At 38.2% G+C, this 576,716-nt stretch overlaps 2 protein-coding genes, 1 non-coding gene and 2 pseudogenes across 4 annotated transcripts; 2 read left to right on the top strand and 3 right to left on the bottom strand.

Moving 5' to 3' along the window:
* The first annotated feature begins 193,711 nt into the window (after window positions 1–193,711).
* Window positions 193,712–507,255, top strand: NKAIN3 (sodium/potassium transporting ATPase interacting 3). The gene is made up of 7 exons (XM_069465618.1): window positions 193,712–193,780; window positions 193,834–193,971; window positions 205,991–206,071; window positions 349,811–350,008; window positions 468,100–468,160; window positions 497,461–497,531; window positions 507,202–507,255. Exons 1-7 carry the CDS (start codon window positions 193,712–193,714, stop codon window positions 507,253–507,255), a joined length of 672 nt encoding a protein of 223 aa, XP_069321719.1.
* On the bottom strand, window positions 477,476–480,354 carry LOC138381888 (large ribosomal subunit protein eL8 pseudogene; annotated as a pseudogene).
* LOC138382103 (small nucleolar RNA SNORD36) lies at window positions 477,984–478,056 on the bottom strand. The gene has a single exon (XR_011233266.1). It is a non-coding gene; the product is annotated as a small nucleolar RNA SNORD36 (small nucleolar RNA).
* Window positions 507,256–534,492: 27,237 nt separating the features above from the next.
* Window positions 534,493–534,956, top strand: LOC138381859 (large ribosomal subunit protein uL23 pseudogene; annotated as a pseudogene).
* A 10,742-nt stretch (window positions 534,957–545,698) lies between these two features.
* GGH (gamma-glutamyl hydrolase) lies at window positions 545,699–574,556 on the bottom strand. 2 transcript variants are annotated; one of them, XM_069466457.1, is made up of 9 exons: window positions 573,990–574,555; window positions 568,456–568,570; window positions 562,922–562,972; window positions 559,499–559,583; window positions 558,473–558,611; window positions 556,487–556,593; window positions 556,313–556,403; window positions 548,269–548,406; window positions 545,699–546,329 (listed from the first exon to the last, which is right to left on the bottom strand). In XM_069466457.1, the coding sequence occupies exons 1-9, from the start codon at window positions 574,096–574,098 to the stop codon at window positions 546,208–546,210; spliced, it is 957 nt and encodes a 318-aa protein (XP_069322558.1). In that variant the 5' UTR covers window positions 574,099–574,555; the 3' UTR covers window positions 545,699–546,207. The 2 variants fall into 2 exon arrangements, with proteins under 2 accessions (XP_069322558.1, XP_069322559.1); XM_069466458.1 differs by lacking the exons at window positions 545,699–546,329; window positions 548,269–548,406 and adding an exon at window positions 556,114–556,133 and having other exon boundaries at window positions 573,990–574,556.
* Window positions 574,557–576,716: the final 2,160 nt, after the last annotated feature.

Below are 576,716 nucleotides of genomic sequence, written 5' to 3'. Positions count from 1 at the left end.
GATTTTTTTTCCTGTGAGGCACAAATGGGGACTTTATAATTTACTTCTTATGGGGCCAATTGAAAAAACCCATTGTGATCTACTTTTGAGTACCCCTGCTTTAAAAAATATCAATTACTTGGTTTTGCAATTAAAAACATAAATTAACTATGCTTTATTTTATATTACATTTTCTAGACTCATAAAGGTGAATAAAGTACTATTTCCTTACTTTCCAAGACCTTTTATCATTTCTCAATGTGTGAAACTTTAATTAAGTTTGCTTTTTCTTCCCCTTGGCATTGACAATTTTTTCTGTAGTTAAAATTTCTACCTATTTTTTTTCTCTGTATGAGGACCTTTTGAAATACTGAGAATCAGTTTTGTTCACCATTCACCAAGACATTTTTATCCTTCCAATCAAATTCAGGGTAAAATTTTCCTCTTAGCCTAAAGCTTCAAGTATGCATGAACCATCTTTGTCCAAAGATGTCTTCTCCTATTTCCTTCTCTACACCCAAGAGTCAAGTATATAATCCTTTGGGTTTAGGAAGCACTGTTTGACTAGATGTTGCATTAAAAAAGCTATAAATTAAATAGAACAAGGAAAGAAAGTGGTGTTTGGCAACATAAAGGTACATCTTTTCCTGAAGCCTGCCCCACAGTAGGTGAAATGGCCAGTTATTCAAATAGTTGGATTGAATGGACTCACCCCAGTCTAGGACTCTGATAGATGGAGTGGAGAGGCTGATCTGCAGCCAAGACCAGAGCCCAGTTCCTTTGACTGCTAACTTAATGTTCTTTTCAAAACAAGATAGTGGGCTAAGATCAGTGACTGTTTATACATTCATGAGTTTTCCCCCAGGCATGAATATCTTCTTAAAATTTTTACCGATCTGTAAGTTGCTTTTATCGTCTTCTAACTTCTGGTTAAACGCCGTCAATTCTAAGTTAAGAAGTTCCTTGGTTAAGGAGGGTAAGAAAGCTGGAAGTTCCGCCTGGCTCTTTCCAGGAAAGTATGTCCTCCATCTTTAGGAAATGTACCACGTTCAGGTGTCAGTTAGGACCTTGCTTTAGTACAGCTGACCCTGGAACAGGGCAGGGGTTGGGGCACTGACCCTCTGTGCAGTTGAAAATTTGCATGTAACTTTTGACTCCCCCAGAACTTAATTACTAATAGCCTACTATTGACTGGAAGGCTTACTGATAACATAAACAATTGATTAATATACATTTTGTATATTATATGTATTATATACTGTGTTTTTATAATAAAATAAGATAGAGGAAAAATTATTAAGGAAGAGAAAACGTATGTACTATTCATTAAGTGGAAGTAGATCATCATAAACATCTTCATCCTCATCTTCACATGGAGTAGGCTAAGGAGGAGGAGGAGGAAGAGGAAGGTTTGGTTTTACTGTATCAGGGGTGGCAGAGGCAGAAGAGGTGGAGGAAGTGGAAGGGGGGGCAGGAGAGGCAGGCACATGTGATGCAACTTTATCAAAATACATAGCAATTTGTATGATTTTTTTGCTTTTTGTTTCCTTAAAAATGTTTCTATATGGTAGTTTCAGTGCCCATATTATAGAAGGGCCTAAGTTGTTAAAGAAGTCAAAACCAGTCTTGAAAAGTCGGAACCCTTCTGCCAGTTTGGCTAATCTCACTTTGTTTTCTGGCACTGGTTCTTCTACGTCATCTTCCTCCTCGTCTGGCACTGGGTGAGAGCACTCGTGTCCATCATGTTAACTTTTTCTGTTAACTCCTCAAGTGCATTTTCTATGAGCTCTTGAATTTCTCCAGAGTCATATCTTAAAACCCTTCACTCCCTACATTTTTGCCTTACCCGCAATCTCATTCATGATTTCCTTGATGGCTCTGTTGTAAGTCCTCTGAAGTCATGCACAACATCTGGACAGTTTTCTCTCGTAGGAATCTATTGTTTAGGTCTTGATGGCTTTCATAGATTTTTCTATAGAAACGATGGCATCTTCAATGGTGCAATCCTTCTAGACTTTCATGATGTTCTATCAGGGTTCTCTTCCATGGCATTGACAACCCTTTCCATAGAGTAGCATGTGTAACAAAGCTTAAACATCCTTATGAGCCCCTGACCTAGAGACTGAATTAGAGACATTGTGTTTAGGGTCAAGTAGACCACTTCAGTGTCTTCGGTGTTGAACTCATGGGGTTCTGGGTGGTCAGGGGCATTATCCAATATCAAAGGAACTTTCAAAGGCAGTCACTTACTATTAAGGAATTTCCTGGCTTCAGGGACAAAGCATCCGTGGACCCAATCTAGAAACAGTGTTCTTATCGTCCAGGCCTTCTTGTGGTGTAATCAAAAGATTGTCAATTGGTATTTCCTTTGCTTCAAGGCTTGGGGTTAGCAGTTTTGTAGATAAAGGCAGTCCTCATCATAAACCCAAATGCATTTGCACAAAACAGTGGAGTTAGCCTATCTCGTCCTGCCTTAAATCCTGGTGCTTGCTTCCCTTCCTTACTAGTAAATGTCCTTTGTGGCATTTTTTTTTTCCAGAATAGTGCACTTTTGTCTGCATTAAAGACCTGTTCAGGCAGATATTCTTTCTCATTAATGATTTTTTTTAACGGCAGACTCATCTGCTGCCTCTTGGTTGGCAGAAGCTGCTTCTCCTGTTATCTTGACATTTCTTAACCAAACCTCTTTCTAAAATTATCAGACTATCCATTGCTAGCATTAAACTCTATAGCTTTAGATCCTTAACTTTCCTTTTGCTTTAAGTTGTCATATAATGACTTCACTTTTTCTTGAATTATATTAGAGTCTATAAGGATGGCTGTCTTATTGCAATCCTGTGCCTACATAAAAGATGGATTTTCAATATGAGACAAAAAGGTATTTTGCAAAAAGTGCAACATTTTTGCTCCTGCTCTTGTAGCTTCACCGAATGCTTCATGAATTGCCTTTTCTTTCTTGTTAATGTTCCTAACACTGGATTCATTTATCTTGAAATGGCGGCCAACTGAAGCTGCAGACCTCAATCTATGGTACATATCAAGCAATTCAACTTTTCTTTGTAATGTCATGACTTTTGCATGCTTCTTGGGAGCACTTCCAGCATCACCAGTGGCACTTCATATGGGTCCTATGGTGTTATTCAGGGTTTACAGTATTGCACTGAGCACTACGAAAAATATGCAAGAACCGCAAAAGAGCAGGTTTTACTGTGATATGCAATTTACTGTATATTGCAGATATGATTACTATCATATTACCTTTTAAGTGGATACTTGCAACACTTGAGCTTACCCTAATAGCAACAGGGGTGGCTATGAAATTATTATAGTAGCACAGTACGTACTCCACTTAATTTTATGCAGTTATGATATAATACTGCACCTTTATGTTTGGTCACATTTTTCTTGACTGCGAATGGCACTATATAAGGTCACTAAGTTTTAAATTTTTAAGGAAAATTTATGTATATTTTCTAGTAGTTAATGATAAAATAAACTAGTATCTACATATATTATTCATTCATAATATAATTATCTTTTTCTTAATTCTTTCGATATGTCTAGTCTATATGGATCATCAGTGAGTTTTTTCAAATTGTCACAAATCTCCAAAAAATTTTCTAATATATTTATTCAAAAAATTCTATGTATAAATGTACATAGGCAGATCAAATCTGTGTTGTTCAAGGGGAAACTGCATTTTTAACATGATCCAAAGATTGTATCTTCAGATGATTTTCTTAATTCCAAGAATTTGATGTAGACAAGGAAAACAACAAAACATAAATAGCTTTCACTAAAAAGTCATTATGACATATGCCCCCAGCCCAGAATTCCACAAAGCTTTATGGTTCAGAGACAGCAGATCCCAAAGTATGGCAGCAGAGCTAACAAGTAGGATTACAGTGGGACCTCCTAAATAAAGGATAAATCAAAGTTCTATCAGATATGATCGTAGTTTGTTGTAAAAGTCCTATTAGAAATTATAATTGCAATTCCTACATATAACTGTTTGATAGTATTTTGTATGTAGTAGGTGACTTGTAGATTTCTGCTGAATTCATTCATCCTGGAAGCCTCCATTTATTGAAAGTCCCATTACCCACAGGACAGGAGAATCTTTTAAGAAAATATATGACATAATGTAAATTTATAATCTAAAGTGCAAGAGTCCTATCAGTTTCCCTGAGGCTTAAATTCTCCCAAAGAGTGCCTCCCCAATGGATATCATCATTGTCATCATAATTACCTACACTACCATCGTTTCTCTTTATTGAGTACTTACTTATGCCGGGCCCTCTGTAGACATTCTCTCATTTGACTCTCAATCATAACTCAGGAGAGTACTGCTACTCACCTCAATTCACGAATGAAGACGTGAAAGCCTAATGCAGGTATCGTTATCTCCATTTCACATAATATATACCAAGACTTAGGAAATTATGGTATTTACTTAAATCATGCAGAGAGTAAAGTGCAGATCCAGAATCCAAATAATCTAGGTCCTTCTAATTTCAACACCACCAATTGCACACAATTTCACAGTAACCATGGGGGAAAGAGGAAGTAGTTTTTAAATTTTGTTTTGATTTACATACAATAAAATTCACTCTTTTTGGTTATAGTTCCGTGAATTTTGGCAAATGTGTTAATGTTGTATAGCCATAACCACATTCAATATATAGAATAGCTCCATTCCTGCCCGCAAAATTCCCACAAAATTCCCCCAAAAAATTTGCTCATATTGGCCCTCTGTAGTCAAATCCTCCTGCACCCCTAACCCCTGGGAACTACTGGTGTGTTCTTTGTTCCTGCAGTTTTGACTTTTCCAGAGTGGTGTATAAATGGCATCTGTAGAGTGCAGACTTTTTGGTCTGGCTTCTTTTACTTAGCATAATGCATTTGAGAGTCACACAGGTTGCCATGTGCATCAATGTGAATAAAATGAGTCTGTACATGTACCATAGTTTGTTCATCCATTCAGCACTCTAGGCTGCCCTTGCTCGTAGAACTACTGGTCAGCAGGCTGTCAGCCAGTGAGCCTCAGTTTTCCTCCACGTGGTCTCTCCACCAGTAGCTTGGGCTCATTCACAGGGTGGTCTCGGTGTTCCCAATGCAGTGGATGGAAAAGTGCTTGTGTACTGGGCCCTCTCCTCTCTTGGTTGCATGAGCATTTCCCCATCCATTGCTTACATCTACTTTGCTGCTATGCTGTGGGCCAAAGAGAGTCACTTGGCCAAGCTCCAGAATTACGACTCTACTTTTTGAAAGCACATGTGACAAGGCCAGATTGCAAATTGTGTAAAATCAGCTAAATTGCTCTCTCCAAATCTCAGTTGATTCCTCTGTGAAGAAGTTATAATAATACACACCTCTTAGGATTGTTTAGAAAATTAAAAATTTTTTAAAATGAAAAGCTCCTAATAGAGCAGTCTCTTGAAAAATAGTAACTATGATTATCCCTAGAGTATCTGGAATGGACACCATTCATGAGGCAAGAAACACTAGACTATAAAGAATATGAATGCTAGTTTATGATTGTTCTACCAACTCAATGTGGTTTTTTAAGTTAATTGATTTATGTCTAATTTTCAAAATAAACTATAAATATGAGCAATAATAATAATGAATACATGAATGAATTTGTAATATGATAACTATTGCTTTCTGACCTTATATGGTTATTGGGGAAAAGTTGAATGCATTACTAAAATATATGTCATTATTAGAATGGCTGACATTGTAAGGCAGCAGGATAGAGTTGAACACCTGTTGGCCTTAGAAGACCAGACTTTCAGAACTAACTTTGACATTTACTGCATGGTCATGAGCAAGTTACTTAATTTCTAAGTCTCAGTTCTCTCATCTGTAAAATGTGAGTTATCCATTCGTGACCCCCAGGTTACTGTGAAGACCAAGTGAAATAGTTTACATGGAGTTTCCAAACTGATACATGAGAAAGAGAGAGAGTCAATAAATCATGGGTCCCATGTGCTCATAGATTATGCTTCTCAAAGAGTTGGGATGTGCATGAAAGGTCATACTGACTATAGTAACGTGTTCTATTAATTTATATAATCATCTTCACAGATGGTCACAAGTCCCCGGGACAAGCAGGTGACATGATTGAATTGAGTGTAATGCAACAGGAAATGGTAGATTCTGTAGTACATGGGAGCATTCTTGACCCATTAAAAGCAGGAAATTATCAACCACTACTTAGTTTAACAAGATGAATATTGCCACATGGTACCATGGGGCACATGAGAGAAGGGTCCGTGTGAGTTTGTAAGAAAGCTGTAATATTAGATTTATTTTTTGGTGGAGTTTATGCCCCAAACATGGAGCTGATCGAATAAAAATATGTGTGTGGTAGATTGGGCATGCAGGCAGCCCCATGTTTGACTTCTGATTGAAAAGTCACTGTCACCTTCTTTCTGCACCTTCATTAAACACCCCCTCTGCATGGAACTGTCCCGTGAGGTACATTCAGTGGCTCATCTTACCTTTGATGTCAGTGCTTACATTAAGGAAAGAACCATTATTTTATGAAGGACACGTGAATGGATGTGTTTCATCATCACCTTTGTTCCTCTTAAGTAGGATACTACTTCTAATCGGGAGGAGAAAAATGCTGTAGCCTTTCCATTATAATAATACTCTCCCGGGTTGGCACACATTTTGGTGATGCTCTGGTGCTTTGAGAAAGTCACTTAACCACTTTCCTCATCTATAAAATGAAGGTATCGGATTAGATTAAATCTATAGTGATTTCCACCTCTGATATTCCATGATTCTGTAGGTGAGATTGGTAGTAATTATAATTTGAAACGTGTTCTTCAAAGTGCTTTTCTGTTTTATGTTGAGAAAGGAAAAGCAAATAACTCTGCTATGGCTTCTTGTTGTATCTTGCAACAAAGAGATTTCCCATTTATACAAATTAAAAAAAATTGTTTTCAAAAACCTTCCCAGAGGCCAAGGTATTTTTAGCCATGGATAAATTTAACTCATATGCATTATTATTTAATGACATTGTGGGGTACCATAGTAAATTATTACCTGTTACTATAGAACACTGACTTTTAACTTAGTTCAATAATTTTCTGAAATATTCGGTTCTAAACAGTTATAGACCTTTACTAACTAATTTGGCACTAAAAAAATGTAATATCTGCTTCTGTGAATTAATATTTTCATTCCAAATGTTATTGTGAAGGTTCTACATGTTAGGTAAAATGCCTTGGTCTTTATAAAAGTATTTTGGGACTCTGAAAGTGTTTTTCTTTTTCAAATTAATAATTTATACTTGATTATTCCTAACATGTAACACCTATGAGATTGCCTTGTGTTTGTTCATTTGAAATTTAGCCACAATTTAATAGCTGAAAATTATACTTGGGGCATGGATTTATTTCATGACTTTTGAAAAATCCAATAAAAAATTTGTTTGAAGAATTTGGTCATTACCTATTCAATCCATAACAAAGGTAATATGAGGTAACAAATTGGGGGGTAGAGGGACTAACTGCAGTTGACACCTGATTAGCCACTTTATCCACCCCTCTCCATGATATTGCACACCAAGTGCTACTTTAAGCACTTTATATGATATAAATTAACCTGACCAGAAGGCCATCCACAGGAAAAAAAAAAGCTACAGTGTCATAACATGCACTTTTGTTTGTTTTACTTTATTTTTTTTTTCAGCTTATTATGGGGGTACAAAAGTTCAGGTTACATACATTGCCCATGTACTTTATTTTTAATCAACTAATAATAATTGTATATAAGCGTGGGTGTGGAATGATCACATCATCCATCACCTGAAGTATTTATCATTTCTTTGTGGTGAGATCATATGAAATCCTCTCTTGGCTGTTTTGAAATGGTAGAGTAGGTGGACATGGAAAGGAGTGATGCTGGACCACGTGTGTTTTAGTCCCTTACTACCACTCAACAGAGAGACATGACCCATGGAATGCCAGGTTCTCACCTGACATTTGATTCCTTTTCCCTTGGAGGAAATGAACAGGGAGAAAGAAATAAATAAAGTGCCTTTTTCAGCACTTCACTGAGGAAAAGAGGTGATAGCAGATGTGACTTCCATATTAAGGCCAAGGTGGTAAATGAGAGATAAAAGTGTCCCTATCTGGCCATCCCAGGACAGCCTCTGCCATGCCAGTCTGAGGGAATTCTCTCTGGGCTGACCTCTTTTTGGGGTACAGAAAAGGTTTCATATCACTGAGCAATTATCACATTCCTCATCCTGAGATTTTATATTAATAATAAACATTTTCAGAAAAGGGAAACTGAGTAGGTTTGTGGCTCTGTGTTGCAAATCTGGGTATGGGAGTACAGACAGGTGGGTATGAAAGAAAAATGTTTCAAGGTCTCTGCTCTCCACAAAAAGCAGAGTAACTGTTTATTATGTAGCTTCTTGATACAGTTTAGTAGTTGAGGGGGGTGCAGTTAAGTTTCCTGGCCTCTGGAGTATCATTTAGTATGCAGTAGCAGTAATGCCTTATTAGTTTTATTTTATCTAGTCTTTGTTGTCGTCGTTGTTGTTGTTTGTCCTGAGAGGAGTGGACAATCAGTTCAGTCTGGGGAGAGCCTGCTTTGCCTTTGTATCTTCTCCAGAGACAGTTCTGAGAACAACAGTCACCTGTACAGACACATGTACCTTTTTCTTTTGGCATCCTGGGAACTTTCCTAGACTGCTTCCGGCAGGCCGGGTCTCTCCTTTAGCCTTAGGGGTCAAAGGGCTGCCTTTATTTAAAACAGTTAGAAGGGACGTCAGTGAAATGGCACTAATTTGGTTGATGAAAATAAAGATCCAATTTAGGATGTGAAATAAGGCCAAAGCCATGAGACAACATTAAATAAAAAGACTGAGCATTTAAGATTATATTGGGAATTAGAAAATAGATGAAGGGCAAGAACCGAAGAAAAGCAAAGGCAGCATTTAAATGAAGACACGTAATGTGCATACAATGAAGAAAGAAGAGAAAAGATATACAGAAATGGAAAAAATTAGGAAAGTTATGAAATCCTATGGATAAAAAGTGAAATGCATATAGAATATGATTTTAAAATAGATTTTAGTGAAAATAAGGCAATGATAAAAGTAAGAGCAAGTGAAAATTTTTGGAATATAATTTGCAGATTACAGTGGAGGGTGTGAAATGTTAAGTAAGTTTTTAGAACCTCCCATTGTTTAATGCAGGATGATGAGTGTGTGTGTGTGTGTGTGTGTGTGTGAGAAAAATAATGGATTTATTTAGGAAATACATGTAGTGTCAAAAATGCCACAAACATTTTCTCGTGCTTCATCAAGTTATATCGGTGCCTGGCTCATTCTCTACCAACTGCAATTGTGTTTCTTTGACACATTGATCTCTGACTCTCTCTTAGTGACAGCAACGACTACAATGAAAACACATTCACTAGACAACTTAAAAAAGTTATAATTAAAGCCCTAAAAAAAGTATTGGTAGAAAAATTAAGAGTGATAAAATGTGAGAGCTGCCAAATATTTCAACATTGTAATAGAGTAAGTCTATGAGAAAAATTTGTAAGTGAACTCTGTACTCTTGAAAATTGTTATTACTGATCATTCTACTCTGAGCAGTAGTTAAATTTATTAGCAATTACTTGACTTTGTAATAATTCAAAATTAAATAAACATATAATGAAGAGATATTTATTATATCATCAAAAAGAGCATTTTCCTACTTTCAAAAGTGTGTTTAGGCCCAGTTTGCAAGTTTAAAAATAGCATTTAGATAAGTTTTATTAGTAGTAATAATGGGAAGTTGAAATATTGAATTATTTTGGGAACCTATGTGTTGGCTATATTAACTTCAAAAAGTCATCTTGCTTATTTGGACACTTCATTACACAAAGAAATGCATAAATGTATTATATTCATTGAACCATTAAATGGGAGTCCAGTAAGCCATTAAAATTAATAGATCATCCAGGAAAAGGATAGATATAGCAGGAAAAAAAATAAAACCTGCCTTGATTAGCTGTCAAAGTATTGCATCTGTTTGTCAAGATGAACAAATTTTGTTAACTGTCTTTCCATTTTATCATCATAATTAACGTGTGTTGTCATCTTTAAAAACTGCAGGTTAGATTTAAATAAAAATATTCTAACTATTGTCTTAAAAATACTAAAAATAAAATATATGACTTAGAGTTAAGGAAAATTGATTTTATATTCAGCACTCTCAGTGGCCTGAACTACAACAACAGCACAAATCTTCATGTGGACAATGTGCAGAAGTGTTGGTTTGCTGGCATGAAAGGTTAAGTGAAAAGTTAAGAAAGATTATCACAGTACGGGACCCTATAATGTTGCAGTAGAACCTCTGTTCACAGTTCATGGAAAATGTAAATTAAATATCATTAGCTACAAAGAGACATCTAGGTAATGCATACCTACTATTTTCTTAAAGGACTGAAGTGTCTTCATTTGTAATATAATGTAATATTCCATGGTTGGTGTTGAGGCAGTTTATAAAAATTTTCTCGTAAGTGTAATTCTAAAAGTTTTATAGTTTTAACTCTTATACTTAGCTTGATGAGCAATTTTGTATTATGCTTTTGGTGTATGCTATGAGGAAAATGTCAAAGTTCTTTTTTTCCATGTAGATACCCAAATATATTCATTCCATTTATTAAAAAGACTATTTTTACCCCATTGAATTTCCTTGACATCTTTGTTGAAAACCAGTTTACAATATAATAAATGTTGGTATATTTCTGGGCTAAAAATTCTTTGCCATTGATCTATATACCTATCGTCATCCTATTTTCATACACTTAAATTAGTGAGCTTTTATTGTAAATCTTAAATATCAGCTAATTTGATTTGTCCGATTTTGTTTTTCATTTAAAAAATCATTTGGACTATTCTAGGTCTTTGCCTTTCTATGCAAATATTAACATTAGCTTGTCAAATTCTTCTCTAAAGACTACTAGGATTTTGATTCTGACTGCATTGAATTTATAGTCAATTTTGGAAGAATTGACTTCTTAACAATGGTGAATTTTCAAACCAATAAAGATAGTATATATCTCCATTTAGATAGGTCTTCTTTAATTTTTTTTCAGCAATATTTTGTAGTTTTCGGTTCAGAGGATTTGCACATCTTTTGTTAAATTAATTCTTAAGTATTTTACTTTTTATGGTATTTGGTGATGGTAAACAAATTTTTGTTTCATTTTTAGATTATTCATTTCTAGTGTATAAAACAAGATTCTTTTTGCATATCAATCTTAAATCCTGTGACTTTGTTAAACTCATTAGTTTTAGGGGCTTCTAAATAGATTCCTTAGATTTTCTACCCACATACTATGTCATATGCAGATAAACACACTATTATTACTTCCATCTTAACCTGTATGTCTTTCTTTAATTTCTTTTTTGCCTTGTTATTAATACTGGCTAGCACTCATTAGAGTTGGCATTCTTGTGTTTTCCTCAGTTTCGGGGGAAAGCATTTCTGGTTTTTACCATTAAGTATAAAGATGGCTTTATGTTTTTCATAGACACTTTTCTTTATTGGGTTTAAGAAATTTTTTATTCTCTCATTTGCTAAGAATTTTTTTTTGTCATGAATGGTATTGAGTGTTGTGAAATGTCTTTTCTTCTTCTACTAAGGTAATCCTATATTAATAGTTTTTTCTTTATTACATTTAGATAATGTATTATGTCAATGTTTGCCTATTAAACCAAATTTCTATACAAGAGAAAAATGCCACTTGTTCTTGGTAAGTTATTATATCTTTCTTAATGGGATTTTCTAATATTTGTAAAGATTTATGCAAATATGCCTATGAAACAAATTGAAATTAATCTCTGTAGATATTTAAATTTCTTTTTAAGAGACCCAACATTTTAAGTTCAGTGTCAAAGGATTGCTATTTTCTAGATGTTTATGTGAATTCTAGAACATTGTTTTAAATTGTAATAAAGATATTTACCCAAAGTTCTACACACACAGGCACATATAAATATATGTGTACATATAATTAGAGGTATATATATTTTTAATTTTTTTATTTCAGCATATTATGGGAGTACAAATGTTCAGGGTACATATATTGCATTTGCCCCACCCAGGTCAGGCTTCAAGCGTGTCCATCACCCAGTGTGCACCACACCCATTAGGTGTGAATATCCCCATTCCCTCCTCCGCCCTCCCATCTGCCCAACACCCTATAAATGTTACTACTATATGTGCACATAAGTGTTGATCAGTTAATACCAATTTGATGGTGAGTGCATGTGGTGCTTGTTTTTCCATTCTTGGGATACTTCACTTAGTAGAATGGGCTCCAGCTCTATCCAGGATAATACAAGAGGTGCTAGATCACCATTGTTTTCTGTGGCTGAGTAGAACTCCATGATGTACATATACCACGTTTTATTAATCCACTTATGTATTGATGGGCACTTGGGTTGTTTCACCATCTTTACAATTGTGAGTTTTGCTGCAATAAACATTCTGGTACAGATGTCTTTTTTATAGAATGTCTTTTGTTCTTTTGGGGAGATGCCCAGTAATGGGATTGCTGGATCAAATGGTAGTTCTACTTCTATCTCTTTGAGGTAACTCCATATTACCTTCCATAGAGATTATACTAATTTGCAGTCCCACCAGTGGTGAGGAGTGTTCCTATCTCTCTGCATCCATGCCAACATTTATTATTTGGGGAATTTTTGAAAAAGGTCATTTTCACTGGAAATAAGTGATATTCTTTGTGGTTTTGATTTGCATTTCCCTGATGATTAGAGATGTTGAACATTTTTTCATGTGTCTGTTGGCCATTAGTCTGCCTTCTTTTGAAAAGTTTCTGTTCATGTCTTTTGCCCAATTTTTGAGAGAGTTGTTTGATTTTTTTCTTGCTGATTTTTCTGAGTTCAATATAGATTCTAGTTATTAGCACTTTGTCAGATGTGTAGCATGTGAATATTTTCTCCCACTCTGTAGGTTGTCTGTTTGCTCTCATGATAGTTTCCTTGGCTGTGCAGAAGCTTTTTAATTTGATTAGGTCCCATTAATTCATTTTTATTGTTACTGTGATTGTGTTTGTGATCTTCTTCATAAATTCTTTCCATATGCCAATTTCTATAAGAGTTTTTTTTAATATTTTCATCTAGAATTCTTATAATTTCATGCCTTAGGTTAAAGTCTGTTATCTACCATGAGTTGATTTTTTCTGAGAGGTGAAAGGTGTGGATCCTGTTTCAGTCTTCTTCATGTGGCTATCCAATTTTCACAGAACCATTTCTTGAATAAGGATTCTTTTCCCCAGTGTATGTTTTTGTCTCCTTTGTCAAAGATGAGATGGCTATATGAGGATGGTTTTATATCTCAGTTCTCTGTTCTGTTCCATTGGTCTATGTCTCTGTTCTTGTGTCTGTACCATGCTGTTTCAGTTACTATAGCCTTGTAGTATAGCTTTAAGTCTAGTAAATTGATGCCTCTCAATTTGTTTTTTTTGCATAAGATTGTTTTTGCTATATGGGGTCTTCTCTGGTTCCATATAATGTGTAGAATTATTTTTTCTAGATCTTAAAAAAAATGATATTGGTATTTTAATATGGATTGCATTGAATCTGTAGATCACTTTGAATAGTATAGACATTTTAACAATGTTGATTCTGCCGACCCATGAGCATGGCATGGTTTTCCAATTGTTTACATTCTATGCTATTTCCTTCCTCAGTGTTTTGTATTTTTCCCCATAGAGGTCTTTCACCTCATTAAACATATGCATAGGTATTTTATTTTCTTTGTTGCTATCCTGAAGGATATTGAGTCTTTGATTTGGTTCTCAGTTTGACTGTTTTTGGCATATAGGAATGATACATAGATTGGTGTACATTTATTTTGTACCTTAGACTTTGGTGAATTTGTTTACCAGTTGCAGTAGTCTCATGGCTGAACCTTTGGGATTTTTTAGATATGAGATCATATTGTTGGCAAAGAGTGATGATTTGACCTCTTCTGCCCCCATTCGGATCCCCTTGATTTCCTCTTCATGTCTGATTACTCTGGCTAGGACTTCCAGCACTATATTGAGTAGCAGTGGGGACAGTGGGCAACCTTGTCTAGTTCCAGTTTTAAATGAGAATACTTTCAATTTTTCCCCATTCAGTATGATGTTGGCTGTGGGTTTGTCATATATGGCTTGTATCATTTTTAGGTAGGCCCCGTCTCTGCCTATTTTGTTAAGCATTCTTATCATAAAAGAGTATTGAATTTTGTCAAATGCTTTTCCTGTGTCTATTGAGAGGATCATATGGTTTTTGTTTTTGCTTCTATTTATGTGGTGTATTACATTCATAGAATTGTATATGTTGAACGATCCTTGAATCTCTGGGATGAAGCCCACTTGGTCATGATGGATTATTTTTTTGATAAGCACCTGAATTCGGTTTGCAAGGATTTTTTTGAGGATTTTCACGTCTATATTGATAATAGATATTGATCTGTAGTTTTCTTTTTTTGTTGAGTCTTTTCCTGGTTTTGGTATCAGGGTGATTTTGGCTTCATAAAATGTGTTGGGGATAATTCCTTCCTTCTCGATGTTGTGAATTAATTTCTGCAGAATAGGCACCAGTTCTTCTTTGTAGGTCTGGTAAAATCTGGGTTTGAAACCATCTGGTCTGGGACTTTTCTTTTTAGGAAGGTTTTTTTATCGCTCCTTCAATTTCAGTACTTGATATTGGTCTAGTCAGAAATTCTATTTCTTCCTGATTGAGTCTAGGGAGGCTGTGTGTTTCTAAGAATTTGTCCATTTCTTCCATGTTTTCTAGTTTATGTACATATAGGTGTTTATAGTATTCATCGATGATATTTTGTATTTCCTGGGCATCAGTTGTAATTTCTCCTTTTTCATTCCTGATGGAGCTTATTAGAGTCCTTTCTTTTCTGCTTCTCATGAATCTGGCAAGAGGTGTGTCAATTTTGTTTATTTTTTCAAAGAACCAACTTTTTGTTTTATTAATCTTCCATATAGTTTTTTGTTATCAATTTCATTTAGTTCTGTTCTGATCTGTGTTATTTCTTTTCTTCTGCTGGGTTTGGGATTCATTTCCTCATCCTTTTCCAGTTCTTTGAGATGATTGATTAGATTGTTGATTTGTGATCTTTCTGTCTTTTTGATGTAGGCATTTATGGTTATAAATTTTCCTCTCAGGATTGCTTTAGCTATGTCTCACAGGTTTTAATAACTTGTATCTCCTTTATCATTTAGTTCAAAGAATCTTTGATTTCCATATTAATTTTCACCAATGCAATAATCATTTAGCAGAAATTTAGCAGCAGAAGTTTAGTTTCCATAACTTTGTGTAGAGATGAGAGTTTCTGTTGGAGATGATTTCTAATTTTATTCTACTGTGGCTGAGAAGATGCATGGTACAATTTCAATTTTTTAAAAATTTATCAAGACATGGTTTGTGGCCTAGGATATGGTCAATCTCAAAGAATGTCCCATGAGCTGATGAGAAAAATGTATATTCAGTGGTTTTTGGGTAGAATGTTCTGTAAATGTCAGTCAGGACCATTTGTTTTAGAGTTCTGTTTAAGTCCGTGGTTTCTTTGTTCATTTTCTGTTTCGAGGATCTCTCCTGTTCTGTCAGAGGGATTTTGAGGTCCTGGACTATTACAGTGTTGCTTTTTATCATTTTGTTTAGATCAAGTAGGATTTGCTTTATGAATCTGGGTGCACTTGAGTTACGTGCATAAATAGTTAGAATTGTTATGCCTTTTTGTTGAATTGTACCCTTCACCATTATTAGTGACTATCTTTGTCTTTCATTACTTTTGTTGATTTGAAGACTAAGCTATCTGAAATCAGAACTGCCATGCCAGCTTTCTTTTGGCTTCTGTTTGCTCGAAATATTGTTTTCCATTCCTTCACCTTGAGTCCTTGTGTGTTAGATGTGTTTCCTGAAGACAGCAGATACTTTGCTTGTGTAAATCTATCCATTTGGCCAGGCCATGCCTCTTTAGTGGGCAGTTCAAGCCATTCGCATTTATTGAAAGGATTGATAAGTGGGGGAGATTTCTGTTCATCCTATTTATTTATACTTTTTTGCTTTGTTTTATCTCTTGAGCCATTGTGGTATCTGGCCTTTGACCTTTAGCTTTTGGATGATTTTACAATGGTGAGTGTTTACTGAGCTGATCTATGTGTAACACTGTTTTGAGGTCCTCCTGGAGTGCAGGTCTTGTCTTGATGAATTCCCTCAGTCTTTCCTTGTCTGAGAAGGTCTTTATTTCACCTTTGTATAAGAAACTTAGTTTTGCAGGGTAGACAATTCTAGGCTGGGCATTATTCTGTTTCGGAAGAGAATGGGGCCCCAGTCTTTTCTGGCTTGTAAGGTCTCACTTGAGAAATCTGCATTTATTCTGGTGGGTTTTTCTTTATAGGTTACCTGGCTCTTTTACTTCACAGCTTGTAGGAGGGCCTCTTCTGTGTTTATTTTGGCCAGTCTGATGACTGCGTGTCATGGTATTTCCTGTTTGCAATGAATCTCCCAGGAGTTCTTTGAGCTTCTTGTACCTGGATATCTAGATTTTTAGCAAGTCCTGTGAAATTTTCCTCTATTATATCCTCAAATAACATATCCAACCGTTGTGTATTTTCTTCTTCACCTTCAGGGATGCCTATAATTCTCATGTTTGACCTTTTCACATAATCCCACATTTCTTGTATGCTTTGTTCTTTTTTCTTATTTCTCTGCTCTGTCTCTGCAACTGACTTATTTAATTAAAAGGTGTTATCTTCAATCTCTGAGATTCTTTCTTCTGTTTGATCTACACTATTCTTGCGGCTTTCCACTGTGTTATGTAATTCCTTGAATACATTCTTCATTTCCAGTTGTTCTATTTGATTTTTCTTTAATATTTTAATTTCTTTAGTGAATTTTTCTTCCAAGTCCTTGATTTTTTTTTTTTGTGTGTGTGTATGTGTGGTTTCTTTGTGTTGGGTATTCATTTTCTCTTGCATACCATTGAGTTTTCTTACAATCCATGTTCACAATTCTTCTTTTGCCATTTTAGTGTTCTGAATTTTGTTGATGTCCATTGCTAGAGAGCTGGTGTTCCCCTTTTGGGGTGTGCTTTCTGTTTGATTCTTCATACTTTCAGATTTTTTTCACTGATTCTTTCCCATCTGGATCAGCTATTGCTTCTTACTTTTAGATTTTCATTTAGATAGTTACACTCCCAGTTTAGTCTCTGAGCCTGTAGGTGATGTTGTTGGTGAGATTTGACCACACCCTGTATGATGAGTCAGTAGATGCAATAAAATGGTGTGTAAATTGACCTCCCTGTCAGTAGGTGTCACTTGCTGGGTGGAGCAAGGTGCAGTGTTGTTTTTGGGTCCTGTAACCAACTCTGGTTCCTCTGGGCTGGGTTGGGTGAGCCTGCCCTCAAGCTCCACAAATGCTGTTAGCAGGGGTCAAAGTTCTGTTCTCTGCTTCTGTGCAAAGCTGCCAGGGAGGGGCTGAAATGGCCCCACTCAGCTGAAAAGTCTGCATTTGGAAGTGGGACTGAGATCTGCAGTCTCGAGCAGGCCTTGCTCCTTTCCAACCTCCCCTATACCATGGTGTCTCCCGGGGCCTCTGCTAGCAGGCAGGACCTCAAGTTAGTGGATCTCCCCTGACTGTTATGTGAGCTAGGAGGTTCCTTGCTCAGGATCGCTACCTTAGCTTTGAGTGCAGCCCTCCCATGGGAGGAGGTTTGCTCCTCAAGTATGCTGCAGCCAGGCCCCACTCCTGTCTGGCCGTGAAGGCACACACACCTCAGTAGACTCATTCAGAAACATCCCTTCTGTGCCCCCGGACAGTGCAATAAACAATGCAATGGAGACCCAGTTGTATGGGATCTGGCCTGAAGGCATGTCCCCGGGGCCCTGAATATCAATCCTTGACCCTGCCAGGGAGAAGATTGGTGGTCTCAAGTCACCCTCAAGGTGCCCAAGCTGGATCAATGTCTCTCCACTTTGGGACCTGCCCCTCTCTGCTGGAGTCACCAGGCAAGCAGCACCTGGGAGGGCTGGAGAGTAGGGAGCTCACAGACCAGGTACCCCTCAGTCTAAAAGTAAGAGTCTCATCCCCTGTGGATGCCTCTGGGTGGTGGCTAAATTCTCTCTCTCTCTCTCTCTCTCAGCAGCTGAGCATAGGGAAGGGGAAGGGGATAATGAAGCAATATGGCTCCTGCCCATTGGCTGGGGTCTGTGGGCCAGAGGTGTCCCATGGGAGCTGAGAGCCTGGTGCCCTGTCTACAACAGGCTCACCACTCACTGGTGGCAGCCATCTCTGGGCTGGTGTTAGCAGGTCTCTCCAGCAGGTCAGGAGCCCACCAGCAGTCCAAGATACAAAGGAGGGGAAATTTAACCACTCAACCTACCCTTGTTGCTGGTCTCCACGCCTCTCGGGGTTTAGACCCTAAGGATGCCTTTTTCCTTCCAGTTCTGCTCCACAGGGTCTTCCCGTGGAGTCTCCTGTAGTTTCAGGCACCCTTTCTTCTGACCCTCATCCAATCTATGTTTGTCTGCCTGTTTATTTTTTTCACTTTCATCTAAAATCTATCCTTCTTGCAGAGATACTCTGGCTGGCAGTTTTTCTTGTCCGCCATCTTGCCCCTCCTCCCTGCCTTTCCTAGATATATATTTTATAAGATAGAAATACTTGAGCAATTGATCAGTAGATGTCATACCTATCAAAATAAAAAAATAGTTATATACATATTTCTATATACATATTTTTGAATGTTAATTATCCTTTCAAAGAAGGCAATGAATTTTCATTTTAGAAAATTCTAAAATGCATATTAAAATCACTCATATAATGAATCTTTAGTTTCTAGATTTATTACTTTATGAGATACTAGAATTATATAAATGTGCCAATTTATTTTGAAGAAAAAGGAGAATATTTTAAATGTATTATCATGTCATTTTAATAGCACACTATGCAGAAATTAGGGCTTACAGGAAAACCCTTAACCATTCAGTGTAATGGTTAATATTAATCATAAAAAAATCACATACTCTCAGAGTTGTTTTATTTTCATCCTTACAATACCCTTATGATTATTGCCATTTTAGAAGCTTCTTTTGTATGATTATTTCTCTTTTAAAGGCTGAGGAAACTGAGCTTAGAGAAGTGATTTCAAAAGCCCCATCCTCACATGGCTAAGCCACAATCTGGTGCCCCAGCCTGTTCTCTCCTTAGTGCATTGTTGTGCTTCAAGGCAATTATTCAATGAGAAGTTCAGGTTTTTCTTATGAAGGCAATTTACACTGGAATATAAATGAATTTAAAAGAATTAATTTTCAGACATCCCCTGTATTTAAAGGGTGAGAGTTTTCCTGAACACTCTTTAGTATAAGGTACTAATGTTATTTATCACAATATTTTCATGTCATTCATTTGCTTAAACAAAGGTGGCCTGTAATTTATAGAAGAATAAATTTGATGTGTCAAATTTCTACTAGCTAATTAATCACTTACCATTTTAGCCCTACTTACCCTGTCTATTCTGCAGGAAACTAAGGAAAATTACCTTAGTAGTTTACACTTTACTCCCAGAACACTTCCTCTATTTATTTTGCCCTTGTAACTTTCCTTGTGTTGATCACCACTAGAAAAATGTCCCCCACCTACCACTTCAGAGAAACTTCTTCATGTGGCTTTGTTTTCCGGATACCTGATTATAATGACTTACTTTGGCATGTGCTATGCCTAAACTGCCTTAACCTAAGTTTATCATTCAGAGAGAGAAAGGACTGGAGCCCTTGACAAGACAGTGAGATATATACAGTTTTTAGCAATTTCATGGCTCAACAGATGTAAACTAAATGTTATTTTTAGTATTGGGATATTTGAGGTGTTCTTTGGGGTGTTCTGGAGGAATCATCTTAAAACTCCTAGCACAGAAGGGGCATGTCTGTTATCAGGGCATCCTTCAACGATATTTAAGGTTTTAGAGTTTATTAGGAATGCTATTTGCCTCAATGCTCTAAAGATGCTGATCCTTGCTACCATCCTGATATTTAATTAGAGTAGAAAATAAACTTTATGGTCCCATTGGTGCCTTTTATTACCTATTTCCTTAAAAAAAAAAAAAAAGCCCTAAGCTTCTAAAATTCACTTTGTTGTTTTGCAGAGTAAAGATATAATAGTATTAGAGTTGTTTATTTTGTTTAAATTAAAGAATTTCTACCTCAAAGAATGTACTTCTTTTTCTCAGGAGCACAAGCCACTCTACAGACAATAATTCATTTAGATCTTTCAAATTCTGCAGAGAGTTGTAGGTGATAAGTAGTGTATATGATTTACAGGGAGAACAATGGAAATAGAGCAATGCCTAGCATTGCTTCATGTCACAGAGCTCCACTATAACAGAACTCAGACAGGAATCTGGGTCTCTTGACTCCCAATTAGTTCTTTGTCCACTAGATCACACTCCCTGCTCCTCAGTCCTTGGAGACTAGATGACAAATTTTATACAAAGCTAAGTCTGAATTACCTACAGTTTTTAATGAGCACCTACAGATCCTGGTTCACATTCATATCGTAGCTCTCCAGCTGGTGATGGGGTGTCTGTCTGCCAGAATCCTTTGGGTCAGCTGTCCTGCTGCTGCAGCAATGACAGGAAGAAAGGCACACAGGAAGACAGTGCTGCAAGCAAAAGGACCTTGGACGTAGGAAACATATAACTTAGAAAATTTGAGGGAACAATAATAGTTGCGGAGCTGGGTGGTCAAGACTATGCTCCCTCTGTGTGGATGGATACAAACTGAGATGGAATTCCATGATTATATATCATTTTCTGCATACAAACATGGAAATTAAACATGAGGGCAAATCTGATGGGGGAGGGGTGGCAGGCACCATGTCTGGCCATGAGAGCAGCATTAAGCCCCAAAACAGCCCAGAAGCAGGCTAAGGAGGCCGACGAGGAAGATAAGGTTTTTCAAGCACAAACAAAAACAGGAGCAGAAGAAATTTGAGGAGCTAAAAGTGAGGATAGCAGGAAATGGCCTCCTGGCCACAGGTAGAATTAAGAAACCTGGTAAAAAGTAAGCTATTCCTTCTGCCTGAGGTGATGATTTCCTTCCTATTTAATCATCTGGATTCCTTGCCATAGTCTTTTGCCACCTATAGCTAAAATGAAGTACTGTCTTGGAGCCTGTTGTGCATTTAAGAATAAACTTTTGTGAAAAAAACAAACAAACAAACAAAAAAAAACATAAAAATAAGGGCAAATCTAAACCACACAATAGGCAACCAACATTTGGAGCTAGAGCTTTCACCATTCTGCAAGGACATCCAATGCACAGGCAGATTTCATGTGAGCTGTTTCTAATATCAAGGCTATGACCTAACTGAAAGGATATAATAGTAATGTAAAGATTTCCAGGTGGGAATGGTGACAAATATATCACAAGGCTCAATGGGGAGATTATGTCAAATTTTTTAAATTTCACATAAGTAGTAATTTGGTCACTGTGCCTTGGAGAAATAATCTGAAACATGTTTGCTGTTAGCAGAGTGAACTCATAATATGCTGTTTTATTTATTATTGTCTTTATTTTGATTTCTCAGTGATTTCTAACATATCTTCTTGAAGATCAAAGTTGGTTGTGCTATTTAATAAAAGAAATTATACTCACAATTTATGTGAGCTAAATATAACTCTTCAACTTTATTTTTTGTTTCTCTTGCCTGGAAATATTCAAATTATTTTTTTCAGAAGAGAAACTTGAAATATATATTCATTTCTGAGATTTATTTAGACAAGTGACCATTTTATAAAAGAAGGAAAATGGAAAGTATGGTCAGTCTTGAAAATATAAATGACTTATGTGATCTCTCATAGGGGCTTCTGGTATAATTCTTGATGACTGGAATGTGTGAGTCTCATTAATTGCACCTAGCTTAGTGCCTGCTGCATAGTCAGCACTCGGTGGGTGTCTCTCTGAGTGAAAGCCATAGAAAGCCAGTTATCTGAGTTCGAGAATGCAAGAGAGGTGAAGAAATTGAGAGAGTAATTATAGAAACATTAGCTAATGCTTGGACTAAGCAAGAAATACAAATTGTTTCATAGATGTACAAGCTTTTTAATGTAATTAAAAGCTGAGAGAAAGAGGCTAATAAGGGGGGAGGTAGCCAATGCCACAGGAGAGAGGGATGATAGAGAAGACAGGGTTCCTGAACATAAGTGGAGATAGAACTCCAAGTAGAAGTAGAGGGTTTGGGTCATATGACAGGAGGAACACTTTCTCTTTTTTCAGCAGTGAAGCGAAAAGAAAAGATCACAATGAAGGCTGGTCAGCTGAGAAAGTTCCTGTGTGGTGGATGCTATATTTTCTACAAATTTGATCTTCTGTGGAGTTTGAATGGAAGTATTAACATTGGGATGTGGAACAAGCATGGACAAGGGGAGTATCATAGAAATGCCAGAAAATATTTGAGCTCACTTGAAGCTGTGGAGGCTAAGTCCACAGCGGTACAATCAGCAGAGCTTCAGTGGAAGAGGTCAGGTGTGGAGAAGGAGATCAAGGTGTTGGCTGAGAGATAGTCAATGATTGACAGCAGCAGGCGGATCTCTCCACAACCACCAAAATCCCCTGGATGATGGCAGGAGTTGGGTGGAGAGGAAGTCTAGTAAAGCCTACAGTAAATGAGGGAAATGGCAGGAGGGCAGACAGCAAAGATAAGGAGAATCAGCATCCACATGACAAAAATTGCAGGCAGACTCAAAAAGCTTAATGAAATATTCAAATAATGAAATATCATAAACCACCAAAAACAACCACCAAACTACAACTGTAACAAACCTGGTTTTATGTTTTATTGATTATAAACACTTGCCTTTTTAATCTACTTCTCCTTGTATAAATGTAGGTGTATGAAAATAAAATACCACAGAAATATATCTAAGGATGAAATAGTTTGCTGCCAAATTAGAAGGAGAATCTAAACTGTAGTTATTCGCACAAATACAAAAACAAATATTTTTACAAGCATAGATTACTAAATGTAATCACCAATGACATTCCTATTTATGTGTCATTTATGGTAAATAAATCATTGTGTGTATGTACCCTGAGTGTTGCACCAAAATTCATATTTCATTATTTATCTAAAGTCCTTTGAGAAATGCAATAGCAAATCTTAATATTAAAAGTTAGTCTGAAGGGAAGGGCTGGAGGTAGGTGGGTGAGAGCTCATGACTGTGGGCCAGATCTCAAGCCTACCTCACTTATTCTGCATGCCATGCTTCTTGGCCAGGGCCAGTTCCCTCTGGATTAAATTCTGCCATTGCACCTGGACCTAGTTGGAGAGAATGCCTGGAGCCTTGACACCCATGACCACTGCCTAGGTAGCCTTGCTGAGTTGCTGCTGTCACTGCCACAGGGAGACCCAAGCAGAGCAATCTTCCACAATGTCCAGACTCCCAACTGAGCCAACTGAGCTTTCAACAGTGGCCTGGGGAAAAACTTACCACTCTGCATGAAGATTATCTAGCACTGGCTTGGACTATGACAATCACAGGTAAACAGGACAACACATAACAGCTGCATTACAGGCAGTCAGTATATCCGCCCCTCTTCTGCCCAGTCTTCTCAGGTAGGTCACAAATGTACCATCTAGGGACCTTTCCTTCTTCTCACTAAGTAGAACAGTTCCCATCCAAGGAGAACAGGTGTACTGCAATCCTATCTGCCAAGAGCTGAGAAAAGAGGGTTCAGATGAGAAGAAAATAGCAAAATAACTCTGACAACTTGAAAAACAAGCTAATTCAACACCCTCAAGGGATCACAATGAATCTATAGCAATGGACCCCAACCAAAAGAAAATTGTCAAAATGTCAGAAATGGAATTCAGAATATGGATGGGAAATAAGAAAATTGGGATTAAAGAGAAAGTTAAAAACCAACACGAAGGGCCAGGCACGGTGGCTTACACCTGTAATCCTAGCACTCTGGGAGGCCCAAGGTGGGCGGATCGTTTGAGCTCAGGAGTTCGAGACCAGCCCGAGCAAGAGCAAGACCCAGCCTCTACTAAAAAAATAGAAATAAATTAGCTGGACAACTAAAAATATATAGAAAAAGTTAGCCTAAAGATATAGTGGCACATGCCTCTAGTCCCAGCTACTCAGGAGGCTGAGGCAGAAGGATTGCTTGAGCCCAGGAGTTTGTGGTTGCTGTGAGCTAGGCTGTTGCCACAGCACTCTAGCCTGGGCAACAGAGTGAAACTCTGTCTCAAGAAAAAAAAAATATCAACACAAAGAAGCCAAAAAAATATTTAAAGACATCAATGAAAAAAAAAAAATGAAAAAGTCACTAAATAGCTAGACAACATGAAATGGGATATAACATAACTTAAAGACATGAAAATATTATTTCAGGAATTTCAAAATAAATTGAAAGAAAGTTTCAACAACCGGCTAGACCAAACAGAAGAAAGAATCTCAGAGCTTGAAGACAAAGCTCTCAAATCAACTGTATCAAAGATGCACAAAAAAGAATAAAGAAGAATGAACAATCACTGAGAGAAATATGGGACTATGTGAACCAAACCAATATATGAACTATAGGTATCCCTGATGGAAAACAAGAAAAAGCAAAGAGCCTGGACAACCTGTTCAAGGGAATTATTGAGGAAAATTGCCCTGATATCTGCAAATTTTCATATATCCAGATACAAGATGGCCATCCATCACTGGGAAGATCTATAGCAAATAGGACATCTCCAAGACACATAGTCATCAACTTGGTCAATGTCAAAATGAAGGAGAAAATTCTACAAGCTGCAAGATGAAAGTAACAACTGACCTACAAAGGAGAGCCCATCAGGCTAAAAGCAGACTTCTCAACAGAGACCGTACAAGCCAGAGAAGATCGTGGCCCCACGTTTAGTCTTCTTAAACAGAAGAACTGCCAGTCAAGAATTTTGTATCCTGCAAACTGAGTTTCATAAATGATGGAGAAATAAGAACTTTTCCAGACAAGCAAATACTAAAGAAATGTCACTACTAGGCCTGCTCTACAGGAAATACTCAAAACTTCATTATACATGAAACAGCAAAACAAAGCCACCAATGTAAAAACACCTGAAAGTTAAAGCACACAAATCTAATAAACAACAGCATAAGAGGGAAAACCAAACAAAAGCATATCATTTAACATGATTAAGAGAAGAGTATCCCACATAACAATACTAACATTGAACATGAACAGTCTTAATGCCCCAGTTAAAAGATAGACAAGCTGAATGGATAAAAAAAAAACACATACTGAGTATATGCTGTCTTCAAGAAATGCATCTAAATCACAAGGACTAGCACATACTTAAGGAAAAGGGATGGAAAAAAATATTCCACACAAATGGAAACCAAAAGTGAGCAGATATAGCCATTCTCATATCAGATAAAATAGACTTTAAATCAACAATGGTAAAAAAGACAAAGATGGTCATTATATAATGGTAAAAGGATCAAGTCAACAAGAAGACATAACAATTCTAAATATATATGCACTTAACACAGGAGCTTCCAGATGCATAAAACAAATTCTACTAAATCTAAACAAGAAAATAAACAGTAACATCATGATTGCTAGTGACTTCCCACCCCATTAACAGAACTGGACATATCATTGAAGTAGAAAATCAATAAAGAAACATTGGATTTCAAGGGGACTTTAGAACAAATGCATCTAATAGACATATACAGAAGGAAGTACCCCCAAAATACTGAACATACATTCTTCTCATCAGCACATGGGACACTTTTCAAGATTGATCATGTCTTAGGCCACAAAACAAGTCTCAGCAAATTCAAAAAAATTGAAATCATATTATGTATCATTTCAGACCACAGCAGAATAATACTAGAAATCTATTCTAAGAGAAACACTCAAATTTACACAAAGTCATGCAAATTAAACAACCTGCTGCTGAACAATGCTTGGGTCAATGATGAAATTAAGATGGAAATCAAGATTTTTCCAACTGAATGACAAAGGGGACACAAGCTTTCAAAATCTATAGGATACAGAAAAAGCAGTCTTAAGGGAAAAGTCCGTAGACTTAAATGCCTACATCAAAGAGACAGAAAGATTACAAATTAACAACTAATGTCACATCTGAAGGAACTAGAAAAACAAGAGAAATCAAGCTCAAAGCCAGCAGAAGAAAAGAAATAACAAGGCTCAGAGCAGAACTAAATGAAATGGAAACCGATACAAAGGTATAGTGACACAGAAAGTTGATTCTTTGAGAAGATAAACAAAATCAATAGACCACTAGCCAGATTAAAGAGAAATAGAAGAGAAAGGATTCAAATAAGCTCAATCAGAAAAGAAAAAGTAGACATTACAAGCAATACCACAGAAATATAAAATAACATCTGTGAATACTATGAAAACCTCTATTCACACAATCTAAAATATGTAGAAGAAATGGATAAATTACTGGAAATGCACAACCTCCTAAGCCTGAGTCAGGAGGAAATAAAAATCATGAACAGAACAGTAATGAGTAGCGAGATTGAAACAGCAATAAAAAATCTTCCAAACAACAATAAAAGCCCCAGACCAGATGGATTCACAACCAAATTCTACCAGACTACAAAGAAGAAATGATACCTATGCAACAAAATTTATTCCGTAACATTGAGGAGGAGAGAATCCCCCCTAACTCATCTATGAAGCCAATATCACCTTGATTCCAAAGCCAGGAAATGACACAACTAAGAAAGAAAATTATAGACCAATATGTCTTATGAACACATATGCAAAAATCCTCGACAAAACACTAGCAAATCAAATTCAACAGCACATCAAAAAGATAATTCACTATGATTAAGTGGGTTCATCCCAGGTATGCAAGGATAGGTCAACATAGGCAAATCAATAAACGTGATTCACCAAATAAACAGAAGCAAAAACAAAGACCACATAATCATCTCAATAGATGCAGAAAAAACATTTGACAAAATTCAGCCCCTCTTTATGATAAAAACCCTCAACAAACTAGTCATAGAAGCAACATACCTCAAAATTATAAAAGCCATATATGACAAACCCACATTCAACATCATGCTGAATGGCGAAAAGTTGAAAGTGTTCCACCTAAGAACTGGAAGAAGAAAAGGGTGCCATTGTCACAACTTCCATTCAACATAATACTGGAAGTCCTAGCCAGAACTATCAGGCAAGAGAAAGAAATAAAGGATATCCAAATCAGGAAAGAGGAGGTCAAACAATCCGTGTTCACTGATGATATGATCTTCTATCTAGAAAACCATAAAGACTCCACAAAAGACTCCTAGAATTTATAAATAAATTTAGTAAAGTCTTGGGTTACAAAATCAATGTATACAAATCAGTAGCATTTCTATATACTGATAACAGTGAATCTGAGAGTCAAATCAATAACTGAATACCATTTACAATAGCTACAAAGAAAATAAAATACCTAGGAATATACTTAACCAAAGAGGTGAAAGTTCTCTACAAGGAGAACTACAAGACACTGATAAAGGAAATCATAGATGACACAAACAAATGGAAAAACATCTCATGATCGTGGATTGGTAGCAATGGCATCATTAAAATGTCTATACTTCCCAAAGTGATTTCTAGATTCAACCCAATCCCCATTGAAATACCGATGTCATATTTCACAGATGTAGAAAAAATAATTGTATGCTACATTTGGAACCAAAAAAGAGCCCAGATAGCCAAAGCAATCTTAAGCAAAAAGAACAAATGTGGAGGCATCACATTAACTGACTTCAAATTATACTACAAGGCTTTAGTTACCAATACAGTATGGTACTTGTATAAAAGTAAAGGCATAGACCAATGGAACATAATAGAGAACCCAGAAATAAAACCACTTACTGATAACCAAGTGATCTTTGACAATGCAGACAACAACATACACTAGGGAAAGGAAGCCCTATTTAATAAATGGTGCCTAGAAAACTGGATCAACCTAAGTGCCCATCAATTTATGAGTAGATTAATAAAATGTGGTATATATATATATATACACATACACACACACCATGATGTGTGTATGTGTGTGTGTGTATCCCATATGTACATGTATATGTATATCCCATATATACATATACACACACACACATACACCATGGAGTACTACTCAGCCATAAGTGAAGTATCTCTGGAATGGAAAAAGAAACATCACATGTATTCTTTAATAACTGGGAGCTAAACAATGGGCACACATGGCCACAAAGAGATATCGAGGACATCGGAAACCAAGAAGGGAGGAGAGTGGGAGGGAGTGAGGGGTAAAAACTTACGTATCAGGTACAATGAACACCATTGTTTGATGGGGACACTAAAAGCCCCAACTTAAGCACTATACAAAGTATCCATGTGACAAAAATATTTGTACTCCCTTAGGATTTTGGAAGAAAAAAAGAAGAAAAAAGTTAGTTTGGTAACACTCTTCTTAATAACCTTATTATATCACCCTTGTAAATATAGCTTCAATTTTGTTATTTTTTTCAATTATTTAAGGAAGTGAATGAAGAAAAATGTTATAAACTTTTTTGTACTTTCAAGTAAGTTAATTAATTTTCATATCTGCTAAACCAGAAATAAAATGATTACTTCAAAGTTTACAAATCTGCTAGATCAGTATATTCAACAAAAGTTTTACAGGAATCCCAGGAATACCTACATTCCAGTGAAGCCAAGTTCTTGACTCCTTGGAGAACCATATTTGCATTTCTGCATAGCTAATTTTGATAATGTGAAAATATTTTGCATTGATGAGTACTTTTATTAATGCAAAACAGACTTCTGCCCCAGTTTTACATGGCTTTAATATTAATAACAATATGCCTGAGATTATGCTACATTTTAATGCCCACGAAATTGGTGGGTGGAACAAAATGTGAATAAATTATTTACATACAAACAATATTCTTGTTTTTCAAAAGTAGTTCATTGGGGAATAACAGACATAGGTGAGATAGAAACAAGCTAAATATATAGTTGCAAAAGAAAAAGAAAACAAAAGTTGTTCTAACTTTTTAAAATCTCATCAAATATATAAAAACTACTTTGTGGTTTTTTTTCATGCTAAACTTGTGAGTAAAACTGCTTTGTCTCTCTCAGTAACTATTATGTCTCTGGTTGCTAGAACATAGTAATTAATCAATACATAAGTTGAATTAAAATAAATTTCACATGATATAATTTTTTACAAAAAAAAAAAGTTGGTTTTGCAAGTATTGGATATTGCTAACTTGTATGGGGTATCATTAATGTAGAACCAGTTTGTAATGGAAAATTTTGTGGACATTTAAATAAATTGCAAATAGTAAAATCTAACAGCTGAATGTCAATCATATCCTGCTCTTCTCTAGGCAGTAACTATTTAGTGAGTGCCTACTATGTTCCAGGCACTGTGCAAAATCTGATGATCCAAAGAGTGTCAGACTGAGCTTCTGGTTTCATGGACATGAGGTCATGAGTGAGTCTCTACCTCCTAACATTTACATACCTATTATTTCAGTAAACTTGGTTTACAAAACTGAATATGAAGAAAACAATCAAATAATTTGATTAATATACTTGTAAATATGGGCAAAATTATTATAAACACTTTTGGGAGGAAAAGTGAATTATCTGGATTAATTGTTTACAGATTCTGAAATCTAGTTTTTATTTTACTTTGAAATAATCATGATCTCCCTGCTTGATATGCCTCTGACCACAGCATTTCCTATAAAATAGGACTTCCATGAATATTTTTAAAAGAATCAGGAAACAAAATGAAGAATTATGTTAAAAATTTATATTTTAAAATGTTTATTTCAGAGAAAAATATGTCTGATAACTAAACTGAGTAAACATATCCAAAAATAAAACCTAACTCCTGAAAACCCTGCTAGATAGAATCAATAGTCTGACAGAATCACATCAATGTAATATTTTGCAATACAATTTAGCATGTCCAAATTATACTGTCCCTGAATAAAAAGGGAAAAATAATACTGACTCCTTCCTGTAGTGGCAAAATATAAAAATTAGAACTAATTTGTAAGTGAAGTACTCTTACTAGCCCCCCAAAAATGCTTCTGAGCTTTGTGAGAAGAAGTTAAATGCACACTTACATACATACACATACATATATGTATATAAAGAAAGATTGCTACTTGAGCCTCCACTTACCTCTCTGACCAGTGTTGAGTCATTATATAATTTATCCTGGGGAGTTATATACTTGAGCAAACAATTGTGCACACTTCTAGGAACGCACCCCTTACCACAAATTCTCCTTACCCTTAACCCATAGGACACATTTTTGCTTTTTATTAAAATGTAGCTTAGTTACAGCTGGCTGAATTTGGTTTCCAAACCTTGGTCACTGTTCAACATGATAGTGTCATTTCTCTATTTAAAACCCTTGTAGAGCTCTTCATTTTCCTCATCCTAATGTGTCCATAGTCTTAACAAGAGTTATATACACGGCCCTAGATGATCTGGGGTTTTTTTTTACCCTCCAGCCTCAACTCTGGTCCCTCCATACCTGTCACACTGCTCCTCCCAGTAACAAGCTCAGCTCCCTCTTAACTCTGGGCCTTGGTGTTTCTAAGTCTATCTTCATGGAAACCTTTTTCCCACACTCTCCATTTGGCTAACTCCTTCCTGTTCTTCATGTTCCAGTTTACTTTCTACTTCCTTGGGGAGAAAATAAGTAGGTCCTGAGAGTTGAGGGCAGGCATTGTGCCTTTCTTATTTACTTCTGAATCTCCAACGTTCACCACAGTTACTGACCTGTAGCATTCATTCATTGACTCACTCATTCAACGAAAATGTAATGCACATCTCCTAAAAGCCAGGCATTGCTCTAGGCGTGGGGAATAGAGTGGCAAATTAGATAAAACCTCTTCCTAATGAATCTGCTAAGGAAGGTAGACAGTCAAGACTTGAGATGATTTCAGAAAGTTATAAAAGTTGTAAAGAAAATAAATCATGGAGAAGGTAAGATACAGGATGTAATCTGAGCTGAGACTCAAAACATGTAAAGGAGATAGCTGTGTGATTCTCTGAAGATAGAGCATTCCAGTAAGAGAGAATAGCACATAGAAAGGCTCTGAGAGCAAATGAGCTATGCATAGTCAAAGGACAAAAGCAAGGCTACTGTGGCTGGCGCAGAGACACCAAAGTGTGGAGTGACTAGTGACAGGGGCTGAGAGGGGGCAGGAGACAGTCATGTAGGAAGTTGGAGTTCATGGTGCAGTTTTTCAATTTCATGTGAATTGCTTTTGGAAACCCTTGGAGAATTTTGAGCATGATCTGATTTATGCTTTAATAAAATCATTCTTTTTATTACTTAGAGAATGAAAAATAGAGAGGCAAAGTGGAAGTAGAGGATCTGGAAAGAAGGATGTTGCAACAATTATAAGGTCGATGTTAATACAGTATTTGAAACTTCCAAGCACACATCATGTAAGTTTCTCCTGAACTTACCAGTGTGCGGCTCTGCCTGTGGGAATCACTCCAAAGTTCTCATCAGCCAATCGATATTTATTACTGTCTATTAAGAACAAAGACTCTGAAATTAAACTGCCCAGGTTTGTAACCTGGCTCTGCCCCTTAAGTAACTTTGTAAACTTTGGCAAGTTACTTAACATCTCTTTGCCTCTTTCCTCATCTATAAAATGGAGATAATACTACTTGTGTTTATAAATTTTTGTGGGAGTCAAATGAGTTAACACATACAGAGCACTTCGAAAACTAGCGTATAACACCACTAAAAAAACATTAGTTATTTTATTATCTACTTTGGGTAGAACTTTGTGATAAGCGCATGAAAAAGATATATCTTATACCACTTGAAGATCAGTATTTGTATTTATATTAATAAAATACTGGCAACCTAAGAGCAATAAGTACATTGCCACTACCTTATTTATATCAGGGTCCCAGACTGGTGCATCCGAGTCACAGGTAAGAGGTCTTTTCTCAGAGGTTGCTCTAGTTCTGTCTCCTAATTCATCAGGAACTTTCTTCCTTATCCTCACGCCCCTTCTCCCTTCAACGCAGAGACATACCCACAAATTGGAAAGCAACTTCAGAGTGCCTCCAGGTGCCTGCCTTTGGACATACAGAAGCTCTGCGAAACTCTTCGAAGATTAGGGTTATCAAGAAGCAGAATGTTGACATTCATTAGCCTTAACCTGGCCTGCAGCTAATAGCGCAGCGAAAACTAGATGGTGTATTCTTTTGCGCTATTGATAGGATAAGCCAAGTGTCCAGTGTCAGAGATGTGCCCACTGCAACAATTACACAGGCCAATCACCAAAAGAGAATGGAAAAATAGCTCAAGTATGTTTATATTTTTCATTTCCTTGCTCATGCAAATGCCTCTCACCGCACATTTTACATCTCTCCTCAAATCAATTCTCCGGTCCAGTTCTGCGTGTTTCTTGCTTGTTACCCCTTCATTCTCTCTTCTTGATTCTGAACACAAATTTCAAAAGCATAACTCCAGTAATGGTTGAACTTTGATCAGAAGTTGAGGAAAGAGAAGAAACTAAAGCCATGCTTCTCTGTAGTGGACAAGAAGAGAGAAAAGCAAGGAAAAATATAAATTTATTAGTTATTTATTGATACCATAACATATATTACTCCATACTTAGTGGATTAAAACAACACTTATTTTTTATCTCAGAGTTTGGCTCAGGACTTTGTCTCACTGTTTTGCACAAGGCTGCAATCAAGATGTCACCCAGTGCTAAGGTCTCATCCAAAGCCTTGACAAAGGAAAGATCTTCTTCAAAACTCACACAGTGTTGGCAGAGTTTCTGTTCCTCGACAGCTGTTGGACTGAGGGGCTCAGTTCCTTGCTGACTCTTGGCTGGAGGCTGCACATGGGCCTTCCCAGCCTGGCAACCTGCTTTATCAAAGCTAGCCAGGGAGACAGTCCACTAATCAGGCAGATATCACAATCATGTATTCTATTACTTTCGCCATGTTCTGTTGGTTAGAAGCAACTCTTGGCTGGCCTACAGCCAAGAAGAGGGGATCCCACGAAGTTGTGAATGCCAGGAGGCAGGGATCATTAGGGGACATCTTAAAAATCTGACTGTCACAATTCATAATTTTTGTTTGGTCAAAGAAGATAAATAACAATTTCTCCCCTCTTTTTTTCTTTCCTAAAGCTGCTCTTAAACCTTAGATTTGGCTTTCTTTGTTTTTTTGCCTATATATGGTATATTTGTTTGCTATGATCCCAGTTATTTTTCTCAGTCATGTTTCATTTCTCTGGTCAGAGTATCTACTGATTTTCCCAACCAAATATTAATTAACACATAGCCAGTGGTTCCAGGCCAAACTTCTGTGTTCCCCGAAGCCTCTAAAGCAACAATACGGATCAAATTGCTAGTATAGATTTCGCAAGAGCAAGCTAATAAAATAATATATTTGACTTATGACAATAAACTCTTTGTTCTGTTTTTCTACATTATGAAGCACCTGACTTTGTTGCCTTCCACATATCCTGGCCACCACCATCGTCTATGCCATTTCTCTTGTGCTCCTCTCCAGCTGTGACCTCCACCCTCTCTCCCTACTTTATTTTGCCCTGTTTTAAGTGTACATTCAAATATTCTTGAGCCTTTCTCCCTTTATAAGCTCACCTATTTCCCCTTCCTCTTAACTAACAAACTATTAATAATTTACACCATACAAGTTATCACTTGGCTGCAAATTATTTTGAACCAGTATTCAATGGTTTGACATTTATGAGTCTCCTTTCTCCAATAAGACTGTAAGTTCTTCGATCAATATGGCTCACTACATTGAAACTGAGAATAATTCATCTTGGTCACCACAATGTTTAATGAAATATTGTTCCAAAGTCTTTCTTAGGGAAGTCATGCCTTATACTTAGTTTTTATCCTGGGTGCCTAACACTTGGCTACTTACATACAAGGCATTCAGTAAATGCTTGTTGATCTGATAGGGGCAACTATTAAATATTTAAGTTGTATGTATAATTTCATTGCATATATTAATACTTTCAACATCGTGAAATAGAGAAGGCTGAACCTCACTAGGATTTGTGTCTGCTGTAATATATAAACTAGGTATGTGGGCTCTTAAAAAGAGAAAACTTACATAAATTTGAGAAATACATGAAATTTATATGATGCCCAAGATTTGTTTTCCAAGCATAAGAAAATAAAATAAGTGGCTCAAGGTATAACTCTAAAGTTTCTTTCCCATGAAAAGAAAATTAGGATAGTTTAGTCACTCTTATTTTAAAATAATATATATTTATATTCTAAAGCTGTTGCTTTCTGGGCTGTGAAATTTGCTCTAACATTGGCCCTGGGAAAGACCTGTTATTATAATGTTAAAACATTATATTACAAAATATCATATTTACATACTTTGAGATACTATTTATGCCATTTTTATTTAGATTTAAATTATTTTAAATTAATTTCTGCAGATTTAGATGATGATCTTTAAGCACAATAAATACTTAAGACGTTTCCTCTTCCTACTAGATATCATTGTCTCTAATTCCACATCTGAAAAGGGGAATTGTATTTTTCTCTATTTTTTTGTGATCATAGCAAATAAATTAAAATAGCAAACATTATTGTTCCATGTAATTTTCTGGGAAAAGTTTAATGAACAATATTCATTTAGAATAAGTTTCAAGTGATGTTTCAATTTTTCAAAAATTTTAAATTTTTTTTTTTTTTTAATTTCAGAGTATTACGGAGGTACTAACTCTTTGGTAACATGAATTGCCTTTACACCACTTGAGTCAGAGCTACAAGCACCCATCCCCCATATAGCTCCCACTGCATCCGTTAGGTGTGAATTTACCGATCCCCTCATTCCCCCTCCCACCTGCCCACACCCGATGTATATTACGTACATATGTGCACATTAGTGTTGATCAATTAGTAACAATTTAACGGTGAGTGCATGTGGTATTTGTTTTCCACTCTTGTGGTACTTCACTTAGAAGAATGGGCTCCCGCTCCATCCAGGATAATACAACAGGTAGTTCATCATTTTTTCTTATGGCTGAGTAGTATTCCATGGTATACATATACCACATTTTATTAATCCACTAATGTATTGATGGCCACTTGGGTTGTTTCCACATCTTTGCAATTATGAATTGTGCTGCTATAAACATTCTAGTGCAGATTTCTTTTTATAGAATGTCTTTTTTTTCTTTGGGTAGATACTCAGTAGTGGGATTGCTGGATCAAATAGTAATTCTATTTTTAGTTCTTTGAGATATCTCCATACTACTTTCCATAGAGGTTGTACTAGTTTGCAGTCCCACCAGCAGTGTAGGAGTTTCCTATCTCTCCACATGCATGCCAACATTTGTTGTTCTAGGACTTTTTGATAAAAGCCATTCTCACTGGAGTTAAGTGATATCTCATTGTGGTTTTGATTTACATTTCCCTGATGATTAGAGATGTTGAGCATTTTTTCATATGTTTGTTGGCCATTAGTCTATCTTCTTTTGAAAAGTGTCTGTTCATGTCCTTTGCCCACTTTTTAATGGGGTTATTTGACTTTTTTTTTCTTGCTGATTTTCCTGAGTTCTATGTAGATGCTTGTAATCAGCCCTTTATTGTATGTGTTCACAATTAAAACACGTTACTGTATATATTGACAATTAAAACAAATAGACATATATCAATAGTTTGTTTTAATTGTGAATAAGATATAGTTTCCTTTATCATGGTCTAGTTTGCCACATTGCTGATACTATAATTATTGACCAAACTAGAATGTTTATAATTCCTGGATGTTTGAATATGAAAAATTTGCAACAATTTCTCTATTCAGTATTCAATTGGGCTTTTAAGTATTTATTTTAATTGATTTTCACACTAGTGCATACTTATTGTAGGAAAAAAGGAAAAATTCAGAGGCATTAACAGAGAAGAAATGAAAAACAGTCATAGATCCACCACTCAGGGATAAAAATACATTCCTCCAGTCTTTTTTATATGTGTATATACTTGCATGCTTTTTTCTATCTCAAAAATTCTTGGGATCATGGTATATATAGAGTTTTTAAAAATTAATTTAATATTGTATTAGAATTATTATCTGACAATACTAGATGGTTTTCAAAAATATAACATTTAGTGACTAGATTATAGTCTATTATATATATGTGCTATCTATTTTATCATCTATTCTAGATATTATTGTTTCCTATTTTTTCTTTTATATAATGAAATTTTGAACACAAGATTTTGAATATATCTCTACTTATTCATCATATTACTCATCACAGGAGATTTCTAGTGGAATCGTAATCCTCTAAGACTCTTGATCAATACTTTCAAAATGTATTTTTAAAGGCTATACAAATTTATACACCCATCTTGGGCCAGTACCTGTATTTGTGTGTATATGTAAATAGCAGTGCACAACTCACACAATTTAATCGGTGACTCCCCTCTCATCTGCAGAGTTTAAGTGTACCTGTCTCAGTGTCGCTAATATTAAATATAATCTTATTTAAAAATCACTAATATTATGAAAGTTTTACAAAAAGGTCATTAGTTAGTTAAGGTTCAATTGCAACTTAGCAGGGATATTCTAAAAACTGTGGTGTAAACAAGATAGAAGTTTATTTTTCTTTCCCATGACAGCATTTTGCTCTCATTTACTCTCATCGTCATGTCCAAGGTCGCACATCACTACCAACACCATGTTCCAAACAGCATCCAGGAGGAAAGTAAAAAAGGGAAGGGAAGGTGGAATTTTCCTTCTCTTTAAAAGAAAAATACAGAATTTTGTTTGTGAAACTTCACAAATTTGCTCACAAAACTCAGATCATATCTCATTAGTCAGAACTTAAACATCTAGCCAAAGTTCATTGTTAGTGAAATTAGGAATAGTAGTGTTTAATGGGAGTTTCTCTAGTCCCAGCTAAAAACCAGGAACTAATTATTGGGCAAAAATAGAAATGGTTTTGAAGGATTATTACTCTCTACCATTCAGAGAATATTAAATTTACAATGTATTTGATTACTGGTGAGGTTGACATTTTTTCCTACACTTACATAATTTTCTTCTATATATTAAACATTAGTGTCCCATGCTATTTTTTTCCACTGGGATTAGTTTTTTTCTTTTTTTTTTTTTTTCAATAAGGGCTTTTAGGTAAAGGCTATATTAACTGTTATCTATCATATTCATTTTGTAGCCAAAGAAATGGCTTGAAAAAATGGCAAAAATGTTTTATGTCTAAGACAACCCCCACTCCTTTTGGACAACTAAGACCTGTATCCCTGTCTCAGGCCAGTGGTTGGGAGGAGGAGGGGAGTGTCCTTTGTTCTTTGTGCCATAGAAGATGGGATTAATCTGGATGGAGATTATGAGATTGTCTTAGCCAAAGATGGGATTAAGCAGAGGTCATGAGATTGTCTTAGCTGAAAATGGGGTGAATCAGAACCTTTAAAAGCTCTGTACCTCTGCTTGGATGTTGGTACTTTGCGACAGGAGTCTGCCAACCTCCTCATTTGCCAGGGTATCTATAAACTACTCTTTCCTTCTCAAAACACTTGTCCTTGTTCTTCTGATTTGGTCTTGGGAACAACTACCTAACTGTTGGTAACAATTTCAAGTATTTTATTTATACTGTTTTTGGTTTATTGGAATTTATGTCTAGATAACACTGCTATTAGAAAGTTTTTCCATTTCCCCAAATCAGTTAATATTCACCAATATTTCATTCTAGAATTTTTTTAATTTTAGCTTTTATTTAAAATTATATTTTATCTTTAGGGGTTTTTGTTTGTTTTTGTTGCTTGCTAAAGCTAAAAAGAAAAATATCTATATTCAGATTTGTTTGTTTTTTAAATAGTTACTTTACTAGTTTGTTAAACAATTTTGAAACTTAGAGAACTTTACATTGTGTTCTTATACAGTCTAGCATCTCTGTAAGGATTATCAGTCTTTTTGTTGCCCTCGCCAGGGCTGGCGTTATATAAGAACACAGGGCTGGCTTATGGAGTATTCTACCATCTATTCTGAATGTTTGAGGCAACTGCTAGACCACTTATTAAATATCTTGACTGTCACCCTTGGGTCTGTTCACTGGCTTTTGCCTGAGCCTTACATTATGTAGTTATCCTACCATATTAGTAATTATTGAACAAATAAGTGGTTTTCATATGTAGAGAGTGTTCACAGATCAATAAATTCCAAGGCATCATTTATAACTTTGTTTTCCTTGATGCATTTTAATCAAGAGCTAAATAAATTGAGGCTAATGTCAAAATCTGATTATTTGAATCCCTAAACTTACTGAAGGAGAAAACTAAAGTATAAAGTTTAAATCAGGAAGTTTTGACTAAGTTTATTTTCTTAGTGAAATAAATTGTGCTGTTATGACAGAATAGATAGATGTACATTTTATTAAATAAAAATATGCCATAGTATAGGAATGTCTATTATTTTAGTATATTTCCTTTAAACAAACATGAAAATAGGAAATGATAGAATAATTTATGAATCATTAATGAATTATACTTCTTATTTTGATACACTTCAAAATCATTAGTTTTGTTTCCATAAGTTTATACAGAAAGCACCATGTGGTTTTATTCTTTATTATTCATTTTCTCATTAATATTAGACATATCAGAACTTATTTATGTCTTGTAATATAAATAATAAAATATTGAAGTCAGTGAACAAATCAGCAATGACAAAAATCTGAAATAAATATTGATAAAGTTTAGGAATATCTTTTGTACATTAATTTGCATATAAATATCTCTGATTTAGGACTTTATATAAAATCAAGCCACCTGAATACTATTCAAGATGAATAAATACACTCTGCATTTTTCCCCATTCCCCAATTTCTGACTTCAGTGTAGATCATATTTAGAATAGATTGCTTTAAACTATATAACAAGATTTTCTTTTTAAATATATCTGCTTCAATGGGATTTTCTGTGTACTGCGTAAATAGAAGGAGTTGCATTATCAATGAAACAAATATAGTATGTGATTGTCAAGACACTTGAAGATTTGATTTGATTTCGTTTTCAGATAATTTGCCATTTAAATGGAGGAGCAGGGAGGGTGGAAAATTATTCGGTGAAATTGTTGGTATGATGCTTTGTTTCAGGGTATAATCACTTCTGAACAAAATGTGTGGTATGACTGTTAGCAACAGCCCTGCTGCTCATGGCAGGAACACTGAAGATCTGATAAGAGCAGCCGAAGGCAGGTGGGCAACGATTCAACTCTCCTAGCTATTTTCAGCAAACTGGATTCAATTAAGCACAATAAATACTTCTTCAACTTGTCTTATAAAGCCTTCACAGGATCGACATGGGTAAAAAGAACTCCATTTCATGAAATCTCCGTTTTTTTTCCTTTGGCTGTGGATCTGAGTCAGCAGTCAGTATTTATGTTATACAAAATGTTATCAGCTTTCAGTTAGAGGTATCAATAATATGAAAAATCAGGAAATGTCAGGAAACATGTCATAGGCAAATATAATACTATTCTATCATTAATAATTTGTAAATATTATCAGAGTGGAAATTTGGAGACTGACAAGGGCGTTTACCCAGAACACTTTTCAAGTCAACCATTCAGTGTGTAGTGTTTATATGTAGTGTAGTTGGTAGGACCATGTGTTTTGAATCTCACAGATTTTGCGTAGAAGATCAGGCAACTATCTGACTTCTCTAGATGCCATCTTACCCATATGTTTCTTGGGAATTAATTAGAAATACTATGTACTATACTTCTGAGAGATAAATAGATGGATAGATCAGAAAAATCGAGACCATAACAAGTACCAATAATAATAATTCTTCATCATTATAAACATCATCATCATCAACATCATCATCATCAATTGTCTACAGAGTCACGAAGGAGCTAAACATCTTAGCTTGCATGTTCTTAATTTGTAAAATAACAAAATGATTAATGATACATAACAAACTAATACAATATTTTAAAATTAACTGCATATAGGGTCCACTTTTGAAACACCTTTCATTTTTTATTATAGGTATGTATTACAGATGATTTAAGGTTCAATTTTTCAGTAAGGCATTTATTGATGTTTACACATATTCCACAAGGACATTTTTATTATAATCTATATTTATAAGCTATGGAATCTCTCTTCTTCCTTTTGCATGTACAGATGGCTCATTATGATAATTTTATTAATAATTGTTCTTTTTCACATTTCTCTGGAGATGAGTCCCCTTTCCTCTGTCCCTTTGGTGCCGCAATCTCAGACCTTGATCTCAGGATATATTTTTACCCTCTCTGGGAGCATTTTGGAGCTCATGAAGACATCTGCCCCACTCCTTACCTTCCAGAAATCTATAATTTATGCCCATCAAGGATTCAATAGCTGTGTTTAACCAGTGTCTTCCTTCCTCTCAAAAAAAATATATCACATTTTAATTCCCTCTGGTTTTGCGAGCATTCCCTTAGATGCTTTCTCTTGCATCATTATTGTCTTCCCATGCCTTGACTTTTCTCCTCCAAAGGTATTTTTTGTAGATGGTCCTCCAGCATGTCTCCCTTTGGACATATAGCCTTTATTAGAGTTGTCTTAGCCTTTTCTTGCCAGAAAGCAGAGCTTGGCAAAAAAGACTAGTGGCTGATATTTGATTAAGGAATATGATTAAGAAAGAAAGGATGAATAACAACATAGTGAAGGAGAGAAGAGGGAGAGCCAATGTGAGATCTAGTCCTATCTTTAGATAAAATTCTTACATTTCTTCATCATGGATTTTTAAATTAATTTTTATTTTTTTTAAAAAAATATTGTTTTACCCAGGCACGATAACGCACACCTATAGTCCCAACTACTTACGAGGCTGAGGCTGACAGATCTTTGTCTTTAACATATATATATATATATATATATATATACACACACACACACACACACACACACACACTCTTAAGTACTGAGATTTTGATGTCCCCTTAAATTGTCATCCAAAGTAAGTGCCTCATTCACCTTGCCCAGTTATCGATGCATTATCAGTTCAGCTACCAACAAGTGCAACTGACTGATACAGGAACTATGTTCCCCAAGATGGATAGACTGAGTCTTGGGATCCCCCATCAGTGGGTAATAAGGGGGCCCATCTGGTTATGCCCATGGGAAGATGGCCAGAGATCACATAAGTTAGAATAAGAGACAAGTGAGTCTAAGAAGATGTGAAATGGTGACTAAGGGGTATGCAATCTACCCCTTTCACTATTCAGCTACTTGGGTATCCATTATTATATCTGGCTCTCATAATAAAATGATAAAAAATAAATTTTTCTTCTTCTCTGAGAGAAACAGAATAAATCAATCATGTCAGAGAAATTCCTTTAAGGCAGTAGCCGGCTGCATCCTCTGAAAAGCTTAATGCAAGTGAGCTCATGGAATCAGCCATGGGCGCCATTGCTGCAGCCGGTCCTGGGCCCCTGTGATTGAGGTCTCCACCACTCAGCTAGATTTCCTTCACCCTTAGTCAACACTTCGGCTGGTCTGAGTGACTTGCCTAGTGGAGTGATCTAAATCTCCATTTCAGAGTTGTCTAAATCCCTAGTTTCCTTGGTGCTTGGGGGTCATGGTTACTGCAATCTATAATTTACTCTCATAACTGGACGTGGAAGCACCAAGTATGTCCTATTAAATCCCTTGACTGTTACTCCTCTCTTTCCCATTGTTTACCAGCAACCCTGACTCTATGGTAATCATGAACTTTTACCTCCACTAGTATTGCAACTGCTTTATTTGCCTGTCGATCCACTGGCATGAGGTGCACTGTGTGAACCATGGGAGGTTGCAGCTTCTAGTTTAATGGTATCCTCAATATGTTCCCTCCCAGGATATAGGACCTCTGCCCTTGCATAGCCTAAAGTTGCAGAGATGGAAGCATGAATTCTACAGGAAGGTCACTGGGAGTGATGGTGAAACTTCTATCTTTTGATTTCAAGACCCAAGGAGTCTAGCCAATGGGGACATAGGACTATATACTGACCATTGATTCATTGCATGTACTGCATCCCTGGAGGTCAGCACCTTGACCCCACAAAGTGTTGGTTTTAAGCTTGTATATTAACTGAGACTGTGGTGGGCCATTTTATCAATCTCAAGCTGACTGCTTCTGGGTAACTGAATACATGAATTCCACGTACATGTCATGATTGATATACTTCCTTTGCCTTAAAGTATGTCCCTTCAAGTGAGGCAGTGCTATGTGCAATACCATAGGATAGTTCAGGTACATCTTTGGGAACTCATGTTGCCTGCACTCTCCAGCCCAGGAAACAAATCTGGAAGAGGTGTTCCTCTTGGTAAGGACGAATCATGGTTCTCTAGGGTGTAACGGTTCTGATGTAACTTACCTGCCATTAAATGATCAGATGGTATTCTCAAGTAATAGTGTCATAGAGAGAGCTGAGTATAAGTTTTTGCTGTCAATGGGTTGGACATTCAGCAGTGACAAAATAGATAAATCTTCTAGAGAGGAAATCTGTGCTATTAAGTGTACTTGTGAGCTCCATCTATGCTACCATGGCCACTGTATTCATGGTTTCATTATAGCAGCCCTGAGATAATCAAGAAGAAATTCTGGCTGATATTCAAAGGATGAGTCTTCCTCTCACCTGGTTGTTTAGAGCTCCCACTTTGGTAGACATTCTCCAGTGGACATTAATATGTGACACAGATATTGAAATGCTTTGTACCCACTCCCATAGATCCAACCACAGAGTGCATACTGAGATGTCCATTCCTGTTTTTCTAATCTTTTCTTGGAGGCACACATTCAACCAGACAAGCCATTCACCACCATCCAAGAGTACTTGTATATCTATAATTCAGGGCACTTTCAGTTACATATGAAGTAGATGACCGAGTTTACAACCCACAACCATATCACTTGAAAGCATTTCCCTTTCCTACTATATTTTAGGGCAACACTTAGGTGGAGCTTTCACAGATCAGCAGTCAACTTTTAGCTAGCACCAACATAGCATAAATTGGCCAGGCCAGAGTTCTTTCTTCTTCATCATTTGGTTGTAGAAAATCTCTTATGAGTCACAGGCATGAATAGAGGGAGAGATCTGGGTAAATGAAGTAGGTATCATGGAGTTTGGTTTACCTGTTCATGTAATTCACTCATACTTTTTGGACTTGCTTAGGCCTAGTCCCAGATGTGTGACTTCCAGAGAGCAGTGTACTATAGCTCTGCCCATCTAAAATCATGGCTCAGCAGATTTGATTTTATCCAACTTAACAGGGTGGTTCTAATTACATAGTCAATTTGTTTTCCATAGCCAAGCACTCATTTTAAAAATGTAATTGGTATTTCCGTGTTACACATTTTAATGTTCAAGTATCAGAATAATGAGGCCTAGGCTTCACCAAAATTATATTTGGTTAAAATTTTGTATGTCTTTCTGAAGGCCATTGGCCTTAAGCATATCAGTAATGCAGAAGATACAGAAGTGACATAAAATATGGAGCTTATTTAGCCTTTTTAAAATAAGTGTGTCAAGTTTTACAAGTTTAGGCTTCATGAAACTACCCAAATAGCCATCCTAAGAAGTGTCTTTTGGAATAAGTTTGAAGATTTACATTAATGAAGATTAACCAAATGTTTATATAAGCAGTACACCAAATTTCAAAGAAGATGATCCACTCATGATGTTTAAGCGTCTAACCCACCACACAGCACTGGCTAAGAAACACACCACACAAAGTTGGGGATTATAATCCAGAGCATCCAGGTGTCCAGAAGGTCATTTCTTACCATGGGATGCATTATGCTTCTGTCCTTCTTAGTTCCAGCCCTCCCAGCTACCAAGCCCTAAACTGACAGCATCAATGCTCCTGTGTCTGTTGGTACTAACCTCTGGCTTCAGCCCAGCCAGGCAGTGTTGCAGGTAGGAGAATGGTGCACTATTGCTGCACAATCAATTTCCCCTAGCATCCTTGTTTCCACTTCAGTTGGGGCGTTAGTGACCTAAATGTCTTTCAGGAAGTTTGCACCAACTTTTACTGCTATCAACAGTTCTTGAGAATACCTATTTCCCTGACATGGTGTTCCTTAATTCAAGTCTAACTAAGTATGTGTGTGCTTTGGCAGTGCAGGAGGAGAATCTAATCCCCATGGCTTTGCTCTGTGGGGAAGTAGCCTATTTTGAGAACACCACACACCATCTGCCTAGGGTGGAGCTCATTTTTCTTTATCAGCTGAAAAGGCTGCAGGAGGATTTGACAGTCAGTGGGAGTCCCCCGCCCTCCCACCGCCACATGTGCCTGTTGTTGCGAATCTACTCTCCACACAAAACCAGGCTGTAGCTCCTCACTATTTAGAAGTGAATGTGTATTAAATGCTTTATATTTATACAGCACAATCTTTATAAAACCCTATGATATAGGTATTATTGTCCCATTTTTATATATTGGGGAAAACTGAGACACAAGTTAATTAAATAATTGTAGCTATGAAGTCCTACAGGTAGTATGTAGCTGGGATTCAAACTGTAGCCTTTTTTTTTTTTTAAATTATTTTTAATTATTTGTATACATAATAGTTGTATATATTTACGGGGTACATGTGATGTTTTGATACAGGCATGCAATATATAACAACCTCAAGTATTCATCATTTCTTTTCTTTTTCTTTTTTTTTTGGAGACAGAGTCTTGCTTTGCTGCCCAGGCTAGAGTACAGTGGCATCATCATAGCTCACGGCAACCTCAAACTCTGAGGCTCAAGTGATCCTCCTGCCTCAGCCTCCTTAGTAGCTAGAACTACATATTTGCGCCACCACGCCTGGCTAATTTTTCTATTTTTTGTAGAGATGGGGTCTTGCTCTTGCTCAGGCTGATCTTGGACTCTTGAGCTCAAGCAATCCTGCCTCAGCCTCCCAGAGTGCTAGGATCACAGGTGTGAGCCACCATGTCCAGCCTATTTTTAGTTTTTTGAGGAACCTCCATACTCCACATAGTGACTGTACTAATTCACATTCCCACCAACAGGATATGAGGGTTCGCCTTTCTCCACATCTTCTCCAGCATTCGTTATTGCCTGTCTTTTGGATAAAAATCATTTTAACTGGGGTGAGATGATATTTCATTGTAGTTTTGATTTGCATTTCTCTGATGACTAATGATGTTGAGCAATTTTTCATATACCTTTTGGCCATTTGTATGTCTTGTTTTGAGAAATGTCTCCAAGACATTAGTCTAGGCAATGATTTCTTTCTTTCTTTTTTTTTTTCATATATATATATATATGTATATTTTTTTTAGTTACCCAGCTAATTTATTTATTTATTTATTTATTTATTTTTTTTTTAGTAGAGACGGGGGTCTCGCTCTTGCTGAGGCTCGTCTTGAGCTCCTAACCTCAAACTGTAGCCTTTAGAGAGCCGACACCTCACCACTATGGAGTGCCACAGAGAAGGGCCATGGTGCACAGGAATCTGCATTACTATCTGTTATCACAGCATGTTTTAAGAGACATTGCTATTTGGCTAGTCAAAAAATATGATAATCTTCTCATTCAGAAATCAGCAAATAGAGAAAACTAAAATATGTCAAGTTATTTTTTTTGGAAATAAAATGTAACAGAGCAAAGTTATGTGTTCTGTTTACCTTGAATATTGAATGAAATACATTATTAAATATTTAAAGAAATAACAAGATTTTAAAAATCTTCTATTATGATAAGAATTCTTTTATTAGTCTGTGCTATCATTCCTAGCAAAACAATGTGGTTGGAATGAACAATATTTTAATTGATTTTTAAGATTATGACTCTTTCCCTTGTTATGGCCATAAAACACCATAACAAAATTGGAATGTGTAAACTATTTTGAATTCAAGGCAACACAAATGAAGTCTCTAGTAACTTTGAGAAGAGTTTAAAAATGAAATATCTGCTCTCTAGTTTTGATTGACATATTGGTGAAGTCTTATCTTTTTAAGTTGGTTTTGAGTATCTTACTCTGGTGACCTAGAAAATCACAAATGGCAGATACTCAGCACATGTCCATCATCTCTATCTTGCACTCATATGTGTCATTACTAACTAACCACACACTCTTTTCCATTGAAACTAGATGTTATCTCAGAAATTTTTCAAGATAATTCTTTTGGCAGCACTCTCAGTTGACTGGAGTTGGTACAGGTGTTTAAACTTATTTTCTATCAGTGACTTAGACAATCCACTATTATCTCTACCACAGCTATATAGATAGTAAAAAGGAAATATTTATTGATTACTTACTATATTTTATATTCTGTGCTAATCAATAGGAATAGAATAATTTTTAAAAATTAAGATAGTTTTTTATTCATGGTAGGCTATTGTAAGAATCAATTCTTCAATCTCAATGACTTCACCAAATAAGTTTGTCACTTGTGTAAAGTCCATTGCAGATATCACTGGTTTGATGGCCCCATGGGGCAGCCATGCTCCAAGGAGTGATTCTAGAATCCTTCCAGTGATAGCTCTGCCATCTTCAAGGTTGCCGAGAAAACATATAGGATATTTAACCAGATCAGCCTGGAAGTCACACAAATCACTTTTACTTACATCCATCAGTCAGAAAAAGTCACACCATCCCAACTAAATGCAGACTAGAAAATGTAGTCACTGACTAGACTTCTTCCTAAATGAAACCGTGGAAGGAAAGATAGCTTGAATGTTTTAGTGGTCAGCTAGTCAACTCATAGAAATAGGAAGAGTCCTCTCAAGTTCTTCATCTCCAGCAGCATATGTCCTTTAAAGAAATCTGTGGTCATGTATGTATTTCTATAACATAACATTCATATGTATAGCCTTTATACATATATGCATCTATACACACATTTGTGTGTATATATATGTATGTGTGTGTGTATGTATATAGACATAGCACTTAAATTTGAAGCTATCCATCTTTTTCAAATTAACATGAATGTTTGTGCTTCTCTTTTCTATCATTGGTATTGTTATTTCTCATAGCTTTACTATCATAGAGCTATAGTAACTCTCTTTTAATTAACCAGGAATATCCAATCTAGAAGTAAAAGTTAAGATTAATTTTAGTGATGATGTTTTTTTAATGCTTTCTCCCAATTCCCCTGATTCTACTTCAATTTGAAATTATCATGGTCTCTTCTTCTCTCAAGTGCTTTTCTCACTTCCAGCAATTCATATCTTTTTTACTAATGGCAAATTTATCTCCCCATACTGTTTCTAACATATTTTATACTAAATTTCTTTTTTCAAATATTCAGTAAATATTGACATCTTCTCATCTAGTGAAGACACGAGGCAGCATGATGCATTCCATATAATTGTACCTAGCTGAACGCTGGCTTTGTGGGAGTATTTTTCTAGCTATTTGTGGCCTTCATTTGCATGTAAACCTCACCTTTCATTTCCTATATGTGAATTTTGAGGACTTTACCTAAAACTTCCATTCTTTATCTCCCAGGCTCTTCACAAATTTTGCTGGAAAAACTGGATATTCATATGCAAAAGAATTAAATTAAACTTTTGTCTTACACCATGCATAAAAATCAACTCAAAATGAGTTAAAAACAAAAATGTAAGACCTGAAACTATAAAACTACTAGAAGAAAACCTAGGGGAAAACTCCATGCCATTAGGCTGGGCAAAGGTTTCTTGGATAAGACACCAAAAGCACAGACAACAAAAGCAAAAATAGACAAGTAGGACTACATCAAACTAAAAAGGAAACACTTAACAGAATAAAAATGCAAGCTACAGAATGAAGGAAAATATTTGTAACTCATACATCCTATACTGAGTTAATGGCTAAACTATACAAAAAACTCACACAACTCAATAACAGAAAAACAAATAATCCTGTTAAAAATGGGCAAAATATTTAAATAGACAATTTTCCAAAGAGACTTACAAATGGCTAGCAGGTCTATGAAAAGATGCCCAACATCACTAGTCAGCAGGGACATGCAAATCAAAACCAAAATGAAGTTGGGCACGGTAGCACATGCCGGTAGTCCCAGCTAATTCAGAGGCTAAAGCAGGACAAATGCTTGAGCCCAAGAGTTCCAGGCCAGCCTGGGCAACATAGTCAGACCCTGTCTCTAAAAACAGCAACAACAAAAACAATGAGATGTTATCTCACACCTGTTAAGATGGCTATTACAAAAAAATATTTAACAAAGAGAATTTGGAATACTTGTACATTATGGAAATGTAAAATGATGCAGCCACTATGTTAAACAGTATGACAGGTCTTCAAAAAATTGAAAATAGAAATACTATATGATGCAGCAATCACACTTCTAGATATTTATCCAAAAGAATTGATATTGGTATCTCTAAGAGATATTTACACTTTCTTGTTCACTGCTTTCACAATAGACATGATGTGGAAACTACCTAAATTTCCTTTGACAAATATGATATAGACATAAAAAGAAATATTATTCAATCTTATAACAGGAGAAAATCCTACTATATCACAACATTGGATGAACCTTGAGGACATTATGTTAAGGGAAATAAGCCAGACACAGAAGGGCAAATACTGCATGATTCTACTTCTATGAAGTACCTAAAATAGACTCATAAAAACAGAGTAGAAGCGTATTTTCCAGGGCCTGAAGGGAGAGCAAATAGAGATTTGATATTCAACAGGTATAAAGTTTCAGTTTTACTTTGTTTGAATCCAGTGGTAAGGGGAAAAAAGTAAAGAAATAAGAAAAAAAAGTTTTGGTTCTACAGGAATGATTAAGTTTCAGGGATCTACTGTACAACATTGTACCTATACCAATATGCACTATACACTTAAAAACATGTTAAGAGTGTATACCTTGTGTTATATGCTCTTATCACAATTTTAAAACAAAGAAAAACTTCCCAGGAAGGGAGGAATTACTCTAGCCCTGCACTGTCTAATATGATAAATGTGGACTATAAGCATTGGATTAAACAAAATATATTATGAAAATTAATTTTGTTTCTTCCGTTTATTTTTATTTTTTTAATTTGTCTACTACAAACTTGAAATTATACATTAAACTCACATAATACATTGGATAACACTGCTCTAGAGGATATTTTTTGAAAGTATGAATAAATGCACTTAATTTTATGGACTTTGGGTTAAATATGGGTCATATTTAATTGTCTGCTGTTATTTGGTTTGGAATCAGTTAAAGGGATACATTCTATTTTCTCTATTTTTTTTTGTTATTCTTGATGAGTTTAATAACGAAAACAAACCTGTAAATATGCTTAGAATATAGGTGATTTGATTAGAAAACTTATTTTTAAAAGCATGATAAATTAACGCACTAGGTGTCTTAGGACAAATGCTGGCTTTTTTCAAAATAAAAGTCTTAACATCCAATGTGGCCTTTAATGCCTTGAACGATGCTTCATTGAATAGCTTGCTTTGCTTCTAGCATTCTCTGCCTCAATGTCCCAAATCTATGTTGCCTCTCCGATATTATCTAAAAATATACTGTTATACTCTATCATTACATAAATTTTAGGGATAAATTTTGGTGACACACAGTGACTTAATTACCTCAGCTTCCAGTTTCACCAAGATCAAAGGAATGCATGGAAAATTTGTTAATAGGCATCTTTTCAGAAATCTTTGTTTACTTCCTAAAGTGAGTCTTACCAAAAAAGTACTCCACTAATCATGGAGATGAGGTGTAATTTTTTAAAAGCTACTTATTTCAGAATATGAGTATAGAGTGAGAATTTTCTTCTTCAGTGGTCAAACAACATAATCTTAAACTAATGAGGTATTTATGAAGAATCAGTAGTGGTCAGTAACCATTTCCATGGTGATGGACACATTTAACTTTACCATGGCCCTTTGCAAATAGGAATATTACCCCTTAAAAACACACTTTCCATGCAACACAGCACTTCTGACTAGCTATTTAATCTTAAAGACTTTCTGTGTCTGCAGTACTTTCCCAAACTTGCCCCATTTTCCACTTGATTCCTTGTGTATGGTTAGGTGGAATACATTTCATTAACAGCTTCAGTAAAAGACACTGAAGTGACTATTTCATGGAGAATTCATTTGTAGTTGGATTATTTGTCTCTTTGCTATTGAGTTGTTTGAGTTCCTTATATATTCTGATTATTAATATCTTGTCGATGAATAGTTTACAAATGTTTTCTCCTGTTCTGTAGGTTGTTTCTTGGTTTTGTTGATTGTTTCCTTTGCTATACAGAAGCTATTTAGCTTGATGTAATCCCATTTGTTCATTTTTGCTTTGGATGCCTGTGCTTTTGAGATCTTACTCAAGAAATCTTTGCCCAAACCAATATTATAAAATTTCCCTAGTGTTTTCTTTTAGTAGTCCCATAGTTCTAAGTCTTATTTTTAAGTCTTTAATCCATCTTGATTTGATTTTTGTATATGGTGAGAGATAGAGATCTAGTTTCATTCTTCTGCATATGGATATCCAGTTTTCCCAGCCACATTTATTGAACAGACTGCCCTTTCCTGAATGCATATTCTTGGCACCATTGTCAAAAATGAGTTGGCTGTAAATGTATGGATTTATATCTGGGTTCTCTATTCTGTTCCATTGGTCTATGAGTTTGGAACTATTTCCTCCTCTATTTTTTGGAATAATTTGAGTTGAATTGGTATTAGTTAAGGATGCACCTTTCACAACTTTTGTCTATTAATACACCACTGTGGAGCTAAAAGCATCAATATTGCATGTCAGTACTTTTATTAAATTCAGTAGACACCATTGTCTATGTGTTGCAGCTGCACTGGTAACTACATCCAATCTTTTACATTTTTTTATTGTGATAAAATATACATACCATAGAACTTACCATCTTCACCACTTTTAAGTGTGCTGCACAGTTGTCCTAAATTCATTCATGATGCTCTGCAACCATCATCACCACCATCCATCTCCATAAGTCTTTTTATGTTGTAAAACTGAAACTGTATACTTACTGAACAATAACTCCTCATTATGCTACTCCCTAGCTCCTGAAAACCATCATTTTATGCTATCTCTATGATTTTCACTACTCTAAGTACCTCATATTAATGGATCATACAGTATTTATGACTGGCTTATTTCTCTTAGCATGATGTCCTCAAGGTTCATGCATCCTGTAGCATTTTTCAGAATTTCTTCCCTTTTTAAGGCTGAATATACCTATTGTATGGATATATCACATTTTGTTTATGCATTCATTCATTCATGAACACTTGGGTTGCTTTCCCATTGTAGCTATCATGAATAATGCTGCTGTGATATTATTTGTAGCAGTATTTTTTACATATACTCTCTATGAGAGCACATATACATACACATAAATATATTATCTTTGAGATACTTATATATCTCAAATATAAACAAATATATTTAGAGATCCTGCTTTCATTTTTTTTGGATGTATATATACCAAGAAGTGGATTTGCTGGCTCATATGGTAATTCTGTTTTAAATATTCTTGATGAACTACAATACTATTTTCTACAGTGCTATTCCATTTTCTATTCCCAGCAACAGTGCATAAGGGTTCCAATTTCTCCTCATCATAATGTAGCCATTCTTAACACATCATTAAAGGAATTTGAAATACAAACTTTGCATGGGAGACTAGATATTTTTCTGAAGAAGGAGGTAGACTTTAAAAATGTCTTAAATTGGGAATAAGGTTATAAATGGGTTATGAAAATCAACCCAGATAACTAAAGTACAATGCAACAGATTTGTGAGTAAGTTCCATCCTTTGTGGCATAAGCAGGAAGTATGTATGAAGATGGTGGCCTCAGAATAGGGGAAGCTCTTTTTCAAACGAGGCAGCCAGGAAAACATGGTGGAGAGCAAGGAAATCCATACGGATGTTGAATCATTGGTACAGTTCTTGTAGACCATGAAAAAGCAGGCAAGCACCATAAACAAAGGGTGCAAAATGAGTATAGATGGGATAACCTGGTTTACTGAGAAGTGAAACAGCAATTGGCCTTAAAGAAAGTTTGTCAGAAAAAGAGGGAGATAGAGCCCTTACAGAATTTTACAAACATGTTTAAAATTGTATATTTTTATATTAATATTACTTAAAAACTTTTTTTCCCTTTTATTAGGTGAGTTTTCTTATGACGCATCCAAAGGCAATCTGAGTTGTCTTTGAATGTGACATGAGATTGGTTCCTTGTTGGGTTTCTTTAATCTTAGCCATTAATCAGGGTATATTCTTTGAAAGCAGGTGTTCTGAAAACACAAAAACTAAATTCTCTAAATGTACTTAACAAGGGGCATTCATTTAACAAAGAACCAAGGCTTAACTGATGGCTCTTTTGCTTATATCTCTATTTTTTTGGTTACATATAGCTTGTAATAAAAATAAACATATTAATAGCAATTTTTTTTCCTGTTAACCATATTCTTTTATTTACCCAGAGTTCTGGCAAACTGATTTAGGCTAAATTGACTAAGGTGTATGACTGACAGTAAACAAATATTGTATTTGAAATTATTAATACAGAAATGTAAATGGTGGAGAAACAATCATAATGTTAGGTGAAAGTTCTTTTTGAACAATAGAATTAAAATATCACAAAACGAAACAAATAGCATCTTCATGTTTGTTCTTAAGCAAGGCTTATATCTGAAAGCATTTTTGCTATAGCAGTTGATTTCCTTGTATTCTAAAATAGCACAGGATTTTTTAAAATGTTTTATGTAACCCCCCAGAAAAGAAGGTGATTTATTTTCTGCTAAGTCTTGTTACCAATCGATAGTAACAAGAACTGTAAAAATACCTTAGAGAATGCTTAATTATCTTTTGAGATGCTCTGAGAACAACTGAAGAGAGGCTTATAAAAAGGAAAAAAAATCAACTACTTCTAAGAACTACATTCACCCAATTAAACTATAACTGATTTGTGGTTATCCCATGGCATAATCCTTTACGTTTATATAAGAGAGAATCATTTTTAGCAAAAGAAAAAAATAAATAATATGAAAATAATGAAAAACCAAACGGTTGACTACTTGGATTTATCTTCTAATTTGATCATTCCTCTTTATAATCTCAATTTGCTTCTTTTTAAAAGACAGACAAATCACTCAAAATAATCCATAAAAATGCACAAAAACAAGTCTCAGATGTTGTAAAAATACTAAGGGAAAATAGAATCATTACGATAGTTCTTCACAAGTGTGAAATCATCAGAGACTAAAGACTCTCTGCAGAAGTGGTTTTATCTAATTTTCCAACTAAGTACTGCCTTTTCAGTGGAGGAAAAACTTAGCCTAAGAGCACTTTTATCACTTGGAGAAACTTTATGAAATGGGGAAGCATCTCTTCCAGATAAAATAATTTCTTTACAAATAGAGAATCATTTTAATGAACTACTGTGTTAGCAGAGAGGACTGTAAAATGGTTTAGATTTGTGACATAGAAAACCCTTTGTGATACTTATGTGACTTAAAGGTTTATGCATCAAATTAATCTATAACAGAAACTGTACCTTAGCATGATATTTGATGTCTGTCATAATATCACATATTATCTTTTTTCATGCTCTCTTTGATCTTTCCTGAGGCTGTGTCAAGGGAAATAGCTACCTACAGTGTAATGCATTATTGCAGAGAGGATGCATTCTAGCATCCCTTAGCCTATACTATGTAAATTAAATTTTAACATGAACTTCATATTTGCTCCATACATTTGCTTATCTCTTAACCTGAGTGTGCCATAGTGAGTCTAAGAACATAAGATTGTTTTGTCCCTTGGTATTGGATGTGTCATTGAAAAGACAGCCATTCATTTCATGCTACCTCAGTCCCATTGACCCCCAAAAGAGCCCAGCAATATCCACTGCACCTGAATCCCTATTTCTCTACCAGCCACTTTGTACATTCTGAAGCAGGGAAGAGAGTCTGTCTCATTCAAAAGCACGTGAGGGCCACACTTAGAGTAGTTTGTTGCTATCTCAATCCCATAAGAGATAATCCTCAATTAATTACTTTGGCAAAGCATTTTATGCTTGTGAATGTTTAATGAATGTCATGGCCCTTTTAAAAGCAATTTGCCGATTTTGAGCACTTTTTGATTCAAATAAAATTTTAATGATTTCAGTTCAATACAATTGAAAATGTGGTGTCAGTAAAGGATGTTTGCTGCTAAACTTCAAATCACAGATTTGTGAGCCATCTCTGAGCAGGAGCATCAATTCATACTAAATATTCAGTTTATTAGCCCAAGGTATTGACAGTCTTGTTATAGCAGGTGCAGAACAAGAATGATCAGCTCATAGAATTTGATTAAGAAAGAGAAAAGCAAAAATAATGAAAATGACAATTAAAGTAGTTACAGATATTAGTAAAGTAAAAATACAATCCCAGGTATCTATCCTTTAAATTACTAGAAAAAAATACAAGCAATTATGGCAATTACAGTCATCACAGATTTGGGTAAGTTTATTTGCATTTTATATTGATTTCATAAACCCCATGTCCAATGAAACAATTTTAAAAAGCTCTATCAGAAATGGAAATTCAGATGTCTATTATACTTCATCAGATGAGGAGGATTTTTCTCTAAGCAGATTCCAAATTTCTGGGTGATTACTTTAAATTTTATTTGTTTGAAATTAAATTAATTACATAAATTGGATTAAGAGGGGTTAAAAACTTCCTTGCCATAAATATCTATAGCTTCTCCTTTCTGTGGTTTCCGAAACTAAGTTTTAACTAAGGAATCTGAAAGTCAGGCAAGGGCATATAATCAATCTCTTAACATCTTGTCAACCTTTCACATCTTTGATTTTCAACCTTCAATCCATTCATCCATCTGGCTTATCTTTATTGAGCATTCACTAAGAGTGGAGGTCTGTGCTGAGTCCTGGAGGTACGGATACAAGCCGGGCAGAAACACCATCTGTCCTCACGGAGCTTGTAGTCTGTGAAAGCTTGGTGCTGAGCATGCCGAGGCAAACAGGACAAGATCCAGTGAAGGAATGCACGTAAAACAGTGACATCCTGGGATAAGCACTATGGTGGATAATTGTACTGACATTATCAGGAAGATCAGAGAAGGCGTCCTTCAGGAGGTAGCATTTGAGCTGATTCACAGAGTTGAGCAGAGTTTTGACCCTATTGCTGTCATTGAGTCATGAAAGTTTCAACCTTGTTCCTTCTCATTTTTCCTTCATTCACCAATTTTTTTCCTTCATTGACCATATTTGTAAGGAGCCCCAGGTGTGACAGACATGTTGCAGGATGCTGTAAGTGCTACCAAGATGAGTGTGTCAAGGACCCTGCGCTCCAATTTCACAAGGTGTGAGAGAGAACACGAAATAAGGGGAAAAGCCATGGGCAAAAATCTGGAGTAAGAATGCAAAAGATGGGGACTTTCCTCCTATTTGGAGCAATCAGAGAAAATTCCTGGGTGCTACGGCATTGCAGGTGGCAGAAATATGACAGCAATGCTTTTCAGCCCTGAGTAGATCCTGCTCAGTGGGAGGATGACTTTCCTTGAACTCAGGAGGACTGAATTCCAGACTTTATCAGATCAGAGTTTATCTTAAGATAAACCAGGGTGCAAGGGACCCAATAATGTATGATTTGAGGAAAACTTTAGGAAAGGACCACTTCTTCTCTGCCAAGTCTCTGCCCTTATACCTGACACAGATAATGAAACAAATTACAGCATGATCAAGACATTCCTTCCCATAAAGGCCTCAAACTTTACCTAAAAGGAAATACCATCGGATTTAGGTTAGGATTTTCCAAAATGTCTTTTGAAAAGTACAAGTCCTGGATATGTTTGTGATGTACAGAGTTTCATAATAATTAAATCTGGGAAACACTGCAATCTAAAGAGCTCTCTGGAAAATTGACTATGCACTTGTGTATCAAAGAGTTTAGAAATTCTGTGGTTAAAAAATGTATTAGCTGATGTACGTTATTCAGGTGACAGATGCCCTAAATGCCCTGACTTCACTACTTCATCATCTATGCATGTAACAAAATTTCACTTGTCCCTCATAAATTTATACAAATAAAAACATGAAAAAAATTAACTGACCTTTAAACACCTCATCCTCCGCTAGTTTTTCACAGAACATTTATTAACACTGAAGGAGCTTTGAGATACATCAATCACTCTGTATGGCAAATGAGCTCCCTTTCTCCATAGCAGACGTGAGCCAGGAGGGTGCTGGAGGGCACTCGGCTCTGATCAGTGCGTGGGCAGATGGAGGATGTGGACAGGGAGGAAGAGGAGAGGAGTGGTGAAGGGCCTGGAAATGAGGAGGAGATTTGGATAAGTGGACAATTTCCAGGTCATCCCTGACACCGCCAGCTGACTGTGGAGAGACAGCTCATATACTGAAATGCTGCCCTAGGGTTCACTGTCTTTTGTGGCCACATTCAGCTACTGAGATGTGAAGACTTAGAAGATCTACGGGTTAGACTTTCTGATGGTTCAAGATGCTTGTTCCTGGGGGTCTAATAACCAGTTTCTGATTCACAGAAACACCAGATTATGACATCTGAAAGTTAAAAATGCAAGAAAATCTCTCCAACACTAGCTTCCTTGTGCCCCTACCAAAAACTACACATGGACAGAATTATGATGTGGGGACAGGAGGATTGGATTGCTGGGCAATGGGTCATATAAAAAATAAAAAGATTTAGTCACCTTAAGTAGACATCGTGTGAAGCCAAAAAATAATTTCAATCCTTTACAAACTCCATGAAAGGGCATTGTTGCTAAAAAAATCACAATAATAATTTTAGTCATATTTAAGTATGTAAGCACATACAAGTGGTCCAAGGATATATTTCACCTTCTTTAGCCCCCTTAAAATGCTTAGAAATTAATATTATTATCAAAGATTAGAAAGTAATAAATGTTCATTGGAAATATATAAAATCACTTCTATGGTGACAAATAATAATTTTTTAATTTTTTTATTTCATCATATTATGGGGGTACAAATGTTTAGGCTGCATAGATTGCCTTTGCCCCACCCAAGTCAGAGCTTCAAGTGTGTCCATCCCCCAAACGATGCACACCATACGCATAAGGTGTGTATGTACCCATCCCCTTCTCCCCCCTCCCATCTGCTCGACACCGGATAAATGTTATCACTATATGTGCACTTAAGTGTTGATCAGTTAATACCAATTTGATGGTGAGTACATGTGGTTTTTCTATTTTTGTGATACTTCACTTAGTAGAATGGGCTCCAGCTTCATCCAGGATAATACAAGAGGTGCTATATCACCTTTTATTTTGGTGGCTGAGTAGAACTCCATACATATATCACATTTTATTAATCCACTCATGTATTGATGGACACTTGGTTGTTTCCATATCTTTACAATTGTGAATTAACCTCTGTGGAAAGTAATATGGAGATACCTCAAAGAGCTGCAAGTAGAACCACCATTTGATCCAGCTATCCCATTACTGGGCATTTACCCAAAAAAACAAAAGACATTCTGTAAAAAAGATATCTGCACTAGAATGTTTATAGCAGCACAATAATAATGTTTTGATATATGTCATTTCAGGAATTTTTTCCAGCATATACGTATATCTTAGCAATCAAAAATTTTTCAAAGTTCATATCACACTGTAAAATCTATTTTTTAGATTTTCTTCATTCAAAAGTATAATGACAACACTTTCTAGTCATTAAATATTCTATAAAATATGCCTTTATATGAGTATACTATAATTCTTTAACACATATAATTGTCCTCTATTTTATTCTCAGTGTTTTAACATCGTAAAGAAACCCTGAAATGAATACTCTTACATGTAAATCTTTTTGATTGCCTTTGATTTTTTTTTTCTTTAAGACTCACTTCTAAAGGCAAATTGCTGGGTCACAATATATGAACATTTTTAAACTGTAATGTAACAAGTTGTAAAATTGCCTTTGAGGTATTATATGTCTTGCAAGTCCCCCAGGGGCTGTGTGGAAGAGCCAGTATCTCCCCATTCTCACTAATAAATGAAGATTTTATTATTTTTTATTTGTGTACATTTATGGAGCACAAGTGTAATTTTGTTACATGGATATATTGCGTAGTGGTGAAGTCAGGGCTTTAAGTGTATCCATCACCCAAGTAAGGTACATTGAACCCATTAAAAAATAATGGGAATTTTAAAATGCCAAAAAGAGTTCTTTAAAAGTCTTCTTTCACTCATATTTTATCCTAAATGTTACTGGCTGTATTCTAATTAAGGTAACCAGATGAAGTCTTTGTTGCTCCTGAGTGAGGTTGAATTCAGGGCTGAGAATTTTACGTAGAGCTAATTTTTTAGAAAAGTCTAAACTATTCAGACATCTTTTATTTATCTAATAGTGTTTAATATGGGGACTTTAAATGAAACAGAGTAAACCATCACATTTTTCTTGTCAGATTAAGCAGTTATAAAACAGCTGTGATCCCAGCTTAGTGAAAGTAGAAATTTTATGTCACTATGGATAGATTCCAGCCTTCTTTTTATTAGTTAAGTACACAACAAAGTAATTATATAAACACATAGAAATTGGAGAGCATCTTTTTTTTTAAGAAATCTTAGTTATGGTCACTTAATTAGGAGTTCTCACATGTTGAAAAACTTTTTAAAATAATAATGCTATAAATGTCAAATAGCTTTTCATGCAAATGGTAAAGAATTAGAAATTCACCTTGTGGAATAAATGTGATGTTACAAGCTGCAGAGAAGATGCCCTTTGACTTGGCAATTAGCATTTTTCATGTTTCTCAAAAGTATCAGACTTTGTATAAACAGAAGTAAGGAATTAAGATTCTTACAGAGTGGGAAAAAAAATCTTAACTTTGCGACATACCAGAAGAAGGGCTGCATATCAAAATGAATTAATAACAATTTGTATTTAAGTCAAAAGAAACTATGCCAAAGTAAATAAAAGATTGTTTCAGATTATTCAACATATTGTTTTCTTAATCACATTGTTTCATTTCCTAAGGTTAAAATACAGGCAAGTGTATTAGAGAGGAGAGATGCATTGATTACAGATTGTTATTATTAGTTGTGAGATTTTCAAGAGTATCAGAACGGATAAAAGCAGAATAGCTTTCTTGGACATGTGGAGGCTAAAAGCATGAAACCATTAATGACTTATACCCCACAGGATAGCCACTGAAACAGGAAAATAGGTACAACTAGCTTATCTGAATGTACCTTAAGGAATCATAAAATTTCTCCTGAATGGAAATATAAAGCTTTAATAGAAATAGTCAAAGGAAAATTAAATTTGCTTTCCAAATAAATTCCCCAGGTTTATGGATACACGTGAAAGCACAGCATTTAGATGTTTTATTTGAGCTGTGGATGTGGATGTCCTCAAAGGTTGACTACTGAGTGGCCGGTGCTGCTCTGTCATTTCTAGCAATGACTTATGAGTGCTGCAGGCATAAGTCCTCCTGTCTTACTGTGCAAGGCAGGGTCTATGAAATTTTAAGTTATGGGTGTTACTGAGAGCAATAAAGACAACATTTTGAAATTCCTCCAGTAATGCTTAGAGCCTGCGAACTTAGAAATGTATGATGACAAAAATAATTGCCACAGCAAGCATTTATATGTGAGGGGGAAAAAAAAGAAAATGACTTTAATATCCAAATAGGGAAATTGGGTTAATATACGGTGGTCCATCTTCCGAATGGAATCAGCAAAGTTATTTAAATTGAAATTCAGGAAGAATTTGTGATAGCTTGGGAAACTGCTATAAAAGGAGTAAGTAGTTAACTATGTAAAAACCTAAAAATAATTCTAAGCACTATTTATGTTAACAGAAGCTGGAAGAAAACACAGCAGAGGTTTAACGCTACTTGGTTTGCTCTGCATGTAACTCTCCTTTCCTACATTTCTGATTTAGCAAGTTTTCCCTAATAAACCTAGATTAATTTTTTCCATAATACGAACTCCCCTTATTTTAAACTCTGCTGTGGATCCCACGATCAGGTGCCTGGGGGGTAATTCAGTGCACCTCCCAGGAGAAGGGGCTGCACCTGGCTGTGTCCTCCTCGGGTGGGCTTCTCTGCCATCCTGGGCGCCCGCCCCTCCCTTCCTTTCAGCCCCCTTGTCTATGCTGCTTTCTCCAAGTTTCACGTTTTTCTTTGTAAATCTTTGCACAGACAATGGTCCTATCCTTATTTGTGGAAAGAATAAAGTCAACTTTTGTTTTCTCTTCCTTTAAGGGTACTTTGTATGGGGAATCATTGTGCTAAAATCTAATGCCACCTGTATTCACAAATAGGGTGACATTTGCATTGTGTCTGAATACAATGCAGTGAGCCCACACTTCACCCTCTCTGGCTCATGGGTGCACCTGTGAGTCCATCTGTCACCTGAAGCCATCTCAGGTCACCTACCATGTAGGCTCTCTCCTGCTCTCGCTCCCACTTGTGATAAATGATTCTGAGGCCGGTGTCAAGAAACAGCCACCATGAAAACACCACTATCGTGTTCAAGAGTTCTGATATCCCGAAAGGGGCGGATGCTCGGGTACAGGAGCAGTGCTGGCACTGGGGGAGTGAAGAGGCCAGTGTGGCTAGACCGTGGAGAGCATGCAGTGTGTGACATAACTTTAGACCATAGAGGTAGGTAGGGTGAATTATGCAAAACCTTCTAGGCCAAGTTAATTAAGGATGTTAGGCTTTATCCAAGAGTCACTAGATAGCTCTTGAAAGATTTTAAGCAGGAAAGAGTTCTGTGACCTGATGTGTGAAGTCAGTGGTTATTCTGGACAGGGTCCACATTGGCACAGCTGCTGGGTCACACGCCAGGGTGAAGCCAGATGCTCTGGATTATGAAACGAGGACCCTTTCCACAACTACGGGGAAGACTCTGTTAAGTGCATCTTACGGTTTACAAATTGTAAGGGAGATGCCACATTTGAAGAGACTGTTAGGACAATTACCATGCAGCTCCAGTTTCTCTGTTAGTGTAGCTTTGATCCCAGCCAACCCACGTTTTTCAGTCTTAAAAAGATCAAACTTAGCAGGTGGTTGAGCCTGGAAGCAAGAAAGCAAATTAAAAATACCAGCATCATTTTGGCTAACGGATAGATTTCCTTCAAGTGTCTCTGCACTCCAGCATTCATCCTGAGGGGGAAAAAAAAAAATGTATCCAGCACACAGATTGTTCCCCCTCGTGTTACTTTCTATGTCAGACTTGGCAGTCTCGACACTCCATCCAGTCTAATTCAGAATCATTAACATTTGTACTTAGCCACATGGATTCAAATGCGGAGTGTTCTGAACATTTGCAGGCAGATGTTATCAAAGATGTTCTCTTTTCACAATTTCCTCAGTTAATTTGCATAGAACAACCATTGCCACTGAACATGAGGTGCAGTCAACAGAGAAGCAATTTTTGTTTGTTTGCTGTTAAGTTCTGAGCATGTGCTTGTATTGAGGAAGCATTTGACTTTACTGCATTGAAATATTTAATAACTATTGTTTTACTTATGGTTTGTTGTTGCTTTTTTATTGTTTTATTTAATCAGTTGGGAAGCAGGTATTGCTATGAGGCGAGTGCTTTTTCTGCTTGCATTTGGATGTTGATTTTAATGGAAAGACATTCAGGAACCATTTTTTCATTGAATTCTCCCTTCCTATTTTTAACCAAGATTGGATCGTCTGCCTTTACTAAGTATAGACATTTTATTTACTCCTTTATGTAGTTCCAAGGTAAGGGCAGTTCTTGAATTAGGAAAACATCATTATCGCTAATATTGATTTGTCAGTCTTCTTATTTACCTTCCACACTGAACGCTAAAAGGACCCAGAAGATAAATATCAAAGTTCAACCCAAACTAAAGGTGTCCTTCATGTGTGAGTTTTACGACTTCTTTGCTCTTGTTCAGAAATTACTATCAATCACAGGATCCTTGTCTGACCTTCACCGGGGATGAAAAGGTGCTCAAGATTCAGACAAAATTTGCAGCTGAGAAGGCAGCATTTTTGTCTGTAGCTATGGAAAGAATCAGTTTAGCCAACATATTGACAAGCCTGTCCCTTTCCCTCAGTCTTAGAAAATAAAGTTCGTTCCTCTTGTCATAGGTTGTCCTCTCCAGCTCTTTTCCATTTCCCATGTGGTTATTAGACCTCCTTCATCTTGACACTCTTGCTACTGGCTGGTGTCCCTGCAACCGGCTTACGTGATCATGCTCAAGTTTTTGTTATAAGAAAACCAACCCTTCAATAAGTCACAAATGGCCATTCTCTCTCTCCTAACTTCCTTTTTCTCTCTTTTCATCAAAAGAGAGTTAAAAACTGTGAAAGATGTCAATGAAAGATCCTTACCCTCAAACACTTTTATTCTCTTAACAGTCAGTGTTCCAGAAAGATTAATGCGGCCATGGGTTGCCAGAGGCAAGCAGATCAGTTTTGTGGCTATTGCAAGAGTGTATTAAGTACGAGGTGATGAATGTTTGCACAAAAGCACTGTTTCAAATACCCTGACTTGTTTCAGCTCCCAAGACTTTTTCAAATTTTACCCTCAAAATCACCCTCAACGCTGAGCCTGTCTCACGCTGCCATGTCCCTTTCTCCATTTTGAAGGCTTTGTCTGGTGGTCATGAGTCAACACTCACCTTGGTTTGTTGTTTTGTTTGTTTCCTATCCTGTTTCTATTTTGTTTTACCTCTTGCTTGTTATTACATGTACAGTTTTGAGTAGAAATCTTCTCTAGGAACTGTAAGTCTCATTGGTTCAAGCAGACGGCTAAGCTTCTTGTTATTTTTTAAGAAATAGCACATTTTATACTGATTTTAGGAGATTATTCATCTCCATACTAGTTTTACTACTATGGTTGTGGTATTTTGTTTTGTTTTTTCAGTATGTCTTCATATCGAATTAGTTAAGTCACTTCTCCCAAGTCTTCATTACAAATGTGTTTGAAAAGGATTAGCATCAGCACAATGTTAAGCTATCAACAGAGTATAACTCTTCATTTCTTCAAATATTTTATATCTGTAGGTAGAATGAATAAAATTTGAAACTCTAAAATTTTCTCTCTAATGTCATGCGTTCTTACAAAACTAACGTAATAATTCCTAAATATTTTGTTACCTTTTTTCCAATTTGAGTAATATACTATTTTCAATTTTATTTTTTATCTGGTTATGCCTGGTATAGGTGAATTTTTGAAAGCTAATTTCATATTAGACAACTTTTTAGAACTACTTTATTATTTTTAAGATTTTGCCTGTTAACTCTATTAGAATTTCCTTATACATGAATGAACATATATTGGTAAATAATGATTGTCTTTTCTATTTCAATCCTTATACCTCTTTTTCTTTTCTTTTTCTATTGCATTTTCCAGGATCATCATTGTTGTATCAAAAAAATTAAATCAAATCAAAAAAATTGATAAGGAACATTTTTGTCTCATTTCCTCTTTTAAAAACTGTGCACCAAAGTTACCCACTTATGTTTGTGTGAGATTTTGATACATTGCCTTTACCAAGTTGTGAGAGTTTCTTTTCCTTTTAGTTTCCTTAGAATTTTTATTATGAGGATGAATTTTATCACTATTTTTTTTGCACCTGAGAAAATCCTAATTTTTATTTCACTAATTTTAAATTGATGAATTATATTGATAGATGTTTTGATATTAAATCAGTATTGTATTCCCTCATTGAACATAATGTAATTTTTTTGTTACATTGTTAACTTACATGAGCTAATTTAATTAATCTGAATTTTTTACACCTATGAAATGCCTTTTCAATTTTCCTTTTTTCATTACCCAATTTTGATTATATGTCCCTTGAAAATTTAATAGAATTTTTGTAAAACTGTCTGAGCCTTTAGGAATTTTTTTGTGAATTATATTTAATTCATATTTCAGTTTTTAATAGTAATGTCTATTCATTCGATCAATATTGCCAGTTTTGGCACTTTATATTTTTCTTGAAATGTATCCTTTTTTAGATTTCCAAATTTATTGGCATGTGGTCACACAAAATACTATTATTATTTTAGCTCTCATATCTGGAAATATTTCTCTTTTATATTCTATAATTTGTTTATTTAGATCTTTTCACTTCCTATTTATACTTTTTTTTTAAATTTTTAACAGAGGTTTGTCTTTAGTATTTTCAAATAATCAATTTTGGTTTGTTCATCTTTTTGATTTGTTAGTGTTTCTTTATTATTTCATTGATTGCTGCCTTTAATTTTATTATTTTCTTTTCTTGGATTCATTATAGTTTTATTGTTTCTTATCTAATTTGTTTTTAATTTCTCTTTTGTTCTGATAAATCTATTTAAAGCTGTAATATGTTTTTTATGTCTCTTGTTACCTGTGCCACACAATTGTTGATATGTAGGTTTTTTATCACCAGTTAACTCTAAATTATTCCTAACTCACAGTAGCATTACCATTTTAACCTAATTTTATTTAGTCATAAATGTTTTAGTATACAGACCTATGCAATTTTTTAGCTATTTTTAATTGATATAAACAAATGGCATACGTGAACATAATATGTATTACATTGATTATTTGAAGTTTATTGAGGTTTCTTTTGAGAATTAATTCATCATTTACTTTTGTGTATGTTCCACGTATACTTAAAATATCTATTCTGTTTGTTTGATGTAAAATTATGTATATTTTTATTATTTTAAATTTATGTGTCATCATATTCAAAAGTTTTGGAACTTTTTTTATTCTTTTACTTTAATCAGTTTCTGAAAGAGTTTTCTAAAATCTATTACAATTATTCATTAATCTTTTCTTTTCCTATAGCTGTAATGATTGATGTTTTTTGTAACTAAGTATAGATATATGCATACCTGTTTATGATTACTGTGAATATGTGAAAATATTATCTTGCTTAATATTATATATTATTATTCATCGTGGCTTTTGATTTACTTTTTGTCTGAAGTTGTATTTTGTCTGGTATTTTGCCACCACACTTGCCAATTAGTTTATATTATTTTCTTAATTTAGAATACTCCTTCTCTCCTCTTTATTTTTAGTTGTTTTTCTTTATATTTTCATCACTACTGTGTATCTCTCATAGGTAATACAACATTGTTAGATCAGTATTTTTTAAAATCCATTCTGAGAATCATTGACTATTAGTTTTATTCACTCATATTTATTTTAATTAGAGTCATAATGTGTTTCTGCCATCTTATATTACATTTTCTATTTACATGTAAATTGTTTTTTTCTAACTTTGTAAAAATAATGTTTTTGATAGTAGCAATTATATATTTGATTTTTGTCTTTCTGTTAATTAGTTCTAATATATTTATAGTTCTTTTTTTCATATCAATGACTTGAGTGTATCAATGTCTCCATCTCCCCACTGAATATGATATGTACCTAACATATGCTCACTTTCCTCTGCTCACCCTCCTTTCCCAACCCCCACCCTTTGTCATCATGGTACTTATATCTACAATGTCTTTTTTGATGAAAAGATAATGATTGTGCACTATGTCCTAAACTCTATTTTAAGTACTTTACATGTATCATCTTGCTTATATAAAGCTGGAACTGGCATTGCTATTATATTTATATAAAAAAGTTGAGCTAATAGAATGTTAAATATTAATACCTTTCCCAAAACCACATAGTTAATTCTTCTAGTACTTGAATCTGAGCCTATGTTCTTTACCACTGTGATATGCTGCTTCCTAAGACATCCATAGTAATAAAAAATATAATTTTTATATTTGCAGAATAGATATACATATTTTGTGTGTACATGTGATAATGTGATACATTTATATAATGTATAAGATCAATCAGGGTAATGGGGATATCTATCACCTTAAATATTTATCTTCTCTTTATATTGGGAACAAATTATTTTCTTCTAGCTATTTTGAAATGTATAGTAGACTAAGGTTAACTATAGCCGTTATACTGACCAATTCAACACTTAGTTTTATCTCTTCTAACTGTATATTTGCACCCATTAAACAACATCTCATCACTACCTTCCTCCTTACCCTTCCAGGTGTATGATAACCATAAATCTACTATCACCACGAGATCCACTATTTTAGCTCCCACATTTGAGTGAGAACATGTGATATTTATCTTTCTGTGCTTGGCTTATTTCACTTAACATATTGACCTCAACTTCCATCCATGTTGTTCTAAGTTACAGAATTTAATTCTTTCTTATGGTTGAATAATATGCCATCGTGTAAGTGTACCACATTTTCTTTATCCATTCATCTACTGGTGAGTACTTAGGTTGATTCCATGTTTTTGCTATTGTGAATAATGCTGTAAGAAACATGGGGGTGTAGATATCTCATCAATATATTGATTTCCTTTCTTTCAGAAATATTCCAAGTATTGGAATTGCTGGATCATATAGTAGTTCTATTTTTAGGTTTTTGATTAACTGATATACTTTTTCCCACAGTGGCTGTACTAATTTACATTCCCACTATGAATGTATGAGGGATCTGTTTCTATCCTTGCCAGCATCTGTTATTCTTTGTCTTTTTGATAAAAGCCATTTTAACTGGGGTGAGACGATATCTCATTGTGGTTTTGATTTGCTTTTCTCAGATGATTTGTGACGTTGAACATTTTTTCATACACCTGTTGGCCATTTGTATGTCTTCTTTAGAGAAATGTCTATTCAGTCATATTTTTTGCTGTTGAGTTGTTTAAACTCCTTATATATTCCGGTTACTAATGCCTTGTCAGATGGATAGTTTGTAAATATTTTCTCCCATTCTCTCGGTTGTCTCTTATTGTGTTGATTGTTTCCTTTGCTGTGAAGAAGGTTTTTAGCTTGATGTAATTTCATTTGTCTATTTTTGCTTTGTTCCCTGTGCTTTTGAGGTCTTACACAAAAATATTTGCTCATACAAATGTTCCAGAGCACTTTTCCAACGTTTTCTTTTAGTAGTCTCACAGTTTCATGTCTAAAGTTTAAGTCTTTAAACCATTTTTATTTGTGTATGGTGACAGACAGGAATTGTTTCATTCCTCTGCATGTGGTTGTCTGGTTTTCTAGCACAATTTATTGACGAGACTGTCCTTTCCTAATTGTATGTTATTGGCACCTTTGTCAAAAATGAGTTGGCTATAAATGTGTGAATTTATATCTGTGGTCTCTATTCTGTTCCACTGATCTGTGCATGTGTTTTTATGTCAATACCATTTTGATTTGGTTACTATATATAGCTTTGTATTAATAGTATATTTTGAAGTCAAGTAGTATAATGCCCCCAGCTTCGCTCATTTTGCTCAAGATTGCTTGACTATTTGGGGTCTTTAATGTTTCCATATAAATTTTAAGACTGTTTTTTCTATTTCTGGGAAGAATGTCATTGGTATTTTGGTAGGGATTTTCTTGAATCTGTAGATTGCTTTGGGGAATATTATCATTTTAACAGTATTTATTCTTCCAATTCATGAGGGTAGAATATCCTTCTACTATTTTTGTATTCTTATCAACTATTTTCATCAGTGTTTTATAGTTTTCCTTATATAGATCTTTCACTTCTTTGATTAAATTGCTTGCTAGGTATTTTAGAATCTTGTAGCAGCTATTGTGCATGGGATTGATTTCTTTTTCAGCTTATTCACTGTTGGTGTATATAAATGCTACTGATTTTTGTATGTTTATGTTGTATCCTGCAACTATACTCAATTTGTTTATCAGTTCTAACAATTTTTGTGGAGTCTTTAGATTTTTCTAAATGTAATATTATGTCATCTGTGAACAAGGCTAATTTGAGTTTTTCCTTCCCAATATGGATGATCTTTATTTTTTTCTCTTGCCTAATTGCTTTGGCCAGGATTTCCAGTATTATGTTGAGTAAAAGTGATGAAAGTGGGTATACTGGTCTAGATCTTAGAGGAAAGTTATCAATTTTTTTTTCCATTTAGTGTGATGCTAGCTGTGGGTATCTCATATACAACCTTTACTATTTGAGCTTTGTTCTTTTTATGCCCAGTTTATTGAGAGTTTTTATAATAAATGGGTGTTGAATAACATTGAATGCTTTCTCAGCATCTATTGAAATGACCATATGGTTTGCGTCTATTAATGTGATAGATCATGTTTACTGATTTGTGTATGTTGACCTATCCTTCCTTGCATTCCTGGGATAAATCCCAATCAATCATGAGAAATAATATTTTTAATGTGTTGTTGAATTCGGTTTGCTACTATTTTGTTGAGGATATATTTGTCTATGTTCATCAGTGATATTGGCCTGTAGTTTTCTTTTTTTTGTTGTGTCCTTGTCTGGTTTTGGTATCTGAGTAAATCTGGACTCATAGAATGTGTTTTGAAGAATTTCCTCCTGTTCAATTTTTTTGAAGAATTTGAGTAGAATTGATATTAGTTCTTCTTTAAATGTTTGGTAAAATTCATTAGTAAATCAATCAGATCCTGGGCTTTTCTTTGATGAGAGACTTTTTTTTTTTTTTTTATTTATTTCATCTTGTTATGGGGGATACAGAATTGCACGTTACATACGTTGCTCCTGTATCGCCTTTCCCCCCAAGTCAGAGCTCCAGGCGTGTCTGTTCCCCAGGTCGTGTGCATTGCACCCATCATGTAGGGATGAGAGACTTTTTATTATGGCTTCTATCTTATTACTAAATATTGTTTTCTTTAGGTCTTCTATTTCATCATGGGTCAATCTTGATAGGTTTTGTGTATCCAGGAATTTATCCACTTCTTCTATGTTTTCCAGTTACTCGTTATACAGTGCTTCATAGTAATCTCTAGCACTTCTTTGTATTTATTTGGTCTCACTTATGTCTGCTTTTTCTTTTCTGATTTTTTTATTTGGGTCTTCTTTCTTCCTTTTTAGTTAGTATAACTAAAGCTTGTCAACTTTATTTATCATATCAAAAAGTCAACTTTTTGTTTCATGGATCTTTTGTATTTTTTTCTCATTTCCTTTATTTATATTCTGATCTTTACTATTTCTTTCCTTTTACTAATTTTGGATTTAGTTTTTCCTTGCTTTTCTAGTTCCTGAGGTTCATCATTAGATTTTTTATTTGAGTCTTTCTACTTTTTTGATGTAGGCATTTATTGCTGTAAACTTCCCTCTTAATATTGTGTTTTCTATATCCCATAGATTTTGGTATGTTGTATTTCCATTTTCATTAGTTTCAAGAATATAAAAAATTTCTCTCTTAATTTCTTCATTGATTCATTGGTTTTTTTAGGAACATGTTGTTCAATTTCAATGTGTTTGTGTAGTTTGAATTTTCCTTTTGATATTCATTTCTAGTTTTATTACCTTGTGATCGTAAGAGATACTTGATCTGATTTCTACTTTTTTGAATTTGCTAAGATTTATTTTGTGGCCTAATATATGTTCTATTATGGGAAATCTTTCATGTGCTGATGAAAAGAATGGGTAATCTGCAGCAGTTGGGCGAAATGTTCTGAATGGAGGAGGTCTCTTAGGTCCATTTGGTCACTGTGTAGTTTAATGTTTCTTTGTTGATTTTCTGTCTGGATGATCTGTCTATTACTGATAGTGGGATGTTGAAGTCCCTAACTATTACTGTATTATAGTCTATTTCTCTCATTAGGTCTATTACTCTTTGCTGTATATACTTGGGTTCTCTCATGTTGGGTGCATAAATGTTTATAATTGTTATATCCTCTTACTGAATTGACTCCTTTAACATTATATAGTGACCTTCTTTTTCTCTTTTTACAGACTTTGAATTATAGCCTATTTTATCTGATCTAAGTATAACTACTCGTTTTGTTTCAGTTTCCACTTGCATAGAATATCTTTTTCCATCCCTTCACTTTCAGTCTATGTATGTTTTTATAGATGAGGTGGATTTCTTGCAGGAAGCATATAGTTAGGTCTAATTTCTTTATCCAGTTAGCCACTCATTGGCTTTTAATTAGAACATTGAGTCCACTTACATTCAGTGTTACTATTTTAAGTAAGGACTTACTACTGACATTCAATTGCTTGTTTTCTGGTTGTTTTGAGACTCCTCTCTTCCTTTCTTCCTTTTTTACTGTCTTCCTTTGTGGTTAATTGATTTTCTTTAGTAGTATGTTCTAATTTATTGCTGTTTATTTTTACTGTATTTATTATAGATTTTTGCATTGTGGTTACCATGAGGCTTACAAAAAACATCTTATACACAGAATAAGTTATAACAACTTATTTTAGATCAAAAAATAGAAAAAAAAATCAATTCAGAAATTTATCAAAGAGATTTAATTAAGGGATTTAAATAATAAACTCAAGCAGAAATTTTGGAACCATGAAATATGTTTGTTGAGTCTCCTTAAAACTGCTATTTTGAATTTGTGGTCAGAAAATTCATATATCACTGTCTCATTAGAATCAGTCACTGGGTCTTTTCTTTTTCCATTTGGGAAGCTTATTGCTCCCTGTTTGCTGTTTTTGCTTGTGGATATACATATATGTCTTTGCATTGAAAGATTAGTTATTTATTCCAGTCTTCTCTGTCTGTCTTGTTTTGGGTTTTTTTGCATATGTTTGCCTAGAGAGTCTTTGTAATTTACCTTTTGAATTTCTCCCCCCCCCCTTTACTTTGCTACCTCCTTTTTGGCTCTAGATTGTGCCTTAAACCTAGGTTTGCCTCAGCTCTAGTAAATGGTAGGAGTGCTGGTGGTCCTGAATGGAGGAGGTCACAAAAGGGAATATCCTGGCAGTGTGGAAGACTAGCTAGGCAGGGGTTTGTGCCCAGGAGACCAGTGGAACATGCCTTGTACAGCATGGTGCTGCTCAACAGCAACCATGATTTGGCTTCTCATTTTGCCAAGTTACAGAGTAGAGTTTCCAGGGATGGAGATGGTAGTCCCACCTCCCTCCCTACCCCCACCTTTTTTTCTGGCTGTCCTCAGGGATATTTTTCCTTTCAGACACTCCTAATGCTTCTTGTGGGTTAAGGCAGGGACAGGTTTTCTGCCAAGGAACCCAAGATGGTGGGGAACCTGATGGTTCACCTTAATTCTCATTTTTTCCAGTGTAGGAGCGAAGAGTAGGGAGAGGTTTTGAATGTGCTAGATGCAGGGCAGATTGGGAGAGGAGGATCATGAATAAGAATGTCAGATTTTCTTAATGTCTGCTCAAAATTTTTTACTTCTCTTAGCCCTGATTTTCATACCCTCATATATGAAGGTATATAAGTTGTGGGATATTGTTGGTGATAATTTCAGTGCTATATATTTGTTTTTGGTGTTCTCTACAGATGGAGTGAAGGCAGCCTTCTGCTATGCCACCATTGGGGAACTGGAAGCCCAAATTAGGTCTTTGTTTCAATGATTATATTTTCACACTTGGCATCTCCAGTTGGTTCTTCTTTTAAATTGTTTGTTTCTGACCCATGTGTTTATCATCCTCCCTTACATCAGTGAGGATATTTATTATGCTTATTAAAAATTATTTCCTTGGCCTCTATCATTTATGCTGCCTTCAATAAAGATTGTTTTGTATTTACTTGTGCTTGCTATTCATAGAGATATATTTTTCATTGGGCACTATTTGACAGACATTGGACTAATTGCTTGAATACACCAAAAAACCCTATAAAAAAGCATTAAATATATTTTAATCTTACCCATTAGGAAATTCTGCACCAAGAGATTAAGTAAATTCAGTCAGTTTATCAAGTATTGGAGCTAGGATTAGAACCCAAGCATTCTGATTCCACCAATTCTCTTAAATACTATCCTATTATTTATTAAATCTAGAAAGATAAAATGGGTGCATTCCTTTCAATGGTCATGCACAAGCAAATTTAATAACAATGGTGATATGAAAAAGTTATTAAGTAGGGCTTATACCCAATGATTGAATTATTTGGGAAAGTTTCTTAGAGAACCTGGAGCTTGAGTTGTTACTTCTCATGAAGACTAGGTATGGGATGACCAAAAGGTAGAAGGATATATGCTCACAAATTTAGTTAGTTAATAATACTTGATTTCTTCCAACATGCCAGGCATTTCCTTAAGCAATTTATGTGTATAGTCTGAAGTGGGTGCTATTATTATGCTCAATTTTTATAAGGAAATTGAGCCCCAGAGAGGTTAAATAAGTTACCCAGGCTCACATAAAATGCTAGGGATGGGATTTGAAACTAATCAGACTGGCTCCTGAGTGTACACTCCTAAATATTAATATTTTTGCTTTACCCCTTGTATTATACAGTATACAGAGGGGAGAAGATGAAATATAAGTTGGGGAGGCATAACAAAATCAAAGGAATGAAACAAAAGAGGCAGGTTAGGAAAGCATTGGTCAGTGATAGTGATAGTCTCATTTTATGTCATTCATCCCTGTCTTTGCCCCTTGGTCTCCTCTCTTCCTGCACTCTGGTCTTCTATATAAGTAGTGTCTTACCCCATTAAATAGGAGCTGAAAAATCCATTCATACTGAAGTGTGAGACCTAGGAGTTAGTTATTTCTTCTGGGTCTGATTGTAAGAGACCAAATTGGAGGAAAATTATATGCCCTAGAATATTTCAGGCATATAAACATTGTGTTTAATAAGGAAGAACCTGAAAATCATTAACTACCAAATGGTATATTTAAAGAAATTAGTAAAGGAAATGTTGTGGTAGCAATTCAGAGTGACAAGAAGTGACAGCAATGTGTTACAAAGTCATAGCAATTGCTAACTTACCATAGACACTAACAACTAAATATCCTAAAAATATTTTCCGTTCTGGCCTGAGTGAAAATATCCATCTATTCACTTCAATTGACAATTTTATGAGTCAACCTGAAGCCAAATAAGTTTAAGTGAAATTAAGAAAATCCTTTTGATAGTTAACAAGTCAGCTGATTGAAGTTTATATGAAGTGGCTGTAGAGTCTCCCTCAATAGTAGCGCAAAGAAGAGATCTTAACATATGATCTTAGACATGATTATGACACTGGAAACAGAGGTAGTGCTTTTAAAATTCCATGTGTGGCATTAAGATCTTATACCTGGCTGGCTTTTCCAATGAGAACAGCTATAATAAATGATTAAAATATGTGTCAAAATTAATTATAAGCCTTATTTTGTGAGTACTATTTTAACACACACTTCTTTTTTTCCATTTTGGCAAAATATACATAAAATAAAATTAACCATTTTAACCATTTTCAAGTGTACACTTTACTGGCGCTAAATACATTCACATTATTGTTTAACCATTGCCTCTATCCATCTCTAGAACTTTTCCTCATTCCAGACCAAAACCAAATACCATTAAACAATGACTCCCTATTCCTTTCTCCCCGAACCTCTGGTAACCACCATTCTACTTTCTGTCTCTATGAGTCTGACTACTCTGGGTATCTCCTGTAAGTGGAATATGAGGTGCCTAGAGTATTTGTCCTTTTGAGTTTGGCATATCTTATTTAACATAATATCTTAAAGGTTCATCCATGTTGTAGCATGTGTCCAAATTTTCTTCTTTGTAGGGATAAATAATATTCCATTGTATGTATACACTACTTTTGTGTATCCATTCATCTGTTGATGGGCATTTGAATTATTTCTACCTTTTGGCTATTGTTAATATGCTGCTATGAACATTGATATGTGAATATTTCTTTCATATATGATTTGGATTTTGAAAACAAAATCTTTTAGACAAGACAAACTGACAAGACATTAGAAATCTAATACTTGATATGACTGGGATGCTAGTCCTGGTGAAAGTTTGAGACATTTTGTGAATATAAGTTATAGTTAGAGTAACTGCATAATTTATCATCCAAACCAGCATCCCTTTAACAATAAAAGTCACATGACTAATATTTACCTGGAGAAAATAAGCATAAAACAGGATTGTCCCACGCAAACCAGCCATATGGCCCTCTTATTCTTTGAAACGTGTTGAGTAAATAGAATCTTCTGTTTACAGGTACTACAATCTGTGAAATGAAAATATTTTATTTAATTTCCTTGGAAAATAGAGTCTATTTTTTCAATTTAGGCGGTATATTAGTAATTTTAGACCACTTAGATTCTATTTAGTGAAATGAAATCAAATCCATCTATTTCCCCTGAGCTAACCACTTAACACAGTCCTTTGATATTATGTGAGAAAATGGGAATTATTAATAGAGTTAGCACCAAGCAGATATGTCTAGGTGAGTCAATTGTTTTCCATTGCTAGCACTGTTGTCAGTAATCAACTCAAATACTCCACCAGAAGAGAAAATGGAACACACACAAAACAAGAAATTTTGTAATTTGGGTTCTTTTTATTCTCTGACATGGGTTTATCCAACCAATACTTAATAATCACTTCTAAAGTGAATGAATTATGTGTAGCTCACATGACTTTTCATTCAGCAGAAGTAGAATTTCAGACACATTCTGGGGCCTTACTGATCCTGGTAGCTAATTTGTTCCCCACCACAGATATTGAAAATGTAGGGAGGCAATGATTATTTCTATGTGATGAGTCTCCCAAAGTCAAATGGATAAGAAAGAATCAAACCCAGCCATTTTTAATTATTTGGTAAATGATGAAGATAGATATGAAACGTTTTAGATAAGTGGAATAATTTTTGAAATGTAAATCCTTTAACTGAGTCTCTGGATTAAGACTTTGTATGCTGGGGGATGGGGAGCTTTAGGTGTTACTGTTCCAAAGGAAAGGAAATTATCTTGATAAGTGAACATCGGGGAGAAAACTAGCCCGGCTTTAATTAGCCATCCAGCTAATAATTGGGTATAATTTGTAATTAACAAATTGGTTATTATATGTAATAGTTTATAAATTATATATATAATAGTTTATCTTTGCTCTGAGTTATGCCACATCCATGTCTAAGGTGAGGTTTTTAAAACAACAGATCCCTTAGAAAGGCAAGGATACTGTAGGCCCTGCTAGGTTTCTCATATTACAAGATGATCTCTAAATAATATTAGTTTTCAATAAACTAGTTTAAGTAACTTTTGTAGTGTGAACCAAATGTATATTTGTGTATTATGGTCACTTTACAGTGTGACATACACAGTATTATTAACTTTCTTAGAAAACTTTATTTTGTAGATACTTCAGGCTACTGTTTGACCTGCTCCCCAAATTTTCCCTTTGTAAATAAATTGTCCTGTGAATTTATGAAACTTTTTTGATACAGGAAAAAATGCCTATATCAAAATTATTTCCTCATTTTTCTATACAATCAAAACATTATTTTAGAAAATTATTTGGAATCTGTCACTCTGTCTCTCTGTCTATATACCTACATGTATATATGTTACGTATGTTATCCTAACATATGCATATATGATAGTCATATATATATTATATATGTAAACATACACATATATATCCATTTCTCAATTTATAAATCATATTTTAAGGGTAAAAGATCTCCAATATTTGTATACCACAGATAAGATGACAATTTGACTATTGCAAAAGACGGGTTAAGAAAATAGAACAGGATTTTAAATTCAACTTGTAAATAAATTATTAACTTAAAATACATTCACTTAAAATGAGATTACTTTTCCAAATATGGTGATGGTCTCTTAAGTTCAATTTAATAAATATAAAAATATCAAAGACTAACCAGCCCTAAAAGTATGATGCATAAAATGAAACAAACTGTCATCTAAAAATAAAATTACATTAAACTTACTTTCCCTCAGTTACCAGACAATATTTTGAAAAACCAAAGCTAAAGAGAACAAATATTCTCTTCCTACGTTCTGGAACTTTCTGAAGTTCCATATAATTACCTCTATTTGGGAGAGGGACAACTGGCTCAGAGAGGTTAGGTAACTTACTCAAGGTCAGGATTTAATAAGTGGAGGAGGCAGAAATTGATCATTGTTAGTTTGACCTCAGAACCTGTAGAGTTTTCTCTCTATTCATTGCTTATGTGGAGAGATGGAGAAGTTTCAAAAATAAAACTTTTTTTAAAGTTTTGTCCAGTGTCTTGTGACAGGAAGGTATACTAGAAAAACAAAAACCAAACCAAGTGAACAAAAAAACCTACATGATTATAGGAACCAGAAGAGCTTGTTCTAATTTCAATTTTGCCAGTAATTACCAGGAAATATCACTTTCTCTCTATGAACGTTACCATTTAGCAATGGTAGTGCTTTTCCATCCTCCCAAGGTTCATCTCATATAAGTAAGCATCAAATAAGATACTGTTTAATTATGGCATTTTCAAAATTATAAAAACCTTCAAAGGTAAAAAGCGGATCTTATTGCCAATAGAATTTGTTGCAGCACTAACTAACAAATGGTTATTGGTATCCTCTTTGCTATGACCTGTTTCAATGACAGCATAAAATGTCTATTAGGTCATATTTAAACTCTCAATGGTACTAGATCATGATCATCTCATATGTAGTATGTAAGCCTTGTGGAAGATAATTATTAATTTTTTTATTTTATTAGAGATCCACAATCCCTCATCTAAAATGCTAAAGGTAAGATGTATTTCCATAATCAGAGTTTATCACATTTTAGAAAGGTAATCGAAACTGTCACAAGAGCAAACATACTACAGAATGGGAGAAAGTATCCTCATGTTACACATCCAATAAAAGGCTGATAACTAGAATCTATATAGAACTCAGGTAAGTCAGCAAGAAAAAATCAAATAACCCTGTCAAAAAGTGGACAAAGAACATGAACAGAAACTTTTCAAAAGAAGATACACTAATGGCCAACAAACATATGAAAAAATGCTCAACATCTCTAATCATCAGGGAAATGCAAATCAAAACTACAATGAGATATCATTTATCTCCAGTGAGAATGGCCTTTATCAAAAAGTCCCATAACAATAAATGTTGGCGTGTATGTGGAGAGATAGGAAACTCCTACACTGCTGGTGGGACTGCAAATTAGTAAAACCTTTGTGGAAAGTAATATGGAGATACCTCAAAGAGCTACAAATAGAACTACCATTTGATCCAGCAATCCCATTACTGGGCATCTACTCAAAAGAACAAAAGACATTCTATAAAAAAGACATCTGCACTAGAATATTTATATAACAGCACAATTCACAATTGCAAAGATGTGGAAACAATCCAAGTGCCCATCAATACATGAGTGGATTAACAAAATGTGGTGTATGTATACCATGGAGTTCTACTCAGCTACAGAAAACAATAGTGATCTAGCACTTCTTATGTTATCCTGGATAGAGCTAGAACCCATTCTACTAAGTGAAGTATCCCAAGAATGGAAAAACAAGCACCAGCATGTACTCACCATCAAATTGATTTTAACTGATCAGCACTTAAGTGCACATATAGTAATCACATTCATCGGGTGTCTGGCAGATGGGAGGGGCAAGGAGGGGGTAGGTATGTTCACACCTAATGGGAGTGGTGTGCACCATCTGGGGGATGGACATGCTTGAAGCTCTTACTCAGGTGGGGCAAAGACAATATACATAACCTAAACATTTGTACCCCCATAATATGCTGAAATAAAAAATATTTAAAAAATGATGCATTCACCATAAATTCTGTAACAACTCCAGTGGGGTCCAGTATAAAACCCCATTCTGCAGGGGAACATACCAGAATTCTCACAAGGAGAAAAAAGGTCATAAATAGTTTTTTGTCAGGTTAGGTCAGATTGGGCTGCCATATGAAGGAGTACCATAATTATCAAAAACTTTTAGTTTTCAGAAATTTTACATTTCAGATATTTAGATAATGGATTAAAGACCTATAATAGTGTTTATTTTCTAGAATTATAAAACTAATACCAATAATACTAATACATTTTAGAAGTTTTAGAATATACAGAAACATATAAAGAAGAAAAGAAAAACCACCCACCTTTGAGAGTGCCTTCTAGCTGTTTGTGTCTCTCTTTTTAACATAACTGAGATCATACAAACATATATTCTCATAGTTTGCCTTATTCAACTAATATCATGTATATTCTCAAGGGTGTTATTGAAATAAACTAATTAGAATAACTAAAGGAAAAAGACAGCAGACCTGGAAGAGACAGCTGTGCGAGTCAACGATGGAAGACATGGAAGGCCATTGTTACAAGAATCTCAGAGCTTTCTGTAAAGTCATTGAACTTAAGCCTAGATCGAGTTTTAAGGTTATAAGGATATGAAGTAATATGGATTCTTAAAATGCAAAAAATTCTCCAGCTCCATTTTAATCAGTCTTCTCAGCTCTCTTTCATCTTTGGTGGTGCTGCTAATGAGAACACAGCTCCTAGTTTGAGCTTATATTGTCTTATGCAATATCTGTTGAAGGAACAGATGCTGTTTTAGGATTCTAAACCTATTTTGTTTGCTTTTCTTCTTTTATAGCATTTACACTTGCTAACTCAAAGGTTTACTATGTGAAAAAGTTTGTAATGTGATCTTTAACAGAAACTCTAAATGTTTAAAGTGCACCAGCAATCTCAAAATGCTTTTTTTTTTTCTTAATGTAGGGTTAGACAGCTTCCTTGAAGTGAAAACCGATTGACCTTTAGAAGTAGTGCTTTAAAAATTACGGGATCCATAATTTGCCACAATTGCACATTGTTGTGTTTACAGATACTTTCTGAGATTCTAAGCAAATGAAAACAAACCAAAGTTTAGCAGCTAAGCTTACTCTATGTATATATAGTCTATTAAATCTGTGTCTGACATCCTGGATTGTCCATTGCTGAATTCCATTCTATATCTATGTTTGACTGGAAGCATTAACAAATGGGGAAGTCATAAAAGATTTAAAGCCCCTGAAGCACTCAGTACTGTCAAAATAATCTGTTTCATATACATGGCCTTGTGCTGGGCCCTTTAGGACAGATTTGTCCATCATGTTAAAATAGCTAGAATTGCTTCTTTCTCATATTTCGTTGAGTTCTACCATAAAACTAACAATAAACTTTGAAATGTACTTCAAGTTATGTTTCTTTTTTCTTTTTTTTTCTAGCATTTGAGTCATGTATACCTGATTAAGAGAGGTAGAATTCTTCAGAATGAGTGAATTTTAAGTATTGAAATACTAAAAGGTATTTTTATGTTTAGAGAGAGAACAATCTCCAAGCGTCTGACACTTTGCCTCTTTAGTTTTTGGTGAGTTTGTGTTTTATTGAGTTGTCAGAAAAATTTGTCTGTATTAGAATTTAATAAACCACATTAAACACAGTGCACTTTGGCATGGGCCACAAGGAAAGCTACCCCATGTGGCCTTTCCTTACTGGGATTTCTATCTGTCAATAGTGGTTATAAATGGTATTGGGTGAAGTAATCTTAGCAAGAAGATAAACGTGGATTCATAGTATCTAAGACTAGAACCTCAGGAGAAAGCAAAATAATATATTTTTATTTCAATATTATTTATATTTAGGGTACTAGTGAATTTCTATGTTTATTTAGTGTTCCCTGTAGTTTTGATGGGGGGTAGGAGGATTATATTGTGCTTTTGATGACTGTTTGTTTATAGCCTTTTCCCCCATTTTTTCCCTTTTTTTCTGCTACCTGTGCAATTTCAGAAATAAGTCTTTAGTTCAGTCATTTCTTGCCCTCCATTTTTGTCATTCTTGGGTAAATCATAAAGCATTTCATGGACTTACAAATCAAAAACTTTAAAAAGTCAACTAAATCTGCAGTCACTGTCTTCATAAATCAGATGGCCAAGGCATATTGCTTTTATCAATAGCATTGGAACCTTTAGTTTGAACAAAAATTTTTTGCTGCTATTATGATTGAATAAGCTAAAAAAGTTCCAGCTTACCTTTACCATTTGCTAGCAACATATAAAAATTAGTAAGAGCACAAGAAAAAAGAAAATCATCTAGATTTATTAAAATCATTTAAGAGTGATATTTGATGAGAAAGATGTCTGAATTAGCCTGAATCCTAAACTCTGACATTCAAATCAGGGTGGCTACTCATGTTTATTTGGTCTTAACGTCTACATTGTTGCAAAAATATTCATTAATGTGGAATGAGGACAAGATTTGGTGTTAAGGCAGAAAAGTAGAAAAGGGGGAAAAGGTATGGGTTTCCCAAACCCAGAAGAATTAGGGAAACAAGTGCTGGAATTCTGCCTCCAATTACATTTTAAACCTGCTTAAAATTTTACAACAGGTTAATATAATAATTGCCTCAGGCCTGCTTCCCTAGAGCAAATGCCACTTAATCCAACATGATGATAATAATAATTAAATAATTGCTATGTGCCAGGCACTGCTTTAAGTACTTTAGGTAATGACTCATTTTATCTTTACGACCACCCAATGATGGAATGCTATTATTACATTCACTCTGCATATGAAGAACAGAGACTCAGAAAGCTTCAGTAGCCTGTACAAGTCACACAGCAGGTGAACTGCAGAATCAACAGATGAAACACAAGCAGTGTGGCTCCTAATCTCTAACATCTTGTCTCCTCATGTAATCTACAGCATGGCTCAGGATCAGAAAGTAGCAACTTGGATCCCTGCAGAAGAAATATTGATCTACTTCATAAATAATTAAAGCATCTTGTAAGAATATCTTATGTTATTATGATGTGATATATTTTGAAAACACACCTCACTACAAGCTTGTGAAAGAGGAAGACAAACATGGTTAATCCACTTTCTGGGTGAGGAATAGATACAGTAAACAGTGAGAGGCACAGTGATCTTTCGCACAAGGTCATACAGATGATATTTATGCATGAAAGGTAGATTAATTATGTTTTGACATCAATTTTGAAAATATTGACTAGAACTATGATTATCTTTTTCTTTATATTAGTTTGGATCACATTCCTTGGGAGAATAGACAGCTGTCACTCATGACTATGTTCATGGTAATTTAAAAGTAGCATATACTTATAAAATATAATTAACTAAAAATCAAGTGTTCATCATTGTGTCACCTTCTCTTTTCCTTTGAAAACAGCTTTAACTGCTGCTGCAAAGTCTGTTGATTCAGACACCTTTTCTTCAAACATAATTCTCAGATGATTTTAATAATCTAATGAGTTTCTCATAATCATTGGCACCATCCCCATAAAGTATGGAAATCAAGAAAACTTACAAGCACCCTGTGAGCAATCTGTTTTCAGACGCATGCTATTTGTTAGGCCTTTGATACGATATATGCTAAAATCTACCATAAAAACATTTTGTAGAATCCTAAGAACTGAATGTTTCTAACAGTTGGAAGAGATGACTTAAAATAATTCACAGGCAAGTACTCTTGAGGCTTTTATGGTTTTTGGTTAGTCTCCTAATTACCAAAGAGTTTTCTTGATTTACATACCTTATGGAGATGGTAATAAGAAACTAAATGTAATTTAAAGTGTTCAGACTTACAGAATATTAAAGCTGGAAGAAACCTAGAAAGCTTCAAAAATAACCTTTCATTTAGTAGGCCATAAAAATCTGAGGCCAGAAAAGATCAAGAGATCGTGCCAAAGACTACACAGCTGCTTAGCAGAACATTACCTTTATATGTGAGACTTTGTGATTATTTATTCATTTTCCAGGATACCTCAATAAATAATTATGAATGTTTAAACATCAGAACTTGTTGAATGCAGTGGAATAATGTCATCCATTTAAAAATGGAATTTATCTTTGTTTTATGGTAGCTTGAGCAAAGCAGTTATTTCTAATGTAAGATTTAGATACTGAAGGTGTTCTTTAGCACACAGTGATTGTGAGAAAGAGTTCAGAAAGGGAACTTGTAAAAGGGTCTACTGAGGGAAAAGAAGCTAAAAGAGTGTTAATTACCAATCATTTGGGAATTTACACCTTATCATTATTCTTGATTTTGTAATATTCTTAATTCCTTATTAAAAGTAGTATGTGGCATATTGTTAAAGCATTCAAATTTATTTTTTTTAATTAGATCACTAATCTTCTCTGTATCTTTCCAATTTTAGTATATGTGCTGCCGAAGAGAGGACTCAATTTGATTTTAAAACACATGTGTTTTGAAAAATTACTAAAATATTCTAGCATATTTCTTATGCTATTTTGGGTACTCCAAAACTAAGGATCAGAATTTCTGAAAATTGTGAGCTTCTATTTTTATTTGACTTAGTCTAAGAGCACAGCTTTTATAAGTATATATCACTTGTCATAACAGATTCATGACAAGGCACACCCAAATTAAGTTTGGGCAAATCAGAAACAAAAGTTTTCTCAACAATAGCCACACCAAATCATATATGATGAAGTATTTACAAACTGAGCAAAAATCACTTATGTCTTTGTTTTACTTGTATGTCTTATCGAATATTTCAAAGTTTCTTTAAAAGAAACTGTATGGAAAAGATGTGTGCAAACTTTTAGTTCCACTTGCCTATTATGACTAAGAAAAAATTGAAAATCATAAGATTTTTATTTTTTAAAATATCATAAACTAAAATGCAAGCTGAATGTTAAATTTTCTAAAGAAATAATTCGTTCTCTAACACTTGATTGGAAACACTTAGAAATTAAGACTTCATAGAGATTCTCATCTACACTTTTGTAGATGAGGAATCTGAAGCTCAGAGATGGTGTGACTCTCTCAAACTCACTTAGCCAATAGGCACCAAACTGCACTTCAATCCAGAATTGTGTGCTCCACTCCATAAAAACACAGGGCTACAATTTACATGTTAAACTGCCCTAGGGTATTCACAAAGATTCAGAAAAATTCACAACTCCTGCCCTATTCTTTTTTATTATCAACTATACAGAGAGGCAAAAACTATAAATTGAACTGGCATTCATGCCCACATGAATTAGTGAAGACTTTCTGCAGCTTAATTAGAACACTCTCCCTTCCTCAGCATATTTAACTCTGGAATCGTGAGCATAGCAAAGCAGCATTTCTGACATTGAATATTAACTGTAATGATTAAAGAGAACAAACTATGAGCCTTCTCATGTATGTGTTGGAATTTTACTTTTCAGATGATCTTTATGTACAAACACAGAGCTATACCAAGAGGGAAAAACAGTCAAATCGTATTGAATAAAGTTTAAAAAAGTATTCCATGGAAAAATGGTATTGAGATGTTGAATTATCACATAGAATTTGAGAAGGGCAGCGGCATCACTGGCTGCCAGCTTTTTTCTGTCCTGAAACAGCCTAGTGCCAAGATCGGGACTGGCGTGAACATCAGTGTGATACAATTCAAGTGAAGTTGCCATGTGCCAACGTAGGTGGATTCCTAAGGCTCCTCCTCCCATTCCTTAAGATACACCATTGGCTAAGTCTTCATGCTCAGGAAAATACAGCAAAAACATACACAGAATTATGAATCCTATGTTGGAAGGATGAAGCTAGAGGAAAGTTGGAAGAAATTCTGGGAGATGTCCCTAGGGAGTACGCTTATACATTCAGTAATTTTTACATTGATTTAAAATTGCAGCTCGTTAGCAACAAATAGTTTAATTTCAAGATTTCATTTTGACTGTTCTTCACTGTCCTGAATATGCAGTAGCCCACCCTTCCCTGCAGGGGATGTGTTCCAAGACTCCCAGTGGATGCCTGAAACCACAGATAGTACTGAATTCTACATATTCTATGTTTTTTCAGTCTGATAACTGAGATGGCTACTAAGTGACCAACAGGTGGCCCATACAGCCTGGAGACGCTGGACAAAGGGATGATTCACATCCAGAGTGGGACGCAGCAAGAGGGGGAGAGATTTTGTCATGCTACTCAGAACTGCACACAATTTAAAACTTATGAATTGTTTATTTGGGGAAATTTTTATTTGATATTTTCAAACCACAGTTGGCTGAGGGTAACTGAAACTGCAGAAAGCAAAACCATGTATAAGGCACTATATGGAGAGTCTTGAGAAATGGGAGCCTTGCTCAGCTCTCCAGGAGGGCCCTTTTTCTGATATGCACGTTGGTCACCTGAACTGAGCATGATCTTATTGAACCATAGGTTTCCACTGGAATTTTCCCTCAGGATGGTTTGGATTTTCACCTGGAGCAACAAGATGTAGGTACAGGAGCCAGCGGTTGCTGTGAACTGTATATACAATTTTCCACTTATGTCTGCCTTAGTATGAATATTTCCCACGCTGTGGTGTGATTTTTGAGTTATTGCGATGTTAGCCAAATTAAACGAATCATGACTGGGATCGAGGTGAAACATAATCCTAATGTACCCTGCGTTCATTAAAACAGTTCCTGGGGTTTTGCATACAGTTCCAGACACTACTTTATAAGAATGTCATTGAAAAGTGCCCGTGACCTTTCCCTTTGTACCCTTCATGACACTTTAAATTATCTTGCTTAAAGTATTTGCCTTTCTTTGTAGACTTTAGGTCCCCTAACTGCAAGTGCTATGTCTTTCTATTTATCAGCATGTCCCCAGTGCCTGGCATGTAGTGGGTGCTTCATTAATATTTAATAAGTAGATAAAGATGGAAACTAAAATAATGCAAGTTTGGCAAATCATGCCCATGGGAAGTAGTTGAATCAGGGGTTTTTATGGAGAGAGGACTATGTTAGGGAGGGATATGAAAGTAATCTTCAAATATTTGGAAGGACCTTGAGTGGAAGAGGGATTTTTCATTTCATGTTTTCCAGGGGAAAATATGAAGATCTGTTACTGAGTTAAAGCTACCGATAAATGTTTTGGTTTAGGACTTAAAACTAAATAGAATGTTCACACATGAGCAAAGAGAGGTACCTTGCAAAGTATCAAGCTCTCTGCCACAAGTGTTCAAATAGAGGAGATAATCCTCTTGCCACGATGGGCGATAAAGCAGAATTCTCAGTCTGTCGGAGGGTAGGCATGCTGACTTCGAAGTCCTGCCCGACTATGATTGTGTAACTTTAATATAATTGAACACAGGATGATTTCCACTTGCAGTTTGTAACTATTATTTTTTTCTTTTAAAGATAACTTCCTATTTTCATTTGAAATCTATTTTCGCATTTTTCTAGCGGTGAGTTCTTTTTCCTAGACAGATAATGATTGGTGAAAAGTATTGAATAAAGCATGATTTAATCACAGTTTACCATTGATTGAAATTTACACAAAGAGTCTTTAGCGTATTCAATTAGGCATATGTGGATATAATCAGAACCAGTCTGGGTTTGCCATATATTGTAAATTGCTTTTTCTTACCTTAGCCATTAGCATCTGCTTGTACTCAATTTTTATTCAGGGAGGACTTATTCACGTCTTTTTCAGGTGGATAAAATAGGCAAGGGGCCAAGATTACCTAAGCTACTACACTGTAATTGTCTCTCTATTGATTACTTACAGATTTCCTGTCTCTTTTGTTTGGATTGTGTTTATGGGTAGGCCCTCAAGGGGAATGGTTAGTGTATAGTTCAGTTTTATCTGATCTTCAAGTGCTCTAGTTTTACATGAAACAAAAATAACAGCATTAAAATAGACAAAGCATATCATCATCTTACTGTCTGAGTATCTGCATGTCTGACTCTGTCAAAATTAATCTCTCTCTGCTCCTCAGATGCTTAGTGGATGCTGCTGCCTCTGAAAGAGCCTATGTCTTAAATCTCAGCCCTTTGGGTTCCTTGCTTACTCCTAGTGCTAGCTCCACAAAGACTTCTTTGCCAAACCTAAGGAGTAAGGAAAGTTACATAGAGGGAGCACGTGTAAATAATCATGTTAAGTGGATTAATGTTTACAAAAAGGGAATAAGGCATTTTAAGAATACAAACATGTCAAAACATATCTGCCCATGGGAACCAGATTGGAGAATAATGTGTGGTTGGGCTCGGAGGTGATCCACCCAACCCTACGACAATTGTGAATAAGGGTTGTTGGTCATTGAGCACCAGACCCTGAGTCAGCTGTCACTGTGAAGGACTGGAAGGAGTCACATTGATTAGGAAAAGCAGCTGAGGCAGATGGTTTTCTAAGAGTTTGCCTTTGTGGAACAAAATTCATTTGTCAGATGGAGGGTCTTTTTGATGTTCTTAAAACATTGTCCATCCATTTGACAAATAAGGACTGGAAAACCTTAACCAAATTCAAGAAACATTTAATGAATGCCAGTTATGTTTGAGGTAACATCTCAGCCTCTAAAGTTTATAATCAAAATTCATGGAGCGTCTGGGGTAGGTATTGAGAGAGGAAAAGGGCATATCCAGCTTCTTGGTCCAAGGTACGCCTGCTGGGCTGTGGGGACAGAGTCTATTTTGGAACAAGTTGATACAAGTAGAATTGAAATGCTTTAGAATACTTTATCTGTCCTGTGAGATTTGCAGACTCTCTGCAGCAGTAAACATTCAAACATCATAACTGATAGGGTGAAAGATTAGATTTTATACCCAGTGACAGGAGAAAAAGGTAAAGAGTTTGTCAGAGAAAAAGAAAGCCTAGTGAGTTTGTGCTATTGGACTCTAAATTGGCAGGCATCTGTCCTCAGCGGGGCTGGGTTATGAGGCCTCTTGATCTGATCTAGCTGAGACTTAAAAGTTTAGACCAGGGCCTCAGTTACCCTTTGGAATGGAGATTCAATCTGGTCTTGGCAACTTTGAGTGACTCTGCCCTCAGAGATCTGGGACAAACCCAGAAGTCCGGGTCAATCAAACACTGTGCAGTGTTCACTATAACTAAAGCCTATCAGCCCTGTCAGGGCTGCTGAAATTTCCACAGGATCTTTAGATAAGGGAAGGGTGACCCTAGGCTAAGTCATATTATTCTGAACAATGATCACTGCTCCCCTACAGACATTTATCATGTAATAAATATCTGTTGAGTACCTGCTACATTCTGGGCTCAGTTTTAAGCATTGTGGATGCAGCAGTGAACAAAGTCCTTGCTCTTATGCAGTATACCTTCAGGTGGAAGGAACCAAACAATGAAAAAATACGTTGCATCAGGTGACAATAAGTGCAATGAAGGTAAACAAAGCAGAAAAGAGTGACATGGTAGGAGGAATGTTAGATAGTGTCAAGAAAGTTTTCTCTGATAAACTGAGATTAGAGCAGAAATCTGAAGGGAAAATGGAGCATGGAAGACATATAGCTGAGACGAGGGCATTCTGGCAATATGCACTGGTGAAGTGTGCCCAGCACAAGCAGACTGGGGTTTTGAAGTGGAGGGAACAGGGAGAACACTGTAAGAAGTGAGTCCGGATAGGCAGGTGTAGAAAAGACCATGTGAGACTTACAGGTCATGGTAAAACCTTGGTGTTTCCTCTGAGTAAGCTGGGAAGTCACTGGAAGATTTTGAGCAAGGGAAGTAAGCGATATGACTTTATATGCTGTTGTGAGAATAGACCGTGACGTGGTACAGTTTGAACCAGGGAGACCAGTTAGAAGGCTCTTAGGACAGTTAAGAGAATGTGGAGGGACACCAGTGAAAGGGTGGAGTAAGGTCCTCTGAAAATTCTCTCCTCCGTAAAAGCAATGACAAAACTGGCAAAAATAATCAGAATAAACTTTTTCAGGAGTCTGGAAGTTAAACAAAGGCTTGTAGCAATCCGGGAGCACTTTTTCAAGAAAAATAGCTGAATCTTCAACAACTAGCTTCATAGTGTTTAATTTGCCTGATTCCCATTCCCTGCTCTTCAGCTCACCCACAGTCTAGAAAAGCAAGAGCTCACATTCTCAGCGCAGCCTGGCAGCCACCAGACAGGGAAGAATGGAGCCACAGCTCATTCAAATCCTTGCTTCCAAAGAACTGTCAGTGTTTGACTGTCTTGTTTCCCTGGTAGACCTCATGTGCACAGCTATCTGTATTTGACATTACTGAGAACTAACAAGAGAGAAAAGCCTTCGCTCATAGGATTGTTTGTCGAAACAATTATGGGGAAATGTTTTAACTTCATGACTGCCTAGAGGGATAGACAACAATTGTGGCAATCAATAGAATAATCAGAAAGCTTAAAAGGAAAAGCTAGGGAATGAGATGTCCAGAGGAGCTATAAAAAGCTTTGACATATTCCTGAGAATCTGAAAAGGCATACATGGATATAAGACTGTGTGCGTGCTCAGGGAAGACCTGAGAAGGTCTTACGCCCTCACATCTGGTTAATCTTTAGGCTGCACAAACAAGAAGTGAAGTCTGATGCAGAGTTTCAGATGCCTTGGTGATTGTTGAAGGTATGTCCCAACATACACACAAAGTCCCTCAGCAAAGACAAGGAGATTGATCAGTAATGAATAGCTGACCACTAAGTTAACTGAGTAGAGACTTCAGTAGCCATACATGACAAAGAATATGTGCTTTATGAAATTAGTCCACAACAGTCACCAAACAAACACCAACAACTACAAGAAACAACTACAGACCCTGGAAAGGGTTGTAAGTGGATTTCCAGAGTTGCAAATTATATTACTTAAAACATCCAGTTTTTGGCAAAAAATATCCATACATTCAAAAGCACAAAAAATGGTGGCCCATACACAAGGGAAAAAAGCAATTAATAGGAATTATTTCTGAGGAAGCTCAGACGTTGGACTCACTAGACAAGACTTTAAATCGGCCATTTTAAATATGTTCAAAGAACTAAAGGAAATCATAAGAATGATGTCTCACCAAATAAAGAACATCAAGAAAGAGATAAAAATTGGTATAAAAACAAAAATTCTGAAGTTAAAAGTATAATAATCTAAAAGAAAAATTCACAAGATCAGAGGTAAGGAGATAAAAGAAAGAATCATCAGCCAATTTGAAAATGGGTCAATTAAGATTACTTAGAGGAACAGAAAGAAAAAAGAAGGAAGATTACTAAACAGAGCCTCCGATGGCTGAGGAACACCATCAAGCACACCTTGCTGCTCATACTCATCTCATTATGAAAGAAAGACAAAGAAGCAAAAACAGTAATTGAAGAAATCATGGCAGAAAGCTTTCCAAATTTGCTTAAAAACCTTAATCTGCACATCCAGGAAGCTCAATGAACTCCAAGTAGAATGAACTCCAAGAAAATTGCATGTAGACACATTGCATGTAGATTATAATCAAATTATCAAAAGCCAAAGACCAAGAGAGAATTTTGAAAGCAGCAAAGGAGAAGTGATGCCTCACGTACAAGGAGCATGGACAGGTGGTTCACTGTAAAAGGATGGAGGACGAGTCTAGGGACATGGGTGAAAGTGGGATGGGAGTTTTGGTGGGGAGAGCATGTGGAAATCCTCTTCTAATGTTTCTATTTTTCTCAGAAAGTTAGGTTGAAGAACATCAACTCAGAGTTAGAGGGAGAGCAGGAGAGGAAGAATGGAGGTGAAACATAAAATTAGCGATTTTATTGCAAGGTCAAATAGTACTGGGGTCAAATCAATATTATAATCCAGAATGCACTCATTATTCATTGCCATTAACAATGCATGGCACCTGGTATCTTCCTTCTTGAGCTAATTATTTGTTAACTAACACTGAACATTTTACATTAATTTAAATGTTTAAATCTTAAAATGTCAGTACTCCGGGCAAAGTCCCAGTTGTCCACCCTACTTACTGTGTGAAGATAAAGCTCCTGACACATGATATGTTTATGTTCTCCGAAGATGCCCTGTATTCCCCAACTCAGGCTGCATTCTTTGCCTTTATATATGGTCAGAGGTCACAAACTGGGAACCATGAGCCACATTAGGCCAGGGGACATATATTTCAGCTATACAACATTAAAAAAAAATAAAGAAAGAAAAGAAAAGAAACCATTGCCAATATTAATAAATCAAGAGATTTTTAGATTAAAATGCATGTTTCTGGTTCCTGGCTTCGGAGGAGGGTCTAACAAACTAAACCAGATTGAGAGCAATTGGCTGGAGCTAAGAAGCAACAGGGCTTTTCACAGGGATGTGGACAGCACACGTGGGCTTTGCACACCTTAGTGTATTTTATTTTCTCTTCATAGAATGGGTGTACTTCTCTCAGGTTACTGAATGCCCAATTCATTCCAGTCATTCTCATCATCTGAAGCCACTTCTTCCCAGCCAGTTGTGTTCTCCAAGTTCCTACTCATTTTGTAGGTTCACTTCTCATCTTTGATCTTTATGAACTCTTATTTGTTATACATTTCTTTCTTTCCTTTTAGATTTTGAACTCCGTAAAGGGAGGACTGGCATTTTAATTCCTGTTTGTAATCTCACTCAGAGCTAATAAATGTTTCTGTATAAATAAGAACAACAAAATGTGCAATGAATAGTAAGTTTGGTCCATTATAATTCAGCTTAAGAGACTCTAGTAAATTTTGAGTCTATTTTAGGCACAGTACAATGCTTATTAGTGATTAATATTGCTGTTACTTCAGAAAATGTTGAAAATCAATGTAATTCATCTTGGAATACACAACTACTTAGCAAACAAAATCCGTATCATATTCTATACTATACTATAACACAGCGCTTTTTAAGTCCTGTCATGGAAGCTAAATGATATAGTCTAAAAATACACCAAGGGTCTGTTGAATGCAAATTTGTTTTCAAAACTATAGCTTTTGACTGTATTTTGTGGTGTCTGATACGATGTACAACTTGAGAATTATATCACCTGTTGGTGATTTGCTTATTCTCCTTGCCAGTAAAGCTGAATTTTTGTCCCTAAATGTTGTCATTTTACATGCAATCTTTCCCTTGCTTTGTGTGTATTCATTATAAATAAAGTAGTGCCCTTTATCTGCAGGAAATATGTTCCAAAACCCCCAGTGGATGCCTGAAACCATGGATAATACCAAACCCTATATGTATATGTTTTTTTCCCATAAATACATACCTATGATAAAGTTTAATTTATAAATTAGGCAGAGTAAGAGATTAACAATAATAACTAATAACAAAATAGAACAATTACAATAATATACTGTTATAAAAGTTATGTGAATGTGGTCTCTTGCTCTCAAAATGCTATAACATTTTCAGACTGCAGTTGACCACGAGTAAATGAAATCGTAGAGAGCAGAACCATAGCTAAGGGGGTATTATAGCACAAATAATACACACAAAGCAAGGGAAAAATATATGTAATATATTATGTGTATATAAATATATAAATATACATTATACTATATATAGAGAGAGTATTCCTGGGACAGGAAAAAAAGACGTTACAGGAAAAACATGAAATGTAGATAAAGCCTGACGTTTAGTAACTCATAACGTACCAATGTTGCTTTCTTTAGTTTGACAAATGTACCTTGATAATGTAAGATGTTAACAATGGAGGAAACTGGGTGAGGGGTATATGGGAACTCTCTGTACTGCAACCTTTCTGCAAATCTATAAATATTCCAAAATTAAGTTTATTTAAAAATAAAAGATTTGGAAAGTATTCTCAAATTAAAACTCTGAAAGCTGGTACATACTGCAACTATCCCGAGATTATGAAGTACACAGAATTGCTTTTAATAATAACATTTTATGAAATAATTATTAATGTGTAATGTCTCTATGTATAAATATATACATACATTTATATTTTAATTCTCATAGAAGCAAGTTAGAAAAGGAATCATTAATATTTTTACTTGATTCATAAAGTAACATTTTAAAGAATGAGTTACTATGTAAGCCATTTTTTAAGCAACATTTTAATGTCTGTTAGAAGTATAATGCTGAAGAGTATATCTACTATATAATGCTAGTTAGCATGTTCTATTTGAAGATATTGGCACATGTATACTAGTGATATTCTAAATATTATAATATAAGAAAAGTCACCCATGATGTATCAGGAAGATCTTCACATATAACTATTTTTGCAAAGCAAAGTAGTTTATTGTCAACTGAAATTTCCAGTTATTTAGTCCTGACTCTGAAAAGTGTCAAAGGTGGAATCTTTCCTGATATGAATGACATTTCACATGCCTAAATATGTCAGTTAGTTATTTGCACCTTGAAACAGATGTATGCTTCTGAATTATCTATCACAGAGCTATTCGATAGTGAAACTTACAATTTTTTTGCAGAAATGCCTGGAACTGTCATTTATATGTGAAGATGGAATCAGTATTTCAATATATTGAGTTACCACATAGAAGGAATTTGTTTTCTTATGCTATCTCTTAGATGGCATTTTGCCTGTTTGGAAACATTCTAAAGACAGATATAATATAGCATTTTCAACAACGAAATGAAAAGGTATCATTTTGTAACATTCTTATTTTAGAATATCCAAGCTCAAAAATTTTTATATATTAAATAGATTGCTTAAGTCAATGGTATCCAAAATTCTGAGTTTACAACATCTTTCTTAAGTTGTCATTATCATATGCATTGCAAGCAATATACCATCATCAGATTTATACTATAATTATAAGTTGCAAATGCATAATTACTAAAGTTTAACCTCTCCAAATTGATGTAATTCAGTCTAATTATCCTGGCTACATAAATGCATGCTAATCAGCAAGAAAACACTTAAATAAAACAAGAATGTTAACACAACAACTGCAGAATAAACAAACTTTTGAAGAAGAAAAAAATTCAGGGACTAATTACATCTCCAACAATAAATAATAAATGCATATTATTTTAAAGTATTTTTCCTCCCCACTCAGTCTTTAGATGTGGGGCCAGAATTGTTTCAGCATGTGTTTTGAACTCTATTTATATGGATGGTTTTTTTTTCTTCCTGTATTAATTTCTTCATTCAATAAGCCACCCAACCTCTCATTCATTCAGTAAACATTTATTCTTAGACTGCTATGAATTGGACAATGTGGAGGTGTTAGGGACGAAAGAGAAGCAGTCTCTTTCCTGAGTATAATTATTTATTTAAACGAAACTAATTCAAAGATAAGAGATACTCTCATTTTAAAAGTTCAATCTGATCATGCATTTGCCTGCTTTAATCCGTCAAATGGCTTTCCGTTGGTTTTAAATGCAAATCCATTGCCTAACCATGGCCTGAAATACCCATGTGACTTTTCTCTGACCTTTCACTTCACTCCTGTCCCTGCTCTTAAGCTGTTCTATGGAGCAACCACAGGAGCTATATTTTTATTTCTAAAAGGAACCTAACTCATTCCTGCCTCAGGACCTTTGCACTTGCTCTTGCTACTTCTGCCTACAAAGCTGGTTCTTGCTCCCTCACCTCCAAGTCCCACATAAGTAAGAGATTCTGGTCAGTGCTTTCTTCATATTATTTCCATGTATTGTTAGAAACTGCATCACAACAAAGAGATTACATGCTTCCTCAGAAAAGAAAAATTGGAGAAATCCTAAGAATTTTCTAGCAAAGAAATCAGCAACTTTAAGAGAACAAAGGCACAACTATTATTAGTCGATCTAATTTTGAAATCTTAGAAGTTGGAGTTTCTTTTTGATCAGTGTAAAATTCTTTATACAAAAATATAATTGTGCCTGTCATAAATTTATCTGGAGTCAATATGCAGGCTAAAATAAAGCAACACACACTTCATTAACTATAATTTTTTACTGTTTAGAACTTACAAGATTTTGGGGGAAGACAATTTGGAAGATCTAGATTTCTCCTAAAAATCTCCTAAAGCAGATTGTGTTTATGTCTTTTTCTCTCAGTGAATTTTTTTACATCAAAGAGATGTATCATGCTCTGTATTACCTCCTTTCCATTGAAAAGAGCTTTTATTTTTAATTGAGTTTAGTCAGCATATTTTCTTTTTCACTTTTCTTACATGGATTCAGCCACAACTACTTGATATTTTACCAGAGTCCTGACTCTAGGAAGAACTAGTCATGTGCCTTTAAGAAAGATCATTTCATTGCTTGTTTGTGTATTTAACATCAGATATTTTGCCTATGTATTAAATATCTGATACAACAATAATGGACAGAAATGAATAATTGACTAGAAATATAAACAGAATTGAGGATCACAAAAATATGAGGGGAAAGAAATATACTAACCAGGAAGGTGCAATCTCTCGCTCTGAAATTTTAGGAGGCAAATGGTTTTCCCTCAGTAGGCCTCAGTTTTCTCATACAAATACTAAGGCATTGATGTAGATCAGGAAAGATGAGTATGTCCTCTCTTGTGTGTCAGACTGGTTTTGTTGGAAGAGGCTGCTGCATTGTGTTAAGAAGCCTCCTGAGGCCGTATATTGGTTCACCAGGGCAAGAATGAAGACATCGCTCCTTGAGCTTCCCCAAGCACACGGTGATCAGAAATGGCTGCAGATGTGCTGAGTATTGGCAATGCCTGGACCAGATTACAGTAGACAGTGATTCATTTCTAGGTTCTTCACTGTTTTTGCACAATTTCTCACTGTGCAGTGAAAACCATTTGTTAAAAGTGAAAAATAATCCAAGTCCACTATTTATTGATTTCTATTTCATTATGATTCAATTTCAGTAAGTGCATTGTAAATGTATGGCCACCATTCTCCTTTTCTGATGTCCTTCTAGATCTAGTTCTGCTTAATGTCATATTTATATTCCTGGATAATATTTCTGAGAGTAACTGGTACCATGAGAATGAATTTTTCAACCCCAAATTGTTTCTTCTCTTTTTGCCAGCTTCTCAAAATTGGATCAACTAACTCTGAGCAAGGCAACCCTAATTCCAGCACCTAGTAGAGATTTGTTGGATTCTACATTCTTCCTAATAATCAAATTTATTTTTATCTAACCCAGTGATCTGTTGCTTTTCCTCAAGCCTGAATGCTTAGGACTTCACCCCCCTCCACTGGTCCATCACCTCTGTGTAATCCTGAACCACAAAATCTGGGTTGTTTTCTGAGATTTGCTAGTGATTCCTCCTGAGACTTCACATCTCTGAAACTGGAACCCCATCTTAAACCAATACCAATGCTGAAGCTCAGTGTCTAACCCTAACCCTAACCCTTCTGATTTCCTATTGACCCTCATTCCCTAGGAACAGATTCTAATCCTGAATAATCACAGCAAGAATAGAAAACATGTTTTGAACAAAAATACTCCATGACAGTAGACAATATCTGGATTATCTCATCCTTAAAAACAATGTCTGAAACAGTAATCCATTTTACAGATGGGAGGACAAAAGCCTGGGGAAGTTAAGGCAGCTTGCCCAAAGTCACAGACAAATATGATCCAAGTGGCCTGACTATGAATCTCTGCTCTCTACTCCACTCCATTGCTCCCCTGGACTTACTGACTTTCTGCACCTGCTGGACTGGTTGTGGGTGGGGTGGAGACACACAGAAGACCTGCTTTGTCATGACTGGTACCCAACAGGACCTATGCATTAGGACCCTCCCCTTTCATATCCCTTTACTATTTTGATGACTCTATTTTTAAATGTGTACAAAGAGATTTGCTTGGCACTGTGAATATGTAACAAACAAGACAGGCAGGGTCCCTTACATCTAGTTTAGCAGCTAGCAGAGGAAAGAAGCCACCTCAATCACATAATTTTACAAAGAATTACATACTTGGAGTTGTGATAAGCTCCACCAAAGAAGATTGCAGTACACAATGAAAGTCTACAACAGGATGACCTGACCTGTTCTGGCCTGTCAGAGAATTGCTGATTTGCTCATCAACTCAATTGGATGGCTCAACACTTATGTTTGATTCACACATCACTTCGCCTCCAGGTTCAATCACAACAAACTTTCTTCAGCAGAATTCCAGCTCTGAGTTGTACAGCTCCTGTGTGCTTTGCAAATCTCCCCCAGTTCATGGCAGCCTCCTCCTCACTGATAGAGGTTTTACTGAATATATTTATTAACATATTTCAAGCTACCATTACCTTATCAGACCTCTGCTCTGCTGAAATACTGAGCAATATTGTTTTATTGATTGGGTACCTACTTACGGTAGCAATATGCACGCATGCATTATTCTCATACCACTATAGCTTTATAGTCTGGAGGTAATATTGAAAGTAATTTACTGTCATCTATAGATGGCAGTTCAAGTGCTGTGGTACTTAGAGCTGCCAATTTGAAAATTCTGGCCTGCATACAAATGAGTTATCTAAAGTCTTTTCAGAACTAATTTGATAAGACAAGAGAGCAAGAAAACCCAAGCTTCTGAAAGGCACCAATGATCTGATAGCAATCCACAAATAGAGTAGATGGGAATAATTTCTTAGGAATTAAAGACAGACATGTCTTCCATTATCCTAAGTTTTTTAGTGGAGTCAGCGATAAGAACTGAATGAGAGCTTGTGAACATGTTGACTTAATTTAGTGTCTAAATCCTGCATCTTTCTGCTAACTGCATTGCAGGATTCAGTACATGACCTGAAGGTAGAGCAGAGGTTCAGATAAATAAAATACTGAACCATTGTTTTTCCCCCCACCAGTGATAACTTTAAGATTTTTTTATGTACCAAATTACTCAATATTTTATATTATGAAGGGATCAATATTAAATAGAAGCAAACAGAAAACCTACTCTTACAAAAAATCACTTTATATTCATTGCTTTCTTTGGCCTAAATGCAGTTTTTAAAAAAAAAAACAAAAAAAAAAACTTAAGTTCTATAAATATGTGTATATCTTGTTGATTCATTTTAACTGCTGGATAGCATTGATAGCATTCCACTGAATGAATAAATCACATTTATGTAAACATTGCACAACAGAGGGAAGATTAGGTTGTTTTCTTTTCTTTTCTTTCTTTCTTTTTTTTTTTTTTTTCTGTTTTAACTAGAACACACACAGTTCAGTGGAAATCTCTGTACATATCTTCTTTGCTCATCTAGTTTCTCTAGGATAGATACTCATAAAAAGTGGGAGAAAAACAAGTTGTAAAAAGATGTGCAGAAGGATTCCAATCATATAAATCTTTAAAACCCACAAACGTTGTTTATGGATGAACTTATTCAGACTAAAGAAGTGCAAAAGCACGCATGGAAATGATCCACACCACCTTCAGGAGAATGGATACTTGTAGGGAGGATGGGGTAAGGCTGGGAGTAGCACTTTAGCAGTATCTGTAACAGTTTATTTCTGTAAAAAAATGATCTAGAGAAAATTGCAATATGTTAACATCTGTTTGATCTCGGTGATAAATTATGTAGCTGTTGTGTTTTCCCTATACTTTTAAATATGCTTGAAATGTTTCATAGGTCTTGAGAAAATTAAGTTTTATGAAGAGTTGTGAATGATATTTAAAAAAGAAGAATCTTGAGTGTACCATAAAAACATTAGAGTTATTGGCAAACTGTCTTATGTGCATATACTCACCTGCCTCTTGGAGGAGGAGGTATATATGAGTTGGAAAATCAGCTTTGAAAAACTATCAGATCCTCACATGGCAGGAGGGTTCCCATAACCACCAACCTAAATAGATGGCACTTTCTACTTCAAGTCACTGGGGCGGAGGGCAGCTGGGGAAAGCGCCTAGAAATCTTGAGGCTTCAGGGAGCTCGAACACATACAGCCTGACAAGGGCAGCCCAGCCTCGCTCCTGGGATGAGCTAGACTCAGTTCCAGATGAGAGCTAACCCTGGGGAGGGAAGAAAGGTGTAGGGGCCTTTAATTCTACATGAAATCAGAACTGAGTCAGGAATGACTAAGCTACAAAGAAAACCAGAGCTGAAGATTCTGCAAGAAAGGAAGACAAAGCTGGGTGGGGAGAGAGTGTGGGAAGCAGCACGGTGAGAGCCAGACCCCTGGGGTTGAAGGATGGGCAAGAGTCACTCTTTCCCGGGCTCGGTCCTTTATCTCGAAAATAGGAGTAACACTACCTTGGTGATATGCTCATGAGAACTACATGAAATAACCTACGAAAGTACTTAGCATCTCCATAAAAGTTAGTTCCCCCATCCCCCACTCATTAGGGTAAATATAACTGGGGGTAGGACAGGGAGGCGACAGAGAGAAGTAGCCGGCAGACTTTAGCTGAAGTTGTCTCAAGCGCTGTCTCAGAAGGGATCCGGGAGAAATCCCATTCCTGCTGTGGGGTGGAGGCGAGGGGTCAGGCCCTGCAGCGACTGAGAAGAGCTGCGGCTGGAGGAGGACGGTACGGATCCGATCATTCATTCTAGCATTTCTCAAGTTGGTCGGGATGCAGCAGCCACGTGACTCGGTCACACACGTTTAGGAGAAGCTTAGCAGTCTGACCACGACGCTGAGCACCAGACATCCTCATTCGTGTTCTGGCCACTGGTCCGCCGTGCAGGCTGGGTGCTCCAGGAGCAGCCTTCCGTCTCTGCTGGGCGAGCTGTGCCAACACAAACTCAGAGTCACTGCGTCTGCCTCTGCTCTCTGCTCTGCAGGGCTGTCTTACGCTGTGAAACACTCATCCCAGTATGAATTCCCAGTGGATGATTTTGAAGTCAAATAAGAATCTTTAATATAGGCATTCTTTATCTGCTGCTGCTCTTGCTCACTGCTGCTTTTTAATTTTCCTTTTATTCAAATTAAATACCTTGTAGTCATTCAGAACCCTGCCTTCTGTTGCCACATCTTCTCGCCGTCAGAGCAGTTAATTAGCTCTTGGCAGGTCTTAGACTCTGAAGAGCTTGGAAGGATGATTTGTAATTGCGCACTGAAGTACAGCAAGTTGCTTCAAATCAACATGGTTAAAAGTCTATTGTTTGGCATTTGTCAATTTCTACGCCACCTAGATTTTCATTTATTTGGCAGCAATAGAAAATCGTATTTGTTTCACATTTCTGAAGGTAGAGCCGTCATCATGTCTTACGCCAGAACAAAGGAAGACTGTAAAAACCTGAGGAAAACATAAAAAGGAAAATGGGACCGTATGGGAGTAAAAAGCCCTATAAAACCTGAAAAGGGCTTGTCTGTGGAAGACCTATGCTGTAAAATTGATTCTTATTGCTACTGTTACCTTTAAAAGGGTCAAAAATGGGAGATTCAGAAAGAATCTTTCTTATTCATCTCTGCCAGCAAAATGAAGTCCGTTCTTCTTAGATTGGCATCCAGAACCCCCCGGAGGCGTTGAACTTGACACATTTCTCTGATCATTTCTCCTGGTACTTGTCTGCATACACGTTATGTGGCCATTTTTGACCATCTCAGTCCTTCCTTAGCAGCCTAGCTCAATTTTTACTTTCTTCCTGAGTCCTTTTCCCTACGCTACTAATGGTCTCTCCCGCCTAGGGACAGATTTAGCAAATAAAAATGCAGGATGGTCAGGGAAATTTGAATTTCAGATAAACAAGAAATAATGTTTAATATAAGTATATCCCATGCAATATTTAAGATATACTTTTACTAAAAATGTATTTCTTGTCTATCTGAAATTCAAGTTTCCCTGTGTGACCTGTTTTGTATCAGGTGACCCTGCTTCCTACTCTGAACTCTTGTGAGATATTTTTGTCCTCATCATTTACTTGTGACCTGGCATTTCCAACCTAGTTTTGTTGTGGTCTTTAGCCAGATTTTTAAGCTCCTTAGAAACAGAGGGTGTTCTACTTCCAGTTAGGATACAGAAAGGTCTGTAATCAAAATTCAGAAATCACCAGGCAGGTATACGAACAAAAGAAAATCATAATTTTCCTTAAAGACATTGAAGAATGGTGGGCACAAAGACATATTAAAGAAGTAAGCTGATGGAGGTGAGACTAGGTCCTAAGACTGTGGCCAGGGAGCACAGGGAAGCCACATGCCAGACAAGGGCAGTCTTTGCTCTGACAAACAGAAACTAGCAAACACTAGACAAATTTATGTGCTGGCATGTTATACACAGCATTTGAAGCTGAAGGAGACTAGTAATTCCCTCTTGTCAAAATTTTACTAAATAAGCAGATACTGGGAGTTGGGATCAAAAGTATAAAAAAAACTCATGATCTTGTAGCCTGAAAAAAAAACCCAATCCCTGGAGGGAAATAATAATAAATATGACATGCTAAGAAACAAATGGTGGCACAGTGAAAATAGAGCAAAACATTTTAAGCGCTAAAACATAAAACCAAACAATGTTCTGGGCTAAGGTACGAGATGGAAATTCAGATGTACACTAAAGAATAAAGAACCCTGATAATGGCAAGTAAAATGGTAAATATAAAAGGTTATTTCTCTTCTAAATTATTTAAAAGTCAATTAAAGTTTCTTACAGTATATGTGAAAATTTATAAAATATTAATTCAAGGTAGATTGTGATAAGTTAAAGATGAATATTGTAATTCCTAGAGCTATAACCATAAAAATAATAAAAAGAGTCACAGTTAAAAGGCCAGTAGAGAGATGATAAAGCATACTTATTTACCTCCTCCTGCACCCCCCAAAAAAATGCAAAATAGAAAGAAGAAACAAAGGGACAAAGAACAGAAGGGATCCAAACAGAATAAAAACAATGTGTCCCTCTGTAACTGTCTATCTTTGTCACAAACTAATTTTCAGAAATGAATGAGAAAATCACACTTCCAGCTTCGGGAAACCATCCATCCCAACCCTGTCCTTTGTGCGGCCTCCTGTGAGTTTGCTGTCAGAGGACTTGGCTGGAGGGCTATTCTTGTGTGGTCATTTCTGTACTTGACTTTGTTTTTAACATCTCTATTGAAATACAATTTACAGGCCATATAGTTCACGCATGTAAAGGGTAGAATCCAATGATCTTCAGTATAGTTATGGAGTTTTGTAACCATCAGCATAATCTAATTTTAGAATATTTAACTGTAGAATATTTCAACATCGCCAAAGAAACCTTGTACCAATTAGCCCTTTTGTCCTATCCTCTGTTTGTTAAATTTTAGGATCCTGGGATCCACCCTCAGCTCACAGAACCCAGATCCCTTCCATAGACTCGAGATACCTGCGTGTGTCACAAGCTCCTGAAGGTGGTTTTGGGGAACACTAGTTTGACAGCCGCAACAGTAATCCTGCTCCCTTCCAAGCAAATCCATTTCATTGTCCCTCTTCACTGGATCCTGAAAGTTCACAAAGGTCTCACTACTCAATGGTGAGAATGATCCCACTGAAATCCATGGCACACCCAGGATTCCGGCCTTCCCCAAAGCCAGAGGTGGGCGCTTTCGATGGGCTCCCTGCTGAGGCAAAATCTGGGAACCCTTTGTAAACTCACATTGATTTAAAATAAAAAAATTCTTGCTAAAGAATATGAACAAACACTTTCACTAACTAATATAAAGCATTGTGGAGAACAGCAGTTAAGAACAAGAGCACTTTAGTGTGATGGGATCAAATTAGGGCTATCTTTGAACTTTGCAAGTTACTCAAACTTGTAGAAGCTCCATTCTCCTCTCTGAAATAACACATTCCTCCTGAGGTTGTGATGAGAATACACTGAAAACAAATAAATTATTTGGGAAAATACCCAGCACATCATAAGTCTTCACGGTGTTAATTATTATTATCTTTATAGTTTATAGCTAGGAATTCAGGTTAAAGTTGTACCAGTTTGGAGCACTGAGCCACTCAATTCCAAGATCAAGTAAGAAGGCTTCAGTTTCATAACCACAGAACTTGTTTCAAGGGAATGTAGTCACTGAGAAACAGATATATGAAAAGGCAGAGAGAAGTGGCAGGATAGTAAATTGTTCATCGTACTCGGGTGGAATTGGGAGAAGTTGAGTCTGCACATTTTTGAAACTATTGTGGAACCAGTGACAAAACCGTGCCTCATTTGCTGTTAAAGAATGTTAGGAGCATGCACACGCTGGGCAGTTAGCCTCTGTCTGTTTTCACAGTAATTTCAAAGCTATCGTGGGCTCCCCCGTATGCAACTTTTTGAGGTAATTTATTTATTTATTTTTTGGCTTCTGTTTGTTCCTGTCTCTCATTTAAGAAACAATGTATTTCTTTTCTCTGACAATCTAGAGGGGTCACAGGAATTTTAAAGTGGATTGCTGCACCCGGACAGTGGGGAAATGCGAGGCAAGGGAGAACGCTGTGAATTCAGCATGAAAGAGATGTGGTTTGACTACAAATGCAGAGGCTGCTTTGATTGAGGAAACACAGGAAGGTACAAGAGCAATCAGAGGAAACTATTACAGATCTCCTGGACAGAGGGAAACGTCGTTGCAGGAAATGCTCCTGCAGAGAGATGGGGAGGAAACAGCTGGTGAAAATGTCACAGTATCAATCATGTGGGGAACACATGGAGGGGAGCCAGGTGGGAGTGCAGGCTCCTTGCCAGGGCTGGAGGGCGGGCGAGGACGAGCTTGGGTTTGCACACTTCCCCGCACCCACACCTGCATGCTCACACACACGCTCACAGACTCGTGTCTTTTGGGGTCCTTTGCCAAGGACAGTGACAGCAGCACATCCTTTTTCCAGGGGCAGTGAGAAATGCGAACCTGGTGAGAGAGATGAATGGGGCCCTGGGCTTTCCCTGTGCTGCCAGGGCTGAGGCGCTGGGAGGACAGTGCGGCAGGGGCTGTGATTTTCCCTGATTTCATGGCTCTCAAAGGGCGCTGTTGTTCTCTCCTCCCAGCCACAGAGCCCAGGAAACGACTCCCCCAGAGGACGGTTGCTCAGAGCGGTTCCTTTTACACTTGCAGAGACGGAGCTTCCTTGGGTGCTAGAAAGAGTACTGCTGGGGGCTGAGGGTGCTTGCTTTGGTGTGTGGAGGGGCTGCTGGAAGGTGTGCACTTCAGGGCCCAGAAAGTTCCACCAAGGAAGAAAATGGAAAAGAGGGACTCGGCAGTAAAACATTTTGTCACTCTCGTCAAAATGTAATAAACCAGGTGGGAACCTGTGTGGGCACAGGCTGGAAATTGGGGAAAAGAGGAATGGCCTTTTGGGATCCAGAGCAGAGAAAAAGGCCTACCTAAAAAAGTCAGAGGATTAGGGAAACGTTAGAAAAATTTATAGTTTCCAGAGCCTACCTTGAACTTAGGAAACAAAGTAACATCTATGAGCTAAAATTAATACACATATGACAGGATTATTTTTTCTCTTTTTTTTTTTTAAACCTCATGCACAAAAGTCATATGACAAGATTATTTTTTGTCCTGTAGAGGCATACATTCACAGAAAAGGCAAGCTCTCCTTTGTCTTTCTTATAAGGGCAGTAATCCCACCAGAAGGGCTTTGCCCTCCTGAACTAATTACCTCCCAAAGGCCTGCACCCTGAGTTTCAACGTACGACTCGGAGACAGACACAAACATGCAGTCCATAGCAGGTATCATTATTATTCCCGTTATGCTGATGAGGAAACTGAGGCACAGAGAGTTAGGCAGCTGGTAGCTAGTAGATCCAGGTATCCAGCTGGTTGGTGATGGGGCCAGGATTTGAGACAAGGTGATCTAGGTCCAGAGTCCTTGCATGCTTTTTTTTTTTTGCTTTTTTCTTTTTTCTATTTTGTCTCTTGAGCGGGGAATTCAAGCTGTTCATGTTTATTGAAAGAATTGATAGGTAGGACACATTTCTGTTCATCCTGTTGGGTAGAAGCTTATCGTTTTGTCTTACCTTTCGAGCCATTATTTTACATGGGCTCTGAGCTTTAGTTCTGGGGCAGATTTACACTGGTGGGTGTCTATCGTGCTGATCGATGTATAATGTAATTCCGAGTACTTTCTGCAGGGCAGGTCTGGTTTTGACAAATTCCCTCAATGTTTGTTTGTCTGAAAAAGTCTTTATTTCTCCCTCATATAAGAAACTTAGTTTTGCAGGATACAGAATTCTAGGTTGGTCATTATTCTGTTTAACAAGACTGAAGATGGGGCCCCAATCTCTTCTGGCTTGTAAGGTCTCAGTTGAGAAGTCTGCAGTTAGCCTGATGGGTTTTCCTTTGTAACTTACCTGATATTTTCACCTTATGGCTGGCAGGAGTTCCTCCTTCGTGTTGACTTTGGCCCGTCTGATGACTATGTGTCCTGGCGATTGCCTCTTTGCAATGAATCTCCCCGGTGTTCCTTTAACTTCTTGTACCTGGATAGCTAGATTTCTAGCAAGGCCTGGAAAGTTTTCCTTAAATATTCCCTCAGATAGATTTTCAATCCCTTTTGTATTTTCTTCTTCACCCTCAAGGATGCCTATGATTCTTATGTTTGGCCATTTTACATAATCTCATATTTCTTGTAGGCTTTGTTCTTTCCTCTCAATTTTCTGTTCTTTATCTTTGACTGATTTGTTTAGTTCAAAGGCATTGTCTTCAAGCTCTGAGATTCTTTCTTCTGCCTAGTATAGTCTATTCTTAAGATTTTCTACTGTGTTTTCTATTTCCTTCAAGGAATTTTTTCATTTCCAGACTTTCTATTTGTGTTTTTTTAATAATTCAATTTCTTTAGTGAATTTTTCATTCATTTCCTGAAATATTTTTTGTGGTTTCTTTGTGCTGGTTTTCCATCTTTTCTTGTATTTCATTGAGCTTACTTATAATCCACATTTGGAATTCTTTCTCTGTCATTTCAACATTCTGATTTTGGGTGGTTTCCATGGCTAGTCAGCTGGTGTTCCCTTTTGGCGATGACCTTTCACTCTGATTCTTTATACTTCCGGAGTTCTTTCACTGATTCCTTCTCATCTGGAGCAGCTGTTGCTTCTTATTTTTGGATTTTCTTTTGTTTAGATGGGGCTTTTTCCCTTCCCCTCACTTGCATGGGTGTGTTTGTACCATAGGTTGGGTAAGGACCTTTGGCTTTGCTTGTGGGTGCTTTGAGGGGGTCTAGATTCTGAATATAGATATGGTGGTTTTTTTCAGTTGCTAGTTATTTGTAGGCTGCAGGCGTGGGAAGCTACATGTCCATGCGTACTTTTAACCACTAGCCCATGATGCTGCTATGCAAAGCCAAGGTACCGGCCCCCAATGGCCAGTGCTAAAATAATTGTCCATTACCTTGGAAGAAAGTAAAGTCACGCAATATGCCATAATTGTATGGATGGTCCCATCAAATATAAAATTGACAGAAGAGGCATGTGTGGTACTGGTGAAAAGTACAGGCTTTGAAGTGGTGCAGATCCAGCTTCCTATCCTGACTCTGCCACCACCGCAGCACAGTCTGCTGCGTTAAGTAAGCCTTTGGTAAATATTGCTATTAGTGTTATCATCATTATCATTATTAATCATCTTTATTATTAATATAAGTAAAGTAGCACTTTTTCCACAGTGCTTCTTGGAAAGGTAGTCCTTTAAAATCATCTGGAAAGGTAATTAATGATACTTACTTCCTGAGCCCTACCAAATAAGCCAGAATATCAGGGATAGGGGGTACTCATCAGTATTTGGGTAAAACTCCCCAAACAGTCCTGAAGTGCAGCAAGGAAAGAGAATCACATTGGTCACCTAATGCTCATAGGTCCTTCAAGGCACTGTCCTGGGTGTGGTGGTGTGCTGGGCACCGAAGAGATTCTTGTCGGGTGCCGCCCCTGCCATGTGGAGCTCACAGTGTAAGGCCTCATTGCATGGACTGAGGAGCAGCCAGGGCCTCCCCTGCCTCCTCTTCCAATCCACTGTTGCTGTTTCTTACTGTGTATACTGTTGCCTGCAGGTGCTGGCCTCATATGAGACCATAAGATGGAGTATCATCCTTGACGTGTGGTATACCGTGCATATTTGTTCCCTCCAAATCGCATGTTGAAATTGGATCCCAATATTGGAGTGGGGCCTGGTGGGAGGTGTTTAGGTCACGGATTCCTAATGGATGGCTTGCTGCTGTCCTCACGGTAGTGAGTGTGTTCTCTCTCCATTAGTTCCCCTGAGATGTGATTGTTAAGAAGAACCTGGCACCTTCCTCCCTCTCTTTTTTCTTCCTTCCTCTTGTCATGTGATGCCTGTTCCGCTTCATCTTCTGTCCTGAATGGAAGCTTCCTGAAGTCCTCACCAGAAGCAGATGCTGGCACCATGCCTCTTGTACAGCTTGTAAAACCATGAGCCAAATAAACCTCTTTTCTTTATAAATTACCCAGCCTCAGGTATTCCTTTATAGCAAAGTAGAACGGACTAAGACAATGTGTTAATTAGGCTCACTGTTCACTGGACTTGAGGATTTTGATGATTTATTCCTGGACTTGAGTGTGTTAGAGGGAAAGTGACTTAAGTCGTTATGGATTAATTTTGTTATTAGTGTCTCTAATATTAGAACTGTACTTTATTAAGCAATCTCTTATATCTCAGGTACCCTGACAAGTGCTGTATGTACATTATCTGATTGAACCCCCGCAAACAACCCAGCAAGATAGGTGCTATTACTCAAATTCTACAGGTGCAAAAAATGATGCAGAGTGAAATCAAGTTGCCCAAACTCACGTGGCTTCTAAGTGGTGAAGCCTGAATTTGAACCCTGATCTGACCTCCGAAGACCCTGCCGTCTACACCAGGTTCACATTGTCTTGGCTGAGGCTACCCCGGCCACCATTAGGACTGTCAGCAGCATCTTTTCAGGTCTGGATTCACCCCAAATTGTTCTTAGTGTTCAGAATAATAAATCAAATTTGGTTCCTGAGGGGAAAGCATTGTCAGGGACTAAGAATGTTCTGGAAACACTGGATGTGCTCAACAGGGACTTTATTCAAAAGTGAGAGAGGAGACAACCGATATCTATAGTCTCTATGATCCTGAAGATACGGATTTTAGGAGAAAAGATAAGGAATGCCACACCCATCGTGGTCCTCAACTAAATGGCCAGAAATAAATCAACTTTAGAAATGCTTTCTAACAAGCTTCAATAGTTGCAATGTTGGTCAGCATTTTTCTGCCTCCCCATCTCTCCTGGTGGAATTCTAAATAACAAGAAAACAAGGGAGAAAGGTAAAGGGATAAGAATAAAAAGACCATTAGAATGATCCCAGCATTTTTTCAGAATATTGTAGAATTTCACTTGATTTTATTTTCAGTTGAAGATGCTTTTAAAGCAGCACTTTGTTTTTATATAGCATCTGCCTTCACGGGAGTTTAAGTGGGGATTCAATCATCGCACAGCCACCGTGCCGCACATCAGGTCTCTAGCACTTACTCATCTTACAGCTGAAGGTTTGCACTCTTTGACAAATATTTTCCCTTTTCCTCTCCCACAGACACCAATAATCGTCATTCTACTTTCTGTTACTATGAGTTTGACTTCTTTTAGATTTCACATATAACTGAGATCATCTAAGAGCATCGATCTCATGTTTTCATGACAAAAAATGATAATATGTGAGGATATATTAGTGTGATGTAATCATTTCAAAGTGTATATATTTATCAAAACATCACATTTTACACCCTAAATATATATAATTTTTATCTGTCACTCAGACCTCAATGAAGCTGGGGGAAAAATATCACTACGCAGCTTACCATGATATGGTGTTTTCCGGCTAAGCTTGGAGAAGAAGTAATTAAGTAAGTTAGTAATGTTTGGATAGAGCAATTAGGGGCAGAGAAGAAAAGTGGTTTCCAAAAGTCTTAACAGGAAAGAAAAAGCCAGCCCAAGACACTTTCACAATGGCCCTAGGGGAGGGATGCCTCGGGGCTAATTGAAAAAAGGCCCTGGGTTTTTATTTGAATGACAATCCTAAGTTGTACCCAGAAAATTGTTTCCTGTGTACCTTTGGGTCTTTCTCTGAAGCCAGAAACCAAAGTCAAGGACTTATAGAATGCAGAAACTAGTGATGAGCGACAGGCCCTGGGAGATGGGGGGGTTGGGGGGGGGGTGTTTTCTCAGTGGCTGCAGAGTGTACGGAGACAAAATTGAGAGGTGATGAGAATGGAATCATTCCCCAAAGACCTGAAAAGAGGCAAGAGAGAGGACCCTGACAGGGAATAACTTGAACCCTGAGAAAGCATAAATAGCCTCACTTTCCTGGGCTGACAGTTACTGTAAGATCTGGATGGCTGGGGAGGGTCATTTAAAAACTTGTTACTGAACCAAATGTGGGTCCCCTCACCGGGCACAGCAAAGCCAAACACTGACACTGAAATTTGCAGTGAGAGAAAGAAAGGCATTTATTGGCCTTGCTTTCTAAGGGCACCAAGCAAGGAGAAAGGGCAGCTAACACTTAAGACCCGAACTCCCTGATGGCATACAAGCAAGAGTTTTTAAAGGCAGGGTGACAGGTTCTCCAAAGTGAGTTAAGGGCTGGGGAATAAGATCTACAGATTTTCTGGTTTCAGTCTGTCTGAAGTCTACCATGGCAGCAGTCAGTATTTTCTACCAGGTGGGAGTCCTGGTTTCTGAAAAACAACTCAAGGACATATGTAAGATGTTATCTTTAGTTTCCATACAGTACCAAGCATCTTGTCACTCTGACTTACTTGGGTACCTATTGTTTAAGTTCTTATTACCTTCTTGTTTAGTGGGTTATTTATTTATTTCCCTAATTGCTGGCTGCAGGGCTAGTAGGTGCCTGGAATCTCCTCTAAAGAGACTCAGAGTTTTTACTTTATCTCCATGCTGTGATTTTTTTTTCCTTTATCTCTGTTAGGCAGCAGGTCCCTAGGAGAAGTCCCTGCTCCATCGCAAACTCAACATCTCTCATGCTTTTCATATTTATAATCATGATATCAATGTCATTTCAGAGTTACTAATTGACTTTGTGACATGTAATGTTAAATTCTCCATTAAGATATTCAAATTGTTCCAGTTTTAATTTCTTTTAACCTAGAGGTTGTTAGTGTAATTGTTCAAAATATCCTCTGCTGCCATTCTTCATCTCATGTTTGATGCTCCAGCAACACCTGCTGGCTTGTAATTCCTGGCGTATGCCACGCCACCTCTGCCCTGCACTCTGCTCCCCCTTCCTCCTCCCTCTGTGCAGCTGTCTCGTGCTCACCCTTTAAGGCACCTCCCAGGCGGCACTCCCTCTGAGAAGTCCCAGGTGGGATTGTCTTCATCTTATGTGTTGTATATGGTCCTGTGCTTAACTCTGTCATTGGCCTTACCGCATTATGGATTAATCGTCTATTTATTTCTGTCAACCCAACTAAAACTGTGAGCTGCTTGAGGGCTGGGACTAGGTTGGTTTTTGTTTTGGTTTGGTTTGGTTTGGTTTATTTTATTTTATTTTATTTCAGAATATTACCAGAGTACAAATGTTTTGGTTACATGGATTGTTTTTATACTGCTTGAGTCAAAGATGTGTGTGTCCAAAAAAGTGTGCCCATCACCCAGATAATGTACCTTGCAACTGTTAGGTGTGATTTTACCCAGGACTAGGTTTTGTTTATCCTTAAATCCCCGTCAACTAGCACAGGGGTAGGCCCATGGCAGCATTTGTCAAGAGTCCATGATGTAATAACAGATTAATTAAAAAAAAGAGTAAAACTTACAGGAGAGCTTTAAGAAGGGTCATCTAAAAACCAATAGAAATAACACTAAGGTTTAAAAAAAATAATTCCCCCTTCTGCTTATAACTTGGCAGAACATAGTGGACCTTCTAATCAAAGAAATCATTGGACGCTTTGAAATACAATTAAATGTTGGGTGTGATAAAATGCTATATTGCATAGAAAATTCCAAAGTTGTAAATAGATTAGGCTCCATGTAATTGAAAAATCTCATTTATTTGAACCACAAGAAGTATTTACTGAGTGGATCTGTGCTGTGAGTGGTGGGTAGGTGCCCGCACCAGCCCGTCAGCCCACGAAATCCTGCGTAGCCCACAATGCAGCTTAGCTCCGCTCCCCTGAGAATACCTCTCTGCTGTTTCTCTTCACTCAAACATATTACAGGCCCTGGAGGCCTTGTCAAGAGTCTCTCATCTCCCTGTTGTCACTTCTAGCATGATAATTTCCATCCCCACACAAAACCTTTCTTCTCTGTTACAGTTTTCTAGGCTCCTCTTTTTCCTTCCCTCTCACACGTTTCTTTCCTTTTATTTTTTCATTCTAAAATTAATTTTTATTTCTAAAAAAGTACAGTCAAAACATTATAGAACACATATAAAGGGCATTGCTGAGTAAGCTTCACGTGGAGCTGGAGTCTGCGAAGGCTGTGAGTCCAAAGGGGGAGGGAAGGCGCCTTGTTCCTGGGCTGCTCTGAAGGAAAGAAGAGGCCAGCAGGCGACCAGCGACCCCAGACTGGTGCCACCTAAAGAGCTGATCCCACCAATCCTAATCCCACAAAGGATCAAACCATGTCGGGGGAGGACCATGGGGGCTGCTGCCCTGAGGAGTTGGACAGGAGCTCAGGGCACATTAGGCTGGGGCTCGGGCCCAGGTGAGCTGAGCACACGGATAACCTGGCTTTAGCTTTGCCTACAAGGACCAGCAGATCTTCTTCAATGGTGCAGTGGGGAGAGCCAACCGTTGGCCCCGTGGGCCTTTGTGGTAGAGATTGATCACACACGTGCGCAGCAGCCTTCCTGGCTGGCAGCTGTCTTCGGGGTCACCGCAGCCCTGTGACTGCAGGTTTCCCCGCACCGGCCAGGCTGGGTGGGAGTCCAGTCACACACACTGATGTCCAGGTTTGACCATTTAGTTGACACTATTTTGGTAACATTAGCTGGATTTCTACACAAGAGCCAAGAGCTGGGCCTGCATTTTCAAGGCTCTGTGGTTTTTGTTTTTGTTTTGGGGGGGCGTGGTTGAGAAGGAGGGGTATAATTGTTTGTTTTTGTTGTTTTTTTAAAGGATGTTATAAGCTGGATCCAGGAGAATTTGAATGAACTCCCACACTGGGCAGGGCAACATGTGAGAAAAACTGCAGCCATGATTTGTAAAACAAAGCAGCGCTAGAACAGCTTAGATTTCTAATCCTTTACAGGTTACTTTGACCACTTTTGATTAACAAAACTGTACTTGAACTCAATCCTCTGCTGGAAAAAAAAAAAGAAAGAAAACCGTAGAAAATTAGTAACTGCCAGAAGCAAAAGAGGGCGGTGGATGTGTCCGTTTTCCAGAGCCCTGCTTTGCGAGGTGCCCGAGGCACTGGGGGAGTCTCTGCTCACACTCGCTGGAGTCAATGCTGGCGCGCTGCAGTCCGCAGGTCACTTTTCCCTGCATTTCTTTGCAAACTCACCAGCATTCTTACAGGGGTTTTACAGTGTTTCGAGTACTGTTCAGCTAGGCCAGCCTGAAGGGGGCCGGGCTAGGCTGGTCCCAAGTGCTATGTGGGACTGCGGTCGCCCTTGGTCTCCGCCCTGGCACCCCTGGCACCCGGTTCTCAGCGCCGATTCCTGGCAGACAGACCTCCCTCCTCGTGGGACGACAGAGCTTTGTGTTGAAGGTGATGTTTGGTGGTTCGAATGGGTACTGTGCTGGAGAGTTCGCGTGGATTCTGGAGGCCCCTTATCCTACAGAGGGTTGTCAGGAACAGTAAGCCGGTTGCCCAGTCAATAAATTATCATCAACCCTGGGGCTGCGGGAGTTTCATTCCACATTTGCAGATTCTTCAAGCTCCTTCATCGACCTCCTGCTGGCCTCTGTCTTAGACCTGCAGCCGCTGCTTTTCCCTATTTCCCACATTTCTAACCCAGGTTCCTGCTTCTCACTCCTTAAAATTGTCCCGTCCTCTCCCTCCCTCCAAGTAGGACCGGGGCCAGGTGCCTGCGTTACCACAGCACTCTCCTGGCTGGCCTCGCTGATTCGACACTGTATCTGTCTGTCCTCTACCTTGCGGAGTTAGCCAGCAGGCCTGCTGACAGACACGCCAAGGGAAGGGCTGTCGCAGGGCACTGAGCGACCACCGCAGACAGGCAGATGCACAGGCGTGGCCCTCCCTTCAGCAACTCTGTGAGGCTTCCAGGCACTTCCCAGAGCAGCCCCCGTGGCCCTCTCTGAGGGGTCCTCCTGCTTTCCCCACTGGACTCATCTCCCTCATCGCCCCATCTCGCCGGAGACACTAGTAGCAGGCTCGGCTCGCTCTGTGTCTGTTCCACCGCAGTCTTTCCCTCTTCCCACCCCAACCCCCACACCTGCCACTCATGCGCTCAGGGAGCGTCTACTCATTTTTCACAGCTATTCAGCTTGAAGGACTGCGTCTCCATGAAGGCTCCCTCATCCTCCACTAGCTGCACTGCTCCTGCCTTCTGCGCTGTGGGCTGTTTGGCCTGGGCAGCTCTCAGTCTTGAATATGCTTTTTAAGGCAGAGGCAGCACAGCATCTTGGTTTGGAGCTGGATTTTCTGGGTTCAAATCTTCAGTCTCCACTTGCAAGCTTTCCAATCCAGGACAAGTTGTTTAATTAAAAAGAAGCACTTTTTTTTTTTTTTAATGGCACTTATTTGGTGAATGGAAAAATGTACTCTAGATTATCCCTCAGGATAAACACAAATCTCTTCCTTTCCTTCTCATTCTGTATGCTCAGGTGTGGACAGGGACCCAGAGTGGGGGAGCCTGGGTCTTAGGCCATCACTTTCTGATGCAGCCACTGCTGCAGGACATAGGGGTGCGCCATGGGGTCTTTGGTCATAGCGAGCCAGGTACAGACTTGCTTGGGCATCAGCAATGGTCCCTCAGGGGCTCCATCCAGGTGTGGACAGGCATTCACTGGGCTGTGGACCTAATGGCAGCAGCCCCTCTCATCCAGCCAGGACAAATAAATTCCTGTGCATAACTCTGTCCTTGGACTTACCACATTACACATTAATTATCTATTTCTGGTGATCCAACAGAAACTGTTTAGTCCCTGACTGGCAGGAGCTACAGAGGCCTGCCTCTCCCAGGGCCAGAGAGAGGCACGGCCATGACTGCCCCAGGGTTGGGCCCTTTGTCACAGAGTATGCAAATCTCTGGTACCTCCTGCTTGCTTGCTGTCCTCACAGCATCAAAATGGGGACAAAAACCTTAGAGAGAAAGGTTGGTAACATTGACAGTGAGATTCCATGGGTAACTCTGAGCTATACGGTCTTAAGGTTCATTTTTAAGAGGCTTTGGAAACCTACATGGGCTCTGTATGTATAATTGAAAGATAAACAGTAGATTACTTCTATTTGTTTTCACCATCTTTCTTTCTTTCTTTCTTTTTTTTTTTTTTTTTGAGACAAATCCTCGCCCTGTCGCCTGGGCTAGAGTGCTGGCCGTGGCATCAGCCTAACTCACAGCAACCTCAAACGCCTGGGCTCAAGTAATCCTTCTGCCTCAGCCTCCCAAGTGGCTGGGACTACAGGTGTGCACCATGATGCCTGGCTAATTTTTCTATTATTAGTAGAAATGGGGTCTCACTCTTGCTCAGGCTGGTCTTAAACTCCTGACTTCAAGCGATCCTCCCGCCTTGGCCTCCCAGAGTGCTAGGATTACAGACGTGAGCCAGCACCCCTAGCCATTCACTATATTTCTTATAGTACAAATATCCCCAATCCTGTTGCAAACCACCCATTCATTTATTCATTCAGTAGATGTTTATTGTGTGCCCACTATGTTTGCATAGTCTCCTGCACTTAAAGGTAGTTAATGGAGCTTAAGTTACACATATTTGGGGTCAGCTTTTTCTGGCCTTTTATTCTACGCCGAGAAGTTTGATCTTTATTCTGTAAGTGTGTGGAGCCAAGAACACAGGGGACTGAGTGAGACTTAACTTTCTGTCACAGAGGTGATTCTGGAAGCAGTGCTGAGGATGGGGTGAAGGGAGAAAGGCTGGGAGCCAGAAGATCACATAAGAGCCTGTAGCCTTCTTTCAGGCAGAAGAGACTAAAATCTAAACAGGGTATGATCCTGGGAAAAAGGAAGGGGGAACATATTTGAGAGCAATTCTGGAGGTCGACTTGAGAGACTGAACTACAGCTCAGATATGAATCCTGCAGGGAAGTGTTTTAGCTTCAGCGAGCAGGGGACTGACAATGCGTTAACTGAATTATGAAGCAGGGGTGGGGACAGAGCTGGATGATGACAACAAGCCCATGTTAATTAGAAAATAGCTGTAGGCTTTTTAGTTGAACGTACACAGTACAAATAAGAGTTTCAGTTTAGGAGTCAGATTAGGGCTAGAGATAAAAGAAAGCCTGGGAAGTTGCCGGTGTATAAAGCTATGAGAGAGGCTGAAATCACCCAAGACGAACAAAACAAAAGGAGAAAATGCTGAGGACAGAGTCCGAGGGGCACCAACATTTAAAAAGCATAATAACAGAGTCAGCAAAGGAGACAGGGAAAGTCAGACAAGTGGAGAAGCAGACCAGGCTGACAGAGTGGATGTGCTGAGAGAAGATAGCTCAGTAAGGGGTGGTAGACACTGAAGTCAAGAAGGAAAGGGCCCTCACTACGTCAGTATCTATTGGACCCAAAGGAGAAAACATTTTTTAAGGAGTTAATTTATTGGATGCTTAGGTCAGGGTCACAGAGTATCTTTCTTATAAAAAAAAATTCTTTGTGTAATTTTTTTCATCTGAATATTTGGTGCTCAAACAGTTCATGTATTAGATATTTGGAATGTTTCCCCACAATAATTTGAAATATATCTTGGATGCAAGTTGTATGTCTGGTGCGGCTACCCACAAGCTGAGAGGGGCACCTTGGGCACTTGCATTTGATTTTCGACTCAGTATCCTGGACCTAAGGCAGTGTGAAAAAGCAATATCCTTTATTACAGTTTCACAAACACAAAGGGAGAAAACTTCTGGCTCACACCCTGGATTGGAAAAGTGAGGAAGACCTTATTAATCTTCCCAAGGCAGTTCTCCTGCCATCTTATTACCTCTCACAATTGTCTGAAGGCTCAGTAAATGGAAACTGGCAACAACTTAATTCTGCATCCTTTTTCTGAGGAAGGATTGCGAGGAAGAAGGGAAGGAGTGGGAAGGAGGATCATTTAAAACAGGGTTGATGCAGTTCTGGAAGTGTCCTTTAATATCTGATGGTGCAACAAAGTGGGGACAAGCACGTTGACAGAAGCAATCAGTCAGTCATCGCGTGCAGACCTCGCCTGATCAGACAAGCACTGGATACTTTCATGCCTTTGCTTTCTCTTTCTCTCAATGGGGCCGTTCACTGGAATGCCAGATTCCCTGACCTTGCCAAAGCAGAGAGTTCACCGTAATCCAAATTAAGGCCTGAAAGTTTAAACTATGAGAGAAAGTGTTAACTGCCTTCACTGCCCTGAGGACCACCTGCTTCCCAGTCTGCTCCGGCACTCACTGGAGGTAGTCAGCAATGAACCTGAGAGGTCAGAGCAGATTTTCCGACATGCTGGGTTTGGTTTCCAGGATAGCACTGGTGTGCTAAGAAACTGAAAGGATTTTTGCTTCCTTTGTAATCAGCAAAAAATCAGAATTATGGGGGTCATTCACTGGATAAAGGACTGCATTGCTCATGGATGGCAGTAGTTCCAAAAGCCTTAAAAAGTATTACATACCAAGACAAAGAGCTCAGGGGAAGGTGGCACTGATTTTTTTAGGTTGATTTCTAAAATGAAAACTCAATCTTCTTTTTATTTTTAGAGGTTAAGACAGCATTGCATGTTGCAGTTCCGGCAGTGATGTTATCATGAAGACGCATGGTTGAATTTCTCTGTCGACCAATGGCTACTTTACTGTCTTAATGTTTATGTGATACTCTCATTTGAAATTTTATTTCCTTCAAGTGTTTTGAATATCTGCATTGTCAAATATGATCACAAAATACATGGGAAAATTCAACAAATTATGACAAGGTAGAAAGAGATAGTCTAAAGCTATTAATAGTAGTGTCATTCAGTCCCATTATCACCACATTATCCCACACATCTTGTAAACCTATCACATTCTCTTGATGTGTGTCCATTGTCATTCTTTATAACAGCTGCAGTTAGGCCAGTTTCATTGCCAGCTACAAATTACAAATGGAAATAGAGTTTGGGGTACTATATCAGGAAAATGACAAAGAGTATATCTGTCAAGGAGTCTTGATGTTGTCAATAAATAAGAGAACTTCACTTTTGTAGTTTATGAGATTTCTAGAAAGGCAACTGGACCACTGGGGGAAGGGGGATTTACTGGTCCATTTCACTATTGGCAATGCTTTATCTTAAAATCTAATTTTTATTTTAATGAGTTAAGGATTGTATCTTTAAACTGAAACTTTATAAAGTTAGATCACTTTGGATGAATAGAATTCGGTGCTGCAATAAATTTGGCAATAACCCAACTAAGCCTTAGCTCACCCTCCTCATATCCCAAAGCTACCACCTCCTTGCCTGCTTTTGCCTGTGCACCCACAGAGAATGTCTCAGTGCTCTGCAAGCAGCGCAGACTCTGCCTTACTTTGGGGCCGCTGTCCATACTGTTCTATGTGCTCCACAGGTGTCCTTCCTTTCTCGCCTGCTTCTGAACTCTCCATCAAGGACGTGCGAAGTGTCAGCTCCCCTGTGATTTCATAGAGCCTGTGTGCCTCTGTGTTAGTACGCTTGCCTTCACATTTTATGTAATCGTCCTGTTGCCGCACCCACTATGGGCAGCAAGTGCACTGAGAGCTCAAATTCTTTCACTTTCGTCTTCGTAGCCCCATTGCCTAGCTGAATGGGTAGCACATCGTCTTAATAAATACTTATCATGCATGAATCAATATGTGAAGTAATCACTAATGTATGTTGTTGTTTTCTGTGAGTCATGTTCTTTCTGTTCCTTCTGTGGAAGGCTCGCAGTGGAAGTTGTCAGCGTGTAGGCCTCCACCAGCCTGGAATTGGTAGAATAGTGTCAGCAGAAGGGCTAAGGATATCAGAGGAGGCTGCTACTCACAGAAGAAAAAGAACAATAGACTACTGGGAGCAAAACAAAACCTTTACAAAGCTTGAGATGTTGAGGAATAACTATGTATACGGCTGCCTCAATCAGAGAGGTAGTTAGCTGGTAGGGCTAAGAACTCAGGGCCTGGAGTCAGTCAGTGGTTCGTTCAAACTTTTGCTCTGCAACTTAGCAACTGTGTGTCCTTAACCTCTGTCATAACTGTAGCTGCCATCTAATTTTGCTGGGAAAATTCAATGACATTATTATTCTATTTATTCTATAACAATCATCTGTTTGATTTGAAATTTTAAACACACATTAGTGTAAGTCTTAAAATGTATTATGCATTTGTAACTAGTAACTTAAAAAATGTATCCTCAAATCTTTAAAATTATGTACACCTTTAAATATAGAAGCACACTAACTTCATCAATTATTTGCTATATGTTATTTAAAATGCATCAGAGAATGGATGAAAACTCTAAAAGTCTCTGAAGATCTTTGCAGACCTAAGTTCCTATAAGTCTTACCTCTACTATATGGATAATGAAGGTTAAAAAAAATAGAACTCTGCTATAGATAGATTCTAAAGAATAACAAATTTAAAAATGATGACAAAACACTTAGCATATTTAAAAGAGCTATGTGTTTGCATTTTATTTTAATTATGTTCTTCTCTCATAACAAATATCAATGAGGTAATCAATAAACCAAGTATTTAATACACTGAGTTTAGTGTAACTCATATAGTTGTCTGAGACAGAACCTTCTTGCCTTACAAGTTGGAGCTAGCACTGCCAAGAATAGGCTGTGACACCAAAGGTCTGGCTTCAAGTCCCACTCCATTGTTTCCTTATGTGGCTTCTGTGTGACTCTAGTCTTAGTAAATCCAAATTATCTGAGCCTTGATCTTTTTTCTTTTACAAACTGGGCACAGTGAGGCCTTCTCCAATTTTCTCAGCATTATTTTGAGTATCAGATTTTACATAATTTGAAAACATGTAAAGTACTATAGTAAATATTATTTATCCATATTAAAAGTAGTAATAATAACTGTGGTAGTCTGTTTGGTGTGTCAGCTTGGTTAGGCACAGTCCACAGTTATTCAAATACTAATGGTTTTGAATGGTTTTAATAGAAACCTTCCTGAGAAGGTCTGGTAGAGAGGAGGACTATGGGGATTGTCAAGGATAAGTACTTGTCCAGAAGTTTAGGGACATAAGAATGTGCATATTCCTTTGGAATCAAACAGACCTGGATTACAATCATTACTGATTGCCTGACCTTGGGCAGGTTATTTAAACTTGCTGAAGCTCAATTATATTACTTTTTAATGTAAATGTGGAATAATAATACCTTTCTTCCAGGGATGTTATGAGAATCTAGAGACAAATGCATTTGTAGTGCCAACACAAATAAACATTTGATAAATATTAATAGCAGCTGATATTTTCCCCTTGGAACTGTGGATTCTCAACATACTGAACCCTTTCTCATTTTCTGAGCTTCTTACTAAGAACCAATACTGATGAGCAAACATCTTTAGTACTGGTAATTGTTTACTGTTTCTGGGAGCTCACATATTCCCTACCTATTGTGCTACAAGAAAGGAGAAATAGCAAATGCCCAAAGAAAAGTCATCACATCAAGCTTCCCAAATTGTGCAAAAATATTTACTATAGATCTTACCATACTTCCTCCTAAGAAATGGACCCCTAAGCCCCTCCACTGGTAGTGTACAGTTTCCTCTACGTCATCATGAGACACTTCAAATTACAGATACACCATGATTAGATTCTACAGGCTAATGATTAGCTATTGTTCTAGCCTTTGACCATGTGATCTCCTTTGTTATTTTATTTAGATCACTTTTTGACTCCTACCTATTCATAAGTCAGATTTATTAGAAGTAATGGAGTATAGGAGCTTCCTTTGCTCTCTCAAACTATTATCTGTAGTCTTTTGAAAGACTTTGCTATGTTTTTCTTCTAAACTTTCTTCCTTCCCTTATTTATTGATAAACACAAATAGTGAACTCTAAGGGGTTGATGGCAAAGAAAGAGATCAGCAGTTCACTGTAGCCTAGATCAAATTTTAAAAGCATTGAAAATTATGTAAACAGAGGAGGAAGAGCAGGTGTCCTGCTATGGTGAAGATAATTCCATCTTGGATATTAAGTCTTATTTAAAGTGACTATAGGAAATAAAAGTCTAGATTAAATGGAATCATGTGAGCATTATCAGCATACCCTGGATGAGTTAGGGAGAGTGTCCAGAGTCGGGAGAGGAAGACTGAGAGTGGAACTCTGGAGAGCACCAAATATTAAGATGCAGAAAGAGAAAGAGAAGTCAATGAAGAAGGCCAAAAGAACAGTTGAAAAAACATGACTGTTTCAAGGAATGTAATTTCAGTAATGTGTTAGTCCTGAGAGGATGAGTCAAGAAAACTGGGGACCAAAATTACCCATTAGATTTATCAATCGATCAATCGCCAGTAACCTTAATGAAAACCTGGATTGCTTGAGTCAATGAATAGCTTGAGTCAAGTATGGCAGGTGAAGAATGGTCATAGCAAATTGTAGATAGCTTTTCCAAGAAGTTCTGTTAAGAAAGAAAGAATAAAGAAAGGACCATATCAGGGATTTTAGTAGACCTCAGTGGTCCATGATGGTGTTCAACAAAATGTACTATGCAGTTGCTTTTCTCCAGAAGTGAAGAGTGCAGTGTTTATTTAGTAAGTATAGTATTGGAATTTGGGACCATTTGGTCTTGGTGGTATGCCTGAATTACCTGTGAAATTTTGTAAATATAGATGCCCAAGTTTCACCTCAAACCTGCTGAACTAACAACTCAGAGGTGGATTGAGTCTTCCTTGGTTCTGATTTTCTTCTTATCTTGCCAGGTACTGTATCTACTGCCCATGCCCTACCATATTGAATTGTTTTCTTCTTTATATCAGAGCTAAATACTAATTGCAAGATGGTACTCAACTCTGTCTGCAATTTCTCAAATTTTAGTCTGAACACATATCTTTCCAGCTATTGTTCTATTGTAATAGTTAGTTCAGATGTTCTGACTTGTTACTTCACAAATCTGTGAAAATGTCAGAAATACAATTTTCTACCAATTTTGTAATTATGCTTTTTGCAGCTGCATGTGAATAACAGAAAACACTATCAGTAATTTAATTGGTAGCAATTTGGAGGGAAAGAACAATGTCTGGTCTAAGGGCTACGTGGACATCTCTCCCTCCATTATCAGAAGCCCTTTATTCTATGGTTACTTCCTGTTTCTCACGATCCATCATTATTTCTAGCTACAGAAGCTGTAGTTAAAACTGTTTGCTCGCTGCACTGCAGATTTGCTATAATTGCATCATGACCAATTACATGTAGGTTATATGACTCATCATTAAATAGTTTTTGAATCAAAAATTAAGAATAGATTTGAGTGAGGGATTGAAATTACTAGAATAAGAATATGGTTATATAGTCAGGAAAATGGTCACCCTACTAGCAAAAGGAAAGGAAACGTATAGCTAAGAACTATACTAAATAAATTAGTAAATGAGTGCAGGATATGAATTAATTGTTTAAAACAGCACCATGTTTGAGAATTACACAATCTCTTTTGCACACATCTCTTCAGGGCAACATTGGTTTTTTTCAAGAAATTCATTTGGTCAATGGTGCAAATGTTATGGAGGATACAAAAGTAGAACTGCTGTCTTCTCTTGGGGGACAATGAGACAGAGAATATATATGTAAACTATGTAAAAATTATATTCTTATGGGACCAGAAAGACCTTAGAGATTTCTTTTTTAATAAATGAAAAAGAAAAAAGAAACCTGAACTATAGAGTTAACTGAAAAATATGGATATTTTAAACTATGATTTCTTGACTTATCTTGTACTGTGCTAAGCCATTTACTCACATTATTTAATTTAATATCTCAACAACTCTATGAACTAAGAGTATTTACTTTTGGATAAGAGAACTGAGATTCACAGGGGTTAGGTATCTGGCCCAAAGTCACACAACTAATAAGTTAATCCAAGGGCTGACTTCCAAACTCGCTCCTTCCCACTGGAAAACTCCTCCATGGTGGAGCCCCACCTGTGCCAACCCCAGCCCGGTACTCTCTCCATGGCACAGTTACACCACAGCTTGTGCCCACTGAATTGGCCTAAGCAAGGAATTTTGAGTACAGTAACTGGGCACTGAGATTTTAGGCACCTTTTATGTGCAGTTGTAATAATAATTTGTGGTTAGATACTTTTATTAAGATCATCATGCCCTACTAATTTAACAGCTTTTAGTGATGTGCATCACAGCCTATTAATTTAACAGCTTTTAATGATGTGCTTACTGTTTATAATATCTAAACATAAAAGGAAAGGCAGGAAATTATAAATACACACAAGAATAAATAAGCTATTTTAAATAGACTACTAATGAGGCTTTGCTTATATTGCCTTCCAATCCATGTGAAAAACTGAGATAGCCAACATTCTTGCTGTAGCTTTACTATTAATATATGGGGAAAAGTCACATGCTTTAATAATTCCTGTGAGTTCCTGGTCTCCACGTTAATCTTATGTAAATAATGTTGAAAGTACTGGGTATGGAGGCTTGTCCAGAGTACTATTGCTGGGTTATCAGAAACTGCAAGATCTCCTACGGAAGGAGCAGTACTACAGAAAAAGGAGTTCAGGGGATCTCTTATCTTCCTCACTAATTCTGACTGACACAAAAAACTGCTGTAATAAGTCCAATAGGAAATCAATGTAGTGTTGTTTGTGCAAAGCTTAAACTCATCACTTATTTATTTATTTATTCATGTATGAATTTTATTCAACAGACTTCATGATTGAGATAATATGAAGAGAAAGTTTCAATGGTGTCAGGGAACATGGGAAGAGTTCTGAAAGGCTGCTTAACACCCACTTTCAAAGAAGCAGAGCTAAAGTATATCGTGTAACATGATTACAGTAGATTGGACTGACTTTAGCTTCACTTTCTGGGAGAAGTTTCATTTGCTCTGCATTGTTTATGCAATTAGTTTCTTAGCAGTAATGTTTTAACTTCAGTCTGTGGCCTCCTATTTTCCCGCCTCCTTTCCGGTACGGTGATTCCCTGGTATCTTAATAACTGCAATGGCTGTGCTCTGCTTAATGAGTATGAGCTTTAGAGAATAATGTCATTTCTGAGCATTTAATGAGTTTCACAATTAAAAAGGCATTGAAGTTCAAGGTCCTAAAAAAAAAATAAAAGACACTTTGCTAATGATACAGCTGCCATTGAAAGAGTTGATAATCTGGAAAGAAGTTGTTTCTTCTGTTTTAAGGCTAAATTTTTGTTTCTTACCTTGACAAAATTTGACGTATTTGATATGCTTTTTGATTGCTATTAAAAAGCAATCAAAATGTATACTTTAATCATTTTTAATTATAAAAATACAGAATTTAAGGGAAAGAATGAAAATGAAATTTTAGAAACATGAAATAAACACAGACTGTCTCAGTTGTAGATTTGGAAAATAAGTAATAATACTAGAAGATAGGATATATGCTGTTTTAGCAATAAAAACAAATAATGATAATTGAAGCAATGTTCTGTGGAACAAGTGAGGTATGTGGGCAGTGACTTCTCTGTGTTCCCTGAATTTTCTTTTTCTTTTTTATTTGAACAAATTTATGGGGCACATGTGAAATTTTCTTATGTATATATAATGCATAGTGATTAAGTCAAAGTATTTAGAAAGTCCAATACATTTTTGTTAGCTATAGTCATCCTACTCTACTATCAAATATTGAATTTTCTTACCAAGCCCTTAGCAGAATCATAGCAGTGTTTATTAATTTGGAATAAACTCTTACTATGGGGTAGACAATGATCTGCTAATACTATTACTTACTTCATACCTACAAGCTCCTACTTGGTTCTAGACCTATTTTCAATGGGGACACCCTAGAGAATTTTGTTCTATTTCTCAGAGGCCGATTACAGCTGGGAGAGGATCCAAATCCCTGACCAAAGTAGAATGGGAGCCAAATTTGAACCTGAGGGTGAAGTCCAGGAGGCCTGCACTGAGCTGTCGGGCTTTGACGCAGATGCCCCTGAGTATTTAGCGCTCTCTGGGTTCTCAGCCTTAAGGAATTAGGTTAGTTATCTTCTGCAGCCTGAGTTTCTGGCATTGCCAGCTGGGGTTTATTAGCTACAAAGACCTCAGGATTAACATCAGTAAACTGATGGCACCTGCTACTGAAGTGACTGAGTGGTTAAGGGGAAAGTGGCTAAGCTCCTCTACTTAGCATTCGTGAATTCAAATCCCCTCTTGTTACTTGAGATTTTTATTTTTGGTTTTTAAGAAGATAAAAGGTATGTGTGTGTGTTTACAAATGGTTGTGTTTGTAGACTACCATCACACTACAGGTACGGAAGGCTGGTCGATTCAAGCCTTTGCATAGGATGAATTAAGAATAATATTCAGCAAGAGTTGTTATACAAACATTGTAAAACAAGATGTCTGGTGGCTTTGTCAAAGAAAGTGACATGAAGATAGCAGATTGCAACACTTGTTGAGCAGGACAGAATTGGTCTGGGAGTGGTTTATTTTTATAGTTTTTAGTTTCTGGTTTATCTTACTCAACACCACTGTAAACATTGTATCATGCAGTTGTTTTTCTCTTTAGACTCCCCCACTGAAATGTAAACTTTTACACTTGATTAAGACTATCCATCAACTGCTTTTTCTTCATGTCATTCCCTGTGTCCACCCCACTCTCTCTGACACATACAGCACCATACAGCGCCAACTTAGTTGTATTACTCTGTATAAGTAAGCGCCTCGCCTGTTCCCACACTCTGCTCTCATACTCACCTTGCTGCATGTTCCCTGTGATGTCAGCAGAAGCACAGGACACAAGGCAAGCACGTTTTAAGCCTCTGCTTTGATCACATCCACTATAATCTTGTTGGAACTGTGACGTTACAAGGCAAAGGTCCTGGATACATGATGAAAAGAGAATTGGGGCCAATAATCCAGTCAACCAAATGATACTTGTCTTTTCTGCCATTCAACCTCTATCACTATATACTAGGACTAGGGACTGTATCTGCAAGCAAGACAGGGTCTGAGACCCCATGACTCTTGTAGCACAGTGGGGAAGACTGACACGGGGCAACCAAAGTACGCATGTGATAATTACTGTGTTAAGACCTTTCTTACCATACACTATTCCTTTTTATCTAAAATATCCTTCCCCTTCCACTTATTTGTATCTATTAATAATAACAGTTTCAAGACTGACTCAAATGTTACCTTTTCTGTAAGCGGATTTTCATCTGTAATCCATTTTATTCCATGTTCTCTCACTTTTATTAATTCGGATTCTCTACTGCCATGAAGGGCTTCCTTGTTGATACAGAGTTCTGTACTAGTTGTCAGGTTGTGCCAAGTGACTGGCCTAAACATAACTAAGATGGAGCACTAGTGGACTAGAACGAGGCACAGCCTGCCGTGAGTGCGAAAGGTAGTCCCTGGCCCGTGTTGAGACCTCGGTAAAAGTATCACACTCTTTGGAGACAGAAACTGTATTTTCTGTTCTTTTTACTGCCTGTCTAGGACAGAATGCTACTGAATAATTCTCAAAACCAACTCTGCAATACTCATGGTATCTCAGATTTATTAGAGAGGTATTTCACTGAAGGTCTCCAAACAAAGTTAAATTTTATTTATGTCAATTTAGCAGAAAATTATGTTTTATATGGCACCGTGGAAAGGAAATAAAGGGGCAAAGGATATAGCATCATATCTCCTAAGGGGTTGAAAGTCACTGTAAACAGGTGCTTTAATCAAGGTTAGTTAGTGACAGGATTATATATTCCCCTTTATTAACAGTTTAGGGAGTATATTTTTTAAGGATGGAATTTAGCCATCCCACTAACAAAACCTTGAAATTTGAGATAAACAAAGACTGCAAAAGAATGCAGTAGCCAGGGTTTTGTTTTGTGTGTGTGTATGTGTGTGTGTGTGTATGTGTGTCCTTTTCAGTGCAAGGATTTTTCATTTCACCAATTACTCTTCTTTTTTATTATATCTTGTCATGGTTAAAGTACCTCCTAAGAATTGATAAGAAGAGGGGAGAATTTATGATTTATGATTTATTTTAAGAGGAAGATCAGATTAAAGAGGTATTAGAGAGGTCAGCATTTTAAGGTTGAAACCAGCTTCAGTGAATCATGTCACATGAGCATGTAGTGCTTGTCATGGAGCAGGTCACAGGGACTTTCAATCACAGAGCACCAGAGAGCTCTAACATCCTCAACCCAGTATTTAGCATTCAAGCAATCTGAGATCCGGAGAAGTTAAATGTGCTGTTTCAAAACACACAGTAAGCTGGTGCTAGAGCCTGGCTTTGAACCCAAATATTCTGTCTCTAATCTTGAATTCCTTGAGTCTGTCAGCTTTCTTGGAGATTTATTTCAGCAGTTGGAAGCTTTAGATAATGACATCCTGTATTCCTTAATCAAGAACAAATGCTAATCCCAGGAAAAAAAAAATCAGACTTTATTCTTAAAAAAAGAATCAGAAAACAATTATACGTGACCCCTGTGACACCACATATAGGTGGGGTGGACTGAGAGTTGCTTGGCAGTGGCGGAGGGCTTCACCAAGGAAATGACACCTTAATGGGACCCTGAAGAGTAGGCTGTATGTGATGTCAGTGTGGAGGGGGATGGGTGTGGACAGGGAGGGTCAGGGATTTGGCTGGGAGAGAGAGGAAGGGCCTCACAGGGAACCAGCCAAGGCAGAAGGCTCCAGGGCTGCAGGAGGGGAATGTGGCTGGATCAGTGTTCAACTGGAGAGCTTCGGGGAAGACTCACCCAGCATCGCAGGAGGGGAGCGGGGGGCTGCTACACCAAATGTGATTGCTAAACAAAAGTAAAACACTTCAGTTTTTCAGAACAATTGCAGAATATATCCATTATTGTTTGATTATGCTCACTATAGTCACATAAACATGTTCTTACATGTTTCTTTTTTCTAGTTATTCCATTTATGTGATTATGTTTAACATATTTCCAGCTGTGTTGTGATTTTTGGAAAGGTGAAGATCATTTATAATATAGCCATATTGTCCCCAAAGCTGCTAGTATTGTTTTATGAATACAGTATGCAAATATATTGAATATATGAAAGAATGGGAGGTCGAGGAAGAAATCGTACCCTGACTGTCCATGAGGGGCTGTTGGAGGCCTCATCCCCACTGCCCCCATAACCCTACTAAATCCTCCAAAGGGTGATTTCTCTTCTCTTCTCTTCTCTTTCTCTTTTTAAAATCACCTTTCTAGGAACAGAATAATCTAGGATGCAACATTGACTTTGTTCCTTTTGGTTTTTCTCTTGAGGTATGGTACTTTTTGCTAGCTTTCATTTGCTTTCTCAATTCCCTTCAAATTACAAAGCTTTCTATTTGCTCACATCTTTTCCTGACCTCCTCACTTCTCACATTTGCTGCTGACTCCAAAGCTTTTGTTGCTCTTATTGTTCCTCTTGTGGACTCAAACTATATTCTACTCTCTTCACCCTCTATGTCTAGCCATTATGCAAACCATGTGCTATCACTATTGTGTATTCTGTGACAACGTAGGCTTGATCAAACAGCTTGCAACCTTCACAATTATTCTGTCTATGGTACCCTAAATGTTTGCTTTATAATGACTCACTTAAAAGCTGAAATCAATTCTTGTAACAAATGTAAGCCACTGGGCTTACATTTCCTGTGTGTAAGTATTCAGATCAGTGCTACTATATGTATACAAAATAAAATCATAAGCCTGAGTGATTATCCTTGGTATTTACTAACAATATAACTATGCTAAGTGATGAGTCATGTCTAGGATACAGCATTTTTCTCAGTGGGTGCATTTTAAATACCAACAGAATTTATTTGGATATTATGTTAAAGTCAAAGAGGGTTTAAGTGGTCCCAATTTTCCAATTGTACCAGAGAGCTGCCCACCATGTGGCAACCCAAGCAGTCACAGCAGATGGTCATCACAGGGGTTCGGCTTAGCACTAAGGGCTTATGCCTCGCACTGTTGCTATATAATCTGCCAAGACGTGAAGAAACATTGCCTCTTTTTCATGTATTCATTCTTCCCTCTTCATTGCCTTCTTTTGTTCAATCAGGCCTTTCTACAGACATGAAAATATAATATACAGAAAAAACTTCATACTTCATCTTTATTCTTCTTATCCTTTCATTCTCTGTCGTATCTTTAGTCTTTCTGTCATTACTAAATGTTATGAAAAACAGACTTCACATCTTCACTACTCATCACCACCCAACCCTACACTCTTGTACTTGGTTCTAGCAATACCGGCTAATGGACACGACGCTGCCCTTTCAGTGTCCCTGATGGATTTCCTACTGTAAAATCCATTGACCATTCTCCCAGTTCTCACACACATGTAATTTTCCAGAGTTGACAACCTATTCCCTCCTGACATGCCGCTCCTTGACTTCTATGGCACTACATTCTTTCTATTTCTTGCTTCTCATTCTTCTTCTCCGTTTCCACTTCTCACTTCTCTTTCTCCACCTATCCTTTAAGTGTAAAATTCTTGGTGTTCTCATGTGTTCTCCATAAATGACCTCAGACACTTCCCCAGACATGATCTACCCTCAGACAATTTGGAATCTGTATTGTATACACAAATTACTCTCCTAAGCACCACATGCACACATGTGCTGCTTGCTGGGCTTGAGCGTCCTTCTGGACTTTCAAATTCCATGTGTCCAAAGTGCAACTGGATTTTGACAGGCAGCATGAGAGCATAGTCTTTGTACTTGGACAGACCAGGGTTAGATCTCTAGCTCTTAGTTGCTACAGGACCTTGGAGAAGAAACTTAAATTCTGCACAGCTATAAATGAAGGTTATAAAACCTACTTTGCAGAACTGTGAACATAAAATATCCAAAACAAAATCTGGCAAATGGTTATCATTCCATACATAAAATATATTCTGCTTTATTACCTTCTCTTCAATACCTCTTCTCCCTGTTGTGTTCCCATTGCCTTTAACCACATCATCATATCATAGTCATTTTCTCTTCCCTTCTATCCCAATCCTCACATCCAATCACTCATCATGTCATGTTGATTCTGCTTCTCTAGGTGCCATTGAATTCATCCCCAGCTGTCTATGTTTTGTTCCTTACTATTTGTTCCCTGAATTGTTGCAATAACATTGAAATTGATTTCTCTGCTTTCAGTTTCCCATCTCTCCAAACCATCCATTACATCATCAACTGAGTTTTGCTCTGGTTTTGTTTTCTTGAAACACAGTAATAATCAAATTAGTCTTCTTAAAACCCTTCAGTAGCTCCCTGTGGTCTATGGCATAATGCCATAACCATAAACCCTTCGCTTGGCTGCCAATGTCCTTTATGGTCTTATCCCTACTGTCTTTCCAGATTGTTCTCCCACAACTTCTCTTGTGAACTTTCTGCTCTAGTTATACCAGATTACTCAGTGTCCTCCAAACAAGCTACCCAGGTTAATGACGTTCTTTCACTTTAGAATTCCCTTCTTCTCTGAACAAAAAAAGGTCAGTTACTTTTAGCGACTTCTTTTTGGCCCCTGCAACACTTACTTGAATCTTTGTTTAGTGCTTTTTCTTCCCGCGTTCTATTGTAGTTAGTATGCAAGTGTTCTTTTTCCCCACAAGCTAAATCCTTTGAGCTCAGACATGATAAATGCAATAAATCCAGTAGGAAAGAAATTAAAACGGTAAAGGAAGAACTGAGAAAAGTAATTATGCCAACAACAAGGTCAATACAACACTAAGGGCAATTACTCCAGCTATGCACGAGACCTAGCTCTGAACCACTTATTAGCCAAGATTTAGTCATTAATTCATTCACTTCACAAATAGTTTTGGGGCGAATCCCTTGTGCCTAGCACCACTTATTAAAAGACAACTAGAAATAAGAGATATCTGGCTCCTATTCACAAAGAATTTATGGAAATACGCTATATACTTCAAAGGATCCCAGAGAAATATATACCACAGTTCATCATGAGGAACAAAATGTCTCCTGGTACTAAAGTTTGCAAAAATTTCCCATTTGGAACAATACATAAGATATATTGAGTAAAATGATGGATAAGGCCCTCAATAATGGTCTTATAATAAAAATAGAAGCATTGTTATATGTGACTGTTAATTAAGGCATAGCATTGAAAAACAATGCATATCCCCACTATACAGAATGCCTTTATATAGTAGGGACTTTCTAAATGGTTGTAGAAATCAAACACCATTATCTGAGTTTGGCAGTCTTTTTATCAAATATAGCCAGATTCATATCCAATAGTATCATTGACATCTTAATCAAAATGTCTTCGTACAGTTTGTACATATTTATTTGAGATATTGGTACCAGGGAACCCATATCTGACAGCTTATGTGTATTAGTTGACAATTGCTGCTATAACAAAAGAAATGACATAAAATAACAATATTGATTATCTTACAGTTCTATAGGTTAGAAGTTCCATATTGTTCTCACTAAGGTAAAAGAAAATCAAGGTGCTGGTAGGTCTGGATTCCTTTATGGAGACTTTAGGGCAGAATCTCTTTCCCTCCTTTTCTAGCTTTGAGAGGCCACCCATGTTCCTTGGCTTAAGGACCCTTCCTCTATCTTTTATGCCAGTAATGTTTCATCTCTCTGATTATTACTGTATAGTCACATCTCCCTCTGACTGCAGCTAGAAAAGATCCTCTGCTTTGCTAAGGACTGATTAGACTGAGCACAGCTAGGTGATCCAGGATAACCTCCCCATCTCAGGGTCCTTAACTTAATCACATCTGCAAAGTCTCCTTTGTCAAATATGGAAACATATTCACAGATTTCAGAGGTTAGTATAAGGACATTTTGGGGGGGGCAATTATTCCATCTGCCACACCATCTTACTGGCATGTTCTAATTTACAATAGAGACTATGAATTCCCAAGTACTCATTCAAAGGAGCAAATTGGGTGATGTAATTCTACATCCTTTCCCTAAAACAACAACAACAAAAGTTATGGTTCCTTAGAATACATAGATAATTGTGCAGGGTTATGTGTGTATGTGTGACTTAGGATGTGTGCCTTTTCTTCTGCTTTTGTAAGGTTAGGCTTTGGAATCAGAAGAGGATGTCTAGGGGTGACCATGTCAGAATCCACTCCCTTTACATGGAACATTGGAGGTTCCTCTCTCCCTCTCTTTCTAATGCTTCATATTTCTCAACACCTGATAAGGAAGTGGGAGTGGGTTAAAAACATCTATTCCATTTTTTTGGAGCAAAAGGAAGCAATAAAAATATCTACCAACCCTGGGAAACTCTTGCATAAATGACTGGTAAACATTGTTAATGTAAAATGTTTTTGATTGTGAACATTCTGCTTATGTGATCTTCTGAATAAAGATAATTTTGCGCTGTGTGAATAATTTCTCTTTGTTTTCCAAATTGTATGAGTGCTTAGAAAAAATATTTGTATTATGTGTCTGTCAGCTTCACTATACAAAATTGAAATAATCTTGGAAATTATGGATACAACCAGATGGATGAAGATTTCTGATTTGAGTCTGGAATGTGAACAAAGCATAAAATGCTGCTTGTGGATTATGAGTTATTTATTGGGACTTATCTAAGACCAATGTAATCAGTACCTTAGCAACTGTGTAGTTCTGCACACAGCAGGCACTCAATAAATGCTTATTACTTGAATAAGGGAATCATAATTTATTTTTCTCCCAAGTCAATAGCTATTTGCTTTCTTCCCATTTGGTGCCTATACTACAGTTGTCTACCCCATACATAAATTTAGTGCCCACTCCCCAATTCCTTACATAGTTTGGGGGAATATCAGATATGAGGCTTTCTGCTCAATGCTATATTTTCCCAGAAATGTTATAATTATACTCTGTTAATTGAAAACCACAAAGCTGCCGTCATTTCTTTTTCTCTGTCTTTTTTTAAAAACGGTGTCCCAGGATAGATGAAAAAGACATGGTTAATATGACTCTCTCTTCCTTTCTGTTACAAACTTTCTTCCACATTTGGAAGAAATTATTCAGCAGATTGAAAGCCTTTCCTTGTGGGATCTTTATAAGAAGTGATGCCTGTACTAGGCTGTCCAGTGCAAGGGCCAATGACAGAGCAAGGGCTTGCAGAAAGGACACGGAAAAAGAGACGTGGGCTGAGATTGGATCAGGTGACCTTTGGAGAGCTCCTGCTAGCTCATGCACTGGCGCCTAAGAGTGTGTTTTAGTTACACAGTATAAAATGTACTGAAAAACAGCTCGGTGTGTCGTTTTTCAGGCTCATCAGAAACAGACATCTGTCAAATGTAGTGACTGGGCTTCCTAAGGAAAGATAATACATTATTACTTGCAGGAAATAATTCTTTATATGCCCCTTTCCCCAGATAGCCATTGAACGCTGTGTGCCAGGCTGGGAAGAAAGTAGGTCTGCAAAAACCTGGGGAGAATCTGATTAGAGCAGTGACGCCTCCTTGCAAATGCAGAGAGGGAGCACAAGGTTGAGGAAGGCAGTCCTCTTCAGAGGGAAGGCTGAGCCTTCACAACCAAAGAACTGCAGTTTCCCTGTTTTCAACCATTTGCTTTAGACCCATTTTTGCCCCTCCCCACTCCTTGGACATGACTTTGGTTCTTCTTTTCACTTTGCAGCTCACTGGAGCCAAGTCTCAGCCACTGGCTTCCCTCTGCTGGACATCACAGTAGCCTCATCCACCATCACACTGGGCTGTGGCTTCTGTGACAACAGTCGGAGCCCCAAGCCCCTTGTTGACTGGGCACCACTTAGATGTGCCTACGTGGTTTGCCTACCTGGTTTGTTGGGAGGACCCAATAAAATAATGTGTTTTGCCATGTGTAGCCAGCTCCAAAGTGCTCTTCCAGGGTGACGGAATCAGTCTTCTGTAAAGATGGTGATTTAATTCTCACTGTCCTCACCTTTCAGCTGAGCCCTTGTGTTCACATGAGTTTTATTATGAGTTTTCTTTCAGAATAGAGATGTTTCAGCATGGCGTTCAGTAAATACTTTTAAGTTAAAATTTATTGAAGTATAACATACATACAGAAATATGCACCAATTACAAGTGTACAGTGGAATGAATTTTCACAAAGTTAATGCACCCCAGTAATAAACACCCACATCAAGCAATTGAACATTCCCGTTGCCATTACCATTGCCCCTTCTCAATTCGATAGGTTTTGAAAGCAGGGCCTTTGGGGATCCATTGACTTCTTTCCACAATCATCTGTGGTTCCCCCAGAGTAAGCACAGCTGTCTTTAGTGAGGAGGCAACTTTCTCTACAAGGTCTAGCCTGCAGTCTTATTGGGAGAGCAAAAATACCCAGAACAAGTGAAGGACAATTAAAGAATTTTGCCCCAAAGTGTGGTAGATTAGCATGAACTCTACATGTGAGGACTAAGACCATTCAAAGAGGGTAGAATATGAGAGTGCAGGAGGTGTTTTTCAAGCAAACCTTTGTCAAAGGCTGAAAAAGGCATTCATAGAGACCTCTCTTCTTCTTATCATTCACCTACCTCACTTCATCATTTGCACCCCAGACCCTATTTTCCTATCCTGCAGTAACTTTTCACACTCATCACGCCATCTGCCCAGGGGAAGGGTCCTGCCAGTGAGATCTGTGCCTGTGTTCTGCCCATCCTTCATCTGCTGCCGTCACTCATTCTGAGCTCCTGCTGTATGCTCCCTCCCTTTATTGCCGACATTGCATGGACCTGACTTAACAAAACAGCCTTGGGTTTGGTATTTCTGATCTATGGGCTATTAATGAAATACAAGAATAGCATCCTTATCTCTAAACACCATACGCATCCAAGAGCCAAGAGTATATTGTGATCACTAAATTGCCATGAGACAGGAGCCCACAATTCCAGGAATGCACCATTTACTAGGAAGCTGGGTCTGAAGTTGCCATTAATTCTTTCCTCTGACTTTGACTCTTTGTACTAGGGTTTTTCTTTCTTGTCATAACTCTTCTAAATATTGTCCATGTTTCTCTATTACTAGCCTCATTTATATTGAGACTTTTTAGACATTTCATTAAGTCACTCACTCTATAAACACCTACTATGGCAAAGTACCTATTATTTGCAAAGCTTTCTATTAGATGTTGAGAAATTAAAATAATCTGGACATGGATCTTGCCCCCAAGCAAATTAAGGTCTAGCAAGGGACATAGGACATAGGCCTAAATACTTATATTTTAAGTGACCAAAGGGATTCACCAAAAGTGATATGATGGCTGAGGAATGGGGAGGGGTAATTCCTCAGGACTAGGAGTAAGACAGAAAACCTCAAGCAGTGACACTTAAAAGGGCCTTAAAATTGAAGTCGATTTGGAATGTATGAAGATTTGGTAAAGGGTCTCTTGGCAGTGGAATCAGAATGAATGTAGGGAAAATTGAATGAAAAAATGGAGTTTGTATAAGGAATAGTGAGTGGGTAGGTGTTGTATCTGTTAGAAATGCTTTGAGATGAAAGGAATATCAACAACAAACACTATTAAACTAGCTTGAAATGAAAGGGCATTGAGGGTTTATTTTATAAGAATCCTGGAGGCATTTGATCTCAGATTGGTCACCTTACTTCTATTTTTAGAGCCAGCGATGTCATCAAGGGCCTGGCCCTCTCTTCCTTTACTCTCATCCCATTCTTAGCTCCTGGGCTCATTGTCAGCTCCCCCCACAACCCAGGGCAATTCTGAGGCACATGTGCCTCCCAGGCCAATCACCGGAAAGGCAATGGATTCGCTAGGATTGTGACTGGGTCCTTTACCAAAATAAAGTTTGTTAGCAAAAGGAAGGAGAAGGAAGAGGAAGGTGGAGGAGAATAAGAAGAAAAAGAAAAAGAAGACTCAGGAAGAGGAGAAAGAGGAAGAAATTGGCTTAAAAGTTAAATTTTAGGGGCACAGTGAGATCAGTTTGGGGGCCATATTGTGGATAGTTAGCTCCCGTCTTCTTAGTCTTCTTACTTGACTTCTTGGCGTTTGACCCTGTTGACTCACCTTCCTTCTCTGACACTGTTTTTCCTGTGTTTTCCTTCTACAGCTCTGGCTGCTCCTTCTCAAGGCAGTCTGCTGGTGCCCCACCCCCACCCTGTTTCCCACACGAGTGGCAGCACTCCAAGGGCTCTGTCCAATTCCTCTATTCTTCTCCTGCCTCCTGATGGAACCCATAGAGAGTCACCAGCTTTACACTTATTGCTCTCAAAGATCTAGCACAACCTGTTAAGGGCTCTTTCTGCCTTTGTTCTGGCTCCCCCAGGCATCTCAGCCTCTCTGTTCCCTCTTGCTTTCCCAGCCCCGGGAACTCTACACCCTCTCCTTGGTTTTGTCCAACAAATCACTTTTCATTCACGACTGCTTTCAGGAGGCATTGTCTTCAGGATGCCTTCCTGCAGCCTCATTCCTACACCCCTCCCCTGGGTTCTGCTCCCTCTGCCACCTCTCTTCATGCTTACCTCACTGTGGTCAGTCACTGATCAGGGACCAAGGCCATTGCAGCCTGCTCCCTGCAGACTGCCGTCCCCTCCCACCAGATCACTGGAATACTCTCCTTAGTCACCTCCCTGCATCCCTCTGCCTGTTCTCCAAACAGTGCTTTAGACTGCAGCAAATTATCTTTTCCAAACAAAAATAGTATTGTTAACAGAAAACCCAAATTCTGTAAAATAATTTAAAGATGTTTATTCTGAGCCAAATGTGTGTGACCAGCCTGGAGCACACGACCTCAAGAGGTCCTGAGAAAATGTGCCAATGGTAGCTGGGTTTGGTAGCTGAGTATAAAACCAACTATAGTTTGGTTTTATACATTCATGGAGACAGAAAGTACAGGTAAGATCCTAAGTCAATACGTAGACAGCATGTATTGGTTTGGCTTAAAAAGGCAGGACATCTCAAAACCAGGGATTATAGGTTATAGGTGGGTTTAAAGATTCCTTGATTTGTAATTGGCTAAAGAAATGAAGCTTTGTCTAAAGGCTTGAAATGTTTTAACTTAAGATAAGGATGTCTGTTAATCAGAGACAAGCCATGGAACATTTACAGAAACCCAAGTGATCTGTTAAGTAAATTGCCCTGTAGGTGTGGTTTAAGCTTTGTCTTGCACAGCCTTAGGCCTGTTAATGATTTAGTATCTTATTGTTACAAAGAGTAACTCCAAAAGGGAGGGCATGACAAGGCGTGTCTGACCTCCCTTCTCCTCATGGTCGCCAACTCAGCTTTAAGGTTTTGGGGCATTTCTTTGGCCAAGAAGAGTCTGTTCAGTCTGCTGAGGGGCTTAAAATTCTATTTTAGTTCACACTATGATGATTGCTCTCTGCCTAAGACATTTTCAAGTGTTCTAGTTATTCTCAGGAGAACGATGAAGCCCCTACGTTTCATACAAAGCCCCACAGGGGCCTCTCTCTTGCACCTTGATGAACATTTGTCTCCCTCTTGCTTTCCCTGCCACAACCCTGCCACAGGAAAGTAACTCTCCACCCTGGCAATCACTTGAAGTCCAACTGGATCCTTTGTTTCACATAAGAAAGAATTCAGGAGAGAGCCAATATTATAAAGTAAAAGGAAATTTTATTTAGGGAGTATAGAAAATCTACTCTACAAAGTAGAAGCTAATTCTCTGTTGGAGGAGAACAGCCCCTGTGGTTACTTTAGCCCCTCTATTTAAGCAATGGCTTAATTATAGGCTAAACAAGGGGAGGACTATTCATGTTATTTCTTGGAAAGGGGCAGTGTTTTTCTGGAATTAGGGTGATGCCCTGCTTTTGACTAAATATGGTCAAATTGGAAGTGCCGTGGCATCAAGTGCATGTTGGGAGTGGGAGGTTTCTTAGAAACTTTTATGGTCATAAGGGTATAATGAAGCTGTAGGGTCAAGAAGCATGGATTTCTCCACCATCTTGGTTTTAATAGGTGGGAACTTGTCCTGTCCACCATCTTGTTTTGATCAGGGTGGTTCAAGACTTCGTGTTAAGCAATACCTGCCAGTTCCCTATCTCAACCCCAGTGTCCTTTCATCTACTCTTAAGTACCATGCCTTCTCATTCCTCTATAGGATCTTTACAGACGCTCTTTCCTTTGCCTGGAATGTTTGTCTATCTTGTCCACCTTCACCACACTAGCTCCTACTCATCTATCTGATTGTTCCATATCCTTGGGGAAGTCTTTCTTAACATTCAGATTCCTGTCTTCATAGAGCCCCGTCTCATTCATTGTGCTTACCTTTATTTATGACCATATAATTATTGTTGTGACTGTTTTGATTAATATCCATTTTCCCCTCTAATAGTAATCTCTGTGAGCATAGCAGCTGGGTCTGTATTGCTGACCCTTGTATTCCCAGTGTCTTGCATGGTGCCTGGCATTATAACTTAGCTTATCATATAGTGAATAATATAGTTTGTAGCTCTTAGCAAAAATGAATTGACTGTCTATTTTATACCATGAAATTCTGGGGCACTGAAACAAGCCTGATTTAACTTGATATTCTCAGGACTTTGAGGAGTTCTTATCCATGAGAGTTACTAAAATTTTTGATGGATGATTGATTTAATAAATAAGTGATTATGAATATCAGGCTCATGAATTTGTGGTTATTGATGGAAGATTGTGGGAATGTGACTTTTTTGCTCTAGCCAGATAATCCCTGACACTCTCACCTAGTACTTCTCTCTTTCATTAATCCATTTCTTCTACCCCAATTTTCTCTTTTAAATGATTAATGAGGGCCTGGAAACATGTTCTTACTTCTGCCTCCAGTGATCAGACCAAGGAAACAGAACCCCTCCAACATGTGACTATGTATTTCCCTGGCTTTAAGGGATTTGATGTTTTAGACCCCTCTGTCTTATCTACTTTGTAGTCAGTTCTGTTTCAGGCTGTTATTTGTTTCAGTTTTCTAATCCTCCAAACTGCCTTCCTTGATCTCAAATTCCACTATTCTACTTGCTCAGTCCTGTCATCTGAAAGCTGTACTGGGGAAATTGGCACGTTGCAGCACTCCCAGGGTCCCAGGTCCTAGATGGCAGCGTCCACTCTGCAGTTACTGATACTGTGTGTTAGTCAAACAGCATCTGAGCTGCTCCTACAAAGAACACCATGCATTTCACCTGGGTAGTCTATTTATGTAACTACTTGTGTAAGCTAAGGTAAAACTTCGATGTCATCTCATCTTGCCTTTCCTTTCTGATCAAGAAAACTCTTATTTATCATGGTTTTCATTTTCTCTCAACAGATAGTGCATTGCCAGCAAGTGACAAATAACTATCCTCCCAACAAGTATTTAGAAACAAATAAAATTAACCACAAAAAAAATATGGTGTCAGGGTTTATGGGTGTATGGGAAACTCACTAAGTAAATGAGCTTATCAAATTATTTTCTTTCCTAGTGTCATCATAAGATTCACTTTTGGGGAAAAAAAAACATAAATGGCCAAGGAAACTGAGTTAGACAGCTCAGTTGGCGTCATAGACATTTTCTTTGGAACACAGTTATTGGGAAAAATAAATAATCTTTTCTTGTCAAAGCATTTGCATTCCTAGAAGATATCATTCCTATTTAGCCTCATGTAAATAAATATTGGTGATGCATTGTGATATATAGATGCCTCATACCTTTCTAGAAAAAAAAAATTACTAAGGTCATTAATGACAAGTAAATGTAATGCAGCTAAATGCAACTATCTCCAACAGCAAAATAGACCCAGCTGCCACTGTCAGAGATTACTATTTAGAGGGGGAAACAGATATGATTAATCAAATAATCACAAAAGCAATTACATGATCACAAATAAAGACAAGCACAATGAATGAGTGAGAAGAGGCTCTATGAAGACATGGATCTGAATGTTAAGAAAAGCTTCCTCAAGGAAGTAGTTCTTTCTTTTTAAATATTTAAATGTTTTAAATTTTATTATTATGTGTACATAACAGTTGCATATTTATGAGGCCCATGTGATGTTTTCATACAGGCATACAATGTGTAATAACAAAATTAGGGTAATTGAGGTATCTATCATTTCTTTGTGTTAGGAACATTTACTTATACTTCCATTCTTTTACTTATTTGAAAGTATACAATAACTTATTGTTGACCATAGTCACTTCATTGTGCTATCAAATATTGTTTATTCTATCTAACTCACTAACTATATTTTTTAACCCATTAACCATCTCTACTTTATCTCCCTTATGCCCTGCTACCCTTCCTATCCTCTGGTAACCAACCATTATTCTACTCTCTGTCTTCATGAGATTAATTACTTTAATTTTAGCTCCCACATGAGTGAGAACATATGAGATTTGTCTTTCTGTGCTTGGCTTATTTCACTTAACATAATGTTCTCCAGTTCCAGCCATCTTGTTGCAAATGACAAAATTTCATCCTTTTCATGACTGGATAATATTCCATTGTGTATATACACCACATTTTCTTTATCCACTTATCCATTGATGGACAACATAGGTTGATTTCAAATCTTGGCTATTGTGAATAGTGCTCCAATGAACATGGGAGTGCAGGTATCTTTTGGATACACTGATTTTCTTTCTTTTGGAGATATATCTAGCAGTCATAGTGCTGAGCTATAAGGTAGTTTTATCTTTAGATTTTTGAGAAACCTCTATACTGTACTCCATAGTGGTTGCATTAATTTACATTCCCACCAACAGTGCACGAGATTTCCCCTTTCTTCATATCCTTGCCAGCATTTGATATTGCCTGTCTTTTGGATAAAAGCCATTTTAGCTGGGCTGAGATGATATCTCATTGTACTTTTGATTTGCATTTTTCTGATGATTAGTGATATTGAACATTTTATCATATACCTGTTGGCCATTTGTATGTCTTTTGAGAAATGTCTATTCATATCATTTGCCCATGTTTTAATCAAATTATTTGATTTTTTCCTATCGAATTATTTGAGCCCCAAATGTGTTTTAGTTTTTAATCCCTTGTCAGATGAGTAGTTTGCAAATATTTTCTCCCATTCTGTGCATTGTCTCTTCACTTTGTTGATTGTTTCCTTTGCCATGCAGAAGCTCTTGAGCTTGATGTGATCTCATTTGTCAATTTTGGCTTTGGTTGTCTGTGCTTTTGAGGTTTTACTCAAGAAATCTTTCCCCTGACCAATGTCTTGGAGCATTTCCCCAGTGTTTTCTGCTAGTAGTTTCATAGTTTCAGGTCTTTGATTTAATCCTTTAATCCATTTTGATTTCATTTTATATATGGACAAATATAAGGATCTAGTTTCATTTTTCTGCCATATGAATATTCAGTTTTCCCAGCACCACTTATTGAGAATAGTCATGGCCAAGACACAATAGTACATGTTCATTTTGCTTCTGTATTCTGAAGTTTTAAGTCTTGCTTTTCTAAACCAAATCTTCTTATTGGAATATACCTAATGCTACACATAGGTTTTTCTACACTTCAGCAAAAACTGCATTATGTAGTGAGGATGTATTTGTGTAGAGTCTGGTCTGTTCCATTGGGTTAAGTATGACAGATTATATACTTGTTCATGGATTTATTACTAGTTGTGACTTAGTTTCATTTTATATAGAGGATCTTTGAATTGTATGCATCTCACCAAAAAGGATCTGAGTTTTCTTTATCTTTATATGCCCATGGAGATACTAAGAATTTAATTATTATATGGTTGAATGAATTATTATAAATGTTTGCTATTAACAAGTAATTGTCAGGCCATTCTGACCAATTACTTAAACCTTTTGATTAATTATATATATTTAGTGTGTAAGTTAAACTAAAAGAGAAATGGAAGTCCCAGCTACATTAGTGGTTATAATTTGCCTTTCTTCTTCTCAAATGTGTTTTATTATGTGTAAAATTGTTGTAACCTTCTACTAGTTTTTGTTTTATTTTTTGGTTTTCAAAATTTTTTAATATAATGCCATTAATTCTTATTCTCTGAAATACGTCAACCTATGTGATGTACATTAGAACATACATGCTTAGGATGAAAATGCAATAAAATAGAAACATTAAATATCTTACAGATAGATGAAATTATATACAAAAACATCTTAGGAAGAGGATAAAATTAAATCAGTAACTGTGAAACAGTAATTGTAAAATATTATTATAATTCCCCACTTTTCACAGATTCTTCACCAATAAAAAGGGAACAAATCTGAGATTTTTAGTTACATGATTTCCTCACCATTAATAACAGTTACATATTTAAATGTGGTATGATAGTTCAACCTCCATCCAAACTTCTTTGTTTGAGAAGTCCTTGTTCTGCGTGAGTTTGTCATAGTCAAATGATTAAATAATTCCTGTCTTATCCCCCCTCAACCCCAGATGGGTGTAGTTTAGTGGATGTCAACACGTGTAAAAGCACAAGATGGGAGTTCTGACTTCGGGTAACAGAGTGGAGGCCACACAGCCTGGCCTGTCGCACGGATCTCCCTTCCCTTCTCTCCTCTACCGGCAGCATTCAGACTCGCCGTGGCATCTCGCAACTTTAATCCCACCTTGATCTCACTTTCCCTTCAGCTTTCATGTCCTTCCACACCAAAATTGTCTGTAATTATTCTTGGGTGATATGGGATTAAGTTTCATTTTCTACCCCAGTCATCCCTGTCCCTTGCCCCTGTCCCTTTGCGTAGCTCCACCATCATAATCATGGATATCCCCTTGAGTCTCGATGCATCATTACAATATTTTATCTGTATAGTTTTACAAAAAACAAAATGCTGCTAAATTTCATGAAAAGAAAATTGTGCTAAAGGGTCATTCTGATCTTAACATTTTTTTCTATTCAACACTTTTTTTTTTATTTCAGCTCATTATGGGGGTACAAAAGTTCAGGTTATATATATTGCCCATGCCCCCCCATCCCCCCTAGTCTGAGCTTCAAGCGTGTCCATTCCCTAGACAGTGCACATCGCACTCAACATGTAGGTATGCACCCATCCCCTCCCCCCACCCCCATCCCCCCAGTCAGAACTTCAAGCGTGTCCATTCCCCAGACAGTGTGCATTGCACTCATCAAGTAGGTATACACCCATCCCTTCCACCCAGCCCTGACCTCTGTCCGATACCCAATTGATGTTATTCCCAAATGTGCACTTAGGTGATGATCAGGGAAACCAGTTTGCTGGTGAGTACATGTGGTGCTTATTTTTCCATTCTTGGGATACTTCACTTAATGGAATGGGTTCCAACTCTCTCCAGGAGAACCAAAAAGATGCCATATCACCGTTATTTCTTATAGCTGAGTAACATTCCATGGTATACACATACCACATTTTGCTAATCCATTCATGAATTGATGGGCATTTGGGTTGTTTCCACATCTTTGCAATTGTGAATTGTGCTGCTATAAACATTCGGGTGCAGGTGTCTTTCTTATAGAATGACTTTTGTTCTTCTGGGTAGGTGCCCAATAATGGGATTGCTGGATCGAATGGTAGGTCTACTTGAATCTGTTTAAGGTGTCTCCACATTGTTTTCCACAGGGGTTGCACTAGTTTACAGTCCTACCAGCAGTGTATGAGTGTTCCTGTCTCTTTGCATCCACGCCAACATGTATTGTTTTGGGACTTTTTGATAAAGGCCATTCTCACTGGAGTTAAGTGATATCTCATTGTGGTTTTGATTTTCATTTCCCTGATGATTAGAGATGTTGAACATTTTTTCATATGTTTGTTAGCCACTTTTATATCTTCTTTTGAAAAATTTCTATTCATGTCCTTTGCCCACTTTTTGATAGGGTTGTTCGATTTTTTTCTTACTGATTTTCCTGAGTTCTAAATAGATTCTTGTTATCAGTCCTTTATCTGATGTGTAGTATGCGAAAATTTTTTCCCATTCTGTAGGTTGTCTGTTTACTCTCATGACTGTTTCTTTGGCTGTGCAGAAGCTTTTTAATTTGATCAGGTGCTTATCAAAAAAATAATCCATCACGACCAAGTGGGCTTCATCCCAGAGATGCAGGGATGGTTTAACATACACAAATCTATAAATGTAATTCACCACATAAATAGAAGCAAAAACAAAAACCATATGATACTCTCAATAGATGCAGAAAAAGCATTTGACAAAATTCAACACCCTTTTATGATAAGAACACTTAACAAAATAGGTATAGACGGGGCCTATCTAAAAATGATACAAGCCATATATGACAAACCCACAGCCAACATCATACTGAATGGGGAAAAACTGAAAGCATTCCCACTTCGAACTGGAACCAGACAAGGCTGCCCACTGTCCCCATTACTTTTCAACATAGTATTGGAAGTCCTTGCAAGAGCTATTGGGCAAGAGAGTAGAATCAAGGGAGTCCAAATAGGGAAAGAAGAGATCAAACTCTCACTCTTTGCTGATGATATGATGTTATATCTAGAAAACCCCAAGGATTCAACCAAGAGACTCCTGGAATTGATCAATGAATTCAGTAAAGTCTCAGGATACAAAATCAATACACACAAATCAGAGGCATTCATATATGCCAATAACAGTCAAACGGAGAACAAAATTAAGGACTCAATACCCTTCAAAATAGCAACAAAGAAAATAAAATACCTAGGAATATATTTAACTAAGGAGGTAAAGGACCTCTATAAGGAGAACTACGAAACACTGAGGAAGGAAATCGCAGAGCAAGTAAATAGGTGGAAAACCATACCATGCTCATGGATCAGTAGAATCAACATTGTTAAAATGTCTATACTGCCCAAAGTTATCTACAGATTCAATGCAATCTCTATTAAATTACCAACATCATTTTTCACAGATATAGAAAAAATAATTTTATGCTTTGTATGGAACCAGAGAAGACCCCGTTTAGCAAAAGCAATTTTAAGCAACAAAAACAAAATGGGAGGTATTAATTTGCCAGACTTCAAACTATACTACAAGGCTGTGATTATTAAAACTGCTTGATATTGGCACAAGTGCAGGGACACAGACCAGTGGAACACAACAGAAAATCCAAATATAAAACCATCCTCATATAGCCATCTAATCTTTGCAAAGCAGACAAAAAGATACACTGGGGAAAATATTCCTTATTTAATAAATGGTGCGGGGAAAACTGGATAGCCACATGTAGAAGACTGAAACAGGACACACAGCTTTCACCTCTCATAAAAATCAAATCACGGTGGATAACAGACTTAAACCTTAGGTGTGAAACTATTAGAATTCTAGAAGAAAATGTAGGAAAGACTCTTACAGACATTGGCCTAGGCAAAGAATTCATGAAGAAGACCCCTAAGGCAATCACAGCAACAACACTTTTTGAACTATTCAAGTTTCTATATGTACTTTCTAAATTTATTTTTTAATTGGCAAATAAAAATTGTACATATTAATGGCATACAACATGATGTTTTGGTATGTGTATATGTTTTAATGTCATTCTCACATCTGCTTGGAGTTCCACAGCATAAACCTTGCAGATTTTACTTCCCCTCTCCTAAATATCCTCTGTCTCTTCTATGCCGTAAACAGCACTGTGGTATCATTATGCACATCCCCTATTTTCAAGAAAGAAATGTACTTAGTGTCTGCCCCCCCCCCCTTAATTTCTGTTAAGCAAGCTACCATTTCACCATTGATGAATGGTGCCAGCACTTGTACATATCAAGTCGACATAGTTATGTGGTGTTTTCTGAGTTCTCTTGTGTTATGCCAGCACCGTCATCCATTTGTCAGTAGGGCTTTGAAATGAGTCTTCATGTATGGTAAAGCCACATTCTTGTTTTTGCTCTTCTTTGTCAAAATAACTTTAGCTTCTTTTATTCTTGTCACTTTCAAGTAAGTATTCCAAAGTTTTCAAAAAATTTTTTTCTGCAAATTCCTTTGGCATTTTACCAAATTTATACATAAACTTTTGGAAAATAAGGATTTTTAAAGTATGAAACCATCACATCCATTAACAAAGTTTATTTTTTCTTTCATTTAAATATATCTGATGTCCTCTAACAGAGTTCTAAAAATTTTATGGGTTCTTACTTAAGTTAGTTGCTAAAAATTTACTAACTTTGTTACTATTGTAAATCTCCATCAGTGGTAATATCTTTCTTTTGCTATTCATCTCTGTATAGATACCAAACAGCCAATTTGACATTTTCAATTTTGAAGGTTCTCAAAAACTTCACGTGTACCCAAATGAATACTTGATCTCCCCCGACATCCAGAATGTTCCCCCTTCAGTCTTCTACATTGTAATAGTAGCTACCACTGTCAGCTCCTTCCAGATATCTGATCATAAATCCTTTACTGACCTCCTACCTACATTATTCTCATCCTTTTAACCCTTCATTAAGTTCTATGTTAATTCTGAAATTATTTATAAGAGTGATCTTTTCAAAATTAGCACATAAATATTGATTGAATAAATGAATGAATTATAATAATTTCTTTCCTCTGATTGCAAGGGTTGGTGGGAACTTTTAGATTGTGGAAGCAATATTTTTCTTCCTTAAGCATAAAATAATATTGTTGCCACAAGTATAAGTTTTAATAATCTTGCCCTCAAAAAATGCAGTGGGTATTCGTAAGAATAGTCTGAAATATGCTGTAGTAACAAATATTCCCAAATTTTGAAGATTTATTTCTTACTAAGCCAAATCTCCTCTTGGTCTAGGCAATTCTCTAGGGCAGTTGTTCTCCATACAGTTTTGCAGTGATACAGGTGAGTGCTGTCTTCACCATCCTGTAGCAATATAATCTGGAACTCAAAGTCTTTTTCCACAACATAGAAGGGAAGGAGAATGCCATATGACCTTTCATCAACAAAGAGGAGCTTTAGATGGAAGTGAACATAGACTGTGGTCTGGAACTGCATCTGACCACAAAGAGGCAAGGAGTTTAAGCCCCCCTGAAGAATGGGATGTGAGAGAGCACAGGCAGTCTCCACCCCACAATGTGTCTGGCCAAGAGAGGATAAGCACATCTCCTCATCTGTAACCCAAAGTCCTTCATGTTTCCTACAAGCATTAGCATATTGTGATATAGACATTTTGCTCTCTCAGGACCACAGATTTTAAGTTTTCCTGAGATAATATGGTCTACAGTTTATTCATAATGGGTCTATTTCTAATGTTTTCTTTTTGGGATTTCACCAGAAAAGAGAGAACTATACAGAAGATACACACACACACACAGACACATACACACACACCTGTGTTTGTCTATCTATTTATCTATCTAATCTGTATCTTCCATTTCAAATGGCCTGGAAGTCATAGCATGAGTTCCCCAAAGGGGGTCAGATTCACCCACGTGAGTTGACTGTGAGAGATGTTGGAGACTCAAGTGGAACTCAGCACCTACAGATGCCCAGTGGATGCCATCATTGAATTTGTGTTTGATTTTTAGCTATTTAGATAACATCTCTGTGTAGTCATATCCTCATTGCAAAGTATTAATAGTAATAGTGCCTATCTCATAGGGGTGTTGGAGGATTAAATAAGATAATGCATGTGAAGTGTTTGGTATGGTCCCCAGTATATGCAGTAAGTGCCAAATGATTCTGGCTATGTAGAATACATGATTTCATAATGTTTTAAACATTTGGCTCAAACTTTTGGCATCAAACACATTGGGCATCAACAAAATTAAAAAATTGTTTTTCTAAAAACACAGTAAAAATTGCTCTTTAAAAACATGACTATTCAAAGTTAAAAGGAGAAACAAAAAAATGGACCTTGAAATATTTCATCTGTGTATTGGAGTTGTTCATAAATAATCCCAGCTGTTGCCAAGACAGTGTAAGGAAGAAAATCTTTTAGTGACCTGGATTCCAGCTCAGTTTTCTGCTAACTAGCGTCAGGATTTAGAAGTGCCATTAATGCCTAGGTCCCAGCTTTGTCAGTTCTACCATAAAGGGATTTAGTAGGCAATCTCTCAGAGTCATTTTAGCACTCAAATTCTAATATTGAGTAGCTTTCACACTGTGTGAAGTGGACGTATTTTCCATAAGGGTGAAAAAAATACTCCACGGTATTTCATGTAGACCTTTGTACCAGATCTGTACATAGCAAGAATTAGGACACACAAAAGAAATTGAAGACACAGTCCCTGCCCTCAGGGAGCTTCTAATATCGTGTGCTTAAATTCCTGGCAGCGTTAGCATATTTTAAGCAGATGAAATAACAAGAGACTAGTATTTCAAAAAGTCAAGGAAAAGTTGGAAGGAGAATTGACTTGCTAAATTTCTCATGATGATTCATTAGAAGATCTGAAAACAGAAATCTTATGTCTTCTGTTTTCATCCTCCTGGGTGTTACCCTGTCCATACAGGCCAGATTCACTTTCCTGACTCTTAAAATGACGCTGTCGTGAAGAAACGTCACATCAAAGAGAAGCTGCCGATTAATGCACGCTTCACTTTCTTAGAAGCTCAGAATCCGTGAATGTATATGCAATATTGATGCCTATGATCACAGGAGTTACACGCATAGCATCTTCATTGAGTATCATTAAAAGACACCTGAAGGGGATTCCAAGAGGAAATAAAAAGCAGCTTTTAACTTAAGATGAGAGAAATGAACACTGATCCCCCAAACTCAACATGCTGTGGCCATCTGCATGATGCCTCTCCTCCAAGACAGAATTGGTTCTGACTATGGGGCTTTTCTCAGCACAAATCCGTGAGTTAAGACTTCAAAACATCATTTTCAAGTTATAATGCTGCTCATACTTTCATAGCCAATTGTATTCAAAATAGCTTTCTAAATCTTCAAATTGCCAGGACCTCTTAGCTCTCTGAATGTGGCTTCTGAGTACAAGTCTGAGGCCAAGATCGCATGCACACACATCACACCACACGCAGTTCAGCACAGCTCTGTGTAGATGGGCAAGATTCCAGGCCTTCCCAGAGCAGTCAGGCATCCTGACGGACTCACAAAATGCCTTTTTCAGCATTTTCCCTTTTGTGCAGATTCCCGCTTCTGCAAAATCTGCAACAAAACAAACGAAACAAAACAAAACCCTTAATATTAAATTGTTTGTATGCATTACATGTGTATCACCCACCTCTTAGCTTTTTAACAAGCTGGAGGCTAAGACCATGTGGATGTCCTTAAACCTCTTCCTTGGGCTCTTTCAAGCATGACCTTATGGTACATTATTTAAAATCCTGCAGTCCCGACTTCCTTCTTTTCCTCTTGCAACCTTTTAATCCTGCATCAGATTTATGATACTTACGAGGGGAAGTATAATAAGAGATAGCACTTCCATTAAGGGATTCTTATCAGGATTGTGAGTTAACTACATTACAAACAGTTAAAAAAAAAAAGTAAAATTAATTTTGATGATATATTTTATCCAACCCAGTGTATCTAAAATATTATCATTTCAAGATGGAATCAATGTAAAAATATTAATGAGATGCTTAAATTCTTCTTGTCACTTGTTTTAAGATCCACTGTGTATTTTGCACTAAAACACATCTCAAACTGGTTGCTAAATTTTCATGGCAATACTTGAACATTATTTATATGTCAAACTTAAACTTGAAAAAAGTAGATTCACAAACTCAAGTTATTCCAAATGTAATTGAAGCCTTCCAAACAATGAAATAACCGTCAGTTTTTAGATCTAATTTAAATTAAGAAAAATTAAATAAAATTAAAAATATGGTTTCTCAGACACACTGGCCTCATTTCAGGTATATCTGCAGCCAGTGGCTCCTATCCTGGACAGCCAGAGACCTTTTATTTTACTGAAATCTGCTGAGACTTTACTGTAAAATAATATATAGGTCTGGACTTGAAAGCCACGAAGAAATAGTGATACCTCTGAGAGACAAGTGAAGTGTCGCAAAAATTATTTTTAAATATTTTTAAATGTTTGAGGAAAATAGGATTCACAAGGAAGGAGGCAACTTCTGCTTGTGTGGAAAGAGTCCATGACATAAGACATGTTACAGGACCTTCTCCATCTCAAGCCACGACCAGCCAGCCGTAGGCGTGTAGACAGACTGCAGCTCTAACGGGAGAGATTGTTTAGCTGTAAGAATGAATTTCTCTCTATTCAGAACAGAGAGCTGTGAGAGCTCTGTCCCTGGAGCTCGTTAAAATTAGGGCAACTGTGTCTCTGTCTGGGATGATTTAGTTGCAGGCCTCCCTGAAGGATGGGGGATTGCACCAGTGCTCTCTCAAGGTCTCTTCCTGCTCTGGTTCTATGCTTCTAGGATAACCCACAGATAGAAAGGCCACGCTGCCAGCTGTTTTTAAATGTTGTTGTTGCAAAAACAATTAATCTTTGTGATTACGTGATTGGTGCTATAAAGGTTTTGAGTTTTTATTCACGTCTGGGAATGTGTTGATAATTGAGCAAGTGCTTATCTAGGGAGGCTGGGAAGCTGTGGAGTGGTGGAGGAGACCTTTCTATGGCTGTATGTGTGACCAGTGGGTAGTAAATCCCACATTTATCTCTGAGGGGCACACTTTCCTCCCATTTAAATGGTCTGCAATGACAGCTGAGGTCAAGGACACATCCACGATGAGTTAAATGCAGAGGGAAGGCCTGTGGACTCCACTTGCAAGTGATCTCCTTGGATTGCTTTAATTGTTGGCAATGTTGCTGAATCGCAGGCAGAGAGCATCTTAGATCTGGACCTGAACTGCAGCATCTAGTTCTCCATAACATCATTTCCAATGCATCTGAGAAGACTCATCAGGGCAAAGTACTTAGGGGCTGTCAATTCAAGAAAGAAGGATTTTAGAAACTGAAAAAAAATCAATGTCATCAAAATCTTTTTTCCTTGGATAAGATTTAGTTGAAGTTTTCCCTAAACTGTTTCATTTCTTAGTCTAGGGAATTCTGAATTCTTAAATGTTACAGTTTGCTTTTGAAACATTAGGAATGAAGGACTCAAAGTTCTCAGTGTGTTTGTTGAGATTAGGCATAGATTCCCTGGACCAGACAGTGGTATCAATGACAGTCAAATTGCCTGGCCACCCCAGTGCTCTTGTGGGAATGGGAGTGAATAGAAAGCAAAGAGCCTAAAAAGGCAGTGAGCTAGGGTTTGATCCAAGGTTAGACCTCACCCTGTGCCCATATGAAACACGTATTCATTTAAGCACAGTCATGCATTGCATAAGAATGTTTCAGTCAACTATAGACCACAAATACAACTCTGGTCTCATAAGGTTACACATCGTGACATTGTAGCACACCACATTATTCATGTGTTTGAGGTGATATGGATGTAAATGAACCTATGTGCTGCCAGTCATATAAAAGTACAGCACAGGGCCCAGTGTGGTGGCTCACGCCTGGAATCCTAGCACTCTGGGAGGCCGAGGCGGGTGGATCCTTTGAGCTCAGGAGTTTGAGACCAGCCTGAGCAAGAGCAAGACTCCGTCTCTACTAAAAATAGAAAGAAATTAACTGGACAACTAAAAATATATAGAAAAAATTAGCTGGGCATGGTGGCTCGTGTCCATAGTCCCAGCTACTTGGAGGCTGAGGCAGAAGGATTGCTTGAGCCCAGAAGTTTGAGGTTGCTGTGACCTAGGCTGGCACCAAGGCACTCTAGCCCGGGCAACAGAGTGAGACTCTGTCTCAAAAAAAAAAAAAAAAAAGTAAAGCACATAGAATTATGTACAGTACATGATACTTGCTAATGATAATAAATGACTATGTTACTGGTTTAAGTATTTACTATACTAGACTTTTAATTGTTATTTTAGAGTACTCTTACTTATTTAAAAAAGTCAACTGTAAAGCTTGGGTCCTTCAGGAGGCATTCCAGGAGAAAGCATTGTCACCATAAGAGATGACAGCTCCATGCGTGTTATTGCCCCCAGAGAACTTCCAGTGGGACAAGATGTGGAGATGGAATAAAGTGATACTGATATTCTAACCCTGGGTAGGCCTAGGCAAATATGTATCTTTGTGTCTTAGTTTTTAACAAGAAAAAAAAGTTTTAAAATTAAAAAAAATTAAATAGATTTAGTCTTTTAGAATGAGGATATAAAGAAAGAAAATATTTGTGTATAGCTATAAATGTTTGTTTTAAGCTGTGTCATTACAAGAGTCAAAAAGTTAAAAAATTAAAAAGTTTATAAAGTAAAAGATTTATACTAAGTTAAAGTTAATTTATATTGAAAAAATAAAAATACTTTTTAAAATAAATTTAGTGTAGCCTAACTGTACAGTATGAAGTCTAAAGTAGTGCACAATAATCTCCTAGACCTTCACATTCACTCACCACTCACTCACTGACTCACCCATAGCAACTTCCAGTCCTGCAAGCTCCATTCATAGTAAGTGCCCTATACAGGTGTACCTTTTTTTAATCTTTTTTATTACATTTTTCCTGTACCTTTTCTGTGTTTAGATATGTTTAGATGCTCAAATATTTACCATTGTGTTACAACTGCCTACAGTATTCAGTACAGTAACATGCTGCACAGGTTTGCAGCCTCGGAGCAATAGGATGTACCACGCAGTCTGGCTGTGTAGTGGGCTATACCATCTAGGTATATGTGAGTACACCCCACAATCACACAATGACAAAATCGCCTAATAACACATTTCTCGGAACATACCCCACCGTTAAGCAAAGCGTGACTATATGGGCTTGATGAGAGAGGGCTAGAGAATGCTAGACCTTGGACCACAAAGACACACTGAGCAAGTTTCTCAATACTGATCACATTTCTCAATATTGTTTAATGACTTACTTAGATGGATACAAAATGTTAAGGTAGTTCAGGGAGAAGGGAACGGTTAGACAAACTTGTAAGAAAGAGTAATTAAATAGCTCACTGATTCTCACTGTTGTATACCAGAAATCAACATGTTCAGGACTGGGAGGTATTTCCCTGGTGCAGGGGAAGGGGAATGGATAGGCGCACACTACAGGGTGCACATCATGGGGCATCGAGAGACCACAGTGGAGGACCTCTGGGAATTCTTGTGACCACAAAGGCACTAGGGCTGTGAATATTGAAAGAGGGGGACAAGGTAATGCACCAATAGCAAGTTTGTTTCACACTTACGTGTATGGTCAGCTGTACTTAGGAGCGTGCAGTGGAGCCACGGTAAAAAGCGATGAGTCCTAACTGTTAGGCCAATAGAGCTACACTAGAGCCAAAACTCTTCTAAGCTTCACAAAGAGGAGGATAAATTAGAATCCAGCTGATTCGTACAGCCTTATTATTTTATAGGGTTTTAGCAAAGCCACAAAGAATTGTGTTGTTTTCATCCTCAAGGATGATGATATAGCCTTATGGTAACAATAATTACCTTTATATAATATTTTCTATAATGTAGAGCTGAAGACAAGACTCTTTATCTCAATGACATTGATAAATCCACTACTCTGGAATACTGGTCATGCATGTATATGAAAAACAAGGAAAGATGAAAAGAAGAAGTATTAAGTTCATTAGACTAAGTCCATCCAAAAAGAAAAAAAAAAAATCTAGCTAATATATCTTGGCCAAGAAAGATTTTCAAGCAAACTAATTGGTTTTAAGAATAACACACATGTTCTATCTCTGATTTGTTTAAAGATTCATGTTGTCATCTCCAAAGTTTTCCACTACAGAGATGTATGCTGTCATTGGATATAATTATGAATTAATGATTGGTTCATTTAGGGAATAACTCAACCAAATGGCAATGAACTGAAAAATGAGCAGACCCTGAAGGGACACGTTGGCAGGGATAACTAATTCTGTCTGCTGATGGCAATCAGCATAGGTCACTCAGAAATAGCCCTGGACAGAGCCAATTATTCACCTTCAGTCCACAGTGAGTGGTTTCATCAGCCCTGCACTACTGACATCAATTAACCCTCATGGCATTCTTCAATTATTTGAAATCTCCATGCATACCCCATCCTTCTAAGGTAGCTATCAGAACATTTCAAGTTTGTTTTGCTTTCTTTGCAAAGGTTTCAAGCCGAACAGCTGTGGTATTTCCACTCCTTATTCTTAAGAGCACTCTGTCCATCCATGTTGGCTACTTGTTTACTCTGTACTCACGACTAAGTACATCTTGACATTTTATAAATGAATACAGGTCTCCAGAGAATTCTTGAGGTACTCTGGTTTAATAGCTGCACTAGTTTGGTGTTGTACATGGTCATATTAAAAATGTATTAATTGCATATCAGGATTGATTTTACCAAAGGGTCCATGAGAAAAAGCCCATGCAGAACCATCTATTGCTCTGTCAACTTACTCTTTGCATGGGCTGCTCTGGTGGGGAGAGACCTCCACGGGTAAATGATTCCCTATAAATTTCTTCAATTGGCAACAGCTTTATAATCCCTGCTGTGAGCCATCAACTACTCTCAGATTAGCTTTAATGGGGACTTGTATACCAAGAATCCTGCCACAGAACCCCCTAATGAGGGATGATTACATTTTTTTTTCAAATGCTTACACAGGGCTGCATACTTAAGAGTGAATTGTAACCTTTTCAAAATTGACATTTCAAAAGAAACAAATATTGAGTAGTGGGAGGAGGAGGAGTTGGTGGAGAAGAGGCAATTTCACAAGCAGAGAGGAAAGGCGAATACGAGAAGGAGCTCTTGCTCTTGGTAAACACACAAGGCCTCCCATGCACTAATCACCTTTCTCTTCTGTTTTGTACATCCGCGCCTTGCTCCTCTTAGTAAAGAACTGTGAGCAGTGGTGCTTGTACAAGAATGTAAGAGACAAGACAATGCAAAAGAAGAATCAATTACATTTTGTGACTAAATATGTAGGGTGAGGGGTGTAGGAGTCAAAGATGATCCTGAGATTGCTTAAACCTCCTAGAAGGCAAGGGCGTGTCCACCTCATTTTGTATCCGTAGCAGTCAGCAGAGGGTGCACATCACATCTAGACACTTAAAATGCATACTCAACAATCTGTTATTCACACTTGCAATGAGATTGAGATATACCTCAAATTTCTATATAACATGATGATGTTTTATAGGTAAACTTTTGAGGGAACTAATGGAGGATATGGAATGCCTTCTTCCCCACCATCCTATTAATAATAGTGATATGCAGAATTACTTTTATAATTAAAAATAGTCAATAAAATATTTTAACAGGATAGCAGACGGAGGAGGCTATTTTGTGAGGAAGATAATAGGTTTTAGTCAGGTGTAGGTCATCCAACTGGAGATACCCAGAAGGTAGTTCAAAAAGCAAGATCACAGTTTTAGACTGTCCTCATTTGTCGCTGTACTAAGTAGAGTGGATAATTTCATAAAACCTTTTCTTATAATGTTTCTTAGTGCATCCATTTGACTAATAGTGCCTTATAGTTTGCACTTACTTTTTAAAATTATTTTTTATTGGTTGTCTCCATAAATTTACCCCTAGGTTTATTGGAAGTTCCAGGTATTTTCCTTTCTTTTGCCCAAAAAAAGAACAATTTTGTTTTGATTTGCATATGGAATAGCACCTTTTTCTTGAACATAAATATAATGATTTGGAGACCAATTTGGAAAAACCTAGTAGATTTGTATACATGCAAATACTCCAACTCCACAATTCTACTTAGAAGGATATGAAAACTCTCACCCAGGTACCAAGTAGATGTTTATAAGGTTATTCATGGCAGCATTGATGGTAATAGTGAAAAATTGCATATAGTTGATTGACCTTTCCAAAAGAGGTTTGCTCATTAAACTGGTTAATTATCCAGAGATTTACCATAGATATGTTGGAATGAATGAGCTAGATATACATATACCAACATGAATAAAACTAGAAAGATAATACTGAACAAGAAAGGAAAGTCTCAAAAGGATATATCAGCACAAGACCATTTATATAAATATTTAAAACACACAAAAACAGAATATATGCTGCTTACATAGCTGCTTACACACACACACACATATATAGTAAAAGTATAAAAATACACATGGGAATGATGGATGTCAACTTCACATTGTGAAGAGTAAACCAGAGAAGGGATTGTGAGTGGGATTTTAGCTTCTTCCACTGTGCCTTATGCCTCAGAAACGGGTGGGGAGTAATCGTGCTACAAATACAGCAGTGAGTGCATTATATGTTTGAAATAATTCATAGGTAAAATAAAAATAGAGAAAATTGGATGTGATAACATAGGTATAAGTAACTTTTACCTAAGTATTCATATTTAGGTTTTATCACATTTTCTCAATACAGTTAAGTCAGTTATATATAGTTTCTGAAGCAATGAAAATCTGTGCTAGAACTTTTGGAGGTGTTGATTAGATTGGTGCTAGTGGTCTTCCTATATAAACTTTTAAAAATTTGAGTTAATTATTTTATAGAACTATCACTATATGTTTTTTTCCTGTGGATTCAGAGATATTCAAGGAATCTGACTGTGGTCTGACACAGGGTGAGGGCATGCTAGTAATTAGTGAAATGTGTATGTCTCACATTAAACGTTTAGATAGGAAGCAAGGAGCAGTTTACATTAAACAACTGGGTATTTTAACAGACTTCAGGTTACAATGAGGCTTTTAAAAAATACTTCCCAGTTTAGTGCTCAGATTTGTGGGACATACCCCGGTTGATGGAGACCAGACCCCATGTGGAAGATCGTGTCTGGCACATCTTATGAGAGTCGTAATGTACAGTGGATCAGAAGGAGCAGCCTGGGGGGTGAAAGACCCAGGAACCATGGAATGAAAGAAGGACTGAAGGAATAAGAATTACAGCGAATGAGAGTTGGGAGGGACATAAAGAACAATGATGTAATATGGGGCACAAAACAAATATAAATATTTGAAGGATTATTACAAAGAACAGAATCAAGAAAAAATTCTTCATATTTTACAGAAAACCAGAGTTCAGCTCAAATACACAATAAGTACCTTCTAACTTAGGGACCTCCAAAAAATCACATGGGCCCCCAAGAGCAAATTTTCCATCCTAGCATGAGGTGGGCTATTGCCTAGTCAAGAGTATTTTGGAGTAGATGCTTGCCTCGGAGTAGAGGGTGAACTGGATTGCCTCTGAATGGTATACGTCTACTCTCTTGGAGGGTGACATCCCCAAACCAGACAGAGAGGAGCTCAGGACAAGCTGTGTGCCAATCCCGTCCAGCCAGTCTCCCATCCTGGCCTGAGGTGAATCCCAGAAGCTCCTGACTCAGTTTAAGTCAAATGACTCAACACTTCTGTCAAATGACTGGCCCCTTGTGTGAAGCTTTCCAAATGGAGCAGTCAGACTTGATTGAGCATTAATCTTCTATCATCAAAAATCTGATCCCCAAGGCTACCATGTATTAATTCATTGTTATATGGAATTTGAGACTACCCAAGTCTTCTCAGTAAGAACAAACCAGATAACGTCAGGAACCATATCTTTACAAAATAATCATGGATATAGAGCATCTATTTGAAAACAGCAAGGTAAGGTTTATGAATTTGTGACTGTTCCAAAAGTTTAAAGATGCACAATCCCCATACAATTAGCAGAGCATTTGCTATACCTTTGGGAGTTAATTCCCTGACCCCCATTTTTCTTCCCTGTATTTCAGATGTAAAGAATGTCTTCTGTTTAGTAAACACTATGGACAGGTTAAGAACTAATGTTTTAGAAAACGCATTAGTATGTATGCCTCTCCAATCCAATCAGGATCCAATAGTAAACATTAATCAGAAGTGTTCATGCTTTATGTATAAAACTGTTGCAGAAATGTCAAGAGTATAATGAATCCTAAGGGTTCTTGCTAGTTTTGACTCATGACTTAATATCAGTGTAAAATTGGTTATTTATGATGGAATTAATAAAGCTGTTTTTTTTCCTCCTGTGTATGTGTGTGTGAATTTGTGGGGAAAATATATTTATTTCCTTCATGGACATTATATCTGCGTGGTTCTATACAAAGAAATAATAGCTGGATGAATGCTAAAGAGAAGATAAACACTTCCCTTGACTTTTGTGTGAATATTAATACTTCCAGTCCAGGAGCTGATGGGGCTGCTGCCAAGCAGGTAGCCTCAGAGTCATGGTTTCTCTCTATTCTCCTTAGAGTCTGCTCCTCAAATATAGATATTATTTTTGTTGTAGAATAAGTGTAAGATGAAATGTTTCTATAAGGACTTTAAAATGCCTGTCTGTGCCTATGGTGGACTTTGTGGTTTCTTCCTTTCCAGCATCTAATTTATTCCGCTACTCTCCTCTTTGCAGAATCCACGTTGTTTGCCTGGCCCTGGCATTTGACATTGCCCTATGTAGTTTGCATCTTGCTGGCATTTGATATTGTCCCTAGTGGTGACACATCTCTCCCTCTCTCCCCACCACCCCGGAAGCTCATAGCCCAAGCGTTACAGTAGCCGTCCTGTAACAGCTTGTAAGCAGGAGGGCAGTGAGCCTCTGTTGAAAGCAGAGTTCAGCACTGAAAAGAAACATGTCCCTGGTGACCATTCTTAGCCAGGAGACACAGCATTTCTGAAACCTGACCTTTATAACTTTTTAGTTATTGGGCCAATACATTCCATGTTGTCTATACCAGTGTAAGCTGGTTGTCTGTTATTTGCAACCAGAAGCTTGCTAACCGGTACAGCAATTACTCAGAACACTTGGGGGAGGGAGAGGAACTAAGTAACATACTGAGCACCTACATATTTGATCATTTTATTCCACTCAATGGTATATACCATTTTCCCAATTTTATGCATAAGAAAACTGAGGTGTGTAGAAACTAAGTAACTTGACCAAAGTCATAGTGGCAGAAGCAGAATTATAGTCAGGTCTCTCGGAAACCAAGGCCCATTTTCATTCTGCTAGACCAGCAGTTCTCAACCTATTTCTTCTTTATCGTACATAGCAGATGAGATCCGCGTACTAAACACGCTCCCACAGGCATACCTAGGGTTGAATGTAATTCCTGGCCTCTACCTTTAATTCAACCTGTTTATCTGCTATTCAAGAAAGCAAATCAGATGCAAGTTGGAGTGCCATTCTTGCAGGATAACCTTGACATTTCTTTAATTTAAAAGGCAAAAAACTACTCCAAACCCACTGAGGCCTTCTGTCATTTAACTTCGAATTATTTCTGACAAATCTCACTGACACATTGCTCCTTTTGCTCCTTTCTTCCTCTCACTATGCTTGTTACAGATTGAATGCTTGTGTCTCCCACAAATTCATATGTTGAAATCCTAACCTCCAATGAGATCGTATCAGTAGGGAGATTTTGGAAGGTGCTTCAGTCATGAGGGTGGAGCCCTCCTGAATGGGCCTGGTGCCCTTAGAAAAGAGACCCTAGAGAGCTAGTTTGCTCCTCCTAGCATGGGAAGCTACAGTGAGAAGATAGCCATCTACGAAGCAGGCAGTGGGCCCACGCCAGACACTGAATCTGTCAGTGTCTTGGTCTTGGATGTACCAGCCTCTAGAACATAAGAAATAAATATTTGTTGTTTATAAGCCATCTGGGCCATGGTATTCTGCTACAGAAGCCCGAACAGACTAAGACAATGCTAACAAAGTAGATTCGTCCTTCTGCACTCTCAGGACACGCTGGAGGGCTAAGGCATTATGACCCATGCAGACAGTTAGTGTTAGAGATCAGAGCACTTGCTATCATCATCTGAATGGGAAAAACTCCACCGTGTCTTTCGTAGCAGTACTAGAGGCTTCCCCCTACCAGTTCTAGCACTATCTAGTTCAGATTTCTCCTGGCGTGGCTGTCTGCCCTGCTCTGTTGACTTTGCACAGACTAGGTTTGGTTTCATTAAATGTACTTACCACAATGGGTTGAGACAGCTTACAGTACAGGCACAGAACTTGTACTTGAAAACAAATGGAACAACAGAAGAAAGTTAGGAGCCGAGCAATAAAATAGGGAGAGGGGATGCCAAGGGACCTTGAAGAGGGTCACTTAATGCCAGAACAAGGGTCGACTCTGGAACATGACTCAAACACCAGATCCACTTTTTGTTTCTGCCTCCCAGTCCCAAAATCTTTAGCAAGTTGCTGTAATAAATATATTTCATACATGACTTAAAAAAATAGGTTGGCAAACCAGAACTCAATCATAGCTCATACCTAAGTAACTTGTTAGCATCAGGTCTTTATCCTATGACTTTAAGAACCGATATCTCAGTAGTTGTCTGGGGAACCATGGGAATTCACACCAGGATGCAGTGATAGTCACTGACTCTGCTGCTGTTGGCTCTTGGATTACAGGGGCTAAGTTTTAAAATAACATAGAAAATTCATTGTTTTCCTCTATGAATAACTTCCCCTCAGATATAAGAAAACGTGAACAGTATTGCGTTCTGCTTTTTTCCCTCTAGTTTGCATTTCCTGGTGTTGAGTTTGCGCTGTAATTCAGTCTATCACTCTCTAAGAGCAGTCTGTTCACTTTAAAAAGGGAACGCATGCCAGGGATCCTGGCGGGTGTCACGTTTGTGTGTTCTGTCTCTCTCTCTGCCACATCAGCCCTCCCCGCTGCTGATGTGGTTCTCAGGGCCAGATCCAGGGGGCCCAGGACAAAAAGTGCCTGAGCTTGACACCCATGTGCGCTGTCTCAGTGGGACACAACAGCAAATACTGTGGCCACATTTACTACTCACCAAAGACCTGACGGCACCTCATGTCTTTTTGGTAAACCTTGAATATTAAATAGGTGACTATGAACATTAGGCGTCTGTTGTTGCTTCCGTTCCTTTCTACCCATAGTCAAAACCCCACACTGCACTAAATCTTTGGCTAACGTGTCTCATAGGTTGGAACTAACTTGCTTATCTGTCCATAAAACATCATGTGAACTCTGCCTGTGTCTCATGAGCTATTTCCATTTATTCTTAGTTTAACACTTAAATGGTATTTGTGGCTCCCTTTTTGTACTCACAGCCCACTGGGCCAGCCTGCTTCCTCCCTTCCTTCTTCCCGTCCTATCATTGCAGTATTCTCACCATGCATTTTGAGGAGCTGATTGCATGTCATTTTTCCCAATTGGACTGGGATGTTCAAGAACAGGGACATGATTTATGTATTTATTTATTTATTTATTTTTGCATCCCCAGCCCACTGTCTGGTGCAGGGTTAGTGGCTTATACATGTTTTCTGAGTAAAGGTATGAAGGAACGAATCAACCCACAATGTAGTTGAAGACGTAAGGACATAGAGATGGTCTGAAATAAATAACAGGCTGGTGGTTCTTTCTCCCAGCAGCCTGCTCAGATGGTGCCTGGTGTGGTTGGAGATGAACAGACAGATTTAAGGGACATCGCCAGATTCTCTGTCATGTTGAGCAGCCGCTGTCTCCAGGCGTGAATGCCAGCTCTCAGCTGCACAAAATCGTGCTCCCTCTTGGGGAACAGAAAATCTGGATCATGCCCATGTGCCCAGCTTCCTGCCAAGTGTTATCGTGACTGCCTGGTTCCCTCAGATGACAGTAATGAAGTAGGGACTTAATAGACCTCACCTCAGTATGTCTGGGGAATCACGCTGTCAATTAGAATCTCCTCGGGAGCCCGGACAGATGTGTTCTTTTGTCTAACTTTGGCATCTGTTCTCTGGTTAAGGCTCCTGTTCTGATGCTTTCTTTCTTGGACAAGGCTCATTTTAGCCAGAGGCTCTATTAAACTATTGTTTGTCAGTGGTGTCCATGAGAAATGAGATGATCATCCAACATGCACTGTGGCATCACACTGATTAGGACTGTTAGCTGACGTTTAGGGACAGCCTCATGGTACAAGGTAGAGGACATCAAGACCTGGCAGAGAAGCAAAGCCACCCACCTGTGCCAAGGCTGCGATCTGGTTCCACTGAGCATCCCCTTCTCAGTCTCCCAAGCTGAGATTTCACACCTTCCTGATCCAATCCAAACTATAACATCTATATTTGTACTGAAGCCCCAAGGGAAGAAAACTGCATCATAATGAATGTGTGCTTTGTTAGCTACAGCATAATAAACATGATGCTATAATTATCCATGTTTTCATAGAGCTAGAAAACTAATCTCTTTATGAATTAGTGTCCCTGGCAGATAGGCTCAGCATTTTGCCTTTGTTCTGTGGTAATACATAGCCTTGTAGTGAGTTTGTTTGTTTCAGCATTTTAGCAATATCTGGATAAAAACCATGCTTAAAATATTTTTGTATGTGAGTCTGGTTAGTTGAAATCATTTTGTGATCCAGCTCTGCCTTGCAATTTCACTTTATGCAAAAACTTATTAATGTAACCTAAGAGTTCAGGAGCTTTCCCCAGCAGCTTCTGCACCCCACCCCCTTTCCAGGTTAACACACTGACCAAGGCAGTAAGACTTGAGGGACTAGGAATGAAAAATCCCACTCTATATCCTATATCATCCTTGCAATTGGCACCTTATATTCCAGTATTAGTGAGTTGATATTCTGGATCTGGAAGATATTACCTTCTAGAATATTCATTTATTCATTCTGTCAATACATCTTGGAGTGTCTGCCCTGTGTCACTCACTCTGCTAAGTCCCTTGGATGCAACAGTTGGCCAAACAAAAATCTCTAACATCCTAGTGGGGGGATACAGAAAAAAATCAAATAAGATACGTAAAATATATAATGTTAGAATGACGATTTGTGCTATAAAGGGGAAAAAAACAGGAAATAAAGAAGGAGTTTGGGGAGGGAGCTGTAATTTATAGTTTGATCAGGAAAGACTTCATTGAAAATGTGACTTTGAGTAAGTGCTCGGTTAAAGTATGATGATCTCAAGTGGAAAAATGTAAAAAGCTGTACTTTTATCCAGTAATAACTAAAGCTATTAACAGTGGATACCTTCTGGGAGATTATCTTATAGTGGGACCAGATGCAGTAGAAAAACTGGAGAACCTAGATTGAGGCTCCATATGGTGATACCAAAAAAGAATTCTACTACTCTATAGTTTAACCTGGAGCAACTGCAGCCCCGTGGCTGGGCAGGGCCTTACGTGGTCCTCATCTCATCCTACCTCCTAAACCAGGGTTTCGGGACACTTGCACTGGGAGAATTATCCTTTGAGCAACATGGATTACATTCGGGAGACGGAGTTCTCTCCAATTTGAAGCCCCAGGACTTTTCCTCTTCTTGGCTGCTTCTTTCTTCTGTAGATAGTTTTTAGAAGTTTTTTAAACTTGTAAAATTGATTTCCCTTTTGCTTGAGTCCTTGGTCATTAGTTGTATATAAAGAAAAATCCATATGTATAAATCGGTGGTTCATGTTACCTTCACAGGAATGTGGCCATTATGCCTAGATTTAATTTTTTAAGTTTTTTCAGACTCTGAGTAAATAGAACTATTCCATCATGAAATGATGGAAAACAAAGATGTGATAATAGCTATACTGCAATATCACCCAGTCTTGCTAGTTGTTAGACACGAAAGAAAGGGGGCAGACTGGAACTGAGAGCCGATGCAACCCAGAGAACGTGGGGCCCGCCCACGGCGCTGCAGGTCCCGGGCTGTGATCATCTCTGACTTCAGAGATTGGTGGGCTGAGCTCTGCCCGGCTACTGAGTTTTTAGGCTCTCTCTATTCTCTGGTGATGTTCTCGCCTTGGATGTGCCACTCTTAATTATTAAGCACCATGATCACAAATGAGAGCTCTGCCCCTGACCAGGCTGGTTCCAGTGAGTGTTCATAAGAAAGCCTGGGACAGACTTAACAGTGACCACATGTAGGAAGAGTCCAGTTGCTTCCTTTGAAGGTTAATGACAACCAAGCCAGGTGGGATAAAACACCCGCACCAGTCTAAAGGAAATATCAGACAGGAATGCACGTAAATAGAACGACTCACCAACTGGGCTGTCTCTACAGGGCTCCTGTCCTCTTGCAGTGCTGATATTTCTGAATCATGAAATCATCCCCACCAACACTTCATTTGTTAGCAGGAAATGATGTAACTTTGCTCATAATTAATTGCATTTTTTCATCCCCCCAAAACCAACTTAGGATGAGTCTCACATGTGAACTGTAAAAGTCAAAAGCCTAACACATGGGTTTTCCTACTCAAGCATGCATCAAGATGACCCAGAGGGCTTGCTGGGACAGAGTGCTGGTCCTCTCTCCCAGACTTCCCTTTTGTAAGTCTGGAGTGAATCCCAGACATTTGTGTTTCTAACAGTTTAGAAGAATTTGAATCTGTTGATGCTGATGCTCCTGGGCCAAATTTCAGAACCACTGGTCTAATAGATTCCTCTACTTTTCCACATGGCTGTCCCTTCCTGTCAGGGAAACACTTCTTTCTTCATGACAAAAATGTAATCACATTACATTTTTTTTCCTTTATATAGTTTTTGATTTTCTGAAAGTGTCACAGAATGGTCCCAAAAGAAGTGTTCATAAGCAGCTTCCTGTGAAACACAGCTAAACAAATAACACTCTACCCATTGCAGATGTATAATTGGAATTCAAATTGATTTGTGTGCAAGCTTTGTTTCTGAGTAGTGTTATTTATGAAACTTGGAATTGGACTGTCTTCATGGAGTTATTTCTACCATTTAGTTCAATGCTAAATGATTCTTCTTTGCATCCAAAATTGGTAGAGCTAACAGAGGAGCACTGTGTGGAATTCATATGCTGTTTGTCTTATTGAAATACTAGCAGCACATGGTCCATTTGCTGTTTCAGTTATATACATATATATGTCGTATATGTCACACATGTAAATACATATATAGTACAGAAAAACACATTCATGAATCTTTAATTATAAATTATATTTATATATGATTATTACATTATGTTATATGTTGCCAATATTAACATATTAATATACAGTATATATCATATTATTATATATACATATATATGCATATACACACACTCACATATAAGAATCTAAGTTCCCTTGGACATGACCCTAAACATTTCAAAGAAATGACCTTAAGTATTTTTGGAGCATTAACTCTAAGTTGAGCCATTTGGGACATGAATAAAGAGTTCTTTGAACATTTTTAAGAGTAAAAATAATTTTAAAATAACTTTGTTGTAATAATGCCTTCAGAAAGCAATGCTGGCAAACTCCCATGATGACAAGTCTCTAGCTGAAGACACGAAGGGTGACAAGCTGCTTTTTCTACTAGATCTGGAAAACAAATATTTTTAAGATATATAGACCAGTTATGGAACACCTATTATGTGTATGCTGGGTATTCATTTAACAATGAAGCTAATATATGTCCTTTTCCTCAAGGGGAAATAGGACCTAATTAAGTGGATTTACTGAATTACATGTGTTTTCGGTAAGTTCTCCATGGAAATTGAGTCAAGAAGGGGACCGGTAGAACAGCAGTGAATGTTTCCTGGATGTTCCAGATGGTGGCTGAAGGGACACATCTAGTAAGGCCTGGGAAAACATGACACACAAGGACAGGTTTTGAGACCAGGTAGAATCTATAAAACCCTCTTGAAACATTTGCTACTTTTTTGTTGTCTCCAGAATTAAATTATCTCGACAAGTGAAGCTATTAGAGTTCAGACAGATTACTTGCCCATAGTCTTTTAAATCACATTGGAATGCTGGCAGTAAACCTCAGTTCATGTCTCCCAAACTGACATACATTTTTCTATACAGTACAAATAATCCTCAGCCTGCATTTCAGCAATCAACTAGACATGCATGATGGGAGAACCAAGACCGTGTGTTCAGTTCCGTGTCACTGAGAGCCTAGGATCCAAAAGACAGCCGCAGTTATCAAAACTGAAGGAGCAGGGGCATGCATGCATGGCAACATGTACTCAAACGTTCAATTTTTGCATCAGCACTACATCATTTTAAGAAAGAGAAAGACAAGACAACCAGTTACCTTATTCCTTTACTTTGGACTAAATTCTGGGTACAGGCACATTTTGAATAAGGACAAGATGCTAACATATCTTGGCAATTAGACTTAGGAAGAATTCATTATGCATTGGTTTTTGTTTAACTAAGCAGGAGCTACTCTAGAAGTTCTCTGTCAGTGGGGCTCAGGTACAGGAGTGTGGTTAGAAGAAGAACTAAAGGACTTGTTTTAAGCTGTGTTTGCTGAGGAAATGCACTGCATTAGCTTAAGGAATACCAGCAAAGTTTAAAAGACGACTTTATGTTCTCTGTTTATGGTGGTTGGAAGAGAAAACCACTGAATTATTGGGGATCTACAGCATCTCAGTCTTGGTGCTGCCACTGTTGTAAAGTGTCCAGCATCTGTTAAAAGTGCTAAAAATGATAAGCTGATTTCCATTAGAAACAAATTCTTTTCCAGTCTTACTTCCCAGGAAGATTCTCCTTTTCTTAGTTTCACTTCATTAAGTCCCAGCCACTTCTCCCTGACTGCATCTTGTTATACCTAGTAGTGCTCTAATTCATTTCTCTCTTTTGTTTTTACATTTTTCATCCAACAACTCTCAATCAGTAATTCCTTTCAGCATTAATGTGTAGTTTTACAAAAGCCAATTATGAATTCTTCAGGAACTCAGAAAATAAATCCTGTTTGAAAACATGCAAGAGTCTTGTGTGCAGAGTACAGCTGGTGACTCTTAAAGTTGACTTATTTTCTGAGCCACTTTGGTCAAGTGGCTCTTGAAGGATACTTCTGTTTAAAACCAAATTTGCAGAACCATGTACAGGATGTTTCATTTTTTGACAACCTTGGAGAAGCCAAGTTCAATGACAATGCTGTGTCATCTGTGTGCCTGGGCTCACAGAGACGGCAACTGTGATTATTGTACAACCTCCCCAGAGTCCAGAGTTTCTTCCACGAGCTGCTTCCACTGATAGAAAGCAGGTGTCTGAGCACAGGGAAAGGGGTAAAACACAGAGCCCTGAGGTGCTTCGGAAAATTATAAGTCTGGCTTGATCTCTACACAAGTACTTTTGAAAGGTAGTTCTTATTGTGAACTAGCTTTATAGTTTTCTTTTACTTTCTTTTTCTACAAAGTAAATACTTAAGCAGAGTTCCAAAAGAAAGTGCTTTCAAAATATTTATTGCCTTAAAATTCACATTAGTTAATTTCCACCATAAACATGATTCTTGGATTTCATGTTGTAAGGAGATTTTGTACCAAATTTCTAACAAATTTCAGATATTCCATATCTCTAAATATAATTTTAGCCTCTGTGGTCTCAGGTGAAATTACCGTTGATATCTGTATTCTTGTTCCATCAAAATGTTTCTATACATTACACAGCCTCTTTTCTAAGAGTTTTTCCTCCTATCTTGAATACTAGTGGATCTTTACTTTTTCTAGTTTTTAGACATTGAACCAATGCAAGTTCATTTTAGCAGGTAATCAAATATACAGGAGCATCTCACTTACCACTTTGACCCCTTATCCCCTCTCATTTTGCTTTGTACCGTCTGACATATAAAATAGTTGTCTGTTCATTTATCTGCTCCCAAGATCCTTTAAGCACCTAGAACAATGGCTGGCTTATTAGAGTCATTCAGTGAATATTTGGCAAATGGATAAGCAATTACGGTAGGGCTTCCAGTTCTCCTGACTTTCCAGCCTGATACTCTATCTACCCACTCCTGTATCTGTGCTGTAATGTGTATGTCATGTTTATATTGGCTCTGAACTATCCAAAATGATCATCAGTCCCTTTTGAACTGGAGTGCAGATTTAGCAACATCAGTTTACAAATGTGACATCACGAAGACTTAATTTCTTGAAAGATAACTCAGCAGAGACTTGGGTTGTATTTTTTTTTTAATCCATTCAGCCAGTCTATGTCTTTTGGGTAGAGCATTCAGTCTGTTAATGTTGAGTGATATAATTGATATATGGGATGCTGTTCTGTTCATCATGTTGGGTAATACCTTATTGCTTTGTTTATCCTCTTGTGCTATTGTTTTCTATGACCTGTGAGCTTTAGGTTTGGGGTGATTTTACACTGGTGGGTAACTATTGTTGTCATCCATATATAATGCAGTTCTTAGTATTTCCTGCAGGGCAGGTCTGGTAGTGACAGATTTTCTCGGTGTTTGCTTGTCTGGAAAAGTCTTTATTTCTCCTTAGATACTACCACTTTAAAACTTTATATTTACATATTTCTTTATGGCCTAATTCTTTGTTTTTAATCAGAAAAGTAATAAATACTCATTTAAAAATATAGAAAGCATAGAGTTATATAGCATAAATAATCAAGATCCCTTTTCAGCCTTATTATCTCTAAAACTTTTCAAAGTATACCCTCTGCCTCTTTAAAGTTTGTTTTATATTGTCCCAGATCTCCTTCTAGGCATTTACAATATTTAAAATATTTATAAAGTACAATTGACCCTTGTACAACATGGGAATTGGGCCATCAACCCATGCTTGCAGTTGAAAATTTGCATATAATTTTTGACTCCCCCCAAATTTATATACTAATAGCCCATTGTTGAACTTATTGGCCTTACTGATAACATAAAGTCAATTAGTACATATTTTGTATAAGCATTTATACTGTATTCTTACAATAAATAAGCTAGAGAAAAGAAAATGTTATTAAGCAAATCATAAGGAAAAGAAGATTTATTTACTGTTGATTAAGTGGAAGTGGATCATCATAAACATCTTCATCCTTAGCATCTTCATATCAAGTAGGCTGAGGAAGAGGAGGAAGAGGCAGGGTTGGCCTTCCTGTCTCAGGGGTAACAGGTGGAAGAAACTCCATATATACATGGATCCATGCAGTTCAAGCCCATCTTGTTTAAGGGTCAACTGTACATACTTTCTAAGATCCAAAGATATAATGTGTAGTATACAGACTAACTTCAATGGGTGTACACATCAACCTTTAAGGTTTCTTCCATAAATAAAATTATAACATGCATTCTATTTCACAGCTTGCTTTCTAAATTTGGCCACTTTAAATAAGCACTTCTGTCTTAGTGCATATAAATCTATCTCATTCTTTCTAATGACTCATGGAATTGATGTGCAGTCATTTATGTAATAATACCCCAATTGACAGATACTCGTCAATTGTTTCCAGAAATGTTTTCAGTTCTTACTATAACACCGAACACTGCTGTGTATATCTTTGTATGCAACTCATTTTACATATGTGTGCAAAAGGTCTTTTTGGTCAAATAGATTCCAAGAAGTAGAATTAGTTAATAAAAAAAAAGTATGAATATTTGATGTTAATGTAAGGTCCAATTGCTTTCCAAAAAGGCAGTATAAGTTACAATCAAAAATATATAAATATGACTGCTCTTCACACCCTCACCAACAGTGAATATCATCAGTCTTTAAACATTTTACCAATCTGAGCAGTACGAAAATATTATGTTTTCATTTTAATGTACATTTGCTTGAGTTTGAGCATTCATCCAAACCTGATGTCGTGCATGCAGGCAGGCTGTTTGCTGATGGTTGTCTGACATTCTGCACAGTAGCATGCATTACTTCCAGGGCATTTACTACCTTTGTCTACAATAGATTAATGTGTTATTTGCATGCTAATATAAGAATTCAAGGGTAATATTCAAGAGACTGTCACTAGACCATTCATAGTGCAATCATATTCATTTTGTGGGCACCATCATTGGAATGGATATAGGAAAAATTACTCATTGGGGGAAAGCTGATGCAGTACATTGCTACCCAAAAAAGCAGAATTTACTTTCAGAGTTGATGTGGACCTTTCCCTTCTGATCTCAGGAGCACATAATGAGATACAGAAGGGGTGGAGAGGGGTGGCGTGTAGGCACGTATATTCATAAATGCAGACTTGCTCGGTTTCTAAATAACAAAGCACAAGTGGGCACCTATTACACTTTTTGGTCCTATTATATCCGTGATTATTTCTCTCAGAGTCATCAATTGGCCCATTGCTTGTATTGTACTTTGGTGAATTTTCACTGTTTTGGTGTCTTCATCATTATCACTGTGTAAATTTGGAAAGGCTATGTCACGAGTATGAATCAGACACTGTTTCAAACCAGAAGTCCCTGGATTGCCTCTGGATGGAATCTTCTATATGATTTCATTTCTATTTAAACATAACTTTAAAAACATTGTAAAGAGTAAGAAAAGGAAATACAATTGTAGGTGAGTAAGGCTTGCCATCCACTGAGCGTGCCGTCCCTTGGATTCTGACAGAGGCTGCCAGGAGAGCAGCACAGCTTTAAATATTGAATGAGGGAACGTGTGCCAATGTAGCATACGGTTTTATGTGAACAATGAATATTCTGTTATTTCATGTGTGATGCCAGGGAGGAAGGTGGATGTGTGGGGACCTGGTGCAGCTGAGCCTACATCAGACAATCCTTTTCATTGTGGGCGTCTGCGGCCTAATGATGGATTGAGGGACTTACCTGAGAGTGGCAGACAAAGGTGGGATTGTTAACAAGTTACAACTTTGCCCAAAAGAGACATCGCAATTGATATGATCAAATAAATTTTAATGACTTGATAGTGTCTGTAGTGATCTGCATTTTATCTGAGCTGCCTGGGTTTTCTTATATTCAACCCCTGTGGAAAGCATTGTGGAGGTATCTTAAACAGATTCAAGTAGACCTGCCATTCAATCCAGCAATCCCATTATTGGGCATATACCCAAAGGAAGAAAGGTCATTCTGTAACAAAGACACATGTACCCGAATGTTTATAGCAGCACAATTCACAATAGCAAAGATGTGGAAACAACCCAAATGCCCATCAATACATGATTGGATTAGTAAGCTGTGGTATATGTATACCATGGAATATTACTCAGCTATAAGAAATAACGAAGATACGACATCTCTATGGTTCTCCTGGAGAGAGCTGGAACCCATTATATTAAGTGAAGTATCCCAAGAATGGAAAAACAAGCATCACATGTACTCACCAGAAAATTGGTTTCCCTGATCATCATCTAAATACACATCTGGGAACGACACCAATCGGATATCAAACTGAGGTGGGGGGTGGGGGAGGGGATGGGGGTATGCCTACACAATGAGTGCATTGCTCACCGTTTGGGGAATGGTAACGCTTGAAGGTGCTGACTCGGGAAGGGGGGGGTGGGGAAGGGAGGGATATATACCTACATGATGGGTGCAACGCGCACTACCTGGGGAACAGACACACCTGGAGCTCTGACTTGGGGGGAAAGGCGGTACAAGGGCAACATATGTAACCTGTAATTCTGTATCCCCCATAACAATAAGATGAAATAAAAAAAAAAAATAGCATGGTGATTTCATCCCTGTCCTTAGAGAGGTCTGCATCAGTACATCTCTCTCTTGTAGTCCTTGACCAGTTATTAACAGAGCACTGTATCTCCTTCTCTCCAGCCCTCAGATGTTCAATTTTCTTCTATTTGGGTTTGTCAAGAGCAAAGGTAACAAAAAGAAACCTTATATAAGAAGGAATCATTATTATTTATTTATTTATTTACTAGAGACAGGGTCTCTTTATGTTGCCCAGACTGGTCTCAAACTCTTGGCCTCAAGCAATCCTCCCACCCCAGCCTCCCAAAGTGCTGGGATTACAGGCATGAGCCACCACACTTGGCATCATTACTTCTTAATAAAAATAAGGTCCTGGCTTACGGTGGCCTAAGCTGACTGTCAGGGGTTGTTTCTTGTTTATTCATTTCTGATCAAAATGAAAAACTCAGAGGCCGGTAATCTGATGTTGAGAAAGCTAGAAATCTATATTTCAGGACTTTAGTGATTTCAAAAAGTCTCATTGTTTGAATATGCTTTAAAATACTTACAGAATTTCAAGACCATTATTTCAAATGGCTTCTGGCCACCAGCACAGTGATGGTCTAAAAGTGATAGATTTGCTTCTCCAATTGCCAGCGAGCAAATACGAAGTGATGCTATTACTGGGCTTCAAGCTGTGAGGAGAGATCTGGGTTGACTATTCCCATTGCCACATTGATTGGCACACAACGTGGCATGCTATGGAGATGAAGGCGTCCTCACAGGCACTAATTCTCAAATTTGAATGCTCATGTAATCACCTGGGCATTGTGTTAAAAGCAGAGTCAGTTGATGTAGTTCTCCAAGACACAGGATTCTGGGTTTCTCACAAGCCCCCAGGTGACACTGATGCTGAGACTGCTGGTTCACAGCCCACGCTTTGAGTACACAAAGCCTTATGTTTCAAATCTTTTAATTACAGCTGAAGATATAAATACAACCTCTGCTGGCCGTGATCCCTGCATCTCATAGGCTGTGACTATTCCCATGCCCTCCTGGCCTCCCTATGACTTCACAAAGCAAACTAGCTAGAGTTGAACTTTAATAAATGAACTGAAAATATATTCAGTCTTTTAAAATGGGAAACCTATTTCTCATTTTGCTAAACTATAAATACAGTGCTTGGAACATGTGTTAAGAATGGTAGCGTTGAAGAAATAGTGATCTGCTATGTTTTACAGTTTCCTGCCGGTCACTTCCCTGCCAGGACTCAGGCCAGGCTCTCCCTAGGCCTGGGGCTACTGCCCTCAGAGGTCCACAGCCCCCTCTTATGGGGTCCTCGCACTGCTCCCATGGCCACCTCTGCTACTCTTCATCCTGTGTGCAGCACCAGAGCACCTGGCAACTTCAAGTGCTCAATGAATGTTAGTGGAAAAAGAAAACCTTATTGGAATAAATACATAAAGCAAATTATGACATGTCAAGCCGGTAGAATAAAATGGGTCTCAGAAAACAGTCATTGTGAAAACTAATAACAACATGGACATTTTTTATTTTGTTAAGTGTAAAAGAACTGGATGTAATAATGCATTTTGCATGCTTATGATTTTCAATATATGTGTGCAGGTATATATATAATATATGTATATATATATATATATATATATATATATAAAATGAACAAATAACAAAAAGGAACCCAAGAAAACAAAAACAGTAAGCTAGTCAAGGTATGGATGATTATGGATAATTTAACTTCCCCTTAAAATTATTCCTTTTTTATGTTATAGTTTTCAATAAATTATATACAAAAAAAGAAACCACAAAACGTGTAGTGTTTTACTTCATTAAATATCATTCGTCCTTCCCTCCACATGCTTAACTCAAAAGCCCATCCTAAGACTCTCCTAAAAGAAATTGAAGACAGATTGTTAAAATATTTAATTAACTATGAGAATGAATATATTTTTTATAGATTATGCTTCTGCCTTCATTTTACTTGTAAACTCTATAGTATTCCCAAAATTGATGAAATTCACAGGGCCCTCAAGGAAGAGCTCTTGCCTACTCATCTACTCTCCTCCACCAGACAATCAGTAAAATGAATAACAGGCTGGTAGGAATTCACCTTGTCAAATGGCGTGGAACAAAACTCTCACATCTTTACATCCAGTTGTTTTCTCCACTGCACTTTTTTTCCTTTTAGCCTCCATACCACTTAGTTAGGTTATTTTTGTCTAGTTTAAAATGGTTTCTTTCTTGTCATACTGTATAAAATTTAGCCTCATTAAGAAGTATGTCCCGGGCCGGGCGCGGTGGCTCACGCCTGTAATCCTAGCACTCTGGGAGGCCGAGGTGGGCGGATCGTTTGAGCTCAGGAGTTCGAGACCAGCCTGAGCAAGAGCGAGACCCCATCTCTACTAAAAATAGAAAGAAATTATGTGGACAGCTAAAAAATATATATAGAGAGAAAAAATTAGCCGGGCATAGTGGCGCATGCCTGTAGTCCCAGCTACTCGGGAGGCTGAGGCAGGAGGATTGCTTGAGCTCAGAAGTTTGAGGTTGCTGTGAGCTAGGCTGACGCCACGGCACTCACTCTAGCCTGGGCAACAGAGTGAGACTCTGTCTCAAAAAAAAAAAAAAAAAAGAAGTATGTCCCTTCGTATTTCTGCCTGCAACTGATAAATTTGAAAAAGTAATCATGTAAAACCAGCTAGTAGCTGAGAATATCACTTTAAATTTTGCATTTTCACGTAGTAAGTAAAAAAAAATCCTGCTTAGAAATCTGACAACACAAGTCCTTGTTGAAATAGTTTGGCTAATGGCAGGAGGTAAATTCTCTTTTTCTTAGCCTAGCCTATTTCTTCTCTTCTCTTATCCAAGTGGACACTGCTCTTGTCTCTCTCTCCCGTGCTTCTCCCTGCCTGTTTCTCTCGGTTCTTTACCTCTCATGCTTTTTTTCTCTCTTAAATGATCTGCAGTTCCAGATAAATGTGTTAGAATTAATTTTTATTCCAAGATTTGAAAAGTTGTATTTACATATCCAAATACATACAAGTGCATACTTGAATACGCGTGTTGTGACATCGTTTTACATTTTTAGAGGCGCAACATTCATGAGACGAAAAGGTGAGTCTCCCTTTGCTAACCTTGTGCCTCTGGAGCCTAGCGGATCACTAAATATCAGATAGGGACTTGATGTATGTTTATTAAAAGAATAATTATGTGAATTAAAGAATGAATGCATGCTATTGCTAGCGAGGTGACAACTAATGTTTGAAGACCAACAAGATATTAGAAACACCTTATGATGATTATGTGCAGGTCCACATTTACTGCCCTTTTGCTAGTATCTTCAGTCCCCTGGCTATGTTGGTAAACATGTCTCTTTCTCCTTTGCTATTTGCAGTAAACCATGGCTTTTAAAAGGTGTTCGCCTTTTTGTTCTTATTCCAGTTCCCCTTTTTCTCCTTTGAAATATACGAGCAACACTCAAGAAGCTTTAATTCTATCTCTTTCTTTGAACTAGGACAGTTGTCATTTGTCTCACTGTGCTTTGTTATCTGGGGACTTATCACCCCTACTAGGTTTTAAGACTTTTTAGGAAAATAATGATTTCTCTGTTTTGTTTTGTTTTCATTCTGTTGGTTTTTTAATAAATCTCTGACAGTGTCTTTACTGGTTTCTAGAAAATCACTGACATTGACTGAACTGCACTTAGAATTTGAGGCATTGTGTATGAACAATGAGACACAGTTACTTTAAACAGTATTTATCCAGAGATGGAGAGTAGAAATGATTTTCAAAGAGTAAGATTCTCAAGGAAAAACTCATGTTTATTATACATCTCCACGGCATAAATGAGCATTGGATTTTTATGCAAATAAAAAGACTTTGGAGCATTTAATGTGTTCCAATAAAATTAGATGTGCTACACATCGTAAGGGATTTTATAGATTCTGGGAACAGAATCTCCTTTGTATAGGAGATGGGAAGGGGAGTGAAGATGTACAAAAGAAATAGTTGAAATATGTATTTGGCACAAGGAGAATAGTGTAAACTCCTTATTTTATTTATAAATCCTGACTCTGGTGTCCTAGAAGCCCTTTGGAACTACCAATTATCTACTGAGAGGTCCCGATGTCCCCTGCCACTCTCTCACTCCTCCCCCTCCCTGCAGTATTTGTATGGCTGAATTATTAAGCTCTCTCTTCAATGTGATGGCAGGCTTTGGGTGGACTCTGGCCTCACACTTAGGCCTGGACACAGAGTAGAGAGCTAAACGTATACAGTATTGTTTGTTTATACAAAGTCACAGAGAATTGCGACCTTTGGAAAATGAATTTGTAACTTGAGTTCCATTCACAGACAACAAGAGTATATCATTATAAAAATCAACCAGTCACTTTGCTGATATTTTTAGCAAGAATTTTAGATGCAGAATTCAGGTGGGAAATAGGCAAAATATGCTTATGCTTGAAATATTGGTAGATATTAGAGATATTGCTGGCCATCTACATTTTATTTGATCCTGCATCTTTGGTTTGAGTAAGTTCTGTCTTGAAAACTCTTGCTGCACCTTTACTTGGGCATAAAAATGATCTCTTTGCATTTCTTGGCAAATGTTTTTGATCAAATCTTGCTTTGTGCAAAATACAAAAGTTGTTAAGGACGTGGGTCTTTCCACTGAGTTCCTTATGACTTGATCCAGGACATATTTCATTCACTCAATATACAACTATTGAATGCAACATGTTCTAAATATTGTAGTGCAACAAATATGTAATTTTTGCAAAAGTAGAGAGTGAGGACCTTACCGAATAGTGGTGAAGCTTACATTCATATATCATGATCAGTTCTAATATTTCCTGTGTTTTACTTTATAATTATTTTAAGAAGACTTACTCTGATTAACTTGGTAGTTATTAGAAGAAAAATAATACTCAGACTCAAGATCTCTGCTGAAAAAATACCATTTCATAATTTTGTCAAGCTGCTCACAACATGAATGAATTTGATAATCCTTTGCTGGAGAGTTTAATGATTTCTTTGCATTGTTGATCTGTCATAATGCAACACTTCAAAACTCTTCTTTAGGCCGGGCGCGGTGGCTCACGCCTGTAATCCTAGCACTCTGGGAGGCCGAGGTGGGCGGATCGTTTGAGCTCAGGAGTTCGAGACCAGCCTGAGCAAGAGCGAGACCCCACCTCTACTAAAAATAGAAAGAAATTATATGGACAGCTAAAAATATATATAGAAAAAATTAGCCGGGCATGGTGGCGCATGCCTGTAGTCCCAGCTACTCGGGAGGCTGAGACAGGAGGATCGCTTGAGCTCAGGAGTTTGAGGTTGCTGTGAGCTAGGCTGACGCCACGGCACTCACTCTAGCCTGGGCAACAGAGTGAGACTCTGTCTCAAAAAAAAAAAAAAAAAAAACTCTTCTTAGTTGAACCATAGAGATGAAAGAAAGTCCAATCTTGATGAGCAATTCACTCATGTTTTCTGTTGTTACAGATGTCACTATTCAATGACTGAAAGAGAATCTAGTTCCTATTAAACTGCATGCTGAATGGTACTATGGAGAACAAGTGGAAAAAGAAACATGCTATTTCTGAGCTTGATGCCAGTTCCCCTGCTTCTCTTTTGTCTGAGATTTGATATGTCGAAATCTCAGTTAATGCTGTTGACAAGTGTGTACACTTTCAGTTGCCAGCCAGGTCTTAACTTTCACAAAAGAACTGCTGGAGAGGTTCTGGCCCTGAGATGGCTGCTGGGATAAAAGCACCTTTCATTCAAAACATGTCACTTCCCTGTGTGTGGTGTACCCTAAGATGCAGCAACACAACCACTGGAAGGTGAGTCTGAAAGCAGAGGTAGAAAGAGAAAATTGCTGGATTCACGGTTGGCAGGACAGGGCTACGTAAAGTTGGCCATGCAATTGCGGTCATGCTGGTAAGTCAATATGAGTTGCCATGGAGAGATGACTATAAGAGGAAAAACAGATGTTGGTGGTTGTGGTTCAGACAAAGAAATAAAAGCCCCATATGCCCTTCCATGTAAAAGTTATACATAATTCACAATTTAGGGAAGAATGACATTGTATATGCTTAGAAAGCTTACGTAGCTATTTTTATCACATTAGTGCATAAATATATTATTAAAATCCTCACATTACTCATCTAATTATTTCCCAGATCTGAAGGTTACCTCTTCTACTTTACTTGCCAAACCATTCCCCTTATTTCACCCGACTCATGTCAATATCCATTTTATTTACTAAATCTATTAAAATTTAAAGCAAGATTGTCTACCAAATATTTCCATTGCAAGTTCTCAAAAAAATTTATGTTCTATTTCTTTGAAGAAAGAAAATGTGTTTGACAAACATCTATTGTGCAACCATAATATGCAAAATACTCTTACATTCCCTGTTTGTATGCTATCCCATAAAAATATAAGCTGATCCAGGCCTTGGATTATTAAAACATTGTATCTTATGCTACAAAGAGTTTCGCCCTCTAATATGCACCTGATGAAAATAATCATGAAGTTTTTTTTTTATATTTAACACATTCTGATCCATAAGTTTCTAAAACTGCATACATTAATAATGGAAGCTCAGATTTTGATCACTGTTATAAAAGAGATTTCCACATTTGTTCCAATGCTTAGCATTAGGCAACAGTATCACGTAATGAAGAACTAGATAGGTGCGATTTCCCACTTCACCTCAAAACATAGACTGTGTCAGTAGTTTCCTAATAAAGCATATAAGTGAAATTTTGCTTCCCTGCAAAAGACATTTTTCTTTGTAATTCCATACAGGGACATATAATAGAGGCAATCTCTTACCTGATAATCAGAAACATCTTTGGAAGACTTATTTCTGATAGCATGAAAGAGTAATCTTCCTGACCATCACTACTGTTAAAATCGGATTTTTAAAATTGTTTTAATTGTGTCAATGAGCTATTAAGAAACTAAGTAATTATGAACTTGAGCTTCAGTTTCTAAGACTCAAAGAATGGGGAAGAATCCACCCCTAAACTTTTTCTAATAAAAATATTACCTTAAAGCCAGCACAGGGAGACAGATTTGAACTTGACTATGATTTGTCTTTGGTAAAAGTGAGGGACTGGAGAAAAAAATTATATTAAAAAAAAAACCAGTAACACACCTATTGTTAGATTCCAATTTGAGTTTTTATTATTTGCCTATAATAGACTAAATCCTGAATAATTTCCTGGTTTCCACAAGTGTCTCCTAACAAACCTAAATATAATATATTAAAAAACTTATTTTCATAGATCCCATCAAAATTAAAATCTATTTTTGAGAGACTACTTAAACTAAAAATTATAATTCTGTATATATTAAAATTTTTCTTCCTTCTTGTCTATACCTGCTGTTTGTCTCATATTTTTAAAATCGGTACCCCCATTCATAAAATAAACAATCCAATATATTAATACAAAAAAGTTCCCTGATCTACCCGTCTAACCAGAACCTGGGGTCCATAAATACTTACAATTAAATATAAAAAAATTTCATTCCTCAGTCCTAGATTTGCACCCCTAGTCAACAAAAAGTAGCTAAATAATCATCACCCCTAATCCCTCATAATTTAAAAAACGTACATAAAACAGGGGACATTGAAACCATGGCCCAAAGAATTGAGAGAAACCAGTGACTAACAGAAATTCTTGAGCCTACAGGATGGCAGATAACAAAAGAAATACTTGTGCAATAAAAAAAAAAAAAACTGGCTGAAATCAATTGGAACCAATCTGACCACCTGAAGTCTATGAAGAATGAGTTGGTTAACATCACAGTCCAAGTTTCTACCACGTTTCATTCCCTCTGAATTTGCACATTATGTGATCCATGGAAACCGTAAAGGGATAACTGTGCACACTTGAGGACTTTCCAGACCTTCTCTTTCCTTCCACCAATCACATACTAATCCAGGAATCTACCCTCTAAACCTTTCCTAATAAAAATACTGCCTTAAGCCAGCACGAGGAGACAGATTTGAGCTAGACTGCTGTCTCCTTGTTGGTTGACTTACAATAAAACTTTTCTTTTATCAAAAACCCAGTGTCGTGGTATTAAATTCTGTCCACATCAAAGAGCAAGGCACTTTTACTTGGTAATACCTTCTATTTGATGTTGGATTGTTAAGAAGTGTGTCATTTTAGTTTCCAAGTTTGGGGTCTTTTTTCTGATCTTTATGCTATTAATTTCTAGTTTGATTTCATTTTTGTCAAAGAACAGACCCCTGTCAATTTCAAATTTTTTAATTTGTTGAGATTTCTTTATGCCCCAAAAGGCATATCTGAATATATGTTTCATAGGAACTTGAAAATAATATGCTTTCTTCTGTGTCTGGGTAAAGTGTTCTATAAACATTGATTAGATCCTGTTGTTGTATTATATTGTTGATTTTCTTCACTATTCTCACTGATCTTATATCTAGTTTTTCTATTGGTTAGTTATTAGAGGGGTGTTGAATATCCAACTATAATTGTGGATTTCTCTATTTTCCTACCAATTCTATCGGGTTTTGCTTCATATATTTACTGCTATTAGTTTAGTTCATATATATTGAGGATTACTATGTCTGTTTCGTGGATTGACACTTCCATCAGTATATACTATCCCTCACTGTCTCTGATAATTTTCTTTCCTCGGTAGTATACTTTATCTGACATTAATATTGTCACTTGCTTTCCTTTGATTAGAGTTTTCATAATACATCTACTTTTTCTTTTTAATTTCACCCTCTTTTGAGAGGTTAAAAAAATATCATTTAAGTGATTTTCTTGTAGATAGTGTACAGATGGTTATGTTTTTAATCCACTCTGCTAGTTTCTGACTTTTAATGGATGTATTTAGATCATTTGCATTTAATGTGATTCTCAATATATTACTTAAGTCTAACATTTTGCATTTTCTGTTTGTTCTCATATTTTCATTTCTGTTTTCCTTTCCTGCCTACCTGAGGGTTCCTTGGACATATCTTGTAATGTCATTTTAATTTATCTACAGTTATTTTGAGTAAAACTCCCTGTATAGCTTTCTTAGTGGTTTATTTCATGGTGACATAATTTATTGCAGCTCATCAGTGTTATTGTTTTACCACCAGCTGCCAGCTGGAGTTAAAAATACAGACTATTCAGACTCCATTGGATACCTGAGTTGAGGGGTTCCTCATTACTACTAGATGTGAATGAGAGCTTCATATCTCCATATAGTCTCCACCGACACCATGGCGAGGGGATAGTCTCATTACCTCTGGGTGATGGTAAAATTCCTGACTCTCCACTGGCCTTCATCTTATACCACCCCAGTAGTGAAGGGGGAAGATGCCTCCTTACTTCCTAGTGAGAGTGGAAGTTCAGGCTCATCACATGGTCTCCACTGTCACCATGAGTGAAGGGGGGATAAAAGTCCCAGCTCCCTCTTTGGGTAGCTCTAACACTGTCTTTGCCTTTTCACTGGGGGGAAGTCTAAGCTCTCCACGTGGCCCTTCTTGGTATGGGTGAGGGAATGGCCATAGATTTTGTGGGGGGTGTGTGAGATGTTTAACTAGAGTAGAGTGGTGGTTGTCTAAAAGTTTTCTCTCTTGCTAGGCTTCCCTTTTCCTGGTCCTTTGGTTAGAGAGAATTGGTATGTTTGGGGGCACTTTTCTGTCTGCACCAATTGGCATTTTTGAGTTGCAGCTTCATCTGTTTCAGATCTGAGGTACATGCAACAAAAAGAAAACCCAGGAAAATCATCACCTTATTTGGTGACTCACTGCTCTGCCTTCTTCTCTCCACTTCTCAGAGTTTTCTTATGTTTGTTTTACACATCATGTCCAAAGTTTGTGGATAGACTTGGCAGGAGGAATACAGAAAAAGTGTATCTATTCCAGCCTCCTGTGAGTGGAAGTCTTCTCTGTGTTTTATTGAATATATTGCTACAAGTTGTTGAATTTATTCCTACAAACTTGCTACTACAAATTAAAAAATAAATCCATGAATGAAGCACAAATGAAAAGATGTCTGTGAAGACACTTTCTAAACTGTACATATAGTTTAATATAATATTTAAGCAATCTAGGAATTAATCTAAACTTCCAAGGAGAGGCCATACTGTGTTGAAAAAATATTGACTGCAGCTGGACTGAGGGAGGTCCTCATACTGGTTCCAATACTCACTAGTTGTGTTTATTCATTGTGTTAGGTATTTTTTTAAATCTCTATAAAATGAGGGTGAAAATATTAATACCCACTTTATAGGGTTTTTATTGGGAATAATGAGATACCATATGTAATACCTATTACAAAGTAGGTAATGGGCAAATATTAGCTCTCTCTTCCTCTTCTAAATTTATAAGAAATGGAAATAGATTTGTAAAAATATTAGCCAAAAAGCCTTATATTTTAAAGTAAAATAAGGACCAATATGTTAATTACTTAACATCATATATTGAATGTGTTTTCCTGTAAATATGTTTTTCTATAATATTAACTACACTTTAGGCTGAAGTATGGGACAGTAATTAATTATACTTATTGCACTTGATATTGTGAGAAAAATCATTATTTCTATAAAGGATTTTACAAGTATGGATCCTCACTAGAAGAAGGGGATGGATTGGACTGAGATAAAAGATCAGGATGTTGACAGTGTATCCTCTGTATGACCAGCTGCATCAGAGCTCAAAAAAATAACACTTGTGCAATCCCTGTCACTAGAAGAGGAGCCAGAAGACAGATCATATAATCACTTCTGTTATATTTAGCCTGTCTGTGCACTTGTCTAAGAAAACCTGAAAACTAAGGGGCTGATCAAGATTCACTGGTCTTTTGTGAAGCATTCTAATGTCCACAAAGTATGCAAAGTATCAGCATGATTAAAAGATTTTGTCCCTTGAGCACTCAAAGAAAGTTGATGAAGACCATTTCACCACATTAAGTTAAAGCTACCAGTTAATGATAAATGTGGGGAAAAAAACAAAAAAACAGAAAGTGCAAGTTTACACCAGAAACACCTCAATCATTGTCTGAGGTTTTCACTAGTTCCACAACCAAGGACACATTCCATTTTCAGTGGTTGACTGCAATTGCCAGTGGTTTACCTTTTCCAGGATATGAACAGCAATAGCATACTAATGCCATCAACTCTTTGTTATTTAAATGTTTATTGTACGTTCTCATTTTTCAAAAGAGAATGGCTTCTCTATAGCATAAGTACTTTGACATGTACTAGGGGTTTTTTTTCCTATGTTATTTTCTAAAGAGGAAACATTTAATTTCATTCCCAAATGAAATATTTAGTTCTTGCTGAAAATTTGAATTAAAGGTGTTTTTTTAAAAAGGACTTCTTGTAGGTGGTCTCTACTGCAAATATAGATGAGAAAGCTCCTTAAAGAAACTTTTGGCCCATAACCCTGTCTTCTGTCTTCTCATGCTGGGTTGCCATTTACACAAAACCACCATGAGAGTCTTAATTGCCATGGTAGGCATGTTCCCACCAGCAGTTTGTGGAATTGTATAGATCACCTAGTCTAGGGATTCAACTTTAGTGCTCTCAGATCCATTTTGGCTCCACTGGAGGGTTGAAATTCAACCTTCAGCTGCTGTTCTGTAACAAATTGGTACTTTGGGCTTTTGCTAAAATAGTTGCCTTATTCCTGGTTTGAGCTATTGTGGACTATAGCTGCATTTTTTAAGGTTGGCTTTGCTTGGGAGTTAGAAGGAGGAAAAGTTAGGTTGGAGCAGTTGGGTTGTGGGATAATTTCTGGCAGGGGTGGGATACTTAGAAACTGAATCAAATGATGAAATGACCCTCTTTGAGATCAAGGGACATCCCTGAGCAAATATTAACAGATTATATCCTTCTGATTGATTTTTGTGAAATTCTCAGCCAGAATATTATTGAGTTAGTATGAAAGAAGGAATGAGAATATTCATCCCCTAGTTTTTTTATGGGATAGTTTATTTTATGTCTGTATCAGTGTCTTTAGTGCCGCTAGAAAAGAAATATTAAAAACTCTTCCCTTGACGAGAACCTATTGGTGAAATGTAAGATTATTTTTATTAAATGTGTGCCACCAAAGGAAATATTTCAAAATTTTACTTAATTATAAGACTCTCAATTCCCATAATTAAACTCTACAGCTTGAAATCCTCTATGTTTAGGTAAGCTAATAGGGTTGATATAAGAGAAGTACTGATTAAAATAATCCCTGATAGTGAATAATCCAAAAGTTATATTTAGCAGGCTTTAGGTTTCTTTACAGTATGTTTTGTGCCCAATCCTTATTTATTGTTTGAATTATTCTAATTATATTTTTGGTTTAACTTACGTTGAAAAACACTTGACTTTTCTGTGCACGTTCTGACAGTCAGGGAGGAGAGGGCTTCCATACCTAGTATTGAACTTCACAGGGAAGTTCAAAGCCCCTTGCTGTGAGGCTATCAAAGTGCACAATACACAGGTGGACCATCTATACTAGGTTTTAATTTACCTTCAATCAAAGGAAAAAGGAACGCTCACCATTAGAATCTGTATTCTGATGCTGTGTAAGATCTTTCGTGGGGATTCAAACACATTAGCTTCAAAACTGTAATTCAAAACTGTAATTTTCATCCCCACTTTCAGTGATTATTACAGTATCTATCCATCAAGTTCTCTTTGGTCAGAGTGAAAATACAAGCAGAGTTGACCTGGTTTATTCTTCATGCTTCACAGATAACTGTCCTTCAGATTCTAATTCTTTAATATTTCCGCAAGGTCCCTCTTCTAAATTTCCTTGGCCATGGTCTTAGTTCAGGTCCGCTTCTTCTCTGACTTGACTGCAGTAGCTTCTACCCTGCTCCTTATCCTCAGTCCCCGTCTCATCCTTAGCTCCATTCCTCCCTACTCCCATGACAGAGCAAGATCGAAACAGCCCCAAACCTCTGACAGAGGAGTTTTCTAAAGCATAATGCTGTTTATGAAACTCCTTTATGCCAGAAATAAATCCTTTAACAACTTCCCAGTCCCTGCCAGGTCAAAGTCTGTAACCAGACACACCTCAATCTTCTTTTCTCCTTATAAAGCACCTCCCAGCACATGTGTCTACACGGGGGTCTTGCAAACTCCAGTTCTTGGCCTTTCCATTGGTAGGTTGGGAAATTAATTTAGCTGGTCTAGGCTAGCATTATATAACAAAATTGACCAGACTATGACACACATAATAAAGTAAGCATTGCTTCTTGATAATTTGTTTCAGTATGTATGTGGTAGAAAATGTAGAATGTATTTTCTACTGTGAGTTGAGATAAAACTCACACATACAAACACACAGAGAGAGAGAACGCAAATCTCTTTTTCTTAACACAAGTAATCCATATTTGTTGACTAAAGTATTTAAAAAATTATAACAATAATTTTTAAACAACCAATATTTCACTATTCAGATATAATTTAGATAGATGGATTTAATATATATTTCTACACCTAGACATACATACACACATATGCACAAAGCATTTCACACACATAGAAGGGTCTCAAAATATTTGTTGATTGAATTAATAGATGTAAATTTCTTGTTATCAAATAAAATACCATTATGTATACATACGATTTTTTCCTACATAATACATTGTGATTAGATTTTTATATCAATACATATTGATATACATTATTTTTTATGGCATATAGTATTTCATTGTATACTTTTAATGTCTCATAATATTAAACATTTAGACAGTTTCCAATCTCCCCCATCATAAACACAATTTTTGTGAGTGTCTTTATATAAGAGGAAACATGTACGTTTGTATGCATGTATAAATATATATGTGTATATTTACATATGCACACATGTGTGTGTGTGTGCACCAGGAATGAATTTAAGTGCCTTATATATGTTAAATCATTTAGTCAACAAAAGAACAAGTAAAGTAGTTTCTATTATTTTCCTGATTTTACAGAGGAAGAACCCAGACACAGAGTTTAAGGATATTGCCCGGGGTCACATGATAATATAAGTGGCAGGGCCAGGATTTGGAAGTAGGCAGTCTGGCTCAAGAGTCAGGGAGTCTAACACTGCATAATGTTGCCTCTACAACTTGTGCAATTAAGATAAATTCCAGAAAGTGGACTTAAATTTAATAGAGCTAAAATTGAAAACAGATGCTCCTTGACTTACAATGGGGTTATGTCCTGGTAAGCCCATTGTAAGTTGAAAATATTTTAACACATTGACTTCCACAGACAAAAAACAAAAACTTTTCCTTGGGGCCACAGTGTTTTATTACAAAAATAGAATATAAACTTTGAGTGTAATTTAAAGGTAAACATAAATAGAAAAACGAAATTTATTGGCGTCTATTGATTTAATCCAGATTTTTAGAATTAAATTGCCAATATTAATTGTAACAATAAGAGCATCAACAAGCAAGATTTTTTATATATGCTTCACTCAGCCCCAGGGTCAAAATTAGAGTGAGTTAAATACAACTCTCATGGCAATTAATGTGTTAAGTCAAAAATGCTGTATACACCTAACCTACTGAACATCATAGCTTAGCCTAGCCTACCTTATATGTGCTTAGAACACTTACATTAGACTACAGCTGGGCAAAATCATCTAACACAAAGTTTATTTACACCAAAGTGATGAAGATCTCGTAATTTATTGAATACTATACTGAAAGTGAAAAGCAGAATGGTTGTATGGATAATCGCAGTACAGTTTCTACTGAACGTGGATTGCTTTTGCACCATTGCCAAGTAAAAAAATTGTAAGTCGAACCATCACCATCATAAGCTGGGGACCACCTATATTTTTAAATCATTTGTTTCAGAGGCACATAAGACAGTTCACAGCTTTTGGAAATGCTTTGCTCTGCCTTTAGCTTTATTTATTCTGTCCTTGCCTTTTTCTGCTGGAAAACCTTTGACCATTCTTTGAGAATCATGTTCAATAGCAACCTTTTTGTACAGGTGTCTTGAATATGCTAGTCATGTCAGGCAGAGGTTAAACCACTTTCCCCTGTGCTCCGTTAGCTCTTTGAACACTCCTCTACTATAGCATATATAATATTTTATTAATATTATAATTATTTGATCTTTGTCTTTCTTCTCCACGGGAGCGGGAAATAGCTCCTCCAGGCCAAAGATTCTGCCATTCACCTTTGCACCCTGAGAGCCTACAGCATAGCAATTGTTAAATGGTACTTGTTGAATAGACGAATGCATGAACAAAAAAAGAAAAAAAGAAATTAATGATTTTAGATTCATAAAACTGAATCTAAAAGGAAATAGCTGATTACATTCTAATGGTTGAATTAAAAGTATTTTTTAATATTCTATTCTTGCCTCTCAATCTTCTCACATTATATTCTATTAACTATTTATATAACATAGTCTTTCTCTTTCTAAAAATCATCTGTTATCATGTGATTTTTATAATGCCTGACACCACAAAACATACTGCCCCATACTCTAGAAAGACCAACTACAATTTTTCTTTCAATTGATTCATCTTGAAAAAGTCAGAGTATCTTGAATTCAATTAACGTTGGCAGAGTGGCTGAAGATAAAAATTGCTGCATAAGTGCTGAATGTTGCTGTTGATCATTAAGTATCACTAGACATAGCCCAAATGATTTTCTTCATTATTGACATGAAAGTGCTTTTCTCTAAGCAAAGAATGAGGACTTATTCATAATATTTTTATTTCAAATGGGGTTTTACTAGGATATATGAGAGAGAGATATATACATATGCACACACACACACACATACTCTGGCATATATACTGGAAATATTTATCTTTTCTTTTCCATTATGTCTTATTAACAAAGCTTTGTAGGTACTTTTGAGGAGATAAGGCTATCTTTAATTACAAAGTCCTAATACCGTTAATCAAAATTCTAATACCTATGTCCCAAATTTTGAATTATAATGCTACTTCGATGAATTTTTTTCTGGAAAGAAACCTTCCAGTGGGTGCTGGATGGTGTGGGAGAAATCTGCTCAGCTCAGGAATGGGCTTGGTCAGAGCCGGAGCTGGAATAAAGAGTGACATTATCTCAGATGTGGTTTTCAGGGGTTGGGAGAGCAGAGGAGGCTCTGGGTTCTTCCTAGACTGCTTGGTGCCTGACTGAGACATGTACACATCCCTACTACAGGACAGGGTGCCATCACCAAGGGAACCCTAAGATAAGAAGGCAAGAGATATCAACTATTTGGTAGACAGAACATTGGCTCCCAAAGATGTACACATCCCAGTCACAAGAACGCATGGATACATTACCTTACATGGTAAAGGGGAATTAATATCACAATGAAATCAAGTATTAAACTGATCTTGAGATGGAGATATTTTCCTGGATTATCCCAAAGAGCCCAATGTAATTACAAAGGTCTTTATAAGTAAAAGAAGAAGATAGGTGAGAAGAAAACAGAGGGGTGGTGGTATGAGGGCTCAACCCACTGTGGTTGCCTTTGAAGACAGAGGAAGAGGGCCACCCGCCATAGGATGTAGGCAGCTTCTAGAAGCTGGAAAAGTCAAGAAAAGCTCCCCTAGAACCTCCAGAAGGAATGCAGCACTGCCAATACCTTTATTTTAGCCCACTGAGACTTATTTTGGACTTCTAAGCTGTAGGAGATAATAAACTAATGCTTTGGTAATTTGTTAGAGTACTGGAATAGCAATTGAAAACTAATACACAACTGTTGCTACTTATTAACTGTCACCTATGTTCTTGATGTGCATATCTTAATATTTATCAGCAAATCAAAAATTACTATAATTTACTTTTGATGAAGAAACTGAAAGTTGGCCAAGATAGCACAGCTGGTAAGTTTCTGAAAGGTGCGACTTGCCCCATGGGAAGGATTGAGGAAGGGATTGTCCCATCTAGCAGTGGGTAAGGTAGAAAAGAAAGAGGGCTAAATCATTAAACACAGCACTGTGATTCCCATATTATTTCTACTTCTTATGATAAAACTAACTTCATAAGGTAACTTTATTAACCAATATTCACTTTGTTGCATGATTTCAGAGTAGTGTGGTCAGGACATAGAGCTACTAGTCCCAGCTCAGAGGCTAATTAGTTTATTGTTCTGAGTTTCTTCTTATATCCAAAAGAGAAGAATATCCTCCTTTTCTTAGCATCAATTAATTTAAAACTATGGAAAAATTGAAGTGCTAAATGATGTAATATCCATAGTATTATTATTTTCTCATACTTTAGAACATTTCTTTAATGCATTCACTTATTCTCTGACACATTGAAAAGTTGGTGAAAATAGTTGTCACTCTGCCTGTTGATATGCTGAATCAGTGCACAAGATATATTATAAAGAACTCTCCTGAGTGAATTTGTGGTACATAGATGCCCTTCACATGCACTCTTTCCACTCATCAGCCTACATAAATCTGTCTATTTGTACTGGAATGTCTATTCCTCTTTTAACAGAAAAATTTCCTTGCTCTGTGACTCATAGTTCTTTATTTCCTCAAAACATAGATTTGCAGCATAACATATAGTTGTTTTCTAAGATCCTATATTGTTTATTTTACCAAATAGTTCACATCATCATTGTCAAATTGTAAGAGTGGGAAATGCCCGTTCAACTTCCTTGAGATCCAGGGACTCGAAATGTACAGACAGAGTTCACGTGGCCTTTTCAAATTCTCTGGAGATAGTTGCTTCACCTAGTGGAGCTGGTTCAGGGAAAAACTCAGACGGTCACACTTGGCATTAAGGAAAATACTGTTCTCCTGAGCACTCATATTCCACCTCACCCAGCTACATAAGCACTAATGGCCATTCGGGCCACTGGAGATGGTGTTAGAAATCAAGCACTGAGAAAAGGAGGTGGTATATTAAACTACTTTGCATTTTATTTGACTTTATTTACTTCACTAAGTGATTGTTTTCTGGTTTCACTGACATAGCCTTTGCCATCTAACCTCTACCAAATATAATATGAAAACTATGCAGGAACGGTGGAGCCTTTAACACTATTCCTGCCTTTACTGGATGAACCACATCATAAGCAAACCAGATCTAGAATTCCTGGATCCATCTCAAGATCTGTGCACATCATAGCAAATCTGCTTGTAGACACATGGAAACTTCTCCAGAGTGGTGCCTGCTTTAGCATCGTGGTGAATCTCCAGGGTGTCAGGACTCTGAGATATGACACCACGAAGTAGGGTCATAACACAAATGCAATTGAGCCTTTCTTTTCCGAGCCCTGAAAAGATATTCCCAAATTACAGTTTAACATATAAGATCATAATTGGCCTAGCCCATGTCAAGGTACACAGAAGTTAGGCATAATCAAACAATCAATCAATCAGAAGGGGCATGAGAAGCCCCTTGGGAGGTGAGTGGATAAGAAATTTTAGAGCAGAGGAAGTGGGGGTGGAGCTGAGGGCTCCATGGATTTTCCAGATCTACAGATACCTGCTCAGTAGCCCCAAACTTATTTGAAATAGCCTGGGAAATGTCAGTTTAGATAATAAGAGTATTAATATATTAATCAGAGCTCTTAAATTCCCACTTTAGGGAAAGAATTGGTCCTTCATGGTTATAAAATATTTACCACATGAATTCCTAAGCTAGAGATTACACAGAAGAGGGTAGCAGTCATACAATGCACTTTGACTTCACAGTCTTTCATGACACGTGGTTTGATCAAATGCTTTCTTATGATTCTGCCAATGCAAGTGAACCCGTTCTGATATTTTTCATTATGTCTGTTTCTAGTGAGTAGGAGAAATGTCCAAGCAGAATGAGAGTAGAAGGTAGCTCACTTTCCTTATTGTGAGGTTGAAACTCTAAGTGTACTCACTCCTTAAGAATGAGACTTCTTCCTCAGTTCTTTTTTTTTTTTTTTTTTTTTTTTTTTTTGAGACAGAGTCTCACTCTGTTGCCCAGGCTAGAGTGAGTGCCGTGGCGTCTGCCTAGCTCACAGCAACCTCAAACTCCTGAGCTCAAGCGATCCTCCTGTCTCAGCCTCCCGAGTAGCTGGGACTACAGGCATGCGCCACTATGCCCGGCTAATTTTTTCTATATATATATATTTTTAGCTGTCCATATAATTTCTTTCTATTTTTTTTTTTAGTAGAGGTGGGGTCTCGCTCTTGCTCAGGCTGGTCTCGAACTCCTGAGCTCAAACGATCCGCCCACCTCGGCCTCCCAGAGTGCTAGGATTACAGGCGTGAGCCACCACGCCCGGCCCTTCCTCAGTTCTTGTTTGGGCAGAAGCTGATCCTATAAGAGCCAGCCTAGATAAATGCCAAGGAATATGTTTGGTCACGTAAAGTTTTTATAGCTCTTTAGTTAACCGTAAATTAATTTTCACAATTAAGAATAATTATTATGAGCAATTATGCAAAATACCATGGGAACCATTAATCATAATGTATGGATCAATAAGAAACCTACTGTATTTTGTCTCTATAGATATTGCTTGAGCATGAAATAAGGAAACAGGGACACTTCTTGAGTTATTAGAAGTACAGGTGGTTAATGTGGGGATGGTTAATGAGTCATAGATTTATAGGAAACATTATTTTCACCTTGGAACCTCGTAAGGAAATGCCTGACCCTGCAGTAAGAATTTTAAAACACATCCATTTCTCCTTGCCATAACACACAGAATACAGAGAGAACATACAGCCTATCCTAACCTCCACTAGATATATTTTATATGATCAAATTACACTTACATTTTGTTTCATAACCATAATGAAGACTTTCAAGTTGTTTACAATTTGATTCTGAAAGTTATAATTCAATACAACATTTATATTATAAGGAGTGTGGAATATTTTTCATGCAGCGCCTAGCATGAGCTAAGGTTACATTTCTCTACTGCAGCTCCAAGTTGCCTTCCCTGTTCCACACACGGAGAATGTTTTAATGGTTTCTACATACTTACATTTAAAATCATGCCCCAATTTAATTTTTTTTCGTATTTTTGAATCATCTTTTCTTGGCAGTTGATTTGGTTCCTTTTTCTCCTTCCTTCCTTCCTTCTTGCCTCCCTTCTTTCTTTCCTACCTGCCTTCCTTTTATTAAGATCCTGATTGCCTTTATTTTTTAACTTGTTAGGAAAAGAAACATATTCTTTTTCCTTCATATTCTTTATAGCTTCCAGATTCTTACCTACTTTAGCTTTCCCTTAGAACTGATTGCATTTTTCTTTAAGTCTGTTTTCTGTTCTATTTTAAACTGGTGACAGGTTGGTTTTGCTTTTTCTGGAGCATCCTATTGCCTTTATATCTTCTTGATTTCTCTACCTTTATTTAAGCCTCAAGTTCTATAAATGTCTCACTCATTCTCTTTGCTCTGGCATCTCTGCAGATACCCTCTTTGAGCCCTCCACCCTCTGCTCTCCTCTGGACTGGCTGCTTTCTATCTATGTATATTACTGTTTGGTGACTTCCTGTCACTGCTCTCCTGAGTCACAACCACTGGGTTCAGGTGCCATATTCAGTGGTGTGCAGGTAAATGTCTAACAGTGTGTTCTCAAAACAAACAAGCAAACTCTGCTTTTTAGCTTTTCCTGATTTCCATGTTGCAGATAGTTCCAACATGGTGTGTTACCAACTTGACGTCACTCACCATGGCATTGGGAAGAGATGCATGCAGTTCTCTGGCTGGGGCCAGCGCCTTGCCCACACCACTGATTAGGACCATTTTGACAGAGATATTTCTGAAATACAGTCATCTTTTTGCTGAGTTACCAAGGCATTCTGGATACTCTTTAAGTTCATTTAGTGGCCCTGGGCCATGACTATTAATATCACGCTCTAGGACAAAAAGTGGTATCTCTAAACATTATGCCATTTAGAGAGGAGATATTTGCCAATAAACTCAAGGACTAAATAGCTTAAGTAGAAAATTAAACAATTAGGTAAACAATACAATAGTAACATTTATTTTTGAAAATTTTGTTCTTATTAGTATTCAAATCTAGCTGTAATGTATAGTTCAGGGGTGGAGAAACTTTCATGTTGGAAGGCCACATTAATTTAGCTGTAGTTAAATAAGTCTGCATTCAAGAAACTTCAGTTAGATATACTTTAAAATGTACATTATTTTGTAAAACTCTAACTACTATATACTTAATAATTTCACATAATGAAAACCATTTGTTAATATTAAAGTTAACTAAACTTTTAATGGCTTTGTTGTGTCTGCTCTTTGTTGGAAAGCATTTGAATATTTGGTTGCAGGATGGAGGTCTGCAGTTTCAGTTAATCCTCTAGGTGGGTATCAGTCATATGACTATAGTGCATCTTGATTTAGGTTAGATAGGAGAATGCAGATTCATAGAAATAAGTGGTTGAAAAGCAAGAAAGCATTTTTTGGACATGCTGCCAAAGGCATGGGTATTCTGCATTTTTCCATATTTCAATTGGATCTGTCTTAGCATCAAACAATAACTTTAAAATGTCATCTACTGAGAGCTCAATCAATTCCACCTATAGTTCTTTAGGTGCCTTGGAGATATCAACTAGATGAAGCTGAAAGGCTAATTTGAGTGTGATGTCATGATTCTCAAAGTCAGTGAACCTTTCGTTGTATTCTCCAATTAATAGGTCTCTAACAGCTGCGTATTCTTCAAATGATTTGCATATATTATCCTGCTCATTAATGATCTTTGCTAACTAGAGAAAAAGTTCATCCAAAATTTTCTTTTGGAGAAGTGTTTTGAAAAAAATATAGATTTTTTTGAAATGCTTGCATTTTTGCCACATACCACATATAGACTTATAATTGTTTTACCTTGCAAAGAAATATTTAAGTTGTTTTGATTTGACATGATACACACAGAAATGCTGCAGTCCTATAGAAATCTTATTTCAATAATTCACATTGCTGATTCTGTTTTTCTTGAAATTTAACTATCTGTTCTCACAGAGATAAAATTTTGGCTAACACCTGTCCTGGCTATAGCCAACACATTTTAGAATGATAGGGCAAATTCACACTGAATACCTCAGTACCTCATTGTTCAACTTTAATATGTTATGAAACTGACAATGCTGCATTGTATTTGCATGAATATAGTTAACAATACTTATGACTTCTTGCAAAGTGTCACTTAAAATAATAGCTTTAGCACATAGATTTTGCTGATGCTAGATACAATGAAAAGAAATGAGAGCATATGGATCTGTTAATACTTTTTTCATCTGTGCAATAAATCCTTCATGTTTTCCTGTCATGGAAGGTATGCTGTCTGTACATACACTCGCTAAATTTACCAAATTAAGTCCAACTTCACAACATTTATCTTGGAAATTATTGAGGATATCTATTCCCTGTGTTCTGTTTGTAAGAGTGCCCAAAGCGAGTAATTCTTTGTAGCAAAGAAAATCTTCTGTTATGACCTGAAGTATAAAACCTGTGCTGAGTCAGTAGTATCAGTTGATTCACCCAAAGAGATTGAATAATATATATTTTCCTTTTGAAGTATTGCATGTTCTGTTAAGTTGAAGGCTAATTTATGCTGCCAATCAGTTATGTTCTCCTAGAAAGAGGCAGTTGTTTGTAGTTTGAAATGTTATCAGGGTCTAAGCATCCTACAACTTCAACAATGCATTCTTTCACAATTTCTAGATCACTGAAAAACTTCCCTTTGTTCCCGAGCATAGAAGCTGTTTTATAAGTTGTGTCAGTGACATTATTTCCAGGTCTTATTGCTGCTTGAAAGAATTGTCTTTGCTTTGAATCTTTTAATTTCTGCAGTACAACCTTTCACACCTCTCTCTCTAATTTAAAATATTTGTGGTCCTTATGAGTGTTATAATGCTGATGAGCATTGAATTTCTTTAATGTTGATATTGCACTATCACAAAGCAAGCAATTCATCTTATCTTTAGCAGAAACAAGATAATATTGCAATTCCCAATCCTCATTAAAAAATCTGTTTTCTTCTTTCATCATTCTCTTGGTTTTCTTTGACATGATGGGCTGTGAAGCAGACAGAATTTAAAAATATTGTGGAATTGTGCAACTATTCACAAATTCCACTTCAAACAGAAACACAAAACACAAAACTCCCAAATCTGATAACAGACTGGCATACTTGACCCCATAAACTCTCACCAACCGGACTTATGCAGTAGTGGTGCCAGTCAGACAGGGAAAGTTAGAACTAAATCATGAGCATAGCAGCGGTCAATTTAGCCCTTATTTATGGCTTACTAACGCTCTCCTTGTGCCAGTCAATCTGGGAGGATTATTTTGTTGAAACTTATTTTATTCTTTGGTATTTTAAATACGTTCATTTTAAAAATAAAATAAAAACAGAGAAGATGAACAAAAATGTATTAGTAAAAATAAAAGGATTGTTCTGTAAAAGTTGGATTCGGTCAAAAGGCCACACTTAAGGACCTAGAAGGCCACATGTGACCGTAAGGCTGCAGGTTCCCCACCCTGGTGTAATCATTACAGCTGCCCTTCACCTTTTCCTCGGGAGGATTCCCTCTCTGATTTTATGGCCTTTTATTAGTACTCTTATTTCAACCCATCTCAAGTCCATTTTTTAAGTTCTCAGGAAATAAATATTAATAGTGTCTTGAATAAAGAATGCAGATTTTCCAATAAGTGGCATTAATTTGGCTTCTCTTTCATTATGTGTTTTCTTTAATATCATAAAAGAGAATGCTATCCATGCATCTTCTGACAGAAAAGAAAATGAGTTTTTCTCTGTTTGAAAAGTTCACTCTAAAGGATTTTGTGATGCACAACAGCTTTAAAATAGGGTTGCTTTTCAGAATGAATTGCCTGCAGCTGCTCTTCAGGGTTTCTTTTTTTTTCTTTTTTTTTTTTTTTTAATTTTCTGAGCATATCAATCCTATTTGGACGTAAAAAAAAAAAAAAAACAGTGCATATTTATATCACTGATGGGTCAATAAATAAAAGGCTGCATTTTTAGGGGAAGGTTCCTGGGAACTAATTAGAGTCATAAGCAGAGACAAACAGGAGGTTGAAAACATGATTCTGCTGCTTATATTTCTCTGATATTTTGTGTGTTAACCATTTCTGTACATTTATGGATGTAGGAGATGGTGACACATCACTTCACGATCAGGACACACGTCTGAAATGAATGTGGATCTGGTGTGGTTGTCTGTAGGCATTAGGTCTTTTCTCTTTTCCTGAACAGCCTGCTGAAGGCAAATATTAACCAAGGTAAATTCAGCTTACTGCATGGAGGACATTTCTTTATGTCCAAGGAAATTAAAGCTAGTCAGGCATACACCTGCCACATAACTAGAAAAATACCTAGGGTGCCATCTTCATTTCAAAGCTGCAGTTTCTAGTGCCATCACTATGGCTAGACACTGGATCGTTTTATTAGAATTAGTATTTTATAAATGTAAGTCTAAGAAAAAGCCTGAAATGTATAAAGATTAGTGTCCAAATACAGCAGTTGGAATTGTAATATTTTTCAATACAGAATACAAGAAATACCATTTGTATGTGATAATGACATTTTTTGGTATTCACTGGACCATATGAAACGCGTCTGTTTCATCTTAAATGGTTAAGTGTGTATCTTGATACATTTTAGAATTGTTTAAAAAATGTGATGTTTATAATGCAACCATAATAAACTGTGGCATGTCTGAAATAGTTATGGCCCATAATTTCTGTTTGGGTATTCAAAAAAAGATTTTACTTAATCTAAGATGAATTTTCATGTATGTATATGATCTCAATAAATCTGGTTCAAAGGGACTATTTAATTCTAGCTTTATTATACATCATGGTTTTGAGCCCAAAGTAAAGAAATAAGCTTCATTTTGGAAAGGTGGTTAGTAATTATAAAAACTAGCAGTCTGATGAAAGTAAAAAAAACAAAACAGATTTGGCTAATGAATATTTCACACAGGAAAGTAGGGATGTGTAGGAGTTTTGGGGTTTTGTTCATTGTGCAAAATGATACTAGTTTTAGTATTGCAAGCCTGAAGTTATTATTTTTTATTCCAAGTATGTTATACTAAGCCAATCTTTTTATTAAAAATAATGAATTTAAGTCACAAAATATCTATCTGGATTTTCTACTGTAGAAAATGATTCAAGAAGTATATCTCTAATTCTCCAGATAGGTTAAAAATCTATTTATAATTGAAGTTATAATACTCAAAGTTATCTTAGTATATTTTCTGGGAGAAGTTGCATAGGATAGTACATGAAGTATCAAAATTCTAATGATAATGGTGTCTGAAAGTGTGATTGACATTGAATATTCAGTTTTTTCCAGCCATGAAATAAAGATTAAAATGGTATGATGATGCTTGGATTAAATTCTAATGAACTTTCTTTTGCTTTGTTGTAGCTCTCAGCATTAGAGAGGCAGATCTTTGACTTCCTTGGTTTCCAATGGGCGCCTATTCTTGGAAATTTTCTACATATAATAGTTGTCATATTGGGTTTGTTTGGAACCATTCAGTACAGACCTCGCTACATCATGGTGGTAAGTCTTATTTTTATCCTGTCTCTTCACATAAACACTGCAAAATTACTAAAAGAATATGAATAAAACAATTTAAGTGCCCCCCTCTGATATGATATGGTATTGCTATTCTAGCCCTCAGATATTCAACTCTGTTAAAAGAAAACAAAATGAATGTTTTACAGTGAGAGCAAAGCAACATGCCCATGGTGTGAGATGACATAGTGTGAGTCACAGTGTAACTGATTTCAAGGTTCACAAGGAAATTTAAAATAGGGCTTGGACAGAGCAGGAGGTCTGGTTATGATGTTGATATTATGATAAGTTACAATGTGCATTAATGATCCATGTATCAATGTATTAATCTATCATTAACTTTCAAGGACATTTGTCACTAACCCTAAAAAGCCAATCTATCTAATAATTGTTTAACCACTGGAGACAATAATATAATTTAATTTTAATTGACTTAGGTCATTACAAATGCATGTACTGATGGATATTTAGTGCACACTCCTAATGTATTTCATTCTGTACGTTACTGAATTTTTCTCCATTTTGTCATGGTAAATATGAAGCATAAATCAACTCTCCAAGCTATGCCAAACACGGTGAGCTCACACTCCATTGCAGGACAATTTAATGAGGTATAGGCTTTGATCCACAATCTAATGGAAGTTATTCACAGTAATTAGTTGTCTTTTCTGTAAAAAGAGGGCAGGATTGTAGGCTACACATGTAAGAAGGTTGTGAGAAATTACAAACATATATAAGTAATTAGAAATATAAGTAACATATTCTAAAATACTCATGGAGGCTGATTAAATGTACAGCATTCAGTAGAATGACTGCATACTTCCTTGCAATGCGGTGACACTGCCTTACTAGAAGAAAACCATAGACTTAGACATCTCATCTTTCAATTTTGATTTAATTTATTCACATCTGTGGAAAAGAATAAAGTTATAAATTTTTCCATAGATGCACCAATTCTCTATTTTGAGTCCCACAATTGGCTTTTTGATATCTTTCATCATGTCACAGAGGTGTAGGTAACTGGCCTCCAAACCAGACTCTGTACTCAAATGGCCCCGGAGCATTAGATGTTGCTCTGTTTGCTGAGTAAACGATTTCTGATTTACTCTTCTTCTCCTAAAGATAGCCTTTCCTGAGCCACTGTGTAATCTCCCAGAGGACGTTTCATGGAGTTGGACTTGCAGATAGATGCTTTGATATCATGCACAAGATCAAACTATTACCGGATTCTAAATATGTTCCAGTTTGTTACTGTGAATATAGAGCACTTGTACTCGCCACAGACTTTCTATCGTACGATGTTGGTGTTCTGCTGAGGCACAAAATGCCAGATGTCTGTGAAATCATAGATGGCTTCTGTAGAATGAAGCTGTAGGTAGACATGTTAGTGACATTATCCGGTCCTACTGCTTTTATGCACTAAATATCAGTATTAGCCCTACGTGCTGTTCGTACAAGTACTGCCTTGGTTGAAAGATGTGCCTTCTCTCTCCCATATATGGACTCTCCTGCTTACTCTCAGCCTTTCTCCCTTCCTAAGTGTTCTTTGTGCTTTTCCTAAATCACTGGCTTAAAACCCTCACTGGCTCCTTAGCAGGATAAGATCTAAGAATATCCTTTCCTGATGCCTCTGCCCAAGCTCATGTCTCACAATCCTTTGTTTTTTTTTTTTTCTTCCTTCCCTTCTCTCTTTTCCTTCCTTCCTCCTTCCCCTCTCCCTTCCTTTCTTACTTCCTTCCTCCTTTCCTTCTCTCTTCCTCCCTCTTTCCCCTCCTCCCTTCTTTTTTCCCTAACTTCCTTTCTTCCTTTTTTCATTTATTTATTAATTCAAAAGATATTTATTGAGTTTCTACTGTGCATTTGGCGTTAAGTGTGGACTACGCTGGGGAGCAAATACAGCACATTCTCTGCCTTCCTGGGTGCTTACCTTACAGTCTACTGAGGGGAGATAGGCGCCTTTGTCAAATAATTGTCCACATAAATGTTAAAATGCAACTGTGATAAGTGATACAAAGGAGCACATGCGCCACGAGATGACTAATGGGGAGTCTGACCCTACCAGGGCAGCGGGGTAGGGCACCCTGCAGAAGTGACTGGAAGGGGAGATCTGCAGTATGAGAGTGAGTCCAGCAGTGAAGAAGGGGGTGAAGCAGGTTCTTGCCAGGAAGTACCACAGGGCACACAGTAGGAGGACTATAGCAGTAGTTCCCATTCACTCTTTAGCATTTACTGAGGACCTACTATATGGTGCTAAGGTTGGATAAATAGGAAAGAATTCAAATTTCAGAGTCCCTGCTCTCCAGAAGCTCATTATGTAAGGAGAGAGAGGCGCAGGGGCCAGGCTCTCTGGGGGTGGGGAAATGGCAGGAAAGAGGAATGAGACTGGCAGTGGGCTGGGGCCTGGGGAGGGCATGAGCCAGGAGCAGAGACCTGAGAGGGCAGACAGTCTGTGCACTTCAGGGTCACGTACTTTCTGCCTCTCCCTAACTCTCAAGCCCCTTGTTCTGGTAGCCTTGTGTGGTGCCTGTGCCCCACCTCTGGCAACATTTTCTCAGTCCGTCATGCACACCCACTCCCATGCACTTTAATGGCTAACTGCTCCTGCTTCCCTTGCCTCTGTTTCTTGAGCATGATTTATAATTTCTTCATATTTATGTCTCCCCTACTAGGCAAAGAGCTCTTTGTGACCATAAAATATTTAGTGGTACTCAATGTATATTCATTTATTGTTCTTTCCATCTAGGCCCTACCAGTTCAGAGTTCACCCATGATAAAGCTGTTGTCACCTCTCTGGTACATTTTCCTCTGCTTCCCTTTCTCCCTTCTCCCTTCTGTGTATAGAGGAAGGCAGTTTCAGTTCTTTCAGGATCTCCAAAAAAAAAAAAAAAAAAAAAATTCACAGCACAAACATTCCATGTTTTTGCTCATCTTGATTCCCTCATTGCACGGGTTATGACAACCAAATCTCTATCATTGTATTTGCTATCTTATGCAAGATCTTCTCCCAGGAAGAGAAGAAAACGGAATCAGTGATTTGGCAGGAAAGCCCTCCCCTCCACACCAAACATGTTATTTGGGTAAGATACTTTGCAAATATCTTACAAGGTATGTGTTAGCTTCCCTAATTTCACAGACGAGGAGAGTGGTTAGAAAGGTTAGGTGACCTGCCCAAGGAACAGGCTGTAAGCAGCATAGCTGGACGTGTGTTGGCCTCACTGCCATTATCGTTAGGTTCAAGAAGCTGCTCTGGCGTGAACTGTGCCTTGTCTCCACCATCAGATTCCAGAGGAGATGTTACCATGGTCAGTATAAGTTTTCATTTTGGAAATGATCTTGGCCTATCTGTCAGCCAATCATAGAATATCATTGACTTTTGTGAAATTCCAGATTACCTCTTATTCTAACATGGGTATAAATTGTCTATTTGAGAAAAATGCCTGGAGAATCATTAATCCATGAGTATAGGAAATCTGTTCACAAAGAGTGCTTTTTATAGGAATATCATGTTGTTTTCTGGGAAGGTGCTTAATACCACTTTTTTTTTTGGTCACACAACAGGCATTTATTTTTAAGTTGTTTTCATGAATTACTTTTGTTTGAAGCTACAATTGGTGGTCTGGAATCAATTCTGGTATGGAAAAAACTGAAAATGAAAAGTGACACAGTCACATTTACCAAGGTGTGCCTCAAGAGGCACCAACTTTTACATGGCTGTGAAAGTAGTCCTGGAGCAGAAAGTCATACTGACTTTTCACGGAGCCGGGAAAGAGCTTCTTAATTGCAAGAGAATCACTTCTGCTATTTTTTAGCATTGGTTTCCTTTATTGGCTGAAATAATTACCAATATATGCTAATTAAAGTTAATTAATTTCAAACTAACAAACATTTTGGAGCACAAGGTATGTGCTAAGTGCTCACAAGTGCTCCCACAGAGGTTAATAAAATGCGTCTATCCACCACAACAATTTAACAGCGCTCACAGTCTAGTTTTGTAAAAGCACACATAGTAAGTCACTGCCATTTATGACAACAAACAGGGTTCACCACAGCTGAATTTTAAGAATTAATCATTTTTATAGAAATGGTTTATGTAAAGGACCATGAGGAACACACTCTCCAATGTCTATAGGCAAATTTCCAAACTCCTTACAGTGTAAATCAAAGTATATAAAACCGATCCTTTATTTCCCTCTCCTGTACTTTCTAAACTCCCCTCTTGCCTTCCTTGCTATTGCCTCATGGAAAATGATTTGTATTTTCCAAAGACCGTGTTGCCTTTGCCTCTCAGTTTGCACAGAGTACACCTTCTGTCTAGAATGCCCTAATCTCCTCATCCTCTCAGAAAACTCTTAATAATCCTTCAACTACATTGTCTCTGATTTTTAAAATTTCAATAGATTTAGGGGGCACAAGTGCAGTTTTGCTACATATACATATTGGATAGTGGTGAAGTCTGGGCTTTTAGTGTACCCATCCCTCAAATAGTGTACATTATACACAATAGGTAATTTTTCAGCCTTCACCCCCCCCTCATATCCTCCTTTTCTGAATATCCAATGTCCATATATCACTTTCCGTGACCATGCATAGCTATAGGTTAGCTCTCACTTCTAAGTGAGAGTATTCCCACTAAGAACTTGAACAAGACAAGGGTGCCCACTGTCATCACTCCATTCAACATAGTGCTGGAAGTCCTAGCCAGAGCAATCAAGCAAGATAAAGAAATAAAGGGCATCCAAATCAGGAAAGAGGAGGTCGAACTATCGCTTTTTGCTTATTATATGATCTTGTATGTAGAAAACTCCAAAGACTCCACTAAGAGTCTCCTGGAATTGATAAATAAATTCAGCAAAGTCTCAGGCTACAAAATCAATGTAAACAAATCAGTGGCATTTCTATACACCAATAACAGTAAAGCTTAAAATCAAATCAAAGACTCAATACCATTCACAACAGTTACAAAGAAAATAGAATACCAAGGAATATACTTAATAGAGGAGGTGAAAGATCTCTACAAGGAGGACTAGAAAACACTAGGGGAAAAATCACAGATGACACAAACAAATAGAAAACCTATCATGCTTATGGAACAGCAGAATCACCATTGTTAAAATATCTATACTACCAAAAGTGATTTACAGATTCAATGCAATCCTCATCAAAATACTAACATCACATCTTACAGATCTCAAAAAATTAATCCTACATTTGTATGGAATCAGAAAAGAGCCGAAATAACCAATCCAATCTTACGCAAAAAGAACAAATCTGGAGGCATCATATTACATTACCAGACTTAAAACTATACTACAAGGCTGTAGTAACCAAAACAGCATGGTATTGGCACAAAAATAGTGACATAGACCAATGGAACAAAACACAGAACCCAGATATAAAACAATCTACATACACCCACCTGATGTTAGAAAAAGCAAACAACAACATACACTGGGGGAAAAAAATCCTATTTAATAAATGATGCTCATAAAATTGGATAGCCACATGCAAAAGAATAAAACAGGACCCCTATCTCTCACCCTCACAAAAAATAACTCAAGATGGATAAAAGACTTATATGTAAGGACTAAAACCATAAGAATTCTAGAAGAAAATGTAGAAAAAATTCTACTAGATATCACCCTAGGCAAAGAATTTATGATTAAGACCCCACAGGCAATAATGGCAACAATAGATATAAATAAATAGTAGCTAATTACATTAAAAAGCTTCTGCACAGCTGAGGAAATAATAAACAGAGCAAATAGAAAATATTTGTAAACCATACGTCTGGTAAAGGGCACAGAATCTACAAAGAACTCAAACAAATCAGCAAGAGAAAAACAAACAACCCTGTTAAAATGTGGGCAAAACATATGAACAGAAGTTTTTCCAAAGAATATAGACAAATGGCCAACAAACACATGAAAAAATGCTCAACGTCACTAATCATCAGGGACATGCAAGTGAAAACCACAATAAGATATCGTCTTACCCCAGTCAGAATGGCTTTTATGAAAAAGTCCAAAAACAATGGATGCTAATATGGATGTAGAGAGAAAGGAGTTTTTATACACTGTTGGTGGGACTGCAGATTAGTGCAACCTCTATGGAAAACAGTATGGAGATTTCTCAAAGAACTAAAACTAGACCTACCATTCGATCCAGCAATCCCACTACTGGGTATCTAACCAAAGGGGAAGAAGTCATTTTATCAAGAAGACACCTGCATTAAAATGTTTATTGCAGCACAATTCACAATTGTAAACATGTGGAATCAACACAAGGGCCCATCAATTCATAAGTGGTTTACAAAATGTGGTATATTTACACCATGGAGATAAATCTGTGACCCTGCCAGGGAGAAGAATGCTGGTCTCAAGTCACCCACAGGGTTTCCAAGCTATATCAACGTCTCTCTGTCTCGGGGTTTGCCCTGCTCTGCTGGAGTCACCAGGCAAGCGGCACCAGGGAGGGCTGGCGGGTAGGGAGCTCATAATCCGAGTACCCCTCAGTCAGTTACAGGGCCCCAAAAGAAAAGGTCCCATTCAATGTGGATGCCTCCAGGTGGTGGCTAAATTGTCTCTCTCAGCAGCTACAAGTAGGGGAGGGGAAGGGGAGAATGAAGCAATATGGTGCCTGCCAATTGGCTCTGGTCTGTGGGGCCGGATGTGTCGTGAGGGAACTGGGGGCCCACTGCCCTCTCTGCAAGAGGCTCTCCACTCACCAGTGGCAGCCATCTCTGGTCTGGTGTTGGCAGGTCTCCCCAGCAGCTCAGGAGTCCACCAGCAGTCCAAGATGCAAGGAATGGGAAATTTAACCACTCCACCTACCCTTGTTGCTGGTCTCCAAGACTCTCAGGATTTAGACCCTGCTGATGCTTTTCTCCTTCCATTTTTGTTCTGCAACCTCTTCCTGTGGAGTCTCCTGTAGTTTCAGGCACCCTTCCTTCCAACCCTCATCTGATCTATGTTTGTCTGCCTGTTTTTTTGTTTTTTTTTCACTTTCATCTAAACACTTTCCTTCTTACAGAGACACTCTGGCTGGAGGTGTTTCTCATCCACCATCTTGCATTTTCCACCATAAACTGATCCATATTTTGAAATTTAAAAATTTTTAAAAAAAATATAATAAAAAAAAATAAAAGCTTTACCCAGCCACCCCATGCCAGAGGCAATGCCTCCTCCTTTCTGCTGCCATAGATCCTGGTAACTTCTACCCAAGCACTCTTCCCTGTTGTCTTTATTGCTTCCCTTCCTGTCTCACCGCATTGAACAAACTGTGTACTCCTGGAATGCAGGGATATGCTACCCATTGCTGTGTTCTAGTTCTTTCCCTATATGTACAGACCTTTGGGGAATACTTGATTAAAAAAACAATAATTCAATTAAATGTTACTGAATGAAATTATTTTACAAGATGGACTAGACAGTGATTTCTTATCTCAGAATATGTCCACTATAGCTCAGCAAGAGAAAAGGGCCTTACTGCCTCGCTTATCTCAGTCTAAACTCAGTTGAGGAATGACATGATAAAATAGTATATGTTGAGCTACCTGCTCCTACCGTTAGCTGCGTTACTCCTCAAGACTTCTTTCTAAGAAATGTAATGTTGTGGGCTTCTGTCACTATTATTGAGGAGGGCTCTCAGCACAGAGTATTAGAAGAATTCAACCAAATCACAGAATGAAAGAGCAATAATTCCCATCCAGGTATAATCACCACTGATAAGGTACAATTTACTATCTCTATATTTATTTTTGAATACAAAAGCAACTTTGCCATGTTGTATTTCTTTACTGATTAAAATTTATTTTAGCTAAGGTACAAGGTAGAGTATATATATTAGGGGATACCAAATTCAGTCTTGGAGTTTGAGTGTACCTTTTGTGCTTCTTTGGCTATAGAAAATATGAAGCTGTGAAATCATATTTAACAATTATAAAGCATTGTTACAGAATCATTTGTTTCCTGTCTGTTTACTCCTAGTTTAAATATTTTAAAATTTGCTTATGAATTCCAAAATAAGATTGTGCCCCAGGACTATTTAAATCTTTATTATTTCATGGCTGATCATGTAATCAGGCATATTTAAATTAATTTAAAGGCAGATAAATTAACAGATTTATTTAAAATTTTTTGAAATAAGATTAACTTTAGAATTGAAATTAACTCAAAACTGCCTTTAAAAATTAGAAAAATGCCAAATAAATTTGCTAGGTCTACAATTTAGTCATTTGGACTTCTATGCAAATGCTCATGTGCAAAGAACAAAAACTTGTTTTAATTTGAATTGTTATATAGGAACATTTCCCTACTATGCCATCATAAATCTCATCTGAGCTAGTGCTCAATATGAAGTTATGACTGTTAAGTTTTGATTCATTTGGTACCAGATTTAAATCCCTCTCCACCAATTATCAGCTGTGAAGCCTTGGGACATTTATTTGCTTTCTTTATGCCACAGTTATCTCATTTGGAAAAACCTGAGCCATAGATCATTTTTAAGAATTATATAATGTATGTGACTTGCTTACCATGGCTTAACACAGAGTAAGTGCTTGACAAATGATTGATCAGTTAGTGTCTTTTTTTTCCCCATTCACTCTGTTTTTCTTGCCATTAAAATGTAGGGATCATAGGTTGCTCTTAAAATTCTTCTGGACATGAATACTAAACTCCATAAAATGCTACAAAAATGAGTAAGCAAGAAACTTACCCTATTTTTTTATTATAAGTCTAGCATATTGTGCATAATATTGTAACAGATTGATTCATATGTGAAAGAATGAATAAATGAATGAATGGCCTTTCTCCTAGTTGGAAAATAGGCAAGCTCAGAAAGTAAAAATAATTCATATTATAAACTAACTGCTCAATGGAGAAGAAATAGACTGGAAGACTTCCAAAGTTCATGTCAATTAAAAACTGCTGAAATATCCTTGTAAAACTAGGAAATATTTAGGAAACCACATAGAACACATAGACATTCTTTTTTCTTCATTAAGGCCTTGTCTATGTGAATTAGGATTGAAATATATATACACTGAAAATAAGCAAAGCAGGAAACAGAGGAGAGCGAGATTATGCACAGTAATTTTTTTCCCCTACTTTGAGAAATTGTCTTTACTGCAAATATATCTCATCTATCTGGATATGTGAGCATGTAGGCAAGCTCCATAACAACTAAAGGGTATTTGTTAAGAATGGAGAGTCTTATCTCTTTTTTAAATTTTTGCTTGTAAATTTTTGAATTATAAATAAAATAACCCACTTCAAAAATAAGGCAGGGAGGATAGCTAGTCTCTTAGGCCATAGGTTGTCCTAATCCTTCCTAGTTAAATTCCTGTAGATGTATTTGTACCACTAGAGATCTCTTTTCCTTGATGTTTATGATCAGACTTCCGTCTCAAGTGCACATCAACGTATATAGTTTACATCTTATACAATCCAAAATTCAATATACAAATATTCTTTGTTCTCAACAAATACAAATTTATTAGAAGAAACTTCTAATACAAACGTATTGGAAGAAACTCTATAATATTGGTAAAACAAATAAATGACTCATGATGTTCATATCATGAATGCCACATTAATTGCAAAATGCAAAAGATACTGTCATTTTCTAAAATATTCCAAGTTATAGAACATATATCCATAAAATAATTTTTGTTAAACTGGTAATTTGGTGAATTGGGCATTTGACAAATTGCTAAACTGGTGAAGGATTAACTTGCAATTAACCTGTAGTCCTTTTCTTAAGATCTTTTAAAACATAGCCTATCATGTAGCACTTAAGCATTCCAGCTCCGGAGTCAAACTGTCAGATTTCAAATCCTAACTCTGACACTAAATAGGTGATTAAATGATTACCTCTCTACCTCGGTTTTAGTGTGATGACTGAATGCCATGATCTATGCAAAGCACTTAGTACAGGACCAGGAACACAGAAAGCACAAGAATAATAACCCCTGTTACTGTTTAAAAGGTAGGAATTGACAGTTGAAGTTTACTTAGCCTGGTAATTTTATCTTTGAAACTTCAGAAGTAGCATCAATAGTACCACGTGTGAGAGATCCTGAATGCACTTCAATCACTAAGCTTTTGCTGTGATTTTTAAATTGATCTGTTTTATTGTGCATTTTTATAACTATGAATCAATTGACTAACAGAATATTTGTAGGTTTAGGATTGAGTTCTAATAATTAAGTCCTATCATATGGTTTTTGTAATTAATTTAGTTAATTTTCTTTTTCAGTCTTTTCTTAACCTTTGTCACTTTTTTCTCATGAATTAGGTCAACATTGCTCTCCCATTCCAATATGCTTATAGTTAGATTTATTTAGAATGTGAAATATCAGACACTAGATGCCATCTTACTAGCAAGAGCTTCAGAATTTGTTGTGGTTATTATGATTTGCAAAAAGTCCACATTAAGGATGTAGGTTAACTATGTTCAATATTCACGGGAACATTTTGTGGTTCAGAAAAGTGTGTTTCAATATATTTGGCATTTTTGAAAACTAAGTCCACTCATACTAGGAGACTTTATGAACTGAAAATTTGCAACATCAGCAATATCTGCAAATACCAAAAACCTCATTATATGTTTTTACTTGTGTTAACATTTTAATATATTTTCCAACTACATTTCCAGTGATTTTGGAGCTTTAACTTATTATTATCATTGTATTGTTCTTAAAAAACACAAAAACCAAAATCTTCTCTCAAAAAAAAAATGAGGTACAATGGGACATCAAATGTTACCAATAGTAGGACTAGACAACTACATGAGATTATTGTGAAAGCCCTTAAAAATTCATAAATGACAGAATGACATGAAATGTCAATTGAATTTTACAAATAATTAAAAGCTTCTGAAAACATTTTTAATAGAAACTTGGCTATTTTATACAGAGTCTAAAATTCATAATTCTATTATTTAACACAGCATAGAATAAGCTAAGGAAATGATTTCATTATTTATTTTAATTTAAAGACAGTATGCAACAGTTGTAATCACTGATAGAAAGCAATAATTTAATTAGTATGCCTGTTTAAGAAATTAAGAATTTGTAGATTTTGTGATACAATAAAATGAATGGGCAAACCATTGTATTTGATGTGTTAATTGTATGCTGCGGTAAGTACTATTGTTAGTCATCCAAGCTGTTCTGTATGTCAGTTCTCTGGGCCTCAGTTTCTTTGTCTGCATACAAAAGTGGCTGGGTGAGATGAGCCCTGACACTCTCTCCATTGATGAGTCTCAATTTAGGGCTACCTTAATTAATATTGACTAACGCTCTAGGGGAAGGTATTCCCTAATACATAATATATTAAAAAAAACTGTTAATCAGTAAGGTCAGCAGGTTTAGAGTTTATTGGATATGATGGAAAGGTATTTTTCCATTATGGAAATCTATTATTCATTTGCTTATTCTTAATCCTGTTTATTAGTTTCTGTGGGTTTTAAAAATATGCTACATGATTGTAATTTTATTATATGATTGTATTAGAGCCACACACGATATTCTTAATAAAATAATCCAACAGATGAAAGTTTGTTTTACTCCACACATTTATTTTCAAACATGCTCTTCATTCAAGCTGGATTTTGACAAACATTCCTAAAAATTTGACAGTTTTATATAATAACTTAAAAATGATACATAGATAGCTTAAAGAAAATTTGCATAATTGTGTTCCCTAGAAAAAATAATACTCAGAAAACAGAAATCCAAACAGCACTTGGATTTAACTTGTACCTACCTGTAAGCCAGCAAAGCACTTTAAAAGTAAATCTAGCTTTATTGGTGTCTCCTGAAAGCAGTAGAAACTATTGGATTTTTAATTTCTAGAGATCTTAGGGGAGAACTGTTTTCTGAGCATTCCCTGTTTCTTTCCAGAAGACAGACTTATTGACATTTTTATTATTGATTTATTCAGTATGCACGCCTTTCATCTTCACATGCTTCTTCTCTCTCTCCCTTCCCCTTTCTGTCTAGTATGCAGTATGGACTGCCCTCTGGGTCACCTGGAATGTGTTCATTATCTGCTTTTATTTGGAAGTAGGTGGGCTCTCTAAGGTGAGTTTATCATGCTTTTAAAGTAAACTTTGAAATGAGTACCTTTGTAAATAAGTATTGTGACTATGTGCTATTGTTCTATATATATATATATATATATATATAAAATATATAAAATAATGAAATACTAGTCAAAAAAGAGTTCGGGTGCCTTTCAGGAAAGAATGATCTCAGGAGCTTGTTAATATAATGGAACTTCAAAGCAATTGCCGTATGGTTTAGTTTGTTATGATGAAGTAGGACTCGGCTTCCAGTGTCTCCTCGTGTCCATTTTAAAAAGACATAATGTCACAGTAACCATGACCCCAAATGTTAAGTGAGAAATGGTTTTGAACATGCTTGTGTTTAAAGTAGGAAAAGGAATGGACTAAGATGTTAATTTACAGAGAGGAATGGCAAGTTGCTATCTTTGCTGGAATATTAATTGTGAAAAAAAAACTTTGACAAAGTGAAAACATGTTAAGTGGCACACACATTTACTAACAAGTAAATGCATCAGTGTAGTGATTCCTATTTTCAAATCCCAATCACAGAAACAGTTGTCTTAATGCAGCGTGATACCCATGTTACTTCTCTGTCTAGAACTGCCAGCAGGGTACATGATTTTATTACCACTCCTGCAAAAAGGTCTTGCCACCCAAATTTATGAGGAACATGGGTTAAGTTTCTAGTTGTATTTCTTAAACAGTTTTCTTGTAAACCAGCACAATTTTTGCCATAGTTAAGAAACTCAACAGTATAATTACAAAAAGCATAAGAAAGCTGGCATTTTTTTAGACTTCTCATTATCAACTATAGTTGTGCTAACTTATTCTATTGTTTTATGACAATCTCTAATTTTCTAAGTAATGTATTTGTGGTTTAGATCTTTAAAAAATCTGTCTTGACTAGCATGGATACTTTTAGAATTGTTTGGTTCTATTGAAGTCCATGTGGTAACAAAGAGTATTTAATTCAGCCAAGTAGCAAAAATCACTGAAGGATTTTTTTTTTTTCAGAATCTCCAGAAGTGAATACTCTTTTTTTCCTACACTATAACAACCATAATTAAACTTGTCATCACTTTCTTGCATTGGCAAATGTATTTGGGAACCAGAAATGACATTTCCAATACTGAGTTCCATACATATGTACTAACATCTATCTTAAATAATTGTGCTATTGATCAAATTTCACCACTAATTTCTAAGACAGAAAAAAGTACTTAAATCACACCCAGTTATCTTCTGTAAATGCAGATTATGAAATAAGTGATTTTAAAGTACACAACTTATGAATATAAAACTATGAATAAGTTAAGCACAACATTTTCAACCTATAGCATTTTGTATCTTGTGTTTTAAATGGTCATGTTCAAGCATATCTTTTATTTCACTAGGTGTAAATTATCTTTTATTTTTTCTATGTAAACTGATTTGGAATAAATTAGACCACAGGAAACTTGTCCTATGGAATTGGCATCATAGTGTGTTGATAGAAGACTGAATTTTGAATCACAAGTCTTTCATTGAAATGTTATCTTTAGCACTTGTTAACTGTGGGCCTTTAGGCAGATCATTTGACTATACTGAGTCTCTGTGAAATATAATAGAACCAGCTTTGCCAGTAATGATAGTAGTCAATGTTTATTGGGTGCTTAGCACTGTTTATGTACATCATATGTGGTAACTCAGGTAAGCTTCAAAACAACTCTGTGAAGTAATAAAACATAAATAAATACCAGCAGTTATTTATTGCATACAAGTCTAATTTCCCACAACTGCTCAAGGTTATTCTTGTGAACTGCTTTTTGTAACTGCTTTTCTAATATCGATGTGCATGTCAAAGTGTTTTTTTCTCATCTATTTGGGTTCAAGGTTAAAAAATGGACACAGTAGTCCTGGTTACTCCTTTTATTACCCATTCAAATGGCATTAAGCAGTCAATCAAGTATTCTAGGCTATTAAAAAGATAGATAGCTTCAAAAGGCGCATCCTAAAGATTTTCTGTTGATCTCTCTATTTACTGCCTCAAAGAATGGTAACATCTCTCTGATTAGCCACAGTTTAGCCTCAATTTCAGTCTGTAGAAAATCTATTCTGAAAAATAGAGCAGAGGTAAGGATCCTTGACAAACACAAATACCTCGGCTACCTTTCCAGGTGGCAATTCCTTGTCCAGGTGTGCTGGTTTGCATACTAACCTTACAGAGGTCTTCCATCTCCTACTCATTCATAAAGGCATTTCTTAGATTTACTCATTCAGAGAGATTAATAGAAGCCTCCCTGAACCTTGATTTTTGCCTAAAACTTAGATTCTGGAATAATTTTTCTCTAAAAGCTGCATTCAGAGTAATTTCTACAACATCTCTATGAATTTGGGTGTTATTCCAATGACAGGCATGGCCTATAAGTGGTCAATTTGTACTCCACAGAGCCAATTTGCTAACAGTTTGCATCCCTGGAATGAAACATTCTTGGTTCACCTGAAAGTAGTGAGCAGTCCTACAGGCAGGAGGGCTACAGCTGCTTGTATTTTAAAAGATTGTTTTAATTTCTAGTAAGATAAATATTGATAGTTATAGTTTACATAAGCAAAAGCTGTTTGAGATCCTCATTAACTTTTAAGAGCATAAAAAATGTACTGAGGCCAGAAAGTTTGAGAATCACTGCCACAGAGTAACTAGTAAAATTAAATAAATAAATAAATGAAAATAATATAAACAACAAAAGCAAACAGTAAGAAACCAAAGCAGGTAGTACACATAAAAAACAAATAATAATATGGTGAATTAAAATCCAATCATATCAATGATTACATGAAATGTAAATAGACTAAACATTTAAAGACAGAGATTAGAACACTGGACTTTAAAAAAGACAGTACTCAATGTTATTTATATGAAATATACTTTAAATATAAATACATACATACATTGAAGTTAAAAAGATGAAAAATATATGCTATGCAAATCACAATAAAAAGACAACCCTTTGTGGTCATATTAATATCAGGAAAAAAAAAAAGTAGGCTTCAAGCTAAGGAGTATGAAGAAAGATAAAGAGAAATGCTGTATAATGATAACAGGGTAAATGTACCAGAAAGACATAATAATTCTAAACTATACCAAATAACAGAATTTTAGAGCACATGAAGCAAAAATTGACGATACTAAAGGAAGAAATTGACAAATCCATTAGCATAGGCTGAGAGTTTAACACACTTTTCTTGGTTATTGATAGAAAACATGGACACAATTCAGTAGAAATAAAATATTTGAACAACATTGTCAATTGTATAGGACATTACACTGAAAACTACAAAATACATTTTGTACTCCAGCACATATGGAACAATGACCAAGATGGTATTCTGGGCTATGAAAATGTCTCAATAAATGTCCAATGACTGAATAATAGAGAGATTATTCTCCAGCCACAAACTCCACAGTAATTTCAAATTTGTAGTAAGATATCTAGAAAAGATTAGATGGCTATATGAGGATGGTTTTATACTGGATTCTCAGTTCTGTTCCACTTGTCTATGTCCCTGTTCTTGTACCAATACCAAGCTGATTTAATAACCACAGCCTTGTAATATAGTTTGAAGTCTGGTAAATTAATACCTCCCATTTTGTTCTTATTGCCTAAAATTGCTTTTGCTAAACAGGGTCTTCTCTGGTTCCATACAAAGTGCAAAATTATTTTTTCTGTATCTGTGAAAAATGATGTTGGTAATTTAATAGGGATTGCATTGAATCTGTAGATCGCTTTGGGTAGTACAGACATTTTAACAATGTTGATTCTTCTGATCCATGAGCATGGTATGGTTTTCCACCTGGTTACATGCTCTGAGATTTCCTTCCTCAGTGTTTCATAGTTCTCCCTGTAGAGGTCTTTTACCTCCTTAGTTAAATGTATTCCTAGGTACTTTTTTTTTTTTTTTTTTTTTTTTGAGACAGAGTCTCACTCTGTTGTCCAGGCTAGAGTGAGTGCCGTGGCGTCAGCCTAGCTCACAGCAACCTCAAACTCCTGAGCTCAAAGGATCCTCCTGTCTCAGCCTCCTGAGTAGCTGGGACTACAGGCATGCACCACCATGCCCGGCTAATTTTTTCTATATATATTTTTAGCTGTCCATATAATTTCTTTCTATTTTTAGTAGAGATGGGGTCTTGCTCTTGCTCAGGCTGGTCTCGAACTCCTGAGCTCAAACGATCCGCCCACCTCGGCCTCCCAGAGTGCTAGGATTACAGGCGTGAGCCATTGCGCCCGGCCCCTAGGTACTTTTTTTTCTGTGTTGCTATTGTGAAAGTTATTGAGTCTTTGATTTGGTTCTCAGTTTGACTGTTATTGGCATATATCAATGCCTCTGATTTGTGTGTATTGATTTTGTATCCTGAGACTCTACTTAATTCATTTATCAGTTCCAGGAGTCTCTTGGTTGAATCCTTGGGTTTTTCTAGATATAATAGAAAAATTATAAGTATTTGGAGTTTAAGGCACATACTTTTAAATAATCCACAAATCAAAGAAAACATATAAAGGGAAATTTTAGACAATTTCAAAGTACATAATGAAGAAAACACAGAAAATTCATATTTTTGGATTAATTCGAAGCAGTATTTAGAGGAAAAATATAGCTTTAAATGGACATTAGGAAAAAAAGTTAAAAATCAGCGATATATAATCTTCCATTTTAAGAAACAAAAAGAAGAGCATAAAAAACGTACTGAGGCCAGAAACAAGATACCACAGTTGGTTCTTTGACAAGATTAATAAACTAACAAGCACATAGTAAGATTGATCAAGAATAAAAAAAGAAACAATACAAATAATATCATAAAAAAAGAAGAGATACAACTACAGATTCCACAGAAATTAAAAGACTAATAGAAGGGAAGGAGGCTCAAGATGACTGACTAGTAGCATTTCATGCCTGCCTTCTCCACTTAGAAGAAACAGAGCAATGCATATAAACAGTCACACTTCAACTACGTCATCCAAGAGAGAATTCTGGAATTCAGCAGAGAAGTGACAGGAGAGGGACACCAAAAGCAGGGGAAAAGAAGGCAAAGCTGCCTCCATGTCTGAAAAGGAAGAACTGGGAGCCAAGGACTGGGAGCCAAGAGTGACTTTCCAATGCAGGAAAAGAGTGAGGGAGAGCCTTTCAGCAGCCCCACTGTGGAATCACACAATTCTGGCCTCAGGAGAACCTTCTCGACCTTCCCAACTCCTTAAACTAACAAACGGAGCTGCTGGGATACTATGGATGGAATTATTCCGGGAAGGGAGCCCAAACTGGGTCTCACACCCTTTCTGAGACCTTAGCGGCTACAGCAAGGTACCATTTTCAAAACTAGCCTCTAGCAAATTGCATGCTGTCCTGGAGCATTACAGAAACTCTGGCTGTTACTGCTGAGGCCCAGGAGTGAGCTGGCAGTGATTCTGCATCCAGGAATAGGAAGTGAGGGAGTCATGGGCAGCAGTGGCTGGTGTGGGAAGTGAGCACTGCCAGGATTTGAGATAGGACATGAGCAGGCCACAAGTTGCCACTGGGACTCAGCTATGAGCTAGGTGGGAGCTCCTACATCCAGGGCATATGGGGAAAGCCCTGCCAGGACCAGGGCTTGAAGGGGACATGTATGCACCACCATCTGGCCCAGGCAATGGCCACCAAGTATGACCCCACCCTCACCAGTGATGGGGTCTCAGTGTAGCTGCTACTGCCTCTCACTCAAGCACTCCACCTAGGGCCTGAGAATCACCCCGCATCACCCATAATGGCTAGGGTCTGCTCTCACCATTGGGGTATCTGAGCACAGCCCACCCAGCCTTACTGGGCTCACCCCACTCCCTTAAGACAGAGCACATAGCCCAGGGTTCTTGGGATTGCCCAACACAATCCACCACCTTGGGTACCTGAGCACTACTCCCCAGGGACCTGAAATTGAGCCTAAATTTCCTAGCCCCTTCCAGTTCAGCTGGCACCTATCTACCAGCACACTTATGGGCCTGGGGACTGGCCATTGAAGCCAAAACCAACACAAGGTGTTCAGGACTCAGAGATTCATCCTACCATTGTTATTGCCATTGTCTACACCACACCAGCTGCCCAGAGGCCTAAGAACATGCCCACCCACTGAGTCCACCACTGCCCATAACCAGCATCCCCACTGGAGGCCAAAGATTTGGCCATGAGTAACTGCCAACACTGGTGCCACTATACACTGTCCTGGGTCACAAAGATAGGCATGCTCAGCCCACCACTCTCACCACTGGGGCCTGAAGACTGGCCTATCTGGTATTCCAATCCCCAGCACAACTTCATCATAGTCTCCACTAATAAGTCACAGATACCACTAATGCTATTTATAGCCCAAGAAATCATACAGAGACTACATTACTGCATGCACCCAGAATCAGAACCAAAGTATTCTACCCAGCCAACATCATAGATGCACCTTCAGGAAAAATTCCTCCTCTACAAAAGTAAATTTAAAGATAGAAAGAAGCAACTGTTACACTAGATGCACAGATATCAAAGTAAGGACATGGGAAATGTGAAAAAGCAAGGAAACATGACACCTTCAAAGAAACACAATATTTCTCCAGCAATAGGTATTAGTCAAGAAGAATTTTTGAAATCTCAGGTAAAGAATTCAAAATATTGATTTTAAAGAAGCTCAGTGAGATACACAAGAATTCTAAAAAACAGTCCAGAGAAATCAAGGAAAAAATCCAGAATATGAATGAGAAATTTACAGAGACAGATTTTTTAGAAGAACCAAATAGAAATTATGGAACTGGAGAATTCATTGAAGGAAATACTAAACACACTTGAAATCTTCAACAATAGACTAGACCAGGCAGAAGACAGAACCTCAGAACTTGATGACAGGTCTTTTGAATTAATCCAGTCAAGCAAAAATAAAGAAAAAAGAATAAGTACAGCCTTTATGGTATTTGGGACACCATAAAGCAACTGAATTTATGATTTACTGGTATCCTTGAAGGTGAAAAAACAAAGAAAGGATTAGAAAACCTATTTAACAAAATAATAAATCAAAACTTCCCAAGTCTAGCAGGAAATTTAGACATTCAGATAAGGAGGCTCAATGATGCCCAGGCAAATACAAGGCAAAAAATTCTTAGAGAGTGAATCCTAATAAGAACAAAAGAAAAACATTTAGTCACCTATAAAGGAAACCCCATCAGACTAACAACAGACACTTCAGAAGAAACTTTAAAGGCCAGCAGAGAATGGGATGATATATTCAACATGCTAAAAGAAAAGAAAAAAAAAAAAAACCTGACAGCCAAGAATACTATATGCAGCAATATGATAAATGAAAGAAATAGTCTTTCCCAGACAAGCAAATGCTGAGGGAATTCATTACCACTGGATTGGCCCTACAAGAAATACTAAAGGGAGTTCTAAACCTGGAAACAAAATGATGATATTTACCATCACAAAAACACACAAAAGTATAAAACTCCCTAGTAAAGGAATCACACAAAGGAAGAAGAGAAATGACTCAAATGGTACCATTTGGAAATCCACCAACCCATGATGACAAACAATAAGAGAAAAAGAAAGGAACAAAGAATATAGGAAACAATCAGAAAACAATTAACAATATGACAGGAACAAAGCCTCACATATGAATATTAACCTTGAACATGAATGTATTAAATTCTCCACTTAAGAGACATAGAATGGCTGAAGAGATTTTTAAAATGATCCAAATATATGCTGCTTACAAGAAACTCCCCTTACTAGTAAAGACACACATAGAGTGAATGTAAAGGAATGAAAAAAATATTCCACACAAATGGAAAACAAAAAGGAGTAGGAGTAGCTGTACCTATATCAGATAAAACAAACTTTAAGTCAAGAACAGTAAAGAAAAGACAAAGAAAGTCATTATATAATGATAAAGTAATCAATCTAGCAAGAGGATATAAAAATTTTAAATATATATACACCTGATACTGAAACACCCAGATTTATAAAGCAAATATTACTCTATCTAAAGAGAGAGTTATACTACAATACAATAAAAGTGAAAGACTTCAACAACCCTCTGTCAGCATTACACAGATCATTTAGACAGAAAGTCAACAAAAAAATAATGAGTTTAAACTGTACTTTAGACCAAATATAACTAACAGACATTTACAGAACATTCTATCCAACAACTGCAGAATATACATTCTTTTCATCAGAACATAGAACATTCTCCAGGATAGACCATATACTATGGCATAAAACAAGTCTCAATAAATTATTAAAAATCAAAATCCTATCAAGTATCTCCTCAGACCATAATGGAATTAAACTAGATATCAATACCAAGAGGAACTCTGAAATTATACAAATAGATAACAATTAAACAACATACTTCAACAACACTTCTACACAGCAAAAGAAATAATCTAGAGTAAAGAGACAACCTGTTGAATGGGAGAAAATATTTGCATGCTATTCATATGACAGGGAACTAATATCCAGAATACTCAAAGAACTCAACTAGAAAAAAAATAATCACATTAAAAAGTAGTCCAAGGACATGAATAGACATTTCTCAAAAGAAGATATACAAATGGCCAACAGGTATATGAAAAAATGCTCAACATCCCTAATCATCAAGAAAATAAAAATTAAAACCACAATGAGATATCATCTTATCCAAGTCAGAATGGCTATTACTAAAAAGACAAAAATAACAGATGTTGGTGAGGGTGTGGAGAAAAGGGAACCCTTGTACATTGTTGGTGGTAATATAAACTAGTACAGCCACTATAAAAAACAATATGGAGATTTCTCAAAAAAATGAAAAAGAGAATTAATATTCAATCCAGCAATCTCACTAATGGGTATCTACCCAAAGGAAAAGTAATCAATTTACCAAAGGGATACCTGCACTTGCCTGTTTACTGAAGCATTATTCACAATAGCAAAGATACGGAATCAACCTAAGTACCCATCAATGGAAGAATGGATAAGGAAAATGTGATATATATACACAATGGAATACTATTCAGCTGTAAAAAAAGAATGAAATTGTATCACTTGCAGCAACATAGATGAAACTGGAGGTCTTTATCTTAACTGAAATAAGCCAGGCAAAAAAGATAAATATCACATATTCTCACTTATACAGGGAAGCTAAAAAATTTAAACACATGAGAATAGGGAGTGGAAAAATAGACAAAAGAGAATGGGAAGGGTGAGTTGGGGGAGGAGGAGGATGAAGAGAAGTAGGATAAAGGGTACAAACATACAGCAAGATAGAAGGAATAAATTAAATGTTTGAAATCAGAGTAGGATGACTATACTTAACAAAAAGGTATCGTACTCAAGTGATGGACAGCCTACATAACCCAATTTGATCACTACGCATTATATACATGTAACAAAATTTCTCATGTACTCCATAAATTTGCACAAATTTTAAGGCAAAAAAGGCTAATAGAAAAAAACCTTAAACAATTTTATTTCAATAAGTTTGATAAATGAAATAAACAAATTTCTGGACAGAATAACTAACACAAACAGAAATAGAAAATATAGATAGCCATAAATTTATAATTAAAAACCTTCCTACAAAGAAAACTTCAAGCCCAGATGACTTCAATGAAGAATCTATCAAACATAGAAGAAATAAATGGTGCTAATCTTACCCAAACTCTCACAGAAAATAGAGGGGGGCATATTTTCAAATTTTAAGAACTAACATAATCCTGATATCACATTATAGACAAGAATTAAATAGACATCAATGTCCTGGTAATCTTTGGCCATTTCCCCAGGAAGTTTCTCAGTAGCCATTCTGCCAAGAGAGCCTCCGCATGGAGACTTGTTTATCACCACTTGATCTTCTCTCCCAGGCTGCTTGTTAAAATCAAAATTCCTGCTCCTTTATATGACAAATCAAATCAGCTCTGCCTTTATCTTATCTTCACCAATCCAGTCTATTCCCAATAATATTCACTTTTTTTTATCTGCAAAGGCTCATCCAAATGTATTCCTTAAAAATGAGCCTGCTGCCCTGCAGATGAGAAGTGTCATTCTCTCAAATGGCAGAATCATCTATAGTCAGATTATATTTAAAGATGGTTTTTTTTTTTTTTGGTTCCCCATTACATTTTAGTACATTTTAAAGTGGTGGTGATTATTAGTCCTCAAATAATTCCTTTTCTACTGGAAAGGGACAATGACTTGAGATTCTCTTCTTTCTTTTTTCTTTTGGCCAAAGGGAAGAATTATTTGGTAAAATTTCTTTATCTCATCAAATGTAAAAATATAAAAGTTACACAAAATAGTTACAAAAGCTAGATAGACAAGAAGAAACACCCCTTTTGCTTCATCCATTCAAAGACCACTACAATTAATATTTTGGTTCAACTTTATTCTCATTCTGTTTTGTTTCCATGATTTTTCTTTTCTGTTTTTGTTTTTGTTTTTTTTTTTAATATCATTGAGATGATACCGTAGAGGAAATTTTCATATGGACTTTTTAAAAAATTGGGCTTAACAAAAGACATTCCCATGTTGTTACTAAAGTCTTGGTTAATACTTTTAATTTTTGGAAAATATTACATCACGTGGGCATAGTTTTTTTCTTGCTCTTTCCTAATACAAAATGTTAAAGACTTCATTTTTCTAAATTTCTTCTCTAAAAGGTGTTCTATTAGCTGCAAAATATGAGTATCTAGAGTGTCATTAGCACAGATTAATCCCTTTCCCTATTTTTTGGATATTTGCACAGTGAAAAAAATCTTATTTTTTTTTTTATTTAATTTTTTGTTTTTCAGCTCATTATGGGGTACAAAAGTTCAGGCTATATATATTGCCCATTTTTTTGTTTTAATTGGGATTTCTTAAAAATTGAGTCTCTCCCATTAGGCACAGTAATCCAGCTCTTCCCCCTGCCCCGCCAACACACACACGCTTTTTGTTAATGGCTTTTGTCTTTTTATATCTTGTGTTTCAGTAGCTTAAAGTTTTTGGTCTTCAGTCTTTCTGGAGCAGGATTTTGCCATACTGTGCAAGGTGATGATGTAAACAGATACTTTTACCAATAGCTGACCAATGGTAAAAACAATATTCACTTAGTAGACTTCTCACTGATTTGTGATGCCTTTTTTATGATAAAACAAATTTATATAGGGTCTATTTCTAGAATATCATCATTTTTAGAACAGTATTAATTAAATTAGTTTGTAGATACTTTATAATAAAAATTATCTATCTGCAATCCAGTCTTCCCAACTCTCTCTGATTTGACCTAATACATTTGTTTCTTTAGATGATGTTTAGAATAAATCTGTTTCAAATACATACATGTATATATCTCATTTTAGTTTTCTTTTTATTCATTATATTTAACTTTTAATTTAGAAAAGATTGAGAAGAATTTCTATTACAGAATTTGGGAAGAAAGTTTTGAATAACAGAATCAATCACACAGGATGTGAACTAAAACAAAGTTCAAACACCAGATTCCTTGAACTAGTCATCATAGGCTGTGCCAGGACTCCTGGGTGTCATTTGACAGAAGCCATCTCTAGCTAACTCACATGGAAGGGACTGCATTGGGAGGATAACAGGGGCTTCAGAGCCAGGAGGCTGGAGACTCCGTCTGGGAACAGCCGGGAGCTGGGAGGGCCCCAGAGCTCAATAGTTGACAGTCTTGTCAGAGAGCCACTGCTTAGATGGAAAGAGGATTCAGCTGTTGTCCATCTGCTCACGATTTAAATTACTAGGGTGTGATAGAGGGAGTGTATAATTATCCCAGCTGGATCCACCACCTGCCCCTTCACCAGGGGAGGACAGGGTTCAAGATTAGAGGTCTTACAGATTCCATAAACTGGGAAAAAGCTAATTTCGGTAAAAGAAATTGGAGAAGTCTCATGAAAGGGAGATAACAATGGCTATCACAGAGGATTGCTTAACCATTCATATTAACTAAGAATGTACATTGTCATGGGCACAATATTCATACTTCTGACCAATTATATGGGGTTCTTGATCACAGCCTCCAGATTTTCCCTTGGCTCTTATCTCATCCACTAGTCAGCCCAGCACCAGGTGTGTCAGTGTGGTCTTGAGTGTCCTGGTTCTCCCCATATCTTCTAGCACTTGAAGGAGATAGATGCATTGTTTTTAAGGAATGTGTGCATGCATGGTGGGCTGAGGAATGACTGTAAACAGGTGTCTGCACTTATGTAATCTTCTGGAGCCTCAGTTTCCTGTTCTGCAAAATGAGGAAAACCACAGTACCAATCTTACTGGGTTGCTGAAATAAGGAAATAAGATAATGCCTATACAGGGCTTAGAAAGGATCTTGGCATATTGTGAGTTGTCAGAAAATGGTAGCCCTCATGATTGCCATCAACATCATTATCTTTATAATTATTGAAGGAATTAACAGACATCAGGATCCTTATCTTGAAAACCTTTGGGACATATTTATTTCTATGCAAGAGCTGTAAAAGGGAAAAATTGTAGGACTAAGTGACTTGTTTAAAAAATATGAAGCAGTCCCTTGTGATCAGACCTCAGATCTGCATATTAACTTCACAGCTGTAACACTATTAATTAAATCCTTTCCTTCAACATGTAAATAGCTTTTGGATATACATCTGCAGCCAGATTCTCCTGGTGTCCCTACTGCTCCCTCTAGGAGTACTTTAAGCATCTTTGGAAGTCTCTAAGGCTGTTTTTCATGCCACACTTTAAGATCACCAAGGGCACGATTAATAAGTTATTGCTGCTTCTTTGGAAGTTAACGAGACTGGAAATAATTTTTCCTCCCTAGGAATACATTCAGAATGTAAATATGAAAACCCATCTTATTTGCTACATTTAAAGATACTAAAAAAATAAGTTATGCTGAGAACTCAAGTTGTAATATTTTTTATTCCAAAGGAATTAAGCTGATATCTTAATGGGATCTTTTTGATTACTCCAAATTGTAGAAACCTCAGGCTAACATTTCTTCTAATTGACTTTTCTTGAAAAGTGTGGAACTTATAGATTAGTGACCTTAGAGAATTTTCAGTGTGTCACATTTTCATAGAATTCTGAATGTGTATGACTGTGCATGAGTATAACTTACACATAAAAATGAATGTAAAGACATTCTGTGAAGACATATTAATCATGAGCTTTGAGTAGAAGCCTTCTAAAAACTCACAAGCAGGGAGCAGCAGAGGGGGACGGACTAACTCTTACTGATTTCCTATACTGTACAGGTGCCTTCCATTTTATCCTTAGCTCTAAGGTAGATATTATTATCTTTATTTATATATGAGGAACCTTAGCTAGGAGAGGCTAACTTGCTCAAAGTGCATACGCAGTAAATGGAGATGGTGGGTATTGCTGATTCCAAGGCTACCTCTTTTCCCATTCTAGCACATCACCTTCTACACCAAAGGAAAACCCATCTTCATTTGTTTCGCTATGTCATGTTTTAACATCTACACTTTTTCTGATTTGTGGGTTTTTTGATTCTTAAAGAAATGGAGACCATTTCCCCCAGAGGCAATAATAGCACTTGATTGTCCTTTTTGGACTTAAATTGACACCATTATTCATGAGAGTCCTCTTCTTAAATCTTCAGTTGAATTGTTCACCTGAGAAGCCAGCCAGCTTTGATGAGATAATTCTTTTTCAAGGCTCATTCTTATTATCTAACAGTGGTGAATTGTTCCTTTGAACTTACTAGGAAAAGTCTTTTTCTTGATCAAGATTCATTTTCCTTCAAGGTTAGATTCTTTTATCAACTTTGGCTTTGGGCAAGCACTCTCAAGTAGGAAAATTTCAGACCGTCAATTCAGAGTTTGGCACATGAACAACTGCACAGGAAACAGAACTCTCACTCCCTTCAGCTGCTTACAGTCTATCCATTGCTTTTTTTTCCCCCTAAATTAACATTCTAAATATTTTTGTGACTCATGGAGTTCTTTTTCTGATGGCAGTTTCAAACTAAATCAAGGTATATAGCATATTTCCTTTTTTATTTAAACAAATACAACTTACTGAATCCAGTGATGAGTTTCAGAGTTATATTTATCTTCTCCTTTTGATGATATCTTCCTATCTTGTATTTTTCTAAAGAAATCTTGAAATGTGATATTTATGGGCTGGAGATAGAGCACAAAATATCTACATTCAAGAATAATATACCAGGAAAACTTTGTTTCATGTCTGATTCAAATCTGTTCCCTTCCCCTCAACAAAGCAGACTATGCTTGAGGCCTTTACAGAGCTCTCTCTTCCTGGTCCAGACTCCACCTGGGAGAGGAGACAGGAAGAAGTGGTCTTATTATATAGCCAACCTTGAGCTGATGCTGGAGGTTGCAAGGGATCCTGAGCTCTTGCTGGCCTTGGTCTGTTCCAGCTACTGCTAGTGGCCTCCGATGATGAATCTCCAAACATAACAAATTCTTTCACTAACTGCAATAAGCCAATATTTATTTTTAATTAGTCTATAATTATTCTAATACATGAAAGTTTGTTAAGCCACTGGCTACATAACATTAGGCCATTCTGAGTAGACCATGACTGCTGAATTTGCATGTAAACTTTATTTGCAAGAGAATTTTGGTGCTGCAGAGAAATCACACTTTCATAGCTTATATTCAAATGCTTTGCTGTGTTTTTTAAAGACAATTTAAATATGCTGCTGCAGAATTCTTGATGCAGTCAATTGGACATAAGATCGTTTTAGAAGAACAATGTGTAGAATAAACAGAACATGAGTAAATGCCATTACAATTTTTAATTTTCTTGTTGTGGTGTTAATTAGTTTGTTTTGAATACACAATTTCTTTTTTGCGACATGTCAGTTGAGAGGGCAGTACTGGTGATGAAGAATTTCAGGTGACATTTGCAGTGGTTCACAAGATTATAAGAGAGAGCCTGATAAACATGTTTCGTTGCATTTATTTACTTTTTAAAACCAGAATAGCATCATGTATCACTGGGTAGCCTTATAAAATAAAATTGCACCACACAGTCAGATTATGATTGATGAACAGTAAGCTGAAGGGCCCTGCAGGAACAAAGGAGCCTAAGATAACAATTACCCAACACTGTTTCTATTACAGAGGCAAAACATAAGTCATTTAAATGCTTTGTGTCAAATTTTCCTATGTAACTTGTTGGGGGGAATATCACAGATAGCAATAATCTTATCTAAAATGTTCTTTTTGCACAGAGAAAGTTTCTTTCTGAGCCACTGTGTTATGATGTCATGAGGAATTATAGGTCTGAGGCTTCAGCGGAATTAGGTTAGTGTCTTGAACACAGATGGCTCTAAAAGTATCTGTGCATCTGATTTGTGGTTTGTCTGGTTATGGCAGCCGCTGGAAGCTTGATGTTTCCCACAAGCTGCCTTAGCACAAGAGCTCTGGATTCCTGCCTCAAAAAGGGTAAGTTTAAGGAGGCAAGGCGTGCAGAATGATGAGAAGCTCAAACCAGATATATAGAGAAATATGTGAAAAATGATTGGCCAGAAGATTAGTGTCAAAAACGAGAGGTGGGAAGAGAGATCACTTTCATTTTCTCTCGATGCAGGGAGGTGCTAACAGAATGAAAATTCAGAAATCCTTGTCAGGAGATGCCTTTGGTAGGAAGCTCCTAACAAGTCGGTGTCTGCCTACGAGCAGGGCTGGCTGGAATCCTGCCCAGGGAAGGGTCAGGAAACATGAGAGATTCCAGCCCTTTCTGTCCTATCTGAGGACTGACAGAGAGGAAGATAGAGTAAAAATGCCTAGAGTCGAGATTGCCCAGAAAGTGAGGCAGAACTGGCTGGTCCCAGTACAGGCCACTGAATGGAGGCAACAGGTTAGCAATTTAAAACAAGAGGGCACAAGAATCACCGGGGTATCTGATAATCACGAACAAGCTGATCTCCTCTGCCCTTTGGAAGCCTCAGCACTGATTCACTTTTGCCTGCTTTCTCACTCAGGAATAACAGTAGTACAGGAAGAATACAGCGTTCAGTTGTGCGGATGGTAACTGTCGGTGTGCCTGCTGTTAAAATCTGTGCACTGAAGCATCTAGATGTCTATGCTCCATGAAAGGATGGCTTCTATCTGGGAACTTTCATCCTGCTACAGAAACCAGATGGAATATCTCACAATCAAATAACAAATGAGACTGAAAAAAACAAATTAAGGGATTAAAAAAGTAATTCTAATTCTACATTACTCTTGTAGAAGCCACTTTGACTTAAAGTCTCTGAGAACTTATTTATAAAATCCAAATATCAGTGGTTCTTAATTTCTTAAACGTATAGAAACTTTAAAAGCATACATTTCTAAAATTACAATTAGATGGGGAAGGACAAAATATGAATGAAATTTAGTGAACTCAAAATAAAAAGGAAGAATATCCATTTGTTAATTTACAAATGGGAAATACAGGTTTCTATAAAAATCATATCATTTCCTAATTTTCTAGATGTTCAACTACATCTGCCTAGTCATTCGTTAAACAAATAGTGGCAGAAGTTTCTGGTTATATTCCTTTATTTTTCCTTTTTCTGGTTGAAAGTCTAGGAAAATCCTGCTTTTATGTGAGGTGGCAAGACTCAGCAGCTATAATTTTTTGCCTCTGTACCAGTAGGCGTGGTCCTCTAAGTGAGTTTTGGCCACTGAGATACATTCAGGAGGACGGGCGGGGCGGGGGGTCTGGAAAGGCCGCTTAAGAGCTAATGAATTAGAAGCAGGCCCAAACTTGGCGCCTTAAACAGTACAGATTTGTTATCTTATATTTCTTCTGTAGGTCAGAAGTCTGATGTAGGTCTCAGTGGGCTAAAATTGAGGTGTCGGCCTGGCTGCATTCCTTTCTGGAGGCTCTAGAGAAGAATCTGTCTCCTGGCCTCCTGCAGCTTCCAGAGGCTGCTCTCCTGCCTGGCTTGTGCAGGCCCCCGCCCCGCGCCCCCCCGCGCCCCCCTCCTTGCCACAGCCAGCGGGGGTGGGGCCGGCTCTCTCATGCTGCTGTCTCTGGTTTTCTGCAGCTGGAAAAGTGTCTTTGCTCTCAAGGACTCACGTGATTAGATTGGGCTCACCTGGATAACCCAGGCTAATTTTCCCACATCGAGGTCCTTCATTTAATCACATCTGCAGAGTCGCCTTTGCCATGTAAGGCTGCAGTCCCCCACCCCCAGGCCATGGAACCGGCTCTGGTCCGTGGCCTGTTAGGGACCAGGCTGCACAGCTCCACTGCCACCCGCACGCCCCACCCCACCCCCGCCAGGGAAAAATTGTCTTCCATGAAACTGGGGCGGGGGGCACAACGGGGAGTGAGCGGTGGGTGAGTGAGCGAAGCTTCAGCTGTGCCTGCAGCCGCTCCTCATGGCTCCCCATCGCTCCCATCACTGCTGAGCTCGGCCTGCACACACACCCCGCCCCTGTCTGCGGAAAAGCTGTCTGCCATGAAACTGGTCCCTGGTGCCAAAAAGGTTGGGGACTGCTGACATAAGGCCACAGATTCACAGAGTCTGAGTATTAGGACCCGGACATCTTTGGGGTGTTATTCTGCTCCCACAGCAGGGGCAGCCACCGGGCCCATGAGTTGACTTTGAGGATGTTAAGCCATGCATGAGAATAGTTGAGTCAAATGAAAAAATGAGCCCTGGACTCTAGTAACTCCGAGGAACTTTCAGACCCGCCCAGAGCTGCCCGTGACCAGATTTTTTTTACAATAGAAAATGTGTTTAAGCCGTTGTTTGGGGGTTTGAAATACACAGCTGAAAATAATGCCTGACTAATCATATGTAATTCTACAGTCAATTTTACTTAGTATTACTTGGTTTGAAGCACTGTACCAGAAACCAGGGCTATATCCAGCAGTTGCCCTCATAAAATGTTTAGTAGACAGCTGGCCTGCCAAATCCACAGGTTCCATATCCATAGACTCAACCAACTGCAAACGAAAAATATTTGAAAAATAAAAAACAATTTAAAATAATGATAAAAAATAATATGAATTTAAAAATATAGTACAACTATTTACAGTGTATTAGGTATTTTAAATAATCTAGAGATGATTTAAAGTATATGGGAGGATGTGTGTAGGTTAAATGCAAATACTACACTATTTTGTATCAGGGATTTGAGCAGCCTAGGATTTTCTTGTCTGCAGGGGCCCTGGAGTCAATGACCCATAGATACTGAAGGATGAATCTAATAGGAAAGACAGACATTAAATGAGTAATAACAATAAAATGCAGTATTATGACAGTGGAAGGAAAAAGAAGGCTGATATTTTAGAGCAGGGAGCACAATCTTTCTAAGGAAGATGGGATTAGGATTGTACACAGCCAGTAAGGAGCAGCATTGCAAGTAACACGCTGACCTTGACGAAGATGCTGTCATTGATCTACCATCAGTGAGAATAGTGCCTTGAGCTGCCACTTTTTAAAATTCTTATAATGCATTTGTGTCAATCCATCCAACTCCATCCCACGCTTTTTTCTCAGTCTCTCTTTTGGTGGGCACAGATTGGAGAGAGAACTCCGTGAGATTACATGGATCAGGACCAAGGCTGTGACCCTTGGGAGGTGAACTTGTAGAAACATGCTTTTAACAAGAGAGTTATGAAGTTACAGACCATGACGATCAGTGGCCTGGAAATATTTGTTCAGGCACAGTTAGGAAAATATGCCAGTCTACTGGGGGCCCTTTCGAAGTTATCTGGAGTCAATTTTCCTGAGTATAAATAGACAAATGTGCTCCTCAACCATAAGACTCTTTCACTGCACAACTGCACTATTTAGCTTAGAGTCAGTACTAATCCAAAAAGTATTTCAGAAAGGGTAAATACACTTTCTGCAAAATCCCCTTAAGAAAGCATGCTGCTGAAAGAAATAACGGTGTTAAAGTAAGAAGTCCATTCAGAACAAGCACTATATCCCCACACTTATTTTAGCAACAGAAATTCGGTTTGGTTGAGCAGTCTGGGGAGTTTATTTGACCCTGTTTCCAGAACAATGTGCAACAGTTTGATGGCATCTTTTCTAAATGGGCCATCTGATGTTTTAATTTGCAGATATAATTCATCATTTATTCTTGTCCTGTAATTATAGAATTAATGAAGAAAATACTTTCTCTGTGTATTTGAAATATTAGGGGTATTAAGGTATTTTAAGTATTAATCTGAGAAAATACTCTGTCCTGCTTCAGGGCAGCACAAGACGTCAGAAACACTGATCGTGAGCTGTGCTCATCATTAGCTGAAAAACTGAGGCAAGGGGTGTAGCTATTATTTCTTGCACATTATTAATCTTGCATGCTGAGAGTATGGTATGAATTTCAGTTCAGTGTAAAAGGCAGGCAGGCTACTGGTCTCTGAAATCAATGACCGTCAGAAGAGCCTAGACATTGGGTGACGTGTATGAATAATTAAAGACTGATTTGTTAACCATGCAGAAGTGAAGTTAGCCATGCAGGGAGACACATTGTCAATTGCCAGCAATTTACTATGTTTTTGAAAACCACAGGCAGCAATTTACAGAAAAAATTAGGCCAGTTACTGTACACGTGTGACATTTTCTTGATTTAAGATGTCAATCTGGAAAGCTGTAAACTGACACCTGGAGTTTAGAATGAGGTTATAAAGTTTATGAAGAACTGCTTTTCCCTGAGAATGTCTCTATCTGTGCTGTGGGAGACCCCTGAATGCACACCTCCTGCTGGGGCTAACCGAGTGTATGCAAATGAGCACTGTCACAGAAGGGTGATGCACCTTCTCTGGGGACCATTAAGCACTTTTGCATCATGCAGTGCTCCAATGCACTTGGCGTCCATGACTGCATGGTGATGAGCTTTTATTTCTTGGGAAAAAAGTTGTTGTCCATATATTTCCTTAGTCCTGTGCCATCCTAGGGCTATAATCACTTTCATCCTGCAGTTGCAGTTCTTCATAAGAAAATGATTAAAGGAAAATCCCCTTTTTATTAGTGTAATTTCTTTACACTTTTTCCCCCTATTGGTTTTAAGTCAGTAACAATGAGTTCTTCATATTTGAATTTGTAAAAGGGTGAAATGAAGGTAGTCTTAGCCCCCAGTGGAAATTGAAATCCTGAAGGAGGACTGCTGTTGGAATAAAATTCATGAAATACAGCACCTCATAGTTGAAACATAATAAAGTATAACCTATGATTGATCATTTTTGAGTGTTACCAAAAATAAATTTATTCTCAATATTTACATTAATTTATACACCTCTCCAAAAATTCCTAGCAAGCTTAAATCTTGCAAATCAGAGTTGTAACTGTTATTCCTAATCTGAAATCACACATGCCAACAGCAACTATTTTTTAAAAATTGAGTTTAGCTTCCCATCTGAGAAACAAGTCAAGATTTCCTATGTGGGTCATTGTTAGCAATAAAATCAATCTGAAAACTAAGACATATACTTTGTTTCTTCTTCTTTTCACTCTTTCTCTATCTGCCCATCTGGTTGGATCTATAAACTCCTTTACAAAGTAATGGCAGTTCTTGTGTTTTGCTTTAATCATTCTTTTCCCACACATCTCCCCCTTTGAGAAAAAAATAACCATTTGATAAATTAGTTTTTGATCACCTATGTGAAATATTAAAGGCAAAATGTAAAATGCTAAAAATTGATCATAAAAGCCAAACATTGAACTGTTTAATAGAGATCAGTACTAGATTATAATTCTAATTTTATCCAAAGGTTTGTGTTTATTTTATTTTTAAGAAGATCAAAACAAAAAAGTTCACATGAATGAACTAGTTTTAACACATTATGTTGAAGAGTGACACAGCTCTGAAGTGGCTCAGCAATCTTCCATTGCTTTGCCATCTATGGCAAACAACACTCTTGCCACTCCTGCCAAACATGCACTTTCCTACCTGATAGTTTAGGAAGCATGGTTTTGGAATGGCCATAGGCAATGGCATTCACCTTTTCTAAAATACCCTCTCCTATGTAGTAACCAAGCATCTGTAATCAAGGCATCTAAACTTAGATCTAATGTCCTTAAATTTTCTTTTCTTTTTTTTTTTTTTTTTGAGACAGAGTCTCGCTCTGTTGCCCAGGCTACAGTGAGTGCCGTGGTGTCACTCAACCTAGCAGGCCTAGCTCACAGCATCCTCAAACTCCTGGGTTTAAGCAATCCTACTGCTTCAGCCTCCCGAGTAGCTGGGACTACAGGCATGAGCCACCATGCCCGGCTAATTTTTTCTATATATATTTTTAGTTGGCCAGATAATTTCTTTCTATTTTTTTTAGTAGAGACGGGATCTCGCTCTTGCTCAGGCTGGTCTCGAGCTCCTGAGCTCCTCCCGCCTCGGCCTCCCAGAGTGCTAGGATTACAGGCGTGAGCCACCGCCCCCAGCCCAAATTTTCTTACTATAAAAGTAACATACATCCATAATTATTCTAGAAAGAAAGTTTTTAATTACTTATACAATCTTGACTTTAGGAAGTTTAATCAATGAAATCATAGAGTTTTATTGTGCATACTTTGTCTATAGTATTTTTAATGTAAATAAAGATATACTTTCATAAGGGGAAAATGTTGAATTATTTAGAAATAGCTATGCTATGGATAATGATATTATGGTTTCTTTCATCTAGTTGACTGAAGATTAGATTGGGATATAATAATGGTGGTAGCCTAAAGAATGTTTACAACATAGTGAGCTTTCAACTTTGTTGCAAACATCAGGAAATGAATCTCTAAGGTCTAAATTGTGATAGGTTTACACTCTAAGGCTGCTTGTGGCTTGGATCGGACTCTAATGATTTTGACTTGATCTATTTCTTTACCTTTAGAAAATCCCTACTTTATTTTTCACTAAATCATCAAAAACCTTGTGTACTGAATTATGAGCACCAAACATAAGGTTGGTTTATTATTAGTTTGCATTTATATTGTGTTTTCCTTCAAATAGCTCAAGGTGCTTTACAGAACATGACGGCAGTCATCAAAACACTGCCAGGTACATAAGGTGAGAAATAATGCTGTTATAAATGTGCCAAAGGCATACTGCTTACTAGAAAATGTTTGTTTTCTACAAATTTTTTAGAGATAATATTTTTAGAGATTTTATTTTAAAAAAATGAGTTCCAACTTTCTTAAACATTTTCTTTTCTTGGCTTTAGAATCAGACACATTTGTTCAACAAATTTATTGAAGGTCTGCTCTGTGCCAAGTATTGTTGTAAGTGCTGAGAATATAACCTGAAGATAATAAGAACTTGCCCTCATAGAGCTTCTGTTCTACTGGAAGAGACATGGTATATAAACAAGTATATGCACAATATAATGTCATGCTGCATTAAGTGCTATCAGGGGGAAAAAAGCAGAATAAGGGACTAGAGAGTGACTTCATAGGAATGGAAGGTGTTCAGAGCCCTGAGTGGCAGAAGGGAACAAGCCTCGCATAGATGTGTGGATGCCAAGTCCCTGAGACAGGAACACGTTTGGCTTGCACAAGGAATAGCCATGTCATGTTGCTAGCGTGCAGTGAGCCAGTTGGGGAGGGCAGCCATGCATGGGTCTGGAGAGCTGGGCAGTGTGGTCAGATCCTGCAGGAACCTCATAGGCCACAGTAGGATTTGGATTTGGTCTCAGAATAATGGGAGCCCATTGGGGGTTAAGCATAGGAGACTGACAGGGTCAGGAATCAGTGTGTAGGGGGCAAGAGTGGAAGCAAGAGGACCCATAGAGAAAGGATTGTGGTGGGCTAGGCAAGAAACAAAAGTGGTTTGGACTAGCAGGTGGCACTGGGCAAAGTGAGAGTTACATTTAAAATACAGTTTGAAAGCAGAGCAGACAGGCTTTGTTAATGGATCGGAGGTGGTGTATGAGAGAGTTTTAAATTCTGTCTCTGCCCCATGTGCTGTTGTCTCTGACTTTGAAGTTTTCTCACATGTAAAAGAGCCACAGTAATTACACCAGAGTGTACAAGAAGACAGAGGTTGTCTGTAAACACAAAGTGTACTTTGGGTGCTTTTAAAAATGTATGCTCTCTCCCCCTTCTCAACTAACCCTTCTCTTTCTTACTTTCTGTTCTCTTTGACTTCACACTCCTTATTTTTCTTTCCTATATGTTTCCTTCTTCACCTTTGTTGTATTATGCATCGCTTTGTCCTCCAATGTCTTATTTCAGGATTCCAAGGTTTTGTCAATAGCTCTGCTTGAACACATGATGGGTTGGTTTAAGAGAGGAGTCCTTACCCTACCATTCTTAGTTTCATGGTAGATCCACTCTGCATTTTTAGACTCCAATCAAAATCCTTGATGTAGTAGTTGATGTACTTCCAATGGACACATCTGAAACTTCAGCCAAAAATAAAAACAAGATGTAGTGTTTTTGCTTCCTCTCTCAACCGAAGACAGCCTTTAGCACTGAAAATAATAAAAAGGAAAGGCTTTTGAAATTTAGAGTCAATTCTATTCAGTTATATATGTTTATCTTGAAATTCTTTGAATTTCAATGACAATCAGTTATATGTAAATCCACATTTTGGTCTTTGGGAAAATTCTCATTGTGTGGTTTTTTCGTGACACCAACCAATTCCCCAATTCTCCAATACCAACTGGGTGTTCAACAACTCAATTCAATTCTGACACTACCCAGAGTTAGTGTAGATTCCACAGGTTAAGGGCTCAGTCCCACAAGACTGCCCCCATATGACATGTCAACTACCAATGGGGTCGTCTAGCTACCCACACTTCTGCCCAGGTGACTTCAAATTCAGGGATTACCATGGCCACTCGTCAGATTAGATAACCCTCTAGAATGACTCACAGGATCCAGGAAGGTGCTTTACTTACCATTACTGGTTCATTGTAAAGGCTACCTATGGTTCAGGAACAGCCACATGGAAGAGAAGCAGAAGACAAGGTACAAGGGTGGAGTTTCTAAGCCCTTTGCAAGTGCTCCACCTTCCCAGCACTTTGATGTGTTGTGTCCACCAATCCAAAAGCACTCTGAACTGCCTGGTTCAAGAGTTTTTAACCAAGTTTCATTGAGTAGGCATGAGTGATTAAAGCATTGTCTGCTGGCGATTGATTCGATCTCTAGCGCCCCCTCCCTTCCCATTTGGGAAGTAGGGCTGGAAGTTCCAACCCTATAATGCTGAGGTCTGTTCCTCTGGCAACCAGCTCCCATCTTGAAGCTATGCAGCCCAACCCCACCTCAAATGTCACCTTATTAACATAAACTCAGGTAAAGTCAAAAGGAGCTCCTTATTAACAAGAGATGCTCCCCTCACTCAGGAAATCCTAAGGGTTTTAGGAGTTCTGTGCCAGGAATGAGGACAAACACCAAATATATATATTTTTATTACACTACACTAACCATGGCATCTTTAATTACAAACCCATTGAGAAAAGAACTTTTGGAAGGAACCTAATAGTAAGTGCTGAAGTTAAACCAGAATGAGAAAGATACCATCTCTGAGTGCAAAGAGCTTCAAGCCAAGTAAAAAGAAACAAAGAGGCCACTGAGTCCCAGGTAGGTTTACACAGGGAACACCTTTCATCCTAACATCAATCTGCCAAAGATGATGTCCTTTCTGTAGTATAAATAGAAACTGGAAGCTTGTAGAAGATAAATAATTTACTACTGGAGAGCCAAATGATACCTGGCAAATGCAGTGTTCAATCCCAGGCTTCTCTCTCCAAGGCCAAGATCGTACAATATGAGAGAAACCCAAAATGGAGGGAAAAAAACACAGAGCAAACATATTACTGTATTCGTACCTCCTTCTCCTCCCCCAGGAGGAATGTTCTGTCTTATCTAAGCATCAGGAAAGCCTGAGGCATGAAAGATTTATGAATAAACAAAACTCTGTCCAAGTAGCTGACACCAGGGCTACCGAACACGAAACGATAGGTAGACTTAGCATAGTAATGCTGTGATTCCAGCAGCAAAGACCGTAAATCAACATTCATGTTTTTAGATTTCAGAAAGTCTTTGGCCCCGAATTATCCAAAAAATTATATTCTAACAACTCTGTAATTGGGATTTGAAACGTCAGCTGCCCCACATGCTGCATTCAATTGCAATCCTCATCAAAACATCTGCAGTGGTCCCTTGGGAATTGCAGCAGCTCCACCCACAGCCCATCAGTCCCCTATGGCACCATTCATCCCACTGGGCAGAGGGGGACATCGCGTGTCTCTGAGAAATCAGCATCTCTAATGAAGACACACAAGATGAATGTCTAAAGGGAGAGTCAAACTTAGACAATCATCACCCACATCTGTGGATATTTTCAGGGATGTGATTCAGGTTTGGAGTTGGAAGCATTTAACTGTCATATCAGGATTCAGGAGCTATAATACCTTATAGTTCATCCAGCAGGGAGCAGAAGGAGGAGGGCTAACGGTAAAGTTGAGCCAATTCAAGCTACTATCTCACCAGCTGTGTCAGAAAACCAGTGTAGTCTCTTATAATTGCTTTTCTTGTAGTGGACAATTGGTTGTGGTGGCTTTTTTTCTTTTCCCATTTATTTACTTATTTTGTATTGCTTTCTGGAAGGAAGGAAAGAAGGAAAGAAGGGAGGGAGGGAGGGAAGGAAGGAGGGAGGAGGAGGAGAAAGAAAGGAAAAGAAAAGAAAAGAAAAGAAAAGAAAAGAAAAGAAAAGAAAAGAGGGGGAGGGGAGGGAAAGGAAGGGGAAGTTAGATATCCTACATTTGTTTCCACAGTGGTGCTGTTCTGTTAAGCATCCTGATTTGGCGGTAATGTTGTCTTTTAGACACCTTGGAGAAACCAGATACTAATGTAACCAGTGAAATGTAACTGGTGATTTCATGGAAAATGATATTCTGTGGAAGGGGTATAGACTCATCCATACCTACTTTGTCACAGTGCAGTCACATGATACAAATGTTTGTTTACCTTAGCTGAATTCCACTGGGCAATTCTCATACTGGGTCTCTTACATTAATGAGGAAATAGAAGCATTCAAGCCAGAAACAGCCAATGTGTGTTGGTAAAACCACTGAAAGAATGCGCCAGTGGTTTTAAGGGTCTTCCTAACTATTGACAAAACAGTGAAATGCTTGCTAAGATGTCCAAGAAAACAGTTAACATTCTTGAAAAAGAAAATGAATTAATTGAGAGATAGCCCTTAAAGGAAAAGTTACAGGAATACATTATATACTGTAAGTGAGGAAAAATATTTTTTCCTTCTACCCATCTTAGGCTCATTGGCTGGGGGCCTGTAACAAAAGACAGATTAACAAGAGAAAAGCATCCAAATCTATGTAATATAATTTTTACATGACATAAAGAGCCTTCAGAGGGAAATGAAGGCTCAAAGAAACAGTTAAACCTGGGTGTCTTTACACCATCGTTGATGAAGACTGAATGGTTGTGAAGAAAATATGATAGAACAAAGAGGGTTTGTACTAATGGAAATAAACTGGGGGTAGCTTAGCAAGGTCTGTATGTTCAGATCCCTCTCTGGGTCCCTGTGTCTTCAGAGGTAAGGACGCTCTTTCCTCCGGGTATAGGGCAGGCACCTCTCACATAAAGCTCTTGAGATCTGCTTCAGGGAAAGGTCAGAGAGCCCTTCCTGGGTTTTATGATTTGCTTAAGATCTTCCTGTACATGCTGTTTCTCAAATTCTTTCAGTTTAAAACATGCAGCATGCCAAGGTGCCATATTTTGGAGTAGCATTCCTGAACCCCATCGTACAAATGTATATTGGTGATGTCCTTCATGGACAGTTCAAGGAATGCAGTGGTAATTTTGAATACATTATACCTGATTGTCACTGTATAGGCTGACTTTAGACCCAGATTTCCCCAGAAGAGGTAACTGCATCTTGCCTATAAGTGTCAATTCTTTGAAACCTGCTAGCCACCATTTATGCTATATCTAACAAAACAAGAAATGTAGTGAGGAAAGAACTCCCATTTTCTCCTAAAAGTAAAAATAAAGTTTTACTCATTCTCCTCCACTTCCAGCCCTCTACCACTTTATGTATCAGGTCTTTTCCTCAGCTAAGAGAGATGTTAATGATCTTATCAACATATTAAACAATGGCCTAGGAAAGGCTGACATTTCCCAAAGCTTTTGGTCAATTATTAAAGTAATGAAAGTTGCCTGTTATTCAGGCCAAGCCTATAAACGCCTGAAATTCACTTACTGCCTGAAAGGTCAGGTAAATTAGAAGAAAATACAGGGCTGGCCTTGAATAGTCCGAGTGTGGTGATCCTGAGTGCTCTTAAAAGCGGCTGAAACTAAGAGGCCTAGTATTAATTCTAGCCGGTTTCCTGGTATCGATTAAGAAGTAATCACAAGTGCTCATTTGTGGGCAAATTAAGAGATAAGTCCTTTTCGGAAGGTCATTTACATGTCTTCTTTTTAATTAATATTACCGACTAGGAGATTTGCAGTTAAATTAGCCCATTAATTATAAAAGTCATCATTCTGGAGAGTAGGAAAGGATCATTTATTTAATATCAGATCCAGGTTTTCAATAAATTGCCATTTCTTCTGATACTCTACTGGGAAAGGTCTGAAGTTTTGAATTGTGATTTGAATGGATGATCATGATTTATGTAGTTCTGTTTTGTTGTTACTAATTGTAAATGTAACATATAAAAATTTTAAACACTGAAAAATTATGTTGAGTTGTAAGAAAAAAAATTTATCTTCCTTTCTTTTACCACTGAAAGGTAAACCTAATGTTTTAGTATTCCTATTTGTTGAGTTCGGTATGTATATAGATGTATACATTCTCTTTAAATTTGTCATTACTTAAAATATAATTTCATATTTTGCATTTTGTATGTTATAATAAGAGCATTTTCCTATGTTGTAAATATTCTTTGAAAACTATTTTAATTAAACTTTTCATTTTGAGGTCATTGTAAATTCACATGCAGTTGTAAGAAATAATACAGTGATCTCCAGTACTCTTTACACAGTTTTTGCCAATGGTAACATCTGCAAAACTGTAATATACTACATAACCAGGAAACTGACATTGATACAGTCAAAATACAAAACACTCCATCACCACAAGATCCCTAATGTTATCCTTTTACAATTACACACATTTCTCTACAATCCCATCCTTAACACCTGGAATCTGTGCTCCATGTCTACAATTTTGTCATTTCAAGAATATCATGTAAATGAAATTATACAATATTTAATCCTTAGGAATGAGCTCCTTTCATTCAGTGTAATTCTCTGGAAATTTCTCCAAGTTGTTGCATGTATCTATAGATCATTCCTTTTTATTTAAAGTAGTATTTGTGGTATGGATGTGCCACAATTTGTTTAACTATTTACCTATTAAAGGACATTTGGGTTATTTCCAAGTTTTAGCTACCATGAATAAAGCTGCTATGAACATTTGTGTAACAGTTTTGTATAAATGTAAGTTTTCATTTCTCTGGGATAGATTCCCATGTGTTTAGTTGTTGGGTTGCTTGGTAGTTGCATGTTTTGTTCCATGAAAACTTCCAAACTATTTTCTAGAGTGTATCATTTTACAACCCCACTATCAATGTGAGAGTGCTCTAGTTTCTCCATATCCTTTTCAGCATTGGGTGTTGTCACTATTACTATTACTTTAGCCATTCTGATAGGTGTGTAGTGATATCTCATTGTGGTTTTAATTTGCATTTCCTTAATGGCTAATGATGTTGAATATCTTTTCATGTGCTTATGTGCCATTGGAGAAATGGCTCTTCATGTCTTTTGCCCATTTTCCAATTGGATTATTTGATTTTTTATTAAGTTCTGAGACTTCTTTATATAGTTTAAATACTATTATATAGTTTAAATACTCCTTTGTCAGATATATCCTTTGTAACTATTTTCTCCCAGTGTGTAGCTTGTCTTTTCATCGTCTTCACTGGCTCTGTCACAGAGCAAATAGTTTTAATTTTGATGAGATCCAATTTATTAATTTTTCTTTGTATGGATTTGGTGTCAAGTCTAAGAACTCTTTGCCTAGCTCTAGATCCTGAAGATTTTCTATTTTTTATAAAAGTTTTATAGTTTTATGTTTTATATATATAAGTCCAATCCATTTTGTGTTAATTAAGCTGTATTTTTATTCCCTATGTAGTACTGAATTAATATGTTCACAATTAAGAACTTTGTACACATGTGTGAGCGCGCATGTGTGTGTTAAATCAAAATATTCACTGATGAATTTTTTAGGAGAAATGAAGTATAATTGGACATTAAGTGACGATAAACTACAGTCCATTTGAAACGGCTTCAAAGGGGTCTCAAACCCTCCCAGCAGTCTGCTTTTGTTCTCCAATAGTCTAGTTCAGTATGTACATTAATCACTCCACGTCCCTCTTTCCTTCTAAGATAAAGAAGTCTTTGATCAACCAAAAAAAAAAAAATTCTATGAAACATCCTAAGATTAGGAAACTCCTCACTAGAAATAAAATTTGTGTATGTAATCACTATAACATTTCCTTCCTAGGGAAATAATACAAAATAGTGTTAAATAAAACAGTATAAACAGTATGCATGTATTTGTTTATAAAGATAATTCCTCCTTTTTATCCCTTATATCATTGCTGTCATTCCTTTTACTTATGCACAGGCATATATATGCATGTGTGTGTATGTGTATGTGTTCAAATCCACTGTTGCTATTATTATTTTGAACACATTATTATCTGTTAGATCAATTAAGAATAAGAAAAATAGAAGTTTTATGTTACCTTCACTTACTCCTTCTCTGCTGCTCTTGTTTTTTTATGTAGCTTCAAGTTTCTGGTCTATATGATTTTCCTTCTCTCTAAAGAACTTTTTGTAAAGCAGGTCTACTGGTAACAACTTCTCTCTAATTTTGTTTGTATAAGAAAGTCTTTATTTCTCCTTCACCTTTGAAGGATAATTTCACAGGGCACAGAATTCTAGCTTGGTAGGTTTTGTTCTCTCAACACTTTAAACTATTTTGCTCTACTGTCTGTTTTATTTGCATAGTGCCCAAAAAGTCAGATGTAATTCTTATCTTAGCTTCTCTACAGGTGAGCTTTTTTCCCTTTCTGGCTTCATGTAAAATTTTTCCTTTACCTTTGATTTTCTGTAGTATGAATATGATACGCCTAGGTATAGAGTTTTTAAAAACATTTTGGCATTTATCCTTTGGTGTTCTGTGAGCTTCCTGGATCCTCAGTTTAGAGTCCGACATTAATTTGGGGAAATTCTCAGTCATTATTGCTTCTGCCCTATTCTCTTAATCTCTTCTTTCTGATATTCTTATTCACAGATTACACCTTTTGTAACTGTCCCACGGGTCTTGAATCTTCTTTTCTGTTGTTTTCCATCTTTTTTTCTGTTGCTCTTCATTTTTGAAAGTTTGTCTTGTCATATCCTCAAGCTCAGAGATTTTTTCCTCAGCAATGTCCAGTCTACCAGTGCACCCATAAAAGACATTCTTCATTTCTGTCACAGTTTTTTATATCTAGAATTTCTTCTTTATTCTTTCTTAAAATTCCTGTCTCTCTGCTTACATTAGCTATCTGTTCTTGCATGTTCTATACTTTTGCCATTAATCCCTCAGCATATTCATCAATGCTAAAAATTCCTGGTCTGACAATTTCAACATTCCTGCCATATCTGACTCTGGCTCTGACACGTGTTCAATCTCTTCAAATGATATTTTTTGCCTTTTGGTATGTGTTGTTTTGTTGAAAGGTGGACATGATATACTGAGTAAAAGGAACAGTGTGGTAAATAGGCCTTTAGTGATATAGTGCTATGGTGCAGGGAAAAACGAAGCCCTTTCCCTATAGTCAGAGTTCTATGACTATGACAAGTGCTATCTCATGTAATTCTCAGAAGAGTCCCATGATCTACACTTAACAGATCAGAAAACTAGAGTTTGCCTAGGTCACATGGTTAACAAATGGAGAATCCTGGACTCCCACTCAAATCTTTCTGACTCGGAATCTACCTAAGCACTGTGATACACTGAGTTATGTGAAACCAGAAACTACATTTCTGCTCCATTTGAGGCCTGTCTCCAACACTTACCAACTCTGTGACCCAGTCAGGTTGCTTAACAGCAAATCTCAGTTTCCTCATCTGCAAATGGGGACAATAATAGTTCCTGACTCAAGAGGTTGTGATAAATGTGACGATTACTGTGACAGAAAAATAAACAAAATATATAAATTGAAGAAGAGGAAGTACTTGAATTTGCCAGTGGGATTGGGTAGGGCTCCTAAGAAAAAGAGACACATGCCAAGGGAGGGGAAGGGTGAGAAGGAATTGGAAATTGCTCTTTCCTCCTCCTGTCTCCTTCTGTGGGCCTCTTTTTGAGCCATAACCACTGTTTCCCACTGTTCCTATTCCCACAGAGGAGGCTCAGAGCAGCAAAGGCAAATAAAAATTACTGAACACTCATTACAGTAATGTCAGACATTGTGGTAAGCACTTTACATGTGCCAACACAACATAATCCTTAAAACCGTGCTGTGATTAAGGAAACTGAGGCACTGAGAGATCAAATAACTTGCATAAAAACCAAAGCCTATGAGTCCTGTACTTGGAGTGTACTTTATATTTGTGGGGGCTAGTTTTTGAGCTCTCTAGTCCCTGAGATATTTCTCTGTTCATTGTCCCAAAGCCCTCCCTCCCTCCCCACTGGGTGAAGGCAGCACCTGGAGTTTCTTCTCATCACCACAGGAGGTGGGGGGGGCCCTGATTATCCTACTATTAGCACATCCCAGGCAGGCCCTTCAGAGCCATTCAATTCCCATTGATTTCCATAGAGAAAGAGCCTTAATCAGATGGGAAGCAAAGAAGGATTTATTTGTTCCTGACATAAAGTTGTGTTTCCTGCTGTGCTCGGTAAGTCCCAGGAGTGGGGAGGTCGAATTTAGATCAATGAAGAATCCAGAGATCATTCTTACTGAGCAAACACATCATGAGGCCTGTTGGGCACAGATACCAAGAAAGCAGCTGAGGCATGAGGTCACGGTTGTCTTCAGATTATCTGGACATTGATCCCAGTTGTCCTAGTCAGCACTAACCCCTGCAGCACTTCCCAGGGTGAAGGAAGGAGATACATACGTGGGAGGCAGTATGGAGTCATGTCTAAAGGCAGGAGTTTGGGTGACACACTCTTGGGGTTTGCAGCCCAGCTCCACCTGTTAACTCTCAGGCAAGTTTCGTAGCTGTGCTTCAGTGTTCTCATCTATAAAAAGCACACAATAATAGCACTTTCATCTCCCCACTTTATGCCCAAAGCATAGGAGCAGCTGGAGACATAATGGACAGAATGCAATAACGTTGTCTAAAATTTAATTTCCCTATTTGAGAAATACAGACAACAGCACCCCACAGAATTAAATATGCTTGCTTTAAATATCTTTGTAAGCAATAGTGCCCTATGCAAATGCTACCTATTATTAATCTTTATTACATTTGATTCAATAATTCAAGCTCACCTTAAAATGCTCATGTCCTAAGAGGGCGCAGTGAGTCTAGCATTTATTCACAGCCTATTGTGAATTACCTTACAATCAGGCTGCTTTCCTCTTAGGCATGGCTGGGCCCAGGGACGGTGGGTGTTTTCTCTTTGCTGTGGTAGGAGTGGGGAATAAGGCTTCCTAGAGCATGGAGTGCTCCAGAGCTGGGATGGGAAAGGATCCAGAGAGAAAGCTGTCAGAATTCTGCAAGTGTCTCATGCTCTGAAAAGTGGCTGATGCAGGCCCTGATATAACTGTGCATCAAGACGGCCAAGAGGATGGTGGTGACTGCAGTAATTACAACTTATCTTTTCACAGCCCTTTTCAAGTTTGAAAAGCTCCTATCTGATCAAAAAGTCACCAATCCCTGATAAAATAGAGGACTGCAAAGGGTACATTTTTCATGACCCTTAGGTTGCCCATTTCATGGTGATTTGAGGAAAGGCCAACATAGCAGGAGGCAGCAGGGCAGGGGAGACAGAAAGTCCCCTGTGGATGCAGCGAGGTTGTTCCTGGTTCTAACCTTTACTGGCCAAGTGCACTCAGACAAGTTCCTGAATCCCACGGAGACACAGTTTCCTCATCTGTAAGAGCAGCACCACCCACACTGCAGGCAGTGGTAAAGATTAAATAAGATCCTGCGTCCAGCACGCCCTCTCGGGGCACTCAGTGAATGGTGTGCATTATCATCACGGCCACACGCATCTGTCAAGGCATCTTGTGTTCCCTTCGCTGTGACTTGGATCATGATGCTGCTTCAGAGAGGAGGACACTGAAGCCCACAGAGTCAAAGGGCCTGATAAAGACTCTAAAGCTATCTTGGGAATCGGCTTTGGGAAACGGCACATGAGGCAGGGACTGGAGAGGAAGGGGAGCGGGCCCATATCCAAGCTTGTGTCAGTCAGATGCTAAAATGTCATTCTCTCAACACTGAATTAAGTGCTTGTATATGTTGCTGCACAACAGCATGCATTATTGATGTGCTAATGTTTTCCCGCTGGGTTTATCCATGGTTTGCATAGCAAATTTTGTACATTTTGTCATTACCTGTATTTGAAAATAGGATACTTCTTGATGAATTATCCCATTATCTAACCAGTTTTACCATTTCCAGTTTTTTTGATTTCCAATCTAAATGTTTCATTTTTTGGATTGTATAATGTTACTTCTTTTTATGTAATTCTAAATCATTCTAAGTAATTCTTCTAGCCTGATTTGTTGTTACTCCCTTCCAAATATTAATAAGCAGGTATCCTTTTCTCTCTGTGGTATTTATCTCTGATCTCTATATACGCTATATTCTTAATGTCATTGCATAGCTTATGCCTTTAATCATTGTTATCACTTTAGTTTGTGTTCCAGTTTATCAAGAAGTTTTTATATATTTCTCATGCATCAGTCATAGTTTTAGACAACTTCCTATTCAAGAGAATAAACAAAAAAGATCCATCTGCATCTACATCATCTACCTCCCAGATGGCAGCCTCTCTGAGGCGGGGCATTGTCTTTTTTGTCTTTGTTCAACATTTTATTCAGAACACTCAGTAGAGTGCCTGGAATGTAATAGTCCTTGATACATATTTGTTGAATGAATTTTGAATAAATGGTTTAAATTCATTTTACTTTTATTGAAACAAATAATTCATTAAGCTCTCAAAAATACCTACTTGAAAAGATTTTCTCCCTCCCAACATATTTGTGTGCTAACAAATGTAAGACATTTTCCCAGGAGTTGGCAGTAGAGAAATGACTTAGGCCTTGCCTGCCCATGAAGGAAAGACAAAAGTAAACAGATTATTCTAGTCATGTTGGCAAATCACCTGAACAGAGTTACTTTGTCCCCAGCCCTGTTTTAATACGTCACATACATGAATGCATTTCATCCTCACCACTACCCTATTCTGGGTGATTTTCTTATATTTGCTCATATAATGTGCTCTACAACCCTAGTGTAGTAAGGTAAGTTGTTTAGCATCTCTATGGCTCAGTTTCCTCATCTGTCAAATGAAGTTTTATTCATTGAATAAATGTGTATTCATGCCTCCTGTGTGCCAGACAGTAGAGGTACAGCAGTGAACACAGTGAAAAATATCCTCCCCTTCCTGATCTTACATCCATAATAATGCCTACATCATAAGATTTCTGGGAGGATTAAATGAGATGATTCAAGGAAAACCTCCAAGAATAATGTGGCACATAGTAGGCATAAATGTTAGGCATTATTATGCAAAGATATACATAGACTAAGTAGATAAATATGTTTTCTACTGATTGTGAGAAACTTGAGGGAGAACAAATAATTCCATATAGATTCATTATGACTCAGTAAAAATTTCTAAGTGTTAAACTGTGATGAACCCAGGAATTTGGGGGTGGCATAGAATTTTTTACACTGGAAAATACTAAACAAAGTGTTTCAAATTCATTCCTTTTCATTAGGCATATGAGTTTATGAATCATATATATGGACCCGTATTTAAAAGTTTGATTCATTGTGGATACTTTAAAAGATGATACTTCTTTCAGGAGTTGTTGGATTAAAAAAATTAAATAAACAAATAAAAAGGTGCACACTAATAATTCTAATGCAATCACAATAGTCCCCTCTTATCTGAGGTTTCAGTTTCCCTGGTTTCAATTACTGGTGGTCGACTGTAAAATGTGTGAGTACAGCACAGTTAGAAGTTGAAAGAGAGAGACAGGAGTCTTGGAACCTATCCCCTGCAGATAAGGGCAACTACTCTGCTTTAGAAAACTGTTTGAGTAAGAGGTAGAGTCTGAAGTATAAAAACATAGTGTAGGATGGAGCCCTTTCTTCCAATTGAGCACAAATAATATTCTACAGTAAAATGAGGTGTAAGCAGACAATTATAATGGGATTTAGCCCAGTGAGTGTTGGAGAACTAAGACTATTCATTAAAAATAACACTTCGTAATCATGTAATAATGAAGCTTTGGTTCTTAAAGGCTGACAGGAGCTCTGACCCTAAAAAAAATTTAAAAGTCTTTCTAGATTTTCCAAGTGTCTTCAGCAAGTCACCAAAGAGGCTATGGGGTGTGTATCCAGAACACCAAGCCTCCTCTCCAAGGCATTTCTTTTTCTCTTTTCCTCATCACCCCCAAACTCTACAGACACTGTTTGTTATTTCAAAAGTGGAAATAGAGGCAATCAGTTGTGAGTTTCCTCAGTTTACCTTCTCTTTTTCTGAAAGCACTTCTGCAGTCCGATTCAGAGAAAGATGAGCTTCCACTCAATGCCTTCCGCTTCCTCTAGAAATGGCATCTTTTCTTCATATCTTTTTATTTTCCCCTGACTGCTAGATCTTCCTTCTCATCATACAAGCAAGCCTCAAGCCTCCACTCCAGTATTAAAAGAAAAGCGACTTTCCTCCAGCTCCTGCCCTGTATCTGTCTTTTAACAGCCAAGTTTCTAAAGGGACAAGTCTGTTCTTACTGTCTACTCTTCCAAACCTCCAGTTTACTCCCCAAAAGGAGGGACCCTTGCCATTCCAAAGGAATTGCTCTCCCAGTGGTCACTGGGGACCTCTCCTTGCCAATTCAAGTCAGCACCTACCCACTTTTTACTAGAACTTTCTGTAGCATTGGAAAATTTTGAGCACACTCCCATCAACTCTTTGTAAATCTATATCCACAGAGGAATATCTTTCCAGATCTCCACAGTGTTGTCTCCAGCTGTGCCGAGTCATTTCCTACTGGACATCTCTCTGTAATGTCTTAACCTGTCAGAGGTTAACCTTGTGAGCCCCTCTGCCAACCCTGCTCCCTCTCTGGTAGCTCTTGCCTTGATGAAGGATACCATCCTTCACTCATCGCCTAGTCCAGAAACATGAAAATCTTTCTATACCCTCCCCATTCCCTATGCCCACAATGTCCTGATGGCAGAATAATTTTCCAAAAATAAAAATACTCAACATGCCTAATCATCAGGGAGATACAAATTAAAACCACAATGAGATATCACTTAACCCCAGTAAGAATGGCTTTTATGCAAAAGTCCCAAAACAACAAATGTTGGTGGGATGAGCAGAGATAGAAACGCTGCTGGTGGGACTGCAAACTAGTACAACCTCTATGGAATGTCATAAAGAACTAAAAGTAGAACTACCATTTGATCTAGCAATCCCACTACTGAGCATCTACCCAAAGGAAAAAAAGACATTCTGTAATAAAGACACCTGCACCCGAATGTTTGTAGCCTCACAATTCACAATTGCAAAGATGTGGAAACAACCCTAGTGCCCATCAATATATAAGTAGATCAATAAAATGTGGTATATGTACACCATGGAGTATACTCAGCCATAAAAAAATGATGAACTACCTCTTGTATTATCCTGGATGAAGCTGGAGCCCATTCTTCTAAGTGAAGTATCCCAAGAATGGAAAAATAAACATCAGATGTACTCATTAAATTGGTACTAATCGATCAACACTTACTTGCACATGAGGAAATAACAATCATCGGAAATCAAGCAGGTGGGAGGGTGGAGGAGGGGCTGGGTAAATTCACACCTGATGGATGCAATGCACGCTATCCGAGGGGTGAGCACACTTGTAACTTTAACTCAAATGGTACAAGGGCAATTTATGTAATCAAAACATTTGCACCCCCATGATATTCTGAAATAAAAAAATTCAATCTATCAAAATGAAAAATAAATAATGGGCTAAAATGAAAAAAATCTAATCACGTCAATCCTATATTTGTAATTCTTCAGTGGTTTCTCACAGCTTCCAAAAGAAAAGCTAACATATTTAGCTAGATACCGAGAGTCTCTCGTGAACTGGCCTCTGCTGAATTTTCCACTTCTCTTGACCTTCTCCCACAGGTATCTTTCCCTCCATCTGTTCCAAACCTATTTTAGCTCCCAGAGATTTCTGTACTCTCACATCTTCAGAACAATCTTCCCCATGATGCTCAGCTAAACCCTTGTCCTCAAAACTCAGTTCAAGTGCCACCTCCCCTGCAAGCCTTCCTGCTGCAGATTTCTCTCCTGCACAGAGCTCCCAGCCCCCCACCCTTTATCGTAGCAACCGTGCATGAGGCTTGCTTGGCTGGTTTGAGTCTCTCTGACTAGAGTTTAAGTCACTAAAGGGTGGGTGCAATGTCTTATGGATGCTTTACTCATGGGATCTATCACAATGTCTGACACAGATCAGGCATTGATACTGTCGTATGTTGAAGTTGTGACACCATGGTAATGATTCTGTGAACAGCGAAAAGACACTACAGCGCCCCTTGTGGTAAATGCGAAAATGCTGCAGAGTAGGTCACACTGGCGGGTAGGGACTCCGGACCCTTCCTGGGGTGCTCTCAGCCACTGTCCCCTATTCTCAGATATGACACACCTTTTCTTACATGCAGACTATCCCAGAAGTAAGAACAACCATTTATATTGGTTTAGTAGTTTCTCAAATATAGCGATATATTTTATATACCATTTATATATTTTTAATATAATCTGCTAGCATGAAGTTTCTTTTTAAATTGAAACACCTATTCATCCTTCAGGGAACATAACTTGAGAAATGCTGGACTAGGGTATAAATGAAAATGCCAAAATAGTATTTGCAAATATTAACATGAACTTTAAATGATATTCTCCTTTCAGTTCTGGGCAGGTTGAAGCAGAAAAGATGTTTGAATAGTAAGCTTCTAAGACAGCTGATTTACAAATATCTTTAATTACGAATTAGGTTTCAATGGTCCTGAAGGACTCGTGCATTCCACAAAACGAGACAGTAAATTCACACCCTGATTTTTTAGGAAATTTAATTTAAAATATGCCCATAAAAGATTTTTTCCCGCCAAGGGGCAAAGCTCCATTCTATCTAACTCTGCAGAGACTGTCCTGGGAATGGAGGCAGAGTGGCCCGCGGCTGCGCAGCAGAGCAGGGCAGTTCAGTGGTCCTTGTTTTCGATGTGCAGAGACTGTGAAGTGTAAGGTAAGAGCGAGGCCTTGGGAGCCTGATAAACCTGACTTCAAATCTTCACGCTGCCACCTAATAGCTGGGTGATGGAGCAAGTTACTGAACCTCTCGGAGCCTCAGTTTCTGCATCTGTAAAATGGGAAACAATTAATTCAAACCTCACAGGGCTGTTATAAGCATTATTTCAGAATATTTGAAAGTGGGAAAATAAAAGTATTTTTGAGGATACACCTTTCTCTTTGTCTTATTTTGCAAGGACTATTTCTTTTGTGTCACCATCTCTCACCATTGGAAGGTTCTGAACTTATAATCACCTACTATCTCAGTAATCTTGTGTTCTTGGATGGGGGAGTGGTTCTTGTATACATACTTCTGTAGTCCTGACTTCTCGCTCAAGTCCCATGTTTTTTGCAATGAAAAAAAAGGCATTGGGGTGGTAAAATACAACACTAATAGTAACAGTGGTCACTGCGCCAGGCTCTCACATATATTATTTCTAATCTGTACGACAGCCCCACAAGGTAAGTGTCGGTGGTCCGCAGGACCAAGGGGCACCACAGATAACAAAGAGGGACAGGGAGCTGGAAACCAGTCCATAAGATGCCTGGTGCAGTCGTGCCTGTGGCCTCCTGGAAACAAAGCTGCCGAAAGTGCAGAGTGTCTCTGAGCGCAGCTGGCACACTGTCTGCCACGGAACCCTCCAGCTTCAGCCACGTGATTCGACGCTGATGTCCCTGCCTGGCCCGGCTGGCAGCCAACCAGGGACACCGGCAGGACCCCGCCTGGTAGAAACCCCATCAGACCTGCGCTTAGCTCCTCCAAAGGGGAGAGAATGCGGAGAAGGCGGGAGGCTCCCCACAAAGCGTACCTGCCATTCACAGTGACCTCTCCACTTTTTTGCCCCTTCACATGTGAAAGAGCACAACTCATGCAGCAATAGGGGCAGGAGGGCTTAGCATTTACTTATGGAGTTGGGGCTCTCCCTCCTCAATCCAAAAAAAAGACAAAAAAATACGGTGGATTTAGGGATGTATGCTCATCTGAAATCAAGGAATTCAAAGTGTAATTACGTAGAAAAGCGCTCTTCTTCTCTGAAAATATTGTCCACAGAAAATGGTGGCTGTACCTCTCAGAGGTGGGAAGAGGTGCTCCCTGGTGGGCTATGCCAGGGACAGCTGGGAGGGGAGGACAGCCTGGGAAGGAGGGGCTGGGCAGCATGGACTCCTGGTAGAAAGTCTCTAAAATGGCATTTAAGTAATGAGAGGAAATAGAGAAGGACGAGTGAATGGAATTACCACTAAAGAAGAATGGAAAGTTTGCTGTTATTGGCCTTGGACAGCACGGTGGACACAGACGACAGAGAAGGGAGAAAGAAGTGAAGGAGGGAAGGCGGGAAGAAGAAAGAGGGGAAGGAAGGGACAAGAAGGAAACTTGGGGAGCTTTTTTACGTAAGAGGCTCAGCTTAGAGAAGCACAACTTAAAAAGCTCAGATTTCAGACCAGACAAGAGAGAATGTGGGGATTCTAGATTAGCCTGTGAGTCCGGGGGCACTGGCTCAACCACGAGAAACTGAGCATCAGGGAGGGAACAAACGAGAATACCCCTGCAGAGACCACGGCATTGCAGGCATCGTGAGAGAGTTGATTGTATTCAAGGAGAGAAAATACATAAATCACAAGATCAAATAAAATAGCAAAGTAATGAGAAGAAACAGCTGAAAGATATTTTAAAATGCTTTAAATATACACCTAACTACATGAGGTTGTGTCTGATTGTGACTGCTCTCAATTGTATATTCTTTTACTCTGAGGCTCCCATAAATTATAGTACGAAACATGCATGCATATGAAAAGATTGAAGATGTAGTAATAAAAAGCTTGATTTTTTAAAGTTTGAGATAGAAGCTGCCAAGCAAGAAGCTCCTTTCTGAAGGAGTGTCTTCCTTTCCATCTGCTGGTGACCATGGGGACTGCCCTCTGCACAGCATACATGAGTGGATTTATATTTGGGAACTGCTTAGAAAAGTGCTATGGTCAGGATATTTTTTCCTACCTGAAATTCATTATGTTGAAATCCTAACGCCGAGGTAATGGTATTAAGAGCTGAGACCTTTGGGAAGTGATCAAGATTAGTGCCCTCATAAAAGAGACTCCAAGAGGGGTCCCTTACCCCTACTGCCATGTGAGGACACAGTGAGAGGGCACCATCTATGGACCAGGAAGCAGCCCTCACCAACCACCAAATCTGTCTACACCTTGATCTTGGACTTCCCAGCCTCCAGAACTGTGAGAAATAAATTTCTATTGTTTGTAAGCCAGCCAGACCATAGTGTTTTGTGTTAGCAGCTTAAATGGACTAAGAAAGTTTTACTCTATTCTTATGTCACCATCTTTTAGTGATGCTAATCAGTGATAGAATTTTAAGAGAAGCAATACAGGAATTTGGCAAAATGCAAGAGACAATACCTGAGTGGTGACTCTGCCCTTTCTATGCAGAATAGACCAACACCCAAACAGTCCTCTTATGCATGATATCTGCACCAAAGTCAAATGGAACCTTGTGATAAGAAACTCAAATCAAAGTGATGGAAGCTAAAGATGATTCTAGGTGACAATGAGAAAATACGCATGACTGATTTTATTCCTTTTCATAGTTTCAGAAATAGATTGAGGTTGAGAATTGTGGTTTGAGAAAGCCAAGTTTCCAATCCTCTTGGTAATTAATTTACTTCCCAATCTGTGATGCAGCAATTCACAAAATATTCTATAGCAATGCCTCATTATTAATGATTCAAGAAAGAGACATATTTGCTTTTTGCAGTTTCCAAAAATTTTAGAAATAAGGTAGCTTGTGAAGACACACACACAAACACTCTTCACCACACAGGAGTGCATGTCAATATAGCAATAGATCCTATCAAAACTTTCCTCATGCGTTTTATTCATGACGGCTTCAAATGGACACTAAAGTTTCTCCTTGTACCCTCAAAAGATAAAATTACAATAATAAAGAACATATTTTAAAATACAAATCTCTGAACAATGTTGAGCTTGAAAATTCATGTCCACGGCAGTTTCAAGACAAATTTAAAAACTCTCAATCCAAATATGAGAATTCTACTTTGAGAATAATCTTGTGTTTGTGTATCTCAGCTACGTGTAGGGGAACATTTTATTGGGCATACTTTCATTGATGAAACTTCTTTCTCTAGTCAGGACTTTTCGCATACATAGAGAACTGAATTAATTGTGTACTGATATTGTAAACAAAAGGAAATCATGTCACTGGTGTTAATTTTGCTACAAAGGGCCTCATTAGAGAACTTAGAAATCCCAATTAATCTTATGTTCATACTGTATAATGATAGTAATTAGTGATGGTAAATTGATATTTGAAAATGCACCATAGCTAAACTTATTTTATTATGATTAACTCTTCACTCTCTCACTTATAATTATTTAAAAATTGAATTTTTTTCTTTATAATGAATGAACTTTTTAATTTTACATAACAATAATTTGTTTTCATTTTATACACATAGAAACTACCATCAGGTTCCTCTAAAAAATGGGAATTCAGTATTTTTTGGAAAAGCATGGTTTCAAGTTTATGATTCTGGTGACAAAAAATGTAAATAATAAAAGCTAATAGTAGACATCACCTGGCTGAATCAAATGTTTTCTTCTAATTAATAAAGTTCCATATCTAACAAAAAGAGCTTCTCATCCTTTTTATTGCCTGGTGTCTTTGAAGAATGCCCTTGAGGCTGCTCAAAGAGTTCCTAGAAATATCCCTTTATATATGGACCAAGCAAGCTGCGGAGGGAACACAGCGCCTTTGCAGCAGGATGCACATGCAGATGAGCCTCTCCTCACTGCAAACCCTGCTGGACCAGGTGATTTCTGCTCTTTTCCTGCCCCACAGGTAAACTCTAGTAGGAAGATACTAATCAGATTACTGCTGAGAAATAAGAAGCTCTTTCAGCCTGGAGTGTTCTGCACAGAAAAATAATAATGAAACCAAGCAGTGGTAGCCTGGGGAATGTTCTCCTTATCTGCATTTAGTGTTCCATCACAAGGAATCCTTAGTCCTTTGTAACCACAGTTACATGAGCCTAAACGGACTTCCAGGCCTACTTCGTCTGGCTCTGGGTACTGTAAATCCTGGGCATTTGTCAATGGTAGTAGGTCCCTCTGTCCCTGGGAGTGAGGCCAACAAAGGGAGATGAGGCACAGAACACACAGGAAAATGTAAGGGTCAGGTTTCCAGGAGGAGAAATATGGCGCCCATTTTATGTTGACCCCTTCTGCCTCTAACAGCTTGTAAGCTCCATCTTGGAAAGGCAGATAAATGTCCTCATGGCAATTCTTTACTCAGTGTAAAAGGAACCACCAGGAGATTCACTAACTTTGGGGGCTTTGATTGATATTCTAAAGCTGTAGAATAGCTCCGGATATACTAATAACAACATGTTCTGCCTTGTGGAAATACATAAAATTTTAGAAATATGGCTTTCTCCAAATGTAAGTTCTCCTAGAGTGTTTGACTCCTGCTCAAAGACCCTACAAAAAAAGTTGAATGATTGACCCATCCTAACTCATCCTAATAAGGTCTGAATGCTTCTTAGAAACATTTTCTTCAGGCAGGGTGCAGTGGCTCACACCTGTAATCCTAGCACTCTGGGAGGCCGAGGCAGGAGGATTGCTTGAGGTCACGAGTTTGAGACCAGCCTGAGCAAGAGCAAGACGCCATCGCTACTAAAAACAGAAAAAAATTAGCCAGTCAACTAAAAATAGAAACAAAAAATTAGCCAGGCATGGTGGCTCACACCTGTAGTCCCAGCTACTCGGGAGGTTAAGGCAGGAGGATTGCTTGAGCCCAGGAGTCTGAGGTTGCTGTGATCTAGGCTAACGCCATGGCACTCTAGCCAGGGCAACAAAGTGAAACTCTGTCTCAAAAAAAAAAAAAAAAGGGAAACATTTTCTTTAAAAGCAGTGATGGTAGGAGGAAGACTGATTTTGAATAAAAACTCATCTTTAACATTTTTCTCACAATTGTCATTTTAAAAAAATACTTTCTCCATTCTTCTTACTAATCGTCAGCCTTGTGCCTGGTCTTCATGTGAGAGTCACATTCTACACATCAAGGTCTGGTCACTGGTAGAAGTAATTGGAAATGAGACCCAGGGGGGGCAACAAAGCTAGAGGCGGAATAGGATATGTGTCACCAACACTTACCTCCACCCTTCAGACCTTCTGTAGCCATGCTAGCCAATCTCTAGGTTGCCAGGGTAACCTTATGATCTGAAAATCTATGTGCCCTTGAAGGAGTAGATTTAATGAGCAGGGTAACTATCACACAGGTGCAGAACTAGAGTGTATTCTGTCCTCCCCCACCCCAAATACCAAAAATGGCTACACCTATTAATGTTGTTGATGCTGTTTCTTTTTCTCAAGACCATCCCAATTTACTATTCATAACAAAACCCAGGTCATTCCTAATGCTACTGATTCAACCCTGGTCCTACAATCATAGGCTGTCTCTTCTTTCCTGAACCCCAATATAGCTTTTGTTTACCTCAACAGCCAACATTCTATAAGTGCAGGAGTGGAGAGGTCATGTAGTCCCAAATGTGCACAAAGGAGGTTGGGCACTCCATAATCTCGGTGCTCCTCCCAGAGGAAACTTTGTCCTCATTCTTTGTTCCTTTACTAATAAAGTCTGCCAAACCAACTGGGAATCTTTTGCCTCTGGGCTTCCCTAGAAAATGGCCCTGGAGAAATCTGTAACTTTGTTCTCTGAAATGTGCCATCTCAGTACTCTTCTCACATCTCAGAGCCAAAGGAAAATACTCTCAAAACCCCACAGTATGACCTTTAAGTTGATTTGAAGTCAGGGAACTGAGTGAGATCTCTGTAGACTGAGGTAGATAAAAATGGAGAAGTAGATAGAGAAGAGAAAGGGGCTAAGGATTGATCCCTGAAAACTCCAAAATTTGGAGGTTGCACTGAGAAGGAGCTCCCAGTGACCTATAAGGTAAACCAAGAGAGTGTTGTGATGGAGCCCAAGAGAAGAAGGTGCTTCTAGAAGGAGAGAGGTGGTCAACTATGTCACATGCTCCTGGGAATTCCAATGAGATAAGGTCAGAAAATAGACCACCAGATTTGGCAAAATGAAACCCATGCAGATGGAAAAAGAAGAAATGAAGCTCACTTAGGGAGGCTGGAAGGGAGGAATCCCACTCACCGTGGGTAGATGAGGAGAAAGTGAAAAGGAATAACTTGTCCTGAAACCAAGCAAAAATATGAGGCCTTGACCAAAAGGTGTAATATCCATAATATCCATGGAGATTTGATTTTTGCTTTTTTGTTTTAAAGTCCAGAAAATATTCAGGCATATTTGCAAGTCTAGGTTCTTGTTGAAAGAAAGACATTGATCTTGCAAGAGAGAAAGGGGAAATTGCAAAAGCAAGATTGTTGAGTGGACTGGAAGTGATAAAGGTAAAGATACCCGGCAGCGGCAGGAACAGGAAGATGCAAAGGGAAGAAATGAAAAGCCTGTAAGTTTGAGTTGATTTGATGATGAGAAGTGATTACTTCCTTTTGTATCAGTAAAGAATGAGGGAGGTCACAGGTGATGAGGAAAAGTTCTTCTGGACAGTGGGAACACTGGAGTTCTAGGGAATTATAACAAGATTCCTAGGTTTTACCAAGTGTCCATTCATAAATTTAGCCCTTGTCTCTAATTTGGCATTTAACATATACTGCATCACATCATTAGTAACTATTTTGTATGTGAAAATCATATTTTCCCAAATCATTTTCAATTTCTCAAAGGTCAAATCCCAAGGTTGTACCAATTGGTATCCTCCAGGGCATACTTTAGTGTCCTGGCAAGTAGAAACCACATAAACATTTGTGGAATTTAAGACGAAGATTGAATTTGTGATTGTGGATGAGATACTTCAAGAAATGTAAATTGGCCAGCACCTTGATATTGGACTTTCAGCCTCCAGAATTGTGGGAAATAAATTGTGTTGTTTAAGCCAAAAAAAAAAAAAAAAAGAAAAGAAATGTTTCTAGCCCTTCTTTCCTTTACCATATACCTTGTTAATATAGATGTTCATAAAAATCACTGCTTTCTTTTTTCTGCACATACCCAGCCTGGCAAACACAGGGTCTGGCTTAGCCCTCATGTCACTGAAGGGCTCCAGTGGGACCCCTCTGAGCACCTTAGAGGTGGGTCCAGATCCCCCAGCCATTTAAATACGTCCTCTGCTCATCAAATCTGGTCTAGAGCCTGAGGAAGCATGAATGTGAGATGTCTGTTTCTAGTTTCTTTTCTTGAAGCTGGAACCTAGGGCCAGTTCCATTCAGTCTCATTTTGGTACTCAAATTATTTAACCTCAATAATCTCTGGCCCTCAGCACTAAGTATCAAAAGTCATAGACTATGCCCTAGAAATAAAAAAGCTTCATATATATATATATATATATATATATATATATTTTAGACCCTTGTTCTCAAAATTGGTCCCTATACCAACAGCGTCAGCATTACCTCAGAGCCCATTAGAAATGCATCTTTGGGTTCTTAGGTTCACTCTAGACCCACTGATTCAGAATCTGCAGCATGCTCAGGAGATTCCTACACCACCCAAGTGCGATAAGTACTTCTCTAGATGATAAGAGAAACTCTCAAATAAAGTTATATAACCATGCTGACAGAAAGCTTTGAAAAATATATAAAACTGTAAACGATTGCTTTGATTTTTATTCATAAATAAAGGCATACTATATTGTTGTATGTCTTCTGGACCAAAGGAACAGGAAGGGTTTTTTTTGATAATTGCCAGGAAAGCTGAATTTTGTTTAATGTAGGCTGACTCTTTCATGTGAATTGCAGCTAAGAAATTAGCCATGAAATACATAATCACAATAACAAAAATGCACTCAGTAATCCATTAATGCCTTATAGCACATTTGCTCTTTGTAGGCTTTTGATAAGAGGACAACCAGCAATCAGAAAACAGCATCCGTGCTCAAGAGCCTAATCCTAATCAGACTCAAAATTCCTAAATGCAGAGAAATGTTTCCTGGGCAGTCAAATACTACTTAGCAAGTTAAATACTTCATTGATAAAGTAAGATGCAAGTTTTAACATTCATCGGGTGTCGGGCAGATGGGAGAGGGGAGGAGGGGATGGGTATATACACACCTAACGGGTGTGATGCGCACCGTCTGGGGGATGGACACGATTGAAGCTCTGACTCGGGGCAAGGGCAATATACATAACCTAAACATTTGTACCCCCATAATATGCTGAAATAAAAAAGAAAAAAAATAAAAGGGAGTTAGTTATCTGAATAACCTACTCTTAAATATGTAAATTACAGAATTGTTTTCAAGAAAATGCATATGAGGACAAATACATGGAAATTTTAGGTATAGCTTTCTTCTATGCTACAGATCTTCTAAGTTTATTCAATACCTTCTTTCTAAGGAGTTGTTTTCCCCTTCTATAATGCATTTGGCTAAGATGAATTTAAGATATGTTAGCTGTATTTTTAATCTTATATGGAAATGAATACTGGCCACAGAGGAAGCCCTTACTGACTGCCCAGAGGAGAGGTGGGTCACCAGGTGACATGCTCTGAGGATGTTAGGGGTGGCCCTGGTAGGAGAGATGTGGATGAAACAAATCAGAACACAAAACCACACTGTACTCTGGGGAAAATGTTACTTTAAAAAAAATAAATAAATAAAGGTAATATATGGTGATTGTTGAAAGTTTGGAAGTTGAGAAAATAATAAAGAAAATTACTCTCACATTCATTTTCTCTGAGAGAACCACTTGAAACCTATTATTGAAATAGAAACCAGTTTGTCTCGGGTGAGCCTGAAGTCCCAACATGTGATCATATAGCATGACACAGCAGAGCTGTCACTGAAACCTCAGACAGAAATCTGTAATTCTCAACGGAATGTATTCCTATAGGATACTACCAGGTACAATCCATTAGACAAGGACAGTATCATTTTATATATTTATTATCACAACACATTAGTATACCTTAGAATAGTTACTTTTAAAATATTGCCTTTTAGGCTTTCAATTTTATTTGAAGTTGGATAATGTTGGTGCTGAACTCTGGCTGCCAGGTTCTCAAAGGATGGCCTCGGCTTTATGATTTGTTTCCTATTTCTTGGTCCGTTGGTACGATGCTAAGCAATATAATGCACAATGTAAACAACATAAATGACTGAATTTACACCCTTTGTTTTTTTCTGGTGAAGCAAGTATAATCCACAGAATTCACACCTTAATAATTTTCTAAAAAAAAAATTGTTAGTCTCTTTTCTTCAGTAGCTCTCTTCTTGGTCCCTTTTCCTATAGGGAAAGGAGGCAGTTTACTTTATGCAAAGGCCTGCTAAGTGCAAATGATGAGCTTTCTGTAGGCACATTGCTTCCTCCTTTTTTTTAATGTCACCCCTACATAAAGTTGGTTTAGAAGCTGTATGCCACCGTTTTCCTCAATTAATCTCTATGCTAACGTATTGTAAACATAAATATTTGTTAGTGAATATGAAAAGAGGCATCCATTTTCTATAATAACAAGATAGAATAAAATAAAAAATTTCCTGGCAGTCTCTGAAATTATACATTATTAAGCACAGAAGAGTCACTTCAGAAGTTTTGTTGAAATGATAATTTTAAAGGCATTTTTCTATATTCTGGAGATAAATAGAAATGAGCAAGGAATGTTAGTGCTAAAAGAATCCTTTGAGATCATCTTATTTGGCCGTTCTTTGTTTAGGTAACAACACCAGAACAATCAAACAACTTAACCAAGTTCATTCAATTAGAGCCAGCACTGTGATTTAAATGAAAAGTAAGATTTTTTGACTCCTAGAATATCCTGTATGATTCTGTAAGTTAAATATTACTTTAAAAAGTTGATGTGGTAAGAATAGAAATAATATATAATCAGCTAGAAAGTTAACACACAAAAACATAACCTAGGGAGGTAGGAGTTAATTTGTCCAAGAATGTTTCCCTGTAGGCAGGCTGGTCACCCAGAGAAAGATCTGGAAACCTGCAAGGCTCGAAGAAAATTGGCTAGAGCTGAGTGTCCACAGTATTCAATCCTTGTAGAATGCTGATGTGGAGAATTGGACCAAAAACTCACCATATCCTATGAGCTTCAAGAGTCAAGCTTTTATCCTGAGAAAGGATGAAAGAATGCTAAGAAAGGAGCTATTGATTCCCCAATTGTGCAAGTTTATAACCTCAAAGGCCAAGGCCAGGATCCCCTCCCCGTACCTGAAGGCACTGTGGGTCCCTATGTGCTCTCCCAGAATGCAGGGGGCAAATGGGGACCTATGCAACTGATGCCCAAATAAACATGGCTTCAGAAGACTCATCATGTGTGCTGTTGGGTTATTTGCTGTTTTTAAGAGAAAAATGATTTTTCATTATTATGGATACATAATAGACATATTTACAGGGTACATATGACATTTGCCTTTGCTGCTTAACCTCCACCTATGGATTTTTCCCATCAGCATTCCAAACATTACTGAGATGCCATTCTATCTATTGAGAAAGAGCTGTTCATATTGTTATATATGTCATTGAATCTCTTTTTGTGCTAATGGATAGTGATGCAAAAATTATGGTATGCAAAAATTTCTTTCAATGTAATGTTACATATTTTCCATTTGACTTTCCACCCTTCTCTTTCCCATAAATGTCCAGACTACACTTGCAGGGACTCTAGTGAAGGACACCCAGGCTCTCTGGGTTCTAATTAGTTTGGGCAAAATAAGGAGACCCAGTAAGTGATAGAAAGAAGGGAGGAGCGTGAAGTCAGAGATTCTATTCTCCTTGTCTCCTCCTTGTGAGACCACTTCAGGCTGTGGGGTCCTGTGACTTCAAGTCATTGCTCTATGTGCCTCTTCCCCTCCGGCTAAACACTCACTCCCCTGGTCCCTTCAGGTCTAGGAGAAACAACACCTCCAAGGCCTCCCTGGTACTAGGTTTCTGCACCATCCTTTGTAGTTCCCCTAGATCTTTTCATTGTCTTTGTAATTACTCCCTTTGCAAGTAAAGATCTCTTCAGAATATCCTGTTTTGGGTGTGCCAACTCTTTTGGGGACCCTGATAGATAAAAATTAGCTGCAAAATTCTGATTAAGGAGTAAATATAGCCAGATTTTTTTAAAGGAAGGCTAAGAGACAGAAAAATTCTTTAAAATAACACTTTTAGACCCTCCAAAGAATAAATCCCTTTTTAATCTGTCTCTCTATATGCCCATATCCCAAATTTACTAGAAATTCAGAATTATGACTTTTTGGACTCTCTAAGATTAAGTGAATTAGATGTTCGCGTATTATAGCCTGTGGAAAAGACAACTGTAGATAAGTTATTTTTGGTTGTGGCCAAAAGCTAAGTAATGGCTGTATATTGATTATATGTATTGATTTTAGCATTTTCTTTATTAACATTTCTATTTTTTAAGTGGTTCCTCAGGAATTAACATGTATTTGAAAGGGCTTTATTCTTCATCATCCACAGAACCTAGCAGTGTCAAGCACAAAAGAGACGAGTAATAACTGGTTGCTGATTAATTTGTTTGCATAATTAATTGCTTATACAGTTATCTACATTCCATTCTGTTGTTTTGTATGCAGGAGGTCATCCTTAGCTATATTATCTCTGGAAAAATGTGAACTTTGTTGCATTTTCTCATTAGATAGATTAAAGGAACACCCAGAGGGGAATTATGTAGCAGATATTACTTGTAGGAAAGGGCTTTAACTTTGCTTGATTAGGTTATCATTCACCTAAGTCAAATCACAGCAGTCTCTGGATGGTCTGATTCCAATGCTAATAAGAGCCAGCAGGGCAGGAGGAACCAAAGGGTATAAGAATAGAACCTGGGCGACTGAATTATCAGCAAACCACTCCCCAATGGATTCAGATCACAGAGTTGGATGGCAGAAAATAATGATAGCTCTGGGACAAAGCTGAAGGTGCAATTCTTTGAAGACATTGCATGTTTATACTTTGGACAAAACCTTTCATTTACCCCAAACTTTTACTCTATATTTTTGCAGTTTTTAAGGAGAGAAAAATCCTACCAGGTAGTATGTACATTACAATATTTATTTATCACCTTTTGATAAATGTAATGATGTCATACTGCTTTGGGAAAGGTGTACCTGTAGGGAGAGTATTTGGTTTTTGCTGAGGTTTTATTTAAATATGAAAGAGGACAATTATCCTTCAAATAATTAAGAAGTAAACAGTTTGTCTACACAAACACACGTGCACACAACTTTCAATCCCCCCTCCTTTTAAATCAATATAACACTGGATTCAAGATTAAAAAACATTAATCAAATTTATATGAAGAGATGGATTCTCTAAAAGCTCAAAGACCTTCTTCTCTAAAGCAGAATTTTGGGGGGGACTTTGTAAAGGGCAGCCCTCCTGCTGAGTATCAGCTTTGTTTTAGACACCTGAAGATATTCTGGGGCTTCCATTTTCCACTACCACTCTTGTCAATCCAATTTTGTGATATAAATCATCATCTGAGGTTCAAATTTTCAATTGTTTAGCCCACAAAACAATTTTCAAAAAATATTTTCTAGTTAATCTAAGGACCCATTTACATGAAATTAATATTCTGCTTTCCAGAAATATTAGTGCTCTCCTGGAACCCATTCTACTAAATGAAGTATCCCAAGAATGGAAAAATAAACACCACATGTACTCACCATCAAATTGGTTTCCCTGATCATCGCCTATGAGCACATTTAGGAATAACATTAATCGGGTGTCGGGCAGATGTGTGGGGGGGGGGCCAGGTGTATACATACATAATGAGTATGATGCGCACCGTCTAGGGGATGGACACGCTTGAAGCTCTGATTCGGGGGGGGAGGGGGCGGGCGTGGCCAGGGCAATATATGTAACCTAAACTTTTGTACCCCCATAATATGCTGAAATAAAAAAAACATTACTGCTCTCAAAAGATGTTTTCTATTATTAAATCTTGAAATATACTTCGAAATACATACCAAAAATTTTGGGGCTGAGATGTAAAACATAGTTGCGATGGCCTAAAAATCAGAGGGAATTTTTAATCCTCCTGTCAGGATGGCAGGTGCAGGGGTGTGGACTGCTGCCTGGATGTTTTGTGTCATGTATCTATTAGACAGCTCTAGCCTCGCATCCCCCATGTCAACCTTTCCAAGCTCAATTCATAGTTGTTAATAAAATAAGACTGAGAAGGTGATTTTTTAGAGACTGAATCCACTCCTACTAATAATCTACAAAGCATCCACTTATAGTACAAACTGCAAAACAGTGCACAGTTAGGTTTTGTATCTGTACTTGTGGAACTTTTCCATTCATTCACCTAACTTCAAATAAGTCATTTAAGATACTAAAGAAAACTATGCAGAAGATAATATGCTTAGACATAAAAAAAGTCCTTATTGAGCCTATGATAGCTTGCTCTGAACATAAAACCCAGATGTAAAAGTTAACTTATATGTTTCTAATGTTTATAACAAGCAATTGTATTTATCCATTTTGAACAGGCTTAGCTTCTACATAAAGTTGATTTCTTTGCAATCTATTCCATTTAAAAATTCTCATTTATGATATGAGTACATCTTACATTTTATAACCCTAAAAATCACCATCAGCATCCTCTCTTCAACTATAATAAACTGTAAACAGAGCAAAAACTATTATAGAAACAATGCACATAATCACATAAAGTAGCATAGTATCAAACAAAATAAAAAATGATAATAAAAAAATGTTTAAAGGTAACATAGGATAAGCCAGTCACAAAATAAAAACTCCGCGATAGAGAGCAGTGAGTGCCATTTCCAAGAGGCATCAATAAATAAAATGACGTCTGTGTCCCCAGCTCTGCACACAGCCCCTAGCAAGCGATTTCTATAAGTGCTTGATTTACTCACTTGCTATGAAATCGATTCTTAAAAATTGTGAGTTTTTACATTCTATATTTCACCAAATCCAGAGTGGAAGACAGAAAGGAGACAAATATTGAAATACATAATAACAATTGCATTCACATCTGCTGGTGGTTGTTTCTTAGAACTATTCAATGATACATTCTACCTTAGAGCTCCCGTCTTAGAAGTCATTTTGATACTATCTCTTGTGATTTTGCAAGCAATGCTGTTAAAAGAGTCTGCAAAGGCAAGATGGCACATGAAAGTTCTCTGAACTTCTGGAGAGAAAATACTGGAAATTCTGGGACTTGATACAAATAAAAAGTAAAGTGTCAAAACTACTTATAAAGGTGTTCATACATTAGGCTCATTTTCAAGCCAGTCACTGGAAAGAAATTATGAGCAAGGTAGACAGAGGACCTGCCCTACACAGAAAAGGGAATTAAGCAGTATCTCTTACTCCTTGCTGTAAGTACTATGAGAGCAAAGGTACAGATGCAGCAGGAGCTTTGGCAAGAGCCTGGACTGGAGATGGGGGTGGGGATCCAGGAGGGCTTCCTGGAGGAAGTGATATCTAGGATGAGACCTGAGGGATGAATAGAAGTTAGCAAGGTGGAGAGGAGAGAGGAGTCATCAGATTACGATTGGTGATTGAAATCTGGGGAGTGGGTGATGTCTCATTAGAAGAACGTTTGTGGGGAGAAGTGATCTAGGAAGAGCCCTACAGAACACTGCAAGTGTGTGATGAGCAAAGAAAAGTAATCCTGTGTCTTAACCCATGTTCCCTAAGAAGCAAAGCCCAAAGCAAAGCTATATGCTAACCCCTTACAGGGGCAGAGGGACCGCCATAGCAAGACAGTAAGAGTAAGAGAAAAATAGAAGTAAGGTAGGAAAAGCAGGAAAGGAAATACACAGAGCTACATTATCTAGTTACCTTCACAGGAAGCACAGCCTGCTGCTTAGTCATGTGAGACATTTCAAGGCAAAGCCTACAGAACTGCTCCCTTTGCGGTGAGGCTGACAGGTTGAGGAAGGGTGTGTGTACAGTTTGTCTTCCAGTTTCTTCCTTTTTCTTGCCTCCCGTTGATCAAATCTTGCCTCCCACTCCTTCTGGGGCTTAGTCCCTCTAGGCAGCCCTTAGAGAAGCCAGAGCCTCCCGAGGCCCAGGCTGCGCGAGCCTGGGTGCTGGGTTTCTGTGCTCTCCCACAGCGGACACAGTGGAGACCTTGCCACAGCTCAGTCAGAAGCCCCTGGAGGAGGCTGAGGCAGGGGTGGTGTCGGGAGGTGAAGCAATGGCACTAGCAGCTGGAATTTTCTAAGTGACACAATGGTGTGAGTCTCAGTGGATTTTCTGCAGCCAGGAATTAGATCAAGCAATTAATGGTCTCAAAGAATTTACAATAGTGCATACACTGGTATGTCCTGCAAAGAAGCCTGAGAAGGAGTAGTAAGACGAATGGAAGAAAACAAATAATGTCAAAGATGGAAAGAAAAGAGCATGTTTCAAGAATGGATCATCAGTGTCAAATCTTTCTTTCAAGTCAATTAAAATAAAAACTGTAGTGGATGTGTACGGATTTCTGTGATTCTGGTAAAGTATATAGTTTTCCGTTGAGAAGCCATTCCCCCCCACACACACACACTCTTAGTGTATTCAGTCTGGGTGAGTGAACTCCACCCAATGGTTCTGAGGGTTAGTATGTGGCCCAGGTGCTATCAGTGTGGGACATCCTCCACCCACGCACCCGGGGAGCACGGGGTGGCCTGTGAGCCAGCCAGGCCAGTGGGACTGCATGCCAGGGATTTTGCTGGAACAACTGGTAACCTTGGAACATTTCAGTTTTGTGAACAATAAATGCTTTTTTTGTTCTTAAGTCAGTTTGAGTTGTTTTTCTGTCACTTATACCCAAAAGATACCTGATACCTACACAGGCAGAACAGTATCCGTTAGACTGAATGACAAAGTTTGCTGGAGCCCTCAGTAAGGATGGCTTAAATGGAGCAGTGCTGGCAGAAGCTGGGGACATTCTTACTGCCTCTTCATTCTTTTTTGTCAACTCCTAAAACACAGTTTCATCTACTTATAAAAGGAAGGAGAAAGTCGAACCAATGTTTAGAGCAGAGCACTCATGAGAGAAAGCAGAAGACAATGTTGGTGTCTTGGAGCCGTGTTGCTCTGTACCTCCCCTGAGGAACAGGTGTGCCGTGTCCTATGGGTACTATTGCCAGAGCCCAAACAGACCCCCATCCATTTCAAGCAATTGTAAAGTCTCCACAATAATAAATAGATTTGATCTTAATTTCCTAGATCCCTCAAGTACTTAATGCTGTGCCAGGTATATAGTGGACTTTTGTTAAATATAAGTTCCTTTGAGATGCCCACCTACCTGAACACGGAGAAGCCCACAAGCTTACTCAATCTGGAGTTTTACGGTATCCTTCTGGTGGCTGGAAAAAATTACATTGTGATTCCAAGTCTGGTCATTCTGGTAACTATAGAATTAGATATGTTTATTATCAATTCTACAGGATTCTTCACTTCATCATAACTCTTATCTTCACATGAACTTGTAATAAATCTGTCACCAAAGTCTCAATTTTCTTTCACAACATTTCTCATGTTAATTTTTCTTTTCTACTAGAATATATTTTAGAATTCAGGTGCTCACTAGAATAGCAGCACCCTAATTGGTCTTTGTGCCGCTAGTCACTGTTCCAATCCATCATCAAGCGAATAATCCCAAAGTTAATGAAATATCCCTGCATCAGTTAAAGCAGGCAGCGAAGACCACATTCCTAAGTACCCTGACAGAATTTCATTTATCTGTTTTCTTTAAGAGACTACAGTCTGCCTTTGTGACTATTCGTTGTTTCTGTTTCTGTATTTTTGTCTCTCATTCTTCCTTATTTCATTGTGAATTCTTAGAATTTGGGATAGTTTTTAGTGGCTCTCGTCTTGTAGGTAAGGCAAATTACATAAAGAGATATTTTCTGCACTAATTCCATGCCAATGTACAGCATGTAGGTATTGAGTTGTATGTTTTCGATCATCGCCAGTTAAGGACCACAGTATGGTGTGTGGACATCGAGCTCTCGGTTAGACCACAGGCCACAGTCAGATGCCTGCCATTGCTTTGCCTATTATTCTCATTACTTCATTGAACAGGGGAGGGTGGAAATCAGTGTCAGTCCTAGTGCCATAATTTTAACATGTTTTTAAACATATAAAATCTATACAATTGGTATGAGCACCACTGAGAATGTCATGGAAAAATAATACTTAGTGATTTTATATTAGCTGAAATCATATTTTCTTTATGTCAAAAATATAAATTTTCATTGAAAGAAGATTTTCCTTAGGATGGCTTTTGCTCTGTCTTTTGCAAGATCTTAATTGAAGTTTTCAAACTGTTTTAAAAATTCAGAGAATGCCTCTAAGATGTGTATTTTTAATGAACCTTCATTTGAATATAATTTTGATTTCCTACCAGTACCTGCAAAAATTAAAAAAAAAAAACCACACATCTTTGAAAGAAAAGAGAATGCATTTGCAAGGTTATTCCTCCATGGGAAAAGTGAATTTCTTTTTTCAGAACAACACAGATATTTAATATGTTTTCTTTTTCTTCAACTTATAATTTAATTGTTATTCACATTTTATATTCATATTTGCATGATAAAAATGTATCGTATCTTTTTTAAGAACCTCTTTTTGGTTTGAATTGGTAAAGAGAGACACCCAAGGAATCAGACAGGAATAACAATTTGCAAGTCTCATATTGGAGCGATTCGTGTTACTCTCTAATATTCATCTCATTAGATCTTACTGGCAGATGATTGTCTCCCTTGTGGAAAGCTTGTCTTAGTCTACTCAAGCTGCTATAACAAAATACCATAAACTGGGTGGCTTATAAACAACAGAAATTTATTTCTTACAGTTCTAAAGTCCAGGAAGACTCAATTTTGCTGCCAAAATCAAGGCAGCAAAATATTTGGTGTTGGGTAAGGGCTTCTTCGTGGTGCATGGGTGGCACTTTCTCACTGTGTCCTCACGTGGTTAAAGGGGCAAGACAGCTTTCTCGTGTCCCATTTACAAAGGCATTAATCCCATTCTTGAGGGCTCAGGCCCAAATCAGCTCCCAACGCCACGCACTAATGCCATCCCCTTGGGGATTAGGTTTCAACATATGGACTTGGAGGGGACACAAACATTCAGATCACAGCAATTTAAGAGGAATATTACCTGGCAACTTTTCTGGCAGATCAATTATGTCATTCAATACTTTATATGAAATTATCTCTATCTAGAATCTCTGGCATTCAATATTAGAATAATAGTCCAAATTTTCTCTTAAAAGCAGTTGGCAGTTGGACAAATTAACAAACTGCCCGCAGGCTCTCCTGACACTGGCCACCCTGCAGCCAGGCTGAAACAGGGCCAGATGCAGGCAAAGAGAACCTTTTGTTCTCAGAAGAAAGATAACATTTTTTGAAAGGATAAGAATGTCTTCTCATTCCTACAATATTAGGATATAAATATCTAGTCTCATTTTCAGTGAGACCATTAGCTAAAAATGTTTCCGAGGAGATTTTAAAGAGGCAGATTATTTAGGGTAAACCAGGAAAAGGCTGATATCTGCCCACTCGCCGGGTGTTGGTCAGAATCATCCCAGCAGAGCAGTGTGGATGCTCAAGTGGTAAAACTACCATTTTTTGTGAAAATAGTTTGTGCCAGAGCTCGCCTAAGCACTGTAGCTTTGATCCTCCAAACAACAGTGTGCGGTAGATACACCTGTTGTCCCTGTTTTACAATAGAGGGAACCAAGCCACAGACAAGTTACGAGTGTCCCTCCACTAGCAAGTGTTAGAGCAAAGTCAAAACTCAGGTCTGACACTGAAGCTGTGCTCCAAGCTGCTGTGCATTTATACAGAGAGCCTGATATAAAGAGACCCTGAAAGGAACAGAACCAGGGAAGTGGGAATGTGGTTTCCTTCTTTTTAGCACAGTGAGCCAAATTCCCTATAGCCATTATGAACTTGTGTTCAGGACAATAGCCTTCTCTTGGTTTGTTCAAAATTCCTGTGTGATTGCTCTCCGTGTTAGGTACTATAGTCAGCTCAGGCTGCCACAACAAAGTACCACAGAAGGGGTGGCTTAAATAGCAGAAACGTATTTTTCCAAAGGTGTGGAGGCTAGAAATCCGAGATCAGAGTGCCAGCATGGACAGGTCCTGGGAAGGTCCCTCTTTGTGGCTTGCAGAGGGCCACCTTCTCACTGTGTTCTCAAATGGGAGAGAGAGAGTAAGAAGGAAAGAAACAGAGCAGGCTCTCTGGTATCTCTCCTCATAAGGGCACCAATCCCCTCACGCGGCTTAAACAAATCCGCAATAAGACACATCGCTATGGAATTTCAAAGCAGTCAGGACAATGAGAAAATGCTACAAGCTTCTAGAGAAAGAAACCACAGATCAAATAAAAAAGATCAAAAATTAGAATAACCACATTTCTTAATGGCACAATGGAAGCTACGGGACAATGGAAAGAGTTCCTGAAATTGAAAATTAGAAAGAAAACTATTTCCTGTTTAAAATATAGACCAAGCCAAACTATCAATCAAATGAGGCTATAATGAAGACATTTTTAGGCAAACAAGATCTCCAAAAATTTGTCACACATGTGACACACACACATGCAGACACGCACACATACTTTCTCATGAAACACAAGAGGCTTTCTTGCATAAAACAAGAGAATGAATTAAAAACAAAACAAACGAAAAAGAGGAATTCATGCGAAACAGGAAACAGGAGAAGCTCAAGTAGGAGAGAGGCAATGGGAATCCCCAGCGTTGTGGAGACGGAGATGCCAGGATCGTTGCTATGTGTAGGCAGAGTGTGGATTGGAACAGGATGAAAGTGTTTGGCCAAGGACAGCCCAGGGCTCTACATTCACAGTCACTCTTTTCTACAAATTCAGCTATGACACAATAAACTTGGAGATGCATGTGCTGGGGGGGAAGAGGTGATAGGCAGCAGTATAAGGACAGAAACAGAGGAGTTTGAGGCTGTGATGAACAGTCAGCTGTTCGCAAACTCTGCAGAGTGTCGGGGGAGGAGGGGTCACCAGGGTGAGTCTGAACTGAACGGGTTGAGGGGTTCCACTCCTCCTCTTCATCCAGAACGAGTCCACCTCTGCCTCTTGCATATATTTTAAATATATATGAATAGACTTTTGAGGACAAGAATATTAAAAATCATTACTCTATATAATAGGTTGTCATTTTATTATTTCAGGCGGGAAAGTAATATAATCAGATTTGAATTTTAGCATATGACTTTGGCTCCAAGGTAGAGAATAAATTAGAGGGAAGTAAGATTAGAAGAAAGGAGACCACTTAGGAGGCTGTGGTAGTGCAGGCAAGATATTATAAGCTCCTGAATGTAAAATAGTGACTATAGGGATGACCAAAGAAGGAAGGAAAGAATATATCCAAATAGGTAGAATTATCATAGAGCTTGGTGAGGCAAGGGGAGAGGGAATGACAATGACTCCCAGATTTCTAGTTTAGACAACTGTTTTAATTGTAGTCTCTCTGCCAAAATACAAAGAAGATACAAGAGAAAGGGCAGATTGGTAGAGGAAGATAAAGATGTCTGTTTTGGACATGAAGCATTCAGGTAGAGATGTCTAGCAGGGGGCGGGATATATGGGTTTGGAGCTCAGGAGGGGAATGGCAATGGATATTTTGGCATCCTAAACAATGGGTGTTTGCAAATATAGCTAGATCACCTGTGAAGAATATGTAAAGTAAAAAGAACAAAGGGACATAAAATTATAGTGGATCATGAGCAAATATCAGATATAGAAAGTTATGAATTCTGAAATAATTGCTCCCTTGGAAAGATTGTGTTGGACATAAAATAAGCTCCATTTTATTAGAATATGCAAACAAAATTGAATAAAAATCATCTGCTCTGGCCAAACCTCATGGCCCTATCCCCCAGAAAGACCAGAGGGATAGCTCCAGGAGGGGCACCCCAGGGAGAAGCTGGCAGCCAAGGGAAGCGCCTTCCCTGAGCAGTGGCCTTCCCGGCCTGGACAACAACAGAACCGGCCTGGATGGAGCTGATTTTGCTGCCATTAAAACCATGACTACTATTGATTCCCCTTTACATTCCATTTTTTTAATTTAGATAATCTGATTCAGCAGCTCGTTCTGATATCAGCCTTGAAAATCAGGGCATAGATTTTTAAGCTTGAGAGTATTTCAGTGGCTTGCAGAATTTCAGCAGCTGTTATTTCATATATCAGGAAACATTTAGCAAATTCAAGAAACAAAGTAAGCAAGGTACACAGAATTATAGAATCCTATGTTTGGAATTCTTCTGTGGCTTAGGGCAACCGGCCTCATAAATTACAGCCCCACTTTGTAGACTGTCTTTATATTTAAAAATCATATTTCCCCAAAACACAAGTTATTTTAGGCTCTGAATTTGTGAGTTGGAATGAGAGTATTCTTTAGGGTTACTCTAGAATCTCTAGTACCAACCACTCCCCTACTCCTGAGACCAAATACAGTTCTCATTCTTCTTACCAGCTTCTATGCAACTGTGGCACCCACCAATTTTTTTTTTATTATTTTAAAGAGAAACCTGTAATGGTGTTCTATGGTTCTGAGGTTGCCTCCAGCTAAGGCTGTTCAGGGCAGATAAGAAGACTCCAAGCAAGGAAGGGCAATGGAAGTGATGAGTAAATCAACACGTTACAAAATAATTGAAGATTTTACTAAAAATCTGTTGTAAGATGTGAATCCTTTTTCAATGGGAAGGCATTCTTCCTGTTTTCTAAGCTAAAACATTAGAAAGGTCAATTTCCAGTAGATGAGGCTTAGTTGTGTTTTATTCTGTTCATAACTCTCATTGTTTTAGCTATTTTGTTCAGGCTAAAAACAGTATCTAAAACATTTCAACTTTCATGCTATTTACAATGTCTGCCCACATATGGAATTCTACCTTTCAAAGTAGTTATCTAAGCCTATCTGAAATCTGCTATCATTCATCCACTGCTCAGAACAGTTTTGTAAATATTTCATAGAGGGACCATGAAACCTCTTAAGATGTCAGAATCCATTTTAGAAACTGAAATAATGTAGTATTACATATATTCAGTAATAGTCACTTTAATAGACTGGTTGATCAATATTCTACATTTAATTATATTCATTTGGATCCATTTTACATATGCATTTTATAAAAAGCAAATCATATCCTGTTGTGTGACCACAGCTAATTCTCAATAACAGGAAAACAGATTTTCACAAATAAGTAAGCAATCCTCTTTTTAATCATCTTCTGTGCTCAAAGTCCATCTTGTGATTGTATTAATTTCTCCTATTGGTAGAAAGCTGAAAGAATAAAAAGAATAAAACTTTGCTGTTTACATATTGCATTGTCAATTCCTTAGGATCATTGGGGCAGCGTCGTTTTTGCTGTTCATCATTCTATCTGCAGTACCTAAAAGAGTCTTGTGCACACAAGGAGTGCTTAGGAAATGCTTGTTCAATGAATGAATGAATGAATGGTGCCAACTGTTGGTGCATTCTGTACACTATACTATGGAGATGGCAGAGCAGAAAGGGCCCTGCCCTAGGAAATGGCAGTTCTGAAATCTGTTATGGCTCTGGCTCTTTCCTGGATGACCTTGGGCAAGTTTCTGTCTCTTACAGCCTGAGGTTCCTCATTTGAGGAATGAGGATAAAACCAGCTGCCCTGGACCTCAGCAGACATTAAGTGGAGCAAGTGGAGAGAGCTCTGTAAACATCCAAATAACCAAAAGGACAAAAGAAAACAGAATGGCTGAAAAGAATGCAGATCTCTTGGTTTATCACAGCAGTCCATGTGTCTTTGTGTTTGCTGTTAGCTTTTAATTATTTGCATTAATGAAGGGCAGCCAAGGCATGGATAATCCCAAGCTTTTGTGTTTGGCTTTGGAATTAAACTGAATGTGTTCCGTGCAACATTTTCGGAGTACAGAGTACACTCTCACAAAGTCATGAAATCATGCTGTAAAGGTCCAGCTCTAGGGCACCAGCTTTGGGATAAACTTGTGACAATCTTTTAATCTCCTCATGCATTAAGGGTGCTTATTACATGCCCAGCCCTCTGACAGCTGAAAGGCAGGCACCATAAACATGACAATCAGCCTTTGGCAAAATATAATTTGGTAGTAAGGATTCAGTACAAGATTCTTCAGTAAACTCTGGAAACAGTCATTTTTTTTACTTGTTTGCTTCATCAGCCAGAAATTAGTTGAGGTTATCACTGGGGAACTGAGGCAGTAGAAGTTCACAGTTGTAATTTATCACTGCTTGGCATATTATATGTAAATGAGGCCTACCCAGTCATATATTGTGATGGTTCGCTTTTGAATAAATGAATATATCACGCCATGAAGATACTGAGTCATATTTTGAGTCTTTAAAATAAGTACAGTATTCATAGCTTCCCTTCCACTCAGTGATTTATCATAAATGAAACATGGGTTTCTGAAATAGTGTTGAAATAATTTATTTGTTTTCTAGCCTATGCATTTGTTGATTTGGTTAGTAATTTTATCCTGCTCTGCAGCAATTGGCTGGTAAACTATTCCTTGCAACTTCAGGAAATGAAGTATTACTAACTCATTTCTCTCCTTTATGCCTCCAGGCTATACTGTAATTCTAACCTGTCCTACTCTGCTATGGACATATTTTTACATGTCAAAGTGTTCTGCATATTTACACTGGAGTATATATCTGGAGTGCAGGGTAATCGAGGCCCTGAAAACGGAGCAGTGATGAGGAGAAAGGAGTGACAACAAGTGAGAGAGAGGCCAAGCCCACTGGAGAGGCATGTCCCTGAGTCCCCTCCTCTGCCATTTTCCACCCTCCAGGTCTTCATTTCAATCAGAAATCATTTGTACCTTTTATGGAATTGCTTTGATGCTGGGCTTGACTATACCAAAGTGCCAAAGTTAAATCAATGCCACAGCCAAGGGGTAACCCAAGGGACACTCATTCCACTTTGTCTCCTCGCCCCTCTTGAGCTGGCTCCAAGAGTGTCTCTCCTGAGCCTGTGAGTGTTGGTGGCCTGCTGTGTGAGGACCCACCTTCATGTCACCTCCTGCTCTAACGATGGCAGGCTGGTGTTAAACAGACCTGAGTTTAGATCTTTCCTCTGGCACTTACCAGTTCTGAGTTAGGGGGACTATATGCACCTCATGATGTTTTATAAGGATCAAATGGGTTGATCCATGAGAAATACTTTAGGGCCTTGAATGTATTACACTCTTTATTTTTAATAGATTAGTGTGACTGACAGGTACATAGCACCTCTGCTTTTGCTGTCATTGTCACAACAACAGGTTTATAAGACAGAGATGCTCTAGCATGGTGCATTGCACTGGATGGACATGGGGGGGGGTGGCTGCTTCTTGGTTGTTTAATAATCTATTTAGTACATACTGCTTTCTGGTCAAAGGGTGAGAACAGATTTGGCCATGCAGTGGGGTGCACACTCCAAGACCAGCTGAATGTCTCAGGGGAGGGCTGCCTGCTTAGCAGAACTGGAGCCACTCCTGAGGCAGCAGCATGGTTTGGGAAGCAACAGGGTTTCCTGGATTGAGCACAGCAGCGGGAATCATGGGACCTGGGCTTTGTGCCACTGAGTCTCAGTGCTAATTTGGTGAGTGACCTTGGGCAAACCACTTTCCTCCTCTTCTTTCCATTAGAGGAAACTAATTGATCCTATGGTCATACCTCACGAAGATGCAGCGAAGACGAATGTAGAATATCTGGAGCAGCTTCAGAAGGAAACGCCACAGAGTACCTAATTAGTTTTATAATCTATAATTAAGCATATGGATAGTGAGGAGGTATCCGCACCTGAATTATACATTTAAAAACTAGACTTTGCTTTTTTTTCCTTTCTAAGGAGAGTGAAGAGTCCAATTATGCTTAGTCTTACATTAGATGATCTTTCCGGATAATGATCCGGTAAACTCCATCGGATAATATTATAGATGGTTTTAATGCATCAGGCTAATATGATTTCAGTGTTGCGATTGAAATGATTAAAGGTAGATCAGATAGTCAGGAACTGAAGGCCAAAGGTGGTAAGTTGTTCTTGATTCTCAAAGGAAAGAAATCTAGTCAAAGGTAGTTAGAGATTAAAGGTTCAAGGACTGAGCCCAACACTGGATGTGGATGTAGTGAACAGTGTACCAAGACCCTCCGAGAACCATCTCTCCAAGTCTTCCTTCATGTCCTCCAAGCCCACATCTCTCAGCCACAGAAGATGACTGGGAGGTGGAGTGTGAGCAGCTGCCAATGCAACTGCCTGATTCAGGCAGCCCAGGTGGGGACTGTGCCCTGGGCCCCTCCAGGCATCAGCGACTTCTCTGGCTTTGGCCTCTCCCCGCCTTGCTCTCCACTGCGGAACGGCAGGGGCTGGCACACACGAGGTATTCCTGCCACCTTTCTAATATTCAGCACAGGCAATCTGGGTAAGGTAGAGCTCCAAAATTTAAGGCTGATAGAGAAACACACGTTATTCAGTTATTTGAAAGCACATTTGAAGCAGAAACACCCTCTCCAGGCCAGTTAGCCGTACTCCCTGGGTCAGCAAGCTCATGCTGTGACCTAGCCCTTCTCGCTCTTTCCTCTCTCCCCACCCTTCACAGTCAGGCTCAGCAATCCCCGGGCCATTATGACCGTGAGGACGGTGATGCCTTTTTCTGTCCAAGCCACAGGCCAGCCTCTTGTTTCCAACTAAAACTGCTCCTTTCACAGCCCCTTGAACTCCAAGTTGGCAGGTCACAGTTTTAACACACTGGGTTCATAAAAACAAATAAAGTGTGACTTTTTATTTTCTCTAGCTGATCCAATCCTCCTCTCCAGCCTTCACTTCCCTGGTCTGGGGCCAAGAGGGTGAGGGAGATGTAGACTTGGCAGTCTCCCCGTTTATTTCAGACCGGATCATCTCTACTGGGTAAATAGTTCATCAGTGTGCAGTCTCACTCTAACAGACCTGCCTCTCCCTCCCGCCCGCTCTTCTCCTTCTCCAGACAGTTGCTGGGTACAGGGGAAGTTTCTCTTTCTCCCCATGCCAGGATGGGGGAAGGGTCCTGGTTTCACGTGAGGTCTTGGCTCATGCTCCCCGCACCAGGTCTCTGGTCTCTGTCCTCTGGCTGGTGTCTGCTGAGCCCTGGTGGACCCAGCCTTAACTAAGGAGTCCTGTCTGAGTTTCTGCTCAAGTCCTAGCTGTTGTAGGTCTGGGGGTGTTTGCGCAGCCAGGCAATGCTCCTGGGAGCTCAGCGTCTCCAGTTACTGAGGAGTCCCCTGCACCGCTCTCACTGGTGTATTTCACCCACCAAGGTTATTCTTTGAGTCCTGAGAGGCCTGTCCATCAGCCCTCGGAGTCAGGTTCCCTTAGGCCCTGCCAAAAGGAGCCCCTCTGCAAGCTCCCTGGCTCTCATATCTGTCCCTTCCCTCACCGGAAACAACAATCTCTGGTCCCTTCTGCACCATAGGAGATCCCAGGCTACCTGAGCAGAGCTAACACAGGCCCCTCCCTGCCCAGAAGTGCTGAGCTACTATGTGTACTCACTGTGGTTTCTGCAAATCGCAGCCTTGGCCCTCACCAGACCATCCAAAACAGGGAGTACACAAAAACACCTCAGCTCAGATGCTCTGTCAACATTCTCATCCTATCCAAGGCCCCTCTCCCAGCCTGGAACGATGCACACAGTATCTTTCTCAGCTTCTTTGAAAGTACATTTCTTCTGGACATCCCAACCATTGCTAACCCAGCTGTGACTGACTCCAGAATTCTACTCGTTCTCTTCATTTTGTTCAGCAATTATTCTTATTTTATTAATTTTATTTTACCAGAGTCAGTCCTCTATTCATCCCCACTAACCTTCAAACAGGCCTGATATACATTGATCTTTAGAATCTTTTGAATCATTCCTGGAACAAATTTTATTGAGTTGAGTTTTGTTCTTTGTACTTGGAATTTCAAAAGCTCATAAAAGGCTCTGCCCTTTTAGCCCTTGCAATCTAGTGAATGGCCCAAATTTGTTTTTATTTCACTGTTTTTAAAAAAATCATTTAGCAGATTACCTGAAATATTCATGCAAAATTATTTGGACACCTACTACATACAAAGCATTTTGAGATAAATTTTGTGAATGTATTTGGGAGACTATTCAGTGATGAATAAACACTATCCCTCTCTAGAAAAGTGTGTATCTGCCAACCACACAGGACACAAAGAAGTACTGTGATGGCTGAACAACTTACTGCCTATGCAGATGTGGAAGAAAGAGTAATTTATTCTGACTTGAACTATTCCAGAAGGCTTTTCAGAGAATACAGAATTTTTTGTGAATCCTTGAAATAATTTCAGAAACCAAGGTAAAGTTGTGTTAAGTTTCAGACTTGAAGAACAGAATAGGAGAAGTGAAGATGGCAAGAAAGTGCATGAGAAGACATAAGAAGGGGCCTTGGGGGCAAGTATCCCTGTGCTGTTTGAGCAGGGGGTGATGTGATGAGTGGAAGAAGGGATAGAGTTGAACATGTCAGATTTGGAGGCTCCACATGTCATATTGAGTTTACGCTTTCTTTAAACAGCATTTTTTGAGAAGAAGAGTGGCATGATCTGGACTAAGATTTAGGAAACAGAGTAAGTAGTAACTGGTTTGAAGCAGCAAAGAAACCTATTAGTTGGCTATTGCAGTAATTCAGGCAATAAATTATGAGAGGCTGAGATGCAGAAATAGGTGAAAATGAGAGGTCAGGTATAAGAGACAAAAGGCAATCGGGGATGGGATAGTTTAGTAAGCAGCTAAAAAAAGGGTCAAGAGTGTCCAGGAGTTTCCCAGCCAGGATGGCTGAGAGTTAGGTGGCACTAGGGCAGGGGGATATTATGAGATACTCACATATATCCAAATACTTCATTTACATAATATCTTATTCTGTGTTTATCTACTCTTTATGCCTGCACACAGGGATAATGAGATCAGAACTCGGGCTCCCACATCTTAATCTTAACCAATGCTTTGTGCATCTTAATCTTAACCTGCCTGCCCTTTTTCTACTTTTTAAAATAAGCTCGCAAAACACCCTGAATGAATGTGCTGTGGCATTAACAGAAGAGGAGAAAGGCTCTTTGCATGAATCCAGTTAACTATGTAAAGCCTCACTACTTGACATGCAGATGATCCTCCATGGATATTTGCTGAATGAATGAATTGAAACAATACAAGAGAATTTTACTGGTTATGTGTAGCTGTATGTATAACCCTAAAGAATATTGCAGAGGGTAGGAAATTTTGATCTTAATGGGGATATCTTTTCTTTGCTTATATTTTACCCTATCTCATCATATATCTGGACCATACACCTGAGCCCATATATTCTGCCTCCTTTCCTGTTACAATGAGTGAAACATGCATGTTATTTTCTAAAGCCAACCCCTCAATTTCCTGGTAGATGCTAGTAGATCGCCTTTCTCCTAGTGGAAGCTTTACTCCTAAGATTGCCACTTCTGAATCCCCAGTTTTCCCACTCTACTAGATCATTTTGATTAACATACACAAAAAGGCTTGCAATATCTCCCATCTTTAATTAAAAACACCTTCCCAACCCCCTTCTGTTTGGGGTCTAGCTAGAGCTCATTTCTCTACTCTTCATAAAAGAGTATTTATACCCACCATCTGAATTTTCCACAGTCTGTTCTCTCCTGAATCTGCACAAATATAACCCCCTATCTCCCTCTACTCTGAAATGGTTCTCCTCTAGGTCACCTCAACCTCAGTCTTGTGGGAAGAGGGGACAATGATCAATATCATCCTCCTTTTCTTTGGTATCTTCATAACTTTTTATATAGTTGATCACTCCTTCACTCCTGATGCATTTTTCTTACTGAGTTTCTGTGAAGCCCTAGTCTCCTAATAATACTCCAACCTCTCAACCAGTCAATCTCAGTCTACTATGATGAATCATTTCTCCTTTTCCCGTAGTTTAAGTCAGACCTTCTCAATCAGAGCTCCCCAGAGCACGAAGCCCTAATGCCCAACGGATCCCATTGGTGTAAACATTTCCCTATGTATCTAAAAAAGGTTAGATAGGTAACATCCTTAGGATGGAAAAATTGTGAATCAAAGCATCTTCTGTGTTCTATGGTTCAGATGAGGAGCTCCAGTTGAAAAAGGCTGATCTAAAGGTCAATGTGACCTAGAGCTCAGTCCTTGACCCTTTTCTCATCTCTACGCTTATGACTTAGATGATCTCATGCTGATGACACCTAGAATCTTTATTTCTAAACCCAACTCTCCTTTTAATTCTAGAGAATTTTTAAATATCTACTTGAACTAATTTTAAGATCTTGTGAATCAAAATGTGATCTTAGGTCCAGCACTGAGAGTCCCTAAGAACTTCTTAGAAATGCAGAATCTCAAGCTCTGCCCCAAACCTGAGTCACAATCTGCATTCTAACAAGATCCCCAGAAAAATTCAGATGCACATGTAGGTTTAAGCAGCACTGGAATAAAACATCTCAATCTTAACATCTCCTAAGCAAATTAATTTTTCCTGTGTCTTCTTAATGTTTTAAGAAATTCCTTGTTGAATGTCCCTGTCGTGAGTCTGAGGCCCCTTTTAGCTTACCACTTATTTAGTGACTCTTGCCTACAAGAGAATTTATCATAAAGAAAAAGAAGCTTATGTTTCCGGGTCCTTCACTGAACAGGCCTCTTCCAAGTTGCTAGGAAGGGTCCTAGCAATGTGTTCACATGATCACATATTTTTGTATAATTTGCCAAAGTAGTTTATGCAAATTAAGACCACTGTCTCCTATCCTTTCCTGTTTTGTCACACACTACTCAGCCATGAATAAGGATGACGTAATGCCTTTTGCAACAATGTGGATGGAAATAGAGACCATTCTCCTAAGTGAAATATCTAAAAAACTGAAAAACAAACACCATATGTCCTTGCTATTAAATTGGAACTAACCGATGAGTACACATGTGCACAGAGGGAAGTAAAACACAATGGATATCAAGTAGGGGTGCAGAAGGAGGAGGGGATGAGCAAAAACCTACCTAACAGGTACAATGAACACTATCTGGGTGATGGGCACACTTATAACCCTGACTCAAGCAGTACAAAAGCAATCCATGAAACCAAAAAACATTTGTACCCCTGTAATATCTTGAAATTTTAAAAAAGGTTAAAAAATAAATAAAAATGATATAATTATTATTTTGTGTTAAGGCCATGAAAATTCATGTAACCAAAAAAAGTATGGGAAAAGTTTTACAGAGGGATGTCAGATAATTCATTTACTAAAAAACATCATAGTATGAGGTTTGTGGTTTTGTCAGCTTTAAAAATTTATCATTTTGAGATTTTTTTCTCATATTAAATAATTTCTCATTATAACTTTTGTATTTGTGATTATTGATTCCTTACCTTGACCAAAATCCCCTAAATTCTGTCACAAAGAAGCTAGGTCTGTCCTGGTCCCTATGTTACTGTTCTGAAGGAAGTTCTGCCCATACATCTGTGTGCCTTTCTCAGAAAGGTAATTTTTACATTACGGTGTCAAATGGGACAATTAGTGCTCCCAAGTTCCTACAAGAAGGCTTATCTAAAAATTGTGCCAGCTTGTGCTTTAATATTGTACCAAAGAACATTAAACGCACTTCAAATGAGGTGCTGGATTTGGTTCAAGGTCATCACTGCCAATCATCTCTCCAATGCAAGTGCCCAATTACAGCCTAAATTCTCCTTGTCCATCTCCCCAAATAAGATTCTGTGGGATATACATAAAATTTAATTTATGTCAAAGTCAAGTACTGTGTTATTAGTGAGTAAAGAATAACGTAGTGAGTAGAAAATACAGGATGGCACACCCTTTTTCATGTCCTGAAACTTCCAGTCTTTACTTATTATATTAACAGAACCCACAGAAGGCTATGACCCCTGATTTTTGGCAAATGCCTGATAGCAGATTTGAGTTCCACACTTAAGGCAGTAGGTCGGATTAGAAGTTATTCTTGATCCCTCTCTTGTCCTCACACCCTCCACCCAATCCATCGTCAATTCAAGACGACTCTACCTTGGAAACGCATTGTGCTGCAGACCATTACGTTCACTGTCTTAAGTCGTTTTCGTTGCTCACCTGGGCTGTAGCCTTCAGCTTCCATTCTCACCACCTTACAGGTGCTTTCCCCACAGCAGCCAGGGTGAGTTTTCTAAAACGTCAATCAGATCTTGCTTCTGCCTAAAAACATCTGGGACTTCCCTTCAAGCTTGGAATGGACCCCAAACCCTCCGCCTGGTCTTTACCGCCTACCATGATCCGCCCTCTCTTCGCCACCCCACCTCTCCAGGCACCCTTTTTCCCAGGGATTTATCTGCGCTCACTTTCAAGGGGTTCCTTCAAGAAGCTCAGCTCATGCCTACCTCAGGGTTTTACTCTCACTTTTCCTGCTCTCCCCACATCTCCTCTGTCCGCCCCTTTCTCATAATTCAGGGCTCTGCTCCAACACTTTCTCCGTAAGAAAATGACCTTGACCACCCGGGGTGAATCAGACCCCCACCCTTCCCACATACGTGCACAGTCACACAGCTCTTCCCTGTCCTATGTGTGCTTCATTTGCTTCCCAGCACTTACGTATATCACACGTTGTATTTTTATTTCCTTGATGATTGTTTGCCCGCCCTGCTAAGGCGTATGTACACTCTCAGGAGGCACGGGCTTGGCTTTGCATCCCCAGTGCGTAGAACTGGGCCTGACATGGGTTCTGTACTCAGGAAGTATTTGTCAGATAAATGGAAGGATATCCTTAAAGACTTTAAAAACGTTTTGTATGGTCTACCATAATACTGGTAAAATAAAATTCACAATGGAATTTTTAATAGAAAGTAAATTATTTTTGAAACTTAGAATTTAGATATTAACTAGAAGAGGAGAATTCAAGACCAGAGCTGAAGTCTTTCCATTGAGTTATTTCTGTGACACCATCCATCCTGTCTTCCTAGATACTATGTTAGGTAAGAAAATGTTTATTCACGTTTCCATACAGTTTATTCATCTGGAATAAAACTTCTGGAATAAAAATTACTAAGTCAACGCCAGACCACACTGACTATTCATTTACTTAAGCATTTACTTAAAAATAAACCTGTGAAAGGGAAGTTGAAAGAAAGACTACCAGTTTACACTTACTACTTTTATATATGTCTGTATTCCTTAATTTTAAAATATCTTGCAATCATATTTAATCAGTTTATAGTAAACCTATAAGTGCTTTTTGAAAATAGTTGTTGTAATTAATTGTTAAGTTTTCTTTCACTCTGTCTACAAATTTAGTACTGAAATCCTTAACAGCAGCCATAAAAATGACAAAATCAATAGATGACACTTAATTTTTTAACATAAATCACTGCAACTAATTCTGTATCTAATTCCAGACTAACCATTTCCTATTCTGTGCAGTCAGCAAGGTCTACCACTCAGATCTCCCTTCAAGACAGCACTTGCCATTTATCCCCAAGGGGTACTGTCAGTTGACAGTCTCTTGCAAGGTTTGTCTCACCTTTAGAACCAAGGCCTCACTCACTCCAGGTAGCCCCCAACCAATGACTGAGAATTATTGGGATACTAACATTGGCCATCTCTGCCCACCACAGAACTCCTCCAGTGATCACTTCTGTTTTAGAGCTCCCTGTTCAGTTGAGCTGGAATTTATAAGATCTGCATTGCAGTCTGAAGGCTCTCCCTGTTCAATTTTGCTTCCTCCCTCTTTTATCTTCATAGGCATTAAGCCCTAATAGTAATAACTTTGTGTCAGCTTCCAGAAGGACCAAAATGACACATTTTCTAAATTCCTTATTTCTTCCACTGTAGGGAAATGTATTTCATCAAATGACTTCGTACATGGTGTATAATCATGCTGGCATGATGGTATAATCATGACTACACAACAAAATAAAAAGGAATATAAAGGACACTCATTGCAAAGTTATGTCAAAGACCTAAGTGGCTTCACAATCTAGTCACCTTTTTCTTGTGTTTGGCTTATTGGAATGACTGTCCTTTTGTATCCACCCATCTGAGGCAGTGGCATGGTGACGGCTATATTGTGACAGATGGAACCGTCTGAACCCACTGAGGATTTGGATATTGCATTAGCACATTATGTTTACAAATAGCTGCGCTACAAGAAAGTGTGATTGCCTCTTCCTCTGTGTGTTCTTCGGCACGTTAAGGAAATTAGCTACTGGAGAATCACTTGATAGGAAAAAAAATGATATAATTTCCTGTCCTCTTCTTACCATTAGTTTGGTGCTTCTTAACCATAATGGAAGCAAACTCCCAATGCTTTTGTCCACAAAAGTTTTAGTCTAGGGATTAAATCTATGTTTTCCTGTAGCCTTAGATAGTCCAAACTAGCAAAGGCAACACAATTAGAATCAGGTGTATACCATAAAGTATAAAAAAAAAAAATCCATTGCTGCATTGCTAAGGCGAGACATATAGAATGAAGGTTTATAAAAATGCTCTACCCTATTTCTTGCTCAAGGATTAAAGAATTCTTTTAAAAGGTTCATTCTTTACTATATGTATGATATTTTAGGGGCTCCATGCCTTTAAATGAGAGAACAAGAAGACTGGCATCCCCAGGCATTTACCTCCATCTGCAATATAAAGAATGTCTTTATAGACCTTTCCTTTAAGGAATTGCTTCTACTCAATCTCTGTGTCTTGCAGAGGCATGTTAACCTTGTGTGTATATTCCTAAACCGAATACTTTGGGCTTCTGACACAAAGCAGAATGCAGGTACCATGCTGTTAACTCCTACAGCATTCTCTATCTATCTCAGGAGGCAAGAATTTGATTCAGTACCCCCGGATTTATAGATACAGTACTGCAAATGTGTGCCGCTTTGGTTGGCCAGGGAATAGTCCCTTTGTAGTAGCCCCTGATGTTCTTGTAAATGGTCCTTTTCACCATTACTTATGGTCCCCTTGGGAGGGCAATTTCAGGTGCTCACTATCCACTAGAGAATGAACACATAGGTCCTTCCTTGCCTAAGCAAGCATGTGGCTGAAAGGAATTCTCTCCTGGGACTTTAAGATAAACAAGTGAAGCCTTGACAGAGGTAATGGTTGCAGATTTGTTTTTTTTTTTTTTTTTTTTTATCCCATTGGTGTGGGAGTCCAGGGCAGGTTCAAGTGTGGAAGCTGTGATTCCTGTTCCCTCTTTCCCTGGTCTCTGTACGAGCAGAACCCAGTGAGATATCTGTCCCAGTGCTCGAAAATCGAACATTTACAATTACTTGGGTGAAGAAAAGTTGACGTGACAGATGATTTTATGTAAAAAGGAAGCTATATCTAGTGGCTTCCCATAAATTCATATTGTTTTCTTCTAGACTTTCATTGTTGTTGGAGTGTTTTAGTATGCTGTCTTCATTCTCACACGTTTGAAACTCTCCAGTCTGTGTGGGAGACAGGACGCCCAGGATGAGGCCAGATGAGAATGGGCTACTTCTCATTTTACTTCCCTTGATGAGCTGAGACTTTTGAGAGCCTGCCTCGCAACTTTCTACTTAAAAAAAATTTACTTATGCCCGAGAACATTCTGCTATATCCTTCAGGTGCTCTTGACAAACAATAGTTTCAGATTTAGCTGCTTAAAACTAAAAATTTAGTGCCAAGATGTCATTGACTTAGAGAATAGAGATAAGTAAGCACAATAAACATCTCTTCTTCGTGACATCAGAAAATTGCTGAAACCATGGTAGAATCCTTTTGAAAGAATGAAAATATGGATTTTGCTGTGAAATTTTAATACCAGGAAGCTAGTTTATAATTTTGTTGATTCTTTATGAGATTTTTATTTTAAAAATGAGAAAATAAAAATAATTTATGATCAGTGTCCTTTGTTTTGCACGTAACATAAAACTCAACTGACCTAAATAATAAGAAAGAATTCATTAGCATATATGTATATACACATACATGTGTGTGTGTGTGTGTGTGTGTGTGTGAGAGATACATAAGTTAGGCTCATGCACAGTTTGATTCTTGTAACTATGACCTTACTTGGATTCTATTTCTGCCTTTTAAAATTTTCCTTAGTTTTTTTCCTCCTTCTATAGTACATATTTTCTTCAGGACAGCTTCCCACATAGCAGAAAAAAATGGCTGCAGCAGTCCCAGGTATGACAGCTGTACTCACACGTGATCTAGAGGAAGGTAACACACCTGCATCTTGCAACTCCAAGAAGACCTAGGATTCAGTCTGACTGGTCTGGATTAGCCCACTGCAAGCCAATCATGGTAGCCAGAGCCTTACATCCCTGGAGCAATGATGAGCTCAGCTTCTTCAAACCCACATGAATGCCCGAAAGAAACTGTAGGGAAGGAGGAACGGGAGAAAAGCACATAGCACAGGCAGCCAACAAGTGTATATTCACATCCCTCCCCATTGTATTTCCATTGTAAATTAGGAACAAGAACTACAGCTGGATGTGTGGTTCAAGGCTCATCTCCGCTATACACCACTTTGTACAAAGGCTTTGGCATGTGAAGCAACACAGAGATGTTTTATAAGGAGACGGAGGGGACTCTTCCCTGTGGCATGACCCTGAACGTTGGCCTTATGAGTGCCCTGGAAGCATTAGACCAGGAAACACTAATCCACACTAATAGGATTCACAAGACCCTGATGTAGAACTCAAAAAGCCAGTTGATTGAATAAAATGAAAACATCCCATTTTCAAAGTGACCAGACACTTGCCAGCTACAAGAAAAGCCAAATTATTATCAGAAGGATGGGAAGTTAGTTTTATCATTCAAGTATTTATGGCATCTGGCCATTACAATCAGATGCCTCCACCTTGTCTGCAGGATCTGACTGGTGAGTCCTCTGCCAGGTACAGGGACAGACAGGTGCTAACCATGTTCTCCTTGTTGTCACCGCCTTTCCTGTGCCCTATTGTTGCCAATACCTTTTCCTGAATAACTCTTTTGTCTTTAGGCAAACTTAAGCCTTAAATGAAGTCTTTTGTCCAGGAACTACTCTGTTGCTTAAAAATTTGTTCATATATTTTGGATCATTGTGTGATAATTTAAAGTTTAATTCAATAAGTCCAATTTTACTGGTAAAAATCTGATTTTTCCTCCCGTGTATCATGTAAATGACATTCTTTATTGTTTTCAGAAAATTTATTAATTTAATATATTTAAATAGGAATAATACTTGTTGGGTATCTACTAAACACTGGTCATAACAGATGCCCTGTATTACCTTATTTATACATTGTAATAGCCATGCGGTTTTATAGAAAAAGACACTAATATCCGAAGAGATCTAGTAACTTTCACAAAGTCAACCAATTATTAATAGTAGATGATGAGGTGGGAATTCAACTCTGTATTTGCCTGATTCCAACATCAGTGGTCTTTATACATGTAACAGCTATGAGGGAATGTTAAGATGAGTCTTGTGTTTTCCCCAATTCATTATTAAACTGTTAAAAAGAAAAATTCTTCATATCTAGAGACAATGAAAGTCTTAATTCATTATTTCAAATTTTATTGAAAATTATTAATTCATTTTATTTTTTCTGTGCATAGAGTGAACAAGTTCCTATATAGTAGAATGTATAGTGATGACCAAGAAACCATCTTTATTTACAGTGAAGCCAATTATACACCAGTATTAGTGACTATGTGATCTGAGAGCATGTTAGATGATGGTTATAGAGAAGATGTTAGAGAGTTGTAGATGTTTGTTGAGAAGATACTAAGAGATCTACAAGGAGGAAGTCACATTAACTGGGCAATCAGGCAAGGTTTCATAGAAGAGGTGACATGTGAGTCAAGGCTGGAGGGAAAATGTGAGTGATTTTAGCAAACAGAGATGAGAGAAACATCTTCTCATAAGAAGAAAAAATATGAGCAAAGCAAAAAAAATGTACTCAAAAAATATGAGTAAAGAGTATGTTTAAGGGAGAGAAAACAATGCTATTGGACCAAGTCAAAAACTTTCAGTAGCAGACCGAGAAGTTTTAAAACTTCAGAGATCAACAGGAAGCCATCGAAAGTTTCTGAGCAGAGGCAAGTATATGTCCAGATTTATAGTTTAAGAAGATTAGTTGAATGTGTAGGATGGATTGGACACAAGTAAAGACAAACTAGAAATATAGGGCCTCACCAGCTGGGTGCATTGAAACATATCAAGTAAAAAAAAGGCACAATGTTTATGACTTGACAAATATGAAAAAAATAATGGGCCAAAAATATGGAAGAGCCAAAGTAAATAGCAAAATACCTACCTAGGGTCTCATCCCTCTCAACTAACCTCCATAATGGCAGAGGGGCCAGTTAATGTCATACGCATGTAACAACAGGAATATGTTCTGTGAAATGAGTCATTAAGTGATGTCATCCTCGTGTGAACATCATAGCATGTACTTACACCAACATAGATAGTATAGACTACTACACACCTAGGCTCCATGGTACAGCCTATAGATCCTAGGCTACAAACCTGTCCAGTATGTTACCCTACTGAATACTGTAGGCATTTGTAACACGATGGTAACTATTTGTTTATCTAAGCTTCGCTAAACATAAAAGGTACAGTAAAAATACGGTATTATAATCTTATGGGACCACCATTGTATATTTAGTCCAATGCTGACAGATGTCATTATGTAGCACATGACTGTATTTGAGTGTCACTCTCTTGCTTAAAACCTAGAAATCACCTATGAATCATCTCTGGCACTATAAAAAAAAATAATTCCCAAGCTCCAGTGGAAGGATTATATTAGTCTCTTGTGTGTTGGTGTGTTGGCCGGGAGGAGACTTATTGTTTATTAAAACCCTTCCATGGGATTCTATGATGCAGTTGTGCAGCCAGGGCCGAGTGCTGGGCTACAGAATAATGTCCACCCTACTTAGCAAATACATGCACATTCCTATGATTTGACCCTTCTACCAATCTCTCTGGCCTCATCCAGACATATGGAAGAACTCAGAACTCCCCGGGTAAGCCAGACTCTTTTGTGGCCTATGCCTAGGCTCATGCTGTCTCTTCACCTTGAATTTCTCCTCACTCCATCTGTTGAACTTAGATGCAAAAACCAGCTCAGCAAGTCCTTGTCTATTTCATCAGCAGTAGACGTAACTGTTGCCTTCTTTATAGATGTCTGTCCTTTTTGCAGACATCTACCTTCTTGTTCTTATTTGTCCATATGTCAGCCTCCCCCTGCTAACGAAGTTCCTTGTGGGCAGCACTTCCTTGATTCACATCAATTAAATGAATGGCTTCTGGTATTGTGCTTGGGGTTGGGGACATGAGAACAGGTGTCACTGTCATCAGAAACACAAAAGGTAATAAATGGCAAGGAAGTAAATCATTAACTATTTAACTGCAATTAAGTGTCTGGAGCCTTGTTATAAATTTGCTTAACACGTGGAGGGGTAGGTTTTGATGGGGACGATAACTAACCCCATCTGCACATGATCAGTTTTCAGTACCAGCCAGACAACCAGGCAGAGATGCCCACCAGGTGGCTGTCAATGAGGAATGAGCTCAGTTGCAGAAAATATCCCAATGAGAGATGATGTGAAGGGAAGAGGCAGTAGGATTGTGAGAACCCTTTAACATTGTTACTCACTTTACGGAGAACAGATGTTCTTGCTGGGTAAAGTGGAGCAGGAAACAGACCGAGCATACAATTCTCCCCCCAACACTCTCCTCCCCAGACCTTAGACTAGGCTGTCAGGCACACAGGCTTCCACGTGCAGCTTCTGCACAGGCTTCCTTGAGGTGCTGAGTGAGGAACAGAGTAGTCTTTGCACAGCTTTTGTCTGGGAGCATGGAAGGTAATTATTTTCTCATGTTAATGTTTCTGAGTTCAGTTTGATCGTCTGCAAAATGAAGTTATGAATATATAACTTACCTATCTTAAAGGATTACCATGCACATTAATATATGCAAAAGAGCTTTGTATACTACAAGGTGATATAGAAATGAGAAGTGATTTTTTTTCTACCTGTAGCAAGACCTTTATCCTGTGTCAATTCTATTAAATTTTTCAGATGCCCTGTGCATTGCCAAATATCACTGTTTCAGCTCTTTTTCATGATCTGTATGGTCACATTTACAAACCACCTTAATAGGTATTTACAAAAATAATTGGATAATTATTATAAATCAAAGGTAACACTTTTTCTTATGAGCTTTCCACTCAGGCAGAGTATATGTATGTTTCTTCTGACAAGGGCTTGAGAAATTCATCCAGACTTTATGGTGACCCGATTTATTCAGGCACAAGTAGCAAAAGCAGGGTCGACTTTCCTTCCTGGCAGAGCACCCAGGTTTAAACCACTCACACCAGGGGGTGCCAGACACCAGTGAAGGTTCTGCACTGGACTTAGAGGATCAGGGATTCTAAAATCCCAACATGGGCTATGAAGGAAGCAAACCTAAGCCAGCAGCTTTTGTTCTCCTCCCTTGCTCATTGAAAGCCCCAAAGTACACTCTCAGGACCACCAGGCAAGGGCATGCTGATGGCATAGGAGGTGACAGCAACCTGATAGGAAGTTCCCCATGAAATCAGGTAGGCTCATCAAAGAGAGTATCGTCTCAGGCTCATCAAATCTGCCTGGGATCATAGACCATACTCAGGCCAATGATGCCTTCTGGTGATAACATATAGACCTTGTTATTTTGAGTTTGTTTTTAAATTAGAAAAGAAAGGATTTATTTGACATTGTTTTTCCTATTACTCTTTATATTATCTTTGTTTATTTAAAATACCCACCCACAACAAATACATTCCCTACTATTCTGTTGCAATTATTCTCTGCAGAAGACTACAAGCAAAAGAGTAGCTTTTCAGATGCATCTTGAGAAATGGAAAAGGAAGCAACATTCATAAATTGCCTTTTCCATGACAGGCAGAGTGCTAGGTTTCTGCATGGAGGATATTTCATTTAATGTTCACAACAGTCTTGTGAAGGAGCTAGATAAGATCGATCCCCACTTTACGGAAACTCAGAGACACCACGTATCTTGTACAAGATATATAGTTAGTAAGCGGGAAGACAGAAATTTATACCCAGGTCTGACTCCAAAGAACATTCCTGTTAGTTTAGAACAGATCAGATACTGAAAGTACACTATCCTGAAAGTCAAATTAAATTACCCAAGTTTGAAAGTCTAAAAGTATCCCTTCATGGCTGAGTTACACAAGGTTTTTATATTTGTAACTTAATTGTGGGATAGTTCAATATATAACAGTCTTTAAATATGATGCACAATTGAACAAATACTAGGGCTTTTGTATGTTTGGTTTTTTGGTTTTGTTTTTGTATTTTTCAAATATTCAATAGATCTGATTCCTCAGGAGATGGACTTCGGGGCGGACACTGCTGGGCTCAAATTCCCAGAGGCCTGTTTTATTCCCTCACCCACTGCCAAGTTTGAAACGTGCAAGATGCCCTTTTTTTCTTTCTGCTGGATGGATTTTGTTTTCTGGATTATACACTGAGGGCATAGTCCTTGTCTACATTTTATTTGGGGGTCTCCTAGTAGACTGCCCATGTCGGGCATTTTTTCTCTAACTGGTAAATAAATTAATAATGTGTGTCACAATCAATGAATCCGTGGATTCAATGAAATATTATTTTTGTATTCCCCACTATAGTGAACGTAACAGTGTCCCCCTTAGATACCAGGTCCTAATCCCTGGAACCTTTGGATGTTACCTTCTATGATAAAGTGCTTGCAAATGTGATTAAGTTAAGGGTCTTGAGATGGGAGATCATCCTGGTTTATTCAAGTGGGACCTAAATAATACCATAAGTGTCCTTAAAAAAGACAGCCAGAGGGAGATTAGACACACCTAGAGGAGAAGGTGATCTAAAGACAGAGCAGAGAGAACTTTGAAATAGTAGCCTTAAAGATTAGATTGATGTGACCACAGCCACAAAATGTCAGCAGCCACCAGAAGCTGGGAGAAGCAAGAAATGGATCATCCCTTAGGGCCTCTGGTGGGAATGCAACCCTGGGACACCTTGACTCCAGACATCTGAACTATGAAACTGCAAGGCCATAAATTCCTATAGTTTCAAGCCACCCAATTTGTGGTGATTTGTTACAGCCACCACAAGACATTAATATATCCATGGTGCTACTCCCCAAACCCTGCTCTCCAGTGAATCCATTGCCTTTTACATTCTTATGTGAAACTTCTGGAGACATTAGGAGCTGGGCTGGAAGCTATAGAGTGAAGGTAGGGTTACCCACACCAGCTCTGGAACCGGACAGCCTGGGTTTAAAGACTGGTGCTAGCAATTTCTAGATGTGTGACCTCAGACACATGACTTAACCATTTTTAATCCTCAGTTTTCTTATCTGCAAAATGGGAGTAATAACCGCATCACATAAACATACCGTGAGGATTAAATTAGATAACCACCTAACACATTAACAAAACATCAGGGGCAATGGAATGATCATTAAGTGTTAGCTATTACTACTAGCACATTTATTAATCTAATCATATATACCAACATGTATTATTTGATTAAAATGATTTTATTAAAATATATTCTATTAGATATTGTATTGATCAATACAAATAATTACATAACCCATATATTTATTAAGGACTTTCAAGGTCTCAGGAAACTCTCATTTTCTCCATCTGAAAAGTAAGAATAATAGTAGTACTGACTTTAAAGAGCTGTTGTAAGGATTAAATGGGGCAATTCACAGTAAGCACTTAGCACATTTCAGGGCATGATAAGCATGAGGTGTCATTAGTGCCTCTGTGCATTATCTCACTTAGTCCTCTCCACAGTCCCATGAAATTAGTACCATTATTGCCCCCATTTGATAGACAAGAGTTGGAATAAATTGCTCAAGTGCACACAACTAGTGTTGTCGAGCCAGGGTTCAAGCCTAGGTCTGTCTGAGGTTACACTCTGAGACTCCCATCCTTTCCACCTGCCAATGGAAAATAACTTCTACTATTTTAGACTTTATCCTTTCAGGACAGATGTTAAGTGTACTCTCTACCAAACAGGAGATCTCTAAGTGGTCACTCTACCAGAGAGGAATGTCTCATTGTTGAGAATAATAAAGGCTCACATTAGCAATTATCTTGTTAGAATTTTCAGGCAATGGGATACATTAATAGACTTCCTCTCTAGCTAGCTCTTCTATCTCTCAAACTTCAGCATAATTGAAAAACCTCTAAAATGCCCATGTTTCATAATGATTAATCACAAAGAATGCTATACCTTCCTACATGTCAACTGGTAAATATATTTGAAAAGTTAATGACTCTATGTTTACCTTGTAATCCCCATGCAAGTACCTAGGAGCCTCAAAATGTAAGGATATTAGGCCCACAAATACTTTGGAAGGGTCTTAGTGGTGTATAAAAATAATTATTAATCACTAAATAAAGCTAGTTTTGTTTGTGAAGACACCAACATTATTTCCTAAATTTCCAGTGCCATTCATTCATTCATTTTTTCAACACTGTTGGGTGAGTGGCTAAGACATGCTGGGCACGTGGTGAGAAAGACTTAACAAGGTCCCTCAAATAAAGCCTGCTTTCTGGTGTTGGGAGATAGTCACCCAGTCAGCCAACCAATTAGAAAATATCGAATAACAAGTGAATGTTTTACAGAGAAGTAAAACAAGGAGGGACCAGATGGCAACAATCTATTCATTAAACCATTATCGGTCATTTGTTAGTAACTATCATGAGGATATAAAATGTAAAAATCACACACTCTTCCCCCAGGGAGCTCAAAGGCCAGTTTTAACTACACATACTGAGACAGCATGAAATTTGATATAGGAAAAGTACAGAAAAGGTTAGCATGGATCAAATGTGGAAAAAAAAAATCACTTCCAGATATGAGGACAAGGTGGGGAGCTTTATAGAAGCTAAAAAGGTGGATCTTGGAAGATGAGTAAGGCTCCACATGTAGGAGGTGGTAGAGAATGACAGTGAGAAAAGGCATCCCCCAAACAGGGAAGAGTGTGAGCAGAGCAGGAAAGCAACGAGAGCAAGTAGCCCAGCTGGGCTGGTCTCTGCACTCTGGCTTGCACTCCCTCATTTGACTAGACTGCTAGTTTTATGCCCTTTCCGAGTGCAAATATATCAAGATTCACATCAAATGAAAAGCTCAATACATTCAAGAATATTTATGAAGTGTCTTCCCTGGACCAGGCACTATATACGTTTCTTGACACTAGAGTCATTTTTCTTCTCAATTCCTTTAATGTTTCATCTGAGCCTTTGCCAGGGAATTCATTACCTTGAATTCCAGGTATTGAGGTATCTGCTACATTCCATCTGTGCATTTGCCAAGGCACTTTCTACCTTCAGTTCCATGTGTTGAGGTACCTGTTACATTGTCTGATAGACTTTAAGTGCTTTGAAGGAAGAATCCCCTCTTATTTGATTGCAGTGAATTACACTCAGTAAAAAATAAATATTTGTAGGTTGAGCATAGGAGGTCACATAATGTTCGAAATAGAATAGTAATAGATTTGATAGAGACTACTCAATTCCACCCAATACCCACATTTTTCTACCTCCCCCTTTCTGGTTGCATAATAACCAATGACCAGGTAGATTATTAGATTATTGCCATATTATAATAATACAGTTCATTTGCTAAAATGGCCCAAATTACCAAGATGAATATTTTATAGCCCTGTTATTTCAACCATATTAATATGATCAGTGTAACTACATCATCACTGAATAATTTATCAAAAATATCTAGGAAATAGTTGATCCAGGCTGTATGAACTTTTTTCTGTTAACCTAGGTATATAGATTTTTGAAAAATAATTTTGAGTTTGTGTTGCGATGCATCACATAACACATGAATACTAGCTTAGCTAATAAATGTGTCATACATTTTCTAAATAATGCTAGAACACAGGACATTTTTGTAGCATTCCATACCAAGTGGTCCCTCTTAATAAATATGAAAAAGAGGGCAACAGTGACTGATAGCAAAAGATGAGTGACTCAAGCTGGAACCAGAGGAACTGTTGAAAGGCTTGAGACCTTCCCAGAAAGACATATTTGGAGATCCCAGGTTGGGATTAACAAGTTTGGAAGTCACACTGATCAACCAGAACAGGATTGAGGACAGAGAAAATCAGATATTCCAACATCCAGGCTAACAACGGGGAAGAGATCATCCATCAGGTTTGAGGAGGAAGCATAAAACTAGCAGAAGAGTAGATGCGAGGGTTCAACAAAAATGGGGAGCACGGAAACTGAGGCCATTTCTGACAAGAATCATTGTATGCTTCCTATATAGGAAGGAATGCTTCGGAGACACATCCAGGTTTGCAGGTGGAGGGGAGAAGATGCATCTGGCAGAGGTGAGAGGTTAATAGGACAGAAATGGCCAACTCTTAATAGCATAGTAGGCAGATGGGTCCCCCAAAGAGGACCATGCCCTAATCCTTGGAACTTGTGAATATGTTACGCTGCATGGCAAAAAGATTTTGCAAATGTCATAAAGGTTAGGGACCTTAAAATAGGCAGATTATCCTGGTAAGCTCTATTTAATCACATGAGCCCTTAAAAGCCCAGAGCTGTCTTCAGCTGTGAGGAGAGGTAGGGAAGATCATGCAGAAGGGAAGATAAGATAGAATCAAGCACGAGAAGGACTTGGCCTGCCATGGCTGACTTCGAAGATGAAGCAGTCTCTGGAATCTGAGCATCACCCTCAGCCAACAGCCAGCAAGGGAACCTGTCTTCCGACCACATCAAACTGAATAGTGCCACCAACCTAAATGAGTTTGAAACTGGATTTTTCTCAGAGCCTCCAATAAGGAAGACAGTCCTGCTGTTACTTTGATTTTAGTCTTGTGAGACTCTAAGCAGAGTTACCAGCCAAGACCATCTGGTCTTCTGTGTACAGAACTGCGAGATAATAAATTTGTGTTGTTTTAAGCCACTCAGGTCATGTTAATTTGTTATGGCAGTCATAGGAAACTAATACAGATATTAAAAGACACACTATCATTGTTAATACACGCATAACCTAAAAAGAATTTTGGCTAATGCCCTTTCTTTTACTTTCTTTCCCTGTTTAAAAGGTATTACATTTTCAAGTTACTGGGAAATTTAGCATATCCCTTTATCAGAGGTGGGAAGAAAGTGATTTCATTATTTCATTGGACATACTCTATCGTAAACACTGACATTACACAATAGGGTTTTCCAGTGTCTTGAGTCCTAAAATTTAGTAACGTAAAATACAATGTGTGATTTGAGTTAAAATCTTTGATGTTTTGATGACTGGTGAGTGTGTATGTGTGTGTGTGTCCATGTGTGTTTTAATGTCTCTGCAAAAAAAATCAAAAATTTTATATGAAATTATTGTAAGTAAATATTCATTTAGTTATATAAATTTTTCTTGCCAATTTTCATTTGATTATAACCAATTTTGCCTCATATTATAATAGTTAGGACTCTAGAGAAAACTCATGAAGTGTTTTTTAATGAATTGAATAACATCATATATATTATAGCCATCTCCCAAGCTTTTTTAAAACAATAACAACTGAACATAAACTTATCTTAATATGAAGTTAAAATTAAAATGATTTCAGAAAAGCTTTTTTGGTGACAATGTAGCCCCTTGATCTTGAAACACGGCATTCCACACTTGAATCATCCTCCTTGGTAAGAGCAACCGTTCAAAATACTCAATGCCAACCCTTTCCCAATAAGCCACACTTGCTCTGAATGCCCAATTTAAAAAAGGAATAAAAATGCTGATGCTTCTAAAATTGTAGTTGCAATGTTAGTAAATGATGCCTCAGCTGGACCAGATCTGTTTTGAAAAGAACTTTGAGATTATTGAATGAGAGATTAGATTATAGCACATGAGCTTTCCCATTCCCCTTTCCTTCCTAAGGAAAAAGTTTTCATTTCATGTTTAGTCTTCCTTTGAGGTTCTTAGTCTCTTCTATGGAGTTATAGACATAGAGTTGATATTCCATTAACTTATCTGTTATTCTCACAAGCAGGGACTTTCAAATTTAATTTTTTTCCATCTTTCCAATTATGGTTTATCATTAAAACTACTTTGCAGTGGTGCAAGGAAAAATATATTATGTGGACATTTTTTTTTCTATTTGACTCAAAGTGATGAGGTGGGTTGAAAGTGAGAGAGATAGACATTCAAAACACAGTGTTAGAAAAGCATTTACCTTGATGTGTTTGTTCTAAAAATAATTTATCCATAAACTACCAAAGAAAAAATTCTAATGATCTTCTATGTCATCAGAATATGACTTTAAATCACTTCCCAGATGACATGCTTGACTGTTGGCCATATTGTTTAATAATTGTATGATCTTGAGAAGTTATTTAAACTTATCTTGGTCTTTAAAATGAGGATTATCATCCTACCTCCTAGTACCTACCTCATCATTTGTTGTAATGATTAGATGAAGTGAGATAATATTGATAAAGTATTTAAGAAAAAACCTGGAATATAGTAAGCTCCCAATAAATATTAGCAATTTTTATTTTAAAATGGCAATTAACAAGGAGAATAAAACAAGCAGGAGGATTAGGAATCCACACAAAGGAGATACTGTGGTATGTTCTGGGAGACTGAAGAGAGGAAGAAGGAATTTCATCCCTCACTGGGAGTGATGGGGGACCACTAAGAAGGTGGATTTGATTACTCAAGGATACTCTGATGTCAGGCATAGTGCTTGTCCCAGGCTGTTTCCTGCCACTGTCACAGAATGTCACAGACTGGTATAATCTAGGAACAATAGAAGTTTATTTGGCTCATGGTTCTGGAGGCTGGGAGGTCCAAGCGCATCCATCCGGTGAAGGCATCTGGTGAAGGGCTTGGTGCTGTGTCATCACATGGCAGAAGGGCAGTGAGCACAGGAGACAGAGAGAGGAAATTGGGCCTAACTCTTTATTCTATCAGGAGCTCATTTCCACAATAACCAAGCTACCCCCATGAGTGGCAGAGCCCTCATGACTTAATAACATCTTAATGATCCCACCTCTTAATTCTGTCACAATGGCAATTAAATTTTGACATGAGTTCTAGGGGGGACATTCAAACCATTTGTGTGCAGTGGTGCTCACAAATATTCTTCCAGTCATATTGTTATGACTGCAGTTATTTTTAGTTACTTTTATATGTGAACAACAGTCACAATGAGATTTTCTTAGGCTCAACTAAATATACACACTCAAGACTATTATAGGCCACACTTGGCACCAATCAGAGAATTTGAGAACAAACCAGAACTTGCCATCAGGGCAGTGGCAGATATTCTTCTTCCCAGGAGGTCTTGAAGCAATCCATGCAGCAGTTCAGGTCTGAGATGGGCTTTACACCAAACAGGTCCAGGAGTTGCACTAGCTTAAAAACTTTATGCACCAGGGGACCCACTATTTCTTGCAAAACCTGCACAGGCATAGCTCCTAGAGTCCCCATTAGGGACTTGGCACTTACTCAAGGAAGCTAAAAATGATGGCTTCTCATCATGTTTACAATAGATAATCCCAGTCTAAATGCAACTTTCCAACCATGGGTAAGTTTTTAATCATACGCAGTGTTGATTCATAATGTAGTTGATACATGTCATTATCAAGTTACCAGGGAACAATGCTAAAGAGTTACCAAACGTCAAAATCTTATGCAGCAGGAGAAGAGATATTATTAACTCTTTATCTACTTTATCTGGCTTATTGAGAAATCATAATGTGTTAGAGTATAAAAATAAAACAGTTATTATTTGTCACTAACTTCCCCAAAGATGCTCTGCTGAACCCTGCCTTTTCTACTTGCTGGTTGAGCTCCAATGATAGGATCATAGCTAGAATCTTGACTTTTCAGTTTTATTCACTTATTAACATAGTCACTTAGAGTTCTTAAAACTCAGAATCTTATAAACGTTTCATAATTCTTCTCTCCTCCAGAACATGGAATGGAAGCAGTTTTAGTCTGGCTCTCACATGCCTCTCTCCCACATGTATCACTCAGGTGTTGGCAAAGGGGGAAGAGACGCAGTAAAGCAGGCTCTCAGAGGCCTGCCTGAGGCAAGAAGGCACTTCCCTGCTTGGATAATCACACTGCCGACCAGGCTTGTGCATGGTTTGACAAGGATGGATGGGGTGTCGCCAACTAGTCCCCCTGAGGAGAGGCCCACTCCTTAGCTACTCTCCTGGGTATTGGTGGTCACATGTGAGATTTAGCTGCATCTTCTGCCCACCCTCCACTAGCATCCTTACCCTGAATTCTTCTAAAATACAGGCTGCAGCCCCCAATCTCATCAAACATACACTATCAACTTGAGGCACACAGGCATGTCCAGAATCCATTTCCCATCTTAAGAACAGTCACAGAGAAGGTGGTAAGGGACCCATCTTTGCCCGGCAGAAGACACCAGGCCGTCTCTCCCCAGTGTCATCTTCTCCTACTCCACTAGCACAGAAAATCTGGTGTCGATGCAGATGTCCAGCTGGGGAAGAATTGTCAATCTCCTCTTGTAGGCACATCTAACTTTAATCAATTATTCTCATGGGATTCTCCTTCCTTAGGTTTGGAAAAGTAAAGTGCCGCTTCTCCACCCCAGCAACATTTGCTGTAGGGAAACGTGATACCCCTCCTCCCTCCATGTCATCTTGTTAATCTGGGTGCGTGAGTGGAGGGCTTATTGGGACGGGAGGACTACAAAACCAGTGCTGCTGACCAGCACCTCCCAGCAAAGCTGGGCAAGGCACAGCTGGTCCCAAAGCTGAAAGATCTGTGGGAGAAAAATGTAGGTCTACTTAACACCTTTGTTCTCAGATGAGAGTCAGTGTTGTGGGCTGAATTTTTTCTCCCCAAAGCTCATATGTTGGAGCTCTAACCCCTAGTACCTCAGAATGTGACTGTGTTTAGAGAAAAGGTCTTTAAGGAGATAAATAAATTAAAATGAGGCCCTTAGGGTGGGCCCTAATCTAATATGCCTAGTGTCATTATAAGAAGAGGAAATTAGGACACAGAATTGCACAGAAGGAAGACCTTATGAAGACATCAGAAGAAGATGACCAACTATAAGCCAAGCAGAGAGGTCCTCAGAACAAAGCAACCCTGTCTACACTTTGATCTTGGACTTCTAGCCTCCAGGATAGTGAGAAAGTAAATTTCTGTCATTTAAGCCACCGAGCCTGTGGTATTTGTTATGGTAGCCCTAGCAGACACACACAAGTCAGGAAGACAAGGTCCTGCTCTGCGTGTAACATCCGCATGTTCCAGTGCACTAGGAGAGAGTGCTGGCAAGTTGTTTAAAGCCTCTTAGCTCCAGCAATGGTTTTCCTCTCAAGCAGGCCTAGTCCACCACTGGTGCAATTTATGACAACATGTAGGAAGGATCTTTAATATTTTCTCTGGAGAATGCATGGTTTAAACTCACTAGAGCTCAAGAGAACAAACTGGACTCATGAAGCCTAGGACTCAGATGAGATCTTATGGTTAGTCTCTACTATTATGCCATTTGGTTTAGGAAAAAATCATATTAAAAAGTGTTCAGTCCTTATTTCCAGTCACTGGCTTATAAAATACCCTCCCTTTTACTCAGTTTTACTACCTTTCTATTCTCACAACCCAGGAAATTGGATTTAATAAGCTATAATTCTTTACTTCTGAACCACCTGCTTGGTTCATTCACTTTGGAAAATTAATCAATAACAATCATTTAAAAATAAATCACCAAGACTTCCCTATTCTTTCCTTTTAACAAAGCAAGTTCAGGAACATTAATTTTTTTTTTTTTTTTTGCTTATCCTGTTAGTCAAGTGGAAAATTTTATTTTTTCTAAGCTTCATTGTTATGTATGGTCACAGTGTCATTCAAATACTATGTTTAATTGAGATGATAATGGAATCTACGTAAAGGATACCTGTACATATGAACAGTTAAAGCTCTCTAGCCAGTTGGGTGAGGGAAAATGACTCATTCTGACAATGTGACTATTAAGTCTTCTAGATAGTGTTCTCAGATGATTGGCAGATCCTTTAGACCAGACACTTTTTGTCTGTATCTATAATGCCATCTCCTTCCCTAACTTTTTTCTCTCCAAAACTCTCCTCATGAACTGACTTTCTATTCATACCCAAAATGCAATAATAATTGCGTTTTTTCAAAATTAGCAATGGTGATTATGGAAGCTACGGTGGTATATCATTCAGCTCTCTTTTGAAGAGGAAATCGGCATTATAAGAAGTCAGTTAGCTGACAGCCTGCAGCTTCCAGTCCTTCCGGGTCTGCCATGGCTTTCTCTCCAAGGCCACGTTCTCCCCAAGCTGATGCCAGCCCATCACCGAGCACAGCAAGAGTACTAGAGCGGGACCATTTCTGCCTGATGAGGTCCTTCTTCCACAGCCCATCTATGCTCTGGAGCTCCTCAGCGGCCTTTCTCCAGAGCTGCACAGCAATCCAAGGCCCTCCCCACTCAACCCTTCTCCTTCGTCCTCTCCTTTCCAAGGTGTCAGACACGCCTTGTGGTCCGAAGTTTCTCTCTGCCTATTCCTGCTCTCTTGTACCTTATATTTCACAGACATTTTCCGAATTAAATCTCTTGCACTTTTGGTGTCGGCGTCACAAAGGACCCTGACTGACACGACAATCCTTGTACAACCTACAGAAAAAGCATGTTATGGGAGAAAGGAGCAGAGAGAGGCTCTTCACCACTACTCCTAGTGCATCAAACCGTTATCCTCTGGGGGAAACATAAGGGTGCAATTTAATATAAGGCCTCAACTCTAGGAAATTTTTATGTTTAAGACTGGGAAAATTAATGGAAAATAGATGAAGACTGTCTCTCAAAATAAGCAAGGTAGCCCCTTTAAAGTGCAAATTTCATCACAGGATCACATTTGAATTATTCCAAACACACACATTAAATTCTTCTCATTGGAGAAATATGTGTGGTTTCATTTCAACCAGCTGAAAACAGCAGGAAAACACAGAAATGACAAGTAAGGGTTAAAAAAGAAATGTTCAGTCTGTAGCTTGGTTAGTCTTCAGGTTTTACAACAAATCTTCAAGTCCCCTCTTTCACTATTCTTGTGCCTTCAGGATTTGCTTCCTTTCTCAGAGTTATGTCTAAGCTTGAGAGTCTACTGAAGGGTCAACATCCTTCAGAGGGGAGCGTCTCTTTCATCCTGGGGTCATATGATGCTCTCTCTGGCTGCGTCTGCCTGGATACTCCTTCCAGATGATGTTTTGCTGGGTCCTTCTGTCTCCTCAGGGTTTTACCTGAAAACAGGTGTGTTCTCTTGTATTCTTAAGCCCTTCGATCCTTTCTGGAGTAGTTCTACTTCCACCCAAGAAGCAGGCTAAAAGCAACTCTTTCTCTGATTTGTCAAACACTCTTCTTGTCGTCAACTTCTCCATACTTCATTCATCTAATTCTAATTCACCAGTCCAGATTACCTTTTTCAAATGTGTCTGGAAGGCCTGCTCTCTTTTTTGACCTTTCTGTCAAATATTTTGTCTGTGTCCCTAAGCTTCCAACTTCCCCTGAAGGCTTAGGTCTTCAGAACAGAAAAGCTAAAAAAAAATAGCAGCCGGTTTCTGATTGTTGTCCTGTACATTCTTCTCCCAGGGCAGCAACCACAATTGTAACCATCTGCTTTAAAAGTAAAAGAAAAAGGGAAAATACCAAGAGGGGGGAAGAACCATATGATTCTGCCACTTTGGCATATGGCTCGACAGTAAACTAAAGTTTTAGAATTCAGAGGAACATTAGAGGTTTTCTAATTCAACCTTTTTTCCTATCTTCTCTACATGTTCCTGGCAGATGGTCAAGCAGACTCCATAATATCAGTGACAGGTAATTCAGTTCCTCATAAGAGAGTGCATTCCAGAATTGTTAGACATCTTAGAAAGTCCATCCTCATATTCACCTGGCATCTATTTCCATTATGGATAGAAGAGCCTAATGGAGGTAACAGTGACCTTGGACCTAAACTAATAGAGATAATTGAGATAATCTCTAGAAACTTCAGTTTGTTCATCAACAAATTGGAGCTGATAATACCTATCTTTCGAAATCATTGGGAAGATTAAATACCTGGTATTTAATCTGTCTGTTGTGGTAGGTGCTTGCTAAATATTAATTCCATATTCCCTAAAACATCCAATAATGGTCTAAACTCATTCATTCATTCATTTACTAATAAAATATTGATTGAGCATTTATGTTTTCCGAACCCTGGGATAAACCCTGGTAATATAGCAGAGAATAAAACAAACGTATACCTCTCCTTAAGGAAATACAGTGTATCCAAAATAAACATTGAATAACAAATGTGAGAAGTTCTATGAAAGTAAATACTATCTTTACTTGGTAAAGAGAGCACATACAAAGGGAAACATAAAAAAACAAATCCATTTTCTATTCACACACACAGACCCACACACACACACACACACACACACACACAAGCATAATGTATTATCTTCCCCTATGGAGTCTCCTTTTATCAAGAATAAACATTCCAAGGTTTTTATCTATTCTTCAGACTGCATGGTCATGGAATAGCTTAATTTTTCCTATTAACATGTAGCATGGAAAAATCCTTTCTTATGTTAACTTTAAGCCTAGTAATAAAAAATTGATATTATTTTAAATTCTTCTTCATGTTATTCATTTTTTTCATTGCGTAAAGTAACAGCTGCAAATATGTGTACTCCTTTTATAGTTTGCACATTCTATGTGCCAATTTTTATTTGCTATTATATTTGTTTCTGTAATGCTAAAGGAAAAAATATGTTATAAGAGAAACTATAATTTATTTCCTTTTGAAAACTTACTTTAGAAGTTACTTACAAGATATCTAGATAGGGTTTCTAAGTTTCTTTTCATCACTAGACCTGCTGCAGTTGTGAAGTGACAAAAAGTGCCTGTGTATCATCTGTTCTATGTAGACACCTGAACTGAACGCCTCTAGCCTGACCATACTCCGCCTAACTGGTGATGGGCTCCTGCTCACAGAGCACAACGGCCAAAGACCAGGTCCTGCCTTCTTTCTTCCCATGCACTCCAGTATATAAGCCATCAGTCTGATTGTATCTCACATTGCTCGTTTTCTTCTCGTTTTAAGAAGAATTTACACTTGGACATTGCCTGTACATTTCATATTTGAGGCAGGCCTGGATTTGACTCTATCAGAAGTTCCGAAACAATGAATTTAGACCATATACCCCATTAATGTACTTTCAACAAGGTCGTCCTGATAAATCTGGTTTCAAAACCTCAGTAGATGATATGCTTGTTTCTGAAAGACTCTTTCCCTTTCTTTATAAGTGGATCCCATTGGAGTTCACTATGCCTGTATATCAGAAGAGCACATTTTAAAGAATGTTCAGATAATCCTACTAACTCCAGAATTTTTTGTGCCCCATCAGAATTTTCTCTTCTTTATCTTTGTCTCTTTGACCCTGAAATTACATAAATTTGAATATAAAATGTGAGATTTAATCATCGAGTCAGATAACTTACCCAGTAAAGAAACTTACAAAGTACCGGCTGGACCTGTAGATTCCCTAAGGAAAATTACAACCCATTAAACCTCAAGTTCCTCAGCTGGTACCAAGGGAAACTCATTGGCATGCAACTACGTGGCCACCACACTGAAAAACAAACAAAAAAGAACAAATGTATACCACAAGTTGACAAGGAGAGGTAAGAGTGAAAGAAGTCTCCTTGGATTTACCCAGGTATAACTTTGCCTCCCTTCTTGCCCACCCTTCATCCTAAGTAGCCTCCTTTGGAGGAGCCAGCTGAGCTGTGCCCCAGTCACAGGGGCTGCTCCCAGCAGGGCCGTGTGTCCAGTGGGCACTTCCCGAGTACACACATTCACCAGCAGCTACAACACTGGAGGCAGAGAGTAAGGATGCAGGCACTTGTCCCTGAAAGAAGGAAGAAATGTCACCCTCCCTCTGTGAATAGATGTGGTTGTTCTCACTGTCTCCCTTGAAAGCCTCATTCTCTGAAGTACGAGCTATTATGCTAAGGCAGATGCACAGTCTGGGAAGTTTTCCAAATTCATCACTGACGGGCATGAAGTATTCAGCATGAGCGCCTCCGTGGAAGTTTGTGTCTCCATCTCGGTCTGCCTGGCTGGCAGCACTGAGGAGTGGACGGTTGTCCAGGGCCTGGGTAGGTAGGAGCTGGGTCACTGTGACAGGGACTTTCCCAGCCAGTTCCTTAGTTTGCAGAGCTGATATGGTTTCCCCTGACAGCTGCACACAATTCATAGCAGGAAAACATTCCACCGAGGAGGCGGCAGCTTGAGTTTGTCTGAATAAGCTACACCCTGGGAAGATGTTAAGCCATGAGCTTCACTGCACAGCATCCACAAGGGAAAGATGCAAGAGCAACTGCCAGCGTTACTGCTTCCGGCACAGGAGGAAGGAGACACTGTGTGTGTCAACTGCTCTACCAATTCCCACGGTGATCCCCTATGCTTTTGACCCTGACTAGACGCCAAGGAATAAATTATGAAGAGAATGGTTTTTCCCCTGATACAATGCAGGAAAGTATCAGGCTTATAATCCTTGGCATTTATAACATAAGTTCAGGTTGCCCAACCCTCAGAGGCCATTAAAAACATCCACATATCTTAAGAGTTTTCCACAGCTTTGGGTATGTAGCGCAATGCTCTTCTTATATGAAGTTCTTGAAGCCAAGTAGCAGCTGGTGCTTCTTTATGTCGCGCTACCCCGCGTGTCCCCCTTTGCGGGAGTGTGTTCAGCACTCAGGCCGGTGCTACTACACAGAGGCGGGCTGAACTGAAGCCTGGAGGATCTTACGTGCCTCTGCTCTGGAATGCGACCTGAGAAAGAGGGTAAGATGTACATGTTCCATTGTGCCTGATCCTAACACTGTTCCAAAAGTTCACTTAGGTAGCAAGCAGAGCAGGGAAGTTGAGGCTGACTGCTAGGGTGTGTGCCTTCATGGTGTGCTGGCCTGAGTTAGATGAAATGGGGGCTTCCTGAATGTCTTCAAGTACATTTCCAATTGTCCAAGACTTCAGAAAATTTTAACATAATAATAAGAGTTTGCTGTGCTGTTGGAGTTTTTTTTGTTTGTTTTTTGTCCAAATGAAGAAACAAAAATCTGGTATATTTTAGCATGTTAAATTCTTCAGCCTGTGAAGTCCTGGATGTTCTGGGCCTTTTTTTCTTCTATCACTTCGTCTCAGTCCACTCACCTATACAAAAAGAAAGAGATTACTTTGATATTTTTTCCTAACAAAATTCATCAAAGCAGGGTTTTGGGGACTGATGAGATGTGAACTAGACCACTGTATCACTTACCTGTTGCTGCAGACCAAGCTGCATTAAAACATGGTGGCCTAAAATAATAACCATTTGTTATTGCTCATGAGTCTAAAGGTCAGCTAGTAGGTCTTCTGGTATCTGTTGTGACTGTTCACATGTCCGTGGTCAGCTTTGGCTCAGGCAGGCAGCTCTATGGATATTATAATAGCTGAGCTCTCTTATATGTTTGGAGATGGCATTTCTGTTCCTGGCCTATAATGGACTTGGCTCTTCTTTGCAGGATCCGACATCTTCCAGCAGGCCGACCTAGGCTATTTCTCAGGTCATGACAAGATTCCAGGAGAGAGAATTCAAGCTCTCAAGGCCACTTGAAGCCTAGGCTTGAGCTGGCAGGATTCATATTGCTCATTCTGCTAACCGGAGCAAGTCAAGAAGCCAGCCCAGATTCAAGAGCTGGAGAAACAGGCTCCATCTCTTGAAGGAAGGATCTTCAAAGTGATATTACAAGGGGCATAGATACAGGGGCTATTTTTGCAAGCAAGCCACCACAAACTTCAAGGATAAATAGGACCCCAGCCAGCAAAGATAATGTGTAAGAATGCCTTCAGGTGTAAGAAACATTATGGGAAAAGCACAAGACATGTTCTATAAAAGGAAAAGAGAACTGCTGTTAGAACAAAGATTTTGTGTGTGCAAGCACAGAAAAACACTGGGGGTTTATGAGAAAGACAACTAGAAATGAAATTTGGGAAGACTTTAATTCCACACTAAAGAATCAGAGCTTTGTTCTATGTTCTATGATCACTTGAAGGAATGAAGAATTATAGCAGACGAATGTGTGCAGCATTTATCACAGATCTACATTTCCTTATTCAACTCTCTCCTTCTGTGGATTCAGTGATAACTACTCTCTCCTGGTTTACTTTTTCTTTCTCAAATGTTTATCCCTCAGTTTTATTTTTTTTTAATTTCAAAAAATTTAGGGGGCACAAGTATTTTTTTTAATCTGGATGAATTGTATTACACTGAAGGCAGGGCTTTTAGTGTACCCGTCACTAGAAGAGTGTACACTGTACCGAATAGGCAGATTTTTATGGCTTGTCCCCTCCCACATTCTCCGTTTCTTAGTTTTCAATGTCTATTGCACCACTTTATGAGCATATATATTCCTCATCTAGCTCCCACTAACAAGTGAGGATATATGATATTTGTGTTTCCATTCCTGAGATTCAACACTTAGGCTAATGGTCCTCAGTTCCGTCCAAGTTGCTGCAAAGGACATTATCTCATTCCCTTTTATGACTGAGTAGTACTTCATGGTATGTATACACACATACACACACTAACACACACCACTTTTTCTTTATATACTCATCAGTTGATGGCCACTTAGTTTGATTCCATATCTTTGCAATTGTGAACTGTGCTGCAATAAACATTCAGGTGCTGGTGTCTTTTTGATATAATGACTTCTTTTCCTCTGGGTAAATACCCACTAGTAGGATTGCTGGATCAAATGGTAGGTCTACTTTTAGTTCCTTAAGGAAACTTCATACAGTTTTCCATAGTGGATGTACTAGTTTACATTCCCACCAACAGTGTATATGCATTCCCTTTTCACCACATCCGTGCCAGCATCTATTGTTTTTTTGACTTTTTAATAATGGCTATTCTGACCGGGGTAAGGTGGTATCTCATTGTGGTTTTAATTTGCATTTCCCTGATGATTAGTGATGTTGAGCACTTTTTCATATATTTTTTGGCCATTTCTCTATCTTCTTTTGAACAAAAATCTGTTCATGTCTTTTGCCCACTTTTTGGTTGGGTTATTTGGGTTTTTCTTGCTGATTTGTTTGAGTTCTTTGCATATTCTGGATATTAGCCCTTTGTTGAATGTATAGTTTGCAAATATTTTCTCCCATGTGTAGGTTGTCTATTTACTCTGTTGATTATTTCCTTTGCTGTGCAGAAACATTTCAGTTTAATTAAGTCCCATTTATTTATTTATTTCTGTTGTTTCTGTATTTGCCTTTGGGGTCTTAATCATAAATTCTTTACCTAAGCCAATGTCCAGAAGAGTTTTTCTTATATTTTCTTCTATAATTTTTATGGTTTCAGGTCTTACATTGAAGTCTTTTATCCATCTTGAGTTTATTTTTGTATATGGTGAAAGATAGGGATCCAGTTTCATTCTTCTGCCTGTGACTATGCAGTTTTCCCAGCACCAATTATTGAGTAAAGCCTCCATTCCCTAGTGTATTCTTTTGTCTGTTTTGTCAAAAATCAGTTGGTCATAGCTAGATAGCTTAATTTTGGGGTTCCCTATTCTGTTCCATTGGTCTATGTGTCTACCTTTATACCAGTACTATGCTGTTTTAGTTACTGTAGCCTTGAATTATAATTTGAAGTCAGATAATGTGATGCCTCCAGGTTTGTTCATTTTGCTTAGGGTTGCTTTGGTTATTTAGGCTCTTTTTTGGTTCTTTATGAAGTTTAGGATATTTTTTCTAGATCTGTGAAAAATGTTGTTGTTATTTTGATGGGAATTGCATTGAATCTGTAAATCACTTAGGGCAGCATGGATATTTTGATAATGTTGATTCTTCCAATCCATGAGTATGGGATGTTTTTCTATTTGTTTGTGTCATCTATAATTTCTTTCATCATTGTCTTTTAGTTTTCGTTATAGAGACCTTTTACCTCCTAGGATGAAATTTCTAGGTATTTTGTTTTCTTTGTAGCTGTTATAAATTGTATTGAGTTCTTGATTTGATTTTCAGCTTGACTGTAATTAATGTATGGAAATGCTACTGATTTTTACATATTAATTTTGTAACCTAAGACTTTACTAAATTTATTCATCAATTCTAGGAGTCTTTTGGTGGGATCTTTAGGGTTTTCTAGATATAAGATCATATCATTGGCAAACAGGGATAGTTTGACCTCCTCTTTCCCTATTTGATGCCCTTTATTTTCTTCTCTTGCCTGATTGCTCTGGTTAAGACTTCCAGTACTATTTTGAATAGAAGTGCTGACAGTGGTATCCTTGTCCTGTTCTAGTTCTTAGGTGGGAATGCTGTCAACTTTTCCCCATTCAGTGTGATATTGGCTGTGGTTTTGTCATATATGGCTATTATTATTTTGAGGTATATTCCTTCTATGTCTAATTTGTTGAGGGTTTTTATCATGAAGGGATGCTGAATTCTGTCTAATGTTTTTTTCTGCATCTATTGAGATGATCATATTGTTTTTATTTTTAATTCTATTTATGTGGCAAATCACATTTATTGATTTGTGTATATTGAACCACCCTTGCATTCCTGGGATGAAACCCATTTGATCATGGTGAATTATCTTTTTGATGTGCTATTGAATTAGGTTTTCTAGTATTTTGCTAAGGATTTTTGCATCTATGTTCATGGGGGATATTCTGTAGTTTTCTTGTTGTGTCCTTTCCTGGCTTTTGTATCAGGGTGATACTGGCTTTGTAGAAGGAGTTAGGGAGGATTCCCTTCTTGTCAATGTTATGAAACAGTTTCAGTAGAATAATTGCCAGTTCTTGTTTGTAGGTCTGATAGAATTTGGCTGTGAATGTATCTGGTCTGGGACTTGTTTTTGTTGGGATACTTTTTTATTTCTGTTTCAATGTTGCTACTCATTATTTAACTGTTCAGGACTTCTGTTTCATCCTGATTCAAGCTTGAGAGGTCATGTGTTTCCAAAAATTTATGCATTTCCTCTAGATTTTCTAGTTTGTGCTCGTAGAGGTTTTCATAGTAGTCATGGATGATATTTTTATTTCTGTTTTATCAGTTGTAATGTCTTTTTCATTTCTGATTGAGCCTATTTGCATCCTTTCTCTTCTGTTTCTGGTTAATCTAACTATTGTCTATCGATTTTATTTATCTTTTCAAACAACCAACATTTGTTTCATTGATCATTTGTATTATTTTTTGATTTCCATTTTATTTAGTTCTGCTCTCATCTTTGTTGTTTCTTTTCTTCTGCTAGCTTTGAGTTTGGTTTGTTCTTCTTTTTATAGTTCCTTGAGGTGTGACATTAGGTTGTTAATTTGTGATCTTTCTGTATTTTTGATGTAGATATTTAAGGCTACAAAATTTCCTCTTAGTACTTCTTTTACTGTATTTCAGCGATTTTGGAAGCTTGTGTCATCTTTGTTGTTCATTTCAAAAAATCTTTTGATTTTTCATCTTCATTTTGTGATTGACTGATGTATCATCCAGAAGTAAGTTGTTTGATTTCCATGTATTTATGTAATTTTAAGAGTCTGCCTTGGAATTGATTTCTAGTATTATTGCACTGTGGTTTGAGAAGATGTATGGTGTGATTTCAGTTTTTATGAATTTGCTCAGACTTGTTTTGTGGTGTAACATATGCTCTATCTTGGAAAATGTCCAATGTGCTGTTGAGAAGAATGAATATTCTACAGTTCGGGGATAGAATGTTCTGTAAGTGTCCATTAGCTTCATTTGCTCTAGAGTTGCATTTAAATCTAGTGTTTCTTTGTTGATTTTCTGCCCCAGTGATCTGTCCAGTTCTGTCAGTGAAGTGTTGAAGTCCCTGGCTATTATGATGTTGCTTTTTATGTCTTTGCTTAGATCTACTAAATTTTGTTTTATGTATCTGGGAGCTCCTGTGTTAGATGCATATATATTTAGTGTTGTTATATCTTCTTGTTGAATTTCTCCCTTTATCATTATATAATGGCCATCTATGCCTTTTTCTACCATTATTTTATTTATAGTCTATTTTATCTGATATGAGAACAGCTATTCCTGCTCACTTTTGGTGTCCATTTGTGTGGAATATTTTTTTCCTCTCTTTATTTTGAGTCTGCAAGAGTCCTTGCAAGTTAGATTGGTTTCTTGGAAATAGCATATGCTTAGGATTGTGATTTTTGATCCATTCAACAAATGTAGATCTTTTAAGTGGAGGATTAAGACCATTTATGTTGAATGTTAGTATTGATATGTGAGATATTGTTCTGTTCACATGTTGATTATTACCTAGTTGCTTTGTTTTCTCCCTTTTGCTACTATCTTATAAGAGCTGTGCATTTTAACTTTCAGGTGTTTTTATATTTGTAGGTATTGATTGTTATATTCCAAGTATAGAGCACTTTTAAGCATTTACTTTAGGGACGGTTTAGTGGTGACATATTGCCTTAGTGTTTGTTTGCCTGGAAAGACTAGTTTTCCTTCATTTATGAAACTTAGTTTTGCAGGATACAAAATTCTTTGCTGGCAGTTATTCTGTTTCAGAAGACTGAAAATGGGACTCTGATCACTTCTGGATTGTAAGGTTTCTGCTGAGAAATCTGTCATTAGTCTGTTATGTTTTCCTTTGTAAGTTACTTGTACGTTTCATCTTGCAGCTTGTAAGATTTTCTCATTCACTCTGACTTTAGTCAGACTGATGACCATGTGCCTTGGTGATGTCCTATTTGCCAAGAATCTTACATGTGTTCATTGACCTTCTCCTATCTGGATGTCCAAATCTCTAGTGCTATCAGGGATGCTTTCCTCTATTATTTCCTTGAATAGGATTTCCATACTTTTTGCTTTTCCTTCTTCTCCCCCAGGGATATCTGTGATTCTTATATTAGCTTGTTTTGCACAATCCCATATTTCTTGCAATGATTGGTCATGCTTCTTTATTCCTTTTTCTACAGTTTTAACTGACTAAGTTAATTTGAAAACTTTGTCTTCAAGCTCTGAAATTCTTTCTGCTGCTTGGTCTAATCTGTTGTTAAAACTTTCAACTGTATTTTAAAATTCCCCAAATGACTCTTTCATTTCCATAAGTTTTGCTATATCTTTTCTTATGTTATCTATCACTTTAGTGAATTTTTCATTCATATTTTCAATTTATTTGTTGTTCTTTTCTGTTGGTTTTCAGCTTTCTCATCAATCCTGTTGATCTTACTTGCCATTCATATTCTTTTTTTTTCCTTTTTCTTTTTTTTTTTTTTTTTTTGAGACAGAGTCTCACTTTGTTGCCCAGGCTAGAGTGAGTGCCGTGGCGTCAGCTTAGCTCACAGCAACCTCAGACTCCTTGGCTTAAGCGATCCTACTGCCTCAGCCTCCCGAGTAGCTGGGACTACAGGCATGCGCCACTATGCCCGGCTAATTTTTTCTATATATATTTTAGTTGTCCATATAATTTCTTTCTATTTTTAGTAGAGACGGGGTCTCACTCTTGCTCAGGCTGGTCTCGAACTCCTGACCTTGAGCGATCCACCCGCCTCGGCCTCCCAGAGTGCTAGGATTACAGGCGTGAGCCACTGCACCTGGCCTTGCCATTCATTATTCTTAATTCCTTATCTAACATTTCAACAATTTCCTTTTGGTTGAAGTCCATTTCTGGACAACTATTGTGATCTTTTGGGGGTGTCAAAACAGCTTATTTTTTCAAGCTGCCAGAATTCTTATGCTAATTTCTTCTTATCTGAAACCTCTTCTCTCAAGTCAAAAGAGGCAGCTTGCAGTACACCTGTTCTCTATGGGAAACTCTGTTTCTCAGTGAAGAGAGGGTGAAATACCTGGGTGGCACACTCAAGCCCTACTCTGGAAGACTGACCAGGCAGGAGAGGGGCAGATGCACTGTGAGCCTTCAACATTGGTACTCCGTACTCTCTTCCATATCCCCATTCCCCTGCAGTTGTCACAGGTGGTCAACATGTTGCAGCTTAAGCACTGTCCCACTCAGGTGCCCTGGTGGCAGTGGTGGCATGCAGCACCCACCCAAACATGCAAGAGTACCTGGCCTTCCTGTTCCCTCCCTGGCCTAGCAGGAGCAATGGGGAGGTGGAATAATGTATCTGACTCCTGTGTAGATGCAGCTCTCTGGGGCTGGGGTCTCAAAATGGCACCCAGGGTTTGCAAGCCAGCAAGACCTGACTGTGCCTTCTCTATGGAGCAATACCGCAGTACAGTCTCCAGTCAGCTCCCTGTGTCAGCCTGGCAGACTACTGTGGTGGAGGGCCCCTTCCACCATTTGTACTGCAATATCTGTGGTGGAAGTTTGGAGCCCTGGGACCTCTCCTTTGTTCCTTCTCCACATGCAGGCACCTTCCTTGGGTACCTCTGACCCCACTGAGTGGGTTGCCCCACTTCTATCTCCTTCACATTGGAAACCTCCTGTCACCTCTCTGTTGTTTCCCAATGCTCTTTTGGATGATTGATCTAAAGGTGAATATGTACTCATGGCTTTCAGTCTTCTCCATGAGAGTGGCTTGTGCCAGCTGCTTTTAGTCTGCCATCTTGTCCCCCCTCTCATCAATCTTCTTTATTAGCTCTCTTTCTCTGTCCTCCATTAGTTTGGGGCCACCCAACATTCCACCCTTGACCTTCTTTTCTCAAAGTTCCTCCTCAGTAATTTCCTCTAGTTCATTAATTTTCACTAATATCATATTGATGGCTCTCAGATCTAAGATCCTCCCAGACCCTCTCCTGAGCTGTGGACTTGTTTAGATAACTTCATCCTGGATACTGCACATGCATTTCTAACTTATCGCCAAGTGAATCTCCTTATTTTTCCTTTCTATGCTTCTCATTCTTCTGTTTATTATTTTAGTTAAAGACTACTCTCATCCATTCACATACACAAGCCAGAAAGTCAGGAAACACCTGGACATCCTCTCTCTCCCTCACCTCTCACATTTAGTCTTTAGTTTCTGTCAATTATATTTCCTACCATGTATCATAATGCTCTATTTATGAGCTGTGGCTATGATTCCTTGAGTTCTCCAAATTATGTAGGTAGGACAGAGGTAATTTGCCTCACCTAATTTTAATTAGAAGATAATTTTATTGATGTCTAATGGTATCTTGACCAAGTGATATTTAAGTAAAAAATTTTATCTCTTTTAGAAGCATTCCATAATCCACTCCTAACAACATGATAATTTAAACCCCATTGCAAGAGGCAAATGTGTTTTCCTGAAAGACTGGAAAGATCAAGACTTCCAATGTGACTTTTGACCTTCTTATACATTTGGCCCCAGAAATCTTATCCTGATGTGACTTGCAATCATATGTCATGCAGTATTACTCCAGGGTCACTGCAAAAGCTTCTCTACATCTTGGCACAAAATGGATTAGTCTCTTCTTCCAAGTCTGACATCAATGCATACAATAAATACTAAAATTGCATAAGTTCTCACCATCTTGATCAAAAGCTGTTTAAGCAGCTTTCTTCAAACAAAATAGTGTGTGTGATCTCACACATACAACAAATAAAAGCAACACTGCCTTTGTTGAACTGTGGTTAGAGGTACCCAAACTTTGCCCCTTGGTCTCCCATTTATTCCTTCTAAGCCCCTCCTGCAAGACCCCTGAAGTACTTCTAACTAATCCTAAAGCTCTGAAGAATCCAACTTGAAAATCATGGGCCTAGAGGAAATATGAAATCAATATATTCTAGAAAAACAGCGAATCTCATTATACAGAAATATGTGCTGACTTGGGCTATATCTGACCAACCCCAGAAAACAAAAAAGAAAAAAGTTGCATTAATTGGAAGAGATTAGATTCAGAATCTTTTTCTTTCTTTCTTTCTTTCTTTTAAATGATACATAACAATACACATTTTGGGGGAATATGTGATATTTTGATATATGTATATAATGTATAATGATCAAATCAAAGTAATTGGAACATCCATCACTTCAAACATTTATCTTTTTTTTGTGTTGGGAGCATTCCAATTCTTCTCTTTTAGCTTTTCTTTTGAAATATACAATGAAGTATTAACTATAGTCTCCCTTCTATACTATCAAATTCTAGAAAGCATTCTTTCTAACAGCATATCTTTATCCATTAACCAACTTTTCTTCATCCCCCTTTCCCCCTACCCTTCCCAACTTCTGGTAATTGCAACACAATTCATAATAGTCTAGATATGGAATCAGCCTAAGTGTCCATCAACAGATAAATGGATATAGAAAATGTGGTGTAGATACACAATAGAATATTATTCATCCATAAAAGGAATGAAATCCTGTCATTTGTAGCAATATGGATGGCACTGGATGTCATTATGTTAAGTGAAATAAGCCAGGCACAAAAAAACAATTAGCACATGTTGTCACTTTTATGTGGAGCCAATGTAATGGCTTTCATGGAGGTGGATTTAGAGTCTTGACCAGACAAATAGAGACAGAATATCTCCCCCAATTTTTGGTAAAAAACCCTCTATGTTACAACTCTAGAATGGGGCTTTTTCTCTCCAATTCCCTGTCCTTGCTTTCTTTTTCTGGACTGTCCTAATCTTCTCTTACCTGGATTCCTGCAATAGACTACCTGATCACCTTGCTTCCAGTCCCTGGTCCATCCAGTAAATCAGTACGACACCTTCCAAAACCATCTGCCTAAAACCAAATATTACCCATAGCTTCTATTGTCTATGAGATAGAATAAAGTCCAAATTATATAGCCTGCCCCAGAAAATCCACCCTAGAGAAGTCCCTCACCAAACTCTCTGGTCAATTCTCCTTCCTTTCTTCACTCACATCCTATGCTCTAGCACTCCTGGAAAATTTAGAGATCTTCAAACTTGATATATTTCATATCTCCATGTTCCTATAAATATTATTATCTCTGCCTAGAATTGGCTTTTCTCTAGCATCTGCCTGTGCAAGCTCACCTATCCCTCAATACGCAGATTTCATAGCACCTTCACCTCTCTAAAGACTTCCTCTCACCATTGTCAGCCTTGATCCCTCTTTCCTCCATTGTAACAGCATTTTGTATGTGCTTAAAAGTTTCACTAATCATACTGTATTATAATTATTTAATGGCATGTCTTTGTGCCAAACTTAATTGCAATTTCAAAAGTGAAAGGACCAAGTCTTATTGACTCTCATATCACCAGCACCTAACACAGTACATGGCATCAGGCAATGATTCAATGACATTTGATGAATAAATACTAGAAGCAAAGCTTTAAGAAAATAAGTACAAGAACAGCGTGTAGAATGAATCAGAGAGAGAGCCACATGCAGGGGGGCAGTTAGGAGGGTAGTGAGATAATCCAAGCTGATGATGATAATAGAGGTGAAGCAGAAAATTTTCAACAGATATGGAGCAGAGAATGTTGGAAATCTCTGGAAATGGAATCCATAATACCCAGCCAAGTCTTGAAAGGGCAAAAGGAGTAATGGACAATAAATCCAAAAATGAAAGATTTTCATAACGAGCTTTGGGAAAGCAGGAGGGAAGTTGAATAACTCAGTTTTAGGTATCATAAACATGGAATCTATGCTGTGCACAATGTTAGCTATTGCTGACTTGTTGTTTTATTGTATTTTCCTTAGTGTTGAAAGCAGAACTCACGGGACAGTGGGGGCTCAGGAGTTGCTGACTGCATGACCTATATCTGGAAATGCCAAGGATAGTCATGGTCAAAGCTGCAGTCTCTACCATTGCTCTTCTCTGACACTGGAGACCACATGATAGTTAAATTTTTAAAAATCAGGTTGTTTGTTCCCTACACCTTAAGATGAATGGTTCCAAAGGAAGGAAATATTTTTAAAAGGCATATATTGTATATTTTATATACACATAAATATATAATGTTTATGTTGGAACTGAGCTATGGATTTTTAATTTTTAATGATCTTCTGGTGAATTTTTGCTTAGTTAAATATCTAATTTGATCACTGTGTTTTAACACCTAAAGTATATTTTTCAAGGGAATCTATGTTAGCTATACTGAGCTATTCTGTTAAACTTCTTTTAAATTATTGTCAGGATTTTTTCCTTACAGGTCACCCATGGTAATAGAGTAAGAATGGATCTAAATCTGGATTAAAAGCTTTTGGTGAATTCAGGATGTTTTACCCCCAGCCTCAGAATTAATGACTTAATGCTCCCTGAAGATTTCATATCTATAGGCAACATACACCATCTTGCTGAGTTTCCAACAAGGGATTGGATTAATTCTCCATTTCTAATGAAAGGAGAATAATACCAACAATGATTCCAATTATATCTTGGACTTACAGAGTTCATTTCTTCCTAAGAGCTAAAGGAAAAGGAAGGTCTACATCTGTTACTTAATTTATACATGAAGACAAAGTGATTTGACAAGGGTTACACTGTTTGCCAATGTGATTAGAATTCAAAGTGATTGGAAATCTGGATTTTTTATTCTACATTTAGTACTCTTTGCTTTAAGTTCCCAATTTAAGAAAAAAGAATAAATTACAACTAACAAACTGAAGAATTCTAATTTAACATAAAGGAGAAATTTCTGAAAGAGACATTTGTGAAGCTTTGGAGTGTGGATTACAAGAAGCTGTGAAATGTCTTTTACTAAAAGTGCTCTAACATAAAGCAGATTCATATATGTCTGAAATCATTTATGGGGTTACTATCTGATTGAGGCAAGGTGGAATAGATTATTTTTCAAGGTTTCTTCTAGACATATAACTCAATGATTTCTCTTTGATGTGCTCTTTTACATTTTTTTCTAATAAAACTTAAAAATATATATAGTAAATTGCAAAATGGCACTGTTAAATCGTTTCCTTTTCGCTAGGGAATAAATGGAAGAGACTAAGCTGAATCTTTCTACATTTGCCCTCTACAGTCCATTTTCAAAACTGTAGCCAGAGTGATCCTTTTAAAACATAGGTCAGACCATCGCAGACCTCTGTTCAACACTCTGCATGTCTCCCTATTTCACCCTGAGGAAGAGCCAAGTCCTTACAACAGCCTACAGGCCCTCCATGATCTACAGAGACATCCCTCCCCAACCTCCTCACTACCTCTCAGTCCTCTTCCTCTGTCCTACTCCTTACCTACTCTGTTCCAGCCACACTGGCCTCCTTGTGGTTCCTCTGCTGGGAAGACTCCTGCCTCAGGGCCTTTGCATGTGCTATTTCCTCAGCCTGGGATTCTCTTCCATGGGTTATCCTCATGGCCATTGAGTTATCTTCGTGGCCATCTGCCCCCCCTTCTTCAAGTTTTTTCTCAGATGTCACTTTCTCAGTGGAGACTATCCTCATCACCCCCTATTTAAAACTTCAAAGTTCCTCTATCCCCAATGAACTCTCATTTTTTCTTCTTTATAGTATTTGTCACTTTCTATTAATAACATACTTCATAACTTGCTTATTTGTTATGTGTATTTTTATTATTCACCTCTTTCTGTCAACGTCTTGAACCTCCCAATTGCTCGAATATATGCTCTTGAAAGGCAGGGATCTTTGTCTATTTCAACTGATGTTTGTTGATTCATCTCAAACACCCAAAATAGTGCCTGGCACATATTAGGTTCTCAATAACGTGTTTTGAACAAATGAATTCATCCCATTAACTCAGAGGGACAATGATTACAAGTGACTAGTAGGTAGTTTTTACTTTTGCAAAAGATACAATTTATCTTTAAGGACATTCCTTAGTCAGGATATCAAAAGGTTGCCATTCCTGAAAAATTACTCAAAAATATAGTCTAGCAAATTGAAAGATGACTAAAAGAGGAAAAGTAAAATGTAAAATAATTAAGGCTAAATATCAATACCAATAAAATATAGAATTAAATCTTGATTATTTTGTTAACCTTTTTTAAAAAATGCACATTTCAAAAATGATTACTGAAAGAGAATACATAATGAAATAAAATAATTTATTCATAAATTGGATCTAAAATAACATATTAAATCAATACAAACTGGGAAATGGAAAGAAAATAGAAAAGACAAAGTAAAAAGGGGGAGAAAATTTTCCCATTTTTCACAGACAGCATCAACAGAATAGCCATTATTTTAGTATGATGCCATTAGAAGAAAAAGGTTGAATTATTTTTCCTAAACCTCACTTCTAAATAACAGACCTTCAAATATTTGGAGAGAGTTATCATGTTCTACCCAAGTGTTTAGTATATCGGAAGCAGGCTAAACATGGAACTGTTCCACCTACGACCTAAATTCAAGTTCCTCTATCATTTGAGTCTTTTATTCTATCTTTTCTTACAGAGTGACAGCCAGAATTAGGCAAAAACTCCAGCTGTGATCCCTGCAGCACAGAGGAGAGCTCAACCATCCTTTCACTTCTTCCAGATATTTTGTTCCTATTAGTTCAGCCTAAGATCATGTTTGCTTTTTTTGAGGCTATATTAATGGAGTTCTTATCAAATTTAATTCCTAACAGTTAGGCTATATATTCCTCCCTGTGTACAGTCAAGTACAGGACCTCCTGCTTTTCCAGCTAAATAATAATTTTGTAGGTTTTAGCCCACAGCTACATCATGTCAGTACAATTTTGATTCAGCATATTCACTAATCATAAAGTTAATTTCAGCTACAAATTTGAGGGAGTATGCTCTTTATTTCTTTATTTAAGAAATGTAAGTAATGGGAAGAATGGTGAAAAGGATGGACAAAGAGACGGAGCCCTGCAGGAATCCACTAGAAACCTCCCTTGTGACTGACATCAACTCATTAACAAGCACCATAGACGCAGAGATTGAGTTACTTATCTATTATTGAAATTTCATATGTTTCTATCTTAAGAATAAGAACATTGTCTAAGATTTTGCCAATTTAAGACCTAATCCTGGACAATTATTTCTTTGCATTCTTCATGTGCTAGCCCTATCACAGAAATAAATTCTGATATGTTATTATCATTAGACACACGCTGGCTTCCTTGTGACCTTCCCTGGGATATTTACGTATTATCTCTTAATGATTTATTCTAAAATCTTTTTCAAGATACTTATCAATAGTTTTCATAATTTTTCTTCCTACTTTTTGAAAACTAGGAAATTAATTTGATATAGCTACACAAAAGCTGTTCAAAACAGGTCAAACAAGTTCAAGGAAATTAGTATGATATGCTCCATTATCATAAAGCACACTGCTAGATTTCTCCGTAATTATACTTTTAATTCTAAATCAATTACATTGAGAATCTATATTAAATCTTGAATCATGATCAATTACAAACACCTTTAACGGCATTGCCCTTCAAAATGGAATTAGTGCTAATGAAATAAACTGTTTTCAATATTGTGAAAAATCTGATTAAATGATTGCGGCTGTAGCTATTTCAGCAACATTGCATATCGAATGCTTCTAAATATCTGCTTATCCTTCACCTACTTTACTATCATTTTTTTTTTGAGGGGGGGAGGATAAAGAGGGAGAGAAGAAGAGGTCTTCTTGAACTTAAGATCTCCAAAAGCCTTTCCATGGTTTGCTCATGCTTGTCCTATTCTTTGATGTTGTTAAAGGAAGATCTTTAAACTTACTTGGCTGTTATTAACATCCCTGAGGTTATGATTAATTAGTTAGCTTCGAACTGTGGTCTTTGTGGTAGAATACCACAGAAAGGTAAATTCACAGTATTTTATGTTACTCAAATTTATTCATTACGTGGAGTGAAAAAAAAAAAGTAGCCTATGAATCATCACTTAAAATCCTGATATTTTTAGAACAAGATTTTTTTTTAATAAAACATATTTCTTTAATTTCTTGGTGGTGATTTTGAAATTCAGAATTACTTTAGGTGGTTTAGGCTATGTCTGTATAATGTTAAAATGGTCAACTTGAAAAAATATAGAGGGAAGGAAAAACTCTCTCAGGCAAATTATTTTTTGTTCAAATTTACTTTATAATTCAGAGAAGCTGCACAAGGTAAAAGAAAGAAGCAAAGAACTTGGAGACCATGCAGATTCCAGTTCTGGCTGGTGCTTTGGGTCAGGTTGTTACAACTCTCTCTGCATTGCAATTTTTTAAGCTAAAAAGTGGAGAAATAATATTTTCCACAATTGCCTCAGGATAATTTCATTCAGATGTGGAAGTGTCTTATGAACTACGAAATGCAGTGCAGACTCCCAGAAATGCAATCTCTTTTCCCATTCATCCCCTAATTCAATCAGAATGGTCAACTTGATAGACATGTATTATTTAAACCTTGAATCACCTATTAATCATCACCTTTGGCAAAGAAAATGGAGATGCAAAAATAACAAGTTTGGTATAAAAATCTCAAATACATGATCTGCAGCATAAGTTGCATTTACTCAGTTAAGAAAAAGAAATTTATCTTAGAAGCGTATTTTTAAAGCAATAATCAATTAACTGTTTTGTATTGTCTAGTGAATTGATTCTTTAACAGACATCATTTGAAGAAGCTAGACTTTGTCTGTTATATGCAAAATAAAATAAATCACCATCATACCTTACTTTCCAAACAGAAAAATATTGTATTTTATACTATTGTCCTCCATCCATTTACTTTATGGACCCTAACTGCTCATGGTGCTCTTTGCCTGAAACAAATTATTTCTAAATATTATGTTTGCATCTTGATCCTTTATCAAAGCTGTAAAATTATACATGGCTAGTCTTTTCTCCTATAAACCCATCTGTGGTTGCTGAAAAGTAAATTATTTTGTTGAAGGTCAGCACTAAATCCAGCCAGATTTACCTTTTATTAATCCCTGTGTGTTGCTTAGGTTGTAAGCTTTTTATCACTGTGCTGTAACCACTTTTTGGCCCCAGAATCTTTTCTCTTGGTTTGATTCATAATGCCACTATAATGCAATAGATGTTAGGCTTTGGCCATCTGGGCGTTTTAAAACATGGCATCAGACCAATGGAAGCTCAGCTTGGTGCAGCATCTGATGTTCACCTCTTTACTACACATGGCTATTTGTCAAAAATGCACAGCCTGTAGCCAGCAGTTTACTGTGGCCACGCAGGCTTCAGTCACGCTTCTTAATTCTCAATTAGAAAAATCTCAGGTTTGGGCATTACATGTTTAATGGGTTGTGGAAACACAGGGCATCCTTAAAATGGACAAATAGCTGAAAAAAATGGCAGACAGTGAAATGTGTATCAGGTAACTTTCCTCAGAGATCAGTGACTTACTGTGCTCCTGTGCTCAGTCTATGTTGAAATTAAAATCCTATTTTCAGCATTGAGTAAATGGGAGTCACTACACTTGCAGAGTCATATATAGTAGAGCTATGTGTGAAAAAAATGATGTGAAGAATACAATCACCTCAGCTATGCAAATTAGCTCTCTTTAAAATGAGCCTCTGGAAGCCTGTTTCCACCATTTAGAGACGGGCCACAGGGAGAAACGGACTGCACTTCCCAGGCTTCTCTATGATCCAAGAAGCCGCACATTCTTCAAAATCCAAGTGCCACCTCTTCCTTGAAGCCCTTCTGTGTATGACCATTTGGAACTGATTTTTCTGCTGCAATTGCAAAGCACTAACTCACAGGGCTGAAGTACAACAGCACTCCACTGGCCGATGTAGACAGGACGAACAGCACAGCATCCATCCTCAGGGACATCTTTTTCTGAAAATTCCACTAAGGTACCCTGGGGGTTAACAGCAGCCGTGTGTGCTTGTATGCCCATTTAGAGAATGTTTCCACTCTTCTTGGTGTGATGATTTATTTCTTTATATGCTTTTCTTCATGTCTAGATAATAGGAAATCCCTGCACTGTCTTCAGAGTTGGAGACCTGCAACTAAAGAATGTTGAAAGTTGAGAAAATGTATAATGTCAAATAAAACTATGCAATTTTCAGTTCTGCTATGGCAGCATATGTCCATTCTTAGAATTGGAGTATGTTAGCTGTGTACTATATTTGACATAAATACACAACTTTTAAGCTAGTAGTTTTGGAACCATCCTACTCATAAAATATTCAGTCCAATACAGGAGAACACACAATTATAAGGTTTTTAAAAATGAGAAATCAAAGCTGTTGGAAATTATGGACACTTCAGAAGCAAATGTTTGCCTATTATGAACTTGAAAGTTTTATTCTTATACAAATAGTATATATAGAAAGACAAAAACCCATTGGAAAATTTGTTTCCTGATCGAATTAATAATTATATTGTTTGTATCACCAAGGGTAAATACCCACCAATGATGGAATCAAACCTTGTTTTTGTGGTTTTCTAGATGGTTTATATTTTGCAGTTTAGAGATTGAGAATCAGCACTGTATTTTAGTGACTCTTATAAATGTCACCAACATACTATCGTTACCCACAGATCTACTTTTGAAAAATTCTAAATGGTTTGATTTTAAATTCATTTAAATCATTCTCTTGTTGTAGAACCTACTTCGCAATATTTAAGATTTTGCTCCCAGAATTTTGTTCCAGGAAACTTTGTCTGATTATTTCATTTTTATTCCCAAGTTAAATTTAAGATTGCTCCTATGGAAATATTATGAGCCCAGAGCATGTCGACATAAACTTCAATGAAGCTATATAATAACAGAAGAATTAAAAATACAAACCACAGGGAATCATGCTGCACTGAATCAAATTGTCAACATTAATGATTGCCTCCATTTACACCAATATTTCAGTCCTTTCATTCTGCATCATCATGGGAATGAACACCATTAGGGTAATGTATTCCAAAGGAGCTTATTAGGGGTGGGGGTAGGGGAACAGGGGTATTGTTCCACGTCAGCACTAATAAATTTAATTGCTTCTACCCTGCAAGCAGTACATGCATTCATTACTTAAATGTATTAAATATATATTACCTAAAACCACAGTTAACTAAGTAATACAATTGCTCAATCTCATGGTATCCATTGTTGTTGATTATCTTTCACTAGGTATTCTCTGAAGCAAATTCTCATTTTCATTTTAATCATATCATTTTCTAATTTGGATTTTTAAGATCAACAGACCATTTCAACAAGAGAATCATTAAAGATAGGTTTCAACACATACTCTTGCAAATTTGCAAGGTGAATTTTTTATATTTGGTTTTACTTTATTTTTATGCAGTGTTTATTTTATTATGACTATGAAAATGGTATTCACATCTGAGATACATTGTAAAATACACATACTTTTCCTTTCCTGAACAACTTTTTAAATGTCTCGGGAGTTTCTCACTATCTTTGATTTGCTTAATTTTCCTTGTATTTACCATTAACTTATCTCCAAAAGCCCCATAAATTGCCTAAATACCATCTCAGAATATTTAGATACATCAATTATTCAACCAATTTCATTAGTTAATTAGAAATTAATTTTTAATTTCATTTATTGGGAACCCCCTCCTTAAGTCTTTTGAGGTAACATAATCTGTATTTGTTAAGCTATATGCTCAACTCTCAGAAGAGAGCCCTTCAGAAACATCCTGGGGATTTCCTTTTCTTCTCTGTGCTAAATAACCCCCTTTCTGTAATCCATATCTTCTTCTCTCTTATTTTTTCTCTTATTTAGTGGAGCACAATGTTGATGTGCCCAGCAAGTATAGTTGTTGAAACTCCCATGTTTGATATATTTTTATTCAAACTTTGTACTTGATATATTATTTGTCTGGGTATAAAATTCTAGATAGGAAATTATTTTTTATTTATATTCTCTCCATATTCTTCAGTACTTAATTCATGACCTATATTTTCGGAAATCTTTCCTATATTATTTGTTGATAATTTTCTTCCCTCCAGGTTCTGTGTCCTCCACTTTTTAATGGGAATTCCTGTTACTCAAACATTGGGTATTCTTGACTATTCTGAGTTTCTTGCTATTTTCCATTCCTTTGTCTCTTTACTTTCAGAGATATTTCTTAAAATGTTATCTTCCATTCCTCCTACTGAATTTTTCATTTGTGATATTATATTTCTAATTTCAAGTATTTTTGCTGTTATTTGCATGTTCTGCATTATAGCAATCTAATTTTAGTTTGTGCATGTTACTAATAGCTTTTCTCCCTAAATTTTTCTCCCTGCATAATGTGTCCTCAAGTTGGTTTCTTCACCCACTCGCCCCCAGTTTGTTTGTTTTGATCTCTATCTCAAGAGCCTTTCCTCAAAGTTTTCTCATCCTTGGCTTTCTGTGCATGCTTATGAGTAAGAGATTAAAAACCTGATTGGCTCCGATGAACACATGATGGGGCTTCTCAACTTTCAGCTACATTGTAACTTGACCTGTATGGATATTTTGTTGGGGAATCCCAGCTGTTAGTGTCCTTGTGTTTTCTGCTTTGGAATAGATCAAATTCCCCAGGAAAGAATCTTCCAATTTTTATCTAGAAGGGAAGGATCTGGGAATCAGATCTAAGTAGAGGGAAAAAGTGAGGGTCTTTACATTCAGTGTTCAGTATGCATCTGATAACCAATCCCCATGTCGTCAGTATGGTGCATACACCCTCAACTGTGTGTAGCATTTCCTAGCTCACGAGCCTGTTTTCCCTTTCTGATGAATACATCTCCAGAGTTTTGGAGGGAGTGGGACACACAGCAGTAAGGAGCAGAAGCCATCAGAGATCTAACTGGTTCTCACAACTATTCCACCACAGCTGCCTGAGTTCAGAAGCACTCCTTTCACCTCCCTTCCAAAAGTAACTGATATTTTCTGTGATTCTGCAAGTATAAATGGGTCTGTCCCTACTTTACTGACATCAGTTCCCACTCATCCTTTTGTTTCTAGCTTCAAAAATGGTGCCTTTTGCCTCTCACGTTTTCCCCATTCTTGTGGGTTATCTCTTTAAAATATATCCCTTTTTTAAAAAAATTATATTTTTTATTTCAGAATATTACAGGTGTACAAACATTTTGGTTACATGAATTGTTTTTGCACAGTTTAAGTCAAAGTTATAAGTGTGCCCATCACCAGATAGTGTGCATTGTACCTGTTAGGTGTGAATTTACCCATCCCCTCCTGCTCCCTCCCACCTGCTTGATTTCCGTTGAATCTTACTACCATATGTCCGCATGAGTGTTGAAATGTAAGTTTCAATTTAGTAGTGAGTACATGTGGTTTTTGTTCTTCCATTCTTGTGATATTTCCCTTAAAAGGATGATCTCCATTTCCATCCAGGTTGTTATAAAAGGTATTAGTTCACCACTTTTTTATGGTTGAGAAATACTCAGTGGTATATAGATATATACCACATTTTGTTGATCCACTCATGTACTGATGGGCATTTGGGTTGTTTCCACATCTTTGCAATTATGAATTGTGCTGTTATAAACATTTGAGGTATTTCCATAGAGGTTATACTAGTTTACAGTCCCACCAACAGTGTATAAGTGTTCCTTTCTCTCTGCATCCATGCCAGCATCTGTCATTTTGGGACTTTTTGATAGAAGCCATTCTTACTAAATTTAGGGGGTATGTCATTGTGGCTTTGATTTGCATTTCCCTGATTATTAGAGACAAGCATTTTTTTTTAATTTCAGAATATTATGGGGGTACATATATTATCTTTGCCCCACCCAATTGCAGTGTGCACCATCTGGGGATGGACACACTTAGAGACAAACATTTTTTCATATGCTTATTGGCCACTAGTCTATCTTCTTTGAAAAGCTTCTGTTCATGTCTTTTGCCCACTTTTTAATGGGGTGGTTTGATGTTTTCTTGCTGATTCACTTGAGTTCTTTGTAGATTCTTGTTATTAGCCCTTTATTGAATGTATATCATACAAATATTTTCTCCCATTCTGTAGGTTGTCTATTCACTCTATTGATTGTTTCCTTGGCTGTGCAGACGCTTTTTAATTTAATCACATCTCATTTCTTTTTGTTGTTGCTGTGATTGCCTTTGGGATCTTCTTCATAAATTCTTTGCCTAGGTCAATATCTATAAGAGTTTTTCTGACCTCTTCTTCTAGAATTCTTATAGTTTCATACCTTAGGTTTAAGTCTGTTATCCATTATGAGTTGATTTTTGCAAGAAGTGAAAGGTGTTGATCCTGTTTCAGTCTTCTACATGTGGCTATCTAATTTTCCCAGCACCATTTATTGAATGGGTATTCTTTTCCCCAGTGTATGTTTTTATCTGCTTTGTCAAAGATCAGATGGCAATATGAGGATAGTTTTATATCTGGATTCATTGTTCTGATCCATTGGTCTAGGTCTCTTTTCTTGTGCCAATACCATGCTGTTTTGGTTACTATAGCCTTGTAGTATAGCTTGAAGTCTAATAAAGTGATGCCTCCTGATTTGTTCTTTTTGCTTAAAGTTGCTTTTGCTATTTGGAGTCTTTTCCGGCTCCATACAAAGTGTAGAATTATTTTTTCTAGATCTGCAAAAAATGATGTTGGTACTTTAATGGGGATTGCATTGAATCTGTAAATCACTTTAGGCAGTATAGACATTTTAACAATGTTGATTCTGCCAATCCACGAGCATGATATATGTTTCCATTTGTTTATATCCTCTGCAATTTCCTTGTTCAGTGTTTCATAGTTCTCCCTGGAGAGGTCTTTCACTTCCTTGGTTAAATATATTCCTAGGTATTTTATTTTCTTTGTTGCCATTGTGTAAGGCATTGAGTCTTTGACTTGATTCTCAGCAAGACTGTTGGTGGTGTATAGGAATCCTGCTGACTTGTGTACATTGATTTTGTAACCTGAAACTTTGCTAAATTTATTTATCAATTCCAGGAGTCACTTGGCCAAATCTTTGGGGTATTCTAGATATAAGATCATATTGTCAGCAAAGAGCAATAATTTGGCCTCTTCTTTCCCCATTTGGATACCCTTGATTTCCTTCTCTTGTCTGATTGCTCTGGCTAGAACTTCTGGCACTGTGTTGAACAGAAGTGGTGACAGTGGGCAACCTTGTCTGGTTCCAGTTCTCAGCAGGAATGCTTTCAATTTTTCCCCGATCAGTATGATATTGGCTGTGGGTTTGTCATATATGGCTTTTATAATATTGAGGTATGTTCCATCTATCCCTATTTTCTTAAGAGTTCTTATCCTAAAAGGGTACTCAATTTTGTCAAATGCTTTTTCTGCATCTATTGAGAGGATCGTATGGTCTTTATTTTTGCTTCTATTTATGTGGTGAATCGCATTTACAGATTTGTGTATGTTGAACCATCCTTGCACCTCTGGGATGAAACCCACCTGGTAGTGGATTTACTATCATTTTTGTATGTTTCCAATACCCTATCTTAATAAGAGACCACAATGGTATAGTTTTCGTTTTTGACTCTCATAGCATATGGCAATGGTTTACACAGAGTAGACACTAAACCAGGTTTTGTAGAATTGATAAATCGTTTAAATACTTCTAAAACATAGGACTGCAGCACTTTCATATACTATAGATTTATGTATTTTATAAATTAATAAAACTAAATGTTTCTTTTCCTCTCCAATAATGTAACATATTGATAGCTCCATAAGTTAAAAAAAAATCTATATTGGAAAAAGTTAGCAATAATTTGCATGAGGATTTTATCTACTCTTGTGTTCTTATGTATTCTACAAATATTTATTGAGCAACCACAAAGTCAACAATAAACACTGAGATTCATGTTTGTATTTTTTTACACAGTGTGTCTATTATATATTGGCTATCATTCAATTAGTAGGAATGTCCCCTAAATGAATCTTTATAGGCTAAGATTTGGGTGCCCAAAGAACAATGAACAAGTCAGCATCCTGAGTTTGCCTCTCATCTCTACCATGGAACTTCCATTGGGTTGAAATATTGATTCTCATTTAAAAACTAAGCCTACATTACCCAGGGTCATTTTGACTGAAAGGCTGTACATCCTCTTCTTCTCTCACTGCTTCCAGTATGTCCCTTCTAAAGTGTACAGTCAATGACATTCCCAATGAGAAGAGAATCCCTCCCATAGCCCTTTTTGATCAATGATACATGAGACACCATGGTTCCCTGCCAGGTCCTACAAACAAATAAAAACAATAGTACATCATCCTGACTTTAGAGAATGGTTTTAAGAATGAAATATGATAGTGTATGTGAGAAAGTTCTTTCTGTAAACCTGTAAGACACTATATAGCAGTAAGGGATAGGGGTTAATTTTCCCCTATGAGACTTTTGATCTGTCTGCTAAGGTGAAGATTAGTTTTTTCCTGATAATGGATTCATAGCAGATGTACAACATTAGAAGCTATGTAGATCATTAACCCATGACACCAACATCTTAGTTATAAAAGTGAGCAACTTTATAGAACACATATTAGCAAGAACATTAACGAAATGATCAGGATTTAATGTTTCCTAATGGGCCATTATATCCTTTTTGTTCTTGATTTAAAAAGTAGGTTAAAAAATACATGAATCTGTGGCATAGAGATTAATATGATTCTAAAGAGCTGGCATCAGAATATGAACAGACATGGAGAATTGCTCCCTTTGACCTAGAAACTGGAATTCTGAGGAAAATAAACAGACAATAACAGCTATTAGGAATCACCTCCCAAGAAAGTCAACCAAAATTTACCTAAAAGTTAACATCTGCTACTGAAGAGATGCCTGATATCCTAAATTAGCAAGGAGGCTATATCAATGGCTAAATTAGCTTCAATTTTACTTTAAAAATTACTATAGAAAAGGGGCATTTGATCAGCAGGTAGCAAAAATTTTACTGCAAATATGGGATGGACTATACCTCAAAATACTTCTATACCCAAAATGTGGAATGGAAAGAGGTCACAATTCAGTGAGTCATTACATGGCTTGTATTGCTGAATAATCACATTTATGTATAGAAAAAAGTATTCATTTTCTACCTAAAGTATTTTCTAATATTTTGGAAATACTTTACTCAGTAGTTTTCCTACAAGCATTAGAGTATTACCTGTAACACATCAAGCTTCTCAAATTTGGAAGGTGATTTTTTTATGTCTGACTATATGCTTCACACTTTGCTTTTATCAATAATGATTTCTGCCTTTATAAGTTGAACATTGTATGACAAGAGAATTTTAATAAAACCAAATTTGTGTGTACTATTTGCTTTGCTATAATTAAGGCTGTATCTTTATAATACCAAGTAATGAACAATCATCCTGCCAATTTGATCAAGTGCTAATTTTGAATTCTATTGGTTAATTTTAAAAATCTCCAATATTAATACATACACAGATTGAGATTCTTATTAAAGAATTATTTAGCTTTATTAATTTGCTATAAATGTCTATGTCTATATGAGTATAGGAAATAAGTCTTATACATAGAATTCTAACACTTTTAAATTTATTAGACAATCATTCCCCCCAAAATCTTTGTGATAGCAAATCAGATGACAAATTTATATAAGAATAAAGTATATGATTTCCAGAATGTGACTTCTTTAGATTATTTCTTAGGCTCCTTAACCATAGGTGAATTTTCTTGGTTAGCATGGCATACTGCTTATAAAACAACCTCAGGAAAAAAGGCTGTAGTAAATAGAAGAACCATTTTTTGTTATTTCCTTGTGGAACGGTAAAGCTGTACATATTTAGCACAGTGTAATTCCTTAGTACTTGAATTCTGGAACCATACCTAAGGGACACCAGGTTAACTGACTATACTGTAAGAAATAAAGTCAAACCAATTATTTGGTGATGAGTTTTTAAAAGACATTTTAATGACTCTTGTTTAGTTCATGTAGCATTTTTTTCTTAATGCATTAAACCAATTTATCTGTGTGAACATGGTGTTATTTACATGGATATTGCTCCTTTTAACATGTGAATGTTCAATTGTGGTAAAACCATTTTTTCAAAGCAGCTTAGCACAACACAGGCTGGGAGGCAGTCAACTCGATTTCAATCCTAATTCTACTTCTCATTGGCTATCATTTAAAGCAAATTTATATCTATTTTCAATCAATCAGCAATATACTTTAATCAAATTTATATCACTTTTTTTGTTTTCTTCCTATGCTTTTTTTTGTGTTTATAAAGTACTTTCTCAGCCTAAGATAAATATTCATGTTTGTTTTCTCTAATTTTTTTACACTTTACCTTGTGTGTTTAACTCTTTAATACATATGGAATTGATCATTTTATTTCAAAATATTCATGTTATTTTATTTATGAACCAATAATTTATTCAATGAACATTTATTACATACCCACTATTTGTCTGGCTCTGTGTATACAAAGATGAATTCATGCCAGCTCTTGAGAAGTGTAAAATCTGTGGGCAAGACAGACTATAAGAAGATAATTTACACTATAGTGCAGAAAAATCCAAGGAGTAAGCAGACATGTAGCTGTGCCAACGGTGATAGTTTCTCCATTGACCAGGGTTCCGCTTCTTGGTGTACTAGAATGATGAATTCATAGTGAACTCTCATTATGAAGCAAGACTCATGTTATCAGAAGAAAGTAGGTGTGCTATTGACTATAGACTGGCTCAGTACCGCTGGCCAAGGCCAGGCAAGGACAATGGATGAATGTCATTGGGGTGGCACTGTTGCTGCCACTCCCCTCTCATATGTCCAAAAATATTAGAATATCATGATTGTTTCCCAGGTAATTATTAGGTATAGAATGGTCTTCAGAATTTTTGCAATTCATCACTTCATTAAAAATTTAAAAACCATAAAAAGCAAATAACCTACTAAACATGGACCCTCTTGTTGCTACTAACATTGTGTTGACTAGAAACCCGGTTAGATTCTCTTGGGGACTATCCTCAAGACCATGAGAAACTTTGAAAACTTCTAGAATGATCTAGTCCTATGAGTCATTGTCCTACAATCAGTTGAGATCTTGTTTTGTTTTTTACTCTGAGCATCCAGCTTTGTTCTCAATTGATTTTCAGCAAAATGTCAGCAAATAATCTAATTTTCTTATACTTTGCCTGACAGTTAAGTCATAAGCATTACCAGCACTGATGCTATGGGTTGGTTAACATCCCCCCTAATCTTCTGAATACATTTCTATCAGATGCAAGAATTATCACAATTTAGACACAGGCACTAACTGAAAGCTCTCATCATTTTACATGTAATTATGACCAAATTGAGTATTTATAAAAATAAGAAGCTGTAATTTATACATTCCAAGGCAGAACTTTTTTGCAATGTTTAGAATCATTATATAACTAGCCCAGAATGTTTTCAATAATAATTCCTGGTATTTTATGATGAGATGATGGCCCTAACACATTTATGCATTTACATTAAATTACAGGAACACCTTTATTTCTAAATGTTAATAAATAAATATTCATTGTGTGTGGTACATTCTATTACAGCTATATGAATTTGAAAGCAGTATTCATGGTCATGAGTAAAAGAAATGACCAAAGAATACCATGAATCATTAAATAGCTGCCAAAATTCCCAATGGAATTATGATCTTGTAATTTGAATTCAGTCTTATGTTAATTGTACATAATGCATGGATCTGACCCAGAGATTCCAGGTTTATTGAATGCTCTCATAAAATTCCCTTCTCTCCTGAGCCCAGGCAGTCAGTCTTTCTGACTGTGCTAACAATGGCAGCATTTACCTCCTTTTTCCTCTTTCTGGTCCTTTTTTCTACATACAGTTCCCCAAAGACAATGATGGCCCAAATCACCAATTTATACAGCCCCTTACTGCAAATTGGTTCCATCTGTTGGATGTCTCCAGAAAAAGCTATTATTTCAATCCTGGACAAAGGGGATGTGTTGAGAAGAAAAGGGAAATTGTTCTTCTCCAGGTTAACTTGCCCATTAACTTGCCCGCTAGAAAAGGTGGCTGGTATGTCCTCAGCTCCCTTTCACTTAACTGTACTTCTTTGCAGTTATGCGATGTCAGTCCTGCCTTACCCAAAATACATCTAGTATGTATCGTGCACCTGCCCCTTCCTTACTCCACAGATCTTTACTGAGAACCGGGAGATAATATGGACTGGGCTCAGATAGTGTGAAATCATGGAAGGAGATATTAATAGCTGGGAAGATCTCTGCCTTTATAGAATTTATGTCACACAAACTCCGCAATTCCAGTTCTTTCTACATGGCCCAGTCTGTCTAGATATAAAATATCCCTATCAGAGTTACATGTAGAAGTCAGAAATTTTTTTTTTTTTTTTTTTTTTTTTTGAGACAGAGTCTCACTCTGTTGCCCAGGCTAGAGTGAGTGCTGTGGCGTCAGCCTCGCTCACAGCAACCTCAAACTCCTGAGCTCAAGCGATCCTCCTGTCTCAGCCTCCCGAGTAGCTGGGACTACAGGCATGCACCAACATGCCCGGCTAATTTTTTCTATATATTTTTAGCTGTCCATATAATTTCTTTCTATTTTTAGTAGAGATGGGGTCTCGCTCTTGCTCAGGCTGGTCTCGAACTCCTGAGCTCAAACGATCCGCCCACCTCGGCCTCCCAGAGTGCTAGGATTACAGGCGTGAGCCACCGCGCCCGGCCAGAAGTCAGAAATTTAAAACATAACTTTCCTCAAATAGAGCCAAATGTACCACATACCATAATATTTTGCTGAAGACTGCCTCAATTCTAAAATATAAGGAAACTACCTGGACTTTTAAACTTAAATAAAAATGTTATGTAACTTGCCTAGAGAATTATACTACTGCTACTTGGTGCTTGGCCTGAAATTAGAAAATGTTAAGCAGGTAAATGAAAATTAAACTCCTCCAGGATATATAGAGAGTGCAAATTCTACTATTTCTATTCTTTGATTCAGGATAAAAATCCAGCCAATAGCCTGCCATGCAAACTGAGATTTTTTTTTTCCTTCTTAATGGTGAGACTAGGATTAGAATGCCAAAACTGTGCTTTTTAAGTCTCACTCATTGGGTCTGTAGTGCACCTGCTGCCTTTGAGTGCTTTAAGTCCTTCTTCAGCCAAATGTTGCCCTTAGAAACATTGCCCTTCAATGAGGAACATCTTTAAAGAAATGATAGTATTGACAGTAAAAAAGAAAAAAAAACTCTTCTGTTTGATCTATTTCTGGAAAGTCTCCAAACTAACTTTTAAAGTGTCTGACTTCATCAAAAATTGTGTATTTCATTCCCAGAAAAAGAGCTGGACCCATGATGGATGGGATTTTTCAGCCACAGGGACTGCTGGTTATTGACCGGACCACTCACCAAATGGTACAGTTTCCCCAAATATTGGCTCCTACACCATGCCTGTCAATATACACAGAGCTCCTGGCGCACAGTACTTACCCTACATAACAAATGAGATGTCACCAGCCCTGATCGTTGGTTGGCAAGATGGTCAAAGCGTCCTTCTATAGACTATATCAGCCTTTATGAGCCACTTCTTCATAAATGGCTCTCAATTAAATAAGTTCTAAATTCCTTTTTTTCTTCATTCCCCAATATATTTTATTTGATATAGATATTTTTAGGTTACAAAATGCTAATTAAGAAGACATGAAGTATTTTGCACTGTGATGAATAGAGAACAATGGCTGTAAACTGCCTTTCTATGAAAGAGATAAGTAAAGAAAAATTTATGCATCCATTCTCAGAGACCTTGTAACCTAATGAGATTTTTAAATTTATAATGATCTCTTTGCATAGTGAGATTATTATATTCATGAGAAGGAAAGCTCCTTTGTTTGGACAAAGGGGAAACAGGGCAGAACACGGCAGAACACAGGCAATGCAGGAGGCCTCTGTTGTGGCTTCAAATGTAGTGAAATACACAGCCTCGATAACCTACCCAGAGTCTCCCAAAGATTCCACCTGGCAAGTCTTCCCTGGAAATAGACCCAGTTCATGTTAGAAGAGTTATTTCTTGGCTAGAGGCAGATCTGTGAAAGGGAGTTTTTTCTCTTTGGATAAGTGTCTGTATATTCATCTAGTTGCTTATGGAAAGTATAGCTAAGTATGCTTTTGGAAAAATAAATGGATGTTTTGTTTTAAAAGGAGCCACTACTGTAAGAACAACCAGAAATTGACTAGCACCTCATGGAAGTGAGTTCCCCACGATCTGTAAATTGAACAGAATTCAAATATTGTTTGGAAAATTTCAAATTCAACTTTAATTTAAAGAAGAGCTAAAAGTGCTTTGCTTTATTTAAAGAAATTAAAATTATTGGGATTAATCACTGCTAGTAGGAATGAAATCATTCACTTTCTAACATGAATTACCTAATGGCTCTGAAGCACACAGCTCCTCAGAACACTAGGAAAGATATCGCCATGACTTAGCCATGGATTAAAGAAACTTGAAAAGGGAAATGCCTCTCGTTGGCATTTCTGCCAAAAAAATTAAATAGTAATAAAATAAAGTAATGTTCATTATTTAGGTAAGTCCCTTGTGGCTGTTGGACTTTACATACTTGTGGATTCTCTGGCCAGTAATAACTTGATTTGTTTAGATGAAGGGCATAGAGCTAGTGTTGTGTCAATGGAAATGAAGTCAAACTCTGCAAAATAACTTAAAGAGATTTATTCTGAGCCAAATTTGAGGACCATGGCCCAAAGCCATGCCCACGAAGCCTTGAGCACGTGGACTTACTGTCATTGGGTTACAGTTTGGTTTTATACATTTCAAGGAGACAGAAATCCCACGTAAAGTCATAAATCAATACATGGAAGGTGTACATTGGTTTGGCCCAAAAAGGTGGGATTCTCAAAGTGGAGGCTTACAGGTTATAAGTGGGTTTAAAGACTCTTGGATTTGTAATAGGTTAGAGAAATGAAGCTTTGTCTAAAGGTTTGGAATGTTTTAAGTTAAGATAAGGAATTTTGTTAATCTGTGAGAAGTCATTGGACGTATACCCAGACTCACTGATTTGTTATGTAAATTGAGGATCTTTGTCTTGGATAGCCTGAGGCCTGTTAATGAGTTACAAAGGATGTCTCCAAGAAGGGAGAGGGGCATGATGAGGCATGTCTGACCTCCCTTTTCACGGCCAGCAACTGAGTTTCAGTGTATCCCTTTGGCCAAGCAGGGCTCTATTCAGCAAGCTGGGGGAATCTTAAGATTTTATTTTAGTTCACAGTTGGCATGAAAAGTCTCCAAACTTGGTATGATTACTTGCAGTCAAATCAAGGGATTCATGGACACATGAGGAGAGATAATATTCTCAAAATGGATGTGGCCACAGTGGACAGATTTGGTGTTTTCATTTCAGTTCATCCTGTTCCCTAATACAAAGTGAATAGGATCCCCCCCCCCAATATACACATCAAGACTTGTATGGAGACCTAATAACCCTAATGGGGGAGTCAGGCAACAAGAATGGGCTAATACATAGCCCAGGGCTGCAATGAAAATCCACCCAGAGTGTTGTATTTGAATCATTGTCTCTGAAATTTCCCAGATCCCAAGAGTCTGTCTCCTGCGAGCCATGCAAAATGGTCACTCCCAACTTGAGATTGATGGTGACAGATAAGAGCCTGCCAGAGAGGTTTTTACCACATCCAACTTTGCAATTAATCAGACCTGTTTCCAGCCTTCATAATTATTTTAGCAAAGGAAGCAATTAAGAAAAAATGTCTTCTTTTGCAGAGGATTTTAAACCACACCAGTGGCCACATCCATAGGTCAAAAAATATCAATATTGTTTTATTTATCCAGCTAGCTTTCAAAAAGGGAACTAAAAGGATTATATGGCTTTTTGCTTTGTTTTTTTTTAAGAATCTTCACATTAAAACAAATATCTATTTTTTCTCAGAAAAGGGATATTTTTCCTACCTTAATTGAAAAATAAGGAAAGATATTCTTTCCAGGTGGTAAATTTAATAAAAAAACAGATGTGAATAGAAAAATTTGTGTTGTGCGAATTAGGTAAAATGTGTGCATACATGAATATGCACACATGATTTATGAGTACACCAAACTGTAAATATAACACATTAGTGCCAGCATGAAACACAAAGGAAACACAATTTTATGGTCTCAAAATCCCAATTAGCATAAAAGGCAAGACATTGTAATCAAATAATTATTGATTAACACAAAGCCAGATGTGTTGAATGGGCTTAGTAATTAACTAAGTAAATGGCAGGTGTTTAAAATTCATAGATTACAAATGATATATATATATATATATATATTTAAAAAGCATCTGTAGGTGAATCGTAGTATACTCAGGTACAGCAATAACATACTATATCTATGACTTTATTTTATACTGTCCCAAATAATCAATACTTGGGGCTTCACTGGCATAAAATGTTTTCAATATTTAAGTCCTTGGAAGCTTCTGGAGGGCTGTTTTCACAGGGTTATCTCTGATTCTGCTTATGGACCCAATATATTTTAAAAGTAGACAAACCAGTGTACGGGAGACATGGATAGTGAATGGACAACCAAAAAATGAACACAGATTAAGAGAACGGTAGCTTGACATTTAAAAGAAAAAAAAAATTTCCTGCAAATTACAGATTTTTGCTAACTTTGCATGGTGCTTCCTCTGCACCCCTTCAAGGTGGTCTGTCATCAAAAGTGGGCTTCATTCACATCCTTTCTTCTAAAGAACTAATAATTTCTTGATTCATTCTTAGGAAACTGGAAGTTTTTGTTTGTTTCATTCCAATGGCATCAAGCGGCACAGACAAATTAATTTAAGGATGAAATTAGATCTTTAACCATGGTTAATTTTTCCTTAGTTTTGTACACAGTCTCAATTATTTTCATTATACATGAAAAAGATTGCTGATCCTCTCTAACTTGTTTTTCTTAAGAAACGCATTTTGATAAGACTCACGCCAATTCCAAAATGTATAAGACAGGAAAGTAAAACTATGAAAAATTCTGTAAAACCGACTTCCAACATATAGAAATTTTCTAACACCACATAAATTCCAGTTCTAGCAACAACTCTCCTCATTAATACCCGTCCTTACTATCCCAACCTTCATCACCACAGACCAGCCCTGCCTTTCTTAAGACCCCATAGAAATGAAATCCTATAGTGTGTATTCTGTTGGTCTCACCACCTTCACTGAACCTATCTGTGAAATTCAAATTTTCATTGTATGAATATGCCACATTTATTTACCCATTCTAGTGTGGGTGGACATTTGGATCACTCTCAAGTTTTGGCTACTAAAAGCTGCTAGGAACTTTCTTGTACAAGTCTTTGGTAGACATATGCACTTTTCTCTCCTGACCATATGGCCAGAAGTGGGTCATAAGGTATACACATATCTATTATAGCTTCAGTGGGAATATAAAACTTTTTCCAAAGTGACTATCAAAAGTCATATACTTTCACTAGCAATATAAGAAGCCATTGGATAGATATTTAGTTCTGCTATTTTGTGTTTTCTCAACTCTCAGTTAAGATTGTGCCTCAAAAACCCAGCCGTTAAGTTCATTCAGTCATTTTGATTAAAAAAAAAATACATATTAAGCTGTTCTTGTGAGTCTGGTACCTGGAAAGAAGTACAGATTATAGCTGGTCTATAAACTGGTAAGATGAGTCAGAAAATTGGCTATAAAAGAAGTAATGTGTTATTCATACCCATGTAAAGAAATACAAGTATGTGGAAGAACTGGAAACTTGGAATCCCACAAAAGTGTCATATTGGCCAATCTAAGGGGCTCAGTGATGACTTTTCAGAGGAAGTAATGTCTCTGTGAAACCTAAAGATACATAAGAGTTAACCAGATAACCAGGATGAGGACAGCTTGATTGTAGAGACAGGGAAGGAAATCAGAGTAAGGGTGAAAGACAGTATTCTATGGAGATAAAACAGGGAGTGTCAAGACTAGCAGGACAGAGAGAACAGTTCATTTGAGAAATGAGAAGAAGCTCAGTATAATTAGAATATGGAGTGTGAATGGAGTAAAACCAAATCTGGAGAGGTGGTTAGAAAAAGAGTAAGTAAAGACCTTTTAAGCTATACCAAAAAGTTAATCTTTTAGCTTTGGGCAATGGGAAACCACTGAAGTGTTTTAAGCAACTTACTGGGATCAACACATTAGGGTTCAAAAAATATGATTTTGGTTGTCATAAGGAAAATAAATCGGAGGACAGCAAGAGAAGATGCCAAGAGTTGAGTTTAAAACAATTTGAATAGAGAAAATGGAAGAATTTTTTATCTTAATTTTTATCTTCAAGTAGCATGTGATACTGAACAGGAAGTAATAAAATAAATCAACATATACATGTTGTCCTCAAGAAAAAACTTTAACCAGAGCCTAAGTGACCTGGGGGAAAGAACATACACAACTCCAGCCAGTTTTAGCTTCCAACCAAGAGAAGGGAAATCCCCAACTCCAGCCCTCTCCAGCAATCCTGTCCTACATAAGATGGGGAAAAACTGAGAAGCACTTGTAAAGTTCCCAGTCCAGAGACACATGCTCACTAATGGGCTGAGCCCTAATCATAGGACAATAGAACCCTCCCCAGCCGCACACCTGACCACCACATTACTAAAGTCTTATTTATAGCAATTCTTTTTACCCAATACATCATTTTCTGCTCTCTAGAAAAAAACTACCAAAAGAAATAAATACATAAATAAATAAATGAAAAAAAAAAAACAGTTTGAAGAAGCAAAGCAAACATCAGAACCAAACTCAAAAACGTCAGGGATGTTGGAATTATTAGAATAGGAATTTAAAACAACTGTGATTAATGTGCATAAGGCTCTAATGGGCAAAATAGATAGCATGCAACAACAAATGGACATGGTAAGCAGAGGGATGGAAATTCTAAAAACCAAAAAGAAATGGTAGAGATAATTAATACTCCAACAGAATTAAGAATGCCTTTGACAAACTCATTAGTATACTGGACATGACTAAGGAAAGAAGCTTGGTGAGCTTGAATATATCTCAATAGAAACCTCCAAAACAAAAAAGCAAAGTGAAAAAAAGACTAGGAAAAAGCAGAATAGAATACCAAAGGATTGTGGGACAATTGCAAAAGGTATAGCATATAAATAATAGGAATATCAGAAGGAGAAGAAAGAAAAGAAGAAATATTTGAAACATAAATGACTGAAAATTTCCCCAAATTACTATCAGACACTAAATCACAAATCCAGGAAGCTCAGAGAACACTGAGTAGCATAAATTGAAAACAAACAAACAAAAAAGATACTTAGGCATATTATATTCACACACCAGGAAATCAAAAATAAAGAAACAAAATTCTACACAGCAGATTTCCAGCAAGCAGAAAATCGTTAAGGACATAGTTAAAATATACAACACCTTCAATCAACTGGCCATAATGGACATCTGTAGATGAATGACTTCATCTACCAATAACAGAATACACATTCTTTTCAAGCAATATAGACTACATTTTGGGTCATAAAACACACCTTAACAAATTTGAAAGACTAGAAATCATAGTGTCTTCTCTCAGACCACAGTGTAATTAAACTAGAAATCAATAACTGAAAGATAGCTGGAAAATTCTAAAATACATGGAGATTCAATAATATACTTCTAAATAATATATAGAACAAAGAAGAAATCTCAGAAAAATTTAAAAATATTTTGAAAAAGATGAAAATAAAAACATAACTTATCCAAATTTGTGGGATGCTGTAAAAACAGTGTTTTGATGGAATTTTATAGTATGGAATGTATATGTGAGAAAAGAAAGATAACCTAAGCTTGCACCATAGTAAACTAGAAAAAGAAGAGCAAAGTGAATCCAAAGTAAACAGAAGAAAATAAATAGCAAAAACTAAAGCAGAAATCAATGAAATTGAAAACAGGAAACCAGAGAAAAGTAATGAAACCAAACAGTGGTTCTTTGAAAAGATCAATAAAATTGGTATGCTTCTATATAGGCTAAGAGAAAAAGAGAGGACATAAGTTATAAATATTAGAAATAAAAAAGGGTACATTACTATAGATTCTGTGACATTAAAAAGGAAATAAAGAGATAATCTGAACAATTTTATGACCATAAATTTGATAACATAGAGGAAATGAATCAACTCCTTGAAAGGCACAATCTGCAAATCTCACACAAGAAAAAATAGACAATCTGAATAGGCCTGTATTTATGGAGGAAACTGAATCAATAATTAATAACCTTTCTAAACAGAAAGCACCAAGCCTAGATGAGTTCACAGGTGTATTCTACCAAACACTTAAGGAAAAAATTATGCCACTTTTCTATAATCCCTTTTAGAAGACAGAAGGAGACAGTAGTTCCTAATTCATTCTATGAAGGCTTTATCACCCTAATAACAAAACCAGATAAAGACATTACAAGAAAAGAAGACGACAGGCCAATGTCACTCATGAACACATACACAAAAAACCTTCAACAAAATATTAGAAAATTTAAACAATGTGTAAAAAGAATTATATACCACACCAAGTGGGATTTATTCCATATATATGAGGATGGTTCAACATTCAAAAATCAATTAATATAATCGACCACCTTAGTAGGCTAAAGAAGAAAAATCATATGATCATATCAATAGGTACAGAAAAATCATTTGACAAAATTCAATACTCATTCTGATAAAAATGCTTAGCAAAGTAGGAATAGAGCAGATCTTCCTCAACTTGATTAAAAAAAAATCTACAAAATCCCTATTGCTAACGTCATACTTAATGTGGCAAAACTAGACACTTTCCCACTAAGGTTAAAACAAAGCAAAAGTGTTCTACCTATATCACCAGTCTTTTTCAACATGGTACTGGAAATCCTCACTAATGCAATAAGACAACAAAATGAAATAAAAAGTAAACTTATTAGGAAGGAAGAAACAAAACTGTCTTTGTTCACAGATGATATTATCATCTATGCAAAAGATCTGAAATAATTAACTAAAAAACCCCTCCTGGAAGTAATAAGCAATTGTAACAAGGTTGCAAGATATAAGATTAATCTACAAAAGTCAATCATTTTCCTGTATACCAGCAATGAACAAGTGAAATTTGAAATTAAAAACACAATGCCATTTATATTAGCATCCTAAAAAATGAAATACTTAGGTATAAATCTAACAAAATATGTATAGGATCTTTATGAAGAAAACTTCAAAGCTCTGAGGAAAGAAATCAGAGAACTATGTATAATAAATGGAGAGATACTTTACATTCCTGGATAGGAAGACTCAATATTGTCAAGATGTCAGTCTTTCCCAACTTATTGTACATATTCAACAAAATCCCAATCAAAATCTCAGCAAGTTATTTTGTGGATATTGACAAACTGTTTCTAAAGTTTGTATGGAGAGTCAAAAGACCTGGAAAAGCCACCATGATATTGAAGAAGAGCAAAGTTGGAGAACTGTCACTACTAGACTTCAAGACTTACTGTAAAGCTAAAGTAATCAAGACAATGTGAAACTGGCAAAGGAATAGACAAATAAATCAATGGGACAGACTTCAGAGCCCAGACATAGACCCACATAAATATGGTCAACTGATGTGTGAATAACTGGGCATCCTCATGTCAAAAAAAAAAAAAAAAAAACTAGTCTAGACACAGACCTTATACCCATCTCAAAAATTAACTCAAAATGAATCACAGACTCAAATGTAAAAGGCAAAATCATAAAACTCATAAAATATAACATAGGAGAAAAATCTAGATGACCTTGAGTTTGGCAATGACATTTTAGATACAACACCCAAAGCCCAATCCATGAAAGAATGTATTGATAAACTGGACTTCATTAAAATTAAAAACCTCTGCTCTGCAAAATACACTTCTCAAGAGAATAAGGCAAGCCATGGACTGGGTGGCTCCACATACTTAAATGAGTCTCTTATAAACAACACATAGCTGGAATTTTTAGTTGTCGGATTAGTCTATATATCTTTATTCAGATTATTGATATATTTGTCATTGTTTCTACCATCTAATTTATTGCTCTGTATTCATTGTGGTTTTTAATGTTTTATTTTCTTTATTCCTAACATTATCATTAGATTTTTAAAATTTCATTTTTCTCTACTACTTCAAAATTATATACTCATTTCTACTTTTGTTCTATTAAAAATTTATCCTGTGGCTCACACCTGTAATCCTAGCACTTTGCGAGGCCAAAGTGGGAGGATCACTTGTGGCCAGGAGTTCAACTTCAGCCTGGGCAACATAGCAAGATTCCGTCTCTACAAAAAATAAGAAGAGTTAGTTGGGCATAGTGGCGCACACCTTGTCCCAACTACTTGAGAGGCTGAGGTGGGAGGATCACTTGAACCCAGGAGTTCTAGGCTGTAGTGAGATATGACTATGCCACTGCACTCCAGCCTAGGGTGACAGAGCAAGACTCTACTAAAAAAAAAAAAAAATTCACCCTAAACTTTTACTACCCATATTTACCTTTAAAATTAATCATTATTGCTACTTTCTACCCAAACAATACCAAAATATAACCTCCTTTCCATCTTACATGTTATTGGTGAACAATGTTTAATTCTACTTGTTTTTACCTCAAAAATTAGGCATTATTTTTATGATCTCATATAACTAATGTTTATGAAGTTCTGCCCACCTTCTAGGACCTTCTTTCTTCCTGAAATATACTCAGAAAGGTCCATTGGTAGTAAATGTTCTAAATTTTATTTGTCTGAAAATGTCTGTTTCACTATCATTTTAAATATAAGTTTAACCAGGTATGTATTGCTAAGTTGAGTCAGCAAGAGTGTAATAGGTCCTTGGTTCCACTGTTGCTGTTGACAAATATACTTAATCAAATATCCTCTTGTAGGCAAGTTTTTCTCTTGACTGCATTTAATATCTTCTCTTTGCATTTCATGTGTATTATTTTACTGCAATGCTCTGGATGTGAACATTCCTACCATTCATTGAGTTTGAAAATTCCGCAGGCACTTTCTTCTTGAATTTTTCCTCCTATTCATTCTCATATTCTTCCCTCCAAACTCTGACTGGATGCATATCAAACCTCCTCATTCTATGCTTCATGCCTATTAGCCTGTCATATTTTCCATATATTTGTCTCTTTATGTTAAATTCTGGGTAATTTCTTCAAATATATCTTCCAATTCACTAAATATCTCTTCTAAATGTCTCACTACATATCTGTCTAGTCTGCTTTTTAACCTATCAATTTTTTGTCTCAGTTATGTTTTTAATCTCTAGATGTTTTATTTGGTTTATTGTCACATATACCTGTTTATTTTAATATTCTCTTCCCCTTTGTGATTTTTCATCCCAGTTTCGGGTGTCAGGCAGATGTGCGGGGGAGGGGATGGGTGTATGCATACATAATGAGTGCGATGCGCACTGTCTAAGGATGGAAATGCTTGAAGCTCTGACTAGGGGGACGGGGCGGAGTGGGGGTGCAAGGGTAATACACGTAACCTAAACTTTTGTACCCCCACAATATGCTGAAATTTTAAAAAAAGGAAAAAAATATATAAACATTTTAAGTTTTAAAAGCATTCTGTATTTTATAATTCTAAAACCTGAAGTTACTGATTCTTAAATTCTGCTCTTTATACATTTACTGTTGACTCTTTTTTGTAGGACTTTGTTTCCTTTTGGATTTGGCAAATTTTTATGATGAGATTATTATAACTCTTTTGCCTTAATCTTTGGAAAACCTAAAAGACCTAGTTTTAAGATAAATTACTTTAGAGAGGAGTGCTTGACTCTTCCATGGATTAGTGGGGAGGATGCTTGAACTCATTCAGAATCCCCTTTCTTATGGTAAATTTCTCCTAAGGGGATTTTATCTTTCCCTAGAATCTTATTAATAGCTCAATTTGAATGTTCCAAGAGGAATAAGAAAAACCAAGAGAGGGTACAGTTGTGGAAAAGAGAATGTTTTGGGAACAAGTGTGAGGTAATGTCAAAACTGCTGAGAGGTCAAGAAAGGTAAGTACCAAGAAAGTCTGTGTCAGATATATTGGTATTTGTGAATTTAGCCAGAACAGATAAGAAGCAGCTTATCGTCTGAAAGCCAATTACTAAGATCCCAACTTACCAATGATAAATTTACATATTTACTTTTTAAACATTTTTATAGATCTTACAGCACTTTGTATGTGATGGATATTTTTAACAGTTTTTAAGAATTTCCGATAAATTTTAATTAATTGATTAATATTTTCTACTCATATGGTAGGCAGAAATAATGGCCCCCTAAATAATTTCTGAAACCTAGAAATGTATTATTACCTTACCTGGAAGAAGGACTTTGCAAATGTGATTAAATTAAAGATCTTAAAACCAAGGAGATTAGAACACTATCTGGATGATAGGCACACTTACAACCTTGACTCAAGCATAACAAAATTGATACATGCAACCAAAAATATTTGTACCCTGGTAATATTTTGAATTTTTTTTTAAAAAGTTCTTAAAATGGAATTCAGGATCAAAAAAAAAAAAAAAAAACCTTAAAAAGTAAGATTAAAAAAATAGGAGATTATACTGGATTATCTGAGTGGGCCCATTCTAATCACAGGGTACTTATAAGAGGGAGGCAGAAGGAGATGTGACAATTGAAGGAGAGAGAGAGAGAGAGAAATTTTGAAGATGTCACACTAATGACTTTGAAGATGGGGGAAGGGAATACAAGCCAAGGAATGCAGGTGGCCTCTGGAAGCTAAAAAAGGCAAAGAGACAGATTCTCCCCTAGACTGTCCAGAAGGAATACAGCCCTACAGACACCTTAATTTTAGCATATATGACCTCAAGAACTGTAAGATTCTAAATGCGTGTTGTATTAAGTTGCTAAGTTTGTAGTAATTTGTTACAGCAGCAACAGGAAACTATTAATAATACAGTTCATGTCAGCATTTTTAAAGCATATTTAGTTTTCACTTGTCAAAGAAAAAATTATTCAGTGGCACTTGTTAAAGCATGATAAGGAAGACTGTATTCGGGACCATCATGGTAAGTATAGGGACCACTTCGATGGGATTCTGCAGTGGGGGAGAGAGATGGGGCTCAACTCTGAATACGGCAAGGGCAAGTGAGACTTTACAGCCAAAGAGCAGGGTGCAGGCCAGTGTATGGAAAATTACTAAGAGGAAGCCTCGGTGAGGAGGGGGACTCTGGCTAAACTGAGCCCACAGGTGTCTTACTGAACACAAGCCAGAGTGACCAGACATCACCTGGGGGATGATGGAGGATGAGGAATCTGTTCAAATAGTAAGGGTGGAAGGTTCTTGCTAAACTGATATAACAGGGTTTTTGCTAAAATTGGATTTTACAAGGAGGTGCACAAAGAGGCCTAGGAGAAAGTTCAGGAGCCTGACTCCAGCTTGGTCAAGTGGAGAGTCCTTGTCATACCTAGCCCAAAGAAGAAAGAGGTCCAAACAACAATGCCTTAAATAAACCATCTTAACATCATCATTCTCATCAAATATAATATTAAATATCGTCAGCTTTCAACCTATTTTACCAGTCCTAGCAATTTCCCTTCTGTTGGCTTTCATTCCCCCTCTCTTTTTCTTTTATACCAATTCTCAATCCTCCTTGCCAGTACCCTCTCATCTATCAGCCTTTAAATGTTGGATTTACTCAAAGTTTTGTCCTGGGTTCTCAACGCTTTTCTAGATACACTGCCTCCCTGGATGATCTTCCCATTCCCATAGCTTTAAATTCTACCTATACGCTGAAAACTCTCAAAATTGCATTTTTCCCCTGAGGTCCGGACTCATACTCAACTTGATAATCCATCTGCATATCTATATGGTGTCTCAAGCTGCACATGTTCAAGAGATAACTCTAAGTTTTTGTTTTCCTTCCCCTAATACTACCTCTTCCCTAGTCTTACTCCTCTTAGAAAATAGCTCCACTCTCATCCTTGTTGCTCAATCAGAAACTTAAAAGTCATCGTCATATTTTTTTCTCATCTCTACATGCTACTGTGCCTCCAAAATATGCCTCACCCCCTGTCCTGCCCTCTTTACAGCTACCACCTTTCTCCGAGGGATGTTAACTACTACAGTAACCTCCTCACTGGCTTCCACTTTGGCCTCAGTCATATCCATTCTCTATACGATTCTCAGAATGATCTTTTTTAAAAAATTCAAGAAGGTGTTATCAATATTTGACTTCCCGTCTGAACTTTGAGTAAAATTCAGATTCTTTATCATGGCTTGTCTCCTGACTCTGTCTTCATCCTCTTCTTAAACCACTCGTCCACACTTCAGCTTCACTAGACCATATGGAGCTGCTGTCTGTTCCTAGTATATTAAAATTGTTTTGCTATCTCAGGGTCACCACACTTGCAGTTCTGTTTGCTTGAAACATTCTTCCCCTGGATCTGCATATGTTTAGTTCTTTTTCATCCAACACGTCTTAGAGAAGACTATCAATTCTCGGAGAAGCCTTCCCTGACCATTATATAAAGTAATTCCATCTGTCACCCTAGTCACTCTGTATCACATTATTTTCTGCATATTACTTTTTACAATGTATAATTATTTTTGTCTATTTTATTATCTATCTTCTTCACTAGAATACACATTCTAGTGTATTTATTATCTATCTTCTTCACTAGAATACACATACACATGAAGGCAGGAATAAGATATCTTATGTTCACTCTTAAATCCCAGTGCATAGCTCATATTAGAAACTCCAGTAAGTTCATGGAAAAACATAATTAAATAATAAAAATATGAACTTTATTGTTCACCAAAGCTCGCTTAAGGTCAAGAAATTTTTGTAAATAATGGTACCAGCCATTTGGTCCATCCCTAAAGAAATGAGGATCCTGGGAATTTAACTATGTCAACACAGTCTTTTTTACATTATTAACTGAAGAAAAATGGGCCCTTTAAAGATTTTTTTTAAGATTAGGAAACAAAAAAAGTCAGAGGAACCATATAAGGACTATAAGGTAGATGGCTAACAATTCCAATCAAAACTCTCAGAAAATTGCACTTGTTTGATGAGAAGAATGAGCAGGAGCATTGTCGTGGAGAACTCCTCTCTGGTGACACTTTCCCAGGTGAAGCTTTCCCAGGTATTTTTCTGCTTTGGCTACTTTCTCAAACCACTCTCATAATAAGCAGGAGTTATCGTTCTTTGGCTCTCCAGAAAGTTAACAAGCAAAATGCCTTGAACATAAAAGAAAAAAAAAAAAAATTTTGCCATGACTTTTGCTCTCAATTGGCCCACTTTTGCTTTGACTGAACCACTTCCACCTCTTGGTGCCATTGCTTTGATTGTGCTTTGTTTTCAGGATCATACTAGTAAAGCCATGTTTCATGTCCTGTTACAGTTCTTCAAAGAAATACTTCCAGATCTTGATCACACTTGCTTAGAATTTCTCCTGAAAGTTCTGTTCTTTTCTGCAGCTAATCTGGACATACCAGTTGGCAACGATCAAGTGGAAAGTTAACTCAACTTTAATTTCTCAGTCAGAATTGTGTAAGCTGAATCCGTTGAGATGTCTGTGATGTTGGCTATTGTTTCTGCTGTTAATTGTTGGTCCTCTTCAATTAGGGCACAAATCGGATGAATCGTTTTCCTTGCAAATTGATGCAGATGGTCTGCCACTGCAGGCTTCATCTTCAACATCATCTTGTCCATTCTTAAAATGAGTTCTCCATTTGTAAACTTATGATTTCTTTGGGGGCATTTTCCTTATAAACTTTTCCTACAGCATCAATGACCCATGCTTTTCGTCCACCTTCACCATAAATTTGTTGTCTGTTCTTGCTTCACTTTTAGCAGAATTCATCTTGCTCTAATAAGGGCTATTTTCAAACTGATGTCTTATCCTTCTAGTGCCTCAAAGTGGATCCTGTTTGGACATGCTATAACAAGTTAGTATAAGTTTATTTTGGTGCAAAACAATTTCAAAATCCATGCATTGTTTGTTCATAATATGCATTTTCCGTGAACTTTTTGAAGGCCCTTCTGTCTGTCGAGTGAATGGATAAAGCTTCATTGCTTCCCAAAATGGTCTAATTTAGGGAATTAAGCCCCAGAATGAAGACAAAAGGGTTGATTAGTTTTAATTCTGACTCTAGTCTGTCATCAGTGGTAGAGAATTGAAAAATCCCAGCCTTACCTAGTTATAAACATGAGAAACAGGTTTCGAAATGATCCATGACCACTCCTCACTCAATAGGCTGTCCTTTATATTCAACATCAGAGACACAGGCCTAAATGATTATGACTTGTTCATGGCTTGTAGGAAAGTTTTCCTGAGAAACAACAGGAAATGACAGAAACATCCCAGTGGAAGCATGAATACCTTTTAAGCCTAATTGTAAGAGATGCTTATAATATAGAACAATATCGTATAACTGTTGATATGTTTGAACTGGTGCTAAGTCTTTGTATTACAGGCTTCAAACACTTAAATCACACTACTAATCACTGTGTTTGTCCTTTATTATATAGATTCATAGTGCTCTCGGAAATGTTTAGTGTTTCAGTGAAAAGAAAATAATTAGAAATATAAGACAGTTGATTTTACTTTTTGAATTCATATTCTGAGATGAACAAGTATTACAAAAGAACTTTCAATTGGCACAAATTCTATTACATCAATATAAGCTCAAAGCTAACTCTCTAAAATTGAGCAAACTCTAGCTTCTTAAACACATATGGACTTCTCTTCAAGGTCACATTTTTACTTCCAGATGGGCTGGGTTATGATTTAAAAAAAAAAAGTAAAAAGACAAGGAAAGTAGATAGCGATATAAAAATGGATTCAATAACCCTTTGAGCTACAACTAAGGAGAAAGAAAAAAATGAATATTATTAGAAGTTGGGAATCCATTTCTAGAAATAGAAAGGATTAGCTAAAGTTAAATTAGACACATACCAAAAAGCAGATAATTAAAAGAACAAAGAATAAGAGAGACACTAGGTCTTTGACTAATGAGAAATTATATTGTGATATATTATAAAAAAGTGAATATTGAATTTTTTTAGGATGTGAGCTGATTTCAATATTGCAGCTATACTTACAATGAATAAAATGTGGGCAGGCATGTCCACATACACAGTTAATGAACAATATTTCAAAGAATTCTGGAAATCTTTTTTTTTAATTCAAATATTTAAATAATATGGGAACAAGTTTAGAGTCCACATTGATGAGATAAAAGAATTCAAACATTTATATTTACTTAAATATATGCTAGAGTAAAGGCAGATATTCTGGAATAAATTTTTGTTAAGTCACAAGTTTGTGACTATGAGAAGATATATCTCACATCTCGTTCTCCTTTACTCTCCTTGCCCACCCTTGAAGCCAACATCTTATGCTCCTTACTACCTTGACTCCCAAACTTCATGAAAAAAACACACTAAATCCTCTCCTCTCAGCTCCCTCAAGTTCTTGTAATATAGATTTTTACTCCCAATGCTCTCTTGGAATTGAACTTTATAAAGTCCCCATTGCCCTACTAATCAGGAAATTCAATAGTAGTCTTTTTTTAGAAGGCTTTGAGTCAATGATGTTAACATCTTCCCTAAAATTCTCTCTCCTTACAACCTTAAAAGAGTTCCAACCACAGCATCCCAATGTATGCCACTTTGGCATATTGATTATTTCGAGTTAAAGAGAGAAAGATAGCAAATGCAAGAAGGGCACTCCGACCTTCCTAAACACAGGAGATAAACTCCCATGTGAAAGATGTTCTCCCTGCACCTGGAGGAAGGAAGATCTTCTTACCACCAGAGATGGGGAGCTGAGGGTTAGAGAAATCTGTTCTAACAAAACTTGTTAGACTTACCCTCATCTTCCTAGCCACTTCTCCATGGTTTACTAGCCTAGGCCAAGCCCCCTTGCTTTGTCACATTTTCACAATTTACTACTCTTTGTCCAAATCAGCATATAAATGGTCTGCTCTAATTGCTTCTTTGGGTCTTCATTTCCTTATGAGGGCTCCATGTCTTGTGAATCTGATATTAAATAAATGTGTACACTTTTCTCTCCTGATAATCTGTCTTATGTCAATTTAATTCTCAGGCCCAGCTAAGAACTCTAGGAGGGCAAAGGTAAAATTGTGCCTTCCCCACATCCTTGGCCTGCTTCTCCCTAGGCTGTCCTCACATCTCGCAAGCCCTAATACTTGGTTTCATTTTCTGGTTTCTCTTCTTTCTCCTTGCTCTCTTATTCCTTGTTCCACAAACAGATTTTTGGTAATAACATATGTAGGGGAGGAAAAATGATTTTTCCTCTGCCCTTCTGGTTCTTAGATGGGATCCCCTTAACAAAAGACAGATTAACAAGAGAAAAACAAACAGAAGCTTATTGACACTTGTGGCTCAAACATATGAAAAAATGCTCAACATCTCTAATCATCAGGGAAATGCAAATCAAAACCACAATGAGATACCACTTATCTCCAGTGAGAATGGCCTTTATCAAAAAGTCCCAAAACAATAAATGTTGGCATGGATGTGGAGAGACAGGAACACTCATTCACTGCTGGTGGGACTGCAAACTAGTGTAACCCCTGTGGAAACCAATATGAAGATACCTCAAACAGATACAAGCAGACCTACCATTCGATCCAGTAATCCCATTATTGGGCATCTACCCAAAAGAACAAAAGACATTCTATAAATAAGACATCTACACTCGAATGTTTATAGCAGCACAATTCACAATTGGAAAGATGTGGAAACAACCCAAGTGCCCATCAATACATGAGTGGATTAATAAAATGTGGTATATGTATACCATGGAGTACTACTCAGCTATAAGAAACGATGGTGATATAGCACCTCTTGTATTATCCTGGATAGAGCTGGAACCCATTCTACTAAGGGAAGTATCCCAAGAATGGAAAAATAAGCACCACATGTACTCACCATCAAATTGGTTTCACTGATCATCACCTAAGAGCACATTTAGATGTGGGGGGTGGAGAGGATAGGTGTATACATACATAATGAGTGTGATGCGCACCATCTAGGGGATGGACATCCCACCAAAAAAAAAAAAAAAAAGATATCATCTGTAATCCATCTAAAAAAAAAAAAAAGTGTGGCTCATGTGTACATGAGAAATACCCAGGAAACAATGAGCAATTCTCAAACAGGTAGCTTAGAATTCAGGTTTAAATCCTATCTTAAGCTAAAAACAAAGACAGACATGTGTGGGGCAGGCCAGTTATGGAAAACTAATGGTAGATAAAGCCTGGCTAGTAAAGTGTGTTGTGTAGATTCCTCTGATGCCCTCTCCAAGCTAACAAGGGTCTAAAATTATCTCAGGTAATTTACCTTTGTCCCTCCTGGTAGAGAGAAGAGGAGGGACACCTTTGTAAATTTATTTCCTGCTTTTAGGCAAACAGGGGAAGAGCAGAAGGAATTTCTTATATCTTCTTCTCAGTTGCCTTCAGCTCAAAGTAATCCGTGTGTCCAAGCAGCATATTTTGGGGTGGCGTATTCTGCTACCTTTCACATATACTTGCATAAATAATATCATTGTTTATATCTGTTCAATTCTAAGGACAAAAACAAAGATATCAGTTGTCAACTTTCTTAACTGGTGTGCTTAAATCATTACATAATAGTCTATTTCTAAGAAGCAAAAGAGAAATGGCATTTGAGCCACTCAAAATTATTTTTAAGAGCCGGGCATGGTGGCACATGCTTGTAGTCCCAGCTACTCGGGAGGCTGAGACAGGAGGATCCTTTGAGCTCAGGAGTTTGAGGTTGCTGTGAGCTAGGCTGACGCCACGGCACTCACTCTAGCCTGGGCAACAGAGTGAGACTCTGTCTCAAAAAATAAATAAATAAAAATTATTTTTAAGATTATTTTCTTGATATGTGGTTCAGCATTAACCCATGTATTCCAAAACTACAGGCTTTGATGTGGTAACTACAAGCTTCAACAATAAAAGTGATCTTTTATATTTATTTATTTATTTATTTTTCTTTACAAAAAATTTTCGTTTTCTGTGTTACATTTCCTTTAATGTGCCTAGTATAGGAAATTTGAGTTGTCATGTGCTACGGTTTTTTTTTTTTTTTTCTTTAATGTTTGAAGTCTAGTACTAAAAGGGATAGAAATCGGATGCAAACTTAAGATAAAATTTTACAATGTAGGGGTGGAAGGGGTATGATTCCCTTCGTCCACATCACAAGGCTCACAGTCGACACTCCTAAAGCAAATGAGAATTAACAAGAAAAAATCATAACAGATTTATTTAATCAAAGTTTTATATGACATGGGCACCCTCAAAAATGAAAATGTAAAGATTCAGGGAAAACTGTCTATGTTTATATTTAGGTTTGACGTATAATGGACAGCCGTGTAGCAATGTGGTTGGACAAAATGGTATGACCTAATGGTAGTAGACAGAGGGGAAACCCAGCACAGCCTGTCTGTTCAGATTCGTCTTGGCCTTCCTGTGTGGCATTTCTTCCTCCTGGATATAATAGGGCAGGACCCCTTTAGAATGACGGTCTTATGATTTACTATCAGACAAGGTAGGTCAGAGGATTTCTTTATGGTCAGCTCTTACACAGAAAGGCAGGGCTCGGTTAGAGTAACATTTCTAGGTTTTATGACTGACTTGAGGGGAGAAGAGAAATTCTAGTTTCTATGGCCTGGCCTTGGGGAGAAAAGGGAACAGGAGAAAGGGCAGGAGAAGGTCAGAAAGAAACCTTGTTTCTGAGGCCGTTCCAATGTCCTTCACTTCAAAGTACTCAGCACACCAAAGCACTGTACTTCAGGGTATCATTTTCTGAGCTGCAATAACAAAAAACTTAAGAAGTTTGGACTTTAAGTATAATTTGGTGCTATTGATGTTCTCATTGAAATTTTAATACAGTCATCACAAAGAATAGTACAGTTTACAAATATATTATAGTTCCAACAAATTAAGTGAGAACTATGCTGAGAGATTTTATGAGTGTAACAAATATGTATGATTAGTTCATAAATTGACACTTGTTTTATTTGTATAATATAAATTTTAGTTAAAGTCATATTGAAAGGAACTTATAATCTGCAACAGAAAAGGTCATTGGGTAAGGATGCTTAAAGTATAGAAATTGCTATGAATTTTGAGATGATGCTAGTTCATCCTGAAACTAATGAACTCTATTAAGATGAGAAATAATATATAGCTCTGTAATGATCAAATCTAACTGTAAGAAATTAAATCTGATGACCAGGAAAGCGAGCAGTCAGTGTGCATCTCTGAAGTTTGCCTGCAGGTAAATTGCCTTGTGTTAAACTGAATTCACTAGCTAAAGCAATTATTTTTCTATAATATTTTCCCTTCAGAGAGTAACTGCAAATGATACATGTAGCAAACCAACAACCAAAAAAATGATGTAAATGTTTTATTGTCAATAAAGTGCTGTAACTGTGAAGGTAACTGAATAGCTAACCAACAACCGAAAAAAAAAAAAGATGTAAAATGTTTTATTATTGATGTAACGTGAGGCATACTTATAATGTTACTTTGAATTCCTTGAACTGAGGAAAATCTAAAAGTGTATAGTAACTTTGCCTACTGACTTGCACCGGGAATGTTTCTAACGTCGTGATTCACTTACCATGTGCAGCAGCGTGTACGGGGTTTCCCCACTGTCCTTGGGCAGAGACCTCTACCCTGGTTACTTTTGGTGTCACTGTGTAGAAATTCAAGGCTTTCATTTCCCACTAGTGTCCCCTAAGTTTTCAGAGTTCCAATGTCAATTTCAGGTACTTAAGAGTGTCCTGGGCCACTGGGGTGGAGACTCTGCTCAGGGGAACCTTGGAATGCACAGACGTGCATCAGTTGGTTGTGCAGTCAGCAGGCAGCTTCTGGGCCTCTCAGCAAAGGCCATGGTGGTGCTTGCGCCAACACCGTCCCCTGGCACTGACAATGGAGCCCACTCAGAGTGGGTGGAGGCTGGGAAATCAGCAGCAGCTGACTTCCCTCCGGCCTCCCAGCTGCCCTGCAGTGAGCACACTGGGCCAGGGGCCACCACGCCCTGTCTCCACCACCACTCCTCCTTCATGCCGCACATGGGCAGTTGTCATCTTTGGTTTACTTGGAAGTCAAGAATCTGGTCCCTCATCTATTCTTTTCAGTCTATTGTTTATGACACAAATATTATGATCGTAGCCCTTCATAGATGACACTTCAGAAATACTAAAGGGCACGTCTTGAGGATCAGAAACCTAGGCTGTTGTCTCCGCTAAGAGCTCTGAAAGTGTATTTTGATATGAAAATTTAAGGGTTTTTTTGTTCTTTTGACTGACTGTGGTGCTATTTTCTGGAAACTACTGAGGAGGAAGGACCTAGCTTCCTTCAGGATATGAGGAATGGTCAGGGGCTAGGAGGGGGAAGACATCAGGTAATATGAGGGTACACATCATAGCTAAAAGTACCAACTGCACTACCACCAACTAGCTGTGCTACTTTGTGCAAATTAATTTACTTCTCTGTGACTTAATTTCTTTACCTGTATTATTAAATAGTTTCTCATGGCTACTGTAACAAACTACCAGAAACTTAATGGCTTAAACAACAGAAATGTACCCTCTGCAGTTCTGGAGGCCAGAGTCTGAAATCAGCTTCCTTGAGCTGAGTTCGAGGTGTTGGCAGGGCCATGCTGCCTCTGGAGCTTTAAAGGAGAGTCTTCCCTTGCCTCTTCCTGCTTCTGGTAGCTACCAGCATTCCTTGGTGGTGGCTGCCACACCCCAGTCTCTGCCTGTATGGTCACATTGCTTTCTCCTCTTCTTCCTTGTCCCTCTGCCTCCCTTTTAGAAGAATATATATGATTGCATTTCGGGTCCACTCAGATAATCCAGGATAATCTCCCTGTCTCATGATCCTTAATTTAATCACATCTGTGAAGTCCTTTTTTGCCATGTAAAGTAAAATTAGTAAGTTTCAGGGATTAGAGCGTAAATGTCTTTTGGGAGGACAATTATGCAGCCTACTATAAATTAGGTTGATAATAACAGTACCTACATGAACATTAAAGAATATACTATATGACATTCACTTTGAGTGATGTCTAGCATGCAATATGGAGACAGTAAAAGTCAGCCCATGATGGTGATACAGGAAAACCTGTTTAAAAATTATTTTTTAAATGAACACATATAGAGGGTCTCGTTTATGGATTTTTGATATGTGTTAATTTTAAAATGTTAGTATTATTCAAATGATTGTATCTCCACATTGAATAATTATAACATGTAATATATTATATATAAGTAATATTATAGCTTAGGCATATGATACATATAGCCATTGTTGGCTTTTTCTTTTGTCACTTTTCACTTAAAATTGAAATCACTTCAGCAATTTCATCCATCCTGAATTCTTCCTGAGGTCAAAGATGCAATGTAATATGATTGTCTCCTTTTGCTCTCTGTCTCCTGCACACCTAGGATACAGATCTAATGACATTCAACATCTCTGTACATCGGTCGTGGTGGAGAGAACATGGGCCGGGCTGCGTGCGAAGAGTGCTGCCTCCCTCGGCCCATGGCATGATGGACGATTACACATACGTCTCTGTCACGGGCTGCATCGTCGACTTCCAGTACCTGGAGGTCATCCACAGCGCCATCCAAATACTACTCTCTGTAAGTGTCACTTTTGCGTCATTATCTGATCAGGACTCTTCTTTATTGCCATTTTGTATCCAAACCTTCTCTCCACACCTACTTGGTTGAAAGTGCCACAGATAAGCACACGGAGGACATCCTTTACTAGATGACCTAATGCCTGAGCACACTGTTTTGTAACCACCGCGTCTCTGGTCTGTCCATCCACCAGAATGAAATTTCCTTGCAAGCTGGAATTGTGTCCTTTTTGTCACTTGCTGATGCCTGTAGTTTCAGTAACTAGCAGAATGATGGCAAATAAATATTTGTTGTATGAATAAATGACCAACAAACAAGAGATTCCAAAGTCTGAAGTGGGTAAACACAAAAGGAAGAATCCATTGAACAAAACCCAGCAAGGGTTAATGCACAGATAAAAATGCAGAAGCCAGAGGGAAGATGCTTTCCATCTTGGAAATTAAGAGAATGTAGGGAAAAAGTTTTGCATAGTGCATGGTTCAGAAGCACTCAGTAAATAGTAGCTTTTTATTGCTATTACTAATGTTATTATTAATACTACTATTGCTCTGTGCTTGTTCCTGTCCTATCCAGGCTGGTCCTTCTTTCAAAGTCCTAAGAGCTCCATCCTGGTGGCGCACTGTATACTGAATTCTCAGTTCTTTAATCTCACACCTGACCCTCATTGCCTGTGTGAAAATGTAATTCCTACAATCTTCATAGGGCACAGCAATCATAAATCCCTATTCTGAGGGCTGAACTTTTACTTAATATGGATCTATTTTCCTCTTCTAGTTTCCCAGAATGAAACTTTCCTACCTAAGCTTCACAAGAGCATTTGGCTGACTGAATATTTTTCATATTTTCATGAAAAATCTCAGAATTACTAGAGTGAAACAAGAATTTAAGTAGACAGTTAAAGGCCAGTAGTATGTTCCTGAGGGCCATGACTTTGACTTCTTATTTACTCTGTATCCCTAATACCTCAGGCTATACCTAGCTCAGAGTGGTACTCAATTTACTGTTGAGTAAATTATTGTACAAATTTTCTGGATTTTAGGTTTACAAAATATAAAGTGCATAATTTTTAAGCAATGAAAGTAATTTAATGAGCCTATGTTTTGATTTTGTTCTATACCATTTGGTAAAGAGAAACTATCCTGAAAACATGCTTTCAAATTATTTCTGATGCAGATATATTTTGTTTGGATTGTTGGAGATACCCAGTTGCAGGGAAAAGGAAAGTTGATCTGCTCCAAAACCATAACCCTACCTTTGAATTTGTTCTTCCACATGTTCTTTATGTTGAGACTGATTTTATAAGTTTAGCCTATCTTAGTTGCTTTATTCCCATTAAGAGGGATATGGAAACAGTTTCTGGTGAAAATTAAAAACTATGTACAGTTAAATTCCAAGAACTATATTGTATGCATTTTCAAGTCAAATTCTCACTCTGGGAGTTTAATACCACAGATTTAAAAAGGAGATATATATATATACACACACACACACACACACACACACATGCACACACACACATACAGTTAAGCACTACAACCCAAAATATAGTATTTTCTTTTTCAGTTAGAGAATACGGATGAAAGATGGCTGCTTGAAAGAATCTCTATTACTATTTACTCTCATTCTCCCATTTTATTGCACTGTATTTTACTCATTTAAGATTCAAACATCTGAAACATAAAATCTTAAAAGACTAAAATAAAACAAATAACTTTAATATTTGCATAACATGTGACAAACAAAGGGTCATTATCTACAATATATGATGAGCTCATTTAAATTAATACTAATAAACATGAGAATTAAATAATAAAATCAATGAACAATATGAACAAATGTATTCACATGAGGGAAAAATATCCAAAAGGATAAAATATATTATCTTTGATAGTAACCTAAGTGCAGGTTAAATTTGAAAACTTCTTTTCACTAATTTAGCACCTGTTAAAAATACTAGCACATAGAATTACAACTCGCTTATTGGTAGAGGCATTCTTTATTGCAAAGATCATTAAAATGTCCATACTTTTTGTCCCTATAACCCCACTCAGTGGAATTTCTCCTAAGAAAATGATTCAACAGAAACAGAAATAAACAACTACCTGTGTGATGTTCATTTTAGTGTTATTTATAATAGCAAACCTGGTTATGTCTGAACACATACAGTTAAAGACATGCTATAACAATTCACAGTACATCAACATGACTAATACATCAAAAGCAACAACTATGTTAATTTTTAAGATTAAGATCATATATAAAACATGAAAAGGATTTCATGATTTAAATAAGTAGTCAAGGAAGAAAGGATGCAAAAAAGAAAGATATAGATATGTTTTCAAAAAACTGTTTTTATTTTTTTTTATTTTATTTTTTTTTTTTGAGACAGAGTCTCACTCTGTTGCCCGGGCTAGAGTGAGTGCCGTGGCGTCAGCCTAGCTCACAGCAACCTCAAACTCCTGGGCTTAAGCGATCCTACTGCCTCAGCCTCCCGAGTAGCTGGGACTACAGGCATGCACCACCATGCCCGGCTAATTTTTTGTATATATATATTTTAGTTGTCCATATAATTTCTTTCTATTTTTAGTAGAGACGGGGTCTCGCTCTTGCTCAGGCTGGTCTCGAACTCCTGACCTCCAGCGATCCACCCGCCTCGGCCTCCCAGAGTGCTAGGATTACAGGCGTGAGCCACCGCGCCCGGCCCAAAAAACTGTTTTTAAATGTTGTATCACATTTTAAATAATGTAGTTTAATAATATAATTTGTGTAGAAGAGTAAAAGAGATATTATGGTTGTTTTCCTTAGGTTATTAAGCAATCTTAAATCTTATAACACTTACTTGATTATTTGGAGGCACTCTTAAAACTTAGTTATTACCAGACATTCCATTTTAATGGACTACTCCGTTCTGGGGTCGATAGTTCGATAACAATGAATATGCAATTTAAGGACTTTTTAATTTCCAGTGTTAGTTATTTGCTGGTAAACATGGATCCATATACTCATGTTCATTATTAGATAAGAAATAAATATATATGTTTAAAGGAGCTTGTTTTTATAACTAATAGAAAAATCCTAATCTCTGACCCTGGAAAAGATCTTTAAAACTCACCTTATCGATCTGTCTTTGGAGCTAATTTTACACATAAATTGTCTTGAGTCCTCACTGTCAATGTAGTCTCCCTCACGTCTGATAGGTGACAAGTCTCATTCTTTAACATCTTTGGGGGTTGTCATCATGGTCAGAGCTGGGGTCGTAAAGCTCTGAGAATCGGTTTTCCATCATCCCTATGTCCTTTGCATTGTATCTCTCTGGTCATCTCAACATTCATCAGTGTTCTCTGCCCTTCACATCAGACACATTCAGCTTAAAGATAAATTAAAACTCAGTAGAGAAGGGTGAATAGTAACATTGGACCACAGGGTATCCTGTGGAATCTTTATTCTCCAAAGGCTGTCTGGATATCTGTTCTATCTGCTTATAGAGTAAATTGCACAAAGATGGGTGCAGATGATATACTATTGCTAATCCAGTAACATATACCCACAGAGTGTAAGAATGTAAATCAAAAGATAAGTAAAATTTAAGCTTTTGAAATAAGTCCCAATTGCTTTTAATCATACCTCTCCAAAAATGTAAATATAGTTAAAAGTTTATTTAATTTCTGTGTTAACATTTGCATTTATATAACAAACTCTTAATATATGCTTAGAGCTGTTGTGTTTTGCAAATATAAACTCATTTAATTCTGAAATGACATAACAGATAAGTATTATTATAGTCATTTTACAGATGTGAAAACTGAGACACACAGAGAAGGTATTAATAAATAATTTGCCCAAGGTCTCACAGCTTGTGAGTAAGGAAAGGTGGATTTCAAACCTAGACACACAGACTCCAGAGTCCATGCTCTTAACTACTTCACTGAGCTTCCTCATGTTGTAAGAAAAGACAACCTCCGATTTCCCTGCAGCCTTTTGCCAAGTTCAGTGGTAAACTCTCTCCAACCTGTAAGGCTATGAATCTCCTGTTGCGTTGATGGGCTTTGCTTGGCAGCTCCAATATTTGAAAGTAACAATAAGAGTACAATTATGTCTGTTAGTTAAAAGGTTGTGGAGTGGACAGTTTAAAATATTTCCTTTCACCCTTGAAAACATCTCCCAAACACCTTTTGTTTTTCAAAAATGGAGGATTGGAACACTCATAATATGCTAAATATATTGGACTCTTTTTGTTGTCGCTGTTGTTGCTGTTCTTTTTTGTTTAGTAGGACTTTCTAGGTGCTGGTAAGAGGAAAGAGATCATAATCAAGCTCTACTGCCCCAAATTCTTCCCAAACTTACCCTTTTTCCCAGAAAAGCTATTTTTATATAAAATAAATGATTTCTGCCTGTACCAAAATTTTGAGCAACTTCTAAGCACTACATGGAAGTATTAAAGATTTAAGTCAAATTACTCCCTACACACCATCTCTGGTCTCTGTATTCAGTTCCATCCTCAAAAAACAGAAACAACAGTTTATCTAAAGTTCCACTCACTCAAGGAATCACTTATTGGACCACCAAAATATCGAGAGGAGTTTGTGGTTATGGAGGAAGAATTGCCATGTCAAAAATATTCAGAAGGCTTTGCTGGAAACATCTGTGTTCAGAAACCAGACTATATCTGGTCAATAAAATTGTTTGGGCTTGAAAGTCTGTTTGATGAAATGTGATTTTAAGTCATATCTTTCTCTGTATTTGTGTCTATGCAGAAGACTCTCTCTGTCTGTGAAATGTGCATACTTTTTTATTAGCCTTATTGAAATAGAACTCATATACCAAATGATTCACCATTTTAAAGTGTGCAATTCAGTAATGTTCAGTATATTCACAGATATGTGCAACCACCACCATGGTCGATTTTAGAACATATTCATTAACTCAAAAAGAAACCCCCGTCACTTAGCTATCACAGCCTGTACCCTCTTCCTTCTCAACCATAAGCAACTACTAATCTACTTTCTGTCTCTATAGATTTGTCCATAATGGATATGTCATAGAAACGAAATCATGTAATGTGATCTTTTGTGTTTGGCTTCTTTCACTTAACATAATGTTTTTAGGGTTCACCCATGTAGCATGCATCAGAACTTCCTGTTTATGGCTGAATAATATTCTGTCATACATTTAGTTTTAATATTTGTGCTTGTTATAAATGCATGTATAATATTTAGCAACATTTTCAGAACAACAATTCAAGTGTGGATAGCCCTTACCTCTATACTTATAAAACCATAAGTGGAATTCAGGCAATCCACCGTATATTTTGTCTACATAACATCATACATCTATCTTTTTTTTTTTTTTTTATTTCATCTTGTTATGGGGGATACAGAATTGCAGGTTACATACGTTGCTCCTGTACCGCCTTTCCCCTCAAGCCAGAGCTCCAGGCATGTCACATCTATCTTTTTTAAACATCTGGTTTACAGATAGTAATCCACAGTTCTTATATAGAAGTTTAGTCTTATATAAATCTAATATTAGTGTTGTCTATCACTTGTCCACAGCATTTGTGAGTTTTAGCAATTTAAAGCATGTGAATGTTTACAGTTTATACTGCTCTTATACTATAACATTCTCCACAATCGTGTGTATAAGATTGGATTTTATTATGCATGTCAATCAGTTATCACAGACATTTGTTTCCAACCACAAATTCCATATCATTTCCTAACAGCAGTTTCCTGAGCCCTAATGCTCATGATTACCCCGGACAGACATGTTTGCAGGTCTTCATAAATTATTACTACCCTACTGCTTTCAAACAACTACCTAAACATTGATTATTAAATGAAAAAGCAAGTTATAACATTTGGTAGACTTAAATAAAGTTTCATCAGAGAAATTCAAAGCTTAATTAGAAATCACATCTAGCACAAAAGCCATTAATATAGAAAATCTGATATCTGTTTAATAATTAATAAAGACAAACCTTATAGGTTTATGGAGGTATTAGAGGCAAGAAAGTTAATTTTATTGATGCTTTACTTAGGATAATTTTATGTCATTCAGATGGTGGCAGACTTTTCATCTTTAGCTTTAGGTTAGAATAACTATGAGGTTGAAAAAAGTAGCTATATGTAATAACAAGAATTAATTCAAAAACATTTACACTCTCCCTTGAAAAGACCAAATTTTGTATAAATTTTATGAAGAAGATCTTACATCACCTTTTACATTCCTTCTAAATGAGAACAGGCAGTTTCATTCTTTAAAAAGATGTGCTCAGGAAGCCCCCACTCTGTACAAAGCAGTGTGCTGAGAGCGTGGGGATGAGAGGATGGAGGTCAACTAAACAAAGTCGAATTCGTCGCTGTCCTACCCAGAGCATCTTTCAGGCTCTTATAGGAGATCAGACAATCAAAGTGCCATAACCTGGGACAGAAAGTGAGAGCTCTAAAATTAATTTCTAAGTGCCATTGGGGCTCACAGGAGGAAGATGAATTCAGGGAAGTTGTGGTATATAACATCTATCCAAAGAGTTCACTCTTGGATGAAAAGAGAGAAAAAGGAATTCCATACAGAAGGAACAGCATAAGCAAAGAAATAGCAATAAGAAACCAAGGAAATAATCAGCAGTTTACTTAGGCTTGAGCAAAGGGTATACGCCCAGGAACAGTGGCCTAAAGCTGGAAAGGAAGTTTGATGACAATCACAGAGGGGCTTGAATACCAAGTTAAGGCTTCAAGGCTTTACCCTAAACAAAATAAAGAGCTATTTTTTGGTTTATAAACAAGTAAGTGGCATGTACAGAACTTTAAATTCAGGAGGATATTCTGACGGCATGTGCAGGGATGGGTCAGATATTAGGATATTCTTATAATAGTCTAGACCACACTTCCCAGAGTGCCCTGGGAATGCCTGTCCTACAAACTGAACCTCAAAAAGGACTCCATGGTGACATAAGTTTCACTAGTATCATGTTATATTCACTCCTTGGAGATTCACTATGTAAATTAGCATATTAAAGTTTCTCAGAAATCCTGCTGTTAAATAAACAAAACAAAACAAAACAACTTGTGGAAAACAAAGACTGAGGGGCTCCTCCAGATGAACAAGGACTGAGGAAATATGACAACTAAATAAAACTTGTGATTCTAGACCAAACAACATACAATAGTGAGACAACTGTTGAAAGCTGTATAAGGTCTGTGGATTAGCATTGCCCCAATGTTAATTTCCCAGATTTTATAATTATACTGTGGCTGTGTAGGATGCTAACGTTTGAGGAATCTGGGTAAAGAATACAGGAATTTGTTGTATTGTTTTTTTCAAATTTTCGGTGTCCAAAATAATTTCAAAATAAAACTTTAGAAATATTTTTTAGTAAATGAAAAACTGCATTCCTAAACAAATTTTAAAGGGAAACACTCTGGGAGATACTGGGAAAGTTTAAGGAAAAGTTCTGAGGGATCAATGTACACGGAAATCAAATGATAGATCTGAAAACATCACTGAGACCTGGCACCTGACTGCGAGGGGAAGGGCAAGCAAAGCCCACCCTGCCTGCTCAAGAGGGCAAGCGGTCTGCACCCACTGAGCAGCTGGGAGAAAGGGCCAGGCTGATAGAGTAAATGAGTTCAGATTTGGACACAGCATGAGTCTTGAGTTCATTTTTGCTGTTAACATTTTCTAGGTCTATATGTGTTTTTAAACCCAACTACCTGCCTACAGTAAGAAATCCCCTCTCTTGCTCTTTCCATCATAAATAGTCCCCATTGCAATGAGTCACTAGGAAAGGGAAATTAGAGATAAAATTATCCAGAAGAATTCATAAGAATACCAATATGGATTTTTGAAAACATGGATTTATTTATTTCAGATCTCCACATCATTCAGAAGTAAACAATAAAGTTCTTGGCATTCTCCACTTAAAATATTGTCCCTGAGGGTTCCTCAAATTCTAACACTCTAATGTTAGTAAAGACGTGGTAACTCACATTCACTTTTCTACAACCCGTAAAACAATGAAGACACAAAGTGGTTTTTGTTAAAAAAGTATATTATTTTTACCAAGTGGTCAGACAAAAGGTGAAAATAACATGCTGATGACTGAACCATCAAGATTATTGCCTGAATTTTTCATTTTCATATAAATGTTTATTTTTATAAGACCTTATTGAATATAATACCTTTATATTGACAATATATACCTATATAATTAATTATATAGAACCTTTGGGGATGGGTTGTTCTGTAGATTTAAACGTAGAGAGTCTTAAGTGTTGAAACTTTCTAAATTTTAACAATTTTAATTTAGTGAAGTTAGAAACCGATTGAATGCTCATCAGGGGAATAAAACAATCAGAAATGTGTCTAAAGAAGTTGAATTGGGTAGCAATTATAGACGTGGGTTCAGGGAAGATTTGCAGTTGGTAGAACAGCCCTGCAAGCAGATGAGCGATTATGAAAGCCTGAGCTAGAACAGCACGAGGAAAATGGAACTAAAGACACATGTAAGACAGAGATCACATCAAGAGAACTTGGTCATTAATTGGGTAAGAAAGCAACAAAAAGGAAAATCTCAAACATAATACTCAGGTTTCGAGCCAGGGTGACAAGTGAAATTGCAGTAACGTTACAGGAAGAGGCAAAAAATGATTAGCTGGTCACTGGGAGGTAAACTTAAGTCATTTCATTCAATCTATCACATAAGAAAAATAACAGAAGACTTTAATTTTAATTTGAGGAGGAGAGTAAAAGTATAGTTCCTGGGAATCAGGACCTTGGCCAATGCTGGGACCCATGAATCTCTGGAGCTGGTGAGGAGAGTGGAGGGGTGGTTGACTTTAAATGTGCAATGTCATGTTGCTTAGCACTTCACAGCCATTGCATCCTACTGTTGCTTACTTGCTATTTACTTTCTCTATTTCTCCTAGTGGGTTGGTCCTGAAATATTTTTTTTAATTTTGCTTATTTTTTTTTAATCCAAAGAGCCTTGAGCATAACAAGCTCTCAATGCACATTGCATAATTAAAGGCCTGTGAAACATTTATGTATAGGTAAGAAATCTAATTGTGGGGGCTCAAAAGTCATATGAAGGAAAGAAAACTGTGCTGTGAAGAAGTGACAGTGTGTGTTTTGTGCTCTGTAATTTACTTTGAACAACACGCTGTGTCTGTGTGCTAGTTTTACGACATATGCTGGGTGGGAGAGGGAGGTGGGTCTGCTGTGGTGGGGTCACACTTACAGTACCTGAATCAGAGAGATAGTTCACAGTTGAAAGACACTAAACAGAAGCCCACGTGACAGAGGCAGCTTCTAAAAGCCTTTAACATCTATTCTCTGATCAACACGAGAAAGCGTTTACTTAGCACACTGGGTATTAAAAATGGTGTTACGTTGGTGAAATGAATGGTTATATGAATTGGCTAGAAACATTCTTCAGGCACTCCTGGCTGCTTTGCATGCACAGAGCATCTGAACCTAGTGAGCCACTGGCCCCCTGTGCTCTGGGGTTTGGGTTCTGACCAGGCCTTTGTTCAGAGTCTTGAGGATTTCTGTTACCTGACTCTGACTCAAAGTATGGCTGCATCTTGCTACTAGAGTAGTGTCGGAAGCAGCTTTTCAGATTGCTGAAGAGACAGAGAGATGGGATTTCATTGAGCTTACAGGACAGGTTTTGTGACTAGTTTTATGTTATTTTCTGATAAATATTGGTATGTGTGAGGCAGAGTTTATACTGAGACTTTGATTTCTGATAGAAAGTTTGTGGGAGAGGAAAAATTTGACTCTAGACTTCCTCTAAATATATACCAAAAAAAAAAAAAAAAAGATTTCATGATTGTAAATGATCAAATTGGTTTAGTCAATAATTATCAGAGTAGCCCAGGCAGGCTTCTCTTAGGAAGTGGCATTTTGAGCTCAGACACAAATGAAGTCATTTAAAGAGTAAAGCTGGCTGGGCGTGGTGGCTCACACCTATAATCCTAGCACTCTGGGAGGCCTAAGGCAGGAGGATTGCTTTGAGGTCAGGAGTTTGAGACCAGCCTGAGCAAGAGCAAGACCCCATTTCTACTAAAAATAGAAAAAATTAGCCAAGTGTTGTGGCGCATGCCTGTAGTCTCAGTTACTCAGGAGGCTGAGGCAGTAGGATCACTTGAGGCCAGGAGTTTGAGGTTGCTGTGAGCTAGGTTGACACCATGGCACTTTGGCCCTGGCAACAGAGCAAGACTCTGTCTCAAAAAAAAGGAACAAATAAATTTTAAAAAATAAATAAAGAATGAGGCTAAGAATATTCCAAAGAAAACGAAGATTCACATGGTTAGAGCTTGGAGAATAAGGGAAAGAGTGACTGAAGATGAAATCAGAGAAGCGAGTAGAGGTTAAAGAAGGTGTGACACAGAATTTGAGTTTCATTTTAAGACACCAGGATGTTGTTACTCTGTTTCAACCAGAAGAGTGGCATTGTCTATATTTAGGAAAGCAACTGTGGAACTGCTCAGAGAATGGATTGGAGAGAAAAAGGGGTGGTGGGGGGGGAGGGAAACAGTAAGTAGGCTATTATAATAGACCACAGGAGAGAAGATGGTAGCTTAGACTTGGATGGTAGCAGCAGAAATAGAAATGACTAGACAATAATAACTCTTGCAGGAAAAAAGGAACTGGTAGGTAGGGAAAAGGAAGCGAAGAGGATGGAGTTTAAGTTTTGGATTTAAGAAATAGTGTAGATGATGCTGTTGTTTACTGAGATGAAAGAGTCCAGGAATCCTGTTCTACTGGTAGCTTTAATCTCTTCTCAACTTACAAAAAAAATAGAGAACAAATATAGATTATTTTTTTAAAAAACAGTTTCAATAATTAATGAAATCTTTCTAGATACATTGTAAAACTTACAGTCAGCCTAAAAGAAGCACCATTTAAAAATGGGAGGTATGCCTTCTCAGATTGAAAAACTCTGCCATTCCAATGACTCAAAATTGATTGTCATTTCAAAATGCCTTAAAGCAATTACCGCAATATCAGGCATTCTCATTAGACTAAAAATAAAATTGCTAACAAGAAAGCTACGGGGAAGTGGTGTTCTTTACTTAAATTGATTAAGTAAAATAGCTCTTTCATTTTAAAATTGATTTATATAAAATTCAAGAAAATATGTGTACTGCATAATTATTACTTAGTAGCAAAGATAATCAGGAAGTCCTGCAGACAATGAAACATGAACAATTAAAATCTTCAGGATACACACAGCTTTTAATTAATGAGCTAAACTAATTCAAATAAACAGGAAACTGTGTGGTAAGGCTTGGTCATAATGGATTTTAAAGTCAATGATTATAATAATAAGAATCATAGCTATCATTTACTGAACATATTCTATATGCCTGGCATCTTTCTTTGAAATGTTATCTTGTGTAAGCTTCCTGAAAATAATGTGAAGTAGGTTTTATTATCTCTAATTTATATACAAAGAAATTGAAACATAAAGAAAATAAGTATCTTGTCCAAGGCCCTGTGGTCAGTGATTGGAGAGGGGTCATCAAACCTCGTTCCGATGTATCTCAAAACCGCTGTACTTATTGAGGATAATTTGTTAATACATAGAACAAAAGGTAATATAGATATAAGTGTGCTTTAAATACATCTTTAGGAAAAATATTAGAGTTCTAAGCAGTCATTTTGCAAATTGTGTCTATTTGACAATTTCAATGTAAGCCAAAATCCTCAAATTATGAGATTTCTGCATTCCGTATGTTCTGGACAGAGAAAACAAATTGTTTTCCAAATTATTTCCATTAATAGGAATGATAACCCAAACTACTAGATAATTCTTTTACGTGGGGCTTTGGAAAATTTTTCTATGCTTACATGTGAACTTGAAACTATGCTGGCTTCAGGTACTTCATGGAAAATAAATAGGGAAATCAGAGCATAAGAATGCAATTTATAAATTTCAATGTCTTACTAGAACCCCCTGCCTAAGCAGAATTCACCTGCCTCTAGTCTAGAAGTGTGCTCTCATTTTGACTCTTTTTTTCCTGGAGTAGATGTGACAAATTCAGTTTTAATCTTCTTTGTTGATCATTGAGTCAGAATTTGTATTTGTATAGTGGCTAGGCTGTAAGAAAGGATGAGTTAATAAAAATTCAATACTTTTTATATAAGAAGTTAATTATATTAACTTGGTTCATCCCCAAATCTGTCTTGCTGTTGCAGATGATTCCATTAGATTTAATTGAATAAAAGTAATCTTTAAACCATATTGAAGTAAACATGCACCAAATATAAATTGTCAATATATAACTGTAACTGCATATATATACAGTTACAATTAAATAAAATTCTTTCATCTATTATAATAAACTCAGTATTTTATATTCTACTTCAGTATAGGACTTATTTCTATAGGATTAGTATTAACATTCAACTAAATTATCTCATCATTTTTAAAATATATTTGGAAAATGCAATTAAAATTTTACCAAGTCAGGCCAAAATATTTATTTCTGATTTGTTTCAGTGCTACTTTACAGATGGCTTTAATCTTCATTGTTTGCCTTATTACCATAAAGTTATCAACAACAAATATTGATTGAGCATTTATTTGTGGCCTAAGCACTAAACTAGGTAGGTTCTGTATCTCAGTATATCAGATGTAAGGCATTTTGATGCAATCCTACACTAACGATTTTTGGTTATTAGAAAAAACATAGAGGAAAAGAAAAAAATAATAATCTGACAACTATGATGTGCAGACATTTTCTAAACACTTTATAAATATGAATTTATTTAATGTTTCTAGCAATTTTATTATTAGCCCGACTTCACAAATAGGAAAACTAAGGCAAGAAAGTGCTGTTCACCTTGCCCAAAGTCACCCAGTTAACAAGTGGTGGAACTGAGGTTTGAAACCAGGTACTCAGACTCCAAACATAAAACATACATAGAACATGTATGGTGTCTGCTAAACATCCCTGTATTCTGATACTCTGATAGAGATTACCTTCAGAATTGGCTTCCAATGAGATATAAAACATATTTCAAATTTTCTTTGAAATTCAAGAGTAAGAGGTGTACTAGTTTCTGTTTCCCTGAACCAAGTGTGGAAATTAGGAATTGCTGCAGATGGTTGATTTAGGAGGGGTGATCCCAGGAAGCACAGGTGAGAAAGGAATGAGAAAAGCCAGTAAAGGGTGGGTTGTTGAGCAAGTTATCACTAATGAGACTTGACAGTGTGTGCTCCAGTAAGGAAGAGCAGACATCTATTGCCTTTGCCTGACAGCTTCCATACCTTCAACTTTTGATAACAGCACCTCAATTGCTTTTTAGTTAAAGAGTTACACATTTACTCTTTCCCTCTGTGTGGAAAAGTGGGTTCTCATTAGGGTGGGGCTGACCCCACTACCCTCTAGCTGCCAGATTGGACATGAGACTCAGAAATTGCCAATCAGCATGTTCCTTCCCCTGTTCCCAGTGATTGGTTTAGGAATAGTCACGTGAAGTAAGCTGGTCTCTGAGACTCAGCTCAATGATTCTCAACACTTAGGGAAGATAAATTCTTCCCTCCAAGGCTGCTGAATTAGGAGGGCATATATCTACAGAGGACAATGGCCATCTCATGGGGAGCATCTACAAGAGAGGAGAGCATCAAGTCATGCCCAGATGAGCTCTACCCTTTGGACTTTTCAATTACATGAGTCAACAAAATCTCTTTTTCATTTAAATCAGTTTGAGGAGAGTTTCTCCTACGAGTACCACTTCTTCATCAAAATCTTTTGAGTGCCTGCACAGTCCTTAACTTATGACTGTTTATTTTCTACTTCTTAGAACCTTAGAATTTTTAATTGAAAGGGACCCTTGAAGTCATCTAGCCCAATCTTCTCACCATCTTCAGGAACACTGTCTAAGATGTGCTGTCCAATGCGGCAGGCACCACCCACATGTTGCTTTGGGGAAGAGGGGATGTGGTGGGTCCAAATTGAGATGTGCTGTAAATATAAAACACACACTGGACTTTGAAAACTTACTACAAAAAAAGAAGGTAAAATATATCACTTATAGTTTTTCTATATTGATTATATGTTGAAATAAAACTACTTTTGATATATTAGGTTAAATAGACTATATTATAAAAGTTAGTTTTACCTTTTTTCTTTTTTGTTTATTTATTTATGTATTTTTTTCATAATATTATGAGGGCACATGTTTTGGTAACATGAATTACTATCATACAGTTTGAATCAAAGTTATAGTGTGTCCATCACCCAGAGAGTGTGCATTGTAGCCACTAGGTGTAAATTTACTCATCCCCTCCTCCTCCTTCCCACCTGCTTGATTTCCATTGAGTTTTACTAGCATATGTACACCTGAGTGTTGATCATTTAGTTCCAATTTAATACTGACTACATATGGTGTTTGTTTTTCCACTCTTGCCATACATCACTTAGGAGGATGGTCTCCAGTTCCATCCAAGTTGTTACAAAAGGTATTAGTTTACCATTTTTTTATTGCTGAGTAATACTCCGTGGTATACATATATCACATTGTATTAATCCACTCATTTATTGATGGGCACTTGGGTTGTTTCCATATCTTTGCAATTGTGAATTGTGTGGCTATAAACATTCAACTGTTTTTTTTTTATAAAATACAAGTGTCTTTTTTATAAAATGTATTTTATAAAATACAAGTATCTTTTTTGTAAAATGTATTTTGTTCCTTTGGGTACATACCCAGTAGTGGGATTGCTGGATCAAAAGGTAGGTCTGCTTTTAGTTCTTTGTGGTATCTCCATACTAATTTCCATTGAGATTGAACTAGTTTGAAGTCCCATCAACAGTGTATAAGTGTTCCTTTCTCTCTGCATCCATGCCAGCATCTGTTGTTTGGGGACTTTTTCATAGAAGCCATTCTCACTGGAGTTAGGTGATATCTCATTGTGATTTTGCTTTGCATTTCCCTGATGACTAGAGATGTTGAGCATTTTTTCACGTTTATTAGCCATTAGTGTATCTTCATTTGAAAAGCCTATGTTCATATCTTTTGCCCACTTTTAATGGGGTTGTTTGATGTTTTCTTCATAACTTGCTTGAGTTCTTTGTAGATTCTTATAATTAACCCTTTATCGGATGTATAGCATGCAAATATTTTTTCACATTCTATAGGTTGTCTATTCACTCTATTGATTGTTTCCTTGGCTGTGCAGATATTTTTAATTTAATCAGGTCCCATTTATTTATTTTTGTTGTTTCTATGATTGTCTTTGGCGTCTTCCTCACAAAGTTTTTGCCTAGACCAATATCTATAAGAGTTTTTCCAACATTTTCTACTATAATTCTTACAGTTTCATGACTTAGGTTTAAGTCTGACATCCATCTTGAATTAATGTTTGTGAATGGTGAGAGGTAAAGGTCCTATTTCAATATTCTACATATGGTTATCCAATTTTCCTAGCACAATTTATTGAATATGGACTCTATTCCCCAGTGTATACAGTTTTGTGCTTTGTCAAAGATCAGATGGCAACATGAGGATGGTTTTATATCTGGGTTCTCTGTTCTGAGCCATTGGTCTATGTCTCTGTTTTGTTTTGTTTTGTATTTTTGCCAGTACTGACCTGTTTTGGTTACTATAACCTTATAGTATAGCTTGAAGTCTGGTAAATTGATGCCTACTGATTTGTTCTTTTCACTTAACATTGCTTTGGCTATTCAGGCTCTTTTCTGGTTTCATATGAAGAGCAGAATTATTTTTTTCTAGATCTGTGAAAAATGACATTTGAATTTTAATGGGGATTGCATTGAATCTGTAAATCACTTTGGGTAGTACAGAAATTTTAACAATGTTGATTCTGCCAATCCAAGAGTATGATATATTTTTCCATTTGTTTACATCCTCTGCAGTTTGCCGCCTCAGTTATTTGAACACCTCTACAGGTGTTCTGCCTGTAGAGGTCTTGCACTTCCTTGGTTAAATATATTCCTAGATATTTTATTTTCTTTGCTGCTATTGTGAAAGGTATTGAGTCTTTGATTCGGTTCTCAGCTTGACTATTGTTGGTGTATAGGAATGCTACTGACTTGTGTACATTGATTTTGTAACGTGAGACTTTGCTGAATTTATTTATCAATTCCAGGAGTCTCTTGGCAGAATCTTTGTGCTTTTCTAGATATAAGATCATATTGTCAGCAGACAGCCCTAGTTTGACCTCTTCTTTCCCTATTTGGATACCCTTGATTTCCTTCTCTTGCCTGATTGCTCTGACTAGGACTTCCTGCACTATGTTGAACAGAAGTGGTGATAGTGGGCAACCTTGTCTGGTTCCAGTTCTAAGCAAGAATGCTTTCAGTTTTTCCCCCCATCAGGATGATATTGGCTATTTGTTTATCATCTATAGCTTTTATAATATTGAAGTATGTTCTCACTATGCCTACTTTGTTAATGTTTCTTATCATAAAGGGTGCTGAATTTTGTCAAATGCTTTTCCTGCATCTATCAAGAGGATCAAATGGTCTTTGTTTTTACTTCTATTTATGTGTTGAATCACATTTATGAATTTATGTATGTTGAATCATTCTTGCATCCCTGAGCTGAAGCCCACTTGGTCTTGGTTGATTATTTTTTTGATGTGCCATTGAATTGGTTTTCCAGAATTTTATTGAGAATTTTTACATCTATATTCATAAGGGATATTGGTGTATAGTTTTCTTTTTTTGTTGTGTTCTTTCCTGACTTTGGTATCAAGGTGATACTGGCTTCATAGAAGGATATGGGGAGCTTTCCTTCCTCCTTGATGTTATAAAATAATTTCTGCAGTTTGAGTACAAATTCTTCTTTATAGATCTGATAAAATTTGTCTGTGAAACCATCTGCTCTGGGACTCTTTTGTTGAAAGGTTTTTTATTGCTGCTTCAATTTCATTACTCAATATTGGTCTACCCAGGAGTTCTATTTCTTCCTGATTTGGCCTAGGGACATTGTGTGTTTCCAAAAATTTGTCTATTTCCTCAACATTTTCAAGTTTATGTACAAAGATATTTTTATACTATTCAGAGATGACATCTTATATATCCCTGGTATCAGTTGGAATGTCTCCTTTTTCATTTCTGATTGAGCTTATTTGGGTTCTTTCTTTTCTGCTTCTGGTTAAGGTAGTGAGAGGTCTATCAATTCTGTTTATCTTTCCAAAGAACCAAGTTTTTGTTTCATTAATCTTCTGTATAATTCTTTTGTTATCAATTTCATTTAGTTCTGCTCTGACCTTAGTTATTTCTTTTCTTCTGCTGGGTTTAGGATTGGTTTGCTTTTCTTTCTCTAATTCCTTGAGATAATTCATTAGATTGTTGATTTGTGATCTTTCTGCCTTTTTGATGTAGGAATTTAAGGCTGTGAATTTTTCTCTTAGGACTGATTTTGCCAAATCCCACAAATTTTGATGACTTGTGCCTCTTTTTCATTTAGTTCAAGAAATCCTTTGATTTCCATTTAATTCCCTCCTTTACCCAATAGTCGTTCAGCAGTAGGATGTTTAATTTCCATGACATTGTGTAGAGTGAGTATTTCTGTTGGAATTGATTTCTAATGTTACTCCACTGTGGTCTGAGAAGATACATAGTATAATTTCTACTTTTTTAAATTAGTTGAGACATATTCTTTGGCCTAAGATGTGATCTAACACAAAGCATGTTCCATGTGCTGATGGGAAGAATAATGTATATTCATTAGTTTTAGGGTAGAATGTTCTGTAAATATCTATTAGGCCCATTTGCTCTAGAGTCTCATATAAATCCAGTGTTTATTTATTCATTTTCTGCTTGGAAGATCCAGTTCTGTCAGTGCGGTGTTGAAGTCCCCAGCAATTATGTTACTGTTGTTTCTTTATCACTTTGTTTAGATCTAGTAGAGTTTGCTTTATGAATCTGGGTGCACCTGTGTTAGGTGCATAAATATTTAGAATTGTTATGTCTTCTTGTTGAATTGTTTCCTTCACCATTATGTAATGACCATCTTTGTCTTTCTTTACTTTTGTTGATTTAAAGTCTATGTTGTCTCATGTGGAAATGCCTATACCAGCTTTATTTGGTTTGCATTTACATGAAATATTGTTTACCATCCCTTTACTTTGAGTCAGGATAAGTCCTTTTGGGTTAGATGTGTTTTCTGGAGTTAGCAGATGCTTGGCTTATATTTTTTCCCCATTCAGCCAGTCTATGTCTCTTGAGTGGGCAATTCAAGCCACTCATATTTATTGAAATAATTGATAAGTGGGGTGGATTTCTGTTCATCCTGTTGAGTAGAACCTTATTGCTTTGTTTTATCCTTGAGCCATTATGTAATATTGGCTCTGAGCTTTAGGTTTTGGGTGATTTTACCCTGGTGGGTGTCTATTGTGGTGATTGATGTATAATGCAGATCTGAGTACTTCCTGCAGGGCAGGTCTAGTCTTGACAAGTTCTCTCAGTATGTATTGTCTGAGAAAGTCTTCATTTCACCCTCATATAAGAAACTTAGTTTTGCAAGGTACAAAATTCTAGGCTGGCCATTATTCTGTTTGAGAAGACTGAGAATGGGGCCCCAATTCCTTCTGGCTTGTAAGGTCTAAGTTGAGAAGTCTGAAGTTAGTCTCCTGCGTTTTTCTTTGTAAGCTACTGGTTGCTTCCTGCCTTTTGGCCTCTAGGAGTGCCTCTTTCATATTTACTTTGGCCAGTCTGATGACAATGTGTCTTGGTGATTGCTTCATCACGATCAATCTCTCAGGGGTCCTTTGAGCATCTTATATCTGGATATCTAGATTTCTAGGAAGGCCACGGAAATTTTCCTCAATTATTACCTCAAATAGATTTTCCAACCCTTGTGTATTTTCTTCTTCATCCTCAGCAATGCCTATCATTCTTATTTTAGGCCTTTTTGTATAATGCCATATTCCTTGTAGGTTTTCTTCATTCCTCTTATTTCTCAGATCTTTCTCTTTGACTGATTTGTTTAACTTAAAGGTGTTGTATTCAAGCTCTGAGATTCTTTCTTCTGCCCAATCTAGCCTATTTTTAAATTTTTCCACTGTGTTTTGTATTTCCTTGAATGAATATTTCATTTCCAGAAGTTCTATTTGATTTTTTTAATAATTCTATTTCTTTAGTAAATTTTTAATTTTTTCCTGTATTGTTTTTGTGATTTCTTTGTGTGGGTTTCTATTTTCTCTTGTATTTCACTGAGCTTTCTTACAATCCATATTTGTAATTCATCATCTGTCATTTCCATCTTTTCTTTTTGGTTAGTATCCATTGGTAAGGAGTTTTTGTTTTCTTTCAGAGGTGTCCATTCCCTCTGATTTTTCATGTTTCCAGAGTTCTTTCTCTGATTCCTTCTCATCTGGCCTCTCGATTGATGCTGGGGGGTGCCCAGTCTGGTTTATGGAACTGTCTCTGGGTCCCCAAAGATCAATCCCTTAGCATGCCAGGGAAAGGAGGGCTGGTTCTGAGTTGCCTATGTGGTGTTCTGGCAGGTTTGGTGAACTTCTCAGTTTACCTCTGACATGCTGTCTTCACCTCTTCCCAACAGTGTGTAGTGAGTTAGGTCCCCCAGCTTACTGTCAGTGATGGTGTGTGGTACTTGTGAATATGAATCAGCCACACCCTGTTTACTTGAGTTGGAACTTCTGGGTGAGTCCTTACTCTCTGCCACAGCAGAGGCAGGTGGCCCCACCCAACCAGAAAGTCTGCTTATGGAGGCAGGCCCACTGAGATTCACAAACTGGCAGTCTGCAGTGGACCTCACTCCTCTACACTCTCCTCTGCTCTACAACCTCCCCCAGGCATTTGCCAGCAGGCAGGAACCCAAGCCAACCAAACTCCCCCATGACTGTGCTGTGGGCCAGGAGAATCCCCACCCAGGATCCCAGCTTGAGCTGACAGTGTGGCCCTCCCATCGTGGAAGGGGTGCCCCTCAAGCACACTGCAGCCAGGACCCACATTGCACTGTCCCCTCAGATCTGTTCACATGGGCTCCTCGCCTCCTGAGACCAATAAGATCAATCCCTAACCATATCAGGTAGAAGCACGCTGGTCCCAAATCACCCATGGGGTGCCCAAACAAGATCAATGTCCCTCTGCCTCTGGGTATGCCCCTCTCTGATGGGGCCACCAGGCAAGCAGGAGCAGGGAGGGCTGGCAAACAGGGAGGGGCTGGCAAGCAGGGAGCTCACAGTCTGAGTACCCCTCAGTCCACTGCAGGACCCCGAGAGGAAAGACCTGAGCCCCACTGTCTGTGGAAGCCTCGGTGTGGTGGCTCAGTTGTCTCTCTTGCCAGCCACAGGTGGAGGAGGAGAAGTTGGGAAAAGAGTCTGTATGGAGGAAAGCTAGCACTCTGGTCATCTCCAACCGTCTCTCTGGGAGGCAGTCCGCCTAGAATGCTCAGGCTCTGGAGTCACGCAGATCATCTGGGACCCACTGGAATCCTGTGGCTCCTGCAGTCTGGGCTGGAGTTGGAAAATGTCTGTGTGGGAACAAGCAGGACAAAACCCAAGGAGTTGAAGCTCCCTGGGGAAGACAAAGGTGCATGGTAGGTAGAGAAGCAAGATGGTGCCTGCTGTCCCCAGCTCAGGTCTGTGGGGGTTGGAAGTACACAGGGAAGGGGGCTCCTGGGAGCCTGGTGCCCTGCAGACAAGAAATTCCCAGTTCACTGGCAGCAGCAGCCTCTGAGCTCCTGTGGGCAGAAAGTCTCTGTATCAGCTCAGAAACCCACCAACTGTCAGAGATGCAAGGGAGGGAGAAACAAAGCACTCTACCTACCCTTCTTCCTGGACTCCAACCCTCTCAGGGATTGATCTTTGCCTATACCTTGCTCCTTCTTGTTCTGCACTGCAGCTTCTTTCCATGGAGTGTCCCAAAGGCTCTAGCACCATGTTTTCAGACCCATATCCAATCTGTTTGTCTGTCCAGTTTTTCTCTTTCATCTAAAACTTCTTCTTACAGAGACACTCTGGCAGCTAATCCTCTGGTCAGCCATCTTGCCCAGAAGTTGACTTTTTTCTTTTTTAATGTGGCTACTAGACAATTTAAAAGCACATATGCAACTCACATTATGTTTTTACTGGACAGTATCAGTCTCTGGCATCCCTGACAAATGGTGATGCAACCTCTGCTTGAACATGCAGCTCAGTACCCGACTAGTGGGCCCCAACCATTATTGGACTGCTCTGAGCGTTAAAGATGAATTTTGCCTGGACATCGAAAATCCACCACTTTGAAACTTCCATCTATTGGCACAGTTCTGCCTCCTGTGTATTACAGAGTATCTACTTCTCATTCATATTCAGCTCTTCTAATTTGTTACTGGAAGATTGCCATCCAACCTATCTCTCACAATCTTATGTAATAGGACATCACAGATGGTTTTGATTGGTGCTTTGTTGACAGGATCCTGTATTTGCATTAGCAACAGTTACAGGTTTATTTGCTGTGATCTTTTTGTGTCCAATGCTAAACACAGCTTCATCTCCTTGTGAAGCTGCAGACGATATATAGACTTCTACTTGAGACCTAGGAAGTTCTCTGTCTCATAAGCTGTGACCAGAAGAGAAACAGAAGTTAAGGTCATGCAGCAGGGATGCTGTGCCCTGCCCTTATTTCTATCATGGGAAATGAACATGGACTTTGGGATAAGAAAAGGACAATTGTCAACATGAAATGGCAGCTCTGAGTACATTTTCAGCAGACAGAAATCTGTTCAAACTAACCTGCTCCAACGCAAACCTCATGGAGGCAGACTGGTGCTAACACAGGTGAGGTGGTTTTCTTGTCATTGGTGTCCTTAATGAAACACCAAGAAATTTAATCGCCTTTTTAAATTTAAAAATGCAAGCAAGTAAGGTAGAATGCAGCAGATTGCTGTTTAAGTATATCATAAATATTTCAAGTTTCCGTCTCTTGATGCCTGTTTTCATGATTAAACAGAATTCAAATCTTTCAAGAAAAAGTGTCATGGTTTAAGAGACTATTGCTTGTGATTTTGATGTATTTAAAGTATTTTTGTTGCAATGTTGCGGGCATCCATGCTAAATTAAGCCTCTCTAATTGGGATTCTTCTCATTCAAGGAAATTAAAACTCTTAAAAATAAAAACCCATCTGTCCAAAACCAACTACATTTTCACTTCTTGTTTCAACTTAAATTGCATCACTAATCCGTGGAATCCACATTTTAGTGTAGTGATCAAATAAAAATGTTCTGATCTAGGGATTTCCGAATGGAAAAGTTAAATAAGACAAGTTCAAAAGTTCATGTCAGACACTAATTAGAGGATCCAGGTTTTTTGGACACATTAATATGCTCCAGTCATCCAAACTTGTAACTTAAGAAGTAATAAATTGTGTGGTGATGAAACTAATTCAAAATATCAATAGCTGCTAAGGCACTTTCAACCCCCTCAATTCTCTTGTTTCAATTACTGTCAACAGCCACAGATTGAAGTTCTGTCTACATGATGCCCCAAACATTTAGTTAACTCAGTTCATTAAACCCAGTTAATTCAATATGAAAAAATACAAATCGATGAATTGACCAGCTAATATTACCAAAATAGTTGGTCAGAGAGTTGTAACCTAAGAAAATTTTATAGAGACAGCCTGAAAAGCCAGGGCTCTCATGCCATCTCATTATTCCCTCAACAAGTCATTTTTATCCTTCTTTCCATTTACAGTAGCCTTCAGCACCCTATGGTGCCTCTTTCCCCCTCTATGTCAGCAAGCCCAAAGTTTCTAAAACCTCATTGTCTCTCTACCATCCATGAACAATTAAAAGAGTTTAGGTTATTCCTCCAAACAATTTAGATATTCAACCATCCTCTGAAAAGCTTCCCAATTTATACCTTCTCACTTTCTACCATAGAATATGCAGGCACTGTAGTCCATGGTAACCTTTCTGTGTGTGGCAGATGGACTCAAATGTGACTCCTGATAATTCTCCCCTTCTATTAATAGTATTCACGCTCTTGCATCATCCCCCTACACCCTTGAGTGTGGGCAGTACCTAGGATTTGCTTCTAACTCATAGGATATGTCAAAGATGATTATATGCCCATCCCATGATGCATTACCTTATGTGGCAAACTTGCTGGGATGTCACTGCCATGATATATAAGACTGGGAGGCTGGACAAGTGCAGGAGAGAACTGAGGGGGCCCCAAGCTCTCCAAACATCCCTGCTGACTGGGTGACTGCATGCTTATGCTAGAAATATCTGTAAAGCACAGAAGAAAGTAAGAACCAGGGAAGATTTAACAATTGCCTGAATATTTAATGTACTTCATAACTCACACAGATGCATCAGCAGAGGTTAGGAGATTTACTGGTTTTTTGTGTCGCTTGGTCAGTTCAGGTTGCTATAACAGAAGACCATAGACTGGGTGGCCTAAGCAACAAACATGCACTTCTCACAGTTCTGAATGCTGAAAAATCCAAGATCAAGGTACCAACAGATCCAGTGCCTGGTGAGGGCCTCCTTCCTAGTTTGCAGACAGCTGTCTTCTCATTCTATCTTCACATGGTAGAGAGAGAAAGAGAAATCAAGTTCTCATGGCTCTCCCTATTAGGGTACTAGTCACATTCATGAGGGTTTCATCCCCATGATCTAATTACCTCCCACAAGCACCACCTCCTAATACCATCACGTTGGGTGTTAGGATTTCAACATATGAATTTTGGGAAGACACAAATATTCAGTTCATAAAAAAATGTTTGAGCAAACCTCTAACCAAACATTGACTAACCATTAAATTATGCAGACATATCAGTGACCTCTAGGATCTAAGATAAAAACAATAAAAATAGGACTTTAAAAAAGAAAACTAAGCAGAGACTTCAGCAACCACTTACCAAGATTAAGTCCAGACAAGTTATTTAACACAAAACAAATCAAACCAGCAACAATTACAAATCATAAGGTGGGAAAAAAGCAGAATCCAATATTACCGTGGTATATTATCAAAAATGTCCAGTTTTCAACAGCAATAACAAAAAGTTAGACATGCAAAGAAACAAGGAGATATGACCCATACTCCAGGGGGAGAAAAAAGTAGTAAGCAAAAATTGTCTCTGAGTGGGGTCAGAGACAGAAAAAGACTTCAAAGTACCAATTTTAAAAATGTTCAAAATTTTTAAAAATTGTTTAAAAAAATAAAAGAAAAATATCATGACAATGACTCAACAATAGAAAGTCTCAATAAATAAATAGAAATTATACAACCAAATGGATATTATAGATTTGAAAACTACAATAACTGAAGTGAAAATGTCACTAAATGATTCAATAATAGATTTGAAATGGCAGAAGAAAGATTCATTAAGCTTGAGAAATAGAAATTACTAAATCTGATAAACAACAACAAAAAAATTAAAGAAAAAATAGACAGAACCTCCGAGACCTGGGGACAATATAAAATATTAACAGCATAAGTATAACTTGGGTTCCAAAAAGAGAGGCGAGAGAAGCGGCAAAAAAAAATTTTTTGAAGACTCACACCTGTAATCCTAGCACTCTGGGAGGCCAAGGTGGGTGGATCGCTCAAGGTCAGGAATTCGAGACCAGCCTGAGCGAGACCCCGTCTCTACTAAAAATAGAAAGACATTATAAAAAAAAAATCTATATAGAAAAAATGAGCCGGGCATGGTGGCGCATGCCTGTAGTCCCAGCTACTCGGGAGGCTGAGGCAGTAGGATCGCTTAAGCCGAGGAGTCTGAGGTTGCTGTGAGCTAAGCTGATGCCACGGCACTCACTCTAGCCTGGGCAACAAAGTGAGACTCTGTCTCAACAACAACAAAAAAAAGAATAACCCGCGATTCATCAAATTTAATGAGAAAAAATAATCTGTAGATCCAAGAAACTTGAGAAACCCCAAGTAGGATAAGCACAAGAAGATTCCCACCTAGACACAACATATTCAAACTCTTGAAAATCAAAGAGAAACTCTTAAAAGTGGTAAGAGAAAGCAACTCATCACATACAAAAAAATCATAATAAAATTTACAGCTGACTTATCAGAAACAGTGAAGGCTAAAGGCAATGAAATGATGTATTTGAAGTGCTAAGAAGAAAATACAACCAAGAATTCTATATCCAACAAAATAAAGGTGAAAATGAAGATGAAATAAAGACATTCCAAGATTAATAAAGGGAAAAAGACAGAAAATTTGTTGCTAGCAGATATACCTTACAAGGAATGCTAAGGAAAATTTTTCCAGCTAAAAGAAAATAACACCAGACAATAGTTTGAATTAAAAAGGAAGAAATAAAGAGCACCAGAAATGTTACCATATGTAGATAAACATAAAAGACCACATGAATGTATTACTTCTCTTTTTTTCTCCTGATGTATTTAAAATATGTAAGATTGTATAAAACAATAATTATAACACTGCATTGTTTCTAATACGTGTATATATATTATATAAAACAATAATAGCACAAAGAGGAAAAAGAAAATAGGGCTATATTGGAGCAAAATTTCTATAGTTTATTAGAATTAAGCCCATATTACCCTGAGGATTGATTAGATTGTGATAAGTTAAGATACCTATTTTACTCCTTAAAAGTACCACAAAGAAAATAACTTAAAAATAAAGTTTAAAAGTCAACAGAGGGATTTAGATGTTACAGTAAAAACAATAACCAAAATATTTGTTTAACACAAAAGATCATAAAAAAAAAGAAACAAAAAGACATGAAACATATAGAAGAAAAATGGCAAAATGACATGTAAAGCCAAGCGTGTGAATAATTATAAGAAGTGTGAATGGACAAAACATTCCATTCAAAAGGCAGAGATTGTCAGAATAGATTAATTTTTTTTTTTTTTTTACTTTTTACTTTTTTTTTTTTTTTTGAGACAGAGTCTCACTCTGTTGCCCAGGCTAGAGTGAGTGCCGTGGCATCAGCCTAGCTCACAGCAACCTCAAACTCCTGAGCTCAAGCGATCCTCCTGTCTCAGCCTCCCGAGTAGCTGGGACTACAGGCATGCACCACCATGCCCGGCTAATTTTTTTCTATATATATTTTTAGCTGTCCATATAATTTCTTTGTATTTTTAGTAGAGATGGGGTCTCGCTCTTGCTCAGGCTGGTCTCGAACTCCTGAGCTCAAACAATCCGCCCACCTCGGCCTCCCAGAGTGCTAGGATTACAGGCGCGAGCCACCGCGCCCGGCCAGAATAGATTAATTTTTAAAAAGAGAAAAATCCAACGGTAAAGTGTCTATAAGAGACATATTTCAGATTCAAAGACACATATAGGTTAAAAGTAATTACACAGAAAAAAGATATTCCATGAAAATAATAGCAAGAGCTGGAATGTCTATATTAACATCAGAAAAAATAGATTTTCAAAAAAGAAATATAGTTACAGATAATGAGAGGATTTCATAACAGTAAAATGATCACTATATCAAGATGATATATATATATAAAAACAAAATCCCAAAAGGCCTATATGCTAAGTTAAAGAACCCAGTCACACAATACCATACATTATATGATTACATTTATATAAAATGTCCACAATAGGCAAATCTATAGAGAAAGAAAGTAAATAAATGGTTACTTAAAATGGGGCAATGGGGAGGCTGAGGGATGGGGAGTGACTGTTAATAGCCATGGGGTTTCTTTTTGGAATTATGTGAATGCTCTAAAATTAGATTGTGGTGATGTTTGCACAGCCCTGTGGATATGCTAATAATCACTGAATTTTGCACTTTAATGAGTGAATTGCATACCATGTGAGTTATATCTCAATAAAACCATTTTTAAAAAGTATTATATATTATGATCAAGGGGAATTCATCCCAAGAATGCAAGATTAGTTAACTTCCAGAAATACAGTCTTTCCCTGCTTTTTTTCCCTGTTAAAATTAATACTTCAGTGAATAGAGATACTGTCATCTTTTTAGAGAGTTTTTAAGGGACAGTACATCACTCTTCTCTTTTCTTTATGAGTTTAAAATCAAACTGGAAAATGACACAGGAAACAGAAAAATGGAAATAAGAATAAGAGCCTTATTCCTCATAAATTCAATTGAAGAGCATAGCTTTAGATAGGCAACTATATTGGCTTTCCAATCCCTGCCTCCCAATTCAGCACCCTCACAAATGAACACCCAGATGTACTGAAATAAGTGGCAGAGAGCCAACAATGCTTTCTCCAGGCAGGCTGGTTCTACAATTCCCACCTTCACACTACCACCACCACCCTCCAAAAAAGAGAATATGGGGCTAAACTCAAATGCTCCCAAACTCAGCAAAGAAATTTTAGTCCCTCTAAATGCAAACATAAGAAATGGAGATACATACTCGCCTAACAAACTCAAATAGCTTTGCTGAGCTACTTACACTAGACATATGATAATCATAACTAAAACTTACTATTATTATAAATAAATGTTTGTTCATTTTTATAATTATTATATATAATTATAATTATAAATAAATGTATAAATTATATAAATGTATAAATAAACAAATGTATAAATGAACAAATGATTAAGAATAATCACATTTAACAGTGTAGTACTGAATTGTTTTTGTATAGTACTGAATTGTTTTTATCCCACCGGGGGTAAATTTTTCTAAAATGTACCCTCTATTTTTATAAATGGGGGTGGCGCCTTGGGGGTGATGAGGACTTTAGAATAAAACCCTGCACCACCCCAATACTCCTAAGGGATTATCACCTGTTTTACAGAATGACCCAGTGCTGCTTCACCATTCTTCTACTAATGTAAAAGGATGCATGTTGAATTACTTAGCAAAGTTGAAAAAAACACCTACAAGAAGGTCCATCAGGGTGATCCAGGGAGCAGTAACAGAAGGCACAAAAGAGAGAATCAGTCTTGTAATTGCATTCTGTCAAGCAGCTAGATAAGCAACCAGCAGTTTTGCATAAGAATGCATTTGGTTATCCCATTTACAATGGGCTGGTAATCCCATAAATATTTATTGCTGAACTAAAGAAAGCAGCATAAGCTTTTAGCCTTTGAGAAAGGTCTGTAACATGCATGGTGTCAGTGAAGGATGAAACCCTGATGATTTGGTTACTTCTTAATATGTTAAAGTCTGTACTGTGCTTGGACATGTGAACAGTCTGCATGCAGTTGTCAGAGGCTCGTTCCTTGAGGGCAATTGTAAGCTTATGCTTCAGTGGGTGAACTATCAAACCCACAGCTGCTCTCTACCCTGACCTGAAGCAGGACAATGTAGAACCCAGGGATTAGCAGATTTAACCTTGAATGGTTGGGAATAGGGATCAATCGCTTATGAATAAAATGAATAGAAGAACAGCAGGAGAAAGACAGAAAAAGAAAATGCTCTCCTTTGAGATGATTCTGTATCTGTATACATTACATAATGTTAATCCTGCACTGTGGCTTGGAGAAAATAATTGATGCTTTCTTTGAAAGACATTGCTCAAGCAGTAAATATATTCCATTTCCAATTCTATATGTTGTATGTGTCAAATAAGCAAGTATTAACATATCACTTATATACTTACAGTTTCACAGATTTGGGCAGCTAATAATAAAAACACAAAAATAAAAAAGACCAAAACCAGCTGTTAATAAAACAAAGAAAATAGTCAAAAATAATAAGGGAAAAGCAGAGATAGAGAACACAAGCTGCTGACCAAGAAGATCTACAATAGCTACACTACAATGGTGAACTTCCTTTGCAACCAGAGCAAAAGAAAAACTCAGTGAATGAATACTATCACCATGTTATTTTAAAAAGTTATGAGAACTTTTCAAAGCTGCACATTGAAAACACCATTTGTTTTTCTTGCTTCATTGGTGTAATGAGTACCAGTAGGCAGTGAGCAATGGGCGTGTGTGTGTGTGTGTGTGTGTGTGTCTATGTGTGTGTGTCTGTTAATACTTTAGGGGAAATCTCCTAGAGCCTACTTGTGGTTCTGAAGATTGGAATTTCCATGAAAAGCAGAAATTCTAAAAGAAAAATAATATTCTCTCTGAAACATCTGCTATACAGCAGTTACTTTTCCAGGCACTCAGTATGCACAGAGAACAAGACAAACATGGTCCTGCCCTCACTGTGCTTAAAAGCTATTGAGAAGGACATGCCTTTGGACTTTGGACAAATAATTGAAACTCTGACAAATGTGACCCAAAGTGATGGGTGCATGCTCTTTCTGCCACAAATAGCAAGGAGATTCTACTTGGCGCTGGTTGACAGAGCACTTTTCTCTGCCTACGTATGGGTGGTGGTTAAGAGAGGAGGTTCTGGAGTCACAACCCCTAGATTTGAATCCTGTCCTGGCCAGTGACTAGCTCTTCAAACTCAGCCACATTGCTCAGCCTCCCCTGTATTCCAAATCCCTCATCTCTAAACTAGAGATAATAGTAGTACCTACCTCCTAAGTAATTATGTTATTGTCAGGGTTAAATGGGTCTTCTGGTGGTAGTCACATGACTATGAACATATTAGCATAAGCTCCAGGGCCCCTGAGTCTTGGTATTGGAACTCTTTAAATTTCACTTCTGTTGCATTCCATTGGTCAAAGCAAGTCACAAAGCCAACACAGCTTAAAAGGATGGGAAAATAGATTCTATCTCTTGATAGGAGGAGCTGCAAGGTATTAGAGCCACTTTTGCAATCTTCCTTCCACATGGCAGCACAGATGAAAAGACCACTGGAATGGTAAAATGAACAGATCTTAGTGTTTGATTGGATGTTGGCAAGTGGAAGAAACAGGAAAAAACGGAGCCAATGATGACAGCACGTTTTTCTGTCGAGAGCAAACTAGGTGGATAGTTTTGCAAATCACTTGGTACTGAATTGAGAATCAGCTCACAATTTAACCTACAATTTTATAATATTTTGTTATCATGTGGGTTTTTCAAAAGCCCAAATCAATGACTAAGGCTGTTGTGAGAATCATAATCCTCTATGTTATTTAAATATTTTTGAATTTGCTTTGAATTTATACTTCAAAGGCTAAAAACATTCTTCAGTGTATACAGACTAAGACTTAAATTACTTGAGTTCTATTAGAACAAATTCCACATATATCCTGATTTATACCAATTATGTTGTTGTTGTTGTTTACAAGCAAAACATGAATGTCTATCTTGCCAGGAAATAGATACAACAAAGCTATATCCAAATAGTGATTCCTCAGTTCCCTAGCAACTGCAGTGGAAAATGTGTTGACATCTTACCTTAATGGAACATTCCTAACAGTGTAAATGCCTATTACTGATGTGTGAGAATTAGCTTTAGGCTTTCATGCATATAATAATTGAAAGCTTCTCTGTGACTATTATCCACATTCATAACACAGATTCCAAAAAAATTAAGATTACCTTCCCAAAAGTTCTCAAAAGTAAATATCATTGAATATATCTTGTTTGTTTTTGTTTTTGTGCTGACTGTTCTATTTTTTCAGACTTACCGAGGCATAATTGACAAATAAAAGTTGTATATATCCTAGATACAATGTAATGTTTTGATATATGTATACATTGTGAGATGATTACCACAACAGAGCAAATTAACATATCTATAACCTCACAGAGTTCTAGATGTTACCACCTATTGAAGTAATTCATGACCATAGTTACTGATGTAAAAACTGGGACCTCTTAGCCTCAATCCTACCCATGTATATGAAAACTTGGTTTCACTGTGACTACTCCTAGATATCTACTCTCTCTGCCTGTCTTCCTTTTTCGATCTCCACAGCCCCCCCTTAATTTAGACTCTGAACGGTTCCTGAAGAGGTCTCCTTCCCTGTACTTCCCCTTCTAGGGGATATTTTCTACATATTTCTAAAATGTAAATCTAATTATTATTAATAATTTCCCTACTTTAAAAAAACTGATGTCTCTACCACAAGATCCATTCCAAAACAATATTTTCGGTGGATTCCAGAATAAATTAACAGATTCATTTAAGTTATTCTCAAACTTTCAACAAGAGAAAGAATACATTTACAAGGAAATTGGATTGTTATTTCAAAGGTCAGACTACTCATTTTCTTGGCTATAATTCAGGCAGCATGTTCAACAATTATTTGAGTGGAGACATTGGATTCAAGTCGTATCTAGTGCCTTCCATTTCAAAGTATTAGGGTTTATGTCTATTTTCCAGGCTTATTTCACTCCACATGTCAGTGGTGGAGACTGATTGATAGGATATTACCACATGATAACTGCTTGTTGGTTTTTAAATTTTTTAGTTGTAGATCACTGACCATTTTATAAACTGGCTGTCTCTATTTGAGTGCACCACCCCACCAGTAGGTCCATTACCTGTGACTGTGGAAATAACATGGCTACTTAGTGGTAGGAGGTGTGAGTGGGGCCATTTCCCTCAGAAGAGGGTACGGCAGGCAACTCTGCTCCTTTCCCCCAGTGAGGTTGGCATGAGTCAGTTCTGGAGGTCTAAAAAGACCTAATCTCCAACATTTTGTTTTCAGCTCTAAGAACATCTAAGAAATGTGTCCTAATGTCATTATCTAGAATGTTTCTAATTGTCATAAAACCTGACATTTCTACATTAAATAATTCCTATCATTGCTGGGATATGAGCCCAAGGTGGAGGGAATCACTAATTAAGTTGCCTTGTTTTAATAACTAAATCCTTCTGAGAATATAAGCAATAGTTGACATTTATTTCTTTTCTACCTTCCCTCATTAGACATGCTTGAATATCTACTTTTTGGCCTTTAAAATTAAAGGCCTTTCCTACAATGCCAGCAACCACTAGAACAAGTAGCTGCTGTGCTTGCAGTAGTTTTTTTTCTTCTTCTTATCATCTCTTATGTCTTCCATTTGCCACCATTAGTAGCATGTAATTTCTCTACAGGAAATAAGACGGTTTGACTAGTAATAGCCTCATAATGAGGTGATTATTTTTAACATGTGAAGATTCTAGTCTAGCTGCAATAAATATCAAATAGAGCATGAGAAAAAATGTCAGAGGGGAGCGCCACGGTGGCCAACTACAGACATCGCTTGTCGCTTGTCAGTCCGTCATGGCTGGAAGGTAGAATATTGGACTGAGGAGAGCAGAGAAGAGTCACAGCTCAGGTATAGATTTCAGAGAGAGATGACAGAGACATCTGGGGACCCCACAGAGAAAAACTGAGAAGCTGAGAAAGAAGATAGAGAGGAGAAGATAGCAGTGTGGATCAAACCCAGAGAGGCTCAAAGCCCAGTGAAAGGGTAAGGGGGATTTCCCCACCCCCATGTAGGAGCCTTCGGTGAACAGTGGGACACAAAGTATATTGAAGACTCCTCCACCCTACGTGAGCCCAGGCATGGCAGCTAAATAGAAATAATATGGTGAACCAGTGAACCCCAGGTGTTTAGGTGTCCATGAGGGATACTCCATGGGAGAGTGCCACAGGAGACCAGAATATCAGCTGTCTTAGACCTAAACACTTCCTCCTCTGCACCTCCCCTATTCACGCATCAGAGAAGATAATTTGAGCTCAGGCTGACTGGTACCTGTGACCCTTCCCCTCCATTGCAACTGTAAGAGTAGTCTGAATCAAGAAGCTCATGAATGGTTGCTTCTCTATGGTGGGTGCACACTCCTGGCTGAGCCTGCCACAGAGAGTGGGAGCTCCCTTGCCCACTGGCATTTTGCAGGATTGCACACTGGTGGCTTAGACAGATGGGCCAGTCCTGGTGTCCCCTGGAAATGAGAGCAATACAGGGAGATGCATGGGAGAGGACACAGTCCTGGACTAGGGTGGTGAGAAAGCCCTCATGGACATATCTGACAGGAGAGCATGGAGGGGTGCTGAGGAATGGGGAAATGTGAGCACACCCATCCCCCACCCCTGCAGGAGAACGGCCATATTGGATTGGGGTGTGGCACTCAGAGAGAAACAGCTTAGTCCCTGGTAACCCTGGTAGCCCATGGCAAAATATGCCTTGGGCATGCTGGCTGAATATGAGCAGAGGCCCCTACCCCCAACTCATTACAGTAAGGAATGAACCTTGAGCCAAGAAATTCATGACTGGCTGCTTCTCTCCATCAGAAGTGTGCCCCTGGCTGAGGCCCCTGTGGATAGAGGGGCCTACTACTGTCCCCTTGGGGTCTTGTGATGGAATAGGGGTGCACAAATGGGGAACCCCCTGCCTGCATTTTGCAAAGATGCACACTAGTGGGTCAGGCACATAGATTGAGGGGTGGTTCAAGAGCCAGTATCAGTTGGTGAGGGAACCCATGTGGACTGATCTGATGGAAGTGCATTGTGGGGTTCCAGGGAGTAGTTATTAGGGAGGATGTTCAACCTCCCCACAGAGAAATTATGCTAGTTGACAAGGGTAGAAAGAGCCCAGCCCAGGGCCTTAACACTCAAGTGTTTAGACTCCTCCCTTGGGAACAGCCTTCCAGGTTTGGAGAGCTTATCCTGAACCTCATACCAGCAGTTTCTCCATGGCCAGAAAACCAACTTCTGAGCTCCAGTAAAGGGCAAAACCTTTCAGGCTCTCAAGATCTGTCTTGCTCCTCCCCCGACCTCAGTGGGAGTAGAGAACAAGTCACACCCTGAAAGCTACAGGGTCCCTCCTAAAGCTTGGGACATTGGTGTGCCCCACCTGAGGGATGAGAACTTACCATGGACACAAAAGAACATTTGGGCAGCTGGCTTTTTCACACAAACATCAATCAATGACAGGGGAACAACTCTATACTTAAGCATAATGCCCTCCAACTCAGGTAAATATAGAGCAGCTGACCCATGCTCACAATACCAACCTGCCATCTTGGAGATTTAACCCATCTCACAGGGATGGGAAGAGGTGAAGACAGCAGGTCACATGTAACCTGAGAGGTCCATCAAACCTGCTAGAACAACTCACAGGCAACTCAGGACCAGCACTCCTTTCACTGGCATGGTCAGGTATCAATCTTTGGAGACCCAAAAGCAGGCCTGCAAGGCAGGCCTACTACCACCAGGTCTTGATTGAGAGGCTAGAGGAGAAGCAATCAGAGAAAGAACTCTGGAAACATGAAATCAGAGCAAAAGGGCACCCCCAAAAGAAAAAAATAACTGCTTACCAATGGCTACCAACCAAAACAAAAATTTAGAAAAGACTGATAAAGAAATTTGAATGCGGACTGAAATACAAGTGAAAATAGAATCCCAATACAAAGAAACCACAAAAACAATGCAGGAAATGAATGAAAAATTCACTAAAGAAATCAAATTATTAAAAAATTCAAACAGAACTTCTGGAAATGAAAAATTTATTCAAAAAAATACAAAACACAGTGGAAAGCCCTAAGAATAGGCTAGATCAAGCAGAAGAAAGAATCTCAGAGCTTGAAGAAAACACCTTTGAATTAAACAAGTCAGTCAAAGACAAAAAACAGAGACATAAGAGGAATGAAAAAAGCCTACAAGACATACAGAATTATGTAAAGAGGCCTAACTTAAGAATCATCGGCATCCCTGAGGGTGAAGAAAAAAATACACAAGGATTGGAAAACCTACTTAAGGGAATAATAGAGTACAATTTCCCTGGCATTGCTAAAAATCTAGATATCCAGGTACAAGATGCTCAAAGGACCCCTGGGAGATTCATTGTCATGAGGCATTCACCATGTTCAAATTCCCTAAAACGGAATTAAGATAGAATTAATAGCTTAATAATGCTTCGTATGTTTTTTAATTTAATTAGGTGATATAGCTAGTAGCCTAGAAAATTGTGAATGTTCAAAAATGTATTCTGTAGACATTCTTTACTCCACTTCATGTTAATCTTAGTCACCCAAAACATCTTTAGGCCCAGAAAATCAATGTTATAAGAACTCATTTTAACCACATCAGCAAGTTCTATTTCTGGTTGACATTGCTATCTATCAATCACATCTTCAAAGGATATGTGTGTGTGTATGTACACAAGGATGCTAACCCTGAAATTTGTAAATCTTCATAAATCCACTGAATATCCAGATCCCAGCCAAACTCCAAGCCCTTACAAAGACCATTTCAAAAGGTGCGTTGATTTGGCCAACAAAATGACTGCCTTTGATTCTCTACCTTTAGTTTGCAGCTCACCAGTTAAATTACTGGTGACTCTAAGGTTAGCAGTGAATGACATCCTGCCTCTTGTCTCTGCAGGTAGTCAATGCTGCTGCATTTGACTAGATGACCACACCGTGCAAACACACACATGATGCTCAGCACTTGCCTAATTGCAGACGGCCAATCTGAATGCCTCACATGTAGGCCATTGATGACCAGATGTATTGAAGATCTGAGTTTGCAGAGATTTTTTTTATCACTTAAATCTCAGAGAATCAGTTGAGTCCAGGCCTCTAGTCCCAGCCTATCACGTACTGTGCAGAGGAACAAGTGTATGATGGACATGGAGCACTGTGCAATTTAATTTGGTAGGAAGGAAGCATGATTTTTATGATGAAAGAGACTAGTTCTTATTTCACACACGCACACACACACATACTCTCACACATGCATTCAACCTAACAAGAAAGTCACGGCATCTCTCTAGAGACACTGTCATTCTGAAATCAGTCCATTAGCACTTTGAGTGTGACTTTATCCTGACATGCTGGTCCTCCTGGAGAAGGGGGAGTTTATCTGAAAAGTCACTTGGGGCTGTTTAAAGAGAGCACTGGGTGTTCCCCAATGCAATTTGTTTAGTAGCTCTACTGTATTACAGCAGGAATTGGATGGAAATATCTTCTACCTTTTGTTTTTTCTGTATTTTTCATTTGACTTGATCTTTAATTTACACTCCGGAAAAGGCAGAATATTTTGTTTCAGAGAAGTATCCCTCTTCAGGAGGCTTAAAATTCTTGTCTCACAGCTTTTTTATCAGACATCACATTTTTAGCAAAGCAGTAGCATGGTAAATGGATTTTCGAGGCCCTAAAGCTTAAATAAATGAGCCTATTGTCCACTCAAGTTCAGGAAAATACAGTTTACAAATAACAAATAGGGAGAGTCAGCATAATAGACTCCTTGCTCATAGGTAAATTTAGTAACAGGCATTTTAGAAAATTTGTAGATATGTAAGTTAAACAAATGGTTCTATCAAAATCTGGCAGATTGTGATTAGTTAAAACAATTGTGGGGAAAATTTTATACTTGTCATGAAGGATCCAAAATGAAGTGCTCTTCCATTGTCTGCCTGTGTCTCCTGCCAGACAATGACCTCCTACAGCTCTCACTGCTTTGCTTGTTTCTTCTAATGTCTGGCAGAATGTCTGATATAACATGAAATTTCAATAAGTATTGGGGGAAAGAATAAACAAAGAGATGAATGAAAAAATTTGAAGTAGCAGCATCTCAACAAGTTAAAAAAAAACAAAAACATAATGTTAGTGGGTTAAACTGTATTTCCCCCCACAAAAAAATTTGTAAGTTGAAGTCTTAACCCTTAGTGCCTCAGAATATGACCTTATTTGGAAATGGGGTGACTGTAGATATAATTAGTTAAGATGAGGTCACACTGGAGTAGGGTGAGCCCTAATCCCATGTGACTGGTGTCATTATACAATGGAGAACACGCAGACAGACCTTCACACAGGGAGAATGCCATGTGAAGAACGGAGTTATGCTACCAAAAACTAAGGAACTACCAGAAGCTAGAAGGGAGGCCTCGAACAGATCCCTCCCCAGTGCCTTCAGAGGGGGCATGGCCCTGCTGGCACCTTGATCTCAGACTTCAGGCTTCCAGAACTGAGGACAATACATTTTTGTTGTTTAAGCCCTTCAGTTTGCACTGCTTTGTTTTACAGCATCCCTAGAAATATAATACACATAGCAATTAAGAATTTAGAAGTAGGAAGAGTCCCAGAAATGTTGAAAAGAGACATCAAGAAAACATATCTACCAGAAGTGTCCCAACCATTAATTGGGATACAAGAACTGGACTATAGTGCCTTGGAAGAGATTGGCAGGACCCCTGGCCTGGGATACCAGGCAGTGATCCGATGGGGACTCAGAAGGAAAACCAAGGCAGCCGCCAAAGGAGGCTGAAGCTTATCACATGAGGTCCTGGTTACCGGAACTGCTTGAAGGTTGGAATTCAGGCTGGTTAAATGTGGTCTTTCTCAAGTTTAGGCTGACATGGGGACCAGGAAGGGAGTGGAATTGATATGAAGATCTAGGGAATACAGATGTGGTAAAAAGAAAGGATGCAAAAACCAAGAGCCATTTGACCCCAAAGAATGTCATTATATTTGGAGCATATTTCCTACTTAAAGTTAAATATACTGTACATATAACTCAATTATAATTTCATATATGCCAATAATTGTTTCTGCCAATTACTGTACTCAGAAGGGTTCATGTGAGGCCCTCTGCTAGGCACTGTTTGTGAGACAAAGTATTCTAGTACAGTGTGGTTGAGATCTCTAGAACTATGGAATAAAACCAAAGACCAGGCCTACCATCCTGCTACTTACCTGCTGTGATGGAATTCCATTTTAGTACTGAATTTTATTACATATCTCAGATCTATTTCTAAAAGAAGGAATTCCAAGTAAACAGAACTGACAATCATCATGTAGATGTGGAGATATACTGTCTGTACCTTCCAGGGATTTTCTCTACAATCAATTCACTCTGGAGAATTTCAGTAGAACAAGCCTATCTCTTTCAAAAATCACCAAACGGTGATGTTGCTTATTTCCGTTTGTCTAAATGAGACAGAACAGGAATTGCACCAGGACTAAACGGTTGTCCTCGGAGGGGCACAGGGGATGGTCAGAATGGAGGGTAGGTGACGAGCAAAGACCCACACTGATTACCCTGTCCAAAAGCATAACTAGAACATACCCTAAAACACATATTACCCTTTCACTATTTCATATATCAAATATCTAGGTCATTAAACATTTTTACTGCAAAGGATAGATTATCTTGCAAACATATATAATTTATGGATTTTTTATTATGTATATTTCAAATGAACAACAATCATATAACAGATACCCTTGTCCTCAGATTGAACAAATGTTAATATTTTTGCCACTTTTATTTCAGGTATGTTTTAGTAAAATTTAGCTGATAGCACTAAAGCACCCTTGCACTTTGTTTTCTCCAATTCCTCCTCAGAGGTAGCCATTATCCTCAAGGTGGTGTATATCTTTTCCCTTATGTGCTTACCTTATTAATGTACATGGAATTCCAACATGCACATTATAGATTTTTAAAACTTGGTTTGTGTCTATTTGCCATACTTTCCCCTTTCTTCCTATCTTCCCCTTTCCCACTTTCTGTGGAATTGATCAATTTTCTTCTCTATTCTCTTCATTTTTCTTTTGCTAGTTAAGGTGTTATATATCTATTTCTGGTCTTTCAATAGTTACCCTTAAACTTTGCATATGCATTGTACATATACTTCAAAACATCACGTTGTAATGATAAATACATACAATTTTATCTGTTGATTTCTAAAAAGGATTTATTGTCAATTTTTAGGTATAAGAATGATACTGTAGTTATGTTCAAAGATAGTCTTTAGCTTTTAGAATAATACTGGAATGTTTATGAATAAAAATAAAAATTATTTTAAATAAAACATTTTGCATATGTACTTGATTTGAAAAGTCTGAACTTAATTCATAGTTTCATCTTCCTTTTGAACACCATAAGGACTTTGTAGCATTTTAATTCCAATCATTTCATCCCTCTCCCATTTCCCATGTTAACTTTGTATAGTTTTTAGGTTCACCTTGTTTTTAAGGAGTGCAACTTAGTAACTAGTATTTGTATAGCAACTGTTACTTTGATGCATTCACATGCTTATTATCAATGTCTTTGGTCACGGGTTCTTCACACATACCCCACCCTGGTTTCAGTTTCTCTATTCTTGAAGTACATGTTTTAGTAATTCTTTCACCAAAAACCTTGTGAACTCTTTAGTAGTTCTTTGTTGTTCCAAATGTCTTCATTACAGTCACATTTTATAATAGCAGTTTGGCTCAATAATTATTCCAAGGCAACAGCTATTATATTTTCTTCAGCACATCATCTTCTGGTGTCTGTTGCTGCTGTCGGATGTTATTAGTCGCGCCAGTTCCCTAAGCATTCCCAGGAGCGTGTATGGGTGAAGAAAATACTTCACCAGAAATTTTCACAGGAAAACAATTCTATAGGTAATTAAGTACTACTACATTTAAATCTTTGTGAAATAATTCAAATTTCATTTTAAAAAAAATGTATTGCATGTTTATGCTAAGCCAGGGGCTTACGTAGATTCTCCCATTGATTCTCACAATCTTAGGAAATTGTTTAAATAGCTCCACATACAAATGAAGAAACTGAAGCCCTGGGTGGCTGAATAATTTACTCTTGATCACACAGCTAAGAAACAGCATTCACAGGATGCAAACCTAGTTCCTCTAATTCCAAATCCAGTAGAGTGGCCTCTAGAGCCAATAATATTTACTTTTATCCCCTCGCCTATTTTTATGACAGTGAAAAGAAATAGATAATGTTAACTAAGATACAGAGACTTTAACCACTGTCATCTAATGATCACATAATGTACAACGGCGTCTTCCTCACAGGGTCCCAGGTGGAAGTCGGACGGAAGCCCAAGGATCGGAAACCCCCCGAGTTCCCCTGAGGGTTGGGGAAGCCACTCTGCTTTCAAAGGCTGAGAGAGTTAGGAACTCAGCTGCCTGCTTGAGTAATCATATTCATGAGTTTTAGATTCAGGGTAGTTTCTTCAGCCATATGTTGAGAAATTGAAAGGTGGAAAAATTGAAAAATAAATGACCTTTGAAAAACAGAAGAGCCTTTACTCTGGAGAAAAATGTAATTCAGTTTTCAGGCACATTCCACTTCTTTTATGACTTGAGGATATCACAATGCATGCCAGCCAAGTCTAATGGGACGTATTCGAAGGAGTAGGTCATTTCTGGGATAGAAAAGTTTTTTTTATTTACAGCATGCAAGCGTGAGAATTAGAGGCCCTGGGTTTCAGTCTGGCCCCTGGATCCAATTTGCTTTGAGAATACCCACAGGTCGTTTAGACTCCGTGGGCCTCAGTTTTCTCATTTATAGAATGTAAAACTTGAACTAGCTATCTGTCTTTTAATATGTGAACTGAATATGTTTCCATTTATTGGACAAACTTTGATCTTTTTATTTTATGTTTATTTACCATAGTGTGTGTGTGTGTGCATATATGTCATAGAGAGGAAGGAAGCATTTATTTTACTCTCTTTTTTCTCTCCTCCTGACTTCTGTTAAACTGATAAAGTTTTAAATATTCTTGATCTTATGTATGTACAAGTGTATGTATGTATACATGTATTTATGTGTGTATTAGATGCTCACTTGAAAAGTATATATATATTTTCTTCCATTAAAGATTACCATTAAATTTCTTTTTGCTTTTTTTGAGATGTGTATATTCACATACAGCAGTAAGAAAGTTTAAAGAGCAAGGCTGTGTGCTTTTACCCAGTTTCCATTAATGATAACTATATCTTCCAAAACTGTGGTACAATATTACAACCAGAATATTGACATAGTTACAGTCAAGATACAGAACAGTTCCATCACTACAAGGATCGCTCTATTGCTCTTTTATAGCCACACCCACATCCTCCTCTCCCTCCCACCTCCATCCTTGATCTCTGGCCATCGCTACTCTGCTGTCTATTTCTATTTGTTATCATTTCAAGAATGCTATATAAATGGACTCCTCATATGGTATGTAAACATTTAAGATTGTTTTTTTCCAAACAGCATTATTCCCTGTGGATTCATCCAAGTGGTCGCACATAGCAATTATTTCTTTTTATTGCTGTACTAGCAGTATTCCTTGATACGGATGTAACCATATGGATCTACCACATGGTTACCCAGTTGCCTGTGGAAGGACATCTAGGCTATTTACAGTTTTTGGCCTTACAAATAAAGCTGTTGTGAACATTTATATACAGGTTTTTATGTGAACAAAAGGTTTCATTTCTGTGTGATAAATGCGAAAGAGTATAATTGCTGTGTTTTGTGGTATCTGCATATTTGGTTTTAAAAGAAACTGCCAAGCTTTTTTCCAGAGTGGTTGTATCATTGAACATTCCCACCAGTGATATATGGGTGATCTAGTTTCTCTCCATCCTTGCCAGCATTTGGCGTTGTCCTTATTTTTTTTTATTTTAACCACTCTTATTGGAATATAGTAATTTCTCATTGTGGTTTTAATTTGAATTTCCTTTATAGCTAATGTAGATTAATGTTTTGTGTGCTTATCTGCCATCTGTATGTCCTCTTTAGTAAAATGTCTGTTTGTGTCTTTTACCCATTTTATATTTAGATGTCTGCTTTTCCTATTGTTGAATTTTGATTTCATTATATTTTCTAGATAAAAATTCTTTGTTGTATATGTAGTTTGCAAATATCTTTTCCGAGTATGTAGCTTATCTCTTCATTGGCTTAACAGGGTCTTTCAAAGTGCAAAAGTTTTTAATTTTCAGTAGGTCTGATTTTACATTTTTCCTTTTATGGGTCATGCATTTGGTATCAGGTCTAAGAAGGCTTTGTCTAGCTATAGATATCCAAAGTTTTCTGTTGTTTTTTTTCTTCAACTTTTATAGTTTTATGTTTTACATTTAAGTCCATGATTTGTGTTGAGGAAATTTTTAATAAGATGTGAGATTTAGGTCAAGCTTCATTTTTGCCTATGGATGTCCAATAGCTGCAACATGATTTAGGAAAGGGCAATCCTTTCTCCATTGAACTACTTTTGCACCTTTGTCAGTAATCAATTAGGCACATTTGCATGAATCTATTTTTGGATTCTCTATTCTGTTCCACTGATCTAAGTGTCAATCTCTTCATCAATACCACACTTTCTTGATAACTGCAGCTATACAGCAGATCTTAGTATTGGATGGATGATTCTTTCCACTTCACTTTTTTTTTTTTTTTCAGGATTGTTTTGCCTATTCTAGGTTTTCATATAAACTTTAGAATAAGCTTATTTATGTTTACAGAATCCTTGTTGGGATCTTGTTAAAAATTGCATAAAATCATTCTTAGGGAGGTCCCATCTATGCCTATTTTGTTAAGCGTTCTTATCATAAAAGGGTGTTGAATTTTGTCAAATGCTTTTTTTGCATCTATTGAGAGGATCATGTGGTCTTTATTTTTGCTTCTATTTATGTGGTGAATTACATTTATAGATTTGCATATGTTAAACCATCCCTGCATCTCTGGGATGAAGCCCACTTGGTCGTGATGGATTATTTTTTTGATAAGCACTTGGATTCAATTTGCTAGGATTTTATTGAGAATTTTTGCATCTATATTCATAGGAGATATTGGTCTGTAGTTTTCTTTTTTTGTTGCATCCTTTCCTGGTTTTGGTATCAATGTTATGTTGGCTTGGTAAAACCAACATAACACTGGGGAGAATTCCATCCTTGGGGAGAATTCCATCCTTCTCGATATTGGAGAATAGTTTATGTAGGATGGACACCAATTCTTCTTTGTAAGTGTGGTAAAATTCAGGTGTGAACCCATCTGGACCAGGGCTTTTCTTTTTGGGAAGGTTTATTGCTGTTTTGATTTCAGTTCCTGATATTGGTCTATTCAGGAATTCTATTTCTTCCTGGTTGAGCCTGGGAAGGCTGTGTGTTTCTAAAAATTCGTCCATTTCCTCCACATTTTCCAGTTTGTGTGAATAAAGATTTTTGTAGAATTCATATATGATATCATGTATCTCTGTGGCATTGGTTGTGATTTCTCCTTTCATGTTCCTGATGGAGGTTATTAGAGATTTTTCTTTTCTGCTCTTGGTTAGTCTAGCCAGAGATGTGTCTATTTTGTTTATCTTTTCAAAGAATCAACTTTTTGTTTTATTAATCTCCCTTATGGTTTTTTGTTGTCCTTTTCATTTAGTTCTGATTTGATCTTAATAATTTCTCGCCTTCTGCTGGGTTTGGGGGTCAGTCTGTTCTTCATACACTGCTGCTGTGGCTGCAAACTAGTGCAACCCCTGTGGAAAGCATTATGGAGATACCTTAAACAGATTCAAGTAGACCTACCATTCGATCCAGCAATCCCATTATTTGGCATCTACTCAAAAGAACAAAAGTCATTCTATAAAAAAGACACCTGTACCCGAATGTTTATAGCAGCAAAATTCACAATTGCAAAGATGTGGAAACTACCCAAATGCCCATCAATTCATGAGTGGATTAGTAAAATGTGGTATATGTATACCGGGGAGTATTACTCAGCTATAAGAAATAACAGTGATATAGAATCCCTTTTGTTCTCCTGGAGAGAGTTGGAACCCATTCTATTAAGTGAAGTATCCCAAGAATGGAAAAATAAGCACCACATGTACTCACCAGCAAATTGGTTTCCCTGATCATCACCTAAGTGCACATTTGGAAATAACACCAGTTGGGTATCAGAGTGAGGTGGGGGATGGGGGGGAGGGGATGGGTGTATACCTACATGATGAGTGCGTTGTGCACTGTCTGGGGAATGGTCACGCTTGAATGTTCTGACTCGGGGGGATGGGGGTGGGGGAGGGGATGGCTGTATAACTACATAATGAGTGCAATGCACACTGTCTGGGGAATGGACACACTTGAAGCTGTGACTCGGGGGGATGGGCAGGACATGGGCAATATATATAACCTGAACTTTTGTACCCCCATAATAAGCTGAAATAAAATAAAATAAAAATTGCATAAAATCTATAAATCAATTTTAGGAGAAATAATATCTTTATTGAGTTTTCCAATGGCATATATTTATGAACATGCTATGTCTCTTCATTTATTTAGAACTTCTTTGATTTCATTCATTGGAATTTTATAATTTATACCATACAGATACTGCACATGTTTTGTTAAATTTATATATAAATGTTTCATCTTCTTTGGAGTGATGGTAAATATGTTTTGTTTTTAAATTTTGGTTTCTGCATGTTCATTGTTAGTATTCAGCAGCGTGATTGATTTTTGTGCATGGTATTCTGTGACCTTGCTGTGCTCACTTATTAGTTCTAAGAGAGTTTGTTTTTTAATTCTTAGAAATTTTTATGTAGACAATTATCTACAAATGGGGACAAATTTATTTCTTCCTTTCCGATCTGTATGCTTTTTATTACCCTTAATTTTCAAGATAGATAGAGAATTATATATTTCTTAATGAAGTCTAAATTTATTCAATATTCTTCTCTCTGAAAATGATAGGACCATGTCACAATTTAACCCCATCTCATCATTTTTCCTTAGAGTTTTTGGTTTACATGTTTTAAACATGCACAAATTTTGGTTGCTCTTTTTTTATATAATCGATAGTTCATCTTATCAGTTTGACACATCTTATCAGTTTGTGTTCATAACCTTTTCTTGCAACTTGCACCATCCCTCTAAGTTCATTTTTCTTCCTGTAGAAGTCCTACCTTTAATAATTGTTTTCTTTGTTAAGTGAAGGCTTTGAGTGGTGAATTCCCTTAGATATTCTATGTTCAAAAACATTTTTCTTTGTGCCTGTGTGTTAGTTTAGTTGAATACACCATTTTAGATTGACTCTACTCTTGAATATTCTTGAACTATTTAAATATAAAGTTTCAAAGATTCTAAAGTGACAATTTTTTTCCTCCACAGTTTTGAGCTTTTATATCACTGCCTGTGGTATCAATAATGGATAATAGGAAATCTGCTGTCAATATAATTACTTGGTAGATAATTTTTACATTTTTTCTCTGATGACTCTTACAAATTCTTTATCTTCAGTATGTCTAGGTCTGGATTTATTTTTACTTACTTTGATTAATACTTTGAGTAAAATTTTCACTTGTTAATTTTATTCTTCTGCATATAGATATCCAATGTTTCTAGCTGTTGTCACAAGACTTCAGTCCTCTGAGTGGATGTGGCAAGATATTGAGAGGGCCACAGGACGTAAATTTGCAGGGGCTATTGCGCCCCAGGGCAGAATGTACTCCAGCGTGGCTCCACTCGCAAAATGGTGCCAACTTGCAGCAGCTTGTGTCCTGGGGTTTGGGGAGGACCCCAAGTGAATTTCCTCTGGGGAAAAATGCAGTCATATGGATTCCTATTCTGGGCTCAGAGCCTCAAGGGCTGTGGGCTTTCCTGTAGCTAGAATGCAGGCATCCATGGTGGGAATGTAGACTTCTGGGAATCTCCTGCTTACATCTCCTTGCAGTGGGAAGTCCCTTTTGTCTCCAAGCCAGTTCTGGATGCTTTACTTCCCTCTCTGTGCTGCCATCCTGAATCCATATCTCAGAAGGTCTTTGTCACTCTTTGCTGAATTCCAGTGTTCTCCCCTAGACACACTATTGGACATGTAGTTATCTGTTTGTTGATTTGGTCTTTCTTTATTAAGGAAGCAAGTGCTGGGCACCTCTAGTCAGCTGTCTTGATGATCAATTAAGCATACATAGTTTAAAGTTATTGTCACATTCATCACACTCATCATTATTTTGAAAACCTGAAATAAATTTATGTTCCAATTGTTGATGTTGTTGACTTTCCTAGTATAAGGCTACCATATATTCTTAAATTTTAGCTGGTAAGTGTTAGGTCCGGAGCTGAGAGGGAGACACGTGAAGCCTCAGGTGTAGCAAAAGGCTGTTTATTTGAACATCTGGGTGCAGATGGCTAGAGGCTAAAAAGAGCATCCACACGAGGAGGGGGAGAGCCTTGGGTTTTATAGAGGGTTTTTCTGGGGGGAGTAGAGTAACTGGGCCAGAACAGCCATTGTAATGAATTCTTATCAAACAGCTAGTTCCTGGGACTCCTGTGCTGGTCACATCCTGCAACTCCAGTGTCGTCCTTATCAGGAGGGATAAGGAATACAAGTTCCCCTCTTGCATTCCATTCCTTTATCTCCCCAGGGGTCTGCCAAAGGCTACGTGCCTAATATTCCAGACTCCTCTTTATGTGTGTGTGTATATATACATAAGTATATATTTACATATATATTTATATATATAATATTGAGAATATATGAGGGGGTAGGATTAGGCGCATTGAGTCTGTTCTTTGACTGCTTCCTTGTTTCTTCTGTTCCTGGAGATTTGGTTATCTCTGAAATGCAGACAGGCCTATCTCAGGGGATGTGATTTTTGCCCCTGAGATATGATTTTGGGCAGGAAACAAATGCCTGGAGTTTACCCCCTTGCTGTCTGTCTGGGACATTCTCAGGAACACCTTGAAGCTGTAAAACAAATTCTAAAAGTTGTGGGGGGGGGATGTAAAGAGAAAGATTCACATTTACTTTTTGGGATCTTTTCAGGTGTTTGTGAAAACAGAGTCCCAGCAGGTTGCCTGCTAGTTTGGGAGAGAAACAGCAAAGAGTAGGGAGAGCTCAAAATTGATTTTTAGCTATTATTAGAAAATTGGGAGATTCAAGGCTGCCCTAACACTTCCCCACTTTCTGTTATTAAAATTAAATTTCTATTTAAAATGAACCCAGAAGTTCGGAAAATAGGCAGAGATCTTTCTTCTGTAGCTACTTCCAGCTGAGAATGGTGCAGAAATCTTCTTATGGCATTCATTTGAATTATTAAAAGAGAAGGAGTTGAAAGTGGATGGTCTTGAAGTTAGATTAGAAGCAGGATGGGGTTTCACTGGAAAGAAACAGGGCCTGAATTTGGTTCCATATGAATGTTACTAGGTAGTGGAGAATGTAGGGTTTGAAAATGAGAGCTGAAAGTAAAGCCACTAGGGACCTTAGATAAGAGCTTAAGATCACACATGGGGAGAAGAGCTCATAGTTTTGAGAAGGTAGAGAGGTTTCTTGGACAGCAAGCAGATAGAGATGTCATAGAGCGCCCATAGTGGGGGGATGGAAAGTAAGGTCATTATTATTAGGGCTCCCAGCAGGGGCAAAGGAGTGACAGGCCTGGTGTATAAGCTGGGCTGTGGCAGCATTCACAGAGTGACATGAGAGGTATGAAGAGGAGGAAAAGGGCAATAAGGAGCCGTATATATATCAGAGCCTGGTACCCATGACGAACTGGACTTTCAGGGAATTTGCAGTGGGTGTAAGCAGGTTCTGAAGGGTCTGTAGGTTTGAGTCTGGAGAGACGACTCTAGGACAGATAACTGTAGGATGGGATTCCCAGAGGCTCAGCTATAGTAGTGGAATCAGCGAGAATTATTTAAAAGGTTGAAGGGGACTCAGTTTGTCCTGGGAAATCCTTGAGTAAAATCTAGTCTCTAAGCTGTAAGTGTTTCAGTACCTTTAAGAAGTCGTCCAGTGAGTCCCATTGCTAGCAGGTAGGTGCCAGGTGGGGGTAGTGGAGAAAGACAAGGGAACCGAACCAAACTTACTAATTTTTATCTCTTTAAATAGGTTTTTACATTTTTATATGCCTGTCCTTTTTGTGACAGCCTTAGGCCTACAGGGAATGAATAAGCTTAGGCCAGGTGGAATATAATAATTTTAAATCCTGGAGATAACTTTGTTATGTATTTAATACTTTAATGGCTTGGAAACAAAGCAAGAGTATTAGCAATATTTTAAATAAGAGTTACAAAAATATTTTAGTTCTTTCCATGACATTCCTAAAGAAGCAAATCTTGGACCAGAGTTGATCACAAACTGTTGTCTAAGAAGAATCAAAGTAAAACAACAACCATCCGTGGATGGTAAAGATCTCACAATAGTCATGGTTACAGACGTAAAGGAGATTTGATCATTTCTGTGACATATAATTTTGTCTATATGATTATTATTGATAATATATATCAAGGCCCACTAGAACATTAGGAATCTCACACAACCTTGGAATAGATATTTATATCATATTTATATAAATATAATTCAAAGAAAGTTAAATATCACTTCACATTTGACAATGTTTTCCTGTATGGTTTAACATACCAGTTAAGCCTAATAAGTTTTTCTTGGGCTTTTAGTGTCTCCACTATTAAACATTAGTTTCAGGTTAAAAAAAAAAAAAAAAAAAGAATCCAGAGTATGTTCTTGAAAAGCTTGTCAAGCATTACAGGTTTAAAACATTTATTTAAATAGAATCACAGGTCACTTATAAAACAATGGCTTTCATTTACCCAGGAGTGATAGTCTTTAGAAGACTCTAAGGGTAATGTAAATGGTATATGGGTATAAACTTCAACCCTTAAAGTTTAGTTTTTCTAGTTAGTTAAAACCCAACAAACACAATGATTATTTTTACAAAGCATAAAATCTTGTCTGTCTTAGGCCAGTCACCAAAGAGGCAAAGAAAATTTTCTATAGTCTGACTGTTACTGGTGATCACCTCAGATGTAATTATCTTCATTGATGTATTAAGTATGATCTTAAACATTTAAACTTTAATAGCAATTTTAAACTAGTTTCATTTACCAAAGGTTACCAAGGTCACGTGAACTAAAAGGTATTTGAGTTCTTTCAATGTTCTTAATAAAATATTACATAAGTGCTTTTTCTTTAAGCCAATTAATTAGAGCTCTTTTTACATATTTTGGTAGTGAAATATTGCATACACATGACATATATGGACACGCAAACATATAGCATACAGGAGACAATTTTAGGTGAAACAAGGCAGAAAGTTCTATAGTTTGAAAGCTCAGACCATACCAAAGAAAACATTGCATGTAAAGTTTCAGTTAAGTTTTTTCTATAAGTCAGAGGAAGGAATCCATAAGATCTTTGTCCAGTAGGGCTACTTGGGAAATATAAAAAGGGGTGGGCAGGCAAAGATTTTCTCTCCCAGCTACAGAGAAGCTGTGGAATACACAGGGGGTTTGTATTTTACCTTTCACTCTGACAATGGGGGGTAGGAGAGGGAAGCACAGGCCCTGAAAATTCAGGAAGAGCAGAGGATGTGGCTCTGGTATTAGTTCTTAGTTGTGCCAGAGAGTCACCTAAGGTTCGGTCATCCTGGTGTGTGGAAGTTCTGAGTGTTTGGAAGCCTGATGAGCCCGTCAGACGGAAGCAGTTTCAGAGGGTCCATGGGCATGGAGGATGCGTGTTCAGGCAGCCAGTTCCAGAATGCAGGTAAAAGCTCCCATTTTAGGAAGAGGGTACTCACTCTTCCACCTTCTTTTGTCAGAGGGGGCACAGTCCTGGCAGAATCCATTTCCTGGGCATTTTTACTCCAGGGACCCAGAGTTGTAGTGAAGGCAGGGCTCAGTTCCCGTAGAAGGGTGTGGCCTTGTCATCTACTTGCCTGGGACCTTTTTGAGTGACTCTGGAAAAACTCCTTTACAGGAGCAGCCACTATTTGAAAAGCTTTTTTCTGTTTTGGGGGCTGTTGTCAGTCCCACTCTCTTTTTCCTTTGCCTCTCCCCATCTTGGTTATTAAAGACCTTGAAGGCCAGCTTTAGGAAATCCTTTTGTGGGTTTTGAGGGCCTTCGTCTAATTTTTGGAGCTTGCGCCTGATGTCAGACATGGACTGGGAGAGAAAATGTCTATTGAGGAAGGAATAAAGTTCCCTGGGAGTTCCTACTTGATAATCCCATAATGGGCCTGATCTAGGGATGGCCACTATCCCCACTAGCTGGGCAGGTGTATGTCTATAGATTTCACTGCCATGTGCCTGGGCATTAAGCCAAACCCTCTCCTCCTCAGGGGATAGAGTAGAGGAAAGAATAATGTAGAGGTCATGCTAGGTCAGGTCATAAGATTGAGTTAAATATTCAAATTCCTTGATAAAGGCATGGGGATTGGTTGAAAAGGAGCCTGGTCACTTCTCTATTTGTGAAAGGTGAGAGAGAGGAAAAGGGACAGGCACCCGCATGACGTCTTCCACCAGCCACTTCCCTGAGTGAGGACAAACAACTTGTGGTAGGATCTGCAGGTCTTGAGACTTGAGCAGAACAAGAGTGGGTAGTAGGGGGGGCTGGGAAGAGGACAGGGGGCGGGTTGGGCATTAGGCTGAGGGAGGTCTGGTTGGGGAGAGCTGGATGGGGGAGGGCTGAGATCCGAAGGGTCAGGAGGGTAGCAGATCAGATTATGGCTCCTATAGAGTGAGGGTCAAGAGTGGAGGGCAAAAAAGGCTTGGACATAGGGAATCTCAGACCATTTGCCATTGCGGTGACAGAAATTTTCCCCATCTTATAATATGTTAAAATCAAAGGTTCCATTTTCGGATCACTGTGAGCTACTGTCGAGTGTATATTGTGGCCAAACCATATTACAGTAAAAGACAAGCTGCTTTGGCCGGATTTCATCAGTGAGACTTAGTTCTTTTAAGTTTCAGAGGAGACATCCCAGGGGGGTGGTTTTAGGAGGGGTAGACTGGTAGACCCCATGTCCCTGGGTATAGTAAGAGTCACTCGAGGCCGATTCTACTCAGTTTTAGGTGTCCCCAAACAAGGGAAGGGCAGAGGAGAAAAGGGTTACCAATTGGAGCAGGGGGTCCCTGGATCCAACAGTGCCTTAGGCCAAAAGGCGGAGGAGTTCTCCGCCTACCAGTAAGACTTGGAAGGTGAGAAACCAGAGTAAGAGAGATCAGAGTAACCTGAGAACGAGCTTATGAGCTCCTACTCACCAGGAACAGGATGTCTCCAGGATGTGGCTTTTGAAGGTCAGGGAAGGAAGACCCATGGAACTTCTTGGGGGGCGAGAATAAAAGAGATGGGAGGAACCCGAGAGCGAGTCTGCGAGCTTTTACTCACCAAAAATGAAATGTGGATTGTGAAGGTCACCGATGGGAAGATCCGAGTGGCAGTCTAGTGTCTCTCTCTCAGCTTGGTTCAGGAGGGTCCGGGTGGGCAAAACCTTACCTCAGCCGAGCTAGAGCTCTCTGCCTACCTTCCAGGATCAGAGACGAGTTAGAGAGAGACCCCTACATGGCTTGGGACTTCTCCCAGCCACCTCGTCGGGGATGAGGAAGGATAATGGCTCCAGGGGACATGATCAACCCAGGAGACTGGTCTCTCTCAATTTAGTCAAAGATCCGTGGATACCTTACCCACGACCCAGGGACTCAGAGGAAGGCAGGATTTGGGAGTAAGCCCAGGACGAGCTGCCACTGCCTACTGCTTCCCGAGGTCCAAGCCCGGCCTGCTGGAGTCCCAGAGGTTGGGGCTACCCGGTGTGCCCTCCTGCGTTTTGGCACCAAATGTTAGGTCTGGAGCCAAGAGGGAGACACAAAGCCTCAGGTGTAGTAAAATGCTATTTATCTGAACATCTGGGTGCAGATGGGTGGAGGCTGAAAAGAGCGTCCAGGCGAGGAAGGGGAGAGTCTTGGGTTTTATAGAGGGTTTTTCCCGGGAGAGTGGAGAACTGGGCCAGAACAGCCACTGTAATGAATTCTTATCAAACAGCTAGTTCCTGAGACCCCTGCATCAGTCACATCCTGCAACTCCAGTGTCGTCCTTATCAGGAGGGATAAGGAATGCAAGTTCCCCTCTGGCATTCCATTCCTTTATCTCCCCAGAGGTCTGGCAAAGGCTACGTGCCTAATAGTAAATTCATTTAGAGTAGGAGGTCTTTGGGTTTTTTTTAATTTTTTCTCCTAGATTTACCGTCTCCTCTTCTGGTGCTCTGTCAGCTCTTCCCTGTCCTTACCTGCCGTCACTAAGTCCAAGCTTTCAGTTAAGAACCACAACTTACAATGATTTCTTCAGGGCTCTCCCTCACTGATACTGTGGCTATCCCAGATCAAATCACCTAGCCAACAGGCATCTTGGTTCAGTTCTTATTATAGAGATGAGATTTGTTCTCCTATCTTCCCAGATCCTCGGGGAGCTTCCTGTGAAGCCACAGCTCAGGCAGTAAGTACTGAGCCATTCTCCTCTTTCCCGTAAGAAGAGTGTTCCTACCTCAGCTCCAGGCTTCAGTGACCCTGTCCTTAGTATTTTGTGGAAAGCACAATTCACATCTATCTCTAAATATCAACACCCTCACAGCCACTGCCTTCTCCCAGACCATAGGACAGCAGGTCCAAGCCTTCTTTTCACTCTCCATTTTTGTGTTTCTTTCCTGTTTCTAATTTTATACATATTTAACTCATCTTTCAAACTCATCAAAATCTCTTTGTATTGCCTCTTTTTTTTTTTTTTTTTTTTGGCTCTTCTGTTTCTTTTTTATTTCAAAATATTAAGGGGGTACAAATGTTTTTGGTTACATGGATCACTTTTGTAATGCTTGAGTCAGGGCTGTAAGTGTGTCCACCACCCACATGGCATTCATTGTACCTGTTAGGTAGGTTTCGTCCTCTTCTCCCCCCGACACACTTGATTTCCACTGAATTTTACTACCTTCTGTGCACATGTACACTCATCAGTTAGTTCCAATTTAATAGCAAATACATGTGGTGTTTGTTTTTCCATTCTTTGGGTAATTCACTTAGGATACTGGTCTCCAGTTCTAACCAAATTGTTGCAAAAGGCATTAATTCATCATTTTTATGGCTGAGTAGTACTCCATGGTGTACATATACCACATTTTGTTAATCCACTCATGAATTAATGGGTTGATTCCACATCTTTGCAATTCTGAATTGTGCTGCAATAAACATTCGGGTGTGTTTTTAATAAAATGACTTCTTTTCCTTTGGATAGATATCCAGTAGTGGGATTGCTGGATCCAATGGTAGATCTACTTTTAGTTCTTTGAGAACTAAAAGTATTGCCACCTTTCAGATTTTATTGATGTATATTTGAAGTAGAAGAAGTACATTAAAATTTGAACTGCACCACTTGAACCAAAACCTGAACTAGAACTGATACTATTTTTTTCTGTGTGACTTTATGATTTAAATAATTTTAAAGGTGGAGATAAATATGTCATCAAAAATAGGCTTCTATCAAATTGCTTAGACCTACACACACACACACATATACAAACACAATGAGTTAATATACAAACTGGCGAAAATTGAATATGGTCTGTGATAATCAATAGTGTTGTACCAGGTTCAATTCCTTGTTCTGATATATATAACCCTCATATATGATGTCAGAGTAGGGGAAATTAAATGAGGGTTCCTAGGATTCAATGTACTATTTCTGCAAGTTCCTCTGAATCTTTAATTGCTTTAAAATAAAAAGTTTTTAAAAATTAAGATTATAAAGTCATCCAAATAGCAGAATTGGTTTTATCATTTTTTCATTCAAGAATTAGACAGTTCTGGGGAAAAATAAATGATACACTATATAAAATCATGTATTCCTGTACGTGATGCATGGAGAACATTAATTAAATTTTACTTTATCTCATTTCCAATGAGTATATTCCTATGCCAATTTATCTTTCCAAGTATGACTTGTCTTCTATCTTATTTGTTCATTTATTAATTCACTTTGCAAAAACTTTTGAAGCATTAATTATGTGTCAAACACTACATTGTTTAACAACAAAGCCCTGGGGAAATCAAAGATGAATAAGATAGAGTTTCTGTCTCCAAGGGTCTTCTAATCTATTGGAAAAGAAAAACATGTAAACAGCTATAAAGTAACCTGATAATTCTATGAACTAAGTCCTGCATGAACACAAGAGGAGAGAAAATCTGTCTTTGGGAATCAGTGACAGCATCCCAGAGTGGACATATAAGCTAGATCTTAAAGGGTAGTTAGGGATTTTTTTCAGAATGTGAGAAATTTTATGGGATGAATTGTTAGGGTGGAAAGGCTTAGTAGGTGCTCACAGTGCAGGTGGAGAAAGATTTCTCACACAGAGATTAAGATACAAAAGTAAAATTTATTTTATCCTTTAGAAGGACAAAGAGAATGAGAGAGAGAGAGAGAGAGAAAGGGGGGGGTGGAAAGAGAGCAGAGAGATGGCATGGCATCCCAAAGAAAGAGAAGGGGGATGCCAGCAGCGAGGCCAAGTGGCTTGCTGCTTTTACAGAGACAAAGAGAAAAATGGAAAGTTGGGAGATTCAAGGCCCCCCTAACAAAATGGCCTAATTTTTTCAACAAATAAATAATACAAATCAAAAGGGAAATGGGTGGGTTGATATAGATTAAAAATACTTAAGAAAAGAATCAACCAAATTTAACGTGTAGTCCTCATTTGAATAACACTGTAGAAAGACATTTATGGTATAATCAAAGAAATTCAAAAGCAGATTGGATGAATATAAAGGAATTATTGTTAATAGTATTTAATAATAATGATATGGATAAAGATATGATATTGTTAGTAATAATGATAGTTACAGAATTATTATTAATTTTGTTAGGTGCAATAATAGTGTTGTTATTTAGTTTAAAAATCCTTTATGTCAGAGTTACAAATTGAAGTAGTTACAAATAAGATGGTATGATGACTGTGATTTGCCTTAAAATATGCTAGAAAAATAACATCATGGGAGATAGATGACACATGATTGACAAAAAGTTACTAAACGTTGAAATTGGTTGATGTATGAAAGGGAATTCATTAACACCATTCTCCCTATGCTAATTCTATGTTTGGAAATTTCCATAATAAAAAGTAAAATATATGCTGCAATCATCAACACTTTACATAACAGCTTCAGATTATTTAGCACCTAATCTTCATTTTAATTTATTCTGAATCATAGACAGCATTGATTAATTTTTTCAGTCACAGTACTAATATTTTCTTCTGGGTCATAGTCCTCTGTATTCCAATTAGGTACCAGCCATGGCATAAGGGATAAAAAGAATTTATTGAAGCTATTTGTGTTTTCTCTGTGCTTTGGATGAAGATGAAAATTTTTTTAGAGAAATTACTGGGAAACATATCACTCTGCCTTCATTATCATTAGATTTATGAGTGATTTTTATAAGCTCTGAAATTGTAAGCCCATACTTTTAACTCTGAAAATAAGCTGATAGGACTTAGAAACTTTCTTCCCAAAAGATTGCATAAAGATTTTTTAAGAAAACTTCAAATAATCTCAGTAAATATATTTTGTTTTAAAAAATAAAGTAAAATATAAAAAGTAGGGCTGCTAGATGAAGGAAGAAAAGAAAGGTCATTCCAGGCAGGGAAAAACAATATTGATTTTCTTAAAAAATGTTTATGTTAGGGAAATGTTGAAATATTTGCCAGAGCCAAGGGTAGACTGGGAAGCAAGGTAGGGATGGGAGGATAGGAAGCCGAAAGATCATTAGGAATGACATGGCTAGCAGTATTTCCTAACTAACAAATTTTTCCTAACAAATTTGTATTTAGTCCCTATAAGCAAGAAAAAACCAATGCAGGTTTGCAAGGGGGGAATAACAAAGTTGCATTTGTTTTGTATTTCAGGAAGTGGTATGGAGTGTGGAATATAGGGAGAATGATCTGACATCAGGGACATCAATGAGGAAGCTTTGTAGATGGTGTAAACAATAGGAGGGCTTGAACTACACCATGATGTTGGCATGGAAGGAAAGGCTTTGTCAGACAAATTTCATTAAGATTTGAAGACTCAACGGAAGGCAAGAGAGGAAGAGGAACAACTTAGTTTATACCAACATCATTAACCAAGTTTGAGAATACAGAACTTAGAGTAGGTTTGGGGAGGGAGGACATAATAAGTACAATATTAGACATGTTAAACTTGAAGGTCTACAGCTGCAGTTCCCAACCTCCGGCCACAGACCAGTACTATGGAGTGTTAGGGACGGGTCACAGAGCTCCAAACCCCCACCCCTGGTCCCCTGGAAAAATTGTCTTCCATGAAACAGCAAATGGAGTGGGGGGGGACCCGCACAGCAGGAGTGAGTGAGGCTTCATCTCTGCTTACAGCTGTTCCCCGTTGCTCGCATCACTGCCCGAGCCCCTGCACCCCCACCCTCCCCTGCTCGCGTCCTGTGGAAAAAGTGTATTCCGTGAAACCGGTCCCTGGTGCCCAAAATGTTGGGGACTGCTGTACAAGACAATCAGGCAGAGCTCAGGCTGACACCTTAGGTCTGGAGGTTACTTGTCCTTTGCTGAAGTGAAAGATACTACCCAGGGAAAACATGCAGAGCAAGAAGATAAGAAGACCAAAGGCAGAACTCTGGCGAACCCAAAAACTAATGTAAATAAAAGAGTTGTACGTTGAAAAGTAATGAGCAGAGATGGGGAGAATCATAGGAAAAATGTTATCTGATCATTTCATTAAAGTTTCGTGGGGTAGGTGAGATTTGAGGAAATGCTTAATTGTGTTGGAATACCGTATTAGGGAGCTCTAACAATCCATGAAGAAGAAACTCTAAGAAAACAAACATAAACATGAATGTGCATATTTAACTAAATAATTTTAAGCAATCTAAGTCTACAAAGCCTTTAGTTTTGTTTAATTATCTTTGTAACATTTGCTTCTTGGTAGTTTATATTCTCCTGAACCTATCATGGGCATAATTATAAGCAGGAGTATTTTAATTAATGCTGATTGCATTTTATCTTGAAACACTTGCAAAATTAAAAGCCTAAATTATCTTTGTAATGATGAGCTACAGAGTTTGAGCTGTTGGTTTCTATAAAATGACAGTTGAGGTAGGAAGGATACCAATTATTCCCTAGTATAATGTCTTTCCTTTCTTTATTGATAGTAAAGGTTTCCTTTTATTTTGTACCAGGCAAAGTCAACTCTCAAGTATCTCACAGCCAAATATGTGATAATCTATGACAAAGTTTTATACTTTATAGTGCATCAGGATAAAGACAGGGCAATGATGGATTTTATTTTTCTTTGTTGCTTGTTTATTTTCTCTTTCATTATATCAAGATTGAGGTCTTGTATCCATACCAAAATTCAGCCTTAATACTCAAACACTTAAGTGTCTTTCCCATTGTTAGGAAAAGTTTCTGTCCAGAAACACTACAAGCTTAGAAGGAGAAAGAGCAGTTGAATACTGGCTGTGCTTCCCATCAGCATAAAAGGTAATCTCACGTATAATGAGGAGTTTTTGAGCAAGAAACAGAATTTGGAAGATAATATTGCTTCCTAGCTCATTTTGAATCGTGTCTTTATTTTTGAAGTAAAGGATCCATACCTATATATCCTGATCCTCATCTTTAGCACAGAAACTTAAACATTAGTTGAGATTATAAAATATAATATATAAGCTTGCTAAAAATGACCTTTTTGAGCTCCATACCCATGGCATTTGGAGGACACAGCAAGTGAGGTATTCCTGAGAAGCCTACCATGACAGATCCTTGCACGAGCCCAGGAGTGTGAGCCTTACTAAGTGACACTGAGTCATAGAAAAGGGAAACTTGATAGAATCATAAATTCCTTATTTGCTGAGCACTAGAAAAGGAAATTCACAAAAGCTGTACTTTTTGATACAATGTTCCCAGAGCCTTGCTATTGAAGGGCCATTACAGAAAGAGGCTGATGACCAAAGCTACAGATTAGGGCTGGGAAAAAAATGCCCTCCAGGATGCAACTGTGAAACTCACTTTCTCATTACTAGTTTCTGACCCTGCGTGAAGTTTAAATTGGGTTGAGCAAGGTGGCCAAATCCTTCTGTTATCAAAATGAAGCATATTGTCAAAAGGAAAATGCACCAACTGATCTATACTGATTGTTCTATTGCTGATTTTATCTTCTTGATGCTGGGGCATGATTTATTTCCTCTCACCGGGATGGAAGAGAATCTTTGAAGGATTCTGAGTAAAAGCATCAAAAGGAAAATTCTATTGATAAAGATCCAAAAGTGGAAAGCAGATGAAAGATTCTTTAAGTGTTTCAATAAAAACATTAATATGAAGTAAATTATATACTAATAAATTTTTAAAGCATTTTACTTAAAAATCTGACTTGCAGGTATATAGCATATATGCTAATTTTGTGTGGTTTAGTAAGTACTAAAATGACAGTATCACAGAATACCTATGCATGCCTAAATTAACTAATCTAGGGGGATCTAAGTAAGGACAATCTAAGGAAGAGTTATGTTGGAACCAAATTTGAAAACTCATTCTCACCTCTTTTTCATTTTCTGCATTGATGTGGGAGGTTGCTGGTGTGACATTACACTTGTCATCTTGGGCTAAGTATTTGACCTGCACTGTTATGTGTAGCTTGAGATGTCCTAGGGACAGTCTTTAGGGGATTTCCTTCTGCTGAAGATATTTCCCAGTGAACAAATACAGTCATGTGTCACTTAATGACAAGGATACATTCTGAGAAGGGCATGTTTAGGCAATTTTGTCATTGTGTGAACATCATAGAGTGTACTTACACAAACCTGGATGGTCTGGCCTACTACACACCGAGGCTAGGTGGTATATCTTATTGCTCTTAGGCTATAAACATGTACAGTACATTACTGTACTGAATACTGTAGGCAATTGTAACATAGTCATTAAGTTTTTTTTTTTTTTTTTTGTTGAGACAGAGTCTCACTTTGTTGCCCAGGCTAGAGTGAGTGCCGTGGCGTCAGCTTAGCTCACAGCAACCTCAGACTCCTCGGCTTAAGCGATCCTACTGCCTCAGCCTCCCGAGTAGCTGGGACTACAGGCATGCGCCACCATGCCCGGCTAATTTTTTGTATATATATATTTTAGTTGTCCGTATAATTTCTTTCTATTTTTAGTAGAGACGGGGTCTCGCTCAGGCTGGTCTCGAACTCCTGACCTTGAGCGATCCACCCGCCTCGGCCTCCCAGAGTGCTAGGATTACAGGCGTGAGCCACCGCGCCCGGCCGTCATTAAGTTTTATGTATCTAAACACATCTAAACTTACAAAAGGTCCAATAAAAATGTTGCATAAACAATAAAAAATGGTACAAGTGTATAGGGCACCTACCTTGAATGGAGCTTGCAGGACTGGAAGTTGCTCTGGATGAGTCAGTAAGTGAGTAGTGAGTGAATGTGAAGGCCTAGGACATTATGCTCCTGAAGACTTTATAAACACTGTATACTTAGGCTACACTAAATTTATTTTAAAAATAAGTAATTGTACTATGATGTTATGAAAGCTGCCACTTCACTAGGCAATAGGAATTTTTCAGCTCCATTATAATCTTATGGGGCCACCATTGTATATTTGGTTCATAGTTGACTGAAACGTTGTTATGCAGCACATGACTATATACAAATGCAAGAAAACCCATAGATCATTTCTCCCTTGACATTGTAATGTTTAACACAGATAAATTGCATATAACATTCAACAGAAAAACTCACAGGATATATTTCAAGGATATTACAGAGTTGAAGCCTGATAGCAAACTCACATATAGCATCTATAAAAATGAATTATTATTTTAATTTGTTTTAAAACTTAGTATCATACTAAAGCCCTCAGACTTCAGCAGAAATCAAGATGTTGCTTTGAGAAAATTAAATCCACGGACTGATTGGTAAAGCCCTTCATAATCTGGCACAAATCTACATTTCCACTTCAAGATTGCCACTTTCTATTGTACAGCTCAACTGTAGGAGTGTCTTCCACCTTGACAATCACTGTGGGTTAGTATGTTTAGGGCAATCATTTTCTGACAGATGAGTAAAAGCAAGTCCTTCTATTTCCCAGAAAAGTGTCATCCGGGTTCAAGGTACGGCTGTTCCAAACTTATCCTCTATAGTATTAAAAATTAAACTCCCAAACCAGCTGTCTTAGATTGTATTCCTTGAGAAACAAACTCCGAGGTGGGAATTTGCACACAGGAAATGCCATGGAATGTGCCCTTGGATGCACACCCGGGTGAAGTGAAGGAGGTGGGACTGAGCAGAACAGAGAACAGAACTGCTAAGCAATCTCAGTGAAGACTTCGGCCAACTCCATGGGAGCTCTTAAACTGTAATATCCCTTCAAAATTGTTCACTTTGAGATTTTATACTCCTGCACTGACCAGCCATTGGATATGGACTCCCTTGGGCGAGATGGCTTTCTTCAGCTGAAAGTAATTCCCAGAAAGTGTCTGAGCAGAAAGCCATCCACCACCAACATTCCCCATAGCTGGGGGAATGTGCACGTGGTCCCTCATGGGAATCTGAGTGGCATGCCACAATGTCCCCTGCACTAGCCTCACATCCCCAGTATGCTCACTGTTGCCCCACCCTTTGATGTAACAGGTATGTGTTAGGTACCCAGCCCACTGGATACAAGCTATCTGCTGAGTTTTGGTAACATACAGGTGAAAGTGAAATGATTCTCCAGTCCAAGGGAAAAAAGAAAAACACGGGGGGGGGGGGGGGGAGGGGGGCGGGGAAACAGTGGTGCTTTGGAAATGCAAAGGAGGGAAAGTTTGACTTCCTGTAGAAATTCAATCAGTTTTCATGGAAGGAGGAAACTTTAGCTCAATGCATGTGTATCCCAACTTCCATGCTTCCCACTTGGCCTGGAGTGCCTTCTTCACTCATTTTTGCCTATTTATATGTCTACTTTATGGCCCTGACCCAGTCTTAACTCTACCACAAGTTCTAACTCAACCCACTCTAGGATCTGAGCAACTTTTGCTCTGTACTACACTGCAGTTAGTCCCTCATGCCCCATGTCTTTTACCTTCTCACAGAGGTGTCACGTCATCATACCTAAGTGGTAAACACTAATAGGACAGAGGCTAACATAATACTTAAGAGAGACTTTCATAATCACAGAATGTAGAGCCCAAAGATACCTTAGAGATGATCTTGGCAAAGCATCCCAAATAGGGAGGAAAAGTCAAGAAAGGAGATTGTGATTTTCTTGAGGTCTCCCAGCTGGCAAACAAAGATTTAAGATTAAGGCCAAGTCCATGGACCCCCATCCACTGCCTTACACTCTCTCCTCCAATGAATAAAACAATTTTTATGAGTCCCAATCTTAACAAATGTAAGGAAACTGGAATTACGTGTTGAGAAGTAGATTTTTTTCCCCCAAGTAACAGACAGACTTTATCAAGCTGAGTGATCTTACTTATAATTCCTGTGCCCAGTTTAGTTTTACCAGACATATATTTAGGTAAAGGTCATAAGTATCTTTTATTGTAGAATAAAAGGTTGGGGAATAAATTGTTGGGGAAAATCTGTAATAATTTGTGTATATCCAATTGAGCTACTATGGAGAAATGGAAGATATTTTTGCTCTCCCTCTAATTTCTATATTCTGCCTCCAAAAGTGCCCAGGTGCTGTAATGAGGTAAAATTCACCAGATCAAATGAATAGTTATGACAATTTCCATCTCTGTGTGTGTGTGATTTGTCATCTTTATGCATAGCTATATTTAAACCAGTTAAACAAACTGAGTGAAACAATGGTCCCTAAACCTTACTGACAATCAGAATGACTCAGGGATGTTTTCAAAGATTCCCAAGTCCCACTCTCTGGAGATCTGCACTGACTGGGTATGAAATGTGGTCCAGAGAGAGACATATGAGAAGCTACCTAGGTACTCCTCGGTGCAGCCAAGTTTGGAAATTGTGTTGCTATAAAGTACGAGGTGACAGCGTTTCGCCCCTCCATGGTACTGCCACAGAGGCTTTACCTCTGCAGAGTGGCCCTACCTCTGGCTTATGGCCCCCGACTGCTGGTCAGCTTCGGGCAGCCCCATTAGTCACAGGGAGGTCTGGAGTAAGAGAATGAAGGACACAGCAGCAGCTGCCATGCCTCAAAAAATGACAAACACGTACTTTACATGCCACATCATAGCATCCTTGAAGGTGTGTTATAATAAATGCCTCACTCTGATACCAAAATACATGCTCCTGGGTCAAGCCTCCTCCCAGTCATCACCAGGCCACCAACTCTACACTCTCCTCTGCTCATATCTAATCATCTTGCTGAAAATTGCCTAAAGAGATACTACACTTCAATGACCTATGTTACTTAAGCCTCATTTCCTAACTTAAGGGAATAATAGATCATTGAAAAGACCCCTAAGGCTATTTGAGGCCATAAGGGCATAAATAAAACTGTTATTACAATAGGAGTTTATCTCTAACAAGTGTGTGTGTGTGTGTCTGTGTGTGTGTGTGTTTTAATGGGAAAAAAACAAACTGTAAAATAATTTAAAGAGGTTTATTCTGAGCTGAATATGAGTGATCATGCCTGGAAATCTATAAACCCAAGAAGCCTTGAGTAAATGGTCCCAAGACAGTCGGGTTATAGACTGGTTTTATACATTTTAGGGAGATAGGAATTTCAGGTGAAATTAAATCATAAATCAATACCTGGAAGGAATACATTGGTTTGGTCTGAAAAGGCAGGACATCTCAAAGCAGGGGCTTACAAGTCATAGGTGCATTCAGAGATTCTTTGACTTGTAATTGGTTAAAGAAATAAAGCTTTGTTTAAAGACATGGAGTCAGTAGAAAGGAATGCTTGTTTGATGGCCGGGGGGAGGTGGCGCATGCCTGTAATCCTAGCACTCAGGGAGGCCAAGGCCAGTGGATTTCTTGAGGGCAGGATTCAAGACCAGCCTGAGCAAGAGAGAGACTCTGTCTCTACCAAAAAATTAAAGAAAAGAAAAAAAAAGAAAGGAATGCTTGAATTGAAATAAGGGGGTCTGCTACCTGTCATATCATATGCCAGAGTCAGGTTGGAAAGTAAGCCACATTGTACCCATTTAATTTAAAAAAAAGAACCCTTTAATGAGGTTTTATGGTTTGTAAGGCTTGACTCAACCTTTGCCTAACATGGCCTCAGGTCCTGTTTGCAATTTAGTATTTTATTTCCATTAAAAATCTGTTTTGTCAGTCTTATGATCTCTATTTTAACATTAATTCTAATGTATCTAAACTCCAAAAGGGAGCAGGGTATAAAGAGGGGTGTTCAATCTCCCTTTCTGTCATGGCTGGGGACTCAGTTTTAAGGTTTTTTCTGAGGTCCCCTTGGCCAAGATGGAGTCCATTCAGTCAGAGGGTAAGGGTTTAGGATTTTATTTTTAGTTTATATGTGTAATCTTAAAAATCTAGTCCAAGAAAGAGAGTGAACAAACTTTTATTTATTTAAACTTGCTTGAGTAAGACCTTATGAATCTATTACAATAGCAGACAAAGCCCTACTCAAAATGTGATCAGCATCTCCACTGACTTCTATATTCTATTTAATTCAGAATTATTAAGTTCTCTTAGGCAGTACATATTAAAATTTCCTTAGAGCAAGGGTCCCTTTTCTCTAACTTTGTTAAATAAGATTTCCCATGTAAAATAATTCTATCCATTCCATAGTAACAAGGTTGATTTTAAATGGATGAACCCAGAGAAATTGAGTTCCATTCCCTAAGCACTCCATAATTACCAAATAACAGGCACTGATTGCTCCAAGACAAAAACCTGATCTCATTAGTACCTGCTGTTTTGGTAGAGAGAAGACAATTATATGTGAAGGGTCCTATGCTTTTGGAAATGCTAATTAATTATACATTATTTATTGGAAATACAATGCTCTCCTTGTACTGTTTTTTCTAAAAACAGAGGAAGTAAGTGAGAACTTAAATAGCTGAGACATGCTGAATTATAATGAACTATAGATATTTGTTTCAAATCTGAGTTCCTTTGCTGGTTTAGATACAACTTTATATACCTAGTTTCAAAGTCATTCCTTTTTATCAGAATGGGCTATGAAGGTCTAAGAGTGTAAAAGGGAAATTACTCTGCTATCTGACTGGTTTTAGCCAAGCTAAGCTGGTCTCGGTGGTTTAAATTTTCTTTTACAAAGGGAAATAATAGATAAACAAATAACAACAAATAGAAAATAAACAACTTCCCAGCCCAAACCAAGTTTCGGTGTCAATAAAGAGGTAGGAGCTTGGCATGTGTTTGTTTCTGACAAATTAAATTCCTTTACTTCAATGTTGTAGAATTGTACCCATGCTAAAGTCTTTATCCATTGTTCTTCTGTTTGCTGACATTAGTGACAAAAAGCTAAGAAGAAATAGGATCTCTCTACACACTAAGCAAAGAGGATGAGGATTTCTAGTTCCCACAAGCCTAGTAATTTGCTTTCTCTGCAGTATATATGTCAAGTGTGCCAGGAAAAAAAAAAAAAAATAGCCTTAAAGATGGAACATGAGCAGTGTGCTGACCTCAATTTTCTCTCGTAATGATTTTTAAAATTATCCATCAGTTCTTCCAAATATGTGGAGAGCAAATGCTAGAATGTGAAGAATATGTATAGTTGACTTAAAATTCTTATGTAGTTTATTATTTCACCTAAATCAGCTGGTTAGCAGCACAACACATTGGAAAGAGGCGGAAGACCTGAGTATGTCTCTGCCATCTGCTCCTAAATCATGAATACCCTCAAGTCTCTATACATGAATGGGATGGACCAGATAAAAGTCTACAAACTTTTTAAAATTTATATTATGTAAATTTTAAAATAAATGAAAAAGTAGAAAGTACAGTGTAATAAAGCCCTATGTATCCACCAGTCCCCTTCAACCATTAGCAACACGATTTCCAAACTTTGTGATCACACACTGTTATCATTAAGTTAATAAGCATGCACACACAACTTATATGTAAATTATAAACATGTATGAATGTGCCAATGTATTATTCACATTTTAAAACATATCTTACAAGTATAAATTTTTTTTTAAAAAAGTATGAATTAAAATATAATGAAGTTCTATACGTGAATAGTCATAGTAGCTTTATTTGTGACTGCTGAAAGTGGAAGCCATCCAAATTTCCCTCACCAAATGAGTGGCTAAACCAACTAGTATATTCATACAATAAAATGCTATTCAGTAGTGGAAAAGAGCATATTATTGACATATATAACTATAGAGATGAATCTCAAAAACATTGAGAAGCCAGCCTCAAAAGATAACATAAATTGTTGTTCCATTTCTTTTGACATTCTTGAAAAGATAAAACTATTGTTACGGAAAATTAATCAATATTTGCCAGAGGTTATGGGGGAGGGGTAAGGATGTAATTGTAAAAAATAGCCTGAGAGAGTTTTTTGAGGTGATAAAACTATTCTGTATCCTGGTTATAATGGTGGCTATACAAATCTATACATGTATTACAATTCATAGAACTGTAAAACACAGGGGAAAAAAGCCCATTTCATTGTATGATAATATACAAAAATGTCATGAGAAAAATATAATAAAGTTCTAATATTTTCTCTTTATACTTCAATGGTTTATCACTCAGATTAATTTGAAAACTAATACTACATTACCTTTAGATCCCTTTTAATAATCATAGTCTGAAATGATTGAGTTACTGTGATAGTTTAAAGATAGCTAAAAATCCTTTGAAACTTCCCTCATTGAGGTGGGGAGTCTATATCCCCTCCCATTGAATCTGGGAGAGATCTGTGATTGCTTCAACAAATGGAATATAGAGACAATTATGCTGTGTCCATTTTGAAAGCCAGATCTTAAGAGACTGGAAATTTCCACTTACTTTTGCTCAGTACACTCATTCTTGGAACTCAGCCACCATGCTATGAGGAAGCCCAAGCAGCTCCATGGAGAATTTCATGTTGGAATAAACTAAGGCTCCTGGCTGACAATCTTCTGGCTGAGCTCTCAGCCAACAGCCAGCCCACCTTGCCAGACATGCGAGTGGCCAGGTTGGAAGTAAACATCCAGCTCTAGTCAAACCACTTCTGCTGACATCACCTGGACAGAAATGAGACATCCCCACCAAGCTCTGCCCAAATTCCTGCTGCATGAGCAAAATAAATTACAAGGATTGTTTCAAGCTATTAAGTTTGGGATAGTTTGTTACATAGTAATAGATAGATGATATAGTTTTCATATAGTAACAAAAAGTATAGAACTAAAACAGTTTGTCAAGAAAAAGTAAACCTCAGAGTCATGAATTATTGCCTTAATGTAGAATTTTTTGGCATGTGAAACTGGAAAAACTGAATCAGAATGGTCTGAAGTATTAAAATGCAAAACTCTCACCCCATACTGCACCTAAAGAATCAGATTGAGGATCCAGATTGGGGATTGGGGATCCAGAAACCAACATTTTTAATGAATTACTCATGTGATTCTTCTGCATTCTAGTGTTTGGCCCCCAGCATTTAAGTCACACTGAAAACATTAATTGGAAGGAGCTGGATCAAGGGGTGATGTCACATGTCACTACCAGAAAAGGTAAAGAAACTCAGTAAAGAAAAAAATGCCATTAGCAAACCAGGTAGAGAGTTCCCTGACGTGTGCTTGTTCTACCAGACAAAATAGAGCCCAGCGAAGCATAAGTTCTAAATGGTCACAAAAAATAAGGGATAATAAGATCAGGTACATTGCAAAAAATAGGTAGGACATTTATTAAGCAGCCACATCGTATTGATAGGGTACTAAAATCCTATGATTTTATGATTTTTGACAAATTAGAGTGACTTAACACGGAAGCATGATCAACAAGGATAATATTTTTTTCTTTGTACTATAGTTCAATGACTAGACATAGTTATGTATTTTTAAAAGAAAGCCATTTAAAAACTTTAACTACCTCTCTTTCTCTATGTAAATACTAATTTTTTAATTCATTAAAGCAATTGTGCCTAGACTCCTGTAAGGTATTCTTTTCACCTCCCATTACAAAATGAGAGAGAGAGAGGAAAAAAAATAAACAATTGCCCCATCGGTTTCAAATTGACTTTGAAATGAAGTGGGAAACTAATAAATTGAAGAAATTGTCACTGTGTTCCAATTACTACAAGCAAAAGCATCCATCAAAGGAGAAGCCAGAAATCTATTGTAGATATATATTTGAATCTCAAAGTGCTCAAAGTAGTCTCTCAAACGCAGAAATGGTAAACATCTAAGAGTTACGACAGAACACAGAAAATTTCTAGATATACCTTTAGAAACCAATATTTTCTGTGTTCTTATTTTGCCTTTTCACCTTGGCAATAAGTCACCTGGCACAATATTTTCTATAGATTGTTGGTGGCTACTTATCAGGTATTAGCTAAGATTTGTCTTTAGTTATTGCTGATTTCTCCCCCTAAAATTTTGCCTGGTGCAGTGCTTCATTCCTGTAATCCCAGATACTAGGGAGACTGAGGTGGGAGGATTACTCGAGGTCAGGCATTTGAGACACACCTGGGCAAACTTTTAAAAAAAAATTGCTTTAAATAGTTGTATTACCAAAAACCTTGTGTCAGAAAATAAAACATAAAATTTCCATTCAACCCTCACATCTAACATGAATGGTTTAGTAAAACATACACTTTTGTTGTAGATTTTGAACACACAATGTCCTGTGACAGTAAAATATAAGAAAGATTTCGCAAATGCATTAAATATCATCCTGTCTTTCATCTGCAATTTTCAGGATTCTTTTTTAAGAGACAGGATTTAGCTCTGTCACCTGTTGCCCAGGTGTGATCATGGCTCTGGATTTTTAAGTTTCATAATGTCAGTGTGACCCTTTCTGATCGTCTTGAAGATTCATTTTGGTATAACCAAAAGACAAAGCAGCAGCTGCTCTTGTGAAGTACACAGAATGACATGTTTTTTCTGACACCAGTGGCAGCCCAGCAGGGGGTGGAGCTGGGCGGAGAGGCCTCTAGCTGCAGCTGCCTCTTGTGCTTTGGCTCCAGCTCCAAGGGCCTCAAGATCTTCCTGATGAAGTCCAAGCTAGAGATGACTCTGGCATGAACCACGGCCCAGAGATGATTAAGGAATAGGAGTCAGGGGCCAGAACGGGAATTTAGGCAGCACTTAAACTATTCAAGAAGTTAAAGATACAAACATCTGTATGAGTTGAACAGAGTGAACTCCACACCTTTTAATAAACAAAAAACTGAGTTTGTCTGGAAAGTGGAAGTGTTGATAGGTACATTTATTATTAAAGGGAGTAAATGCAGTTTCTGTTAAGTTCACTCACAGAGGAGACTTGACTCATTGTCTTGCCTCGGTTTGACATGGTTTGACATTCCTATAAGATTCCACTATTTGTTTTCTGGGTTTGACATTCCTATAAGATTCCATTTTTTGTTTTCTAAGAAAACATTAGCAAGGAGTAGCAACTTCCCCAGTGGCAGGGCCTTGTAAATGACATTGTGTATAACGAACTGGCATTTATTTTTAATGAATGTTATCTTCTTTCTGTCTTCACAAACTTGCAATTTATTCAAGATGTTTGAAGTCAATTGATTCTATGTATCTTCATGAGATAGGAAAGGTAACACTATCCCTATTTAAGATTAAAACATTACCTTATGATTCTTTTAAATCAGTGATTAATGATTTAATAACAATCACAAGTACTGAACTGTAGAGTGGATATTAAGTAATACAGAGACAGAGGAAACAGCCCCATAATCAATATCAGGCAACTTAAAGAATCCTTTTCCTATGCCTAAAAATTCCAGTAAGATTTTAAAATTATTTTAAACTCAGCTATAAGAAATAATGGGGATTTAGAATCTCTTATGTTCTCCTGGAAAGAGTTGGAACCCATTCTACTAAGTGAAGTATCCCAAGAATGGAAAAATAAGCACCACATGTACTCACCATCAAATTGGTTTCACTGATCAACACCTAAGTGCACATTTAGGAATAACATTAATCGGGTGTCGGGCAGATATGAGAGGGGAGGGGAGGGGCGTACACATACATAATGAGTGCGATGCGCACTGTCTGGGGAATGGACACGCTTGAAGCTCTGACTCGGGGGGATGGGTGGGACATGGCCAATTTATATAACCTGAAATTTTGTACCCCCATAATAAGCTGAAATTTAAAAAAAAAGTAAGGGTAAGCCCTCTTGACTCTTAAAAACTTGTTAGGAAAACAAAATGTATGCAGAGAAAATAGTTAAGTCTTAAGATATAGAAGTGTGCAAAGGTATCAATACATACATATGGTGAGGTCCTGTTCAAATTGCTTCTCTGAACACCAGAGAAGATAGGTAGGACATTTAGAAAGAACTTTGTGGATTTGGTAGAAATTTAATTAGAAATGGAAGATACAAACAAGTAAAATTGTGTAGCTAGGGTAACTCTCAAGTTATCCCATAATTGCCTGATGTGTAAATGCTATTCTGTTCCCAATATGCCTACGTAAGTTTCAGCCAGAGAAAATCCATCCTTCAGATCAAGCAGGTGAGCATATTGGTTATGGGGAGCTACTGACTACATACATGGAAGTTTTTTTGCATTTGTAGGACACAATTATTAGGTATCAGAGCTAGAAACAGATTTATTTTAATTTACACAAAATAACCAGGGATCATATCCAAAAGAATAGACTCCTTAGCATTTGAGAAGCCAATTTCCAATCATCCAGGTAAAATGTACACATGCTCAAAGCCCTTCAGCTGAGTCAGACAATGATATTTTTGTTCCTGGAGGTCACCAGGATAACTTGGACTCTTTTAATGAAAAGAGAGAGAGAGAGAGAGAGAGAGAGCGCGTTTTTTATTAACTTTGTTAGCTCTGCATAAGTAGGGGAGAAATTTCAATCCACACCGGGGTCTTCTCCCACCTTGCACCTGAGTACAGGGATTATAGGGATTTGACTCAACATCTCAGCACCACAGAATATAGACGCCTCTGACTTAATTTCATCTCCCTTCTAACACATGCCCGCTCCCACCTCCCCAACAGGCAGAAATCCCACAGTGATGCAATTTCTTTTTTTTTTCTGTTTATTTTTTTTTCAGCATATTACGACTTACAAATGTTTAGGTTACATATATTGCCTTTGCCCCACCCAAGTCAGAGCCTCAAGCATGTCCATCCCCCAGAGGGTGCCCACCGCACCCATTAGGTGTGTATATACCCATCCCCTCCTCCCCACCTCCCACCTGCCCGACACCCCATGCATGTTACTACCATATGTGCACTTAAGTGTTGATCAATTAATAGCAATTTGATGATGAATACATGTGGTGCTTGTTTTTCTATTCTTGTGATACTGGGCATCTACCCAAAGGAAAAAAAAAAACGTTCTATCAAAAAGACATCTGCACTAGAATGCTTATAGCAGCACAATTCACAATAGCAAAGATGTGGAAACAACCCAAGTGCCCATCAATACATGAGTGGATTAATAAAATGTGGTACCACGGAGTTCTACTCAGCCACAAAAAATAATGGTGATCTAACACCTCTTGTATTATCCTGGACAGAGCTGGAGCCCATTCTACTAAGTGAAGTATCACAAGGATGCAATTTCTTTATCACATTGTTTTTGATCTACTACTTTCCTCCTTCTAAAAACTTCATAACAAGAATTCCTCCTCTATTATCAACTTTATTTCCTTTATTTATGCACACTCTCAATTTTCTTTTTTTAACCAACCTAAAATATGCTAAGCCTGATAGACTTTCCTATTTAAAGATTTTAAGGTTTTTGCCTGCATTTAAAAAAACAGACTTTCACACCACCACAGAATGAAATATTTAGGGATTACCTACGTCTCTATCAAATGGATTTGGGTTTCCTAAAAAGTCTCTTACCAATTAGTAGAAAAAAACAAAAACTATTCATATCTAAAGGGCTACTGTTTTAGCTTTTTAAAATTCTAAATAAAAGGAAATAAATTTATTTTAGACACCTCATTTTGATGATTTGGTATGGATCAGATAAATGAAATCAGAAGTGAGTTTCAAACTACAAGATCAAAGACATTCACAAAATGACTTCACCACACCCCAGGAATCACACATTCGTTGCAGATTTTCTTTCTAGATTGTAAAATAGATTGAAGGTGGGTGAATTTTATTTTGATGTTCACATATTCACATCCACATATATCTCCTCCACAGCATTGTTCTTAGTACATATTTAATAAATATTTTTGAATGAATAAATGGCTTTTGTAAACATGAGCCCAGCCTTACTGATATCACTAGGAGAAAAAAAAATGTTTCTGGCATACATCTTCCCTAACCCCAAATTATCCTCCAGTTGCTAGTTCCACATGAAAAACAGAAATCTCAAAAGGATGTTGACTTATTTGGTGGCCTGATACACACACACACACACACACACATACACACACACACACACACCCCTAGTGCATATATATATATACACACACATATACATACTTAATGTTTATAATGCAGATACCATTGTTTAACATAATTTGCTCAGTTCCACCCCAGACATAGCCTTGAGGCTTCTAAGAAATTAATTTTTAATTATAAATCATGGTTTTACCTTTCCTCTAGGGCTTGAAAAACAACCAAAGAGACAGTAAGACTTTCTTCTGGTTCCTGTTCTTTTACCCTCCTCTCTACATATTTAGGGCTAAAAAATGTTTCTATGAAGAGACCCCCAGAGGTCCAGATGGCCTGAGAGGGTCATATTGTTAGTATCTTTGCTATCTTGACCTTCTAGGATGAAAGGAGTTCCACTAATAAATGTTATAATTCCAAGCAAGGCTAATACCACCAGAGTATTTCCAACCATTTTAACAGTATGACATACCTTTTCAGTCCCCAGTTTCTATGTCAAAAAGTTGGCAACTCAACCCACATAAAGGAAAAATATAGTTATAGCAAATGAAGGGGGGGAAAGTCTGTATTCAATATATGACCTAGTGAGCAAATTTGGAAAAGAAAAATCTTGTGAACAGGTATGAACAGCATTTCATCATAGCACCACAGAGACAGCTATGCATATGCTTGTCTGTGTCACACTTTTGCATTTCCCCAGGGACTTTCAAATTAAAGAGGCCAGCTAGAGAGTTCACACACCTACTGCAGCCAGGCATTTGTGGTGCACAGCACACGGCGCCCCAAAGGTGGGCATGCCCTAATCTCAGAACCTGTTAATGGAACAAGGGACATTGCAGGTGTGATTATGATGAAGGACCTTGGAACGGGGAGATTTTCCTAGATTATCCCAAGGAGCCCAATATGATCTTTTTTTTAATTGAAAAATAGTAATTATATTACATTTTTGGAGTACAATGTGAAGTTTTGGTATATGTACACAATACAGAGAGAGTAAATCAAGCTAATTAACATAGTCACACAAATGAGATGTGATGCAACAAGTAAAAAAGCTTGAGGACTAACTCATTAGTTGGTTGGAGTTTTAAACTATATACCAAGTTCCTAAAATCTATAACTAAGAAGTGATTTGAACCACTTTGCAACTTCAAGATGAAAGGTTATTTGCATTCCAAATGAATTCTGTAGAACTACTAGCTGCCAGGGCAAAAGCTGAACCATGAATTTAAATGCCCCGAACATGCAGATCATTGGCCTGGCTGATAGGACAGGGCACCTTTTGTCTTAAGGATTTTATTGCAACTCAACATATTTTCATTTTTGCCTTGAGCTGTTAAAAGAAAGGATTCCATTATTTATGGAAGCCATAATGGGGAAACTCTCCAGGGTTAGTGAATAATAAACTGGGTAAAAAGTGAAAGTATCCGCAGAATAAAATAACTCCTTAGAAATCTTCTGTACTTGCATCCAACCAAAAAGGATTCTTTGTTTCCAGAGGTGGCAGGGATCTCAGGTGCCTTTCAGAAAACTTCAGATTAACTGCTTATATTCAGGAGTCTTATTAAGCTGTAGGTAAACCTAATAAAATGTGAAATCAGGGTAAAAGAATTTTTTTATTTTTTACTCAAGAATAGAGTGGAAGAACTTTTTGCTTAAAAAGAAGGTCCACACTGCATTGCTCTTACCAGATACTATTTTAATTTATTTTAATTCCCTCTGATTTCAACATTGTCAGATATTGGTAGTCAAGCCTCAATGGGAATACATTGTTTTCTTGTCTATATTAGTTTTTCAATACAAAATGCTGATGCGTTAATATTGAATGTGATCTTCTTGAAGTCCCATTAAAAGGAAGATTGAGGCAAAAGACAAGAATGAGAAAGAATTTGTGGTCAAAGGAGCTTGTTTCATTTTGGTGGCTGTCCCCATTTGACCTTTTGTGGCCTTTTGCTTGATCTATCAGGAGCAGGAGCGTTGGGCCTGGATAGGTGATGAATCACAGCCCTCCGACAATCCATGACTCTCACCACCATTATCCAAAGAGGAAACACTGCCTAGGAAGGGCTCTTGGTGACCTGAGCCTCCAGTACCACTTACCTCCCTGCTCCACACCTGAAAGGAAGTTTGGATGAAATAATGTCTGCTTTACCTACCAGGTACATTGTACATAGCTATAAATCATCAAACAACAACCATCCAGAATTAGAACCTATCTGGATATCATTAGAAATTAAAAAACAGGTATATCCTTTAGGTATTGGATTTCTTAGTGTTAAGAGAAAGTCAGATGTCCAAAGTTAGGGATGCTTGCAGTACTTACAGATTTTCAATTCTTATTCTACTATATGTTTTACAAATCTTCTTTTTCATAACGTAGATTTGTTGACCTCCTGGTTAACTGATAAAAAAAAAAAAAAGTCCTACAACTAAAGCTGACTCCTTGCTCTGTATTTATTTAACACTCCCCCCACCCTGACCAACCTTCATCACTCCTTCCCCAAACAAGAAGTTCGACAGAAAGAGACACAGGGCTTCTTGAGCTCACTTGTCCTCAACATCCCACGGGACCTGAATGTGTGTCCTGTCCAGGAGCCGCGATGAACAGCGGCAGAACAAACGCGGTGCCCACAGCGAATGATAAAGCAGATCAGTTCAGGAATGAAAACTTTCTAAGTGACTGACATAGCATTTATATTTATTACCTTGGCTTATCACAGTTATCCCAGCAGACATGAAATAAAATCAGAGAAAAGGAAGTTTTAAACAGACATTCACATAATAGGCCGTGCAGACACGCAGACTGCTGACCAGGCACAAAGTGCTGGCAGGCAGGACTGGGAGCAGGAGGAAACTGGCATTATTCAGGCAAGGACTGGATAGCGCATTGCGGGGAAGAAAGAGTGGCCTGGGGAAAAGACAGGCTTTGTTCAGACCAATTCATTTTGTTCACTGCACATTCAACTTGCTGTGAGATTCAGTATAATTTTACTAACTACAACATTCACCCTGTTTCCCCTTTTTCTATTGTTTTATTTAATAAAAGTGAACCTGCTTTGTGATTCTTAGCTACACACAACCAACCAGCGCCCCCAGTCCTTTTAGAAGAGATGGAGTGAATTTAGAATGTCAGATTCCCAAGACGTGATTGTCGCCCACAAGACAGAAAAATTCCGCTTAGTACTTGAATTTTTAAAAATCCATATTTGATCACACAGCTACTAAAGAAGAATAAAGATCAAAAACACTAATGTAATATGTAAAGGGCAGGAGGGAAAACCAGTGTGTGTTAGGCCGGCAAATGATGAATGTGGAACAGAGAGGCAGGAACTAGAAGAGAATTTGACAAAAAAATTTTCTTAAAAATCAATGACTAGACAACTGGGGCAAGATTTATCAAAAGTATAAAAAGTGTGGCAAATGATTCAGCTTTTCTATTTTTAAAAATGAAGACTTGATTAGTTTCATTTATATGGATCCATATTTTAAAAACTAGAATCATTCTTATACGATTTTTCCTGTGCTGATGCCATGATTTAATTACATGTTGATATACATAGTTTATAAAATGATGATGCCAATGAAGAAATGTCAAGTTTATATAATAATTTTCTTATCTTTTCTCAAAGTTAAAAGGAAGTTTAGTTCTCTTTTAAATAAAAAGCCTTTCTTTTTCCAGTTAACTTTGTCAAGTGAAAAAATATATGTATTCAATAGAAGGAGGCTGGTTCCATTTAACCAAAATCAAATAAATATACATATATATTCAAACTGCTTTAAGGCCGATGGGCTCTCATTTCCCTATTCCTTGTAAACCCTACAAGATTTACTCCATCTTTCCTACCAACCCCAGTACTAAACAAGCCATCCGCGGGTCTCCCTGCAGTCAGGTTCCCAGGGCGGGAGGCAATGTCTGAGTCCTGGGCAGTAATAGTAGGTGTTGCTCCCAATGGCGCTGATTCCTGCAGCATAAAAAGGATGTGGCCCAGTAAATGGAAGGGCAACGGAAAATGAAATTTTTAATAGCTTTGCTCTCTTCCTGCTTTGTCTGAAAGAATCACTGTTGCACTTGACATTTGTCGCCATTTTGCTTTTTCATTTTGAACGTGGAGCCAGACTGTGTCTCTGTGTTGAAGGGAGGAGAAGGGATGACCTCGAAAATGTCAGAATTATTACTAATGGCAGCGTTTAAGCTTGGATAGGTGGGCAGCAGTGTTTTATCAATCTGCGTAAATGCTGACTGCAGGGTAGGGGCCCGAAACAATAATAAGAAGCTATTTAAAATTTGGAAGAGACAAAATACTTGATATGAAAAATGTGGCTTCTTTTCAAGCACTGGCCGTGTGGTGTGGTAACAGCAGATGCCCTAAGGGATGAGGACAGCATCTAGGCAGACCTGAATGCAATCTCCCCTCTGCCTCTTCCTGCTAGTGATCTTGGGCAGAGTCCATGGTCCCCCTGGGTTTCACCTTTCTCATCTGTAAAATGAAATCTTATCACCCACCTCATGTGGCTGTTGAGAAGATTAATGAGATTGCGTATGCAAAGTACCAGGCTCCATAGATGCCAGTTTGCCTTTTCCTACCTTGCTTCAATTTTATTTTAACTTTGCAAATAATTTACACTAACAGGTGATCAAGAACTAGACCCAAGGCCCCTTGTGAGAGACTGGACCAGCCCCACAGACCTCAAAGAAAGAGTCTCTAGTTCATAGCCGAGGGCTTGCTTCTACTTCTTCCTGTCGAATAAGTTCCTAGTAAGATCCTGGAGAGGTTTGAATGGGTACTGGGGATAGCCAGCGGTACTTGCCCATGTTTTCTTGTCTGTGCATTTGAGGTCAGCAGTGTGCAATGTGGTGATGACAGAGAAATTTCTCTATCTAATGCAGTGTGTTCTGAGCCCAACTGCTTGACCTCAGGTTGTAAGTAGTGACTAGGAGCAATTGTCCAAGATGACATGTTCTTTCTCATGGCTCACAGCCAAGAGTTAGACAGCCTCCAATCCACACACCCTAGACATCAATCTAGATAATTCTACTCAGACAAATTTTCCTCTTTAAGGATACTGAAGCTGTCTTGGTACTAGGCCTCATCTCAGGACAGGCAGAAGGCCTTATGCTGAGTGCTTGCTCAAAGCCCTACATAGGCAAGGCGAATAGACTTGCTAGGCATGACAACTAGTCTATTGGTAGTGACTGCCTAGATAGCTGTGTGTAAAAGAATTCCCAGTCCTCTTCTGGGAAGAAGCATAAACATGTGCCTTAATCGTTGATGATGGTTGCCATGGGTACTAGGGAGGGTTATTAGGACACATGACAGAACTGGAAAATGTATTCTCTAGGAATCCTCAAAGCTCTACTTTTTTTCAATAAGGACATTGGGCCATGACTCAAGAGCTAGCCTTATCCACACACATAGAGCATGGTGTCATGACTGAGTAATTCCTGGAACCGGGTGACAACACCATGAACACAATATCCAAAGACAACCCCAATCTCTGGTCAATACCACAAGAGGCTCCAGACCCACTGATAATTTTGCATGTCACTAGCAATATACATCCTTGGACACTACCGAGTCCTTCACAACCTTATGATTCTGGGGATTCAGGGGCTCTCCCAGCATTACTTGAAGTCACTGAAAGCCAAGGCCAGCTCTGGTGCTTTCACCATCACTTCTGACAGCCACCCTCAGGTAGGCACACACTGGAGTACCAGAGAAAACAAAATGAACTGTTCCTGATGCAGTAATCCCAGGACTTTGAAATATATTTAGACTATTTTAGCCAAAAGCCCACCTGTCTTCTCCCCCTCTGCCTGAGCTACTGATCTTCTGCCAGGTACAGCTATTCATGATCAGTAAGGCATCCCGTGGAGAATTTAATGAAAGGAATCCACAGAAGGGCCCCATCTGCCCATCTATTTCCTCTCCTTCTTGTCAAGAGGAGAAGCAAGAATGCACATCTGTGCAATGAGCACCAGGTGTTAAATAAAATCACTATCCAAAACCAATACCTTCCCATGGACTTCAGCCTTGCAGTGTTAGCACAGGTGAACTACAGTTTATAGCAAACAAGGATTGATGAAAACACACAAGTAGTCAGAATCATGAAAAAAGATGAAGCACCCTATTATTATGGCAACTTTGAGCATACATTAAATTCACTCAGACTTTTCTGATCATGATTCTATTGGGCTATTACATAATCTGAATATTAAGTGACATTTTTATTCTTTTTCTCATGACTCATTCAAAACTGTGAAACTATGAAAACACCAAGTTGACACCCATGTCAGGGAGTAGGCAGCTGACTTTGTCTTGGTAAGATCTTGGGACATAGAGGTCTGTGTTCTTTGAACAGTGTAGCTCTGTGTTAGAAGCATCCATCGTCCTCCACTTGGCCCATCTCTTTCTAACTATAATTTTTGTATACTTTTAACTTCAGGACTCCATGTCCTTTTTTGTAAATCAAATGAAATTTCTCCAAGAATCCTTTATTAGTGTCCTTAGGGGTGCCATAACAAACTACCACAAATTGAGTGGTTTAAACAACAGAAATTTCTTGTCTCACAGTTCTGGAGGCTGGAAGTTTGAGATTAAGGTGTTGGCAGAGCTGATTCCTCTTGAGGGCTGTGAGGGAGAAATTGTTCCATGCCTCTCTCCAGCCTCTGGTTGCTGGCCAGTGATCTTTTGATGGGGACAATCATGCTGGATTGGGGCACTCTCTAATGGTCTCACTTCAATTTGACATTCTGCAAAGACTCTATTTCCTAATAAGGTCACATTCACAGGCACTGGAGATTAGGACTTCAATATCTTTTGGGGAGACACACTTTAACCCATAACAAATCCCAATTATAAAACATAAAAGTGAAGCTGCTTCCCTTGAAGTGGGATGGGAGGCCAAAAGCCCTCTCTGCTTTATGCTTTTCTCTCTCTTTCATTCCTTTCCCTTTCTCTCTCTTGACATTTCTCTAAAACACCCTGAGCTGCACAAAACACAGTTTTAAAAATTACTGCTCCAACAAAAGTGATATGCAACAATCATTTTAGCAGTTGTCAGAAGTCTAGCAAGACTTAAGCCTTGCATTTACCAATTTAATATTAACTCTCATTAATATTAATACTAACAAGAGTTAATATTAATAAGGTTGCTTAAGCAGCCTCACCCTGTGACTGGCTTTCACTGCAGAGGGCAGCTCCCATAGGAAGCATGGGAAGGCTGTCGAGCCCCCAAGGAGGGTCGTAATGAAACTGTCTCTGAAGATCATCGTGGAATCTAACTGCATCGCTTGGGAGAATGAGCTCCTTTCCATCAGACCCTCACCATCAACTCACAAAGTGCTGGTGGCACTTTCTAGTGGGAGCCAAACCTCCCATTAGCCATTAGCACAAACCAGCAGAGCCTCAAGGACACGCACAAGTCAGCCAAGAACAGATTTATCTCCTGGCCCTCCTCTTTCCTCTAACTGCCAGGTCTGGTGACTTCCCAAATTACAGAGCCAGAAAGCCAATTCCAAAATCCTTGCATTTTAATTTCTGAAGGTCCCCAGCTACTCAACTATCTCCTATACACACAGAATTTGCCCATTTTGCAGCCCTGGCCAGACTGTATATTGTTCACCTTGGAGCAGGAAAAGCAGGTGGGGAGCACCTGCCAGCCCCAGAAGGGCACCCATTATCAGCAAGGCCCCCACACCCCAACCCTCCCCCTCCTCCACAGCCACAGCCTGTGTCTTCATTGCTCTTCAGGCACACTGGCTTCTATCAGATTTTCCATGACAGCATGGGGGAAACATCCTCATTTTGTGGCTACTGAGAAATCAATATCCATGCCACTGAGAAGGAGGATAGACCAGAAGGACTCTTCTGCCAGAATCCCAGAACACAATCACAAATACCCTTTCCAAACCCTTTGTAATCCATCCCGATTATATTAGCAGATAAACTGAATGTCCCACAAGTTCTGTTCTAATAGGATACATGTGTTCCTAGAAATCATGCAATAAAAACCTCAGAGCTTATGGGAAAAATAGGTCAAAGAAACAACACCTAAAAACTTTATCAGTAACATGTAAAAATAAAAGGAGCTATTAAAAATGGTATCACAGTTTTACACCTATTAGGTGGTTAAGAAATACACATATACTATAATAAATATGGTATTTTACCTTGAAAAAGACCTGCAGTTCACTTGTAGAAGTGCACAACAGAAGGGTTGCAGCTTGTGATTCACTGTGAGGAGGTGGAAGAAAAGTCTGAAATTTGATGGAAAATTATAACTCCAGATGTGAATGGACGTGTTCATAACACACGGGGTGAACTGAGGTAGCTGGTCGATGTCTGAGATATGTACATGGGTGCATTTTGTGCATTTCCACACAGCTTGGTCCAGCTTGGTGCGCTTTTCTGCATTCACCTATTATTTCTCATGGTCTAAAGCATGCACAAGCAAATGTGAAATTTGCATTATGTTCAGATTGTTCCCTAATAGTTTCCTAGATGTTCTGCTCAGATTGTTTCAATCATATTGGGACAAATTCAGTCATATTGGGACAAATTCACATTTTCAAAGCAAGCATTCTAGCAGAACTGATTGTACTTGGAAGCATACCTTCCAAAATGCCTTCAAATGCCATAGACAGAAAAAATCACACCAGCTTCTTCAAGTACCCCCATCTTTACCCCTAGATGGCCCTTGTCACATTAATCTTCAATTCCATTCTGATTGCTTTTCAGCCCCCACAGCCTTCTGCCTCTATACCCTTCTAACGCCATGGAGCAAACACATCCGGGAGATGCCAATGACCAACAGTAAGCTCTAGGAAAGTCCTTGAGATTGAAAACTGGATTTGGTTGTTTGTCCACTTTGTACATATATTTAGATAGCTGGCTACAAAGCTGGTAGAAGGACAACTTCCTCAAATTTTGGGGGAGTCTCAAAAATTCTCTGTCCCAGGCATGTAAAATCCAGCTCCCATGCAACCTTATGGCTCCCCTCACACTGCCTGTTTCTTTTTTTTGTGGCACTAAATGGTGTATGAAGTGTCCCACTCAACATTTTAATCCATATAAGAAACACAGAGAAGCAGATTATTTGAGGCTCTAAGGAACAGAAGAGATTGTCAAGTTATTCACTGGGAGGCCCGAATTTGTTCAGACACAGTGCTAGCCACAGGTGTAGACACAAAGGCCTCCGGAAAGAATGAGAGCACAGCCCTGGGAGTGGGAAACTAGATGAACTCTAACAGGTAGGATTCATTGGGTCAATCGCTGGGCTGGCTCCAAAGAAAAGAAACTTGTTTCACATCCTTTTCTCAAAGCTCTCTCTTCCTCGGGCTTCAGTCCTCTTGTATCTTGATCCTTTCTTCCTTCTCTGCAACAAAGCTAATACCCCAGCTTCTTCTTTGCTGGACCTCTGTACTCTGCTGTAGCTCCTGACAATGTAGAACGTACCTCTCTGCTTAGCCTCGCCAGGAACCATAATGAGCCCCACCTCCCCTCACCCCACTATACCTTGTTGACATTGTCAAAGCTCCAATTTCACAAGTAGTCTGCTGGGAATCTAGTTCCTTTTGCCTCATTATTAATTCAAATCCCTTTCTCTTCTACTCCACCTTAAACTGCATCTGCCTAGGTAAACCAACAGGAAGATCACAGAAAGGGGCTTTTCTCTTGATCATGATCACACAGGGAATTCTGGTTCTCAGTCTGCACCATTTTCAAAATATTGTGAGAATTCATAGCATTGTTTGAATGGAGTCAACTTAGTCACTTCCTTCCAAAAGAAATGATATATTCATTCCTTCCAAATAGTATAGCTATACTGCTATCTTGGAATTTCTGATTATATTGGGATATAAGCACATTTGTTACAATTAACTATAGTTTTATTTTATTAGTAGTTTGGCATTTAATTAATGTTTGGTAGTATGAATGATTTTAGGATTAAACTATGGGCAGGTTTGAATCAGCAGCTTAAGGTACATATTCTAAAATAACTTTAAATGAATGAACTCATAAAGAAAGCAGGTTCATCTTAATGTGTATGAAATAGCTGACATGGAAGCTCCCTTCATTTATTCTTTAGTGTCACTTGTGAAGCAAATTGACTCTCTTGATACCCATATGGTGCATTTAGGGCTCCAATTGTTTCCTTGCATTATTAAGCTGTGCTTGTCCTAACTAAATTTCTACATTCACCATGTTGTATTTACAACAATCTGTTTGATCAGAAGGTCAGTTTGGCTATGGAGACTGATTGCCAAAAAGTGCATTTACCATCGGGAATCCAATTATAACAACAAAATTAATAAACCTAGACAGCTGTCCCTCTGTATTGTAAGGCAATAAAATATGATTTGGCTTTTCATTTATATGGCAGATCCAATGCATCATGTAAAATTTAGTTAAATGGTAGAAGAAATCTCCCAAGTAGGTGGCAGGATGCAAAGCAGTCCAGTTAAAAAAAAAAAAAAAAGGTAGTAATTTGCAAAAAAAAGGAAAAGAATATAATATGGAATCAATAACCAATGAACAACATCATAGTAATGTCACTTAGCAAATCATGATTCTTTGTAGGGAAGACAAAGTAAAAATTAAAATACTTTAAAATTTAAAATTAAAGAGATTAAAGAAAACTAGTTTATTAAAGAGAAGATCAGATATACTAAAACCCTGAAATAAAGGGTGCAATTGAAAAATAATTTAAAACATTTTCAAGGGCAAAAAAGGGAAATATTTAACATTTATTTTAATATCTGAGTTTTCCTTCCTTCATACAAAAGGGTGCTGAAAATCATGAAAAACTCTCAGTTCTAAATAAAATACATTCAAGAGTTTTTAAAGGTCACTGAAAATCATTTTAGAATTGGAGAAAATAATATTGAGTGATTTATAACTTTTAGAAGAGATAGGATACAAGTCAATGACTTGAAGAAATGGAAAGAATAAAGATGCATGAAATAATACAGAGATTGAAAAAATAAGAGTATTCCACAGAGAAGTTAGATAATACAAGTGCAGCTTTGGGGGCTCAGATCAGCAGGAAAGGCTATAGTTGGTTTGGCGGTTATTTTTGCATAAATTCTTAAAGGAGCTTAAATATGGTTTACTTTTCCATCCTGCAATGCAAGAGTGATAAAACTCAGGTTTAAGTGTCTCTGTGTGTATATGTATGTATGTATATGTGTGTGCTTGTGTGTGCATTGTCTGGTCTGTGATCATATGTGTACATGCAAGTATATGCATCTGTATATATGTGCTTAGTTATGTGTGTAAAAGACTCTAGACACTTCAATCTTCTGGGTCATGCATCTCTGAAGTTAAGGAAGGGGTAAAGAAAAAGTAATTACAGTGCCTCTATTTTTTTTTTATTCACACCTCAATGGTTAAAAACACGACCTTTAAAGTCACACACATCTGGGTTGACATTCTGATGTGTCACTTCTACATTGTGTCATATCAGGCAATTTAGTCTTCCCATGGCTCAATTCTTATTTACAAAATGAGAACAGTAGTAGTTTCTTCGTAAGATTGTTTTAAAGATTGAATGAAATCAGGTATAAAGCCCTAAAGTTATAATCAATACATGATAGTCACTGTAATCATTATTTTTATTGATAAATGTACCAGGAACTAAATCAAAATAAGACACAATAGAAAGTCCAGCAAGAAAATAGGGGATAGGAGGGGAGAACCGAGAATTGACTGACTATCTGTGCTGGCCCAAAAGACTTCTGCAAAGGGAACCTACAGCCTCCGTTAATGTAGACCCTACATCCCTGACTGCTCTTTTCTCAGCAAGCCTGTGACCACACAGTCACCTCAGGAAGGAAACTCTTAGAGGATGGAGATAGTGAGGTTCCAAAATAAATTTCATACTAAAGCACACTACCTGCTAGCAAGAAATGCTAGCTGATGACGACGAACCCAATAGCCTAGTGTTTAATTTATATATTTAAAGCAGCACATTGCATACTTTTCACAACCAACCTTTATTAGCAGTCTAAAAACATAGAATAAAAAGCTTCTCTTTGATTGAGCCATGTCCCAAAATGAAATAGATCTTTTGGTTGTATTTGTGTATTTACACCAAAAATATATCCATATATTCATAAACACATGTGTAGAGAAATGTAGTACATCCAGCTGTGGAAGAATAGGTGGCTTTAAAACGTATCAGCAAATCCGCAACTAAATCATTACTCTGACAAGAAACCTTGTTCGCCATTCTCATGTCATTCTGCAAAGAATATACTGCATCTGACTGGAATGCATTAAGAGACCAGGGTGTCTGGAATTTGAAAAACATCTTTAAAGGAAAAGGAAGAGAAGTGTGACTGGTGGAAAAGGAAGCAGATGTTCTCACTAGGATAAAAAGCCAAATTATGAACACTTGAGCTTTACAACAGCTTTAAATAACCCTCTGTGGTGCAGCATAAGATCTTTAAACTTTAATGAAAGCAAAAATCATTTTATCATACCAATGGTAAGGAATTTTTTTCATGTTTCCTTTTTCTTTATTCTTGGTTCATTTTCATTTTTTTTCCCCATGACCTGGTATTTGCTTCTATGACAAGCTGGGACTACACTAGCAAGGGGAAATGGACCAAGGAGGCATTTATCTGAACAATTCAAGCAGAAACAATTTATACCTGAAGTATCAAGAAGTTTTAGACAGACCGGGCACAGTAGCTCACACCTGTAATCTTAGCACTCTGGGAGGCCGAGGCGGGAGGATCCCTCGAGGTCAGGAGTTCAAGATCAGCCTGAGCAAGAGTGAGACCCCGTTTGTACTAAAAATAGAAAGAAATTAGCTAGACAGCTAAAAATATATATAGAAAAAATTAGCCAGGCATAGTGGCACACACCTGTAATCCCAACTACTTGGGAGGCTGAGGCAGTAGGATTGCTTGAGCCCAGGAGTTTGAGGTTGCTGTGAGCTAGGCTGATGCCATGGCACTCTAGCCTGGGCAACAGAGTGAGATTCTGTCTCAAAAAAAGAAGTTTTAGACAAAAGATTTTTGCTGGGATTAACCCCCAACCTGGTTTGGCTTCAGACATAAAATACTGATGATACCACAGTGCTGTCACTTTGATTTATCTAGTGTACAGAGTCTGACCTGTGCTTCATGATAATGGCGATATCATCATGTATGTGAATGCTTACTTTTGAACACCATTACTCGACTCTCGTATTGCATGTGTTCAACATTTATAAATCTCGATAAGCTCAGTGTCTAAATACCTGAGTGTTGACTAGAGGACTGTCACCAGGTGCTCTACTTTACGATAACATCATGTATTTGTATAGCATTTCCATAACCTGCCAAAAGACGTCAAGTGACAGATCTACAACTGGACTTCAGAATTAGTGTTCAGGCCTCTCTCACTGTTGCTCACAGTGGAGACAAGAGAGGAAAGGAAAAATTTTGAAGCATTAGCTCTTTTCTTCTTACCCCTGTAGTTTTGTTCAGACTCTGTTGATGGGAACTGAACAAGTGAAAGAATTGAATGAAGGCAAGAGAACTGTGAACCTGACAGTGGAAACCGGTAGAATGGGAGAGTGGCATGTGCCTTTGTAGGCAAGTCCTCCGAAATGACCCTGGCTAAGAATGCCGTGCAAGAGAGACGTCTATTCTAAAGAATTTATAACTTTTTATAAAAATATATATTTTTTTTTTTTTGAGACAGAGTCTCACTCTGTTGCCCAGGCTAGAGTGAGTGCCGTGGCGTCAGCCTAGCTCACAGCAACCTCAAACTCCTGAGCTCAAGCGATCCTCCTGTCTCAGCCTCCCGAGTAGCTGGGACTACAGGCATGCGCCACCATGCCCGGCTAATTTTTTCTATATATATTTTTTTAGCTGTACATATAATTTCTTTCTATTTTTAGTAGAGATGGGGTCTCGCTCTTGCTCAGGCTGGTCTCGAACTCCTGAGCTCAAACGATCCGCCCACCTCGGCCTCCCAGAGTGCTAGGATTACAGGCGTGAGCCGCCGCGCCCGGCCTATAAAAATATTTTTAAGATGGAAATGCTGGAGGGAAATAAAATTGGTGGTGGTGGTGTTTTTGCAATAAGCAAATTAATTTAGAGAAAAGATTAATATTAATAATAGTTAACCTGAGGAAAAAAACTCAACACACACTTTCTAGGGAACTGAAATCAAACAGAATTCTTTGAACTTAAAAGGTGTAAAAGGAAGAGTAGAAAAATATTTTGAGGTAAAAGGGCAGGAAAACAATGCAAAATGGAAATAGGATTTTTAAAAGAAATAGATATTGATTTGAGACGGGGAAGAATGGAGCCATCTACTCTTACTGTTTGGCTCCAGAAAAGTGGCTTAGAGGAAAGTTTTATTTTTAGATTTCTCTTCTGTAGCCTAAAAAAAAAATCACATTGGGAAAAATAAAGTCAAAGACTTTTTTCCCAGCTGTATTGAGGTAAAATTGATGAATAAAAATTATATATGCTCAAGTTGTGCAATGTGATGTTTTGGTGTACATATACATTGTGAAATGATTGCCATAGTCAAGCTAATTACACGTCCATCACCTCACAGTTACCATCTTGGCTACTGTGAATAACACTGCCATGAGCAGGGGGTACAGATATCTCTTTGAAGTAGTGATTTTCTTTCCTTTTGTTTTTAACAAGTTTCTTCAGACAGAATTGTTCTGGGACAGCCCTCTGCTCTGGAATGTTGTCACACACTAGAGACAACAGAAGACTCACTTGCCCCTGACGGTGTAGTATCTATTAATACTTTCACTCTTTCGAGCAGGTAGAGCTTGCCATACAAGCAGAGCGAGGGGAGGAAAATGCTACTCCCCAGACATCACTGTGACAGGAAAGGCTGGGGCTGGGGCAACAGCCGGAGTCAGGGCCTGGGATGCCCTTCCCAGGGACCAAGCCCAAGGGAGATTGTAGCAGGAGAGGAGCTTGGGCTTTGGGGAGGGAGCAGGGTGTGGAAGAGCTGAAGGTGATGGAGGGTACTTACGGAGCCCTTCCGTGTGACTTTTCATGTCTGCAGTAAATTACCATTCTTACCAGTTTCCTTGTGGAAAATTATGAGGAATCAGAAATCTGTACCAATCTAGAATACTTCAGCTGTGCTTTATCCAGGAGACAAATTACTTTAGAAGAGAAATTAATAATATTCAACTTTAGAAAAATATAAAGAGAATCCATGTAGGGATATGAAATACAGTCATGCCTCACATAACAACATTTCAGTTAACGACGAGCCACATACGCAGGGGTGGTCCCATAAGATTATAATGCTGTATTTGGACTGTCTCTTTTCTATGTTGGATATGTTTAGATACACAAATGCCATTGTGTTACAATTGCACACAGCATTCGGTACAGTAACATGCCATGCAGGTTTGTAGTCTAGGAGCAATAGGGTTGTACCATAAAGTCTGGGTGTGTATCAGGCTGTAGCATGTAGGTTTGTGTGAGTGCAGTCTATGATGTTCCCACAATGACAAAATCCCCTAATGACACATTTCTCAGATTAGCATCATTGTTAAGCCATGTATGACTGTAGAGCAAATTTGTACCTGCAAACACAGGACAGAGAACTCTGCAGGTGAGATGTAGGGCAAGGAATTTGCTGAAGTCTTAGGGAGGACTTAGAACTTACATCAGTTTTGACCCAAGTATCCTAAACCTCTGAGAGTCTAGGAGTCCCAGTGACGTCTGAGGTATCTAAAGCCCACACACAACAGCCAGGGTCTCCTCACGGCTGTAGAGCTAAACGTGCAAACTCAAGAGCATCCAAGTGGACTCTCACTGCTCCGAGCATTAGGAACTAGCCCGACAGTGACTTTTGAGCACTGCGGTACCAGTGTATTTTTTTTTTTGAATGGGTAAGAAACGCATAACCCTGCCAAGTGGCATTGCGGGCAGAGTGGGTATTTCCCATAGGGCAGGGAATGAATACCCTGAGCCCACATGTGCTCCCTCTCAGGACAGACTGACAGCTGAGCTGTCCGATGTCCAAGGGGCCAGTTAGGACGAGCCAAACGGAAAGTTACAGGCCATGCTTTCTCCACTGTGGTGGTGTAAGCAAGAGGCCAGAGAGGAGGTGCTGGCTCCCCCAGCGTTGCACTGTCTGGGTGCTACCACTGCCGAGGGGGTCCCTGGGTCAAAGGCTCCTGCTATTCTGTGGACCTGGGGAGGAAGAGGAAAGGGCTGGGAGTGAAAAAGTACTAAATACTGAATCAAAGTGAAGAAAAATGTCTTTAAGACCTCCCTCCACTACAACAAGATGGTCTCAGCAGATGCACCCAAGGCTAAGGGCAGACCAGTTAGGAGGCCCCAGAAGGGAGATGCCTAAGGTAGGAGTTCAGACTCAAGTAAGACCACAACTGGTTGCAGGTGGGGGTCAGAGTCTGAGTCTGTGACTGCACCTCCCTTCGGAGACTCCCACGCCCTGGCTGTGCATCAGGCCTGGGGTGGGGAAGGCAGCCTGCCCCCCGGGAGGACTGCCGGGTTAAACTTTGGAATCTCCTGTGATTGCACATGAAAAGTCACACATAGGATTTTGGCCTGGAGTCAGACTCCTCACTCTCTGGTTAGAATTTTTAATGCTAAAACTGTAAGTTATTTAGTCCTACACAAATCTGATATTGTTATATTCACAGCACAGTATCCTTCATTTTCCTAATGAATAAATGGAAGAAGGTTTATTTTTCTGTGAAATGCTTGTATCAACATGAAGAAAGTTACAAAGAGATCAAATATAGAACTTTGTATTTTAGCTAGTAATCAGATATACACGCAATAATTTGTTTTCTTTCAACCTTCCCATTTTTTTTTTTTTTTTTGTGGTGTATTAGAGTACTAAAAGGATTTTTTTTTTTTTGGTAAGGCAATAAATAGATTAGACGTTTGAAGAGAAGAATATATTGCTTTGACAATTCTACATTTTTTTTTCTGTAAAAGAATTCAATCTTCTACAAAATTCTAGCAGAGGTAATACCCTGATTAATCAAATGCTCTTTTTCTTATTGGTTACTATATCCCCTCACAAAAAGCAAAACCTAAATGTGTAACTTTGCTGCTGCAACAGGAAAGTCTTGCTGGTGGCCACTGGCAGATGCATTAATCACTGAAGGAACTCAGCTTCTCTGACCCTCGGTTAATACATCTACTCTTTACGAGAGATGTTCCTTAGCTGCTGTGTTACGCTGTTGTGTTGTTGTTGTGCTGTTGCTGTTAAGCAGGAGGCATCAGTGAAGGGGGTTATCTATGGGGGGGTCCAAATGAGGGAGCTCAGTGCTGGGCCTGCCCTGGGGAGGGCCCCACACTGCCTGCTTGGGCCCACGCTCCCACCGAGCACAGGGACTATTCCCCAGAGGGTCAGCAGCCTTTTGTGGGTGTGCATTCCGGTTTCAGGTCAAATCCATCCCCCAGAGAACTGTAATCTCATGCATAAGTAGAGGTCACAAAACAGGCTTAACCTGCAGAGCCTGTTAACATACACATGTAATACCACATGCCAGATTCTATCTAACCCCTTTACTTAAAACAATTCATTTAATCCAAACAGAAATTCCATTCGTGGGATAGATATTATAACTATTGCTCTCATTTTAGAGAGGAGGAAACAGAAAGAGAGAGAGAAAAACTTGCCCAAGGCACACATCTAATAAGTGGCAAAGCTGGGCTATGCACCCAAGCAGTCTGGACTTCACCACCATGTCCAACACCTCTCTAGGTGGAGCAAAGGGGCTCAAACCCTACAGCTCTTTGATCCCATCCAATGCCTCTCACCAGATGATCTAGGACAACAGAAGCTTTCTCAAAAGCCCCACAGTTAACGACACAACAAAAAGAGTTTTCAGGGGGGGTGGGGAAAAAAATATGAAACTATTGTTTTTAACTTGCACTGTTCACTTAATAATTTATCATGAATATTTCCCATATTATTTCATATCATTGTACAAGAAATAATGTATACATTATGAGGACATACTGTATCTAACAAGATATACTGTTAGACTCTTTGATTCTGTAAAATTAAATTGGAAAAAAAAATAAAAATAAAAAAAATAAAATAAAATAAAATAGTGTGAAAAAAAAAAAAGAATTCTAAAAAAAAAAAAAAAAAAAGAAGAGTTTTCATTTAAAACCAAGCATCCCATCTTCCTGCCAGGTCTGGGCCCAGAATTTAGCATGAAGTGAAGGGGGTTATATCTTTTTTATAACAGAGCTTGAAATGAGAGGAGTTAGAGGAACACAGTTAAACTGAGAAGAGTTCTTCAAAACTGCACACTTAACATTTCAATAGATTGACTCATTTCCCTTAAAAGTTGGAATTTTAAAGATGTATTTATGGTTTTGTGCACGCATACACACCACCCTCCAGATCCCTCTGTTTTATAGTGAAGACAAGACAGGATGTAGCTGGTGCAGGTGTCCTACCTATGGGGACTTTAGATTGAAGACTGCTGTTCCACGTTACTTTACCCTACTGATCAACTGGCAGACTCCAGAATCTACTAATTCTAGGGGGTGGGGGGAGCGTGATGAAGGTACAGGTACTAGAACCACATTACTCTTAAATTTGATTAAAGATTCACATTGAAAACAATTTCTGTGTTTAGTTTAATTTACATATCATAGTGAACTCTTTTTTAAATAGACAATTTTTAGAGCAGTTGTAGTCTCACAGTAAAATTAAGCAGAAGGTACAGAGACTTCCAATATACCCCCTGCCCCCACATATGCACAGCCTCCCCCACTACCAATATCCCACACCAGGGGGGCTTATGGGAACTCTGTACTTCCCACTAAATTTTACTGTGAACCTAAAACTTCTCTAAAAAAAATGAAGCTTATTAATTTAAAAAAATCCTGCATCAGAGCGGTACATTTGTTACAAGTGATGATCATACATTAAACATCATGATCAACAAAAGCCCATAGTACATTGGGGTTCACTCCTGGTGTTGTACATTCTACAGGTTTGGACAAATGTATAATGACATGTGTCTATCATTATGGTATCATACAGAAGAGTTTCACTGCTCTAAAAATTGCCTGTGCTCCACCTATTCATCTGTCCCTTCCTACAGCCTCTGACAACCACTGACTCTTTTGCTGTCTCCATAGATTTGCCTTTCCAGAGAGTTATACAGTTGGAATAATAAAGCATGTAGTCTTTCCAGACTGGCTACTCTCACTTGGTAATATGCATTTAATTTTCCTCCCTGTCTTTTTATGTCTTGATAGCTACTTTCTTTTTAGACTAAATACTATTTCATCATCTGGATGTACCACAGTTCATTCATCCATTCTCCTTGAAGGACATCTTGGTGGCTTCCAAGTTTTGGCAATTATGGATAAAGCTGCTATAAACATCTGTGTTCAGATTTTTGTGTGGACACAAGTTTTAAACTCTTTTGCATAAATACCAAGGAGTGTGACTGCTGGATTATATGCTAAGAATGCCTTTTGTTTTGTAAGAAACTGCCAAATTGTTTTCCGAAGTGGCTGTAACATTTTGCATTTTCACCAGCAATTAATGAGTTCCTATTGAACTCAGAATCCTCACCACATCCTCACCATAATTTGGTGTTGTCAATGATTTTGGATTTTGGCCGTTCTAATAGGTGTGTGGTGGTATAGTGTTTTAGTTTGCAATTCCCTAGTTGAAAATTAATGACATATGATGTTGAGCATCTTTTTGTTTGTTTATTTACCATCTGTATATCTTGTATGGTGAGATGTCTGTTCAGGTCTTTTGTCCATTTTTAATAGGGTTGGTCATTTTCTTATTGCTGAGTGTTAATAGTTTTTGCATACTTAGGATAGTAGTCCTTTAACAGATGTGTCCTTTGCAAATATTTTCTTTTTTAATTTATTTCAAAGTATTACAGGGGTACAAATCTTTTTGGTTACATGATTGCTTTTATAACGCTTGAGTCATGGTTATAAGTGTGCCCGTCACCCAGATGGTGTTCATTGTACCCATCCCGTCCTCCCTGCTCCCCCTGCTTGAATTCTCTTGAGTTTTGCCTTCCTCTGTGCACATGTGTGCTCAACAATTAGTTCCAATTTAATAGTGAGCACAAGTGTTTAGTTTTCCATTCTTTAGATACTTCACTTAGGATAATGGTTTCCAGTTTCATCCAAATTATTGCAAAAGGCATTAAGTCAATCTTCTTCATGGCTGAGTAGTATTCTGTAGTATACATATATCACATTTTCTTAATCCACTCATGAATTGATGGGCATTTGGGTTGATTGCACATCTTTGCAATTGTGAATTGTGCTGCTATAAGCATTTAAGTGCAGATATATTTTTGATAAAATGACTTCTTTTCCTTTGGGTAAAGACCTTGTAGTGAGATTGCTGGATCAAATGGAATGTTGACTTTTAGTTCTTTGAGAAATCTCCATACTGTTTTCCATAGAGGTGGTACTAATTTGCAGTCCCACCAATGGTGTATAAATGTTCCTTTCTCTCTGCATCCACACCAGCATCTATTGTTTTTGGACTTTTTAATCAAAGCCATTCTGACTGGGATAAGGCGGTATCTCATTGTGGTTTTCATTTCTTTTGTAAATATTTTCTCGCAGACTATGGCTTGTCTTGTCCTTCCCTTGAAATTGTCTTTGGCAGAGCAGAACTTTTTTTTTTTTTTTTTTTTGAGACAGAGTCTCACTCTGTTGCCCAGGCTAGAGTGAGTGCCGTGGCATCAGCCTAGCTCACAGCAACCTCAAACTCCTGAGCTCAAGCGATCCTCCTGTCTCAGCCTCCCGAGTAGCTGGGACTACAGGCATGCACCACCATGCCCGGCTAATTTTTTCTATATATATTTTTAGCTGTCCATATAATTTCTTTCTATTTTTAGTAGAGATGGGGTCTCGCTCTTGCTCAGGCTGGTCTCGAACTCCTGAGCTCAAACGATCCGCCCACCTTGGCCTCCCAGAGTGCTAGGATTACAGGTGTGAGCCACCGTGCCCGGTCAGAACTTTTTAATTGTAATAAAGTACAGCTACCAATTACTTCTTGCATGGATTGTGCCTTTGTTGTTGTATTTAAAATATGAGGTTCTTGTTCAAGATGGCTGACTAGATGCAACAAGTGTGCACCTCTCCCAGGGAGAGGAGTCAAAATCAGTGAGTAGACATTCGTGTTTCAAATAGAAAATCTGATGCAGAACACTGAAATTCAACAGAGAAGTGACAGGAATCAGGAAAGCAGAGGAGAGGGAAGCCAGACACCCTGCTTGGCCAGGATCATGGGAAGACAGGAAAAGCTCCCTAATAAAGAGAAATCCCTGGGGTGCTATACTCCTGCCAGGGACTTTTAAAACCCTAGCCACAGGAGAGCCCCTGACCCTCACGGGACCCCAGACTAATGCAAAGAACTACCTAAAGAGTGTGCAAAAGCTTAGATCAAACTCTCATGAATCCCCAAGGGCTTTTGAGCCCTGAGCAGCTGCAGAGAGTCAGTCCCACAGGCTTTTGAGACCGGAGCCATTCAGAGAGCCCAGACCCCAGAGGTCTCTCTCCTGCTCTGGGGCCACCACCTTTGCCACCACCACTATAGCCACAGGACACTGAGGGAGCAGGGAGGCTGGGCACTTCTGTACCCGAGAACAGAAACCTCTGCCATCGCTGAGGGAAGACAGGGTAAACAATATGAGCCACCAGAAGCCAGCCTCTACTGAGAGGAGTCTGCCCCCCGTGGAGGCAAGTCTGTGGCACGGCTGCCCTGCACTGCCCGAGCATTCCAACTGCAGCCTGGTGGTGCCATCCGGGGATCCCAGCCCCTTGAGGTCTGCATCCTGCATGCCCTGCACTGAATCCTGTGAGCCCCACCTCTGCCTGTCTCTGCCAATCCCACTGAGAGCGGCCCTTCGTCCCTGGCGGTAGGGCCTCAGTGCACCCGCTCTTCCCCTGCTTGAGCATTCTGCCAGCAACCAGGGCATGACCCCACCCTGCCCTATTATAGCCAGGGCCTGAACCCAGGGGGAGCCTGAGGACAAGCTCACCAGTCCGGTCCCAGTCTGGTTCCCCTAGGACTCAAGCACACCGTCCAGGGGCCTGGGGAATGAGGACTCCCTAACCTCGTCCACCTCTGCTGGCACCTGAGCACTCCCCCAGGGGTCTAAGGTCTGGCTGACTCAAGCTGCCAGCAACATCACAGCTGGTGCTCACCCGCCTGTGCAGAGGCAGGGCACCGCTCCCTCTCTGCACGGAGCAGCAGTGTCCCCACAGAGGAGAACAGGTGAGCTGCAAAGCAGTCTGTTTGGGGCTGAGGGAAGAGCTTTTGCCCTGAAACTGTAATATTTAGGCAGAGAGCTGTGGGACAGGCATTTTCTACAGCTCTCAGCAACATTGTGGCCCGGAGATAGATGACAGTGTTTGAGCCTCGGGACAGGGGCATGATAGGGAAGCCGATCGCTTTCGTGCCACAGACTAGTGCATCACCTGAGAAAGCAGAGAACCCCTCACGGTAAACTAAGTTCAAACACCCACCCACTGGCTTCTGCCGCAGCTGGCGCTTACCTGTATGTGCCACCTACTGGCCCTGGAGGTTGGACTGCACAACCCAATTTAATACCTGCTGTCAGAAGGGCATAGAGCTGGAGAACAAGAAAGCTTCCTGAGACCGCTGCAATTCCAGTCCCACAGAGGTAGTGACCCTGCTCATATGCCCAGTGCATCTCTGCTACAATCATCCTCTGAGAAAGTCACTGCACAAAGGCTGTCTATAACCAAGAAACTCATACAGAGGCTTGGCCCCTGAAAGCACCCAGAATTGAAGCAAGACAACCAAACATAACATACATTACACTCACACCCTCAAGGGGGAAAAATAAAAATATAAAATAAAATAAAATAAAATCTCCCATTCAACCGAAAGTAAATTTAAAACTTAGAAATGACAGCTTCTCCGGATGAGAAAGAACCAGCATAAGAACTCCGGCAAGAAAAAAAACAGGCTGTTTTAACACCCTCAGAGGATCACACTAGCTCTCTAGCAATGGATCCCAACCAAAAGGAAAATTCTGGAATGACAAAAATGACAGATAACAGTTCAACATATATATTGAGATAAATTAGATCCAAGAGAATGTAAAAACCAACACAAAAAAATAATTCAAGACATGAGTAAAAAATTCACTAAACAGCTGAGCGCAGTGGCTCACACCTGTATTTCTAGCATTGTGGGAGGCCAAGGCAGGAGGATCACTTGAGGTTAGGAGTTGGAGATCAGCCTAAGCAAGAGCAAGACCTTGCCTCTACTAAAAGTAGATAAAAATTAGCTGAGCATGGTGGTACACACCTGTAGTCCCAGCTACTTGGGAGGTTGAGGCAGGAGGATCGCTTAAGCCCAAGAGTTTGAGGTTGCAGTGAGCTATGATGACCCCACTGCACTCTAGCCCAGGTGACAGAATGAGACTTTGTCTCAAAAAAAAAAAAAAATCACTAAAGAGCTAGATATTTTTTTTAAAAGAACAGAACTTCTGCAAATGAAGGGCATATTGATGGAATTATGAAATGCAGTTGAAAGATCAAAAAAATAGAACAGACCATGTTGAAGAAAAAATTTCAGAGCTTGAAGACAGGTCTTTTGGATTAACTCAGTCAGACAAAAATAAAGAAAAAAGAATTACAAAAAAATGAACAAAATGTTCAAGAATTATGGGATTAGGTAAAATGTTCAAACATTTGAGTCATAGGTATTCCTGAGGGAGAAGAAAAAGTAAAATGTGTGAAAAATCTATTTGAGGGAATAATTGAGAAAAACATCCCTGGTCAAAAGATTTGGACATCCAGGTAGAAGAGGCTAAGCAAACACCAGGGAGGTACATTGCAAAAAGGCCTTCACCAAGGCATACAGTCATCAGACTAGCTAAAGTAAATGTGAAGGAAAACAGCTTTCAAGCAAAATGTCTAATGACCTATAAAGTCAAGTCCCTCAGACTAACAGCAGACTTCTCAGCAGAAACCTTATGAGCCAGGAAAGATTGGGGTCCTATTTACAATATTCTCAAAGGAAATAACTGTCAACCATGAATTTTGTATCCTGCTAAGTTAAGTTTCATAAGTGAAGGGGAAATAAAGTTTTTCCCAGATAAGTAAACGCTAAGGGAATGGTCATCACTAGATTTGCCCTACAAGTAATGCTCAAGGGAGTTCTAAGCATGGAAACAAAAGATCAGTACTCACCATCATAAAAACACATGAAACCATAAAACCCACAGGTCCTATAACAATTTTACAATTGAGAATACAAAGCAATTAGGTAACAATTACCATTATTACAGGAACAAAAACTTGCACATCAATATTAACTTTGAATGTAAATGGGCTAAAGATCCCACTTAAAAGATATAGATTGGTGGAATAGATATAAAAAACAAAAACAAAAACAAAAACAAAAAAAAAAACAAACCAGAATCCAAGTATCTACTGCCTTCAAGAGACTCACTTAACAGGTAAAAATTTTCATAGACTCAATGTAAAGGGATGGAAAAAATATTCCACACATGTGAAAATAAAAAGAGAGCTATAGTTATATAAGTATAAATATAGATAAAATAGACTTTAAATCAACAAAAGTAGGGAAAGAATGACCAAAAAGGCCATTATAAGTACATGGAAAATTTTCCAAGATAGACCATATGCTGGGCCACAAAACAAGTGTCAATAAATTTAAAAAAGAATTGAAATCATATCAAGTATCTTCTCAGACCACAGTGGAAGAAAACTGGAAATCAGTTCCCAGAGGAACTCTCAAAACTATATAAATATATGGAAATTAAACAACTTGTTCTTGAATGATCTTTGGGTCAACAATAAAATCAAGATGAAAATAGCAAAATTTTTCAAAATGAAAGATAGCAGTGGGACAACTTATCAAAACCTCTGGGATACAGTAAAAGCAGTGCTTTTTTGAAATAATAAAAACTGTGTATTACAAACCCACAACCAACATCATACTGAATGAGGAAAAATTGAAAGCATTCTCTTAAGAACTGGAACAAGAGAAGGATTCCCACTTTGACCACTTCTATTCAGCATAGTACTAAAATTCCTAGCCAGAGGAGTCAGGCAAGAGAAAAAAATGAAGGGTATCCAAATGTGAAAAGAGGAAAACAAATTTTGTCTGTTTGCTGATGATATTGTCATCAAGGATAATTTCACATGGTGCAAAAGTCTAGATGATTTTTTCTCTCTCGACACTTTAAATATTTCACTCTATGCTCTTCTTGTTTGCATGGTTTCTGAGGACAAGTCAGGTGTAATTCTTTTTTTTTTTTTCTTTTGTATTAATATCTTGCTTTATTCACTTAAAATAAATGGTGAACGTTTTCCCATGTTATTACATACATTTCTACAATACACTTTTTAAATTAGTCAATACCTTGTCCTAGCTACCTGAGAGGTGAGATGATCACTTGAACCCAGGAGTTCGAGGTTGCAGTGAGCTATGATCACACCACTGCACTCCAGCCTGGGTGACAGAGCAAGACCCTGTCTGTAAATACATATGTGTGTGTGTGTGTGTGTGTGTGTGTGTGTATTTCTACTTTCATGTTGAGAAACCACAGTGTAGTGGCACAGTAAAATCTAAAGTTTCTTTCAACAAGATTTTGGTTGCTTTTAAGATAGAGAACATATATTTTAAAAAGCTATATATTTACCTTCCCAGTTAAAGTGTGGTGTGTAGAAAGGACTACAAGGATAATTCATTTCAAACATGTTCTTCAGTTGAATAGGTCTTCAGATTTGCTGACAGTTCTAGCTGTTGGAATCCACATTACCCCTCTTGAATCAATTGATCTAAAGAGGCATTAAAATGTTTTGATAAGCCCCCTTGGAAAAACAGCAGGCCAACATTTACTCAGCTTTTAAAAATACTGTACTTCAGAGGGGATTATTAAAACATTTTTATGATCTGACAGCAAATAGGTATACTCGTCACCAAATAGATCTTTAGCAAAAAAGCATTGATATTTCTGTGTCTGTTTCTAATTTTCCTTTTGTTAGAATCTCAGTGGACTCCAACCTTTTTGGCACCAGGGACTGGTTTCATGAAAGATAATTTTTACACGGATGTGGGGGCTGGGGAGATGTAGAGTTCAGATGGTGATGAGAGTGGGAAGCCCAGGCTTAGCCCCTTTCGTCGCTCTCACCTCCTGCTGTACGTCCTCCTCCCTCCACTTCCTAAGTTTCATGAAAGACAATTTTTCCACGGATGGAGGTGGGGGGCGGGGTGGGGGAACTCTGTGGCCAGGTTGGCGGCCCCAGGGTTGGCGACCGCAGTGTTAATTTGAACAATGATGAAAGGATTTGTCACATAAGTACCTTCCTCATTCAAGCCTCACTGCCTACATGCAGGATGCAGGTAAAAACTTGCTATTCAGACCAGTTCTTCCTTTCAACCGATTTATAGTTCATGAAGCTGTTTTCTAATTCATTGCAAGGTAGTCTCTCTGCCCACAATTAAAGGGCCTCTTTTCCTTCTGTGCCCCTTATACAATAGTATCAAAAGAGCACCCAGGTATGAAGTTATACGCAAACATAAAGAATTATCATTTGACTAGTTTAGTTTTCTTTTGTTCTAATTGGAGCACCATTAGGTGTTTACACTGTCAGCGTGAACCTGCTTGCAGACTGACCCACAAGACAGACAGTATTGGAAGTCCCCTTCCCGCAGGCCGGCCTGCGTACGCAGAAGGGAAGTAGTACCACAGTCTTTGGGTGTGGTGTGTGTTGTTCATGCCACCCCTCTCATCACCAAATAAAGTCCTTACCCCCTAACTAATGTGTCATTTACCAAACTATTATTCCTTTATGATTGTTAGGTGGCTTTATCCCTTTAATGCTCAATCCTTTGAAGACTCAGATGGCTGGGATTTTACTCTTCAATAGCAATGATGCATCTGAGAGTACCTGAAAGGGAGCAAGGTGGGAGGGCACTGTGATGGAGAGCCCAGTGTCACTGGGTGGGGGACAAATAGAGCCAGCTTGCTGTCACTATTCACCATTAGAATACTACTCCAAGTAAGCCTTTTGAGCAGAGACAAAATTCCTTTTTTTTTTTTTTTTTTTTCTTTTTTTTTTTTGAGACAGAGTCTCACGCTGTTGCCCAGGCTAGAGTGAGTGCCGTGGCGTCAGCCTAGCTCACAGCAACCTCAAACTCCTGAGCTCAAGCGATCCTCCTGTCTCAGCCTCCCTAGTAGCTGGGACTACAGGCATGCACCACCATGCCCGGCTAATTTTTTCTATATATATTTTTAGCTGTCCATATAATTTCTTTCTATTTTTTTAGTAGAGATGGGGTCTCTCTCTTGCTCAGGCTGAAAATTCCTTTTTTACTTAGCAATTCACATGGTAATTTTGCTATTTCTGAGATGTAGATTTAAAAAAAATCCTTCCAAAGCCACTTGATACGGTTTCAGCCTTAAGAATGTGACTCCCTCCCTCTCTCTCTTTCTCCTTCTCTTCATCCCACTCTTCTTCCTCTTCCCCTTCTTCTGCATCCTCTGTCCGCCTTTGTACCTTCCATCTTCACACAATAAATGCTGGTTGGATGAAATGCATGGAGGAGGGATGTCAGGAAAGTCCCTGCTGAAAACTGCAAGTCCAGCAGGAAGTGGACTAAGGCTTCCACTCCTGTTGGCAGGATTAGAACTGGTAGCAGCAGCAAAAATAACAAAAGTAGGGCTGATAAATATGTGTGAGATAGAAGTTACAATAGATCCCTGAGGCCATTGTATTTATTTTTATCAAGGATTAAATGTATTTTAATAGTTCTTTGTTATGCAACCATTTAATTTTCTGAGTAGAAACATCTGTAGATGTCTGAAAGGTCTGAGTAGAAACCTTTCAGAATTAGAAAAAATAATAAGCATATATAAAAAGGAAAGGAAACAGCATGGTACTGTAGGTAACATAATTTCATAGTCAGAGCTTAATATAGACAGGTTAACATTTCAAATGACGTTGGCAAAATCTCTTTCTAAATCTGCTTCCATCCTCATCTTAGATTAACTTCGGTTCACATTAGCACCATGGGGTGCAGGGGGCAAGGCAGACAGTTTTCAAAATATCATCATATTAACTGATGTGAGAAAATGTGTCTCGATCTAATGAAGTGTGAATAAGATTGATTCTCATACTTTCCAAGCTGTGGTTGTCAGCCCCCCAGTGAAAGGCTCAAACCAGATGTTTGAAAATACAGATACAAATGTACTTCCAAAGAAAATAAACAAACCCAAGTTTGTTACTTTGATTCAAGTAATAAAAAATTCAAAAATAGAAAGAAGAAAATTTTAAATATAAAGATTACAAGGAAAAGATTCTCTCGTGTCAAAATCATAGTTGTTTAATTTGGTAAAAGTTATTTAGGTTATTATTCATACAATCTTCTATTAGCTTCTCACAAATAAATAAAAAAAGATAATATGTCTCTCTCTGGGAATCTGTCATTGATTTGGAAAGGTCAGACATGCAGGAATAAAAGAGTTAAAAATGGCAATGAGATTTGTTAAGTAGTGATAACTAACTCTGTGGTCATTTTCTGACCAAAAAAAATAAGACAATGAGGGGGACCCTATTACTCTACAGGCTCCATTCAACCTTAAAAGTATATATTAGTTCAAAAATTTGGTTTAATAACAGGAAAATAAGTTGTGCAATCTCTTCACACAGCTGTAGACAATCCATACATAGCTCTGTGTACAAGGAGTATGTGGTTCTAAATGTGATTGAAGCAACAGACTCTTTCATCAGACAAATGCAGATACCTGCACATTTTTGTGTAGAAGGTTGTGCTCATGGCAACTAGCTCACCTCATCTCCCACCCCTGCTTTTACACCGCCATTTTAAGGCTCTCCCATGCCCACAGGATAAAAGGAAAGAATCAAATAGTTCAGAGGCCAAGCAATAGCGTGTGAGGAGTCCAGAAACATTTTAAGTCAACAACGTATGAACCAAATGAAATATATCTGTGGGCTGAGGGCTGTGAGCTGGATGTAGACTGAGGACACGAGTTTTTGACATTTGCTCCAATGAGTCAGCGTGGGCCACAGAAGTCAGGGGATGCCTGTGATGCTTACTGGGGGGATGCGTGTGCACATGCCTACAGACACGCAAGGATAGGGACGACTGCGAAGGCAGAAAGGGAGGCTGCTCTCCACACCGTGGAAAGGCCCATGATCAAAGGATTGGAATGATGGGAAAGTATGAAATGTTTGGGCAACAGAGGAGAAATATTTCGTAGCTAGAGAAGACAGGAAAAGGATTTTGCTGTAGAACAGAGCCTTGAAAGGCAAGTGAAGATGTTTGTGTAAGCAGAAGATTCTTGAACAATCTTAATTGTGCATTTTGATCACAGATGAAGATTTGTGCCTCCCAGGACACTGCGATAAAATAACAATACCAGTGAAAACCCGGGACCTCAATTAAATAGATTTACTAATTTGTATCAAGACCCAACAAACAATGACTAATTTGTATCAATACCCAACAAACAATGACACTTTCAAAACACATTTCTTCCTCAGCTATTTATTCATATCAATCAATCATATGAATTAATCATAAATATGAATTAAAAATCTTGGAGAGCTGATTACAGTGGCAAAAATGCTAGAGTTTTGATGATTTGTACAGTGATCATGATGTTAAATTCTCTTTATGCATGCTAATGTCCGTGCATGTTCAGATATCTGATTAAATTCATATAATGCAGCTAGGTTCACTTCATCTTTAGTGAAAAGAAAATATCACTCAAAGGATATAAAAGTAGGGATTGAAAATTCAAAATTATCTTTTTCCTGAACACTCACAAGGACCTCAAGTTTTTCACATTACTATTGTTTCTGTTTCTCTTCTTTGTTTCATTTGTGTTTTGTTGTTATTGTTTATTTATTATTACATTATGTTTGTTTGTTGATGTTATCTTCTTGGATTAAAAACTCTAAAGAGAACAGAAGGGCATACTAAAAAATTTAAATTTCCCTCCCAGCCTCTAAACTAGGGTATACCAGCCCTCTCCAGAGGCAAGAGGTGATATCAGGTCTTTGGATAAACTTCCAGAAATATTATGTACACATAGTTACAGTTAGTCATTGAATTTAGCATATAAAAGAAAGCCCAAAGAACAGTTATTAGAAAGTAGAGATTTGTTTTTCTCTCAACAAGAGGGGTCTAGAGGCAGGCACACCAAGCCTGTATTGGTCGGAGACTTGAACATTTTTGATCTTTCTTCCTCATCATTCTTAGGACATAGTTTTAAACCTCAAAATCATCTCATGAACACAATACGGCTGCTAGAGTGAAATCTATCATATCAACATTCCAGGCAAGCAGAAGGAAGAACAAACAGCTTTTTTAAAGCACTTTCCTGAAAGTCCCATTTCACATTGAATTGTTTACCCCTGTCTAAAGCAATAGACTTTAAGCTGGACACTTTGCAACTCCTAAACATAGGGATGCTGTAGGTAAAGAATAAAGGAAGAATAAATATTGAATAGGCAACTGGCAACCTACAATGTACAAGCCTATATGTATATGTGTTCCCTTCCCTCAAATTTTTTAAACAATCCATGGCATACTATACCCAGTCACGTTGCTTATGACTCTATCCTGCGCATTTATTAGATTTCAATAGCACAAAAACCAAAGAACCAAAGTTGGGGCTGATTCCTAAAGACAGGCTTTGCCCCTCCTCAGCTGCTCACAATAAACAATTCCTTCCTGCACTCTTTGCTACTCAAGAGTGATCTGCAAACCAGCAACATCAGTGTCACCTAAGAGCTTGCTAGAAATGTAGAATCTCAGGCCCTACCTCAAATCTATTGCATCAGAACTTGCAGTTTAACAAGATCTCAGATATTGTGGATGAGCATTTTAGTTTGAGAAGTAGTGCACACTCTCAGCCCTTTCAAGGTTCCAGATTAGTGACAGCCCAGCTTGATAGCATATGAGGAGCTCTGTCCCAACTAGCCCTTAGGATCTAGGAGCAATTCATTGTCCCAGGCTGAGTATCCATGGGAATCCTGGAGTGAGCCAGGGCCAGTGTGAGCATCACACTGTATGCTTAGTACTCTATTGCTGATCGTGCCAGTAGTCAAAAGTCCTGGTCCTTTTGCACTAATTTCTTGGTCAGGGGTCCTTCCTCCTACCCCCACCTCCCCCTAAACTGGGAGGAAAGTAGCTCTTAACTCCAGCTGCCGCTGTGCCTGGTTTCTGTCTCCCCTTTCCTTACAGAGCAGTCCTTGCTTCCAGTTTCCTTGGCTCTTCTCAAATGGGCCTCACAGGTTTGTAATCCTTCAAACCAACAACTCTGAGAATTGATCACCACCCTGAAACCTGGATCCTGGCTGGGTTTTTTGATTTCTTGAGTCAGGACAACCCTGATGTCTCAGTCAGTTTGGGGCTGCTGTAACAGAACACCACAGGGTGGTTTAAACAGCGGAAATTGATTCCTCGCAGTTCGGGAAGCTGGGAAGTTCAAGATCAGGATGCAACACAGCCAGGTTCTGGCGAAAGCTCTCCTCGTGGTTCACAGATGGCTGCCTTCTCGCTATATCCTCACGTGGTGGGGAGAGAAAGAGAGGGAAGCTTTCTTCTGCCTCTTCTTATACAGGCACTAAACCCATCATGAGGACTCTACCCTCATGACCTAATTACCTCCCAGAGGCCTCCCCTTCTAATACCATTGCTGTGGGGATTAGGGTTTCAACATGTGAATTCTGGGGGGACACAAACATTCAGTCAACAGCACTTGGCCATGGACCACAGCCAGGATCAGAGCTGACTTTGGTGCCCTTCTAGAGTTTGTTTTGGAGTCAGTCCTGCCTCTCTGGACCTCAGGCAGATTTTTCCCAGCCTAAGTTTGTGCCAAGCTTGGATTGTCCTGGATCGTTCTCTTTTATCCAAGGAGAAATCAGCCTAACACCCCACAGGACCATGCTGCTAATGTCAAAGAGCAATATGTTGCTTTGTCCCATTATTCTTTATGTCCACTGTTGCCACAGCAAGAATCGCTTCTAGGTGCTGGGGCCAGGCTGAGGGTTAAGTGGCCCTCGCTGGGGTGGAGATGTGAAAGCTTGGCAGAATCCAACACCAGCAGTCTAGTTGGAGCCCACTGTCAATACCTCGTGAATCTGGATGGATAAAAAGGCCATTAGATTTGACAAAATGTAAGCTGTTAACCTTTAAGAAAGCAATCTCAGCAGAAAAGTAGGGCCAGAAGCCAGATTGCAATGAATTAAGGAAAGAATGAAAAGCAGAGGAAAGGAGGCAGCTGATAACATTTATTTCAGGCATTTCTGGGTGGAAGGAAGAAGCTATAAGACATAACAGAATTAAGTGACATTTTTGTAAGATAAGGGAGGATAAAACATTTTTTAAGGCAGGAGGAAGAGTCTGTGCAAAGGAGATATTGGAGACAAACACAAAAGAACAACAGAAAAATCTTTAAGAATCACGATAAGGAAAAAACACTAGAGAGGGATTGTCTTTAAAGAGGAGGGACTCCTTGTCCTCAGATACATTAAGACAGAATGAAGGAATAAGTGTAAAAACATTGGCCCGAAAGCTCAGGCCTGTAATCCCAGCACTTTGGGAAGCTGAGGCAGAAGGACTACTTGAGTCCAAGAGTTGAGAGCCTCCTAGGTAACACAGCAAACCACTCCAGAGACAAAATATAATCGGGTGTGTCTGTGGATTGATCCACCTTAATAGCTTTACACCCAACAAAGTAATAGGCAAGAATGGGGGTGTTTCGAATAAGATTTGGGACTTTCACAAAGTCAAAGATTTTTATTGTAGGAAAAGCTTATGGAATGGGTCTGTTGGTGTATTTTCTTCATTTGAAGAGGTGGGAAACTATGAGTTAATAAAATAAACTTATTTGCCAAGATGAGTTTCACAGAATCTAGTGGCCGTCAGGATTTGACAGTATCTGGAAGAATCCCTGAGACCATGCGCCAGGATGAAGACAGGGTCTGCCAAGTACTGGGAAGCAGAGGACACGGCCCAGGCTGAGGCCGAGGGTGACCTTGAGAATGGAGATGAAGGCCAACGTTGAGGCTGAAGAAGTTAAAATTCACTGGTTCTCATTGGTAGGGCCTGAGCACTGTGGCTTGTGCTCCACTGGGTGACTCAAGAGCAGGGCAAAGATGACAGAAGCAGGAGTGATCCAGGGCTGGGGCTTGGCGTGGTCTTCAGGGCATGGAAAGGAATGAGCGCCCCAGGCTGTCGGGAAGGCAGTGAAGCCAGCCACCCCCATGCTTCTGTCCTGAGGAATCTCTAGTGTGATAAACTTTATGTCCTCAAATCTTGCCTGGTGAATGTGGACACAGTTTGCACTGTGTTAAAGGCGTAGGACTTTGGAGACTAAAGATTTGTGTTTGATTCCTGATTTCACCACTGACTAGCTGCAGGACCTGAAACGAGCTTTTCTGATCCTTGGCTTCCTTGGCCACAAAAATGAGAAAATAATATTGTTGCCACTTGGTATTTGTGGGGAATTGGTTCCAGGACTCCTCTCAGACACCAAAATCTGTAGATGCTTACAAAAAATAGTGTAATATTTGCATATAACACACATCCTCCCACATACTTTAAATCATTGCTAGATTATTCATAATACCTACTACAATGTAAATGCTCTACAGATAGTTGTTACACTGCATTATTTAGGGAATAATGATAAGGGGAAAAATCTGTACATAATCAATACAGATGTGGCTGCATTTTCCATCCTCAGTGGCTTTCATCTGTGCATGCAGAACCCCCGTGAGTACAGAGGGCCAACTGTACTCACCTCATAAATACATTGTGACGGTGACAAGGACCTAGCACTAAGTGGTAGGTAAATACCTCAGTAATACTCAGCTTCAGGTAGATACTTAAAATATAGCTACCAATGTAATATAACTCTCTTTTCTAATGAAATGTAAATATGCATCATAATACATAAAGAGATATAATCTGTCTTGAAGTATCAGATTATTACCAGAAAAGTAGCAGCACATTCAGGTATTTGCTATAATTCTTTATAACGAATGAGATCATTTTCTCAGCTCAGCTCCTACGACGTAGAAGAGCAGAGACCTACCAGACCGGTGGGGACTTTGACTCTGAGGGAGACGGCCCAGGAGGATCCCGAATGCCACTTTAAGATGCCATATCTTTAAAGCTCACTGAACATCATTCTCTCCCACTGAATTTACGTGGCACCAAAGCTTCTTCCCACGCAGTTTCTACTTTTCAGAACACAGCAGGGAGACCAAGTTCTAATTATCACTGAACCAACCCTAATGTCTTCCTCCTGGCTGGGTCCATGCAGCAGAACAGTTTCAGTCTGATAAGTGACAAAGCAGAACTGAAACAGGGAACTAGGAGTCAGACCTATTGTCAACTATTCAGGTTCTTAAACACCTGCAATAGAAGCAGAGGCAGCATTTATTTTTGCTCACAACTACACAAAATCTAATCTATTTTTTATTTTAGGATATCTGTGGGATACAGTATGTCTACAAGGACTTTTTTAAACAGAAGTATAAGTTAGATCTTTAAAGCATCTAGAAATGTCATTGGTTTTTAAACTACTTTCTTTCCACCCAAATATCCTTTTTGAATGATAACATTCCAACCCCCAAATTTCTTCTGGAGTCCCTTTCTGGAATTTGGCTCGGTGTGAACTTGCTTCACTTTGATGGAGGTTGGCAGTTGGGCCTGAGATGGCTTCCCTGAAGGAGTCAGCTCTGGGACAACCGAGGCTGCTGAGAGCCAGCTCTGTCCCCACAGAAACACAGCTGCCCCTGTGAGGACCCACAGCCAGGCCTCGCTGGCCTGCACGGGTGGTACATGGCACTTGAAATATTTACAGTGTGAGAGCTTGAGTGTGGTTTGCACAACCCACAGCTCATCTTCATCTTCCAGAAATCACACAACTGGCTTTTATCAGTGGTAGACAACCAAGATTGCTTCCAAGGTAAGTCTATTTTTCAAAAAATGAATTTCAAAAACTATAGAGCAGAAAACTTAACCACATCCCTGCCCCAACCCTCAAATGGAATAGATTATTAAACACATTATTTAAGGACTCTAAGTAACAAAAATGTTAGAACTCCTAGAAGTCAACATAAGCACTCTAAGAGTAAGTCATAATGAGTTAACCTCATCTCACTTTTGGACATGGTTTCTAGACTATGCTTGGATTCAAACACATGGTGCTGTGATGTGGTCTCTACCTGCCAAAACTCATGTTGAAATTTGACCCCGGTGTGGCAGTGTTGGGAGGTGGGGCCTAGTAGGAGGTGTCTGAGTCACGGGGCAGATGCCTTATTATGAACAGATTATTGCTCTCCCACAGGGGTGACTGATTTCTTCCTCCCCTGGGATTGAGTTAGTTACCAAGAGAGCAGGTTGTTAAAAAGAGTCTGGCTTCCTCCGTTTCTTTCTCTTGCTTCCTTTCTCTCCATGTGATCTCTGAGCACACACCTGCTTCCCTTCTGCTTTCTGCCATGAGTGGAAGCAGCCTAAGACCCTCACCAGATGCAGGTGACCAACGTTGAATTTTCCAGACACCAGAAGAGTGAGCCAAATAAACCTGTTTTCTTGATAAACTGCCAGGTCTCAAGTGTACCATGTGTCTTTGTTCTGTGTTGCTGTAACAGAATACCTGAGACTCAAAATTCTCATTTTTATGACTCATTTAAATCAAGCTGGATTTCAGGGTCTACTGGCAAAAACATCTCTCCTGAGACACTGAGGGTGCCCTAAAATAAAAGGGGCATAAAAAGATTCAATAAGCTCTAATAAGCCATAAGCATGATTGAAAATGAATCTTAAAAATTAGAATTTTGGCCGGGCGCGGTGGCTCACGCCTGTAATCCTAGCACTCTGGGAGGCCGAGGCGGGTGGATCGCTAAAGGTCAGGAGTTTGAGACCAGCCTGACCAAGAGTGAGACCCCGTCTCTACTAAAAATAGAAAGAAATTATCTGGACAACTAAAATATATATATATATACAAAAAATTAGCCGGGCATGGTGGCACATGCCTGTAGTCCCAGCTACTCTGGAGGCTGAGGCAGGAGGATTGCTTGAGCCCAGGAGTTTGAGGTTGCTGTGAGCTAGGCTGACGCCACGGCACTCACTCTAGCCCGGGCAACAAAGCGAGACTCTGTCTCAAAAAAAAAAAAAAAAAAATTAGAATTGTGAGTAGATAGAGGGTGAAGTCAACAGCTCAGAATGTGAACAGGGGACAAAGGTCAGAGCAGCAAGTCTGAGGTCAGACCGAATGGACGCAGGCAGAGGGCTCCCGCCCAAACCCAGTTTCACTCCAGTTTCTTGGGCCTGACTCCACTTAAAGGGTCAGGCATGGAGAAGGCAGAGCTCAATGTAACCTGGATAATTTATAAGTCCCCATTGCCACAAAGACACATATATACAACCCAAGACCTTACCTGTCACCTCTGACATCATCACACAAATAACCCTCTAGCCCCAAAATACGTATATAATTATCTAACGCTTTTACCAATTCTGTCTTAGTTTACATTTAGGGTTGTAAAATAGGTAAAGGTCAGATGAAACGTTCCTTAATAGAAACATTTTTCTTCAAATGACCTCATAACACTCAGGTATAATGACACTTTCAAACTATTCACGTGATACCATTGAAGAATTGTTGAATTTGGCAATGGACACTGGAAAAAGTCCTAGATGAAATTTAAAATTTTTTAGACAATGCTCTTATCCTTAATGACTTTCCACCAGAAATGCATTATCTGGAAACAGTGCTCTTTGTGAGTCAGAGACACATTTGTGTCCTCCACATACCTGGTTTGTGTGAGCTGGTTTGTGCAGTGTCTGCATCACAAAGGCATGTCGTTAAAAGTCTCATCTTCCTTGCTAGAGGCCAGCAAATCATTCGTTTTCCATTCTGAAGCTGTCTACACAAGCACTTCCCATACACAAAGGCAACCAATCCCCAGAGCCCAGATAAGCTTGATGCTGTTGCTGTGGTGCATTTTCATGGTCATCGTGGAGAAAACAACTTATTTCCATATTCATTGATTCATTTGGAGTCCAGGGTGCCGGTGGGACTCTTAGGAGAGTGAACCAAATGTCTTCACATAATTTCAGGCTTCACTTGGCATAGGACACTTCCATAAACAGACATAACTCTAATTCTGGATTCCTGAAGGAACAGCATGAGCAGCTTGATTAAAAACAAACAGGTTAGGTATTGCTAGGAGTCATACTCTCCCCAGAGTGAGCCACATAAATAAGAAGCCAGTCCCTCCCAGGACTTCTCCCTCTGATGAGCCTAAGAGCCCAGACTTCTGCTCAGCACGCAGGAGAAAACAGATGGGCGTGGGTGTCAGTTGCACAAAAAGGCCCTCCTGGGAGCCATAGAAAAAGAAATGTGCTCACAAAGCACTGGGAGATGAAACTGTCCACCTGCCGCCTGTTCTTCAGCCTCAGAGTCGTCTGATAAACACTCTAGAATAGGGAAGGATGGGCCCGCCATCCATCCCAAAACTGAGCATGAGCCATTGGACAAAGCGGAACCCTCGTCCCTCTAGAAGATGGAGCCAAAAGTTTCCCAAACTAGTAGCCACGTGCTATGTGTCTGGACATTCTGTTGTCTGTCATCCTGACCTACGACAAGAGGGAATGCTGAATCCAGGCTTACTATGAGGGCTGGGACACTACCATGCCTGATGAAAACCCCAGTATCAGCTCAGCAAAGTGGCTGGAAAATTCCTGCCCCGACACATTATTTTTCTCTCCCCAGTGAAGGAAGCAGCATGTACTCTAGAATACCCGCAGCTATTTTTATTATCCTCCAAATGTTTGGTTACGTGTAAAACTAACCAGAAGTTAATTCATAAGTGAAAAGAACATAATGTCCCTTTTCTTTCCACATGTTTATGTTTGAACTATCTAAGAGGGTATAATCGCTGGCTTGTTCTTATGTTTATTGCATGAATCAGACAGTATCAAAGCAAAGTAGCCAAAGTGTACAGAACTTAAGGAATAAGGCAATAGCTGTCGTGCACATGAGCAGAGCTGGCTTTTACCTTGTCTGAATGACACGGTGACCCAGGAGGGAACTTCAGGGTTGCTCACACTCTAGGATTCTAAAATTCATCCACTTGATTTCAGACATACCGGTTTCCCTCTCCCACCTCACTTTGAAATACAATGTTTCTCATCTTTTATTCATCCCACAACATTTAATAAGTACCTTCTTCTTACCAGGCAAAGTGCTAAGTGTTAGAAATGCAAAGTTGAGTTGAGAAAAATCTCTCCGCTTGAAAGAACCCAGTGGTGAAGACAGACAGGTGAATAGACAGGTATAACCGTGTGAAAGGTGCCTCCGTCGAGCAGCACGAGGCTGTGTCAAAGTGGAGGAAGAAGCAGATCCTCTCCCTGAGGGAGCCGCGGCAGGACTCTCAGAGGACATGGCCTTGAGGGCAGCTCCTGCCTTCCTGGACTGCAGAGAACATAACAAACGCACCCAACGCTGCGATGCAAAGCAGTACCTGGGCACTGCCGTTAAAGAGAGAAGAACAAAGTACTGAGATAGTGCAGACTAGAAGGGGATCAACTGAAGAAATCAAAGAAAGTGGCATTTACAACCGGGCTTAAAGGCAGAGAGGGTTTGTGCAAGCAGAGATGTGAGAACGGGGTGAGCGGTCATGGGCGAGCCCAGAGTGTGCTGTGCTCGGGGAAGCGGAGCCAGGCGCCGGGAGAGAAGGGTGGAGGCTAAGCCTTGAAGCCAGCTTGAGGCAGGACCACGGAGGGCTCCGAATGGGTAAGAAGTGCATGTATGCACAGACAGGTAAAATAATCTTTGTTCTTGAGCACCTCGAATTGCAAATCGGAATTTAAGGAAGCGTTCATTCCCATTGAAATGCTGTTGTAACACCCTCTTTACAAAGGAAGAAAGAAAGAAAAGAAACCTCATTGATCCCACATTTTTCTCCAGCTACTATCTTTTTCTTTGCTCCCTTTTTTGGCAAAACTCTTCAGAAGAATTGTTGACACCCTGTTTTCTCTGGCATCCACTCTGATCAGATGTTTGCCCTACCCCCCACCAAAATGACTCCTATCACAGTCATTGATGTCCCTCACGGTGCCCAATCCACGGTAAACACTCAGTCCTCACTGTCCTTGACCTTTCAGAGACCTCTGACGTGGCCGAGAGCCCTTGCTTTCTGTGTCACTTGCACTTCTATCACCTGTCCTTTTCAGTCTCCTTTGCTGGTTTCTTGTCTTCTCTCTAATCCCTAAATGTCGCAATACTCCAGGACTTCATCCCTGGACCGCTTCTCTGATTTTGCTCACTTCCTTAGCGATCTGATTCAGTCACAAGGCTTTAAACACCATCTACGGATACGCTGTTAACCTCTAAATGCGTAACTGCTCATTACCTGAGCACTTTTTCAGGGTTGTCTTTTCAGCAAGCAACCTTCACATGTGAGGAACTTATTCCCCACCCCATCCCCTACAAAAAGTAGGCTTGCTTCCCCTTAGTAGGAAAATACCTCAGGGTTTCCCTCCTGTAACACAGCCCACAGTGTGTCCAGGCATCTGTCATGGCCCTAGGGACAGGGGGAATGTAGCAAAGGGATGTGAAGCTCACGACATCCACTGTACTGTGAGTAATAAAGTCCTTTGTCTTTGACCCAGAACATGTGAAACAGCAACAGGCTAATTTGCTAATTTATAAGTAGAGTAAAATCCCAAACCTTGCATAGTTCTCACATTAGGTACCTACGCTTTCTCTTTGAAGTAGCTTAATACCTTAACCCTGCAGTCACCAACCCCCAGGCCATGGATCAGTACTGGTCTATGAGCTGGTAGGAACTGGGCTGTAGGAACCAGGCCACACAGCAAGGGGTGAATGGCGGGTAAGCGAGCAAAACTTCACCTGAATTTACAGCTGCTCCCCATCGGTTGCATCTTCCCATAAGCTCTGTCTCCTGTCAGATCAGCAGTGGCACTAGATTTGCATAAGAGCACAAATCCTACTGTAAACTGCACATGTGAGTGATCTATGTTGCACACTCCTTATGAAAATCTAATGCCTGATGATCTAAGGTGGAGCTGAGGCGGTGATGCTAGCGCTGGCGAGCAGCTGCAAATAGGTTTGACTGCACAATAAATGTAATGTGCTTGAATCATCCCGAAACCACCACCCCCTCCCCCATCCATGGACAAATTGTCTTCGATGAAACTGGTCCCTGGTGCCAAAAAGGTGGGAGACCGCTGCCTTAACCCAAATAAATTGCATACGGAAGCTTTGTACTCACAAACATTTAACTTAATGACTTTCATAGTGATAAAGCCCTACACAGAGGACATACTGTCAGCCTCCGCCTGCCTCCTGTAGGAGCCTTGGACAAGGATTTTCTAAGGTCATTTTGAACTTGAGGAAAAATGAGCTAACAAAGAGCATTCAGCCTGGGGAAACGTCTGTCATTCCTTAAGGAGTCTCTTAAGTTGTAAGGCTTAGATGTTAGTGTGAATGTTGGGAAAGTTATGATAGTGGGCAGGGAGTCACGTTTGTTCAAGGATCCTTCTGGCTCCCCTCAAACCCAACAGTTGTCTCACCTAATGAGTTCCCTAGATGAGCCTTTCCCATCCATCTATTTCACCTAAAAGTGGTCCCTTAACACACTCATGATTTCAGAGATGACTCAATTTTTGGATTCATTCTCAATAAGACCCACAGCTAGCAGGACACACAGCCAAAGGATATCATGTGAGTGTTTGCATGTATGAAACCTAACCCAGTCAATGCCTACAAATGCCTACAGGTCAAAACAAATCAGTCTTGTATACAAATCCTATTTTCAAAAACTAATCAACCCCTTGCACAAAAAGTGGAATTAGAATCTGGTTTTTTGTCATTTGCATTCCTTAAATATATCAAAGAAAATGGAATTTATGCTGCCAGAATTTACAATGCAGAGGAGAAAATTATTTTAAATAATATAACTATAGAAATGGGTGGCTTTAATGGAAGCGGAAAAAGGTGTCTTTAAAATGAATGACTTTCAAAACTTTATTAAAAGCAAAATAGTCAGGATTATTATCCTGATGTTATTTACTTTGTGTGTGTTTGTTATTGGCAAGAATGCAGTTTATTCCATTTCTTGTAGACAAGCAGAAAGCCACAGGGACTATTTAAATTCATATTCTGGGAAATCAAGAACTACGCAACAGTCAGCCATCTACAAATTGTTGATTAACATGATGTCTAGACAGGTTCTCACGAGGATAACATCATTAATTAAACAGCAGTTTGGTTAATCACAACAGCAAAAGTAATTTTTGGAGTAAATATTTTATTAGTGTGCCCACCAATAAAGCAAAACTAAAAGGAAATATATTAATTAATTCATTTGTAATAATGCTGAGATTATGGTTGGCAAATTCTGTGTGAGGGCTTAGGGAATGATCTAATATTTATAGTACACCATGTCATCATCTTATTGTTTCCAGCTAATGGTACTGTATATCTCCATTACCCGGCCAAAATTTCTTTCATGTCATCTACAAGACAATATTAAGGTCCATTAGTGAACAATTGGATCTGACAAATTTTCTGTTCTGTTTAAAAGAACATTGCTCTGTTCTTTTAAAACTGCTCCTTCCCACATTTTATCAGTAAGAAAATTTTCACTGGACAGGGAGGGATAGTGTGCTGCCACTATGATTCAGAACCTGATCTTAATTTCTGTCCATCAAAAGACTAGTTATTTGGAAAAGAAAAAATAAATAAATTGCCCAGTTCTTTTCAGTATATAGACAACGAATCTTTTCAGAAAGCATAGTTATCCTAATATTTTTAGCATAATTCATGGTCTTAAAACTATAGGGAAAAAAATATGTTACATAGAACTTAAGTAAACACATATTTCTGAAAAAAATTGTCCAAAGAACTTGCTCTGTTTTTCCTTCGTACAAGTTCATCTACGAACATCTTATGCATTCCAACTTGCTCAATGTCTTTTCCTGCCCCCAAATCTTTCCTTGAATTTCAGCTGCACTTACTTAAATGATAAAATCAAGACATGAAATCTTGCATTTTAATTTTCAATGTTAGTCATCTGGTCAACCTCTTTCTGTTTAACTTAGAAAAAAAGTTTATTTTAAAATCATAAAAGTTTCCTGTAAAAAATACAATTTTGTTTTATATTATAAAGATTCCTTAGGAGGTGCTTAGATCTGTATCCTTAAATGTATAAAAATGTAACAAAACAATTTATGGTTCAGCTATTAGAACTTAATATCTTCCAGGTCTCTTACAACAGCTGGAAGACACACTAAAAGTGAATGGTATAGACTTAGTTTCAGGTTGAAGTTTCTCTACCAGGATGGAAGTTTTCTTCAAGGGAAAGTGGTCTCCTATTTGCTTTCCAGACTCAACTCCATTGAATTAAATCTATATATTAACACACGAGAGCCATGTCTCAGCAGGACTGAGTTTGTTCTCAGGGGACCTTCTCACCAATCCACTCAGCTTTCTCCAGTAAATGCCAAGGGACCAACCAGCAAATGTTGACGTACCAGCCAATCAATGCTGATGGACTCAACATGCCAAATTGAATAAGCCAACATTAGAAAACATCCAAATATATGTTCCCTGTCAAAGAGGCTACCAATAAGCTAATATATACTTTAGACAACATTCTCATATCAAAAGACATCAATAAAGACAAAATAATAATTTACCTTACTTTAAATCAACATAAAGGTATACAGTTAGAAGTGTTATATTTTTTCTTTAAAGTATAGTCTATTAGAATAGTAGAAAATAATATTTATTGTAGCACCAAGCTATGATGAAGGTCTTAGCTTTACACTAGAAAAGTCCAATATCACTCAATCAAAATGTTTTGATGTATCTTTGTTTACCTGTCACCTATAGAGATGAAAAAATAATGATTTGTGAGATTTAACTTATCTAAATTTGCTGTGGGGGGAAAAATTACTGGACCACAAAAGTTATCAAGCAACTAAGGGCTTACTATTCAATAAGCAACTTCCAAGATAGGATTAGCAATGCAGCGTCTGAATTTCTGTCTATCTGCAAAACAACAGACCTAGTTCAGAAATGTTTCAACTGTAGCATGAGTCATCCATTCCACTACTACTCTTCTCCTTCCTTTCGGTACGATCAAAAGAAAACCCAAAGTGTCAGTCATCTTAGTCACACTGGATAGGAAGAGACTTTTGACGTGTTTGGCTGCAGCTTGGCCTAGCTCTTTAGGTTTCAAAAGAAATCTGATCTATCAATGTTTGTGTTACTAGAACTCATATCTCCTGAACTCACTGAACTATTTTTTAAGTACAGGATCATCTTCAAAGTAAGTTCTCCACAGTAATGCATTCAAAGAGGTACACAAGACGACAACATAAAACACATGTATTGAAAGGGGTGCACAAGATAATCCCTGGAAGCATGGGAATGAAATGTTACAACTTCTTTTTCTATTTATTTTTATCTAAAAACATAAGATAAGTTAGCTTTTAACAAAATCTGAATTGTAGTTTAACATTAGTGGCCTGACCAGGCCTACATGTCAGAAGGTCGTACGTGGTACTGAGGCACAGTCATGCATCACTTGACGACAAGGATACGTTCTGAGAAATTTGGCCTTAGATGATTTCGTCACTGTGCCAACGCCATGGAGTGTACTTCCACAAACCTAAATGGTCTGGCTCACTTCACAGCTAGGCTACATTGCATAGCTTACTGCTCCTAGGCTACAAACATGCATAGCATGTTACTGTACAGAATATTGTAGGCAATTGTAGCACAATGGTATTTGAGTGTCTAAACATATCTTATCATGGAAGAAGTACAGTAAAAATATGGTATAAAAGATAAAAAATGATGCACATGTATAGGGCTCTTACCACAAATGGACTTTCAGGACTGGAAATTGCCCTGGGTGAGTCAGTGAGTGAGTGGTGAGTGAATGTTAAGACGTAGGACATTGCTATACGCTACTCTAGACTTTATAAACATTGTACACTTAGGTTACACTAAATTTATTTAAAATTTTTTCTTTCTTTAATAATAAATTAACCTTAGTAATTACATTAAATTAAATTATTGTAACTTTTTTACTTTATAAACTTTTTAATTTTTTTAACTTCTCAACTCATTTTTAATAAAACACTTAGCTTAAAACATAAACACATGGCATAGCTGTACAAAAATATTTTCTTTCTTTATATCCTTATTCTATATGGTTTTTTTCTATTTAAAAATTTTTTTCTTTACTTTTTAAATATTTTTGTTATAAACTAAGACACAAACACACACATTAACCTAGGCTTACACAGGGCTAGACTCACCAGTATCACTCTCTTTCACTTCCCCATCTTATCCCATTGGATCTTCAGGGACAATAACACACAGGGAGCTATCATCTATGGTGATAATGGCTTCTGCAATACCTCCTGAAGGACCTGCCTGAGACTGTCTTACTGTGTTTATATAAGTAGAAGGAGCACATTCTAAAATAACAAGAAGAAGTGCAGTATAGTAAATACATAAACCAGTGACATAGTTATTTATTATCACTACCAAGTATTATGTACTGTAAGTAATTGTATGTGCTACACCTTTATATAACTGGCAGTGCAGTAGGTTTGTTTACACCTGTATCACCACAAACACGTGAGTAATGCATTGTGCTACAATGTCACGATGGCTACAGCATCAATGGGCAACAGGAATTTTTCAGCTCTATTATAAGCTTATGGGACCACCATCATATACGTGGTTCGCCGTTGACCAAAACATCATTATGTGGTGCATGCCTGTACTAGCAGTGGCCTGTGGGAAAGCAAGAGCTCCATAGTATAACGGGCTTAACGATGGCACTTGTGTTGTGTGTATTGAGATGAATTACAATCTCTGTGCTGGGTTAAGTAGATTTATAGATTATATTACCAATTTTCATTAATAAGAAAACTAATGCTCACAAAATTTCAAGTGGATTAAATGGTTTCTTGAAAGAATCCATAGATTGAAGACAAAACTATTATGGACATTTGTATGATTTTTTTAAATAGTCGAGTTGACACGTACTCTTCTCCTTAGTACAAGCTCCCCGTCAAGTTCAATGCAAAATAAAAACAACAATGATCTAAACAAAGTGAAAAGACAATACTCCCCAAATTTGAAACTGTTAAGAATGCTATTTGAAATAAATACTGCTTAAAATAATTATGTTCTGCTTTTAGGATACATACTTATAGTCAAGGTGTAAAAACATGGAGTAGATGTATAAAGACCATTGATGACAGCAGTTTTCTTCCCAGTATTAAAAGATTTGCTGAGAGGAATACATTGATATGAAATTTAACTTCTCAATGTTTCCTTTCAAGTCATTTTTTTAAAATTAAGATGTAATGATCATAGTCCCATACCTTAAAATTTAAGTAATATCTTCAATATAATTTCTCCATCTCTGCTGTGGCCTCAGTTGTGCAGGTAGCCTGCTGAGAGCATAAGTTCACATATGTGGTAAGCAGAACAATGGTCCCCAAAAGACTTCCATGTCCCAGTCCCCAGAACCTGTAAATAAATCACTATATGTGGCAAAAGGGAATGATGAAGGTTGCAGCTGGAATTAAGAGTGATAATCATGTGGCCTTAAAATGGAGAGATTACCCTAAATTGTCCAGGTGGATCCAGTGTAATCACCAGTGTCCTTAAAAGTAGAACAGGGGGCAGAAGAGGGAGAACCAGGAGACAGCAGCCTGAGAAGGAATCAGCCTGATGTTGCTGGACGTGAAGGTGGAGGAAGGGGCTGTAAGCCAAGGAATGCAGGCATCCTCTAGGAGCTAGACCAGGCAAGGAAAAAGGTTTTGCCAGATCTTCTGGAAGGAGTACCGCTCTGCTGACCCGTTGATTTTAGCCCAGTAATGCCCATTTCAGAATTCCAGCATCCAGAACTGTAAGAAAATAAATTTATGTTGTCTTATGCCACTAAGTTTTTGACAATCTCTTATGCACAACTGAAAAGTAATACAAGAGAGTTCTTGATTTACACATATGTGTGTTTGCAGGTACACACATAAACACATTCACACCCCGAAGGCAGAGCCCACCAAGAACTAGAAAGTTGTTTGTTGACAGATACCTTCCGATATATAACTTAGTAAGAAAATGTCCCAACATTAAGAAGCCACCACTACCACATGCTGACATAAGGAAAAAAATTACAGCAAATATAATAAAGGCTTCACCCTGTAAGACCTCAAATAAATTAACAAAAAAAAAAAACATCGAGTTAATAAATGGGCAAAGAACTTATGCAGATAATTCACAAAAGAAAAAAATAGCTAACAAAATATGAAAATGTTTCAGATGAAGTAAAACTATTGCAAAAATAAATAAATGAAGAGATGCCATTTGCTTATATTCTTGGCATGTATTTTTAAATGGAATAATCCTATGCTACTAAAGATATGGCATTGTCAGTCTCTGCTGTGGTAGGATAAGAGATGATACAAACTTTGTGAAAACCAATTCAATAACGTGTTAAAAAAAGTCATAAAAATATTTAGTGCCACTTCTGCTGTGATAATTCTACCTCTGACTATCAGATCATCAGAAATACGTAAAAAGTATTAATGTTCATCATAATATTATTTATAATTTGAAAACAACTTTCACAAATAAAATATTGATTAAATACATTCAGTATGCTTAAATGGTGTAAATTTATGGGACCATTAATAATTAAGCTTTGGAAGAGTATTAACTTGGGTCATTAATAGTATAACTATAATATATCACAACTATGAGAAAAAAGATTGGGAGGAAAGTTATTAGTTATTATTGAGAAAGTTATTAGTGATGAGTTTATGGGTCATTTCTTTCTTCAATATATAACTGGTTTATTGAATGAGCTGGATTTGGAAGAATCTGACTCCCTTTGTAGCTATTAAACATTAAAATAGTTATATTATTAATAATAATGAGTACCAGTATAAATTACTCAATAGTCAAAAAATAGTCAAAACTTGAAAATATGCATTCTGAGTAATCTGTGCAGATTTTAAAATATGAGAACTGTAAGTCCCAAATCAAAATCTAAATGAAATATCTCAAAGTCTTTTTCCTATTCCTGTATACATTTTAAAAAGCTAGTAAAGCTACACAGAAATGAAAAAACTCTTTTAAATCACAGCTATTACATAAAAAGGGAGATTTTTTTTTTCTATTACAAATTCTTAGAAGTTACTACTACGTATTCTTTATCTATTAGATTGTATTGTCTCTTTCTGGAACTTTGGCAAAGATTCTTAAAGTACATTCTTTTCTCCTTTGCAGTTGGTTGGTTTTGTGTATGCCTGTTATGTGATCAGTATTTCCATGGAAGAAGAAGACACCTGTAAGTATCCTTATATCTACCTGTGAGTTCATTTTGGGTGAGATATGGCTTCCAAAACTGATCATTATAGGGCTGTGAAATCTTTAGTATTTGGAACCTAAAATGATTTAACTCACCATAGTAAAGTTATACACAAAAGTTGACAGACTGAATTGCACACAGATAAGGTGACACTAAATATTGAAACTCTCAATCCAAGTTGTGGGATCATGTGCAGAGACTCAGAAGCGTACAGATTGCTGTCATATCACAGCTTTGCAACCTTTCATCAGAGACCTAAATATTATGCTGAGTAGATAATCAGGGACTGTTTCATCTATCAACAGTTGCAAGTACACTGGTGGCAGAATTTTGAAGTCTGATTAATAGTAATAATATCAATACAACAATATATTATAGCAAGATCTGTATCTATATAAACTAAATAAGATGCTATGAGGAAACTAAAAATTACAACCTTCAAGGTGGGATGTAAAAAAAAAAAATAAGAGATGCTAAAAAAGAATTAACAGGATGCTTAAAAGCTAAGCCATGTTTTAGCAGAACACCCAAATAAAAAACATACTTTGAGCTGAACTTATGTGATAGAGATTTAGCAACATAGGTCAACAAATGGCATTTATTGAGCACCTGCTAATGGGTAAAGTATTCCTTGGCATAACTCTTATGGGCTCATGTAATACCAAAGAAAATTTTTAATTTTTTTAAAAAAATGAATGATTTCAGATAAACAAACCACACCTAACCAAACCAAAGATTTGATTATATCATTGCATTACTGTTTGAATGGTAAAATGGAGTCTAGCAAATGAGACTAAGTAGCTATCCATTTAACTTCTTTTTATTAAATAAAACATAACTTCAAGGCTGGGCGCGGTGGCTCACACCTGTAATCCTAGCACTCTGGGAGGCCGAGGCGGGAGGATTGCTCGAGGTCAGGAGTTCGAGACCAGCCTGAGCAACAGCAAGACCCCCATCTCTACTAAAAATAGCAAGAAATTACCTGGACAACTAACAATATATATAGAAAAATTAGCCAGGTATGGTGGTGCATGCCTGTAGTCCCAGCTACTCAGGAGGCTGAGGCAGTAGGATTGCTTGAGCCCAGGAGTTTGAGGTTGCTGTGAGCTAGACTGATGCCACGGCACTCTAGCCCAGGCAACAGAGCAAGACTCTGTCTCAAAAAAAAAAAAAAACATAACTTCAAAGTGGTCTGATGAATCCTCCATACCAAATAGATGCAATGCCTGGTATATGAACTGGAATCCAGTTGACAATAGAATCTCTTCTTAATTTATGTGACCTAATGGAAGAAATATTAGTCCCTGATATTAAACCTATCAGGCAGTGAAAACATGCAAATGGATTACATCATATATTTTATGCTTACTGGGGGATTTTTTTTTTAAATGCTAGATAAGCCAAAAGTTTCTGACACTTCAAAAGTATAGTTGTAATGACAACACTTTTCACTTTGAAGTTAACTTCAAAAACTCTCTTTTCAGGAGTCTTACTGGTAGTTCCTCAGTCTAATGAAGTTAATGTACAAAAAAGTCAGCAGCTTCCAACTCACAGCTAAGACAGGCCACACAGCCAAAAGCAATGGTTGGACGTGAACTATTTTAACTGGAATTGGGACCTAAAGGAAGTTACTGGAATTAGAGTTGAATAGATACTTCAGAAAAACCCTGATATATTGATAAGTTTCAGCTGAATCTTTTATAAAAGATATATACTTGTGGATAGGTATCATAAAAAGGGTCTTCTTTCTTTTCCTCCTCACTGAACTGGTTAGAGGCTCTCTAAAGATGCCAACGCGCAGTCCTACATTACTGTGGGAGAAAAGGCAGATTAGTCAATAGTCTTCTATTATCTAATAGAATAAATATATAAAATATTTTTCCTGGAGACTTATGATGTCAAGTTAAACTGGGAAATGCAAAATGACATGCAAAATAAAAGGCTCATTTAAGTGGGTAGATGTTTTTTAATATTCTATCAGCCTTCTTTTAGAGTAATAATGTCGGTATATATATATATATATATATAGTATTGCTACTGGAAGATAATTGCAATTCCGTTGACTTTGATGTCTTTAATTAGCTTAAGTTTCTCTGTAGAAACCTCTGAATCAGCTATTTTAATACCCATCAAACTGGGATTGAAGCAGCTGCTAGCAGCCTATCCTATTAATGGTTTAATTCTAGTGTTTGATATTAGGGCCATACATTAAGTTACCGAGAGACATCTGGATATAGTAGTTGTACTTCTTCAATTCAAATAATACTTAGAGTCAGACCGAGCCTTGGGTGCTCAAAAGAAAGTACATGTGACCAAAACCAAGCAATCGTAAACCTTTTAGTCTGATAGTTCTCAGTTGAGGGTAATTTAACATCTTTTTATTGAAAGAAGTAGAAATCAAAAGTGCAGATATAATTAAGTTGTTCCAGGGTCTTCAGAAGGCAGATATGAGCAAAAGTAATGTCTGAAACCAATTGCAATGATCTTGTAGACTAGTAAAATTTGTGCCGACACTTAGCTTTAGGTGCAATAATGAACTGCCCTTTGCCTGTGACATTACCAACCCACTGTAAGGAAGACATGTCCTTTGAATTATTTTTCCAAAACATGCACATAAAATAAGGAAACAGTACTGATAGCTTTCCAATTTGTCTAAGTGTACTTCTGGAATCCTTATTCTGAAAATATAATTTCAGTTTTCTGGCAGACAGCATATCATTTATAATTTTGATTCCTATTTGAACTAATGAAAATCTCTGCATTATTCAAAACGCAAAGCTAAGCTTTGTTCTTGGACTGAAAGCTGTCAGCTGGCCTTAAAAATTAATAACAGCCACCGCTTCTCTCCTCTGCGCTGCTGAAGTGGATCTATGGGACTAACTTTTCAGACGGCCGTTTCCGAAGGGTAATAAATGCTGGAGGAAACATTTATTTCCAGCCACCCATCTTCTGAGTCACCTCTCGGCCTCTTTTACTAACTATTTCTTATAAAAATTATGATTGCAGGTCAAAGACAATGAGATAAAAAGCTCACAAAAGGCAGAGTGCTAGGAGGGGTCAATGTTTTCCATCATTTGTTCTAATGAAAAAGCCTGTTTATAGCGCTTCCTTCCATTTTTCATTTCTTTTTTAAAATATATCTATCAATCTCTAAGAACACTTTTTAAGACTGGAATCTTTGGTGTGGGGAAGCGGAGCTTGAGTCTGGTGCCTGAGACCACTCAGCCACCCTGACACCCTAGAGACCAGGTCTTTAGAATCTATAATCATAAAAAACTGTCAACATCTTCTTTGTGAATCATCCACTGAAATGAACTTGCCGGCTTGTTACTACCTAGTCAGACTTACGAAACAGAATGTTTTTAATTCAAGGAAGTGAGGAGGCAAGGCAAAATATGCTGAAAAATAGTGTTGTGTAGATACCACCAGGCTTTTTCAGAGGATCTGTTGCCAGCGCTATTGCTTCTGGTATTAGGTTGCAAGTTGCAACTGGGCCGTTTATTTAGGCTCACAAAGGCTAGTCTGGGTTGTACATGTTGAATGATGGGAGAGAAAAGTATATTGAAAACCCTAACAGTTTTTGAAAAGATAATGTAGCTTCAATATTTCACACTGAGCAGCTCAAAATAGCTTTGCTGGTGTACTTTTGAGGAACTTTTCACTGGAAGGACGCATGACTATTGGAAAAAACGTTCCATGTCTCTACTGTCCTAGAGGCGCCCTGCTGGCTGGTGGTTACGTATTTGCCTTTTTGCCCGTGAATGCCTTCTAAGAGGATAAGGTCATATTACCATAGTAATGATGTGAGTTGAAAATTTTTTAAAACCCTATCTCCTCCTGAATGGCCTTTATCAAAAAGTCCCAAAACAGTAAATGTTGTCGTGGATGCGGAGAGACAAGAACACTCATATACTGCTGGTGGGACGGCAAACTAGTGCAACCTCTGTGGAAAGCAGTATGGAGATACCCTAAACAGATAAAAGTAGACCTACCATTCGATCCAGCAATCCCATTATTGGGCATCTACCCAAAAGAACAAAAGACATTCTATAAAAAAGACATCTGCACCCGAATGTTTATAGCAGCACAATTCACAATTGCAAAGATGTGGAAACAACCCAAGTGCCCATCAATACATGAGTGGATTAATAAAATGTGGTATATGTATACCATGGAGTACTACTCAGCTATAAGAAACAATGGTGAAATAGCACCTCTTGTATTATCCTGGATAGAGCTGGAGCCCATTCTACTAAGTGAAGTATCCCAAGAATGGAAACATAAGCACCACATGTACTCACCATCAAATTGGTTTCACTGATCATCACCTAAGAGCACATTTAGGAATAACATTAATCGGGGTGTTGGGCAGATGTGGGGCAGGGAGGGGATGGTGTATACATACATAATGAGTGTGATGCGCACTGTCTAGGGGATGGACACGCTTGAAGCTCTGATTCGGGGGGCGGGGGCAAGGGCAATATACATAACCTAAACTTTTATACCCCCACAATATGCTGAAATAAGAAAAAAAAAAACCCTATCTCCTCCTAAGAATTTATGAGAGAAGTTAATGGGAGAAAATTTGACTAGTTTGTTAATATCCAAATATCCCTTCCTTGATTTATAATGTGTGGAGAAGCCTCAGAGAAGTAAAGTGACCACAAGGTCAGAGACTAGGGGAAGGAAGCCGCAGAGGCCTGGGTGATCCTCAGGATGGAAACCAGTCCATTGTTTTGCACTCCTGGCAATGTACAGATATTCAAGGGTCAGAGGAGAGGATAGTGTTGTGAGTCAAAGAAAGAGAAATGTGCAAGACTAAATAAGGGTGATCCTGAAGCACAGTCACCATTTCAAAGACGTCACCTGTTTTCCCAATAAGCCATTCAGAATCTACCGGTTCTTTTCTTTCAGTAACTGTCTGATTGGTTGCATGTAACTGTCCTAAAAGCTGATTTCTCCATCAGTCTCACCAAAGCTCTGATTTAGAGCCTGAAACATTTTCCCTAATGTGCCAAGATGGCTCTGCCAAGTAGCTACACAATTAATTACTAATCTTCCCACTGGAATAGAAGATCTAGGAGGGCAGGATCTTTGTTTCGTTTCCTGATGTAACCCTATAGTTTAGGAAAAATGCCTTGCACATAGCATGTAATAAAGAAATGTTCCCTGAGTTTATATTATTAAATAATTTTTTTGGATCCAGCAACTCATTTTTACAAAACCCTGAGGTTCTCAATCAAGTTTGATGAAATCATACTGCCTTATGTGTAGAATTTAGTGAGATGTCTGATGCACTTGCAAATTGTGAGACAAGTGGAGGGTCCTGCATGTATTTAATATAATTAGATGGATTTTTAGCAACTTTGAAGGTCAAGACATAGGGTGCTGGATTAAGCCCCCCCTGTACCACATCAGAACAGCAGCTTGATTTTGGAAACTACTGGATAAGACATCCCAGAGAAAACAGGTTCACAGAAGGTATTAGCATTCACAGAATGAGGCAAGCATTTGGGAGTGAACTCATCTGCAAAATATGGCCAAGGGGACAGTTGTGGTCAGAGAGTAGGGAACAGCATGGTGGTGACCTCGGCCACCCCACGCATGGGAAGGTCAGGCAGCACCGCATAGGATCCTAGCCACAGTGCTATGGTTGAGAGACAGGATTCCAGTCCTCAAGACAGTCTTTCTCAAGAAAAATATCATAAGCACTCAAACACCCAAACCAATGAACCAGGTGGGGATGCTCCCCAGGGACAAGATAGAGAAGCCTTTTTACTAGAACCAGCTTCAAAGTCAGCACCAAACTCATGGTGAGGTGGAGCCCAGGCTGTGCTTATCTCACTAAACCAGGACTCTTACAATTCAGCCTGACTAGGGACTGTCTACAGGCTTATATTCTACTCTGTTTTCCTGAATCCACCAGGTGCTTTCACACCCAAGCCTTTGAGAGAAGCCCTTCCCTCTGTCAACCCACTAATTTATATACATCCTTCAAATTTCAATTTAACTGTCTCTTCCCAAATTTGACCACTTTCCTCCCACCCTCCCCAGGCTAGGTTAAGGTACCTGTGGTATGGTGTTATATGACTTCATGGCACATTGTGCTTTTTCCTTGGAAACATTGAACACAACTGTAATTTTTTAAAGTCACGATATTTGCCAGGGCCAAGCCTATTGCCTGACATAATGGGCACCCTATACAATTTTCAATGAGTATTAAATCAATCAACATAGGAACAAATGGACTCAGTAGGATGATTAGGATTTCCATTCCTTCCTTTTCTAGTCTCTGTCTCTATTTACATAAATGATTCCTCTTCACACAGCTGGAAACTTGGACATATTCCTTGACTCTTCCCTCACCTCCCACACCCAGTCACCAAATGAGACATCTTCGCCCCTGTCTTAGTTCTTTTGGGCTGTTATAATAGAATATCATCTACTGGGTAGCTCATAAACAGAGAAAGTTACCTCGCACAGTTCTGTGCTGGGAAGGTTAAGGTCAAGGTACCAGCAGGCTTGGTGTCTGGTGAGGGCCACTGCTTGGTTCACAGATGGCCGTATTCTCACTGTGTTCTCACATGGCCAAGGGGACAAGGCAGCTCTCTGGGGCCTTTTTTGTGAAGGCATAGGGCTTTGCCCTCATACCTAATCACCTCCCAAAGACCTCACCTCCTAACATCATCACACTGTGATTACATTTCAATATATGAATTTGGGGGGAACAGAAGCATTGAAACCATAGCATCTCCCTTCAAGTAACTAACAACTCCTACGTGTTGTTTAGCATTCCTCTAGTAAACACCCTCCTCCCTACAGCTCAGCAGCCCCTGAGCATGTCTCTGAACCTGTAATCAACTCATTTTTTAATTATTAATAACTGCATCCCCCTCTCACAGAGAGTGAAGATCAAATCTTATCTACCCTACGACATCACGACCTGGCTCAGTATACAGAACATCACACGAAATTAGTGAATATTTGTTGCACAAAATACATAGTATGGAAAATGCCCCATGCCTTTACATTATCTCTCATGTCTCTTTTTGCACTCCTTAAGTTTAAACTTCCCCTTCCCTGTTCCATAAGGAAAAAATCTGATTAATTCAGAATAAGTTATAAATGGTTTGTGCCCTTGTATTCTCTGAATATTTTCCAGAGAAAAGGTGTTACCTTATATTGTGTACTTAGATTATCTGGAAATTTTTCAGAGAGAAGACATGGCCTGTTTTGACCAAAAATTGACACCAGCAAGCAGACAACTCCTGTACCTCAGAGGGCATTTTAATTTTCTGTTCCCACTTGAAACTGGATGTTAGGAATTATTTAAATGAAAGTGGTCCTAACTCTGCCAATATCAAGCTCTTGACCGTTGATAAATCACATCACCTTTTTGGGGCTCCCAAGGCACTCTACAGCTGTAACACCGCAGGTCTATGGGTGACGCCCAGGGGTGGGGGTATCTCCAAGTGTGATCAGGCACATCACCTTTTCTCCTTCATTGATTTGCAAACGGCTCACGAGCTGTTTCCAAACATGCTGACTTCTGTGTTCCAGAGTTGTAGTGGTGGAGTGTGTTGCATCAGTCTCACCCCTAAAACAAGCCGACTACACAAGTGCCTGCTCCGCTCCGGAGGCGGCAGAATCACACCTTTCTACTCCCTGCTTCAGACAAGTCGGAGCTCTCAGGTTCTCACTGTTACCAACAGCACCAGGCTGTGCAGCGTGTCCTTAAATTGAGAAGAGAGAATGAAGAATCTGCCATCCAGATGGTACAGAATGGAAGATGAGGGCTTTGGGATCCAGATGTGATAATGAGAGAGCAGAGTAGCAAATAAAAAAAATCACACCCTCATGGCACCCTGCATGCACAGTGAGGGAAAGAAGGGGGCTGTAAGGATTTTATGAGGATCCTGTGCAATGGTTTTATCCTGGTTATTAGTGGTAAAATCTAGGGGCCCAGGGGAAGAGCAGCTGACAGCGTTCTGCCAGGACCCCCGTGTTTCCATTTTATATCTAAATTCAATATGCCAATCCTAACCTCTCTCCCACCCACTAAGTGCCCCACTGCAGGCATACTGCCCCCGCCCCTGCTTCTCCCCGCGCTGCTTGGTGATGCCGAGAGCAGCACAGGCCCCGATGCAATCTACCGTGTTTCACGTGAGCTGTCCACCCCGCCCAAGTTCAGCACTTTCTCCGGGGCCCATAAAAGTAAATTCTTTGAGCTGTCAGTGCCTTAGAGAACCCTACTCCCATTTTAGAGACCTTAGAGTCCCTGTCTTTGTTTTCAGGATAAGCGATGAAGGCCCAGAGGTGATAGGATTCCTGGCAGCCTTCTCTTCCACCCTGCACCCTTAGCATTGAGACTCCATTGCTAAAATTTTGTCACAAAGAAAATAAGCCAGGGGGCATGGACTCCCTCAAGTTCCCATGGGCTTTCTCCCACTGGAGCTGTCTGTTACTGTCCACCCATGATCATCATCTTCCTGACATGGAAAATGCGGCCTTCATTCTGTCCTACGGCTTTTGTGGCATCTATGTCCATCCCCCCAGATCTGTAGGCACTTTGCTCCCTTAATGATTCTCTTATTCTCTCTCTCTCTCTCTCTCCATCCCCACCCTTCCACACACACATACACACACACACACACACACACACACACACACACAGTTTCTTCTTCTCACTGGGTCTTTTCCTTTAGCTTATATACAAAGTCACATAAACCAGAAAAAGAAAAAAGAAATTGCCCTTGTTTCCCCTGCTGGCATGTATTTAATTTTCCTTCCCTCACACTCCTTCCCTCCATGTCCAAACTTCTCTGCAAAGTGGCCCAGACTGACAGCACTCACGTCCTCAACCTCATTCACTCTCATCAACTGCTGTCAGGCCTCTGTCCTATGTCATCACCAAAAATGCTGTCTCAGAGGCCAGCAGGGACCTCCTAATTGTCCAGTTCTCTGAGATCTTATCAAGGTTCATTAGAATTGATGGCTTCAGTCACCGTCGACTGCTCCCTCCTTGAGCATTCTCTCTTCTGGGCTTCCAGGCAATCCCATCTCTTGAACAGCATGTATTTTACCAACTAAAAATTATCTCTTAGGACCTAGTGTATGATAGATCAGTAAGGTGACTATAGTTTACCATAATCTATTGTACATTTTAAAATAGCTAGAAGAGAATAATTCTTATGTTTCTGGCATAACGAAAAGACAAATATTTAAGGCAATGGATAGCCCAAGTACACTGGTTTGATCTTTTTTTTTTTTTTTTTTTTTTTTCGCTGGCTGGAGGACGACTTTTATTATTTTTATGTACAGGAGACAACAGTGTACATTTAGCCCAGTTTAGTGGCAAGTTCCTTAGCCTTTGCCTTCTCCAGCTTGGTGATGCGAGCCACAGATTTCGGACCCAGGACGTTGCCTCCCCAGTGACGACGGATCTCGTCGTATCTGTCGTTGTAGTTGGTCCTGATGGCTTCCACCAGCTTAGCCAGAGCTCCTTTGTCTTCAGAGTTAACCTGCGTGAAAGCGACGGTAGTGCAGGTCTTCCTGTGGACCAGACACCCCAGCCTAGCCTTCCCCTTGATAATGCAGTAAGGGACCCCCATCTTCCGACACAGCGCAGGCAGGAAGACAACCAGCTCGATGGGATCCACGTCATGTGCGATCACCACCAGCTGAGCCTTCTTATTCTCCACCAAGGTGGTGACGGTGTTGACCCCTAGAACACACACAGCCACTCCGCATGAGCATTCATGGGTGCTGCTCTGGTCACAAAAAGTGGCCGGGGGGCACAGCTGTGGCTCAGTGTTAAAAAGCTCGGATTTTACTCTCCACAGTAATTTCAGGTGACACTGGTTTGATCTTTACAAATTATACAAATGTATTATCACATGTACCCCAAAACTATGTACACCTAGTATGCATCTATTGAAAACAAATTATTTCTAAAATTCTTATGCAAATTAAGGAGATTTCTGATGCAGACATAGGTAGCAAATTTTGAAGCACTTGTTCCAGCTACTTTTGAAGTGACGATTTATCATTAAGTCCTTAAAATGTTAACCAGCCATCCCTAGTATACATTGTAGCTTATACTCACACTGTTATACTAAAGAATTTTAAGTAAGATCAAACAATAAAACAGAAGCATTTTAAAGTAAGATTAGACAATGGAAGAGATGTTTATCCTTTTTAGATAACAAATTGACACATAATATTCTCAAGAGCTGTAGTCTTGGACCAAATATTTAATAGTTCATGGAGATCTGATTTTATAATTCCTTTGAAGAAATGTCATAGAAGTAACCAGCAATAAAAGGTATATATGGAACACTCGTCTTCATGCTCTTTATACTAAGTACTTTACCGACCAAGAAAAAATATTAATTTAGTGTTCTTTTTGGGAGCAATATTTGAAACTGGAACCGAAATGAGGTATTAGGAAGTATTCACATGACTTAAATGCCAACATGAAAAAAGTAGGGGTGATTTGGTAAAAGCATTTGTCTCTCCTTCTAAGTTGCATGAGGTGCAAAGTAAATTAATTACAAATTGTGCCTAAGTCATACCTAACTAGCTTTTCTATTTTATCCACATTTTTCCTCATTTCTCCTATGATTGTAAGAACAGAAAGTCTAGATGAGAGTTAACGGTGTATTCCAAGGACGTCTTTCTTTGTCACAGTTCAATCAACCGAAAAACTTGTAATGTTTCCCAACTCTTATTCATTTACTATCACCTTCAGAAATTTTGTGACATCTATGTCCAGGCTTGCATCAGAGACTGGCTGGCTAATCACTAAATCCGTTTGTTTGTCCTTCTCCCAGGCACACGGCTATCCCTTATGTCCCAGCCTCCATGCAATTAGGTGTCCCAAGACTTTGAATTCTAGACTGTTGGTCCCAGGCCTGGCCCCTAAGTAACTTCCACATGTGATCTTCATGTTCTTTCCCTTTCTGCCTGTGGGACACAGACCAGCATAGAAGCTCTGGAAGCCACGTGTTTAAAATAGTGGAGCCACAGTACCAAAGGAGCCCAGGTCTCTGACTTATTGCTTGGAGGAAAGTTGACCCCGTGTAAATTGAGAATAGGGTGGTGAGTGCCTTTGAGGCACAAGACCCTGAGGAGTACCCCAGTGGGTGTATGAGGGAACTGCTCCTAGAGGGGGAGCCCCCTGAGTAGAAACAGGCAAGAGTCTCCATGTCACTCTGGGGGAGTCAAACATTTCAGGCACGCAGCAAACATAGCAGTGCCTCCTGTGCACCCGGGAAGATCTCTTAGAGGAAATAACATCTTAGCTAAGAACGAAAGAATGAAAAGGAGCCCCGAGGCAAAAGGCCAGCAGAGCATCTGGGCAGAAAGAACAGCAAGTGCTCAGGGAATCACTTCCTGGCAGAGGCTTCCAGCCAAAACAAAGGCTTTCACTTCGAAAGCAGCTTCATACCAAATGCTCCTGAGGGTCAAAGAGGTGATCTGGGCTTTCCTGACCTTCTGACTCTCAAAAGAGTAGTGAATTAAGGGCAGATTGTACCAGGGACTTCATTTTTAGCCCTGTATTGAGCAGGAGGGCTATGCAAAAAGAATGGAAATCACACTGTTTTTCACATGTCAGAAAAAGTGCACAGCTTGGATTTAAGTTTTGTTTTCTTTCCCTTTGCTCTATATTTGCCTCATTTTCTATTCATTCACCCACATGTTTATTTGGAAAAGTAAATTAAATGTGTGTTTTTTTGTTTTTTTTTTTTTTTACTTAAGGAAAACAAAGACTCTTACTAAAGTCAAAACCAGGGTCTTATAATAACTGTGTTTTCCTCCTGAGAAAGTTGCAGGAAAACAGGAGACCAAAGCTGCTCCAGGACTTGTCTCTGTGCATTCTCTGATGTCTATGAGGGGGCTTTTTTGCACAAAAAATTCTCTTTGTATCTACTCTGAGTTTTATGCAATGTATGCACTTTCTTAAAGTGACAAATTTTTTTTAATCTCTTTTTTTTAAGCTCTAAGTGCTACATAGAATGTGTAGTATTCAGTTTATAAATTTGGAAGTTTTAATAATCATTTTTTGGGGGAAGATTTCTTTTTATTGTGGTAAAATATACATAATGTAATTTTAACATTTTTAAGTATACAATTCAGTGACATTAAGTACACTCACAATGTTGTCCAACCATCACCACTATCTATTTCCAGAACTTTTTCATCATCTTAAACAGAATCTCCATACCCATTAAACATTAACTCCTTTAATATTTGTCCTTTTTTGTCTGGTTTATTTCACTTACAATAATGTTTTCAAGTTTCATCCATATTGTAGCATGTATCAGAATTTCATTCCTTTTTAAGGTTGAATAATATTCCATTGACCTTTCAATTCCTATTTGATCTATTTAAATTCAATAGTCTACATTCCTGTAAATAAGCTGTTTCATTTACAACTTAAAGTTCCTTAAGCCTTTAACCTGCACTCATGAATTCATTGTAATTATCATTCTTTTGAAGTCCTTCAAATATTTGTCCTAATAAATAAAACATTCACTAGTTTTTAAACTACTCTAGCAAATCTAATAAATCTAATAAAATAAGCTATATATAAATTAAATCTCAAATTTCTTTAAACATTACACAAATTCAATAAGATTTTCCCACGTCTTTCAAATCACAAGGGGAAATTTTATTACTCAATTAAAATTTTGAATTGGTTTTACAGGGTGAATCTATCAGATCTAACATAATCTGTCTGATTATATTAAGAATTACAAAGATTTTACATACTCAGTAGACACAGATTATTCCAATGATTATAAAATCCTAATCTATACTTTATAGAACAGTATTAACACTATATTAGAGTGGCTTGCTTTGTTCTTTCTCTAGACAATTTCCTATATTGGAAATACACTTTTCCAATAAATAAGCATCTTGAACAACTTGAGGTTGCTACATGTTCAGGAATTTTCATCTGGGAAGCAGGACCTAAATTCCAAGGGATTGTATAACTTTCCACTAATGAATTTAAAGAGCTTCTTTTATTATAGTTGTAGGAACAAGTGGAAATCTTATTCCATATCTTTCAAATGTAATTAATCTAGCAGCCCACAACACAGACTTGGATGACATTAGATTTGAGTAGAGAGAAGACTTCACTCCTTTTACGAGTCTCTTTCTGATTGGTTTTATACTTGTTAGCTCTTTAAAACATTTTAATGTCTTCCTATCTAGTTTGACAGACCTTTGTTGACATTCCATTTGCTTCTTTTAATCATATCACTGGATAGAATCCTGTATTCTTTCCAGACTCTAGGTTGCCAACCTTTGTAGGCATTTAAATGTTTGATTGGGCTGCATTTCTCTCACAAATTTTTTTGTCCAAATCCAAAAGTATTTCTAGTCCAGATCAGTCCAATGTATTGTTTAATTTTAGATCTTTAAATAAGCTTAAATAGCTAATTTTTCATTGATTTATTGATTCATTCATTCAAGAAACAGTTATTGAGAGACTTCTCTGAGTTAAACCAAGGACATAGAGATAAGTAAAACTTGGTCCTTTCCTCAGGAGATCTTACATTCTAATAAGTGAGCCAAGTGTGTAAATAATTACAGAAGAGTAAAGTGCAGATAATGGTCTGTGTAAAGTGAATCAGATGCACAGAAAAAATAAGCAGACGCTAGCTGTGTCTCAAGGCATCAAGCATGGCTGCTCAGAGAATGTAAGCATGGTCTTCTATGAAAAATATCACATCAGCAGCAAGGGAACCAAGAAGAGCCATCTTAGATACCAGGAAAAATATATCCTAAGCCACAAAAGCTTAGAAAAACCATAGAATACTCAGAAAGGCCTGTGGAAAATCTGGATCACTCAGGAAATCATGAGCTAGATATGTTCTGTTCCCTAACTGAACAGTGGATCAGTCTTTGAGGGACCTTGGACTCTGTTTATACCAGGGATTTCCAACCTATTTCATATTTGGCACTCACAGGCAAGGCCAACATTTATAGGCATCCAGTGGTAAATAAATTACTCATCTCCCAGCCTCACTCACACACACACACACACACACACACACACATGCCAGGGAATGGGGGACTCAATATCTTATCACATTTGTCCCCACTCAGGCCACACCATTTGGGATGCTCTGCTGGATGATGTGAGGCCAAAGAATGGATTCAATTTTGGGAATGGTATGATCAGATTCAATTTTCTTTGAACAGTAATTCATAGAAAGAGAAAAGTACTTACAAAAGAGATATCGGGGGGGGGAAGGAAAAAAAGAGAGATCTCAGTGAAGAAATAGCATTTTAAATGGAGATTGTCCTAGGAAAGGGAGAACCAAAAGTAATAATAGGGGCTATAAAAAAAAGAAAATAATATTTCAGAGGGGAAATGTCCAAAATTGTGGAAGCAGACAGTAAAAAGGAATTATGGAGAGACTTCAAAGCCAATAAGTATTTGTTACTTGATTTAGAAAGCAAAGCAAAACATTGGCTAGATTTAAACAAGAATGATAAAAATACATTGAGGACAAAAACTGGATAACTAAGAAAAAAATATATTATGTAGGAAAAGAATTTATTTAAAGCTCTTTGGACAAATTCTCAGAACTGTTTTAAGTCCCATTCCTCTTTGAACATGATTTTTCCTCTCAGCCATTCTAGTCTACTTCATTGACTCTAAAGAAAATTTAGAAACTCATTATTCCATTATTTAAATATTATATATGCTACCAAAGATTTTAAAGTGGGAAGAAATAGTAGGAACTGATTATGGGAAAGATCTGGACTCTCAAAAGGAATAAAAGCCAGAAGTGTGGCCAAATAAAAATGCAGGATAGCTCCAAAAATGGAAAAGCTAGGTGTCTTCAGGATTTTTTCCAATCCTGTTTTCTCCAGAACAAAATTTTTCTCCAAATGAGCCCAGCAATACTGACACAAAGGCCTTCAGCTACCAGCGGATTTGAACCGACAGTAAGTGCAAATTTACCAAAACTTTGAAAGTGCCTTCAGTAAAGCCCAACTGCAGTCGCTACCTGCACGCAGCCGCTGCATCCAATTACCCAGCTGCTGACAAAGATTAACTGAGGGGGTGAGGGCATATCTACTGCAGTGAAATGAAGCACTGTGTGTATGGCTTTAAAAGAGCTGAGTAACTTTAAAGACAACAGAAAATGTACTATTAACGTTGGAGACTAAAGTAAGACAAAAAAAAAAAAAAACACCACTTGTTACTTTTTCCGAATACAAGAAAATCAACACTAAGAAGTGTACATGTGTTTGGAGGGGTGGAATGGTGGAAGCAGGTGTGTTATGAGCAGGTTTATAAAGACAGTACAATTCTTGCAACACAGAGTGGTGAGAGAAGCCGCAGCAATGGTATATGCACCACTGCAGGGACAGTACAGCCGGGTTCCGCAACTCCACAGGCAAAGACAGAGTATGAAAGTGAGCGTGGTCCAGGGAATCCTCAGAGAACAACCAGAATGAGCTCATCACTGCACCTAAAGGAATAATGGGAACATTAAAACATTTGGAAAAAGTCACTTTTTCTCCCACTCCATGGGACTCCACAAAGAATGATTTGAAATACGAAGATGAGAGAGATATCTCCCCTCAGGATTCATGCTGCTATGAGGAAAAAAAGAGTGAGAATGAAAGTAATGCCAGTGAAATGCTAAACAAAAAGCGAGCGAGATCGTGGAGTGGGCACTTGGGCCGGTGGCTGCGTGTGCACCCGACCCGCTCATGGACCGCTCAGTGATAGCCCTGGAGAGAGGGAGAGCCAGCACTCCCACGTGACACTCCACCGCACAAAGTCTGCCTCCACTGAACTGTCTTTTCTTTCCTAAGCAACATCTTTATATGCGAAAACTTACCTTTCCAGAATAAAAACCAGTCATAGGAGAAAAAAAACTCTAGGCTTCAAAATGTGGCAGACTAATCAACTTGCCCTCCTCCAAATAGCTACTCCTTCCAAATATGAGAAAACCAAACTAGGCACAAGCTCAGTGCCCGTTCCACCAGGATAGAACGCTGTTCTGGGCAACGGGGAGAAGAGAATGTCAGAATTCTCACAAATCATCATGGGATCCTAAACAAAACATAGCTTTTGAAATTTGGGAAATCAATAGTTGATGGGAGCATGTTGTCAAACTAAGATGAATGTTTAAATAAAATCAGTAACAGATTTCTCCCACTCACACAGCTTGTAAGAAGTGGAACTAATATATGATCCAGATATCTTGGGTGCCACAGTGCAAATGCATTCCAACATATGGTAATGCTTTCTTTCCAACAAGGATAACAAGAAATTCTTCGTAAATAAGTTAAGAGAGAGAGAGAGACAGACAGACACTGGTCATTCACTCGATTAAAACCAGAAGTCATATTTAAATATTGAGTGATAATATAAATTACTGGCACAACGTAGAGAAAAATTATAGACTAGCCCACTAAAATTTAAGTGGGTATGGGAAGGTACATGTAATATAACTGTCAACTTAAAAATTACAAATTTATAAATTTGGAAAGGGGACTTCTTATAAATGGTTACAGCCTGCAGAATGGCCATCCTGACAGGCTAGAAAGAGCCTGGAAACAGGCACTTTGTAGGAGCAAAGCATGAGACAGGAGTTTATGCCGAGCAGGTTGGCCAAGTATACACATTCAATAGGTTATAGGAAGAGCTATAAATATTCATGAAGGGGCTCCTAACCCATGTGTATTGCATAAACACGCATGTTACACATGTCCCATGTTCATGTTGGGGTAGAGACTTAACATTTAAATGTATTACCATTAGGCCCTCTACATCAAAAGGTAAAGCGGGGACATGAGGGCACTCAAGTGCACAGTCTCTGTAAATGGCCAGAGCCAGCCCATGGTTGGTGATCCCTTTTCAGGAGAAAGTTACTGAAATCAGTCTCCTGTCCAACCAAAACTGGTTATGGCTTGTGGAACAGGGGGTCAGTTAGTCAGGGTCTGGCAGTGAGCTGCAACTGTTTCAATATTGCTTATCTTGAGGCCAGTGCTTGTAAAGTTGCTAGAGAAAAAGAAAAACCTTGTGGCAATTAGAACATAGGTTAGGCTTTAAGTGTAGGGGTGGGTGACTCAACCCTTGTCTGGCATGGCCTTAGGTCTTGTTTATAACTTGGTCCCTCGTTGCCACAAAGAATTGCTCCGTCAGTCTTATGATCTCTGTTTTAACATCAATGCAGTTGTGTCTACACTGCAAAAGGGAGGGGGTGTAAGGAGATGTGTCTGACCTCTCATTTTGTCTTAGCCAGGAACTCAGGTTTTAAGGTTTCTTTGGAGTCCCCTTGGCCAAGAGGAGGTCTGTTCAGTCAGTTGGGGATATTATGATTTTATTTTTAGTTCTCATAACACACCCAGTAATAATCTTCCCCACAAACAATTGTCTTAGCACATAAGAGTCAATATGTGAAATTTGTCCTTAGAATAACAGACTCTCAGGATCCAGTTCAAATGCTACAAAATTATGAAAACAACCAAACTAAAAAACGAAAACTGTATTTAATTTTAATAGCTACAAAATTGTATATGGCTATCCAGTGAAATTAGAAGAATCTGCCATTATTAAAGTCTGGCTTGATACAATGTAAGAGAATATAACACAAGACAGATAATGTGGGTGTGATTTTTAAAAAGCAAAAATGTAACTTCCATTATTTTGCAAAGACCAGACTTAGCCTTTCTTCTTTGCATTCGTCACTTGGAGGAAAACTCAGCCACCTCAGTGATTTCTCAGCCACGTCAGGTGTGAGCACAGGAGGGATTCTGAGGCTAGGTTGATGTGGTGGTGTGGGCTGGGAAGAGTAGGGGCAGACATCCACTTTCTTTCCTGTCTTTCATGTTGGCATCCACTGAGCTGTGGCCTCAGTGATCATGCACATCCTGCTCTTGGCTGTCAGCACCGCAGGTGTGAATTGCAGCGGACCTGGAGCTGCATACCAACTTCCTGAGCATCGTAACCGCTGCTTCACCTCTGTCTTCTGCAACCGCACAGATGTCTCTGTGGCCAGCCCTCATTCAGAATTGTATACAGAAGGCAATTCTGGGACACATAATTCCAGCTTAGATAAAGTGACACAGCATAAAATCACTACAATTTTTAATAATAAAACTAAGTCATTACTCTTTTGAAAGTAGCCCATGCAATTTAAATGCCATAGCAATTTAATACTCACAGTTGTTCATTTTAAAAGTACCTAAACAAGCTTTAATTAACAATTGAAATTTTAATCCATTCCATTTTCTTTTGGGACATGTATCTCCATTTCATTTCTCCCATAAAATTCTGTCCTAATGTAATATGTTTATTCTTTAAAGCTTTTTTCTTAGTCTATCATATATTTCTGCAGTAAAAAAAATTTATAAATTGAAATTTCATTCTCAGTGTTATCTTTGCATGAATAGAGTTCTTAATTTGTATAGTTCAGTTATTAATCTTAAATTGGAGAATTTTGTTGTTAGTGCTTTTTGCATGCCATTTAAGAAGTCTTTGCCTAACAAGTCCATGAAGGTATTCTCCAATATTATATTTTATTTAGTTATTTATTTAGCATGTCATATTTTGATCTATTAAATTTTATCATGTGACATGGAAACAACGTTCTTTTTCTCCTCCATATACATATTCAGTTGACCCAAAACCCTTGATTTAATAAACTATGCTTTCCCCGTTAGCTTATGATGGCACCTTTGCCATAAATCGAGTAGGTCTATTCTTTAATTCTGTTATGCTTCATTTCTTCTTGTACAAATAACATACTCTCTTAATTACTAAAACTTATTTGGAATAAAGTCTTGATATCCGGTAGTTCTTCAACCTTGTTCCTTTTCAAGATTGTCTTTGCCTTTTCACATAAATTTTAGAATCAGCATTTTTATTAAACTGCTGAAATTTTTAATGGGCTTTCTTTGACTTCGTAGGTTAATTGTTCTACAGATCAATTGGTATCTTGAAAATACTGAGTTTCACAATCCACTAATGTCTCGTGTTCTTCCATTTATTTAAGACATCTTTAATTTTTCTCAATTACATTTTGTTGTAGTCAGTGTACAGGGCTTGCAAATCTTTTTAGATTTATTCCCATGAATAAAAATTTAATTTTTCCCTGTAATCCGGAAATTTTTAAGTGTTTAAGTTTTTATCTGGATGAAGTTATAATTGCAGTTATTGGCTATCAACATGATGGAGCAAACATAAATGTATTACAAATCTTGATGAATAAGTCCTAAACATAAAAAAGAAATATTTATTTAAAAGGCACCTCTTAATGAAACAGATGGAGAAGCTTTGTTTCAATTAGGTCATGCATTCATGGATAAATATTAGTTATTGCTAGGATGAGATAGGCTACCTCAAGTACTTCCAATATTTGGTGCTATTGTTTATGTATAGAAATCTTGTTCGAAGAAAAAATGTGAGAATGGGAAAAATTTTTTTTAGAGCAATGTCACTCAATTTTTTTAAATTCCTTCCTTCTCCAAATATTTTTGAGGACCTACTTTATACTAGGCACTGTTCTAGGTGCTGGGGACATAGCAGGGAACAAAACACATAAGATCAGACAAAAACTCTTGCCTCATAAAGTTTAAATAATAGTGAGGGAGTCTGACAACAAATGAAATTTTTTAAGTAAAGTATACAATATACCATGGCAAATAGTGATAAATATAAAAGAGAAAAAACAAAACAGAAGGAGATAGGACATGTGCAGAGGATTGACATTGTAGATAAAGTAGCTGAGATATATGCCAAAAAAATACATAACTGTCTTATTATCAAAAAATTATTTTTAAAGTACTACTAGATGATAAATCAGTTAGGTTCTTCTTCAATTTTTTTTTTTTTTTTTTTGGAAGCCAAAAATTGAAAACCACCTACTTTGTATTTAGTAGCTATTACTTTATCAACATCATCATAGAAAATTAAAACTGCCCTTTTATCTGGTGCCCTGAAGGCTTTTGCCCCCAGGGTGATGCACCAAGGTAAGATTCCAGATGGCTGAGATAAATGCATGTCATTGCTACGGGAAAAGAAGACAATTGTGGAAGGGGATGAGAGAACCAAGATCCAGAATGGCCACAGGTACTTCTTCAAGGCACATAAATTTTGGAATTAAGGCTCTTGACACTGACCACTCTGCATGCCTACACAGCATCTGGGAGGTCTTACATTCTCTGGAGCACCCATCTCGCAGTTTGCCTCACCTTTCCATCCCCAGGGGGAGGAAGAGCAGGGATCCCAGACAGGACTGGGGTTGCGTCCAGACCCTCCAGCCTCGCAGTGATTGTTCTCAGTGTTCACAGACCAAATTGCCTTCAAGGACAACTGAACTATATCATTTCTCCATATCAGTACCTAAGACTGAGCGGGACAAGATGGAGTGAGAAGAGTCCATTTTGCACAGCCATAACCAAGCAGGAAGAGGTAAAAATGTTGGAAAGCTCTGATTCGGACAGTGCCACCTCTGGGGCTGTATACTCCACTCTTCCAGCTGGAGCTGACTTATCGTTGAGCATCTCGTGGGTCCCATGTGCTTCCCTTCTTCAGTTTCACATGCCTTCTGAAAGGTGGAAGAGATTTTAAACTTCTTAAATCACGAAAAGAACAACAAAGAATAGCCATAAGGCTGGCACCTGGGTGTCACCTGCCTGTTTGGACAGCACTTAAAAGTTACAAAGTTATTTCAGGCAGGTGGCAGCACAGCTCCAACCCCTCTCTCTGGGCATCAACAATGTTCTAGAGCACCGTCGAGTCCATTGCGCCAGCAGACCATCATGACACTTCTGAGGCGGCTTGGTGTGTTGTGAGCAGCCCTGACCACAGCTGAGGTTTGACACAGCAGGTCGTGCCTTCTGCACGCTCAGACTCTTCAGACACGAAACAACAGCAGAAGCAGTGACGTTGCAGAGTGGCTGTTCCCTAGTAACACCAGCAGAGTTTAGTTGCCAGCTACCTCTGAAATAACTGGCCTCTCCTAAAAGCCCTCATTACCCGTGGGGTGCTGCAAAATCCTCTTTGCAGTCTTTTAAGGGCCTCTCTGTGTGCACTAAGTTGATGGCAAGCCTCTTCCCCAGCTTTTTTCTTATGAATTCATATCACAGAACAAGTAAATCACAATGTAATGGCTCCAATATGGGAGTTCTTCAAGGCCTGGGCAATGCTTCCTTAAGACTTTATTGCTGGACTTGGCAACTTGTAAAATAAATGCTTACTAGAAAGGCCTAATACCTACAGAGCAGGAACAAAGATGGAAAGCAAGCTCAGAATAAATATGTTAATTGGTCCTCATCTCCCTGAGTTCTTTTCTCTGAGTTAAATGCCATGTTGCAGGGGCTCTGTGTTCCTCAATTCGGTGACAAGGCAGCACGCAACACAGCCGGAGCAGAAACAAAACACCTGCATTCTGGTTATTTGGTGAATGTAGTTAAACCAGGAACATAAATGGCAGCTTGAGTGCCCACTAGAAATGGCACGTTTCAGCTTTAAGTGTATCAAAGTTAAAGGCAAAACTCTAAATCTGAGTTTCTTCACCTGGAGTCCATAAATGCAATGAGCTGTGAACTCCACGAAATAATATGATAATCATTTAATGGATATAGACATGTGCACTTTTCTAACAAAGGGTTTCCATAAGTTTTATAAGATTATAAAAGAGGTCTGTGATACTAAAAATAATAAGAGCCATGGCTATATGCTGTTGAAACCTTGCAATTTTCCTTCCTCTCCCTTCCTTCATTCGTACAGTGAACACTTGCTGGGTGCCTAGCACTTCCATGGTGCTGTGACATTTGCTTTAGGGAAATAAACATAAATCAAAGATCAAAATTTTTAATTCTGGTGAAGAAAGAGAAGAAAATTAATATATTTGAGCTCCTACCAAGGACAAGCTAGATACCATATTATGTGCTACACACATGTTTGTATTAAGCTTCATGGTAAACCCATTGGAAGTCACTATTTAGCCACTATGGAAGAATTTAGTTTCTAAAAATGGTCACAACAATATTTCCTTTCTAATTTCCCCATCAAGAAGTAGAGTTTTGGCCGGGTGCAGTGGCTCACGCCTGTAATCCTAGTACTCTGAGAGGCCGAGGTGGGCGGATCGTTTGAGCTCAGGAGTTCGAGACCAGCCTGAGCAAGAGCGAGACCCCGTCTCTACTAAAAATAGAAAGAAATTATATGGACACCTAAAAATATATATAGAAAAAATTAGCCGGGCATGGTGGTGCATGCCTGTAGTCCCAACTACTCGGGAGGCTGAGGTGGTAGGATCGCTTAAGCTCAGGAGTTTGAGGTTGCTGTGAGCTGGGCTAACGCCACAGCACTCACTCTAGCCTGGGCAACAAAGTGAGACTCTGTCTCAAAAAAAAAAAAAAAAAAAAGTAGAGTTTTGTTCCCTCCTCTTGAACTCAGTCAGGCTTGGCAACTATCCTGACTAATAGAGTTTGATGGAAGTGACTCTGAGTGATTTTTCAGGCTAGGTCATAAAAGGTGACACAGCTTCTACCTGGCTCTCTTAGGTCGTTGGCCCTTGGGACCCAACTACCATTTTGCAAGGAAGCCCAGGCCACGTGGAGACAGGCCTGTGTGGGGAGCAACAAGGTCTCTAGCTCTCAGCCCCAGCTAAGCAAGCAGCCAAAAACCAGCACCAACTCGCCAGCCGTGTGAATGAGCCACCGCGGAAGCTGCTCCTCCAGCCTCCCATAAGGTGCCCCCACTAACGCTGCATGGAGCAGAAATAAACCTTTTCTGCTGAACTCCACTCAAATATGTCAGTTCAGGAGCAAAATAAATGATGATTATTGTTTTAAGCCACTATTATGGGGTGATTTGTTGTGCAGCAATAGATAACTAGAACGAGCAACTTGTCCACGTGAGCCACTTAGAGGTTAAATAATTTGCCCACAGTCTCTAAGCTAGTAAGTGGTAGAGCTGGAATTCAAAACGAGGTCTGCTTGATATGTAAAACCAAGACAAGAAGATGGAGGAAAGAGTTTTACCTATATCTGTGACTTTGTATTTCTTAAAATAAAAAGAAATTTGAAGAAAATATGGCAAAATGTTAGCATCTGTTTAATCCTACTGGTGGGAACTCAGGTGTCTGTTATTTTGTATTCTATGTTTTTCTGTATATTAGAGATGTTTTATGACTTAAAACTAACTTTTCAAAGATAAAAGCAAAGTATACTTGTCCAATTTGAAAATGCAATTAATCCTGTTAGTTCACATCTTCATGTACATGTTCTGAGCTTTTAGCTCAGAAGAATCCTGAAAATCCAAAAGGATGTGCATCGATGTGGAGGGAAATAGAGTCCAGCCCACAGAGGACGATGCATGTATCGATTCTGGATTTACAGTCAGCACAAGAAGCATTTCCATAAAAGCAGGGAAACATTAGCCCTTAGACTGCCTCTGAGAAGCACAGGGAAATTCTCCGAGCTGAGGGGGACTCTTCCCATAGCCCCCGAAGGGTTGGATCTTCAACTTCACATAACATGTAGTAAATTATTTCTCATATGAACCTTCCGGGTTGAAAACCAGCCACCTCACACATGTTGTCTCCTAAACAACAGCAGAGAATGAGGGAGTACCAATCGCCTTAAATTCTCCTTTGCTTCTGTGTAAAGTCAGTCAAGTTTGCAATGGCTGAGCGGGGAATTGAGTCAGTAGCACTGAAGTATCCAATGGAAGCTTCATTTATGACCTGAAGTGTCCCATAGACAAGTAGAAAGCTTGCAATTGGTTGTGCATCTTTTACAAGTGGAAAACAAATCTGTATTTATGCGGTAAGATGTTACTATAAACCTAGAGTAGCTCTGTAATTCCTCCTGTTCGGTGAGAGTCCTTGTCAGGAATTGGCCATGACTAGAGTGAATTATCGCAAAGATACTCTGTTACAAGTAAGGTTCTTTCTTCCAAGAAGTTGCTTGGCTGTGCTGATGGAAGTTGGCACAAGACGTATGCTTGAAAGGACTGCAGACAAAGGGGTTTCCTGGCTGCGGGCTCTCCCCACGGGATCTTTGATGATAACACCTCAGTTTCCGAGAACGAGTGTAGACAGCGATACTGTGCATAGCTAACTTTTCTGGATAGTTGATGCCAACTCTTAATTGTGCTCATTTTTTTTCACACTTCTAGGCTCTAATAACCAAAGTACACAGAATTTAACTTCACTGCCTTGTAGGACCGACATTGCTTCCTTTTGGCTGTCCATCTCTTCTGCTAAAGATCCTTGTATAGAGTTCTTGCTGTTACAGCAACAGGTTTCGTGGGATGTTTCCATTCTAACTTTCCTTTCTAGTACCTTTGAAAACCTGTCCGTGCCTCTTCTATTCCTTCTCGTGTTTCATTGAAATTCATCCTCTTATTTTCACCGAAGAAATGACTTAATTCAGCATCTTTTCTCCCCTTATCTTTTTCATGAAAGTGAATTTTAAAAGGCATGGTTGCTTTATTTTCTTATCAGTGGAATATGACTGCCTTTCTGCAAACATAACTAAAAGCTGAAGTGCTCTTCTACTGACTTGTTTTCAAGTCTTTTGTTAGGTCTTTTTTTTTTTTTTTTTTTTCCCATCGTTTTTGAAGCATTTTACGTAATTAACAAAAAAGGATTTCAGAATTTGTAAACTTGGCCTCTGTGTCTACTTCAATTTACCCCTTTACTTGAACTATCATCCCACTCTAGCATATTGAAAGTGTTGGTACATTTGGTACATGCATAACAATTTTTTGGGGGGGGAGGATGGGGTCCCACTCTGTCACCCAGTCTGGAGTGCAGTAACCTAATCATAGCTCACTGCAGCCTCGAACTCTTGAACTCCTGGACTCAAGCAATCCTCTCACCTCAGCCTTCTGAGCAGCTGGGACTACAGACATGTGTTACCATTACCAGCTAGTTTTTCTAGTTTTTATAGAGACAAGGGTCTCGCTGTGTTGCTCAGGCTGGTTTTGAACTCTTGGCCTCAAACCATCCTCCCTCCTGAGCCTCCCAAAAGGCTAGGATTACAGGCGTAAGCCACCGTGCCCAGCCAGCACACTATCTTTTTAATATGAAAACAGCATCATCTTGTAGACTTGTAGGCTTCCGTTGTCAAAAAGCCTCATTGCTGTGAGATGTTTTCAGTTTCTGTATTACCTATTTTTCAATGAGTCCTCCTTAAGAGTTCAATTTTTTTTTTTTTTGTAGTCTTGTCTAGTTCTAGAATCTTGATAATTTGTTTTACCTTTCTGTGATATTTTATTTCTTGAGGTTTGCAAAATTACACCACACTAGGATTCTGATACGCAGAGAAAGCATAGCTCATTCACAGCGCCATTGACTGCAGTGAACACATCATCCTAGTACGGTGGAAACAGTCCCTGCTTATGCAAGTTGCCCTGGCATCTTACCTCGTTTAGACTTTGTCCTAGATTTTTCAGTTGTCAATGAAATATTATTATTAATAGTTGCATTAAGAGAATCTAGAATGGGTAAGTAGACAATGTTTTGAGATGCATGAGCAACAAACAAAATTCTCCTTTTTTTTTTTTTTCTTTCTAGAATCCTCCTTTTAATGTAAGGTTAAACTTGTAAGAAAAACACTAACACTACTCTCTTTTCCCCAGAACTTAAAAGAGGCAGCATAACTAGCAACTTCCTTTCAGGGGCAGCTCACAGGCTGATTACTGATAAAGATAGGTATTTGGATGGGGTGGTGGAGTTGGCTAATACCTTCCAGCCTCAGGAGGAGGTGGGAGAAGCACAGCAAGCTGCAGCCCCTTCCAGCCACTATCCCCGACCCCACCATAGCCCATGGGGTCAGTGGAGAGCACTAGAAGTGCAGGTGAATGCGTTTATCCATTAGTAGAAGAATTTCTCAGTTAAAATAATGACATCAATTTTATATACCAGTTTATAAAACCTGTATTATATCAGTTCATCAGATACTTTCAACAGAACACCGGTTAATTTATTTTCAATAATGAGTTAATATTTTTAAATTAAATTCGTAGAATCAACGTAAACCTCTTTGATGTTCATTCTGTCCAAGACAAAACTCTTGGTATTGATTTAAATGTGGTGGCAATTCAATTAAGAAGTAAACATTAAAGATAAAATTATTTATTTTGTGGAAGTAATACAAATCCAAACTTTGGTGGAGCACAACATACGATTTAAAAAAAGAACAAAAACAAAGTATTCTTACTAAGTTAGAAAACATGAGAAGCTGAAATATATTTGGAATTCAGGTGCACAGGAAACTTAAAACTGCATCCCAATAAAGCCTCAATATTTTTACAGTGAAAATAAAAATCCTAAATGTTTTTGAAATTTCTGTACATATGTAAATACACATGTTTACAGTAAATAAACTAGAATGTTTTTGTGATGAGGCTGATGTTGACAATAAAAAGAACTTCGGGCCGGGCGCGGTGGCTCACGCCTGTAATCCTAGCACTCTGGGAGGCCGAGGCGGGTGGATCGCTAAAGGTCAGGAGTTCAAGACCAGCCTGAGCAATGAGCGAGACCTCGTCTCTACTAAAAATAGAAAGAAATTATCTGGCCAACTAAAATATATATAGAAAAAAAAATTAGCCGGGCATGGTGGCGCATGCCTGTAGTCCCAGCTACTCGGGAGGCTGAGGCAGTAGGATTGCTTAAGCCCAGGCGTTTGAGGTTGCTGTGAGCTAGGCTGACGCCACGGCACTCACTCTAGCCTAGGCAACAAAGCGACACTCTGTCTCAAAAAAAAAAAAAAAAAAAAAAAAAAAAAAAAAAAAAAAAAAAAAAAAAAAAAGAACTTCGGTGACAGAATACAGTCTCTTTTCTTCCCTTCATCAACCTGAGTTAGAATTATATTTCAGTCTTTGAAGAACTACTTTGTAAATCAATCTAAGTTTCTTACAATGGTTGTGAGTATTTTTATGAATGAATCTTCTACATGTGAGTTGCATTACATTCAAGATCAATTGAAAACTTAAATTGATTATTCAACAAAACACCCCAAAAATCAGCTTTCCAAGCTTTTAGTAAATTGCAGTAATTGAAAGATTATAGAAAACACTGAAATGTACCCTCACAAAACGTATCCTCACAAAAGCAAAAGAGCATAAATTAAATAATGAGGATTCAAATGTTTACAAGAGTTAATTTTATAATATTTCTTTGAAATATCTTGACTTGAGAAAAGACTTTTTTGATGGAACTCCTGTTTTCAATTGGATGAATGTAAATTCTGCATCAGAATGAAAAGAAGTTGATTTGAGAAGCCTTAAAATTTTGCAGCATCTATATTTAGTGAAAAGAATCATAAATAGATAATTTATGGGTTTTGTCTTACAAAATTTTTACCAGTGAAAGATACTCTGTATGGAGGCAAAATGAAAGTACCTGAGAAAATATTTGGGTTAAAATACATTACATATACCCTCCATTTAACAAACTTGCTGGGCATTTACCAGCACCTATGGGGAGAATACTTCCTCCATAAAAATACTATGCTTTACAGAGTAAATTAAAATGTCAACAATTCCAGATTTACCAACCATACAAAGAAACTTTGGAGAATGTTGTAAATAAATAAAAACAATAAAAATAATAAAACTGTTATATATACATACATATGTATATTCTTAATAAAATACCAGTGACATGATATATTAGAGACAAAAGACTGAAGAGTACATAATTTATACCAAAAATAATTATTCTGTTAGCATTACCTTTTAGTGTTCATATGATTACTATAAAAGAAATATGCTTTTTATTTTGCTTTAATATATATGTCATGTGTTGTTTTTATTTTATAAATAATTTAATTTTGAATACAATTTTCAACTGAACCATTTTATTCACAAATGTATATATTTATAATTTTGTGTATGTTTCACACCCTCTTTAACTTCCAGACGTGCCCTGTAAATTATCTGGTCATCCAATTTTCAATCAATGTGATTTTCCTTCCAAACTCCCACCCATCGTTCGGTAGCATAGGGGAGAAGATATTTGATTAAATATCTAGTCTGATAAATACATAGTGCAATATGACTGTTTAAATGATCTCTTTAGGCACTGCTCACTCTCCAGGGGGGAAATATTTTCAGTGTCTCAGACTGACACCCTTCTCACTGCTTCTCTCATTAAGGTTAAGTCCAGGTAACATATGTGACCTGGTAGGAAAAGAATAGTCCTCAGGCTCCTCTAGTCTCAGGGGGATTGCCTGATCCCCTGCCTTCTGGTTGCTGGGTACCCTACAGGCCTCCAAAGCTCATGTCTACACAATGAGCTGGTGAAACCCTGCTTGTCCCAGCCCCGTTTCAAGCTTTGCAAAGGAGGTAAGAGACTAGAGCAAGTCAGGGGATTGGAAAGAATGGCTACAGCTAGTCAAGGCTTCAGTAGAACTTCTAGGCTAATTCATCTCTCTCTAAATCACAGTTCACTGAAATGCTGTCTTGAGCTGGGAATACTATACAGTATTTGTATACTGTGTACCTGCAAACACACACACGCATGCATACACACTCCTGAGAGTCCAGTGTTCCTATATGCCTGTGTATCTGTTAATGCTAGAGTGTTATGATACAACCAAAGCTTGGTGTAAAGTAATTAATATTTTTAATGAACCATAGAACAGGAGAAACAAAGATCATCCATGCATGTTAGAATTGGGAGACAAAAGATTGAGACCTTGATCAAAACAAAGAAACTGGAAAGAATATTATAATGACTAGTAGTCTACACAGACAAGTATCACGCTATCAGGGAGGAAATGAAACCTTTACAAAGGCAGACGTCCATTTCTCACGGATAGCTTGAGAACAAAAGGCATGGAAACGGATTATGTGGCTTCTTAAAGGCCTTCCTGATGACACAATAAATATTCCTAAGGAAAAAAAATGGATTCTGGCAAAAAGAAGAGAAAGTATATCTTTCCATACACAGGGAGAAAGGGCATGTGTGTATGACTACGGACAAACACATTACTTTTAATCCCATGTTATTTAATATTGCTTTATTTTTTACTGAAACCAATAACAACTGACTTTTCAGACACTGAGAGTCCTGGTTCTTTGTGTGTTTCTTAAAATTCCCCCATTTTTGGATCACTGACAATATTTCTAGGAGTCATTTATATTAAATAAACATTTTTCCATTTTGTGGTAAACAGATATTGTCTTAACCTTATTCTTAATGTATTCTACATTAAACATTTAGTAGTATGTGTATTTTTATTTACACACTTATTCATATTGGGCTATGTTATATTTTCAGTTGATTTCATAGGTGGACTTGATACACACTCCTACTACCAGGATCATGTTGAGTTAAAGCCTGTTAAACCTGTAAGTAAAGGTGTGACGATACAAAAAATATTAATCCTTCTAACTTGGCCAAAACTAACAAAACCTGAAATAATTTGAACCTACTACTACTAATCATTGGTTTAATTTTCCACTCATATTTAAAACACACCTTTCACATGTAACCCAACATCATCATTATTATTATCCATTACAGAAAGGATTTGAAGCAGGTAACATGGTTTATATTCTACAATAATATTTTATCATATTTAACGTATCAATAGTTGATTGCCAAATTGAAGAAAAGTGAGACTATTTAGTGTGCAGGAGTGAAGACTGACTCTGTGTCCTGGGGCAGCACAGCAGTGTGGAAAGGGGAGAAAGATCTCGGGTGAATCCTGGCTGTCCACGTGAGACCTGTTCTAACACCGCTAATATGGTTTCATGGGGCAGAGAATGGATTAAATGGGATAATGTGTGTATAGTATATATTAAGCTGCCTATTACTGTTCCTAGCAATCAAATATTTGATTAACAAGTTCAGGAACAAGTTTTCTATGTCCCTAGAGGACATGAAAGGAAGTCAAATAACAACAACAGCAAAAGCACCTAAAACTGCATAGATTTCAGTTGAGTGTAAGGAAGGAATCTTGGTCACTTGCTTGATGAAATATTAGGAAACATGGAAATAGATACAGTGACTCCATTCCTAGAAAATTCTAAGTAGCAAATAGACAACTGTACAAAATAATAAATAGCTATCACACAGTAAGCACTTTGCATATATCAGCTCACTGAATCCTCATGAAGACACTGTAATGTATTGATTAATATTCCCACTTTATAAATAAGGAAACTGAGGCTCATAGGGGTTAGGCAGCTTTCTCAATGCCCCATTACTAGTAAGTCGTGGAGCTGGGATACTTCACAGCTGTCACTCAGCCTGATATGTTGGACTTGCTCAGATGATCTTCCTGCGCTTTCAGCCCGTGTTCTGCATCGAGGTGATAGAGGCAATTATGTAAAACAGCCCCTGGTATAACAAACATATGAAAGGCTTCGTCTGCTGCCTCTTTGCCACAGTGGTTCCCGCCAGAGCTGCAACCCCCACACCCAGCATCTCTGGGGACTGAAGCTCTGAGAAGCCTACAGGAGTTCCTCTACCTCCCCAGGTTAAATTAATTTTACTCTGACAGAATGATCTAAAGTAAACATAGCTCACAGGCTACTCAAATCAGCACTGTGCCTGTCACATGATAGATGTTTAAATAAATTTTGGCTTCTTAAAGCAAATCCAATTTGGAAAAACATTCACCCTACATAATACTCTAGCCAAGCAGTCACCACCTCATTCCTCATGCTACTGAGTGCTCGTAAGGGATGTGCTCCAAAAGTTGATATTTGTGGATTTGGGGACCTTGGCAGGGATTGTCACAATAATAAAGATGATCAGTGCATTGGAAGTGAGAAAAGAACTAAAACAATGCCTTGTGGTGACTTGGAGAGTCTTTATATATTTGTTATGTGATAAGAGGATGACGAATGGTTTCTTTCATCTCCGCTGTGAAAAAATAACTCACCAGAGAAACTGCCATATGAAAAATGTTGCACTATAAGAGAGATCTTTCTATTAGGGAAGGTTATTAAAAACTGCAATTGATAAATGTTGATAATGGAATCTACTTTCTTGAATGACTTTTAAAAATGGACATCCACGTACCTGTGTACCTCAAAAGGGTGTTCTGTGGCATGGCCCAGAGGCAAGTGACTTCCACTTATATTCTCTAAAGTTACTTCCATCTCTGTGAATCGAGAACACATAAAACATCCTTTTAAGATCACCTAAAAAGGCTTTGATCAACTCTCCTCTCTCCTCAAAGGGCTTTCTCATCCCTGTTCACTGCTGACCTCGTACCATTTTAGCTGAATGTAGCATAAACTACAGGCTACTGCTTTACATAAAGCAAGAGAACAAGTTTCTGCTTTGACACATTATGCACATTATGTCAGATGAATATGGAATGCCTTTCAACCAGGAAGGAAGCAGGAATCTGAAAGATCAAACTAAGCCTGAATTGAAATCTTTGTGCATGAAACAGTTTAAGAGGTCAGCATCTGTACTCCCCACCAGCGTGCAAATACCGCAGCGTTTATCCAGTCGGCATCTGTCAGCCTGCTTGATTGCTTTTAATAAGGCTTTTGTATTGATTGCATTGTACCCAGCTCAGTGATGCCATGTCACCAAGCAGCAACAGCTTGCAGAAACATCCAACCTTCTGTACTAAATTGCTACAGAAGAGAGTGAACGCCGGTTCTTAACTTTCATTAACCCTATTTAATCTCCATGGAGTGCAAAGCCAGGTTTTAGGAGGAAGCCACTTTCTTAAGAGAATCAGAAGAGTCTTTAGCATGTTCCCAGGCATACACATGTGAACATGTAGCTTTCAATGCTATATAGGCAGTTACAAGCCAACAGCCCATTCATAGGTAATACTGTAGAAGTGTACAGAAAGTCTTAATTCTCCTGTTTGAGTATGTCATTGCTCATAGTCACAAATTGTGTCTTTTAAGTGACCATAGTCAAATTATGTGTGTATACTGGTGGTGGGGTTGTGATAGGGATGAGGTGGTTCACAGATGGATTTGATCTTTCATGCTTTCTTTATTTCTTTTTAATGTAATAATATCAAGGATCACTGATTACATAAATCAGTTTAGTTCAATTTACAATCATTGATTACTTCCTAGCCACTGTCCTAGGTACTGCAGATATAACAATAAATAATACTTGAGCTTTGGCCTTCAGCCAAATGATCTAGGAGAGGAGACCTACATAGAAATAGATGTAAAACAATATCCCTAAGGCAATTTTATGCAGAAAGAGGAATGGTTACTTCTCACTTGGTGAGGAAGGGCTTCACTGGAAAATGATGATTGAGCTAACTTTGTAAGATGATATGGAGTTTATCCAAGCAGAAGTAGGGCCACTTTCAAGAGAGTTTGGCAGTTCCTTACAAAACTAACATACTCTTACCATATGATCCAGCAATAGAGCTTCTAGCTATTTACCCAAAGGAGTTGAAAATTTGGTCCACACAAAAACCAGCACATGGAGATTTATAGCAGCTTTATTCATAATTGCTGAAGCTGGGTGAAAAACCAAGGCATCCTTCAGTAGGTGAATGGATAAACTGTGGTACATCCAGACAATGGAATGTTATTCAGTGCTAGAAAGAAATGAGCTATCACAACATGAAAAGACATGGAGGAGCTTTAAATGCACATTACTAAGTGGAAAAAAACCAGACTGAAAAGTCTGTATACTGTATGATTCCAACTATATGACGTTTTGAAAAAGACAAAACTATGGAGACAGAAAAAAGATCAGGGGTTGGGGAGGTGAAGGATGTATAGGCAGAGCACAGAGGATGCTTAGAAACTACTCTATGTGATACTATAATGGTGGGAACATGTCTTTGTACAGTTGTTCAAACCCATAGAATGCACAACACCAAGAGTGAACCCTAATGTAAACTTTAAGTGGATAATGATGTGTCAGTGTAGGTTCATCAGTTGTAATAAACGTACAGCTCTGGTGGGGGATGTTGATAATAGGGGAGGCTGTGTGGGTGCAGGGGCAGGGAGTATATGGGAACTCTCTACCCTTCCTCTCAATCCTGCTGCAAACCTAAAACTGCTCCAAAAAATTGTCTTAAAAAAGTAAAGCAGAAGAAAACAGGTGTCCCCAGCATGAAGGCTGAATTGCTTGGCCATTCTACAGAGGACAAAGGTGCAGCTCATGACTATCCAATCTGGTGTTTGCCATAGTTCTCACACAAAATAAGCAAACCTACAGGGAAGCAGACCTCAAACAGAGCAGAAGTCTTACTAGCTCCTAGTGAGGATGCTAAGAGACCTTCAGCACCATTGCTCGCCCATCTAAACGACATCGCTTTGTGCCTAAAGCTACAGAGGTGCTTTCAGTAGCTGCCGTCTGGGCCCGACTTGGGGACATGTGACACAGAGGTCTGGTAGCCTGTGCTGGGGGCCATCATCTTACCACAGCTGCCAGCCAGGGGGCATAACTCTCGCCATAAATGCAACCGGGATCTCCACCTGCTGCCACTCCCTGACAGTGCCTCTCATCAGAGGACAGAGCAAGGACTGCTCTTTCATAAGAACACAGAGCCCAGCGGTCAGCTGGGACACCCACACTTTGGCTTATAGTGAAGGCAGCAGCAGGGCCGAGCAGAGTGGCAAACAAAAGCAGATGTACCTACCCCTCAGGAGGAAAAATGTCATGGCATAAACCCACACAGCTGTGAAAGAGATACGAGATCTCAGAGAACATCATAGTGAGCAATGAAATTAAAGTTTGTCAAAATCATGACTGGTATATTTCCATCAAAATGGTTAGTAGCTGCGTAGTGGGAAGATTAAGCTCCATGTTGCAGTAATTCTTCGCATAAAAATAACCAGACCAAGGCCATTTATCAAAGAAAGAGGGCAGCTGGAATTCCACAACTGAGTTCTACAGCACAGGTAGGGCGAGATCCAATGATGTTGGAAATTTCTGTGAGGAAGACGCCCCACGACTGCAGTTAAGAAAGACTTGATGAGAAAAGCTGACCCTGAGCTTCCCCCATCACGTGTAGCAAATCTTTTTCTAAAGCTTCCAAATAAGAACTTGACTTTTCTTCAGTATCTTGACTTGTCTGATTGCCTTTGCTGGAGGCTAATTTTTCTTCACAAAAATCGCTGCATGCTATGTGGCCGCTGCTGATTGCGTGGCCGCTACTTCAGCTGAGTACCGGAAGGCACACAAGGCTAATCCCTGGTTCAGGCTGGCGCTGTGGCCAGCTTCACGGGTGCCTTCCCTGCCTGCTGTCTGTCTCTAGAGTCCAGATACACAGGAAACCCACTGCGGATGCTCAGGCTGTAGGACAGATGCGGAGGTGATCACCTCTATCTGCTCTTTCCTGGGAACAGCTGTTTTGTATCAGTATCTTCATAGTAAGTTGGTGTCAGGCCATTTTGCACATGCAGCATCTAGATTAAGCACCAGCAAGTAGGGCAAATCAGGGTCGTGGGTGTGTGTGAATGTGTGTGTGTGTGTACACGTGTGCATGCATTTAGGAGTTGGGGAGGTGTAGATGTGCTTTCAAACCCTGATTTAAAAACCAACAATCACCAGCCATGTGTTAGTAAACTGTGGCTGGAGACACCTATAGACAAATAAAATGATAACTCTCTGTCCGGATCCTGTTTTCACTTGTCCTTGACTGGCTTTCACACTTTAATATCTATCGAGACAGAGGGGGAGCCGAGCTATGTAAAATTCTGCGTGCTGGCTGTCCCCTGTGGCACGCAGGGTGGGGTGACTGTGATCTGCTCCTAGCAATGGCTGCTGCCTCACTGTTCCCATTACCAAGTGTGGAGTTCTGTTCCCTGGGGGTCAGCATTGGTCCTGAGAATGGAGGCACTTATGGAGACATTGATTCTCTGGGGCTGTCCCAAGAGCGCTATGACAGTAATGCACTCAGCACCTTCTTAGTTGTCCCAAAGGAGAGATGGGCTTCCCTGTGTGTTTGCCTTACTTAGCACAAACTTGGTGGCCCTTATGGCTCATTGCTGTCTCTAGCTTTGGAGCTCTTTCCCTTTGTCATTGGCATTAATAACTTTCTGATCCATCATGAGAATGGTTGTACCATTTCAGGGACTACTGTAAGAACACATCCTGAGTGTAGTCATTGGCCATGGAGGGGTGGAATGGCCATGTTTATATGGTGTGTACAGTCCAGGCTCATCACTAGGGCAGCTGGTTTGTGCACCACTGTTTTTATTGGGAAGGGTTGATGCCACAAACAGTGCAGGCAGACACACACAAGAGGGTCTGCCATGACCCGTGGTCAGTTATCCACCCTGTTCTCACTGGGGACATAGATCATTTCCTTTGACAGGTGATCTCACTCTCCAGCCCTAGAACTTTATGAAGCCTGGTTCTCACACTGCCTCATGAAGCACATGAAGTCTTTTTTCCAGAATGAGAAAGCCTGTATCCGAATGTTGTCCCTCAGGGAGAATGCCAATTCCTGACTTTCCTAGAACTTCCAGGACCTCTCTTCACGTTGGTCATTGATGCCAATGGCAAGACAATGGATTTATGCAGTGATGTGGACCTGTGGTCCACCACCACCCCCCAAAAATTCATCAACAGCAGCATGAGTAAAAATAACTTCATCTTGCCTTATTTCCAAGAGAAAGTACCCTCTGATTTTAAAATTCAAGGCAATGAGTATAACCAAATTTTATGCTAAATACTATTTTATTTCATGTTCACATCAGAAAATAGTCATAAATCCCCATGTTATGACAGGTTCTGGCAAGAAACAAGACATAGGAAAGAACACACAATATGCAGAGAAAAGTGAACACACACACACACACACACACACACACACGCACCAGGAGAGATTAGAAAATCAATAGGAAAAGAAATATTCATAGTCCTATCTGAAGACACATTTGATTTCTTCTGCCTTGAGGACAGGTATTCTCAGGTAACTACTAACGTACCTAAAAATATCTGCAAATTTTTAATAAAAAAGCAAGAGAGAGATTATCTTAAGGATCCAGAAATAAAAATCAAACTATTCTACTCAGACACATTGATTAATCATAGCATCATTAAAAGTGGTACAACCAGACATTGTGTGTCCCAAGATGTGGCGCAATAAGAAGTACACAGCCCCGCCTAGGAAGTACCTGTCCATAAAGTCAAGTCTGACCTCGGACTGACAGTGTAGAAAATACAAGAGTAGCAGAATAAGGTAAATCTCACCACAAAGAAGCAATTACACAAATCTAGCACATGGGAAATAGTATAGGGTAAATTAAAAAAAAAAAAGAGGAAAGGGAGGAAAACTGTTATTGATTAAAAGAGACTTAAGAGACACAATAGTCAAAAACAAGGTGTAGACCTTGTTTGTTTTTTAAATTTTTTGAGACATAGTAATTGTACATATTTATGGGATACATAGTGATATTGCAATATATACATAATTTCAACAAGCCAATTTTAATGAGCTGTTTGTAGACAATTGGAAAAATGTAACTATGGACTGAATATTAAATGATGTTGAGAAATTGTTGTTGACTTTAATAGGTATGCTATTGAAAAGGTGAAAAGAAGAGAAAGCTATTCTTACCAGTTGAGCAGGTTCTTTCAACCTCTACATTTCTGACTTTGAACTAGATAATTCTCTGTAGTGGGTCTGCCCCACTGTGGGATATTTAGCAGCATCCTTGGCCTCTACCTACTAGATGCCAGGAGCATCACTCCCTACCAAATTGTGACAACCAAAACTGTCTTCAGACACTGCCAAATGTCCCCTGGTTAAGAATCACTGCATTAGTGATGCATAGAGATGTGAATGAAATAATATATTGTCTGGGATTTGGTTTTAAATATTCTAGCCAAAAATAAATAAATAAATAAACGTGGTGGTGGATAGATAAAACTTTAACAGCATAATTTTTATTTTAGTTGAAGCTCAGTGATGCATATATAGGGATTCATACTACTATTCTCTCTACTTCTGTGTACGTTTGCTATTTTAAAAAATCAATCTGTTAATAAAACCTAATACAAAGTTGTCAATAGGTTTGCCTTTCAACGCCTCCTCTCAAAGTTGCTTCACTGTCTCCTTCGGAAACTCATCACAGACGTGTTTCCCAATGCCTGAAATAACAATTCCAGAATTCCAACCTGGCATCATAGGAACAGGCTCAGCCTGCCTCACTGCTGTTCCAATCCAGGTTACTAAAACCCAGAAGCAGAAAATATTAGCTAGAAGCAGAACTGACATTAAAGATAAATGTAGTAGATACCTAGAAGTTCCCCAACACCCCCACCAACGCTACCACTAACAAAGAAAAACACCCTCTCCTGTAGCCTCATCATCACTTCAAAGGGAGTCACGTGTTAGATGGATGGATGGACTTTAGGACCCTGAATCTCCCTTCTAACTTAAAGGTTGTGTAAAACTATAGAATTCCAACATTAAAATCTCATCCTTTTATGTTTCATTTTAAATCCCTGTTAAAGTGCCAGGGGGTCGAAGAAATAGACATTTAGACTGTCACTCAGAATATGAAGAAGCAGACATCTAGGCTGTCACTCAGAACACAGAGAAATAGACAAGGGAGGAAATGTGCCAGGAAGACAGGAAGAGGACAGGAGGACCCCAGTCCCCAGGTGTGCAGGAGGGAGCGTGACCTGCAGGGAGAAGAGTGGCAGACAAAGAGTAAAGCTGGAGAGTTGGAAATTTTTTCAACTATTTCAAATTATGACTACAAATTCCACTCCAAGCCATAGAGTCATTGAGCTGAGTTAGTGGAGGAGAAGTTGCTAGATGGGGATATGAAATGAACATGAAACACAGTCTCCATTGGAATGCTGCTTGTAATTTAGTCAGAAGGAGAAAGCTTACATGCCTGAGTGAACCAATTAGAGCACAATTAATGGTGGAGCTGGATGCTATTAGCTGCGCACGGGATAGTGTAAGAGTTGCTATTAGCAGGATTAGAAAGCAATATGGTTGAGGTAGAAGTGGAAGCCTTCACAGAGAAGAAATGTCAACTGAACCTTCACCGGTGAGTAGGATTTGGGTTAGCTAAGAGTTTTTCACATGAGAGAAACAATGAGAGCAAAAGTATTTAACAGATATTTGTTAAGTGCCAACTATGCCGCAGGTACTGTGTTGAGGTTGGTATATGCAAAGGTGCAGAGGCCAGAGCCCTCCCATGCCAGAGACTTAGGGCTTAGTAGAAAATAAGGAAAATGCAGAGTCTTTGTCCGAAGTGTGGAGACAAGAGTGACTGGAGATGGGAACGTGTATCAGTCAGGGTTCTCCAGGGAAACAGAACCAGGAGAGAGAAAGAAAGAGAGAGATTTAAGAAATTGGCTCACACAAATAGGGGGGCTGGCACATCCAGAATCTAGCAGACTGGAGACCCAAGGAAGAGGGGACTTTGCAGCTCTGGTCAAAGGCAGTCTGCAGGCAGAATTCCCACTTTCTCAGGGACCTCAGTCTTTTTCTCCTAAGGCCTTCAACTGCTTGGGTGAGGCTCACCCATGTTATGAAGGGTAACACACTTTACTTTAAAGTCTACTGATTTCAATGTTAATCACCTCTAAAAAATACCTTCACAGTGACATTTAAACCAGTGTTTGACCAAATGCCTGGGTACTGTGGCCTGGCCAAGTCGACACATGAAATTAACCATCACAGGATCGGATGTGTGTAAGGGACATAGGTGGATGGTTGGGTGGTATGAAAGCCAGAGCAGGATGATTTTTGAGCATTCAACCAACAGAATGTTGTAGGAAGAATAGGCTAGGGGTGTATCTAGGAGTTTGGAAACACAATACTACCCTGTTATCTTTACCCCAAGGCAACCAATGGCAACTACTCCATATCACCCGCAATTGCTGTGTGGTTGGCACTCCTCCACGAAACCAATCCATGATTACCATGCTCTATCGAAAAGCAGGAAGGCCCCAGTTTCTAGCTTTCTTATTGCTGCAATCAGACAGCACAAGATGCATCGGAAGCTCTTTCACATTTCAAAAGGCCTGTATGAATAGAAAGGTTATTTAGTTTTCAACTTTGAAGTTCTTTAAAACAATTCATATTTTCCGTTTTAGGTCGAAATAAGTAATGACATCGACTCTGAAATTCGGCTGCTGAACTTGACTTAGGGAGCAAAGCACCACTGACAGCACCTCCGTGGATCCGACACGCCCCTTATTCCTTCCAGAGGTTGGACTGTGCCTCCCTGCTTTCCCACGAATCATGGAGTTCTTTGGTCACAGCCTATGTAATTATTAGCATTGTTCGCTAGATGAGTTCTAGGTGCTTGGGTGGATGTTTTTTTAGTCATTTTCTTCTTATATGAACACTTGTAAAAAAAATCGGTTTTTAGTTTTCTAACGATATTTAATGTGAGGCATGCAAAATGAAAAAACAAATTCTGTGCAAACCTTCTAGGGTCCATTCTAAGAAATATCAGTATGTGTTGTTGAGATGTTAAGTCAGTACTGCTGACTGCTGGTGTTCTAGGCCCGATGCATTTGCCTTAGCAGACATCGTCTGTGGTTGTCGGACTCAAAGGCAGACTCTATGACAACTGATAAATGAGGACAAACAATGGATCCAGCTTTCAGACTGAATATGGATCATTTTTTAACACCACAAGACAAAACATAGAATCCTTCTTTGTTTTTGACTTCTCAAAACCCAGAACAATGTTATGGCAATCTAAATTTTCAGATTTGTGCATGATATCTCATTCTTCCTGTATTCTGAAATATATATATATGTGCATATATACATATATATATATATATAATGGGTGCATGGAAGAGTCAAATGATTAGTAGAATGCTTTTCCCCTTTGGAGGGAATGTGGGTGTCTCTGAGGTCCATATTTTCTACTCTTCATTCCACTCCTGACACCGGGGTCAGATCCACACATGTAGTTCATGAGCTTGTGGGACAGAAGTCACAAGCACAGGTCTCCAATGAGGAGTTTTGCTCTTAGGATATTCAAAAGGAGCATGAAAATACGATGTCATTCTCTATAGATACTTCTAAAGAAGATATTTATGTTTGAGCAACACCAACTTTTCTTTCTCCTACCCCATCCCAATAACGAAGAAAATGATATGGAAAATACAATTTTCTGTGGAATACAGGACTGTCTTGAAAACACATCACAGCTGGGTTTTTTGTTTTCAATTGGAATAAAATTTACATATGGTGAAATGCATGAATATTAAAGGCACAATATGATTAGTTTTGAAAAATGTACATACCCATGTAACCAAGGCCTCAATCAAAATGCACATTTCCATTGCTTTAGAAAATTCCCTCATACCCCCTTTCAATCAGTTCCCACATTCTCATAGACAACCACTGTGCTAATTTTTATCAGCATGATTAATTTTGTCTCTTCTCAATATAAAGTTTGTACTCTATTCGCATCATCTTTTCCATATCTCTCAATCACTATTTTCTACATGAAAATAAGTTTTGCTTACTTTGTATAGCAGCCAAAGTGCACTATTTAGAACAGAGGTTGTTAATTTGGTCTATGAATCTCTAAGAAGTCAGTCTAGACACCACCTAAAATTGTTACAAATTTTTGTATGTGTATAAATGTCCTTCCCCACCCCCTTATTCTTCTTTTGGAGCCCATAGATTTCATGTGACTCTATTAAGAATCAGAACTTAATGCAACAAAATTTTCCCTGGTTCCTCCAAGTTCATGACAATCTCAGTGGGCTTTCTGGAGGCCTCTTTTACTCACTAGCCCATGGATAATGCCCTTTTGGTCCACTGATACCCACTAATCCCCATCCCTTTTCATCCTGTGAATAAACCCAAATTCAAAATGAAGGAAAGATAGCAGGACCCTTGGAAATGGTGGAATCCAAGCCCACTGCCCTGCAGCTGAGGGACCTGAAACCTAGGGGATTTACTGACCTTGTCCAGGGCCCGGCATCTGTACAGAGGGGCAAAAGCCATGGCCAGAGGACAGAGAACATGAAGGGCGAAAGTTGGAGTTTGGGCCCCAATCCACCACCGTGGCCTTGTGTTTGACATCTTGACACTGAAGCTTTCCTCATCTATGAAGTGAAACTATGATCCCTAACTCCCAAGGATGAGGTGGGGATTAGACAAAAACAAAAAACTGTAAACTGTGAAGCACTCCATAATTAAGAGAGGCAGTTATTATTGGTAATATCAGAACAGTAAGTTGGACCCTGTCTGGAGCTCTTGCCACCCACTCAAGAGCTATGAAAAGCCCACAGAAACAGCAGACTCTTCTGTTTCCTCAAAAGTGGTTGAAGAAAATTGGCCAAGTTTAAGCAATTAGAAATCATGCAGACTAAAAATTGCATTTTTAATTTAAAAATACCTTTTATATTCAAATTCCAAAACTAATACATATTGCTATTATTATTATTGAAAAAGCTAAATAATATTAAAAATGTAGAAAATCAGTAAGACAGAGAGATAAAGTTAATATTCAAATATTTAAAACTATCATTTCATTATCCTCACACACACACACACACACACACACACATAATAACATGGTTAACATTTCACAAAATAATACAATAGTAACTTTTGTTCTTATTTTATCTTCTTGTGAATTTGTAAACACTTCCAGGATGCACTACAGAGCCCTAAGCTTTGTCTAAACGCAGATAGCAGGTTGGAGGAGGAAATCTTTACATTAGCGATTTTTCTGTGAATATTCAATATAGGCAACTGCTTAATACGGTATATGTGTTTTTATTTTTAATCTTCCTTCTCTTAAGTGATGAAGTTATAACTGTTTCAGTCTCCAACTCTAGCAATCTATAGTGATTGTTCTAAAGTTCTGGAAAATTGACCACTCATCAGAAACAGGTTAGATCCGTCTCCCACCTCCTCTCCTGCTCTCTTTTCTTCTCCCTGCCTCTCATCTTCCTGGCTACCCTTTAGCGGCTTTGCTTACTGAAGACAAGGGGATTAAAAGAAGTGTAGGGTTGTGCAATAACACTGGCAGTTACCCATTAATCTGGATAATTCCAGCACGGTACCATCGCGGTTGCTGCTCCATAGGTGTGAGTGTTTCCAGTTCTTGCTTTTGCCTCCTTGTCTAGAGAATCCAGTCTGCACTGTGCATGTCCAGGGTTTTCAACAAGACATGTTCGCTATATATACTATATATTCTTGCTACATCTTGGCTTCTCTATATGCAATTGTGTGTCTGGTCAGTGCAAGGGAAAATGAACGCATCCCTTAACCCGAATTCATTTACCAGAATCTTACCATATTAAGGGATAGTGCAGCTGCAGGTTAAGAGCTCTCCTCAGAAGCGATCTTGGTAAAGCTGAAGATAGGACATCCATTGCCCTTTAGCCTCTAGCGCTGACTTGGAATGTAGAAGGGAAAATTGAAAGTCAATGTTCCTCTTTGAGCCACCTTAGCATTGAGTCTTATAAACCCTGGACAAACCTTCCCCAGGCTGTGCCTTCTATCTTGTGTAAATGACTCACCCTTTCTTACGTGTCTTTGGCTGACATTATGTGTCACCACAAGTAGCTGGGATGCTATTCAGCTTACCTTTTATTTATTTGAGCTTCTAGTAATGTTTCAAAGCCAGCAAAAGTTAAGTGAGAGAATTACAGGGAGGGTTAGAGAATTATCAAAGGTCAGAAAATGTCTCGGGGTGTGGAATAGTCCACATCAGGGAAATCTCACACATCCGTTAGGAAAATCTCTAAATGAGTAGGTTGCCAAGTACCTTACCCTTCCACCTGCCACATACGTAAAGGTACATGTCACTCAAGTGAAAATCCGTGTTCATACCACTTTAAATCTGGGAGTTAGTTGGCTCATTTATTTTGAAGACAACTAGACAACTTGCCCTAGTAAAATATTGACTTCTTTGCCTTTTCCTTCAGAAAAATAAACCCTGCTATTCTTATAGACCTAAATAAGGGAGGCAACTAGTGTCACGAAACTGGATCTAACAAAGTATGGCAAGGCGGCCATCTGTCTCACTTAATGAATGGGACACTCCTGTTTGAGAGGAAGTTGTCTTCATTAGAATGAACTAAAATGTACATTGCAAAGCTGAAGACAAACATCATAACACTTTGCTAAATTAAAAAGCAAAACCCAAAATTGCTCTTTTTAATCTTTGCAAATTAGAAAGGAATCTTGCCAAGAATGAACAGATCGTCATTTTACACCTAATTAAAAATTTCATGGTGTCCTAAAATGTAGACTATTCTGACTGATTATTTCTTAAAGCAAGTACTCACTTGCCATTTCTGAGTTGCTTTAGTATGTGACTAAGAGAAATTTTATATTTGATTGGAATTCAAATGTTCTATTAATAATTTGACATTTTCATCCAAGGAGCTTTCTTTCATGGGATAGCTGAATTAAGTAGGAAAAACTGCAAACAATTAATTTTTTAAAACTTAGAAAATTTTGATGTCTGGGAATTTTTCAAAATTTCCTTCTTTTCCTTCTAATTTAAGAGTGGTCTGTACCCTTTGTTTGATAGAAGGTCTGTTGAAGTGTCTAAGAAACACGGTCAAATATTGGTGATAAGTAGTTCCACAACTTAAGGGTGTTATGCCCAAAAGGAGAATAATAGAGGAAATTACTCCTCATGTAAATGCATGGTATACAGTGTAGAAAGGGAGCAGGTGTATTTTAAATATTAAAATAATATATTTATTAATAAAGAATTATCAAAAATGGAATTATCAAAAATTCAAAATTTGTGAGTAGCATTTCTTTTCTGACCCCCCAAAAAGCTTAGTTTCTTTATTGAGGACCAAGAAAAAAATGCCATTTCTTGAAGGTGGAGAAAGCCTCTAAATATTGGTATTTCGGCCGGGCGTGGTGGCTCACGCCTGTAATCCTAGCACTCTGGGAGGCCGAGGCGGGTGGATCGCTCGAGGTCAGGAGTTTGAGACCAGCCTGAGCAAGAGTGAGACCCCGTCTCTACTAAAAATAGAAAGAAATTATATGGACAACTAAAATATATATATACAAAAAATGAGCCGGGCATGGTGGCACATGCCTGTAGTCCCAGCTACTCGGGAGGCTGAGGCAGTAGGATCGCTTAAGCCTAGGAGTTTGAGGTTGCTGTGAGCTAGACTGACGCCACGGCACTCACTCTAGCCCGGGCAACAGAGTGAGACTCTGTCTCAAAAAAAATAAAAATAAAATTAAATAAATAAATATTGGTATTTGTAGAAAATCTAGTGTCAGGTGAAAATTGAATCATTTTCCTTGAACTTACATTCATATAAAGAGCAAGAATCATGTTAAATGTGAAACATTTAAAAAATTGAAATACTTGAAGAATCTAAAATATACTTTGGCTTGAACTTGAGAGCTAAATTAAGTAAAAAGAAGAAAAGAATAGAAGGTAGAAAGGAAGAAAGGAAGAGAGGGAGGAAAGGAGGAAAGGTGAGAGAAAAGAAAGGGGAAGAAAGGGAGCGAAGAGGGAGGCAGGAAGGAAGAATTCAAAATTAAAAGTCTACCTAATTTGGATTTGGACAGTGTCAATCCTTAACTCAGAGTTTTGTTCTTATTTCTTTGATTGACTAAAAGCATTGAATTACTTTTCCATTTAAAGCATGCTTTTCATTTCTTCTTCAAAGTTGCTAGGAAATAGTTTGAGGAAACCGATAATCTCTCTAGTTCTTATTGCATTTGCTTTGTCAGACAACTTGTCAGTCTGAGAACAGGTCAGAAGGTGCACGCGCTACTTCTGCTTATGTCTCATTGGCCAAAACTTGGTCCATCCCAAACTTTGCTGCAAAGAAAGCTGGGAATTGTAGTTTTTATTCTTAATGACCTTGTGCCCGTCTAAAAATCAGGGGCTTCATTTCTTTGTAAGAAAGAGAAATATATATAGAAGAATGCCTAGCTATCTCTGCCACACACTTCAAACTAATTGGAATGATTTCTGTTTTCATTTATAGTACTTTAATTACAATACAGTAGAGAAAAATACACATATGTGCTTAAGGACTGTGAGGAATCATCAAGTCTGTGAAATGAGCATTTTTGCCTCAGCTTGTTTCTTTATCTGGTCTCTGTGGTTAGAAAGAAAGAAAAATGAATCTATGGCACAAGATCCTTCTATGTTTCCCACAATTCTGCAGAGTGTAAGTTAGCTTTTCTTTTCTGGGAATTGAATCTAAATTTCAAGAGCCGATCTGATTTATTGCTTGATCCTCACTGTCTCGCTACAGTGATAAATTACTTCTTTTATGGTCATAACACTTAAACTATTTTATTTTGGTGGGAACTTCTCTTCTGAAATATTATTTTCTTGTCTTTCAACTTTACAAACACATAATGGACATCAGTGCCGAGAAAGGTGGGGCAGGATGGATAAGTGAGAAGGGTGTGATCTTTCGTTTTCTGTTATTGTCTCTCCATAAAAGTTCAGCCTGTTTTTACCCTCATCTGTTTTTCCTCAAGAACATAATACTGGCTAGAGCAGAATGAGTATTTAAATTCTCTAAGAAAAAATACAACTGAGGAAAAAGCATAAAATTTTTTTGTAATTATCTTTTATTATGTATTCTTCCTAGGCTGGTTTTGTGTGTGTGTTTATATGTACGTGCACAAGAGAGAAAGAGAGAGACAGAAACAGAGAAACAGAGACAAAGACATCTTCTAGGTACTACTTATTAAACAGTATCCCACAAGGTTATTTCAGTCACTGAAAAATGTTCGTTATATTCTCCTAAAACCTTGTGCCTGCAAGTCTGGCAGCTGCCACTGATGATTTAAACAAGGTTGAGTGATTTATTCGTGTTGTACACGCACATCTGCACACAAACTTCAACACGTGAGTTCACCATTTTCTAAACAATCACGTTGTTAAAATGTGCTATATGACCCACTTCCTTAGGTGATAAATAGTAAATGATTACTTTAGGACGTGAAAGTCAAAAGAAATAAAATGTCTAGTACAATATGCTATTGCTCCATAAGATAAAATGTTAGCATTGAAAAGGACCCAGCAATTCCATTTGCCCAGTTTACAGATGAGGAAACTGAGGCTGAGGGCTTTTGCCTCATGTCCCATCAGGGCTGCTATGCAAGTTCTCAGTCCAGTCTTCTTTCCTCTACATTTGGTGACCATCAGCTGTTTGTAACAAGTCCCGACTAACCCAGGCCTTTGCTGCTGAACACACTGTGATGGCTTTTTGGCCAGGGCCTGTTGTGGCCCCTGTTGTCAAGGCTGCAGGGCAGCCACAGAAAGACACCCGCTGTCGGCTCACTGCCTCCTCACCTTCCCGCTGCTCTGGTGTGAGAATCAGAAAGTCGCCTTCCAGAGGGCCTTTGGCTCTTGTCTTACCTTTTCTTTGCTGTTTTTCATGTTTGCTTTTGTCTTCTCAGGGCAAATGAGGAATTTCAGACCTCAGATCACTATTCTTTGCTTACTGAAAGAACAGCTCAGTCCCGGCTGCCACCTTCGTCTTTACTCTTGGTTTAAACACGCTGACACGTGCCCTGGAGAAGCTCCTGATGGTTTCTCACTAACCAGCACGAAGATAGCTTACTTGTAACTGCTGAATGTCAGTCTCTTCTAAAAATTTTGTTCCTGAAGAAGTTATTTTACAAATTAATTGCTTAGAGTCACTTTTTAACTGCCTTAGGTAGCTTCGTTTCTTTTATGCCTCTTTTTAAAGGGGGTTACTCTCTTCTCCTTCTGGCTTCTTAAATCGATTTTAAACCTTAAATAGCAGTTGTTGAATGAAGTTTTACAAAATAGCTTACTGGGATCACATATCTAATATGAAACGAAGAGGCTAATCATTGCAATTATTCCCACTGAATTCAGATAATGATAATACAAATAAGAGCATTATGTATGTAAATGTTAATTAGCTTTCCGGTTCCTTCATCATAACTTGCACATTATGCTATGCAGTCTTTTCTTTGCATTGTCTAGGGTTTTTGTTATTCTAAACCATCATGTTTGACCCACTTACTTAACTAATTTGTTAATACTTATTTATGTTCTTCTATAGCTTTTAATTTTTGCCATGTCTCTAAACAAGAAAAATTGTTCTCTGTGCATGACATTTTTAGACAAAATATACTGTATGGAGCACCAAGTTAAATACCTTTCAAGAATGGCATTTTGGGAAATTCATGTGGCATATTTAATTTGTTTCTATAGGAGAAGCAAAGCTTACCAATTCCATTTATTATTTTTTTTTTTTTTTTTTTTTTGAGACAGAGTCTCACTTTGTTGCCCTGGCTAGAGTGCCGTGGCATCAGCCTAGGTCACAGCAACCTCAAACTCCTGGGCTCAAACAATCCTTCTGCCTCAGCCTCCCCAGTAGCTGGGACTACAGGCATGCCCGGCTCATTTTTCTATATATATTTTTAGCTGTCCATATGATTTCTTTCTATTTTTAGTAGAGACGGGCTCTCACTCTTGCTCAGGGTGCTCTTGAACTCCTGAGCTCAAACAATCCGCCCGCCTCAGCCTCCCAGAGTGCTAGGATTACAGGCGTGAGCCACCGTGCCCGGCCCCATTTATTATTTTTAAAGCACTTATTTAGTGTGGTAGATCTTAAAAATCCGTTGATTGGTGTTAGACTTTTTAACAGAGAAAAGCTGTTCATTATGAAACCCAAATTATCTAGACTTCGCCCAGAAGTCGAGATCGCTTGGCCCTCTGTAAGGTTCTCTTTTTGCTCCTCAGCCTGCAAAGTCTTTTCTCTGAAGTCTCTGAGCTCTGGTTGCATTACTTGCATTAACCTTTGTCAAAAAGGAGGCTTGGGTAATGGTTTCAGGGTAGGGTTGAGAAGACAAACTCCTGGCCCTCTTTTTTTCTTTCCTTGTTTGTTACAGGGCTTGTGGCATCCAAACTTCCTTGATTTTATTGGACCTGAGCTGCCCTTTTCCATATCTATAAATATGGTGCCACATAATAATTACAGCCTTTAAGAAAATGGAGAGTTTTCATTAAAGTTTCTCCGCAAATTTATGATGTGGTATGACAGATGCTGCTAGAAGGCCAGAGTCTTACTAGCATCAGTGATAACTGTAATAAGAATATGTCTAATTTTCTTTGAGAGACATAGATATTCCATTTTCATCCTGTATAATTCAAAGGAAATTTGGGTGTTAACACTTCAAAATACCTTTACATCCATAGGGGGAAATCTGAAGTGAAAATAATTAATATCTATATCAATTCCTGAAGCAAAATGCCTGACACAGAGTAACAAAGCTGTTTCTCATCCTGTGGTGATAACCTACAGGTGAGCACTCCCACTGAGAACTTCTGATCCGGAAACACTAAGGAATTTCTGCCACTGGAGGTAAAACAAGACAAAAATGGTCTTCTCAGTTGTGCTTACTTTTCAAATATTTCCGAGACCTCCAATACATAACAGGAACTCTGCTACCTGGCAACCCTCATCTATCCACAAGATAGATTTCTGTTTCTGAGAACCAGAAAACAAACAAAAAAAGGTCTCTGACAATCCCAATAGATTTTATAAAAATCCATACTCTTAAACTCTTGAGTTTTATTCATAGGAAAGTTCTGCAATCCTTTGTTTAAATCCTGCCTCCTCTGAACTGATACACAATTCTAGTTATCTTAATGAAATAGTTTTCAGGCACATAACGGATTAGAAGCAGAAAGTGAGAAAGATAGACATTATATAAAACAGCAGAACTACTGACAGTAATTAAACACACTATCTCTAACTAAAAGAACAGAGATAGAAAACTAATATAAAAATCTAAACCACGGTTGTACGAAGATAATTAAGGTAAGAGCCTGTGGGCAACACTGACTGTATTGTTTCACAAAACAGGATTTTATTCATATTATGATGAATTCAGATTATCAATAAAAAAATTTGTGTGAATTAAGAATAGGTACTCCTTTCTAAAGATAGTTTCCTTTTACCTGTCCTTAAATTCTATTAATTATTGACTTTTATCTAAATTAGATGCTTTACTTTCACCTGCTGGGAAATTTTTTCTGATAACCATACGTATCTTCAGTGTCCACAATTTGAATAGGCATCCTTTCAGTGTAGCATAGTTATTTCCTGCAGAGCCTATACACACCAGTAGGTGGTAGCACTCTGATCATTACAGTTTTCTTAAATAATTAGGTTGATGTAAATCACATTTTAGAAGCCTCTTCTTCAAAAATGGTTAAAAAGGACAAGCCATCAGTAATACCACAGACATACATCATGCATGTTCTGAATAGGAACCGTGGTATGGTGAGAAGCTATCTCTGTGGGAAAAGAATGAATAGGTTTTCAAGTTTGTGGGCCTTGACATTAGTTCTCTGGAATTTTCCCCTTTGATAAATTTTCCTCCACCTGGAAGTTGCCAAAGTGTCTTTTCTAGCAGAATGCCCTGATTCTTTTCAGTTGCAAAGATATCCAAGTCCTGGGATATTTCACAGCAAAGGGAATGTTTACAGAAAGCATGGGCGTGGCGTGCTTTCTCTGTGGGAAATAGTCATTCTCCCCAAGATCTTGCCTACATTCAAAATAAACTTGCTTCTTGGCACATTCTTGGTCTGTCAGCCCTCTGTAAAAGGAAATCTCTCTGTTGATATTAGCAGCTTATATGAAACTAAGACATGTTTCTTCCTCATTCGTGGATAAGACTGATTTGCTCTCTGGTGTGTAAAACTGGCGATACCCAGAAGATACTACTGACCTAGAAGTTTCACTGCTGGTGGCTACCATACTAGCATCCGATAAGGCAGCTACATTGGCAAGACAAGATTAGGTGACTTCCTTCAAGCCACACCATGTACCAATATCCACTGGTGGCAACTTATGGCTGCTGCTTCCTTCTTTCAAAACACCCCTACTGAGCATGTACTATGCATGAGGTACTGTGGAGGCACTAGAGATATAAAGCAAAATAAGAACAGTCTGCCCACAGAGGGCTCAGAGCCTAGAGGTGAAGAGGTACATTAACCTTCAAAGCCCTGAGCAAATGCTTGATCGTGCTGTGCACAAGCTCTGATGAGAGGTGCCAGGGCTTTCCTTCCAGATTCTGAGCCCCACCCATCCCAAGAGGAAGGAGGACCATCTGCAACCTTCCTCTGTCTCCCTGTGCACTCAACAAGCAGTGAGCATCTGCTTTCTGCAAGAAGCTAGGGGAGTGATAAAAACAAATCAAATACACATCTTTTCTTTGAGAAGCTTACAACAAAAACCCTCATAGCTTTCAGGTAGTTGATGAGTTGCTCACCTCCAATTTGGTCTCTGCAACCAACACTGTTGACTCTATGACACTAAAGTGCCCCGAAACCCTAGACGTCCCCATTCATCTGGGCAGATGTGTGCCACATGTTTTGTTGTGACTCTATACGAAAGAGCAAATGGACAGACAAAATAAGTGCCCTATTGTTCAGGACCTGAGTCACAGATCCCAGAACTGCAGTCGCCCATTTTAAACAAACCAAAGCAAGTCTGAAAGACCTCTCGGGTTGCATTAAAGACAGCAAGTCTACAGCTCCTAACAAAAACAATTATGGCTGCTACCTGCTTCAGCGAGACCAATAGACATTTACTTGTTACCTCTGTGGTGCCACAGGGACAAGTTTGATCAGTTAGTGTTTAAACAAAACTCCACAGAACAGGCAACTAAAAGTAAGGGAACTCGCTAAAGGAGCAAAAGCAATGCCATGTAACTATGGCATAATTGCAGGTAAACCCATAATTGTTTCTTTATTAATGTGTCGGAAAAACTGGATATTATTGTTTTTACTATTATTATCAAAAGCTTGATAGTAATATTTAAAGGATGAGAATGACTCTAAGCCTCTTTGTGTCGCTGTGACAGAATGAAAGTGAGTTTGCGCTCACGTTTGTAATGCCAACTCTGCCACCTTGTGGAAAATACTGGAAGTACCGAAAGCATGTCACTATATTTCAAAGGCAAGGATTGCTGGTAAGAGGACAGAAAGACAAGGACATTATACCTTTTGTCTATTTCTACATGTTTCTAACCTTTAACATTTTTACCAGCAGAAATCATTTATTGAACAATCTTTCAACCTTCAATAATTCTTAGATTGCTTGCCAAGATGTCTCTCCACATTGACACTGGAACTCGATGTAAAAATCTTGAATGATATTTTGTACCAATATGAATTTCTACTGTCCCATAACACTGTGTAGTGACTTCACTGTATATTAACTTCTTTTCTACAGACTTCTGAGCTACCAGATGATTAACTGACAAAGTCGAATCCTGTCATGGAACTATCCCATAGGATGTTGGTAGCCTGTGAAAAAAATGAATGTCTTTTTCTTATACAAACTGGGTAACAAGACTTGTTTTCACAATTACTTTTTACGTTTTTGGTGTGTATAATACCTGTACCTTATGCTCATATTCTAAAGTGACCAGAAAGTGTTATTTAATAGAAACTACATACATTTTTTTATGTCTCTCTGAACCCTTCGATTCTGGGTAAATTTACAATAAGTTAGCAGTAAATAGACTATTCTTTTCAACTATGAATAAAAATGCACATTGAAGTAGACGATGACTACTGTTTTTGCTATGTTTTTCCTCGTTAAAGTATGTATTTATCACAGTACACTCGGAACAGACGTGCATCGCAAATGTCCCTGCTTTCTTCAGGTTTCAGGGGGTTACCCCCTATTTCATTCACCAGTAAAAGTCTCAGACTATATGATATAGGAAACACAGTTCCTCCGCCAAGAACTTCCAAGCAGTCCAGGAGAATGTCTAGAAGCTCTGCGAGTGCACCTGGGGGAACTTGCCATGGCTCACTGCAGACAGCTGCTCTCGTGTCTCTGCCGCCCTGGGACTCTCCTAACCACCTCCGGCCACTGCGCTCACTCCAGGCTGCTACTCACCAAAGTAGGAGCTCGGGCTCTCTTTTGATTTCCCAAGCAGAGCTGAAACAAACATTTGTAACTAAAAATTTTACTACGGTGTGATTGATGAATATGGGTATTATACCACAGAAAAGGAAAGCCTAAAGTAGGTCTCCGGCACCGGGGAGCCTAGTCATTCTGAGTTCACCTTCCCAGACCCGTCTCCGCCAGCTCCTCTCTCCTTGCACGCCTGCCCGCCATCCTCTTCCTCCCAAAGATACCTGCCCCGTTGTGATTTCTTCACAGCCTCTGGTCAGGTCGCCTCTACCCCCATGCAATCAGGAAGTAAAATCCTCTTAACATCAGAGTACTGTGATCTCCACAGAGAGTATTCAGGAGAATACTGTGTTGTTTCCATTATTTAACGGAACATTTAACATCTGACCTGAACCATCTGCACTGGGAGTCCATCCCCAGATCAGGCTTCCCCAAAAACAGTGAATGAAATTCATTTTGAAGCAATTGCTAGCACCTCATAGAGGGGTCACTGCAGAGAAAAAAAAAAAGTTGGTGGGGGGTGTTAAAGTATATGAGAACTTTATGTACTACTTTTGCACTGTTTGTGTAATTCTAAAACTGCATTCATTAAAAGAAGAGGAGGCTTGCTTCAATGACATCTCCCAGATTCTACCTTTAGAGATGAACGTACAACATAAAAAGTTATAAATGTTTTTGCCTGATTTCCATTTGTCAAAGATTGAAATATAGTCTAGTCTCAGAGCACCTATCTACTTATGAGCAAAATAAATAAAGAAAAAATTAAATTGCTGATAAAAGCATGAACTGTAATTTGAAAGAAAGAAAAAATGTTTAAATTGCTAATATTGTTGCCTTTTCCCTTGGATGGACATTTGAATTGCCATGCCTAGTTGGACGAGTGGAAATGATAGTAGATGTTCCTATAATCTAATCGTGGCTATGAATTCACAGCAGACTGGTATGTATTCTTTTCCTGCTCTTCCGTTCTTTACCTGTGTCAAAATCATTTAAACTTTGTCATCTCTCAGCACCTCCTCTCCAGCCCCAGTGCCGCTGCCTTAGTTGGCTCCCCCATCCCTTTCCTAAATTGCGTCCTACTGCAGCTTAGCCCCTCCACCTGACATACATGCTCTTCCGTTGTCCCCACCCAGCTCATCAGCCCCGTCTCTCTCTACTCCCACTTTCACACCCTGGATGTCCCTTTCTTGCTCTTGTTCAAACATTGCCCCTGCTCTTTCATCCTTGTATGATTTGGGAGCTCTTTACATATTAATATAATGTGCACATCATCTTTAATGCTCGATATGTTTTCTCATTCTTCAAGGCTCAAGTCCAATTGTGTCCCATTAAAAAAAATCACTCAATATATAATTATTAAGCATTTATTATGATGATTCTACTAGGCAGAATTGGTCTGTCTATACTCTAGGGACTTTAGCGTGACTTGCATTACTACACACTGAACCCTGACTACACCTACGACATCATGAGCTCCCTGAGTGCTTTGTAAACAGGAATCACATTAGCTTTTATGGCAATTGTACCACCCTGTTCATTCCCATTAAGTCCTCTGTAACGTAGGGCCATAAGGTTAACACCCATAGCACCATGTTTACCCCCACCAAACGCCACTGTTTAGTAAAAACTCCCCATCCTACACCTGTTTAATGGGTTTATTTAACTCTATTTCAGGCACTTATATTGACTCTTATTAAACTTAAGTTTGTTAGGTTCAGCCAAGCATTTCAATCTGATGATGTCATTTTTAATTTGATTTTTTAAAAACCAACTTATTGATTATTCTTCTCAGACTCATGTGTTCTGCAGGTGTGCAAACATGTTTTTGTCTAGAAGCTACAAATTATTGAATAAGGCAAGAGTTAGTAAGTGGTTATTGCCAAATCATCACATTTTTCACATCAGTCAGGCCCCAAATGCTTCCTTGGAATTGGGATAATGCACTACCTTAGATAGGCTGCCATTCTAAACCCCAGATTCCACGATTTCCTAGCCTCTCTGGTGAAGTCTAACGTATTCATTTTATGAAAAAGAAAATAAAGTTTTTCTGATCTGAGATGTTCTTTAAGAATTCATATTGTTTCATAAAGATCATCACTGGTTTTTATAAGATGTTATAAATTATACCATGACATCTCACCTGGACTTTCCACTGAATTTGCCAATTTATGATTTGTGAGATCTACTTACATCCACTTTTTGAAAATTTTCATGTGGATTGCCAATTTTCAGTCTTGTGGCACCTCTCTCTTCCTCTAAGATCCGCCAAGTTCACAAAGAGCAATGATCTTATTTGCAGTGTTTTTGGTTTTGGGGGTTTTTTGAGTCTTGTTCTGTTTCCTAGGCTGGAGTGCAATGGCATCATCATAGCTCACTGCAGCCTTGAACTCTTGGGCTCAAGTGATCCTCCCACTTCCACCTCCTGAGTAGCTGGGACTATGAGCATGCACCACCATGCCCTGCTAATTATTTTTTTAATTTTTTTGTACAGATGGGATCTTTCTATGTTGCCCAGGATGGTTTTGAAATCCTGGGCTCAAGTGATCCTCCCACCTCGACCTCCCAAAGTGCTGGGATTACAGGTGTGAGCCAGCACATCCAGCCTCTCACCTGCAGTTTTATTTATTCAATCTTTCAACAAGTAGTTATCGAACCTCTATAATGTGCCAGGAACTGCATTGGGCTCTGGGGCTCACTTTGAGCCAAGCAGATACAATTTATTTATTCAAAGAGTTCTCAGTACACATCAAGGGACCAGCTAGATCTTCTCTTTTCTCAGTGTAAACTTGGAGCAAACCAGTAAATGCATTAAAATAAATTCATATTATGATAAGTGCCATGAAAAATTAACAGAACTCAGCACCAGAAAGAATTTTTTTAAAAGATGTAAAGAAGGATGTGAAAGAGAGGAAATGGATGTGGGATCATGGGGCCCTACCTTCCCTAGAGTGGCCGGATAACACCTCTCTGAAGAAGTGGCATCCGGGCTGAGGCCTGAGGGAGGAGTCAGTGATGCAAAGAACCTCAGGAGATGCCTTTCAATCTGAGAGAGGAACAAGCACGAAGGCCATGAGATGGGAAAGAGGTGGACACATTCAGGGGACTGAAAGGAGCCCTCCCTGGTGGGGTACAGGGAGTTCAGGAGAGAGGTTGGAGAAGAGGGTGGACGTGTGGAAGGTAGGAATTAGCCAGATCATTCAAAGCCTTGTAGGTCAAGGCAAAAAGTTGAGGTTCTGTTCAATAGGAAACCACTGGAGTGTGTCAGGTCTTAAGCAGCAGTGGGGAAGCCTAATCACCTCAGTGCCACCTCTGTGGGGAACAAACACCAGCAAATACTAGGAATTGCATGTATCTTTGAAAATCAGACTTATTGGCAAAGAACAAGGGTACTGCACTTTTCTTCTACTTAAGCAGAAATTAAATTTAATGTCATCCCTCCCTGCTTTTGCCGTCTTAATCCTTTGAGAATACCCAGATACCAAGGCAGAGCAAAGTATGTGCTGGTTCAGCTCACTGTGACACATAATAATCTGACACTAGTCGATATGTTGGAATTGGAAATTCAATCACAAAAGACATTTCTGCTCCCAGATTATGTAGAAATGGACTTCATTAAGTTTGCTTTCAAAGAGTGTTTTTCCCAAAAGCTGATGTCTCCTTAAATGGTTACATTAAAGGGCTCTAATGAAGACTTACACGAGCTGAAATATCAGCACTAATGGTGCTTGAGTCTGTCCTTGTCATTTTGGGAGATGATGAGAAATAAAAGACTGGGTATCTCCAGTTAATGCAATCCTTTTAGAGCTCTTTAATTGAACGAGTCTTTAAGGGACAAAGTGTCCTGGGGCATAAAAACCATCTAAAGCAATTTCTTTGGGTTGCATTGTACAGAACAAACATCTTCCGAGGACGGAGGGGTCAATAGCCAGCGTTAAGGTGCCACTTAGAGCCACGTTCCGTCCCCACCGCTGTTCCCCTCTCCCCTCCCTTATCTTCTCTTTTCTTCTCCAACTTTCCTTCCTCCTTCTAATCTTTCTGCACTCTTGGAGATGTTCCTCTCCACCTTATTTTTGTCCACCACTCACTCTTTTCATATTTTGAGTCAGTGAAGTGTCGCAGAGCCTGAGTGTCCTTGTCTATAAAGGGAGGCTGGCATCTGTCCCATTTGATTGCTGAGTGAGACACTACGTGGAAAGCAGATAAAACACTGGCCCTGACATATTGATGCCACCTATGAGCGTTAGTCTTCCCTTACTCATTCCACCCCGTTCAACCCCCCCTTTTCTGCTCATCCCTTCCCATGCCATAGGTCAAGCTGTTCACATAGTCATCACACGCTTCACCTGTGGCCCTTGGGGTCCAGAGGCTAGCGGCCCCCAGTACAGAGTTTAATTCGCTCTGAAGTATATTCCAGCATTCAGAGTAAACATCTGTTTGGTTTTTATTTCAACAGGTTTCAAAAAAAATTACCTGACCCCTTTGCTAATTAAAGGTAGGATTTTGGGGGGAAAGCTGTATAGTGAAGTTGAATCCTATATCTGCCTTTATGCCTTCTTACCCAGAGGCATGTGAGCACCTGGATGTTATAGCAACCTGTCAGCAGAAGCCAATCCAAGGAAAGAACTAACATGCAGTTAATGAGGACATAAAACTTAAGCTTTCCTGAGTAGCTCCCCTCCAAGCAGAAGTCAGGGACCCAGTCTCATTCTGTATTCTGCCTTTGTCATCACCTAGGACCTTGCAGTTTTCTGCCTCCAGGCATACAAAAAAAGAAAGAAAGAAAGAAAGCAATTAGGAGTGACTGCCTGGGGATTTTGTTAGAGGCCAGGCCAGGAAGTGGTACCCATCACTTCTGCTTGCATTCCTTAGACCAGAGCATAGTCACAGGACCCCACCAAATAGCAAGGAAAGCAGAAAAACAGAATCTACTTCTGGCCCAAGAAGAAAAGGAAGTAGAATATGATGAACACATAGCAAACATTGCCACATAATCTTTTATTACAAATAGTTTTGTTTAGTATTTTTTCATTGTAATATGTATAACACTTGATGTATTGGGATTTTACCAATATTTAAGAAAATTAGAGGATTGGGGGCGAAAGAAAATGTCCCCAAACTTTAAGTTCCCAGAATAACAGGACTGTCTTAATCTGAATCATTCTTCACATCCTACAAAAACCACAGTCAACCAGGAGAGTAAATAAGGCCACCTACAGCATTCTCCAGGGGGACCACGTAGCCTCTCCTCTCCTAGCAATGGAGAAATCTCTTACCCCTTTTCTTGCTTTCTTTTCCACTTTTTTTTTCTTTCTTTTTTTTTTTTTTTTTTTGAGACAGGGTGTTGCTCTGTTGCCTGAGCTAGAGTGCCATGGCATCAGCCTAACTCACAACAACTTCAAACTCCTGGGCTCAAGCGATTTTCCTGCCTCAGAGTCCCGAGTAGCTGGGACTACAGGCGCATGCCACAACACCCAGCTAATTTTTCTATTTTTAGTAGAGACAAAGTCTCGCTCTTGCTCAGGCTGGTCTTGAACTCCTGAGCTCAAGTGATCCTCCCACCTGGGCCTCCCAGAGTGCTAGGATTACAGGCATGAGCCACCGCACCCGGCCTCTTTTCCACCTTTTTATGGCTCCTTGGTCTCCTCGATATTTTTGCTAACCACTCACTCCTAGTGCTCAGCCTCTGACATCAGTTCTGGTAGGGCCAGATGCTGGAGTTGGGAGGATGGAGCTGGGAAAAATAGTATGCTAATGGACTCAGTAGCTTTCTATTCCTTGAGCATTACTTAAGGCATCCTAATGTTAGGTAGGTAGAAGGGTGTGAGGTAGGTAAGGGGTAAAAAAACAACTACCCTACATCATTGAAATTGTTTCTGCTTTGTAAAAGCAAGTTCAGAGCTAGGAAAAAAGCATTCCTCTAACAGATCACAAACTACGGAAGAGTAAGCCATAGCTCATGAACCATCTAACTTCAGGTCGCTGGTGGATGTCCTTACATGACTGCAGAGCCTTTTGTAACCTCTTATTTAAGTGCATTCATTACTTCTGGGGAGAGATTATAAACCGAAATATTAACAGTATAAACTTGGCACTATGAGTTAACATTAAAAATGCACATACCTTTTGACCCAGCAATGTTTAGAAAGTTGTCCTACAGATATACCCACACATGTATAAAAAAATTATTCATTGTTTTCACTGAAGCATTTTGGTAGTAAGAAAAGATTAGAAACAACCCAACACCTATTATTGGGAAACTGCCCAAATAAATTATGGTACTGCCATGCCAGTGGCCATTATGTGATCATCAAAAAAGAATGAAGAAATCTGTGTGCTAGAGCAGCGGTCACCAACATTTTTGGCACCAGCAACAAGTTTCATGGAAGACAATTTTTCCATGGACCGGGGTTGGGGGTGGGGGGACATTGTTTGGGGATGATTCAAGGGCATAGCATTTATTGTGCACTTTATTTCTATTGTTATTACATTGTAATATATAATGACATAATTATACAACTGGCCATAATACAGAATCTAATGCCACCGCTGATCGGACAGGAGGTGGAGCTTGGGTGGTGACACAATTGACGGGAAGCTGCTGTAAATACAGATGGAGCTTCCCTCGCCTGCCCGCCAATCACCTCCTGCTGTGCGGCCACGTTCCTGCAGAACCAGACACAGTCTGTTCATAAAAAAGGCGGAAAGAGATCATATAATTATTTGTCTAAGTTTAGAAATTTCTCAGGAAAGATGTAGAAGAACTCAGTTACACTGGTCATCTCTGGGAACAAGGACAGGGTAGCTGGGGGCCACAGACTAAGGAAGGAGAATTTTTAGGTATTCCTGATATAATATATCCAGGAAAATTGAAGTTGATAATTAATTAAATGCTCCGGTCTTAAACCAGCTGTGCCATAGGCTACTGAGAGAAGGGTCTCAGCTCCTCCTTTGAGCTGGAACATTCCAGGGAAGGAGCATCTCCTGGAAGCCGGTTTCCCTAAAGCATTACCTAGCAGAAGCATAGGAGCTGTGTAGTCCCCATTTCCTCCATCCCGTATGGAGAGCCCTTTCAGGTGCCATCGTAGGAGAATCTAGACTTTCCTTTTGCAAGGAAGGCGGCATTTGCTTTCATGGGCAATTGGACTCTGCTCTCTTACAGTTTTTTCAGCTTGGCACAAGCTCAGGAAAGTAAATAGCAAAAATAGGTGAACCATAAAATTAAGCCTACATCATTGGGTTGTTAACTAAAGCCATTAATTTTGTCATTTGGGATCTAAATATTGGAGTAGGACTTTGATGATACTGTGAAATTGTACCTCAAGTAGACCAATCTAGAATAGAAATACAGCAAACAGCATGATTGAAAAATGTGAAAAACTACTCAAGCTTTCCAATTGGTATTTACATTTGCACATTCCCATCTTTAATGACATAAAATGAAATCGCTTTACAGATGCTTAATGCATCAGGGCTCAGTGAATCTGGAGGAAAAGCAGATGGCTTATGTATATCTGAAAGTATTTTAATATTAAACAAATAAGCCACAATTAGATGGGCGTGGCAGAGGCATATCCTGTTGAATGCTTACTGGTGTGAAGTGGATATATCAGATCTTTGTCCTCTGTACTTTTCAAAAGTTATTCAAAATGGCGGCAGGGCAAGCACTAGGAGAATTAAACAAGGTTAAGAAGCAAGACAGCAGAGGAGTGAGAATTCTCAGCTGGGCACAGACGGAGTACTGGGATGAAGGCTGCAGCCCGTGCCCAGGAAGGAATGGAGGACCTTTGCTCACACATCTGCTCAGCCTCTGTTGTGCTGCCTGTGGGACTAGGGTGGTGGCTGAACTAAAGATGGAGATAATCTAAATTGACCTATATTAGAAAAGTCATGGAGATATATGGTAGAAAGAAGCCTGCGGAAGTGGGAAAGACAAGGAGGAAGAAGCAAAGGTAGGTTGAGAGTCCGCAGAGGCAGAAAGGAAAGGAGATTGGAGTAACATAAGGAACTTTAAGAAGGGTGAACACTCACTTCACAATGTATGCATATATCAAGACATCCAGCTGTTCACCTTAAATATATACAATTTCTATTCAACAATTGTACTTCAATAAAGCCAAAAAAAGATTGTTTTAAAGATTAGAATAATTCGAAGAGTGTCCAAAAGAGTGGTACCATAAATCAATAGCATTAGCATCACTTGGGAACTTGTTAGAAATGCAAATTCTCAGGCCTTACCCAGACCTACGAATCAGAAACTTGTGGGTGCACCCAAGTTTGTGTTTAGCAAGCCCTCCAAGTGATTCTGAAGCACTCCTAAGTCTGAGAACCACCGCTCCACACCTTCTATTTAACATGACATCCAAGTTGACCTGTATTATAAATACCCTCATTAAACATAAAAGTGATCTACAATTGCTAGAAGCTCTCTTATGCAGACCAGCTGGGTAGGCAACAGACTTATTTGTTGAAAGAAATATTAAGAAAAAAAAATTTGCTCCTTGGGAAAAAAAAAACCCAAACATTTGTTTATGGCACATTTCTAGAAACTAAGCTCCAAATAAAATTTGCAAATTGGTGGATGGAAAGGGATAATGAGGACAGGCAGGTGATAATAGGAACTTATTTGGATTAACTTCTGAAAAAAACAAAACTAGAATTTTTTTGGATTTTTAAACCATAGCAGTGGATAAGAATGGAAAGGTAAACAGCAAAACCAAATTCTGTGGGTTTTTTTTTTTTAATTAAAAAATGAAAAGCAAAACGAAGAGTATTTGGAGCTTATGACTCGCCTGAGGGTCCCCTTGGTAGCAGTGCACTGTAATGGGCTAGGAAGAGCTTGGGTTTTTAGTCCTACAGCCATGGGTCAGGGTTCTGGCCTCACCAGCTGCAAATTACATCATTCTGGGTAATTCACTTAACATTGGGGATTTACATGCTTTCATTTGTTCCTACTTTGCTCTATCATGGGAGAAGTAGAGATAATACATGTAAACTGTTTAATTATAGATTTTATTAATTTTAAACTTACCACATAAATAAGCTCTTTTCTTTAAAAAAAAAAAAAAAAAAAATGAGGAAGAGGAGGAGGAAGAGAAAATGGAACAATACCCAAAATGTGTGTTAGGAAATTTTAGTGTGTTCTTGATAATGCAATAGCCCCCTTCTCTATAACGTCTTAAAAAATAAAATAAAAACATTAACTAAAGACTTATATTACTTTTTGGAATCAGATTTATGGGGTTTTTCTGTGTATGGTACTGGGTTGACATGGGGTTTGAGTTGAAAGCAAGAAAGTCTAATATATTTGGGTTGAACTATTAAAATTGAGACTATAAGCCCAGTACTTTTTTTCTGTATATTTAATGTTTGGGGCCATTAACATCAGCACTTACTTACTGATTTTGGTCAGAGACTTTAAAGATCTTGAGTCTCAGCCAGGCGCAATGGCTCATGCCTATAATCCCAGCATTTTGGGAGGCCCAAGCAGGAGGATCACTTGAGACCAGAAGTTCAAGACCAGCCTGAGCAAAAGCAAGACCCCTGTCTCTTAAAAAAAAAAAAAAAAAAACACCTTGGGTCTCCAGGTTCTTGTCACTTATTTTATACAAGAGGCTGGGTGGACAACATCTTCTATAACAGGGTAAAACCCTCTAAAGGGGGCTAAGTTGTGAAATGAGTGCATGAAGCAAAAGCTAAATGTGGTCAAAATTTCCATTACATACACTGTAATTCACCCCCAAATACAGCATCCAGGAACTTATTTGTACACTTTTGTTCAGCCAGGTCAGGAGATTCTCTGGCATTAAATGTACAGCTCTTCATCAGTTACCTAAGTCTACATGCAGGCAGTGACGGAAGACAAGATAAAGTCCTGGTCTTTATGTAAATTACATTCTAGGTAAGGAGGCAGAAAATAATTACATGGACAAGTAAATAAAATTCCTTCAGATAGTTTTATGTGCAGTGAAGACAAATAAAGCAGAAGAAAGAGCTTCAGTGCCGAGACAAGAGCTATGATTGCACATAGCACGACCAGGAAAGGCTTCGTTGAGAAAGTGACATTGGAGTGAAGATGGGAAGGTGGGAGGCTTGGAGGGTGGGAGAGGAGGCCACGGCACTGCCAGGGAGTGAGGAGAGGCAGGGTGGGTGGAGGTGAGGTGGAAGGGATGGCAAGGGCCAGGTTCCTGAGGCCTCAGAGGCCAGTGCACTAGGCCAAAATCAAGATGTCAGCAGGTCTATACTCCCTCCAGAGGCTCTGGAGGAAAATCTGTTCCTTTGCCTTTTCCAGCATTCCATGGCTTGTGGACTACTCTGAGTGAGTTGGGCATCAACTGGAGAGTTCAGAGCAGAGGAGTAATATGATGGGACCACGATTTTTAAAGGATCTTCTGATCCCTTTATTAAGAAGAGATTATCGGGGAGCAAGAGCAGAAATGGGCAACAGGTGGGGAGACTGTGGCAATAAGCCAAGTAGGAGAGGGTGGTGGCTTCCACTACAGCCATGGGAGCAACTGAGTTTAGAAGTGACTGGATTCTGTGGTCACGTGGTCACCAGTAAGATGAGTTTGTTCATGGAGGTATGCTATGGTGTGAATGTCCCCCAAAATTCATGTATTAAAAATTAATGACCGGCCAACTAAAATATATATATATAGAAAAAATTAGCCGGGCATGGTGGCGCATGCCTGTAGTCCCAGGTACTCGGGAGGCTGAGGCAGTAGGATCACTTAAGCCCAGGAGTTTGAGGTTGCTGTGAGCTAGGCTGACGCCACGGCACTCACTCTAGCCAGGGAAACAAAGCGACACTCTGTCTCAAAAAAAAAAAAAAAAAAAAAAAAAAAAAAAATTAATGACCAATGTGATAGTATTAAGAGGTAGAGAGGTAGGGCTTTTAGGAGGTGATGAGGCCTCCTCCCTCATGAATGGGATCATAGAAGCCACAGTGTCCAGCCCTTTTTGCTTCCACTCTTCTGCCCTGTGATGCAGCAATACATCCTTCACCAGACACCGGATCTGCCAGGACCTTGATCTTAGACTTTCCAGCCTCCAAAACAGTAAGAAATAAATTTCTGCTCTTTATAAATTACCCAGTCTGTAGTATTTTGTTATAGCAGCACAAATGGACTAAGACAAGGTCTTTAAAGTGGAGGAATCTGGCTGTCACCCCTGGACCTACTGGTCAGTTTTCCCGCCATGCAAAGTGGGAAACCTGATATTAGGATGCCATGCTCCTCCAGCACTGACATACAGTGTTTCTGTATCGGGCCTACTTTGACCAAATATGCAGAGCTAATTTCCGGTTTACAGGAAATGTAGGTGGCAGAGGAAAAGTAAAGTGACACTACAAAGAAGTAAACAGGCAAAGTCAGAACAGGGGACATTCTACAGGACAACTGCTACAATTTCTCCAACAAAATGGTAGAATTTTTTAAAAATAAAAATGGAAGAATAGAAAGTGGTTCAGGAAGGTTTTCTGCCTCCAGCCCTGTTCACACCCAAGCTTTGATAGCACCTTCTGGGATCTGCCCCCTGAGCTCACCTCCCTTAACCTTCCCTTTTCCTTGGCCCTGGGCTCCTGCCTGTTCCAATGTGGTTTTTGGTTCTATATGGTCTTCTTCAGGGTGATGCTGTGAACTTATAGAGATTATTTGCTGGATATTTCTGAGAATTTCAGGGCTTAAACCTCCATAGGTTTCTGTATTCTCCCAAATCTGTGTACAGTTTTCTGTGCTCTCTCGAAACTCAGGACCATGTGAGGACTTCTGTTCACTAATTGTTCTCATATCCATTTACTCAGATCCCAGCTGTGGTGGCTCCTTCAGGTTTAGGGACAGTGCTTTTTTGGTGATATTTGGGGTTTTTTTTTTTTTTCTTTTTTTTGAGACAGAGTCTCATTCTGTTGCCCGGGCTAGAGTGAGTGCCGTGGCGTCAGCCTAGCTCACAGCAACCTCAAACTCCTGGGCTCAAGTGATCCAACTGCCTCAGCCTCCCGAGTAGCTGGGACTACAGGCATGCACCACCATGCCCGGCTAATTTTTTCTATATATATTTTAGTTGGCCAGATAATTTCTTTCTATTTTTAGTAGAGACGGGGTCTCGCTCTTGCTCAGGCTGGTCTCGAACTCCTGACCTCGAGCGATCCACCCGCCTCGGCCTCCCAGAGTGCTAGGATTACAGGCGTGAGCCACCGCGCCCGGCCTGATATTTGAATTTTTTAGTTTTTCATTTTTCTACCACTTTCATCATACAACTGCTAATTCCTCACCAGTCCTATTGCTAGAAGGAGTCTTAATGGTATGCCTGAATTCTGTGATTTGTAAAGATTTTCTGTCATCCAGGTTTTTTGATGGATATTTGATGGATATTTTTAATGGATATTTTTTGCTTCCACTATTCTGGTTTGTCTATTTGATTTTCAGGGATAATTTTAAAGATGTTTTAAAAACTACCACTGCAATATGATCCAACCACCTAAAATCAGATGAAATTTACTGCTCGATTAACCAACTAAGAAGACTAAGAAGCAGCAGTGAGATCAGAAGAGAATAAAAAGAGCATGTCTTCCATTCTAAACAGGTGTGAAGTGACATCTCTTTGTGGTTCTAACTTACATTTCTCTAATGATTAGGGATATTGAGCATTTTTTTCATGAGACTTTTAGCATTTTCTAAGTTGTCTCTTGAGAAATGTCTGTTAGGGTCCTTTGGTCATTTTTCAATCCAGTTATTTGTTTTCTTGTTATTGAGTTGTTTGAGGTCCTTATATATTTTGGATATAAACCCTTATCAAATATTTTCTTTGCAACCCTTTCCAAATATTTTCTTCCAATTTGTGGGTTATCGCTTCACTTCGTTAATTGTTTTCTTTGCTATGTAGAAGCTTTTTAGTTTTATTCAATCCCATTTGTCTATATTTTCTTTTGTTGCCTGCACTTTTGGCATCCTATCCAAAAAATTATTGCCCAGAACAATGTCAGGAAGCTTTTCCCCTGTGTTTTCTTCTAGTAGTTTTGTAGTTTCAGATCTTCTATTTAAGTCTTTACTACATTTTGAGATGATTTTTATATATGGTATGACATAAAGATCCAATTTCATTCTTCTGAATGTGGATATCCAGTTTTCCCAATATCATTTATTGAAGAGACTGTCTTTTCCCCATTGGGTGTTCTTGGCACCTTGGTCAAAAATCAACTGACTATAAATGCATGGATTTATTTCTGCTGTTGGTAAGGATTTAGAAAAAAGTGAATCTTTGCACACTGTTGGTGGGAATGTAAATTTGTACAACCACTATGGAAAATGATGAGGTTCCTAACTAAAAATAGAACTATCATTTGATCCAGAAATTCCATTTCTGGGCATATATCCAAAAGAATTGAAATCAATATGTTAAAGAGATATCTGCATTCCCATGTTAATTGCAGCATTATTCACAATAGCCAAGATATGGCATTGACCTAAGTGCGCATCACTGGACGAATAAACAAAATGCGGTATACACACACAATGGAGTACTATTCAGCCTTTTAAAAGAAGGAAATTCTGTCATTTGCAACAACACAGATGAACCTGAAGGACATTACGCTAAGTGAAATAATCCAGGCAAAGAAAAACAAATACTGCATGATCTCACCTATGGAACCTAAAAGAAGTCAAACTCATAAAAGTTGAGATTAGAATGGTGGCTACCAGAGGTGAGGAGTGGGGAGGAGTGAGAGAGGGAAAGGGGATTTATTGGTTGAAGAGTACAAAATTTCAGTTAGACAGGAAGAATAGGGGCCTGTGCCATAGGTGATGCTGCAGCCCACACTCTGCACTAGGCATCAGGACAGCTCCAGGGCTCAGACAGAGGTTATCATATGGACCATGTGAATAGGAATGCATAAGAAGTATTTCTTATTCCTTAGGCTTCATGTACTCAAATGCCTTTATTGAAGACATGAGGTTTCAGTTCCAGGCACAGGAGCTACAAAGTTAATAATTTATGGTCCTTCCTCTTCAGGAGCTAACTCACAGTCCAGTGTTGAAGAAAGGTAGCAAATTAGTAAGCTCCATGGAAGCTGAGAAGAGCCTGCAGAAGCCAAGGTCTGTCTAGAGCCAAGTGTTGGGGAGGGCCAATGTAGATTTTTAAGGGTCCTTTCAGGAGTGTGGTGAAGTGGGTTTTGGACTACAAAATGTCCTATCACCAACTGTGTGGCTTTAGGAAGGTCACAATCTCTAAGCATCCATTTCCTCATTTGCAAAACGGGAGTAATAATAATAATGATAATTATGTTACAGAAGATGTGCTAATAGATGAGATATTTAACAACTGCCCAGTACAGGGGCTTTGCAGGTCAATTCCATTCCTCTGTTTCTGTCCTTGTAGGTTTGAGTTCTTTAATAACAAGTTGAAGGTAAATGTCTGCAGGTGAGACATGGAAAAATTAAGATAAGCAGAGCCCAACTGTAAGTTAAAAGGCATGCCTTTGGCCCTTTTCGCAAGATGGCACCGAAGGCGAAGAAGGAAACTCCTGCCCCTCTCAAAGCCGAAGCCAAAGCAAAGATGTTGAAGGCCAAGAAGGCAGTGCTAAAATGCATCCACAGCCACAAAAGAAAAGAAGATCCGTACATCACCCACCTTCTGGTGGCCACAGACACTGCAGTTCCGGAGACAGCCCAAATATCCTTGGAAGAGCCCCCAGGGGAACCAAGCTTGACCACTATGCCATTATCAAGTTCTCCCTGACCACTGAGTCTGCCATGGAGAAGACAGAAAACAACACACTTGTGTTCATTGTGGATGTCAAAGCCAACAAGCACCAGATCAAACAGGCTGTGAAGAAGCTCTGTGACATTGATGTGGCCAAGGTCAACACCCTGATCAGGCCTGATGGAAAGAAGGCATATGGTCGACTGGCTCCCAGTTATGATGCTTTGGATGTTGCCAACCGAATTGGGTTCATCTAAACGGAGTCCAACTGACTAATTCTATATATATATATATCTTTCCACCTTTAAAAAAAAAAAAAAAAGGCATGCCTTTGGAATCAGTTGAAGATTTAGAATTAAAAAAAGTTTTCACAAAATAACTAGCTTATAGTCTCCACAAATGTCAAGGTCATAAAAGACAAAGACAGATTAAGGGTGACTAAGGAGACGTGATGATTAAATGCAACTTGTGATTCTGGATTGGATCCTGGACCTGAAAACATGTTTTCCATTTGCTGCACAGGACAATATCGACACAATTTGTAAAATTTTAATAAGGTTTGTTGATATTGATAATTATGCAGTATTATGTAAGAGAATGTCCTTGTTTTTAGGAAATATATTAATACAAGTATTTAGGGGTAAAAGGTGACACATCTGCAATTTAATCTCAAGTGGTTAAAAAAAGAGTATGTATATATGAGTATGTGTGTGTATACATGCACACACACAGAGTAGAGAAAGAGAAAATAATAATGCAAATGTGTAAAATTTTAACATTTGAATGTGCGTGAAGGGTATATGGGAATTCTTTGGACGATATTTGCAATTTTTCTGTAAGACTAAAATGATTTCAAAAGAAAAGAAATTTTCCATTATAAAAGGCAAAGTTAGAGACTTTTAAGTTATAATGATTCTGGGAATGATACGAAGGGAAAAAAATATCTAAATTAGCGGCCAGGCTTTAGAATGGAAATGCATTAAAATGACCCAAGCTAGAGTCCTGGCAAGGCTTATAGAATTCTAGAAGGCCTAATTAGAAGTGATGAGACCTGAACTGGTAATACCTTGACACACTCTCATTAGCCCAGCATCAGCTCCTTCCTTAAGGTACAGTTCAACAAGAGGGCACCATTTGTGTGGCTTCCGGCACTACACGGTTTGTCAGAGCTTCCTGTTTGAAAGCAAAGAAAAGGTAAAAGCTTAATTGTAGTGACACAGCAGCAACAAAGCACACACATCTGATCCCACCTGTAAATAGCTGGTTTGGGATAATGCCTTCCAGAAAATTACATCCTGTGATTATCACCTCTTAAAATGTTTTTATTCACGTAAAGAAGTCTGTAAACCTTAACCAGGCTATTTTAATGTGCCATTTCAATGTCAGACTGACTCACCTCCCTGTAATTCAATGTGCACATTCAATTCTTTATTTCTGGAAAATAAACATCACATAGAATATGGGAAATGTACATGTGTACAAAAATATGAATTAATAATCCTAATATATATTTATGTATATCTAATTATGTATTCATGTATAATACATTATATACAATAAATAAAATATTATAAGCCCTTAGGAATCAATTAAAAGTTGCTAGAATTAATAAATGGCTCAATAAAAAGTACAAGCATAAAATTCACAAAAATATCAGTGAAATACTAGCAAGCCAACTCCCTATCACAATCCCCTAAAAAAGCCTGTGAAAGATTTTTAGAAAGGTCCTATTTTCATGGCTTCAAGGGGTATATATTTAAAACTTTCTATTTAAGAAAGTAAATTAATTAATTCCATTGATAAATACCAATAGACAATGAAATAACTAATCCCAGTGAGAAATGTACTATAAGTGAAAATACTTCCCTGAATTAAGACATATAAAAGATACATTGTATACTGCTATATCAAAAAAGCTAAACACAGCACAATTCACAATAGCAAAGATGTGGAAACAACCCAAATGCCCATCAATACATGATTGGATTAGTAAGCTGTGGTATATGTATACCATGGAATATTACTCAGCTATAAGGAATGATGAAGATACGACATCTCTATGGTTCTCCTGGAGAGAGTTGGAACCCATTATATTAAGTGAAGTATCCCAAGAATGGAAAAACAAGCATCACATATACTCACCAGAAAATTGGTTTCCCTGATCATCACCTAAATACAAATCTGGGAACGACACCAATCGGACATCAGACTGAGGTGGGGGGTGGGGGAGGGGATGGGTGTATGCCTACATGATGAGTGCATTGCGCACCGTTTGGGTAGTGGTAACACTTGAAGGTGCTGACTCGGGAAGGGGGGGTGGGGAAGGGAGGGATATATACCTACATGATGGGTGCAACGCACACGACCTGGGGAACAGACACGCCTGGAGCTCTGACTTGAGGGGAAAGGCGGTACAGGAGCAACGTATGTAACCTGCAATTCTGTATCCCCCAAAACAAGATGAAATTAAAAAAAAAAAAAAAAAAAAAAAGCTAAACATTGTAAAGATAGGATTTTTCTCACATTAATGTATGGGCTTATTGTATTCTCAATATGAAGGGAGGCTTGGAGGAAATAATCCTAAAATTCTTCTTAATATATAAATAGGAAAGGATATCAAAACCATTTTTTTTAAAGAAAATCAACAAGGGAGGATCAACTTTACATAAAAATATATTATAAAGAATTATAATTAGAAGTACAGGCATAAGAATAAGCATGAATTAATGAAACAAAATAGATGGTAGAAATTATTGTGCTTATATTATTGTAATATTGTACAATATTATGTTTATAATAATTTTGTAGCTTCTATAGACAGCATTATGAATAATGGGAAGAAAGGGGAAGCTTATTTGACAATGATGCTAGAAAAACTGGTTGTAAGTATGGAACAAAAAACTAGCTACTAACCTCACTTCATACTCCAAAATCAACTGTAGTTGCATTATAGAGTTAAAAAAAACATACCACTGACAATCAGAAAAAAATAGAAAACAGAAATAAAGAGAGATAAGGACTTTTCTAGACTTAAAGAAATAAACAAACATTGAAAGAAAATAATCTAAAAATTTGACTACATAAAAAGAAAAATTCTTTTATGTCAATCAAGGAAAAAAATTCTATAAAATCAAAGAAGATAGAGGGGGAAAAAAACAGTTCTATAAAGATAACAATGTTATGTAAAGAACTATAGGCCGGGCGTGGTGGCTCACGCCTGTAATCCTAGCACTCTGGGAGGCCGAGGTGGGAGGATCACTTGAGGTCAGGAGTTAGATACCAGCCTGAATAAGAGGACAACCTCCTCTCTACAAAAAATCCAAAGATTAGCTGGGTCTGGTGGTATGCACCTGTAGTCCCAGCTACTCAGAAGGCTGAGGCAGGAGGATTGCTGAGCTCAGGAGTTTGAGGCTGCAGTGAGCTATGGTAACACCACTGCATTCTAGCCAGGGTGACAGAGTAGACTCTGTCTTCAAAAAAAAAAAAAAAAAGTAAAGAACTATACCAAATAAGGAAAACACAGAGCAATTAATAAAAAGGAATGGATAGTATTTCACAATATTGATAAAACAAATATTGAGATCACTCAATATCACTAACAAAGAAATGAGAAAAACAATAATGTACATTTCTTCATTGATTAGAAAACAATGAAAGTTTGTCTTGGTCTATTTCATCTGCTACAAGAAATTACCACGGACTCGGTGGCTTATAAACAACAGAAATTTTTATCTCACAATTCTGGAGGCTGGTAGATCAAGGTGTTGACAGGTTTGGTGTTTGGTGAGGGCCTGAAGGTTCGTAGATGAACATTTTCTCAGTCTAACCTCACATGGTGGAAGGCACAATAGGTCTCTCTCAGGCCCCTTTTATAAGGACACTAATCCCATTCATGAGGGCTCCACTCTAATCACCTCTTAAAGGCCCCACTTCCTAACATCATCATCCTAGGGGTAAAGATCTCAACATATGAACTTTGGAGAGACATAAACATTCAGACCATAGCAGTATTCAATTATAATAATCAAGGCTACTGAATGTGTGGTAAAATAGTGCAATACTATGTTACCAGATACGCCATAAAATTTGTTGATCTTTACGGAAAGCAACTTTGCAATTTAATCAAGAACCAAAAGTTTCCTGGTAATCCCAGTTTGGAAATTAACTGAGGAAATTATCCAAAAGATGAAGGAAAAAAAGCACAAAAGTGTTTAACACAGACGATTTATCATTGTCAGAAACTGCTAATCCAGGCCAGGCTCCTGACTTCCAGAAGTCTGCTCAGGAACCAGGGCAGGAAACACCACCTGGCAGATGCCGCAGTACCTGAGGAAGATGCTGAATTCACAAGCAGGCTGATGTCCAATCCCCGGTGTGTCAGAGGCATCCAGCAGGTCCCTCGGGGTGACCCTTGGCTGTCTCAGGCAGTGACCAGCATCCAGGGAATGTGTGTCGTCAGAGGAAGTGAGGAAGCAGTCGGGGTAAGAACCATTGTTCCTAGGAAAGGGAAGTGCCACGGCGGCAAAGGTGTCAGACACATGCGCGCCCAGACGCAGATGGCTGTAGGTCCGAATCTGAAAACTCAGCACTGCTTTTGGTCTGTGAAAAAGGATTAATGAACAGATGGATCTGGCTCAAACAGAGGCTCCAAAATCCAGGCACAAACAGGCTGAGATCAGACAGGCTGGCTTGGCCGTCTACGAAAGCATCCGCTTTCACTGACGATGAATGCAGAAGGGAGTGGGGACCGCACTCAGGAGACAGCATCTATTCATACCATGTTTGTGACACTGTCACGTAAGTCTCACAACCACGAGAGAAGGCAAATAGGAAGAGAAATCTAAGTAAAAACCTCCTGGGAGCATTAGGAGATCAAAATGTGGCACACATTCACCTGGCCAAGGCACAAAAGGCACAGCTGGCTGGATTAACCACCTGTTTTCCAGCTTCTACACTGGATGCTTTGACATTGGAGGCCTTCCTGACCGGGGTGGGGGACTGCCCCTCCCAGGGATAGCTACTTCTCAGAGGGGACAAACTCTCCTTCGGGGTACCTTTCACAAGCAAACTAACCAATTCAGAGCCCACTTCCCCTCCCACCCCCGGCTTTGTGAACTTTTACACTCAGGGAGACTCTTCCCCTGTCACAATCCTCCCAGGCCAGGCTTCAACAAGGAGTTATGCAAACAAGCCAATCCTAAACCGGCTCCCTGATTACCCTGCCTTGCTCACTCCTTCCGGTGAAAACCACAACCAAGGCTCTCTCCCAGGGTCCTCCTCACTCTCTGTGCCAACAGACAAGCTCCGCATCCCTCCTGTGGCCCAGGACAGGTGGTGTGGCATGCTCCCCGCCTCTTGGAAACTGTAATAAACTGTCTTGTCCAAGGCAATTGTCTCCTGATCTGTTGTCCTCATCATACCTGAGTTAAAGATAAAAGCTACATTTGAAAACAGTGGCTGATAGGCAGATTGTCAGCCTCTCAGGAAGGGCACATGTCTGCCTGCTGCCTGCCCAGACCCCAAGGACCCAGCAGAAGCTAAATAAAATGGTTATTTCAAACCACTAAATTGGGGGAGGACAGAGTTGTTACACTACAAAATCTGAAACACCGCCTGATGTCCCCGAGGTTAGCACTCCCTCTATCTGGACCTGGAACCACTTCCTGTGGCAGAGAACTGGGTGAACACTGTACTGAGCCTGGCAGGCGTGTACACGTGAGGCTCCTGCCACCAGTGGGAGCATCTGAAGGTCCCTTGGGCACCCTGAGGTAGGAGTGAGGTCCAGCCCTGGGAAGCTACGGCGTCAGGCCACTAACCCGGACCTCATCTTGACAATGACTGAAGGCTGAAGCCCATGGAAAAAGGAAGCAAGAACCTTTACATGGTTTGCTCTGCAGGTATTAGGAGCTCCGAGGGAGCCTGGTCTGTCAACGTTCCTTTCCTATATACACAGGAAAGGATTAATATACAGTCATCACTTTATTGCTCTTTGAAACTGCATTGGAGATCATAGCTTAAGAACAAGGCCAAAATAGGCCTTCTTATCACTTCCTCCTGAAGTAAGTGGGTTCACTTACCCACTGACTGCAGGCAGCGGACACTTGCACAGCTGAGGCCAAGGCTGGGCCTGGAACCTGACCTTGTACGTTACTCAGTGAATCACAAAGCCAGGCAACCACCTCAAGGACCCACACCCCCAAGGAGGCTGAGTAAGAAAAAAAACAAACAAAAAACCTGAATATCAAACCCTCTCTGGAGAAGAGACCAGAGAGAACATGGACGAGAGTAGGTCTGGAGTACACAGTGGCTGGTGGCCCAGAGCAGTTCTAACCTAGGAGGCCTCAACAGGGAGCACGCACATGGGCACTGGGAGAGGAGAGGTGCAAGTGTCAACCTGTGCTGGCTTTAAAGGCAATCATCCTACAATGGCCCAAGTAGGCAAGTGTTGGTAGCTTTTACAGATGGAATGTCTTGCCGTCATTGAAAATAAATGAGTGTAATTCTTGATATTGTATCTCAAGACAGAGTGACATACCCCTAGTCATCCCCCTGAGCACCAGGAAGGAATCTCTGATCTTCCCACAGACACTGGGGCCCTTGGCCTGGACTCCCGTGGCTTGCAGGAACCTGCTCACACTTCCAGCTTCCTTCAGCTCAGGCCCTAACTCTAGGTTCCATAGTTCAGTTACTAGATTGAGCTGGTCCTCTGGCTGATTTCCCTTGTGTACTTGCACTGAGATCTGCCTCACTGCCCCACTTTGGACCATGTCAAGTAGAATTCCTGTCCAATCAGAACCCTCCACCCACCGCCTACACTGACCAATCCCAACCTGCTGAGCTTAGCACCCGGCAGGGCCATCCCAGCCTCCCGAAGGACAGAGATGCAGCCAGCTAGGATGGCTGTGCAGCAACGCAGAAATGTGTTTTCCATCCAGTTAACTAAAAGGCGCAGGACATAAATTGTATTTGCAACATTGTGAAAATACGCCAAGGGGAAATAACAGAAGGACTTCCCTAAATCGATTTTCTAATATCATGGTTACAATGTTATTGTACTAAAGTCTATTCTAAGACAGTTCAAACCCTGTTTTATGTGGCTATTTTCCCTCAAAATGGAGGTCAATCATTATCTTTAATTATACCAACAGATTTGCATATATTATTTATTAGCTCCTTTGTCCTTGGGTAGAGACTAGTAAAGAAGAACCAAGTAATTTAAATTCTTTTGACTAGAGAAGAAAAAAAATGTAAATGCCCATCCTCACTTCAATTTGTTTTACAAAATTGAAAGAGAAGGGGTAGTTTTAACTATGGGCAAAGTAAAATTGCTATTCTAACTGCTGAAGTTGAAAACTTTTATTGAGCTATTTAACTTTATAAAAAGTGTATGAAATAATTTTTTTAGATTATCAGAGACTATTAAATTATCTACTCTGGGTTTAAAATGTTGAAGGACAATTCTAAGGGGATCTAAAGTACACAGGACACAGAGAATAAACAGAAATGTTCAAGGCCAAGTGAATGTGTGGTTTGCCCGAAGCTACACAGTCAGGAAAGGGCAGAGATAGCACTGGATCCTTGGCATTCTCAGTACTCTTTGCCACTTGGATCCCCTGGGAAGCCGGATGGAAGAGACAACATACATACTGAACAGGAAAGAATTGGGATTTGTAGTTTTGTGAACAGTTCAATGTAATCCAGGAGTAATGCGGCTGACCTAAAACAAATACTGTCTAGGCTTCATTAATGGAAATATGAAGTCTTCCCATTGCCCACCACGACAGTCTAAATTATCTTCCACTCTGAGATCCTCTAATTCTCTCAAACCCTTGAGTTTCTCCCTGAAGAACTTCCAAGACAGATTAACTTGAATGCTGAACTATAGCAAAAGATATTAAAGTGGTATTGTAAAATTCTAAAGATAATCTATATTATGAAACAAACTGGCTCTCAATTAGGTATGTGACAAATTATAATAAATGTCAGAGAATCAGAAGCCTAAAAGCATGGCAAATTTATGCAAAAAGGAACATGTTTAACAGGAAAACTTATGATTAGGGGCTTTTCCTTAAATTAGAAGGGGAAAAGATGACAAGATTTAGAATACATTATGTTGAGAAATCTTAAACTATAGGAAGAAAAATACAAACCATTTCCTTGTTTGTTTAAGGCATTTCTACCCATATCTTTGCAGAGGATCAAGGAATACTTCTGGATTGATTTGGCACCTTCCCTGCCGGCCTCTCCAGAAGCATCTCTCATTATGAGGCTCTGGTTCTTTTTTACTCACCCAGAACAACACTCTCTAGCCTAGATGTTGCCAGTTAGGCATCAGGAGAAAGGACATTGGAATTTTATATACAGTCTATGGATTTATGAACATGAAAGCACTTGGTCCTTAATAGATGCTTAAAATTGTTTGTTTTTGTCAAATCATTTTGTTTAGGACTCCCTCATAGATCAGACTGGAAAACATCTAGTATTAGGCGTTAGTCTATGTTTATACAACCATTACTATTTAAATAAATATAATAATTGTACCAGCAAATGTTCTTTAGGTTTCTAGCAATTTCCTAAAATCTACTATTCCAAATGGTTGAATGCAAACACAACCAAACAGTAGGTTAGCTTGTTCTCTCCTGACATCTAGTGTTCCTAATGCATTACTGCAAAAGACCCCCAGTTAAACTACTATTGGAATGAAAATGCTATATAGAATAAAAACTTTATTCATTTTAAAAAGAAATTTGTTTAAATGTAATAAAATCCCAAGTAAAATAACAAAGTTTCTGATTCTAAGGAGTAAAGGCTTTTTTCTCTTAATTCTTCTCATATGAGAAATTTCTTAAATGCAGTATTTTCTTATAATTCTGATAAGTAAAAACAGAAAGACCCAGCATGTATGTAGGGCTGGCCAATTATTTCAGTGGAGGGAGGGAAAATGAGGGATGGGCACTTACTGAGGTCCTACTACGTGTCAGGAGCTGGGCTTGGGCACTTTTGCAGGAGCTGTCCCTGCTTTTAGAAGCCATAGGACCATTCTAACCACAGGATTTGGCCTACTGACATGGTTTTGATTTCCCCACTCTGCAGTGTGGAAATGGAGACACGCCCAACATCACCTCACCAAATACCTTGTGCCAGGCCTCAAATTACATGAACCTGTGGGCCCGCAGCAGTATCTGACTGGAAAGAAATGAGTGCAGGGCCTGCCCTTGAAGCCTGACATTCCCCTTTCATTTGGGATATTCCATACACACAAGAGAATGAAAAATGCTGGAGGTAAGAACTTAGGCAATTGTTCTCCAAAAACCCCTAGAAACTGAAATCAGCTGTAGGCTGGAGAAAGGTTCATATCAGCTGCCCTTAAGAAAAGCCCACAGTTAGTCCTTCCTCCTTTTGTTGTTTCCTTTTCCCTTTTCTAATCCACGCCTGCTCCCTCAGTCACACTTGGTCTTTCAGCTTCTGTGCCTCTCCTGCCCACAAAGATGTGACCCAGCCTTCCCCAGACTCCCACAGGTATCAGTCCTCCATGAGTGGCCACCCAGCTCCTCCAAGAGCTTTCCAGACTGTTACTCAGCAACTTCAACAGGCACTTCTTTATTCCTTTAGAGACAGGTCTCACTCTGTAGCACAGGCCAGAGTGCAGTGGTGTCAACAGAGCTCACTGCAACCTCGAACTCCTGGGCTCAAGTGATCATCCTGCCTCAGCCTAACAACTAGCATGGACTATAGGTATGCACCTCCAAACTTGGCTAATTATTCTTATGTTTTGTAGAGACAGGGTTTCACTATGTTCCTCAGGCTGGGCTCAAATTCCTGGGTTCAAGCAATCCTCCCACCTTGGGCTCCCAAAGCGCTAGGATTACATGCATGAACCACCTCGCCTGGCTCAACAGACACTTCTAATCAACGTCCTCTCTTGCCCCCATTGTTGTAGCAACGTCAGGCTTGACAAGGGACAGACACCCTTTGCCTGAATGGGACTGCCCTTCTCCTTTGCCCTCAAGCCCTTGCCTGTCCTTCCTGCTGGCAGTGGTGTGTGGAAGGCAGGGCTGTGGTCAACTTTGAAAGAGATTCCATTCTTGGAATAAAGGGATTCCGGCATCAAGGCTTCAAAAAAATACACAGAATAATGGTAAACTGAACATCACCAGAAAAGAAGTGATTGTTCACATTTTCTTGCATTTATGATTATCATCAATGAAGCACATAAGAACCTTTGGAAGCCAGTATTCATGGGCAGAAGGCTGGATGACGCAGCATCGTGAAGAATGGGAGGGTCAGAATGAAGTGTGCCTAGGGATCTGCAGAGACAAGCAGAACTATACGGTTTCAATACAAACAGGCTGGGAAGAGCTCTGGCATTATGAGCAGTAATAGCGTTGTTACACATTTTTTTAGTGGTGGGAGACATGAACTTAGCCAGGAATGACACATTCAATAATAAAACACTCAACAAAGAATTTACACATTCATATACAGAAACTAAATCTGCCACATTTCTATTAAAGTTCTTTCCTGGCTGACCAAATTTGCTAATCCCTTTCAATTTCTATGTTCCATTTGTCCTTACTGCCTAAAGATTATGACTTACCTCAGGATCTCCGGATTATTATTCTTATCTGTTTGTAAAATCACTCGTAATCCCCTGCAACATCTTTCCCAATCACTATTTCCCATGTTTCTACTTCTCTAGCAACAGCTCTGAATGACTGCAGAGGACAGACGCACAAACACCATTTATCAGATAAAGCTCAACAAATTCTCTCTCTCTCTTCCAACAACTTGGTTGTCCTCAAGGAGTTCCTAAATTTCATCCTTTTGACAGTTTATATGGGATGATGAAGAGTAGAGGAGGGTAGCACAGATTTAAAAATATATGAAAATGTACCAAAATAAATGTATGACAGCTTTTTATTTTCCATAGGAAAAAAAGTTCATTTATAAGTAGTTACAATTATTTATTGAGGTCTGCTTTGCTAGATATAATGAAAGACAAAAAATTCAAGACACAGACTATGTTTTCAGGATGTGTGCACTTTAACAGTGGAGCTAAAACAGAGCAGAAAAGGAAATACACACACAGACACAGACACACACACACACACACACACACACTACTCCTGAGACCCAAAGGAGGGAGCCAGCACAGTAAACTAGAGGTAGAATTTAAAGTCTTCAGTGAGAAGGATGGGGTTGGTGGGGAGAGGGTAATATTTATTTCCAAAATCAGTAAGTTAGAAAAAATACTTATACTTTCAATAAATTTATTTTTCTAATGTTCAGATACAAAGTTTTTCCATGAAAAACAGTATGTTATTTACCTATCTCACTGTTTAATTATCAAATGTGGTACAAAGTCACAAACTGAATGAAGAATCAAAGCCAGTCACATCATAGAAAAAGAATCCCTTGTGGCTTTCTAATATTGCCATGGGTAGCAAGTTATTGTAACAGTTTAATCATGAAATTATTCCAAGTGGCTCCTTAACAAATTCAAGACTTTCAATCAAATATATAACATTGCTGAAATGAAGAAATATTACCAGTAAAAACTGGATAGAACTGATAAATCAGTGCTTTCTGCTCTTCAGATTCAGATGCAAAATGATGATTGTTTTTCCGAGCTACAAGAAAAAGAAAGTGTTAAATTTTTAAAAAAGATTGGATGACAAAATTTTTCAGACTACTTTATAATATTTCTTCTTCCTGCAATCAGCATCATGTGGGAAAACACCAACAAGAGGAGAAATGCTTTACAAATTTCCCCCAAATAAGACAGCATCTGATTTACTGACGCAGCAGCTACGCTGTATTTGCCCCGTCCCACACCCAAGGTGGTGCTCGCTCCCCAAGTCACGCAAACACCAAGTGGCTATGTGTGCACAGCACTAGATACAGAGCCTGGGGATGGAAATACAAACAGGAAAAGGTCCTGGCACTCAAGAAGTTAGCCTAGTAACCACACAGAATCGTATGACAGTGTTTTTATAGTGTATCTTCACTGAGGTGCGACAAGAGCAGAAGGATGGAGAAACTGGTGAAGCTGAGGCAGATGGAAAAGCATTGTCACAGATACGGCAGGATGATGAAAAACAAGAGCACGGTGAGAAGTTTGGCAAGGCCAAAACTGGCATGTGAGGGGCTGAGAGTTCAGATTTCTTCCTAAAGGCAAAATAAACAGGCTCTTACGGCATTTTTAGAAAGGAAGACATTGGAAGATGAAGACTAAATAGACTGCCATGTGATTGACACTGCAGCTAACTTGGCTATGCCCACTGCTGTTGGACCAATGCTGCATGTGGGAAAATTTATTTTTTTAATGTGGAGTTCTTGTCATGAAACCATCTACTCAACTATGCGTAATTCTAAACTGGAGTGAATTCAGTAGGAAGTACTTCCCAACTAGAGCAGGGGGGTTGATAAAAACTTAGGGCAGGCCGGGCGCGGTGGCTCACGCCTGTAATCCTAGCACTCTGGGAGGCCAAGGTGGGTGGATCGTTTAAGCTCAGGAGTTCGAGACCAGCCTAAGCAAGAGCAAGACCCTGTCTCTACTAAAAATAGAAAGAAATTATATTGACAACTAAAAATATACAGAAAAAATTAGCTGGGCATGGTGGTGCATGCCTGTAGTCCCAGCTACTCGGGAGGCTGAGGCAAAGGATTGCTTGAGCCCAGGAGTCTGAGGTTGGTGTGAGCTAGGCTGATGCCACGGCACTATAGCCTGGGCAACAGAGTGAGACTCTGTCTCAAAAAAAAAAAAAACACTTAGGGCAAGCCAGGAGATGGGATGAAATCAAGGCTCACTGAAGTTGTCAAATGGCCACATCTAACCAAAGTCCTCACTTAATGTCATCAACAGGCTCTTGGAAACTGCAACTTTAAAAGCAAAACGACAGCAGGTCCTTGAATAATATTGTTTCCTTCAACATTACTGGGTTCATTATATGTTGTTTCAGTTTAAAGTCATAGTTTCTAAGAACCTATCAACCATATTAAGTGAGAACTTACTGTACCCATATTACTCAACTAAAAAATAAGCAACTACAATTCTCAATTTCACCCACAAATATAACATAGCCTGAAAATACCTGTGTTTTTAAAACCAAAAAGCAGGCAAAGTTTATTAACTACAGATGAGCATCCTTAAAATCACAGGCCAGTGGGTATCACATCATTGTCTTGGAAAAATAACATCCAGTTCTCAGAGAATGTTATGATTAAAACATTATTCCTAAAAAAGAAGAGTAATGGAGGAGAATCTAAATTAAAAGTGTCCAAGAAAGAAAGAAAAAAAAAAAGAACTCAACATTCTTTACGCTGCTGTTCAAGAATGCTGCCCACTCTATCATGTATGATACTGTTACTGAAATAATTGTCCTGGCTTTACCTGAATATCAAATATCTCCATTTCAGGGTTTTCACATTACTTAATTTTTTTTTTTTAAAGTTGAACCTACAGAACTTACAGAACATTTATAGAGCAAAAGAGCAGACAAAAGTTCAGATGAGAGCAATCTCCTACAAAACTACACAGGAGTGACAAAATTATGTACCCCATATTACCTTCATTAACAAAGAACTCTGCTAAGTAAAATGCAGTTTTCACAGCATTAGGTGCATGGGAAATGCCATTTAATTTCTTCCACTCATAAGGTGCTTTCTCTGGATGCCACTGGACAGCATATACTGGATACTTATATCCTGTATGAAGAACATAAACTAGTTAAGTATTGAGAATGGTTTATGATGATGACGAAATTGTTTTATATCCTACATAATACATTATTTTATAACTCACTATATCAAAGTAAAATTGTACATATTCTCTCAGACACAAAATAACTTCTACTCATAGTCAATGTGAAAATTCCCAATAATGTATTTCACTGATATGCAAGCTTTTACAATTTATAATATGATTTGCTTTTCTAGACAACCCTAGTAAAGTAAAATAGTTGAGCCGAGGAATCTATCCAAGTTCAACAGTGAAGTGCACATCAGTGACACAAGTTTTTTTCCATGATGGGTCTCTCTCTTCTCCCTTTCATGCCATTCCTTCATGCCCTCCCATGATGATGACTTACTATGCATATGACAATGAACTATGGCAGTAATGCTGGTGTCCTTTTACATAACCAATTACATAACCAATTTGTCTCTCTCAGTCTAAGGAATGACTGATGACTTCATGTTGTCAATTTTTTTTAATAGACACTGTCCCTAAGGAATGGTATCAATTTTTAAAATGTTCTTAAAACTTTAAAACTTGGTGTTAAAGATTCTTGGCAACATAATTCAATTGTTTTTAGAACTCTTAATGATAAAATGGTATGATCCCTGGGATTTGCCTCAAAAAATAATCCAGTGTGGGGAGAAAGCAGATACAAAACAAAAAGGGCCATATATACGTTGACAATTGTTAAAGCTGATACACAAGTACCCAGGGTTCATTGTATTACTGTTTTGATTTTATATAAGCTTGAAAACTTCCACAATTTCTTAAAAACATGAATATGTGTAATATTTAGCTCCTGAAAATGTACATATTCATCCTTCTTCACTTGTGCCTTTCCTCATTTTAATAAAAAAAAATCTCCCCTCTATTATTTTGTGCTTTGGAATTATAACCATGACTACTATCAGAGTACTTGGAGAAGTGAAGAGACTTAGCTGACAGCAGCGGTATCTAGTGGAAAGAGCACTGTCCACTCACATCCCACGAGGCTCTTCCACTGGAGAGCAGGCCACGGGAAAAGGAACATTTTATCCTAGGCTTGAAGCAGTTCCCAAGAGGAAAAACCTACCACAAGCAGCTCTAGGGGCTCTGCTTGTCCCTCCCCACTGCCTCTCCCCCAGCCCCCGTGTGACCTTGCCCTTTCTCTCAGCTCTAGGACTACACGTGAAGCTACCAGCAAGAGACCCACAGGCTGGGTGACTAGGAAATTCACTGCCACACACAGTTAACTGAAAGGAAGATCTTCTAGTATATTTCTTCAAGATACAAAAAGCATTTTTGAGAATTAAAAAAATGCCTTAAGTGATAAATCATAATGAGGATTTATCTGATAGATTATAGAGAGAGAAAGGAACAGATACATATAGATAAATATAAGGGATCCTCAAAAAGTTCATAGAAAATGAGTATTGTGAAAAAATGGCATGGATTTCAAAATGTTTTATATCAAAATAAACTTATACTAACTTGTTATAACATGTCTGAACAGGATCTAGTTTGGGGTAGTAAGAAGATTAAGACATTAGTCTGTTCTGTGGAACCAGGACACATATCAATATAAAAAAAGAAAAAAAAAAAAAAGACATTAGTCTGAAAAGAGCCACTATCAGAGCAACATGAATTCTGCTAAAAGCAAAGCAAGAAAAAAAGGCAAATTTACGGTGGAGCTTGGGTGGAAGAATAAATAGTGAAATCAATCCTTTTCAAGAAGTTGATGGGGACAATGCCCCAGAGAAGTCAGCAGAATGGATAATTCATTTTAAGAATAAATGAGATGATGTTGAAGATGAACCTCACAGCAGCAGACAATTCAATTTTTGAGGAAAAAAATTCATTTTGTCCATGTGCCAATACCACAGACATCTCAATTGGTTCAGCTTACACAATTCTGACTGAAAAATTAAAGTTGAGCAAACTTTCCACTTGATAGGTACCAAAACCATTGTGCCCAGATCGACTACAGACGAGCAGAGCTTTCAATGGAACTTTTAAACAGATGGGATCAAGACCCTGAAGCATTTCTTCAAAGAAGTGTAAATGAGAGATGAAATGTGGCTTTACCAGTATGATTCTGAAGGCAAAGCACAATCAAAGCAGTAGCTACCAAGAGGTGGCAATGGTCCAGTCAAAGCAAAAGCAGGCTGGTCAAGAGCAAAGGTCATGGCAACAGGGGCAGGGCGCGGTGGCTCACGCCTGTAATCCTAGCACTCTGGGAAGCCGAGGTGGGCAGATCGTTTGAGCTCAGGAGTTCGAGACCAGCCTGAGCAAGAGTGAGACCCCACCTCTACTAAAAATAGAAAGAAATTATATGGACAGCTAAAAATATATATAGAATAAATTAGCCGGGCATGGTGGCGCATGCCTGTAGTCCCAGCTACTCGGGAGGCTGAGACAGGAGGATCGCTTGAGCTCAGGAGTTTGAGGTTGCTGTGAGCTAGGCTGACGCCCACGGCACTCACTCTAGCCTGGGCAATAGAGTGAGACTCTGTCTCAAAAAAAAAAAAAAAAGGTCATGGCAACAGTGTTTAGGGATGCTCAAAGCATTTTGCTTGTTGACTTTGTGAGGACCAATAACATCTGCTTATTGTGAGAGTGCTTTGAGAAAGTTAGCCAAAGCTTTAGCAGTACAATGCCCAGGAAAGTGTCACCAGAGTCCTTCTCCACCCCAACAATGCTCCTGCTCATTCCTCTCACCAAACAAGGGCAATTTTAAAGAGTTCAATGTGAAATCATTAGGCATACACCTTACAGTCCTGATTTGGCTCCTCTGATGTCTTTTTGTTTCCTAAGCTTAAAAAAATCTTTAAAGGACACCCATTTTTCTTCAGGTAATGTTAAAAATGACTTCATCGACAAGGTAAATTCCCAGGACCCTCAGTTCTTCAGGGATGGACTAAATGGCTGGTATCATTGCTTATAAAAGTGCCTTGACCTTGACAGAGATTATGCTGAGAAATAAAGTTTATTTTTTTAATCTTTTAATTCCATTTTCCATGAACTTTTTGAAATTCCCTCATACAGATACACTGACATTCAGAAACAAGTAAGATTTACTCTTCTTTAGTAAACTGCATTACTAAAAGACCAATGTAGGTTCCTGAAAACTATAGGAATCACGCCTTTCCTACTAATTTAGAACAAAAGTATCAAAAGTAGAAAGAAAATATGCAAATATAGAGTATCTCAAGTGTTCCTATCTTGGAGGTGTGAGAAAATTTTTAGGTGATGAAATTTGCAAATGAACCTGATACAATATAGCCATGAGTAGAACCAACAAGAAACTTGATTCCCTAACTTCAAACCCAATACACTATCACTTAAATAATTAGGCATTCATTCAACATCTATGAGCTTTACACAAAGCCCTGGAAACACATGGGAAAATAAAACATAGTTCTAGGTCTCAATGAGCTCTTAGTCTAGAGGGAAAGATAGAACATGAACAAATAACAGCAATAAGAAACATTCCCACATAGCACAAAGAGCACTGAAGACATGGAGAGGAGGAACAATGGTGGTGAAGGCCTCCAGGAGATGGCAGCTGAGCCAAGTTTTTCAAGACAGCTAAGAGTTCATCAGGAGAAGGGACTGGAGGGGAAGGACAGCTTTTCAGAGACGAGGAAAGGACATGAGAAGAAGCACATAGGTGCAAAATACAGCTCTGTGGAGGGCTGTGTGCTCAACAGGTCACTCAGGGTAGAAGGCTAGAGGTGAAGACAGGGAGAGGGTGAGGAGATGATCTGGGAAATCTAGACTTCATTCTCCAATGTTAAAGAGCCACTGAGGAGTTCTGTTCAAGCAACATGACCAGACTGGCACTCCAGGGGGATCACCAGTGCTGGCTGGAAGACGGACTTGTGGAAAGGTGAGGGGACTCCTGCAGCAATCCAGGTGGCAGGTAGGTAATGATGACGTAGGACACGGGCGGGCTGGGTAGGGATGAGGAAACATTCAAGAAGGATTTGGGAGGTAGAAATTGGAATGAATTTCTTAGATGTGGAGAGTAGAGGCAGGCGGTCATGGACAACTCCCAGGTTTCTGACTTTGGATGATTTGATGAATGTGATGCTACCCACTGAAATAAGAAACACAGGTGGGGAAAGAGGGTTGGAGAGAAGATGAAAAGCTCAAATGAGAAGCTAATTTCAGATTGGGTTGAATAACTTGCCCCAGAATTCCCTGGATATCATTTCTAAATCGTTAAGGTCTGACCTCCCCAGAAGCAAGACCATGATATGACCAACCTTTGAATAACATGTGCTACTTTTACTTTATTCTAGTTTATTCCACTCAGTACCCTTGCCTCTCAGGTGGCACTAACCAGCCTCACCAATTCAAAGACAGGGCAAGGAGGCCATTTGACACACACAGCAGATGGAGCCTCTTCCCTCTCTGGGCTCCACTTCCGACTTCTCCTGGCACCTCCGTCTGCCCCATCCCATCAAGCCTTGTTCCACAAGAGGTCCCAATCCAAGTTTACAGTCATCTAGTCTTTACCTCCTAGGAGAGCAGGAGACAACATCTGTAAAATGACATCTCCTCTCAAGGCTTCTGGCCAATCCATCACCTTGTATTGCACTGCACTGCAAGACCTGTACAGCTTGCCTAGTTAAGGGTATGTGACCACCTATACTAATCAGTACTGGTGGGATACTTTCGACTCTTTCTGGAGTTTGCTACTTACACAGGTGAGTCAGAAATACTCTAAGACAGATATACCCAAAGATATATCCAAAGACTGGAAGGCAGCTACTCAGAAAAACATACCCAATACATCAAAGACAAGCACATATTCAATGGAGAAAAGAAAATATCCATATATGTCATATATGTCAACAAAGTTCAATTCACACCATGTCCATCAGTCATCCTAAACATTCAGGTTATTCTACATCCCTGAAAACTATTGGGGTATAGTATACTTACCCATATTAGAGTTTACTAACATTTGTTACAGATTATAGGTGACATTCCGGTCTGAAAAAATGTTAATGTCCTAAACTACATTACCTTTACTGAAAGATAAAACAGCTACCATGGTAACTCCACAAGTTGTCACCACCTACTAGAATTTTCTCATTTAATCCTTCTCACCAGGACTCAGGGACCATGAGGAATTAATTGGGGCTAAAAGCCCAGTGACCTGGCTGCTAACTCACATGAGGACCAAACTGTGCATTCTATTTTCCCCAACTTCTTCTCACTACTATTATTCACTTGGCAACATTTCTTTCTCCATCTACTTTTTCAGTTTCTAAAATTGTACAATATAACTTATTTGGAAAAATGTACAACACATACACACACAGCTTAAGAAACAAAACGAGAACCCAATTTCCTATCATCCAGACTAAGAACTAAAACAAGACTAACATTCCCAAAGCCCCATCAGTGTCCCTCCCAAACCATATTTTCTTCCCCTCGGCCTGGTAAGAATGATTGTCGTAATCATTCATTGCCCCATATTTTCCTCAGAATTAGCACCAAACAATATATTATTTTTTGCCAAGGTTTAAACATCATATAAATGAAAACATACAGTGTACATTACCTCGTGACTTGACACTTTAACTCAAAATTGCTTTCATGATTCACTCAGTGATGCATGCAGATGTGTGTGCTCACTGATTTTAACAGCTGTGTAGTAAGTATTATTTATCTTTTGCACTGTCTGATGTTTGGGTTGTTTCCAATTTTTTGCTAGTATGAACAACAATGTCATGTACATTTCTATGTACATGAAAAGTTTCACTAAGGTATTTTTTAATCAAGTAACAGAATTTGCTGGGTAATAGAACTGGAAAATGTTCAATTTTATTAAGAAATGCCAAAATGTTTTCTAATGTAGTTGTAGCATTTATATTCCAGTCATAAGTGCATAAGAGCACCAGCTGTGTCACATACTGGGTGGCACTTGTCACCAGAAGACTTCTTAATTTTGCTAGTCTGCTGGGTGTAAAATGGTTTTCCACTTTGGTTTCCATTTGCATTCCCCTAATCAGTAATTACACTGAGCAACTTATCTGAACAGTATGTGTATATAACAATCAAATTTCTTTTATAAGGTACCTATTCAAATCTCTTATCTATTTTATATATTTTTTATTTCATTTTATTTTTCAGAGACAGGGTCTCACTATGTTGCTCAAGTTCATCTCAAACTCCTGAGCTCAAAGATCTCACACCTCAGCCTCACAAGCAGCTGAGATTAGAGGTGTGCACCACTGTGCCCAGCTTATCCATTTTTAGTAGGCTGTCTTTTCTTCTCAATTCATGGTTTTATTTTATATAAGCTAGATGCATATCCTTTGTCAGTTATATATATTACAAATATCTCCTTTTTTCCCTCCTCTGTGCTATTTTTTAAGAATATAACTTCGTAATTTGGCTGAATTTATCAATCTTTTCCTTTATGATTTGTGTTTCACTTTTGTCTGCAAAACTCCTTACCTTACATGAGATGACATTCTCCTTTAATTCCTCTAAAACCTTGTTATACTTTTCCTTTCCACTTAGGTCTTTCATCCACCTGAAATTTATTTTTTTATATGGAAATAGCCTGTCTCTATCCCACTTTCTCCTTTTCCTTCCAGAGTTCTGGTTAGGTATGTTAGAACTTCTCACTCTATCTACCAGGTTCCAATCTTTCTTTCAATACATTTTATATTTCTATCTATATTGGATTCTCAATGTTTCCTTCAGATTTATCTTCTACTCTAGTTCATCAATTTTCTACTCTAGTTCTTTGATTGTGTCTAACCTTCTGATTAACGCAACTGAGATTTTTATTTCAATTACATTTTCATTTCTAGTAGCAGAATTTGGTTCTTTTTAAATCTGATTATTTCATACTTATATTTTCAAACGGCCCTCATTTCTTTAAAAGTTATGTTATACTGTATCTCATAATTCTACTCAGGTCTACTTCTGCATCTGTTGTGTCTGCAAATTCTCATTCATGGTACTTTGCTTCCTTGTACATTAGTGATCTTTTGGCTGTGAATTGCTCATTTTCCTTCAAATCTTATATATGGAAATTCCTTGAAGCCTGAGGTGAACACCTGGTTCGCCCAAGAGAACTATTTATATTTGCTTCAGCGATGCATGTGTGGGTATTACTAGTCTAAGACAATTTTGAACAAAATTCTTGACCTGAGATTTTCCAACTTCCCTCTTAGTATATTGGAGGCCACACTAGGAAAACCAGTTTGTCCTTCTGAATACTCAAAGCTTATTCACTGCGCTGCCCTACTCTCTTAGTGCCAAGACTCAAGATGCACAATTCTCCCTGCAGTTCTGCAGGCAGGATTCCGGGTGTATCCTGAGTTCGCCCTTATGTTTCAGGTATAGCATTTCAGGTCCTGCTCCATGAAGTAATGTCCATGTAGAGGGTCCTGAGCTTTGTTTCAAATTCTCCTAATTCAATAATAATGCTGGTTTAAATACTCTACTCAGATCTTGAAGTTTTGCACCCAAGTATCTTTATTTCCTTTCCACTTCATCGATGTATTTAAGATGCTTTTCTACATCAACCACATTTTGTGTTCTTGTCTGGGGGAGAGTCTGTCAAGGTACTTAATAAGCAATATTGCAAAAAATAAAAGTCACTTTCTTCATTTATTTCTTTATCCCCTCCCTCCTTACTCTTCACTTTTCTTCTTCTTCACTCCATTCTAGAAAATACCCAGGTAAATTGCAATTGATGCGGAACGTGGACAAAACATGTCTCCCGTCTCCCAAAGTGCCCTAACTTCCATCTTCAGGCCCCAAAATAACATGATTTTATTCATCACAAAGAAGCCATACACACCAAAATTAATAAATATAAAATTAATAAGTGAAATAAAGTATACATGCTATAGTGATATATACCTTCCATTGTTGAGATAAACTCAATCTTGCCATCTGTATTTGTAGTTAATACCTTGAAAAACTTCTTTAAATTTTCATTCATCGTAAAATTCTAGAGTATAAAAATAAAACAAAATGATTCCTTCTGTAGTGATTCTAAATGCTATTAATTTCATTGCGTAATTAACCTGATACCTTCATGGAGAGGCTCCACTTGTGGAAATTTGCAGTTAGAGGTTCTGCTGCTAATGACAACAACAAGTCAGCAGGAAAATTCTGGAACATTCTGCTTTGCAATGAACCTGAGATAATTTAAGCACAAGAGAAATAACTTAAACACACAAAAAATAAAATCCACTGAGGTCACTTTATCTGCAGCCAAAGAGAGGCCTTTATTAAGACATAATCAAGGTGACCAAATGATAAGCAAAACACATGATTTTCACAGAAGTATTCCAATCTAGCACAAAATGTGTTTAACATAAATTCAACTATGCTCCAGACTTAAGTACTTTTCTTCTAGAATTTTAACATGAATAAGTAAAATTCTTCTGGTATGAGAATTAGCAAGGCTACCCATAGAATATGCAGAGAATCTGCTAGGGAACTGGAGTTCCCTAGACAGCTCTGAAAAAACAGGTTAAAAATTTCCACATATGTATATATTGTTTTCCCAGCAAAGAATCCAGAACTTTCAATGTATTTTCAAAGGTACTTAGGACTTAAAAGGTTAAAAATGGTAATCATTTACAATGGAACATTAACCAAGCCAAAACATTTCTACTTAGTAAACAAATCAAAAAAGCAATATATCTTAGTGGTCAATACTGAAGGGTCTGTAGTCAGATGCACAGGTTCAAACACCAATAAACAGAAAACAAAAAATCGTGATGTTCAAGGCTTTGATGTTAGCTGTTCCAAACCAGGCTCCTCATTCTTGCTAACAGCTTCCACGAGAACCCCAACATTCCTTTTTTGTACAAACTGGGTTTTGCAACACATGACCAAAGTAGTCTGACCTAATACATATGCTTCCCACAGGGTTCCTGCAATGCTTAAGTGAGACAATGGAATAAAGAGCTTTCAAAAGTATAAAGCATTCTGTAAGTTCTATGTATGACTGCTTTGCTTCAAAAATCCTCATGAGGAGAGGATTAGTTGGTAGCATTCAATTCTGAAGATTCAAAGATTAGTAACCTACAAAAGTCATTATCTACTTATACAGAGTAGTATAATAAAGAATCTGTCTGGTTTTTATCCTGGGTTCTTGACCGGGAGCTTCTAAAACTCTTGGAATTTCCTGAGGAATAATAGTGTCTTTGTCATGCTAATGAGGCGACTCAAGGTGGGCCCCTGGATTATTTCAGGATGGGGACTGATCATCAGAAATGCTAACTGCATGATTAGAAGGTTGGGACTTTGAGTTAGCCCAACCTCCAAGGAGGGAAGAGGGGCTGAAAATTGAGTTCAGTCACTTAGTCAGTGATTCGATCAGTCATGCTTTTGTAATAGAACTCTAATAAAAACCCTGGACACACTGGAGTTCCTGGTTGGTGACCAAATACAGTATTTTCTTGCGTTCTATGAGTTCTTTGTAGCAGTAGGTAGTAAGTGTGAATGGTCTGGGGATGTGACCTGTGGCTGGCATGTGAAATAAGGCAGTCTTGTTGGGGACCATGCCATTTAACTCTAGGTGATTAGTGTCAGAATTAAATTGCAGTGCACTCATTTGGAGTTAAAACAGAGTACACAGTCAAGGGGAAATAATAGCTAACATTTATAAGAGTTGTGTTAAAAGTGCTGAGCACAGTGCCTGGAAAATATCATCTTATTCGAGTCTCATAAGAAACTCTAAGAGATATACCCTTTTGCAGATGAACAAATTGAAGCTGAGGGAGGTTAAATGATTCCTCATGGCCAAAGTGAGAAAGCTAGGATTTAAAACCAGTTCCAGTTTCAGAATTCTTAATCACACACGGTCCTGCTATCACCGGAAGCAATGAGTTTCCAAAATTCAAAATGCCTTATGTCATCTTCATAAATGAGTACAAGGGTGGTCATTCACATCTTCAGCCTGTGTAAATAATCTAAAACTTACTGTTATAAGCATTTTTTGATATTTGCCACTTATTAATCCTGCTCAGTAAATACCTTTAAAAGGACTAAAAAGAATATTCTTACCTCCAGTGAAGTTCAGTGGCATTTTGATCCCAATGGTATACGTGAGAGTCAATAAGCACTCTTCAGCAACCAGTAATGAAAGCTCTTCAAAGCCAAGGCATGTGCCCCACACAGGAAAATAGTCTCCATCATCAAAACTCTTTGCAGAGTGAGAAAAAGAAAAAACTAAGCTTATTTAAACTTTTCAAAACAAAAATTATACAACTGTTTATCATTAGCAGGCAGGCACCCTGAGTTATACATGGATTTCTGAAGAATTCTCCAGGATCCATAAATAGGCTATCACTTAATCTCTCTTCAGACTGAGCTCCCACACATGCTGGAAAGATGAGCTATGAACATATCTTGACCCAAAGACTATACAAGGCTACAGGTTACTTAGTCTAGCTATTAAAAGTTTTTAAACAGGTATCTCAAATGCTAAAAAGTAGTTATTTAGGGAAATATTTAAGGGAGTGTTGGCAAGATACTAGAGCCAGCCAGGTTAATTTAAAAATTGCTGTTAAATGTTGAGGGGAGAAATAGTAAGTGAGGTTCTGAGCTGTGGTGCAAAGGCAGGCCCAGTGTGAACATTACAAAAGAGAAGTCAGAGGTTCTGCTTGGCAAATGAACATGGAGTCTACAGTGATGGTGAAGAAAGGGCAAATGGGATTGAGTGAATTGGGGAGAAGAGCAGATTTCAAGAGGAGATGAGAATTAATAACATAGGAACAATGCCAAGCATATCATAAAAAGAGGTCAGAGAGAGATACAAGAATCACTAAGCCACAAGAAGACACGGTTCACATTAATGAGCACCAACAGAGAGGACCGGTCAGCAGGGTTCTGAAAGGTCTCTAGAAGCCCACAGAAAACGGGTGGGAGCAGCCACCGGCTGTTCAAGAACAAAGGCATCAAAGGCTGAAGGGGTGATGAGGTTGAAGGGGTCACTGTGAAGGAAGCATGACCACATGCTTAAAAGAGGAATTATCCTCACAGAAATTTATAAAACCCAATCTGGAATAATGAGCAATGACTGATATTTACCTGTATGGCCAATTTGTAAAATATTTTGGCCACCCTGGCATAATCTGAGCGCTTGAGGTCAACACTTCCTCCAGGGAAAAGGACTCTGAAAAAACATCAAATAAGGTGCATGTTGCCTCCCCACACACACAAACACAGAAAATAAACAATCTTTTCATTTTAAAACAATTTTCTCCTTATTACATAAGCAGTAAGATCATTAAAGAAAATTAGAAAACTAAGGCCAAAAAATATATATATTTACAATCTCAGCCTTTCAGAAACTACTGCAGATAACAACCCCTTAGTGCATGTTCTTCCAAAACTTCTTCAATAAACAAAGTTATTTAATGAAATAGAGTGTAGACAAATTAAAGGTAAATAAGAGAAGAACAAGAGCACAAAGAGCTAGAAATCAAATAAAGACAAAATTCCACGTATAGCTAGGTTTAAATTAAGGTGATCAGTGATGCCAACTTAATTGCAGGTCCACAACTGTGAATAGGTTTTAGCTCACAAATAATGTTTTTAACTATAAAAAACAAACTGGTCATAAAAATATATTTAGGCTAGAACTAAATACCTGTAAGTATTTAATTATTCATTATCTCCCTGAGATCTCTTCAGAAATAAGCACAGTATTAGAAATTTTTTTAAAAGAACAAGATTACAATTCCAGAAAAAGTCCACGAAAAAAAGGAGGCAGTCACAAAGATTTGAATTTATTTTGCACACTCATAATAGTGAAGTATAGAAACAAAATTACCATGTTTTCATATACCAACTTTTTAAATTAATTTTCAACTTAAAACATTATAACAGGTCTTGAAACAACTAAGGACATTCAAAAGAGGTTGCAAAAGTTGGATTAAACATTAAAATTTTGAAAATATTTAAATATGAATTTGAGATATATGAAATATCACTTTTGAGACTATTGTTCATTCAAGAAATGTATTCTGCTTCTTCCATGAGCCAGGCTCAGTCCTTGCCTAGAGAGATAAAGACACCGAGTGGTTTTTGCTGTTAGGAATCACAGTCTAGTAGGAAACATAAATATCTGTGTGATGGAACATCTGCCACAAACCCATGCAGAAAACCCTACAACTGAAAGTGGCTTTGTGAAGACTCATTAGCAGTTCTCTCTTTTCATTAACTTAGTACTTAAAAAGGTGCCTCTGTCCAAATTTAATATGTCTAACCCCAAAGTCCTTTCATACAGTAAAACTTGACGGTCCTTCCTAGATGCCAAACTCCTTTAGCAAGGCTGTCTTTTCAACTCCGTATTCCCCTACAAAATAGTATGGGTCCACTGAATAACACAGCCTCAATTTAGGTGTTTTTGAAGTTGCCCTCAGAGTAACACTCATTTTCTGGTGACACTCAGAAACAGTAAGTAAATAAGACCACGCTTGCTGACCTCACTTAGGAACCCTGCTTTCCGTGCCAATGCTAGGGAGAAAAGGGGGGGCCTGTGGAGAGAGAACTGGTGGCAACGCAGGAAACACGGGAGGGGGATACAAAATGGACTCCCTTGTCAATGTAAGAACCATCGCTGGTTTCCATGGAGACACAATGAGCACCTGGACAAGCTAGCTCCCCAAAGCATTTGTTCCTGCCTGCACTGCTACTACTTCAGATTTCTTTCCAAATAGGAATGCAGTTGGGGAGAGGGTGGAAATGGATGGAGTGATTCTAAAAGTCTATTTTTGAGGCTCTACCATTATATTCTAGCCTGGACTTATCTATTTTAGTCTGTTCCAAAGTACCTTGCACATAGCACACACCAGGCGTTGTCAATGTTTTACTAAATTGAACTGATGTTACGGTAAATATTTACTAAACCAAACTGAACTGAAGGCAAATAATTTTGTTGAACACAGCTTTAAAAAAAAGCAATAAATGAACATGGTTTTTAAAAGTAAAAATGCCAATAATAACAAAGCTTTTTTAAAAACAATTATTGGCTGGGCACGGTGGCTCACGCCTGTAATCCTAGCACTCTGGGAGGCCGAGGTGGGTGGATCACTCGAAGTCAGAAGTTCAAGACCAGCCTGAGCAAGAGCGAGACCCCGTCTCTACTAAAAATAGAAAGAAATTATCTGGACAACTAAAATATATAGAGAAAAAATTAGCCAGGCATGGTGGCGCGTGCCTGTAGTCCCAGCTACTCAGGAGGCTGAGGCAGTAGGATCGATTAAGCCCAGGAGTTTGAGGTTGCTGTGAGCTAGGCTAAGGCCACGGCACTCACTCTAGCCAGGGCAACACTCTGTCTCAAAAAAAAAAAAACAAAAAAAAAACAGGTATTAAGTAAAAAAAAGATTCCCTCCCACCCCACTCCAAATTAGAAACAACTACCATTAAAATGTGTTGTGCTGGTTTGGTAGAAATATGCTATGTCTATATCCTCACTGATACCTTAAAAACAAAAGCAAATGGGGAGTGTACTATACACACCCACTATTGCCTTGCCTTTTTCACATAACAGTTGTCACACTGTTCACATGACAACAGTGATCCAAAGCAGCATCTATAGGTATCCTCATTTTTTAGTCCCTGCATAGTATTCTATTAAATGTACATATAGCCTATTTTATTTAACCAATTCCCAACTTACGGACTATTTGGCAACTTCTAAATTGGGAGTCTGCCAGACAATACTATAATGCATGTGCTTGGGCCTAAGTCTTTCCCCAAGTGGGAGAATATTATTACAAAATAAAATTCCTACTCCCAGGTCAAAGGGTATATATATTTCTAATTTCAATAAATATTGCAAAACTGCCCCCCAAAAGACTATATAATTTACATTTCCATTAAGAAAGTATGAAGATACCTGTTTCCTCACACCCTAGCCACAGGGTATTAGCACATTTTCTGGTCTTTGCCAACTTCATAGTTAAAATAGTTTTTAATTGCTGTAATTAGCTTTCCTTCCTTAAATTAAGAGTAATGTTTAACATCTTTTCATATGATTAAGTCTTTTTCTGTGAGCTAATCGATTGTATCTTTTGTAGTGAAGACACAGGACAAAAAAATTTTTTACAAGTTCTATTCAAATTACCTCTGAAAGATAACCATCAATACCCTCAGACTTGGGACTTACAAGTCTCCTGTACAAGGACTACGCCATGCCATTCAAAGTGGCTTTAAAACATTTAAGACAAACATTACAAGAACAAAGATCATATCACACATTAAAAAAATTATAATGTGTGTACTATGTAACAATTATGTATTTCCTAACCAGCTTCCTCTTCTTTGCAAGACTTTTGCATCTCCCAACAAAATATTTCCTATAAAAGAACTCAGAAAACTGTTATACCACTCTAAGACAGTTACATAGAAACATGTATAATATTTATATTTCATTTTTTGCAAAAGCAGATATATATATGTATATGTACACTGATGCATTGTATCAAACCAAGGCTGCCAACTTACCCATTAATAGATTTGAAAAGTGTTTCATATTCGTTATTTGTAAGGTCAAGCCTGAAAACAACAAAAACAGTTATAAAACATCCATTTCTAAAACTCAAGAAAAAAAGTAAACCTCTACGTGAAGTCACTTTAATACTTTGAAAAAGCCAGATGAAAAATAATTCTTAAATACTAGATAATATTACCTCTACTTTCCTAGAGGCATTTTTTTCAAACTACACGAAAGCTACATAATTATATCTTTGTTTTGCTAATCATACAAGCAAACAAGGTTTTCTGTGATCTAATGCAATTAGAATACTTCCCAATATTGGGAAGTATGTGTTACTATCCAAAACATTACAGATCACGAGATTAGAGCACATTAGTAATTTCTCTGCTAGACAAGAACTATAAAAGAAATGTAAGGATATTGAATAGTTTTATGTAAAGACAATAAAAAACTTTATTATCATGTAAATTGTATCTTAACTACAGGCAGCTCTGGCAGACAAAAACAATACAAATAAATGCCAAGTCTCTGCTTCATCCACCCCCACCAACCAATTGCAACGGTCTGGGAAATACTGTGCATTCAACAGTCAGAAGAGTTCAGATCTAGTCTGAACGGACAGACTGCAGATTGATTACTGCAGACTAACCTAACCATCAGGGTAATTGCTCTGAAGCACCTTGATCAAATTCCCATTAAAGGCCTCCAAACAATCACCAGGTTATTGATGATTTTATCCCCTTTCTCCAGAGAAACCCAATGGGATTAATCTGTGACAACTGATGACAACCTTTATTTAAGTCACAGCAAGATGTTTGCTCTTCCAAAGTTCAATAGAATGCAAGAACAAGGGAAGAGGGCATTGAGTATTTCTGGAATCCTTGTAAGAACCTCCCTAGTGCAGGGGTGAGGGGAAACGTTCCCTTTCCCCAGAAAGTTCACTGAAAGATCAACTCACAATTAAGGCAGGTTAATAAGAGAAAGGTTTATTTACCATGTGCATGCGGAGAATCACAGAGTGAATACCTAATATCCCAATGAAATTCAGATATTTTTACACACGCCTTTTAGAGGGGAGGGGGGAATGAGGAGCACAGGTAATTCTGTTTAGGGGCAATAAGCAGTTGCTAGGGAGGATGAATGGATACTTGGGAGAATGAATAGATGGGGGAAACAGATTGACTTTGTAAATTAACCTGAGACAAGTATTATGTTTTAAATGATTTGGGCCAGGCTGGCTGCATTCTTGATCTTCTTTCCAGCAATATATTGAGATAACAAGGAGAGAAAGGGAAGTCTATTGTCCCCTTATTTTTTGTGTTTTTATGTTATGTGGATAGAAGGAAAGCCCCCTCCAATGCTTTGTTGATCTCGAGGGGCCTGTAATTCAAAATACTCTTTATACCATGGAGTCATACTTTGGGGTGAAATTTCCTGAGCTCTTTCATCTGTTTCTGGAGCCCTCTCAAACTGTAATAGAGGAAATGGCCTGGAAAAAAAAAAAGGCAGAAGATTTTCTGTCTCTTTAAAACTACCTCCACTCTTTTTGGGACCTGCAGCCTGGCCTGCATCCCTAAGGCAGGTTAAGTCTTTTGTTAAATCTCCCAGGTGGCACCAGCCCCCAAGGTGGGCAGCTGGCAGAGTTCACAGGCTTTGTCTTTGGCAGAGATGAGACTATTAGAATAGTTAACCATAGTAATTGCCTGAAGCTAAAAGGTCTGTATTTCTGCCTATGTTCAGGAAATTTGGGATTTTGAGACGAGGTCTACCATTTTTGCTCCTTTGCAAAGTAAACTCTCTTTCCTTCCTCCCCAGACTGCTTGTCCTCATTCTTCTGATTCGGTCTCGTGGACAAGTGGCCAAGTTTTCGGTAACAAACCTGTCCCAAAAGAAGCAGATTTATGATCCGATGTCAACTATGGTCCATTTCTTCCCCACAGAAGTTTTAGGCGTGTAAGAACACGTCACCCATAATTAAATAGATACCTGTGACACCCAGAACACAGGCTGTGCTTTGCTAGCAAACCCCCTGGGCTGTCCTCTAAATCCAAATGAGCTGTGCATGTCCAAGTCAGTCATTGAGAAGTTCAAAGCAAATCCCCTTCCAGCAGAAAGCCACAAAGCAGTGGGTGATACTGGAAAGGTGCTTCCTTTGGTTGTAAATGGAGAATAAACCGGCAGGCAGCCCTGTCTCAGGAAGCAATAGGGAGGTGAAACGTGAGTCTTTACAAGTTCCCTATATTCTGCCAGTCCTATCTCCCCAGTCTGTGCCATCAAAACAACAAAAATGGAAACAACCAGACAGGATCCAGAATTTTCCCAATGGATATTTAAACCAGAATCGGCAACTACCACCATTAGGGAGGAGAATGGATTTAGATCACTCAGTTGCACTCCACAGACTCCCGCCAGCAGTTTCAGTCATTTTGTTAATTCCAAATAAATGGCTCCCATGCTGTCCATGACTAAACTTTTGGGCCCCACTTATCACCCACCCTTAAGGGGGCTAATTGTTATGGGGGAGAGAGGAGTGACAGCGTCACAACTCTGGTGCCTCAGGGCCCTGGCACAGAAAACAGGCCAGGGCACAGTTTTTGAACACAGGTGTTATTTGCATGTTGTTAGACATTTTTTGAAACAAAAGCCCCTCTCAACAGGGTATGAGAAATAGTTCACCCTCTCCTTAACTAAAAGGAAAAAGGTGTAAGCCCAGTCACAATAGCAAATGCCACTTAGCTTTAGCAGCATGAAAAGGAGTCTTAGGCATTGTTGCCAGTGGAGAGTGCTTGCCCCGCTTAAAATCCGATCCAGATAACTGTCTTCAAAAGAAGTCAGAAATTCAGACTTTTACGAAGTCTTCTGATTTGTAAATGTTTAAAAATGTTGTAAAACGCTATGTGAACAAAACACATTTTTCAACCAAAAGCATTCTGTGGGCTGTTCTGTACTGCCTCAGAGGAGGGAGGTCGCTCTGTGTTTTCCAATAATCCCACAGTGGGAATTTATGATACCCTGACAGCACAGCACCTGAGAGAGAAGGTAGCAGAAAGAAGGCAGAAGGAGATCAAAGACTAACTTCTGGACTTCTTTCAGAATTTTGCCTAGGTCTCCCATCTCCGCCTCTTCTCTTCTGAACTGTAGAAGTTAACCTCCAGCATTCAAAATTCAGAAATGAACTTAACATCATCATTGTGATCATTACCTCTGAAGGCTAGTCTGGAAATCTAGCCTTCATGTATTACATTGTTTCTACAGTATCACGATTCCAATTCCAAACAATATATCTGAAAATGAACTTTGGGAACCCAAGCTGGAAATTAACCTATATGCTGACAGATTCTCAGACTCTCTGTCATAAATACCAGTATTCCACAACTCATCCAGTTTCAAAACTTACCCAGTTTCAAAACTTACATCATTCTTATCTATGTCTTCTACCTCGTGCCCTTTCATTAGTCATCATGTCTTAATATTTTTAAGAACACTTATCCATCAATCCCACACCACTGCTCTAAGCCAAGCCCTTATCATTTCACACCCAGCCTACTGCAACCATCTCTGAACTGGTCTACCTGCCTTTTGTCCCTCCTAGCTCCCATCCACATTGTCAGCACTAATGCCCTAAAAGAATACCTTGTATTAAAAAGCTTCCATGACGAAAACTTTGAAATACTGCTCAGAAAACTCTCAGAGCCTCTTCCTCAGCTCTAAAACTCTGGTTTACCTGGGTTCAAAATAAATTTTTATTTAAAAATTAGGTCTGCTACCAAAATATTAAAGACGAATGTCAAAAGCAAATGGTGGCCGGGCGTGGTGGCTCACGCCTGTAATCCTAGCACTCTGGGAGGCCGAGGCGGGTGGATCGCTCGAGGTCAGGAGTTCGAGACCAGCCTGAGCAAGAGTGAGACCCCGTCTCTACTAAAAATAGAAAGAAATTATCTGGCCAACTAAAATATATATAGAAAAAATTAGTCGGGCATGGTGGTGCATGCCTGTAGTCCCAGCTACTCAGGAGGCTGAGGCAGTAGGATTGCTTAAGCCCAGGAGTTTGAGGTTGCTGTGAGCTAGGCTAACGCCACAGCACTCACTCTAGCCCGGGCAACAAAGCGAGACTCTGTCTCAAAAAAAAAAAAAAAAAAAGCAAATGGTTATCTTGGGGAAGAGACAATTAATTTAAATGTAAAAGATCAAGCAAGAAGACAATTCCTATCAGTCTAAACATAAGGCTATTTTGTGGTACAATTCTCTAAATTGTGATATTTTCATTTTGATTATTAATACTATATTTTAGTACATTTCTTTGTTATAATTCTTAATACATAATTATTTACAAAAACAGTTTGTACAGAATAAATAGTTCTGTTTTGTGTGTGAAATCACTCAAAATGAATTAGATGAGCACAGTGGGAGACTCTAAAATATACTAATTTTAGCTGACAAGATACTACAAATACTTGTAAGATTTTGTTAGCTCCTTCCAAATGATAATATAAGATGAATTCAGCGCCTTTGAAATGAAAATATAATATGAATCATTTTATTACTGGGCCAATTTATCATACAAATAATATACCTCCTTTAAAACTGCAATACCTATAATTTACAATGAAGCAATACTACTGCATTAGTCATTTACAAACTTTTAAAGTGGAGAGTGAGGGTATTTTAAAATTGATCTTTTAAAAATTGCTTTTATTCTCTAAGTGTTCCTTTATTATGGACTAAAGCTGGTTAAATTGTAGATTCTTTTATTCCATTACCTTGATGGTGCCTGTGAGGACCACCTTTTCTGGGGCGAAGGAAACCATCACTTCATTCTCTATGCTAATAGATATGACAAACAGTACCCACAGCTTCATACGGTAAACAATCCAAAGAAAGACTCTATGCATTAGGTTTGTGGCAAAAATCAGGTGCAATGTTATTACATTTAAATGATGTAATCATAGGCAAGAAAGTATTAATTTTAGAGAGAAAATACAGCAATATTTTTTATACAGCATAGAAAACATCGAACCTACATATAATAGCCAAAAACTGAAAATGGCACAAAATTCCATTAACAGCTGAATGGATAAACAACATGTAATATGTCCACATACTGGAATTAAAGTCAGAAATAAAAAGAAATGAACTTTCTACAAAATACTTGCCCAGTATTCTTCAAAACTGTAAAGGTCACAAAAATCAAGGAAAATCTGAGAATTGCCAGCGATCAGAGGAGAATAACAAGATGAGGACTAAATGTAATGGGGTAACCTAGACTGGATTCTGGCCCATTAAAGAAAATGAGTAAAAAAATGATGATTTCCAAGTAAAGTCTATGGTTGAGTCATTAGTATTGAATAAATGTTAAAGGATAGGAAGAAACTTTGGGGGACGATGAATATATGCATTATCTTGACTGTGATGCTGGTTTTGTGAGTATGTGCATATGTCAAGTCTTACCAAATTTTACTTTTTAAATATGTACATTTTATTATGTCAATTATACCATAATACAGCTGTTTTAAAAATGAAAAAAAAAAAAAAAGAACCATACCTTATTGGTACAACTCTTGCACCTGCAGACTCCAGATACTTCACATAGGATGCAGCAATATAGTATCTTCCAAGGTTTCTCATGACTTTATTACGGCATTTTTGCATTAATATTCCTAAACAACCAAAAGAAATTTTAGTTTCAAGCAAATTCCTTTTCTTCTTGCTCAGAAAATGAACACATCACAATAAAAATATCCTATTTTATTGTTCCAATTCACAGAATTAAACAGGAAGCTTCTCCTACAAGTCCATCTGTAGACTTTGGGAAAGGAGTGACAGAAGCTGATCTGAGTTTCAAGTAACCTCCTCTCTCACACCACATCAGGAAGGCCAAATAAGCCCCCAAAGCAGGTTTAGAACAGTACCAGCAACCATCACACAACCTCAGACCGAGAATCCATCTCACGGGTACAAATCCCTAACCTATTAATACAAGGAGCCCACTCTGTTCCCACAACATTCACAGACACGTTGACTCCTTGATAACAAAGCAAAAGCATGAAAATCCTCTATCCACATCTCTCTAACATTACCAACACCACCTTAATCTAAGCACCAATATCTTGCCTCTGCCCACCAGACTAACAGGTTCTTAAAAGGTCTTTCTACATCGTTTCTTTCCTCCCCCCCCCCTTTTTTTTTTTTTTTTTTTTTTTTTGAGACAGAGTCTCGCTCTGTTGCCCAGACTAGAGTGCCATGGCATCAGCCTAGCTCACAGCAACCTCAAACTCCTGGGCTCAAGCAATCCTCCTGCCTCAGCCTCCTGAGTAGCTGGGACTACAGGCATGCGCCACTATGCCCAGCTAATTTTTCTATATATATTTTTAGCTGTCCATATAATTTCTTTCTATTTTTAGTAGAGATGGGGTCTCGCTCTTGCTCGGGCTAGTACATCGTTTAAGAAACCGCCCAGCTCCAATCAGTTCTCCACATGGAAGCAAATCTGATCATATCACCATTCCTTCATTTATTCAATATACCAGGGCTATCCAGAAAGCATCCAGCCACTATTACTATAATATTAGTTTGGTCCAAAAGTAATTGTGATTTTAGCATTGTTGAAATTTGCCGTTTGATATTGGAATACATTCTTAAATAAATGTGGTTATGTTCTACATCATTTTAATGCGCATTTCTTGCTTTATGTTTTTTTGCTAATGACTTATTACTTGCTGTATATTTTACATTTATTTTAGACTATGGAAATGATGTTAGACAAAAAGCAAATTCAGGCAATTTTCTTATCTGAGTTCAAAATGGGTCGTAAAGCAGCAGAGACAACTCGCAACATCAACAACGCATTTGGCCCAGGAACTGCTAAGGAACGTACGTGCAGTGGTGGTTCAAGAAGTTTTGCAAAGGAGACAAGAGCCTTGAAGATGAGGAGTGCAGTGGCCGGCCATCGGAAGTTGACAACAACCAATTGAGAGCAATCAACGAAGCTGATCCTCTTACAACTACATGAGAAATTGCCAAAGAACTCAATGTCGACCATTCTACGGTCATTCAGCATTTGAAGCAACTTGGAAAGGTGAAAAAGCTTGATAAGTGGGTGCCTCATGAGCTGAACAAAAATCAAAAAAAATCATCATTTTGAAGTGTCGTCTTCTCTTCTTGTACCCAACAACAACGAACAATTTCTACGTTGGATTGTGACGTGCAATGAAAAGTGGATTTTATACAACAACCAGCGACAACCGGCTCAGTAGCTGGACTGAGAGGAAGCTCCAAAGCACTTCCCAAAGCCAAACTTGCACCAAAAAAGGTCATGGTCACTGTTTGGTGGTCTGCTGCCAATCTGATCCACTACAGCTTTCTGAATCCTGGCAAAACCATTCCATCTGAGATGTATGCTCAGCAAATTGATGAGATCCACCCAAAACTGCAACACCTGCAGCCGGCATTGGTCAACAGAAAGGGCCCAATTCTCCACGACAATGCCCGACCACACAGTCGCACAACCAACACTTCAAAAGTTGAACGAATTGGGCTGAGAAATATTGCCTCATCCGCCATATTCAACTGACTTCTCGCCAACTGACTACTGCTTCTTCAAGCAATTCAACAACTTTTTGCAGGGAAAATGCTTCCACAACCAGCAGGATGCAGAAAATGCTTTCCAAGAGTTTGTCGAATCCCAGAGCATGGATTTTTATGCTGCAGGAATTTTCTCATTGGTAAAAATGTGTTGATTATAATGGTTCCTATTTTGATTAATAAAGACGTGTTTGAGCCTGGTTATAATGATTTAAAAGTTACAGTCCAAAACCGCAATTACTTTTGCACCAACCTAATAATAAAATATAACATGGCTGGATACTTTCTAGACAGCCCTCATATACTGAATGAATCATACTATATACCAGGCAATGAACTAGGTGCTGGGGACACATAAGTGAACCAAACAAAAATCCCTGCCCTGTGGGCATTAATTCTAGTGTGCAAGGGGGAGGGGAGAGAGGACAAACAATAAACAAGATAAAAGGTACAATCTATAGTGTGATGGCTGGTCCTAAGGAGAAAAAGTAAAGCAGAGGAAGGTGATGGGGGTGGGAGGTCCTTACGGAGAAGAGGGGAATCTCTTAAATAGGGTGGCCAGGTAAGTCCTCCCCAAGAAGGAAGAACATGAGATTTGAGCTAGGAATTCAGAGGGGTGAGGGACTTAAGCAATATTCAGATATCTAAGGGAAAAGTGATCCAAGGCAAGGGAACAGCTGTGCAAAGGTGAAACCGCCCTTCAATAACGGGATGCAAGGCGAGAACCATGGTAAGGGCCTAGCTAAAAATGATAATAATTAGTAACTGTCCCCCTGTTTGCTTCTCTTTAATTCCACTCCAGAGCCACGCAGCTGGTGGTCATAAAGATTCTTAACTTCTCCCCATAGCTCGTGTCCAGAAAGATTCTTAACTTTCTCCATGGAAAACATCACCCTTTTGAAACCTAAAGGTAGTTTTTAAGGTATCTTCCAGGCCCTGCATTCCAGTGGGTTGACTGACCTGCCCAGATCAGCGGCCTATACCAAGAAACCGACTCAACTGGAATTGTGACCCCATGGACTGAAACAACACAAGAGATGATTCCTACACCCCTATAATTTTGCCCTAATTAACAAACCTAATTGCCTAATCCCTTCCCTGCCAAATTATCCTTAAAAACCGTCTGTCTCCCAAGTTCTCCGGGAGGCAGATTTGAGAAATTTCTCCCTCTCCCCGCCTAGCACTATGCAGAATAAAGATTCTTTCTCTGCTGTAAAACCTGCTGATTCAGAGTATTGGCTCCTACTTGGGCAGCGGGCGTGGCAACAAAGGCCATGAGTCAGGTGTGTGCCTGTCACATTGCAAGGAGTCCATATGACTAGAGCCCTGTGAGCAAAGGGAGAAGCAATGGGAAATGAGATCAGAGAGATACAGACCAGCAGAAGTCACCTTGCTTAAGCACCTCAGTGAGCTCCTAAACTCTGTAAGACCCTGTGTGCTCTGTCGCACACACCTCTCTGGTCTCCTTTTACTACTGAACACCGCCCCCCCCCCAACAGTACTGGCATCTAGTATACAACAAAGCCTGTCTGTCCAGTGAGTACCTGTGCCTATTATCACTCAGTACTCCACCATTTGGAGCACTTCCAATGTCTCTGTAGGCCACCCAACAGGAAGAGCTGTTGTCTGTATTAGTCACTTCTGTATTCCCAACTTCTTACAATAATTGGCATTCACAGGTACTCAGTTAACATATGTCAAAATTTGTTCAGTAAGACTGTTTTTCTCCTCGCTGGCAGGTAAGATTGTCTTCACTAAGGAAAATGAAATTTGGCTAGGGAAACAATGAGAATAGAAAATGGAGTGGTACAAGGCAGACAGGAGTGAGGGGCCACAAAGGGGGGCAAGGAGCATCATGGAAGCACAAGGTACCAGAAAAAGAGAAGTACATCAGAGTAAGTCCACCAATATCTCCCCTCTGCCTGCCCCACACATACTCACTTTTCCCATCCCTGGATAAAGAGCTCAGGCTGTACTCCCTGTCCCTCGAAATGTGACCAAAATTCTACCCATACCTTAAGGCTACTTATTTATCTATTTATTTGAGACAGAGTCTCTAATGCCCAGGCTGGAGTGCAGTGGCATCATCATAGCTCACTGCAACCCCAAACTCCTAGATTCAAGTGATCCGCCTGCCTCTGCCTCCCCAATAGCTGGGACTACAGGCACATGCCACCACACTCAGCTAATTTTTCTATATTTTTGTAGAGATGATGTCTCGCCATGTTGCTCAGGCTGGTCTCAAACTCCTGGCCTCGAGAGATCCTCCCTCCTCCACCTCCCAAAGTGCTGGGATTACATGCATGAGCCACCATGCCCTGCTCCGTCCATCTCTGGTCCATCTAACAACTTCTGTGGCTTCCATGTCTTTGAATCCCTTGCACTTCCCTAAAGCAATGCCTTGCACACAGTAGATGCCCCATTAACTATTTTGTCTTAATTGATCAGAGTGATCAAAAGCACATTCCTGTTTTCTAATAAGAAACCCAAGGCTAACCCTGATTCTAGGAAAGGAAAAATTCTTTTCTTTTTTCCCCTCCTCTCTGGACCCACAACATACAAGTCACTACATATAATTATATTTTGAATTAATTTTTCTTGGAGAATCTAACCACCATTTTAAATAGCTATGAAATAAGTTCCAAAGTTCCAATTAGTAAGCAACCCATTTAAAAATTGGGCACTATCCATATATTTGTAAAAACATTCACCTATTTTCTATAGACGTTACAGAAGACAGTGCTTATCTTTGTAGAAGAAAATAAAACCAATCTTAATTGTCCACATATAAATTTCTTTTGGCAAATTTTAATCCCAAGATGATTTCTTCTGTGTAGCTTTTCCTGGCCCTGTCTCAAATGTCTGTTCCAGTAATGCAAACTGATTTTACTCTCTTTCTAAAACATGAATGTGTTGGAGATGAAAAATTACACGCCTCATTTTAACACGAAATAGAACTGACATTAGGATATTAGCCACTGTTGCCCTCCACTACTGAAGCTGACAACGTCCAAGGTATACCTCAATTTCGTGATTTTATATTATAATGCACAGTACCTTGAAATATTCCGTCAACCAATTAAATTTTAATATAATGCATGTACAAAATTTGTAAATGCAAAATTAGTAAAAATCCCTAGCTATATGCAAAAAGAAAAAGGAAAATTAAAATTTGTAGTAGAGATTCCTAGCTATGTCCAACAAAGAAAATCAGCAGGATTCTTCACAGTGCCCCCTCCTCCCTCCCAACTTGGAGAGCCATCTGAGTCTAAGGAAATCAACGAGGCATCTGCTATACGTCAGTGCGATGCAAATGGTCTAGCCCGGGTTCTCGCTCGCACAACGAAGGCACATATGGATACCTTGCACTTGGGGGATTCCCAAGCGGAACGTGCTAGCAGCAGCCCAGCTGCTGGAGGCGCCCAGCGCGGACACCCAGCCCCTCCCCCGCAGCTGTGGCCACCCCCCACCCACCCCCGCGCACAGCCTTCTTACCAATGATGGGCTTCTTGGCGGTGTCGCCCAAGATTCTGGACAGCCTCGAGCTCGCCGCGCCGCAGAGGAGCAGGGCCAGCACGCACAGAAGGCGAGTCAGGCTCGCCATGGCGCTCGCCGCCTCCCGCCGCCTCCCGCCGCCTTTCAAAGGGACTGCGGCCGGGTGAGCGGGCGGAGGCAGCCTCTGGGCCGAGCGGCCGGGTGAGCTCCGAGTGACGCGCTCCGCCGCGCGGGCCTATGGGAAACGTAGTCCCGGCGCGCGCGCGCGCGCGCGGCGGCCCCGGGATCCGGCCGGGCGGCTCAAGGAGCGCGGCCGCCGCGGCCACCCGATAGCCCGGCCCGCGCTCGGCGACCCGTGACCCCGCGAAACTGGCGCGCCACCTGGCCACCTCTGCCGACACTCTGGAAACACTTGGGTCGGGCACCCAGTGGTCCCCGCGTGCTCGGAGCAGTGAGTGGGTGGTCCCGTGTCCTTCCCTTTCGACTGTTCTGTCGATGGGCCCCCAAGTGACCTGGACGAAGCTGCGGCGGCCAGGCCAGGTTTTCGCGCGGGAAGCTCTGGCTCCCGCCTGGCCGAGTGTGGTAACCTAGCAGCGAGGGAGGCTGGCCAGGGGTTCTAGAAGTTGCCTGAGAACTTTGCTCCAACGGTACTCCTTAAAAGGTCAGGGGCTTGTCTCTACAAATGCTGACAGCCGCGTTTGACACTCCAGCATTCAGTGTAAGGACAGCCTGTGACTCCAGAGGTAATTTCCATATCTTGCTATTTTGGGGGTCCAGGCATCTGGAGGAAGTGAAGAAGAGGGGAGGACGGTTCTTTTGAACACATGTACAGGCGCGTCATCTAACCTTGGAACTGGATTAAGGAGGGGCCAACTCCTGGCATCTACTGCAAAGGGGCAACTCCAGGCAAAGGATATTAGCCTAATCGTAATAAACTTCACAGCACCAACCAACCACAGACACCCACACGCTGTACTATAAACAGGGGCAGAAGAGATGACTTTGGTTCCTATTCATTAAAAGTTATTTTGAGGGTTCCTAAATAAATGGATATATATTTTGTACTAGGTGGAAGTTCCCAACTATAAGGGCCAAGTTAAATTCAGAATAAAACAAGAATATTTGAAAACCTATTTCATCAATGCTGAGTATTAAGGGTGAAAAGTTAAACTGTTTGTCTTTTTCATGATAGGTTTTCAATTTAGTAAGGAAAAAAGGGAGAGGACATGACTTGTAGAGAGGACATGAGCAGAATTTTGGCATATTTCAAGAAGAGTGAATGCAAAAAGTAGTCTGGTTTAACAAGAAAATAATGCTGCTGCAGAAGGGTATGGTGAGAAATACTCCCCAAAGGATGTGATGAAAGATACTGTGAAAGCGTCAAGCTGGTTTTGAGCATAGATGACTAGATAAGGAGCCATCATAAATATAAACCTGTAGTGCTGGAACAATTGACTATCCACATAGGAAAAAATTAAATTGTTACCTGGCATTGCACACAGAAATAAACTCCAGGTGAAGTGAATATATAAATATGAAAGAAAAAATATTATACTTTGACAAGAAAATATAGGAGCATATGTTCATAACCTTGATGGTCATAAAGGTTTCATAAAACATTCCATAAAACATACAAATGTTATTTAAAAAATTGATAGATTTGGTTATGTTAAAATTTAAAAATGTCCGTATACCTTTAAGCACATTAAAGTTAAGGCACAGGCTGGGCGCAGTGGCTCAGGCCTGTAATCCTAGCACTCTGGGAGGCCGAGGTGGGCGGATCGTTTGAGCTCAGGAGTTCGAGACCAACCTGAGCAAGAGCGAGACCCCATCTCTACTAAAAATAGAAAGAAATTATATGGACAACTAAAAATATATAGAAAAAATTAGCCGGGCATGGTGGTGCATGTCTGTAGTCCCAGCTACTCGGGAGGCTGAGACAGGAGGATCCCTTGAGCTCAGGAGTTTGAGGTTGCTGTGAGCTAGGCTGACGCCATGGCACTCACTCTGGCCTGGGCAACAGAGTGAGACTCTGTCTCAAAAAAAAAAAATAAATAAATATATATATATATATATATATAAAAAATAAAGTTAAGGCACAAACTTGGAAAATATATTTATAAAATACAGAATTTTTAAAGTATTAATTCCTAGAATATACAAAGAAATAAGAACAACATGATAGAAAAATGAGAAAAGAATATGAAATGCAAACCAAACTTTCTCTAATCATCAGAGTAATGCAAGTTAGTACAAAGTAATATGTGACATCCATTAGACTGTAGGGAAACAGCCTGTTGTGTGGTAAGAGTGATGCCATCTTAAAGGGAAACCTCTGTGATGACTGATGTTTGACCCCTGCATACAAAGGTGTTCTGTAGCAAGTTCTTTAAACAATGCCTGTAGCAAACATAACCCCTCCTTAAGATCCTTATCTAACCTCCCCAGTGGCCATGAGTTTCTACCAGATAGTCTGAGATGTGACCAATTGCACATGTCTTTACCCTAAAAGCTTACTATATAAACGATGCTTTTCGGAGGGCAGGTGCAGTGATCCACCATCTCATGGCCACCTAAAAACATTGTTTCTGTTCCTAAGTCCCTATTAAGTGTTTCTTTCTGAGAAACTGGGTTTGGCAGCCTCTTCCTTTGGCCTCTCAGCTAGGTGGGCCTTTGGGGGCGGATTTGCATATACCTGCTCACCTAAGAACAGACTGACTAAAGTTT

Source organism: Eulemur rufifrons, chromosome 3 (assembly GCF_041146395.1).
Source record: "Eulemur rufifrons isolate Redbay chromosome 3, OSU_ERuf_1, whole genome shotgun sequence".
In the NCBI taxonomy this organism is placed as follows: Eukaryota; Metazoa; Chordata; class Mammalia; order Primates; family Lemuridae; genus Eulemur; species Eulemur rufifrons.
Note: the sequence above shows the minus strand (reverse complement) of the source record. Positions and strands in the feature narration are given on the sequence as shown.

What these genes read in the sequence shown, in the direction of transcription:
- NKAIN3 (XM_069465618.1), top strand. Translation starts at nt 193,712, where the DNA reads ATGGTGTCTGAAAGTGTGATTGACATTGAATATTCAGTTTTTTCCAGC. An exon ending in GACCTCGCTACATCATGGTG is followed by an intron (nt 193,972 to 205,990) that starts GTAAGTCTTATT and finishes CTTTCTGTCTAG; the next exon opens with TATGCAGTATGGACTGCCCT. An exon ending in AGTTAAAGCCTGTTAAACCT is followed by an intron (nt 497,532 to 507,201) that starts GTAAGTAAAGGT and finishes TTTCCGTTTTAG; the next exon opens with GTCGAAATAAGTAATGACAT.
- GGH (XM_069466457.1), bottom strand. Translation starts at nt 574,098, where the DNA reads ATGGCGAGCCTGACTCGCCTTCTGTGCGTGCTGGCCCTGCTCCTCTGC. An exon ending in TTTACAAATTGGCCATACAG is followed by an intron (nt 558,612 to 559,498) that starts GTAAATATCAGT and finishes CACTCTGCAAAG; the next exon opens with AGTTTTGATGATGGAGACTA. An exon ending in AGAGTTCTTTGTTAATGAAG is followed by an intron (nt 546,330 to 548,268) that starts GTAATATGGGGT and finishes TTTTTCTTGTAG; the next exon opens with CTCGGAAAAACAATCATCAT.